The sequence below is a fragment of the Protopterus annectens genome, chromosome 3.part1 (assembly GCF_019279795.1).
Source record: "Protopterus annectens isolate FY-2018-M chromosome 3.part1, PAN1.0, whole genome shotgun sequence".
NCBI classification, from domain to species: domain Eukaryota; kingdom Metazoa; phylum Chordata; order Ceratodontiformes; family Protopteridae; genus Protopterus; species Protopterus annectens.
This window is the reverse complement of record NC_056732.1, coordinates 1,656,613,905-1,657,146,251: the sequence shown is the minus strand read 5'-3', so window position 1 is coordinate 1,657,146,251 and position 532,347 is coordinate 1,656,613,905. Positions and strand designations below refer to the sequence as shown.

At 39.0% G+C, this 532,347-nt stretch overlaps 1 protein-coding gene across 1 annotated transcript; it reads right to left on the bottom strand.

The window, feature by feature from the left end:
* Nucleotides 1-63,141: 63,141 nt before the first annotated feature.
* Nucleotides 63,142-343,084, bottom strand: LOC122798603 (protein lifeguard 1-like). Its single transcript, XM_044067679.1, has 10 exons — nucleotides 342,974-343,084; nucleotides 342,255-342,677; nucleotides 183,514-183,592; nucleotides 126,003-126,056; nucleotides 125,718-125,808; nucleotides 90,946-90,983; nucleotides 90,707-90,794; nucleotides 90,377-90,466; nucleotides 66,047-66,094; nucleotides 63,142-63,477 (listed from the first exon to the last, which is right to left on the bottom strand). The coding sequence occupies exons 2-10, from the start codon at nucleotides 342,652-342,654 to the stop codon at nucleotides 63,328-63,330; spliced, it is 1,038 nt and encodes a 345-aa protein (XP_043923614.1). The 5' UTR covers nucleotides 342,655-342,677; nucleotides 342,974-343,084; the 3' UTR covers nucleotides 63,142-63,327.
* Nucleotides 343,085-532,347: the final 189,263 nt, after the last annotated feature.

Sequence of the window (532,347 nt, the reverse complement as noted above, 5' to 3'; positions counted from 1 at the left end):
TAAAAAATTGGTACATCCTGGCATTAGTGATTCATGTTCAGCATGTTACATTGTAACAAAACAGTACATGGTATATCCTAAGGTTAATGATTTATGTACATAATATTCCTCTATAACAAAACAGCACATGGTATATCCTAATGGAGCTGCGGTGGTGGTGCTGCGGTAGCATTGTCACCTCACAGTAAGACGTTGTCCTGTTCGATTCTCAGCTAAAGCATCTTCTGTGTGGAGACATGCGTGAATGGGCGTACCTTCGTTGAAGGTTGTGCATCAGAGCTGGCAACTGGGCACGTAAAAATCTACTGCCAATCATTAGCAGACCGGAGTTCCGCTGTGGCGACCCCTAACTGGGAAAAGCCGAAAGACACAACAACAACAACTTTCAGTTCCTCATCTGGTGAGCTATATATTTTTAAATCATCAGCAAGGAAAATATGAGAAGTTTTTACACTTTTTTCCTTTCTGGGAGCCAATTTATATTTATTTTATTTAACATTTGTTTACCGGGAAAGTCCAACTTGGAACAAAGCCAATTTTCAGCTGTGACAGAGAGTCACCCAGGAATATTCACGGTTGGGTTTTTATCCCTGGAATAATAATTTGTCCTTTATCATGGCTTAACTGATAGGGAAAGCAATCTCTAATCTGCAGTCTAAATAAATTCTTGGCCTCTTCCCATTCTATCATCTTTCCCTCTCTAGTTATTTGCTCCAAATACCTTAAATACCTTAGTTCCTTTGCCAGTTTTCTCCAATAAATTCCAGCCCCATTCTTGCCTACTGTCTGTACCCCTAATTGAAGTCATCCCTATTGGCAGAATCTCCTTTCTCCATTCCCATGTTGGTTTAGTTCTCAGAATACTTTCGGCTACTTTATGGATATAATATTCTGCATGATTATTGTTGCTCTCCTTAAAGGCCTGCATCCAAAATCCCAGCCTCTCTTTGTTTCTTGAGCCCCCCTTTCATCATCATTCCTTTCTACTTTGAATTATAGTTTTCTGCTTGTGCTGTGTATACGAGCCTTAACTGTGAACTCTAGAATCATTTTAATCCATACAAATAATATTTCATTTATCTTGTCCCCATAAATATGGGTATTCCTGAACCACTTAATGTTTGGGTACATAATTTACCACTATGGCCTTTGTTTTAGCTTCATTAATTTTGTATCCCAAAAAGATCTGAAACTGTCTCAAAATGTTCCACAGCACTGTAATGTCTTTTTCTGGTTTTGTTAGGTACAAAATAATATCATCTGCAAATAAAGCCACCTTTTCTTGACTGTCATATCAATTATACCCTTAAATTTCTGAGTCCCTTATTTTTTTGCCAATGGTTCTAAATGTAATGCAAATAATAAAGGGGAAAGAGGACACCCCTGAATGGTTCCTCTGCTCAAGCAGAAATTATCAGAGAGGACCACACCCACTTTAATTTTTGTCTCCGATCCCTCATATATTCTCCTAATCAACCTTATATTTTTTCAGAAAATGCAAATGCTTCCATTGCCCTGCTCACAAAGTCCCAGCTTACTCTGTCAAATGCTTTCTCTGCATCAAGTCCCACCAACAATAAGGGTATTTTCTTACATTCTGCTTCCCTCTGGATCATCAGTGTTGTGTTAATGTTGTGAAATGTTTGCCTCCCCTCCTCAAAAGCACAATGATCCATATCTATCAGTTTTGCAATTCTTTTAGCCATTATAAACACAAATACTTTATAATCATGGTTTAGTATTGAAATGAGCCTGTATGAAGCTGGATCTGATGGATCTTTACCCTCTTTAGGTATTACAGTTACCACCACTTTCTTCCAGGATGGTGGTACTTCTCCTCTTAAGATACTGTTAAACAAAACCTTCCCGATCTTTATCAGTTTTTTCCTCCTAGCTTCCAAAATTCCACAGGAATACCATCTATTCCTGGGGACTTTCCTGTAGATTGGTTATACATCACAATTTTTATCTCATCTCCTCCTATCCTGTTAGTAATTGAGCCTCATCTACCTCTCACCTTGGCATATTTAATTCTTCCATAAACATTTCCATTTGTATCTTTTCTTGATTTTCATATTTCTCTGCTTTATACATTCTTTCATAGAATTTCCAAAATATTTCTAATACCTCTACAGGATCTCTTGTTACCTTCGTAGTTATAGGCTCCCTAAGCTTGGTGACAGCCCTTTTTACTTTCTGTTGCCTGAGTCGTTGCATTAAAAGTTTTTGTGCTTTAGTGCTATTATCAAAAAACAGTTGCTTAACAGCAATCTTTCTAAGCTCATGCATATTATCAAGGCAATCCCTTATTTTCTGTGTAGTGTTCTGCAGTTGATCCTCTTCTTGTTCTGCAAGATTCCTCCTATTCTGCAATACTTTCACATTTGTCAGTCCCTCTAAATAATTCTTGTTACTTCTTAACCATAGCTCCCTTTCTTTTATTTCCACTCTATTTTTAAACTCCACCTTAAATTTATCCCACTCCCTAGCTATATTTTCAGAAGAAATTTCTATCCTGTCTAGTCATAGGATCATAGGAAGTTACTATGCTAATGGCCCTGGGGCCCTTACAAGCCTAGTGAAGAGTTTATCCCCAAAAAGAAACCTCAGTCAGCACCTGTCTCTCCTGTCAATAAGGGACAAAAGTGAAACCCCTGGGACAAATTTGTGGTTTCCCATCCACTCATCAAGGTTGCATTGAAGAGGGTCAGCAAGGTACTCTGTTTGACATGTATGGAAAGTCTATTCCAGAGATGGGGCAGTCTCTGGGAGACAAACCTGTCTCTCCAGCAGGTTTTGTTGATGTTGCATATTAGATTTAGGCCTATCGAGCAGGTAATGCTTGAGGAGTTAGACTTATGGATATGGAGCATCTCTAGTAGGGCAGGGTCCAATATTGCCTTGTAGGTGAGACACAGATCACCTCTGAGCAATCTGTATGATACCGAGTAAAGTGATAGTGATTTGAGCCTGTCCACATAGGACAGGTGTTGGAGGCCATGGATTCTCTTTGTGAGGTATTTCTGTGGCCTTTCCATTTGGCACAGGTGTTTGGAGAGGTACATACCAAATGGGGCATTATACTCAATTATGGGTCTAATGAGGGAGGAGTACAGAGAGGTAATAACCTCCTTTTTTCTGGATGCAATCCCTTTACTTATGAGATGAACCAAGTAAAAGGCTTTTCTGACCACTGCCACCACATGATGGTCAAATTTGAGATTGTTTTCAACCCGAGTACCCACATCTCTCACCACAGGTTGTGTACTTAGGGGGTTGCCGTTGATGTGGTAATCAGTAGGGGCCATGTTTTTGATGAATGGTATGATAATACTTTTTTTGCATTTAACTTAAGGCCATGACTTTGGCACCAGTTATTTGTAGCTGTGAGACCCTCTTGCAGTATGTTAACATCATTTGTGGAGTCAATGACAGCACCCAACTTACAGTCATCTGAAAACTTGGTTAGCCACAGGACCTTTGTCTTTGCCTGGACCTCTGAAAAGTAGAAGCCAAATAGTAGGGGTCCCAGGACAGATCCCTGGGGAACACCATTAGTGACAGGTCTGCTGTCATAGGTGGTGGCATCTGTGAGCCAGTTGGCCACCCATCAGATGAGATAGGGATTAACACCGAGTTGTGTTAGCTTTTCGATGATGCCCAAGTGGGGGATTGTGTCAAAGGCCTTGGCCAGGTCAAGGTAAGCTGTATGTACTGACTTTCCCTCATCCAGGGCTTTGGTGGCAGTCTCAAAGAAGTCAACTAGGTTCAATAGGCAAAATCTGCCCCTGACAAATCCGAATTGGCTGGGGTTGAGTGTTTGGAGATTGTCTATGTCCTTGTTTATGACATAATAGCTCCTGAATAATCTCCTCTACCCATTCCTTAAATTCCTCTCTTTTCAACAGATAGGTGGAAAAGCACCAGTGTCTCATTTTTATTTCAATACCCTGTGTTTTTATTTTTGCTATTATTGGTGCATGATCTGAAATAGTTATTGGTAGGTATCAAGACCTTCAATTAAATGCACATGTTCCTGTGAAATCTAAATTCTGTCTATCCTAGTCCAGTATTTATATCTTGGGGAATATTATGTAAATTCACTCCGAACTCCTATTACTGAATTCACATCTTCACTGCCAAATATTTTCATAAATTTCTTCAGAAATCTACCCTCCTTTGTTATATTTTCCCTTCTGGGCCTCCCAGACACATCCTCACTACTGCAAATCAAGTTCCAGTCCCCACCAATAAGTAGTATTCTTTGCTGAAAACTGATTATTTCTCCCAGAATTTTCTTAAACTCCATTACAGCAGTTTTAGGTGGAATGTAAATACATGCCAGTGTAATCCTCCTCCCTTGCCAGTAGCCCCTTAGTACTATAAATCTGCCATTATTATCTTTTTTATCTTCTTCTATCACTACTGGAGCTCCTCTTGCAATTAATATAAGTGCTCCTCTTTTCCTTTGTCCCAGGTATTCCACTGAATAACCATCCTGAAAACCTTTCTTTATCAAATTCATATGTTCATTTCTTTCTAAGTATGTCTCCTTTAACAGCTATTTGCACTCTACATTTTTAATATAGTTCACTACTCTTTCTTGTTTGTATTTATCTGTGAGGCAATTTACATTTAAAGATATTAAAGAAAGCATCATTGTATTAAAAAGGTATTATTCCCAACTTTTATGTATAACACCTTTTTTGTTAAATGTCTAGTTCCAGCTTTTGTGTTACATGCATACACTGTTTGGCAGGTTGAACTTTTATACAATTGTTTCTTGTCATATCCATTTGAGCCTATGTCACTTCTTATAAAACTTTTTGTTTTATTGAAAGCCCTCAAAAAAAACACACCCCAATACCCCCAAAAACTATTAACTTAATACTAGCACAAAAACTATGTACACCTTCAAATATTGAAGTGTTACCCTCCTAATAGGAATAAAAGTCCCATACTGACAGCCACACTCACAGACTTGAGTTAACCTAAAAGAAAGGTCATCCATGCTAAGACGCATGATGCATCCTGTGCTTCTACTAAATGCTGATTGGTTTTGTCTTATCTTTATAGCTCTCCCAGCTGGGAAAACCCTGAATGTTTTCAGGGAACATTAACTACCTTGGGAAAACCCCTGAATGCTTTCAGAGAACATTATCTCTTAGCCAATTTCTCTTTTTTCCCCTGAGCCAATCACTCTCCACCAGACTGTAGCCAGTCCCTCTTAATTAGATTGTCTCCATAGAAACATGAAGACCAGCTACAGAATTGTTACTCAGCTTACATGTACTTGCTAGAAAAAAGCCTCATAATATTCAATGTTCTTTTTCATTTACTTGCTCTTATTAAAAACTTGTTAATAATCAGTCTAAGGTCTTTAATGCAGTCATTTCCCCATGCAAGAATGAGAAAAAGCAAATGAATCTCTCTTTTATCATGCTTTTTAACCAGGCTTTTTTAATATATACATTGCAGTGCCTACATTTCTTAAAACTGAATGTGAAGAGAGAGAGAGAAGGGAGAAAAAAAGAACAGCAGCACCTATTACAATCCCCATTATGCTTAAAAATAACCAAAAAAATTTACTTTATAGCATGTAAAGAAAACCACATGGCACAAAATTGGTGCTATTTAAGAAAAAAATCTTTACTTACAGTTAACTTTCTCCCTCCTCTTGCCCTCCCCAAATCACATTTCCGAACATTAATGACATGAAGTAGGGCATATGCTTTAGAGTTCCTCACAAGTCCAACAAACTCCAAAAAGGTCCAATATTTCCAGATTTTCTTGTTCTGTCATATTTCACAAATATCATTATTGCATTGTAATTCCATACTAAGTTACTGGTTTTATTACTGTTCATCTCCAAAATCCTGTCTCTGCTTCATTTCCAATGTACTCTCAATTCTTCTTGTTAACTCTCATGCTCCCTTCCTTCTCTCCAACATTTTCAGTTGAAACAGTGGAAAAGGTTTTACAGGTACAGTCTCTCTGTGGTCTTTATTACCAGAAGAATAAGAAGCAGAATCTCCTTCTGTTTCACAGCTCACTTTTTGTTGGACAAACTTATGTATTTCCTCCTTAGCATGTACTTCATCAAAAATAATTTTGTCCCTCCAGGGAAGAATACCTTGAAGACAGCTGGGTACAGCAGTTTGAATCTCACACCTGCATCTTGACATTCCCTGAATATTGGAATAAAATTGCTCCTCTTCTGTCTGGTGTACAATGAGTAATCATTATCCACAAACATTCTACTGTCTCCCACTTTTAGTAATTTGTCCTTCTGCCACAATTTTGTCAGAATCAACTCCTTCTGCTGGTAGGATTGCATTTTTACTATTAAAGGTCCAGGTTGCTTTCTTATAGCCAGGCTTGGGGCATACACATGAGGTGCCCTTACAACTAACAACTCCTGTTGTGGAATACCAGTTCAGTTGCTTGTTTGTACTTTCATAAAATTAATGCAGTCTGTTCTTTCCAGCTTCTCTGGTATAGCTGAAAATCTCAGGTTTTCCCTACGTGCTCTGTCCTCTTTTTATTTTTTTTATTATTTAACATTTGTTTTACCAGGATTAAATCCACTCTGTCCTCTAATTCTATCATTTTTGAAACATCTCTTCCTGAGCAGTCTCATATTCAGCCATCCTTTTTTATTTATCTCATCTGAATATCTGTTTAAAGCTTCTTCCATTTTTCCAACCTTTTGTTGTTTGTGTTGATATACTCCATCAGTGTTTTGTTTATTTTAACCAGGTCTGTATGCAGTTGTCTTTTATCTTCCTGTACTTTACTGGAAGTCATCTCTGAAGGTTGCATTGCTTTTTGCTGAACAGCTGCAGAACATTCCCCAGTCAGTGTTTCTTCCTCACTTTTTGTAGCTGATTTTTTCCAGGTCTTTTGTATTTCTTTATTCCTGACATCCAGGCAGTGCACTTACTAGCCAGTTACTGAAATTTGTCCATAAACACAAGTCTACTGGCCTTCTCTGCTGAGTTTCTGTTTTCACACTGGGAGAGCTAGAAACAAGCTGTTACTCAATGTGGAGCCATCTTGGAAGTCCGTTGCTGGTCATCTTCTTAAGCATCTCAATCTCCCAATACCTGACTCTGGTTAAACTCCATGGTACTGCTGATTTTTTTAATCAGCTCCTGGGCTTTTTTTTCCCTATCACTCAAGCATTTCCTTTTGGAATGATGAAAAAGTTTCACTGCCAAGCTCCCTCTATGGGCTTTATACTTAGAAGAATGAGAAGCAGATTCCCCTTCAGCTTGCTTGCTCTTTGTTGGCTAAACATTTTTATTTCCTTCTTAACCTGTTTTGCATCCAAAAACATCCTTGATCCTCCAGGAAAAATACACCAAATAGAGCTGGATATGACAACTTGAATCTCACTCCTGTCTCTCGATATCCCCAGATTACAAGGATAAACTTTCTTCTCTTCTGCTTGGTATACAGTGAATAATCATTTTCAACAAACACCCCAATTTCAAATACTTTCCCTACAACCACAGTTTTGTGAGGAGCATCTCTTTATGCTAGTATGATTGCATCTTTCTAATGTAGGTCTTGGCTGCTATCCCATGGCCAGATTTGTAGCATACACATGATGTGGCTTCTCATAGGTTCATAGGTGTTTACTTGGTTAATGACCACAAGTGCATTTAAGCCTAGCCATGCATTCAAAATCTCTGACAAGTTCTGGTACCCTTGATAAGTGTAAGCAGGGGCTTGGGAGATGAAACATTTACATGCAGGGGACTGGGAGATGAACCATTTACAGGTTGCCTGTGTCCATTAGAGACAAAGGTGCCAAGCCAGGGATGAATTTCCTGTTCCCCATTCAATTGTCCAAGTTACACTTGAATTGGGTTAGAGAGGAACTCTGCTTCACATGGATGGGGAGCCTGTTCCAGAGATGGGGTAGTCTCTGAGATACATACCTGTCTCTCCAGCAGGTCCTATTTATATCATAGGCAAGGTTTAAGAGTCTAGAATGGGTAATTCTTGTGCTGTTTGTTTTGTGGATATGCAGGAGGTCCAGAGTGGAGTGTGACAATGCCCTGTATGCCAGGCATAGATCTCCTCTCAACAGCTTGTAGGAGACAGAATACAGGGATACGGCCTTGAGGCAGTCTGCATAGGACATTTTACTTATACCCTGTATTCTTTTAGTGAGAAACCTCTGTGGACATTCCATTTGTTGGATATGCCTGGTTACATAACAAAGGAGGCACTGGACTCAATGATAGGTCTGGTGAATGCCAAATACAGTGGAGCAGTGACTTCCTTGCCCTAGATGTCACACCTTTGTTTATAAGTTGAGCAACATAGAATAATTTCCTGACTACTTTAGACACATGATGGTCAAAGGCTAGATTATTGTCTATATGTGTCCCTAAGTCCCTGACTACTGGTTAAACTCTAAGAGATGTGTTATCAATAAGATAGTTACCAGGGCTGGATAACTTTCAGAAGGATACTATTATGCATTTTTTGGCATTTAGTTTTAGTCCATAGCTCTGACATCAGTTGTTTGTCTGTGTCAGCCCTTCCTGGAGAACATTTGTGTTGGTGTGGGATTCAATGACAGCTTCTAATTTGCAATCATCTGCAAATTTAGTCAGCCAGAGGCCATTGACATTGGCCTTGCTTCAAAGAAGTAAATACCAAAAAGGAGCAGTTCAAGGACCAATCCCTGAAGGACTTCACTTGTAACTGGCCTCTTTGTAGGGGTGGTCTCCCTAATTCTAACTTCCTGGGTCCTGTCTGTGAGCCTTTTGGCTATCCACTGGGTAACATATGGGTTTGTACCTAACCTCTTGAGTTTGTCAACAATGCCCAAGTGAGGTACTGTGCCAAATGCCTTGGCCAGGTCAAGGTAGGCAGTGTGAACCATTTTGCCCTCATCCATTGCTTTGGTGACCTTCTCAAAGAAGTCCACCAAGTTGAGTAAGCATGACCTGCCCTTCATGAAACCAGACTAGGTTGGGTCCAGTGTCTGGAGTTTTACTATATCATTATTGATGATTTCCATGATAATTCTTTCCATGGCTTTGCATATAAAACTAGTAAGACTTATGGGTTTGTAGTTTTCAGTGTCTGTTGATGGCCCAACTTTGTGCAGAGGGATGACTGTTGCTGTTCTCCATTCATGAGGCATTATGTCTATTTGAGGCTACAGTTAAATAGTAGTTCCAGAGGCCCTGATAGGTCATGTTTCATGCTATTTAGAAGGCATCCTGGGATATTGTCTGAGCCCATTGATGCAGTGTTCTTGGCCTTAGAGAGAGCATTAAGGACCTGTTCCCTAGTGATAGTAGGGGGAGTTATATTTGATGGTATTTCCTGAGGGAAGGTTGAGGTGGAGAGAGGGGTAAAGTTGGAGCTGAATTTGTTGACCAGTATGTTTGCTATATATTCTGGCTCAGTATAGGTGGCTCCATTTACAATGAGCTCTCTAACAAATAATGCTGTGGAACACCAGGACAGTTGCTTATTCATACTTTCATAAAATTAATGGAATCAATGCCTTCCAGCTTCAATGTATTGCAAATATTACCCACTGAGTAAAGTTCCAAAGCTCTAATGGATAAAATGATGGCTATTTCAGCGAAAGCATGTGCACAATGGCTGGACCAGCTATTTCTTTGTCTGAAGGGTATCCTGTCTCTCCATCACTGAGTGCTGTTCCTTTCACCTTTCAATCTACAGATATGTTGTTGAATGCAGTGACTGTAAGTTTCTTCCTTCTAACTCTTCAGTACACTTTAATACCTGCATTTCATTTCTGCTACTAGCCTCATTATGGCCACTATCCTCTGTGCTGGCACAAGTTGCTGTTTGCAAGTTTCAGCTTTTGCATTGTTCTGTGTCTGCAAACTGCATAACTTGTACGATTCCCCAAGTATCATAAGTGCAATGAAATTATGTTTGCACAGATATAAGGCTGGGATTCATAGACAAATGCCTCACAGCTACAGAGTGCAAACTATCAATGATGCCGTATCTGCTTAGGATGATATTATGGAGCATGTCATGTCGGACACATTTTCAGTGAACGCAAATAAAATAAAAGTTTGCCAAAACCACTTTCATCGACAGTGGAAATTGCCTTTTCCTCTAGAGTTGTGCAACCTCAGAGATGGTGTATACAATTCCAGGGAGTGTGGAGGTGCAGGAGTAGCTTGCTCCCTGCAAAAACCTTCTTTAAGTGTTTGCTGAAGGTGCTTTCAATGAACTGCTTTTTTTGTGTGTTCACCAAAACTGCCTTTGACAAATCAACATGAATACAAAATCAGGACTTGAGAATGAATCCAAAATCAGGACTTGTAGAGCAACAATAGTTGGAGAAAAGACATTGATAGTAAATTAGTGGAGCTGCAATATGGGGACAGCATTAGGAAAGCTTAATAGTGTATTTTGAGTATCAAAGTGTATGTTTGGCATGGGCAGTGTCACAAGAAGCATGATCAAGCATGTGAAGCATGGGCAGTGTCACAAGAGCATGATCAAAGCATGCGCATGGGCAGTGTCACAAGAAGCATGATCAAGCATGCTTGACATGCATTTTCATGTGTGCAAAGACCCTCCCTGCTGCCATTTGTGCAGTGGCAGACAGGCCATGGAGGCCCAGCACATCACCGTGCCAACCTAGTTCATCAAGGAAAGTGAGAGGTAGGAAAATGAGAAAAGAAGGAAGAGCAACCAGAAAAACCCACAAGGAAAATCATAAGAAATAACTACTGGGGGTGAGGCTGAAAAAGGCTTCCATTGTTAACGTAAGTGGCACAACAGGTAGCACACACCTTTAGTGAAGAAGGCTGTGGATTCTACTCCGGTACCAGGTAGATTGATAGCTGACACTACAGTGCAGCATTTGGGGTGGGGGCTGCTGCCCTCCTGAGTGTGTCATCCTTTGTATGAGATGTTACACAGAGAGAGGTCCCATCTGCCTGAGTTGATGGTACCTCAGGTGGATGTAAAAGATCCTGTCACACCAATCAAAAAGGGTAGAGGAAGTTCCCGAAGCCCAGGTCAAATTACCCTAGTAGTAGAAATATCACTTCCAGTCTCCTCTGAAGAGAGACCACTAGCATAGTGAGACTAACATGGTCAACAAAAGAGCCACCTAAACTTTGGAATACTGGACGAATATACTGCTGTCTCATCAATTCAATCATCAGGAGGGGGAATAGAACATACACCCTTCTGGTTTTCTAAAAACAAAGGTGAGTGTCCTACCTGTTGCATCAGTGACAGTGAAAATCCTCACAGCTTCCTCCCTCTAAAACATTACTGAGGCGAAGTACAAAGAGCACAGACTCAGGATACACAAACAGGGAAAAAGGGAGTGAATTGTAGGCCAACAGGGGTTCCACTTCAGCCAAACGAAAAGGATAAAGAAAAAGGGAGCTGGGGTGGGCAAATCCTTCATCAGTGATCTAGCTGAAGATCTACTGTAATGGTTACATTCCTATAGAACATCAATATGTTCACCATTATACCACTGTTGCAGTAATGTTAACCAACAGAATGACTCCTAAAATGTTTTATGCTGAGTGGGAGGGTTAAGAGGAACTGAGCTAGAGTCCATCAATCCTAGGAGGATGGTTCTGGCAAAACTAGTTCAGGAAAAAATATTGACTTTGTAATGTGTAGTAACAGTGTGAATGAAGAACCAAGTACCTGCTTCTAAAATGGTCTTGGAGTCTAGGCCTTTTTAAAAAGGTGCCTGAAGATGCCACAGCTCTTTTAGAAGTTTAACACTACTAGAAAGAAATCTACCATGAAATGAAGAGCAAACGTAGATGTCAATGGGTATCAACCTGGAAATCATTTGTATGGATACTAAAAGACCTTGTTTTTTTACCATCAACTGATCTGATTTTCTAATTTCCTTTGTCTTGCACAAGTTTGTGTACATCAAGAAAGTGGAAAATCCTTTCACTTTGTTTTGAGGATTAGGAAATATACAGGAAGGTAAACAGATGGGCTCAGTGACAATTTTGTGACCATCTAAGAAATACAAGGAGGATTAGTTCTAAGGGAAACTCTATCCTTATGGAAAACCTGAAAAGGAGGGACAGACATCAAGGCATGTTACTCATAAACTCTCTCTGTAGAGGTTAGATCGCCAAGAACAGTACTCTATGTACAAAACTTTAAAAAAGCTGAAGCAGCTGGCTCAAAAAGAGGCAAAGTCATTTTCTCAAGTATAAAATTTAGATCCCTCTGAAGGTGGGATAGCTTTCAGTGGGTGACCTGATGTGTAAGATGCCTTTTTAGGTATTGTTTGACCTTAGAACGTGAAGAAAGGGGTAGAGTTAAAAGAAGACCAGCTGAGATGGCTGACAGATGGACCTTGATGGAAGGGAATGCCAGACCTAAATTGAGCAGTTGACACATGTATTGGAGAAGAAAAGGTATATGTATCTGATAAGAATCCCATCCTCTGTTGTAACACCACATACAAAATCTCTTCCATGTTCGTATATATATATATATATATATATATATATATATATATATATATATATATATATATAGTTTTGTAGTTGCAGGTTTCATGGCCATATATTACTACCTGTAGCATGTCCTCAGAATAAATGTGCCTAAAAATGAATCAAAAGTCCAAACCATGACATTGAGAGTTTTCAGGTTGGGGTGGATGAAACATCCCTTTTGTTGTGTGAGGAAGTCCATGCTGTAGAGGAATGATTGGCGAGTGTCCCTGGCTAGATGACAAAGACTGAGGAGAAAGAACCAGTGCCATCTGAGCCAAGAAAGAGTCGCCAAGAGAATTTTGGGTTTGTCCTTTTGAACTTTCAGGAGAACCTTTTGTATAATGGGAAAGGATACAGGAATTTCTCTTTTCAAGTGAAGGAGAAGGCATCCATTCCCTAGACTTCCTTGCAAGGTGTCCTGCACCAATATGTTTTGAGATGATTGTTCAGACTGGAAGCAGACAGATGAATTTATGATGATTGTTCAGACTGGTGCAGAATCTGTAAGACCTACCTATTCAACACTCAGACATGTTAGTCTGCCCTTGATCTGCTCAGATGATCTGGAAAAAGAGACCTTGGAGACTAACAATGCTGAAAGCCAACACTACGTCTGCATAGGAAGTGAGATTCTGTGTCCTCCTGTTTGTTAATATACTACATAACTGTTGTGTTGCCTGTCAGAAGCTGAACATTTCCTGAGGACAATAGGTGATGGAAAGACTGAAGAAGCAAAATCAATGCTTTCATCACGTGTATGTTTCTATGCTACTTTTTGACCTTTTTTGTTCAGATTCCTTGGCACTTGAAAACATTTTGAGAATGCCCTCCAGGCTGTGTCTGGTGCATCTGTTAAGAGACACTGTAGAGGAGTGGAATTTGAAATGAAACTCTCGGGTTTAAGTTTATTTGTGCAATCCACCATTGCAGCTATTTTCTCATGAATCACAAAAGAGAAGTGGAAAATGGCAGAGAACGACAGTGTTGAATCCATATGGACTTAAATACCACTGAATTCTCCTCATGTACATTCAGACAACCAGAGCTATCTGACTGGTGGTACCATGTACCCCAGGGCTCAGAGCTGCACAGGGTTGTCAGGAATGAAAGAAGTCTGTTAAGAATATAATCTTGTATGAGGGAAGATAAGTCATTATCAGAAAACGATTCTACATGACAAACTAAGAACACCTGAGAATGGAAAAGAAGAAGGTTGGACTTGTTGAAATATAAAGGGAATTCCAGAGTTTAAAAGAGAGTGATTGTGAACTGGAAGCACAGAGAACAATTGTGCAAAAATTGTCTTGAATTAAAATGTCATCCAGGTAAGGGTAAATACGGATACTCTGCACCCTGCAGAATGTTACTATTAAGGATGTGCACTCTTTAAATACTTTTGGGGAAGTGGAAAGTCCAAAAGGCAAAGCTGTAAATTGAAAGTGTGAATTAAATGCAGAGAACCTTTAAAAAATCATGTGAAGATTATTGGAATATAAAGATAAGCAACCTTGAGGTCCAGGGTAGGCAAAATGCTTTTGGAAAAAAATATGGGGAGCAGGCTTTGTAGATTCAGTATTTTCAATTTTGGGATGTTTACTGTTTAGAATTGAGAGATCCAGAATAGACTTCTAAATGCCTTCCTTCCATGTGACCAGGAAAAATCTGGAGTAGAAGTCTTTTCCTCTTTGATTTGAGGGTCAGGTTCTATTACACCCTGTAGCAAAAGTTTCAAAAAATTTCAAGTGGTTTGCTTTGTGTAACTTGAGAAGCTGAGTGCTGGAAAGGAAGAGATATTCACTGTACCCTTCCAGAGTGATTCTTGAAATGCAGTTGCCTGGTTGTGATCTTACAAATTTTGTTTGGAAGGAATGGGGGGTGCTGCAGTTAGAATCTGGAAGATTTGTCCTAGAAGGTTCCTTTATTTCCCTTGAAATCAATTGTAGCCTTGTCCTGCCATTTATGTTTAGATTTTTTGCCCTTGTATTGTATAGATCTTTTATGATAGAAAAAGCCTGACTTGGAGAGTTAATTTCTTTGAAATTTTGGAATAGGAAAAGAAAAAGCTATTTTGCTCCTTTATTTCAACCTTTTTAATATTTTTTTTTCTGATGGAGGCCAAAACTAAAATCTGTATCAGAAGGAGCATCTAAAAGCAGCTTTGGTTTTACTTCTTCTGGGAGAAATTGAAGTCTTTGCCAGAAGAATCTTCTCGTTATGACATGGAGACAACAACCCTGAAGAAGCATCTGTCCCATCGCAGGCACACACTTAGTAGAATTGTGCACTACCCGAAAACCACAGGAAATCACAGACTACATCTCTGACTTAAGAGACACTGTCAGGGATATTTGCATTAAGATTGCTCATGAAGTCAAAAATAAATAAGAGATATCTTATGTGTCTGGTATTTTACAGCACGAAAGGTAAATGTAGCTGGTGTATACGGCCATCATACGGTATATGGCCATTATAACTCAAGTGTCCTTATTAATGAGAGAGCTGGAAGAAGGGAAAGGCTTAGAGCATTTATCAGAATTTATAATAAACAGCAGAATCTGAGGTAGATTTTTATACAAGTATTTGTGTGAATCGATGACTTTGCAGTATCTGTCAGACCTTCTGGTTGCAGGTGGCAGTAACACAGGAGTTAAAGCAGCAGGAAAGTATCCTCCAAGGCTTCAAGAACTGGACAGAATGGAGATGTTTGGGTACATTTATATGCAAGAGATGGTATTTCTTTTATGGTTCAGAGATTTGTTTTCCTCTCAATTGAGATATGGTATCATTTTCTGAATAGTTTCCCCAAAGGAGTGTTCCTCCTGAGGGGAATCAGAGAACATGGCATCTTCAGTTTCAGATTCATATCCTGGCTGGGAATTAATCTGAGAAGAATAATCCAAATTATCAGACCCTAGCTCAGAAGGCATCTCCCCTTTTTTTTAATGGAATAGATTGTGAAGAACAAAACCTAAGGGGATTTAACAGCCATAAGTGCTTTAAATAGTCCCAAGAAAATTCCTGCCATTCCAGTTGAGGATGTCAAGCAACAGGAGAACAGGAGTGGTTGAAGTAGATAGATGCTTGGATTTTTCTTAGGAGTATCCAATGAAACTACATAGGAAGGACCCAAACTCACAAAAACTTCCATTGGAGAACTAGTCCTTGCAAACTAAAATTTGAGGAACTCCATCTTGTCGTTCTGAAATCAGTTATCTGTTGTCCCCTGCAAATCCTTAGTGGTCATCTAACCAGTCAGACGGGATGTGCCTGAAGGATGTTTCATGTTGTCCTCCACAGGAAACAGGTCCAGATAGCAGTCAGCACTCAAGCTTTTTTCCTTGACGGGTATATCCAACTCCGACAGGGTGAAGTAAGCCAAAGTAGTACTGTCTTTGATGGGTTTCTTGGACTTCTTCAGCTGTGACAGGAAGCACAAAGTGGAAGCTTTGGGGGACATGCTGTACGGCACTGGAAACTTCAGCCATTTTCAGAGAAGAAATACACAGCTCAGTGTTTTGGGGATGAAAGCCTGACAGGTGGTATAATCACTAACATTGTTCTCTGGTCCTAGCCAAAAAAGGCACTGTGAATGCCTGTCTTTGTAGGGAATATTGCTATCATGGAGGCATGTGCATCTCTTTGATGACACTAACAAATTTTGAATAGAAAAAAAGCAGAAGGGTCCCCAATCAGGTACTTGCTTTCACTTGCAGTAACAATCTGTATCCTTTTGTATGGTTGACAGACGAAGGAAAAGACAGCACTTTGCTTCCAAGACTAGCAGCTTAAGAGGTCTGAGGATTTTGTCACCCATACATTCCTTAGAAACCAGCAGGTAGCCCTCATCCCTAGGTCTAAAGTCGCACATACTGTGTGCAAGAAAGCAGGACCTGAGCTTTGGATCACTGGACGGATGTAAGGTACACTTGGCAGGACACATCCCTTTGGTTAGCATTACTGCAACAATGTTCGAACAATGATCATGTAATATTTCCTTCAAACAAAGCAAAGTACGATATAAGTACAGACTGCAAACAGAAAATGAATTGTAGGCCTGACACTCCAAGCTGTGGTGTCCTCAGAAATAACCTGAAAAATAAGAATCCCAAAAGATACTGGAAAGGGCAAGGAGCACAAGGAGAGCTTTTTACAGACAGACAGACAGAGATATAGGTACACACATATGACCAACAAGAAGGATGCTCTGGAAAACAAGCACGAGAAAAGTACAGTTGTGTACACTTACCATAAATGTAGATGTTTGAGTGTATTCACTGTTGCAGTCATTACATTTGGGTTATCTGCCTTCAGGTAGCCCTCAGCTGGCCTAATTATCAAAGTCCTGGGTCCTGCGTTGGTTGCTGTCTCTTCTTCCATGACATCAGGTAGTCAGGGGTATAAAACATGGAGCCGATGCCATTACATCAGTTTTTCTTGCCCCAGATGTCAGGTGCCCCCAAAATGGGAAGCAATTATATACAAGGTTACACCTCCATCAAAAAGCAAATACACCAGAAAGCTAAAATACAGTAAACAAGAAGAAAGGCATAGCCAATAGAAGTCAGGGGGCTGGAGGGAGGGTAACCAGGACTGCAACAGTGAATACACTCGAACATCTACATTTATGGTAAGTGTGCACACCTGTACTATGGTCTTTGTGTTTCACTGTTGCAGTCATTACATTTGGGTAGATTCCCAAAGCTAAGAAAGGGAGGAGACAGTTAGAGAGCATTAGGACCAGCTATTAAGCCCTGCAAGACTGCAGTGACAAAACCAGCTCTGGATTTAGAAAAAATAGGCAAGTGGTAATGCTTGGTAAAGGTATGTACAGAGCTCCAGGTAGCAGCTTCTAGGATGTCCCTGGGAGGAACACCTCTGAGAAAGGCTGTTGAAGTAGATACAGCCTTGGTGGAATGTGATCTTATCTCCTGTGGGGTAGGTTTCCATGGTGCTTATAGCATAAATTAATGCAATGGCCTATCCACTTAGAAATGGTTTGCTTTGAAATGGCCTTCCTCTCTGCCCCTGCAGCAAAGGCAACTAGCAGCTGTTCAGTTTTCCTAAGAGGCTTGGCCCTATCCAATAAAATCTAAGTTGTCTGTGCACATCCAAAGAGTGCAGTATTTGTTCTCCTTTGTTCTGTGGATTAGAAAAGAAGGTTGGCAAATGAATGGACTGATTAAGGGCCACCCTGGATACCACCTTGGGCATAAAGGAAGGATTGGTCCTGAGGGACACCCTGTCTGCATGGAAGATGATGAAGGGCTCCACTGCCATGAGGGCCTGTAAATAAGACACTCTTCTAGCTGAAGTGATGGCTAGAAGAAAGGCTGTTTTCCAAGAAAGAAATTTCAACTCTGCAGATGCAGCTGGCTCAAAAGGAGGTAGGTTCCAATACAAAGTTAAGGTCCCAGGCTGGAGTAGGGGCTCTCCTGGGTGGTCTTAGATTTTTGGCCCCTCTGAGGAATTGCTTCAGCAGGGGGTGAGAGAAGAGGGGTGGCTCAGTATTGTAATGTGCTGAAATGGCTGAGGCATGAATTTTAATAGATGAGAGGGAAAGGCCCTTGTGGAGCATCTCTGTTAAGTATTGAAGAATATGCGGTAAGCTGGGCACTGCTGTGCCCATCCCCTGAGTCTGGCTCCAGGAACAGTTATCTTTTCCACTTTTCAGCATAGGATTTTCTAGTACTAGGCCTCCCTGCCTCCAGAATGACATCCAGCACTTGCTTACTGAGGGATGGTATTTGGAGAGCTCAGGTAATCAGCCAGGCTGCAAGGTTCAGGGTTTGAAGCTAGGGGTGCAGAATCTGGCCCTCCTGCTGGGACAGCAGGGAAGGGGTCTGAGGTAGGTGCCATGGTTCCAGCAGTGACATACTGCGCAAGAGGGGGTACCAGTGTTGGCGTGGCCAGTCTGGTGCAATGAGAATTGTCCTTGGTTTGTCCTGTTTGATCTTTAGCAGAACTTTCAAGAGGAGAGGCAGAGGAGGAAAGGCATAAACTGAGAGGCTTTCCCAGGTGAAGGCAGGGCATCCACTTTCCAAGCTTGTCTGTGGGGAGTCCTTGTGCAGAATTTGTCCAATTGGTAGTTCTGAGGGGAGGCCAACAGGTCTATCTCAGGGCTCCCCCATTTGTTTCTCAAAATGTTGAATATCTTTGGTTCCAGTTTCCACTCATGTGGTTCCATGAGATTTCTGCTTAGGTCATTTTCCACTGACTTTAGCTTTCCTGGCAGGTATTGAGCTTGTAGGTGCACTTGGCAGCTTAAGGCTGTGTTCCACAGAGCCATAGCTAGTCTGCAGAGAGGGTACGAGTGGGTTCCCCCCAACTTGTTTATGAGTGGTGTTGTCTGTCTTTACCAATAATTGTCCTGGAAGAATGTGGTCCTTGAAGGCTGTCAGAGAATTCTGCACAGCTAACATTTCTTTTTGATTGATATGCAAGTGCATTTGACTCAGGTTCCATTTGCCCTGAATGCACTGCCCTGCCAAGTGAGCCCCCATGCATAGTCTGATGCATCTGTTGTTAGAGTTTGGGCAACAGGGGGTAGAGTGAATGGCAGGCTCTTGTTGTGGTAGCAGGCCACTGCCCACCAAAGGAACTCTGCCTTTATACAAGGAATGATAGGAATCATTAATTCCAGGTCCTGAGAATGTTGACACCATAGGCTTTTTAGATACCATTGTAGTTTCCTCATATGCAGTCTTGCATATGGAATTAGTAGAATGCAAGAGGCCATGAACCCCAGGGCTTGCAGTGTTTTCCTTGCAGATAGCTGGAGTAGGCTGTCAAATAAACTCTTTTCTCTGGCATGAAGTAGGCCATCTGGGAAGTTGTGTTCAAGCTTGCTCCCAGAAATACAATTTGCTGGCAGGGTTACTAGGTGAGAGTTATTTTCATTTATGGTGTACCCCAGTGAGGTTAGCAATTTCTTTACAAATGCCAGATGATTTAATAGTATGTCCTAGCTTTCTGCCTGAATTAGACAATTGTCCAGGTATGGGTATATCTGAATATTTCTTTGCCTGCAGAATGCAATGACTGGAGCTAGGCACTTTGTGAATACCCTGGGCACAGTAGATAAGCGAAATTGCAGTGCAGAGAACTGATAGTGCATGTAGCCTGCCCTGAAGCATAGGTATTTTCTGCCAGATTCTCTTATAGGGATGTGCAGGTAAGCTTCCTTTAAGTCCAATGTTGCCAACCAGGCATTTTTGCCTAGCATGGGAAGCAGCTGATGAAGAGTTAGCATTTTGAATTTTGGGATTACCAAAAAGGTGTTTAGAATAGACAGGTCCAGGATAGGATGCCAGGAGTTGTCTTTTATGGGTACCAAGAAAAGTCTTGAGTAAAAACCTTGTCCCCATTCCTTTGCTGGGATACGTTGAATAGCCCTGATACTTAGAAGAGCAAAAACCTGCTGTTGAGCCTCTGCCCACTGATTTGGGGGTAGGTCTGGCCAACCGTTTGGGTTTGGTAAGGAGTGGAAGTGGAATCTGTATCCTTGGGAAACTATATTTAAAGCCCATTTGTCTTGGGTAATGAGTTCCCAGTTTTTTGCATGCAGGGCGATCTTTCCCCCTAAGGGAGCAGACAGTTGAGCAGGGCTTGGTAGGTTTAAGGTTAAGTCATTGTGACAGTTTTCTATAGGGGGGGTGTCTTACTACTTCCAGCTTTGGAAGTGGGAGCCCCTCACTGCTTAGGCCTGTGAGTACCTTAAGACTGTAGCCTAGGTGGTCTGCTGTTCCTGGGTTTGGACTGAGAAGGCCTGGAAGAGACAGAAAAGGACCATTTCTTAGAAGGCCAATGTTTACTAAATCTGGGAGGCTGTACTTGCAGAAAATCTTTAACAGTTTGCATAGATTTAGCTTTTTCCTCCATCTTTTTAAGAACTTCTTCTGCTTTGTTGCCAAATGGACGGTCTTGGTTTAAAGGAGCATCCAGTAATTTAGCTTTAACATGATCTGGCAAATTTTGATCCTTAAGCCAAGCATGTCTTCTAAGAAAAGACCTAGTGACAGCAGCCCTGCAAGATGCTTCTAAAGAGTCAAAACCACATTGCAAAGTATGTTTATCAACTTGTTCAGCAGAATGCATTAAATCCTGTAATTCTTTATTTTCAGCACAGTCAGGAATCAACATCATTTTCTGTTTAAGTAGTCCAATAATATGCTGCTGATACTTTAATATATGAAACTGGTAGTTTAAGGCACTAATAGCAAAAGTAGCAAAGTGTATACCTTCTTACCCCATTTGTCCAGGGCCCTGGAATCTCTATCAGAGGGGGTAGGGTTTTTAGCAGTAGTAGCCTTAATGCCTTTGGGTCCCTGTGAAATGGTCTCTGGATCCACAGTAGGATTCTTAAAGAGGAACTTGTGAGAGTCAGGTACTCTGTAATACCGGTCAGGTTTCCTGGGAGCCAGAGGTAAAGTGTCTGGGGCCAGGCTAGATTCCAAGAAGGCATCATCTACAATGCCCAGTACAGGAGTTATAGCTAAAGGCCTGTATTGAGGTAGGAGTAAGAATTCCCTAAGCCTCTTTTTGGAGTCAGAGTAATCCTGGCTTTCCCAGCAGAAATGCTCCCTAAGGGTGTGCAAGGTTTCACCAAAAGAAAAATCTTCTGGAGGGGAAGGAGAGGGTATGGAGTCCTCTGCATCAGAAACCTCATAGGTAGATAAGGGCAAATCCTGGTCATCAGAAGAAACAGAAATTTCATGCACAAATTTCTCTGATGCATTTGTAAATTTAATTGAGCATTTATACAAAGGAACGCTGGCTTATATTAAGGTAGGAACATATGTTTCACAAAAAATACCCATTCTTAAAGGTACAAAGCAAGGATGTCCACTTTCTCCACTATTATTCACTTTAGTAATGGAGCCTTGGGCTAATTTGATTAGAAACAGTACTGACATAGAGGGTTTTGAAATAGAAGAAAATACAACATCAAAAATTCAACTTTTTGCAGATGATGTTCTAATTACATCAGCAGGATCTAATTCTTCTATGCAGTCTTTATTTGATAAAATGATGAATTTTAAAAGTATTTCTGGTTTAATATTCAATGAAGAAAAACTAAAATACTACCTATATATACACGAAAAAATACTCTCATTAGTGATTTTACTAAATATGTACCCAACTCAGGTCAGATAACTTATTTAGGTATAATACTATCTAAAGATATTAAATCTATTATATATAATAACTATAATACCTGTTTTCTTAATATACAAAATCTTTTTAATACCTGGAATAATATGTTTTTTACTATGGAGGAGAGACTTACAATTATTAAAATGATAATATTCCCCAAGATTTTATACTTAATACAATCAATAATACTTTCACCTACAAAAATAACTATCAAGAAACTGAATACACTAATGTTAAATTTCTTATGGGCACCTAATAGACCTAGGATTGCATTAAAGAAACATACTAATAGCTGGTCTCAAGGGGGTATTTCAGAATCCTGATCAGAAGAATCAGAAGGAAAATCAGTTCTAGGTCTCTTAGAGGGAGAAGGCTGGCTTCCTCTAATTAGACTAATAAGGTCTTCAGCCATTCTTATAATTTGTTTTTTAGGCATATGGGCCTGACCATGCAGTTTGGACATTTGTTTTCTAGGTGTGGGTCGAGTTTTAGGCCTTGAAGAAGAAGAAGATGGCATTGGTTTGAAATGCAAGTCTGTAGACCTGAATACACCCTCAGAAGCCAGTGCCTACACAGCGGCTCCGGACCCATCCAAGGTAGAGACATCCACAGGTTCCATAGTCGAAGAAGCATGTCACGCCATACCGGACTCTGAATGGGTCTCAGTAGAGGCCTGCGAATCGGAAGTAGTGGGTATCAAGGGCTGCGAAAGTGCCTGAGTACCAGCGAACTGGTGACTAGCTTAACGGAAGCATCGTCGGCAGCTTTTAACCTATGCGGTCTGTCTCTGTCTTTATCTTTACATTTTTTCAGAATGTTGGTAGTCGGATGGCTTACCAAAGCCATTTCTGGATAATTAAACAGAGTACCGAAATAGTTTGCTGCAAAAAATGGACCAATGACGGATAGTTCAAGGACTGAATAAGGCACAAAACCAACAGCGAGGGATGTCGTGGTCTGGGCCTAGGCAATTAATGCAGTACAAATGAAAATCTTTATGAGGTATTTGCTTTCCACAGGTAATACAATTGTTAACTTTTACTGACATTGAATTAGAGCAAGAAAAAGGATCCCCAATGGGGTACTTAGCTTTTTTGAAGACTTTGGTTCTGAAACTCGAAAACAAAAATTTCAGGAGTCGGCCGACCAGCACTTGTGAACTGCTTCTGCTTTGGGCACCGCATGGCAAGAAAGACTGATGTAATGGCGGGAGCTGCATGCTTTATACCCCTGACTACCTGACGTCATGAAAGAAGAGACAGCATCCGACATAGGACCCAAGACTTTGATAATCAGGCTGGCTGAAGTCTACCTGCAGGCAGATAACCTGTAATGACTGCAACAGTGAAACACGAAGAACATCAAGACAGAGCAAACTGGCATGAGTGAAAAGTGAAGGGCAATACTGGGTGAGGAAGAACACAACAGCATGTAAAACTTAACATGTAGCTAAGCAAGAATCTGAAAAGATGGATGCAATATCAGTGCCATTACATGTAACTGAAAAGTACAAAAATATATACAAGTTATCTGGGCCTATTGGGCTGAAACTGTATCATATGGACCTAAAAGTGTACAATATATGGTTCTGTCTACAATGGTTAACTGTACTTTGGTTGTAACATAGAGGCCTGTAAAAAAGTACCCAGTTATGCCCCAGCAAATTCAAAGGAGTACTGGGACATGTTGTTACAGAAACAAATTCTTATCAGAGGTGAACTGCCTTCAGAATTTGTAGAATAATTCTCCAAAACTAATACACTTTAGTTAAATCTGTTCACATAAACACACTGTTTAACATTAACGATTTAGCCAGCAGAAACACAAGCATACATCAAAGATGGCTTAACATCAAAAAAGAAACAAGCTGGGAGGAATAAATCAAGGCGTTTGTTAATGAAAACTTCACCCATGTAGGACTGGCTCCTTTGAGGCTTTGTAGGCTAGGCAGTTATGTCTAGAGTCTATGGGAAATATAAAAGAGAGAAAGTGCTTTAAGGCAGTCTGGATAGCTCAAGGAAGTCATGTCTGATTATGTTAGTAAGAAAATGCTTTGGTCTTTCAAGGTGAGTCATATGCTTAGACAGGTACATGCCAAACGGACATGTATACTCTGTTATGGTCTTGATGAGACAGGAGTATCGAAGGTTGATAACTTCCTAGATCTGGAAGAAGTATTTCAGGTGATTAGTCTGACTAGGTAAAAGGATTTCCTAACAACAATGGATACATGTTGATTAAAGGTTAGCTCACTGTCCATGAAAGTGCCCAGGTCTCTAATGGTTGAGTCACCTTTCAAAAGGGTGTCACTTATGTCCTACATACATGGCTGCCTAGTTTTACCTAAATATAACATGCTGCATTTCATGACATTTACATTTAGGATGTGGTCCATGAACCACTTATTGGTGTGTTAGTCCCACCTGAAAAATCTATAATTCAGAGTGGAAGTTAATCACAGCTTCAAGTTTACAGTCACAGGCCCTTGTTATCGGCCTCAAGGGCGGCTCGTGCCATCAGACTGCTGAACTTCAGCCCCCCCCCCAGCAAGAAAAAAGAACATTTTTTAAATAATTAATTTGCTTATTATATTTAGGTTCATAGGTTCATAGGTTCATACTAGGCTATCTGCCCGAGGGCATTTACAAGCTTAGCCCATAGTTTTGTGGCTTACGCCACCCCTTTAGTATGGGGAACTATACCCATTATTTTGCTGTGCCTCTGTTGAGCAGTGACACTGAGGTAATCCCTGGGGTATATCTGCGATCTCCCATCCATTGGTCAAGATTTCTCTTGAACAAGGCCAGCAGTGCTCTGCCTCACATATACCGATTTTATTCACAGCATAGGAGTCTTTGGGTGATGAATCTATCCCTCCAGCACGTCCTATTAATAGCCGTGTCGAGGTTTAAGTCTCCGCCTTGTGGCTCTGACGGATCTAGATTTTTGAGGTGAAGCATATTCATCAAATCTGGGTTTGACATGGCCTTGTATGTTAGGCAAAGGTCACCTCTGAGCAATGGCGTTTACTGAATAGAGCTGGAGTTCTTTCAGTCGGGCAGCATAGGACAGATGTTTGAGACCCTTTATCCTTTTGGTGAGGAACTTTTGTGGCCTCTCCAGCTGCTGCAAGTGTCGGGTCAGATACATTCCGAATGGGGCATTGTACTCAATCATTGGTCTGATGAGTGATGAGTATAGGAGACTATGACCTCCCTTGATCTAGATGAGAATCCCTTCATGATAAGGTGGGCAATGTAGAAGGTCTTCCTAACTACTTTAGCTACATGGGTGTCGAATGACAGACTACTATCAACCTGGGTCCCCAGGTCCCTGATAACTTCTTCTGTACTCAGTGGATTGCCACCTATTTGGTAGCTAGGGTAACCTTGTTTTCCCGAAGGGTATGACTATGCATTTTTGGCATTTAACTTTAGGCCATGGCTCTGGCACCAGTTATCCGTTTCTGTGAGACCCTTCTGAAGGATATCTGTGTCAGATGTGTTTTACTATGGCTTCAGTTTGCAGTCATCTGCAAACTTTGTCAGCCATAACCCTCCTGTGTTTGCTTGTACTGGAAAAGTAGATGCCAAACAAGAGTGGGCCCAGGACTGAGCCCTGTGGTACACCACTTGTGACAGGCTTTGAGTCTGACATGGCGCCAGCAACTCTGACCCTGTGGGTTCTGTCACTCAGCCAGTTTGCAACCCATCTTGTGATGTATGGGTTAACATTTAAGCTGATGAGTTTTTCAATGATACCGAGTGGGGTATTGTATCAAAGGCCTTCGCCAGATCGAGGTAGGCTGTATGGACTGCCTTTCCTCATCAATGGCTTTGGTGACTGTTTCAAAAAGTCAACCAAGTTTAGAAGGCATGATCTGCCTTTGACAAAGCCAAACTGGGATGGATCCAAAGTCTGCAAATTCCTATGTCTTTATTTATGAGGTCCATTATGATCCTCTCCATGGCTTTGCAGATAAGGCTTGTCAAGCTAATGGGCCGGTAATTTCCAGGGTCGGTGGAGGCACCGCCTTTGTGAAGTGGGACCACAGTTGCAGTGCGCCACTCCTGGAGTGTATCCAGAGGTAAGACTATGATTAAACAGCTGTCCTAGCTGTGGGTTTAATTCCTCGTTGAGTTCGTGGAGCACACAGCCGGGGACACCATCAGGTCCCATGGATGCTGTGTTTTTTGCTTTGGAGAGAGCAGTTCTCACTTGGGCGTTGGAGATGTTTGGGGGGCTGCAATCTAATTTACTGTCTTTCTTATCAGCTGGCTGCTTTACTCCGACTGACCCATCTGCGAGTGCGAGCATGCGCACTTAGAGTTCCGGGTTTAAAAAAAAAGAGTTTTGCTTCTCTTTCTCTAAATAAATAAGAAATCCACTCCAGCGCTGCAGTCCGGATTAAAGAATGAAGGCATCAGTGTGATGTCCAGCAGCCTATGCAGTTTGGAACCGCATAGAATTGGAAGGTGCTCGGACTGCCACGTCCGCAGGCACGTACGTGACGTGGATGGGCTAAAATTCTGCTGATTGGTTCTCGCTCTCTTCCCAGGCTTTATGTGCTGGGAAAAAGTGAGAAGCAAATGGTTGCAGCCAGTTAAGTGAGTTAACTTATTTGCGTTTGTGGATTTACTGAAGATTGTCTTCCTAATTTCGTTTGCTTAACCATACATAATAGACATTACTTCGAACCACAGGTAACGTTGAACATTTCCAATTTTTATTAGCAGATTGGATAGTATGTTTAATTACCAAGATTAACCCAGACAACAGAAATGAGGTCTGTCATGAAACAAGGAAACACTTTTTGCTTTGAATTAAAACTCAGGCAATTAATGCAAGGCAGAAGTCTAAACAGGATTCTAATTGTGTTTTCCAATTAAGGCTCTGATTAGGAAGAACAGAACTATACTATATTCTTGCTTTCTGCCTGGTGAATTAAATTGCATGCTTGGACCACTATAAACCACCTACTTATATGTCTGCATTCTGTTCTATGCCACATTTCTTTCAATTGACATGTTATATAGTTAAAGTAAAGGGATTATATATACACTTCGAATGGGATTTAAAGAATCAGCATTATGTTTCATTTGCTATACAAGCAGTATAAAATTCATCAGAACAGCACCTTCGGTTTTATAATTTTGAGTTTAAATGCTCTTAGAAATGTAAATCAGAATTCTGCAGCAAATTAGTTACCTTTTTGCCTTTACCACAATAAATCTTTATTACACCAGAAAATTATATAAGGGACTTCTGCTATTCCCAGCAGATGTAATAACGCAATGACATCCACTAATCACTTCTGTGAAAACCCCAGTTGTCAGTCTATACTGCAGGATTACAGTACAGCTCTTTTAAGGGGGTTGGGGGGTGCTGTTGATCCCAGAACTTAGAAAACCATTAATATCTAAAATAAAGTATTTTCTGTTGGAAGTTGACAACAAAGACACCATTCAGTCTATACAAAAACTAGATTCATTAGACATGTTCAGATTATGAGGGCGTAGTACATTTTTTAACAAAAGCATCAAAAAATATATTCAGAATTAAAAATACTACTGTGTAGTCAAACTCGTGAGCCAGAATGGTGTAAGTGACTTGTATCGCCGATGGATATAATGACCCTTACTTTGTACTTTGAGTCTCATCAAATAATTATCAGCTTCAATTTGTGGAGCAGGAGAGAAAGACAGAGAGAGAAAGAAAGACTGGGTTTAAATAATGGTAGACATCATGAAGAGTGTGTGGTAATAATGTCTTGACTTGTCCGGTTTCTTTTTTCTTTTTTTTCAGCATCAAGTTTTTATTAAGGATAAACAAGAGGTGGTTTACACAGGCACTTTCAATTTACAACACCATTCTAATAGGAGTCAGGACATTATATATTACTAAACAAACAAAAGGAAAGTGTTCTAGGGCAGATTTGATTTGTGAAAGTTTGCCAGAAAAATATTACAGCCGTTATCTAAATGCATGTTAGAATGTCACGTGGTTTAATTTTAATCGTGTATAATGAATGGAGCAATTGGTTAATAATTGTGAAAGATCTTTTTTTCCTGTTTCTTGCATATCACTAGTAGATCAATAATGTGTAAATAATTGTGAAAGATCTTTTTTTTTCTGTTTCTTGCATATCACTAGTAGATCAATAATGTGTAAACTATTTCCTTCAAAAGCAGCTTGGTAAAATCTTTAAAAACATGTTTTTACAGTGTGTGCACAGTGCAATTGCACAAGTGTTAATAGATGAGATAATTTGTAGTGGACAGTTGGCTAAATGCTACTTTTACACCATGCAAGCTTGTTGTAGTGCAAAAAAATCAAGATCAGATACTTTATTAGATGAATAAATGCTTCAGTATGAAAGTGTTTAACTTTGATAAAAGCTCTGATTAGCATATTTTATGCAAGAGAAGGAGATAAAATTATAAGATAATATGACACCCTGTAATCAAATCACAGGAAACTGCTCAGGCTGTGACAGTTTCAGCATTTTCATGTTTACAAAGGTGATACACACACAGGCTCTTTGCCTCTATACTCAGTTTATCATTCTTCTCTCTAAAAAGAACATGTAAAGTGTGTGTCTGTATACAGATTTTTGCAGAATATCCAGATTTTCATTAAAGACTGAAGTTAGAAAATGACAGATGTTTGAGTTTCAGATTTCATACCTTTCAGAAAATTCATTCTATTATCTTTCTAAGTTTATAAGAGCAATATTTAAAAATCGTCCTTATTTTTGGGCCTTTGTCCCACTTCTATTTATGGCTCTGTCAATATTTCTTGTTCTGAGGTTGAGAGGTACGACAAATGTGTCAGGGCCATCACAGTCAGCTAGAGACATTTCAAATTGTGCAAACCACACGCCTCGCAATTACGGTATGCCCGGCCAAACCAAAACGAAAGAAAATACAAGAGGCCAGCATGTGCAGCCATAAATATTTTTAATATATAATAGTAAGACTTAAGACATGTAATATCACTAGAAAGATTTAATCCAATTCAAACCGGTTTCGGCTAAGCAGCCTTCCTCAGTGAAAAAGCAAATTACATCCTTACTGCACTTCATGAATATTTATACATACCAGCAACCAATCGGAAAGTGGTACAGTCCAAACCTAAGGCTAGTGTTTTCATTATTACTGAAAACATATGTATAACAAAGTTTTTGTTGTTATGAAGAAAGACCTATAATGTTCCATATACATGAAACATATAACAAATATAAGTACATATGTATATATATTTGAATTGGATTAAATCTTTCTAGTGGCATTACATGCCTTAAGTCTTACTATTGTATATTAAAAATATTTATAGCTGCACATGCTGGCCTCTTGTGTTTTCTTTCGTTTTGGTTTGGCCAGGCATACCATACTTGCGAGGCGTGGGGTTTGCACAGTTTGGTTTGGACCTCGCTGTTGGACTGCAGCTTTTTATTCTTGGCAGAAGGAGGACTCCTTCCCCTATTTACTTCATACCACCAACCTTTGGAAAATATGGACAACTAACTATTGCTATCGAGTCTGTGCTTCTTGGACTATATTTTACCACAAGGGACCTATCGTTTGTTTAATCAACTGAGTTTAGTGTGGTGGCGGTCTTGTAATAACACTACAAGTTGACTGAGGGTCAAAAAACGCCATTGGAGGTTCGTTTACCATTATTTCTAGTACTCTTGTGGTTTATGGCAACACGATCACCATTGGAGGTTTGTTTACCATTATTTCTAGTACTCTTGTGGTTTATGACAACAGTATCAGCATTTATATCAAACAGTTTGGTATATTAATGTTCGAGTGCAGACAATCTTGTTATAACATCATAACCTGACTGTGGGTCAAAAAACGCTATCAGGGGTTCGTTCTCGATGATTTTTGTATTGATGTGGCTTATGGCAACAGGATCAGCAGTTATATGGGATATTTTGATATACTACTAAAAAATAAAGAATGATGTCAAATTATAACATTGTGACAGGGCGGCCATCTTCCTTTTGGTTATTTATACTCGTAGCCAGCCATTTGGTCAATATCACGAAGAAGTTGGAACTGTGTATACAACGGACATTTAACAAACGTGTTAGATATATGTGAATGCAAGAGAAATTATAACAGCTTGGGACTTTGTGTGTTGGATAAAACTTCTAACTGATGAAGTATTTTTGAACAAACTTTGGCGAATTTTGAACAAACAACTCTGGGACTGTTCAACTTTTTGGCATTTACTCAGGTACTGTGGATATGTATCACATCACTAAGTGGATCTGTTGAAATTATTTGATTATACACGCATTTACAAACACGTTTGGGACATTTTACAGTATATTTGAGGATATGGTAACAATGGGGTTGTAATATTTGAACAACCTCATTATAGCTACTTGAATATGCTCATAACATATAACTGATTGAGGTTTTGAACAACTGGGGCTCAATATAATTTTTGTTTGTAACTAAAGGCTAAGTGTAGCCATTTTATAAATGAAACTATCATTAGTTAATATTGAAAGCAAAATACACAGCATAAATACTCTTTTTTGGGGCTGAATTAACAGTGCTATATCAAGATTATACTGTTTCCAGGGTGCTAAAAGTTTAAAAGAATTATTTGGAGTTCCTTTTTTCTACTAGGTACGAGGTCTGAGTGTGACTTTGTTAAGTTTACAACTACAGACTAAAAAATAAGTTGGCTCATACAACATTATTTCTGAACAATTGGATAATTCTTTTGCAACAATCTTGTGCCTAATATCATCTTGTTTTCATGTGCTATTTGGGTACACATCTTAACTGAGTCTAGGAGTAACTAAGGATTAAACTGAGTATTGTAATAGTTACTCTTAAATTACATATATTTATAACATTTTTTATGTGATAGGGAGCTTTGTGTGGGCTATTACATAGGTTAAATCACATATTGTTAAAATGAATAGTAACAACACTTTGCCCGAATGGCTGAGCCAGTAGTGATATTTTTAAGTATGCAGTCTAAAGGATTTAGTTACATGTCATATCCAGGACTAAATTAGCATTCCTCTGACTGTGTAATTTTGGATATACTAGTCAATCAGCTGTCCTGATTTGGTCATCTGGTTAGACAACGGTTTACTGTAGGTTATATCAGGTTTTGCTTTTGTGATGTTTCATGTAATTTTAAACATATAATGCATGTTTATTTAGCTTTTGTTACAATCCATCAAGCTGGTTGAATCAACCCACGATCCCTAAAACCCTAGGAGTCTAACTGCTATTTTCAAATGTATTAGAAAATATCCCCTGTGAAGGAGGGAATCTTTATTCTACACTAGGTCACGTGCTTGGTGAAGTTGTATATATACTATCAACATTTTATTCCATTTAAAACTTATTACCATCTAGACCTCTGGATTGGTATCTACATATTGGGTTACCATATGAATCCTGGTACTGTACATAATAAGGTATTATAATATAGCATTTATTGCTCCATATATATGTTATTGGTTTGAGTGCCTTATATCAGGTATAAGACCAACATATGTTTTGAAATATACTGTTTGTCTATATATGGTGGAACTATAAAAAATTTGAGTATACTTCGCTAGTCAAATCATTATTAAAAGAACTTTTTTATATTGTGTTTCACATAGACAAACTTTATCATAAGTATTGTCAAATATTTCACTACTTTAAGTGTTTTTATTCATCCGACCACCAATTTTTTTGGTTCTGCCCCTAGCCAAAGTCTTATTACTCATATCAGTGGGTTTCAGAGACCCTGGTAGCTGAGATATACCCTACTTGAATTAATTGGCTTTGAAGTATTGTTATAATAATATCAGGCACAACCCTTTAGACAGTCTGATCAGTCTACCAGAATTCAGGCCTTGATTTTTTTGGATCATTGTTACAAATATGGATTTGGACAATATCCTCAAAGGATTATGTGCTGACCGAGACGATATAGGGGTGTTTGGTGTGGATCAAGCAGTAATCCAAATAATACTAACATTAATACATCTGATGGATGTGATCTGGCCTTTCAAAATCTTAGCAAGGGCCTAAAAAGTCGTAGAGCCAACATCTTAGGTTCATAGGTTCATAGGTTCATACTAGGCTATCTGCCCTAGGGCATTTATAAGCCTAGCCAGAGTGTGTTTGGCTTTCGCCACCCATTTTAAATTAATTTTGCTATGCCCTTTTTCGAGGTTAGTATACTGTGCCTCTGTCTAACAGTGACACAGAAGTGATACCCAGGGTAAACCTACGATCTCCCATCCACTCATCAAGATTACTCTTGAAGAGAGTCAATGAGGGACTCTGCCTAACCTGGACTGGGATTTTATTCCAGAGTGAAGGGAGCCTCTGGGTTATGAATCTGTTCCTCCAGCATGTCCTATTTATTACAGTGCTGAGGTTCAAGTCTCTCGAGCACGTAGCTCGATGGGATTTGGATTTTCTGAGGTGCAGCATGTCCATTAATTCCGGGTTGGACATGGCTTTATACATCAGGCACAGATCACCTCTGAGCAGGCGGTATGCCACTGAGTAGAGCTGGAGTTTCTTTAACCGGGCAGCATATGGCATCTGTTTGAGCCCTTTGATCCTCTTGGTGAGGTACTTTTGGGGTCTTTCCAGTTACTGCAGGTGTCTGGTAAAGTACATCCCAAAAGGGGCATTGTACTCAATTATGGGCCTGATGAGGGATGAGTAAAGAGGCATGATGACCTCCCCTGATCTAGATGTGAATCCCTTCATGATTAGGTGGGCTATATAAAATGTTTTTCTAACCACTTTGGCCACGTGGTTGTCAAATGAGAGATTGCTGTCAACTTGGGTCCCCAGGTCCCTAATTACTTCTTCCGTACTTAATGGATTACCACTTATGTGGTAATTTGCGGGCACTTTGTTTTTGCCAAAGGGGATGACTATACACTTTTTGGCATTTAGCTTGAGGCCATGGCTCTGGTACCAGTTGTCTGTTTCTATGAGGCCCTTTTGGAGGATGCTTGTGTTGGCTGGAGAGTCGATTATGGTGCCCAGTTTGCAGTCATCTGGTCAGCCACAGTCCTTCCATGTTGGCCTGTGCCTCTGAGAAATATATACCGAACAAGAGAGGTCCCAGTACTGAGCCTTGTGGGACACCACTTGTAACTGGTTTGGAGTCTGACATGGCTCCAGCAATTCTAACCATGTGGGTTCTGTCCTTGAGCCAGTTTGCTACCCATCTAGTGACATAGGGGTTTATATTTAAGCTGGTGAGCTTATCTATAAAGCCTGAGTGGGGTATTGTATCAAAGGCTTTTGCGAGGTCCAGGTAGGCTGTGTGGACCACCTTCCCCTCGTCAATGGCCTTGGTGACTGTTTCAAAGAAATCAACCAGGTTTAAGAGGCAGGATCTGCCCTTAACAAAGTTGAACTGATCCAGTGTCTGTAGGTCCCCAATATCTTTATTTATAAGGTCCATGATGATCCTTTCCATAGCTTTGCAGACCAAACTAGTCAGGCTTGAACTGTTTCTTACTGAAATTGGTACACCTTATCTGCATTGCTCACTGTACTTATTTCCTTGTTTCACTTGCATGACAGTTACTGTTTGTCATTTTTCAATTATAAAGGAATTCCCAATACTATTTTAGCATGTCCAAAGGTCAGTTGTCAAAATCTTGAGGCAATGTTACAACTGCCTCATGTAGAATGATGCCACAATATGAAGACAAGATGATCAATTTCAACAATTGGCTTAAGTATTGGTGTCATTCAGGGGAACCAATGCCTGTCAGCCTGGGATGACATGCAGGCAAGGCTCAAAAGACAAATAGGTATCACAAGGGATAAGAAACTGCACTACCAGGTTATACCTCTGGACTGAACCACTCCATATGCAACTAACAGTGGGCAAAACTGCCTTCCAGTTTATAGCCTGTTACAGACCACCCTCCCAAACCCAGGAACCCACTTGGCCTTCCTGAGAACACTGGAAAATATGAAGGTCTCTCCAAACACCATTATATTGGGCAACTTCAACTACCCAACATAGACTGGGAGCATTACTAATTTATAAACTCAAATGCTATGGAACAACTTGTTACCACTCTCACAAGAGGGGAAAACATACTGGACCTGATCATCACCAACATGGGGACTTTATGCTCCAGACCAGAAGTGTATCCCTCACTGTTAAGATCAGACCATAAACTAATCTCACTGGATATTCACATAAAGCAAATTTCACACTCTTCAAAACCAAACCAAGACCCAGACACTAAGGATAATCAGAAGGCTTTCTTTAGTTATGTTAGGAACCTGAATTCCCAGATATGCTCAGAATTAGTCCAAAATGACAAAAAATACATTGAACCCACAGACATTGCCAACATCCTAGCTGACAGGTTCAGTGCAAACTTCTCCCCCCCAACCCACCAAAAGGGCAAATATTTATCCCAGCAGAGTGTTGCCCCCCTGACATCTCAGGTGCTCAGGTAAAACACAGCATCAATGGAACCAGACGGTGTCCTGGGCTGCGTCCTACATGAACTCCAAGAAGAGCTAAACCCAAACATAAAACTACTGTTCAATCTCAGCCTTACTACAGGATATGTACCCAAAGAGTGGAGTACAGCAACAGTGGTCCCTCTCTACAAAGGTGGTGCCTCAACGGATCCTGGAAACTATATAGATAAGCTCACCAGCTTAAATATAAACCCCTATGTCACTAGATGGGCTGCAAACTGGCTCAAGGACAGAACCCACATGAGCAGTTACAAGTGATGTCCCACAAGGCTCAGTCCTGGGACCTCTCTTGTTTGGTATATATTTCTCGGAGGTACAGGCCAACATGGAAGGAATGACTGCAAACTGGGCACCAAAATCGACTCTCCAGGCGACACAAGCATCCTCCAAAAGGGCCTCATAGAAACAGACAACTGGTGCCAGAGCCATGGCCTCAAGCTAAACACCAAAAAGTGTATAGTCATCCCTTTGGCCAAATTACCACATAGGTGGTAATCCATTCTCATTTGACAAGTGGTTAGAAAAACATTTTATATAGCCCACCTGATCATGAAGGGATTCACATCTAGATCAGGGAGGTCATCATGCCTCTTTACTCATCCCTCATCAGGACCTGCAGCAACTGGAAAGACCCCAAAAGTACCTCACCAAAGAGGATCAAAGGCTCAAACAGATGCCATATGCTGCCCGTTAAAGAAACCCTGCTCAAGCCATGTCCAACCTGGAATTAATGGACATGCTGCACCTCAGGTCTTGAACCTCAGCACTGAAATAAATAGGACATGCTAGGTATCAATTCTGTGTCACTGTTAGACAGAGGCACAGTATACAAAAGGGAAAAGCAAAATTCATTTAAAATGGGTGGCGAAAGCCAAACACACTCTGGCTAGGCTTATAAATGCCCTAGGGCAGATAGCCTAGTATGAACCTATGAACCATATTTATTCTTCATTTGGATTGACTCTTAGCTATACATGCATGCTTTTGTATTAACTATTATTTAATAAGCATATAATGTACTCTTGATTATTACTAACCATATCAGTATATTCTGTTGGACATATTATTGATCAATGTAGTTCTGTTTTTGGGGACTAATGTGTACAAACTGCATAATATACTCATACTCATAGTACTTAGGACCTCATGATTTGTTAGACATCTCCACCTAACCATAATATTCACAGGTTCTTTACTTATTTGTTATTTACTATTTTATGTATTTTAATATATATATACATATGTACTTATATTTGTTATATGTTTCATGCATATGGGACATTATAGGTCTTTCTTTATAACAACAAAAACTTTGTTGTACATATGTTTTCAATAATAATGAAAACACTAGCCTTAGGTTTGGCTGTACCACTTTCCGACTGGTTGCTGGTATGTATAAATATTCATGAAGTGCAGTAAGGATGTAATTTGCTTTTTCACTGAGGAAGGCTGCTTAGCTGAAACCGGTTTGAATTGGATTGAATCTTTCTAGTGGCATTACATGCCTTAAGTCTTACTATTATATATTAAAAATATTTATAGCTGCACATGCTGGCCTCTTGTGTTTTCTTACGTTTTAAATTGTGACATACTTGTTGTACCCCACTCCCCATGTAGTCACTCTGGATGTATCCAAGCAAGGCAAGGAGCAGTTATGCAGTGTAAATGTGCAGAGTATCCCCCATCCAAGGAAGACACAAGTGCTACTTTTATTCTGTCCTTGATTTTGCAGAATGTTCTGGTTTCTGTCATATTTTTATACTGTTGATTTATGCTTATTATTACTCAGAAAGTGCCTGTTGCTCTGTGTTTAAGTAGCAATGCTTTAATGACCACCAGGTAAGCTTGTCTGAGATTGCAAGATGCAAGTAAGCTTTAATAAGCATACTGTTAAGAAATTGCCAACATTGAAAGCCTTTCTGTTGTTGCCAGCCATACAGAGAATACTTACATAACTAGATAATGTATAAGCCTTGGGTATTGAAATGCATATGACAGTATTTGTAATAAAGGATAGGATTACATTATTTTAAGAAGCTCATTACATTTGTTGGAGACTTGCAGTCATCTTTGCAGGCTTTACCTGTAAACCAAACAGAATGCCAATTTAGCATGTGTGGTCCACTACCTGTACAGTAATCCTTTAAGCAATGTATCTTGAGCTGGTTTCTTGTTTGCTTTTCATTTTTTACTTTGATCATGTTTTTCCCATGAAACAAGTAGATGTCAGGCAGCAGGTCTTTTTTGGATAAGAAACATTTTTACAAGTGGGGGTATCACAGAGATTGCTACTGTCAGCATGTTACTTGGTACTTTAATAAAGCTGAATATAAATTATAATTAGAACTGCAGTGCAAGGAGAAGTGGTTTGAGTTGAGTGCTGCTTGTTTTTCTTATACTTGATTTTGACTGTCATTCCAGTAATGTATTTAAAAAGTAGCAGCCAAATTATTGAAATATTTTTTCTTCTACACTTCATTTTATCTTAATTGGACTCTCATAATGACGGTTTGGCATCCAGGGCAGCGTATTTAATTAAAGTTACAGTTTTTGTGGTTTTGAGCATAGCCCCTCCCCTTTCTAGTTGGCCAGATCCCTTCCCATTGACCCCACCCATTCAGCTATCGCCTGCAGCCCCCCTTTCATTTGAAGTCACCAGCCGCCACTGATTGGCCTTAACATCAAAGATATAAATACCAAAGAGAAGTGGTCCTTGAACCAAACATTAAGGGACACAGATGGTAACTCCAATTTTTGAAGACCGTGTGTCTCCCACAGTAATAGATTTAGTTCTGTCAGTTACCAGATTGCTATCCGTAGTTAACTTAAAGGTTTACATTTAGTTTCATTAGCTTGTCAATAATGCCAGAATGTAGGATGAGGTAGGCAGTATGAACCGATTTCTCCAACTCTAATTCATCAGAGACATGTTCAAAGAAACCCACCAGGGTTAGAAGGCAGGATCTGCCTTTAACAAACTCAAACTGGCTTGGGCCCAAGACTTATAAACTGCCTGTGTCCTTGTTAATAAGTTCCATAATGATGTGCTCCATTACTCTGGTGATAAGGCTGGTAAGGCTTATAGGTTTACAGTTACCTGGACCAGTAGTGGATATCCCTTTGTGGAGCAGAATGACTAGAACAGTTTTCCATTCCTCTGGCATGAATCCAGTGAAAAGGCTACAGCTGAATAAATGTAGTAGCAAGTCAGATATCTTGTAAACTCCTCCAAAGCCAATTACAAAGCTAAACTAGCATCCTTAGCTAAGGATAATCACAAAGCATTCTTTAGCTATGTCACAAATCTTAAAAAGAAGGCCCAGCTTTGTGCTGAACTAGTAAACAGACAGTACCACTCATGCTATGAGAACATCTGTAACCTGCTAGCAGACAGATTTGGAGCAAACTTCACCCGCCTGTCCCCACCAGGTATACCCCAAAGCATCACCAGTCGTCCACCTACAATCTCAAAAGAACAGGTCATAACCACACTCTCCATGGCTAAAAACACAGCCTCTATGGGACTAGTTAAGATCCCAAGCTGCCTACTAAATGGTCTAAAACAGGACCTAGTGGAATCACTTGGCACTCTCTTCAAACACAGTCTAAGTACTTGCTTTGTCCCAGCAGAGTGGAAAACAGAAGGGGGGGGGGGTCAATCAACCAACCCTGGAAACTACAGACCCATAAGCCTAACCAGTTTTATCTGCAAGGTTGTGGAGTGAATCATCATGGATCTTATCAACAAACACATAGGTGGACTTCAAACTCTTGACCCAACCCAATTTGGCTTTGTTAAGGGTTGATCATGCTTATGGTGGATTTCTTCGAGAATGTCACCAAAGCCCTGGATGAAAGCAAAACAGTACATACAGCTTATCTTGACTTAGAGGCAAGGCTTTTGATGCAACTCCTCATTCAGGCATCATTGAGAAACTCACCCAGCTGGGAATTAACCCATATGTCTCTAGATGCACAGCCAACTGGCTCACCGACAGAATGCAACCAATCAAAGCTGGGGATTCCACCTCTACCAGCAGACCAGTTGCCAGTGGTGTACCACAAGGATCTGTGCTGGGCCCCTTACTATTTGAAACATATTTCTCAGAAGTTCAGGTGAAAATACATGGCCTGTGGCTTACCAAGATTGCCAATGACTGCAAATTGGGTGCAATCACCGAGTCCTCCAATGATTCTGACATACTACAAGGGCTTACACAGAAAAATGATTCCTGCTCATGCCAAAGCCACAGACTTAAACTAAATGCAAAAAAAATGTGTCATCATCCCTTTCGGCAAAAGTGAAGTCCCTGCAAGCTGCAATATTGCTACACATCCGCAAATCAAATGGGACAAGATTCACTTATCTAGGGATCTTAACCTAGCCTCCAACATTAACAGGACATGCCAAAGAGACAGATATGTCTCCCAGAGATTGCCACTCCTCTGGAACAAACTCCCAATTCATGTAAAACAGAGCTCCTCAATGACCCTATTTAAGGGTAACTTAGACAACTGGATGGGAGACTGTAAATTTACCCTGGAGTGTCACCTATGTCCCTCTTGGATAAGGGCAGTCGGTGCTGGTCATAGACTCGCACTGTAAATGTAGACCATATAGCTTGGTCAATAAGGAAACAAGGGTACAACATGGCTAGGCTTATATAGGCCCTAGGACCAATAGCCTAGTAACGTCCTATGAATCTATAAGTCTAGCAGGCATCTAGTTCTGACAAGAAGGCAGCCTTGTACATTATTGGGACTCATGAAGCAAGTGTTTTTGGCACTGGGGAGAGAGAGAAAAAGAGAAAGAGAGAGCATTCAATATCTGCTCGGTGGTGATGGGAGGAGGTGTGAGTGTGTTAATAAGGTGAGGAAAGTTAGGGGAGTAAAGGTAGAGTTGAATTTATATGCTAATATTGGCTATGTCCTCAGGGGATGAGTAAGCATCGTTATGTATTAGCTCTGAGCATTTTCTCTAAGGTTTCTGACTCAGATGAAGGAGGCTTTGGAGTTCTTAACAGGGGCAGTAATTCTCAATTCATACCTACTTTTGGAGGATTTCATTTCATTTCATTTCTGAGTTCTCTAAATGATAGGGTACTGAGTTTTCTTTAACATACTAAGTTTATTCCTCTTGCTGTCTAGTTTGTTTACAAGGGTTCCACCACAGGGGCTTATTCCTGAATTTGGCATTCTATTTATGTCTTATGTGGACAGATGCTTCAATGCATGCTTTGAGGTGGGCATAGAAATTATCCACAATGTGGCTGCATTCTTGATGGGGTCATCAAGGTCAGGAGGGAGCTTAAATTTCACCAGGGCATCAGTTACCTGCATTAGGTCTGCTTTAAGGCAGTCTCAAAAGACAAAATGGTTTTGTAGTAAGTCAGATTTTACCTTCATAGTGAGTGTTATTAAATGGTGGCCAGATTTGACCAGTGACGTGTTACCTGTAGGTGTTGAGCATACGGCTGCAATATTGGTGAGAATCAGGTTCGATATTTTTGAATTCCTAGTTGGGAGTTGAGCCAGTTGGTCTAGGGAGATAACTTTAATGAAGTCTAGGAATCTTTGTGGATATTTATTTTAGGTGGTACAGGTTTTTCATTTAATGGAAGGATAGCTGAAGTCTCCCAGGAGGATAGAATTAGGCTCGATAGACAGGTATATCAGTTTGCTTTGTTATGCCTCATGGGCAGCAGGTAACATAGAGGGGATGAGGTAGTTGGATACAACATGGTACAGAGTTCTACCTACTGTGAAAAGGATATGTAGAGTTAAAGGTCATTTTCCTGGCTTAAATCTGAAGGTGAGGTGGCTTTGCCTGTTCTAGTGACACCATCATTTCACAAAGTGGGTCTGAAAGAGTGGTAGGCACTGACCCACTGTACTGCGTGAGTGCTATTTTGGCTCTGAAACCAAGTTTCAATAATTGTGCTGATATATATATATATTCTACAGTTAAAAATGCCTATAAGGAATTCAACTTCTTGTTTAAGCTTCTAGCATTGAAAGGTTCTACCTTTATATACTTTTGATTTTGATTAGTTTTCTAAGTAATTTGAGGAGACTGACCTTGCCTAAAAAAAACTCATTGAAGGAGGAAAGTTCCAGTGCATAGAAGCCATGAGAAGAGAGGTGCAGGCCATCCCTAGAAAAGCAGCCAGGATTGCAGGTGATCTCCTCCTTTGCTACTATATTGGACCTCCTTAAAATGCTACCAACAGCTAAGCCAATAACCCAAGTCCATTATCTTTTTTGTATTGTGGCACAATTCTTGGCAGTGATAGAATACTGCTCAATACCACCTTCAGATCAATTTCAGATGCATATTCTGAGATCTCTATTATATCCCTTTTCATATGATTCATGGAAGTATATCTAAAGTCATTCATTCACACCTGTGTAGTGACCATGTCATTTGTTTAGTTAGGATGAAGGGACTTGAGGGCCCTACTAACAGCACAGATCCTGAAGCAGCTACCCATCACCCTCTCTGTCTGCTCTGCCTGGTGTATGGTGCATCTGTGTCTGACTATAGAGTCACCTATGACAAAGATGTTACCAGATACAGTGACTCGACCTAGCTGGCTTAAGGGCTTTTGGCTTGCCAATTGAGTAACTCCTTTAAGTAGTCACGTTTTCTGTAGTGTCTGTGTATATATGCCTATTAGTGTGACGCAGGGTGTCCTGTATACCCAGACTTCTTCTAGGAGGCCTTTTTGGTTTAAGCAATGAGTTTTGAGTTTTTTTAAGTGTGTCAGCATTATAAGGCTTATTTGTCTGTTTAGGACATGGTGGGCATGGTTGTGCGAGGTGGGTGTAGGAACTAACAACAGGCTTATTGTAGTCTGCCTCTGAAGGGAGGTTGACCTCCAAGGTAGGGAGATACTTGCACCTCTCACATATGGAATCATTTACTGAAGAATTAAACACTTGTCAAATATGGAATCATTTTTAGGAAGAATTAAATATTTATCACACATGGAATCATTTACAGGAAGAATTACAAACTTGTCATATCATCATCATCATCATCATCAGCCCCCTTTTCCCAATTTTCTACATGGAGTCAGAGAATTGTATTAACTGTCGCCATCTCTCTCAATTCAGTGCCACACTCCTGTCTTCTTCAATACTCATGCCTGATTGTCGCAGATCTTCTTTCACACAATCCATCCACCTCTTTGCTGGACGTCCTTGTTTCCTCTTACCTTCTTCCTGTCTGTCCCAAATCTTCTTCACCAGATTGTCTTCTGCTTTTCTACACGTGTCCAAACCACCATAATATATTCATAGGGGTGTACTAGCCTAATGGCCCTGGAGCCTTTACAAGCCTAGCCCATAGAAGTGCCCTGGCATCATGCCTCCCGATGTTAGTTACCAGTGCCTCTATCAAGTAGATCCACTGGAGTGATCCCCGGGGTGAACTTTCTATTTCCCATCTGCTCATCAAGATTTCTCTTGAAGAGGGCCAATGAGATGCTCTGCTTGACATGTATTGGAAGTGTATTTCAGAGCATGGGCAGAGTCTGGGTTATGAACCTTTCCCTCCAGCATGTTCTGTTGACTGTGGTAATGAGGTTGAGGTCTCTGCAGTGTGTGGTGCAGAGGGATTGGGATTTCTTTAGATGTAGCATTTCTAACAGAGCTGGGTCAGACATGGCTTTGTAAGTCAAGCAGAGATCACCTCTTAGTAGACGTTATGAGACAGAGAATAGCTGGAGTTTTTTGAGTCTGTCTGTGTAGGACATGTTTAAGGCCTAGGATCCTCTTCATGCGGTACTTTTGTGGCCTTTCCAGCTATTGCATGTGTCCAGTGAGGTACATGCCAAATGGGGCATTATATTCAATGACTGGCCTAATGAGGGAAGAGTAGAGAGAGATGATGACCTCTTTCTTCCTGGATGCAAAACCCTTGGTAATGAGATGTGCAACATAGAAGGACTTTCTGACCACAGTGGCAATGAGGTGGTTGAAGGAGAGGTTGCTGTCAACCCATATCCCCAGATCTCTTATAACACCTTCTGTGTTCAGTGGGCTCCCATCAATGTGGTAATTAGTTTGAACCGAGTTTTTCCCAAAGGAGATGATGATGCATTTTTTGGCATTAAGCTTAAGACCATGGTTTCAATACAAGCCATTGGTCTCAGTGAGTCCTTTCTGTAGAATGTCTACATCACTTGGGGAGTTAATAATGGCTCCCAGCTTGCAGTCGTCTGTGAACTTGGTCAGCCAGAGTCCCTCCATGTTGGCCTGGACTTCTGAGAAGTAGATGCCAAACAGGAGAGGACCCAGGACTGATCCCTGTGGGACTCCACTCGTGACTGGTCAGCAGTCTGACTTGGAGTCCACTACTTACATACTGTAGGTTCTATCTGTGAGCTAATTTGCAACCCACCTAGTGATATAGGGGTTGATGTGTAGTTTGGTGAGTTTATCAATAATTCTTGAGTGGGAAATGGTATCAAAGGCCTTGGCCAGGTCAAGGGAAGCTGTGTGAACTGCCTTGCCCTCATCCACAGCTCTGGTGACTGACTCAAAGAACTCAACCAGGTTGAGCAGGCATGATCTACCTTTCACAAAACCAAATTGCGTGGGATCTAGAGTTTTGAGATTCCCTATATCCTTGTTAATTAGGTCCATGACGATGCACTCCATAGCCTTACATATCAGACTCAGGCTAATGGGGCGATAATTCTCAGGGTCTGTAGTTACTCCCTCTTTATGGAGAGGGATGACTGCAGCAGTGCACCATTCAGTAGGGACAAAGCCTGAGGTGAGGCTGTGACTGAACAGGGCACACAGATGTGGTGCCAGTTCACTTTGTAGCTCATGCAGAACACATCCAGAGATATTGTCAGGTCCTATGGAAGCTGTATTCTTGGCCTTGGACAATGCAGATTTAACCTGTGCTGCAGTAATGCTGAGTGCCTGGCATTCCTCCAGTATTGTGATTGGTCCATTAGGGTGGGAGAGGGGGATAAAGCTGGTACTGAATCTGTCGGCCAGTATGTTGGCAATATCTGTTGACTCAGTATAGGAGGTACCATTGTGCAACACCTCAGAGAAAACCTGGGTATTGCCATGGAGATTCTTGATACAACGACAGAAGGCGTCTTCCACAATTCTGCCTTCATAGCTGACTTTAGAGGTTTTGATGAGGGATCTCAACTTTTTGTTGAGGCTAATATGGGAGTTTTTTCAGTCTTGGGACTTCACTTTTTTTCTGTAACAGTTTCTTCCTTCCATTGTAGAGTTTTTATTAATGGCAAGGGACCACCAGATTGGCTTCCTTTTTTGGAGGAGTGGGTCTTGGTTCTCTTGGGTATGGCTAGTTCTATGCATTTATGTACGTTCTCGTACAGTGCATTGGTGTATGATTCAGCAGTCATGCATCTATTTTACATGGTTTGACATGGTTAGCCACCTGTTTTTAGGAGCCCAAAGTCAGCTGTGGAGAAGTTTTTCATGATGGTTACCTTTGCGGGGGTGGGGGGGGGAGAGGTGAGATGTTGATTTCCATGGTCACTAGTATGTGGTTGGATCTAACCAGGGAGCAATTGGCTACTGGTGTAGAGCAACGGTTGTCCATGTTAGTAATAACCAGGTCAAGGATGTTGCTTCCTCTAGTGGGGGATAACAATGAGCTGGTCCAAGGCATTGGAATGCATGAGTAGTTTTCCCATTTGATGGAGAGGCAGTTGAAGTCACCTAGTATGAGAGTGTTGGGTTGGACACTAATAGTTTCCAGGGTGCTTAGGAACATGGAGTGAGAATTTTGGGACATGGTTGGGGACATATAGCAGGTTAGGACTTGAATCGCCGTCTTACCCAATGTTAGTTGTACTGGAAGTATCTCAGATGAGTTATGCTGGGCTACTAGTCTGGAGGTGTGCACATCCTTTATGAATATGGAAACACCACCACCTTTGGAGCTTCGGTCCATTTTCTGGGGCCAAAAGGTGTGGAATGAGTTATAGCCTGTTCTCTTTGATCTTTTTCTGCAATTGTAGCTACTTTGGCTTCTAGCTGTTATGTCCTCATTTCTTCATCTGTCCTGCAGAGTGCATCCTACCACCCTTCTCAGGCACTTCAATTCCATCACCTCTAGCTTCTTCATCTACTCTGTCTTTATTGCCCAGGTTTCTGTACCATACAGTAGTACTGGTCGTACCACTGTCTTGTACACCTTACCTTTCAGCTTCTTTGGCATTCTTCTGTCATAGACTGCACCTGACACTCTCTACCACTTGGCTGCAACCCCTATGACTCTAGCTTTGACCTATTCATTCAGACTTCCCTTCACCTCAACCACCCCTGTCAGATACTTGAAGCTATTTACCTGTTCCATTATCTTCCCTTCTATCTCACTTCTCAGCTTCTTCTGATTTTCCCAGTTTACTGCCACTACCACTGTCTTATCTGTACTCAGTTTCATCCCATGTGTCTTTAGTTTTGCATTCCATAGCTCTATACTTTGCTGGAGTTCTTGCTCAGAGTCCGCCTTTAATGCCACATCATCTGCATACAGCAACTTTGTTGATCTGTCCCCTCCATCCTGTTTGGTAATGTAGTCCATCACCAGTATGAACAGCAGTGGGCTCAGAGCTGAACCCTGGTGTACACCCACTCCCACTGGGAACCCCTCTGTGAGGCCAAACACTGTTCATACTTGAGTCATCGGGTCCTTGTACATAGCCTGCACTAATTCTACCAATGTTTCTGGACTTCAAACCACTGCAGTACTGCCCAGGTCAGCTTTCCTGGGACCTTGTCATATGCTTTCTCCAAGTCTAGCAGTGCCCAGTTGGACTCTATCATCACCTCTAGCTTCTTCTCAACTATCTATGTCACTGCAAACATCAGGTCAGTTATGCTGCATCCTGATCTAAATCCAAACTGCTCATCTCCCATCTTACATTTTAGTCCTCTGCATATAGGTTTATCAGTCACTGTCTCCAGAACTTTCATGCAATGTGACAGGAGTTTGATGGCTCTGTACTGCCCAAAGTTGTGGATGTCCCCTTTCTTCTTCTACACTGGCACGAGAATGCTTGCTCTCCAGTCATCTGGGAAATGCCTTTCTCTCCACACTGCTATGTGTTCCCTCAGGAGCCATTTTTCCTCTATCTCACCCAGCATCTTTATCATATCTGCTGTGACCTCATCTAAGCCTGCTGCTTTCCCTGACTTCATTTTCCTTAGTGCTATTCTTACATCTTCTAGGGTGGGCTCCTGTTCTTCTTTCATCGTAGGCTGCTTCTGAGGTAATACAGCTTCTGTGGGGTTTTCTTCATTCAGAAGCTTGACACATATAGAATCATTTACAGAAGAATTAAACACTTGTCACATATGGAATCATTTATAGAAGAATTACACATTTGTCACATCATTTATAGACGAATTAAACATTTGTCACATATGGAATCATTTATATGAAGAATTAAAAGTTTGTGAGTGTCTCCACTGATAACAGATGGTGAAGTAAACAGAAGTTTGTGAGGGTCTCCACTGATAACAGATGGTGAAGTAAACAGACATTATTATATTTACTGCCTGGAGAAAAAGGGCTACTATGATGGCTAATGGATTTGTAGGAAGGGTCTTTATACTAGAACACTAGGAGGATCGGACTTTAAAATAAATATGGAACAAAAGATGCACCTACTAGGCGGTGCACTGTGAACTAGGCAGGAAGGAAGATAAGCAGAAGGGTAACTCAGACTTTACAGTCTAATGGGAAGAACCTTCCAGTTTCTACAGTTCCCAGCAGTTTAAGCAGATTAGATGAAAGTGGGAGGAGTTTCCAGAGGCAATTTATAGCGAGAGCAGTCAACTCTAGAGCAACACTGACTGGATACGCAGGCACTCAATATTCCGGATCTATGGGATGTAAATGAAACTTTTGTGCTTATAGACACAGAAATGAGACAGGAGAGGGAGGGGCTTTGGCAGTCAAATTAGCATAAGGGGAGGGACAGAACAGAGATAGGGCAGTGTGGGAAGACGGGGGAAAAAACAATCAGTACCACAGCCAGATAAAAATCAGACACTTGTAGCCCCCCCAAAAAACTTGCTCATACCAAGGCTATGTACTACAGCTGAGGAATAAAACACCTGCCCAAACAAACCTGTTTTAGTTAAAGCACAATCGGAATGCAATATACAGGAAAAATGCTTTAAAAACAACTCTGACAACTGAATATTTGAATAAAAAAGTATTTATATGTATGTATGTATGTATTCTGTATTATATATTACTTTCCTGGTGTACAGATGCTCAGAATAATTATTGACTTTTGTTTAAAAATTTATCCAAAATGCTATTTTTATTCCAGGCTAGCCAATTAGCAAAACCTCTGCTCTCTGACAATGGACATCAGCAAACCCTAGGTCCTGTGACAAATAGCATGGTTGCAGAGAAGCTAACATTTTCAGTCTTCATATAAAAGTAGTCCCCAGAACTGTGCAAATGAGTCCAAAAAGAATCTCAATACCTATACAATTTTTTAGCATTTTCATGATGTTTCCTTATCAGTAATGATAATTACATGTGAATGACAGGTCATACTTTGAATAACCTCACATTAAAAGTGCATTTGTGCACTTGACAAACATTACATTCTATAAGCAAACTCAAGGTGTGACCCCATGTTCAACTAGCTGAAAGTACAAAAATCTAGTGCCTCAAAGTTGTTTTCTTTATTGTCTTTAGTAAAACCATCTTCAAATCCTACTGCTTCCCCTAAATTAGGTTTCTTGTTGCACATGGGGCACAGATGGTTACGGACAGATGATGACCTCATCCACACAATAAGATTCCATCTTTCGCCTGATTCAATAGGAAATGCACCATGAAGCTGTCCTCCTCAATGTAACACCCCCTGGGTGACAGTATGTGTGACCTGTGCACATCCAGACGACAACAGTGGAATCTGTAAAACAAACATATCAGCATTATTTCCATATCAACATGACTGGACTTAAGTGAAGGCAAATATAACCCATACCTTTTTCTTCATTTTGTCTAATTACTACACATTATTTAGTATAGCAATTCAACTCCTTTAAATAGTCGGCCTTCTATAAGAATATTCTCTTTATTCGTGTTACCAAACGTTTTTAGACCTATCTAGTATTATCCCATAGCAGCTGTAACAATGGCAATTTTACCACTAAGTAGATCATGGTGTTAGCAGAATAACTCTGAAAAGACTACATTTGGTCTTCCTCAGTGAGATGCATGTAATAACAACTTGATGGCAAGTCTTCACAACGCTATATATCTGAATTCCTCTTCTCTTTGGGAATGCAATGTACAGGAAAAGCAGAAAAGCCCTTCTCAAAAGTAAAGCCCAGACATTCTGATGTCTGGTTCCTATCTTCTCTACCAAGTTCGATTTCAGTCCCAGATTACCAAACATTCTGTCAGAACAGAGGCATTACTAGGTGGCAAAGTAGCTCCTCAAAAGTTATTCTAGTACAAAATGTAAAATGTACAGTGAAGAAAACACACTTTAGTGTGCCACACTCTCATTGTTAGAGACAGCATCAGTGACACAAGATGGAGAGCAAAAGACAAACTTATCCAGTCTGCCCTTCAAGTGTAACTGGCCTTCAAACTCCCTTCCTCCATCCACAGCATCCCCCTCAAACGTCCTCCCCTCCTCCATGCATAGCATCCTCCCGTCTTCCATCTGTAGCATCCCCGTCAGACATTGTGCACCCCCTCACCCAATGGTCATATTTCAAAAGCAGTGACTTCTGTCACCTTAGAACGGCAACATTTTGAGCAGCTTGTAATGCTCTAGTCCTGATGTCTGGTTCTAGCATGCAGAACAGCACATATTTCCACTGTATGCTTGATCCATCTGTTTAAACACACACCAGCCATACAGTTTAGGGTCCAAGTAAGACTAAACGAGTGCAGTACAAAACAGTTACACAAAAGGCTTATCAACATATCTTTTAACTACATCTTGGTGTATCACTGTCAGATGTGAGCACTAGGTAATCTACCTACTCATTATTGTCAGGTGCGAGGCTAACACATCCTGTAATTCTTGTAATTCTCTAATATGAGCACTAAGTGACTTAGCATAGTTATCTCTTTCAGATGTCAGCATCTGCATATGTATCTGTGTGTGATAAATGCTAAACTATGAATGTTAACAGTAAGGGGCCAGGCTCTGGAAACCATCATCCACAAAGTGTTAAATGAGGAAGTCTCTCCCCCTATACCTAATATTTTCTAGTCCACTCATGCGATAGACTGCACTTTACTTCTTTTGGTAGCCACACTACTCACCAACATGCATAAAAGGATTGCTAAAATACTGTCTGAAACTGTGAAAAAGTATGTCAACAAAACTCACATGCATGCTAGGCCTTACCACACTTCTATAAGATAGGAAGGGGATTCCTTGCATGACAGTCCTAAAGGATCTCTGACTCAGTTACACAACATTCCAACATCCACCCATCCAATTTCCAATAACGAACTTTAAACTTTATCCTTTTCTAGGTTGCAGGGATGCCACAGATTTTCCCAGCAGCTCACTTCCACATTATATTAGGTCATTTATGTAAGACTGACTCATTTCTAACATCTCTAAAGAAACATCTGTATCCTGGATCTGTACATGTGATAGCTGTCAACGTCTTCTTCAGTAACCAACAAACTATGTCTCCTCTTCTCACTCAATGATATTCTGCAATTCACAAATGTATACACAGTTACTGTACACCTTACTACAACTATGACCTTTATAGGTTCATAAAAGGTTACAAGGCTAGCAGCCCTAGAGCCTTTACATGCCTAGCCATGTTAAATGCAAATATCCCCATTTGTTCTTTTTTGGGTAGTTAAAAACGAACTTATGAACAGACTGGGTCTCTGATCAACACCAGCAACTCCTGTCCATGAGGGACAAGGGTACCATCCCAGGGGCGAATTTGCAGTTTCTCATCCAATTATCTAGGTTGCGTCAGAGTAGGGTCAGTGAGGAGCTCTGTTTTACATGAAGTCTATTCCAGAGAAGTGGCAGTCTCTGGGAGACATATCTGTCTCTCTAACATGATCTGTTAATGTCACAAAATAGGCTGAGATCTCCAGAATGAGTGACACTTGAACCATTTGACTTGCGATGTGCAGCATTTCCATTACGGCAAGGCTGGAGATTGCCCTATAGGCCAAGCACAAGTCACCTCTCAGGAGCCAATAAGATACATGGTAAATTGACAGGGCTTTCAGCCTGTCCATGTAGGCCTGGTTTGGAGTCCCTGTATTTTCTTAGTGAGAAACCTCTGAGGTCTCTCCAGCTGCTGCAGGTGTCTGGTGAGGTACAGTGGTCTGATGAGAGACGAGTATAGTGGAGTTATAAAATCTCTTAACCTGGATGCTATGCCCCTGCATATAAGGTGTTCTATACAGAAGGCTTTTCTTACCAGGGTGGAAACTTGGTGGTCAAAGTTCAGATTGCTATCAACCTGTGTTCCCAAGTCTCAAACCACTGGGTTGGAACTCAGAGGGGTGCTGTCAATATTGTAATTTGTAGGGAATTTCATTTTGCCAATGGGAATAATAATGCATTTTTTCCAGTTAGTTTTAGACTATGGCTTTGGCACCAATCATTTGTTTGTGTTAGCCCTTCTTGTAATATGGTGACATCATTGGGGGACTCAGTAACTGCTCTCAGTTTGCAATCATCAGCGAATTTGGTGAGCCAAAGGCCGTCTACTTTGGCCTGAACTTCTGAGAAATAGATGTATCATGTCTTTTCTTTTTATTGTTCTTTGAGGATTCCCCCTTAGACTCCACTGAAAATCAGCTAGACTATCCTAGTCAACAAAATTAAATAAGCAAATGAATGAATGAACTGGCTAGGCACTGAAACCCATTCAGATACGAACCAATCTATCGAAGAATGTACACATACACACATACACATTACACTCACACCTACAGGCAATGTGGAAAACATCAATTCACCTACTATACATGTGTGAGGGAGGAAACCTAGGCAACTGGAAAAAAGCCACACAGCCAGAGGTCAGACATGTAAAAGTCTACACCACAGCCAAGACTCAAACCAGGGAAATGTTTTACTGTGATGCAGCAATCTCAGTCTGTCACCCAATACTCATTTTATTTCTCTATCATCGTTTTAACCAGCTGTACAGTTTATTGCAGATTAATCATAGGTTCATAGGTGTGTATTAGGCTAATGGCCCTGGAGCCCTTACAAGATTAGCCCATAGAAGTGCCCTGGCATTGTGCTGGCCGACGTTAGTTCCCAGTGCCTCTATCAAGTAGAGCTACTGGAGTGATCCCCGGGATGAACTTTCTATTACCCATCCACTCATCAAGATTTCTGTTGAAGAAGGTCAGCGAGGTGCTCTGCTTGACACGTATAAGAAGTCTATTCCAGAGCATGGGCAGTCTCTAGGTGAGGAACCTGTCCCTCCAGCATGTTTTGTTGATTGTGGTAATGAGGCTGAGGTCTCTGGAGCATATGGTGCAGAGGGATTGGGATTTCTTTAGATGCAGCATTTCTAACAGAGCTGGGTCAGACATGGCTTTGTAAGTCAAGCAGAGATCACCTCTAAGTAGGCGATATGAGACAGAGAATAACTGAAGCCTTTCGAGTCTGTCCATGTAGGATGTGTTTAATGCGTATGATCCTCTTCGTGAGGTACTTCTGTGGCCTCTCCAGTTGTTGCAGCTGTCTAGTGAGGTACATGCCAAATGGGGCATTATACTCGATGATTGGTCTAATAACAGAAGAGTAGAGAGAGATGATGACCTCTTTCTTCCTGGATGCAAAACCTTGGTAATGAGATGTGCCATATCAAAGGACTCTCTGACCACAGTGGCAATGTGGTGGTTGAAGGAGACATTGCTGTCAACCTGCGTCCCCAGATCTCTTATAACACCTTCAGTGTTCAGTGGGCTCCCATCGATGTGGTAATTAGTGGGAACTGAGTTTTTACCAAAGTGGATGATGAAGCATTTTTTGGCTTTAAGCTTAAGGCCATGGTTTCGACACCAGTCACTGGTCTCAGTGAGGCCTTTCTATAGGATGTCTGCATCACATGGGGAGTTAATAATGGCTCCTAGCTAGCAGTTGTCTATGAACTTGGTCAGCCAGAGTCCCTTTATGTTGGCCTGGACATCTGAGAAGTAGATGCCAAACAGGAGAGGAACCAGGACTGATCCCTGTGGGACTCCACTCGTGACTGGTTGGCAGTCTGACTTGGAGTCCGCTACTTTCACACTATGTGTTCTATATGTGAGCCGATTTGCAACTCACCTAGTGATATAGGGGTTGATGCCTAGTTTGGTGAGTTTATCAATAATTTCCCAGTGAGGAATGGTATCAAAGGCCTTGGCCAGATTGAGGTAGGTTGTATGCACTGCCTTACCTTCATCCACAACCCTGGTGACTGACTCAAAGATGTCAACCAGGTTGAGCAGCTATGATTTCCCTTTCACAAAGCCAAATTGCATGGGGTCTAGAGTTTGGAGATTTCCTATATCTTTTTTAATTAGGTCCATGGTGATGCGCTCCATAGCTTTACATATCAGACTCATCAGGCTAATTGGGAGATAATTCCCAGGGTCTGTAGTCACTCCCCCTTTATGAAGAGGGCTGACTGTAGCAGTGCGCCATTCGGTAGGGACAAAGCCTGAGGTGAGGCTGTGACTGAACAGGGCACACAGATGTGATGCCAGTTCGCTTTGTAGTTCATGTAGAACACAGGCATGGATATTATCAGGTCCCATGGAAGTTGTATTCTTGGCCTTGGATGATGCAGCTTTAACCTGTACTGCAGGAAAGCTGGGTGCCTGGCATTGTTCTAGTATTGTGATTCGTCCTTTGGGGGGGGGGTGTAAAGTTGGCAGTGAATCTGTCGGCCAGTATGTTGGCAATATCTGTTGGCTGAGTAAAGGAGGTACCACTCAGCAGTATCTCAGTGCAAATCTGGGAATTGCCATGGAGATTCTTGATACAGCTATAGAAGGCGTTGTGATTATTTTTAGTGGCTGCTGCAATTCTGCCTTCATAGCTTCCTTTACAAGATTTGATGAGGGATCTCAACATTTTGTTGAGGCTAATAAGGGAGTTTTTCCAGTCTTGGGATGTCACCATTTTCTGCAACAGTATCTTCCTTCTGTTGTAGATTTTATTAATGGCAGGGGACCACCAGATTGGCTTCCTTATTTTGGAGGAGAGCATCTTGGTTCTGTTGGGTATGGCTAGTTCCATGCATTTGTGTATATGTTCGTACAGTGCGTTGGTATAGGCTTCTGCAGTCATGCAGCTATTTTCCATTGGTATGGGTGCCATGAAGTCAGCCACTTCTGTTTTTAGGGGTCCAAAGTCAGCTTTGGAGAAGTTTTTCAAGGTGGTTACCTTTGTGGGGGGGGGGGGGTGAGATGTGGATTTCCATGGTGATTAGTTTATGATCGGATCTGACTGGGGAGGGATTGACTATTGGTGTAGAGCAACAATTGCCAGTGTTAGTAATAACCAGGTCAAGGATGTTGCTTCCTCTTGTAGGAGTCAGAATGAGCTGGTCCAGTGCATTGGAACTGATGAATTCCAGGAAGCATTGGGCCAATGTATTGGTGCTTGAGTACTTTTCCCAGTTGATGGAGGGGTAGTTGAAGTCTCCTAGTAAGAGAGTGTTGGGTTGGACCTTGATAGATTCCAGGATGCTTAGGAACATGCAGTGAAAGTCTAGAGACATGGTTGTGGTCCTACAGCAGGCTATGACCTGGATCGCCATCTTACCCAATGCTAGTTGTACCTGAAGTATCTCAGATGTGTTATGCTGGGCTACTAGTCTAGAGGTGTGCATATCCTTTATGAATATGGAAACACCACCACCTTTGGAGCTTCGGTCCATGTTTTGGGGCCGAAAGGTGTGGAATGAGTTGTAGTCTGGTAACGCAGGGGTGCTTTCTGTCACTTTAAACCAGGTCTCCGTTACAGCACAAGTGTCGATGTTCTCCATTTTGAGGAGTGTTTCGAGCGAGTACATCTTAAGATTTGGACTTCTAGTGTTGAACAGCATGACCATCAGATTGCATTTATTTATAGCTGTTACAGTGGTAATTTGTCCTTTGGAACAACGCCTATAAAAGGCACTATAGGGGTGGCAAAAGCCTTAGCCAGTACCTAGAAACCCAGAGATGACAGATGCAGGCCATCTCTGGCAAAGCATGGAGGTCTGTAAATTATGTCATCCCAAGCAGACAAATACTGGATCCCCTTAGAATGACACCAGAAACTTAGCCAATTGTTGAAGTCAATAATTTTTTGTTTGTACTGCGGTATCATTCTTGGTGATGGTAGGATATTGCTCAGGGCTAGTGTCATACCTGCTGGGGGCACATAATCCAAGAGCTCCATCATGTCTCTTTTCATGTAGTCCAGAGAGGTGTATCTCAGGTCATTCACACCCATATGGACAATGACAGAGTAATACTTGTACTTGATGTGGAGTGACCTGAGTGTGTGTGCTATGTGTCGGATTCTAGCACATGATAGACAGCTGACTGTTACCTTCTCCTTATTCAACCTAGTGAGTGAGGCATCTGTGTGCCTCACTATTAAGCCACCTATGATAAGTGTATTGGGCAAGGTGTTTAGCCTTAGGTTGAGGGGCACACTGTGGAGGTAAGCTATGTGTCCTGTGGTTTGTGCTGTGTTCTGGTGGTCGAGTGAGTTTCTGTCTTGGAGGTCTCTGCTGTTTTGGCAAATTTCTATTGAGAGCCTCAGCGAAGGTGGGTGCGTGGTTTGTGTTTTTATGTGAGAGCTGTGATAGTAGGTGTTCTGGAGGGCTATGTGTTCCATGTTGTGTGGGGCAGGTTTTGACCTTCTCCTCTTGACTAGCTAGTCCGGTCTTGCCTGGAGAGTGCACAGCGTCCAATTTTGTGATATAAGTGCATCTCTCACAAGTCTGAGTGTTGGGAGGTAAGAGGAGAGGGTTGTCTGTGTACATGAGGCAGTTGCTGCACTGCCTCAGATGCCAAAGTGCACCAGGTTAATAGCTTTCTGGCATCCACCCAAAACTGCTATAATGGAGTTTAAGAAATTTCTGGGAGAAATAATCAGCTTTCTGTAAGGAATATTACTTATAGGTGGGGACTGGAATTTGATTTGCAGCAATGAAGATGTGTCTGGGGGGCCCAGAAAGGAAAATATAACAAAGGAGGGCAGATTTTTGAAAAAAATTATGAAAATACTTGGCATGGAAGATGTGAATTCAGTACTAGACGTTCAGAGTGAATTTACATATTATTCCCCAAGATACAAAAACTGGGCTAGGCTAGACAGAACTTACAGAAGCATGTGCATTTAAGTTTTGATACACATCCAATAACTATTTCAGATCACACACCAACAATAACTAAAAGAGAACCGCAGGGTAATGAAATAAAAACGAGACACTGACGCTTTCCCACTTACCTGATGAAAAGAGTGGAATTTAAGGAATGGGTAGTGGAAATTATTCGGGAGTTGTTAGAGAAGATAGAAATGTCTTCTGAAAATATAGATAGGGACTGGGATACAATTAAAGTGGAGTTTAAAAATAGGGTGGAAATAAAAGAAAGAGAGATATAGATAAAAAGTAACAAGTATTATTTAGAGATACTGACAAATGTTAAAGTATTGCAGAATTAGGGAAATCTCACAGAACATGAAGAGGAGTTTTTGCAGAATGCTAAACAAAAAATAAGGGATTACCTCAATAATATGCACGAGTTTAGGAAGACTGCTGTTAAGCAACTGCTTTTTGAAAACCCCAGATCACAAAAACTTTTAGCACAATGACTCAGGCAACAGGAAGTAGAAAGGGTTGTCAGTAAGCTTAGAGAGCCTATAACAAGGAAGAGATCCTGTGTAGAGGTACTGTAAATGTTTCAAAAATCTTCTGAAAATCTGTATAAAGGAGAAAAATATGGAAATTAAGAAAAGGTACAAATGGAAATGTTTATGGAAGAATTAAAAATGGCAAGGTTAGAGGTAGATGAGGCTCAATTACAAGTAGTTAGGATAGGAGGAGATAAGATAAAAATGGCAATTTATAGCCAATCAACAGGAAAGTCCCCAGGATTAAATGGTATTCCTATGGAAGTTTGGAAGCTAGGAGAGAAAAAAAACTGATAAGATTTGGAAGGTTTTGTTTAAGAGTATTTTAAGAGAAAGAGAAACTCCAACATCCTGGAAGAAAGTGGTGGTGGCTGTAATACCTAAACAGTATAAAGACCCATCAGATCCAGCTTCATGTAGGCCAATTTCAATCCTAAAGCATGATTATATAGTGTTTATGTCTATAATGGCTAAAAGAAGGGCAAAGGAGATGCCAAAATTGATAGATATGTATCATTGTAGTTTTCTGGCAGGGAAAGCAAACATTTGACAACATTAACAGAACACTGATGATCCAGAAAGAAGCAGAATGTAAGACTATACCACTGTTGTTGGTGGATCTTGATGCAGAGAAGGCATTTGACAGGGTAACCTGTGAGTTTATGAGCAGGACAATGGAAGCATTTGCATTCTCTGATAGAATTTTAAGGTTGATTAGGAAGATATATGAATGATCAGAGGCTAAAATTATAGTGGGTGTGTTCCTCTCCCATAATTTTTGTTTGAGCAGAGGAACCAGGCAGGGGTGTTCTCATTCCCCTTTGTTATTTGCATTATATTTAGAAACATTGGCAAAGAAAATAAGGGACTCAGAAATTTAAGGACATAACTGGTATGATAGTCAAGAAAAGCTGGCTCTGTTTACAGATGATACTATTTCATACCTGATAAAGCCATAAAAGGACATTTTAGTGTTGTGGAGCATTTTGAAGCAGTTTCATATCTTTTTGGGATACAAAATTAATGAAGCAAAATTAAAGGCAATAGTTGTGAATTATGTACCCAGACAAGAATTGGTTCAGCAATATCCATATTTATGGAGAAATAATAAAATGAAGTACTTAGCTGCATGGATTAAAAAATATTGTTTAAACTGTGAGCATTGCTGAACTGTTGAAACTTGAAGTATGTATTTGTTTAACAATTACTTTCTAGTTACTAATGAAGTCTTGTACATAAAGTCTAAATTATCTTATCTAATTCTTGTAACATGTTTTTTGTATAAACTGTGATGATTCCTGAACTGTTTAAAATTTGTAGTATTTAACTGTATAACAACTAGTACCTGTATGTTAGTAGTCTAGTAATCTGTTGGAGCTTATCTCCCCGGGACTCTACTGAAAATGGACATAAATCCAGTTAGACTATCCCAGTCAACAAATGTAAAATAAAAATAAAATAAATACATAAATAAATTCTGGTGTGGCAGCTAAGGATATGTGAGGAGAGACTAAACAAAAGATAAAACAAAAACTGAGAAATTTGAAGCTCTGTTATATGGATATGGATAGCAAGATACAAACAGTTAAAATGTTTTAGTCCATTTAGTTTTATACACAGGTCAGGCATATTTTTATCAACCAGATGACAAGTTGTGGATAGAAATTAATAAAGAGCTGAAGTTTTTTATCTGGGAGCGGACAACACCAAGAGTCAAGTGGGATAAGCTGATTCTTCCAGCAGAACAAGGTGATTTGGGATTCCCTGATTGGCATTTCAGAGCTATACATTTAAGGTTCCTATAATGTAGCACAAGTAGACACCTGTAATTCAGAGTGGAAAGGGATGATGATGAACTGGGGGGAAGCTCAAAAATCAAGGAGAGACTGGGATTTTGCATGCAGATCCATAAGGAGAATAACAATAACCATGCAGAATATTATATTCATAAAGCAGCAGAAAGTATTCTAAGAACTAAGCCAATACCAAATTGGAGAAAGGAGAGTCTGCCAATAGGGATGATGGCAATGAGAGATCCAGACAATAGGCAAGAGAAGGCTGGAAATGACTGAACAAAACTGGCTAAAGAACTAAGGTATTGGGAGCAAATAATTAGGGTAAGGTAAGAGAATGGGAAGAGGCCAATAATTTGGACTGCTGGTTAGGACTGTCTTCCTTATCAAGATCTGACATCTGAACATAGACAAAGAGAAAGAAAGAGGGGGATCCTAAGTAAAAAAAAAAAAAACAAAAAAAAAAACTGGTAGAATTTTTAGTAGAATCTAAAACAGAAGCTGCTATTAAAAAATGAATAAATTAGCAGAGCATAAAAAATATTACATGATACTTGTAATAATCAATCATAGGAGGTTAGAAATGATTGGGAAGAGAGATTAGATAAGCACTTCACAAAGAAACAATGAGGGATATAGGTATGTCTTCCCAAATATGCAACAAAGTCTCAAAGATTTAGGATCTTTGCTTGGCAGTGTTTACATAGGTATTTTTATATCCCAAGTACAGACCAAAGAATCTTTCCTCAGGTAGACAACAAATGTTGGAGGTGTGATGGAGAAGAAAGAGGTACTTGGGAACATATTTTTGGGAATGTAATGAGTTGTCAGACTTTAAATATTCCCTGCAGACTACTCTGTCAGAGATAGTGAGTGAGCAAATTGGTGTAACTAAGGAAAATTTTTGGAGCTTTGATACAGAATTGGAATTGCCTAGACATAGCCTTGCTGAGTCTAATTATGGTGGCTGCCAAAAAAGCAATTATTAGAAAATGGAAATCAAAGTCTAAACCAACTGAACTAGAAGTAGTAAATATAGTTACAGAGATAAAACAACTGGAATTTGGGATCTTTGAAAAGGGTAGGAGCAAATTACATACAAAAAAATGGAAATTATGGGAACAATACATACAGGGGAGGAGTAAGGTTTAAAAGAAGGCAGGATATGAATGAACAATATAATGTTTGGCTGACAGTGATTGGGTAGATTATAGGTGATGTGTAATGCTTGCAACTGAAACTGTGTCAATGTGGTTTGTTTTCCTGCTTGGAAATGTTTACATAAATATTTTATACCCCAAGTGGACTCCAAAGAATTTTTCCTCAGGTAGAGAGTAAATGTTGGAGGTATGATGGGAAAGATAGAGGTAATTGGGAACATATTTTCTGAGAGTGTAATGAGTTGACAGACTCTAAAGAGTCCCTGCAGACTACTCTGTTGGAGATACTGGTGAGCAAATTGGTGATAACTAAGGAATTTTTTTTCTGGGCTATGATACAGAATCAGAATCAAAATCAAAGTCTAAACCAGCTGTACTAAAAGTAGTAGTAAATATAGTAACAGAGATAAAGCAACTGGAATTGGAATATTTAAAAAAGATTGGGGCAAATTACATATGAAAAAATGGGAATTGTGGGAACAATACATACAGGGGAGAACATACCTCCCAACTGTACAAAATTACTCAGTTTTAACCGGGTTTTGGGGTCCAAATATGGGGTGCCACGAGTGGCACCCCTTCATTTCTGATTTTTTAATTTTTTTTCTTTCACGCTTTCTGAGCTGACATCATCATGTGTGGGAATGAAATGGGATCTGCGAGCATGAAAACTGCTGCATGGAGTGAACTTACTATTGCATGTAGAGTTTTTTCTTTGCGAGTGCGGAAACTACTACACAGAGAGTTTATTTCTGCTGAAACATTTTGGGAAGGAAACGGGATGGAGTTATCCTGCTTGTGTGAAGGTATTTGCTGCTCTGGAATGATGGTATGAGCTTGCTTTTTCTTTGTGAAGGTATTTTGCTGCTCTGGTATGAGCTTGTTTTTTCTTTGTGAAGGTATTTTGCTGCTCTGGTATGAGCTTGCATTTTCTTTGTGAAGGTATTTTGCTGCACTAGTCAGCTGTAAAACAACAAAGTGTACATGATTTTGGTCTGATTCAAGTAGTAAATGTTGACCAGCAATGCCATTCCTCTAGAAATTGAGTCAATATTGTTTGCAGAGTTGAATTTTGATTATTTCCTGAAAGTCTTTAACCTGTTGTTTGCACCAGAAAAATATAGTTAACAATTCTCTGCATTGTGATGTCTCTTCAGCCAAAAGTTACCGCATTTATGCTGCTGGAATGAGAGGATAATAAAATGAATTAATGGCTTATTTCCTAGTTCAATATGCTTTAGTGTTCTAGCTAAATGAGCTTTAGACAGAGCAGGGCCATATAACAGCATTATCATAGAAATCTCCATCCCAGAAATAAAAGCAATTCTTCTGAAATAATTGTGTCTAAAAGAAACAGTTAAAAAGTGTAACCAAAAGGAATTAATTTCAAATGGAAAATTAATGCTGAAAAAATAGCCCAGAGCTTTCTTTCTCTTCTAACAGCTAAGCATTCTCTGAATAACTTAAGCTGTTTTTTTTTTGAAATGTTGATACCCTTCTACTGGGATAACTGTTTCCTGCCTATTGGAAAAATGTTCAATAAATTTAAAATCCACTCTGTATTATACAAGGAATATAATTTAATAAAGTCAGAAAGGTGTATCAAAGAATGCATGCATGTTTCTTGTTTTGTGTGCAAAGGGCCTTTGATTTGAAAACAGCCCAAAGGTAATCTTTATCCACCACTAGCCAGACGCATTTTCTTTGGATGTGGTGTGGGTTTCAATGATGTTTCAATAAATGTGAGTTTCAAGGGCAGAGAAGTTTTAAAGCCAAGTCTATTTTCATTGTGAGACAGTACTGCTTTGTTTAGCAGATATCTATTAGTGTTTGTGCACTATGTTATAAAATGTAAAAATAAAATCCAAATCATTGTAGAAGTAAAGCAATATGCATGCATTAGTGTTTATGGTAAATGGGGCGAAATAGCCAGGAAATGGGACATTGGAATGGTTGCAGGAGGACGACTCTGGTGCCATATTTTGGTTGTCTGTTCTTCAGTTTGTATTTGAAAGTTGGTATCCCATAGTTCCATTGGAGTGGGCAGGGTTACATAATGATGTATGCAAATTTTACGTTAATCAGCATACAGATTTGTACCTATTTTTCATGGACCTAGTCCATATTTTTGATGTTGCCAGGTTGAGAGGTATGGGGAAGAATGATGTTTAAAAGAAGGCAGGACTTGAATGAGCTATGCAGTGTTTGACTGACAATGAGTGAGTGGATTAAAAGTGTTGCATCAATATGGTTTGTGATGTAAAATGCTTGCCGTTAGGATTATGTCAATATGGTTTGTTTTCATTTATATAGATGTATGATTGCCTATGTCATAAGTGATAATTTAATAAAGATGCTTCCTGTTTAAATAAAAAAGAGAGACAAGACAGGAATTGAATGATTTATGCAATGTTGCTTAGACCTTATATATATAACAATATATGTGATGTATAATGTTTGTAAATGTGAACTTGTTAATATGGTTTGATTTATTTTATATATGTTTGGTTATATCATATGTGATAATTCAATAAATATGGTTAACAAAAAATATGGCTTGTTTTCATTTATATAAATGTATGATTACATATGTCTTACATGATAATTTAATAAAGATGTTTCTTGTTAACAAAAATAAGTTATTATTCCTATCTATTATGTATAACAGCTTGTTTTAATGTCTAACTTCAGTTTTTATATTACATGCACACCTGATATTTGGTAGGTTGATCTTTTATATAGTTGTTTCTTGTCATATCCATTTGTACCTATATCACATCTTACAAGAATTTTTGTTTAATGAACTCCAGTCCTTTCAAACATTCTCCTGGTTCTTCTAGTCAACTCCTGTGCTTTTATCTGTTTCTCAATCATTTTCCTTTGGAATATTGGAAATGGTTGCACTGACACAGTCTCCCTATGAGCTTTGTTATCAGAAGAGTAAGAAGTAGAGTCTGCTTCTGTTTCATTGCTCACTGTTCCTTGGGCAAACTTTTGTATTTCCTCCTTAGCATGTTCTGCATCGAAAAATGACTTTGACCTCCATGAAAAAAATATTCTGAAAACAGCTAGATACAGCTGCTTGAATCTCCCATCTCCCTTTCAACATTCCCTGATTGTTGGAATAAACTTACTCCTCTTCAGCCTGGTGTACAGTGAAAAATCATTTTCCACAAACACTCTATTGTTTCCAAATTTTTAATTTCCACAGCAGTTTGTCAGAATCAACGTTTACTGCTAATAGCATCTTTATTATTAGAGGTCCTGGCTGATTTCTTGTGGCCAGGTTTGGAGCATACACAAGATTTGCCCTTTCAGTTAACAACTCCTGCTGTGGAATACCAATCCAGTTGCTAATTTGTATTTTCATAAAATTAATACAGTCTGTTCCTTTCAACTTCTTTGGTACACCAGAAAATCTCAAGTTTTCCCTGTGTGCTCTGCCCTCTAATGCTACCATTTTTTTGAAACAGCTCTTCTTGAACATTCTCATACTCAGCTAGCCTTTTCCTTCATTTCGACCTCTGATTTTTGCAGTTTTTCAGCTCATCTGAATAGCTGCTTAGAGCATCTTCCATTCTTTTCATCGTTTTGTTATTTGAGTCAATATTCTTCTTCAGTGTTTCATTTGTTTTAATCAGCTCTAAGCACATTTGACTTATTTTTTCCCCTCTATATTACTGGAAGCCAACTCTTGTACCAAAGCTGGAGCTTGAACTGCTTTTTGCTGAACACCTGCAGGATTCTTGCCAGCCAGCGTTTTCTCCTCTCCTTTTGGGATTGATTTTCTTTCAGGTTCTCTAAATTTCTTTTTTTCTGGCATGCAGGCAATGTTCTTACTAGCCAACAGCTAAGATTTACTCAGACTTCAGTTGCTCTCTTTTCTGAGTTTCTGTTTTCACACTGGGAGAGCTGAAATTAAGCTGTTACTCAGTGTGCAGCCATCTTGGAAGTCTGAGATACAGAAGCCCTTGAGAAAGATATTAAAGCCAAGGGTGGACTACAGCAGATGAAAATAATGGTAAAGGTCCCAACCTGTTCAGGAAATGGGTAAAAAATAACTATATTCCCCAACTAACTACCCTAACCTAAGCAGACCCGATGACTGTAACCCACTATCCAATAAATAAATTCATCTTGTTCCATCCCATATGTTCATGTCATCTCCCAGCACCAAAGAGGCTGCAGATTTACCTGCAGCCTCAGGTTCCTAAATTATGAAGATGAAAAAGGTCACTTAGTGGCACATCAGCCCTCGAATGCCACAGTTCAGAATGGCACAAGAAACCATGTAGATCTAAGAAAAACCACTGTCCATTAAGTGGCACCATGCTGTCATATCATACATGAGTAAATTCTGAGGCCATCTGAGTATGGGAAGCTTCTTTGATTTTAACACAGCAGCAGAATACAAGAGGCATTCCCAAAAGTAATGTAACTAAATGTACTGATAATCTGGGTAAGTTAAAAATCACAACTCACGGTATGGTTGCTATAAGTACTTCATTAAAAATTATTTTTATCATCTATTATATCAAAATAGCTTTGCATTTTCTGTAATTACAGTTACTTTAAAGACAATACTGTAGTTTATACCACTCTTAAGAGCCTGTCTTTGCAGATATTCTAAAATCACACCAGTGTAATTTAACATTTACTCAACATAGGTTGAAGCAAGTGTTAAGTACCTTTTCATTGCTTACACCTCCTTACTCTCCTTTCTTCATTTACTTCCTTACTTCTATCAAATTGTCTTCCTTGACTTTCTCTCTAAATATACCATGTCTGTTTTTTCCTTACTTCATATTGCAATTCCTGTTTGTATTAAACTAAATTACCTTTAATTTTTCTACAAACTGTCTACGGTTTCTCTAAATTTTAAATGATTGTCATATCAAATCGTAATGACTCTTAACCAATGTTTTTATATTATGTCTAATTTGTTATAATTATTTTAACTGTGGATGTTTTTGTTTTATTTTTAAAAATTGTAAAATTATTGTTCTTAAAATGTTTTGTAATAATTTGGAGCTTTTCTCTCCAGACCTCCACTTAAAATGTGTAATCAAACGTCAATAAATAATAATAATAATAATAAAGTGCTCTTTACTAATCAATGTGGGAGAACAAGTATGCAGAATGTGCAAAAATAATCTAAATTTTGTTTTGTGATGTAATGAGCATAGTCTGAAGTATACAAATATATATATATATAACAGCACTTTTTATTTATTGTTTTATTTTATTATGCTGCAGCATTCAGTTCAATTATTTTATACTTTTCAGTATTTCATTCAGGAAGTCAGTTATCAGTGTTAACGAGAAAGTCCAATTATTGATAGGATAAAAAGGAAGATGTTGACAATATCTAGGTACAGATTTAGTGCTGCAAAGATGTACTCCTCTGGGTTCAAGCTGTACTTATGTTTTCCTCCAAGCATCAGCTGTGTGTCCACCACTAAGTACTGTAAATAAATAAAAATAGAAGGTCAGTCATCAGTGCTATATGAAATTGCATTGACACAACATGGAATTACTCTAGAAGACAAAAGTACTCAATTTTTATGAGTAACATGAACTACCAAATATTTTTATCGATGGAATTTAGTGATTAAACAGCAATTCATTTTATGATATTTATGATTTGGTATTTAGCAGTAACCAAACTGCTTTATTTTTAAAACTGTTCTCAAACTGAATTGTGTCCCTGAATTTAAACTTTTCTACAAAATAGTACTGTATTTAATACTATTCTTAAGAACCTATCTTTGCAGATATTCTGAAATCACACCAATATAATTTAAGATTTACTCCAGATAGGTAGCAGCAAGAGAATGTTAAAAAAAATACCATAACATCATGAAGTTCGATGAGCACATTTTGAACAGCAGGAAATACGTAAATCAAACCAAATTTATGAATTTCATGTAACATGATGACCAAATTTTAGGAAGCAGTGAACACACGTGAAAAAATATTGTGAATTTTTGTGAACAAGTTTTAAGCAGCAGCAAAGTTAGTATAAAAAAAGATACTGGAACTTTCTACTAGAACTATCAATGTATGGACATTTCTGGTTGCTTTTACTGTAGTTATTCTCTTAGAATTTATCTTCTTGTTTCCCTAGGCTATTCTTCTCCGACTGTAACAACTTTTCAACAATGTGGATTGCATTTGGCAGTAGAGTGATGACTACTTGCTTCTCTGTGCCTGCCTTGCACTTTTTAATTCTAGATAATATTCAATAACCTTGGGATTTCAGTCCAGTTGCTTGCCAAAAGCAGTTTGAATCTTTTGAAAAGCCATCAGAGTTAGGAACCTCTTCTGTGATTTAAAACCATAAGTCAGAGCCATTCTTTATTTAAAAAATACTTCAAAATGAAAACCACGGCATTAAGGGACAGTGCTTTTATTCCATGCTGAAGGGCTATATAGAAACCATTTACTTATTCCCTGTCAAGCATTCAATAAATTACCTTATGGCACCATAACCCTCATAAGCACAACATGTGGCAGTGTCTTATTCAGCAACCTTGTATTTCACAGAGAGCATAAAACACATTATAGAAGTTTTAGTGTGATACTACAGTGCCTGTCACATGGATTACCATAACAATATGGTAATGTAACACAGGAAGATAAAATAAAAAGTAGCTAAAAGACAATAAAATGGTTAAAGAGCCCAAATTATAGCTAGTGTTTAAAACTATATATTAAGATAAAATAGTTTCAGGTTACTATAATGCAAAGACTGAAACACTGTACTGTGAGTGTGCGTGTGTGTAAGTGTATGTTTATGTTTGTGCTTGGGTATGTGGACACACGTTTATTTTTGTGCATGCATGTTTATGTGTATGTTTACCTATGTATGTATATGTTTTATGTTTCAATGTTTTAATCTTCAAACAATGTATTTTCAGTGCATAGTAAAGTAATAAGTGCTCTCTTATGTTGTAATAAGTGCTCTCCTATGTTTTGTGCTGTTTGTCTTTCTGAGTGTAATATATAATGTGTGTGTGTGTGTGTGTGTGTGTGCATATACATTTATACGGGTTTACTAGGCTAATGACCACAAGGGCCTTTTTAAGCTTAGCCATGCATCCCAAATCTTTGACAAGTTCTGATACCCTTCATAAGTGTAAGCAGGGATTTGGGAGATGAGACATCTACAAGCAGGAGCATTGGAGATGAACCATTTACAGGTTGCCTGTGTGCATTAGAGACATGAATTTATATAGGTTCATAGGTAATCTGGCTGCCCTTATGGTGCATTTTAAGCCTAGGTAATTTTTCCTTAGTGAAAATCAAACCCTGTAATGCTTGTCTGAGAGGTAAACATCTTGTCCATTATGCCAACCCTCAAACCCCCCTACTTCTGCAAGGTATGTTCCCAGCAAGCAGGCCCAGTCCTAGCCCTGAAGCACAGGAAAAAGTTTTCCTCTCGTTTTCACCAGGCAAATTGCACTTCCCCATGAGCTCCCCAAATGCAACCAGCCCTTTCCTCCCACCTTGTGAGAGGCAAGTGGGCCGGACCTCTTCAGTCCTCTTCCTCTCTGACTGGCGCCTCCAGTGTTGTTGCTGCTAAATGAATCCAGGTCACCCAGGTCTCAGTCAGGGATCTATTCCTCTGTGTCACACAGTCAGGCAGCTGGGATACGACTTTGTAATATGCATGATTTTGCTCTGTTCATGCTGGTTTTTAATGGGGTAAATAGTTTTCTACCTACATCAAAAGATATGTCAGTAGGTAAACTGCTGACCCCCTAACTTACCTGTAGGAGTATGTGTGTGTCTGCATGCACATGTCAGTGTGTGCTTGTCAGTTTGTGCATGTGTGTGCTTGTCAGTGCATGCAAATGCACGTGTCGGTGCACATGCACACGTGCGTGTGTGTGTGTGTGTGTGCGCGAGCGTGTGTGTGTGTGTGTGTGTGTGTGTGTGTGTGTGTGTGTGTGTGTGTGTGTGTGTGTGTGTGTGTGTGTGTGTGTGTGTGTGTGTGTTTTTTTTATGTGGCTCAAAATAACGCATACTTACAATAGCAAAGATCAGTGTTCCGAGAGATGCGTAGACTATGTTCAACCACTGTAAATGTAAAAAAGACAAATTAATAACAAGTATAAAGTTACCAGTTTTATTTTTGTTGAACAAGGATGTGCACAAATATGCAGCTTTATATCAGTGATTTCCTAAGCATTTACATAGGTATAAATCTTTGGGTTATGTAAGACATTTGAAGTAGGTGGTACAGCTGACAATATGCAATATAATGAAGAGATCCTACTGAGAAATCTGGCTTTAGATTTAACAGCTTTAGCAATAATAACAAAGATAATCACAGAATGGTTATTTTCAGTTTGGTGTGAGTGTGTGTGTGTGTGTGTGTGTGTGTGTGTGTGTGTGTGTGTGTGTGTGTGTGTGTGTGTGTGTGTGTGTGTGTGTCTGTTTGTGTTAAAATAAAGGTAGCAAACAGGAGAGGATAAGCAAACAACTGAAGAGGTAGAATGTGATAGAGGGAAAACATCAAAACTCAATATTGTCGAAGTCTGTTTTGTCAACACACTTTGGCTGTCAAGACTGGTGGTCAAGACATGTGCAAGGTCGACAAGCTCTGGGGCTGGAAATATGCCCCTTCCCCAGGAATTTTGCAATCTCTGTGTTAGTATATATATATATATATATATATATATATATATATATATATATATATATATATATATGTGTGTGTGTGTGTGTATATATATATATATATATATATGTATATATATATATATATATATATATATATATATATATATATATATATATATATATATATATATATATATATATATATATATATAGATTCACTTTATAACCTCGAAATGCTGAAATATCGAATTTCAGTATCTCGAGACTATAAAACTGAATCCACAAAACACAGACAAACAAAACCAAAACCACATAACCGAAAACACCGCACACACTACACTTAACATACAACACCCACATCACAACATAAACAAAAAAACAACACACATACACAACTCACACCCCCCTACTTATATATACTAACTCCGAGATCGCACAAACACAACACAAAAGCTCACTCACACATGCACATTCTCCAATCCCTCACACACACTCTAACTCCCACTCAAAACCCTTACAAAATACTCACTTACCTGACATAACACCTACATCCACACACGGCCCCGTCACCACCAAAACACAAACCCGGACATTACGTAGCGTAACTTCATAACCGCGAATTCGACATATTTTCGAGATATATTCAAATTCGTGTTTATGAACGTTCGCTATTTGTAACATTCGACTTTATAGCTTCGAGATACTGAAATTCGACATTTCAGTATTTCGATGTTATAAAGTGAACCCATATATATATATATATATATATATATATATATATATATATATATATATATATATATATAACAATATATATAATTAGCAGGGTTTATGGGGGATGGTGCAGGGTCCTTATCCCTACAGAAAACAGAGTTCTACTTTTGTATTCTCCAAGGTTATTCTTGGAGCATGTCCACTGCTGTGTCAACATTCTTTTTGTCAATTTGGACATGTTGACATTAGCAACATTAATATTTGGGAATTTCAAAGATTGCAAGTAGTCACACATGTACACACATGTACACACACAGACACACACACACACACACACACACACACACACACACACACACACACACACACACACACACACACACACACACACACACACACATTATGCTACCTCTTTCTGTCTCTCTCTCTCTCTATCACATTCTACCTCTTTAGCTGTTCGCTTATCATCCCCTGTTTCCTACCTTTCTTTTAACCACTCTCTATTTTCTACCTTATACAACTCACTTTCCCCTTCAATTTCTCTTATACCTTTTCTTTCTCTTCAAGTTTCTTCTCAAACAAGCATACTGTGGTCCAGATATAAACCAAATAATTCCACACCCTCCCCTTTGTAATAAGACTTTATGAGAAAAATCACCAGAACTACTATTTTTATAAATTTGTAAATGCCTTTTGTATTAATATTTACTTGTTATTGATTGTATTTTGATGTATTTAAATGTTCCAGAACTATAATTTATGAAAACATTTAAATATTTTTGTTACAACTTATACTTGTTATTGCATACCTTTTTAATGTATTAATCTGTATGAAAATTGTTTATGATGTATTGCTTATGTTTCGTTATTTCATTTCTGGTGCGTTTCACTCCAGTTTCTACTAAAAAGAAGCTCTGCTCATTTAGAATTTCCCAGTAAGCAATGCAAATAAAAAACACATGTATACACGCACGTGCGCACACACACACACACACACACACACACACACACACACACACACACACACACACGCACGCACGCATGCACACGCACACACACACACACACACACACACACACACACACACACACACACACACATACACACACACACACATACACACACGTAGCCTTTTCTATTCAGAGTTGAGCCCATTCATTCCGTAGTGATGGGAATCATCACAGATCCACTAGGACGAGAGTAGCCTTGCAGGATATTATTTAGACAACCATGAGGGTTCCTTGTGTCTTCACCAGCATGCCAGCAATCAGGACATTCTTTTTTATATATTAGCCTAACACCTTCTCCTAAGTAGAGGGACATGTGACTCACATCACAGTGGGGCCATAATGCCTTAACCTACACAAGTGCATGCTCCTATGCACCTGCTCAATGAAAGCTACCACCCATCTGTGGCTCAGTGAGTTACATGCACACCCAAATTCATAGGCCCTACTACCATCCCCCAGAACTGCTACAATCCATGACTGGCTGTGACTCCTCCCCTCATGGTTGACATATCCATCTTCTATGCCAACTCTTTCAAGAGAGCAAATCATTAATTGTTCTGTGGTTGCGTAGGCTGTAGTCAGGGCTTCATCTTATTGTGTTAGCACAGCTAACAGATACCGCTGCCCCAATCTTATAACAACAGTAGATCTTTGAGGTGAGGCTTTGATAACTGTAAACTGTGGCATTTATGTTAACCCATCTTGTTTGTAATTTCTTCCGCTCAGAGGATTGAAATGTAGTGTCATCTTCCCTGTGAGGAACCAGTACAAATCTCTTACTGGCTAGGCACTGATTCAGATAATCAGCTTTGTTTCCCATTCTGTTTAGTTTTTGTAATCATCATTTCCTCAGGCATAACTTTTGATGTAGGCAAATTTACATTTATACAAAAGTAATTAAATTGTATTCAACTAACATTAACAAACATTATACTTCACATATATTGCTATATATCATATAACCTAAGCAACATTACATAAATTATGTCCCCTCAGCTTTGTCTGGAAGTGCCCAGGAACACAGACCTTATGTTACAGACCCTTACAATCAATAATGCCAGACATTAGAGTTCCACACTTCTTCGTCAGTATCCACAAACAAGACTTGTTGCTCTATTAACTTTTTGGTAAGTGCTGTAGAGTACTATGTAAAAATAATCCCTGGTGTCTCGTATTCCCCCACACATCAATCATACTGCTAAATTATTTATTTTATTTATTTATTATTTATTTGCATTTGTTTACCAGGAGATCTACTGGGCCAGAGTGAGTCCATTTTCACTAGAGGCCCAGGGAGAAAAGCTCCAGAACAAATAACAAAATAAAGCTAGAGAGTTGCACACAAAAGGCAGGCAGCTATAATACGGAACACTACATTAAAAACAGAAAATCAAAACAGCTCTGACACAGAACACTACATTGCAGATAAGTGATAAAAACAGATAGTTTACAAGTTATACATTTGGGTTAGAGTGACTAATAAATGATTCTAGATATGCTGGTCAAACATGAGTGCAGGGATGACAGAGCATAATAGTGAAAGTGTGAACATTACTGCATTGCAGTGGAGAGGAAAAGGTGGAGAGTGGCAGTTACTGATTCTGAGACTAAGGTATAGCCTTAGAACAATTACTAAATAGGTAGCAAGTCTGAATAGAATATATAGTAGGTAAATCTGATTTTGTTAGATTAAGTGTGGCTGGTGAACACATATTAGGTTTAGTAAGCTGGAAGCATTGGAACTATATATATATATATATATATATATATATATATATATATATAGATAGATATATATCTATGGGGTAATTGGCTAGGCTTAAAAAAATGGCCCATAGGGGCCATTAGCCTAGTACTAATCTATGAACCTATGAACATATAAATATATATATATATATATATATATATATATATATATATATATATATATATGGGTCTACCTGACATGGTCGACAGTTCATATGATCAACAGTGTATTTGGTCGACAGTTCATTTGATCGACAAGCATTTTAGGTGGGGGGCTTTGCCCCCCCACACCCCCCCTAACTATATATATCAACTCCAGGGTTGCACAACATTGGGGAAGGGCGAAAATCTGCTTGTCGATCAAATGAACTGTCGACCAAATGAGTGTCGATCATATGAACTGTCGACCATGTCAGGTAGACCTATATATATATAAATATGAGGAGTCAGAGCTATAATTGAGATGGTGAGGAGAGGTAGGAAGGCCAGGAGTATTGGGTATTTTTTAGTCAGTGCTAGTGCATGTACATAGCCAATGGGGGGGGTCAGGTGTTGTTTCAGCGAAGTCTTAAAACATTCTGTTGTAAAATCACCTTTCCCATGATTAAAATAAAGAAAGTATGTATTCCCTGGTGTCTAACATCATCCCATTATATCCACTGCTTGTTACTCTAGGGAAAGTTGAGCGTTATGGCAGTCCTCCAACAGAAAGACACACATGTATACCTGTTCTACCTATTCCCTAGTTAACCCCCTATTGTGATCATAGACTCACACACATGCACACACCACTTGACACAGTCATACCTTTACATACACTCATGCATGCATCCACACTCGCATGTGCACACACCCACCAACACTACTTATCAGCAAACTCCCTGCCACCTACCTTTCATGTGATCTTACCCATTAGAAGTAATGAGTGAATGCAAGCTTTTGGCCAAGTTAATTACTATTGTTGGTGACAAGGATTTACGCAGCCGAATTGTTCAGCCACATGAAGTGCTTACTGCAGGTATTTCTGAGGGAAGAGCACATGGCTAATTAATGTATGCCACTCCCCATAAATGCCTCATTAGTATGTGTGGTAGGCCACATAGACAGCCTACCCCAATGTTCTCTTCAAGGTAAACACTGCAGTAGGGCTGTCTAAGAATCAGAAATGCAGGAAATGCAAGCAATGCAGGTACATAAGTAACACCTCCTGCACTTACATCGGAGTCCTTGACCTACCCTTTTGGTGCCTTGGGATATTTGACTAATTCATTTGGAGTGGTTTATATTGCCCAATGTGAAACATGCCCATGCTTCTATGTAGGAAAATCTTTCAGAAAATTTGCCCGCAGAATTTACGAGTATAATCTAGAGATCAATAATAAAGATCTAAACAATGCGTTAACAAAGCATTCATTGATTTGTTCTTGTTTTAAGAAATTCACTTTTAGTGTACTGGAAGCTGTCAGTTTGAAGGACTCTTCAGGGGATTATAAGGTACAACTTGAGTGCCGAGAATCTTGCTAGCAGATCAGGTTAAGTGCTGACAAATACCCTGACTCAATGACCATATTAATATTAAATGTTTCTTGTCAGCACAAAAGTTTTAAATAGTATCTAGTCTGCCTTAAATCTGATACAAAGTATTTTGGTTCAGGCACTTTTTTAGCCTACTGCTACCTAAAGACAGGCATTGATTGGTTGTTTGCATACTGCATGATTGTTTTTAGTGCCATTTTTCAACAATATGTTTGTTTGTTTGTTAGATTCTAATGAAGTTTTTGTGTGGATTATTGAAAAAAGCAGATAACCGCTAAATAGAATGTGACTGAGTCTTCACTGAAGAGCTGGTACTTCTAGAATTGTTCTTTTGGTTTTATGTTCTTTATTCTATGCCATTTTGGGGATTTTATTCTGTTGTGTCTTGCATGACACACTAGCATGCTTGGAGAATCATTTACCCAAGACTCTAATTTAGAGTTATCCATGTATCCAGTCCCTGATGATCTTGCGGATTTTACTCAAAAACTGACAGCAGCCACATTTAATATTTGCGGACTTTTGGAAACCTATAAAGCGAGAGGTTTGTGAGTGGTTCTTCTCCTTTTCCTGGGACTTCCACTCAAACTCAAGGGTTACCTGAGACTGTGTCAAAAGATGTAAGATGTTCCAGTGGCAACAGGAGGCAACTATATACAGCTACAGAGAATTTATTTAAATTCATCTCCAAAAGTATAGTCAACCCATTCTTTTATAATTGTCTTAGAGATCAGACTAGAAGGAAGACTGATACTGCAACTGATTATGACAATCACATCAGAGGTGTGTAAAAAAGAAATTAATGAACTACAAAAACTTGGCAGGATGAAATTCTTTACCTTGAAGATTGCACATGCCTTCTAAGAATGAAAGCGCTGAATAGAATTTGACTGCAGCTGTGTCTTCTCTGAAGAGCTGGTGCTTTTTGGGAAACAGTTATCATTTCATTCTAAGTAGCATTTTATCTTTGTCGAAGGATATGCAGTTTTCTGCACGCATTTAGTGGAGCTGAAACACTGACAACTAGTTCAGGCAAATAAAATGGTAGACTCCAGATGAAATAAGTGTATTTAATGGAAAAAATAAAGCGCTTTTCGTCCAGTATATTAACTTGAACTTCTTCAGAAAAAAACAAGTACAAGTTAGAGTTTTAAATAACCCTCCCAGCTCTCCCATGTGATTGTTCAGGAACAAGCTCTTAAAAGAACATCACTACAATACCATTCAAGGTAATTCTTCACTGTTACATAGGTATAAAAACATTGTAAAGAGTGTCAATTATTTAACCTATGTAAAATATTATTTAGAAAAACATTTTATGAAACACATATATTAAAACATATTTTAGAGCATATTTTAGAACATTTATCTCCTCAAATTTTTCAATTTTAGCATGCAATGAATTGAGCACATTTCATTCAATCCCGGGGTAATATATGCATTCAAGCGGCTTTGCCACAGTAATTCTAACTGTTCAAGAATTACTGTTAGGGTTCCACACCTTGGGTCAGTGTAAACTTGTTCTATTACCTGGAATTTGAAAGTGTGGTTAGGGTTTGTGCTTACATGTCTAGCTAGTGGATTTTCTGTTTTGTTTTTTGAAATGTTGTACGTATGTTCATAAATCCTATCTTTTAGTTTACGTTCTGTCTTTCCTACATAGAAGAAAGGACATAGTTGGCATATAGGTAGATAAACTACCATTTTAGTTTGGCAATTATATATATATATATATATATATATATATATATATATATATATATTACTGCTTTTCAAAACTTTGTCATTAATTTCTACACTTCGTCCTTCCTGTATCTATTTACAGTATGGGCAGCTAAGACATTTAAACATTCCAGGAGTTTTAATTATGGTGGATCTTCTAATCTCCAATAAGTTGGGGCTTGTGCTTAGATTGCCCATTATTTCCCTGTTGTCCAATAATAAATTTCAATTTTTATTTAGCATGTTTTGACACTATTGACTTCAGGGCTAAACATTATGACAAGTCCAGTTTTGAAATTAATGCTAGCCGTGTTTTCTGCATCAATATTTTGGGTTGCTTCTTTGGTTTCTAGATTATCTGGTGTTTGTTCGCCTCCCAATATAGGTTTATAAAAAACAGTGGATCTTTTGTTTGTAACTTCCTCTATTAACTCATTCAATAAAGTTGTAGGATAGGCTCTCTTTTGAAACATGTTCCTTAAATTAATACACTCATGTTCAAATTCTAAATTGGTGGTTACCATTCTCGCTGCTCGTACCAGTTGCCCTTTCACCACTAATCTTTTTTGGTGAAAGGGATGAGCACGTGAATAATGCAAAAAGGTGTCTGAATATGTGCTTTTTCTGTATATTTTTGCACTATATTCCCTTTTGCTGGCTTTCCTGAGGAGTATATCCAAGTAAGGGATTTCTTGGTTATTATAAGTAAATGTGAATTGTAAAAAGTTAGTAGTGGTATTAAAGTAATTCACCAGTTCATTAGCTACGGTTACATCTACTTTGATTATCATGAATATATCATCCATGTAACGGGTAAAGAAAAAGATATGGTTAGCCATTTCAACGTTACCAAAAATATATACATCCTCCCAGTAGGCCATGACTAAATTAGCGAAACTGGCTCCGCATGGGAAACCCATGGCCACTCCAGTTTTCTGTATATAATACTTATTTTTGAAGAAAATTAAATTGTTGGTCAAAATAATGTCCAATAATTCCTCCACTAGATGGATTTCTGTATTGGGGGCCCCTTTCCTTTTCATCATGGTAGATACCCATTCAATACCCAATGCTTGGGGAATAGAGGTATAGAGGTCTTTCACATCTACTGTTAGAAAGCTGTAATTGTTATTGTATTCAAGTAAGTTGATTTTCTCTAGGAATGACCATGAGTCCTTGCATATTTGATATTCAGTTGCTACATATTTCTTCAGTATGCTATCTACAGCTTTAGCACTGGCATATGTGATAGAATTTCTTTCATCAACGATTGGTCTCAGTGGGAGATTCTGTAAATATTTATGGACCTTCAGTACTCCGAAGATGACTGGTGTCAAAGGAGCCAGGATGTTCATATAATGTACATTTCTAGATCTATTTTCCCTTCTATAAACAAGTCATTAATGTACATTTTAATGCACTGGTTAGCAATATTAAACTGGTTCAAAAACACTTTCTCATAAGCTTCAGTATCTAATAAGTTTTACATTCTGTTCTCATAGTCATCCAGGTCCATAAATATTAACCCCCACCTTTAGCTGGTTTCATCACCCTTACCTGAGCTGTTTTTAATAAGTTTAGAATTTTCCATTCATTTTTACTCATGTTTCCCTTATGTCCCGTTTTTCTATTGTACATATATATATATATATATTTATATATATATATATATATATATATATATATATATATATATATATATATATATATATATATATTTATATATATATATATATATATATCACATATGTCAAGCGCGCACACTTTTTCAAATGTATGTAATGTTGCATGTAAAGGAGGGTTAAACATACTGTGTACAAAGTAGGGCTTAGGTTCAGCATTGTTATTGCCTAAAATTACATTTAAATTTGGGTTTCTTACAAACATTTTCAAGTCCACAATAGTTTTAGCTAAGTCCATTCTTTGCGGAGGAATAAATCTTAAACCTTTTGCTAAAAGTTCTACCAATTCTCTAGGTATCACAAAGGATGAATAGTTGTAAATACGAAAATCACCTTCAGTGTTTTTACAATTGCACAGTTCTGTACTATATCACATGTCCTATGTTTTATTTACTTCCACTTCTTGTTGTGTGCTTTCCTCTTGTTGTTTTTCGTCTGGTGTTTGGCAGTGGTAAAACCCTGGTTGTTGGAGGCTCACAAGCACGTCTACTTGGAGAGCAAGCCATCAAGAAAATCTTAATTTCCCGCAAATATATATTAAAGGTCAAATACTTCTTCTTGAAATGAAAATCAGTAAGAAAAACATCATCCATATCAAAAATGTTGTTCTAATATTGAGAGTAAAGCTTAGGGTGTTGTAGAAAAACATGCAAAAATGAAGTTATCTCTCAGGCTAGAAAGGTTCACTGAAAGAAACAAAGATGTGGATTAAAGACATAAAAAATAAACCACTTTACCAGAGAAAGTACATTTGTGGACTGATACTTATACCATAACAGTTGATCATTGAAGAGTGACAGCTATAATAGTAAATCATAACATTATGGTTTTATGCCAAATAGCTTGTCTTCGTCCTGGTTGGAGTACCCTGGAACCTTAGTAGGTATGCAAAGCTGTACTAGAAAACCAGTATTTCGAATCACATTCATCTGATCTTTGAGTCATGCAGCTTCCACAGAAAATTTTAAGCAATTCTATTGAATATTCATCTAAAACTGACTAAACAGAATCAATTTGTCAGTAGTAATTTTTTTGCCAAGCATACCAGTGACGCTAAAATGTGCTTTCTAGATATACAAGGACGGGGGAATGGGCCAGAGGAGGGTATCAGTTATTCTGAAGACCTTTGGCTATGTTTTCCTTTTCTTCCGGAATCTAAATTACCATTGCGATATCTTTCTTTGAATTGGCTTTGTAACTAAATGTTCTGAGGAGAAAGTGCCTTACGTAATATGTTTTCTAACTAGCTGTATAAGGCATTTGAAAGTGAGGTGTGAGGGTCCATACATATGCTTAAAACAATATAGTTTCACCTTTCTTTTTGAAATCCACAGTAATATCATCTCATGGTTAGCCAAATAATATTTTGTGTCATATGAGTATTCAGCAATACTCTTCTTAACATACTCATTGTAAAGTTCATTTCTAAGCCATGTAATTGCCTTCCATGTAATTGCCTTCCATCCAATTACATCAACTAATGAAGCTGCATCAACATCATCATACGAATATATGAGTCTGTGCACAGCCAGAACAGCAAGTTTTCCTGTCAAAATTTTCTAAATAAGATTCTAATCAATGGAAATAGCACTGAATTATTTCAGGTTTTGGCAGCACAAGGCATTGAGAGGAATTGCACCAAAACAGACTTAGTGTGGATGCTCAACATTAAGAAAAAGCTATAAAACACTGTAAAAGGATTAAAACCTAAAGTGAATGTCAGAAACAGCTTAAACAAAACAGTATAAGACTAATACTGTAATATAAAACACACTAAAAATATTCCATTTTTTTATCAAGAATAAATAAGAAGCAAATTATCAGAAAAAATATAGTCAAGTACTGATAAAAAGGGCAGAGGAAAAGTAAAAAAAAAACATAAGGTGTTTCTTATCTGAGCTCTGCAGCTTAAATCACCAGGAGAAGGGCATCTGAAAAGATCTTTTTGTGACCGTGGCGCAAGAAAACTGAATGGGTCTTGTCTGTGAGTGTGAAGGGCTGTCCTGGTCCTGCCAGGTGATTGGCCCTTCACTCTTCCATGATAGGCAATGGGAGGAATTATGAGAGGGTAAGGCAGTGTGTTTGCTCAACATCTGCACTTGCATTTACATTCAACCACCCCACTGAAGAGCAAAAAAAAAAATGTATGTTCCTTTTACTGGAATACCTGCCAAGTGGCCAGATGCATGACATGTTCCCCCCTCCCCTTCCTGCCCGAGCCATTTAAGTCCTGTTTCTGTGCCCCGTCCCCAACATTCCTTCCACACATTTTATTGAAAAAAGAAATTACTTGTTTTAAACTGTGGCAAACTGCTTGCTCCAAATGTGTCAAATAGTTGCTACAGGTTATACCAGACATGCATACAGCACTTAAGGTTTAGTTTAAAAAATGTTCTTCTTTAAAACTATAGAAAAGTGCTTGCCAGAGCTTTTAAAAAACTGATATTGCATAAAAGAGAGATCCAGAATAGCTGATTGTGGCCCAAAAAACTTTGCTTCTGGGGCAGTTGCCCCTCTAACCCTTCCTAGCTATACTACTGCTATACTCATATCCAATTAAATCATTACTATAAACGTACAGCTTTCCAGATGGTATTAGATGAACTGCGGTGGTGGTGCTGTGGTAGCGTTGTTGCCTCACAGTAAGACGTCCTGTTCGATTCTCAGCTAAAGCGTCTTTTGTGTGGAGACATGCGTGAATGGGCATACCTTCATTGAAGGTTGTGCGTCAGGGCTGGCAACTCGGCATGTAAAAATCTACTGCCAATCATTAACGGACCGGAGTTCCGCTGTGGCGACCCCTAACCGGGAAAAGCCGAAAGGCACAACAACAACATTAGATGTGGATAAATAAATGGTAGTATGATTCAGTGCATGGATATTACATAGATCCTGTTTACCTAACAGAATTTTGTACACTGTGTCAGCATTTTAGGGGGAAAAGACTGTATCAGGAGTCTCTCAGCCTTTAAAATATCCTTGAAAATATAATAATGTAAAAGCACAGCCAACTTTGCATGACACAGCTCATCGTTTTGTTCTACCTTCTTCAGGTGAAGAAGCATTCCTTGCTGATCAGAATTCATATAAATAATTTGAAGTCAAAGACTCACAGAAGTGAGAGAATTATCTTTATAAAAATCATGAGATAAAGAATACTGCATTTGCATCACGTGAAGATTGTTCTTATCAATAGATAAAAAAGAGGAGCACATACTTTTTCTGTTTCATTTTTTGAACCTTTAGAGATACCTAATTCAAATCTCCTTGTTATTTTTATAGACCTAAGTCAGTCTGAGGTAAGAAACCAACTTAGGTACCAACCATCATTTATTTATTTAACATTTTAAATGGGTGGGTGGACTGGTTTTTAAACGGGTGGGTGGACTGGTCCAGTGACCCTTTCAGCCATGACCTATATCAATAGGAAAATACAATGGTACAGGAAAAAACACTGTTGTATAGAGAAAGGGATTACTTTAAATACGTAGATATGTTAGTAGCACTGGATGTATACATACAAGGGCATGATATATAAACACTCGAAAAGTAACACAAAATGTCATTCAGTTTTTGAATATTGCTCTCAATGTAAAGCTATACATGTTTTATTTTCAACTAAACAAGAGATACTCAGTAATTATATTCATAAATAGTATAGAATAAAAGAGACGGTTAAATAAAAACTACATGATAGGGATAAAGAATATTTTTTGGAAATCATGGGAGAATAAAATAGGAGTTAGTTTGGAGGAAGGAAAAGGGCAATAGGAAAGGGGGCCAGAAAGAGATGATAACTCTGGGAAAATAGATAAGATAAGAAAATTGCTCTTAGAAACAGGTGAATGTGAGGCTTAATGTTTTTATGATGTAGGATAATTGATTACTAAATTGGAGGAATCATGACCGGCCATAGATGAAATGGTGTCCTAAGCCAAGGGCTCTATTATGCCCTCTGTGTATATACCCCAGTGCTTCCCCCCACCCATTTATTCCCCACTATCCAGATGATTGTATTACTCTTCATCTTTTTCCTGTATACTTCCAACACACCCTAACTGAACAAAGCTGTACCAACAGTGGATGGAATAACTGAATTAAACAGAGTAGCAGCCCCCAAAGCTAAAATTCATTACTATGGAAGGAATTCAGTCTTACTGTTCAACATCACTTTTTTCCTGCTTTCTTTTAACAAACCCTAACTGTCCAAGACTCCACTGTAACAAATGTGGAGAAAATAACTGAATGAAGCTGGGGGATCTGGGACTTCCAAGATCCATGAAGCCACGGAGTTATAAATGCTCTGAGGTGTGTTTTAGAGCTTTTCTCCAATCATTTGCTCTAACAATAGCCTGAGCAAAAACCTCACAAGTAAGGAAAGAAATACAGTCTTAGGTTTTCTTTCAAGAAAGAAATAAGTTGCATCCAAGGCTAATGTTCAAGACAGACAAAATATCAGTTCACAATAAACTGAAAAGACAAATGGTAGAATTAGTGCAGGCTCTGTACAAGGACCCAATGACTCAAGCACAAACAGTATTTGGCCTCACAGTGGGGTTCCCAGTAGAAGTGGGTGTGCACCAGGGTTCAACTCTGAGCCCACAGTTGTTCATGTTGGTGATGGACTACATCAACAAAGAGGTTGTAGGGGACAGACAAACAAAGTTGTTATGTGCAGACAATGTGGTATTACAGGTAGGCTCTGAGCAAGAACTTCAGCAACAGAAACGTTAATGGAATGCAAAACTGAAGAAGCTGAAAACTGAGATAGAAGAGGAAATAATGGATTAACAGCTTCCAGCATCTGAGATGGGTGGTGGAGGAGAAAGGAAGTCTAAATAAGGAGGTCAAAGCTACTATCAAACGGGCTGCAGCCAACTGACACAGAGTGATAGGTGTATGACAGAAGAATTCCTATGAAGCTGAAAAGTAAGGTGTACAAAATGGTGGTGTGACCAATACTATTATACAATACAGAAATCTGGGCAGTAAAGGCACAGCAGTTGAGGAAGCTACAGGTGATGGGGATGAAGTGCCTGAGATGGTTGATTGGATGCACACTGTGGGACAGATGAAGAAATACAAACATTAGAGCAGAAGCCAAAGTATCTCCAATTGTAGAGAAGGTCACTTGTGCAGAAAAGCAGAAAATAATCTGGTGGAGAAGATTTGGAACAGCTAGAAAGAAGGCAAACGGAAACAAAGGCATCCAGCAAATGGAAGGATTGTGTGAGAGAAGACCTTCAACAGTCAGGCAAGATTGTTAAAGAAGGTAAGAGAGTGGCACTGAATAGAGAGAGATGGTGACAGATGACACAACACCCCAACCTCATGTAGAAAATGGGAAAAAGCAGACTGATGATGATGATGATGATGATATCTGGGAATGGTACCTATCTACCCCACAAAAAATGCACATCCTTTGTATCTGATTGTGAGGAAAATTGATGAAATAATGATCACACTGCTCCCAGCCTCCACATAAGCTACAGCAGCCTTCTGTGCACAGCTCTGAGAAGCTCTTTTTAGATTAGTTGGGGTTCAGAACAGGGGCCACTAATAAGCCTGTGTAAAAGTCTATTAATACTGTTAAAAAACTCAAGTAGAGCCAAGCACTGTGAGATGGCAACACTACTCAGTGCACCACTATGCCAGTGAACAGTTTCTTTAACACAATTCTTACTCCTGCAAAACAATCAAAGATAGCCACTCGTGTGCAATGCTAACATTTGTGATAGAAAGTAAAAGAAATTCTGACCAACTTGTTACTCTTAGATGTACTACAACTCCTCCAACTCAAGCAGACACAAGTATAAGCCGCAGCAATACTAGTTTTACACTGATTTCAGTAAGTATATTACTTGCCATTGGGTCTGCCACTCCAGATCAAGTAGTCACAGATTGGAGGACTTGTAGGAGCCTTCAGGAGAAGAGGAGAGTAAGTGACTAATAATTCACTCAGATGGAGAAGTGAGGAATATTTGTATAGTTACTGAGACATAATTTAAAGATGTGGAATGCACCCAGGCAGTGCAGGGCTATAATACTTTCTACACATTCAGGCCAGCTACTACACAGGTAGGGACCAAAGGTGGAAGTGTCTCAATCAATATTGACAACAATCTCACCTCAAGAATAGTCAAAAAGGATGATGTGCTTGAGCTTCTCTGTGTTTCAGATTTCCAAAGGCAAAATCCCATATCCTATCCTTGCAAGCCATAGGTCACCCTGTATAATCCAAGAAACCCATAACTCATTCTATTTTTTTAAGACTCAGCTCTGTTTTGAACACAAGTTTTCACAACAGTTCTTGCAAATACTTACAAAGGAACAAGCACACTTCTTTGTCTTTCAGCTGCTCCCATTAGGGGTTACCACAGTGGATCATCTGTTTCTATTTCTTCCTGTCCTCTGCATCGTGCTCTGTCACAACAACCACCTGCATGTCCTCTCTCACCACATCCATAAACCTTATCTTAGGCCTTCTTTTCCTCTTACCCGGATGCTCCATCCTTAGCATCCTTCTCCAAATATACCCAGCATCCCTCCTCAGTACATGTCCAAACCAATACAATCTTGCCTCTCTGGCATTGTCTCCCAACTGTCCAAACTGAGCTGACCCTCTGATATACTCATTTATAATCCTGTCCATCCTTGCCATACCCAATGTAAATCTTAACATCTTTAACTATGTCACCTCCAGCTCTGACTCCTTTCTTTTTATCTGTGCCACCATCTCCAACCCATATATAACTACCATCTTGTAGACCTTCCTTTTCACTCTGTCTGTCACAAATCACCCCTGATACTCTTCTCCACCCACTCCATCCTGCCTGCACTCTCTTCTTCACCTCTCTTCCACACTCACCATTACTCTGAGCTGTTGATCCCAAAGATTTAAACCTCATCCACCTTCACCAACTTTACTGCCTGCATCCTCACCACCCCTCTGTCCTCCCCCTCATCCACACACATATATTCTCTTTTAGTCCTGCTGACCTTCATTCCTCTCCTCTCTGGAGCATATTTCCATCTCTCCAGGGTCTCCTCAACCTGTTCCCTACTCTCACTACAAATCACAATGCCATCTGCAAACATCATAGTCCATGGGGACTCCTGTCTGACTTTGTCTGTCAACCTGTCCATCACCATTGCAAATAAGAAAGGCTGATCCTTGATGTAATCCCACCTCCACCTTGATTGCATCCGTCACTCCTACCACAGACCTCACCGCTGTCACACTACCCTCGTACATATCCTGTATCATTCTTATATACTTCTCTGCCACTCCTGACTTACTCATACAATACAACTCCTCTCTAGGCACCCTGTCATATGCTTTCTCCAAGTTCACAAAGACATAATGCAACTCCTTCTGACCTTCTCTATATTTCTCCATCAACATTCTCAGAGCAAACATCGCATCTGCAGTGATCCTTCCCGACATGAAACCGTACTGCTGCTCACTAATAATCACCTCCTTTCTTAACCTAGCTTCCACTACTCTTTCCCATAACCTCATGCTGTGGCTGATCAGTTTTATCCCTCTGTAGTTACAACAGCTCTGCACATCACCCTTATTCTTAAAAATCGATACTGATACACTTCTCCACTCCTCAGGCATCCTCTCAATTTCCAAGATTTCACTAAGCAATCTGGTTAAGAACTCCACTGCCATCTCTCCTAAACACCTCCATGCTTCCACAGGTATGTCATCTGGACCAACAGCCTTTCCATTCTTCCTCCTTTTCATAGCTGTCCTTACTTCCTCCTTGCTAATCCATCGCACTTCCTGATTCACTATCCCCACATCATCCAACCTTCTCTCTCTCATTCTCTTCATTCATCAACCCCTCAAAGTACTCTTTCCATCTGCTCAACACACTCTCCTCGCTTGTGAGTACGTTTCCCTCGTTATTCTTTATCACCCTAACAAGCACACTTCTAATTACAATTAATTTACAATAATTCTCTATATCCACAACCAAATCAACCAATTTTATATAACAATCACCAATTCTATTCTTTTAATATAACATAAAGTTGAGATCTCCCATTTTTATTACCAAGCAACCCACAAAAACCTACTGGCCTATGCAACACATTGACTAACTCCACATCTGTTGCTGTTCCTCTCATGTTATGCCTGTGCCTTCACTCCATCTGACTTTGACATCTGCCCAATATTGTCATTTTTTACAGTGTATTCTACTTGGGGCAGTTTCAATGCTTCGCTGTCAACACCCTCTTGCTCAGTCATCATTTGAAAAATGTCTTGTGCATGGGGTTGCTTCTTTAATTTCCAGTTCCTAGTAATCTCCTTGTTTGCCAAAAAAAGTACCAAGCCTATTACTGCTTTCCTGTTTTCATCTGTATTAATGTTTCCAACCCAATGTAAGCAAAAATTAATTCTGGTCATCTCCCAGTTTTGATTTAATAGCAGCCCTACTAGTCTTGCAAGGTCCTTTTTGTATTCTCTTAAAGTGATGCATTCCCCAAAAATGTGATCCCAATTCCTAATATATCTTCCCCACATCTGTAACAATCACGATTAGTCTCTGGGATCACCCTATCTAATTTGTCCAGGGCATAAAAATATTTATGCAGACATTTCCAACTGAATATCTGGAATTTTTTGGATTTAGTTGTTATTGTGACCTTTGCCTGTCCTGTGTTTTTATCAACCAATCTGCCTTTTCCTATGGACACTGCCCTTTTACTCCATATATTTAATTTATGGTGGGGGGGTGCAGGGAGGCTTGCCCCCCCTGTAGAAACATAGTAGAAAGTGTGTTTGTTAGTTAGGTGGTGTTGTGGGTAGAGGTAATACTATTTACTTGTGCAATGTAGTTTTCAATGTTATGAAACATAATTTCAATGTTCTGAGTTTTAAGTGTTTTGGGTTTTCAGTGTTTTGAATTTTCAATGTTATGAAATTTCAGTGTTATGAAGTAGACCCATATATATATATATATATATATATATATATATATATATATATATATATATATATATATATAAATAAATTCATGCCTAAAGCTTTAGTCTTTTCCTTATTTATCTGAAAGCCTGACACCCATTCAAAATCAGTTATCATACCCTTGTAATATCCCTAGCCAGACTGGTGAAAAATAATAGTATATCATCTGCAAACCAGACAATTTTTCCTCCTCCCCCACCCCTAACTTCTAACTGCTGGATTTTCTATGCCAGCGGTTCTAAGTACAATGCAAAAAAGTAAGGGGGAGTGGGGGCACCCCTGTCACATGCCCATATCTATGCTTACCAGTTCAGAAAACCTTGCATTCACCTTGACTTGTGCTCTGGAGCCTAGATATATTTTCTGCAGTACTTGAATCCAGTCCATCGGGAACTCTATAACTCTTAGAACCTGCCAAAGGTACTCCCAGCTTACCTTGTCAAATGCCTTTTCAGCATCCAATGTTATCAAATGTATGCCTTTCTTTTATGAAACCATATCGGTCCTCTTTAATCAACCTAGGCATTAATCCTGCCAGTTGAACAGCCGTAATACTTATAAATACCTTATAACTGTTTGGTAGGATTGATATGGATCTATATGGACCTGGGGCACATGAATTTTTCTCTTTCTTAGTGAGCAGCATTATTATTGCCTCATGCCAAAAATTGTGGGAATATTGCCCTTTTACATTATTTTGCCGAACAAGGCATGTCATTTTATCAGTGACTTGTGCTTATATATTTTTCAAAGTGCTGTTGTTGCCCAGTGTTTTACTTCCTGCAGCTGCTTTCAATTTTTTCTCAATTTCATCCAGTGTAATAGGTTGCATAACACTCTGACGCTTCTGTTCTGTCAATATAGGCAAGTACAGCCCCTCCAGAAACTGTTCTAATTGTTCATGCTAGTTACCTCTTACTTAATCCTCAAGATAAATATGATAGTAATACTCTTTAAATGTCTCTCTAATTTCGTTCACATTTGGGTAATTTTGCCTGTGGTCACATCACTAATCTTAGTTATACACCTCCACATTCATCTACTTGCTTACCTCTTAATTGTTCAGATTTTCGGCTCATATTTTTGGTCTGTTCCTCATAAAATCTGTAGTTTTCTGGCAAATCATTAAGGACTGAAGTGGTAAATATTTGAGTTTCATACTTCATTTACTTTGGAAAATGCATGCTGCAAAAAACTTTAATTGTAGCAACTTTCTAAATTTATAAGAGCAATACTTAAAAATTGTACCTATTTTTGGGCCTTTGATCCCCATTATGTTTGTCCTTGTCCAGATTTCTTGTGCTAAGAAGGTGAGAGGTATGTCTGCCTGAGTCTCCCAACTTGTATTCTCTGGTATTTTGGTGAGTTGTCATGAAAATGCTATTTAATGCTATCTGGTTTCTAGTAATCTTTTCCTCAAGCCCATCTTTCCAGTATTTTTCTAAGGACAACCTCTTCAGCATCTAATTTTCTTCTAGTTCATTTCCCTATCCTACAGTTCTTTTAATCTCTGCAATTTTTCTTGAGCTTCCTCTTTTTTTTTTTTCCTCATTTGTTTGTCAGTCTCCTGTATTCTGCTTCTCAGTTCCTGCTTGAGCCATTCCCACTCATGCACTGTTGGCAAGGAAAAAGACTAATACTTATTTTTCCATGTCTCCTAAATTTTTGCAAAGTTTGGCTTTCATATCCTGGTGTTGTAACCAACACATATCCATCTCCAGTGCTTTTTGTCCTGATCCCTCTCTAAGAACCTTATCTCTACAGCTACCTGCACATGGTCTGGTAGCATAAAGAGATAAGCCTGCCCTCTCCACATTAAATTACTGTGTTCTATTAAAATCTGCCATCTGTCCAATTGGGCCATAGTTCCATACTGAACAGACTTAAAGGTAGTTCACTTTAAATCAGGTAGTATGTTACCCCATCAGAAAGGCCATGTAACCGTATTCATTTCTTGAGAATTAATCCTTCTCTACTTAGTTTATACCTTCTCAAACCACCCAAAACATCCTGCTTATTTGTGACTTATACTGCTGTCTCCTCCCAAAATGAACACCCCCTTGTATAAATTCTACAACCCAATTCAAAATCCTTTTCAGATCTTCTATTGTGGTCATTGGGGTATGTATTACCTGTTGTTACTCTTCTTTCACCCCAGTCTCCTCTCTGTAAGACATATCTTCCCTGTAACTCAGCCTTAGCCTCTTTAAATAGAACATTTCTCTTTAGTAATGTCAAAACTCCCCTGTTTCTATCTTCCAAAGCAGCCACACCAAATCTCCCTTTAAAACCTCTCCTAATTATTTTATCAAGTCCTCCCCACTGAGTAGGTGAGTAGTCTCCTGCAATAATATGTTAACCGTTGTGTCATGAATAGTTCTCATTATTTTATTAACTTATTAAATAACATCCTTTAGGCCCATTTAAATTGCAGGACATCGGCCTTAGGGTATGAATCTCACTTAAAGTGTTAGCAAAGTGCTAACATTTTCTACCATCCAGTCTCCACATTTCACATGTCCTCCTCTACCAGTGCATTCTCCAGGTTTAATTCTTCCCTATTGGAGGCATCCTCTCAAGTTTCTTCATTTATCTTAGATAGATCTGCTATTGCCTTTTTCTATCCTCCATTCTCTTCTGAAATACTGGAAATGCCTTAATTGGCCACCTCTCAGGTGACGTTCTCTTCTGTTGAGTCTTGGAGACCATGACTTCCGAGATGCCCTTTTTGTCCATTTTTTCCACTTCAAACAGATTTAAATCTCCCAACTTCCTACTGTGCTGCCTCCATATCCACAAAAGACTTCAACCCTGTTGGAAAGCTCACCTACAAAGTGGCTGGATACAATAATTGAACATACAGATTTAACTGCTTCAGTAGCCTAAACAACAGTGAAAACTGCATTTTTCTTTTTCCTAGTTACAAACAAGTAATCATTATCCGCATATAGCCCCTTATCTCCAGTCAACAATGTTTCCCCCTTGCTTCCACAAACAGGCCAATGGTCTCTCCTTCAGGGCAAAATTTTATACGTTAACTACTATCAACCTGGGGTAATGTATTTCAGGCAACAGAATTCTGTGTGCCCTATTTAGGAAAATGGCATCCATCGGAATCTTGGTCCATTGATACAGCTGGGTAATTATAAACACTTTGAAATCTCTGCCTTCAAAGACTTCATGTACTCCGGTGAATCAGAGATTTTCTCTCCATTCCAGATCCTCTAATTCAGTCAATTTATTCTGTTATCTCCTCTTGCAGGGCTTCCAAATCCACCAGTTTCTTGCCTTGCTCCTCTTCCTTCACTTTTAACATTATGTCGTCTGATTGCTGTGAGATTGCTGCTTCCGTCTCTTATAACTTCTGGTCTTTTTGTTTCATATAGTCCTGAAAAGACTGGTTCATCTTAAGCATTTCTTCTAGCAACCTATCCATTTCATTATGAAGTTCAACATCCATGGGTTCACCATTACATATAGCTTACCTCTTGAGTTCATCCATGTTGCTTCAGTCCAGAACACTCTTATTCCTTGCTTGTTCACAGGATGATGCTTTCTGGATGCTTTTTCTCCATTTCTACTTCATGAATATCATCCTGGACCATTCCTGTCTACTATATGAACCAAATCACCATGCAAAAGTATTTTAAAAAACTTTATAAACACTGACAAGGAGGATAACTCCACAGAACCCGACCAACTCACACAGCTGCCACACCAGACGTCCCCCATAATTAATTCTTGGACTTACTGAAGGCCCTCTCTACTCAATCTAATATCATATTCATGGGTGACTTCAATTGTTCCACTATAAATTGCAATACTTACATAATCCCAGACTTCCAGGACCAGAGATTCCTGAACTATTTAAATATAAATACCTGGGACCACATAGTCCATATGCCCAATAGGGGTCAAACATATTCAACCTAGTAATTAAAAACATGGGAGAATGCTGTACACCCCAGTGTTGTGTCCTCTCTGGTAAGGTCAGACCACAAAGTTGTCCCCTTCATAATAAATTTTAGTTTTGTGACCCTGACTAACCATGTAAAATTTAGGAAGTATTCTAAGGCAAACTTCCTATTACTAAATGATACCCTGTCAAAATTTCAACCCTCCCCCGACCCTATACACAGTTGCCTATGCAGAATTGTTCATAGAAACACTGTATATCATGTCAATAAATGTATACAGACAGTTGTGCCAACTAGAAGTATGTCCAGAACTCATGCAAAAAAAAAAAAACTCCCTTTTGGAATCCAGACATAAACAGGTTGTACAACAAAAGAAAAAAGTCATAACAAAGATTAGGAAATGCTACACCCAGAATGATAAAAACAATGTCATCAATCTAAACAAAGAACTATGAGGGTAAACTAAGTCTACTAAAGCAGAATTTGAGGTAAAGATACTCTCCCAGGTAAAGGATAACCACAGGGCTTTCTTTAGTTATGTCTGAAACTTCAAAGGTGCACACTGCAGTGTGGATAACTGATTGCACATGGAGCAACCTAAAAGGAGACAGAAGATATAACAAATCTGCTGGCCAACAAATTCAGCTCTGCTATTTTAAAGTTGCATGCACTGAGGTTCTTCTTTGGTGTATGTGCACTACATAGTCGAAGCTCCGGTTTTCGACTACCTTCAGGGTGTCGACATATGTGTCAGTTGACCATCTGAAGGTAAATTATCTCTAGTGGACACAGGAGCCTGTAAACCTTGTCCTAGCTTACATATCCCCCTTAAAATAACCTCTAGGGCACATAACCTTGAGGGCTACAACTGGAATGCTTGGCTAGAATTGTAAGGCCTCAGTGGTCATTGGCCTAGTGTACACCTATAAACCTATGAGAGGTAATCATCAGCACACACTTAAACTTAAAAGGTTCAGTGCAGCCAGGCAGTGCATATATGTACATAAAGACACACACATGTCCATTTAGCATAAGGATCAGTGCTGTACACTTTGTAAATTACAGTCCAAACTTGTGAATGGTAGGACATTAAATGCATATAAATACTGTTCAGATGCATATGACAGCTAAGTGGTAAATGACTAATGCCCATCAGAATCTGCAAATAAGATATGGTTATGGGTAAGATAACTGGGGAGATGTCTACCCATGGACTAATATGGGCTGTGTCACCAGTCAAAACAGAAAGTGACTGGTTCAAATGAAGCCAGAATGAGTAGAAGGTCAGGACAATGGAGCAAAAATTACATGAACACATGACTTTCTAGAACAGGAATTACAAAAATTAAATCTGAAGGTCTGAAATTTAGTCCAGTAACCCCTCACTTGTATGCTGTGTCACCTTGATGAGTCACTTATCACTAAGTTTCCAAGTCACTACTGAAAAAAAAATTCTGTTCTTGATGTATCTATCTGCTCAGTAACATAAAAGTTTGGCTGAATTAAATAATGTGCAATCAGATGTCATGTTTTAGTTAACAAAACTGATAGATTTCTCTTACCATTTTGTAAACCTAGTAGGATGTATTTCCACACCTGCAGAACAGCAATGTGCTGTTCATGCAGTCCCTATGTACATTAAAAATACTAATATTCTAAGTCCGTACAATTTGTATACCACCACACTGCAAATGCCCCTTAATCTTTACATTAACAAAACAGTCGATGAAGAAGGCAGTGGTAGATGAAAGTGAAAATAAATATATACAGTTATTTATTATATTCATCTAATGTTTGATAACCAGGGCAGAACAGCAGTGGTCCTTATGGACTGTTTTCAGACTTATGGGTTTTACTCTTGAAGGCATGACCAGAGGTGATAAGTGGTAATGTTTTAATGAAGTGTTTATTTTGTGTACTTCGGACATTGTCATTTTATTATTATTACTGTTTTCAGACTTAGCCATGGAGGATTACAAAATGATGACAAATGAGCAATATCAATTTATGAAAAGGATACAAATGTGAGAGACAAAACCAGAGAGGTAAGGTAGAAATCTGAGGAAGGAGGCAACCATGCAATGTTTTACAGCAGATATATCACCAGAAGATGGTTAATACAGGAAGTACAGTATGTATAGTTACTCTTCTGTTTTCTTGTTTACAAAACAGGATAAATGAACAAATAAGAGAGAGTGTCAGTACATATAGGATGTTCAGTCTAACTCACTTATGGAATAAAAAACGACCTATGATTTTTCTTCACAGAGATCCAGATATGGTGCCATTGCTGCACCTAGATATTGGACAGTCTTTTCATTGTCATGTTGGTTATTGTCTAGAAGTGAGCAAGTGATTCTGTAGCCTTGTCTAGTTTAGAACATAAAGAATAAAATAACATGAATAAGAAGTAAAAAACTGATACTTACATATGATCGTATAATTGCACAGAGAAGTCCAAACGACAGCAGAACAAGACAAATTGCCCAGAGTATTCCAAGTCCCATTGTGAAGTCCCACTGCATTTATGAAACAAATGATAAAAATGTCAGTCTCCACATTATTTAAAATTGTGTGTGAAATATTTCCTCATATTTAGAACAGTATTTTATTTTATTTATTTATTTAATATTGCTCATGCTAAGTGTGCTGATTTAGGAAATGTTAATTTACTTTCCAAGTAACTGTTCTCTGAAACATTAGACTTTATGAGATATTCTCCAATACTTCCTGAGGTGCTTGTATATACTGGTACTCACTTTGGACTGAAGAGCAAACAAGGACAGACCAAATGCTACAAATGCTGTGGCTCCAACTGCCCACATCACTTCATCTGCACCAAAGAGCCTGCAATTGAAATTCACAAATTAGTATCTACTAGATTACACTTGCTGGTGAAACACTAGGCAGTTATGGCAGAAGGAGGAGTTGACACCTGCCTTGTATACCCCACCTTACTTACTATATGCCAGGCAGTAAACAAAAGAAGTCAACTTACGCTGAAACTGCTCCCAACATCATACCTTCCACAATTGTCTAAAAAAAAAAAAAAAAAGAAAGGTAATTTTCATATTTCATACCAGTAAGGATTTTATTCTTCAGGTAACTTTACATTTCTTCTTGGTAAAAAAGGAATTAATTAACACAGTAATAATTATGTACTCTTTCATGTGGAAGAGGGCACAATGAAAAGTTTATCTTCAGGTGATTAGCTGTCAACAGCCTTTGAAGATTATTTTTTGAATAGCTAGCATCATTTCATAATGAGAGATATTTGTTTAGACTGGTACTGGAACATAGTAATGCAGAACTTGTTTATGATAGACAGTTATCACTTGTTTAGCTGGAAACTGTTAAACGACTAATTAAAAGACTACGGAAGTATAGGACACTCCAATGGGGTGAGCATTACTAAAAGAGAATACAGATATAGGCATGATACAAATATTAAAGATTACTTAGTATACAGCATACCTCTCAACTGTCAGGATTTTCACAGAATGTTAGGATTTTTGCCTCCTATATTTGGTTTGTTCCTCATAACATTTGTGGTTTTCTGTCAAATCACTCAGGATTGAAATCATTAAATAAAGGCACACATTTGAGTTTCAGACGTCATATCTTTCAGAAAATGCTTGCTAACACAAATTCTGTTATTCTAAGAACTGTCTAAGTATGCACGAGCAATATTTAAAGTCTGTCCCTATTTTTGGGCCTTTGTCCCCAAATTATTTTAGGCTTCATCCAGATTTCTTATGCTAATAACTGAGACGTATGATACATAGTCACTGCAAAAGGAACCAGAAACTTGAGAAATTTCCTGTTGTAGGAAATGCTGTAAGCTGTTGTCATATGATCCCACAATTTGATCATATTAATAACACAAATGTGAAGTTAGAAAAAATAGTTTTGTTATACAAAAAAATATGTCTTATGCCCTTAGATTTCCATGAGGGCTTGTATATATTGGGCAGACTAGCAGAAAGTACAAGACTAAGATTCAGAAACACTTAACAATGTAGACCTGAATGTCCCATTACACAACATTTTATGAGGTACATAATCCCCTAGTCAGTATGAATGCCATTTGGGCTCTCCCATGAAAATGGGTCATTGGTCTAGTGGGACTAATGAAGCAATACAATACAGAAGCCATTACCAAAACCACAAGCTGCACAAACAAGTAGTAAAAAAAGTTTTAATATCCATCGTTAAGCAGTTTTGGCCCTCTAGTCACAGGACTTCATCAGAACAGGAACAGCACACTGAAACAAACTTTTAAAAAGTACCTCTTCATCACATACATTTGATTCATCCAATCAGAAGTGGAGTCTTGTTAAAAAGGCTACTCTCTCATTCCCTCCAGTACAGCTCTTTTGAGTGTGTACCTTTAACTCCCAGTGAGTGTGGCTTGAGCCTTTAAAAAATGAAGTTTTCACCTTAGAGTTTTAACAAATACTCATTGATAGCAGTCAAATATCAAAACAATTGTGTTTGTCATCATGTATGCTTCAAGATAAAATATTTTGATACTTTGTGTGTAGAATGGTGTTGGAATTATTAATGCAAATATGAACAAGCAATATTTGATGCCTAGAGGCGCAGTAGGAGGTAACTGCAGAAACACCAGGAGGAGCACTCGGCTGTACTGAGTAGAAACCATGTCATTAACAAACAGTACTGCCAAAAAGTTAATTACATCAGAGTAAAACGTAGTAAATTCTTGTTATCATCCACTCATGTTAAAACATCATAGAAAAAAGAACATCATACCCATTAAATAACATATGATTTAAGTTTTAAGATACTAGCTATAGATGTGGATTCATTAAGTCCTGGCTGATTTTAGGCATTCAGTTTAATTGGCCAGGTCAACTCCCTATATTCAAGTAAGTACATTTTACTCTGATGTAATGAAGAGGTACTTTTTAAAAGTTTGTTTCAGTGTGTTGTTCTTGTTTTGATGAAGTCCTGTGATTAGCGGGACTAAAGGACTTAACACTGGACATTAAAACGTTTTTTACTACACTTTCGTGCCATTTGTGGTTTTGGTAATGACTACTGTACGGTGTTATTTCACTGTTTTTTTTTTTTATTTTATGTTGGTTGATAGTTGATCGTGGGACTAACCCAGTCAATAAAGTGTAAATAAATAAATAAGCATGCATCATCACACTATGAGACTCTGTGGAGGTGGTACCACCTTTGAGCAAGGCCAGGAACGTCTCCATCTTCATAACGGGTGGTTCTGTTGACTATCTGTTGCCATAAGTTCCTGTGCCAATGTTTCTGAGATGTGGGTGCCAGCAAGGATAATATCTGTGTCTGTGCAGTGGTCCATTTCATAGGCATGGTCTTGACTCCCCACAGCAATAACATTGCTGGCAATTTCATCCCAGGCACAGTCACAAAGGGGCTGGTCAGTGGAATGGACAGCAAAAAAACATCATCCATGAAGACAGAGGGTCTCCAGTACTACCTCATTCCCAGCATCTGTAAATGTTGGTTGGGGTGGATGAGGAAGCACTACTAGATGCAGTACTTTCATGGGCCCTGTTTTTTAGGCATAGGTCTGTTGATATGGAAAACATTGAAATTAGCAGTCTTGTTCCAATATGGGCCTTAATAATCTTTTCACTACTGCTATCCTACTAGGCCATATTGTATGGTGCAGCTAGCCTGGCAGATATCTGTACAGGTATGCATACTGTAGACTGAACACATATTCTCAACAGTACAAACATGTAACTGTAACTGAACAACACTTGACCATTACATTAGCAGTGCTAAAAATGTTGTAGCAAGTTACATAAGGCTCATAACACTACAGACGTATTGAACCATACTCTAAATATTAGCCCTGGGGTGTGTCCATCATCTACCCTAACATCCCTGCATGCTACTACAATCAGTATACTTGCAATGTAAGCATTTTGGACAGCACATGCACACCTGCAGCAACTGGAAAGACCCCAAAAGTACCTCACCAAGAGGAACAAAGGACTCAAACAGATGCCATATGCAGCCCAGTTAAAGAAACTCCAGCTCTACTCAGTGGTATACCGCCTGCTCAGAGGCAATCTGTGCCTGACATATAAAGCCATGTCCAACCCAGAATTAATGGACATGCTGCACCTCAGAAAATCCAAATCCCATCGAGCTACATGCTCGAGAGACTTGAACCTCAGCACTGAAATAAATAGGACATGCTGGAGGGACAGATTCATAACCCAGAGGCTCCCTTCACTCTGGAATAAAATCCCAGTCCAGGTTAGGCAGAGTCCCTCATTGACTCTCTTCAAGAGGAATCTTGATGAGTGGATGGGAGATCGTAGGTTTACCCCAGGTATCACTTCTTTGTCACTGTTAGACAGAGGCACAGTATACTAACCTCGAAAAAGGGCATAGCAAAATTAATTTAAAATGGGTGGTGAAAGCCAAACACACTCTGGCTAGGCTTATAAATGCCCTAGGGCAGATAGCCTAGTATGAACCTATGAAGCTATGAAGTACTGATAAACTGATATGTCTTACAGGCCTTAGAGAAAAATGCAGACACAAAGCTACCATTATACAAATAAAAGGATGTGTAAAAAGCTGCACTTACCTTAGTGAATGAATAAAGAAAAAAACATCCAACAACACTGTGAAGTAAAAAAGTATTTAATAACATCATGCATGGCCTGTGGAAGCACCAGTGCTGGCATGAAATCGCTTACCATTTTATCATTCTATTTGTTATTAAACATCTTTTTTACTTCACAGGATTGTTGGATGTTTTTTCTTTATTCTTTACTTGGATTGTTTTTGTTTAACCATCCTTTATCCACTTTGGTTGTTTTTTTCCCATTTTTATACTTACCTTATTTAATCAGTTATCTTCTTGAGAAGAATATTTTTGAATAACAACCTTAGGATTCAAACTTCAAACTCATTTGCTACTGTTTACTTCTGTAGTGTGATGGGACTCTGTGCTTCACATTGCACTTATATCATGTAGATTCACCCTTCTGGGCACAATGATTTTGCTAATTAGAACTCATCTCATTATTATTTCTGAATCATTCAATTTGTGTGATGGGTAAACCTGATGCACATTGCGGTGATTTCTACATGATACCATACACACATGTGAGTACCTGTGGACAGCTCCATGCATGTGAAGGCAGCCAAATATTTTAGGGTGTGGGAATTGTCATCTTATATTTAAGCATCCACAGATGAAGTCACTGTAGAGCATGCATTCTCAACAGCATACACAAGGAAGAAAGACTGCCATTTTTCATACCTTTAACTGTCAATGGTACCATAAAAATACAGCGCCTTTATTTTCTGTATTTGCCATTCATCTACATAATATAAAGTTTCAGAACATTATTCCTTGGCCTTTGAAAAGTGGAATGAGCTCCATGATGTTCAAATGATAAGACATTCTAATGATAGACACCTTCTGGGCTTGTTAATTTTCTCTTTTCTTTGGTTTCAGGGATAAATAGAATCTGTGACAATTCTTTGGTCAAATTTAGGGTGGTCAAAAACATTGCTTAGCATAGCTTGTTTATGAGCTTATCCTCCCTGGGAAATGAATGTGTCAAATATTAATGTCCAGATCAATTTTCAGAAATTATTACAAAATATTATAGAGTTATCTGGCAAAGGACCAAGGCAGTCAAATGGTTATATTCCCTTTGGAACTCCAAAATAACTCCTAGTTTAAGCATCTTTCTTAATTCTTCACTTATTGCTTTTCTTTGGGATTCTGGTATTGTGTATGGTTTTAGATTTATCTGGTACAGTTTCATCGTGATGCTAAATTAGATTTATTCTACCAAGCCTGTAGCAGTGGAGAAGAGGGATAAAGCCCTGACAGTCCAGGCGACCCACGTTTGAATAATGGCTCAGATGCTTAATGGTATAGGCAGGAAGGATCAGTGTGCCTATCCTAGTAGCGAGAGAGGTATGCATGCACTGCACTGCACACATTCATGTGGTTTGAATAAAAGTGGCCATAGTAATGTGTTTCAAGTTGTTTCACACAAACACATAGTAGCTACAGAAAAGTATGTCAACATAATGCACAGACAGACTGTTTAAAAAGGCAAATAACAGAATAATCAGTCACTTTCATCCAAAGAAAACCTAACCCACCCAGCAAGTGTAGCCATTTTACTGACTATGTATAAGCAAGAAGTCTGATTCCAATAATAATAATAATAATAATAATAATAATAACTATGGTAATGTATTTCAGTTTTGCTTCACACATATAACAGTAACAGTAAAGTATTCCGACTTGCTTCATCCAAATTGTATTAATCCAGCAAAGTCAGAATAATGAGCAAACAACAGCAAGGTCAGTCAGTTTTATTCACAGCTCTGTCCCTTAGCAATACCCTGCAATTACAACTACATTGCTAATTGATTACATCTCAGATGCCTATGATAAAATAATAAAAAACATAAAACAGTGACCATAGTAATGTATTTCCATTCTGTTTCACATGCTAGTCAACTGTAGTCAAGTACTGCATTAATCCATAGTAATACATTTCCATTCTGTTTCACATGCTAGTCAACTGTAGTCAAGTACTGCATTAATCCTGCAAAATGTCATCCACTGCTCATAATATCTAGTTGCCTATCAGGATACTTACTTCACTCTACAAACTCACTGCTGTTTCAAAAGCAGTCATCATATCCACCGCCCTGTTTAAAATTGTGATCTTTCTGTCCCTTTCTGACCAACAGTCTTCCCTGGTCACCTCTACTCATGTGTGCACATTAAGGTACTAAAGAGACTTTCCATAAAAGCTGCACTATGCAGACTATGCAAACAGAAAGTGTCTGCAGGTCAGTGGCCATTTTTTTTCAATTGATCACCAAAGCAGATTGTTTTCCTTTTGTAACTAATGTATTGTTTCAGTGATGAGAGGAAAATGAATTTCAATCAGTTATGTCCATGACCAATTCAAATATATATATATATATATATATATATATATATATATATATATATATAAACCAAATATGTAAATATGTGTATATATACATATATATATATATATATATATAAATTACAATCTGAAGGAGTGAACACTGATATGAGCAAATGCTTTTTACTGTTGTAAAAAAAAGTGAATGCTAGTATGTGCGAATGTTCTTTCCAAGTTTTTGCTGCAGCCTTTTGTATGAATCACATTGCAGCAGGGTAAGGGATTTGCCTTTACCCTGCTGTGGTGTAATCTCAAGTTTGTGCATATAATTAGTGTGGAGGGTTACTTTTACATATTTTCGATCATTTTAAATTCACTCTAAAATGATCACTCTATGCAACTGATCTGGTGATAACCAGGCAGTGCTCCCAAGTTGAGTCTGAAAAGGGTTTATGTGAATCAGTGCTCTACTCTGGTTAATAAATAATGTATGTGCTTATTTTATTTATTGCTGAACTTTTCATGATGTTTGTAATGGCATCAAGCTTTGTCTCATGATGTATGTTATGGCAGCATGTTCAGAGTGTTTGAAGATGTCTGAGTGAGTCTGTCATTCATGTATCTTAGTTGTTATGGACATCTTCCAAGAAAGTTTTATAGATATATATATATATATATATATATATGTATATATATATATATATATATATATATATGTATATATATGTATATATATATATATATATATATGTATATATATATATATATATATATATATATATATATATATATATATATATATATGGATCACCTTCATTTCGACAGTTCATTTCACTGACACTCAACTCAGCAGGCCCAAATCACTGAAACTTCATTTCACTGACACTTCATTTCACCGACATTTAGTTGAAAATGATATAGGGCCTATTCCCCACTGTAGATCAACCCTGGAGTTAGAATATATAGTATGGGGGGTGTGGGGGGCACAGCCCCCCACAATGGGTGGTGTGGGGGTGAAGCCCCCCACATAAGGGGGTTCTATAATGGTTTTTTGGTAATAGTTATTCAATGCACTTGTAAGAATGCATCTGTATACTGTAAAACGTTTATGATATGTGGGGGGCTTCGCCCCCACGCCCCCACACCCCCCTTACTATATATTCTAATTCCAGGGTCGCTCTACAGTGGGGAATAGGCCATATATCATTTTCGACTAAATGAGTGTCGGTGAAATGAAATGTCAGTGAAATGAAGTTTCAGTGAATTGGGTGGGCCTGCTGACCTGGTTGTCAGTGAAATGAACTGTCGACGAAATGAAGGTGACCCATATATATATATATATATATATATACACACATATATATATATATATATATATATATATATATATATATATAAAATACTGTGATAACTTTTTAGCAGTATCAATAACAATTACCTACATCTATATTTGCAAAGGAGAGATCATTCCCATTTAATACACAGATTACAAATACATTATTTAAAGTATGTCATTTATTGTGAATGTTTTTTTAAATAACCTACTCAGTATAGGTAAAGAAGAGAACAACCTGGAACAGATCGGTTAGAAAGTAATATGCAACTAGTTCAGTCATCTGCAATAAGCAATTTAACCTTTAAGCACTGCAGCAGTTAAAATTAGTCTGCCCTGTTTACCTCTCTTTATATTTTCCCATTACAAAAATAGATAATCACAATCCAAAAGGCCATGGTGGTTCAGCCATCTCTCACACTTTCTTCCATCTTGATACAACAAAACTTCTCATGTAGCAGGTGAATATAGCATGGTGGTTCCATCACGAGAATGTCTAACAAAATAGGATCATAGGAGGTTACTAGTCTAATGACTGCAGGACCTTTACAAGCCTAGCCAAGTTCAACCCATGTTCTCAAGGGTGTCTGGTTCAAGCAGACACTAAAATCAGCACCTATTGCCTCTGTCCAAGAGGGACACAGGTGGAACCCTCTGGATGAATTTCCGGCTACCCATCCAATCATCCAAACTGCACTTAAAGAGGGCCAACAATGGGCTTTATTTAACATGATTATGAAACTTATTCAAAAGATGGGGAAACCTCTGTGAGACAAATCTGTGTCTCCAGCAAGTTCTGTTGATGTCACATACCAGGTTGAGGTCCTTTAAGCAAGTGACTCGTGTGCCATTTGACTTGTGAATGTGCAGCATTTCCATCAAAGCTGGGTCAGAGATTGCTTTGTATGCAAGGCACAGGCCACTTCTGAGCAGTCTGTATGACACAGAGTAAAGTGACAATGATTTCAGTCTGTCTGCATAAGACAGATCTTGAAGACCCTGAATTTTCTTTGTAAGGAACCTTTGTGGTCTTTCCAATTGCTGCAGATGTTTGGAAAGGAACATATCAAAGGGAGCATTGTACTCTATTACTGGCCTGATGAGGAAAAAGTACAGAGGGGTTATAGCCTCTTTTTTTGAGAGGCAATGCTCTTACTTATGAAATTAGCAATGTAAAATGCCCTTCTTACCACTGTGGAGACATGGTGATCGAAGTTAAGGTTGCTGTCAACCTGTGTGCCTAAATCTCTGACTACTGACTGTGTGCTTAGAGTATTGCTATTGATGTGGTAGTTTGCAGGAACATCCACCTTGCCAAAGGGGATGATAATGCATTTTTTTCCCATTAAGTTTAAGGCCATAACTTTGGCACCAGTCATCAGTCTGCGTAATACCTTCTTGCAGGATGTTGACATCACTAGGGGTTTCAATAATCACTCCCAGTTTGCAGTCATCAGCAAACTTTGTCAGCCACCGTCCTTTAGTTTTAGCCTGTAATTCTGAGAAGTAGATTCCAAACAGTAGGGGTCCCAGAACTGATCCTTTTGGAACACCACTGGTTATGGGTCTGCTAGAGGAGGGGGAGACCCCTATTTTGACCATATCAGTTCTATCAGTGAGCCAGTTTGCAACCCACCTGACAATATATGGGTTGATACCCAGTTGAGTGAGCTTATCAATGATGCCTGAGTCAAAGGCCTTGGCTAAGTCTAGGTAGGCTGAATGCACAGATTTGCCATTGTCTAGTGCTTTGGTGACTGTCTCGAAGAAGTCCACCAAGTTTAACAGACATGATCTCCCCTTGACAAAGCCAAACTGGGAGGGGACAAGCATTTGAATATTCCCTATATATTTGTTAATAAGGTCCATGATGATTCATTCCATAGTCTTGCAGATAAGGCTGGTCAGGCTAATGGGTCTATAGTTCTCGGGGTATGTGGATGCACCACCTTTGTGCAAAGGAATGACGGTAGCTGTTTTCCATTCCACTGGGATGAAGCCAGTCCTCAGGCTGTGACTGAAAAACATGCTCAATGGCAATGCTAATTCCTGTTTTAACCCATGTAGAATACAGCCCGGGATGCTGTCTGGTCTCATAGAGACTGTGTTTTTGGCCTTGGAGAGGGCATTTAAGAGCTGCTCCTCAGAGATACTAGGCAAGGAACAAGTGTTAAGGATGCTTTGGGGTATATGTGGGGGGGACATGGGAGTGAAGTTTTCACTGAACATCTGAGCCAGCAGGTTTGCTATATCCACAGATCCTGTATATGTAGTAACATTAACTATGAGTTCAGCACAAATCTGGGCCTTACCTTTGAGGTAATTGAGAAAATAGGCATCAGTAGGGACTTTTAGCAAGCCAGTATCTAGCAAGGGGAGAACAGAAACATTACTTGGGAGATTGCACAGTTAACATAGAAGTAGGGACTAGTCCTGGTCCATTTAAGATCAGATACTTGCAGCCAGGATATGGAAGTCAGCTTTACAAATGTAACCTTTTAAAGCCAGGATAAACCTAATGTAGCAGACTTTGTATGGGCAACAGTCCAGAATAGTCTGGAGCACTTTGACATTTGAAAAGTGCATCAATTTAAACTCATTAAGAAGTAATGGTATTTAACAATTCATGTTGGTTGAGTAAAGAGAAATGAACTTCAGAGCAAAATAAGGACCAGTGAAAGGATATGCTGGAAGCTTATGTGTGACTTCAGATCCTGCTTGTTACTTACTGTTGCATGCATTTGCACTTCAATACTTGGTTGAAGCCAATTTTTAAGGAATAAAGTAGCCATTTGCATTATATAAAATCATAAATGTTTAAGCAAAGTCACATGTTGTACTTAATATTCCCAAAAGGAGTTCCATTTATGATACAGATAATATCTTTCAGCAAGTGTATTACCAGAGTGGAACATGAATAAATTTATCTTTATTTCTAAACAGAAACTTTGCAGTTTGCACACAGGATGTTTTTGTTTAAATAAGCTAAAAAATTAAATGACAAAATCTTAGTAAGAACTTTTGGCCATAGGTACATACATTTTAATTGCTAAATATATATAATAGCTAAAATAGGAAAATATCCAAAAACAAAACCTCTCTCAAAACAAAAATGATAACCCAAAAAAAATCCTCTGCTTGAGCAAAATCAACATTTGTGATACAAAGATCCACATTTGTATTTATTTATTTAACATTTGTTTACCAGGAAAGTCTGACTGGAACAGAGCCCATTTTCAGCTGAGGCCCAGGGAAAAATGCTCCAGATGCATGTCTTTGGAATGTGTGAGGAAACCAGAGAAATCTCACGCAACTGCAGAGAGGACATGCAGACTCTGCACAGAAGGGACCACAGCTGAGAACTGAACCAGAGAATCTCTAGCTGTGAGGTGACAGTGTTAACCTCTGTACCACTGCATAATTACACTACAGATAAGTTTAAAATATTGCTGTCCCTCATTTTTGTACATGGTTAAGAAGTTTTTACATTTTTTAAACATTACTCACAGGTGCAAAACAATAACTTTAAGCATACACAGTAACTTTTGATGTATAATTGTTTCCATTATTTTACTGGATGCTCCAAATACTTAAATTGTTTTTTTTAATTATGTCTCCATTATATTCAGTCTCTGTTATTTAAGAATGATTTGTTGAAAATATATGTTTATGTATCTTGTTCTAGAAGTTTAACAAAAAGTTATTTAACATATATAACTTACATATTTTTCTATACTTGCTGCCATCAAAAGGCCAGTCTGTGTAAAAACATGTGACATATTGTCATAAGAAGACTAAACCAATGAGCCAGAAGGCTTCAGTGGGTGAACTTAAAAGTTATGAATTGCTAAAAAGACATTCATTACTAAATGGTAGGTCTCTTTTAAAGCAAGTTGTCGATTTTGATATTGAACTGAGGATAAGCTGAATCGCACCTGTGATTTTATTTTGTCCAAACTGCTTTGTAAGTGGTTTGAAGACAAAACGTAAAAACTGACTGTTTGGGTGTGGGTGTGGTGGTAGGGAGGGGTTTTGTTGGGAGAGAAAAAAACAATAGCAGCCATTCCATGTTCATCAGTGTCACTGATGCCAGGTGATGCTTCACTTCTTGTTCTATCCAATATCTGCTTTGCATAAGTAGATCTCTCAACTGTCCCTGATTTTGACTCAAATTTTAGTTCTGCCCCTCTTAATCCCTCCTAAAACTTTTGACTTTTTAGAGAAAAGGTGGTGAATTGCTCTGAATAAATAATGACAATAATTTGAATTATATATTTCTTTTACTTCAGAAAATGGATATTAAATCACATTCTCCTATTCTGTCAATGTCTCAAGTTAATAGTACTAATATTTTAAAAGTGTCCCTGAATATTTCTGGATTTATCCCTAATTCTGCTGAAATTTATCTCTAATTCATTAAAAGCTATGAGTTAGGGATATATTTGGATGCTTAACCCTTAGCACTTATAACAGCTTTTTATTTAAATTCTTCTTAAATATTTTAAGTTGCACTTACAATGACCTGTGCGGTGATACTTTTTTGTACTTCCCTGCTTTTTGTTCAATTACCTGTTTGCATTTTTTAGTTTGTTCTGGGACTTTAGTCTTGTAGCTTCATTTATAATTGTGTGAAGATTGTGTATTACTGCAAAATGTTAGCATTGTTTATATATTATACTGCACTTTTATTTCCATAAGTAGAATTACATGTAAAATAAGCTTGTATATTAAACCCAGTGTGGAAAATCTTGCAGCTTCTTTCACCGTGATCTACTGCCAGATTTGAGCCTCATTTAGTCATTTATTGCAGCATCACTGGTAAATTTCTGTATAGTTTGGTGCCTTAAACTGTGGTGGGATTGCAGTAGCATCAATATTGTGAATTCTGCTCTAGGATGTGTGCTTCAGCACTTTTTATATACAAGCTTAAAGTTGTATTCTAGTAATGGTGGGGTTGCAATAGTGGCAGTAATGTGAATTCTACTCCACGATTTGTGCTTCAGTACTTTTTATAGCTGGCAATATCTGCTTAAAATTGCATTGTGCTCACTGAGGCATTAAGCTAAACGTTTCTGAAATTTTAACCACAGGATCTGATCTCCAGTTTAAATTTTTTTCCCTAACCTTCCCACCCTTTTCTTATTGTGGTTTTAAAAGGCTGTGTCTCTGGCTTCTGCTCTTTATGATTATATAACTTCCAAAGTCCCTTCCTCCCCTCTTTCATTACTGTTGTCTGTTGTGTAACCTATTTAAGAACTTTCCCACTCATTGTTTGCCATATATCTATAATACTAAGTGTTCACCCAGCAAACCAGTATTACACTTGAATAAACCTCCCTTACTACAAAGTGTCATCTGCTGATTTTCCCAGAGCTCCCATCTGCTTGGCACCTTAGCCAACTTTGAGGTGACGCTGCATTAACCCTGCTCCATACTTGGCAGATAACATATTTATTTTATTGTTTTGAACTTCAGTAGCTGTTTAGAGTGCTACTGCTTTATTTTTGCTTTATTTACTGAATTTGCCTTTAAATCTTTCTAAAGTTCCCTAATACTTGAAATTGCCTTGTCAATGTAGCTTATATTTTATTGTAGCTTTACACTCACAAGCAATCTTTCTTGGTGTTATTACATCAGGAGGTTAGCGACACAAACACCAAAAAAGAAAATGTTAGATGTAAAGCTTCCCTTAAAACTGACACATGTAACTTACTGTAGCTAAAATAAAGCCATTGCATGTAGACAAGCTTACAGCAGCTAGTTTGCACTGTAAACAGCACTACTATCAAGTCTTAGTACAATCAGAGCGGAGCCTAGATGGCCAACTGGTAACAGTATTTTTTCAGAGCTCCACAAAATCAGCTTTAAAAACAGGGAAAAAATTAATATTATCAAATAAAAACAATCAAATGTATTGATAAGCCTTTATACTAACTGGATATAAATTTTGGTATCATTTCTTCAATATTTTATAAACCAACCTGGAGAATACTATTACTTGTGGATATGAGCAACTCAAAGAATTCACACCCTGAAACACCCTTGAGAAAAGAGATTCAGTTGATATCTTCCACTCTACAGGAACTATCCTTGAAAATGGATGGTTTCAAGGACAACCTTGAAAATCTAAGTGTAAAATGTCAAAAACAAACAGATGTTCTCAGAGAATTATTGCAGCAACAACAAACAAAAATCTCAGACATCAAGACTTCTCTCTGTGATATAGATGGGAGACTGAAAGAGGAAGAAATTCAAAGCAATTTCCTTTTACAGCAGTACATCTGGCTTATCAATAAGATAGATGACCTAGAAAACAGAGAAAGGTGAACAAACATCAGAATATTTGGTCTTCCAGAAAAAACTGAAGGTGAGGACATTATTTTATTTTTAAACTCATGGCTACCTGAAATTCTGGACTTAAAAGAAGGGCTATCTAGTGGCAAAGAAAGGGCTCATAGAGCCATAGGCAAAGCTATGTCTTCCTCACCCATTTATTCTCCTAGATCAATAGTAGTAAAATTTTTATCATATATTGATAAAGAACTTGTACGTAAATCAGCGTGGAGAAATAGTCCTTTAAAATACAATCAACATCAAATAAGATTTGATAATGACTATTCTTCCAGAGTCCTAGAAATGAAGAAGAAAACATGGCCACTTGTTAAACTGCTTAGACAAAATAAAATAAAAGCACAGCTTGTGTATCCTGCAAAAATCAAGATCCTCCACTTAAACGAAATGAGAACTTTCAATAATTTAAAGAGGCAACTTCTTTTATCAAAAATAATAACATAATAACAATTCCAGAGGAAATGGACTGGGTATCATCTTTGTCTTTAAAAAGATCTCCAGAAAAAAATTCTTGGACTGATGTCAAGAAGAAGAAACAAAGAACTGATTCAAAAAGCACAGCAGTTACAAGTTCTCTCAAAGATTCAACTAAAAAATGAAACACACTCTAAAATAAACTAAGCGTATATATAACATTTGATTTATATTGCTTATTATTATATTTCTCTTCATGTTTATCACTCTTTGTTTTCTTCATTGTTTTCCCTGCTCTTTAATATTTCTCTATCTCCTTTCTCTACGCTATAAATGCTTTTATGAGTTTAAATGACCTCAAAAGTAAATCAAATTGTTATATTATTGATAAATAACACTGATTAACAGTTGTGTATAGTTTTGTTCTTACTTTGACATGATTCGTTGAGATAGAAAGGTAGGGAAGGGATGGTATGATATAGAGGCATGTGAGATTGGTGCGAAGTTTAGATCGTACAAATATGTTAAAAGTTTATTTTTATTATTAAAATATTTAACTTTAAAATAAATAATTGGATAAAAATGTTGAGAGACAATAAATAATGTCTGTTTTAAAGCCTAGTTTACTTCTAGTTCGTAAAACAGACTATTTTTCAAATTTTAACATTCGTTGGTGAAGCACGAACATACAACATAGTTCAGAAGAGTTTCCGCGAGCTACTGAGGGTTCCAAATCACTCGCAGCTTTCTGGGCACTTAAGAAGGGAATTAACTCCATGTATGTATGGATGGATCAGTCTTAAAATTGGCTGCTAATATATGCTTCTTTCTATAAAGCATCTCTACAACTCAGTAAAAAAAAGGAATGCAAAATGTATTATGAAGGACAGTGTTTACTAGTGCACATGTTTAAATCCTTGACACAGCTTTCTGTGCTAAATCAGACACATCTTACAATTTATTACCCTGGTTATTTACAGATATACTTGTCTTGATACTGTTCAGGAATTACAGTGACTTTCTGTGATGACATGTCATGTTATGTCTAACAGGTGTTTCGTGATTAATAAATATTGGCAAGCCTACCATATATCTTTTTATAACAAAAAAACTATAGGACATCTGTATTTCAAATAAGTATAAGTAGTTGGTTTTATATTCCTTACCTCACAAACAATGAATTTAAAATAATTAGTATGCTATATTGGTCTCAAGTAAAGAATTCCCATTCTACTGGCTTAATTTGGTTTCAGATATTTTTGACATAACAAGTTTTCTCTTTATCTGCTAGATTTAATCTTTAATTGATGAATGGATGCTCTTGAGCTTATTCATCAATGTCCGAACAGAGCTCTGATACGCTAGTTAGACTGTCTATGGTTTTTTGGGGTCGGATGTTAGGTAAATTAGCTAGGGCAGTATAATGAGGAGAATAAGTGAATACGCTGTTTGTAAGAGGATTGAGAGAAGTAGAAATAGGACAGGGGGAAGGTCGAGGTGAACATAGGGAATTACTCAGTATTTAATGGCTTTGGGGATGTTGGCAGACAATAGTATTGGCAATTAAAATGGCTAAGTGTAGAAATATATGTATGCTTCAAAAATGACAGCGTAGTAGTAGGGCAGTTCGAGACATTGTTTTGCATCACAGACGCTGTGACAGGTCTTACACAGTTTGTATCATGTCAGACAGCTAGATAGGCTATATTCATGAAAAAAGATTAGCAGTTGTAGCTTTCCCGATTGGGGATAATCACAGCGGAGTTTTGGTTAGCTGGTGATTGGTAGCGGCTCTTTATGATGCTGAGGTAATAAATTTCAACACCAGAAAGATAGATTTTCACATAGCCACTTTTGATAGTTATTTCCTAACAACTGACTGATAGAACTGAACTGATATATACATCACCATGAGTTCCTTATTGCTATTCTACAATAGTAAATGTGATGAGATTATATTTGCAAGATTCTATCTATGCCTTGCATAGAGGTGCTACTATAATGTTTATGCTTGCAAATCTAAAGGGGTACTTTATAATAGAATTTCTTGTAGATACAACTTGAACAATTTTAATCTCACAACGTGTTCCAAATATAAATTATTCGATTTCCCATCAGAGTCTTTACTGAATTTAGTATTTATTTGTTCTCTCTTTGTCTTTTATTAGCTTTTGTAGGGTATGTACATTCCAAATTGCTAGGTCACATAACTACACTGAAGAAAGCATTATGCAGCATTTCTTTCCACATTACCTGTCTTTTGTTTTCTTTCAGTTTATTCTTATTTTACCATAAGCAATGTATATCACATATTCGTTTATCAAAAATTATTCAGTCCATTTTACATATGTTATTTGAGTTAGTGCCATGTTTTGTAGATTGTCGCTTGCAATCCATTAATTTGTAGCAAACTAAACCCAATTTAAAATAATGTGAGCAGACTAATATGGTCTTTTAAGGAGACAGAGGTAAGGATTCTTATTAAGATAGAAGATGAGACACAGAACAGATGATGCATAGATGTATATATACCTGCTGAAATCACAAGACTCTGGGCTTGTTGTAAATTCAAATTTCTTTTTCAATTTGTAAATAGCATCTGCACATTAATGGCACACAGACATAGTGTCAATTATTTCTTAATCACATGTAGCTGCCAATTTGTTTAAGACAAAACTTGTAAAATCTTTAACATTTAGCAGAAAATGCAACTAAACTGACAATAACTTTTCTCTTATTAGGTTATGTACTTATTCACAGATAATTGCATCTATGTTATTAACTTTTATTGGGGAATTCAAGGTGATAGATCCCTTCTATATACCTTTGAAATAAAGCTTATAGCAAAAAGAATATTTTAGTAAAACACAAATATCAGATAATATTTGAAACAACCAGCATAAGCACTATAGCTGACTGTCTTTATTAGTTATGTATTAGTACAAGCCAACTTCAAGATATTGAAATACTATAGACATGCCATACTATGGTCAATATTTCATGTGTTCACTCTATACATGAAGGTTAAAATAGAACGTGATTCACAGCTCTGAACACAGTAATGTCATTTCTTATTATAAATTTCAAATCCAGCATCTGTAGTTTGCACATGGAATCATTCACTGGTTTTCCATGTTAACATCATCTTATGTGCAAATATAACACAGTATAACACATATTCAAGGTCATTAAGCATGCTGTAATAATTTCTGATTTGTGCACAAGTTGTTATGATCTTGATAATAACATTGGAATGCATCTTCAGTTTTAATAGGAATATGTATGTGTAGAGATACATATGGTATAATATAATGTTGCATTTCACACAATTTCTAAGGTGATGACCTCACGGAACATATTGTATATATTTGAGTATCGGGTCCAATGAAAAACTTTTAAAGATTTTTACTAAGTTACTTCTCAAACATATAAATTGACATGGGAAAATGCACTATAGAACATAACAAATGTAGTAATGCATGTATGAATATCTGTGCAATACTTAATTTGGCATGACTTATGAATCAGTTTAAAGGTGCACAAAACTTGTTTAACCCATAGAAAATACTGACTTATAATGATTTCTGATGGGAAATTAAAGTTATTTGGCATTCTATTGTTGCTCTCATATTAAAACCACTAAGATTAGCATATCTCGAGTAAATCATTATGGAGCTTACAGAAAATTATTTGCTGTTAAGGTATGAGGGACAATCTGTCGCATTTTTTTTCATCTAACAGATTGGGAATGTCTATCATTCCATGTCTCGTAGGAGTATTTTGGTATTACTATTTTTTATTACTAGATGTAGTTGATTTTGTTTTTAAATTTTTTCATTCTTATGGGCCTGAGTTGGACTACAACATATATCTAACAACAGAAAATGATAAGAATGAAGAGTCACATGAGCAATCTATATATCAAAATAGAGTACTGGGTTGGGTTAGAACCATAAATCTTACTGAACTAAATAACTTACATGGACTTGACATTGCTTTCTATAAATGTTAATGGCTTGAATAACCCTAAGAAAAGATCTAATTTATTAAGATATCTAAAAATTAATAAAGCACAAGTAATATTTCTCCAAGAGTCTCATTTTAATACAATTGATAAACATATCTGGAATCCAAATGAATACTTAATATTAGCCCATTCCTCACATAAAAAAAACAAGAGGAGTAATAACTTTGTGGAAAAAAGTATTATTAATCCACAAATTATTTACAGTTATGAAGATAAAGAAGGTCTCTTAACAATAGTCATAATAAAATATAATAATAGAATTTGGACATTAGTAAACTTATACTGGATTCCTGGTATGGGTATCGGAACTGCAAAAAACATTTAGACTTTATAAGTAACACGTATAAAGGCAATTTGATATTGGCTGGAGATTTTAATTGTATTTTAGAAAATTTGGAAACTACAAATATTAGAAACCTACATCTCAAGCCAATAGCTAAATTACTCATTAAATGGATTGAGATTCATAATTTAATTGACACATACAAATTTAAAGAAAATAACTCTTTACTATTTTCTCATCAAGACAATAGATTTGGCACTCATACTAGAATAGATAAATGTATGTTTCACATGATTTAAACACAAAAATAGTAAATTTTAAAATAATTCATTGTCCTATTTCAGATCATAATGCTCTTCTTCTCAAAATTCAAACGGAATTTAAAAAACTAAATTTCTTAACAAGAATACCAGCCTATATTACAAAATTAAAAGAATTTAAATCTTGGCTAAATCTAGAATTACAATTTTTTAGACACTAATTATACTGAAGATTTAAATATAATAATGATTTGGGATACTTTAAAAGTCTATATATATATGGAAAAATTCTTGCATGGTATAGAAATAAAAGAAAAGAATGGGAATCAGAATTAGACAATATACAAAAGAAGATCATAAGTCTTAAAAATAAGGACCTAATATACAAAACTGATAACAAAAAAAATTGAGGATTTAAATAAAAAATATAATGAAATTCTTACTCATAAAACAAATCTAGCATTAGAAAGATTAAAATTAAATTCTTACTCCACATCACCAAGATACATGCATAACTTAGCATCCAGGTTAATGAAACAATCTAGACTTAATAACATTACGAATATCATTCATGAAGGGAAAAATAACAAAAAGGCTTCTGATATAAGCGAGATTCTTAATGCATTCAAATTTCATTATATGAAGCATTATGATTCGGACAAAAACACCAATAATCACCTAAATCTAGATTTGAAATTTACCAAAGTAATGAAATTACCTGAAAAATGAAATTGGATATACAAAATCAAATTACATACAAAGAAGTTACAAATAGTATTAAAGAAAGCAAAAGTAATAAAGCCCCTGGAATGGATGGTATTATAATAGAACTATATAAAATGTTTCCACCATCCATAACCTCACTATTTCACAAAACCTTGCTAGAAGTTCAAAATAATAATATAATTCCACCTTCTTGGAGGTATTCACTAATAACACATGAATAAATGAAGATCAAATGGGCTTTATTTATAATAGACATACCTATGACAATATTCAAAGAGTATTGACACTTATGGAGTATCTAAATAGACAAGATCAGGAAGCCCTGTTAATAACTCTTGACATAGAAAACAGCTTTGATTCATTAAATTGGGAATATTTATTCAGGATTTTAACTCTATATGACTTTCCTCCTACATTTCTCTCATTAATAAAGAATATATATAAAAATAATCTAGCATATGTAAAATTAGGACCTTTTACTTCTGAATCTATAGTATAACAAAAGGAACAAAACAAGGTTGTCCTATGTCCCCTATATTATTCACTCTCGTCATTGAACTATTTGCTTCTTCATTTCAGTCTAATACAAAAATAACAGGCATTGATGTATATGGGAAATATAGCTCTAAGATTATGTTATTTGCAGATGACATATTGCTTACACTATGTACTTCAAAACAATCTCTAAAAGAATTAGAGAAGGAAGTAGAACATTTTTATTTGATTTCAGGTCTCCATTTTAATAAGTCAAAGTCTAACTTCATGTTATTAAACACAAAAAGGACTTAATAATAGAAGGCAATCATATAATGGGCAAACAAGTCTCTACAATAGCTTACTTGGGGATTACCTTATGTAACAATATAAAAGAAACTCTTTCTATAAATTTCAAAACTGTCTTAGATAATTAAAAAAAATATATATTACAATGGAATAAAATGTATCTAACCTTTGAAGATAGACTTCAGTTAATAAAAAGGATTCTCTTACCAAAAATGTTATATATAGCACAAGCCAGTCCTATGATACCAGATAAACATATTTTAAAAGAAATAAACACAATTCTATTAAAATGTTTATGGTATCCAAGTAAAAATAGAATAGCTCTTACACATAATATCAGATCATGGGAAAAAAGAGGAATAAATTTTCCAGACATTGAGACATATATAAAAGCCTCTATAATTAGAATAATTTTAAATTGGATTGATCCTAATTATTTTTCAAATTGGAAAACCTTACACACCATCATCTACTCCAGAGAAAACTCTTTAATAAATAATCTTATGCTAGACTATCAAATTAATAAACCCTGGCATATTTTATCTATAGGAATCCAATATAATATTACAAGACCAACCAGCTTAGACTTTATAAATAATATATTTAACACATTTAGAAAGTTTGTTATAAATAATTCAGACATAAAAATTTGGATAGAGTTAATAACTCCTTTTGGTTCTACTAAGATTTATTCTAATAAATTTCATAGGAATATATTTTCCTTATGGGAAGCAAGAATTTTTTCTTGTTGGGAACAATGTATAGACAATCAAGGAGTAATGGATGGTCAACTAATAATAAATACATACATATGATCTTTCACCTTCAGACTGGCTTGTCTTACAAGATATTTTACTTCACTCACAAGATCTATATAGGTTAATTAATAACTCTCCTTTAAAAGCCAGACCAAAATGCATAAGGTATTATTATGACGTTATCTACGATAATAAAAATAAGAAGAATATAATTTCAAAAATGTATAAATTATTAATGAAATATAAGACTACTAATAACCAAAACTTTTGGTATTTCATTATCAAAGGACATTCATTAAACTTATCTCTGGAGAGTAAAATGGATCTACTCTATTCTATAAAACTAACATCAAACGTTCAATACTGGAGAATTTTCACATGGAAATTTCTGCACAGATCTTTTCTTACACCCAATAGAATAGCTAAAATGAATCCCTCACAAAATGTTACTTGTTGGAGATGCCTGCAAAATTGTAAAGCAGATTGGAAACATATTTTTTATGATTGTAGTAAACTTAAAAAATATTGGGAAGATATTGGTATTTTTCTCCAAGCCATATTTACTGATTCTTTTGTTTTATCTAAATTGCTAATTTTGTTGAATGTTAATGAAGAATCTACAATGAATAAAAAAAATTTATATCTGTTATGGACTATTCTAGCAGTTGCTAGAAAATGTGTAACCGGGAAATGGAATTCCACTTCAAAACCTTCATTTGAAGAATTCTTGGGATTACTAAAAGAAACTTCTACAATGGAAGTCAAGGTAAAGGAACTAAGAATTTCGCCTAAGCCATGGACTAACAGTCCTTGGGGAAAGATCTTTACTCTTTTTAAGACACTAGAAACAATTAGTAAACTTATACTGGATTCCTGGTATGGGTATCGGAACTGCAAAAAAACATTTAAACTTTATAAGTAACACGTATAAAGACAATTTGATATTGGCTGGAGATTTTAATTGTATTTTAGATAATTCAGAAACTACAAATATTAGAAACCTACATCTCAAGCCAATAGCTAAATTATTCATTAAATGGATTGAGATTCATAATTTAATTGACACATACAAATTTAAAGAAAATAACTCTTTACTATTTTCTCATCAAGACTATAGATTTAGAGGTCTATATTATATCCTCGAACGCTTAAAAAAGCGAACGCTGATTGATCGAACTTATTTTCGCGAAACTGCAAAATATCAAAGCAGCAGAAACTCGAATTGTTTCCTAGGGAAAGAATTTGGTTGTCCATTTCTGTTGCTTTGGTATTTTCAGTGTTATGGTGGAAAGTTACCGGTCGGATTCAGGTAAGTGTGCGATTGTGTGGATGTGAGTGTTAGGGTGATTTAGGTGAGTTAGGGTTAGGGCTCGGGTTAGGTGTGTGTGTGATTGAGTGGACATGAGGGTTAGGGCGGATTTAAGTGAGTTAGGGTTAGGGAGCGGGTGAGGTGAGTGTGCGATAGTGACGGACCTTAGGGTTAGGGTTTGGTTTAAGGTAAGTGGGTAGTTAGTGGTGTGTACATAGTTTAGTGTAGGGTTAGGTATCAGATATTAGGTGCATGTGTGTGGATTTCTGTTTGTTTGGTGTGCTTGTGTTGTGTGTATGTGTTTTGGATCAGCGATTTTTTTCCCTGGGAAAAAAATCGCTGATCTGACAGTTTGAGATTGTAAGCTTTCACTTAAATTAGATTGATCAATCAGCGTTTGCTTTTTTAAGCGTTCGATGATATAATATAGCCCCAGGTTTAGCACTCATACTAGAATAGATAAATGTATGTTTCACATGATTTAAACACAGAAATAGTAAATTTTAAAATAATTCATTGTCCTATTTCAGATCATAATGCTCTTCTTCTCAAAATTCAAACGGAATTTAAAAAACTAAATTTCTTAACAAGAATACCAGCCTATATTACAAAATTAAAAGAATTTAAACCCTGGCTAAATCTAGAATTACAATTTTGTAGACACTAATTATACTGAAGATTTAAATATAATAATGATTTGGGATACTTTAAAAGTCTATATATATGGCAAAATTCTTGCATGGTATAGAAATAAAAGAAAAGAATGGGAATCAGAATTAGACAATATACAAAAGAAGATCATAAGTCTTAAAAATAAGGTCCTAATAAACAACATTTTGTTGAATGTTAATGAAGAATCTACAATGAATAAAAAAAATTTATATCTGTTATGGACTATTCTAGCAGTTGCTAGAAAATGCATAACCAGGGAATGGAATTCCACTTCAGAACCATCATTTGAAGAATTCTTGGGATTACTAAAAGAAACTTCTACAATGGAAGTCAAGGTAAAGGAACTAAGAATTTTGCCTAAGCCATGGTCTAACAGTCCTTGGGGAAAGATCTTTACTCTTTTTAAGACACTAGAAACAAACCCAGACTCTATTTAAAAGAAGAAAATTGAAGAAAACATCTCAACATAACATATATAGTATCTGACTCAAATGGTTAAAGCTAATATTTCTAACTCAGGCCTTATGTATATAATGTATATAGTTTATTTATCTGTTTGAAATAGCACAAATGTTTACAATTGAAATTCTAATACTTTTGAAATAATTCAATAAAAAAAATTTTGAGAAAAAAAAATCTTAGTACAATCTAACCTCGTCTAGTGCCAAACCCCAGAAACCACCCAAGGAGACCTCTGTATAACCCAGTCCATGAGCTATAGTATCCCACCCAAATACAGGTCGGGACAACATGGATATGTAATTTTCAAATGTCTCCGTAGCCAGCTTGGTAGATATGGGCATTCAGAGACAATGTAGCAATTGTCTCATGTTCACAGACAACCACTGAATCCTTAAAAAAACAAACACAGTATGAGAGAGGCACATATACACAATTTTACTGGTGACAAAAATATTTTATACAAATAGAGTTGCCAAAAACACACATACTATGTCCAACACACATAGACCAACCTATGCTCAAAGACCTCTTAAGCCTATAAACAGTAATGCCTATCCTCAGCAATCTCTAAAGCACTCACCAAAAGCAATAACAAATACCACACATACAGCTATACTCAGTGGAGCCCCAGGAGCAAAGTCCATAAGGCAAGTCAACATATTACCTAGGGCTCTTCTCATAGGGGACCCCATTGTACAAAATACAGATGCCCCACTCACCAGAATGTACAAGGGAAAGATAATGGATCATTGCTTATCTGGAGCCAGGCAACACCAAGTTACGTATGCACTCAAGTCATTACATCACAGTACCAGTATGACTCTGTCATAGTCCATATGGGTGTTAATGACTTGAGATGTACTTTTCTGGGCTATATGAAGAGAGACATTATTGATCTCTTTTACTCTGTGTCACAGGCAGGCAGGTATGTGCCTTGCATTGAGCAGCATTCTACCTTCACCTAGGATGATGCCATAGTATGAACAAAAGATGATTGACTTCAATAATTGGCTTATTTTCTGGTGTCTTTCCAAGGGATTTAATATTTGTCAGCATGGGAGGACATGGTTAACAGACCACATTGCTTTGCAAAGGATGGTCTCTGTACCTTTCTCCCCTAGGCATCTGAATATTGGCTAAAACTTTATCCACCTCTTATAGTCTTTTTTAAGCAATGCCAAATTGACAAACACATAATGACATAGCAAATAAAACCCAAAGAAACCTAAAGGTGTTACTGCTCAATGCCAGAAGCCTAAACAAGAAATTCTACACCCAACAAGCTCTTTTCACTCTGAATAATATAGACATCTGTGCCTTTACTGAGACATGGTTTAAATCCACAGAAAGTACTCAGGCAGGACAAGACTTCACTGCTTTCACACATTTAAACCATAAGCTTCGCAGACAGGGACAAAAGTGGAGTCGTTTCAATCTATATTAGCGACAAGCATAACTCTAGGTTGGTTAAACAGGATGATGCCCTGGAATTTATCCATGTGCAAATCACCATAGACAAAGTCTCATATCATATTTTAGTAAGCTATAGGTCACCCTTTATGTCCCTAGAATCCCATAGCTCATACCTAGACCTACTGGAAACACTCACTATTAAACCAAATACTCTATTCATTGGAGACTTTAACTACACCTCTATAGACTGGGAAACATACAATACCTTATATTCACAGGCACAATGAACCCTGGACTTTATTAACCCAAATACCCTTGAACAGATAGTGTGCACACCCACCAGAGATTCAAACATACTGGACCTAGTACTCACCACTATGGGTGTTGAGGTTGAACCACTAAGCTGTCTTCTTCAAAATAAAATTAACTCAGTAACCCTAGGAAACCCTGTAACAGCTAGGAACTATTCCAAAGCAAACCACACCCTATTAAGCGATTGTTTATCAAAATTCAGTGCCCCTCCAAACTATGGGTTCACACAATTTATGCAACATTGTTCTCAGAGACCATGTACAACCACATAAATGGCTGTATAGAAGCTGCTGTACCTATTAGAAGTTGCTTGGATTACTTTCGAATACTTAGTAATGCTGTAGAATTATATATTTTCTGTTATTACTTTTTGACTTGACGAGTTTACGTTCGCTACTTCTACTACTGTTTCTGATTAATATACAGTGATTAACTAGAAATATATGGACTGAAAATCTTCCACACAGAGACGTTTCTTACACTGTTTTGTTTTTAGACCCACTACACTTTAGTGGCTTGTTTTGAGACTTCGGGGATACCACGGAGATTACTTGTTTTTAATATGGCCTTTGACTAACAAGTGGCCAAGGTAGTAAGAAAATCATTCTCTGTTTTATTTATTTTTTTATTTAGTTGTCATTTGTTAACCAGGTTAGTCTAGCTAAGCCAAAGGCCCATTTTCAGTGGAGACCAGAGGAGAAAAGCTTCAGAAAAAAACAAGACATTAACATACATACATTCAAAAAAACAAGAATAATACATAGTTATATAATACATTCAACAAGCAAGAAAAATTACATAGTTATGCACATATTTACAGTGACAGAAGTTACATGAAAAGTTTATACAAAAATAAAATGCTGAGTGAACAGCAGATGAGAGTTTACAGAAAAAAATTAGACTTAACGGTAAGTTCATGCTAGTATGTCATAATATTACAGAAAACAAAGCTAGATTGGTAATAAATGCAGGATAGTGTTGCTATTAAGAAAGAGTAGAAGTAGTAAAAGGTTGAAAGATTTAGAGTAAAGAGGGGTATAGAGAGGTGTGGGAGGATTATAAGTAAGGGCATGGCATCTAGGTCCAAGTAAGTCATAGTGCCAGTTTATTCTACCCTTGTCAGACCCATCATTTAGTATAATGCGCTCTTTGCAATATACCTGACCAGAAATATGCAACAGCTGGAACATCCAGAAATGTTCTTTCCTGAGAGAATCCAGGGTATAAACACATTATCCTATATGGTTCACCTTAAAGCTGTATCTCTATACTCTGTCTCATACAGGTTACTGGGAGGTGATCTATGCCTGGCATACAAGCCATCCCCTGATCCAGCTCTGATGAACTCTTTGCACATCCTCAAAACAAACACCATCAGAACTACAAGATCCAAGAATTACAGTTTTGCTTGTGATCTAAGTAAGACATGTTGGCAAGACAGTCATGCTATAGAATAGGCTCCCCATCCATGTGAAGCAGAATCCATCCCTAACCCTATTTAAGCGTAACTTTGACCAATGGATGGGAAATTGGAAATTCACCTCGGCTCTGATCCTCATGATAGACACAGGCAGACAGTAATGCCTAAATTAACATACCCCCAACATAACCTCCAGAAGCTTTCTAACTAACATATCCCCCTCCTAATAAATGCCCATGATACATAGAGACACGATTGGGTTGGACTGCAAGGCTAGGCTTATAAAGGCCCTAGTGGTCATGAGCCTAGTGTGTAACTATGAACCTATGACACAGGTGAGCAAAGACAGAATACATGTATCTATTTATATATGAGATACGTTATAAAACTGATGAACCACAAACTCTGCAGTGCTTCAATAAATAAAAAGACTGAGGATCATATTAAAATTGAAATGAAATGTAACCAGACTAGAAATAAACATGTAATATTAGATTAATAAAAAAGAATATGATGTACCATAGCCTACACAAACTGTGGTATGCTTATCAGCAGGTAAGCTTATACAAAGAAGCTTCATACAGTAAATTCTAAAAGTGTATGGGTTTGTATAAACCAGCCCTGAACCAGTCATTATAAAGACATAAACAGAAGCTTAACAATTTTAATTTTATAGTGAAGCTTTTGTTGCTTGGTAATTTGCTTACTAATTTACATATATAAAATCTATGAAACAAAATGTATTTTAATAGCTGATATTTATTATTTTTAATTCTGTTTGTTATCACGTTTTCTACCTGTGGCATGAATTGGTATTGATGTCTGCAGTGTTACAATTGTAGACATAGTTTTCACTATCCTTGCCTTCCTACCACCTAATTTCAATGCATTCCCACTCCACAAAAATCTTTTCTTTATTTACTAACATGAAACTGTGTTAATCTACCTGTTAGCAATCATGTGGCATTAGTAATGACTTTGGAACTCCTGTGCCATGCAAAGCCCCCCCCCCCCCTCTCTCTCTCTCTCTCTCATCATACAGAACTTGGATATCCAGGCCCTTGAAAAGTCTGAGAGAGTTTCTCCCCAGTGTGCTTTTTCACAGACGCACTCTTTTACATGACATGAGTCGTGAAGGGAATCAAAGCAACACATACTTCATATGCTAAGGTGATGAAAAAGTATGCCTCAGTCCCACCTTCTTTTTCTCATGTCTGCTTCCTTTTAGTGGTACAATGATTCTGTTGATGGAGCAATGCACCACATTAGTGTCCTTCAGAGCAAGGATAATAAGGTTCAACCACAAGACTTATGCCTGTTGTTAAACAGGTGTTTATTTGACAACACAGGTCTCATTCCTGCTCTGATTGTACTGAACCTTAGCTTTACTCATGACAAATCTGAAGTTGGAGCAGAATCCAGTTTGTCACTCTCCGTGTCAAAGTGCTCACTAGTGTTTGGAGCACCGTAAACATCTGTATACTCTTAAGATGAATTCTTATCTGTTTGGGAGAATCATGACTCAAAGCCATTCTACATTCCTGAGGAGCAGTATGTGCCATGATAAATGAAGCTAATAGTTGAATTAAGAATGTTATGCTTCAGATATGTTAGTTTTATCCCTGCAGCAGTTGTTTATTACAATGAATATTCATATTCACAGAGATACAGTGGTGTTTTAGTTTTGTTTGGCTGTTGGTGTTGAGGATTACGGCTATGAGTTATTAATGAAGTGCTTCCTGTGGTCCAGGGTTTGATTCCTTCAGCCACCATTTGTCTAACTGTGTGATTCTAAGTAAGTCACTTAACCAGATAGTCCTCCATAGCTGAGTTTGAAAAAGGTCGAAGGAGATCAGTGCTCTACCCCGGATAACCCAATATGAATGAATACATAAATAAAACAAAAGACACATGTCTTAGCCTCATAATTCTCATTAAAAGCCTTCTTAGAGGATTCAGATTGCTGCAAATAAAATTTGCATTACTAGCTGCAGTCTCATTAAGGAATTCCACTGGCAACCAGATACTGAAATGTCTTCTTTTCTGTTCTGTTGCTTATATTCAGAGTTTTAAATCTTGGCTACTCCACATCTTTAAGATCTAAGCTGCCTTTCATAGAAAAAAATCTACCTTCTAATAAATAGCGGACATAATGATATAATATGTATCAGACCTCCCTTCAGAATTAAAAACATGGAAAAAGCTTTTTCATGATTAGGACCCACCACCACCTGGAACCATCTGCTTAAAAAACTTAAAATGGCTTCAGGGGCGGCTCGTGGCATAGGGCTGCCGGACTGCAGCCCCCTCAAAAATAAAAAAAGAAAGAAAAAAAATGAAAAATAAAAAAAAATATTTTTTTAAAATTCACAGACTTCGCACATTCAGGTAAGGTGCCTTTTAATTTACAATGTTTATTTTTATTGAGTTTGTGCTTTTTAATTTACAATGTTTATTTGTGTGTGTATGGTGCTTGTGCTTTACTGGAGTTTGTGTATGGTGCTTGTGCTTTACTGGAGTTTGTGTATGGTGCTTGTGCTTTACTGGAGAGAGTGTGTGTGTGTGTGTGTGAAAATGCCCCAGGTGCTTATGGTGGTGTGGTAGGGAATGCCTCAGGCTTGAACCCTGTACCCTGTATGCAGGTGTTAAAGACTTGAGTTCCCTACCCACCACCATTTGTAAAAAAATTTCAGATTTTTACCTCATATTCGATCTGATCTGTTCCTCATAATATCTGTGGTTTGTAAATGTTGCAATGCTTGATATTTGATGGTGTAGTAGTAGCATTGTTGCCTCACAGCTGCAGGTTCTTGGGTTTGATTCTTGGCTGGGGTTCCTTCTCTGTGGGGTCTGTATCTTCTCCCTGTGTTTGTGTGGGTTTGCTTTTGTGCCCTCCCATGTTAAAAAGACATGTCTGCATTATTTCTTCCTGGGCCTCTGCTGAAAATTGTTTATTTGTTCCAAGTCAGACTGTCCTGATTAAAAATGTTAAATAAAATTGACAGGCATTTGAATTTCAGACTTAAGGGTTTCTGAATGTTTAATTCCTTGCGTATTTGATGGTGCAGTGGTAGTATTGTTGCCTCACAGCTATAGGTTTTCTGGTTTGATTCTTGGTTGGGGTGGCTTCTGTGTGGAGTCTGCATCTCCTCCATGTGTTTGTGTGGATTTGCTCTGGTGCCCTGCCATTTTACAAAGATGTGTCTGCAGTTTTAATCCCTGCTGAAAATTGTTTTTGTTCTGTCCAGTAAAATTGACAGGCATTTGAATTTCAGACTTCAGGTTTCTGAATGTTTAATTCCTTGTATAATTGATGGTGCAGTGATAGTATTGTTACCTCACAACGATAGGTTTTCTGGTTTGATTCTTGGTTGGGGTGGCTTCTGTCTGCATCTCCTCCTGTATTTGTGTGGATTTGCTCTGGTGCCCTGCCATTTTACAAAGACGTGTCTGCAGTATTAATCCCTGCATCTCTGCTGAAAATTGTTTTTGTTCTGTCCGCAGTAAAATTGACAGGCATTTGAATTTCAGACTTCAGGTTTCTGAATGTTTAATTCCTTGCAGATTTGATGGTGCAGTGGTAGTATTGTTGCCTCACAGCTATAGGTTTTCTGGTTTGATTCTTGGTTGGGGTGGCTTCTGTGTGGAGTCTGCATCTCCTCTCTGTGTTTGTGTGGATTTGCTCTGATGCCCTGCCATTTTACAAAGACGTGTCTGCAGTATTAATCCCTCGTCTCTGCTGAAAATTGTTTTGTTCTGTCCGCAGTAAAATTGACCGCATTTGAATTTCAAACTTCATGTTCTTCAGAATACATAGTAGCACAACCTTTTTTCTAGCAATTTTCTAAGTTTATAAGATGAATATTTTAAATTTGTCCCTATTTTTGGGACTGTATTCCCCATTATTGGCTTCGTCCAGGTTTTGTGCTAAGGTTGACAGCTATGGCAAGAACTGAATTCACTGAATATGGACTGTAGAATTGTGCATATTTACTGATAAAGGTGCACTGTAGAATTGTGCATATTTACTGATAATGGTGGACTGTAGAATTGTGCATATTTACTAATAATGGTGGACTGTAGAATTGTGCATATTTACTAATAATGGTGGACTGTGGAATTGTGCATATTTACTAATAATGGTGGACTGTAGAATTGTGTATATTTACTAATAATGGTGGACTGTGGAAGTCTGAGTAGACTTTTTATGATAAATGTTCTCAACTGGGCAGTTTTGCCATTATGGGTGCATATGTTTTGTTTCATTGCTTACTGGAAAAATGTTCAAAACAAATTTAAAACACCCTCTAACAAGTGTACTGTATTGTACAAGGAATATAATTTTTAGTACAATGAGGAAGGTGTATCAAAGAGCACATGTATGTTTCATATGCAAGGGGCCTATGATTCGAAAACAGCCCAAAATTAATCTTTATCTGCCACTGGCAAAATGTATTTTCTTTGAATGTGGGTTTCAATGCTGTTTCAATGAATGTGAGTTTCAATGGCAGAGAAGTTTTAATGCTAAGTTTTCATTGTGAGACTGCATTGCTTTGTTTAACAGATGACTTAATGTTTGTGCTGTAAAATACAAAATAAAACTTTCAAATGAAGTCCAATCATTGAAGTAAAGCAGTATGCACATTAGTGTTTATGGTAAATGGAGTGAAATAGCCAAGTAATGGTTAATTGGAATGGCTGCAGAGGCTCCAGTTCAACCATTATTTTGTCAGGGGAGGGCAGCAAACTCAGACAGGCCCAGCTGAACTATACCTCCCAACTGTCCAGATTTTCAAAGAATGAATAGATTTTTGCTTCTTATTTTTGTTTTGTTGTTCATAAAATTTGTAGTTTTAATTCCTAAATGATTTGCCAGAAGTCACTAAATAATAAGTTTCAGACTTCATAACCTTCATAAAATGCATGTTAAAGTAAGAGCCGTTCTATCAACTGTCTCAATTTATACAAGAGCAATTTTAGTACTGTTTATATGTGACCCCAATATATTTGGCCTTGTTCAGATTTACTGCATTAACAGGTTGAGAGGTACATGCAAATAAATTGCTTTATAGAATTAGGCATAGCCAACCTCTCAACTGTCCCCAATTTTTGGCTCAAAATGTTGCTCTTCCCCTAATAATCCCTCCATAAAATAGCAATTTTGGAAGAAAACATGGAGGGTTTACAATTAAGAAATAACTGTAATAATCAAAGTTATAGATTACTTGAAATGCATGTAGATTCTTTTATTTTGTCAGCTGCTCAAGGTAGCAGTACTAATATTAAAGTGTCCCTTCTTTGACAGGTAGAAGCTGTATTGTGTGTCTATTTTATATTTTTGCATCACATTTTTGGTCCATTTTCATAAAATTGTGTTTTTGGCAAATTAGTGACAAATCACTAAAGACTGAAGTTAGAAAATGACAGACATTTGAGTTTCAGATTTTATACCCTTCAGAAAATTCATACTAATGCAAGACCTATTCTATTATCTTTCTAAGTTTATTAGAGCAATATTTAAAAATTGTCCTTATTGTTGTGCCTTTGTCCCACTTCTGTGTATGGCTTTGTCCAGATTTCTTGCTCTTGAAGTTGAGAGGTATGACAAATGTGTCAGGGCCATCACAGTCAGCCAGAGAGATTTCAAATTGTGACATGCTTGTTGCACCCCACTCCCCATGTAGTGACTCTGGATGTGTCACAGGTGAGCAAAGACAGAATACATGTATCTATTTATATATGAGATACGTTATAAAACTGATGAACCACAAACTCTGCAGTGCTTCAATAAATAAAAAGACTGAGGATCATATTAAAATTGAAATGAAATGTAACCAGACTAGAAATAAACATGCAATATTAGATTAATAAAAAAGAATATGATGTACCATAGCCTACACAAACTGTGGTATGCTTATCAGCAGGTAAGCTTATACAAAGAAGCTTCATACAGTAAATTCTAAAAGTGTATGGGTTTGTATAAACCAGCCCTGAACCAGTCATTATAAAGACATAAACAGAAGCTTAACAATTTTAATTTTATAGTGAAGCTTTTGTTGCTTGGTAATTTGCTTACTAATTTACATATATAAAATCTATGAAACAAAATGTATTTTAATAGCTGATATTTATTATTTTTAATTCTGTTTGTTATCACGTTTTCTACCTGTGGCATGAATTGGTATTGATGTCTGCAGTGTTACAATTGTAGACATAGTTTTCACTATCCTTGCCTTCCTACCACCTAATTTCAATGCATTCCCACACCACAAAAATCTTTTCTTTATTTACTAACATGAAACTGTGTTAATCTACCTGTTAGCAATCATGTGGCATTAGTAATGACTTTGGAACTCCTGTGCCATGCAAAGCTCTCTCTCATCATACAGAACTTGGATATCCAGGCCCTTGAAAGTCTGAGAGAGTTTCTCCCAGTGTGCTTTTCACAGACTCTTTTACATGACATGAGTCGTGAAGGGAATCAAAGCAACACATACTTCATATGCTAAGGTGATGAAAAGTATGCCTCAGTCCCACCTTCTTTTTCTCATGTCTGCTTCCTTTTAGTGGTACAATGATTCTGTTGATGGAGCAATGCACCACATTAGTGTCCTTCAGAGCAAGGATAATAAGGTTCAACCACAAGACTTATGCCTGTTGTTAAACAGGTGTTTATTTGACAACACAGGTCTCATTCCTGCTCTGATTGTACTGAACCTTAGCTTTACTCATGACAAATCTGAAGTTGGAGCAGAATCCAGTTTGTCACTCTCCGTGTCAAAGTGCTCACTAGTGTTTGGAGCACCGTAAACATCTGTATACTCTTAAGATGAATTCTTATCTGTTTGGGAGAATCATGACTCAAAGCCATTCTACATTCCTGAGGAGCAGTATGTGCCATGATAAATGAAGCTAATAGTTGAATTAAGAATGTTATGCTTCAGATATGTTAGTTTTATCCCTGCAGCAGTTGTTTATTACAATGAATATTCATATTCACAGAGATACAGTGGTGTTTTAGTTTTGTTTGGCTGTTGGTGTTGAGGATTACAGCTATGAGTTATTAATGAAGTGCTTCCTGTGGTCCAGGGTTTGATTCCTTCAGCCACCATTTGTCTAACTGTGTGATTCTAAGTAAGTCATTGAAAAAGGTCAGGAGATCAGTGCTGCTCTACGGATAACCCAATATGAATGAATACATAAATAAAACCATGTCTTAGCCTCATAATGCATTAAAAGCCTTCTTAGAGGATTCAGATTGCTGCAAATAAAATTTGCATTACTAGCTGCAGTCTCATTAATGAATTCCACTGGCAACTAGATACTGAAATGTCTTCTTTTCTGTTCTGTTGCTTATATTCAGAGTTTTAAATCTTGGCTACTCCACATCTTTAAGATCTAAGCTGCCTTTCATAGAAAAAAATCTACCTTCTAATAAATAGCGGACATAATGATATAATATGTATCAGACCTCCCTTCAGAATTAAAAACATGGAAAAAGCTTTTTCATGATTAGGACCCACCACCACCTGGAACCATCTGCTTAAAAAACTTAAAATGGCTTTAAAATTCTCTAAAAATCATCTTAGCAATGAAGTTATATGCAAGTGCTTTAAAGACAATGGTTAACCCACCTACCCACTAAGTGGTGCAGATAATATATCTACACCAAAATGTAAATACTACTTATAATTATGACTTCTAATTTTGCACTGTTGATTTAGTGCTTTGTACAAAAATTGATTTAATGTTACATTGTATAATTCTCTGTTCATTTTATAGTCTCTGTTTAATTGTTCAACATTACTGTCTGTTTTGATTCATACTTTGTTCATTGAGCCTGAGTTGTGGCCAACTTTCTTGGGTGGCGTAAGCCAGGGAACCTTGTTGGCTAGGCTTACGTAGGCCCTTGGGCCGATAGCCTAGTACCTACCTGTGAACCTATGAAAAGGATCACTAGACCAGCCCATCTGCCTGGTTAATAAATAAATAAATAAATGTAACTACAGGAACAGAACATACCAAATAGCTATAGTGACTGCAGAAAACATATTAGACTGAATAAGGTATAATCCCAATACAGTGACTGGCCAGAGTCTTTTCAAACAACATAGTAATTATGGTGAGAGAGGCAGACAGATAGCTATTATGCATAAAACAGGACAAACAGTTACAATTTTCTAAGGACTTATTTAGGTTCCTGCTTCTGACATAAGTTTCTTGATATTTATTTTTTTCTTGTAAGAAAAACATGAAACTCTTACAATTTATCTTTGTAAAGTTGTCATCTTATTAAATACATCGACCAACTTACAAAGAAGGCAAGGCATATGAAGTTTACTGGAACTTTCCGTCGGATATTGTCACAGCAGGCAAAAAGAATAACCAGGACGAATGTTATTGGACTACAAAAATGAAAAGAAATGTTGTTAATTTGTAGTTTAAATTCAAAAGTCAGAACATTGTGTGTATTCGTGTGTGGTTATGTATGTATGTATACTGTACATTAGCATGCATTTTTCCCTATTTTCAATCTATCTGTTGTTGGAATTTGAATGTATGCACACAGTTTATGTGTTTGCACCACCAGGATACTTACAACAAAGCATAGCAAAACCAAGAATGATAATAGACCCAATTTCTTGCAGTTTCCCTAAAAAGAAGAATCAGTAATAGTGATTAATTATTGGAAGAAGACATCACAATTTTTAATTTCAGATTCTATTTGCCTTGTCTCACCTTACAGTCATATCTATAGATCCTTTAACAAACCTTGCAGTCATATCTATAAATCCTTTAACAAATGGGTTAGCATTTCCATGCTATATTGACATATGAAATACTACAGCAATTTCACCCCAGACCCAGTTTACTTACCATGCCTAAGAATTCAACAAGTGTAGTGAGGGCATATGAGGAAGCAGTCTGAATAATTTTCAATAATCCAAAAGGGTGAAATGCTGTTTCTTTTCCATTAAACATTTATAACCTTTAGATTTCTTTACTCTGTTTCTTCATATCAAATCCTTGACTCATCTTTGTATGAATGTGAATATAATAGTCATCTATCATAACAAATACAACTCCCGAAGACCTCATCTGGGGAAACAGGAAGTGCTAGTCATATGGTGGCCTGATGACATCTTCTGGCATTTAATTGTAACAGCACCAACTGTTTCTACCCCCAGAATAAATTGGCAGATTTAGAGTACCGTACTGAATGCACCTGTAAGGTGATAATATTTTAAATATATATTTGTGTTATTCTGTTTATGTGTTTGCATTTTTGGATGATCTTAGATTCGTAAATTTAAATATCTGGTTGGTAATTTAATGATATTCTAGAAATTTGATTAACATAACCACATGTCTGCATTCCTTATTTTCTAAAATCACATAGACATGTCTTCAAAGTAAACAATGATTAGTATTGATTGACCAGGAGTGGTAGCTTTTCCATAATATAGGTAAATACTCTGCCACAAGCCAGAAGTACAAATTGTACTCAGGAAAATTAAGTCAGGAAAAGCAGCAGGCTCAGATAAAGTTACAGTAGATATGAATAAGATGTTAGGCATTTTGGGAGAGAAATGATTCCTGAGGGTACTCATTGCAGTGTGAAGAGAGAGAGAGAGAGAGAGAACCACAGGTGACTACATAATGAGCATTGTGGTGCCAGTATACCATAATAAAAGGGATTTTCACAATTGCAGATAGTACAGCATTGTCAGACTCAAGCCACACTGTATCCAAGTGCTGGAGTTGGAGATTGATGAAGAAATCATGATAATTTTGCAATGGTTTTATCACATGTTTAGGATAGCAGATGATGATTTGGTAAAGTAGATTTTGGAGAGATGGGAAGTAGGCAAGGTGAGATGAGGACATGAGAGAAGACCTGCAACAGTTGGGCATGCCTCTCAAAGCAGGTATGAGAATGGGTCTAAATTGAGAAAGTTGGAAACAGTTGACATAATACCCCAACCCCATGTGAAATAAGCAAAAGGGGGATTAGGATGATGAGTCTGTGTTTGAATGTAATGTATGTCTGTATTTGAATTACTTTTTTTCCTTGTATGTCTATTTTTGGCCAGTGGGCTCAGGTTTTGGCTGAAAAGGGTCTTTGGACCAGTTCACTCACCTGAATAATAAACAGAAATAAAAAATAAATAAATCAAATACTGATGATGATAATGAGTGACAGAAGTCAATTGCTCTTTTTTTATTTCTTTATATTTACCTTATCAGAAAGTTACCCATTCTGGTGTTAGCCCAATAGAATTTGTGTTCCACAGTGTTTGAAAATGATCTGACCCATCACTCCTTGAAGACCAGGGACAGATCAACCTTCAGGAGTCTGTACAACACACTAAATACAGTCAAAACTCTCTTAACCTATATGTATAGCTTAAATTTTACAGCCTCACTATATTTAGTGGGAAGAAACCTCTTTAGTTGTTACAATGTGTTTTTGTAGCTAAGCACCAAAAGCAACATTGTAATCTATGGATTGGCTTAATCAGCTTTAACGATTGTGACGCAGTTGTTTCTCCAGATCCTTCTTGTATTCTCTTTAGTATTAAATATGCTGTCCCATGTACTTTTCTATCTACTACATATGTTATAAATTTGCTGGTTCAGATGGAGGTAAAATCAAACTTTATAACGAAACATTCCAGTCCCAAGGTAGAAAAGCATTTGCATTAAAGGTAAGACTATCTATAAGTCCTGTGTGACTGTGTCTGTTTCAGGCTTGTGGCCATGAGTTTTATAAATGAAACTGACAATATTATTTCCAAAGTACAGGACAGTAAATATTTTACAGGGAATGCAACTGTTGTCTGAACACCATAAATATACAGCATGAAGGCCTCATAACAGCACTGTTGTGTTTGTTGTAGAACTATAGCACAGCTGGGAGATGGAATTCACCATAATGGTACATCTTCAAGGCAAGATGCCAATACAAATCAGTAGGAATTGTAGAATAACCCTTATCTGCCAAGAATTTTGCAGACAGACCAGATATCTGCCTCATATTTCTGATCTGATAATCATAAAACTTGTGGTTTTCTGGCAAATCTTGGAGGATAAAAATTATGAAGTAATGACAGACATTTGAGTTTCAGACTTCATAGTCTACATAAAATGCAAGCTAATGCAAACCTGCTATTCTAGCAATTTGGCATATCTGTTTTTCACAAAAAGTGTGCAGTCTGGCAAATCAGTGAGGATTGCTTTGCAGTCAGTAAATAGTGACAGACATTTGAGTTTCAGACTTAATAGCCTTCAGACAAAATCATGGAAATTCATAGCATGTTATTCCATCAAGTTTCTAAATATGTAAAGGTAATACCAGTCCCTAATTTGGTCTTCTGCCTGTGATTACTTTTTAACTTTCTCCTTGATTCCTGAGCTAAGATGTTTGTTGAGAGGTACTTGTGTGTGAGGAGTGTAGTGTGTCGCATGCTGTATTCTGGCAGTAGTGTGATGAGGAGATAAATGTGTTCTGATAGCTAACTGGCTTGCAGACAGGAACCAGGAAGTTAGAATTGGAGAGTCCACCTCTAAAAAGAGGCTAGTCACAAGTGAATTCCCTCAGGGATCAGTCCTTGGACTGCTCCTTTTTGGCATTTACTTCTCTGAAGTCAAAACCAATGTCAGTGGTCTCTGGCTGACTAAATTTGCAGATGATTGCAAATTAGGAGCTGTCATTGAATCCCATACTGACACAAATGTTCTCCAGGAGGGGCTGACACAGACAAACAGCTGGTATCATAGCCATGGACTAAAACTAAATGCCAAGAAATGCATAATAGTATCCTTTGGGAAGCCATCCACCCTTGCTAACTATCATATTGACAACACACCTCTTAGAGTTGACCCAGTAGTCAGGGACCTAGAGACACACATAGATAGTAATCTAGCCTTTGACCATCATGTGCCTACAGTAGTGAGGAAATTCATATATGTTGCGCAACTTATAAACAAAGGTATGGCATTGAAGTCCAAGGAAGACACTGTTCCACTGTATTTGGCATTCATCAGACCTATCATTGAGCACAATGTGCCCTTTGGTATGTACCTAACCAGGCATTTCCAACAAATGGAACATCCACAGATGTTCCTCACTAAAAGAATACGGGGCTTAAATAAAATGCCCTGTGCAGACCACCTCAAGGTTCTATCCCTGTATTCTGTCTCCTGCAGGCTTTTGAGGGAAGATCTATGCCTGACATTCAGGGCATTGTCAGACCCCACTCTAATGGACCTCCTGCATATCCACAAAACAAACACCACCAAAATTGTACGTTCTAAAGACTCAAACCTTGCCTGTGGTATAAAATAGGACCTGCTGGAGAGACAGATATGTATCCCAGAGATTACCCTGTCTTTGGAAGCAGAGTTCCTCCCTAATCCAATTCAAGTACACCCTGGATAATTGGATGGGGAACAGGAAATTCATCCCTGGTTTAATTGGCCCCTGTGTCTCTAATGGACACAGGCAACGTGTAAATGGTTCATCTCCTAGGCCCTAGCTTGTAAATGTTTCATCTCCCAAGCCCCAGCTTACATTTATCAAGGGTATCAGAACTTGTCAGAGATTTTTGGATGCATGGATAGGCTTAAAAAGGCCTTTTGGTTGTTTGCGTGGTAAACACATATGAACCTATGAACCTATGAACAAAAATGTATGTATTTATTCATTCGTTTATTACAACCAAGCACATGAGGTATGCAGCCACAGTCACACAAGTGGCTGTGATTGGTCATCATATCTGCATTCTCAACTATCCCTGATTTTGCAGATTGCTGTGTTTTGTGTCATATTTTGATCTATTCCTTGTAAAGTTTGTATTTCTTCTAGCAAATCAATGGGGATTGCAGACTTAATAGCCTTCACTGTAAAGCCTGCTATTCTAGCAAGTTTCTAAGTATATAAAGGCAACAGCTGTTTCTGATTATGGTCCTTTATAGGTTCATAGGTTCATAGGTTCATACTAGGCTATCTGCCCGAGGGCATTTACAAGCTTAGCCCATCGTTTTGTGGCTTACTCCACCCCTTTAGTATGGGGAACTATACCCATTATTTTGCTGTGCCTCTGTCGAGCAGTGACACTGAGGTAATCCCTGGGGTATATCTGCGATCTCCCATCCATTGGTCAAGATTTCTCTTGAACAAGGCCAGCGAGGTGCTCTTGCCTCACATGTACCGGGATTTTGTTCCACAGCATAGGGAGTCTTTGGGTGATGAATCTATCCCTCCAGCACGTCCTATTAATAGCCGTGTCAAGGTTTAAGTCTCCCGCCCTTGTGGCTCTGATGGATCTAGATTTTTTGAGGTGAAGCATATTCATCAAATTTGGGTTTGACATGGCCTTGTATGTTAGGCAAAGGTCACCTCTGAGCAAGCGGTGGCGACTGAATAGAGCTGGAGTTCTTTCAGTCGGGCAGCATAGGACAGATTTTGAGACCCTTTATCCTTTTGGTGAGGAACTTTTGTGGCCTCTCCAGCTGCTGCAAGTGTCGGGTCAGATACATTCCGAATGGGGCATTGTACTCAATCATTGGTCTGATGAGTGATGAGTAAAGGGAGACTATGACCTCCCTTGATCTAGATGAGAATCCCTTCATGATAAGGTGGGCAATGTAGAAGGTCTTCCTAACTACTTTAGCTACATGGGTGTCGAATGACAGACTACTATCAACCTGGGTCCCCAGGTCCCTGATAACTTCTTCTGTGCTCAGTGGATTGCCACCTATTTGGTAGCTAGGGTAACCTTGTTTTTCCCGAAGGGTATGACTATGCATTTTTTGGCATTTAACATTAGGCCATGGCTCTGGCACCAGTTATCCATTTCTGTGAGACCCTTCTGAAGGATATCTGTGTCAGATGTGTTTTCTACTATGGCCCAGTTTGCAGTCATCTGCAAACTTTGTCAGCCATAACCCTCCTGTGTTTGCTTGTACTTGGAAAAGTAGATGCCAAACAAGAGTGGGCCCAGGACTGAGCCCTGTGGGACACCACTTGTGACAGGCTTTGAGTCTGACATGGCGCCAGCAACTCTGACCCTGTGGGTTCTGTCACTCAGCCAGTTTGCAACCCATCTTGTGATGTATGGGTTGACATTTAAGCTGATGAGTTTTTCAATGATACCCGAGTGGGGTATTGTATCGAAGGCCTTAGCCAGATCGAGGTAGGCTGTATGGACTGCCTTTCCCTCATCAATGGCTTTGGTGACTGTTTCAAAAGTCAACCAAGTTTAAAAGGCATGATCTGCCTTTGACAAAGCCAAACTGGGTTGGATCCAAAGTCTGCAAATTCCCTATGTCTTTATTTATGAGGTCCATTATGATCCTCTCCATGGCTTTGCAGATAAGGCTTGTCAAGCTAATGGGCGGTAATTTCCAGGGTCGGTGGAGGCACCGCCTTTGTGAAGTGGTACCACAGTTGCAGTGCGCCACTCCTGGAGTGCGTATCCAGAGGTAAGACTTTGATTAAACAGCTGTCCTAGCTGTGGGTTTAATTCCTCATTGAGTTCATGGAGCACACAGCCGGGGACACCATCAGGTCCCATGGATGCTGTGTTTTTGCTTTGGAGGGAGCACTCCTCACTTGGGCGCTGGAGATGTTTCGGGGGCTGCAATCATTTGGTATAGATATCTCTCCTTTTGGGGGGGAGGGGGGGGAGAAGTTTGCCCTGAACCTGTCAGCCAGTATGTTGGCAATGTCTGTAGGATCAGTAATCTTCACATCATTTTGAACTAGCTCTGAGCATATCTGGGAGTTTCCTCCCAGGTTTCTAACATAGCTAAAGAAGGCCTTATGATTGTCTTTTGAGTCTTTAGCTATTTTTCTCTCGAAATTTGCTTTGGATGATTTTATGAGAGCTCTTAGTTTTTTACTTATAGTGATCAAGGGTGTCTTACCTTTTAAGGATTTTGCTCTATCTTGTAGTAGCTTCCTCCTTTTGTTGTAGAGTTTGTTTATGGCTGGGGTCCACCAGACTGGATGCTTGCCTTTGGTACAAAGAGTCTTTGTTTTGCTTGGGATTGCCTTATCCATGCAGTCCTGCAGGTGCTGGTAGAAGGCATTTGTAAGTGATTCAGCGGCTTGAGTACTGTTTTCCGCTCGGGGCCTTAAAGGAGACCACACTAGTCTTTAGAAGTGTGAAGTCGGCTTTTGAGAAGTTCTTTACTGTGGTCTTTTTATTTCAGGTGGGGTGGGATGAGGACCTCCAGCGAGATTAGTTTGTGGTCTGATCTCACCAGTGAGGGGTACACCTCCGGTGTTGAACATTGTGCTCCCATGTTCGTGATGATGAGATCAAGTATGTTATCTCCTCTTGTGGGGATGGTGACTAGTTGTTCCATGGCATTTGAGTTTATGAATTCCAGGAACGTTTGGGCTAGGGTGTTTGGGCTTGAGTAGTGTTCCCAGTCTATATTAGGGTAATTGAAGTCACCTAGTATGATGGTGTTTGGTGATACATTTATCCTCTCTAGTGTTTTCAGGAAGGCCATGTGAGGTTCCTGAGTTTGTGAGGGTGGACTGTAACATGCTACAATTTGCAGAGCAGTCTTGCTTATGGTTAATTGCACCTGGATGGTCTCCGATGCATCGTGCGTTGCCACCAGTCTTGAGGTGTGGGTGTCCTTGATGAATATGGATACCCCCCCTCCTTTCTTGGTATTGTCCGGATTTTGGGGCCGGAACACATGATATGAGGTAAAACCTGATAGCGCTGGGGTGCTCTCAGGAGCCTTGAACCAGGTTTCTGTCACAGCACAGACATCGATGTTCTCCATACTGAGAAGGGCCTCGAGTGCGTGCATTTTGAGATTTAGACTTCTGGCATTGAGCAGCATTACCCTTAGTTTTTTTCCTTTTTGTGTTCTAGGGTGGTAGGTTTAGAATTTGAGCCTTGCCTAAAAAGGCACTATGGGGTGGCAAGAGCCTTTGCCAATATCCGAATCCCAGGGTGATAGGTGCAAGCCGTCCCTTGAAGCAGCGTGGCTTGTCCAGCATGTCATCCCAGGCAGACAGACACTGGATCCCCTTTGAATGACACCAGTGTTTAAGCCAATTGTTAAAGCTGATCATCTTATCTCTGTATTGTGGCATCATTCTTGGTGAAGGTAGGATACTGTTCAAGGTCAGGGTCATACCTGCCTGGGCTACATAATCAGAGAGCTCCTCAATGTCTCTTTTCATGTAGTCCAAGGAGGTACGTCTCAGGTCGTTTACACCAGTGTGGACAATGACTGAGTCATATTTTTACCTGCTGTTGAGAGACCTGAGTGCTTGCGTTATGTGGCGGATTCTAGCGCCCGACAGGCAGCTTACTGTGACCTTCTCCTTACTCAGTCTGGTGAGCGGGACGTCAGTGTGTCTGACTATGGAGTCACCAATGACTAGTGTGTCTGGCATTGTGTTTGGCCTTAAGGGCTGTGACTGTTTGACACTCTGACTGTGAGGTCTATGTGTTGCAGGTGTTGTGTTCTGAGGTGGTGGTTGTTTGGGTGTCTGCTTTGGTGGCCTCTGCTGTTTTGGTGGATTTTTGATTCCACCATTATTTCAGCTTTCTCCTTGATTCTTGAGATAAAATGTTGAGACACAGGGGGTAACTACACCCTATATTGACAACAGTAAGCTGAGAAGATAAATTCCTGTATTTTTATGTCTTTATTCATTCATTCATTTGATGCAGCCAAATATCTGAGGGATACAGTTACAGTCTTACAAGTGGCTGGAATTGATAGTCACTTCTCTGTGTGTGTCTGTGTGAAGGGGGTTAACATAAATGTTTGTTGCCAGTAGTTATTACTTCTATTTTATTACATCCTAGATTGTGAGGTGTATGCATTCAATAAAGTTGGCATTAATTACAGGATATCGAGGTTGTCTATAGATGAAAGTGTTTGACACTGCAGTCACTCATTCAAGTTAAGCAGTCATTATTTCAGTTTTGCAGAGGTAGGTGCATTTGTGTGAAGCCAGCTAGTGGCTATTAAGAGGCAATCTGATATCAGAGGCGTGCATGTCCAATTTGATAGCTGTAATTGATGAGTATGGGGATTGTTTGTGATGAAAATGGCTGAATGTGCATGGGAGAAAGGTCACAGATATCTAAAAGTAGCAAATTGGTCATAATTGTCTCACTTTACATTACAGTCAAACATCAGCATTGTAATCTATCATTGTCAGCATGTCACGTTGAGTAATGTTGCCATCTAATAGTGTTTGGTTCTGTGGTTGAGATTTTAGCTATGATTACTTCTTTGTGGAATCTGCATGTAGCCCTTGTGCCTGTAAGGGCTTTATTAATGTGTTTTGGTTTCTTCTCCCAGATCCTTAGCTGTATAATATATGCCTCTGGCCATTTGTACTTTTACCTTAATATCAGTCTAAGACTAGAAGGGTACATAGGATGTAACTATCTCTCTTTGGAGGGGCAGGAAGGCAGGCACTAGTCCCAGATAGGATTTATATATCCTTGCATGTGTCTTCTTAGTTTGTTGTGGAACCACTGTTTTGTTAGCTTAGAACATTACACTACAGACACAACTTATTTTTCCTTGAAAGAAAAAAACAAGACAAAGCTTTTCCTCTTACTCATGATTTTTAGTTCAGGCTATCATTAAATCAAAAAGTCGTTAAGAAAAAGCTCTAAGATGCATCTCAGAGCCTCTAAAACCCTACAACTTTTGGGTACTTAGAAGTCCTCTGAGCCCCCAGTTTAATTTAGTTGCATCCTCCAGACTCATTGCAATTGAATCTTGGCCAGATAGGTTGTGTTAAAATTATAGGGGGTGGGGAGCTAAAAAGTAAGACAACATGAACAAAATAAGAAAGAAGTAATCTATATGAATGGTTTTGGGTCATAATGTGGAGCAAAACAGGGACAGGTAACGGGGAAGTACGGGGGGACTAGTGTGCAACAGATGGACCCATGGAGTCCTTTGTTTAGTGCTCTGCTTCACCTAAAGCTGGCCGTTTTGTTTACAGTCAGATATGTGAGATGTATATAGTCGGTAAAGTGGTTATAATAAGTGGGTACATACTGAGACAGTCTGTGGATGAAAATTAATGACCACATATATTGCCTGATCACAGGTAGTGGTCATTAGCCTGCTGTAATAGAGCACCTCCCCATTCTAGTTAGCCCCACCCATTCAGCTGTATCCCTCAACCCCCTTGCTTTGAGGTCACCAGCAGCCACAGACTTTATTAAAGGCTTGCCTGCAGTTTGTGAGAGGAATGACATGTAGGCTAGGATATCAAACATTAACTCTGAAAAATAGGCTAGTCTGGGCTAAATGTGAAGTGAGAGTGTTAATCTGTCAACAGCATTTTCAGTGAATGTTAATAGACTGAACAAAAGTTGCTGAACCAACTTTTGGCAATGCAGGAGTTCTCTTTTCTCCACTTTTCTTCACTGTTGTGTGACCTCAGAATAGGTATATGTTTAAGAGGTATGAGGGTACAAGAGGTCTTTTTTTTTTGCAAGCTGTGCAATAAAAGTTAACCAAGGTTCAACAAAGCTTCGATAAAAGAAGCTGTTTTGGAAGGTTTTTTTTTTTTTTTGCAGTGAATTGGCATTCATTGTTACTGTAGTCGAAGGGTTGCCTGGGTTTTGGGTAGGAGAATGGGTCCAGTTTTGTGTCATTTTTTCCCAGTTACAGATTCTTTTCCATTTCTGAATGTGAGTCTTATGAATAGCTGGTCTATCAGCCTCAGTGAAAATGTGAAGGAAAACTAAGGAAAATTAATCAGGGCTAGGAATTAATCTGCCCTGTAAGTCATCTTGTGATTGCATCATTTTCTTCAGATTTAGATAAATAGCCACGTGGTTTGAGATGAAATAGAAATAAAAATCCTGATGGCTCAGGTCAAGTTGGAACATCAGAAAATTAGTTTTAATTTGTTCAACTTTGTCTTTACTATCACCTTCTGAATCAGTCAGAATGGGGAAAAGGCATCCATCAGTTACTAATCCCATGAAAAATGAAAATGTATCTGTCTACAGTACTTTGATATAATAGACAAAAAGCAAAATCTCTGTCTTTGAGCATTTAGATGGTGTATTTCAGGAACAGAGAGAGAGAGGAAGAGAGAGTTCTCTGGTGTATGTCACACTGTTTTGAAAACTGTATCATGTAGCCACCACTTGTGAGTTACCTGCAAATGCCTGATGACTGAAATGGCACTAGATTTCTGCTATCCAAGTAGGTGAACTACAATCAGACTTAAGCTGCACTGAATACCAAACCCATTTCTTAATATAACTGGTACGATTTGGTGCCAATTTCTTTGTTGAAATACCACATTACTTTTGCATTTTCCATATTCATCTGTAGAGAGCATGAAGTTAAGCTAGTTTGAATAGTTGTGGGTCTTGATGGCCTTCTCTTATGTAGATATGAAGGTACGTTTCCTGATTACACCACTACCTTCATACACCTGTCTGGCTGTATGACCAGAAATATCTGTGTTCTTGCATGTAAACTTAAATAGCAGGGTTATAAAAACCTCTGAATCATTCCTACTAGGAAGCAAGGGATGTTTTGTGCACATTCAAAACACCTGTGAAGGTTTTCCAGTCAGATGGACTCCTGAAGATATGGACACTGACAAAATGAAATCCTTGTGTCCTGATAAATCCTTAATTATTCTTTTTAATGATATTGTGGTAATATCATAATGCCTCTTTATTGTGCAATATTATTTTTATTTTAGGGACCTCACTAGAGCTCTGACCACACTGACATTATAAACTGCCCGTAATTGTATTGAGAAGTTGCCTACTGATCCTAGGATAGACAGTTATGATGCCTGTTTTTCATTTTATTGTGCTGCTGCTGGTACAGGTCAGGCCTAGTCAGATAGAACCAGCCTGAATGACAGGATTATGTGGAAAGTTTGTCTTTCTGACTAGATTAAAAAATTATCTGAAATTGAAGAATTGTGTATTTAAAATGCTACAGATCTTTACATTTATAAAATGTGCATTTGTTGCTTACAGCAATAGGCAGTTTTTTTTTGAAAGGAGAAGTTATCAAGAAAATGAGTTTCCAAACCTCACTGAGGAAGCAACAGAATTTGTCTGCTTAAATATTTGTTGCCTGAATATCATTCCACAAAATAGCTAAAAATTCTAAGTACTCTTTTTTAAAGTGTTAAAGTTTAATTATGAACACCTTAAACTTCCACTGATTAGAGAACTGATAAAGCTAAAAGCAAATATTTGTTAAATGAAATATTAAATGGCATCCAAACAGTTTCACTTGTCTGCAGAAAATTGGAGTCCTTGTTTGCATGTGCAGCTCTCTGGTTTCTTCAGGTTAATTTGTAAGCAAGGGCACATCAGTTAGTTGAATGGAATTTCCACAGTAATTGTATTACAAAAAATAAACTTCAAATTCCCATTGCTAATAAAATGTAGGTGGAGAAGTTAATATTTAAATAAGTAATCTCACAGAATGTTGGAAATCTGTATTTGTATAAGTCTGTGATGTCTTGTCACACTTGCTGTAGGTTGGGCATACATAAATCTCTCATATGTCTTTAGTGAAATATATTGAGGTCTGTACACTCAGGATAGTTGTAAATTTTCATCTCCAGGAAACGTCGAGCTAACCTACTGTCATTTAAGAGAAATGACTTCAAGTAATGACTAACACTTTCATTTTTTCTTACAAAGAGCGTAACCTAATGAAGTTTTTAAGGACACGCTCTCAGTCTTCCTTGACTGAGTAAAAATACAGCTTTAGCAAGTTGTGCTTCTGGTTATACCATAAACACTATCTTTCTAAACATGTTTGCTGTCCTGAGATTACTCATATCCTATGAATTTATTTTAATTTTATTTATCCTTTTGTTGACCAGGTTAGTCCCACAAGGCTAGTAGCCTATTATCAGGAGAGACCCAATGTAAACACATTTCTCCAACAGTTGGATAGACATAATGCTTGTTTTCTGATGAGAATTTTACCCACATATAGCCACACAGGTGACAGTTCCACACTTGTGTCCACTATTTAACATAACAATCTCTGATATTGCAGTTTCTCTAACAAATACAACCTTTTCAGCAAGACAGAGTTAGCCCGAGAATGTAGGGGGCACATGAAAATTTATGTTTTGTATATTTTAATTCGGTCTATATTTGATCATCAAACGCTTAGAAAAGTGAACTATGATTTGTCAACCCCATGTAAACGAAAGCTTACAAACTTGAACACTTACAATAGTGATTTTTTTCCAAGGGAAAAAATCGCTATTCCAAAAAAAAAAAAACACTTAAAACATAACATAAAGTAGGGGACTTTGCCCCCCACAACCCCCAACATGGGGGACTATGCCCCCCACACACCCCCTACTTAAATATACCAACTCTGGGATCACACTACAGTGACGAAAATGGCAAAGTAATTTACACGGCCAAGCGATTTTTTTCCCAGGGAAAGAATTCGCTAATATGCCACTTCGTCATTTCACCGTTTCGTCTTTTCAAGTTCGACCAAGACGCATTTGAAAGAGTGTGTCTTTGGTCATCTAACAGGAACCATTTTAATCCATGGTCAGTGAGAAGACCTACTGCCAATAAAATTTGTTTACACAAGAAACATTAATTTCTGATCAAAAATGTATTATGGTTTCATAGTACCACCCAAACAGCTACTGCACAAATGCAGAAACAGCATCACACTAGAGAATAACCTGGTATTGTGAAACAGGGGATTAAACTTCTTCACATCCTGACTTTAATTTTCTCAGTGTATATGACACTACGTTTTTGATTCTGTGCAAATGATTTAACTTGGTTATACTATCAGCTAACAGCTATCTCCAACTACTTAGAACTCTCCCCCTTCTCTTTCTACCCTCTCTACTTCCATACCTAACACACAGATCTTAACACACAACACTATGCTTTCTCCCTCACACTCTACTATTTTTGCAATATCTCTAATCACCTCATTAAGCATACATATACAGATCACCTCCCTTAAATGCTCTCTAACATCTCCACCTGTTAAAACATCCACTCAGGCCACATCTTTTGTTGGGCATATAGATAGTTTCTCTCATATAACTGCAAGCCTAACTGAATATAACTATATTCACCTAAATAAAATCCAGTTCTTTTCCACCTCTACCAAACTCAACCTAATACCTCACATAGGCTCCAAGCACATTGCTAAAACTACACGTCTTCACCATCATCTCATTAACCATCTCCTCAAACTTTCCCAGTGGAGAGTTAGTCATCCCAACCCTGGACCTACAGAGTCACCTACCTATCCTCATTCTCACCCCTCTAAAAATGTACTATTAATAACACTAAATGTATGTAGTATCTGTAATAAAATTACAGACTTTCACTCATGGCTTACCAAATACTCTCCAGATATAGTAACAGTTACGGAAACCTGGTTAAAATCACATATTCAAGATACAGAAATAGTCCCTCCAGGATACAATATTCTAAGAAATTACAGAACCCATAAAAAAGCAGGCAGCATAGTATTAATCTACCATAACACCTATACCATATCTTCCCTCTCCAAACCTGTCCCTTCCTTTAGTAATGCAGAAATTTTATTGACATCCTTACAAGTAAATAATTCTAAACAAATCTGTATAGCAGTAGTTTATATAAGCCCTGGCCAAAATATTTCAACACTAGAAAACTTCCTTTCCTGGACTACCAACAATATTACCAATGAAACTATTATTATGGGTGATTTAAATATAAACTGGCAAAATCTTATCACTGACTCCACAATAAATAGTATTAACCCTCATGGCGCTACACAGCTTATCACTAGCCCTACCAGAATGCAAAATAATTATCACCTATGCACAACCTTAGACTGGATCCTGGTATCAGATCCCCATAAATACTCTAATTCCAGCACACTCCCAAACACTGCAACTGAACATTTACCAGCATATACCTACAGAACCTCCTCGCCCAGGAACCTAAACTGCATACATATAAAATGTCAAGAAATCTAACCAAGTTCAATCAACAATGATTCAATAACATCTTAAAAATGATAAACTGGTCCTCTTTAAAATATTACCACTGGATGATGCCATTAACCACTTCAACAAAGTCTTCTTAGATAACCTTAATAGCATAGCCCCTCTTTGTACCAAAAGAACAAAAATAAACAATCCACCCTGGCTAACTAAAGCCACAAAACAAATATTGTAAACTAGAGACCGAGCCTGGAAAAACTGGCATAAAAATAAAAATGAGACCAATCTAGTTATATACAAGCAGCTACAAAATAAAGCAAAAAAAAAAATAGTCGTTGCTGACAAAAAAACTACTTCTTTCAACAATTAACCAGCTAAGTCAATAACCCCCCACCCCCATAATTTTGGAAAACAATCTCAGCACTCCTCACCCCTGGGTCCATGCAAAACCCTTCACCAGCCCCTGACACAGATCCATCTGTAATAGCTGACATGCTCAACTCCCACTTCACAGATAGTATACTCAAACTAGTAAACTATTCTACACCAAACTCAAACTTCATTTCCATAGTAAATCTAGTCCCACCTGAATCACTTAATAACAATACTAGCACTAACACCTCCCCTAACCAGGGAACTTCTTTATTTATCTCAACAACACCTATTTTCTCTCTACAACCCATTATCAATTCTCTAATACATAAGCTTCTTCTCAAATTGAAACCTTGCTCCCTCTCCACTTACAGCCTTCCATCAAAATACTTAAAAAAATCACTGCTGATACAATAGCCTACATTGTCAGCATCCTGATTAACAGATCAATCACAGAATCTGAAGTTCCTAAACTCTGGAAAAAAATCTATTGTAATCCCCTTACAGAAGGGTGGAAAAACAATCAGCTGACAAACTATCGAACCATCTCTATCCTCTCCCCTTTATCTAAATTAACGGAAAAATGTATACACATACAACTACTGAAACATCTTTCTGATAACAAACTCCTTGTACCCACCAACATGGTTTTCGCCCAGCACATAGGACTACCACTGTACTATTAACTTTCACAGATACTGTGAACAAAGCCTTGGACTCTGGCCAATTAACTTATGTAATCCTATTGGATCTATCTAAGGCCTTTGATATAGTATCACACCAAAAAACAGAAACAGAAATTGTAATTCAGGCAAAATTATTGGGTATCAACATAGATGGCAAACTCTCATTTGAACAACATATACTAAACACAATTTCATGGACATCTCCACCAAAAAAAAAAACACTTGCCAATACCTTCTTGCTCTCCTCCCTCTTGTATGGGGCCCCTATTCTCAGTAACCTCCACATGTCTCTAAAAAACAAGCTCCAATCATGCTATTACAAAATAGCTAAACTTGCAACTGGTATATCTTACCACAAGTATCACTGTTACATTCTCAATGAACTAAACTGGCTAGAATTCCCCCATTACCTTAATTCTGTACACACAAAATAATATATGAAAGAGGCAGTTGCCCAGCATTAAAACCTATCTTACAGCCCCTATGCCCCATCCAGAAATCTCTCTTCCACAAATAAAATGCTTCTAAATGTATACAAACCTAACAAAAGAGCTGGTCATAGCCTCTACTCCTTTACTATTGCAGAACTATGGAATACCCTACATCCAAATATCAGTGCCTTAGATTCCTTTAAGACCTTCAAACTTAAACTAAAAAATCACTTTCTCAACACTCACATCTCTCATTGCTCCTTAACTAAAGACTAATATACTCGATTCCTATCTTTCTACTATATAGCAGAAGCTATCTGTTTCCCTCCCCTGCTGCTTCTCCTCTACCCCTCATTTCCTAATCTACTCCATAACTTATTACGCATTATCTGCTTACTTCTTCGTCCTTCCACTTTTTTAAAATCCACTTTCAAAACACCATCTTCTCCTCAGTGTATCTTATTATACCATACTCATATATTTCATACAATATCTACTCATGCTCACCGTTCAGCTGCGGTAACGTTGTTGCCTCACAGCAAGAGGTTCTCCCATTCAATTCTCGGTCGGAGTGCCTTCTGTGTGGAGTCTGCATGTCCTCCCCACGGTCGAGTGGCGTTCGAAAGACATGCATAGAATGGGCGTCGAGCTGGCACCTTAGCACCGTAAAAATCTACTGCCAATCATTAGCGGACCGGAGTTCCACTGTGGTGACCCCTAACTGGGAAAAGCCGAAAGAATAAGAAGAAGAACATCTACTCATGCTCACCACCCTAGTCCTTATACCACTTCTCTCTATATACTAAAATCCTTAACTGTCATACTTAATCTGCCTTGCAACCTATACTTAAACCTTCTACTCTTTAAAACCTACAAAATTAAACTACAGCTTTTTACTCAGGATGATTTAATCTACACTTCTAGTAATGTGTAGGTCTACCTAGGATCTCAGGCAGAACTTTGGACTGTAAATTGTTATCTATCCACATGTTAAATTGTTTTATGTCTATAACTGATTGTAAAATTGCAAATCACCTGTTACATGTTAAACTTTATTACACTTTACATCCAATTATAATCTCTGTATTTTCTATGGAGCTTTTCTCCCCAAGACTCCACTGAAAATGGGTTCCTGACCCAATTGGACTTTCCCGATCACCAAATATCAATAAATAAATAACTCCAGAAAAAAGAGGCAATTCTCCCCAGTGAATTTTCCTGATTAACAAATGCCATCCATCCACTTTCTGTACCTACTTTCTCCACTTGAGGCTTAGAAGGACCTTGAGCCTGTTGCAGTAGGAAAGAAACCAGTTCTGAGTGCAATGCAGGTCCTTTATGGAGTAAGTACAATCAAAAACCCACACTTACACATGCCCCTGGGGCAATTAAGTAAGCATTGCCAAACCAAGTGCCAAGCTATTTTTGAAATGTAAAAGGGTGCTGTTGACCAATCCTCATGAACATAGTCTGAGCATATAAATGCCATACAGAAGGCACCCAGCTGAAAACTGAATAGGGAAACCAGTGATGCTAGACAGTGATGTTATACAAACTGAAACATTAATTAAAAACATACTTACAACTTTGGCTAATAAACATTATAAATATTAATTACATTTTGTGATGTGACTGAATAAGCTGTAAAAGTTGTGATGACAGCAAGACTTATATTTACCCACCTACTTTCTGAATGCCCTATGAAATGTTAACATTCTCCAGTTTGTCTGATCCATTTAACATTACTGCTATTTGTCCATTCTATTTAACATTCTTGCTAATAAAAATGAGTTAAGCTAGGAAGATAAAAAGTAAACATTGAAGATTTGTTACTGGGGGTAATGGGATACTGAAATTCAGAAAGTCATGAAAAAACTTGCAGCCTCAGCATTGCATGGGTACAGGACCATCAGCTGATACTTCACTTGTTATTACGTATGCTAAGATGGTAACATTCCACTTGGCACACATACTGGTCAGTCTGCCATTCCCAATTAACAGAGGGCATATTTCTTTCCTACACCACTTGTAAGAACTGCCAAATATACTGTGTCATAAAAAAAGACACATCAAAATCTTGGAACACTCTCCAGAACCAAAAACTATCTCACAGACAGTAGCAAAAAAAATGTAGTTTATACCCGTCTGCTGCCAACACTCCTTTACATCTCTCCTGATTTTACTATTCTCCAAGCAAGTAAAAAAAAAACAAAATACAACAATACTACAATAAAGCCACAATATTTGTTGTTAACCAGCTACAGAGGTCCAACTACTGCACATTCCTTAAACACCTCATTTAGCTTGAACTACCCAACTACCCCACTTACTCTCAACTAATCATGTCTCACAGCATAGTCCATAATCCAGAAACATGCCCAGCCTTAAAAGATATTATTCAGCACTATTAACTAGCCAGAGCCCTTCATTCAAAACATAAACTACTTCTCACAATGCCTAAGTCACACAACTCATCTGGTAACCCCTTATACTCCAACTACAAATTTAAAATCTGACTTTCATTTCCTGTCACTAAGACTTAATAGTAACCTTCACATATTAAAAAAATGAGCTAAAACACTTCCTGAAATACTCATGGATCCACTCCCAGAAATTTTCTTTTTTCTTTCTTTTTTTTTGGGGGGGAGGGTAACCTAGTACATAGTTCAGTCACTTTGTACCTGTTTACCTCCATAGGAACTCAATTCCTCTTTAAGGATATCAGGTCCAGAAGTGTAGCTGACTCACCCAGCACCCTGTCCCAGTACCATGAACCAATGCCTCACTTCCCCCTCAGCTCCTCAAATGAAGAGCAAAAAGAGGAAAGAAAACTGACATTCCTTCTAAAGGCACAACAACCTAGCCAGGTGGCCAGATGCACAATATGCCCTGCCTCCCTCCTGCCTAGCTATTTAGGTCGCATTTATGTGCTCTGGCCCCAGTCCTTCTCAATTTTATTAAAAATAAATAAATAAATACTTCTTATCATTATAAACTGAAGAAAACTGCTTGCTATAAATGCTACTGTATATACCCTGCCTTCATGGAGCACTATTCACTTGCGTTTTACTTAAAAAAAATGTCTTCTTATGAACCGTAGCAAACTGTTTGCTACAAATATAACAAACAGTTGCTACAGTCTTCACCTTGTCTCCATGAAGCCTACAGCCCTCAGCTTTTAGTTAAAAAAGTGATTTTTTTTTTTACTTTGAAGTTGTTGCATTAGAGATCAGGATTTGCTGATCATACCCCCCAACACTTTGCACCCAGGGCAGTTGCACCTCTTGCCCTGCCCTAGCTATGCTACTGATCAAGTCTATATCTAATCATAACTCATGTACATAGTGTATATAGGTATTTTCACATCTTATTTCTCCAAACTATTATTTTAATATTGAAGATCTTAACTGCTCACTATCATAGTTCCTGTATCATATCTGGGTCTATGACAACGGATCGAATACACTAAATATCAAACGGCCAGAAAATCGAAAACGCAGGTAATAGAAACCTGTTTTGTGGGGGCTGCACCCCCCACACCCCCCGCTAAATGTATATACTAATTCCGAGATCACACTACAGTGAGGAAAGGGCAAATTTCCCAATTTTCACTGTACCATGATCTCATAAAACGAGTTTCTATTACCTGCGTTTTCAGTTTTCCAGCCATTCGATATTTAGTGTATTCGATCCGTTGTCATAGACCCTCATGTCTACCTTCAACTAACTTGTTACACACATTAACTGCTTCCCAGCCATAACTGACCATTACTTGTTGTGTCTTTCAGCTTTTCCCCGTTAGGGGTCGCCACAGTGGAACTCCAGTCTGCTAATGATTGGCAGTAGATTTTTACATGCCGAGTTGCCAGCCCTGATGCACAACCTTCAACGAAGGTACGCCTATTCACGCATGTCTCCACACAGAAGATGCTTTAGCTGAGAATCGAACAGGACAACGTCTTACTGTGAGGCGACAACGCTACCGCAGCACCACCACCGCGCAATAACTGACCATTACTGTTCTTCATAAATATAGTCCTCTCAGGTAGTCCATATCCAGCTATAACTGACCATTACTGTACTTCATGAATAAGATCCTTTCAGGTAGTCCATATCTGACTATAACTGACCATTACTGTTCTCTATGAGTATGTTCCTTTCAGTTAGTCCATATCTGACTATAACTGACTACTAATGTTCTTCATGAGTATATTCTTTTCAGGTAGTCCATATCTGATCACTTACTACTGCTGCACTGTCTCGTTCTATTTAATTTCATTTAATATTTCACCAGTAGCATAGCTAGGCCAGGGCAAAAGGAGCAACTGCTCCAGGTGCAAAGTACTGGGAGGAGTAATAAGCCTATCCTGATTGCTCTTCAATGCAAAAGCCGGTATTGCATTTGCAGTCAAAACTACGTGCTAACATAAAACTACGTAAAAAAAAAAATATTTTTTTTAACTAAAACCTGAGCGCTGTAGTGCTTAGTGCAGCCAGGGGGTATAAACTGTAGCAAAAATATAAAATATGAGTGCTGTAGTACTCCATGCAGGCATGGGATAATCTGTAGCAACTGTTTGCTACATTTGTAGTAATCACTTTGCTATGTTTAAAAATACTTTTTTTTAAACTAAAACATGAGCACTGAATCACTCAGTGCAGGCAAGTGTGAACTGTAGCAAACTGTTTGCTACCGTTTAAAAGAAAACATTTTTTTTTTTTTTGCTGTTTACTTGAAAAGCTGATGGAGGTAGATTGCTGGTCCATAGTATCAGCCCAGGGCACTAACTGAACCAGCTACGCTTCTGTATCTCACATAATGTATCATATTATTTTGCTGTTTCATACATACCACAGTTGGTTCATAGGTTCATAGGTTTATAGGTAGTTTCATAGGTTTATAAGTAGTTACTATAACTGACCATTACTGCTCTTTATGAGTATGTTCCTTTCAGTTAGTCCACATCTGACTATAACAGTTAAACAACTTCAAGTATCTGGGAGGGGTAGTTTAACAGGTGGAACAGGTAAACAGCTTCAGGTATCTGGGAGGGGTAGTCGAGGAGAAGAGTAGTCTGAATGAAGAGGTCAAAGCTAGAATCAGAGGGGCTGCAGCCAAATGGCATAGAGTATCAGGTGTAGTCTACGACAGAAGAATGCCAAAGAAGCTTAAAAGTAAGGTATAAAGAACAGTGGTGTGGCCAGTACTACTGTATGGTACAGAAACCTGGGCAGTAAAGGCAGAACAGTTGAAGAAGCTAGAGGTGATGGAAATGAAGTGCCTGAGAAAGGTGGTAGGATGCACACTGTGGGACAGACGATGAAATGAAGACATAAGAGCAGAAGCCGAAGTAGCTCCAAATGCAGAAAAGATCAAAGAGTACATATTACGGTGGTTTGGGCAAATGTGTAGAAAAGCAGAAGACAATCTGGTGAGGAAGATTTGGGACAGACAGGAAGAAGTTAAGAGGAATGAGGACGTCCAGCAAAGAGGTGGATGGATTGTGTGAAAGCAGATATGCAACAGTCAGGCATGAGTGCTGTAGAAGGCAGGAGTGTGGCACTGAATCAAGAGAGTTGGTGACAGTTAACATGATACCCCAACCCCATGTAGAAAAATGGGAAAAAAAGGGAGCTGATGATGATGATGATGATGACTAGGCATGCAGTCTAAGAAACCATTAAGGATCATAGACTACATTCCCAATTGCTCCAAAGTACTGTCTGGTTAAGTGTCCTGCTCAGGGTCACAAAGTAGGCAAATGAAGGTGAAATGATTCAAACCCTATACACTTAGCACAGGAAGTATCTCATTAACAAGTCAGAGCTTTAGTCCCCTGTGTCAATATATTATACTGTTATTTTGCTGTCTTAAATTGTAACTTTAAGTTGTACCAATGTTTCAATTATTATGTTCTCTGTTTATGTATGTGTGTGTGTGTGTGTGTGTGTGTGTGTATATATATATATATATATATATATATATATATATATATGTGTGTGTGTGTGTGTGTGTGTGTGTGTGTGTGTGTATGGATCACTATCACGTCACCGACAGTTCAAATCTCCAAAAACGATATGGCCAAGACCATAACGCCAAAGATTTGAATTGCTGAAAAGTGATAAAAGCACAGAACAACTTAGTTGTACATTTTTGCAGGGGGGCAAACCCCTCTGCACCCACCACACCCCCTACAACTTAAATATACCAACTCATCAATTGCACTACAGTGAGTAAAACAGCAAATCCCAGTTTCCGCGCTGTACAGCGATCCCAATGCACAATTGATGGCAATTTGAATCTTCGGCGATATGGTCTCGGCCATATTATCTTCGGAGATTTGAACTTTCGACAATGTGACAGGGAGCCATATATATATATATATATATATATATATATATATATATATATATATATATATATGTATATATATATATATATATATATATATATATATATATATATATATATATGTGTGTGTGTGTGTGTGTGTGTGTGTGTGTGTGTGTGTGTGTGTGGGGTCTATATTATAAGCACGAGAACCTTAAACCGCGAACGATCACATGAGCGAAAATGCCGGGAATCAAAAATGTGATTGCGGGGTCGTGCTACAGTGAAGAGTGGGATATTTACCCTTTCCTCACTGTAGTATGACCTCGGAGTTAGAATATATAGTTAGCGGGGGGTGTGGGGGGCCCATCCCCCCACAATAGCAACTTTGATCACCGGCATTTTCGCTCATGTGAGTGTTCGCTGTTTAGGGTTTTCGTGCTTCTAATATAGACCCTATGTGTGTGTGTGTGTGTGTGTGTGTGTGTGTGTGTGTGTGTGTGTGTGTGTGTGTGTGTGTGTGTGTGTGTGTGTGTGTGTGTGTGTGTGTGTGTGTGTGTGTGTGTGTGTGTGTGTGTGTGTGTGTGTGTGTGTGTGTGTGTGTGTATAATATATGGAAATCATCCATATAATCGTACAGTCATAATATCGATGACTTCTTCCATGGGCAGAAATTATCCAAGCCCATTTGATTGCTTCTGCTGCCATTAAGATTGTGTGAGATTATGAACAGTGAGTTTATAAGTGAATGCTAAGTTAACTACTGTGAAAGGCCATTTTAAGCCTAGCCAACAAGCCAAGGTCAGAATTAAACCCTGCACTTTGCGTCTATGCGGTAAAGACCTTAACTGTTATGCCAAACCCATCCCAAATAGGTATGTACTAGACTAGCTGCACATGTAGGACATTTTGGGCTTAGCCAATTTGTCTCAAAGATGACAATCAAACTCTGCACCTTGTGTTTGTGAGACAAACACCTTAATCATTATGTAAGTCCTCTCCCCCAATCAGGGGATTGGGGAATTTGCCCTTTCCCCACTGTAGAGTAATGTCAGCATTGGTATACATAATTAGCAGGGGCTGTATGGGTATATCCTTATGAATGTATATTATAAACTACTAGTGGAAGTTTTTTTCCACTAAAATGTTTTTTTCTAATGCCATGATGGACTTTCCAAGTAAACAAATAAATATGCAAATAGATAAATAAATATTTTCCATATGAGGTGTTCTGTTAATGTTTTTGGCCGGTCTATATCTTGGGGGGGTGCTCCAATTCCTCACCATCCTTTCAGTAAAATAATACTTTCACATGTTTCCTTGAATAGCCTACACTGTCTAATCCATTGTGCCCTGTTGTTCTCATACATCTCTTTGGAGGTCACCTTAACTCCACTGATACATGTGATGCAAATAAAAACAGTTTAGTGGAGTTTCCCTCTGCCATCTCCCCTCCTCTGCTCTCTTCCTTCTTGAAAATTGTACTGTGTATGCCTTTGTAGTCCCTTGCTACATGAATTCTGATGCAGACTGCTTACCATGTTTGCTGCCATCATCTGAATTTCTGCTGTCATAGCTACGCCCTTAGAAAAATAAAATCTCCATAACTAAACCCTGTACCTCAAATGTTACTTTTCCAGCTGTCTATGTAAATAATGATAACTTTTAGTTTCTTTTGTTGATCGCTCTGCCTCTGCATTCCAATATTCTGACAAAGTTCCTTTCTACTCCCTTTCATATTGCTTGTTTTCCTTTAGGTGATCCAATGAGAGGATAACACAGGTCCGTCTCCTCAGTTGCTTTTTTTATGTTGCTTCCTCTCCAGGAATGTAATACTATCATTATTTTTTTGCTTCCAAACTTGGTATTTTTGCCTTGAATTTAAACTACCATGTTTTATTACCATTCCTCCCATCTTGGGAAGCCTCTAGTATTTTTTTTCTTTGTCTGCTTTTTTCTCCTATGATTCATTTACATTGATGTTCAGATCTAGGGAAAGGGCCAGCATACATATATCAAACCCCTGCCACATCTGCCTGTGTCTATGGCAGCTCACTGACTCTCCCTACCTCCAAGTAATTTCTCACCACAGCTTTTAGCAGTGGGCATGGTAACCCCAGCTGGAGGCTAAACTACCTAGGGTATTTGACTAAATTGATCAGGGCTAGTTTTGGGCTCATGGGAGTTGGTGTACCATAGTAAATTATATAGTCCCAATCTGGGCCATTGGCCACTATGAGACTGCAATAAAAGATACCCTCAAGCAGTAAAACAGGCAAATAATCTATTATATTTACATAACACAGTAGGTACTGTAATTGCTCATTCAGACTCACTCAAGATACTTCTCCCATGAAACATTCTTCCTTCTCTACTAAATTACCTAATGTTTACTACTTAAAAGTGTCCTTTAAATCCCCTTTCTAATATTCCCCAAACTCATAACCTTATCTAGAGTAATCCTTATTGATTGATTGATTAAGATCAATTTAATTACCCATAGATTATTGGCATTCATTGGGAAGAAATGGATGGCAGAGTGAGTGGCTAGGGGAGAGGTAATAGTAGATGTAGAGTTGTTGAGGGAGACAGTGCCTTTATAAGAGGTTGCAGTGCAGGTTAGAAAGAGAGTGGGTGTGGTAAAGATAATTAGTAGGAAGGTGTTTGAAATGTGAATTATAAACAAAAATGTGGCAGACTTAGAGATATGCCAATAGGTTCTAAAGCAGAAGTATTTGACACCAGAGGTTAGGGGAGTACTGAGTAGCAGACGGTAATGGGGTTGGTTGTTTGAAGTAAGAAGGAAGTGATTGTTGATTGGAAAATGCTGGAAGAAGTTTAGAGGTGGAAGGTGGTGTGGTTAACGGTGACAGAGTATAAAGCAAATGAAAGTGGGGTGGGTGGGTGGGAAAGGAGGTAGGGTAGTGAAGTGAAAGTAGGGGGTAGAACCAAGTATCAGAAAGACAGGAAATTGTGGAAACAATCAGAGAAAGGTGAGGTTTTAGCCAGAGCAGAAAAATAGCCTTAGGTTGTCTGGAAAAACAGAGTCAGGAAAGCGTTGTCAAATGGGGGAAGCGGGGAAATTAAAGTACAGAAAGCATATTAGATAAAGAGTGAAAAGTAGATTAGAGAGGGAGGAGTTCATAATACGAGACAGGGTTACAAAAAGAAATTAAATTGAACAGCAGAATTTAGTCTAGTGAGGGGGAAGAGTAAGTAATAAAAGACAGAGATGAAAGTAGGAAGATGCAGTTAATACAGCGAGATGATAAAGATGAGGGAAGGGGACAGACAGAGAGACTGCAAGTAATAGGAAAAGCTATGTTGACCTAGGAAAAGAGAAAGAAAGGCAAGAGAATAAAAAGAGTAGGGAGGTAGTGAAATAAGGGATAATACATAGAACTAGCAGGATGAAAAGGCACACTAATGCAACAGAGACCAGAGAGAAAAAGGGAGACTAAGAAAAAAGAAAGTTGAGGGACAACTATTAGACTGAGGGGATGAGTTTTGTGGCATGCTTAATAGTCAGCTATAATTAACAACAAGGTGTGGAGATACAAAGTAATTTGCATAGTATAACATACATAACACTTATGATAGTATATGCTGATGACAGTGTTGGACTGGGTAGTGGTGGTTCTCTGGTTCAGACCAGGTAGAGGGAAGTTCTGCACTGAAGTTTAAAGCAGCAGTAAGCACCTAGAAAAGGGAGAGAACAGCTGATTAAAACAAGGCAACCAGTAAATATTAATGACTACAAGAAGGTTACAGAGGCTGGACAGGAGATATAGAAGATAATGAGAAAAGAAAAAAAAGTAACACAGTGTAGTGAATAGCAGCCTAAGGGAAGAGACTAAGTAGGAAATGTATGAGTTAGGGAAAATAGTCAATGAGAATGATAGTCTAGGATAGTACAGATAAGGTAGACAGCAGTATATGTGTAAAACAACAGCATATAATCAATAAATTATAACAACTATGTATTGATTTACTCTTGAAAAGATGGATATCTGCATAGCTTACAGATAGGAAATGGCAAGTATCATACAGCAATTGGATAGGTGAAATTCTTGGTTACAGTCAGGGTGTCCCACAGGGCTCTATCCTAGTCCCTTGTTTAGACTGTATCTTTCAAACTTAACTTTTTCATCTGAGGTATTCTACTGTCTGTATGCAGATGACCTGAACTTGGGTAAACTGATTGCATGTGTTACAGATAAGGCATGTCTGCAAAAGAACCTGACTAAATTGACCGTTTGGGCACAAGAGAATGATATGCTGATAAATGCATCAAAAACTAAACATATGAGATTTAGGAAACATAAATTGAAAGGTGAATATTTTGTACAGCACACAGTGATTGAAACTGTAGATGCATTTAAGAACCTGGGTATATGGGTAGATCCAGCTTTGAGTTGTTCTTATCATATCAATCAATTGGTTAATGATAGTTACATAACTATGAATTGTATAAAAAGGTTTATAAAGTCTAGGAAATCAGAAATGATGAAGTCATTCTTTGTTAATTACATTGCACCCACACTTGAGTATGGAATAGTAATATGGAAACCGTATAAGAAAACAAGCAAGAGTAAACTGGAAAGAGTACAGAGGAAATATACCAAGAGTATCCATGTATGTGAAAATTTAAGTTATTATGAAAGACTAAAATATCTGAACTTGTACAGTGTCTCTTATAGATACTTAAGAGGAGATCTTATTCAGGTATAAAGGGCATTTAGAGACAACTATCTCTGGGAATGTTTGGGGTTATCAAAAAGTAGCAGAGAATCATCAGAAAACCTGTGTAGAAGATTATATAGGAATGAGAAGTGTACTAATTGATTCTCTGAGAGCTGATGTATGGAACAGACTACCAAATTGCATTAAAGCAAGCAGTAGTTTAGATATTTTTAAGAACAGGCTGGCCATTTATGTGAACAACAGTTTTTTGGTATATTGGCAGGTTAGAAGGGCATTATTTATTGATTTTATTTTTCTATTTTATTTTGACATTTGTTAACCAGATATGTTTGACTGAGCAATAGCTTTTTTTCAGCTGGTGCCTGGTGGGAAAAGTTGTATATGAAAACAAATTACAAACAGAAGAACAAAAAGAAGTTATGTACTCACCATAATGTTCCATCTGAGTACTTGTACTTCATTTGTCTAAAACCTGTGGGATACAGATCTGTATCGGATCCAAGCCGACAACTTTGCTAGCATCAGCTCTGAACTCCAAACTCCTCCCCTTACCCATAATACACCACCACTACCTTCTTTCCCCAGATCAAGTTTGCTGAACTTATACTGAGAGCCCAATCTGAAATATATACTTGTGACCTATACTGCAGCCCGTAGACTGATCATGCACCAAGGTCCAAGGGAAGGAGGCAGGGATGATTGAAGACAAATGAAGTACAACTACTCAGATGGAATGTTATGGTGAGTACATAACTTCTTTATCTGAAGTAGTTTACTTCATTTGGTTTTCAACCTGTGGGACAGAGTCCCCAGCTACTAAACTCCTGGGAGGCCCTCATGGAAGGATGTTCTGGAGCACTGCAGAACCAAAAGATGCTCTCCTTCTGGAAGTCAAATCCAATTTGTAATGAGAAATAAATGTATGAGATGAGGACCAGGTAGCTGCAGAGCAAATATCATCCAAAGACACTCTAGACCAAAAAGCCGCAGATGCAGCCATGGACCTAGTGGAATGAGCTTTCATCTGACCTGGAGGAGACATACCTCTGTCCTTATAGACCTGCAGAATGCATGAAGAAATCCATCTAGCTATAGTGACCTTGGAGGTAGGTTCCCCAAAAAGGGTTTATAGAAAGATACAAATGATCAGATTTATGGAAATGTTTTGTCCTGTGTAAATAGTATCATAACTGTCTATGAACATCCAATATGTGGAGTTTGTATTTCATCTTGTTCATAAAATTAGGAAAAAAACACAGGCAAATTGATAGTCTGATTGATATTGACTGGTGATGCCACTTTAGGAAGAAAGGATGGATTGGTTAAAAGGGAAATCCTGTCTTTGTGAAAAATCATGTAAGGAATTTTGAGGAACAAGGCCTGTAATTCTGAAACTCTTTTTGCAGAGGTAATAGCCACCAGAAAAGCTGTTTTCCAAGATAAAAATTTTAGATCTGCAGTTGCGGCAGGCTCTAAAGGCAGAGCGACCAAAGCTTGAAGAATCATAGTATGTCCCATGGAGGAACAGGATCTTTGATCAGGAAACATAACAAAAAGGTGCCTTTGATAAAGGCTTTACACAGTCTGGAAGAGGCTAAAAAGGCAGAACTCTTCCCCACATGAAAATGAGAGATGGCAGCCAACTGAACTTTGAAGGTAGAAGAACTAGCTCCGTGTTGAAAAATATCAGCTATTAAATCAAGAATGGCAGAAATAGGAGCCATGAAAGGGTCTAAACTCCTTTGAGAGGCCCAAAAGAAAAATCATTTCCACTTGCTGCGATAAACCTTCCTGGTCGAAGACTTATGAGCAGCCACCAAAATACATCTAAGCAAGGAGGATAGTCCAGGAGTCCTAGCAATCATGGGAACTGGAGCAGCCAAGCAGTGAACTTCAGGCTGTCCAGATTCAGATAAGGTACCCCTGAAGGGTGTGAAATTAAATCCTAAATGGGATCTAGGATCCAAGGTGGAGCCAGAAGGTGAGACCAAAGGAAGGGAAACCATACCTGGCGAGGCCAGAATGGGCAATGAGGATCACTCTGCTCCCCAATCGACAAGCTTTCTGTAGAAACCTCGGAATGAGAGGTACTGGTGGGTAAGCATACAGAAGACCGGGAGGCCAAGCATGAACTAGAGTGTCTCTGGGGGACTCCCCCATCAGGGGGTTCAGAGCAAAAATCTTGCTGCATTTCTTGTTGGAAGGAGATGTGAAGAGATCACAGCAAGATTGACCTCACTCGCTGAAGATCTGTTCCACTATTGACAGATTCAGAGACCACTCATAAGGCATCAGAATGGTCTGACTTAGCCTGTCTGCTATGATGTTGGACCATCGCGGAATGTGTGTTGAGATGAGAAAGCGACCAGTGGAGATCACCCATTCCCACACTCTCATGGCCTCACGACAAAGGGGGTAAGATCTGGTCCCTCCCTGTTTGTTGATATACCAGACCACTGACATGTTGTCTGAATGAATTGCAATTGTGCCCAGAGGAAGAAAGGCATGAAGGGCCTGCAACTCTAGAAGGACCACCCTCATCTCTAGAACATTTATATGCAAGCTGGTCTCTATGGGGGACCACAGGCCTTGGACTGTCCTGCCCAAACAATGCCCCCTCCACCCGAGTTGGGAGGCATCCATGGTCACTGTGGTTTGGGCCAGGGCTGGAATAAATGATTGTCCCTCCAAAATGTCCAAAGAGCTCATCCACCATATGAGTGATGACCGACAGGCTCGACTGAGTTGAATTGGATATGTCAATGGCAGTTCCAACAGGGACCATTGTACAGCTAGAGTCCACTGTAAAATCCTCAAGTGTAACCGAGCACATAGGAGAAGAGTTATGGTCACCGCCATCAAGCCTAGAGCCCTGAACAACAATTCTGCCATTGGAAGATGAGAATGGTAGATCAGGGAGACATGCATCTTCAGGTTTTGAACTCTCTCTGAGGCCAGGAATATTTTGCACTGAAGAGTATCTATCCTGGCACCAATGTAATCTATCACCTGTACAGGCTCTAGGAGAGATTTGGATGTATTTATTGTGATCCCCAAATGCAGAGCAAGTGTCAGGAAATAATCCCTGGTTTGGGAAAGAAGACGCCTGGTGAGAGAAGTGAGGAGCCAATTGTCCAGGTATGGATAGACCTGAATCCTCTGAAGCCTCAGATGAGCCGCTACAGCTGCCATCACTTTGGTGAACACTATCCTGACACCAATGTAATCTATCACCTGTACAGGCTCTAGGAGAGATTTGGATGTGTTTATTGTGATCCCCAAATGCAGGGCAAGGGTCAGGAAATAATCCCTGGTTTGGGAAAGAAGATGCCTGGTGGGAGCAGTGAGGAGCCAATTGTCCAGGTATGGATAGACCTGAATCCTCTGAAGCCTCAGATGAGCCACTACAACTGCCATCACTTTGGTGAACACCCTGGGGGCTGTGGTGAGACCAAAGGGTAGGACTCAAAATTGGTAATGATTGACTCCTAGCTGGAAGCAGAGGAACCTCCTGGAGCTTCTGTGCATTTTATGTGATAGTAAGCACCCTGGATGTCTAACAAGCACATCCAGTCACTCTCTTGCAGGTATGGCATGCTGGACTGTAAAGTGACCATCTGGAACTTTTCTTTGGCAACTGACAGGTTCAGGGTAGAGAGGTCCAGAATGGGCCTTAAGTCCCCCATTTTCTTTGGCATCAAAAAGAACCTGGTGTAGAAGCCCAATCCAGATTGGTCTGGGGGGACGGTTTTGATGCTCGTTTTCCTAGCAGCTTGGAAATTTCCTGTGCTGCTGCCTTCCTTTGCCCAGGTGTAACATATGAGAGGTGTCTGGGAGATATGGGGGACCCCACAAAGGGATAGTGTATCCTCTGGATATGATTTGAAGCACCCAGCGGTCCATTGTTATGGACTCCCATGCCACTGGGTGCAAGGACAATCATCCCCCGACTGCCTCCAGAGTAGAGCAGTTGGGCAACCCCTCAGGGTTGCTGCCCAGGTCTGTCAGAGAAAGGTTCTTGAGACCCGAAGTTCCGCAGACACCCTATGCCTCTGGGTCAGCATACATTCTGTCCCCCTCAGCCTCTGGGGGAAGAAGAGCCCTGAGTGTCCTGGGAATACTGTGACTTCTGGAACCACATCTTTTGCCCTCTCTGGTTCCAGGAAAAGGACCTTTAAGGGTTAGAGAAGCAGATCCTGATGGCAGACAGTGTCTTCCCATTCTTCTCATTCTGGATTAAAGTCTTGATGGTCTTACCGAAGAGTGTAGAGCCATCATAAGGGTCATTGGCAAATGACGCCTTGAAGGGTTTGGAAAATTGACATAACCTGAGCCAGGCATTATGCCTCATGGACACTCTGGGACCCAGCCACCCTAGCTGCTCCTTCCATTGCATGAGAGAGGAGTCACATGGACATGTTCAATTATGATTTTAGAGTGGCCATCCTCGCAGAGAATAAAGCCTTGTCCTCCTGTGACATGGACTTGGGGGAGACTCCTCCAGCTCCTTGACTAGGTCACGTTGGAGTCTAGTGGCATGGGCCAGGTAATACAGTGCCCTAATTGAGAAGGTAGCTGAAGAGTACACCCACTTTCCTAGACGGTCCATCATCTGTGACTCTCGGTCAGGAGGCTGGACCGAGGAACTCTCCTGGGCAAGTTCCTTCTTAGTGGCCACTGCTACCACCATGTTGTCCATGGGGAGCACTTATTTAAAGAAGGCCTATCTATGGGAGGGCTAAGGATCTTATCACGTCACTTTGGTATGGGTTCCATGGTGTCTGGTTCCTTCCATGCCCGTGAGGTGACCAAATCCACCAAAGGATCCACGGGAGGGGACACCCAGGAAGTAGATGGGCCCATGCCAAAAGCCTCCAGGAACACAGACTCATCAGAAGAGGGTTTGGGGAGACCATCTTCCATGCTGGTGCAAGATCTCCATGATGTCTCCAAAGGAGACATCCTCGGGAGGTGACCTTGGGGAACCCTCTCCATCATCTAAGTCCATGTCCTCGGTGAGGGACTCAGGGGACTCCAAGTGCCTCCTCTTACACGTATGCATGTGAGGCACATCCCCACTGGGGCTGTCTGGGAGGCACTTGCAAGCCATTTGTTCCTTGGAGGGAATCATCTGGGGCTCTTCAAGCATGGGCTTTCCCTCTGGTAAGACAATGGGGACTGTAGAAAGAGCTGTGGGAGTCTGGGAGGAGTCCAAAGGGGCAGTCAGGGGTCTCGATCCGATGGAGAGGACCCTTTATATCACATCGAATGCCGAAGGAGAGCAAACCTCCTGAGAAACCAATAAGGAGGTCTGTCTCCCTGGGTCCGATGTGAGAATCGGAGCTGGGCCCGAGGTAGACGGAGCTCCGAGGGATGGAACCTGGCCCGACAAAGTGAGAGCCGATGGAAAAGGTTCCACTCCCTCGGATCTGACACTCAAGCTCCAGCTCCAACAGTGGCTCAGATCTGAGCTGGTTGGATCCAAAATGCTCCAGGCAGCTGTCGGCATCGAGGAAACAGGTACCATTGGCACCAACCCCCTGACCAAAGCCAACCTTGGATCCGTATACTCCAAACCCAAAGGTCAGATCGGAGAAGGAGAAATGGGTTGAAAGCAAGGAAGTGAGCTCCCCCCTCCAGAGGGAGGGGGGCTGACCCCCATCTGAATCTGTGCACGGATAAAGCGTCTCATCATCTTATCCAGATCCAGATCAGATAAGGAGCGGGTGGACCATGATGAGGCCATGAACTCTGACCTGGTGGGTTGGGGCACCAAGGCCCAAGAGGCTGGATGTGTCTCCTCTGGCTCTGGGGAGAACCTCAGTGATCAGAGCCGAGGGGAGTCATGGATCCGTGCTGACTTGCTTGGAGAAGCGAGGTCCGGGGACCTCTTCCTCTTTTCCCTCATCTTCAACTCTCTCTCCCTTTCTCTACCTCTCTTCTGCTCCACTACCACAGACTTTGGTACAGGAGGTTGTGTCCCAGCCTGGGAGGTAGGAGAAGCCAGAGGAAAAGAGGAGGGAGAGGCAGCAAGAGCAGCAGCTGTGACTGAAGCCGAAGACAAGGAAAGAGAGTCGAAAGGAGGAAGAAGACCTTTGAGGGCCAACTTGGCCTTCCTATCCTTTAGAGCGCAGGGGTTGAAGCCCGCACAAATGCTACAATCCACACTAAGGTGGGCCATACCCAAGCACAAAACACACAGAGTGTGGCCATCCGCTGGGGATAGCTTATGGCCATACTCTGTGCAACGCTTGAAAACAAGCTTTTCAGCCATGCTAAGTTAAAAAGATAGCCTTGGAAAAAGGCAGGCAAATTCTTTCTAAAAGATCACACACACACACCCACTCACCACAACACTGGGGTGGGGGGGGGGGGGGCACCACAGAACAAACTACTCTAACTACCGAAAAACACTAACATTCAATGCCAAAGCAAGGGGAGGAGAAAAGGAACCTACACTCAAACTAACTAATAGAAAATTAGAAAATTAGCTACTCACAAAAAAGGTTTTACACCCACTGCTAGTTGGAGCTCAGAAGACACGATGTAGAAGCAAATCATGCAAACAAGATCTGGGGAAGGAAGGCAGTGGTGGTGTGTTATGGGTAAGGGGAGGAGTTTGGAGCTCGGAGCTGATGCTAGCAAAGTTGCCGGCTCAGATCCAATCCGTATCCCACAGGTTGAAGACCAAATGAAGTAAACTACTTCAGATTAGTAGTTACAAAAGGTTGTTAAATACAGGTATGTCACACTTCTAGTTTGATTAAGTACATGATAAAAGACATGCACTTCTTGGTACAAACAATTGTGGTACATCAGTAGGCAGAAGAGAGGAAGCTAGTAGCAGTTAAAGGTGGATACAAAAAAGAAATTGTAGGAACATAAACAGTATGGAGAAGTATAGGTCATCAAGCTAAGGAGTAAATTGAGGAGAGTTAAGACAAGTAGTGAAGGAGGAAGTAGTTAGCAAATAGTAAAGACAGTAAGGAGAAGTGACGGGAAAAACAGTACTTGAGTTAGCTACAGCTTTGGCATGTACAGATCCGAGATTTTTAGTAGGGTTTCAGTTAATGCTTTTTTGAAGCTTTGAGTGTGGGGAAGATTTGTAATGTTCAGTGGGAGCTTTTCCAAGCTAGGGCAACTGATTAGCTGTATAGGTTTTGCTTTAATGTTCTTTTCAGCTTATGATTACTAAAATAAACTGGTCAGAGCTTTGAGGAGAGCGGTTGGGAGTGTACAGGTATATAAGTGAAGAGACGGCGGGGCAGGAGTTGGGTTTATTTAAGATGGATTGCATTAGAGACAGTTGGGGAAGTAAGACTTGATGGGGGAATTCTAACCAATTTAATATTAGCAAGAAAAGGCAGTGGTGAGAGTTGTAGAGATGATTTCCACCAAATCTGACAATTTTGTTGTGAGTTCAAGTTTGGTCTTTAGGGAGGACGGCAATTTGATCATGATAGGAGAGGCATAGAGAAGGGTGGGAAGAAGATAGGCATAGGCAAGTGAAAGTCTAGAGTAATTTGTGAGGTATTTTTTATTTCTATAAAGCAGTCCAAGTTTTTGATGTGTCTTCTTTATGCAGTTTAATATGTGTAGATCATATTTAAGTTGTCAGTGATTGCACCCAAACGTTTAGTGTGACTATCAACGTTTATGACAGTGTTAAGTGATGTGATGGTAAATGATGATTTATGTCTAGAGAGGGGCTTTGGGAGAAATAGGAGAAGTCTGGGCTTTTTAGGATGAGTATGAGTCGATTGTTAGTAAGCCAGTTTTTGACAGAGAGAAAGGAGTTTTGGATGAGTGAGTGGAGGTCAGAGAGATTGTCAGAGGTGCAGATGATAGCTGAGTCATCAGTGTATTGTATGAGAGAGGAGTGTCAGCAGGAACTATGAAAACAGTTAATGAAAATGTTCCATAGTAATGCCCATGCCTGAAATATCTGCATGGATGCATGTATGCAGGTACCCTTCACTTCCTGTATTCTCTAAGTTTTATTACATTGGCTCTAGGACCCCTCACAATGTTGCATGTTATTTATTTATATTTATTTAATTTTATTTAGCAGTATGGTTCACTGATTCCAGTGGACCTTTTTTATGCTAATAGATATAACATATCACACTTTTTATGAATATAAACATGCTTTAATAAGTATTAGTATTTTAGAATAATCTGCCCTAAATAAACACTATCCATGTCATATTTCAATTATCAGCTTCTTTTATGACATTTTTTCAATTATCCATTTTATGACTCAATGACCCCCTTCCTTTACGACAATATTCCAGATATTTTTCTCAGGTAGATAGCAAATGCTTGAGATGTGATTAGGAAGGGGTAGGTAATTAGAAAATGTTTTGTGAATGTAATAAGTTTGCAGATTTTAAAAATTCCCAAAAGAGTACTCTGATGATAACTAAAGAAATTATTTTCTGAGCTGAGATAGAAAATCTGAATTGCCTAGACATATTAAGTCCTTACTAAATTTAATGCTACTGACTGCCAAAATAAATTATTAGAAAATGAAAACCAAAAGCTATACCAAACTTAATGGAAGTTCTGAATATTAAAGTAACTGGGGGCAAGCTCTTTAAAAAAGAAGTGAAGCAAATTTCATAGGAAAAAAAAATAATTTGTGAGAACAATATATGCAGAATAATACTTAGGAGAAGGAGTGAGGTTTATAGGAGGGCAGGAACTGAGAAATGTATGTAATGCTGGAGTTAATGAAAATTGTTCAGAAGAAAACATATGTGTATACTGCATGACAATAATAATGAAAACTGTTATAAGTTCTGTCAATGCATGCAAACTCATGTAAGAGTTTAAATGTGATGATTTCTTTCAAATATGTTATCTCATTTGCTTATCATGCTTCTAACTATAGAAACAACAGCAGTTGTTCCTGTTCAAATAATTCTCCTCTGCTCTTCAAGGTTTTGATGAGTCAACAGGTTATGCTCCCATGCTCCCACATATAGTACATTCCTGCACATATTTATGTATTTATTTATTTCAGTTTGATAACCAGGGATGTCCAGTGGGCCATGAAGAGCCCGTTTTCAGTGGAGGCCTGGGGAGAAAAGCTCCAATGAACAGTTACAGAAAAAAACAGTATATACAATACATTTTCAAAAGTAAAAATACATCATATGCATTAAAATCCCTTAAGGTAGTACTGTAAACCATTTAGATGGGGAAACACAACACATTTTCCCTTAAAATACAACCTTATAACCCTCATCACTCAAATTATTTTACTCTATTCAAACTAGAATAAACCAACCTTTGAAAATGAAAGAAACATATAAAGATAATAAACATTTCTTTATAGCACATTCAGCAAACATTTTGAAGTGGAGTAAAATCAACTTAGAAAAAAGGAATAAGAATATACAAAGAGAAGAAGTTCATCTTTATGACATATTCAGTTAAGAGTAGAGTTGAATCAAACTTTTTTATCCCTCAGCTGGGACTACATCTGTCCCTCTATTGTCCAATCTTGTTTATCATATCACAACTCATAAACGTCTGCTTCTCTCAAAAAAGTAGGGAAGGAAAACTCACATTTATGACATATTCAATGAAAAACATAGGTTAAACAATCCCCATATTATAACACTACCAACTTCTTCTTCTTTAATGTCCATTCTTATTTAATACATTAAGTTCACAATCCTTCATTTCCTTGAACTATCAGCCCATAAACCTTCTCAATCTGCCTTTCCATGTTTCAATATGCATCAGTGTTGGAAACAATGCAATCTTCTCTATCAAACTAGATTTGTATTCCAACTCATCTTCTTCTTCTTTGGATGTAGCGATTGCCCTCAGTTCAATAATATCATTTTCCATGCACTCCATTTTTAACCGCATCGGTGTTTCTGGAAATTTATTTCCTCAACTGCTTCATTAGGATTTTCAAACATAAACAGTTTCCATTCTAAAATAACTTTGATGTTGCAGGGAATGACACCTTAAATTTATACTTCCCCATTGACTTAACAAATCAAAAATGTCACTTCAATGTCATAGGCTAAATAATATTGCTCTGCAAACGCAACTCTCATTGCTATCATCAATAATATGCATGGTAGCCACAATTTTCAGAAGACTTGTCCTTACTCATAACAAGCTGAAAACCTAACCAGTGTTGATCAGGGCTTTCCAGACTTACCTCTTTTTTCTGGAAGGGGAAAGCATTTTGCCATTACAACACCTAAAATGTATATAGTAAAACCAATCCATTCCCCGATTTTATCTCTCACATTGTCTAAATTACTTGTTTTCTTTATGCAAAATACCATATAACCCTAACTTCTATGCTGGTGCTTTGTCTTCCAGTCCAGTAAGTTGTAACTTCATTTGATGAAGTCTATTAACTGTCCATGTTTTCTGCTCCTGATTCTCTACCCTTTGCTGCCTAAATGGCTCCATCACCTTCTGTTGGCCTTGTAAGTATTCAGCATTATCAATAATGGCACATTTTCTTGTAGATATCAAACATTCACTTCAGTTTCCATAGTTCAATTTGTACTATATTTGTCACCTTACTCATAATTAGTCTCAAACTTTTTTTTTAAATTTCTTTGGGTGGCAAATGCTGAACATCATTGCACCTTGACTTCAGTAGAGAAATGTGTTCCTTCTCAAAATATTCCTCTTCCACAATGCAATCCATTGCCTCCATAGCTAATCACTGAATGACATCTTTGTTTTTGCCAAACACTTGTCAATTTAATAACTTTTAGTACTTTCATTATGTGGCTTTTGTTCAAATTCAAAAGAAGCATCCTGGGGAAAGCATTGAAATCTTGAAGTTAGGTCATGGTTTTCTGATCAACAGCAAGTAAAATAGCTTGCCTTAAGGGTTCTACCATTTAGTGCTTGGTAAAAATATGAGCCAGTGTTGTCATTTATAGGAGGCAATTGCACAAATATGAGCAAGCTATGAAGCTAAAGGTGCATTTACCAATTGGGAAATCAAAGCCCATTTGACCATATGATTTTTTGATAGAAAACAGAAAGCAGATCAGAGACAGAATAGGAACTCTCAATTTATATGTTACTTTAAAATGAAGGCTATCCATAACTTATGAATAGAAATGCAAAGTTTCAAGAGAACTAGGTGTTTACAGCGAGTGCAATGACAGTTAGTGTTGAACTGGATGGAGGATGTATGACTCAGCCTCTAGAGGTGATAACTGGATGGAGGATGTATGACCCAGCCTCCAAGGGTGACAACTGGATGGAGGATGTATGACCCAGCCTGTAAAGGTGATAATCAGTTTAACAGCTGTGACAAAAGGCATATGTGTGTTATTCCTGATGTTTACTGATTACTGCTTTGGAACCATTTGGAAATGACAACCATGTAGAATCAAGCAGTTATACAATAGTATCAAGGCCTGTAATTGACTGTACACATGACAAGGTTATTGGCACATAGATCGTCTTCAACCTGCAGGCGATCCAGAATAAAGTGGTTGATGAAGATGACACAAATCAAAGAACCCAGAGCAGAACCCTGGGGAAGGCTGCATAGCATAAGAAAATGATGGAAAAGGAGGAGAAGTTGGAGGCAACATGGACAAAGACAGACTTGAGAAGTTGCATGTAAAGCAGGATAGCAAGTTGTTGATTAGTTTGCCTTGTAAAGCTCAAAGAGAGAGAAAGGGGGAGAGACATTGTCAAAATCTTTAGAAAATTCCAATTGTTTGGCATTATATAGAAGAATGCAAGTATCAGAGCTAAAACCATTCTCACCAATGTAACTAAAATCATACTTGTCACAACCTACCTCTTCCCCTCAGTACTTATGGTGCGCCAATCCTTACTAACATCCAAGTATCACGAAAATCAAAACTTGAACAATGCTATAATAAAGTGCCCAAATTTGCAGCAAATACCCCTTTCAAAACCAACCACTGTATAGTACTAAAAAGGCTCATTTGGTTAGAACTACCCTATCAACTAACATATACACAATTTTTTACCACCTGTAAAATTATCCTGAATCTATCTGCTTGTCCAGTACTAAATACCATTCTATACAACTATGTTATCAATAGGTCATTACGAGACAATGACCAAAAACTCATCTCTGTCCACAAACCAATCAAATCTGCTGGGAATGATCTGTACTTATACTATGTTGTTAAGGCCTGGAACTCCTTATTTGTATCCATCAGGTCAATACCCTTCCTCCAGTCCTTTAAAAGCATTCCGATAGACATCCTAACCAAAATCTGGCTCTTTTCTTTATTCTATATTCCTTAATAAAAACATGTACATGCTAATACCTTACACCTCCTTACTCTCTCTTCTTCACTAGCTTATTTACTTCAATCAGTTTCTCTCCACTGACTCTCTTTATAAATATGCCATAACCCTGTTTTTTCCCTCACTTCAAATTGCAGTTCCTGTTTGTATTACACTAACTTACCAGTAATGTTTCTATAAACTGGCTAAATGTATCTAAATATTAAATCATTGTCATAAAAGTTGTATCTATTCTTAACCAAAGTTTTTACATTATGTCTAACTTGGTATAATCATTTAAACTATAGATATTTTAGTATTATTTTTGAAGATTGTAAAATTATTGTTTTTAAAATGTTTTTATAGTACTTTGGATCTTTTCTCTATGGGTCTCCACTGAAAATGGGCATTTACCCAGTTGATTTTCATGGTAATCAAATATCAGTAAAGATATATATTTATAAACCAGCTTTGTTGCTACTAGAACAACATGGTGTTACAAGAAACTATGTTTCTTTCTGTAAGAATGTTGTTACTACAGTTTCTCAATAAACAATGGCTGAAACATTGTTGCTTTGAAGTTCAGCTGTTTTACTCTGAAAACATTACCTTGATGATTCGGTTTACTTTTACAAATATTATAAGTTAATCTTACTTGTATGAGGGATTTCCATGATGTTTATGAATTAGCAGACTTACTTAATGATGGTGTTATCTTATGTAAAATTAAGAAACTAGTTTTCCTGCATAATAAGTATCTGCTAAAGCAGACCAATAATGGAATGAAATAATTGATTGGTCCCCCTATTGCAATGCCAAGATTTATACATGCAAGCCTGGAATTTTGAAAAAGTATGAAGATGCAGGAAACAATGAATGTCAAATATTGCTGTTCTCCATTTAAAATATCTCCCAATGAGGGGGCAAGCCCCTCACATCCCCACATTTATATATATCAACTTTGAGATAGTTGTACCTCAGAAAAAAAAATGAATACTCTGTGAAACAACAATCTTTATGCATATGTCTACAAATGGTTACCAATTACTTGTACAGATCTACACGAAGCCACAGTGAATTCTGTACATGAAAATAATAGATAAATGCAAACAATATTCACCCTCAGCATTAGATTATTACAGATGCACTTTTTGAGAATGTTTTCATGAGGTGTAGGGGGAAGAACAAGAAGATAATGTATGTCTCTACAAAATCACTTTTCAGGGTGTATGTAAACAGTATAGCTTCTGTTACTGCATGAGCAGTGCCAGATAGTAAATTCATTTATGCATGTAATACTGTATTATAAGCAAGACAAGGGCTACAATTTGCTGACTCATTTTGTGTCTGTCTCCCAGTGTTTTTCAAAACATTTCTGCTGCCACTGCTCGATCGCTCTCACACTTCACATACATACGTACACACACACACTTTTGCTGTCATTCACACTTGCAAGAATACACTCACAAAAGCAAACAGAAACATAAACACACATGCACAAACATGCACACTCTTTTCTTTCTTTTTTATGTTTCTTTTACTTTTACACTCACTAAACAGCAAAAGAGTTGCTTAGCAAGTGTATAATAATGGCTCCATCAATCTTGCTCACACACTCATGCACACATACACAGACACACACAAAGACTTTCCTATTTTTTTTAATTTTCTTCTTTTTTTATTTTATGCTCACTAAAGAGCAAACGTGCTGCTTAGTGAATGTAAAATAATGGTAGCCGTTAACTTTCTTTCAGTCCGAACTCCAAGGAGCTTGATATGCTGCCATAAAGTGTCGGACTCGGTTTTCAGTGGGCATTACATGTATAGTAACACCTTGCTGGAGAATGTTTATGCTCCAATCTGGGTGCTGATCTACTCATCGCCCATTGTCTAAAGACAATTAAACACAATGAGCAGAATGGTCAACAAATTCAAAATGTGTCTTTCTTTCTGCAAATATCAGTGGAAGAATTTCAGTAAATAGTGAAATTCCTGCAGCACACTAAGTAAGATAATTTCAGTTTGAATCCCAAGCATTTTTTTTCCAGTTGGGAACTATTACACCTACACAGAGCTACACTGTACAATTTAAGCCCAAGTTCCTTGGTAATTCCTTTACTAAACAAGTGTCCTGCTTTTAGGTGAACTTGCTGTTTTGAACTGAAAATGTAACTAGTACAAAGTTCTCATCTTACTTGCACATTTATTGGATGCTACTTTGGTAACACTGCAGACATTGTTGAATGAAGCCTACAAAACATTCAGAAGTAAAACTGTGTTATGTGCAATTTGGAGCACATTCTTGGACAGCTAGCACTAACATGGCAAGGAAGATGTGCTTATGTTACAAATGAAAAATGAAAATTTAGCGAGAAAGCATGAGAATTTCTGGGCGCTTCATGTTACACAGTATACAGGAATTCTCTCTCAGAGTCAGAATGACAGAAAGGAGTGGATTCATGTCTTTCGTTTAATATTGTTCTTCATTTTTGAGTGTAGATTATATATACATTGTTCTTTAAAGATTTACTGGTGTTCTTGTCCATGTTTGATTTTTGGAAACACAAGAATTATTAAATTATCTAAATTATAGACAAATACATAGGGTTATGGACTTTACTTGAATAAGCTACTGCCACATATTATTTATACTTTTCTGATATTCACATGCTTTGGTGCTCCCTGGTTTTGTTTTAGAACTTTCATTGGTCCATCATAGAATTTTCAGTTTATAAAGATACATGACTTGAAGTAGTTGTGCTTTAGGGTTTTGCTGAACATGTTAGTACTTTTAAAAGGAAGGCTAATACACCATATATACTGACCTCAGATTACTGACCTTTACATTATCATTGATGGCATTCTTTTACAGGCCATCAATGACTTTGTTAATAGATACCAGTAAACCTGTCATGCTGTTTTATGTAGTGTGCTTCAGCCAGCAACATCTGAGGGATTGTTGTATTTTTATTTGTTACATATTAAATAACGTATACTGCATCTGCACATGGCTTGCTGCTGAATCCGAGTGTTGGCTTGCACACATATAAGTCAACACAAAAAAAAAAATGAATTGGAAAAGAGGCAACAGTTTGAAAATATAAGATGTAGCTTTAGGGAGGTACACAAAAGTATTAATCCAAAGAAAGGATTCTGGATAACTGGGAATGCATCTATATCATAACATTGCAAACTGAAAATATCGAATGCTCACAAAATTAAAAATGCCGAAACTCGAATTCGGTATTGTGGGGGGCTGTGTCCCCCACACATCCCACTAAATATATATTCCAACTCTGAGATCGCACTACAGTGAGGAAAGGGCAAATATCCCAATCTTCACTGTACTGCGATCTCAAAAACCAACCCTCAACATTTCGGCACTTTCGCTGTTGTGCTGTTCGACATTTTCACTTTGCGATAATATGATATAGCTCCAAGTAGAACAACCTTCTCAATTAGGTGGTGGTGTCAAAAACAGTGACAGTGTTCAAGAATGAATATGAAGGATACAAAGCTATGCCAGCCAAGGTAAGAGGTATTATCTCTCCAGATTATCCTAGGTCTACCCCAGGGCCTCATCCCAGTGTGCAGTGTCTGGTGGTACACCTATTGTTAGTGTTGCATTGTGGCATGTTCACGAAGCATCTACACCACAACCTCTGTTTCCTCTCAGCCTGGAAAAACAGTGACTCTGTTCTGAAATTCTTCCAGACTGCCAAATAAAAAGCTATGAATGATCTTAATTTCTATCACTTATATCCATGATCTTGTACTTTTTGCTGCTATCCAGTAGTCATAACAGTGAGAATGGGGACATAATGTGATGTAACTTGAGAATTCTTCACCTTCATAGCTCAGACAATGCTAACACCACTATTACTATCCAGATCCCTCTATCCTAACCTTGACTTCAGGTAGTTGATGCACTTTTCCACACAGAAAGCAATCCACTATTTTCTGGGACAGAAGCATGACTTTGGCTTCTGATTTATAGGTTCATAGGTTCATAGGTTAGTACTAAGCTAACTGCCCTTGCGAGCCATTGGAAGCCTAGCCAATTATCCCTTGTGAGACTCAAACCCTGCACCTTGTGTTTGTAAGGCAAATACCTTAACCATTAGGCCACCCTCCCAACCCAATAGAATTATTGAGTTTCATCCCAGCTGCTTGACAACCAGCAGTGAACTGTTGTGTTGCATATTGGAGATTACAGACATCTGAGGCCAAAAAAATAATATAATCTACAAACAACAAGGATACACCCCTGAAATATTCATGTCTACCATCACTCATAGGTGAGTACTAGACTAACTGCCCTTGTGGGTCATTTTAAGCCTAGCCAATTGCCCCATGTGAGAATCAAACCCTGCACCTTGTGGCTGTAAGGTAAGCACCTTAATCATTATGCTATCCTCTCCGAGTGATTAGGTCTGAAATTCCTTTGTGCTGGTAGGCTGAACAGTGGTTACCCAAAGCTCTAAATAGAACGATTCTTAAATATGGTTCAGTATTTAAAATGAACACACTTGTTCAATGTAAACATTTTTATCACATTTAATCTACCTGATCATGGTACTGCTGATCGCTGCAGGATTTGGCTCTACAGTTAAGGTATAACATGTCATGCCTATGTGGCCTGTCTTTGATGTAGTGTAGGTAGTGCATTCAAAATAAAGCATATCGTACAGGCAGAGCTGCAGGCATGGAATGGAATACATCATAATCAATGCTGTAGGTGTGAATGAGTTAATATTCAGAGTCTGAATTTCATGAGTGGAAGGGGAACCAGACTCACCCATGGCAGAGTCCTTTGCTCACATTGAATGTATTACATTTAACACAGAGATTGCAGGCACATCTCTCTCTCTCTCCATAAATACAGGGTCTGAATAATAGATAGCAGTAGTCTTGGGGCCCCATACTGCTGCAGCTCCTTTCATAAGACATTCAGTGGTATACAGTCATAAACTTTCTTCACTTTTATATGACACTGTAGACCATGCTGCCCAGCTCCCATGACTCCTCCAATATCTTTAAAAGGACAAATAGATGCTTGACTGATCCATAGCTAGGGCAGAATTCATATTACCCTCCCTGAATCAGAGGCTCAGTTAGCCAGACTATCCCTTCCAACATTTAAGTCATTATTCCATAACCTTTGTTATCCCACATGCAGATGCTTACTTGCCTGTTGGAGCTATATACATATATATATATATATATATATATATATATATATATATATATATATATATATATATATATGTGTGTGTGTGTATGTGTGTGCACACACACACACACACACACACACACACACACACACATATAGCACTGGTTCATACCTGTCTCATATGTTTAACACATTCTCAGTTTTCACGCTCCGACCACAGGATAAGTGACTTTACCATGTCTTTCACCTGGACTTACATTACTGATCTGCTCTCAGATGTTCAGGTCCTTTGCCCTGTCCTTCATCCTACATCTGCACTCTTCTTTCCCTGCTAAAGCCTGCCTGTAGCACACTGTCCCAATAAAATGTCTGTCTCTTTCACCTGTCCTGCTGCATTATTCACCCAATTTCTCTGTCTCCTATCTTACATTGCTTTCTTAATGCACTTTACTTGACCAGTTCCCTCCCAGCCTTACACAACCATAGTGACTGGACCTCCACTGATGTGCTTGCTCCCACAACCACAACCCTCCAGTCCTACGCATTTCATTTTTATTAAATGAGCCACCAGTTGTTAAACTGAATCTCCTCTCTTGTCTAGAACTGTTCTCCTCCTCTTACCCCACATAAACAACTGTTCCATACAGATTATATGCATCTTCATTAAATCCTTACCATAAAGAGTGCATATCCTTCTTTATATCTTAAACCCTGGATGCCCTATTATATATTTATATTGTCTGGCTTATCCTTCTCACACCATCAGCATTTAATCTCCTTCCACTAGTCCAATCTCAACAAGATCATACTATTTATGTAGCAGCCTCAGTTTCAGAAAATAAAGTGACCCAATTTCTTTCAAACCTTATATAACCTTCCATGCTTCCACCCAAACTCAATTCCTAATCCACCAATCTCCCTCCTCACTTCCTTTCCTTGCTCATGCCTCCATCTCATTATGCACTTTCCTCTTCCCCATTTATCTCATAAATATATGAAGCCAAGCCAGTAATTTTGCCAAAACCCATACGCTCCCCTCTTCTTATCCTCCTGCCTTCCACCGCTTCTCATCAAACCAATCAATACTGTATAAAACAAGTATCCCGATCCAGCAACATGCACTGTTTCTTAATCATCTCAAAGGGTCTTAAGTCTTTCCCACTCTCCTCCATTAAGCACTCCATCCTCATTATTCTCTACGTTTCTCATGTTTACAAGCAGTCCAGTCACCCCATCCTTCTATTTTAAACAAACCTGTAGGCTTTTCTTATCACAGCATCATCTGATACCCAGTTCTCTTACTTACTTTCTTGTCCAACCCCTTCTCTAGTTTTATAATCCATCCTAGTGATTTTTTATCCACTGCCTCTCCCAAATATACCATCATAACCTTCCCTCCAACACCCTTCTCAGAATTAACTGCCACTGCATAACATCTAAACTGTTGCATATCTCATCAACCTAATGTCTTACAAATTCCCATGTAGTCTTTCCATCCTTACACAGTTTGTTCCCCTTTTACACAAAACATATGACGTATCCTCTGAATACTTCCCACATTATTTTGTGGTATGGAAGTAAATGCCTTCTGCACTGTACTTTTCTTGACCTCCTTTCAAGTAACCCCCTAATCATTTCATTCAACATTTCACAATTCTCCATTGCGTCCTTTTCTAAACAAGAAACATCTTTATTAAATTACCACATATAACATAGGCAATCATACATTTATATAAATGAAAACAAATCATTGTCATAATTTTAGTTGCAAACCTTATACATTACAAACCATATTGACATAATTTTACTTGCAAATATTATACATCACTTATAATCTGTTCAGTCATTGTCAATCAAACAATACATAGCCATTTCATATCTTATATTCTTTTAAACCTCATTCTTCCTCTGCAAGTATTGTTCCCACAATTCCCATGTTTTTCTGCAATTTGCTCCTACCCTTTTCTAAAGATCCCAGTTCCAGTTGTTTTATCTCTGTTACTATAGTCACTAGTTCTAGTAAAGTTGGTTTAGACTTTGATTTCTATTTTCTAGTAATTGCTTTTTTTGCAACCATCAAAGTTAGACTCAGCAAAGCCTTACTATGTCTAGGCAATTCCAATTCTGTATCATAGCTCAAAAAATAATTTCCTTAGTTACACCAATTTGCTCACCCAGTATTTCTGACAGAGCAGTCTGTAGGAAATCTTTAAAGTCTGCCAACTCATTACACTCCCAGAAAATATGTTCCCATTTGTCTCTTTCTTACCCATCACATCTCTAACATTTGCTGTCTACCTGAGGAAAAATTCTTTGGAGTCTACTTATGGTATAAAAATATCTATGTAAACATTTCCAAGCAAATATTCAAAATCTTCTAGACTTTGTTGCATATTTGAGAGACATACATATAGCCTCTCATTGTTTCGTTGCTTATCCAATGTCTCTTCCCAAGCCTTTCTAACCTCCTCTGATTGACTCTTTTAGTTATAATGCAATATTTTGTATGTGCATAGGTTCCTAGAGTAGTACTAGGCTAACTGCCCTTGTGAGCCATTTTAACCCTAGCTAATTATCCCTTATGAGACTCAAATCCTGCACCTTGTGTTTGTAAGGCAAACACCTTAACCATTAGGCCACCCTCCTAACCCATGCTCTACTAATTATTTCTTTTTTAACAGCATCTTCAGCTAGATTCTACTAAAAATTCTACCAGTGTTAGTCATTCACTTGGGATTCACCCTATTTCTTTCTCTTTGCCTACATTCTGATCTCAATCCTTGATAGGGAGGCCACTCAATAGCCTGCTGTCCAAATAAATTATTGGCCTCTTCCCATTCTATTACCTTCCCCTCTCTAATTATTTACTCCCAATACCTTGGTTCTTTTGCCAATTTTCACCAATAAATTCCACCCCCTCTTGCCTATTGTCTGTATCCTAACTGCAGTCATCCCTATTGGCAGAATCTCCCTTCTCCTTTCCTGTGTTGACTTAGTTCTTAGAATACTTTTGGCTACTCCGTAAATATAATATTCTGTATGGTTATTGTAATTCTCCTTAAGGATCTGCATCCAAAATCCCACTCTCTCCTTGTTTCTTGAGCTTCCCCCATTTCATTATCATCATCCTTTTCCACTTTGAATTATAAGTTTCTGCTTGTGCTCTGTATAGAAGCCTTAATTGTGTAGCTCGAAATATACCTTCAAATAGGGTAATCCCAAACCACCTTGTCCAATTGGGAGAATCATCTTATCTCACTTGACTCTTGATGTCCTTTTCTCACAAATATAATCCTTCAGCTCTTTCTTAATTGCTATCCACAGCTTCTCCTCTGTTTGATAAAAGTATGCCTGACCTGTGCATAAAACTAAAGGGACTAGAAACATTTTAACTGCTTGTATCTTGCTATATACATCCATATAACAGAGCTGCCCGTTTCTCAGTTTTTGCATTATGTTTTGTTTAGTCTCTTCCCACATAGCCTTAGCTGCCACACAAGAATCCTTTTTAATCCATACTCCTGGTACTTCGTTTTATCATGTCCCCATAAATATGGATATCGCTGAACGAGTCTGTGTGCGGGTACATAGTTCACAGTTATTGCCTTTGTTTTAGCTTCATTAATTTTGTATCCCAAAAAGATTAGAAACTTCCTCAAAATGTTCCACAACACTGAAATGTCTAATTCTCCATTGTTTCTTGAACTGATACTTTAACCTCCCCCAAATATTTACCACCCCCTCAAAACTTGGGAGTACTAGCTGCATTCTCCTCCTGCAATTGTATCTTATGCATTTATGAATTTTATGTATTCATTTCGTGGAGTTTTTTCTACCTGGGACTCCATTGCTTATGGACTCTGCAAGTGGGATACTTCCCAATCAAAAATTGCAACAAATAAATAAATAACCCACTTACTCATTCAAAATTCTCATCTCAGCATCTCCCCCACCCATTTATATTTAACCATATTATACGGTAACTAGAACAACCTCCCTACCATTGGTCTAGGTTTTTTATGGTCAAATTCTAACATCCTGACAACATTTCTTCCATGAGAGATGGTAGGGCTACAAAGAATTCCAAACCCCTTCAGGAAGATGGTAATATTTTTGATAGCTTGACCCTGATCTTCAGAGATGACCAAGAATAAAATACAGAAGCCAGTGTGTGTGTGCGTGTGTGTGTGTGTGTGTGTGTGTGTGTGTGTGTGTGTGTGTGTGTGTGTGTGTGTGTGTGTGTGTGTGTATGGGAGGGGGTCTATATTACCTGACTTGAACAAGAAAATAACCAACAACTAAAATGTCGACATGTAAACATCGAATTGCAACTTTGCCGATATGCTAAAATGTTGAAAAGCAAAATATCGAACTGTCATATTTGGCCAAAATCCCGTTCTGTCTGCCGGTACAGAATAAAACAAAATTAAATAACCCTATGCCTCACCTTCACTAAATGTAGTGAAAAACTAAGTAAATAACCACTTGTGATATGTACAAGGAAGTAAACTACACATAAATTGTCAAAAATAAATTCCTGTATGTATTTGCTGCTCGTGCATGTATTTCCTGTGTTCCGTTATAAATTTAATACGACTACACTTTTAAAAGTATGGCTATCATGTGACTCTCTCTCTCTCTCTCTCTCTCTCTCTCTATATATATATATATATATATATATATATATATATATATGGGTTACCTTCATTTCATCGACAGCTCATTTCACTGACAAGCAAATCAGGAAGACCATTTCACTGAAAGTTCATTTCATTGACAACTCATTTCACTGACAACTCATTTCATCAACAGTAATATATGGCCTGTTCCCCACTGTTGTACAATCCTGGAGTTAGAATATATAGTAAGGGGGGTGTGGGGGGCACAGCCCCCTACATTGGGGGTGTGGTACTTTGGTTGTATATTGTTTTCTGCAAAACAGATATTCATTGCACTTGTAGGTATCCATTTGTATAGCTTAAAACGTCACCCCCCCAATGTGGGGGGCTGTGCCCCCCACACCCCCTTTACTATATATTCTAACTCCAGTATTGCACTACAGTGAGGAACAGGCCTTATATCACTGTCGATAAAATGAGTTGTCAGTGAAATGAGCTGTCGATGAAATAAAGGCAACCCATATACATATATATATATATATATATATATATATATATATATATATATATATATATATATATATATACATACATATATATATATATATATATATATATGTGTGTGTGTGTGTGTGTGTGTGTGTGTGTGTGTGTGTGTGTGTGTGTATGTGTGTGTGTGTGTGTGTATATTATATATATATATATATATATATATATATATATATAAAATATATATATATATATATATATATATATATATATATATATATATGCAAATGCACACAAACACATAAAGGTTACGTTTACACTGTTTAGAGTATTCCCCTTCATATAAAAGCTTGATCATATAGTAGATAAGCATATATTCATTTCCTACAATAATTTAACTGTTGATGATAACATATGCATGGCATTAATAGTAGACCATCAGTCAATGTCCAATAAAACCATTACAGGCAACACAGAGACAGACTTGCCATTCTAACTCATTTATTGGGCTCTACGTAAAGCATGAATGAAGGGGTTAACAGTGAGGTCATCTGATGTACTAAGGACAAGTATCAGATGATTACCTGACTTCAGGAACAGCTAAGCCAGACAGTCAAGTATAGATAGTATGTTTTAACAAATGCATGAAAACTGAGAGTCAGAAACTGGTAGCAAAGTCTGCTGGCTGTGAGTTAAGGATGACAGGGACACTTTACCCAAATGTGCTGTCACTCTATAGTTTGGTGGAGAGGTGAAATGATTCAAATCAAAGCCAGTTCAGGTTACCAGAGAATATAGGGTGAGGTGATGGACCTTGGATATAGATGGATGCATAAGTAGTTGGGGGTTTATTTTTTGTCAGATAGACCACCGATATTGTATTCTGCTTTTTAGATTGTGAAGTTAATGTGAATGGTCATAATTATTAGACTATACTGGAGTTTGAATTAGCAACAGAACAAGGTCCTCCGATGACCCAGATCCCCCTTTTAATCTGGGTCATCAGCACCACACTTCTACTTGGTATGTAAATCTTTTGATCATAGGTTCATAGGTGTTTACTAGGCTAATGACCACAAGGGCCTTTTAAAGCCTAGTCATGCATCCCAAATCTCTGACAAGTTCTGATACCCTTGATAAGTGTAAGCATGGGCCTGGGAGATGAACCATTTACAGGTTACCTGTTTGCATCAGAGACATAGGTGCCAAACCAGGGATGAATTTATGGTTTCCCATCCAATTGTCCAAGCTGCACTTGAACTGGATTAAGGAAGAACTCTGCTTCACATGGATGGGGAGCTTGTTCCATAGATGGGGTAGTCTCTGAGATACATACCTATCTCTCCAGCAGGTCCTACTTATATCATAGGCAATGTTTAAGTCTTAGAATGGGTAATTCTGGTACTGTTTGTTTTGTGGATATGCAGGAGGTCCATCAGAGTGGGTAAGACAATGCCCTGTACACCAAGCATAGACCTCCCCCTCAAAAACCTGTAGGAGACAGAATACATGTATAGTGCCTTGAGGTGGTCTACTTAGGACATATTACTTATGCATTGTATTCTTTTAGTGAGGAACCTCTGTGGACATTCCAGTTGTTGGATATACCTGGTTAGGTACATACCAAAGGGGGCATTTTACACAATGATAGGTCTGATGAATGCTGAATACAGTGGAACAATGACTTCCTTGGACTTTGATGCCATCCTTTGTTTATAAGTTGTGCAACATAGAATGCTTTCCTCACCACTGTAGACACATGATGATCAAAGGCTAGATTACTGCCTATGTGTGTTCCTAAGTTCCTATCTACTGTGTCAGCTCTAATGAGTGCATTGTCAATATGATAGTTAGCAGGGATGGATGATTTCCTAAAGGATACTATTATGCATTTCTTGCCACTTAGTTTTAGTCTATGATTCTAACATTAGTTGGTTGGCTGTGTCAGCCCCTCCTGGAGAACATTTAGGTTCATAGGTTTATAGGTTGGTACTAGGCTATCGGCCCTAGGGCCTATACAAACTGAGCCATAAGAATTCCCTGGATATTTCTTCCCACAATATTTACTTCTCTGGACCCCTGTCTACCAGGGTGACTGACATGATCCCCAGGGTGAATTTCCTATCTCCCATCCAATCATCAAGGTTCCTTTTGAAGAGGGCCAAGGAGGCACTCTGCTTGACATGTATGGGCAGTCTATTCCAGAGTATGGGGAGTCTCTGGGTCAGGAACCTATCCCTCCAGCATGTTTTGTTCATTGTGATGACAAGGTTTAGATCCCTGGAGCATGTGGCTCTGAGGGATTGGGATTTCTTTAAGTGGAGCATGTCCAACAGCTCAGGGTTTGACATGGCCTTGTATGTTAAGCAGAGATTGCCTCTGAGTAGACGATATGTCACAGAGTATAGCTGGAGTTTTTTTAGATGGTCAGCATATGACATCTGCTTTAGGCCTGTGATTCTTTTAGTGAGGTATTTCTGTGGCCTTTCCAGCTGTTGCAGATGTCTTGTGAGGTACATACCAAATGGGGCATTGTACTCTATAATGGGTCTAATGAGGGATGAGTACAGTGGGACAATGACCTCCTTTTTCTGGATGAAAAGCCCTTAGTGATGAGGTGTGCCACATAGAAGGATTTCCTGACTGTTGTGGTGATGTGGTTATCGAAAGTGAGACCAATGTCCACCTGTGTCCCTAAGTCTCTCATCACACTTTCGATGTTTAGTGTACTGCCACCTATGTGGTAATTCATGGGTGCATGTTTTTTTTCCAAAGGGGATAACTATACATTTCTTGGCATTAAGCTTGAGCCCATGGCTCTGGCACCAGGCATCTGTTTCTGTAAGGCCCTTTTGTAGAATATCCACATCATTTGGGGATTCAATAATGGCTCCCAGTTTGCAGTCATCTGCAAACTTTGTTAGCCAGAGTCCCTTAGTGTTGGCCTGTACTTCAGAGAAGTAGATGCCAAACAAGAGTAGTCCCAGGACTGAACCCTGAGGTACTCCACTTGTCACTTGCCTGGAGCTGGATTTGGAGTTGGTTACTTTTACAGTCTGGGTTCTGTCAGTAAGCCAGTTGGCAACCCATTGAGTGACGTAGGGATTTATGCCCAGCTTAGTAAGTTTATCTATGATTCCAGAGTGAGGGATGGTGTCGAAGGCCTTGGTGAGGTCCAGATAGGCTGTGTGGACTGCCTTACTCTCATCCACAGCTCTGGAGATTGATTCGAAGAAGTCAGTCAGGTTCAGGAGACAAGATCGGCCCTTCACAAACCCATACTGGGTGGGGTCCAGTGTTTGAAGGTTGCCAATGTCTTTGTTTATAAGTTCCATGATAACGCGTTCCATGGCCTTGCAGATCAGGCTCTTCAGACTGATAGGACGGTAGTTCCCGGGATCCAAGGTGGGTCCCCTGTTGTGGAATTGGATAACTGTAGCTGTGCGCCACTCAGTGGGCACAAAGCCTGAGGGGAGGCTATGATTAAACATGACACTTAGGTGAAGTGCCAGTTCATTTTGTAGTTCATGTAGTACACAGCCTGGGATGTCATCTGGTCCCATGGATGCTGTATTCTTAGCTTTGGAGAGTGCGGTTTCTACCTGTGTGGCCATGATTACCGGAATTTGGCAAACTTTTGGTATTGAGATGGGCCCTTTAGGGGTGAGAGAGGGGTGAAGTTGGCACTAAATCTATCTGCTAGGATATTGGCAATATTGTTGGGATCAGTATATTTAATGCCATTCTATTGAAGCTCAGAGCAGATCTGAGCATTGCCATTTAGATTCTTGACATCTTGGGAATCTTTGGCAATTTTATTTTCGTAACTAGCTTTTGAGGATTTTATGAGGGATCTCAGCTTCTTAGTGAGGCTGGTGAGGGAGTTTTTTTCATCCTGGGATTTTCCTCTTTTCTGCAACAGTTTCTTCCTTCTGTTGTATAGTTTGTTTATAGCAGGGGACCACCAGATTGGCTTCCTTTTTTTGGAGGAGAGCATCTTGGTTCTATTTGAGATGGCATGATTCATGCACGAGTGGATGTGCCCGTACAGTGCCCTAGTGTAGGATTCTGCAGTCAAACTTTCAGATCCCATCTGCATGGGTGTCATGAGGTTTGTCACTTCTGACTTCAGTAGCATGAAGTTGGCTTTGGAGAAGTTTTTTAAGGAGGTTTCCTTACTGGGGGTGGGATGTGGATGTCAAGGGTGGTTTGCTTATGGTCAGACCTGACCAATGAGGGGGTAACCACTGGTGTGGAGCATCTGTCTCCCAAGTTGGTAATGACCAGGTCTAGGATATTGGAGCCCCTGGTGGGACAATGGATTAGTTGATCCAGGGCGTTGGAATTTATGGATTCCAAGAACTGTTGGGAAAAGGAGTTGTTACCTGAGTAGTTTCCCCAGTTAATGGCAGGGTAGTTGAAATTACCCAGTATTAGGGTGTTTGGTTGTATCTTATAGGTTCATAGGTTCATAGGTTTATACTAGGCTATCTGCCCTAAGGCATTTATAAGCCTAGCCCAATTGTTAATTGTGCTCACCCCTTATTATTGAAAAATACTGTGCCCATTAGTTTGTTATGCCTCTGTCCAGCAGTGACCCAGAGATGATTCGATCTCCCATCCACAGGTCTAGATTTCTCTTGAACAGAGTCATTTATTCCACAGCATAGGGAGTCTCTGCTCTATTGGTTTTGGTGGATTTGGATTTTTTGAGGTGGAGCATGTCCATTAATTGAGCAGATGGTATGCGACTGAATAGAGCTGGAGTTTCTTCAATCTGGCAGCATATGACAGATTTTGGAGTCCCTTTATCCTTTTGGTGAGGAACTTTGGGGTCTCTCCAATTGCTGCAGATGTCGAGATACATCCCGAAGAACAATGACCTCACTAGATCTGGATGTGAATCCTTCATGATCAGGTGGGCAATGTAGAAGGTCTTTCTAACCACTTTAGCAATGTGAGTGTCAAGGCCACTGTCAACCTGGGTCCCCAGGTTTGCCACCTATATGCCATGGCTCTGGCACCAGCTATCTGGAGTCCTTTCTGTCATCTGCAAACTTTGTCAAAGTCCTCCCATGTTGGCCTGTACTTCTGAGAAGTAGATGCCAAACAATAGGGGCCAAGGACCCCTGTCCAGCAACTCTAACCCCCATCTTGTGACATATGGGTTTACATTTAAGCTGGTAAGTTTTCTACAATACCGGGGTATTGTGTTGAAAAGTAAAAGCAAGGTCAAGGTAGGCTGTATGGACTGCCTTTCCTCATCAATGGCCTTATCTTCTATCTTTGTTTATGAGCTCCATTATGATCCTCTCCATAGCTTTGCAGACTAGACTTGTTAAGCTTATGGAGGTAATTAGGGGGGTCCAGAGGTGCCACCTTTGTGGAGTGGGACCACAGTTGCCGTCTTAATATTTTCCAGTATGTTTAGAAAGATGTGGTGAGAATCTTGGGACATGGTGGGGGATTTGTAGTAAGCTACAATTTGGATTGCAGTCTTAGCTAGTGTTAGTTGCACCTGGGGAATTTCAGATGCATTGTGTTGGGCAACTACCCTGGAGGTGTGAATATCCTTGGTGAATATGGACACTCCTCCACCTTTAGTGTTTCGGTCTTGGTTTTGTGGCTGAAAAGTGTGACAAGAGTTGTAGCCTGGTATTGCAGGGGTGCTCTCTGTAGCCTTCAACCAGGTCTTGGTTACTGCACAGATATCAATGTTCTCTGTTTTTAGGAGTGCCTCAAGAGAGTGAATTTTGAGGTTTAGACTTCTAGCATTGAGTAGTATTACCTTCAGATTTTGCATGCTTGTATCTGTTACAGTGATGGTTTTGTCCTTTGAACTTTGTCTAAAAAAGGCACTATGGGGTGGCAAGAGCTTTAGCCAGTAACCTGAATCCCAGGGGTGACAGGTGCAGGCCATCTCTGGCAAAGCATCATGGTTTGTCAATCATGTCTTCCCAGACAGACAGAAAATGGATCCCCTTTGAATGACACCAGAAGCTTAGCCAATTGTTGAAATCAATCATTTTGTCCTTATACTGTGGTATCATTCTGGGTGAAGACAGGATGCTACTCAGGGCTAGGGTCATACCTGCCTGGGCCACATGATCCGAGAGCTCTTCCATGTCTCTTTTCATGTAGTCCAGGGAGGTACATCTCAGCATGGACAATGACAGAGTCGTATTTGTTCTTGTTGTGGAGTGACTTGAGTGCCTGCATTATGTGGCGGATCCTGGCACCCGACAGGCAGCTGACTGTAATTTTCTCCTTGTTTAGCCTGGTGAGTGGGACAGCAGTGTGCCTGACTATAGAGTCACCTATGACTAAAGTGTTGGGCACATTGTCTTGCCTTAGGGGCTGTTGTTGGGTGGCACACTGGTGTTGTGAGCTATGTGTCACTTTGGTTGTGACTGGTGTTTGTTTGCGTTTCAGCTTCGGAGATCCTTGTTGCTTGTGCTGGTTAATATTAAGGGCCTCCACATATGTGGGTTTAGTGTTGCTATGTGTGGGTGTTGATGGTGAGGGTTTTGAAGGGCTATGAGTTGCTTGAGGTGTAGTGCAGGTGTTAACCTTCTCCTCTTGACTGTCTAGCACACTCTTGGCCGGAGAGAGCTGTGCTTCCAGTTTGGCTGTGTAAGTGCATCTCTCATAGGTTGTAGTGTTGGGTGGTAGGAGGAGAGGGTTGTCTGTGTACATGAGGCAGTTGCCACATTGCCCCAGTATGCCCAGATTCACCAGGTGGACAGAATAAATCATTTGTGTCAGTGTGAGATTCAGTGACAGCTCCTAACTTGCAATCATCTGCAGATTTAGTCAGCCAGAGACCACTAACATTGGCCTTGACTTCTGAGAAGTAAATGCCACAAAGGAGAGGTCCAAGGACTAATCCTGAAGGACTCCACTTGTGACTGGCCTCTTTATAGAGGTGAACTCTCCAATTCTAACTTCCTGGGTCCTGTCTGTGAGCCACTTGGCTATTCACTGGGTGAAATACATTTGTTCCTAACCTTTTGAGTTTGTCGACAATTCTCAAGTGGGGTATTGTGTCAAATGCCTTGCCCAAGTCAAGGTAGGCAGTGTGAACGATTTTGCCCTCATCCATTGCTTTCGTGACCTTCTCAAAGAAGTCCACCAGGTTGAGTAGACATGATTTGCCCTTGACAAAACCAAAGTGGGTTGGCTCCAGTGTCTGGAGGTTTACTATATCTCTGTTGATCATCTCCATGATAATTCTTTCCATGGCTTTACATACAAGACTAGTGAGACTTATGGGTCTGTAGTTTTCAGGGTCTGTAGATGGCCCACCTTTGTGCAGAGGGATGACTGTTGCCTTTCTCCATTCACGAGGCACAAAGCCTATTTGGAGGTTACAGTTAAATAGTAATTCCAGAGGCCCTGATAGGTCATGTTTCATGCTATTTAGAAGGCATCCTGGGATATTGTCTTGGCCAATTGATGCAGTGTTCTTGGTCTTAGAGAGAGCATTAAAGACATGTTCCCTAGTGATAGTAGGGGGAGTTATATTTGATCATATTTCCTGAGGAAAGTTTGATGGGGAGAGAGGAGTAAAGTTGGAGATGAATTTATCAGCCAGGAGATTTGCTGTACACAATATCAAAGAATACAAAGGCCTAATGATTTAAGTACTAATGTTCTCTCACCTCTGCCATCTTTCTTGGTGTTTGATCACTGCTGGACATCCTGCTGTGGCTGGTACAAGGCTTGTTCTTCCTATTAAATCCCTATGCAACTTGCAGTGAAGGGAATACAGTCTTGAAGCTATAACCTGTTCCCCTTCAAGTTTTTCTTCATCAGTGTGAGCCAGTTTTTGAAGATCATGTGCACACAAAAGGAAATCCAGCTACTGTTCTGATACCTGCTCTCACATTTTAAGCCTTAAATAGCGTATGGAAATGGGCCTGACCTTAGTAAGTTAAGCACCAGGATTTAATAAGAGATGATATTAGCCCTTCTTTTTTGATTTAAACAATATGCAGACCCTGAGTGATCTATTATAAACACTTTAGTACAGTAAACAGACTCACCAGTAAATAAATATGCAGATGATTCCAACTGTAATGGCTAGCTGAATCATCAAAGTGATATAAACTTTTCTGATAAAAGCTGCAGAGAAAAAGGAATAAGAAAGTTTCAGGTATGCATTTTCTCTAAAACATTGAAATTCAGGTATAACAGTGCTAGAAGGCATTTTTTAACTAAAAAAGGAAATGTATTATATCTATTACTTCATTAGCAATGAATGAATGATCACACAATAGCAGTTACAATGTGAAGCAGTTTTTGAGAAGGGAGAAATAAGAGATTAAAACTTACCATATCAGATGATCTGTGAGAGGTTCTCCTCGGTGAGTTGACTGATGGGATTTTCTGAGTAGCACTCCCAGTCTTTGATACTTCTTCTCTTCAGGTCCCAAAACTAGGTACGCATGCACTTCCTACTGGTGCGTATTCCATGACATCAAATGCTACTTAAGAGACTGTGCCTGACTGATGTGGCCTACTGGTTTGTCCCCACCCACTGTGCTTGCATAGTCTTTAAGTAAAGTAACAAAAACAACAACCAGAAAGGATGTACCTACCCGGCTTACAGGTAACTCAAATAGTAGATACTGGATTTTAAGGCAATCAGAGGGTAACAGGTACAGTCTGAGGATGGCACCCTCACTGATCAGCTAATAAGGTGGGTACCTATCTATCACAGGTGATAGCAACAGTCCTCCACAGAAGGTAGGTTGTTATGAAAAATCCAAACAGTACTATAAGCACTTCTAGGAGACCAGGGCCAGGGAGGGCTCAAAAGGTGAAAGCTTAGAAATCAAATCCTGTTATAGTAAAATATCAAATGACCAGTGACTCTGGGAGTCACAGTCCAAGCAAGTGTTTGGCAATGATGCTTTGGTAAAAAGCTCTTAAATGAAATTGAAAATGAAGCTGAAAGAGAAAACTAAAGACCAAGTGGTCATAACATAAATGCCCAAAATGGAGGCATTTGTGAGGCATGCTGTAGAAGTAGCCACATTCCTGGCACTGTGACTTTTAACTGGTCTATATTATCTTATCAAATACTGAATTTGCCGAACTGCAACTACATCAGACATGCAGTTCAGCAAATTCGCTGTTGTGGGGGGCTGCACCCCCCCACCCCCCACTAATTATATATACCAACTCAGAGATCGCACTACAGTAAGGAAAGGGCAAATTGTCCGATACTGACTGTACCACGATTTCACTATTACCAGTTCGCTGAACTGCATTTCTGATGTAGATGCAGTTCAGCAAATTCAGTTTTCGAGGATATGCTATAAACCCCTTTTAACAGCAGCATTTTCTAATAAATGGCTGACCACACAATGACAAAACACAGTATATTCCTGGGCTCTTTCTTTTCATTTTTAAAATAAAGTTATAAAGCAGGCCACCACTTAAAAGATGTCATTGCGCAAATGAAATTGGTTAATGGCTGTTGCTATCCAGATGGTACTATCTATAACTGTTTCCTTACTGGGTGATTTCTGTCCTTGATTGTAATGGGAATTCAGAATTTGTTTTGTGAGTTGACAGTAGACATTACAACACCATACCAAGTCTAGTAGATCTGATGTTTGAAGAGCATTGGCCCATTGCTGGTAACAGCTGTCTGGGCCAGTATACTGATATTGGTGTAACAGTCTTTCTATTTTTAGAAGAAGATTTTTCTGGAGGTATCATTGGTACCACCTGCAAAGGTTCTTTAGATGGTTCAGTATGCCATCCTAGTTTCACATTCATAAAGAGTGGTAGCTGTTTTGAACAAAATCTATATCTGTATCTTGGTATTCTTTCATGGGCCACAGTTGGTGAGAATACATTGAAGTAAATACTATTGTATTCAAATTATTCTAGAAATTGTGAACCTAAAATAGTTAATTAACAGTATATGATCAGTTTGCCATTCTTCGACTTAAGATGCTGTCTTAATTTGAAATAAACTGGAAGCATGCACAATGCTTAAACATTCCTCTGTTCCAGAGGTATGTATAAATAATTAATAAAATACCATTATGTTTTCTGGCCATCATAAAAGGCTATCCAGCTATTGATATAGTACTGGAAATGTTTTACTCAAAGTCCACTTTAAGAGTGAAACTACCTTTACAAGACAACCCTTATATACTCAGACGTACACAGGACAACAGTTTCTCTTTCTAGCCTACCATCCATTTAAAACTGCTGTAGGTGAGAGAGCCTTCTCTAGACTGGGACCCGTTACCTGGAACCACCTGCCTACAGACATCACATATCTAGAAATCATTTCAAGCTTCAAAGATGCACTTTAAGAGCATTTCTTTACTAAATCTACTTGTGTCTGCTACCATGACAATGGATAGGTAATTTACCATTCCATATAGTGAATAAAATAATACATTTAATAAACTTTTCTCAGATTCTTAATGTGGCATTTTATACACAAATATTTCTCATGTATATAGGAGTTTATTACATGTATGATTGCACTCTATTTTAAGCATATCTTAGCTTGCGTTTGTATTTTTTCTTTTCTCAATGCATTCTGACTGCATTCAATCTTAGTATGCTCTGAATTTTGCTATGTACTCATTTTGTATCTAATATTGTTGATTGAAAGACAGTGATATATTTTCTGCTCTTTGAGCTCAGTTCATAGCTAAAAAAGATCAGTTGACCAGTTCATGTACCTGGTGAACAAATACTAAATAAATAAATAAAACTGGGCACTGCAAAATAACTACTCACGTTTCTTTCTGCTGTTCAAAATAGCCACAAGCATTACATGACACAGCAAAATCCTGCCAAAATAGGTAATAATGTTAAATAATTGATTATCTGGGTCTATATTAGATCAGTGAATGCTTAAACAAGCGAACGCTGATTAATTGACCTTATTTTAGTGAAAGTGAAAAATATCGAAGCAGCAGAAACCCGAATTTTTTCCTAGGAAAAGAATTTGGTTGTCCGTTTCTGTTGCTTCGGTATTTTCAGTGCTGTGGTGGAAAGTTGTGGGTCGGATTCAGGTAAGTGTGCAATTCTGTGGATGTGAGTGTTAGGGTGGTTTAGGTGAGTTAGGGTTAGGGCTCAGGTTAGGTATGTGTGCGATTGTGTGGACATGAGGGTTAGGGCAGATTTAGGTGAGGTTAGGGAGCGGGTGAGGTGAGTGTGCGATAGTGACGGACCTTACGGTTAGGGTTTGGGTTAAGGTAAGTGGATAGTTAGTGTAGGGTTAGGTGTCAGATTTTAGGTGTATGTGTGTGGATTTCTGTTTGTTTGGTGTGCTTGTGTTGTGTGTATGTGTTTTGGATCAGTGATTTTTTTTCCCTAGGGAAAAAATCGCTGATCTGACAGTTTGAGATTGTAAGCTTTCGCTTACATAAGGTCGATCAATCAGCGTTCGCTTTTTTAAGCATTCGCTGATATAATATATACCCGATTATCTTTAGTATATTAATATGTTTCAGAAATTTCATCTGTTATATTGATTGTGCCTAGTCTATGGACCACATAGAAATATTACATTCACTTATTTATTTATCTCCTTCTTCACAGGGGTTTAATGATACTCTATACAGCAATTACATCAATTAAGTGGGGTTTCTTGTCATTCTTCAGACCTATCATCAGACTTGTCACCAGGGGTGGCTCGTGCTATTGGACTGCAGGACTGCAGTCCCCCCCCAACTGCAAAATGAAAACAACAGAAAACAGAAAAGTAGCTGCAAGTCCTGTGCATGAGTGCTTTTCCCTATGTGTTTTCCGGACTGCCGTCTAACCAGTCCGGATTACAAAAACAAGGAATTCATTTTAGATGCCCCAGAAGTCTATGCGATTTATAATGTCTGCAGTCTGGCTCCCCAGCACTCCTGACTTTACAGAAAGTACAGTTGTGTACACTTACCATAAATGTAGATGTTCGAGTGTATTCACTGTTGCAGTCATTACATTTGGGTTATCTTCTTGCAGGTAGCCCCCAGCTGGCCTCATTATCAAAGTCTTGGGTCCTGCATCGGTTGCTGTCTCATCTTCCATGACATCGAGTAGTCAGGGGTATAAAGCATGCAGCTGATGCCATTACATCAGTTTTTCTTGCCCCAGATGTCAGGTGCCCCCATAATGGGAAGCAATTATACACAAGGTTACACCTCCAACAAAATTCAAATACACCAGAAAGCTTTAAGTATAGTAAATAAGAAGACAGGTACAGTTAATAGAAGTCAAGGGGCTGGAGGGAAGGTAACCAGGACTGCAACAGTGAATACACTCGAACATCTACATTTATAGTAAGTGTACACAACTGTACTATGTTCTTCTTGTTTCACTGTTGCAGTCATTACATTTGGGTAGATTCCCAAAGATAAGGAAGGGAGGAGGCAATTAGAGAGCATTAGGACCAGCTATTAGGCCCTGCAAGTCTGCCGTGGCAAAACCAGCTCTGGATTTAGAAAAAAATTGGCAAGTGGTAATGCTTGGTGAAGGTATGTACAGAACTCCAGGTAGCAGCTTCTAGGATGTCCCTGGTAGGAACACCTCTGAGAAAGGCTGTAGAAGTAGATGCAGCCCTGGTGGAATGGGGTATTATCCCCTGTGGGGTAGGTTTTCCACGGTGCTTATAGCAGAAATTAATGCAATGGCCTATCCACTTAGAAATGGTTTGCTTTGAAATGGCCTTCCCCTCTGCCCCTGCAGCAAATGCAACCAGCAGCTGTTCAGATTTCCTGAGAGGCTTATTCCTGTCCAAGTAAAATCTAAGTTGCCTGTGCACGTCCAAGGAGTGCAGTATTCATTCCCCTTTGCTCTGTGGATTAGAAAAGAATGTTGGCAAATAAATGGATTGATTAAGGGCCACACTGGATACCACCTTGGGCATAAAGCAAGGATTAGTCCTGAGGACACCCTGTCTGCATGAAAGATGATGAAAGGCTCCACTGCCTTGAGGGACTGTAATTCAGACACTCTTCTTGCTTAAGTGATGGCTAGAAGGAAGGCTGTTTTCCAAGAAAGGAATTTCAATTCTGCAGTTGCAGCTGGCTCAAAGGGAGGTAGAGTGAGCTTTTTCAATACAAAGTTAAGGTCCAAGGCTGGAGTAGGGGCTCTCCTGGGTGGTCTTAAGTTTTTGGCCCCTCTGAGGAATTGCTTCAGCAGTGGATGAGAGAAGAGGGGTGGCTCCATATTATAATGTGCTGAAATGGCCGAGGCATGAATTTTAATGGAAGAGAAGGAAAGGCCCTTGTGAAGCATCTCAGTTAAATATTGAAGAATATGCAGTAAATTGGGCACTATTGTGCCCATCACCTGAGTTTGGCACCAGAAACAGAATCTTTTCCACTTTTCAGCATAGGATTTTCTAGTGCTAGGCCTCCTTGCCTCCAGAATGACATCAATCACTTGCTTACTGAGGGATGGTAATGGAGAGCTCAGGTAATTAGCCAGGTTGCAAGGTTCAGTGTTTAAAGCTGGGGGTGCAGAATCTGGCCCTCCTGCTGGGACATCAGGGAAGGGGTCTGAGGCAGGTGTCATGGTTCCAGCAGTGACACACTGTGCAAGAGGGGGTACCAGTGTTGGCGTGGCCAGTCTGGTGAAATGAGTATTGTCCTTGGTTTGTCCTGTTTAATCTTTAGTAGAACTTTCGAAATGAGAAGCAGAGGGGGAAAGGCATAAACTGATAGGTTTTCCCAGGTGAAGGACAGGGCATCCACTTTCCAAGCTTGTCTGTGGGGAGTCCTTGTACAGCATTTGTCCAATTGGTAGTTCTGAGGGGAGGCAAACAGGTCTATCTCTGGGCTCCCCATTTGTTTCGCAAAGTGTTGAATATCTTTAGTTCCAGTTTCCACTTGTGTGGGTCCATGAGATTTCTGCTAAGGTCATCTGCCAGTGTATTTAGCTTGCCTGGCAAGAACTGAGCTTGTAGGTGCACTTGGTAGCTCAAGGCTGTGTTCCACAGAGCCATGGCTAGTCTGCAGAGGGGGTATGAGTGGGTTCCCCCCTGCTTGTTTATGTACCACATAACAGTGGTGTTGTCCGTCTTTACCAATACTTGTCCTGGAAGAATGTGGTCCTTGAAGGCTGTCAGAGAATTCTGTACAGCTAACATTTCTTTTTGATTGATATGCAGGTGCATTTGACTTGGGTTCCATTTGCCCTGAATACACTGCCCTGCCAGGTGAGCCCCCCCATGCATAGTCTGATGCATCTGTTCTTAGGGTTTGGGTGGCAGGGGGTAGAGTGAATGGCAGTCCCTTGTTGTGGTGGTAGGCCTCTGCCCACCAAAGAAACTCTGTCTTTATACAAGGAATGATATGAATCATTGATTCTAGGTCCTGAGAATGTTGACACCATAGGCTTTTTAGATACCATTGTAGTTTCCTCATATGCAGTCTTGCATATGTAATTAGTAGAATGCAAGAGGCCATGAACCCCAGGGCTTGCAGTATTTTCCTTGCAGATAGCTGGGTCTTTGTGGCCAGTAGTTTGAAGTAGGCTGTCAAATAAACTTGTTTCTTTGGCTTGAGGTAGGCCATCTGGAAAGTTGTATTCAAGCTTGCTCCCAGAAATACAATTTGTTGGCAGGGTACTAGGTGAGATTTCTTTTTGTTTATTATGTACTCCAGCGAAGTTAGTAATTTCTTTACAAATGCCATATGATTTAATAGCATGGCCTGGCTTTCTGCCTGAATTAGACAATCATCCAGGTATGGGTATATTTGAATATTTCATTTTCTGTTTAAGTAATCCAATAATATGCAATAACTGGAGCTAGGCATTTTGTGAATACCCTGGGCACAGTAGATAAGTCAAAGGGCAGTGCAGAGAACTGATAGCGCATGTAGCCTGCTCTGAAGCATATGTATTTTCTGCAAGATTCCCTTATTGGGATGTGCAGGTAAGCTTCCTTTAAATCCAGTGTTGCCAACCAGGCATTTTTGCCTAGCATGGAAAGCAGCTGATGAAGAGTTAGCATTTTGAATTTTGGGATTACCAAAAAGGTGTTTAGGATAGACAGGTCCAGGATAGGATGCCAGGAATTGTCTTTTCTGGGTACCAGGAAAAGTCTTGAGTAAAAACTTTGCCCCCATTCTTCTTCTGGGACAGGTTGAAAAGCACTGATACTTAGAAGAGAGAGAACCTGCTTTTGAGCCTCTGCCCACTGATTTGGGGGTAGGTCTGGCCAACCGTTTGGGCTTGGTAAGGAGTGGAAGTGGAATCTGTATCCTTGGGAAAGTATATTTAAAACTCATTTGTCTTGGGTAATGAGTTCCCAGTTTTTTGCATCAAGGGTGATCTTTCCCTCTAAAGGAACAGTCAGTTGAGCAGGGCTTGGAAGGTTTAAGGTTAAGTCATTGTGAAAGTTTACCATAGGGGGGGTGTCTTACTACTTCCAGCTTTGGAAGTGGGAGCCCCCCCACTGCTTAGGCCTGTGAGTACCTTGAGACTGAAGCCTGGGTGGTCTGCTGGTCCTGGGTTTGGACTGAGAAGGCCTGGAAGAGACAGGAAAGGACCATTTATTGGAAGGACAGTGCCTACTAAATCTGGGAGGCTGTACTTGCAGGAAACCTTTAACAGTTTGCATAGATTTAGCTTTTTTCTCCATCTTTTTAAGAACTTCTTTTGCTTTGTTGCCAAACGAGCGGCCTTGGTTTAAAGGAGCATCCAGTAATTTAGCTTTAACATGATCTGGCAAATTTTGCTCCTTAAGCCAAGCATGTCTTCTAAGAAAAGACCTAGTGACAGCAGCCCTGCAAGATGCTTCTAAAGAGTCAAAACCACATTGCAAAGTATGTTTATCAACTTGCTCAGCAGAATGCATTAAATCCTGTAATTCTTTAAGTACTTCTTCTGCTTTGTTGCCAAACTGGCAGTCTTGGTTTAAGGGAGCATCAAGTAATTTAGCTTTAACATGATCTGGCAAAGTTTGTTCCTTAAGCCAAGCATGCCTTCTAAATACATACCCAGTGACAGCAGCCCTGCAAGATGCCTCTAATAAATCAAAACCACATTGCAAAGTATGTTTACCAACTTGTTCAGCAGAATGTTCTGTAATTCTTTATTTTCAGCACAGTCAGGAATCAACATCATTTTCTGTTTAAGTAATTCAATAATATGCTGCTGATACTTTAACATATGAAACTGGCAGTTTAAGGCCCTAATGGCCAAAGTAGCAGAAGTGTATACCTTCTTACCCCATCTGTCCAGGGCCCTGGAATCTCTATCAGAAGGGGTAGGGTTTTTGGCAGTAGTAGCCTTAATGCCTTTGGATCCCTGTGAAATGGCATCTGGATCCACAGTAGGATTCTTAAAGAGGAACTTGTGAGAGTCAGGTACGCTGTAATACCTGTCAGGTTTCCTGGGAGCCGGAGATAAAATGTCTGGGGCCAGGCTAGATTCTAAGAAGGCATCTTCTACAATGTCCAGTGCAGGAGGGATAGCTCATGGCCTGTGTTGAGGTAGGAGTAAGAATTCCCTAAGCTTCTTTTTGGAGTCAGAGTAATCCTGGCTTTCCCATCGGAAATGCTCCCTAAGAGTATGCAAAGTTTCACCAAAAGAGAAATCTTCTGGAGGGAAAGCAGAGGGAATGGAGTCCTCTGCATCAGAATCCTCATAGGTAGATAAGGCTAAATCCTGGTCATCAGAAGAAACAGAAATTTCAGAATCCTGATCAGAAGAATCAGAAGGAAAATCAGTTCTAGGTCTCTTAGAGGAGAAGGGTAACTTCCCCTGATTAGAGTAATAAGGTCTTCAGCCATTCTTATCATTTGTTTTTTAGGCATAGAGGCCTGACCATGCTGTCTGGGCGTCAGTTTTCTAGGCGTGGATCGAGTTTTAGGGCTTGAAGAAGAAGATGGCATTGGTTTAATATGCAAGTCAGTAGGCCTGAATACACCCTCAGAAGCCGGTGCCTGCACAGCAGCTCATGACCCATCCAAGGTAGAGAAATCCACAGGTTCCATAGTCGAAGAAGCATCTCGTGGCATACCGGACTCCAAATGGGTCTCAGTAGAGGCCTGCGAATCTGAAGTAGCGGGTATCAGGGGCTGCAAAAGTGCCTCACTGAGTACAGGCGAACTGGCGACTAGCTTAACAGAACCGTCGTCAGCAGCTTTGGACCTATGCGGTCTGTCTCTTTCTTTATCTTTGCGTTTTTTCGGAATGTCGGTAGTCGGGTAGCTTAGCGAAGCCACTTCTGGATAATTGAACCGAGTACCAAAATAGTTAGATGCGGAAATGAACCGACAACAAATAGTTCGAGGATTGGATAAGGCACAAAACCGACAGTGAGGGACGTCGTGGTCTGGGCCTAAGCAAGGAATGCAGTATGAATGAAAATCTTCATGAGGTATTTGCTTTCCATAAGTAATACAATTGTTAACTTTTACTGACATCGGTTTAGAGCAAGAAAAAGGATCCCCAATGGAGATCTGAAACTCGAAAACGCAAATTTCAGGAGTCGGCTGACCGGCACTTGCGAACTGCTTCTGCTTTGGGCATCGCACAGCAAGAAAGACTGATGTAATGGCATTGGCTGCATGCTTTATACCCCTGACTACCTGACATCATGGAAGATGAGACAGCAACTGATGCAGGACCCAAGACTTTGATAATCAGGCCAACTGAGGGCTACCTGCAAGCAGATAACCCAAATGTAATGACTGCAACAGTGAAACACGAAGAACATCAACTGATTGGCTCTGCACTCCTGGCTTATATCTCATTGGCTGGCTCCCACTCCTGGCATGAGTGCTACTTGCAAGGGAGTAATGGCAACAGATGTGTAAGCAGACATTCTGGTTCAGAAGCTGCCTGTGTGGACATTCTGGTTCAGAAGCTGCCTGTGTGTGTGTGTGTGTGTGTGTGTGTGTGTGTGTGTGTGTGTGTGTGTGTGTGTGTGTGTGTGTGTGTGTGTGTGAAATGCCCCCACTCCAATATTCCTGGTAGCTAGAGTTATGCAGGCTGAGACTCAAACCCTGTACCTTGGATACTGGTAACAGCAACAGCCTGAATTCCCTACCTACCACCATTGCAGATTTTTGCCTTATATGTTTTATAATGTGATGACACAGGCATTTGAATTTCAGACTTCATATTCTTCAGAAAATATATTGGTAACACTACACAAAACAAAACCCTTTATTCTACAAAGTTTCTAAGTTTATAACATCAATATTTGAAATTGTCCCTATTTTTGGGATTGTGTTCTCCCATTATTGACTTTGTCCTGGTTTGTTGTGCTAAGAGGTTGAGAGCTTCGGTGAGAATTGAGAACAGAATTCACTGAATATGTTTGGCTTTGTCCAAGTGTTTTGTGCTAAGAGGTTGAGAGGTATGAGAACTGAATTAATTAAATAATAGCCATTTAAGTTTCAGTCGTCATTTCTTTTAAGAAACAGCTTATATGACATAGTGGTATGTTGCTCTAACTGTAGTGCATAGGGACCTGTGTTCAAGACTTGGCAGTGAGAAACATGGTGGTAATATAACATTTTATTCTAGCAACTGTGCTAAGAGGTTGAGAGCTATGTTGAGAACTGAGAACTGAATTCAGTGAATATGTTTGGGGGCTGTATTCCCCCATTATTGGCTTTGTCCAAGTGTTTTGTGCTAAGAGGTTGAGAGGTATGGTGAGAACTGAATTCATTAAATAATACCCATTTAAGTTTCAGCCTTCATTTCTTTTAAGAAACAGCTTATGGCATAGTGGTATGTTCCTCTGACTGTAGTGCATAGGGTCCTGCGTTCAAGACTTGGCAGTGAAATGCATGGTGGTAACATAACATTTTATTCTAGCAGGTACTTTTCCGTTAAACCCCTACCACTTGCCGCTGGTCTAGTCTTCGCTAAAAACTTGTAAGATGTCTGCTGCACTAATTACATATTTACATTACAGAACTTCTCAAAAGTAAAGCGTGTAGTTTCTAAGTTTTAACACAATTGTAATAACCTAGGGTATTTCTTTTTACTATTTCAAAGTCACTCACAAATGTCAACATTTTTGAAAGGGATTGTTTATATATGTATGTTTCATGGGTCAAAATGCATTTTTACAGTCATTGCAGCTAACGACAGGGAAAATCAACAGGCTGTGTACGAATCTGCACTAGAACTGTTATACAACGGAAACATTTATCTCACCAGTCAAGTAGCCTCTTTTGCATGGACAAGATGTACGTCAAAATGTAAATGACATTTGGACACCAATACTTGTCCATACCGTGGCAGTGTTTGGATTCTACAATACAGACTGTGGTTTAATTCTTCACTGTTTGGACTTCTGGAATTTATACTACAAACTGAAACCTACAGTAACTGAAGTATGGTGCATTCTGTGCTGCCTGCGTTATCTTTTTAATCTGTTTATGCATATAATGTCCATGGATCACACCCTTCGGAGCCTTGTCTTTTACATTTTTCTCTTTTTTGCAACTATTCCAACGTAACTATTGTTTAATTTCTTGTTAAGTGTATTATTATGGCTTACACATACTTATTTTTTTTTCTTCAACTAAAATACAGCCTACGTTGCTACTACAGTGTACTTCACCTGAAGCACGTATGCGCCAAGTGGTAGGGGTTTAACGGAAAAGTACCTTCTAGCAACTTTCCAGGATTATACAAGCAGTGTTTAAAATGTGTCTCTGGTTTTTGGGCTTTTACCTCCTTCTCCCTCCCAATAAATTTTGGCTTTTTCCAGATTTCTTGTGCTGCAAAGTTAAGAGATACAGTTGAGTGTCGAGAGGATTTTACAAGGAGCTGAGAGCTTGAAGAGATGTTTAGTGCACCTATGCTGAGTTTACTTGTATTGTTAATAGCACAACAGGTAGTGTACTTGCTTTCGATGCTGAGAGCTTGAAGAGATGTTTAGTGCTGCTTATGCTGAGTTTACTTGCATTGTTAATAGCATAATAGATAGTGTACTTGCTTTCAATGTAGAAGGCTGTGGGTTCTACTCCCACAGTATGTAGATATATTGTTGATACTGTACTGTACTGTGTTGTACTTTTAAAGGGGGTGGATGCTGCAGTCCTGAGAATGTCCTCTTTGGTCGGAGGTACCTAGTAACTATGAACCTGTTATCAGTTTGCCATCCATTCCCTATCGCAATATTACATGCTTATCATTTTTTAATGTAATATAGGCAATTTATTCCTCAAGGGCAACAGGCACTTTATTTGTAGATGAAACAATGAAATATAAAGTTGTTTACTAGCAGTAATCTCTTCATTGTTACAGATCTTTTTAATGTGGAATTATTTAGATAACTTTTACTTCTGCAGAGATTGTGTATATTTACTGATACTGGTGGATTGTAGAAGTTTGAGTAGACTTTTATGGTGGAAATGTTCTCAATTGGGCATATTGTCATTATTGGTGCATGCATTTTGTTTAATTGTTTACTGGAAAAATGTTCAAAACAATAAATTTAAAACACCCTCTAACAACTGTACTGTATTATACAAGGAATATACTTTAATGCAATCAAGAAGGTACATCACAGAACACATGTATGTTTTGTGTGCAAGGGGCCTATCATTTGAAAATAGTCCAAAATTAATCTTTATCTGCCACTAGCCAAATGTATTTTCTTTGAATGTGGGTTTCAGTGCTGTTTCAATGAATGTGAACTTCAAGGGCAGAGAAGTGTTAATGCTAAGTCTGTTTTCATTGTGAGACTGCATTGCTTTGTTTAGCAGATGTCTTAGTGTTTGTGCTGTAAAATGCAAAATAAAACTTTCAAATGAAGTCCAAATCATCGAAGAAGTAAAGCAGTATGCACATTAGTGTTTATTGTAAATGGGGTGAAATAGCCAAGTAATGGTTCATTGGAATGGCTGCAGGGGTTAGGCTCCATTCAACCACGATTTTGTGAGGGGGAAGGGCAGCAAACTCAAATAGCACTGGCTGAAATATACCTGTCAACTGTCCAGATTTTCACAGAATAAATAGATTTTTGCTTATTTTTGGTTTGTTCCTCATAAAATGTGTGGTTTTCTGGCAAATCATTTAGGAATTAAGTCACTAAATGACAGACACTGAGTTTCAGACTTCATAACCTTCAGAAAAATGCATACTAAAGCAAGACCTGTTATTCTATCAACTGTCTCAGTTTATACAAGAGCAATTTTTAGTACTGTTTATATGTTCCCCCGATATATTTGGCCTTCTCCAGATTTCCTACATTAACAGGTTGAGAGGTATGTGCAAATAAATTGCTTTATAGAATTAGGTATATCAAATCGCTCAACTGTACCCGATTTTGGCTCAAAATGTTGCTCTTCCCCTAATAATCCTTCCTCAAAATGACAATTTTGGAAGAAAACGTGGAGGGTTTACAATTAATAAATAACTGTAATAATCAGTTATAGATTACTTTTATTTCGGAAATGCATGTAGATTCTTTTATTTTGTCAGCTGCTCAAGTTAACAGTACTAATATTAAAAAAGTGTCCATTCTTTGACAGGTTCCCAGCTGTATTATGTGGCTATTTTATATTTTTGCATCACATTTTGGTCCATTTTTCATAAAATTGTGTTTTTTTGGCAAATTAGTGGCAAATCATTAAAAACTGAAGTTAGAAAATAATGACAGACATTTCAGTTTCAGATTTCATACCCTTCAGAAAATTAATTCTAATGCAAGACCTACTATTCTATTATCTTTCTAAGTTTATAAGAGCAATTTTTAAAAATTGTCCTTATTTTTGGGCCTTTGTCCCACTTCTGTGTATGGCTTTGTTCAGATTTCTTGATCTGAGGTTGAGCGGTATGGCAAATGTGTCAGGGCCACCACAGTCAGCCAGAGGCATTTCAAATTGTGACATACTTGTTGCACCCCAATCCCCCATGTAGTGACTCTGGATGTGTCCAAGCAAGCCAAGGAGCATTTATGCAGTGTAAATGTGCAGAGTATCTCCACATCCAAGCTAGACACAAGTACTACAGTGGCTTTTCATCTGTCCTTGATTTTGCAGAATGTTCTGGTTTCTGTCATATTTTTATACTGTTGATTTATGCTTCTTATTATTCAGAAAGTGCCTGTTGCTCTGTGTTTAAGTAGCAATGCTTTAATGACCATCAAGTAAGCTTGTCTGAGATTGTAAGATTAAATATAAAATATACCAGAAGGTCCCAATAGAATCCTCAGCCAAACTGAAAAACGATGTAGTATAAAAAAACAGATGGGATCAACACCCAGGGAAGCACGGACCACCAATTTTTCCGCGAACTCTTTTATTAGTTAAAATACAGACAGACAAAACGCTTTCACGCACCGCCTGCGCTTCAGATCTTCACATTTCAGTAGAGTTTAATTAAAATTAATTATTCATGTTGGTTGTGTACATAAAGAAGCAGTGTGCAAGAATTAATAAGTAACATTTTTCTGCAAAGCCATTCAAGACTAAAGTTTCATCAATAGACATGATAGTACATATTACAAAATATATTTGTATATTAAATGCATAGAGACTTCTACGTGAGGGCTTAAAGTCTCAAGAAACATATATATATAAGGTGTTCTATTATATTTCATTTTAAAACTTACAAATAAAATATAGATATATATAAACACTATTTCTATATAATTTATAATCTAAAACCTTTAAAAAATGTATATACACAGTATTAAGTACATGTAGTGAAGAATATATGTATATATATGCCTTATTCCATTTATATTAAATAATAAATAATAATAAAAAAAGATGTGCATAACTATTGATCTTAAAATATACATATGAATATATATAATATTGTATCTTGATAAATATATACATATTGAATATACTAATATAAATCAATCAAATCAACTGTATAAAAATATATAAATGTATGAGTAGCACATTATGGGTATATATATAGTAATGCATGCAAAAAAAACACCTCTATTTTGAATAACAAATCTGTATAACGCTTTTTATCAGGTAAAAAGTGTAAAAGTGAGAAGAAATATATATACATATTAGTTTTTTTGTTACTTATATATCCTCCTAATACTGGTTTGTTTGATTGATACTTTGATTCAAGCCTGGATGTAAGTGAGCACCTAATCTTAAAATCATGATAATTCAATATTTGCTAGAGTGTTCACATTGTCACCCCATCTTTTTATTTAGGCCTACCAGCTGCACTCTAAATCTGAAACTATGTCATTCTTTTCATTGTTCTTCTTTATCTCATAAATATGATTATATATCCTCTGTTTAAATTTTCTCTTTGTTTAAATATATCAAATTTGTAGAGTTGCAGCTTGCATAAAATTTGGGTTTAAATATAAAATCCATTTTGGGGTGTTTATATATTTGTGTATCACTAATGTGTCGACACATGTTGCATCTTGTACATGGAAAGGTACCTACAGTCTTAAAATGTGTCTGTTTATTTATCGTACCCTTACCCTCTTTAAAGCATAATAACCATTTTAAGTTAGGTGAATTTTTATATACAAACTTCAGTTGCTCTCCTACTATATTCCTAATAGCTTCATCTGTAACCAGGACCTTCCAATTGTGTTTGATTATGTTCCTTAACTCAAGGTTATCATTTGTGTATTGCATTATATATGCTACTCTATTGTTATCACGTGATGCTGCCCCTTTGTGTTTTCTAAATGTTATCCTATTGCTCTGTACTGACTCAACTGCAGTATCATATGTTGAAAGAGTTTCATTCTTTATATCTTGCACTAATTTTCTGTTATAACCTCTCTCTAAAAACAGCTTCTCTATATTATCTGCTTCCTTCATTAACACCATAACCTCCTTATTCTGATATATTGACGATGCATGCTATTATAATGTAGAAGCATGACTTCCTGTATAAATTAGTTTCTATCTGGTTTCCATTGATTATGATGTTAATATCTAAGAAACACTCCATAGTAAATTTTAAAAACTTTGTAGTAGATTCTAGATATGTTAAAACTCATTAAATTCATTCAAGGTACCTTCCCATAAAATCAGAATGTCATCTACAAATCTTCTATACATTCTGATGCTATTCTTATATCTTGCATTATTAAATAAAGTATTTTTCTCCCAGTTAAAAACCACTAGGTTAGCATAAGCTACTCCCCATTGCTGTAAATAGTACTTGTCTTTAAACATAAATACATTATTTTCAAGAACCATTTGTAAAAGAAAAGACAACAGAGTTTGTTCATCTGTATCAAAATCTGTATCTAAGTTAAACACTTCCCTCATAGCTTGCAAACCATCTTCATTCGGTATGCTGGTAAAGAGGTTTTTAACATCTAGAGTTATCAAAATGCAACCATCCAGTACATTTATATAATTCATATTAAACTTTTTAATATCGTCCAATAAATGATACGTATCTTTAAGAATGGTAGGGATGGAGTCAACTATAGGTCTTAATATAGTTTCTAAATATACAGATACATTTGAAGTGACCCATAACAATCGGACGCATGGGAAGTGGAAATATTCCTTTGTGTACCTTAGGTAAACCTTTCATACAAGGTATCAATGGTAAATCAATAACTAAAAAATCATATAATTCTTTATCCACTTGTCTACACATTAGGAGATCATAAATACATTATTTTCAAGAACCATTATAATGTATTTATGTTTAAAGACAAGTACTATTTTAACCTAGTGGTTTTAACTGGGAGAAAAATACTTTATTTAATAATGCAAGATATAAGAATAACATCAGAATGTATAGAAGATTTGTAGATGACATTCTGATTTTATGGGAAGGTACCTTGAATGAATTTAATGAGTTTTTAACATATCTAGAGTCTACTACTAAGTTTTTAAAATTTACTATGGAGTGGTCGTATACTCAGGTTAGTTTCTTAGATATTAACATCATAATCAATGGAAACCAGATAGAAACTAATTTATACAGGAAGTCATGCTGGAGGAACACCCTTCTACATTATAATAGCATGCATCCTAGACATGTGTTTCCAGGCATAGTTAAAAGTCAATATATCAGAATAAGGAGGTTATGTGGTAACAAACAAGTGTTAATGAAGGAAGCAGATAATATAGAGAAGCTGTTTTTAGAGAGAGGTTATAACAGAAAATTAGTGCAAGATATAAAGAATGAAACTCTTTCAACACATGATACTGCAGTTGAGTCAGCACAGAGCAATAGGATAACTTTTAGAAAACACAAAGTGAGTAAAGCATCAAGTGATAACAATAGAGTAGCATATATAATGCAATACACAAATGATAACCTTGAGTTAAGGAACATAATCAAACACAATTGGAAGGTCCTGGTTACAGATGAAGCTATTAGGAATATAGTAGGAGAGCAAAAATTCACCTAACTTAAAACGGTTATTATGCTTTAAAGAGGGTAAGGGTGATAAATAAACAGACATTCCATGTACAAGATGCAACCAGAGGATATATAATCATATTTATGAGATGAAGAACAATGAAAAGAATGCCTTAGCAAAACACATAAATGAGTTTAGAGAACATAGTTTCAGATTTAGAGTACTGCAGCAAAGATGGGGTGACAATGTGTCATGGATTTTAAGATTAGGTGCTCACTTACATCCAGGCTTGAATCAAAGTATTTGCATCAAACCAGTATTAGATAGGAGGATATATAAGTAACAAAATCACTAATATGTATATATATTTTCTCATATACTGCATTTACAAATGAAGACCATATTTATTTGATAGGGTGTTGGTTTTTTGCAAATGCATTACATAATATACTCCATAATGGTGCTAACATATACATTTTATATATTTTTATACAGTTGATTTGATTGATTTATATTAGTATATTCAATATTTATATATTTATCAAGATACAATATTATATATATTCATATGTATATTTTTAAGATCAATAGTTATGCACATCTTCGGATTTTATTTATTTATTATTTAATATAAATGGAATAAGGCATATATATACATGTATTCTTTACTACATGTATTTAATACATGTGTGTATACATTTTTAAAGTTTTTAGATTATAAATTATATAGAAATAGTGTTTATATATACTTTATATTTTATTTGTAAGTTTTGAAATGAAATATAATAGAACACATTATATATATATATGTTTCTTGAGAACTTTAAGCCCTACTTAGAAGTCTCTATGCATTTAGTATATACATTCTTTTTATGAGCATCAATGATTTATTATACATTGAATGGTTTCTTAACGCTCTTGAGGAATACATTTTAACATTTTAATATTTTTGTAATATGTACTATCATGTTTATTGATGAAACTTTAAGTCTTGAATGGCTTTGCAGAAATGTTACATTGAATTTGTCTTGCACTGGCTCTTTATGTACACAACCAACATCACTAATTATGCTTTATATGTTGATTGAATAATCACACTAAGTGAATAATTAATTGAATTTAATTTAGTTTAATTAAACTTTACTGGGTATATATACTCCATGGAAAATGTTATTTAAATGTGAAGATCTGAGGAAGCGCACTTAGGTTAGTGCTGAGCGCTGAATCTGTCTGTACTTTAACTAATAAAAGAGTTCGTTGATGGAAAATTGAAGTGGTCGTTGCTTCCTGGGTGTTGAATCCGTCAGTGTTTTTTATACTACATCGTTTTTCAGTTTGGCTGAGGATTCTATTGGGACCATCTGGTATATTTTATATTTAACCACTGTCTGCTTTACCGGAGGGACCACACCATGGAAGGTACTACAATAGAGCTTGACTACACTCCGGCTTCCAGGGGGAGTCAACATATATGGGAGAATTTGATTCATCCACAAGAGAATCCGTTACTACATTTGGATCTACAGGTATCTGTTGATGCACCTACTTCCACTGTTGAATCTAACAACATGACTGAATTTAATGTTTTATTAAAACAGTTGGAGAATGACATGTATAGGCTACAAAGGTACTCTTGGCAGCGCAAGCACCTGGAGGCTTGCGTACACTTCAAAGTAATACCAAGAGGTATGCGAGTACTTTGTATGCCAACTTATGGAGAACAACATCCAATTCTCCTTAAGAAATGGCAAGACTTAAATATTAACATTGGCTTCAGCTATATTAATCTAATATTGGAATATTTTTTGCCATTGGAAGTAGAACTACAGAAAAAGGTAGAGTCGCTTCGGAAGGATATCTATGAGCGTTTCACATCCAATAGTTTTTGTATAAGGAAACTAGAAAGTCTCCATTCTCAGCTGAATATATACAGTGAGAAACTCAAGCTGATCAAACAACGTAAACTGTGTAGGGATCACAGTGATTTTTCAACTGGTAATATTTTTGTGTGGCCGAGAGTACAACAGCACACACAACCAAGTGCAGCTATTGATGTGGAAGGAGGAGCCGATGATGTCATGACGCCTAGAACACACGCGGAGGGCCGAATGAGTCGGAAAAGGGAGTCGAATGAAACGCAAGCAGCTACTGATGCTGCAACAAGGGAAGTGAATTCCAATGTCGCATTGAATGAAACATCGCACTCAAATGCCTGGAATCAAAGTAGAACTGATGCTGATCTATCCACACCACCTCCTAATCAACAGGCGTTAGGAGGGGCTACTAAAGATACGGAACAAGTTGTTCGTCGCAAAACAGTGAACTTGGAGGATACACGTTTTTTACCCTACCCCATAAGACAAACACACCACACGAGAGGTCGCTCGTTGAGCAAAGGCCCCAGAAAGAGAAAGTTCTCAGAAGAGAGATATGGACAAAGGAAAAATGTAAGAAACTAAATAATTTGGTATATGACTTCTCCAGTAAAGTAATAAATGAAACTGATTTAACAATATTAAATAAAGGGTTAGGTTTCATACCCTCACAATGTAGTAAACTAAACAATACATTGACTGACCTAAGGGTATTTGGTAGGTCGGTAGCACTAAAAATGCATTTTCACACACATACTGGAGCAATTGAAGCTGGTGCAAGTGTATCTTTGAAAAAGAAAAGCAGCTTTATTCCACCCACACCCAGTAATGTTGAATGTTTTATCAGAATCTGTGAGAATGATTTCTATAAATATTATACAGAAGGCAACAAAAAGAGAAATAGATTCTATAATATGACCAGCTCAGAAATTGATTCATTAACAAAATTGAAAGAAGATGATATGATAACTATAAAACCAGCTGACAAAGGGGGTGGTATAATACTTATGGATACACCAGATTATATAGAAAGCATGTACACACTTTTGAATGATACAAAAACATATATTGCCATGTCTGCTGTTGATGTATCTAAGATCATACAGAATGTACATGACAATATTTATGATCTCCTAATGTGTAGACAAGTGGATAAAGAATTATATGATTTTTTAGTTATTGATTTACCATTGATACCTTGTATGAAAGGTTTACCTAAGGTACACAAAGGAATATTTCCACTTCCCATGCGTCCGATTGTTTCAGGTAGGGGATGGGTCACTTCAAATGTATCTGTATATTTAGAAACTATATTAAGACCTATAGTTGACTCCATCCCTACCATTCTTAAAGATACGTATCATTTATTGGACGATATTAAAAAGTTTAATATGAATTATATAAATGTACTGGATGGTTGCATTTTGATAACTCTAGATGTTAAAAACCTCTTCACCAGCATACCGAATGAAGATGGTTTGCAAGCTATGAGGGAAGTGTTTAACTTAGATACAGATTTTGATACAGATGAACAAACTCTGTTGTCTTTTCTTTTACAAATGGTTCTTGAAAATAATGTATTTATGTTTAAAGACAAGTACTATTTACAGCAATGGGGAGTAGCCATGGGCACTCCTGTTGCGAACACTTATGCTAACCTAGTGGTTTTTAACTGGGAGAAAAATACTTTATTTAATAATGCAAGATATAAGAATAACATCAGAATGTATAGAAGATTTGTAGATGACATTCTGATTTTATGGGAAGGTACCTTGAATGAATTTAATGAGTTTTTAACATATCTAGAATCTACTACTAAGTTTTTAAAATTTACTATGGAGTGGTCGTATACTCGGGTTAGTTTCTTAGATATTAACATCATAATCAATGGAAACCAGATAGAAACTAATTTATACAGGAAGTCATGCTGGAGGAACACCATTCTACATTATAATAGCATGCATCCTAGACATGTGTTTCCAGGCATAGTTAAAAGTCAATATATCAGAATAAGGAGGTCATGTGGTAACAAACAAGTGTTAATGAAGGAAGCAGATAATATAGAGAAGCTGTTTTTAGAGAGAGGTTATAACAGAAAATTAGTGCAAGATATAAAGAATGAAACTCTTTCAACACATGATACTGCAGTTGAGTCAGTACAGAGCAATAGGATAACATTTAGAAAACACAAAGTGAGTAAAGGGGCAGCATCAAGTGATAACAATAGAGTAGCATATATAATGCAATACACAAATGATAACCTTGAGTTAAGGAACATAATCAAACACAATTGGAAGGTCCTGGTTACAGATGAAGCTATTAGGAATATAGTAGGAGAGCAACCGAAGTTTGTATATAAAAATTCACCTAACTTAAAACGGTTATTATGCTTTAAAGAGGGTAAGGGTACGATAAATAAACAGACACATTTTAAGACTGTAGGTACCTTTCCATGTACAAGATGCAACATGTGTCGACACATTAGTGATACACAAATATATAAACACCCCAAAATGGATTTTATATTTAAACCCAAATTTTATGCAAGCTGCAACTCTACAAATTTGATATATTTAGCGACATGCACAAAATGTGAAGCATTCTATGTTGGCTTAACAAAGAGAAAATTTAAACAGAGGATATATAATCATATTTATGAGATAAAGAAGAACAATGAAAAGAATGCCTTAGCAAAACACATAAATGAGTTTAGAGGACATAGTTTCAGATTTAGAGTACTGCAGCTGGTAGGCCTAAATAAAAGATGGGGTGACAATGTGAACACTCTAGCAAATATTGAATTATCATGGATTTTAAGATTAGGTGCTCACTTACATCCAGGCTTGAATCAAAGTATTTGCATCAAACCAGTATTAGATAGGAGGATATATAAGTAACAAAATCACTAATATGTATATATATTTTCTCACTTTTACTCACTTTACCTGATTTAAAAGCGTTATACAGATTTGCTATTCAAAAGTATATACTGCATTTACAAATGAAGACCATATTTATTTGATAGGGTGTTGGTTTTTTGCAAATGCATTACATAATATACTCCATAATGGTGCTAACATATACATTTTATATATTTTTATACAGTTGATTTGATTGATTTATATTAGTATATTCAATATTTATATATTTATCAAGATACAATATTATATATATTCATATGTATATTTTTAAGATCAATAGTTATGCACATCTTCGGATTTTATTATTATTTATTATTTAATATAAATGGAATAAGGCATATATATATACATATATTCTTCACTACATGTACTTAATACATGTGTATATACATTTTTAAAGGTTTTTAGATTATAAATTATATAGAAATAGTGTTTATATATACTCTATATTTTATTTGTAAGTTTTAAAATGAAATATAATAGAACACCTTATGTATATATGTTTCTTGAGAACTTTAAGCCCTACGTAGAAGTCTCTATGCATTTAATATACACATTCTTCATATGAGCATCAAGGATTTATTATACATTGAATGGTTTCTTAACGTTCTTGAGGAATGCATTTTAATATTTTTGTAATATGTACTATCATGTCTATTGATGAAACTTTAAGTCTTGAATGGCTTTGCAGAAATGTTACGCTGAATTTGTCTTGCACTGGCTCTTTATGTACACAACCAACATCACTAATTGTGCTTTATATGTTGATTGAATAATCACACTAAGTGAATAATTAATTGAATTTAATTTAGTTTAATTAAACTCTACTGGGTATATATACTCCATGGAAAATGTCATTTAAATGTGAAGATCTGAGGAAGCGCACTTAGGTGCGTGAAAGCGCTTGTCTGTCTGTATTTTAACTAATAAAAGAGTTCGTTGATGGAAAATTGAAGTGGTCGTTGCTTCCTGGGTGTTGAATCCGTCAGTTTTTTATACTACTGAGATTGTAAGATGCAAGTAAGCTTTAATAAGCATACTGTTAAAGAATTGCCAACATTGAAAGCCTTTCTGTTGTTGTCACGCAGAGAATACTTAAATAACTAGATAGCGTATAAGCCTTGGGTATTGAATGCACATGACAGTATTTGTAATAAAGGATAGGATTATGTTATTTTAAGAAGCTCATTACATTTGTTGGAGACTTGCAGTCATCTTTGCAGGCTTTACCTGTAAACTAAACAGAATGCCAATCTATCATGTGTGGTCCATAACCCGTGCAGTAATCCTTTAAGCAATGTATCTTGAGCTTGTTTCTTGTTTGCTTTTAATTTTTACTTTGATCATGTTTTCCCCATGAAACAAGAAGATAATTGTTGTCAGGCAGCAGGTCTTTTTTGGATAAGAAACATTTTTGCAAGTGGGGGTATCACAGAGATTGCTACTTTCAGCATGTTACTTGCTATTTTAATAAAGCTGAATATAAATTATAATTAGAACCGCAGTGCAAGGAGAAGTGGTTTGAGTTGAGTGCTGGTTTGAGTTGAGTGCTGCTTGTTTTTTTATACATGATTTTGACTGGCATTCCAGTAATGTATTTAAAAAGTAATTTATTTTTTTCGTGCCTCACAACCTTTTTGTTCCATCTGGATATTAAGTAAGCTGTCATGCAGCCAATGCATTGAAACATTTTTTTTCTTCTATACTTCATTTTGTCTTGATTGGACTCTCATAATGACGGTTTGGACTCTCATAATGACGGTTTGGCACCCAGGGCAACGTATTTAATTAAAGTTACAGTTGTTGTGGTTTTGAGCATAGCTCCTCCCCTTACTAGTTGGCTGCACCCCTTCCCATTGACCCCACCCACTCAGCTGTCTCCTGCAGCCCCACTTTGATTTGAAGTCACCAGCCATCACTGCTTGTCACTGAGTACAATGCTCCCTTTGGTGTACCTAATCAGGTACATCCAACAAGTGGAACATCTGCAGATGTTCCTCACTAAAAGAATACAGGGCATAAGTAGAGTGTCCTATGCAGACCACCTCAAAGCCCTATCCCTGTATTCTGTCTCCTACAGGATGTTGAGGGGAGATCTATGCCTGGCATACAAAGCATTGTCAGACCTCATCCTGACAGACATCCTGCATATTCACAAAACAAAAATCACTACACTTTCCCATCCTAAAGACTTAAACCATGCCTGTGATATAACTAGGATCTGCTGGAGTGACAGGTATGTATCCGAGAGACTACCCCTTTTCTGGAGCAAGCTCCCCATCCATGTGAAGCAGAGTTTCTCCCTAACCTAATTCAAGAGTAACTTGGACAATTGGATGGGGAACAGGAAATTTATCACTGGTTTGGCACCTATGTCTGTAATGGACAGAAGCAGCCTGTAAATGGTTCATTTCCCAGGTGCCTGCATGTAAATGCTTAATTTTCTGCTTATGCCTATCAAGGGTACCAGAACTTCTCAGAAACTTGGGATGCATAGGAATAATGCTACACAGGGAGGAAGCTCAAGAAATGAGAGATTGGGATTTTGGATGCAGACTTAAGAGCAACCAATATCATACAGAGTATTATATTCATAAAACAGCAGGGAGTATTTCAAGAACCAAACCAGCATGACAATGGAGAAAAAAGATTTTGCCAATAGGGATGACTGTGATCAGGGAAACAGATAATAGGCAAGAGAGGGCTCAAATTTAATGGAGAAAACTGGCAAAGGAACCAAGGTATTGGCAGCAAATAACTAGACAGGAAGAGGAATAGAATGGGAAGAGGCCAAGAATTTATCTGGACTACAAGTTAGAGATTGCCTTCCCTATCAGTGATTGATATCAGAGTATAGGCAAACAGAAAGAAACAGGGGGCTCCTAAATGAAAGACCAGCACTGGTAGAGTTTTTAATAGAATCTAGAAGAGAAGCTGCCATTAAAAAAGGAATAATTAGCAAAGCATATAAAATACTGCATGATAATTATAAGAATCAATCAGAGGAGCTTAGAAAGGACTGGGAAGAGAGACTGGATAAGCAATTCACAAAGAGACAATGGGGAATATATGTATATCTCCCAATATGCAATAAAGTCTAGAAGATGTAGGATCTTTGCCTGGAAGGTATTTTTATATCCCAAGTAGACTCCAACGAATTTTTCCTCAGGTGGATAGCAAATGTTGTAGGTGTGACAGGCAAGAAAGAAGTAGCTGGGATCATATTATCTGGGAGTGTAATGAGCTGGCAGACTTTAGGGATTCCCTGCAGACCATTCTGTTGGATATGCTGAGTGAGCAGATTGAACTGAGTGGGGAGATGAATTTTTTTTGAGTTATGCTACATAATCAGAATTGCCTAGATATAGTAAAGCCTTGCTGAGTCTAATTATAGTGGCTGCCAAAAATGCAATTACTAGAAAATGGAAATCAAAGTCTAGACCAACTTTACTAGAAGTGGTGAATATAGTAACTGAGATAAAACAACTGGAATTGAGATCTTTAGAAAAGGGAAGGAGCAAACTACATAGGAAAAATGGGAATTGTGGGAAAAATATATGCAGAGCAGGAATGAGTTTTAAGAGGCAGGATTTGAATGAGTCATATAATGCTTAACTGACAATGATTGGATGGTTTATACGTGATGTATAATATTTGCAACTACAGTTGTTTCAATGGTGTCTGTGATGCAAACTGTTTGCAACTAAAGCGGTTATTAGTTTGTACGTTTTTCATTTATTATAAATGTATGATTGCCTTTGTCATATGTGAAAATTTAATAAAGATGTTTGGGGAAAAAAGAAACTTGGGATGCATGGCTGGGCTTAAAAAGGTCCTAGTGGTTGTTAACCTAGTATGCAACTATGAACCTCTGATTTTTGAAGTTCCTGTACACCCACAGAAGCAAACATCTTCATTGTTCACTTAAAGTGAAAGCCCATTAAATAATAGTGGCTAAGATACTTGTGTCAGTGGGCCTTGGAAGAAAGAATAGATCAAGAAGGCTAACATCCAGGGAAGAAAAGAACCATTAAGTACCGGAATATCAATATTTCAGAAGTTAAGATGTCAGATAATCAGTAAAGATAATCTCGAATTTCAGTATCTCGAAACTATAAAGTCGAATGGCCCACAATCCTGAAACACACAATCACAAAAAACTACAATCCTGAACAAACACAAACCATACACCACACAACACGCACACCATTCAACCCACAACACACAAACTACACAATCCTACACTACATCTAAGCCCCCCTGCACACCCCCTACTTATATATGCTAACTCCGAGATCGCACTAACAGTAAAGTAATGCATCACTCACACGCAGACATTCCACACTCCCTCGCGCACGCGCACACACACACACACACACACACACACACACACACACACACACACACACACACACACACACAAACACATCCAACACTCACACTCATACTTTCACCTCCCTACTCTAACCCACATGCACAACTTCCGAAAATACTCACATACACTTACTTACCTTAACTTCCATACAACATCCTGGATAAACACTTCCCATCCCGTTGCTGCACTGCATAAGCACGGATTCGAGATATTTGAATTTGCGCTTATGCACTTTCGACATTTTTGGTTTTTGCCTTTATGGTCCCGAGAGACTGAAATTCGAGACTTCAGTATTTTGGGATTATAAAGGGGAACCCAGATAAGTTAGATTTTGCAGGACAAAATGCACTTGAGTGGTCTTTCTCCAGCCCCAAAAGTTATCCTGGAGAATAGCCATAACTATAGGACTTCAGGCTAGATACATATTAGATCATCTGAAAAAGGGTGTAGGAATTTGTCTTCCATTTTTTTTTTCATTGCAATTAAGTTTTATAATAAAAAAAGCATCATTAATAAGAAATATCTTACATTATGATCATAACCATCTAATTGAAAGCTTTATATTAACAGTCCCTAGTCTGCTTGCTTCTGCTTTATAATTAATTATAAAGTCATAATCCATACACCATGCATTAAGTTTATGCTCAGCATTAGCTATAAAGCACTTAGAAGACAGGACCAAGATGCGGGTTTTAATCTTCTTTAAAATTAAAGGGCTAAGATACAGATTTTAATCTCCTTTAAAATTAAGCAGCTATATGGAATTTTGTAAATAATCATACGTCATCTGCGAATGTCAACATGATTCATATGCTTGTCTTACAAATGTAAGAGAACTATATGTTATGTGTATATTAAACTACTGGTGCAGAAGTGTGTGTTGAACAGATTTGTACACTACTGAGCTTCAAGGATGTGTCCACAGTGTACCCTACTGGAAAAGAACAGAAATGGATATAAACTATATACCTGTGCAAATGTATGTTTTAATAGTAGAAGCTGGAACATGTAGAGGCAACTTGCAAAACTTCAAGAAAATAAGTTGAAATTAAAGTGTTTTATGATTGTGTTATCTCTCAATTCAGTTCAGCAGCAGACACAATGTCTAGAGCTAGAAGTTTTTGTATTGTCTTGAAACAGAAATAATTACTAGGTTTCAAATCTAAAAGTGTTTTATTGTTTTATGACTTCCAAGTTCTGCAAACTTCTGAGAGATATGTACTTCTCACACAGAGATGTTAACCTTCTGTTAGTATCTGCTTAGCCTGGGAACTGAAGTCAGGTGACAAAGGGTGATGTCATCCAAGCTAACTCAGCAGTAATGTAAGAACTCTCTCAGAGAGAGATTGGGCATTTTGTATCTTGTCTTGGACCTAGAAACATCCACTCAGCACTTCTGCCTGTGTGTTGTCTGCAAGTAAGACTTAGGGCATAGTATATCTCTTAGCTATAGATTGGAATACAGTAAAGATTAGTTTAGATGTTTTCTTTATTTATTTGAGACTGTCATGCAATGTTGTTTTAAAATATTTACTGTGATTTTGAAGTAACTGTGCTTGTTTTCTGAGTATTGTATTGTTCTTTTATTATTTATTATTAAATATATTTAAACCTATCTTTGTGGTTGATATTTGTGAGAAATAAATACTTAAGCTGTTAGAGTACTTGCATATGTATTTAGTGACACTGCACAGGCCACTCCTAAAATAGTGTTGCAAGTCTTGGTCAAAACTACCATTTGGATTAATAGTAACATTATACAGTAGGATTGGACACCCTTTGTAAGGGCCTTATAGTAGCTGATAAGTAAGGGTGGCTGGTGGCAGCTGGTACTACCTTATAGTCTGGGCAGAAGGGGGGATAGCTAGCAAACCTGTGCCAGCCATTTCCAGGTGTGTGTGAGTTTGTATATGAATCAAATCTCAAAGTGTGTGTGTGTCAGCTACTTGGGCGAGACTCAAATCACTGGTTGGACAGAGAGGGTGCTGGTGGTCTTAGCTTGGCCTCTTGGCTGAGGTCTTAACCCTATAGCTGTGCCAGTGGGGAGTCTTATTAGGGAGATGGAGAAAGAGGGAGAAACAAGCCCCAGACTGACTGTGATCTGTGTGTGCTCTTAAGGGAAATTGTACTTTACTGTGTGTGTGTACTTGTCATCCTCCCATTTTGTACGTCGCTCACTGTTGCCAGTGGTGAGGATGGAGGCTCCTTGATTACTGGGTAAGTGCAGTGGAGTCACACACACCATCTTGAAATGTGCCTATATCACAGCATTCCACAACAAAGAACATTTTTGTACACTGCATTCCTTTTTTGGGAAACAGAGATTAAACTATCTGGTATATTTGCACTAATTGATTATTGTTTGCAAAAGGTTACTGCTATGTTCAAAAGGGATTAAGCAACCAGGTATATTTGCTTTAATTGATTATTACTTTAAGTATTTTGGTGTTGTGTTCAGTCAGGTATATTTAAACTTCTTAAACAAGTCTAATTTCTTGCTATAAAACATTTATTTTTTGGTGGAAAAATAAATACTGTTTTAAGCATCCCAGCCATCAAGTTAAACATATTTGAACCTTGAATAATGTTAGAACAGTATGCCACTCATTGAAATAATGTATTCATCTTACATTTATTGATTTGGTGGAGCTGAGCCATAGATTGTATTCTATAAAATGTGACTAAAATTTACAATTTGATGCTCACATGCTGTGTATTCTAACCATGTTGTAATTTTACACAATGCTGAATTAGTCATAAAGTTTAAACCTAGATTTACTAATCAGGACCTATTTAGAAAACATTTGCACTGAGACTTCTGTATTGCTATTATATTCTCTTTTTCCAAAATGACATTACAGTAAACATGAAATTCTCTTAGTACCCTCCATTAAGCTGAATGCAGTGTTATACAGTGTGGACACTGAACTGAAAATGGAAAATAGCCCTATGTAAATTTATAAATATGGAGCTAACACAAATCGTATGCAGTCCATACCTTTATCTGTACAGAGTTAGATAACCTGTACTTGAAAGTAGTGCAAATAAAATGGTCAGCTCACTATGATAAACTTACAGGCTCGTTGGTATGTTCTAGGCTAGCTGCCCTTGTGAGCCATTTTAACGCCTAGCTAATTTCCCCTTTTATGCTCAAAATAACCTATCCCATTTGGTTACAGATTGGGCTTACCTGTCATATGGTTTATTATATATTATACAATGACCCCCCATTAATATTCCAAAATGTGCATGCTTATTGGTCAGCGTGCACGTTGTAAATCAGAGTTATAGTAATGGAAAAAGGTCCGGTTGCCAGAACTTTTTCAATTAGTATAACTCTTTTTTTTTTTTTTTTTACAGCAATGGAGAATGCAAGATCTCCATTGCTTTTTACAACCTGTCTCACTATGTTAAATGAGTTTAACATAGCGAGACAGCTTTAAAAAAAGCAACGGAGAATCTTAATCTTAAGAATTTTAAAAGCTGTCTCGCTATTGAACCCATTTAAAATAGCAAGACACTTTAAAAAGCAACGGAGATCTTGCTTTCTCCGTTGCTTTTTTCAAAACTGTCTCGCTATGTTAAACTCCTTTAACATAGCGAGACAGCTTTAAAAAAAGCAACGGAGATTCTCCCTTGCTTTTTTTAAAACTATCTCGCTATGTTAAACTCCTTTAACATAGCGAGACAGTTTGTAAAAAGCAACAGAGATCTTGCTTTCTCCGTTGCTTTTGCCCACAGCTCTGATGTACTGCGTAAGTATACGCATGTGCAGTACATCAGAACTGCAGCAGAATACCAGACAACTGTGGAAGGGCAGCTAGGAGGCATTATACAATGCCATTGTTTAAGAAAAATAATTATTTTATTTCTTAAATAATGTCATTGTATAATAGCAATAACCCACTTCTAGGTGTGGGTAATGCTGGATTTATCCACGGTTTTCTTGGTTTGGCCACTCAGGCTTCGCCCTCGTGACCAAACCACACCAACTGTGGGTAAATCCAGCATTACCCACACCCAGGCATGGGTTATTGCTATATTACCCCTAATGAGAATAACTGGGATCATACTATAGATAATTTGAAGGGACCAGTGTACAGGATAAAGCATTTAGGAGCTGCCTCTGTCCATTAGTAGTACAGGAGGCAGTCTTGGGGTTAAACATTCTGTTTTCCATCCACAGATCTAAACTGCGCTCGAATATGGGCAGGGATGAACTTTATTTTATGTGGATGGGGAGTCTATTCCACTGTGGCGGTATCCCCTGTGAAATATACCTGTCCCTTCAAACCTTTCTGTTGATGTTGTAGAAGATGTTTAGAGCCCTAGTCCAAGTATTTCTGATGCCATTTAACTTGCTAATGTGCAGTAAATACATCAGTAATGATTCAGAGGATGCCTTGTATAACTGACACAAGTCACCTCTTAGCAGTCTGTAGAATACCGAGTTTAGTGACAGGGCTTTGAGTCAGTCCATGTAGGGCATGTTGTTTAGGCCTTGTGTCCTTTTAGTGAGGTATCTCTGTGGGCATTCATATATTCCAAAGGGGACATTATATTCAATGACTGGCCTAATGACAGCTGAGTAAAGGAGGAGAATTATATCCCTAGATCTAGGCACAATCCCTTTGTTTATAAGCTGTGCAATACAGAAGGACTTTCTTGCAACAAAATCTGGACACTGTGAAAATATGGACATTTGAGAGATAGGATGAGAACATGTATATTGCCTTCAATGACTAGGCAAAGGTCTTTGAGTCAATTAGTTATGAAGCCTTGTAGAACATACTGATAAAATTTTACAGCTTCATCCATATTCTGAAGTTTTTACATGAACTGAAATTGTAGATCTGCGGTGGTACAGCAGTAGCGTTGTTGCCTCACAGCAAGAGGTTCTCCTGCTCGATTCTCAGCTGGAGTGCCTTCTGTGTAGAGTCTGCATGTCCTCCCTGAGGTCGAGTGGCCTCCGAAAGACATGCGTGAATGGGCATGCCTTCACTGAAGGTTGGGCATCGGGCTGGCAACTTGGCACCATAAAAATCGACTGCCAATCATTAGCAGACCGGAGTTCCGCTGTGGCAACTCCTAACCGGGAAAAGCCAAAAAGACAAACAATGGTTGAAAACATTATCTACAGTGGTTGATACATAGACTCGTTTAGAATCAGAATCAAAACTGGAGTCATGCAAAGGTGTCCCATCATCTCAGCCTTGTTTTCAGTCTTCAAACACTAGGGTTTATATAGAATGCAGAATAGAAAAAAGTGTTTTTCAGTGTGAGCATCATGACCAAAGTTTTCAAGACATATCTCTTTGGCCTCTGTTATGCTAAAACTTATGTCATTCGTACACACACTAAGAATGACTGTAATAACTGTCAGTTGTACTACATGCATGTGCAGAAACCTTTAGAAATCTATGACTCTCTCATCTGCAAGAAATCTCAAGGTGTTTTATGAGACTTAGAACTTGTACAGTAGTTTTCACCATTCACCATCAGAAACAGGATACAGTTGGCACTTTCCTTAACTATTTAGGTTCCACTCCTTAACAAAAACATAAATAGTATCATTCAACACATTATTATTGTGGTAGCAACTCCTTTGGGAAACAGCTTTGTCGCATTTCCATGCACCATGATGTATGAATGGACATTGAGTTACAGATCTAAATTCTGGTTATAATTTCCATCTTTTTGTGGATGCTAAACTTGTTTTCCTTTACAGACATAACTAAAGAGTATGGAATGGAATGAGTGATGTCTCTGGAAGATTCTACACATCAAACAAGACCCAACACTTAACATTAGCGCTTTTGCCATGGCTGACATCACCAGCACTGAGGTGGTGATCCTCAGACATTGGTCAGTTTGACTAAATACTGTGGAGATATCTGACTGTCCACTCCCAAAACAGCCTATGTACTGCCAGCTTACTCACACCCAAAGATCACCTTGTGGTCAAAGGTAACTGTTCAAAAATATCCTGAAGGCATACATTCCTTAAAAAATAAGAAATAGACAATGCAAGCTGTGAAACACTGGCCTTCAAATAATCTTAGTAGCACAACAACTTCCAATAAGCAGTGACTTGCTCTGAAAAAAAAATGACTATCTTCCAAAACTGAAAAGAGAAAGTGCAGGAAAGAAACACCAATCAACAGACTGCTCTCCACTACGGAAGAATCTACATGTTATGCCTGAGGATTTCTGGGATGGATTACTGATTAGCTCATAGCCTGTTAGTAGATCATTGCCCAGATTGTCCTGGAAATGAGGAGCCATTTATGGTAAAGACAGTTCATATATAAAGGCAAACACCTGATGAGGGGTAGAAATCTCTATTTTCATAGGTGCATATGTTTTTACTAGGCCAAGGACCACTATGGTCTTTATAAGCCTAGCTATGTATCCCGACCCAATTTTGTCCCTGTGTACCTTGGTATCTCTTAGGAGGGTGATATGTTAATAAGGAGGTAGCTAACAGGCTTGAGGGGGTGAAGTTAACTTTAGAAACACTATACTTACTGATGGTCTCTGTCCATCAGAGACATGGGGCCAGACTGGCGATGAATTTCCGATTTTCTATCCAATGGTCAAGGTTTCATTTGAACAGGGTCAATGATGAACTTTCTTTCACATGGACAGGTGAGCCTATTCTGTAACACAGGGACACTTTGACTCACCTATCAGTACCTCCAGCTTATTCTATTTATGTTAACAAGTGAATTTGAAATCCTTAAATCTAGTGTTTCTAGTGCTGCTTGTTTTGCAGATGTGCAAAAGCTCCATCAGGGATGGATCTCAGGATGCCTCATAAGCCAGGCATAGATCAACTCACAGGAGCCTGTAGTATACTGAGTACAGAGACAAGACCTTGAGGCAGTATGTGCAGGTCAGGGTATTCAAACCCTAGATTCTCCTGGTGAAGAACCTTTGTGGGCATTCCAACTGTTGCAAGTTCCTGGTATGGTACCTGTCAAAAGGGGCATTGTGCTCAATGATGGGTCTGATAAGGGCTGAGTAGAGTGGTACTAAAACTTCCTTGGACGTAGATGCCATACCCTTACCTATAAGGCAGCATAGAAAGATTATTTTGCTGTCTTTGCTACATGTTGGTCAAAGGCCAGATAACTGTCTACATATGTTCCCAGATTCCTGACTACTGGATCAACTCTTAGAGGTGTTTTATTGATGGAGTAATTAACTTGGGTGGACAATTTCCCAAAAGGAATTATAATACATTTTTTGGTGTTGGGTTTTAGTCCGTGGCTTTGGCACCAGTCATTTGTGCCATGAGGGAATCTATGATAACTCCCAATTTATAGTCATCTGCAAACCTGGTTAGCCAAAGGCCTTTGACATTAGCCCTAACTTTCAAGAAGTAGGTGCCAAATAGGAGCAGGCCCAGCATGGAGCCCTGAGATACACTGCTGGTGACTGGTCTTTCAGTGGAGGTGGTCTCACCAATCTTGACTTCTTGTGTCCTATCAGTATGCCAGCTAGCAATCCAATATATTATGTAGGGATTTATGCCTAGTTCGGAGCGTTTGTCAACAGTGCTGGAGTGGAGTATTATATTAAATGCCTTGGCCAGTTCAAGGTATGCGGTATGCACTTTTTTACCCTCATCCATTGCCTTTGTAACCTTCTTGAAGAAATCAACCAGGTTACGTAGGCATGACCTTCCCTTAACAAAGCTAAACTGGGATGGGTCCAGTGTCTGTAGATTGCAAATGTCCTTTTGGATCATTTTCATACTAATTTGTTCCATGGCTTTGCATATTAGTATTGCCAGACTGATGGGTCTGTAATTCTTGGGGTCAGATGATGATCCACCCTTATGAAGAGGGATGACCACTGTAGTCCTCTCTTCACTTGGTGTATAACCTGTTTTGAGGTTGTAGTTGAACAGTACCTCAAGTGGTCCTGATAGGTCATGTTTTAGATAATTCAGGAGGCAACCATGGATATTGCTTGTTCCATTGAGACAGTGTTTTTGGCCTTAGTGAGTGCCAACAGAACCTCATCCCTGCTAATAGTTGAGGGGGAGTATGCTAGTAGGGATTTCATAGGGGCGTGCTTGGGGGGTGAGGGGTGAAGTTTTTGCTGAATTAATTGGCCGGTAGATTTGCTATGTCTCCATGATCATTGAAGATGATGTTGTTAACCACCAGTTCAACACACTGCTGTGTGTTCTGGACTTAGCTGAAGAAGGTCTTGTGATTGTCCTTAGCATAAGAGGTTATCCTGACCTTGTAGTTGGCTTTGTTAGATTTAATTAGTCCTCTCAGTTTCTTCTTTAGCCAAATCAGACAGTTCTTTCCTTTATGGAAGTTCTGCTTTCTGATTTTGGCCATGACTTTTTTTCTTTTGTTATATACCTTGTTAAGTTGAGGATTCCACCAGTGGAGTTTGTTTTTGGTGTTGGTTTTGGACTTACTTCTGACAGTTACAGAAGCCTCTATGCAGCCATTTACATGTTTATACAGGGTTTCTGTGAATAATTCTGTAAAGGTAGCTGTGGTCTTGGGGTTAGGGATAACAGACTATCCCTTAATAGGAAGTAGTTTGCCTTGAAATAGTTCCTAACTGCTACAGGTTTAGTTGGGTTTTCCAAGTTGAATTTTATTTCGAAGGAGACAGCTTTGTGATCCAACCTCACCAGTAAGGACGTGACACAGGGGGTAATCCTCTCTCATGTTGGTGAGTACCAGATCAAGTACATTAGATCCTCTGAATGGAGTGCGCACTATCTGGTCCAGAATGTTCATGTTAATAAAGTCCAGGAAGCATTGTGCCTGGGAGTTTGAGGTACTGTATGTATCCCAGTCTATAGAGGGGAATTTTAAGACAACCATGAACAGGTTATTTGGTTGGATGGTGATTGCTTCTAGTAGCTCTAGGTAAGAGTTGTGAGACTCTTGGGGCATAGATGATGACCTACAGCTAGCTAGGATATGGTAAGGGACCTTATCAAAGGTGACCTGCACGTAGATGAACTTCATGGCATTATCCTGTTTGACCAACCTGTAGGCATGTTTGTTGCTAACACAGATAGAGACACCTCCACCTGTAGTCCCTGTCTGTGCTGTTGTTGGTCTAAATGTGTGGAAGACACCGTAATAAGAACCTGTTTTCATGGGAGTCCTGGGGAAAAAAAGCTCCACAGACCTTACTCTGATGGAGTACTTTCTAAGGCTTTGAACCAAGTCCCGGTAATGGCATAGATGTCTATATTGTCCATACAGAGGACAACTTGTAGGGTGTGGAGTTTTTTGTTTAGGCTCTTAGAATTCATCAGTAACACATTTTGAGTCTTTTTTGCTATGTTGGTATTTTCTTTATTTAGTCATTGCCTAAAAATGGCTCTAAGGGGGTGGATAAAGTTTTAGTCAATATCTGAAAGCCTGGGGAGGGACAGGTGCAGACCATCCTTGTCAAAGCAACATGGTCTGTTAACCCTGTCCTCCCATGCTGACATATATTTGATTCCCCTGGGGTGACTAATCTTTCCTTTGGCTGTGGAAACTGCTGAAACATTGCTGATGCTATTACTTTGTTTACAATATCACTTTATCAAGTAGAAACAATAAAGGGTATTCCCTTTAACATACTACTTAAAAATAAACAAATATATGAATGATGAGCTTTACTATTACCAGAAGATAATGCATGAACTTACGTGTGTGTGTGTGTGTGTGTGTGTGTGTGTGTGTGTGTGTGTGTGTGTGTGTGTGTGTGTGTGTGTGTGTGTGTGTGTGTAGGATGTGAGTAGTGAATGCTGAACTCTATTTATAGCTGTTTACTGCACAATATTTGAGACATGAAACTACAAGCACCATCCTGTGTTGCTGCTATACTCTAAATAAAAACTGTAGTTGTTCATGCTAGAGTGAAGCATTCAGCTAATGAAAGTGTCTGTAAGATCTATGAATGCTTACAGCACAGCAGAACAGGCACCTCATCTTGTTTTATAATCAGCAAAACAGAGTGATTTGTCATTGCCTGTTCCTAGAAGAATAGATGTAAGTATATTAGGCTTCCCAGGACCCAGCCTCCCCTGAACTCACATATCTCAGTGTCAGTGTTTCAGTGAATATGTTCTCTGCATCTGAGTTACAGCAACTAAACACAGTGGCCTGCTCAGTAGCCAGACCATAACATGGTTTTACCTTGATTATTCTGCAGTTTATGTACAGTATGCAGGAAATAGAGCCTCCTACGGACAGAACAACTGACAGGCAGATAAAATATTGCTTATTGTACTGTTGCATTTATACGGTTCAAGCTAGTGATACTTTTCTTGTAGTGTCATTTCTTCCAGTACTGCTGTTGTGTTATGGTTTGCTATTGGACTACTTTTACATGAAAGATGCTGTCTTCTTTTGATCTTTAGAGAGGAAAGTACAAATGACATATACTTGTCAAATTGGAAGGAGAAAGTCCAGGTTTGTTGACTTTGATCATTTGGTCAGGCATTCAGAGTGAGATGATGTTAGACATTCAAATTTAAGACAGATAAGAGGTGGAGAACATTAGACCATACAATGGCCTGTGGAGTTAAAGGTAGAATGTTGAGTTTGAAGGAGACTGAGCTCAATTGAAGAAGTGAGGATGCATGAAATATTACTGCAAACCATGTGTTTGCTATAGTGAGACTAAAACAGATAAAATCAAAGACAAGTTTGTGTAAGCATAAACCAGTTAAGCAGCAAAGAATGATAGAGAGAGGCAGTAAGCCATGAAGCACTGGGGGCAAATGAAAAAGAAGAGACATGGGATAAAAATGGGCAGGGTGGTAGAGTAATAGAGGAAATAAATAGAAACAGTGGAATTGAGGGTGCATGTGGAGGTTTTTAGAGAATGAATGGAGACATTAAACAAAATGTGTGTGGCAGAAAGAGCAGTGGAGTGACTACAGAAATGTTCCAAGAATGTATGGGAAATTCTGAAAATAAAAAGGCCTCGGAAGGAAAATGGTGAAACAATGAACATCAGGAGATAATGATGAAGAGACATTGAAGATTAAGGAATAAGGCCCATTCCAGAGAAGGGATGTGTCACAATACTGATGGATTCCTTTACAAGAGAGATTAAGAGGGCCTTAAACTGGAAAGAGCTGATTTAAATGAGGATTACCTTAGAATAAAACAGTCCTTATAAAAAGATAACCGGCAAGTGAATGAAAGAGATAGACCGTATGTGATTGCATGTATAAGAAAAATAGACACACAGACAACAAAGCAGATATACCAATCCAGAGGGTAGAGGTGGTATAGGAGCTCTTCAGGAAGGTTGAAACAGTTACTAAACATTTCAATTCTGATGTCTGTACCACAAACAGGTATAAAGAAAAGAAAGAGTAATGTAGTTTTAATGGGGGTTAAGAGACCAGGACAGACACCAGACAGTATGACTTCAGAGTACTGGGGGGTTGTGAAGTACAGAGGAGAATCAGGACTTGTGTACTAGAAGCTTACTTGTGCCTAATTGTATATGGGATGCAAGTTCTGGAAGAAGGGCAGGGGGAGTATATTAGAACAGGTTTCACTTCAAACTGAAATGGGTGGAGGATAAGAACAAGGCTAGTAAAGTCAATGAAGAAGTGTAAGGGGTGGGATGGGAGATAAAACTGGTAAGAAGCAGTAAAGAAGAAAGGGAAACATCAGTGACTGAAAGGTAATGCTAAGCAATGCCAGGAAAACTGATAACAAAATAAGCCAGCTACAGATATTTGCTTTTAGAAAGTGACATTAATATTGTAGACATAACTGAAACACTGACTACATTCAACATTGACTGGGCTATAATGTTACAAGGATTTACAATCTATAGATTAAGGACAAACAAAGTAAAGGAGAAAGTGTCTTGGCATGCATGCTTTGATTGGATGAAGTGCATTGTTGGACAGAATGAAGAGGAGGAGGGTAAAGAAGGCCTTGCTAAAATGCTGGTCCTTAAGTTGCAGTGGGTGGAGATGCAGGAGATCCATGGCTGTTAATTATTGCATACAGGTCAATAGATTCAGCAAAAAAAGGACGGTTGTTGTTGTTCTTCTTTTCCCGGTTAGGGGTCGCCACAGCGGAACTCTGGTCCGCTAATGATTGGCAGTAGATTTTTATGGTGCTGAGGTGCCAGCCCGATGCCCAACTTCAACGAAGGCACGCCCATTTACGCACGTCTTTCGAACACCACTCAACCGAGGGGAGGACATGCAGACGACACACAGAAGGCGCTCCAGCTGAGAATTGAATGGGAGAACCTCTTGCTGTGAGGCAACAATGCTTCCGCTGCACCACCGCGGGCTCTTAAGTTGGGCAGAATAAGGATGAAGTAGAAAAGAGCTATAGTATAGAAAGTCTTTAATATTTATTTAACATTTGTTAACAGGGAATGTCTGACTTGGAACAAAGACAATTTTCAGCAGAGGCCCAGGGAGAAAAGTTCTAGATGCATGTCTTTGTGACATGTGTAAATGGGAAACCAGAGCAAGTGGAAGGTGCTGACATGAACACAGGGAGGACATGCAGACTCCACACAGAAGGCATACCAGCCAAGAATCAAGCCAGAGAACCTCTTGCTGTGAGCCGACAATGCTACCACTGCACCATCCATAATATCTCTCAGCAATGAGCTGAAAAGTGTCTACATCTGTAGTAAACAAGAAAAGAGAATGCATCTTTGTGAGGAATTTGATTTGAAAAATTGTGAAATCCTAACAAAGGGAGAGAATATTTTTAGTTTGGTTTTCATCTTCTCAGAGACTTTGGAAGGGTAGAGATAACAGATGCATCTTACAGCTGTGATCTTACCTTAGTGTATTTCATGAGATCTGCACTGGGCTAGAAAGTGTATTATGCTGAGAGACTTTGGCTAGAGATAATTGCCCTTCCATTTATTATGAGGCACACTGATCGCAATAGCGGAAATGTTTGAGGAATTTATGACAGGAGAAGAACAAAAGGGTTCAGTAAAGATCCAGTAATAAGAGTAATGAAGTTGTGTAGTAATATAAGACGAAGGTGTAGGAAATAACTAACTATAAAGATGTAAGGTAAGGGGAGTTGTAAGTGAAAAGCGAGGGTATACAGAGGGATGTATTTGTAGAGGAGTGAATGAAAAGAGATTACAGAACATCAAAGAGTTGAGGAGAGGAATTAAAAATAGCCTGTTATATGAACATTAGGAATAGGGGGAAAAGTTATCTAGTAGGTCAAGGAAGCATTAGAGAATGAAAAAGTTAGAACAGTGAAGAAGGACTGAGAGGTAAAACGAAATTCTTCAACTAAATTAGGGAATACAGACCTTGATAAATAAATTAGTGAATACGTAATCTGTGAAGAGTGCTATTCAGAAAAAAGAGAGATTATGAGACGACATATGGTCAGACTGGAGATTATGGATGAAGTATTAGTATAAGAATGTGAGATGGGTATGGATGATGACAGTAATAAGGAACAGATTATGTAATTTATTTATTTGTATGACTAGCTAAACTGCACTGCTGGGGCCTTTTTAGTCACATCCTTGTTACAAAAACAACAGACAAGAGAAATCAAAAGAACAAACCAAATGCAATATTTACAGATTAAAAACTATTCCATACTTAACTAAAGTGTACAACCTATGAATAGGCTATTTTAATGAAGAGATACAAGGGCAATACCACTACCACATGGAGCATAGGAGGCTTGCCCTTCACCCAGGGTTTTAGATTTTATATATATATATATATATATATATATATATATATATATATATATATATATATATATATATATATATATTTTTTTTTTGTGCATTTTCATGAAAATAGCCTTCTGCAGAAAATGCAACTTAATTTTAACAGTCCTTTAACTGCATGTATACTCATTATTACTGTAACGTTTCAAATATAGGTTCACTGGTGCAGTAATTACAATTCTGATTGAGATATCGAACAGCAGGTACATGACAGTTTATCAGCCTGATATTTTAGTAGATGGACACCAAATGTGTTTTTGAGTTCGCAGTTTTAAGCCGCAACCATTAGACAGAGTCAGAATACAAAATGGTAAACATGGGACTTCAGAATTAATGGCTTTTTGGTGAATTATGAATAGATGATTCCAAGTGGTTGAAAAGGAAGTAATCAAAAGAGTTTTCACACTGAGCAAAATTCTGCACAATCCTCATGCAGGTAGCTTCAACCTGTGCAGTCTATAAACTAATATAATTAATTATGAGGTCACAAAACCTCAGGGCAAGTTAATTAACCACTTGATGTGTTCCAGTTTGAATATTTGGGTTTATACTATTGGACTTCACAAAACATGTCTTGAACGGACAATCAGATATGATCAAAGACAATGCACTTATTGCTTACAAGCTTTAAATTTGATGCATTCATAACAGGCTGAAAATTGTCTGCAGAAATGAGATTGCAGATGGCAAGTAATGTTACAGGAATGTGGTTTCATGAGACTCTATTGTCATTGTATGTAAGAATGGATCCAGCAGAAGGTGACCTAGGCTGCTGCCTAGGGCTCAGTGTTGCTGGGTGGCTCGTATTAATTAAAAAAACAAAAAAAAAAAAACAAATACTGCCTGATTAAAAAAAAAAAAACATGCTGCCCAGTTTTCCTGGTATTGGCTCTTTAAAATATTTCCTGCTTTGCCAGCTCCAATCTCATCAACCAATGACAGGGACTGGAGCTGAGCAAATGCAAAAATTTAGGGAATGGCAGGAGATTTGCACTTCAGCACAAATGGGAGATAGATTTATTAGCTCAGCTGTTTTTTTTTTAATTTAGTTCAAATAATATGACAACAAGCACTGAGAGAGATACAGGAGCATCCAGCGTTTAGTTCAACATGACACAAGCACCCCAGGTAGTATTTCTGAGAGATGTTTGGCACTCATAATGAACAAGTACGGTTTAGTTCAGCTTTCTTATGCAAACTAGTACAACGAGAGAGATGCAATGCAGGAACTGGTACTAGTAATGCCAAGAGGTATGTGAGAGTGTGTGTGTGTGTGTGTGTGTGTGTGTGTGTGTGTGTGTGTGTGTGTGTGTGTGTGTGTGTGTGTGTGTAATGCCCTACATACGTACCTGACTTGAGAGAGTCAAACTCTGTACCTTAGGAGCATGAAGCAGTGGACTTAATCCTTCACACCAGCTTTTAATCTGCCTAACATCTCTGCTTTTATGCCTTATCCTTGAACAAATGACTTAACCAGACAGTGCTTTTGGGCTAGTATGCTCAATTGTTCCCTGAAAAGCAAAGCATTTATGGTGTAAAGGAAGGTAATTAATATGAGCCATGTTCTTTGGATGTGATTCTTGGTTTCCTTGTTCTTTTGAATGTTGACTGTGAATATTAACTGTGAATAAATTGGACAGCATGAAGTATTTTGACTATGAATACATTTTTAAAAAGGTTTTTCCTCTTCAGGCAGGCAGGTATGAAATGCATTGTGTTTGGGTTACAACAGTTTATCTACCACTTAATGCAGATGAGTAAGGCTATGAACTGTAAAACAGCTGCTTTCTGCAGTCCAAGGATGTATTCTCTTAGCTTTCATTTGTCATTTTTGTGACTGACCAAGTTACTTTACCTTCAGTACTCCTAGGCTGTTCCCGAAAAGGGACACTTGTGTCCAATGGGCTATCCCAGGCTGCTAGCAAATGTGCTATACATTAGTCTTTTTGAATTCCTGCACCCGTCACATAGTTTCTTATTAGTACTTCCATATATGCTATTTGAGTATGAATCCCAGCATATCTTTTGTAGTTTAATGGATAGCCAGACACATTTCACTAAATTAGTTTTAAGGGAAAAGTTTACCGTTTCATATGCCAAGTCTATTGCACATTACTGTGATGCAGTCTTCTCTGCAGGACTGGACTGCAAAAGATTTCTGCTTTTAGTTAAAAGCTGTTATTCTGGTAGTTAGTGCAAAGGACTAAAGCTCCAACTTATTAAAGAGTTGTTTCCTGTGGCAAGGGTGCAAGGTTTGAATCTTTCTACCTTCATTTGCCTACTGTGTGACATTGAGCAAGTTACTTATTCAGACAGTGTTTTGGAGCATTTGGGAATTTGGGATAGGCTTCTTAATGGTCTCCAGAACTACATGCTTAGTAAGTATTAACTTGTTGTTGTTCATCAGACATCCCTTATTGCATATCTGATCTAGTTCTGGAAGTTTTTGTCCAATATCATCAGCACACCAGTTTTTAATGCAACATAAGCAATTCCTTCTTCAAGTGCAGCAGGCACTGCATTTGTAGCTGAAGCACTGAAATGCAAAGTTGTTTGCCAACAGCAACTTCTGCATTAATAATAGTTTTCATTAATGTAGAATTATTGCATGGCTTCTACTTCTGCAAAGATTGGGTTATTGACTTGGTACACATTATCAGGTGTTAATATTTCTTATCCTCTCATAAATGCATTTCTGTTTAGACTGTGCTACAAGTGGCTGGGTCTTATAGTATTTTGCTAGTAATCTTTATACAATTTCACATAGCTCATTCAATGCTACAGAAAAAAATACATGGAATTTATTTCTTCACAGCAATAAGGGGTGTACAATGTCAACAAAGTGTTATAACTGCTGGTGGGGGTGGGAGCTATCTGTGGATGAATGCATCTTATGTTCCTATCCTCTTCCTGTCATGTTAAACAGTCTTTAATCTTGCTTTGCTGGACTAGTGTGTCTGTGTGAATTAAATCAAAATACGTTGGTTACCGTGTGTTTCTGTGGAACAAATTTGAAATTTGTGACTTTGGTCATTACTCTATTTTTATTTTTTTTTTACACAGATATCTGAGAAGGATGCAATCAACAATATAGCTATAACTGGTGCATTTGGGAGTCTGTGGATAAAAGTGACTGACCCTGTTGAGTTGATAAAGTTAAAGTCATTAGTCTGTCTTTCAGGACTAGTGTGCATTCCTGTAAAGCAAAGTAGAATACTTTACTGTGACTATTTTATCACAATCAGACATGGGGTGTGTACGCAGGGGTCTACTTCACTTCACCAAAATCCCATTTCACTGAAATTCATTTCACTGAGACCAAATCACCTAAAGTTCACAACAATGAAAACATCATTTCACTGAATCTCATTGCACTGACAGCTTACAATACTATATTTCACAAGACTAAATGGGAAACCAAAGACAAACAAACTCACAAAAGTAAATCCTATCTCCTTCTACAACTTAAAAACTACTCATTTATCCTCATAACAGAAACCAGACAATATAAAACCAAATTAAGTGGAGGGCTGTGCCCCACTCCCCCCAACTATATATACTAACTCCAGGTTACACTATAGTGGGGATAATGGCATATAGTGTGACTATTTTAATGGCATATAAATGTTCTGCAGTATATAAACTTCCTTCTTACATCAGAGATGTATATGATTTTTTACATAAAATTAGTGATATACAATGGAATAGTGAAATGTATTTTTTCACAATAGATGTAAAGAGCTTATATACTAATATTGGCTATGCATTTGGCCTAGAGGCAGTTAGATTTTTCCTAGGAACTTCTCCAGTTACAGAATATGTTATAGATCTAATACATTTCTGTCTTTCTAAAAACTTTTTTGAGTTTAATAATATTCTTTACAGTCAGAAACAAGGTACGGCCATGGGGGCTGCCTTTGCCCCCATGTACGCTAACCTTAGTATGGGTCTTTTTGAATCAGAATATATTTATAAAAGTACATTTTTTTTCATCAGTATGTGGTTAGGTATTTTCGATATATTGACGATTTAATTTTTATTGCCCAGGGTGGTCAAGAAATGGTTGAGCAATTTACTCACTCACTACATTGTTAATAGATTTGATTTACAATTTGATGGTTTGTTAGTAGGAACATGTATTCCATTTCTGGATGCACAATTGAGTATTATTAATGGGACTGTTTTACACAGTACTGTTCATAGAAAATTTGATCAAGGTACACAATTTGTGCACAGAGATACCTGCCATCCGACTCATACTTTGGAAGCACTTCAATATGGTGAGATATTAAGGGTATCCAGAATATGTAATAATACTGGGGATTTAAGAAAAGAATTAAAAGCAACTGTGGATATGTTTGAGTAGAGGGGTTATAATAGAAGTTTGATAGAAAGAAGCTGGAAGAAATTATGTTCTGGCTCTGTTATAAAAAACCCACATACTAACTCACAGATGTTGGTTCCATATAAGACTAATGGAAAAGAATCTCCTGAGTCTATTTATTTTGTTACTACATTTGGATGTTTTAGTTCTGAAATTATTAAAGAAGTGAAATATTTTTGGAATTCTTTGTGCTCTTTGAAAAATGTTTCTTCCTGGTTAAATGCTAGATTAGGCATTTCTTACAGAAGGGGTAGAAATATACAAAACGTCATTGTTAAGGGGAAGTTTTGTATCCCTGCTTCAAGGATTAATCGAAACATATTACCGCTAGGCACATTTTGTTGTAACAAATGTAAAGCATGTAAGTTTGTTAACATTAATCATATTCCATTTGATACATGTTGTAGTTTTACTTGTAATACAGAGGGAGTTATATATGCACTTAAATGCCCTTGTGATTTGTTTTATATTGGAGAGACTAAGAGGGCATTTAAAGTTAGAATACTTGAGCATATAAGAGGCATTAATAATAAGAAAGAAGAAAGCTCTGTAGCTACTCATTTTAAATATTTTCATAACAGCAGTAGTGAAGGATTACAGGGTATTATACTAGAGAAAGTTAACGTATCAGTGTTTGATGAATGTCTTTAAAAAAAACGGCTTTTGACAAAGGAATCCCTTTACATTCTGAAATTTAATACTTTGCATCCATATGGACTTAAGAGCTAAATTGGAAATATCTGATTTAATTAATTGATTGTTTAATTGAACATAGTATATGAGGCAAGTTTTTCTGATATGCTTTTACTCCTTGAAGGCTTGTGGGTTGAGTCGAGATGTTAGAGCTAAGCTAAAAGTTTTTACAGTTCTTTTCTAATAAATTATTGGTGGATTCACTGGCTGGTTGTTCTTTTTTCATAATGGCGTATACCCTTTACTTGCCTCACACTACTCTACACACTGCCACATCAAGTCTATAGCTTACAATTCAGTGAGATGAGATTCAGTAAAATGACTTTTCACTAATTTGAACTTTAGGTGATTTGGTCTCAGTGAAATGAATGTCAGTGAAATGGGATTTCAGTGAAGTGAAGTAGACCCATACACAGATGATAAATTGATCATAATTGTTCAGTACAGATATTGATAGATTAGAATCACAGCAGTTTTATTTTTTATGGTTGAAATGTTCTGATGTGGGGAACTTTAATCATTATTGGTTCATACTTATTGTTTCACTGCTTACTGGAAAAAATGTTCAAAACTACAAATTTAAAACACACTCTAACAAATGTTGCCGTATTAAACAAAAATAATCAGGAGGAAGGTGAATCAAAGAACGTGTGCACTTATGCATGGTCCTAACAATGTGTGCGGTGGTGGGGGTGCACAGTTTGAAAACATGCATTTTTAATTTAGCTTGTTTTTTAGGCACACAACTGTGAAATGCATGTGAGGTTACAACAGTCTGCCTGATACTTATCTCCAATGACTAAGGCTATAAGCTAAATGAAGCGTTCGCTACAACTGTATATCCAAATGTAAAGGAAACAGCTTACACCTCTAGCTATGTATTCTTGGGAACTGGTGCACACTTCTTCAAGGATGAAGCAGAATATAAACAATAATGGCACTCGTACAATAAAAGCACAAATTTATTTTGTAAAACGACACAATCGGTTTAGCGCTTTCACATGTATACACATCAGGCTTCCTCAGAACTAACTGTTACTTTGTTTCAAACAAGTTTAAATCACTTTTTTGGCGCCAAAAAAAGACATACATGTAATTTAAAGGTATATCACCTCTAAAAACTAAAAACATTTAACACACTGTTAAAAATCATTAACACACTGTTAAAAATTGATCACTAAATATTACCCAATGCATAAATTAATTCATTCAAATATCATATTCATATATAAATGCTTTCATATATCATATATACATATTCAAATAAAATAGATCATAACATAGTAGTGTTGAGTATATATTCAGAAAAAAATAAATATATGTAAACATATTTAAATGTGTATTAAACAAGTAAATACTTATGAAAATAATATATGTGTGTATAAAGAATATGTTATGCATATAAATTCTTATTTCATTTTGTACTTCAATAAAGGTTTTATAGAAGTATTGTCGTTTAATTCAGGGGGTGTGGAGGCATCTGTATATAATTGCCACCACATTTCCCAAAAAGATAGAAATCCTTTACAATCACCTCCCCTGGGGTCCGACTTAATAATGTCTATAATACCAAATGTAAACCTGTGCTCTTTTCCAAACTGGTTAATATGTCTGCAAAGTGCATTCTTTTCATCACCTTTTTTGATACTATACATGTGGTCATAAATTCGCTTATTAAAATGCCTCTCAGTCTTTCCAATATAGAAAGCTGGGCATGCACCACACAGTGCAATATACACCACATATTTTGTTCTACAATTTCCATGTTGGAATTTTATATTTGACCTTGTGATATTTTTCAATTTTACTTCTTGTTGATTGTAAATCAAGTAACAATAATTACAATTCTCGCATCTATATGTGTTTGTAGGTACATTAATTATCCTAATAGGTCCCTTCTCTAAAATCCTTTTGAGATTAGGTTCCATTTTGTTAACAAAAGTTGGTCTGTTCCCTACTATATTTGAAACATATGCATCAGTTTGAATAATGTTCCAATTATTTCTTATAATATCTTTAACTTTAAGAGTATGTAGTCCATATTCCAAGATGCATGCCCTACTTAAATTATTTGGCCTTAAGTTGGAATTTTTCTTTAAACAACAGTTGTCAAAATTCCTATGTGCTGATCCTAATAAGGGAGTATATTTTGTACCCCACTCCTTCACTACCTGCCTCTTCACTTTCTCCATCATTTTAATATCATATCCTCTGTCCTTAAATAAAGTAGTTATGAAATCAGCTTCTTCCAACATATGTACGTAAGAGGATGTCATTCTTATGGCTCGTACTAATTGACCTTTAAAGATATTTCTCATCATACTTTTGGGATGATTGCTCGTAAATTCAAGATAACTATTAGGAAAAGTTGACTTCCTATATATTCTGGATGAAAATTGATTATTGTCTTTAAAAATAAACGTATCGAGGTACGCCAAACCTGTTTCATTATATGAAAAAGTAAATTTTAAGAATTCACTACTAGAATTTAAATAATTTAAAAATTGATGTAGGTATTCATCAGTACCTTCCCATAAGATATAAATATCATCCAGAAAGCGAGAATAGTATTTGATATTTTTATAAAATTCACTTTGAAATATAGTCGACTCCTCCCAATCTAGTATTACTAAATTAGCAAACACAGGGGTGCAAACTGCCCCCATAGCTACACCTCTTTTTTGCCTAAATATTTCCCCTTCATAATAGATATAATTATGGTCAAGGACTATACTCATTAAGTCCATAATGAGACAAATATTGTCCCACTCTAAATCTACATGTTTTCTCAAACTTCTTACAAATGATTCTAGTCCCTCAGTTTTCGGAATACATGTAAATAAATCAATTACATCTATTGTAACAAATTTAATACCATCCTTAAATGATGTAATAGGATACTGGGCAAGAAATTCCCAGGAATCTTTCACTAAATGGGGAATTCCTTCATATATAGATTTTAGCATAGTGTCAATAGCCACCCCTAATGGGAAGGTTTTAGATCTGCTTCCTGAGACGACTGGTCTGAATGGTGAATCATTTATGTTTTTGTGGATTTTAGGAATACCTACTAATGTAGCCATTACTAGATGTTCTACTTTTAAAAAATTATATATATGCAAATCAATACATTTATCTATTAAAAATTCCTCAATATGCATATTAATTTTTCTATAAGCTAAATTAACTTCATTTAATGAAACCACTTCATAATTCTCTGTAGAGTGTAATATATCAAATATCTTAGAAGAATAATTTAACTGATCATATATGACTACACCGCCCCCTTTGTCGGGCTTCATCACTCATACAGTACCTATCATTTCTTAATTCTGTTAAAATTGTCTCTTCTTCTCTAGAAAGTTTACTTTTTCTTTTCTTACCTCTAAGTTTGTTGTTCAACTGGTATATCTGTTGGACAACAGACTTTTCATAAATAGCTACCGTTGGATGGTTTACAGGCATAAATGTGCTGTTCTTTTTTAGTGTCCAAGAGCCATTGTCCTCATTTAATTCTGTATCCTCTTTATCGGTATTAAACCTAACAGCAAGGTTTAATTTCCTAGTATATAATTTAACTTGACTGATATTGTCTACCAATTTGAAATTGGTTGTCGGAATGTACTTAAAACCTTTAGCAAACAGATTAAAATGAAAGACACTTAGTTCCTTATCCGTATAATTATAAATATTACATTTTTTATAACTATTAGTAACCCCTGTGGTGACAATATCTGTTTGTATTTCACTATTCATCTCATCATTCCTTGTATCATATGCCAAAATCACACTTCCTTTAGGTTTTCCATTCATATCTATAGCTGTCATTGAAAGTTTTTCCAATTCCCTCCCCATTTTCAGTCCTTGGTCCTGCCTATCTGACTGTGTTTCCAAAAATGGGGATTCCTATCAAACTGATTGTGCTCACCATACTTTTCATAACGTGTATGTTCATAACTACATTCACCATCCTTTGCATAATACATTTGTTCAGAACCATCATTAATGTCCTGTCTCCATATATATGTATGACCTTTACTATATTGTTGAATGTCCCTTTTCATTTTATTGCTTTTTCTCTCAAAAGCTTTTTGAGAATTAGATTCAGCAATGTTAAATTGTTTTATGTACAACCTTTCCCATTGGGAACAATAAATCATTTAAAATCACTTCATTTAATTTCTCAACCTCCTGCATACATTTAATTAATTTTTCATCATTATGTTTAATTAACAGTTGAATATACTCAATCCCACACTTATCAAAGAATGAATTAAATTCATTAATAACGTTTTCATTAATAACAATACCCATAGGTTGTTTAAAAAATCTCAACCCCTTTGGTATAATGTTACTACTAATACATTTATTTAAATATGCATTGTCCAATTTTAATGAATTAATTGTGTTGAGTTTCTTTCCAAATAAATAAATAATATCCTTTAATGACCCCCTAGGTACAAAACTATCAGAATTTATATCAGCAATTTTATCTTGGTCAAAGCCACAGTTTTTATCTAAAAATGACTTCAACTTATTTACATTACCAACTTGGTCAATACTGCCCTTTCTATGTCTTACCTGTGGACTTCCACTTCGGTTTTCATGATCTTTTACAGTCTGAGCATATGTTCTCAGTGGAGCGTTTCTTTTAGGTTTAGAACCTAACCTTTTGATCTCATCGTCAGTATCCAAAAAAGAAAAATCAAAGGTATAGTCCAAAAAACCACCTCTGCTAACGTTTCTAAGTTCATTCGTTTGTAAACCAGATGGCAAATCAATAGAATGAGTTCCATTTCTCCTTTCTCCTTGCCCATTCGGAATACCCGGCAACTTTGCCAAATTCTCCAATGTACTGTTGTTACTCAAAACCAACCTACTGGCAACAAGGGTTGTCAGTAAGTTCCGATGAATGTTTGTCATGCGAAACTTGCCTGAAAGACAAATTATGTAAACTGGTGCCTGAATTTGTTACAATAGATGTAATTGACTTATTTACATGCATTCCAAAAACTGAGGGACTAGAATCATTTGTAAGAAGTTTGAGAAAACATGTAGATTTAGAGTGGGACAATATTTGTCTCATTATGGACTTAATGAGTATAGTCCTTGGCCATAATTATATCTATTATGAAGGGGAAATATTTAGGCAAAAAAGAGGTGTAGCTATGGGGCAGCTTGCGCCCCTGTGTTTGCTAATTTAGTCATGCTAGATTGGGAGGAGTCGACTATATTTCAAAGTGAATTTTATAAAAATATCAAATACTATTCTCGCTTCCTGGACGATATTTATATCTTATGGGAAGGTACTGATGAATACCTACATCAATTTTTAAATTATTTAAATTCTAGTAGTGAATTCTTAAAATTTACTTTTTCATATAATGAAACAGGTTTGGCGTACCTCGATACGTTTATTTTTAAAGACAATAATCAATTTTCATCCAGAATATATAGGAAGTCAACTTTTTCTAATAGTTATCTTGAATTTACAAGCAATCATCCCAAAATTATGATGAGAAATATCTTTAAAGGTCAATTAGTATGAGCCATAAGAATGACATCCTCTTACGTACATATGTTGGAAGAAGCTGATTTCATAACTACTTTATTTAAGGACAGAGGATATGATATTAAAATGATGGAGAAAGTGAAGAGGCAGGTCGTGAAGGAGTGGGGTACAAAATATACTCCCTTATTAGGATCAGCACATAGGAACTTTTACAACTGTTGTTTAAAGAAAAATTCAAACTTAAGGCCAAATAATTTAAGTAGGGCATGCATCTTGGAATATGGACCACATACTCTTAAAGTTAAAGATATTATAAGAAACAATTGGAACATTATTCAAACTGATGCATATGTTTCAAATATAGTAGGGAACAGACCACCAACATTTGTTAACAAAATGGGCCCTAATCTCAAAAGAATTTTAGAGAAGGGACCTATTAGGATAATTAATGTACCTACAAACACATATAGATGTGAGAATTGTAATTATTGTTACTTGATTTACAATCAAGAAGAAGTAAAATTGAAAAATATCACAAGGTCAAATATAAAATTCCAACATGGAAATTGTAGAACAAAATATGTGGTGTATATTGCACTGTGTGGCGCATGCCCAGCTTTCTATATTGGAAAGACTGAGAGGCATTTTAATAAGCGAATTTACGACCACATGTATTGCATTAAAAAAGGTGATGAAAAGAGTGCACTTTGCAGACATACTAATCAGTTTGGAAAAGAGCATAGATTTACATTTGGTATTATAGACATTAAGTCGGACCCCAGGGGAGGTGATAGTAAAGGATTTTTATTTTTTCGGGAAATGTGGTGGCAACTATATATAGATGCCTCCACACTCCCTGGGTTGAACGACAATATTTCTATAAAACCTTTACTGAAGTACAAAATGAAATAAGAATTTATATGCACAACATATTTTGTACATACATATACTATTTTACAAGTATTTATTTGTTTAATACACATTTAAATATGTTTACATATATTTATTTTTTTTGAATATATACTCAACACTACTATGTTATAATCTATTTTATTTGAATATGTATATATGATATATGAAAGCATTTATATATGAATATGATATTTGAATGAATTAATTTATGCATTGGGTAATATTTAGTGATCAATTTTTAACAGTGTGTTAATGGTTTTTAACAGTGTGTTAAAGGTTTTTAGTTTTTAGAGGTGATATACCTTTAAATTACATGTATGTCTTTTTTGGCGCCAAAAAAGTGATTTAAACTTGTTTGAAATAAAATAACAGTTAGATTTGAGGAAGCCTGATGTGTATACAGGTGAAAGCGCTAAAATGATTGTGTCGTTTTACAAAATAAATTTGTGGTTTTATTGTGCGACTGCCATTATTGTTTATATTCTACTTCATCCTTGAAGAAGTGTGCACCGGTTCCCAAGAATACATAGCTAGAGGTGTAAGCTGTTTCTTTTACATTTGGTTAAGGCTATAAGCTGTTAGGGCTGCTTTGGCAGGGCATGGTTTGATTCCTCTATCCTTCATTTGTTTACTGTGTAACTCTATGTCACTTCACCAGACAGTGCTCCTCGAATAGCCCTGAAAAAGGGATATTTGCATCCAGTGGGCTGTCCCAAGCTGTTTGCCAATGCATTACTCATTTGTGCATTGAATTTTTTACACCTTTCTCATAGCCACTACATTTAGTGCTTCATGATATGCTGTTTAACTATAAACCCTAGCACATCTCTTGTAGTCTAATAGGTTGCCAGATGCATTTTCAGTAAATGTGAGTTTCAAGGGAAGAAAGGTTTGTTGTTGCTCAGGCTAAGTCTGTTTTCAATGTGAGACTGTATTTTGCTTAGCAGATATCAGTGTTTTGCTATAAAACATGAAATAATGATTTTAAAAACAAATCTGATTATTGTAAAATTAAAAAAGAAAATAGTGTGCACAGTAACAGGTTGGAACAGTTCTTTTTCTTGTAAATGGAGAGAGGCGACCAAGTAATAGGATATTGGCACAGCTGTGGGAGGGGGCAGAGCATTACCCTGCCCCAGGCCCCATTTGATTCTGATCCAGCTCTGATTATATCATAGCCTTTATGAGAAAAAAGACAACTGACTTGTTTATTCAATGATTTCTGTACATGGCTTACAAGTTTAACATACTTTTAATTTATAGTGGGATGGCTAAATCAATATTAAGTATAAATGATGCTTTCACCCTTTCTATGTCTTTACAAGGTTTACACTGCCAGAAGCTTAAACCCATAATATCTGCTGGTGTTTTACTAAAGAAGCTGCAGTTACAACCACTACTTTAATCACTATTGCAGCATGACCACCACTTTGATCCCATGCTGGTGTCTATTTTAATCACTATTGCAGCATGACCACCACTTTGGTCCCATGCTGGTGTCTATTTTAATCACTATTGCAGCATGACAACCACTTTGGTCCCATGCTGGTGTCTGTTTAATCACTATTGCAGTATGACCACCACTTTGATCCCATGCTGGTGTCTATTTTAATCATTATTGCAGCATGATCACCACTTTGATCCTATGCTGGTGTCTATTTTAATCACTATTGCAGCATGACCACCACTTTGGTCTCATGCTGGTGTCTGTTTAATCACTATTGCAGCATGATCCCCAGTTTGATCCCATGCTGGTGTCTATTTTAATCACTATTGCAACATGACCACCAGTTTGATCCCATGCTGGTGTCTATTTTAATCACTATTGCAGCATGACCACCACTTTGATCCCATGTTGGTGTCTATTTTAATCATTATTGCAGCATGACCACCACTTTGGTCCCATGCTGGTGTCTGTTTAATCACTATTGCAGCATGACCACCACTTTGGTCCCATGCTGGTGTCTGTTTAATCACTATTGCAGCATGACCACCAGTTTGATCCCATGATGGTGTCTATTTTAATCACTATTGCAGCATGACCACCACTTTGGTCCCATGCTGGTGTCTGTTTAATCACTATTGCAGCATGACCACCACTTTGATCCCATGCTGGTGTCTGTTTAATCACTATTGCAGCATAACCACCACTTTGGTCCCATGCTGGTGTCTGTTTAATCACTATTGCAGCATGACCACCACTTTGGTCCCATGCTGGTGTCTGTTTAATCACTATTGCAGCATGACCACCACTTTGGTCCCATGCTGGTGTCTGTTTAATCACTACTGCAGCATGACCACCACTTTGGTCCCATGCTGGTGTCTGTTTAATCACTATTGCAACATGACCACCACTTTGATCCCATGCTGGTGTCTTTCCTTTTCACTCTTGTTGAAGTAATGGGACAGACTAGACTATAGGGGATTTTCAGCAGACTTTAGAAGTCTGAACATGGAAGAACAATGTCTGCCTTTGATGTATACCTGCTCAATATATTTTATCATCATCATTATTATTTTGTGTTTTGGGGGTGCATTGAGTTCTCTGCTTCATAACATTTATTTCCTTAAAACATACATTCTTTTGTTTTTAGGAATGGACAAAACAGAAGAATAAGTAGGAGGAGGGGGAGAAGGAGAAACAAAATAATTTTATATCATAAAAAAGCAAGAAGACTTCTGGCCCATCTAACTAAGATTGCATATTAAGCTCAGCAGAGGCTACATATTTATTTTTCCAATCAGAACTGTAACTCCTGCAGGAATAATCCTTATTATAAATATCTCATTCAACTTCAAGGATATAAGACACCGAGTCAAGACAAGTTGCAAAAATGTGATGCTGAAAACTGTGATGTTAATGCTTGGTAGACTATGGGCTGAACTATTCTGTTTTTTTTTTAAATGAAGGGCGTGCTGTGACTAAAGGATGGTAGCTGGGTTATCTGAAGAGTAGTGGGTCCCAACATACAGAATGAATGTTAAAAAGTACTGCAATAGCATAAGAGCCACAATATAAATAGTCTTAGGTACAACGCTGTTAAAGAGGCATTTTTAAATACAGTTTATGTTCGTATTGTTTGTTAGGCAAATTTATGATTACTGACTGATAAGAGGAGTTACAGATTTACCAGCATTGCTGACTGTAACACCTGTCAAGTTGTAAACTTAGCTCATTGCATGATAAGTTTTTTTTTTTTTTTTTTTTATGAAGCAAGTACAGGAAACTGCAGAAACAACATTTATGGCACTGCCTGTGCTATTAAAAGCTTAATGAGGAAAACGCTTTGTATAAACTCTTGGTCAGATGTTTTTGTTTCAAACCTTTTAGTTCAAGTTTTAGATGTAGTTGAATCCAGCACTGAAAGAGGGGATTTTAATGCATTATTTAGTTGACGTGATTAATACTGGAGGATTTTTTTTAAATGTTTGACAATTTTTAGGCCTAAAGGAAGCATTAGCATGAAGCCTTTGCTTAAACCAGGGTAACTAAAACACTAATTCAAGTATGTATATTGGCTGTTCAACTCAAGTATTCATATGTAAGGATACTCTTTCAATTAGAGCACTTTTGTCTGATGAGGTGCTATAAATAGACATAAAACCCTTTACCAGTCTTGTAGAATGGATATTATTTTAATCTGATTCATTTTAAGAAAGGAGCAAAATATTTATTTCATTCTTTTTGCGTCTTCTTTTTACTGAGTTCAGAAAAGCACTAAAAATAGAGACTTGAGAGTCTCATTTCAATCCTTAGTAAAGCTATTAGAAAAAATCTACATGGCAGATTGATGGGGTTTTTGAACCCTAACTGTACACCATATGGACAACAACAGTTATTTATTTTATTTTTTTATTCATTTATTTGAATTTGTTTTCTAAGGATATCCGACTGGGCCAAAAACATCCCTTTTCAGTTGAGGCCCTGGGACAAAAGCTGCTGAATAAAAGTACAGTATTATTTCCAATGCAATTGTCACCTGAACATTTTGATTATAAATATTTTCATCTTTGTATAGTGTCACTATCAAAAAATAATGTTTGAATCTAGATGTATTAAGAACTATCTATGTAATATATCTTTATTAAAAAAAATAGTTACCTCATAAGTATCTTAAGTATATCTAAAAATGAGGCACCACGTATCCAAAAGCAGACCCAAACAACTTTAATAGAACAAATAAAAAATAAATAATGCTTCAACAAATCAGGTTTTCGTCATCCAACTTCATCAGATAAACCCCTCTTTCCATTACAGCATATTATATACTCATCCTAATTAATACAATCAAAAGCTTAACCAGCAGATTTCACAATATAATTAAACAATTAATACTAAAAATGCAATCACTTTGTCACTTCTGTTTTAAAAGTTAAAGAAAATTTTTTACAAATACACATTAGATGGCATTCGGTAATGAAGTATATCTATTAAAAATACCAAACTATTAAAGAACTTCTGTTTGTTCATAACATATAAACACCAACATGTTTAATAAATAAATTTATACATAAAACTCTATTCTAAAAGCTCAATAAAATCATTTACAAACTAATGTATTTATATTTAATATACTCAGAGCTCCCTCTAGTGACCAGAATTTATAAAAATTCAACACTCATCCTAAATACACTTTTAAAATTCCTATATTAACTGAAAATATATACATATACTTGAATATGTATAAAAGTTTAAAAAATATTCTATAGGTATTATAACTTTGCTGCACTTAACTTCAGTACTGGTGTTAGTGTAATCATGTCATTGAGTCCTGGGGCTCTACTGGCTTCCAAAATTAACTGCCAGTACAATTCCCTATATTCTACCATCATTTCCCACATACCTCCCCTAGGATCCATGACTACCACTTCTAAAACAAAAAACTGAAATTCTGATTGTTCACATACAACACTGTGTTTATAAAGGGCATTATTTACATTGTTAGTCCTAATATCATATAAATGTTCATAAATTCTTTGTTTTAATTTCCTTTCGCTCTTTCCTACATAAAATGATTGGCATCTTTTGCATAGGACTAAATATATAATACCTTTGGTGTTGCAATTAACAAAGGTGTTCAAAGTTAAATTCCTTTTTCTTGAAGTAGGTGTACAGTGTCTCCTGTAATAAGATATGATCAATAATTGCAACTCCCACATTTAAATAATCCTTTTTCTTTTTTTTCTTTTCTTATAATATTATGCTGTAATGGAAAGGGGGTTTTATCTGATGAAGTTGGATGACGAAAACGTGATTTGTTGAAGCGTTATTTATTTTTTATTATAGGTTCATAGGTTCATAGGTTCATACTAGACTATCTGCCCAAGGGCATTTATAAGCCTAGCCCATAGTTATGTGGCTTTCGCCACCCCTTTAGTTTGAATAAAAACTATGCCTATCATTTTGCTGTGCCTCTGTCAAGCAGTGACACTGAAGTAATCCCTGGGGTATATCTGCGATCTCCCATCCATTGGTCAAGATTCCTCTTGAACAAGGCCAGCGAGGTGCTCTGCCTCACATGTACCGGGATTTTGTTCCACAGCACAGGGAGTCTCTGGGTGATGAATCTGTCCCTCCAGCATGTTCTATTTATAACCGTGTCAAGGTTTAAGTCTCCGCCCTTGTGGTTCTGAGGGATCTAGATTTTTTGAGGTGAAGCATATTCATCAAATCTGGGTTTGACATGGCCTTATATGTCAGGCACAGGTCACCTCTGAGCAAGCGGTATGAGACTGAATAGAGCTGGAGTTCTTTCAGTCGGGCAGCATAAGACATATTTTTGAGACCCTTTATCCTTTTGGTGAGGAACTTTTGGGGCCTTTCAAGCTGCAGCAGGTGTCTGGTCAGATACATTCTGAATGAGGCATTGTACTCAATCATAGGTCTAATGAGTGATGAGTACAGGGGGACGATGACCTCCCTTGATCTAGATGTGAATCCCTTCATGATCAGGTGGGCGATATAGAAGGTTTTCCTAACTACTTTAGCAACATGAGTGTCAAACGAAGGCTACTGTCAACCTGGGTCCCCAGATCCCTGATGACTTTTTCTGTGCTCAGTGGATTGCCACCTATATGGTAGCTAGGGGTAACCTTGTTTTTCCCGAAGGGTATGACTATGCAGTTTTTGGTGTTTAACTTCAGGCCATCGCTCTGGCACCAGTTATCCATTTCTGTGAGGCCCTTCTGGAGGATATCTGTGTCAGATGTGTTTTCGACTATGGCCCAGTTTGCAGTCATCTGCAAACTTTGTCAGCCATAACCCTCCTGTGTTTGCTTGTACTTCAGAAAAGTAGATGCCGAACAAGAGTGGACCCAGGACTGAGCCCTGTGGGACACCACTTGTGACAGGCTTTGAGTCTGACATGGCTCCAGCAACTCTGACCCTGTGGGTTCTGTCACTTAGCCAGTTTGCAACCCATCTTGTGATGTATGGGTTTACATTCAAGCTGATGAGTTTTTCGATGATACCTGAGTGGGGTATTGTGTCAAGGCCTTTGCCAGGTCGAGGTAGGCTGTATGGACTGCCTTTCCCTCATCAATGGCCTTGGTGACTGTCTCGAACAAGTCAACCAAGTTTAAGAGGCAGGATCTGCCTTTGACAAAGTCAAACTGGGTTGGATCCAAAGTCTGCAAGTTCCCTATGTCTTTATTTATGAGTTCCATTATGATCCTCTCCATGGCTTTGCAGATAAGGCTTGTCAAGCTAATGGGGCGGTAATTTCCAGGGTCTGTGAAGGCACCGCCCTTATGAAGTGGGACCACAGTCACCGTGCGCCACTCCTTGGGTACGTATCCTGAGGTGAGGCTAAGATTAAACAGCTGTCCTAACTGTGGGTTTAATTCCTCGTTGAGTTCGTGAAGCACACAGCCGGGGACACCATCCGGTCCCATGGATGCTGTGTTTTTGCCTTAGTGAGGGCAGTTCTCACCTGGGCGTTGGAGATGTTTGGGGGCTACAATCCTCTGGAATAGATATCTCTCCTTTTGGGGAGGGGAGAAGTTTGCACTGAACCTGTCAGCCAGTATGTTGGCAATGTGTGTAGGTTCAGTAATTTTCACATCATTTTGAACTAATTCTGAGCATATCTGGGAGTTTCCTCCTAGGTTTCTAACATAGCTAAAGAAGGCCTTATGATTGTCTTTAGAGTCCTTGGCGATTTTTCTCTCAAAATTTGCCTTGGATGATTTTATGAGAGCTCTTAGTTTTTTACTTATAATGATCAAAGGTGTCTTACCTTTCAAGGATTTTGCTCTATCTTGTAGTAGCTTCCTCCTTTTGTTGTAGAACTTGTTTATGGCTGGGGTCCACCAGACTGGATGCTTGCCTTTGGTACAGAGAGTCTTAGTTTTGTTTGGGATTGCCTGATCCATGCAGTCCTGTAGGTGCTGGTAGAAGGCATTTGTAAGTGATTCAGCGGTTTGAGTAATGTTTACCACTGGCTCAGAGGCCTTAAAGGAGACCACACTAGTTTTTAGAAGTGTGAAACCAGATTTTGTCAAGTTTTTCACTGAGGTAGTTTTTGTTTCAGGTGGGGCGGGATGAGGACCTCCAGCGAGATTAGTTTATGATCTGATCTCACCAGTGAGGGGTATACTTCCTGGTGTTGAGCATTTTGATCCCATGTTCGTGATGATGAGATCAAGTATGTTTTCTCCTCTTGTGGGGATGGTGACTAGTTGTTCCATGGCATTTGAGTTTATGAACTCCAGGAATCTTTGGGTTAGAGTGTTCGGGCTTGAGTAGTGTTCCCAGTCTATATTAGGGTAGTTGAAGTCACCTAGTATGATGGTGTTTGGAGATACATTTATCCCTCCAATGTTTTCAGGAAGGCCATGTGAGGTTCCTGAGTTTGAGAGGGTGGCCTGTAACATGCTACAAATTGCAGAGCAGTCTTGCCTATGGTTAATTGTACCTGGATGGTCTCCGATGCATCATGCGTTGCCACCAACCTTGAGGTGTGGGTGTCCTTTATGAATATGGACACCCCCCCTCCTTTCTTGGTGTTGTCCGGATTTTGGGGACGGAACGCATGATATGAGGTGAAACCTGTTAGTGCTGGGGTGCTCTCAGCAGCCTTGAACCAGGTTTCTGTCACAGCACAGACATCGATGTTCTCCATATTGAGAAGGGCCTCGAGTGCGTGCATCTTGAGATTGAGACTTCTGGCATTGAGCAGCATTACCTTTAGTTTTTTTCCTTTTTGGTGTTCTAGGGTGGTAGGTTTAAAATTTGAGCCTTGCCTAAAAAAGGCACTATGGGGGTGGCAAGAGCCTTTGCCAATATCCGGAAGCCCAGGGGTGACAGGTGCAAGCCGTCCCTTGTGAAGCAGCGTGGCTTGTCCAGCATGTCATCCCAGGCAGACAGACATTGGATCCCCTTTGAATGACACCAGAATTTAAGCCAATTATTAAAGCTGATCATCTTATCACTGTATTGTGGCATCATTCTAGGTGAAGGTAGGATACTGCTCAAGGTCAGGGTCATACCTGCCTGGGCTACATAATCAGAGAGGTCCTCGATGTCCCTTTTCATGTAGTCCAAGGAGGTACGTCTCAGGTCGTTGACACCAGCGTGGACAATGACTGAGTCGTACTTGTACCTGCTGTTGAGAGACCTGAGTGCTTGCGTTATGTGGCGGATTCTAGCACCTGACAGGCAGCTTACTGTGACCTTCTCCTTACTCAGTCTGGTGAGCGGGACGTCAGTGTGTCTGACTATGGAATCACCAATGACAAGTGTGTCTGGCATTTTGTTTGGCCTTAAGGGCTGTGACTGTTTGACACTCTGACTGTGTGGTCTATGTGTTGCATGTGTTGGGTCATGAGGTGGTAGTTGTTTGGGTGTCTGCTTTGGTGGCCTCTGCTGTTTTGGTAAATTTTTGATCAGAGCCTCCGAGTATGTCTTTGTGTGAGTATGTGTATGATTTGAAGTTGTGATGGTACCATGTGTGACTGGGTATGTATTGTGTGTGGTTACCTTCTCCTCCTGTCTGGTCTTGCCAGTCCTATGTTGAGAGAGCTCAGCCTCCAGTTTGGCCGTATAGTTGCATCTCTCGCATGTATTTGTGTTTTGTGGGAGAAGGAGAGGATTGTCTGTGTACATGAGGCAATTGTAACATTGCCTCAATATTCCCAGGTTCACCAGTTGAGCTGGAGAGGACACTAGCAACTGATCCCTCGACATACTAGAAGTAGTAGATAAAGAGACTTTCAAAGGACTCCGGGGGAAGTGGGTTTTAGGCTGGTGGGGTACTATCTATAATAAGAGTGCTTTATCAAGGTGCAAGTACTGTAGGAGTAAGTGCTAGGCTTTACAGATAGAGAATAGTCTACTTGGGAATCAAGTAGAGATTAACTTTTCAGTTATAGGATATGCTGGTTAGATCAGCAGTACAGCTCAAGGAAGGTTTGAGTTCTATTTGTTCTATTAAAGTTGTTTGGGTCTGCTTTTGGATACGTGGTGCCTCGTTTTTGGTTATAGTAACTTTTGCACCTTCCATCGGTATTGGTTTTTGGTTATTTTTATGGATTCCCAGGAGGACAAAACAACTGAAGCTGGTAATAAGGTGTCCGAGGTTGGAGAGCTTAGAAAGCTTATTAGACAGTTGATGCAGCTGGTGGGATTACTTACGCCTGTTAGCCAATCGATTGGCTTGATGGCCTCGCTGTTATCGTCACTGCCTATACCCGGAAACCAAGAGTGTGTGAGGTGTTCAGCTTCGAAGGAAGGAACGACCGTTACGAGTGGAAATAATGATGGCGACGAACACAGGAGTAATATTACAGACAGAGACAGTTTTGAGGGGTTTCCTCGCATTACTTTTTCTAATGACACTGGAAGACATCCACCAGAGAGGGTGCGAAACAATAGAGGTCATTCACAAGTGCAAGTCGACGAAAGGGTAGAACTCCCAGGTACTGATAAATGTCTATTAGACATTCTTAACACTAAATTTGATTTTGGAAATAAATTGGTGAATACCAACACTAATGGGACATATAACAACATGCTTAATGATTTAGAACATTTTCTTTTTAAATACAAAACTTTGGAAATGGACAATGCCTATTTAAAGCACTGTTTGAATTTAAATATAGTGCCTAAGGGGCTTAGAGTATGTAAGTACCCAAACAATGTTTTTGAGGGTACAGAATTTCATCATGATTTAATTAAAGCATTTGATAAATGTGGCTTTGATATTATGTGAGCTATTATTAAGAATAATGAGAATGAAATGGAAAAGTTATACAGTGGTATTGATAGGACTAATAATGTCGTTATTAATGATTTATTATTTACAGTAGAAAAAGAAAAAGGGAAATATAATAATTTATTAAAGGAATTGGAAGCCAAATGTAGGGAAATACAGGGTAGAAAAATAAGGAAAATAGAGAGGGATGTAAAGGAGTATAAGACTAATGTACATTATCCAAAACCGAAGTTTTGGGGGGTGAGAAGGAATAGAGACTATCAGGAGAAAGAAAATTATGAATTTAGAGGAGATGATGATATATTTTTTCAGGAAAATGAATTTGACTATTCCGAATTCCCCCCTTTGAGAAGGTCTGAAAAATTAAAATCAAAAGAAACAGTAGATTACACTTCAAAAAACTACAAGAAAAGGGAATGGAGGCCTCAGGTAAGGAAATAACAGACTTGGACCTCAATGATAGTATCAGTAATGATGGTTCTAAATGGACATATAAAGATTTTAATATTTTTAATTATTCAAATGTGTCTGTTAGAAAAACTTTTTTTGGATTATTCTCTAAGGGCTTTGGTTTCATACCTAAACAGAGAACAGATATTTTTAAGTTATTGGTTGATATTAAACTGTTTGTTAGGAAGAAAAACTTAGAATTAATTTTTAAAGAAAAGAGGTTTGACCACAAGGACAATGTTTTGACACGTAAAAGTACATTTAATCCACCACTACATCCTCAGCTAAAAAATTTTGAAACAGTAGTGGAAAGTGAACTGAGAACTGGTCTTAAACGACAGTATGTACACCCAAACCTAACACTGGCGGTTACAAGAGATACTTACAAATATCAGTAGGAATAAAAACCTAAGAGTTATGAAATCAGATAAAGGTGGTGGTGTAGTACTGATGGACCACATTGTTTATGAAGGAAAAATTATGGAGATTCTAAATGACTCTGATAAATATATTAAACATCTATTAATGAAAATAATATTGCATATAAGAAAATGTATGTGTTATTAAACGACCTTCTGTTAGAAGGATTAATTAATTTAGACACTTACAAATACTTATATGTAGGAAAACCAAAAGTGCCTTCTATCTTTGGAATACTGAAGGTTCACAAAGATGTTAACGACCCGCCCCTGAGAGCGATTGTTTCAGCGGAGGGGTCGGTAACAGCACCTTTGGCTAAATATATAGATTTGAAGGTTAAGAAACTAGTCTTGAACAATGGTAATATACTCAGGGACTCTTGGGATCTTCTGGGTAAATTGAATCAGAGTTTATTTTCTGAAAGAATAGCCTTTGGTACACTTGATGTAGTGGACCTATTCACAAGTATACCACATGATGTGGGATTATTGTGCTTTGAAGAAATATTAGTTTATTACAAAGACATTAACCACAATGAGTTTAGAACTGTTCTATGTTTAATGGAGGTTGTACTGAAAAATAATTTTCTTTTCTTTCAAGGTGAATATTTTAGACAATTGAAAGGAGTAGCCATGGGGGCCCATTGTGCCCCTACATATGCAAATATTATTATGGCTTATTGGGAAAATAATTTTATGTTAAACTCCTTGTACAACAGTCATTGGACATTCTACGGTAGACTTTTAGATGACCTTTGTTTCTTGTGGGAAGGACCAGAGGATGCATTTTTTTCATTTGTTCACTATATTAATGAGACAACTAGCTTTTTAAAATTTACACATAATTTTAATTATAATGAACTAAATTATTTGGATATAAATATTAGGAAGCCTAATCAGGGCTTCACATCTAGAATATATAGAAATGAGACATTTTCTAATGCCTATTTACATTATACTAGTTTGCATCCATTTCACCAAAAGAAAGGAGTAGTGAAAGGGCAACTAGTACATTTGAGTAGAATTACTTCAGATAATGAAATTTATAAAAGGGATTGTTTGGCCCTGAAGGAGATGTTTTTGAACAGAGGATACCCTAGTGACCTATATGACCAGATATGTAATGAGGTTAGTGATGGGAGAAGCAATAAATTTGCTCCCATTTTGGGTACACCACAGATTTTTAAAGAACACAAAGTGGATGAAACATCAAAAGACGTTTATACTTCAGGATTTACAACTACCTATGATGGTCAGGCAGGTTTGATGAGAAGTATTATTGAAAAGGAATGGAAAAATTTGCTAAAGTGTCTGATTTAAAACACATCTTTGATCAAGAATTAAAGTACACCTACCGTAAAGGATGTAACATTAAGAATATTCTAGAGAAAGGTGCTTATAAACAAGGTTTAGAGAAGGGCATTAAAAAGAAAAAAGGATTATTTAAATGTGGGTATTGCAATTATAGTTCATATCTTATTACAGGAGACACTGTACACCTACTTGCAAGAAAAAGGAATTTAACTTTGACCACCTTTGTTAATTGCAACACCAAAGGTATTATATATTTAGTCCTATGCAAAAGATGCCAATCATTTTATGTAGGAAAGAGTGAAAGGAAATTAAAACAAAGAATTTACGAACATTTATATGATATTAGGACTAATAATGTAAATAATGCCCTTTATAAACATAGTGTTGTATGTGAACAATCAGAATTTCAGTTTTTTGTTTTAGAAGTGTTAGTCATGGTTCCTAGGGGAGGTATGTGGGAAACGATGGTAGAATATAGGGAATTGTACTGGCAGTTAATTTTGGAAGCCAGTAGAGCCCCAGGACTCAATGACATGATTACACTAACACCAGTACTGAAGTTAAGTGCAGCAAAGTTATAATACCTATAGAATATTTTTTAAACTTTTATACATATTCAAGTATATGTATATATTTTCAGTTAATATAGGAATTTTAACAGTGTATTTAGGATGGGTGTTGAATTTTTATAAAGTCTGGTCACTAGAGGGAGCGCTGAGTATAGTAAATATAAATACATTAGTTTTTTAAATGATTTTATTGAGCTTTTAGAATAGAGTTTTATGTATAAATTTATTTATTAAACATGTTGGTGTTTATATGTTATGAACAAACAAAAGTTCTTTAATAGTTTGGTATTTTTAATAGATATACTTCATTACCGAATGCCATCTAATGTGTATTTATAAAAAATTTTCTTTAACTTTTAAAATAGAAGTGACAAAGTGATTGCATTTTTAGTATTAATTGTTTAATTATATTGTGAAATCTACTGGTTAAGCTTTTGATTGTATTAATTAGGATGAGTATATAATATGCTATAATGCAAAGGGGGTTTTATCTGATGAAGCTGGATGATGAAAACGTGATTTGTTGAAGCATTATTTATTTTTTATTTTTTATTTGTTCTATTAAAGTTGTTTGGGTCTGCTTTTGGATACGTGGTGCCTCGTTTTTGGTTATACCTTTTGCACCTTCCATCGATATTGGATCTTAAGTATATCTGCTTGAGGTTTTCTCCCCAGGCCTCCATTGAAAATGAAATAATAAAAGGATATTGAAATGTAGTTGTTCAAAACAGACACTGCTAAATAAATATAAGTGCAAATTATATATATATATATATATATATATATATATATATATATATATATATATATATATATATATATATATATATATATATATATATATATATATATATATATATATATATATATATATATATATATATATATATATATATATATATATATATATATATATATATATATATATATATATATATATATATATAGATAGATAGATAGATAGGCGCCGGAAGCTGTTGAAGACTGGGGGGGGGGTGGAGGGTGAGAGGGGCACTTAGTGATCTAAAAAGGGGAATTTTTTATAACTATTTAGTACCATGACATAGGTACACTTGGAGGACATTTTAAGCTTAGCCAATTCCCTTTTGGTGCTTGAATTAACATTTCATGATTGGTCTTCCTATCCCATGGCTGATAATTGCATATTAGCCCTAGTGAGAATAACTGTGATCATACCATAGATAATTTGAGGGGACCCATGTCAGGAATGCAGCATTTAGGAACTGCCTCTATCCATTAGTGACATGAGGGGCAATCCTGGAGTACATTTTCTATTTCCCATCCTTAGATCAAAGTGGCATTTCAATATGGATGGATGAGCTTTGTTTTATTTTTATGGATAGCCTGTCCTGGAACAGTGGTAGCCTCTGTGATATATATCCATCCCTCCACAACATTCAGTTTAGAATCCTGGACTGAGTATTTCTAATGCTATTTGACTTGCTGATGTTCAGTAGGTCCATCTGCATTAGGTCGGAGGATGCCTTGTATGCCAGACATGTCACCTCTAAGCACTCTGTAGGATACTGAGTATAGTAATAAATCTTTGAGGTGGTCCATGCAAGACCTATTTTTTAGGGCTTGTATCTTTCTAGTAAGGTATCTCTGAAGGTATTCCAATTGTTGCATGGGGCTGGACAGATACATGCAAAAGTGGGCATTATACAAAATGATTACAAAGCTCTCATTAGGTCAAAGGGGATAACAACATCTCTAGATCTAGTCAATCAATTTGTTTATAAGCTGTGCAATATAGAAAGGCTTTCTTATGACTCTGGGCACATGTTGGTCAAACGTTAGGTCACTGTACACACCAGTTCCCAAACAGTTGAGTCAGTCCTCAGATGGCATTGTCATGATTTTGACACCAGTTATTATTTAGGACAAGCCTTCCTGCATGATGGTTAAGTCATTTAGGAATTCAATAACTGCTCCTAGCTTGCAGTCATCTCAAACTTAGCTGGCCAAAGCCCTTTGGTATTTCCTTTTACTTTTGAGATGGATATGCCAAATAGAAAGTCTCAGCACCGAACCCTGGGGGACTCCATTGGTGATTGGTCTCTTCCCCTATTTTGATTTCCTGCATCCTGTGAGCAAGTTGGCAATCCAGCTAGTGATGCAAGTGTTTGCTCCTACATTATTCATCTTTTGTACTACACCTGAGTAAGGGATAGTGTCAAAAGGCTTGGCCAGGTCAAGGTAATGTGGTGTGAACTGTTTTACCTTCATCCATTGCTTTGGTAACAAGAGTAAAGCTTAAAATTTGCCCATGATTTTGAGCCTTTCACATTTTCCTCTGGGCTGTTTTCAAACACATTTTTAGGGCCATGCATACATGTATGCATTCTTTAACTCACCTTCCTGATTGTATTAAATTATATTCATTGCATAAAACAGCACCAGCTGTTAGAATGTGTTTTAAATTTGTAGTTTTGAACAGTCTTCTAGTAAGCAATGAAACAAAATGTATAAAACAATAATGACAAAACTACTAATTTCAGAAAATTTCAACCATAAAAGGCCACTCAAACTTCTGTCATTACAATCCACCACCAATATCAGTAAATATGCAAAATGTCTGCAGAAGTCAGTCAGCTAAATAATTGCACATTAAAGCGATCTCTCACACTTCTTCACTGCCAGGATAAAAGGGCCTGAGAGAGATTATAAATGTATGGTGTTTGCATAAATTTCCTATCTCTATATTCAAAGCACAACTAGCAATATAAATGCACAATTAATCAATTGAAATTAGTGTCTCTAAAAAGGTAGATGCAAACTAGTAAAGAGAATTAACGTTCAGAAAATTTATTATCACTTTTTACTTTGTTCAAACCCAGCATGATGTTCTGTTGGCTAAAGGTCAACAGAATGCAATGTAAGTTCAGCAAAGCTAACACTGCATTTAGCTCAAGTAAACATGCATACATCACAGTAGAAATCCTTGAATAATCTGTTAGAAAAACATCACAGAGATAGACACACACACACAGACACACACACACACACACACACACACACACACACACACACACACACACACACACACACACACACACACAAAAAAAACTACAAGCCAACTGGGTGGAATAAAGTTCTATGAACCACAGTGCCTTGAGCATGACCTGTTCTTTTCCCAGGGAGAGCAAAATAGCTGCTTTATATACAATTTATAATTTCCTTTCTACATCCATGTTTATATATCAGCAGTACAGCTCTGTTCCTGTTTCAGTACCATTAATGCTGGGATGAAGAGAAGTTAGGATACTGATGATGCAACATTGTTAAGAGATGCAGGCATATGGTCTGTACTTTGAGGGTGCAGCTGTCTGAGAAAGTGTTTAGAATTTATTTCCTTCTTAGATTAATTGCTTATCAAACGTATGTCGTGTTGTCTAAAGTGTAGAAATTTTAGAAAAAGCAAACACTGTCAATTTTTTCACCACCTTTGTGTTATTTATTTCCAGCAAACTATTCAGCTATGCCTTGGCTGAACTGCTCCAAGCGTTTTTGTATTTTTTTATCTTAAGTAAAAACACTGTGCCCATTCCTAGATTATTAAAATATTTAAACTCGTTCCTAGTTTATTGCTATGCTATGGATGTTAACTGTACCCAAACACAACAGTGGTTAAATGACAAGAAAGTGAAACCATTTGAGCTGCATGCCGTTTTGTGCGTAGACCAGACCCCCTGACCCCCCCCCCCCCTTAGAATGTAAAGTGTCTGTGGCTTTATAGTATTTGGCTGATTTTGCACTTCTCATTTCTCCAGCATCAACATCTCTCTCACTCTCTCGTTACTTTATGTCACTGTTCTTTTGGACATACTCTCCCGACATGATTTCCTTCAAGACAAATCTTTTATTTCATTTCTTAGGTTTGCAGGAATTTTCCGTGTGGCTTCAAACTGCCACATAATTCCTTTGCCATACATTACATGTTTAGCTGTGATTATGGACAATCAAATTTTTACTGGTAGTAGTAGGGCTTAGTCCTAAATCCTCCAAGCCTACTGTGATCTGAGTACTGGACCACTTCAGTCAATATTTATTATTTTAGGACCCCAGGCAGCAGCAGAAGAGACTTGAAGAAGGCATTTGGTGAATTTTAAGAGAGGAGCATAATTCAGTAGTTTGAGGTATTACCTCATAACCCCAGAGTGCAGCATAGCTTAGATCCCTGTTTGGTGTATGGAAATAGCTTCCATACTCTACAACGTTTGTGGAGGCTTATTTTGTTTTAATGTTGGGATCGTAGGCATGGCATTGTTAATCAGATTGCAGCATTTTCACTTGCTATGCATCAAATCATGCAGTATAATAAACCAATAAAAAAGTTTGGAAATAAGACTCTTCACTTCGCAGGAATTAGCCTCTAGTTGTACTTAGTATATCACGTTCTAAAATTGTTGGTATACTTGCAGCCACACTATTATGGGCCCAGTATCTGTCAAACTATCACTCTCATACAGTAAAAGCAATAAACTAAAATAGGATGCATGAGTTACAAACCTGTGAACTTCGAGCCTATATAATTATACCCATAGAGCTTTACAAGCATAAAATGCAACAAAACACAGCTGCTTATTTCATTTCTGTTTTTAGTTTTTTTTCTGTATGCATCTGCTCTTTATGTCTATAATCTGGAAATTTCAGCGTTTCTTCAACTTGTGTTTAAAAGTCTGTTCAACCCAACAGAAGTGAAAGAAGCTGAGAAAATATGGAGGTGTCCCGAGTTCAAACCACAGAAAGGAGAACAACCGGGTTCTTGAGAACATTTGTTTCCTATTCTACTGTTTATATCTCAGTGTTTTTGTGTAGGACTGCTAGCACATTTCTGAATTTGTAATCTTTGTAACAAACTGAGACAGGTGTTCTGAGTCTGCAGGTGGCGCGGAGCTGGTTCTAAACCTGCCACTTCCAAAGGTGGAGGCTACGGTGAGTTTGCAACTACTTCTAAGCTGCACATTGGTTGTTTTCTTCCTATTTTTCATTTGTGTGTAATACACTGCTCACACTTTAAATAAAATTAAACCCGGACGCATTTACAGCATTTAAATCATGCCATATCAGAACACGTCTTGTATATTTATATTAAATGCAGCTGTAGAAAGAATTTGTTGGATTTGTAGAATTTAAAAGTGGTTACCTGATGCCTGGATATTTCGCTGCTAATGGGATGGGGTGAATCTTTATCTTTTTTATCCCCAGAACTGGAGTGGAGGCAAACAATATTTGAGGAGGGATTACAGACTCTCTTAAATACTGCTCATCTCAAGAAAGGTGGTAGATGAAGAAAGGATGAGAATTAACATTTATATTTTGAAGTAAAAGAGGTTTATAATCATAAATCACGATCAGTATTCATTGCCTGTAAGCTAACATCATTCTCTTTTTTTCTTTTTCTTGAGGGAAGGGGCCACGCGATCTCACTACACCTCTCTTAGCCTTCCCTTTCACTCTCACGGATACGTCGTCTTCAACTCCTCCCACTGTCACTCTTCCCCACCACATTCTCTGCCTGTACTTCTCTCTCTTCTTCTTCTTCACATTCACCCACACCATGACCCTAGTTGATAAACCCACCTTACTTAATCCCACCTTTACTAACTCTACTCCCTGCATCCCTCACCATTCCTCTACCCTCCCTCTCATTTACACATATATCTTTGTGCTTAGCCTTTCCTCTGCCTCTTCCCTCTGCTCTCTACCTCTCCAGAGTCTCTCAGAGTCTCCTCCTACTGATTCCTACTCTCACAACAGATCACAAAAACATCATATCTGCATCACCCATGGTGACTGCTCTCATCTGTCAACCTGTCCATCACCACTGCAAGTCAGACACCATCAGAAAGATCAAAGGTGATCCCAGACCTCCACCTTAGCGATTTTCTAAAATAGTTCCAGCTGTAGTAGAGATGAAGCAAAGGTTTGAACAAAATTATGGATGGTTAAGAAGTGTGAACCTATTTATTGCTCCCAAGTAGCAGTTTCACAGCATAAATACGAGCCAGGCAGCAGTTTCACAACATAAGCATAAATACGAATGAGCCAGGCAGCAGTTTCACAATAAATAAATGGAGTAGTGCTTACCATACAGACAAGCCAGGCAGCAGTTTCACAATAAATAAATGTGGCAGCAATGATGTGATTTTGAACCAGTGCACATCTGAGTTTAAAATTTACGTGTGTGACGCACGCATGGGTCCTAAAACAGGTCTTGCAGTTGTAAAAGGGGGGGGCCTCCCCCTATGGTTCCAGCACTTATATACATATATATATATATATATATATATATATATATATATATATATATATATATATATATATATATATATGGATCTAGGACGTTTGCTCACTGAATCCATAATAACCAAACACACTTTAACGAAAGCGCTTTTATCAAAAAAGCGCTTTCGTTAAAGTGTTTTACAAAAAAAAAATAAAACACTACATTTACATTTTAGCAGGGGGGCAAAGCCCCCCTGCACCCGCCAACTCCCTACTTTAATATTCTCCCTCCAAGACTGCACTACAGTGGGGAAAAGGGAAATTTCCCTTACCTGCACCACAGTACTGCCTTGGCAACAGGCATATTTATGCGAAAGTGCTTTTTCGTTGAAAAGCACTTTTGCATAAGTATGCCCAGCCGTTTGGCTTTCGGTCGTTTGCTCATTCGAGCAAATGTCCGGAACCTATATATATATATATATATATATATATATATATATATATATATATATATATAGTTAGTTTAAAATAATGAATGAATGCAATGAAAGATATATAGAAAGTGAAGAAAAAGAAACATGAAAATAGAAATATGTTTCAGACTTTAGCTGCACAGTGACAAAAACACACAAGGTAGTAGCATATTATATTTGCAATAAGCAATATGTACATCAAAGTTGTTTCAAACATTTGGCAAAAAGTCCTGAGTCAAAAAGGCTTACTCTCAGTGCAAGTGACTATTTACGCTGAGAGCAGGTGTTTTGGAATCTGGTCCCCTTAGTAAGCTTGCTTATAGATATGCTTTGCAGCTAAGTAAGTCACTTAACACTGAGAACAGGTCTTTCAGAATCAGGGCAGACTTAAAATAAGAGCAGCTATTTTGGAATCTGGTCCAGTATATCCAAAATGTAACTCAATATGTATCAACAGCCCTATGTTACAGATTGAATGTGCTATTTAAAATAGTTGCATGGAGAAATAAAGTGAAGGCTTGTAGCAGGAGTAGGGATAAGTCGGTGGTAATATTCAAGGCAGAAGTGTAGTGATATAAAAAGGTGATCCTAGAGGAAGATTTGAGAAAGTTTGCTTTCATTGTGTTATTAACTAGTGATGATAAAAGTAGAAAGAGAGACAGGTAGATAAGTTTCTGTTAGTTCATTCAGGAGGAGATGTGCACTGACATAGCCAACATACTTTTAGAAAACGTTTTAGGTTTATTTTGAAAGCTTAAAAAGTATTAATAAAACATCACCTTCCATCTTGTTTACTTATTTATATTTGTGTATGGGTGAGAAAATTGTCCTGTAAATAGAGATATCTTGCTGGAGAGTACCATTGTAGGATTTGTCATTTTGATTGTCACATTCTGTGGATAACTTTTAGTTGAATATATTTAAGGTGGTTTGGAAACTCCATCCATTTTAGTTGTCTAATACAAGTGCATTGATGGTTTATATTAGGGTAATTTACTGTGAACTTGTCTATTTTGTTATAGCACTGATCATGTTGAGCGATTTCAGTATAAATTTGGTTGGTAAATACTGGGGCTATATATAGGAAACTTGGCAGAAGATATGCAGTAACTGCAGTTATGCGATCATTGTCAGTTAGGTAGTTTTGCTCTGCATAAACAGAGTTTCTGATCAGTTTTGTTTATTATCTGTTGCATGTGCAGGCAGAAGTTCAATTTTTCATCTACGATGACACAAACATTTTGTATGAGAAACAATGTCAGTATTAGTGTTATCACCAGTGGCCAGTAGGAGTAGGAAGACATTTTTTTTATATTGGTAGTAAGTTCTGGTATGAATAGCATACGTTTAGTTTTAGAGATTTAATGATAGGTCTGATTGATATAGCAATGTATCTATAGAGGTCAAAGTTTTTTTGATTTAGTGCTTGGACCTCTGGACTAGAGATGACTCAACAAATGAGAGCCAAGTCATCAGCTTATTGTATTAATGTTGACTGGAGGCAATATAATTGTCTTCATTGAAGATATTAAACAATAGCAGTTGTAAGCTAGATCCTTGGGGTATGCCAACAGTTATGGTTAGAAATAATGATTTTGCATTTTGCCACTGTATACATTGGGACCTGTTACTTAAGTACTTGTCAGATCATTTGCGAGAAGTAATAGAGAGGCTGAGATACATAAGTCAGTCTAGCAATTTGGGGAGGAAAACTGGGCCAAATACTTTTGAGAGATCTAGAAAAACAGTTGGTATCAGTTTACCTTCATTTCTGTTTTGATAAATTGTGTTAAGGAAAGCCAATTGAGACTGTCTGTGCTACAGAAGCTGTACTGTGATGGGGTGAGAGGGGTGTTTTATAGTAGGTATTGGAATAGTTGACACTGGATGCATTCTTCTAGAATCTTAGAAAGTGGGAAGAGTATGGTGATAGACATATTGGTGGATAGGCTAGTAAAGTTGCCACCTTTGTGTAATGGTAAATGTTTCCACAAGACAGGTACATAGGCTTCTACAATTGAGCTGTTGGTACGGATGGAAGCTGGGTAGGTTAGGACTTTGGCTGCTAGGCTTAGGTAGTCAGCAGAGAGTTTGTCTGCTGCAAGAGTGGTGAGTTTTTATTTGGAAAGATATTTTTGTTGTTATTTTTGACAGTAGCTGAAGACAGAAAGTGTTTACTTTTTCCCGATAGTGAGACAGTGTGAAGAACTTAGATGAAGGGTTACTCCCTGTTAAGGATGCCACTGCATTCATAAAATGGAAGTTAAAGTTTTTAGTGAGCAGGTATTAGTTTGAAGTGTGGTTAGGTCTGGGAGTCTTGCCTGATGTGAGAAGTTTATTGCTGGTTGCCTTGAAACTTTTTGGAGCTTTGAGTTGGGATTGCTGTAGACTAGTGTAATAGTGTTTCTCATTATAGTTAATATGTGATTTTGTGATATTGAGCAGTTAATGGTAAATTTGATAGCTGGGCTGTGTCTTGTTGATGTTTCAGGATTTCAAGCTTTATACTTTGTTTTCATTATTTTGTTTTTGGGTTAGCTAAGGGGTTGGATTAGTTTGTATTCCTTTTCTTCTTAGAGGAGCTTGTCTGTTCAAGGATCATGGGAAATTACTAGGCTATTGACCTGGAGGACTGGCCCCAAAAGGTGTTGGATAGGTTGAACTTGAAAACAAGAAGGATGCTTCATGCTTATCAGATGATTTATAAAAATCAGTGCAAACCAAGACTATATATTCCCCAATCTGAAGAAGATATGGACCTCCTTGGAATTGATTACATGTATAGATCTGCAATCTTGGGATTGCATACATATCTGTTAACCTCACAAGACCAACACATGGTGAAAGTTTTGAAACATGAGGAGAATAAGTCTAAGATGACTTCCTTATTTAGTTCGGCAGAAGGATATCGGCGTCAAGCGGGAATGGAAATTAAATCAGAAGTAGATAAAAATCAGGCAGCAACTGAATGTGCCAAAAAACAAAATGAAGACTATAAGGTAAAGGATCAGATGAGAAGACAATACATGTGGAAAATGCATAAATATAGTTGCAAGTATAGAAAACTCTTGGAAAAACCTCATGTTGATAAGGATCAAATGCAGGAACAGTTAAGGAGAGGTGAATTTAAACCAAAATATGAAAGGTTAATAGTGGTGACCCAAGATAGTAGATACATACACATTGGTTTACAAAGTCCATTGAGCATGTGGGAGAAACAGAAAAATGTAGGTTTTGTAAAACAGAATTTGAAACAGTTGCAAACCTTGTTGCTGGTTGTGATATATTAATGGCAGAAGGACTGTATACTGAAGGGCATAATAATGTGGCAAGATTGTTGCATTGGGGATTGTGCAAACATTATAATATTAAAGTAGCTGAAAAGCACTGGAAACATGAGCCACAAAGCATTATAGAAAATGATGAAATTTATATCACATGGGATCACCCATTACCAACAGTTCAAAAAATAGATGCAAGAAAACCAGATGTAGTGGTCCATGAAAAGAAGACAGAAGTAGCATTCATCACCAAAATTGCTACACCCAGTGACTACAGTGTCTTATATACAGAGAGACACAAAGTCATAAAATACCAGGATTTGCAGGAAGAAAAGACGGCAGCGTGGAAGAAGGATACCCAGACAGTTCCAATAGTAGTAGGAGCAATGGGTCTTATAAAAAAGAATTTACAATCATACTTAGATATGTTATCGATACATGTAACTTGGTATGAATTTCAGAAAGAGTCATTACTGGGCACATTGCAGGTGCTGCAAAGAGCACTTCTGGCTAATATCAAAGACTGAAACAATACTAATTTCATGAACTTTAATCATACTTTGAGTTAGGAATGGGGTCCATTCTCATCATGGTATTAGAAACCCAAAAGACTTGGAGAAATTAAAAAAAATGGAGGTCATTGCCAAACCTTTTGGCTGACAGGTCCAGCTCAAATTTTCTCCCCCATCCCCATGCCCCATAGTCCAAAGGAAATACCACATACCATAATCTCCCCAACCATTACTGGGGAACGGGTCATGAATGCATTTTTCAAGGCCAAAAGCACTGCATCAATGGGCCCTGATAACATCCCGGGATGTTTAATAACAGCATAAAACATGACCTCTCTGGTCCACTTGAATCACTTTTCAACTGGAGCCTTCAATCAGCTTTTGTGCCTTTGTAATGGAAAATGGCTACAGTCATCCCCCTACACAAAGGAGGTCCAACCACTGATCTAGGTAACTACAGGTACATAAGTCTTACCAGTCTCATATGTAGGGCCATGGCAAGAATCATCATGGACATGATAAATGAGGACATAGGCAACCTGCAATGCTGGACCCATCACAGTTCAGATTTGTTAAAGGAAGGGGTCATGCCTATTAAATCTGGTGGACTTTTTTGAGAAGGTTACTAAAGCATTGGATGAAGGAAAGACTACACACAGCTTATGTTGACTAAGCCAAGACTTTTGATACAATACCTCATTCCGATATTATAGACAAGCTCACTAATTTAGGTATAAATGCTTTTATCACCCAGTGGACAGCAAACTGGCTCAATGATAGGACACAGGAGGTCAAAATAAGTGTGGCCACCTCCACTAAGAGACCAGTCACTAGTGAAGTGCCCCAGGGCTCAGTACTTGACCTGTTTCTTTTTGGCATATTTTTTTCTGAAATGGAAGCAAATGCTGAAGGTTTTATGGCTACGTTTGCAGATGATTGCAAGCTGGGGGGTTATCATCGACTCCTCTGCAGACACTAACATTCTTCAACAAGGTCTATCTCTGACTAACAAATGGTGCCAAAGCCATGGTCTTAAACTCAATGCCAAGAAATGCATAATTGCACCCTTTGGGAGGTCAACTATCCCAGGCAATTACCATATTGGTAATAGACTTCTAAGAGTCAACCCAGTGGTCAGGGCTCTGGGTTTGCACATAGACAGCAGCATTACATTTAATCACCACATGGCCACAGTGGTGAGGAAATCCTTTTATGCTGCATACCTTATGAGTAAGGGCATGGCATCTAGGTCCAAAGTGGTCATTGTCCCACTCTACTCCACCCTTATCAGACCAATCATAGAGTACAATGCTCCCTTTGGTATGTACCTGACCAGGCATATTTAGTAACAAGAGCGACCTCAGAGCTTCCTTACAAAAAGAACACAAGTCATAATAAAGCTGCCTTATGCAAAGTGCATTAAAGCCCTTTCCCTCTGTTCAGTCTCCTATATATTGCTATGGGGTGATATATGCCTGGCTAACAAGGCATCTGCAAACCCCACACTTATGAATCTCCTACATATTTGTAAGTCAAAAAGTACCAGAAATACAAGGTCTAGGGACCTGAATTTTGTCTATGACTTAAACAGAACATGCTGGGGAGACAGAACTCTGTTCCAGAGACTGGCCCTCCTCCGGAACAGTCAAGCTGATTTAAACCCAGTTTAAGTACAACCTAGACCAGTGGATGGGGAACAGGGAATTTACACTGGGCCTGGCACCCATGTCCCTTATGGACAGAGGTAATTTATAAATACCTGGTCCTCAATGTCCTGTTTGGACACAGGACATCATTATTCTTTCAAGAAAACTTGGCTAAGCTTAGAAAGGTCCCCCTGGGTTATCAGCCTAGTAACAATCTATGAATCTATAAGCTGTCAATGAGAGTGGCAAGAATTCACATGGAAACATTTCATTTTTTTACTAAATTTAACTAGCAAACAATATATAAATATTCAAAATGTTTCTTATGAACTCTGCACTGACAATGTTTGTGATTTAGTTGTTGTACTGTGAGTACCTCATATGACTGCTTTTTTTTTACACATGGTAATACCAGCCATCCCTCAAGAGTTACTGTATAACATGGTAAGCTTATATGCATGGAGTTCTGCCTGATGTATGCATTGGCTACAGTAATTTGAAAAATGCATATTTGTAATAGAGAGTGTGCTGATCATAATATACAATCAATTAAAAACACTTCCCTTGTTATTTTAAGGTTCATACATAAGTAGCTAGCTGCAGCAAGTTCACTTGCACTACCACCTAACAGCCACAATTAAATTGCACTGGAAACCTACTTACAGTTTTGAAAGCTGTAATACACTTCACAGTGTCACACAAAGAAATAAAATGTGGCAGAGCAAAGTGTCTAACAGCTTTTAGAGCTGTTGGTTGATAAAGAAGTGCAGTTTCGCTTCTGGCTACCACTTTGGTGAACCAAGGTCAGACTGAGGATATGTGGGTTATAAACTGGCTTACCTAGTCTGGATGTAAAATAAATGTCATCTAGATAAAATTGTTTATGTGTCAGACTTACATTTTTGTTCTAGGCTGTATGTGGTAAGTGCACTGGTTTAACTCTAAAGAAAACGTTCATGTGTGAAAATAAAATTAAAATATTGCAACTTCTATTTAAGTATGCATGTTATTGATATGTATACAAGGATAGTAGAATGTTATGTGAAGATGACTGTACGAAAATGATTGAGCTTAAACTTTGACCCACATAACTTATAAACCTGTCAGCGGAGATCATCCAACCCAACAGCTTGACACTTATCATAAACTGTACACTCTCAGCATCCGTGCTGCCATAAACGCTTTAAGTACATGAGCTTCTGCCATTTATTATTGTGTTTGGTGCACATATCTCTTTGATTTGCACTGTAATACTAGTTCATTAATTGCTTAGCTACTGACTGATTTAGAGTAGCTGCACAGACTTTGCTCTCAGAGCAGCCCATCTCTGAGAAAAAAAATATTTTGTTTTTTAAAGTGCAGAAGCAGGCATGGTACCAAGTCTTGTACATTTCATCTTTCTGGTATTTTGGAACAAGTTTCACACTGGGAGTAAGTTTTGGATTTGCACTCTAATACTGATGGCAAAACAAGTTATGTTATATATCTAGTTGAGACAAAGACATCACTTTGTATTTGCTTATTTTAAAATATGAGCATTATTAATACATGTTTAATTATTAACAGATCTGTGGAGCAAAGGACTAACATGGAAAGCAGATATGAAGGAAAATAGAATGGTGCAATCTAAGAATTTTTTTTCACTTCTTAGCTATGCAAAACTTTTGAAGTCCAATAAAAATACGCACATATAGTAAGAATTTGATATTCTGATACTTGTAACTATGTCTTACAACAGCAAGACTGAATATATATATATATATATATATATATATATATATATATATATATATATATATATATATATATATATATATATATAGTGTGTGTGTGTGTGTGTGTGTGTGTGTGTGTATATACACGGTTGGTGTGGTTTGATCATGAGGGTGAAGCCTGTGTGATTAAAAATAGCCAACTGTGAGTAAATCCTGATATACCCACAAACTGGAGTGGATTATTGCTTTTATACAATAACGCTATTTAAAAAAGAAATTACTTACCTTTCTTAAATAATGTGATTGTCTAAGAGGACTTATGTCTTCTTCCATGTTGTCTTCACTATTCTGATATACTGAGCATGTGTATGGGACATAGGAGAAGCTGGGTTTTTTTTTTTTAGTTTTTTTAACTGCTGAAAAATAGACATTTATGGGGACAGCACAGAAAATATTAGGAAAATTGGGTATTTTTTTGTTTTAGTTTTACAGAATGTGTCTGATTTTTCTCATATGTTCATGTGTCCTCCAGTATACGTCAATAGAAAAGTCTGGCCCCTCGAAGATACTTCAGTGGCTTGACTTTGTTCTATTGATATATGCTTGATTTACAGCGGGCATGCTGATTCAATCAGCATGCTCATTTTTGAAGAGTAATGAGCCGTTATTATATATATATATATATATATATATATATATATATATATATATATATATGTGTGTGTGTGTGTGTGTGTGTGTGTGTGTGTGTGTGTGTGTATGTATATATATGTATATATATATATATATATGTGTGTGTGTGTGTGTGTGTGTGTGTGTGTGTGTGTGTGTGTGTGTGTGTATCTATAGCTTGTGTGTGTATGTATATATATATATATATATATATATATATATATAATATATATATATATTTGAGCATATATATATATATATATATATATATAGCAACCAGTTTTTACCAACCCAGTTACAAACGGCTAACCATCGACCAATCACCAAAAACCAAATCACCCCCGCAGAAAATCGTCATACTAACTTACTCAGGCTCCACCACAGTGGGTTAGAGAACAACTCCCCACCGTAGACATAACCTTGGAGTTGGTATATTTTTTGTAAATTATGCGGGCTTGCCACTGCAGCCCAAAAAATTTGCGATATTATTTCTTTAGCGGTTGCACGGGGCTGGGTGGGTGAGATCTCGATCCTGTGAGTTTTAGGCAGTGTTTTAGTTTTCAGCGATTTGTCTGGCCACTTTAAAAAAATAAAAAATGAGAGTTGCCGACGATGGTAAGTGAAATTTGTTTTGAATATATATATATATATATATATATATATATTCTCGGATATATATATATATAGGCATGATATACATATATTAATAATATATATATATATATATATATATATATACTTATATGCATATACACATATATATATATATATATAACCTCATGAGGTGGCAGTCCCCCCTCCATACCCATCTTACTCGCTCACACAGCTGATTCTGTAGTGCCCTCCCTACCCATCTTACTCCCTCACACAGGTGATTCTGCATTCCCCTCCATACCCATTATACCCCCTCACACAGGTGATTCTGCAGTCTCCCTCCCTACCCATCCTATCCCCTCACACAGCTGATTCTACAACATAAATACTGAAACTTATTGTGGCCTGAAATTAACCTAAAGTTCTTATATCTATGTCTCAGCAAGCTTTTTTACCATAGTGGCATTTAGCATAAGATTTTGTGGACTTTGTGCTCTGTAGTATGTCATAGTGTGCTGTCAACATAAGTTTTATTATAGCTGGATTTTTTTTTTGTTACTTTGCACTTTACTCTATTCTGTCATCAGGTACACTTTTTAAATCCTACTCCTTATTATATGCATATTCGTAGGTGTTTGTTGTTTTTTAGTCAGTGGTTGCCTTTAACAACTTCAGAGTCAAAACTAGTGTTACTTTATCCACATATTTGTAGTTCTGCATTTTTACGTCATATTCTGTTTTGTACTTGTTTGCTTTCAGCTAATCTGTTATCTTATAACAGGATACTTCAACCCCCATCCGATTTACTTGGCTTTACAGATTAGTTTGTTTTTCAGGCTTACTTATACATGATGTATTCCCATTGCATCATTAATATAACCCTTAAACCTGTTGTTTCAATAAGCTTGTCAATTAGTAGCAAATGAACTTCCATCAAGCCCAGTTACTTTTCAAGATTTTTCCGCCCTAGTTTTGACTAAAGACAGCTGCTTTTAAGGCATCTTTCACCATTCCAATAACGCACTACTTCACCTAGGCATCTACATTTTGATCTTCTCTGGGGTTTTTTTCCTATCAAAACACAGGTCTTACATTAAGGTGATTTCACACTTAGGCATGCCAATTTCCAGACCCAGCAGTTGCAGTTCTAAATGTTAATAAGCACTGCTGTTAGGAAAGGCTTTATAACTAGTCTACCTGCCCCAAACACTTTCATTTGTTAAGCTTGCTGATTTGAACTCCATATCTTGGCCAGATATACCAGCACCAGTCCCTTTACATCATCTTGGTATAGGTGACTGTTCATTTATTCTTTCCTCATTGGCAGCTATGAATTTAAATAACAGATGCAAACAACTGTTTAGGGAAAAAGCATGTAACATACATCTCAATAAGTTGTTTTTTGAATTAAAGTCCTATTGTATTTAATTATTTTGCAGAAGAGTCCATGTTTATATATAATACATCGAATGTTCAAAATACCGAAAAAAAAGTCTAAATTTAAATGGTCGAAAAACACCTGCAAAATAATACGCCCCCACACCCCCTGCTACTTATATATTACAACTCTGAGATTGCATAACAGTGCAGACAAGGGAAAGTCCTTGCCCTGTTTGCAACATAATGTCGACAGGTAATTTGCATGCACTTCCTGTCGACCAAATGAACTACTTAATATTCATGTGTTGACCATATGGGTCGATCATATGAATGTTAGACCAAATGAATTTCAACATTTTGGTAGTAAACCTATATATATATATATATATATATATATATATATATATATCTACGTGTGTGTGTGTCTCTGTGTGTGTGTGTGTGTGTGTGTGTGTGTGTGTGTGTGTGTGTGTGTGTGTGTGTGTGTGTGTGTGTGTGTGTGTGAGTGTGTGTATCCCAAGAACTTTGTCACTTTGTCGAGCAGTACTTTGCGCAACATCTGTTCAATCAACACATTTTAGGTGACTAAACAGATTGCCCAATAGGTGTGAGCGATCGGCAATCCCAGGGTATGGGAATATACCCTTTTCCCTGGGGATAGTGTGATCTTGGAGTTAAAATTTATCATTAGCAAGGGTTGCAGGGGCCAGCCCCACTAGAAAAAAAAAAACAATGCCTTTTGGGGTTTTTTTAGGTTTTTCATGCACTGAGAAGTTACTTCTCATTGCATGTGTAGTTGTGTGTCAACATGAATAATGTCGATTGGTCTGATTCAAGATTATTCATGTTGAGAAAAGCAAATATATATATATATATATATATATATATATATATATATATATATAATTGGCATAGTGAAAATTGAAAGACTGTAAAAACACTGTTTTTTTCTATAATATGCTAGTTCTGCGATGAGTAGTGTTGTTTCGCTGTAAAAATGTTGCTTTACTATGAAAATAGTGTTGAATGTGTTGCAATGCAGTGGTGGAACAGTCAGTACACTCACATTTTGTGCAGAAGGCTGTGGGCTCTATTCCAACACTAGGTAGCTGTACTGCTGACAATGCAGTGCAGCATAAGGAGGGTCAGCCTTCGGATAAGATATTAAACTGAAGCTCTATCTGATTGAGTTGGTGGTAGCTTAGGTGGATGTAAATGATCCCACAGCACCTATCGAAAAAAGTTGGGGGCTTTGTTACATTTTCATCTATTTACAGATAATGACACACTTCTTTTTCAAATAAATACATAGTATCAAAGAAGTCCAAAATACAATATAAATGTATGAAATATACAATTTAATAAAATTCAATATATAATATAAACACATCAAAAATTCAATAAAAAAATTGATGTTCATATCACTCACCCCACCCCTTATTCCACATACATTTGGAATCTTATTTATCAGAATATTAAGTTCCATTATATGAGTTCTTTACATTTCAAATTCCAACTGTTTCATATTATACTAACAAATTTTCCAATACATCTTCATTTTCCCCTCTCAGTTTTTTTAAAATAGCCATGGACAATTATATCTATATAAATTTCTTTAACTATAACTTTACAAAATTCATTGTAACACAAATCATAGGATCATAGGGTCATAGGAAGTTACTAGGCTAATGACCCTAGGGCCCTTGCAAGCCTAGCCAAGTTATACCCTTATTTCCACGATCAGCACCTGTTTCCCCTATCCAAGAGGGACACAGGTGGAATCCCTGGGGTGAATTTATGGTTACCCATCCAATTGTACAGACTACCTTTGAAGAGGGCCAATGAGGTGCTCAGTTTGACATGAACTGGGAGTCTGTTCTAAAGGTGTGGTAACCTCTGTGAGACAAATTTGTCCTTCCAGCAGGTTTTATTAATGTCACATACCAGGTTAAGGTCTTTAGAGTGAGTAACTCATGTACCATTTGACTTGCGGATATGCAGCATTTCCAGTAAGGCAGGGTCAGAGATTGCCTTATACGCAAGGCAGAGATCGCCTCTGCGTAGTCTGTATGAAACGGAATAAAGTGACAGTAATTTCAGATGATTTATGTAGGATAGATGCTGAAGATCTTGAATGTTCCTTGTGAGGAACCTTTGTGGTCTCTCCAATTGCTGCAGGTGCTTGAAAGGTACATATCAAAAGGGACCTTGTACTCAATTATTGGCCTGATGAGGGAAGAGTACAGGAAGGTTATAGCTTCTTTTTTCTGAAGGCAATGCCCTTACTTATGAGATGAGGAATACAGAATGCCGTTCTTACCACTATGTAGACATGGTGATCAAAGGTATGGTTGCTGTCAACCTGTGTGCCCAGGATTGTCACCACTGAGTGCATACTTAGGGTGTTGCTATTGATGTTGTAGTTAACAGGAACATCGTGCTTACTGAAAGGGATTATAATACATTTTTTGCATTGAGTTTAAGGCCATGACTTTGACACCAATCATCTGTTTGTGTAAGACCCTCTTGCAGGATGTTGACATCATTTGGACCTTCTATGACGATTCCCAGTTTGCAGACATCAGCAAACTTTGTCAGCCACAGACCTTTAGTTTTTTTTCTTGTACTTCAGAGAAATAGTTTCTAAACAGTAGAGGTCCCAGGACTGATTCCTGTGGAACACCACTGGTTACAGGTCTGCTGTTGGAGGCGGATTCCCCTATTTTGACTATATGTGTTCTATCAGTGAGCCAGTTAGTGAACCATCTAACAATATAAGTATTGATACCTAGCTGGGTGAGTTTGTCAATGATGCCTGAGTGGGGAGGATAGGGTCAAAATCCTTGGCTAAGTCTAGGTAGGCTGTATGCACAGATTTGCCCTAGTCCAGTGTCTCGAAGAAGTCCACCAGGTTTAACAGGCATGATCTCCCTTTGACAAATCCAAACTGAGTAGGGTCAAGTGTTTTGGGATTACCTATATCTTTATTGATAAAGTATATGATGATGCACTCCATGACCTTGCAGATAAGGCTACTCAGGCTAATAAGTTTATAGTTCCTGGGGTCAGTTGAAGCACCACCTTTGTGCAAGGGAATAATGGTGGCTGTTTTCCATTCAGCTGGGATAAAGCTGCTGCTTAGACTATAATTGAAAAGAGCACCCAATGCTGTTGCTAATTCTTGTTGGAGTCAATGCAGTAAGCAGCATGGGATGTTATTAGGTCCCGTAGATGCTATGTTTTTGGCCTTAGAGAAGGAGTTTACAACCTGCTCTTTAGAGATACAAGGTAGGGGACAGGTGGTTGGAATGTCATGAGGTATGTGTAGCGGGCACAGGGAGTGAAGCTTTCATAGAACCTGTTGGCCAACAGGTTAGCTATGTCCACAGGCTTAGTATATGTGGTATCATTAACTACCAGTTCAGCACAAATCTGGGCCTTTCCTTTTAGGTTACGGATGTAACTAAAGAATGCCTTATGGATGTCCTTAGTTGAGGAAGCTAATTTGAATTCATAGTTTGCTTTGGAGGACTTCACAAGAAGTCTTATTTGCTTGTTTAAACTGAGGAGGGAGTGCTTCCAGTTTAGGGCTTGCTATCTCTTACTCTTAGACAGCAATTTCTTGCTCTTGTTGTAAAGCCTGTTAATGGCAGTTGTCCACCAGGCAAGTTTGCTCTTCCTTGAGGAGCTTGTTTTGGTCCTGTTTGGTACGGCTGAGTCAATGCAGCTATACAGGTGTTTGTATAAAACATTGGTGTAGAACTGGGTATAGTTGCTAGTTCCATCTTAAGGGGAAGGTGCAGTGAAGCTATTTATACCATCCCACAAGAGGTTATAATCTGCTTTGGAGAAGTTTTTTAGTTTAGTTGTTGCTGGGGGCTCAGGTGTGATAGTTACTTCAAATTAGACTGATCTGTGGTCAGGTCTCACCAGGGAAGACCTCAAAGTGGGGGTGCTACAGAGGTCCCCCATATTGGTAAGCACCAGATCCAGGATGTAAGCACCCTTGCAGGGTAGTCACCAAGGTGGCAAAGGGCATTGGAGTTAACAAATTGCAAATTTGTTTAATTTTGCTACATTCAATGAATACATTCCATTGTTTCTACTATGTTATACATTCTACATAACCTATCTCCTTTTTGTTTATATTTCATCTCTCCTTTAACCGCAAGTTTTTAACATCAATCTCCACCGAAAATCCTTAATTTGTAATACATTCTTAAATCTGGCTTGCCTTCTTCTAATCACTTTCTTAATCTCTTCATCCTTACTCTCCAATACTTTTATATTGTAATTATTTTTTCATAATAGCTTTATAGTACATCTTTCTGTTAATCTTCCTATTACACTTTTAATTCCATCTTTTCAGAAATTCATAATATTCCTTTTCATTGACATTTTCATTGTTTTCCTTTTCTGGTTTAATCCCACATTCCTTTATATTTTGCCACATAAGGTTCCCCACACAATCTTTCCATTCTTTATTCATTTTCTCAAAAATCCAATACACATGTAAGGATGCCAAAAATAATTATTTAATGCCAATCCACCTTTTTTATATTTACAATATAATACCCTCCTTTTAATCAGATTAAGTCCAGAACCCCAAATAAATCTAAAAGCCTCTTCTTTAGATCCTTTGGAAAAAAATAATACTTCATAAATATCCTAATTTCTCCAAACAAACTGAATTAATCAAATATACTTTTTAAAAAAATAATTAAAATATCCTCCACATGGTAATAAATCTATCTAATCACAGAAGCAAAAATTCCACTGTTTTCTCATCACTTTCATACTTCTAAAATCAATTCCCAAAAAATCAAATTTATTTTTTGAAAAATATGTGCCACAATTTTGACTACATCCTCACAACCCTTATGCTTACTTTTATTTAAAACCAAACCTACCTTCAGTCTCTAAAATACCTTCTCTTATCCATCCCTTTCCCTTCAGAATAACTATCACATCATCTACATATGACATTATAGGAATGAATTTCAATATGCTTTTACATCCTAAAAATTCCTTCCATCACCCTAGCACAAGCATTACTCAATACAGCATTCACTGCAAGTGCAAACAACATACCGATTAACAAATAGCCCTGTTTTACTCTTTTTATTTTTATCAGCTTACTAACCCAACCATTCACCTCAATTTTCACATTTAAAGAAAGACTTATACACAGAAATTATAGCATTCATAACCTTTTCTCCCACCTCATATCTTTTTAATATTTCAAACATTTTATAGTAAACTCTCAGTTAACCAGAACTCAAGCAACTGGCAAAAAAAAAAAAAAAAATCAAAGAAATACAGTACAATTTTCATGTGTTGCACTTTCTGTCCCCCCACCCCCACCCACAGAAATATACCTTATGTTTTTAGAGTTTTAGAGTTTTAAAAAGGAAGATAGGAATAAATTCCCTCTCTCCCCAACCTGAGAACAAATCAAACCAAATAAATAGTATAGGGTCAGGCCTGTTTTTCCTCAAGATACCAGAAACTACAGTTATCCGACATCCACCAATCCCCATGGGTACTGGTTAACTGAGACTTTACTGTATCATGGTCTCTAGCATCATAACCTTTTTTCTAAATCACAATAGCAATCCTTTCTTCCCTACCCATATTAATGTCATTAACTACCTCTGTAACTATTAATAGCAAATCTTTTAACACTTTTGCTAATATCCGATATATACACCTCGCCCAAAAATATCATTCATCACTTTTGGTAACCTTCTATGTATAATTCTCATAAAAATGTGTAATATGCATTGTTTAATGTCAGAGGTCAACAATTTTTAATCTCTTCTTTCTCTCTTTTTTTTATAAACACACTTCATAATTCCTTCCATAGCCAACCATTCATTCATAACCTTAAGAAAAAAATACTTCTTTTGCTCCTCCATTTCTACATAAATCTCATATTCTACGTCATGTGGTCCAGGAGCACTTATTCTCTTTATACTTTTTAAAGCTTCACTCAAATCATTCATCATTATTGGTTTATTTAATATTTTTCTATCTCCTGTGACTTTTCTTAATATTCTAAATTACTTATTCCTTCACATGTCTTACATATTATCTATTTTATATACAATTTCACCCCGTTCATTTTTATTAATTCAAATTTCCCTGCACATCTTTCCTTGTAACATATATCTTATAGTTTCATAGTTTCATAGTATAGTACTAGGCTATCTGCCCTGGGGCATTTGTAAGCCTAGCCATAGTGATGTGGCTTTTGCCACCCCATGCAATGGTACAAAAATGTACAGAATAAATTTAGAATACTGTGCCTCTGTCTAGTAGTGACACAATGAAGGTCCCCTTATATAATATAATTAGTTTACTGTGCCCCTGTCTAGCAGTGACACAGATGTGACCCCTGGGGTAAACTTACGATCTCCCATCCACTCATCAAGATTTCTCTTGAAGAGAGTCAATGAGGGGCTCTGCCTAATACGAACTGGGATCTTGTTCCAAAGCATGGGAAGCCTCTGGGTTATGAATCTATCCCTCCAGCATGTCCCATTCATACTTGTGCCGAGGTTTAAGTCTTTAGCTCTCGTGGTCCTGATGGATTTGGATTTTTTGAGGTGGAGCATGTCCATCAGATCCTGATTGGACATGGCCTTGTACGTCAGGCAGAGATCACCTCTGAGCAGGCGGTATGCTACTGAGTAGAGCTGAAGTTTCTTTAATCTGGCAGAATAAGACATATGTTGGAGACCCTTGATCCTCTTGGTGAGGTACTTTTGTGGTCTCTCCAGCTGTTGCAAATGCCGGGTGAGGTACATATCAAATGGGGCATTGTACTCAATCATGGGTCTGATGAGGGAGGAATATAAGGGTACAATGACATCCTTGGATCTGGATGTGAATCCCTTCATGATGAGGTGTGCAAGGTAGAATGTTTTTCTAACCACTTTGGCAACGTGGGTGTCAAATGAGAGGTCGCTGTCGACTTGGGTCCCTAGGTCTCTGATTACTTTTTCCGTACTCAGTGGGTTGCTGTCTATGTGATAATTTGTGGGTACTTTGTTTTTCCCAAAGGGGATGACTATACATTTTTTGGCATTTAGTTTAAGGCCATGACTCCGGCACCAGTTGTCCGTTTCTGTGAGGCCTTTTTGTAGGATGTGTGTGTCTGCTGGTGTATCGACTATGGCGCCTAGTTTGCAGTCATCTGCGAACTTTGTCAGCCACAGACCTCCCATGTTTGCTTTAACATCTGAGAAATAAATGCTGAACAAGAGGCGTCCCAGGACAGATCCCTGTGGGACACGACTTGTGACTGGCTTTGAGTCTGACATTGCTCCAGCGATTTTAACTTTATGGGTTCTGTCCTTTAGCCAGTTTGCAACCCATTTAGTGACATAAGGGTTTACTTTTAAGCTGTTGAGCTTATCTATGATGCCTGAGTGGGGTATTGTGTCGAAGGCCTTAGCCAAGTCCAGGTATGCTGTATGGACTGCTTTGCCCTCATCAATGGCTCTAGTGACTGTTTCGAAAAAGTCAACCAGGTTTAAAAGGCAGGATCTGCCCTTTACAAAGCCGAACTGGGTGGGGTCAAGTGTCTGTAGGTCCCCTATGTCTCTGTTTATGAGTTCCATAATGATTCTTTCCATAGCTTTGCAGACCAGGCTGGTTAAGCTTATGGGGTGGTAGTTTCCAGGGTCTGTAGAGGCACCCCCCCCTTGTGGAGTGGGACCACTGTTGCTGTACGCCAGTGTTCAGGTATATATCCCGAAGTAAGGCTAAGGTTAAATAGCATTTTTATGTGTGGGTTTAGCTCCTCTTGGAGTTCCCGTAACACACAACCCGGGATACCGTCAGGTCCCATTGATGCTGTGTTTTTTTGCTTTGTTTAGGGCGGTTCTCACTTGGACATCTGAGATGACAGGGAGATTACATTCAGCTGGGATAAGTATTTCTTCTTTTGGGGGTGAGGGAGGGGAGAAATTTGCACTGAACCTGTCAGCCAGAATGTTGGCAATATCTGTGGGTTCAGTGTATTTTTTGTTGTTGTTGTGAACCAACTCTAAACTCCGCCAAGGACGGTCCCAAGCCCATCTGAAAAAGGAGGAGGGTTGGGCTTAGGGTTAGCAACCCCATCCCGTAAAAAACAAATTGCTACAAAAACACCAACTACAGGAAACACAGACAATCTTGTCTTGGAAGAGGAGAGTTCTTCAAATGGAAGATTTATGAAGTTTTGTGGCCAAAGCCAGGCATACAAAGCAGAGTACCCTTCTCTCTACCAGGAAAATAAACATTGGCACATGGAATGTCAGGACCATGTATGAGCTAAGCAAGGCAGCCCAAGTGGCAGCAGAAATGAGAAATAACAACTTGAGTTTGTTGGGAATCAGCGAGACAAGGTGGACAGGGGCTGGTCAGTGTTGATTATCTACAGGAGAGTTGTTGCTTTATTCTGGACATGAGGACAGTGAAGCACTTCACTCCCAAGGGTTGGTCTTATGTTGGCCAAACAGGCCCAGAGAGCCCTGATTGGATGGGAAGCACATGGCCCTAGGATCATCACAGCTTCATTCCGTACAAAGAAGAAGAAAATTGCAATGAATGTGGTCCAGTGCTACGCACCAACTAATGACAGTGAAGAGGAAGATAAAGATCAGTTTTATGAAAGACTGCAGCAGATCCTCGAGACCTACCCAGACAAAGACCTTACTATCCTTATGGGTGATATAAATGCCAAGGTTGGATCCAGTAACATAGGATATGAGCAAATCATGGATACACATGCTCTGGGAACAATCAACGAGAATGGTGAAATGTTTGTTGATCTATGTGCTCTCAACAATTTGGTCATTGGAGGCAGCATTTTTCCCCCCAAAGCGGATACACAAAAATACATGGGTCTCCCCTGACTATACAACAGAAAACCAGATAGATCACATATGCATCTGTAGAAAGTTTAGAAGAACATTACAAGATGTCAGAGTGAAAAGAGGGGCAGATGTAGCATCTGACCATCACTTGCTGGTGGCTAGACTGAAGCTAAAGCTTAAAAGAACCCAGGTTCAAGAGTCTTCTAGGAGAATCAAATACAATGTTCATCTATTGAAAGATTCTCAGACAAAAGAACAGTTCAACATTGCACTGAAGAACAAATTTGAAGTGCTACAAGAACTGGTTGAGGAGGGTGGAGTAAACACCTCATGGCAGAATGTGAAAAAAGCTGTAGACTTAGCTTGTCAAGAGACACTGGGACCTAAAAAGTATCATCAGAAAGAGTGGATCACTGCAGAAACACTGGTAAAGATAGAAGACAGAAAGAGGAAGAAGGCAAAAGTAAATAACAGTAAAACTAGAGCTTCAAAGAGCAAGGCCCAAGAAGAATATGCAGATGCCCACAGAGAGGTCAAAAGATGCATTAAAATAGATAAGAACAATTATGTGGAACAGTTGGCAGTTGAGGCAGAACTGGCAGCTTACAGTGGTAACACAAAAATGTTGTATGATATCACCAAGCGACTTTCAGGAAAGTACAGTAAGCCAGAGAGACCTGTTAAAGATAAACAAGGGAAAACCATCAATAGTATAGAACATCAACTGAAAAGGTGGGTGGAACATTTTGAAGAACTTCTAAATAGACCGTCACCTCTAATCCCTCAATTATTGAGCCAGCCAATGAAGATCTATCAATCAATTGTGAAAAGCCGAGCAAGGAGGAGATCAGGAAAGCCATCATCCAAATGAAAAATGGGAAAGCGGCAGGACCGGATAACATCTCGGCAGAGGCCCTTAAAGCAGACCTGAATACATCAGTGGAGATGTTGTATCCACTCTTTGAAAGAATCTGGGCAGAGGAAACTGTTCCTTCAGAATGGAAAGAGAGCCATCTCATTAAGCTTCCCAAGAAAGGGGACCTTAGCAAATGCGACAACTACAGAGGTATCAATCTTCTATCAGTTCCAGGAAAAGTTTTCAACCGTATCCTTTTGGAAAGGATAAAGGACATCACTGACAAAAAGCTGAGAGAAGAGCAGGCAGGCTTCCGCAAAAATAGATTGTGTACTGATCAAATTGCAATGCTCAGAATAATTGTGGAACAGTCAGCTGAATGGAACTCAACATTGTATATCAACTTTGTTGACTTTGAAAAGGCGTTTGATAGCGTGGACAGAGAGACACTGTGGAGCCTTCTGAAGCACTATGGTATACCAACGAAAATAGTAAATTTGATAAAGAACTCATACAATGGTCTATCATGCAGGGTTATACATGGAGGGCAGCTCTCTGAAAGCTTTCAAGTAAAAACTGGAGTCAGGCAAGGATGCTTACTGTCACCATTCCTCTTCCTGTTAGTTATCGATTGGATTATGAAGAAATCTACTGCAGGACAAAAAAATGGGATCCAAGGGACCCTATGGAATCAGCTGGAAGATCTGGACTATGCTGATGATCTCGCCCTCATCTCTCACAGCCAGCAGCAAATGCAAAACAAAACAAATTTGGTGGCAGTTACAGCACTAGAGGTGGGTCTTAACATTAACAATCTGAAGACAAAGATCCTTAAATTAAACTCCACAAATACTAACCCTATCACTCTGCAAGGGAAGCCACTGGAGGAAGTGCAGTCCTTTACCTACCTTGGCAGCATAATTGACAAGCAGGGCGGATCAGAAGCTGATGTCAGGGCAAGGATAGGAAAAGCAAGAGCAGCCTTCATACAGTTAAATAGGGTCTGGAAAACAAGAGAACTATCCTTGATTAACAAGATAAGGCTGTTTAACTCTAACGTGAAGTCAGTACTGTTGTATGGGGCAGAGACCTGGGGGTTAAACAAGACCACCACTAAAAAACTTCAGATATTTACAAATAGCTATCTCAGGAAGATTTTACGGATTCGATGGCCAGACACTATTAGCAACGCCACCCTTTTGGAAAGGATCAACCAACTTTCGATTGGGGAAGAAGTTAAGAGGAGGAGGTGGAGATGGATCGGGCATACTCTTCGCAAACCAGCAAACAATATTACAAGACAGGCATTGCGCTGGAATCCTCAGGGGAAGAGAGGAAGAGGCCGCCCACGAAACACCTGGAGGCGAGACTTTGAGGCAGATGCTAAGCTTAGAGGCTACACATGGAACCAAATAGAACAGTTGGCCCAGGACAAGATTCGGTGGAGAGCTGTAGTTGGTGGCCCATACCCTGTCAAGGGTGGCGGGCATAAGTAAGTAAGTAAGAACCAACTCTAAGCATATCTGAGGGTTTCCGCCCAGGTTTCTAACATAGCTGAAGAAGGCTTTGTGGTTATCTTTAGTGTCCTTAGCGATTTTTCTCTCAAAGTTGGCCTTGGATGTTTTTATGAGAGAATGTAGTTTTCTGCTAATGTTGATCAGAGATGTCTTCCCTTCATGGGATTTTGCTCTGACGTGCAGTAGCTTCCCTCCTTTGTTATACAATTTGTTTATGGCTGAGGTCCACCAGACAGGACGCTTACCTTTGGTGGAGAGGGACTTGGATTTTTTTGGGATTGCATGATCCATGCATTCTTGGAGATGTCCATAGAAAGCATTTGTGAAGGATTCGGCATTGTGGGATGTGGTATCCACTGGCACAGTGGGCTTAAAGGATACCATCTCAGTCTTAAGAAGAGTGAAGTCTGCTTTTGAGAAGTTTTTCACTGTGGTCTTTTGTGCTGGTCTCTTGTTTATAAATTATTGCCCCAATCTTTTTCTCATTCTCCTGACATAATTCCTTTACTGTGTCCCTTCCAAATTCTCTTCTCACTAACAAAATGCCATTATACTCTTACATTAATTTTTTATAACTTTCCATTTTACTTTTCCAAAACTTTATTTCCCCCTCTATATAGTCTTTTTTTTTTTAATTTCATGTAAAAAACAATCCACTATTCAGTCAGAGGCATACAGAAGTGGAGCATAGTTACTCACCCATCTCAAAGTTATTTTATTTTCTCCCTAAATTATTTCTCCTTATCCTCTTCACCAATAATCTTTTATTACTTTTCCCCATGACTTTCTACCTTTGAAAACTCAAATGTAATCATACAGTAATCAGAAAAAGAAATTTCAGTAGTCCCTGCCTTTATTTCATGTAACATAAAATAACCACTCTCATTTCTAAAATAACTTCTCCTATATGTATATATTTCTTGGTATTCCTAGTTTTAAACATCCTAATTCCATTTTCCTACCCTTCTGCATATCTTTGTTAATTTCCCTTTCTTTTTCCTCAAATTACAATTAAAGTGTTCTGACACAGTAATATCTACTACGTTTTATTTCTTCAAACAAACTATATCTCTCACTACATTACACTTTTTGCCCAGAGCCAGTTTGCTTTACATTAAGAGGGGTTTTTGCTCTCTGGATTAGAGGGCTGATTAAACTCATCCAAGTTAGGAACTGCTGGGGGAAGGCTTATTGTTTGTTTATCTGACTGGCCTGAGGGCTTAACTATGTAAAAGACCTTCATCCTGCTGGTATAAAAGCCTTACATTTTTGTGAGACTGTGATAATTTATTTAGAGCTTCCTTGTGCCTGGCTTGGACACCTGTGACAACAAAACCTTGGATTGATAACTTCTAAAACCATCTGTGGCCCTACAAAGATGATATAAATACTTTTTTCACTTGCTCTAACTATTCCAATGTTATTTAGCACTTCTATGTACTGCATTTATTGATTTGACTGAATTTATCACAATTGTTCGCCCTGCACTTGTTAAAGAAATAATATCTGTTTGTTAATGTATCGCTTTTAGGTCATTTTAATAGGATTTTAATATTTCATAACCTCCTCTGATACTGTAAAAGCTGTTCTAAGTTTGCCAAAGTTCTCCTGAGTTTACCAAAATATTTCTAAGTTTTGTAAAGTTTTCCTGTTTTTCTAGAAGTTCTCCTAAATTTGCCCACTTTTTCTGTCTCTATTTGTGAACATTTCTCAGGGTTTGTGAAATTATTTTCAAGGATTCCTGATACTGCAGGAGTTCTGTCTTTTGTTGTAAAGCATTTGTTACTGTACATGAGCTCAAAATCAGTTTGTTTTATGTTGAGAGGGTTTTTCTGGACTCTGGTGGGAGCAGAGGGCTGATTCAGCCCATCCGAGTTGGGAACCGCTGGTGGAAGGCTTATTGTATGTTTATCTGACTGGTCAGAGGGCTTAATCATGTAAAAGACTTTCCTTCTGTTGGTATTTCTATATTTGGGAACATTTCTCAGAGTTTGTGAACTTATTTCCAAGGATTCCTAGTACTGCAGGAGTTCCGTCTTGTTTTGTTCATAGCTTCATAGGTGTTTACTAGGCTAACAACCATAATAGCCTATTTAAGCCTAGCCATGCATCCCAAATCTCTGACAAGTTCTGATACTCTTAATAAGTGTAAGCAGGGGCTTGGGAGATTAAACATTTACAAACAGGGGTCTGGAAGATGAACCATTTACAGGTTGCCTGTGTCCATTAGAGGCAATGATGCCAAACTAGGGATGAATTTCCATTTCCCCATCCAATTGTCCAAGTTACACTTGAATTGCATTAGGAAAGACTTCCCATGGATGGGGAGCCTGTTCCAGAGATGGGGTAGTCTCTGAGATACATACCTGTCTCTTCAGCAGGTCCTATTTATGTCACAGGCAAGGTTTAAGTCTTTAAAACAGGTAATTCTGCTCCTGTTTGTTTTGTAGCTATGTAGGAGGTCCATCAGAGTGGGGTCTAACAATGCCCTATATGCCAGGCATAGATCTCCCATCAAAAACCTGTAGGAAACAGAATACAGGGATAGGGCCTTAAGACAGTCTACATATGACATTTTACTTATGCCCTGTATTCTTTGTAAAGTATTTGTTACTCCACTTGAGCTCAAACCCAGTTTTTTTTACATTAAGAGGGCTTTTCTGCACTCTGGTGGGAGTAGAGGGCTGATTCAACCCATCCATGTTGGGAACTGCTGGTGGAAGGCTTATTGTGTGTTTATTTGATTGTCCTGAGGGTTTAACTGTGTAAAAGTCTTTCATCCTGATGGTATAAAAGCCTTGTGTTTGCACAATGTGCAAATGTGTTTATGACTTGCATATAACCAAACCTCCAATTTAAAATCCTCTGTAGGAAATGCTCTCCATAGCCCCCCACTATTCATAGCTATTCAAGCTGCCAGTTTGTGCAGAGGACAGCACCACTGCAGGTCATCTAATACTATACTACTAAACACTCTCTCTTAGACTTTTAAGTGGCTCTTCCTTACTCCTTCCCATGTACTAAGGATCTGGTATAATGGATAGGTGCTTCCCTGCCATCTCTGTTTCTGGTCTGGTGGATATGGGCATCCTGAGGTAGTATAGTAACTGCCTCATGTTCACTAGCAACCATTTAATTTTAGAACAGACAAACACAATGTGTGCGAGATGTAGCTACACAGTGTAATAGCAGGCAAAGCTCTCACAAACACACACAAGAAATGCAAACCAGGTTATTTGTCTTACACCCAAAACACTCACTACCAACACTAAAAAACAAACATATAGAGCCACATATGCAGAGGTACTCACTTGTAATCTACCCAAGCCTCCAAGATATCCTAAAAGCTTATGTCAGTGGTCCTGTGCACATTCAAAAAAGCACCTCACACAACACATAACTCTGAAAATCATAGTAGCCCCACTTTCAAGTCTATAAGGCAATGCACTACACAACCAAACATTCTAGTTATTGAGGATTCCATTGTAGGACATACTGATGTCCCCCTTACCAGGCTAAACAGGGAGAAGATCACAGTGAGCTGTCTGACTGGAGCCAGGATCCACTAGATCATGCATGCACTTCGGGTTTTAAACCACAAGTACCAGTATGACACAGTCACAGTCCATATAGGTGTAAACAACCTAAGACATACCTCACTGGACTATATGAAGAGAGACATGATGGAGCTCTCTTAATATGTGTCACAGGTGGGTTTGAATCTAGCCTTGAGTAGCATCCTACCTTCACCAATGATGTTCCACAGTACCAGCAAATAATAATTTGACTTCAACAATTGGCTTAGTTTCTGGTGTCACAACAAGGGGATCCAATATCTGTCAGCCTCTAGAGACATGATCAACTAACCACAATGCTTTTCCAGAGATGGTTTGTACTTGTCACCACTTGGCTTCTGGATACTGGCAAAAACGTTCTCTATCCCTGTAGTGCCTTTTTAGGCCGTGCCAAGTTGTTAAACCCTCTAGCATAATACAAATCACTTATGATTACCCTAAGGTACTGCTGCTCAGCACTAGGAGTTTAAATAACAAACTGCACTCCCTGGAAGCACTCTTCACCCTGGAGAATGCAGACAAATGTGCAGTCACGGAAACATGGTTCAAAACCATGGAAAGTACTCCTGCTATCAAAGGCTGCAATGCCTTTCATACATTTTGATCCCTCTCAACTCAGGATAATACAAAGGCAGGAGGAGTCCCAGTACTCATAAAGGACATGTACACTGCTAGACTGTTCCAGCAACATGACTCACTTCAGTTGCTCCATTCTCAACTAACCATAGGTGTGACCTCCTATTATATCCTTGCTAGCTACAGATCTACTAACATGAATCTGGAAAACCACACCTCTTACCTAAATCTACTAGAATCTCTTAACATCTGGCACAACACCATACTTATGGGTGACTTCAACTACCCCTTTATAAACTGGAAAATGTATATGACCCATAATTCACTTGCTCAGAGGTTTTTGGACTTTGTCAATACAAACATCCTGGAGCAACTAGTTAGCTCCCCAACTAAAGGTACACATAACCTAGACTTAGTACTCATGAACATGGAGGGGGGGGGGCTGCTCCTTCCCATGCATTAACTCCTCCCTGAGAAGATCTGACCACAAAATTATCTCCTTTAGTATTAAAAATAACCTCTAGAACTCCTCAAACTCCATATCTGTTAAGAAATTTGCTAAGGCCAATTACCTCAAACTAAGTAACAGCTTATTAAATTTCCATCTAGAACCCCTCAAACTCCATATCTGTTAAGAACTCTGCAAAGGCTAATTACCTCAAACTAAGTGACAGTTTATTAAATTTCCAAGCCCCTCAGAACCCAAATGACACTGAGGCCTGCTCTGAGCTGCACAAAAAAGCACTGTACAACCACATTTATAGCTGCATAGAGGAGGCAGGACATATCAGAGTCAAACCTAAGATTACTCACAAAAATAAACCACCCTGGTGGACCTCTAGCATAATTAGGCTAGTCAACAAAAGGAAAAAAAATCCTCTCCAAAGCCAAGAAGGAACAGACAAAACAGTGTAAAAAAGACACACCAGTCAAAACAAACAAATTAGAGACCTGGTCAAATCTGCTAAAGCAAACTATTAGGCAAAGGTAGCCTCCCAGGTGAAACATAACCATACAGCTTTTTTTATTATGTTCATAACCTCAGGGAAATGCTCAGCAATCTGCCAAGTTAATAATAAACAGCAACACTAACACCCAGCCTGAAACTATAGCAAACCTGCTGGCCAACAAGTTCAGTTCAAACTTCTCCCCCACCCCATCACCTCCTACCATGCTCAAGTAAATATCCACAACCATCCCACTACCACTCATTATGAAGGAACAGGTCCTTACTGTGCTTGCTAAAGCCAAAAACACAGCCTCCATGCTTTCCAACAACATTCCAATGTGCTTCTTAAATAACTTAAAAAAGCATCTAACAGGGCCAGTAGAACCCCTTTTAACCACAACCTCCAGATGAGCTTTGTCCCCAAGGAATGGAGGACTGCAACAGTTGTCCCTCTGCACAAGGGGGGACCATCGACTGACACAGAGAACTACAGACCAGTCTTATCTGTAAGGCAATGAATAGAATTATCATGGACCTTGTGATGCCCCACCACTGGCCTAGTAATCCAGGAGCCTCAATCCTCACCACTGGCCACAGTGGGGGACGTACACACTAGGAGAGTTACAAGTACACACACACAGTAAACTGCAATTTCCTTAAGAGCACACAGAGACTGCAGGCAGTCTGGTCTGGTTTCTCCCTCTTTTTCCAGATCCCTAATAAGACTCCCCAGTAGCACAGCTATAGAGTTGAGATTTCACCTGAGTGGGCAGGCCAATACCTCCAGCACCTTCTCTCTATCCAACCAATGTTTTGTGTCCCTACCCAAGTAGCTGACACACACACTCTTAAGAGATTTGATTTATATAAACACACACACACCTGAGAAAGTCTGGAGCAGGTTTACTAGCTATGCCACCTTCTGTCCAGACAGTAAGGTAGTTTTGAGTGCCACCAGCCACTCTTTATCAGCTACTTTATGGCCCTTAATAAAGGGTGCCCAATCTCACTGTGTAATGTTGCTATTAATCCAGATGATAGTTTGACCAAGAGCAAGGCTATTTGGAGGGGCCTGCACATATAAGCTTCAGATGTTAACTTAAAACACACTAAAAGACATTTTAACAGTATTATAATCTAAGCAATCAGTATCAGACAATTTAGAAATAGCAGTTTTAGCTTTATCATGGAGTAAGGGGGGTCAGGAACTGTAAACAGAGCCCTTGGTCAACATTATACTGCTTACATATCAAAATTATCACCCTCTGTAAATTGTGGAAGAAATTTACTGACCATTGTTGCTTCTGGGGTTCAGTTACTCCCTTCCCCATTACCCCCATGATCCTAGCGAAGAGTCAGTATCTCCTTTTCATGTTGCTGCTACCTCTCATTTTCCTCAGCTTCCAGATGTTTCAGCTTTTCATTCTCTTCAGCCTCCAGGAGTCTCAGTCTCTCTACTGATTCTATTTCCAAATGTTTGGCCTCCAGTTCAAGTTTCTTTAACTCCAGAAGGATTTTTAACTCCTCTGTGGAAAGGTTGAACTGCCCATTTTCTGAGAGTTGTACATCTCCAAGGTCAGTTTGGTCTGTGATGCAGCTGTGCCCAGGGCTGCAGTAATTTCTGCTTTAGTCAGGTTAGCATGCACCACATCTCAGCCAACTGGCTCCTTGTCAGCTTGCCATACTCCTCTACTGACATCCTTGCCTGCTCTCCCTAACTAAGCTAACAAAAAACATAAAACAATTGTGATATGAAACTCTGAATGTTCACTGTCTGGCTGATTGAGAGTACAAACACCCTCCTTACTGACCACTGTTTACTGGCTACAGGAATTCAATATCCACACCACTGAATCCTAATATCTGTATATACCAATACAGCCACCAATTAATGTGTGATGCCCCACCACTGGCCCAGTAATCCAGGAGCCTCAATCCTCACCACTGGCAACAGTGGAGGATGTACACACTGGGAGGATTACAAGTATACACACACAGTAAAGTGCTATTTCCCTTGAGAGCACACAGAAAGCACAGTCAGTCTGGGGCTGGTTTCTCCCTCTTTCTCCAGACCCCAACAAGACTCATCAGTGACACAGCTATAGAGTTGAGGTCTCAGCTGAGTGGCCAAGCCAAGACCTCCAACATCCTCTCTGTCCAACCAGTGCTTCGTGTCCCTGCCCAAGTAGCTGACACACACACTCCTTGAGATTTGATTTATATACAAACACACACACACACACACACACACACACACACACACACACACACACACACACACACACACACACACACACACACACACCTGGGAAAGGCTGGAGCAGGTTTACTTGCTGTCTCCCCTTCTGCCCAGACTATAAGGTAGTTGACTGCCACCAGACACTCCTTATCAGCTACTTTAAGGCCCTTAACAAAGTATGTCCAATCCCACTGTGTAATGTTACAGTTAATCCAAATGGTAGTTTGACCAAGAGCAAGGCTATTAGTAGTGGCCTGCACAGTGTCACCAAATAGATATGCAAGTACTCTAAGAGCTTAAATATGTCTCACAAATATCAGTCACAAAGATAGGTTTAAATATGTTTAATAATAAATAATGAATGAATAAGAAAAAACTCAGTAAATTATCACAGTAACTTCAGAGTTCAAAATCACAGGAAATATATAAAACAACATTGTAGGACAGTCTCAAATAAATACAGAAAATATCTAAACTAATCTTTACTATATTCCTAACTATATCTAAAAGAATTACTATACCCTAGAAGCTTACTATTACAGCAAGGCAAGTGTGGTGAATGGATCTTCTAGTTGATGTTTTTGCCAGGCCAGAGACAAATACAGAATGCACATATTCTCTCTCAGAGACTTCTTAAATTAATATCAAATATTACTGCTGGGTTAGCTTGCAGGATGACATCACTTCTTTTTATCTCACTTTAGTTCCCAAGCTAACCCCCCATTGCTAGAAACTGCCAGCATTTAGCATCTCCCTGTGAAAAATATACAAACAAGGACTTCTCTTAGATCTAAGACAAATGGTGGAAGTCGTAAAATAATTTACATTCCTCCAAATTTAAAGACAATACAAAAAACTTCTAGTTCTAGACATTATGTCTCCTGTTGCACTGAAACTGAAAGATAACATCTATTTTATTACGTAGTTATAAAGTAATTTAATTTCAACCCTTTTTCTGAAGTTTTGCTAGTTAACCTTCTATGTTCCAGTTTCCACTTTTAAACTATATACAGTTACAATAGTGTATAAAATATCAGTTCAGCACACGTCTGTACAATATGACATATAGCTCTAATACATTTGTAACACAAGCATATACAGTAAATCATATTACTACTCACACATGACATATAATTATTTACAAAATTCCAGATAGCTTGGCTGGCAGTATCCCCTTTGGTTACAGACCTGATCAATAATGACATAGGACCTCTCCAAACACTGGACCAGACCCAATTTGACTTTGCCAAAGGCAGGTCTTGCCTGCTCAGTGTGGTGTACTTCTTACAGAAAGTTAACAGGGCCATGGATGAGGGTAAAATGTTACACACCACTTATATAGATCTGGCCAAAATGTTTGCCTCAATCCCCCACTCAGGAATCATAGATAAACTTACTGAATTAGGCATAAACCCCTACACCATCAGATGGATAGCCCACGTCACTGACAGGACACATGCTGTCTGGATAGGTGAATCCACCTCCCATAAGAAACTTGTTACCAGTGGTGTCCCACAGGACTCAGTGCTGGGATCTCTCCTGTTTGGTATGTACTTTTCTGATGTGAAGGCCAGTGCTGCGGCCTCTGGTTCACCAGGCTTGCCAACAACTGTAAGCTGAGCCTAATCACTGAATCACCAAATGATGTTGACATCCTACAAATAGGCCTAAGAATTACAAAGACTGGTGCCAAAACCATGGTATGAGACTAAATGTTCAAAAATGTGTAATCATGCCCGAAATTTGATATCAAATTTAAAATTAACTGTGAAACAAAGTCTATAGTGTACATTGACCAACATTGCTACGCCTTTATGGGCATTGATCATGTACCAGTATCCATTCACTGGTTCTTGAAAACCATGAATTGAATGGCAGTTGAAACTTGATGCCTTTGTTTAAATGAGCATTGCAATATTGCACCTGTTCTTAAACTCAAGGCATTTCTGAGATGATGCTTATAGTGAGAACACTTTTTCAGCTCTTGTTTGCCCTTATTTACTAGTTGGACTGACTTATATTACAAAACAACAAATAGTTACTTTTATATTTTTAAAAAATTTATGGTTTTACTATTTATTCTTTTGATCTAATTATCCACTGGATTTGAGTTGCTTAGGCAACTTTCATTAATATTGTTTTACATCTACTAAAAACCTCTTTATCTAATTTTACTTTCAAACATTTTCTATGTATATAAACTGTGTTACTGCTAACTGATGAGTTACTTTACTATGTATTTTTGTTTCTTTCACTTGGTATTGCCCTTTTAAGTGTATTGTCTTATTTTATTGAAAGGAAGTGATGTAATGTACCAACTGCTACTTAGGTTCAAAAAGGTTTTTGTTGTCTTTCCACAATAAATTTGAGTTAAGGAATATTACTTTGTGCTTTGGGCTTTGCTTTGACCAGGACCTCTTGTTGTACCAGTTTGTTTGCTTGTTTCCAGGTTTTTAATCATGCCCTTTGATAAATCACAGACACCTATAAATTGTAATATTGATAGCACACCCCTAAATGTAGACCCAATGGTGAGGGACCTAGGAACATAGTTGTTGTTGTTTGTTTTTCGGCTTTTTCCCGGTAAGGGGTCACCACAGCGGAACTCCAGTCCACTAATGATTGGCAGTAGATTTTTACAAAACGCCGAGGTGCCAGCTCAATGCCCAACCTTCAACAAAGGCATGCCCATTTACACACGCATGTCTTTCGAACGATACCCAAACACGGGGAGAACATGCAGACTCCACACAGAAGGCACTCCCAAGCCACGCTGAAAATCAAACAGGAGAACTTCTTGCTGTGAGGTTACAATGCTACCGCCATACCACCGCAGCATTTTTAGTAATCTAAATTTTGACCACCAGGTAGCTACGGTTGTGAGGAAATTCTTCTGTGTGGCTCACCTTATAAATAAAGACATGGCATCAAGATCAAAGGAAGTCATAGCGCCATTGTACTTGGCCCTCATCAGGCACATAATTGAGTACAATGCTCCCTTTTGCATGTACCTAACCAGGAACTTATACTACCTGGAGCAGCCCCAGAGGTTTCTCACAAAAAAAAAAAATACAAAGAGTAAGACACATGCCTTATGCAGACCCACTAAAGGCTTTGTCCCTTTACTCCATCTCATATCATGTATTGAGTAGTGACTTATGCCTGACCTACAAGTTATTCTGTGATCCAGACCTGATGGAAATGTTACATATTCGCAAGAAAAATTATGCCAGGGTTATACATTCCATGGACCTGAACCTTATTTGTGATTCTAACAGAACATGCTGTAGAGACAGATTTGTATCCCAAAGGCTACCTCGTCTATGGAATAAACTTCCCATCTTTGTAAAACAAAGTGTGCCCCGCACTCTGTTCAAAAAGAATTCGAATAAATGGATGGGGAACAGTAAATTCACTCCCAGGGCACAGCCCATGACTCTAATGGACATAAACTCCCAGGGTACTGCCCATGTCCCTTATGGACATAAGCAGTCTGCAAAATGACTCAGGGCTCCAACACACCAAAGACCGACTACCCTGATACTATCCCATCCCATATCTGGGGAATTAAGATATATTGTTGTCATATCCTGGGTATTATTAGCTAGGCTTGTAAAGGCTCTTGTGCCATTAGCATAGTAATCACTTATGAACCTGTAAACTACTGTAGAAGCATATACCACCCTCACTTATCATATTTTACCCCTTTTCCTCACATCACATATAACACATCTTCCAGGTCTCACTACAATAACATCAACCTGAGTCATAACTTTTTTCTTTAACAACAATAGCTACTCCAAAACAGGTGTCTTCTCCAAAACTTCAAATAATATCTCCTTCTCACAATGTTTCAGCTTGTTTCCTTGGTTTATCATCTAACAATCTAACATCTACCAAACAACTCATGTTCACATTTATACTTACACACCCATGTTACAGTGTTCAGTCTATGGTTTTCACTGATAATACTATTTACATTTAAAGACAAAACAATAACATTATCCCTTGTCTTTCATTGCATTTTTTTACTGCAGCAGTTTTATCCTTCTCTTCCTCAGCCTCCTATAGTATATTTTTCAATATCCTGCTCCTCCCCTTCTCCTTCTTCCATTTTTTCTAAAACCTGAAATTGTTTTCCTTTAATTACATCATTGTCATCTTTTTTTCTCCAAAGTCTCCACCCCTTCCTCATCTGAACCACCTTTACTACCTTATTTTTCACTTTCCACAACCTGTACATTCTCTTTTAAAGCTCCATCTCCTTCTCTTCTATCTCAATTAATTTGCAGTCAAACCAGGAAAAAACCCTTACCCCCCCCCACATTTCCTACAATAAAGCTCAATTCTTAGTTGAATGTCCAAGCTCACGACATTGAAAACAATGCCTTTTAAGACATCCACTAATTAAGTGGCCTCCTTTCCCACAACAAAAACAGGTTTTAGGCTGCCCCCAATATCTTAAAGTGCTTTTTTACCATTAATCATATCACAAGTAGATAAATTGAACAATTTGATCATTATTATTTTGTAAACATAATGTATCACATGCCCCATTCCACAGTTTTCTTTCATTAAAATGTTTCTTAATATCCTATGCATTTTTACAATTCTTTTCAAAAAAACTTTTAATTTCACTTTCATCCATGTTAGTAGTCCTTAACGGCAATTTTAATTTTTTGCTAAACATTTTTTCATGACCCTTATTATTCATTCAGGGAACACAACGAGATTTTTCATTCAAATAACATCACAAAGTTTTCAACTTCTTCATAATTCTCAAAAGTCACTTCTACAAAAGGTTCATTACAATTCTGTATAAACACTAATTTATTTTGGGGAAAACCCAGCATTCTTATAGTATTATTCCAAACATAATATCTGGCCAAACATTCTCCATTCAATATTTCTATTCTAATAACAGATTTATGTCTTTTCAAAACATTTTCACCCTTTTGCACATTGCCTCTGGTCACAATCACAGCACAACTGCTGACATTTTGTTGTCTGTAACTTTCCAACCTGTTTTTTGACTTACAGATAGTTTTTAGTAGTTCCTTTTAACATTTTTTAATCAGGTAAAACTTCCTTTTACACCAACAAATCGGCAGTTACAAAATTTGGCCATGCTACTAAGCTTACATCATCTGGTTCTGCTTTCTCTATCATTTCTCTTACTATTTCTTTTCCCAAGCCACCTTGCTGTAATTCAGTTATATTTTTTCCAAAAAACAAGTCAGGAACCAAGCGAGATTTAGCTGCACTTTCTTTATTGCACTTCTTTTAGTACCTTGGCTAACAAGCCTTTAAGGAATAAAAATGTTAAATCATTGCAGCCTTTTTATATCCCACCAATTTTATATGCAAATACCTTTCATTCATTGAACTCTTAATTAGTTAAAATCACCACCCAAGCTTAAAGGTATAACACCCTAAAGTGAAAGAAAAGACTAATAAATATTAAATTCACTATAAAAAATACACTACAAAATAGCATCATGAAATAGTCGCTGATCCAATACAAAATTAATAATATTATTATTCACTTTCATAATATAAACCAAACTGAATTTAACTTGCATTACCTAACTACTTAGCTACACTTTTCTTTTGTTATACTTTTTCCTTGCTACTTTCATTCTAACAGAATTTTAAACCTGCCATTTCTACTGCACATACATAAATGTACACATACAAACAAATGCATACCTTAAAATTAAAAAAAAAAATCTTTAAACATCCCAATTTATTTATAAATTTAACCCACATGGATGTAAGGTTCCTAGGTTAATAATACATTTTGTTTCCAACGTTAATAACCTATGTACAAATCCCCCCCCCCATATTATGAATTCCAAAGGGTCGGGCCAGAACACTAAAGAAAAAACTGTCCAACTTTCCCTCATGGACAGAACGAAAATGCTAGGCCACTGGGCTCTCCAGTCTCTCATTTCTAACATCACCCAAATGTTCTAATATTCTCAACTTTACCTTTCTTTTTGTTTGCCCAATATAACACATTGTTGGTGTGCATCCACACCCAATGACATAAATGACCCCACACGAGTCACATTTTATCTAAAATTTCTTTCCATTAATGACGAATCCATCCACATTTTTTATTCTTTCACATACTTTGCACCTTCCACAAGGAAAAGCCCCCAATCTTTTCCCCACAGTGTTCTGTGCCCTTCGCTTCAGCAATTTCTTTAAGTTGCTGAATCTGCCATATGAGAAAGTAACTTTCTTCGGGAATAATTTCCCTATCATCTCATCTCTGTAAATTACTGGCCATAACTTGTTAACCAAATCCCTTATCATATCTGAGAAAGGAGAACACTTGGTTACATAAAACATAGGCTCCATTTCCTCTAAGTCTTTAACATTATAATCATTCCTGGAACCTTTTTGACAACATTTTACCAAGCCATGTTTTAGGTGAAATTCTCGATTCCTTCACCTTGATTTCTAATGTTGCTGTTTCTTCCATCAATCTCAAGAATTCTTCCAGAGTAGGTTCTTGTTATCATTAAACATGTAATAATTACAGGTCCCATAGCCATCTTTAATTCCTATCATAACACCTCTACCTGATTTATTGTTAGAATGTCTGTTACAGTAAAAGCATTTATACCCTGACATAACTGGTTCATAGATTCATAGGTAGGCACTAGGCTATCAGCCTTTGGGCCTATATAAGCCTAGCCAAAAAGATTCCCTGGCTTTCACCACCCAAGAAAATTATTTTATTTTATTATTTTCCTGTGCCCCTCTCAAGCAGTGCCACAGAAGTTATCCCTGGGGTGAATTTTCTATTTCCCATCCAGTCGTCAAGGTTTTTCTTAAAGAGGGCCAATGAATAATCAGCCCTTGCAAGTCTTGAACCCAGGACCCTGCACATCATAGCCACAGCAATTTACCATGAAATCATCTGAGTCGTTCTTTAACCATGTTTCATAAACAATAAAAGCATCAACATCAGCAAATTAGATGCTCCAGTAGTTTATAAATCTGACTAGGCAGTAAGGGTATTTTAAGGGAACTTACACTGTGAGAGATCATTGTCTACACAGATTACAAGGGGAAGTTACTATGTGAGATATCAGCAACAATACAGATCACTGCTAGGTGCCTCTGCCTGGAGAGCAGCAGTTCTAACTATATACTGTAAAAAAGTCAAGAAATTCAGACATTTGACACAAAAACACTCAGTTACTACAGCTGTGACAAAACAATGTGAAAAATAAGTCCCAAAACAGTAGACATGGTAATTTAAATTTTAGCTTGCTAATAGGTTATGAGCCAAGCACTGTGCAACTGCGGCACTTAAATAGCAGAAGGAGATTCAATAAAAAAAAACACAAGCAAGGCCCTGTGGCCAATCAAAACCAGCATACTCTTCTTTCTTTTTCACAGTGCTGGGCCAGAAAATAACTCAAGTCCCCTCTACTCTCACTGAAGTGGAACCAAGGCAGTTCTAACTAAAGACAGTAAAAAAGTCAAAAAGTACAGATATTCAAAAGAGAAATATTCAATTAATGCAGCTGTAACAAAACTAATTTGAGAAACAAGTACCAAAATCGTAGCCATGGTAATGCAAGTCTTAGCTTCTGTAGAGTTTAGTGGTAACCAGCAACACTCTTTTTCTCAAGTAGTGTGGTCACCAAAGGTTGTCGAACACCCCAGGCACAAAGACTCAAATTTTTAAACAAGCTAGCCATCTAGCCAATCAAATAAAGGCACAATAAGACTTACAAAAGCAATTCCCAGCTCAGACAGGCATAGGCTATCCTCTCCTGCCATAAGAATATAGACCACAAACCTTTTTAATGTAAAATAACTGGTTTGGAACCTAAGTGCTTAAACCAGAATAAAGAAAATTAAAATAACAGGCGCAATACGACGTCACCAGCAATTCCCAGATCAGAAGGGTGGAGGCTACCTCTCCTCCAACAACATAGTAGGTCACAAACCTTCTTAATGTAAAATAACTGGTTTGGAGCCCAAGTGCTTAAACTAGAACTAAGACACTTTTTAGAATAACAGACATAATAAGCCTTCAGCTAGCAACTTCCAGCTCAGAAGGGCTTAGGCTATCATCTTATGCCACAAGAATGTAGACAACAAACTTTTCTAATGTAAAATAACTTATTTGGAGCCCAAGTGCATAATCCAGAACAAAAACACTTAGAATAGCAAGCACAATAAACCTTTGCCAGCAATTCCCAGCTGAAAAGGGTGGAGTCTACCCTCTCATTCCACAAGACTGCAGAAACAAACCTTCTTAATGTAAAATAGCTGGTTTGGAGCCCAAACACTTAAATTAGAACTAATAAACTTTTAGAGTAACAGACACAATAAACCTTCAACCAGCAATTCACAATTCAGAAGGGTGTAAGCTACCTCTCCTGAAACAAGAGTGCAGACTACAAACCTTCCTTATGTACAATATCTAGTTTGAAGCCCAAGTGTTTAAATCAGAACTAAGAGGCTTAGAATAACAGTTACAATATAATCAGGCTACTAATAAGCAGTAATAAATGCAACTGAACACTTTAAGAACATGCAGCAAAAAGCTAAGTAAAGTAGGGAGAAGCAGTGCATTTTTTGTAAGTGAGAAGGTATGAAATAGAAGATGATTTAAGTTTAAGAGACTAATGGGGAGGGCCTTCCCATATGTTCTCCCAGTGCTCAGTAGAATGAGCTGATGAGATGAGACTAGGAGGAGTGTCCAAAATCAGATTTATAGTAGGGGCAGGCAACTTTTATTTATTTATTTATTTATTTTACATTTGTTGACCGGGATAGTCTGACTGGATATATGTCCATTTTCAGCGGAGTCCTGGGGAGAAATGCTCCACATGCCAAAAAGAGACAGTACATACATCACTGAGTGATAAACTCAGGCAGACATGTTTAGAAAAATATTGACAAAGAATACAGGCAGATAGCAATATACACAATGTGCAGACATTACATCTGATTGGCAAAGACGTATCAGAAAATGTGAACATAGAATACAATCAGATCTCATAATTCACGATGCTTAGACATTCAAATGCTATGAGACATAGATACTTGGCTAAACAGCAAGTTGGGTACAAGACATGTATTAGTGAAGTTGTTAGTTTTAGAACAAGAGCACAGCCAATGAGATGTGACGTATTTTTTGAGTTCTCTTTTAAATAGGGGTAGTGAGGTTTCCTTGGTAATGGTAGTAGGGAGTAGATTCCAGATTTTACCACTTGTGTTGGCAAATATAGCATCGCCTGCAGAGTTGTTGGATTTTTGGGTCAATATCATTAGTTTATCAGCTGAGCGTAATGTCCTGGGGGCACTATGAGGGGTGAGAATATTTTTGAGGGCAGGGGTATTATCAGGTTGATGGGGTATTTTATGCACTACTATAAGCTGGTTGAACTGTAGAAGGGTAGGATACTCTAGCCATCCCAGTGCTTTGAGGTTCTGACAGTGATGGGTCTTAAAAGCCATGCCAGTAGCGAATCTGACTATATGATTTCAACATCCTGATAATTTGTTGAGATCAGTTTTGGATAGGTTGGTGAGAACAGGGTAGGCATACATAAGGGTAGAGATGAGGTGTGATCTTGCAATAGCTACTCTAGCTGGGGGGGTGAGGAAAGGTTTGGCTCTGTACAGAGAGCCAAGTTTTTTGTTGACGGACTTAATAGTGTGATTGACATGTTTATCAAATTTAAGGTTGTTGTCTATTATTACTCCTAGAAGCTTTGTGTGGTCATCAGGGAAGATAATGGTGTCATTGCTAGATTTACTGTTAAGGAAGGAGGAGAAATTCTATGGTTAGGAAAGAAAAGTAGTAGCTTGGTTTTGTTAGGATTTCGAAGCAGGCGGCTATTAGCTAGCCATGTTTCTACCGTAATGTATGTGGTCTGGGTGAGAGTTAGAAATTGTGTAGGAGAGGAGGCGGAGCATATTAGCATTGAGTCATCTGCATATTGGATGCAGGTGGCTCCTTTGGATGGTGGTGTGCAGATCATTGATAAAGATAGAGGAAAGAAGGGGACCTAGTATGGACCCTTGTGGGACACCTAGGGTTAGAGGAAGTTGGGATGACAGCTTGCTCTGCCATAAGACAGCCTGCTGTCTACCGTTTAGGTAGGAGTGAAACCACTATATTGCGTGATGGTCTAAACCAATGGTTTGTAGGGTATTGAGCAGTAGCTGATGTTTGACCATATCAAAAGCTTTTGAAAGCTCTAGGAAGAGTGCTGAAGATAATTTGTTGTTGTTACGATGATGACTGATGACATTAGAGAAAGACAGAAGAGCCATGGTGGTACTATGGAATGGCCTAAAGCCGTGCTGAGAGTCGGCGAGCTTTCCGTTTTGAATAAGAAAGTGCATGATTTGTGTGTGCATGCATCTTTCCATGATTTTAGCTAGTGGTGAAAGAATGGCTATAGGTCTAAAGTTAGATAATTCTGTGGAACTTCCTCCTTTATGGAGAGGTATAACGTGATATTTTCCATATTGCTGGGATGGCTCCTTCTAAGATGGATTTGTTGATCAGAATAGAAATGGGAAGTGCTATGGCATCAGCTGCTTTTTGAAGATATTCAGCTGGGAGGTGGTCAGCAGCTAGTGTAGTAGGTCTTAGCTTTTTGGGTAAGGTCTGGATCAGGTTGGTAGGTATGGTTTGAAAGGTAAAAGTGGGTTGGGTGGATCAGGGCTAGATGTGCCAGAGCTGGTGTTTGTGTCTGATGGAGTGAGATGGGTAGTTAGAGACTGGATAGTTTCAGTAAAGAAGGAGCTGAAGCTGTTTGCAATTTCTACAGGGGTTTTATCAAGGGCAGCTGATGGGGTAGGAGCGGTGGAATGGTCTGGATGGAGAAAATTGTTATTACCAGCCCAGAACTTTTGAAGTTAAAAGTCCCAAGTTTAAAAGCAGAATAGCAGTAGGGCAGGTGGGTGGCGAAAACTAATGCAGATAGAAATCAGCAATAGTCAGATAGTGAACAGCAAACAAAACAAGCACTGTAGCTAAATAAAGATGCCCCTAAATATCTGTAGTTAAATGAGGAGTGCTATTAGCTGGATGATATTCACTGTCTACAAAAGAATTAATTTCTATCTGACCCTAACCAAGACCTCTTAAAACTCTAAAAAGAACAAAAAACTTAAAACAAAATGAAGTGCAATGCAAGAAAAAGAAGTAACCAAACCTTAAATGAATAACTCCAATTAAAAATTCAAATGCAGACAGAGAACAGCAATAGACAGGCAGAGAACAGCAAGTTAAACAAGCACTACTGATGCCCCAACTATTTAGCAGGGTGTGTGGAGGGGCACAGCTCCACAGAGGGTGAAGCAGAGCTTCTCCCTGCAAAAAACAATGTTTTTATTTATTTATTTAATTATTTAATTTATTTATTTGTTTGGATTTTGCATATGACGAGGCTGGAGCTTGGCACATGCATAGTTGCATGACAACATTCGTGTTATTGACATTTGGGTGTTTTGATGAAATTCACTACATTTACATACATATATATATATATATATATATATATACATATATATATATATATATATATATATATACATATATATATATATATATATATATATATATATATATATATGGGTCTACTTAATGACCGAAAACGCGATTCACGACAGTGAAATAACCGACGCCAGAAAACCCAACACACACAAACCCTACAACGCAACACAACACCATAACACCGACACACTACACGTAAACAACACAGTACACTACAACACATATCCACTAGCCCTCCTAACCCTAAGGTCCGACACTCCCCCTACCTGCACCCTAACCCTAACTCACTTACACACCCCAAACCCCAAGACACTCACCTATCACACACCCTAACCCTACATCCCTGAGTATTGCACACTTACCTGTCCGCCCCTACTCCTAAATCCTCACTATCGCATACTTACCAGGTCGCGCTACACATTCCCTTTCTCTTCCGTCTCCGGATTGGCGTGGTGTCGGGCCTCTGAGGGTCGGAGTGGATTTCGCTTCGCTGTCGGCTTTCCCTGTCGGCGTCATTAGAATATATATATATGTATATATATATATACATATATATATATATACATATATATATATATATATATATATATATGTATATATATATATATATATATATATATATATATATATATATATATATATATATATATATATACATATATAAACACTTTATATGACATATTTAATTAACTTTATTGAGACACAGACAAACAACTGGTGCCAGAGCCATGGACTAAAACTAAATGCCAAGAAATGCATAATAATATCCTTCAGGAAGTCATCCACTCCTGCCAACTATCATATTGATAGCACACCCCTAAGTACTGACCCAGTAGTCAGGGACCTGGGGACACACACAGACAGTATTCTAGCCTTTGACCAGCATGTGTCTACAGTAGTGAGGAAATTATTCTGTGTTGTGTAACTTACAAACAAAGGTTTGGCATTTAGGTCCAAGGAAGTCATTGTTTCACTATATTCTGCATTCATCAGACTTGTCTGTGACAAAGGGAGATACTGCCAGCCCAGTTATCTGGAATTTTGTAAATAATTATATGTTATTTGCGACTATCAACATGATTCATATAAGATGCTTGTGTTACAAATGATTTAGAACTGCATGTCATGTGTATATCAAACTGCTGGTACAGATGTGTGCGTTGAAATTTTTTGCAAAGTGCTTGAAATGTATCCACGATGTACCCTACTGGAAAAGAACAGATATGTACATGCACTAGTGTACCTGTTTAAATGTATACTTAACAGTGGAAACTGGAATACAGGAGGTTAACTTCAGAAAAATAGCTTAAATTAAATTACTTTATGGCTATGCAATAAAAGAGTATATCTTTCAGTTTCAATACAGCAAGGAGACACAGTGTCTATACTAGGGAGCTTTCTCTATTGTCTTTAAAGTTAAATAATTACTAGTTTTGAAAGGTGAAGGGATGCAGTTGTTTTATGACTTCCACCATCTGCCTAAGAGCTGAAATCTATGTATTTTCACAGGTAGATGCTAAATGCTATCAGCTGCCATCAAGGGTTGTTTTGGGCCTGGGTTATATGAGTCAGATGAGAAGCAATGATGTCATTCTGCAAGTTATCCCAGCAGAAATTCTGGAGATATTAATTTGGGCAGTGTCTTAGTGAGACACAGCATTCTGTATTCTGTTTTGGACCTGACAACAACTGCAAGATCCATTCACCACATCTGCCTTGCTCTGATGAAGTAAGTTTCTAGGGAACAGTATAATTCTCTTAGAGATAGTCAGGAATATAGCAAAGTTTACATATTTTCCTTTATTTATTTGAGACTGTCCTGCAATGTTGTTTTAAATATTTCCTGTGATTTTGAACTTTGATGACACTGTGATTATATACCGAATATTTTCTTGTTCTTTAATAATTTATTAAACATATTCAAACATTTCATTTCGGCTGATCTTTGTAGTGCTATTTAAGTTCAAGAGTACTTACATATGTATTTGGTGACACTGTGGGCCACTCCTAATAGCCTTGCTCTTGGTCAAACTACCATTTGTATTAATAGTAACATTACACAGTAAGATTGGATACCCTTTGTTAAGGACCTTAAAGTAGCTGATAAGAAGCTGGCTGGTGGCAGTGATAACTAACTTACAGTCTGGGCAAAAGGGGGCACAGCTAATAAACCTGTGTCAGCCTTTCCTAGGACTGTGTGTGTGTGTGTGTGTGTGTGTGTGTGTGTGTGTGTGTGTGTGTGTGTGTGTGTGTGTGTGTGTGTGTGTGTGTGTGTGTGTGTGTGTGTGTGTGTGTGTGTGTGTGTGTGTGTGTGTGTGTGTGTGTGTGTGTGTGTGTGTGTGTGTGTGTGTGTGTGTATAAAACTCAAACCTCAAAGACGGTGTGTGTCAGCTATGTGGACAGGGACATGAAGCACTGGTTAGACAGAGAGGGTACTGGAAGTCTTGACTTGGCCAATCAGCTAAGACTTTGACTCTAAAGCTGTGCCAGTGATGAGTCTTAATAGGGGATCTGGAGAAAGAGCGAGAAACCAGCCCCGGACTGACTGTGGTCTCTGTGTGTGCTTTTAATGGAAATTGCACTTGATGCAAAGAGCTGCATCTGGAAATACTGTGTGTGTACTTGTCATCCACCCAGTGTACATTCCCCCACTGGTGCCAGTGGTGAGAACTGGGCTCCTTGATTACTAATCCAGTGGTGGGTTGCCACACTGTCATTGAGTACAGTGCCCCTTTTGGTATGTACCTAACTAGGCATATCCAACAATTGAAACGTCTACAGAGGTACCTCACTAAAAGAATACAGGGCATAAGTAACATGTCCTATGCAGACTGCCTCAAGGTCCTATCCCTGTATTCTGTCTCATACAGGCTGTTGAGGGCAGTTCTATGCCTGGCATACAGGGCCCTGTCAGACCCCATTCTGATGGACCTCCTGCATATTCACAAAACAAGCAGCACTAGAATTATCCATTCTAAAGACTTAAACCTTGTATGTGATATAAATAGGACCTGTTGGAGAGACAGGTATCCCAGACTACGTTGTCTCTAGAATAGGTTCCCCAAACATGTGAAGCAGAGTTCCTCCCTAACCCAATTCAAATGTAACTTTGACAGTTGGATGGGGAACAGGAAAGCCATCCCTGGTTTGGCACCTATGTCTCTAATGGAGGCAGGCAGCCTGTAAATGTTTCATCTCCCAGGCCCCTGCTTGTACATGTTTTATCTCCCAAGCCCCTGCTTACACTTATCAAGGGTACCAAAACTTGTCACAGATTTGGGATGCATGGCTAGGCTTAAAAATACCCTTGTGGTCATTAGCCTAGTAAACACCTATGAAACTATGAGCCACAGATCATCAAATGAATACTATGAATATAAGCAGGAAAAATTAAAATAAAAGTTATATACATACTTACCCACAGTATTCTGTGATCTTACTGTTTATTTTGAACAGGTTTTGATGAAATGGGAAATTGATGAAATAAAACAGCCAGTTTCCATTTCAACAAAATTCTAATTGAGAAAGAGCATGTCTCCTTAACCTTCAACTCCTTACCTTCAACTCCTTACAGTATGCCTTGTCAGCATCAATCACCAACACAGTAGGAAGCTTTGCTTGAAGGCATTTCTGGAAGTTGCCTTCAACCAATGGTTCTTTAATTGTCCTGTTGTTAAAGTTAAGGTGCACTATTACGGCTGCCTTCAGTTTTTCAGAGCTAGAAAAATGCTAGATAAATGTTCATGGCAGATAATGATATGGCAACAATCTTTCAATCAGTCATCAACTGCTGTCATGGCTCTTGTTATGTGAAAACTGTTTCACTGATGGACGTTAACAGTAACATAAATCCAAGGTGATGCCACTCTTGGAATAAGGACATCCCCAAATTGTCTTATGCTTGTTAATCTACCTAAAGGAAATGCTACAATCCCTACTACAGTTAAGTGCCTATTTGAAGAAGTGGGTGAATATGTCCTTCTAACACTTCACTTCAAGGGAATGAAAAAAAATCTACAAAAAATCTTGGACCTGTTTATTACAAGATAATGGAACCACTAATGGAACTCAGTTTTTGAAATGTTATTATCTCAGCCCAGTCAGTAAAGAATACTAGGATAGTCAAGTTAAAAAAAATCACATAAACTGTTTCAGCTTTAGCCTGCCAACATAAACTTGCCTTCAAGCTGAGATTTTCTACTGGGTTTATCTTAGAAATACTTAGTTGAGTAAAAATGCACCACCAGGACAGTATAGTTCTCAAACATTCAGCTACAGTTCTACCACATTTGATAGAAGATGATATGTGTATGCCACATCACATTCTGCACTCTTTTATACAAGTATTTTTACATCCCCCCATCTTCACTGTGTGACACCATTGTTGGTGTGACACCCATGCCCTGGCCCAGCAATCAAAGAGCCTCAATCCTCACCACTAACACCAGAGAGGGTGTCTGATATTTGAGGAAAGGATAACAAATACACACAGTAAGTGCAATTTCCCTTAAGAGCACACAGAGATCACAGTCAGTCCAGGGCTGCTCGCTCCCTTACTCTCCAGGTCCCCAATAAGACTCCCCACTGGCACAGCTATAGGATCCATATCTCAGCCAGCTGGGCAAGCTAAAATCTGCAGCACCCTCTCTGTCCAACCAGTGCTTCATGTCCATGCCCAAGTAGCTGACACACGCACACTTTGAGATAAGTTTATACAACCACACAGACACTCCTGGGGAAGGCTGGCACAGGTTCTCCAGCTGTGTCCCTTTTACACAGTCTATATGATAGAAATCACTGCCACCACCCAGCTAATACTTATTAGCTACTTAAAGGCCCTTAATATTGCACAGTAATAATTGGACACCCTTTTATCAGCCAATTGGTAGTATAGTCCAGGGCTAAAGCTATAGGAGTAGCTTTGTACAATTTTACCAAAGGCATACAAGTACTCTAAAGAGCTTAAATTATCTCTACACAAACCAGCCACACTTAAAAGGTTTTAAAAATATTTAATAATAAATAATCAAAATCACAAAACAGTACTTTCTACTACACAGTGCTAGTCAGGAGTTCAGAGATCACACAGAAATACTTAAAATAATTCAGTAGTACAGTTCAAATATCACAGAAAAACACTTAGTGTAATATTTCTAGTTCTTAGCTATTTCTAAAAGAAAACACACATCTAAGATAACTTACATATAGAGCAAGACAGTGCTGTGAGTTAGATGGTCAAGACAAAAATGCGTAATGCCTTCTGATTCTCTCTGTTTAAATTGAAATTGCAGTTCTGATAAACATTACATAATTCTTTCACTTTCCTGGGGTTCCCAGGCCAACAGAAACTGCATTTACATTCTTTTACACCTAGGAAGAAACCAGAGCAATAAAGGACATTTATGCATGCAAATCCTGGTCATTAACTTTAGCCTTAAAACAATAGGCAGGAAGCCTTCATCTAGCCCAGCTGGAGCTGAATTGTAAACATTAAAGACAGTCATGAAATGCTTGACTTAGCTTTCTTTACAGCAGAAGGCAATGTAGCTACATTTTTCTGAAGTTCAACATTTAACAGCATAGTCTTTCACTTAAGAAAACAAGCCTGTATTTCAACATTTATATTTACAAATGATAGAATTATGTATAAAATCCTATCTGGTTAGGCTGGCAGCCTTCACCCCCCCCCCAGAAAACTCAAGCTAGTTTTTCAAGTGACCCTTGAGAAATACCACTTGAGAGGGTCAGGTCTATCTGAGTATACCTACCCCATTCCCTGTCTTGAGAGCCCATCTGCCTTGGCATTGCTACTCCCACTGCGGTGCTGCACTGACATATCATATGCTTGCAACCCTAGGCTCCATCTTAGCAACTTGGCATTTTGCTGGCTGGCTCTGTTTAACCATGTTAGGGGGTTGTGATCTGTCATAACAGTGAATTTCCTTCCATACAGATAAGGCTGAAGTTTCTGCAATGTCCACATTACGGCTAGACATTCTTTTTTACAGCTGCATAGCATTCCTCCCTGGATTGGAGCTTACGACTGAGATAAACCACCGGGTGCTCTTCCCCCTCTGAAGAAATTTGGCTAAGTACAGCCCCCACCCCATGGTTTGAAGCATCCATCTGCACAACAAATTCTTTGCTGTAATCTGGACTGGCTAACACAGGGGGTCCTCCCAAAGCTTCTTTAAGCTTCTGGAATGCCTGCTCACATGCTGGGGTCCACATTACCTTATCTGGCCTGTTCTTCCTTGTCAGGTCTGTGAGGGGAGTAGCTATGATACTATAACTGGGGACGAACTTTCTATAGTACCTTGCTTTCCCTAAAAATGCCCTCACCCGCTTTTTAGTAATAGGTGCAGGCCATGCCTGAATGGCTACCACTTTGGCAAGTTCTGGCCTTATCTTACACACCCCACTTAATGTCCTAGGTAGGAGATCTCTGCCATACCCACCTGACATTTGCTCAGCTTAATGGTCAACCCTGCCCTCTGTAGTCTGCCCAGCACCTCCCTCAGAGTCTGTTTGACTCTCTCAGGCACTCTATAAGGGGCCTGTCTAATAGGCCTTTGGGGTCCTGTGTCCACCTGGTGCTGCACCGAGTGGATGCACCCTGGTTTCCCAGTGAACATGTCCCCAAATTCCTGCAACACTGCTCGGATTTCTTGAACCTGAATAGCAGAAAGTTGCTGGGACATTGCTACCCCTTCCACTGAGGTGTCAGCTCGAGCCTCATTGAGGAGATCAGTCCCCAGATCTCCCACAGACTCCTCCTGCAATCTACTGCAAATGCTCAGCACAAGGGCCTCCCTATCATGGTAAGGTTTCATCAAGTTAACATGGTACAATTTGTGTCCCTGCCATCTGCCTAGCAGTTCCACCATGTAGTTAACATTACTTACCTTTCTTACCACCTTGTAGGGACCCTCCCAAGCTGCTTGCAGCTTGTTGTGTCTAACAGGAATGAGAACCATTACCAGCTGCCCCACAGCATACTCTCTAGCTCAAGCATTCCTGTAATACCACACGTTTTCCTGTTGTTGGGCTTCTGCCAGGTTCTCCTGGGTCAAGCCCATGAGTTCCCTGAGCCTTGTCCTGAGGTTTAGGATTTATGCCACAACAGACTCCTTGTGAGACTCGCACTAACCTTCCCACTCATTTTGCATTAAATCTAGAGGTCCACTCACTCTATGCCCATACAGCAACTCAAAGGTGAAAAACCTGTGAATTCCTGGGGAACCTCTCCGTAAGCAAACAACAGATGAGGCAAATATTTGTCCCACTCCCTCTTAAACTGATCTGCAAATGCCCATAGCATGGACTTGATTGTAGAGTTTAACCTCCCGACAAGACCATTAGTCTGGGGATGGTAGGGGATGGTCTTCATGTGCTTCACCCCACAGGACTTTCACTGACAAGCCAGCAGGTCTGACATGAAATTGGCACCTCTGTCAGTCAGTATTTCTTTTGGGAAGCCAACCCTGCTGAAAATCTCTAACAAAGCATTTGCCACCTTCTCTGCCTCAATGGAGGACAAAGCCACTGCCTCAGGGTATTGTGTAGCATAATCCACTACCACTAGGATATACTTTTTCCCTGTGGAACTTGGGGTACTCAGAGGACCCACAATATCTATAGTTACCCTCTGAAATGGGTCCTCAATCACAGGAAAAGGCATCAAAATAGCTCTCACCTTGTCTCCTGCCTTGCCTACCTTATGGCACTGCTCACAGGTCCTGCAGTACCCTGTTACATCTCTGTTACGTTTTATGCCCATATGACATGCAAAGGGAATATCATGGGCTATGGCTAGAAGTGCCAGATGGTAGGCTCTAGGCACTCCCAACTGCTGTACTCTCTCACCTTCTAGCCCTCCCTCAGGGGTCCACTCTCTGTATAGTAATCCTTTGTCCCAGTATACAGATTCCCCCTTTCCTTGAGAATCAGGTGCCTCCCTAGCTACCTGCCTCAGGCCTTGCAGTATAGGGTCTGAAAGCTGAGCCTGTCTCAACATTCTCCTTGTAACACTTCCCAGCTCCCCTTCCACAGGCAGTCTGGTATCCTCTGACAGTGGTACCTCACTGTCAGCCTGGGTCCTACTACTCACCTCTACCTTTGCAGTCACTCTGTCCAAGAGACCATCAGTACCCACAAGCAGCTGTGGCACACATTCAGTCTCACTGCTACAGAGTACCTCCCCCCCTGAAGTAACCACCTCACCAGTCCTGGCTGCAAGTATGCAGTCTATCTGGGTCTCCCCCCAGACCCACATGCTTGTCTCCTAGCCTGACTGCATGTAGCTGCATAAACACATGGTACTGCTTCATCCAAATACTTCCCTCTCAGGACATATACAGGATGGTAGTTTAGTACCCCTGTTGTCTCAAGACAACCTACTATTGGCATTTTGTCTTTCTCACATACTGGCTCCCTCACCTTTTGTTCCCCACATTGCCTTTGTGGACATCTGTATGCCACATGGCCCCACTGGTTGCATTCAAAACATTTAACCCTAGCTCCTGGACATGTACCTGGACTAGTGGCTTCCCCTGCTACTGGCAGATTCTGTTGGGGCAGTCTGTGCTGCCTACCATGGGTTCCTTTGGACCCATGAGCAGTACTGGGAGTCCCCTTCCTGTGCAGGGCTGCCCTGCTTGTCAGGTATAGGTCTCCTTTCTTCCCCAACTCATCTGAAGTAGCACATTGTCTATCAGCTAACCAGATCCTCATGTCCTCAAAGCAAAGTGCTAAGGGCTTGTTCCCTCACCAAAAACTCTGCCAGCCCTTCAAAAATGGTGACCTGACATCCACTCACCCACCTATTGAAATAAGTGCTCAATTCAGCAACATATTCACACACACTTTCATCTGCCTTGTGTCTATATTCACAAAACTTTTTCCTATATGTTTCAGGTGTTAGCTTAAACAATTCTAGCAGACATTTTTTTACAGCAGTATAATCAAAACATGCAACATCAGACATTTTAGATAAAACAGTTACAGCTTTACCATGGAGTAAGGGGGTCAGGAACTGTACCCAGAGCCCTTGGTCATCTTCATACTGTTTACATACCCTCTCAAACATATGAATGAAACTATCAAAATTATCTCCCTCTTTAAACTGTGGAATAAATTTACTGACCTTTTGTGCTTCTGGGGTCCAGTTATTCCCTTCCCCATTACCTCCATGACTCTGGCAAAGAGTCAGCATCTCCTTCTCATGCTGCCTCTGCCTCTCTTGTTCCTCAGCTTGCAGACATAACAGTTTCACATTCTCCCCAGCCTGCAAACATCACAGTCTCTCATTTGCTTCTAATTCCACACTCCAGGCCTCCAACTCAAGTCTCTTTAGCTCCAGCTGGATTTTTAAGTCCACCGCAGAAAGGTTGAGCTGTCCATTCTGTGAGGGTATTATATCTCCACTGCCAGTCTGATTGTCCTCCTGGTTGCTGTTTTCTGATGCAGCTGTAACCAAGGCTGCGATCAGGTCTGCCTTAGTCAAGTTTCCATGCACCAGTCCCCTAGCCTGGCATATCTCTGCCAGCTGGCTCCTTGTCAGCTTTCCATACTCCTCTGCTGACGTGCTGCCTGATCACACTGACTAACTATGCTAACAAAAGAAATAAAACAATTGTGATCTGAACTCTGAGTATTCACTGCATGGCTGTTTTAGAGTACAAAAACACCTTCAAAGCTCACTGTACACAAGCTACAGGATTCACTCTACCCACACCACTACAAGCCAATTAGTATTTGCCAACTAATTATGTGATGTGGATATCCCACCGCTGCCAAACACAGATGTGATGATATCCCAACCACTGCCACCAATAATGTGATGCCCATGCCCTGGCCAAGTAATCAAGGAGCCTCAATCCTCACCACTAACACCAGAGAGGGTGTCTCATATATGAGGAAAGGATAACAAATACACACAGTAAAGTGCAATTTCCCTTAAGAGCGCACAGAGATCACAGTCAGTCCGGGGCTGGTCACTCCCTTCCTCTCCAGATCCCCAATAAGACTCCCCACAGCTATATGGTCCAGATCTCAGCCAGCTGGGCAAGCTAAAATCTCCAGCACCCTCTCTGTCCAACCATGTGCTTCATGTCCCTGCCCAAGTAGCTGACACACACACACTTTGAGATAAGTTTACACAATCACACAGACACTCCTGGGGAAGGCTGGCACAGGTTCTCCAGCTGTGCCCCTTTTACCCAGTCTATACAGTAGAAATCACTGCCACCACTCAGCTAATACTTATCAGCTAAGCAAAGGCCCTTAAAAGGGTGTCCAGTTATTACTGTGCAATATTATCATCCAATTGGTAGTATAGCCCAGGGCAAAATCTATAGGAGTGGCTTTGTAGAATTTTACCAAAGGCATACAAGTACTCTAAAGAGCTTAAATGATCTCTACACAAACCAGCCACAGTTAAAAGGTTTTAAAAATATTTAATAAATAATTAAAACCATAAACCAGTACTTTCTACTATGCAGTGCCAGTCAAGAGTTCAGAGATCACACAGAAATACTTAAAATAATTTTGAACTAAATAACCAGCTAAAATTTCAACAACTCTCCATTACTCATAAAATACTATACCAGCCTAGTAATACTCCTATTCTCAGTAGCCTCATCTCCCCCTACACAAACCTTTCTAACCTTCGCTCAGCAAATAAACTACTGGTTACCACCCAGAAATCCCACAACAAGGCAGGTGATTCTCTTTTCTCTAATCCTGTGGGGAAGATTTGGAACAGACTTCCCACTAAACTTACTTCTCTTTCATCATTACTTCTCTTTAAAAATCAACTAAAAATTCACTTAAAAACACAATGGCTTTGTCCTTGTACTAACCCTGACTAACCCCCCTCCCCACCATAACCTTTTCTATATATCTCCTCCTTAACCCACTTTGAAGTATTTAGCAATTTCATCACTCTTCCCCGTCCTAGTATCTTATTCCCATCATGCTATCACTGAGCATGCTCCTTACTACATATTCCTTCCTCAGTGAACTCTTATCTTCCCACCTCGCACATAAACCAATCTATTTCTTTCACTATGACTATAATTACTTCCTCGTGTACTTATCCTCCATAATTTCTCCTACTTCCCTGTCCTCCATAATTTCTCCTACTTCCCTGTGTTATACACCTTTCATAACCTTTTTATATAATTTCAAAGGCACATTCATACCCATTATACTAATATTGAATGATCTATCGCTTTCCCTTGGTCATAATACTGTATTTTACCTTATTAAACCCAGTACTCAAAATCTGTATATTTTTAGTTCTGTATAACTTAAGTTGATGAAGAAATTCTTATTTACTTTACATATTGCATGTATCTTTTTTGTATTGTCTTGATTTTATCTAGTTTAAAAGCGGAGCTTTTCTCCCCGGGCCTCTACTGAAAATGGACATGTATCCAGTTAGACTAGCCCAGTCAACAAATGTAAAATAAAATAAATAAATAAAATAGTACAGTTCGGACATCACAGAAAACACTTAGTCTAATCTTTCTAGTTCCTAGTTATTTCTAAAAGAAAACACAAATCTAAGATAACTTACATCTAGAGCAAGACAGTGGTTAGATGGTCAAGACAAAAATGTTTAATGCCTTTTGATTCTCTCTGTTTAAATTGAAATTGTAGTTCTGATAAACATTACATCATTCTTTCACTTTCATGGGGTTCCCAGGCCAACAGAAACTGCATTTACATTTGTTTACACCTAGGCAGAAACCAGAGCAGTAAAGGACATTTATGCATGCAAATCCTGGTCATTAACTTTAGCCTTAAAAAATAGTCAGGAAGCCTTCATCTAGCCCGGCCGGAGCCGAATTGTAAACATCAAGGACAGTCATGAAATGCTTGACAGCTTTCTTTACAGCAGAGGGCAATGTTGTTACATTTTTTTGAAGTTAAACATTTCACAGCATATTCTTTCATTTAAGAAAATAAGCCTGTATTTCAACATTTGTATTTACAAATGATAGAATCATGTATAAAATCCTATCTGGCTAGGCTGGCAGCCTTCACAGTTGGCATCAAATTGGATAATTTATTCCAAAAGTACATGAACAAACAGTTCTGGGTTAGGCAAGAGTCATGTAGTCTATATTTTCCTGCCCAGGATGGAAAAACACAGTTCCACACACAGAGTTCCCCTTGGCTGCCACTGTGAGATGCACTGTAACAGCATGGGTTTGGCAGGCTTGAACTCCACTGAGTAACAACTAATGTAACAAAATGAATACATGTCATATCTCTTAGGTATATAGGTAATTACTGGGTTAACAATCCCAAAGTGCCTTTTTAAGCCTAGCCATTCTTCTTAAACTGAGAATCAAACTCTGTAGTTTATGCCTTTGAGGTAAACACCTTAATCATATGTCAATCCCGCAGTCTTCTTTAATATCTACTGGTATCTGATAGTACTGACGTGTAACTCACAGAGGTAGCAGGAATATTTCATATATTTTTGACTTTTGAACCTCTCAGAAATACTGCTTGGAAGTGCAGTCAATTACCCAGAACAGCACAGAAGTAGGACATTGTCTAAACCTTTAATACCAGATGTCTGAATGAATTAAGAAAGATGAGGCAGCCATTGGCCATTTCTTCTTCTGTGAGAGGGGTGAAAGAAAATCATTCACTACCGGGGAACTGACCCTGCTGCAGGCAGAGGTGTTACTGCAAAAGTATTATTCCCAACAGAGTGTATTAGAGAAGTGCATCACAGTGGAATATATGAATATACCATGATGAATCTGTTCATAGCAAAATGTCTGTCTGACTTTCAAGTATCATAAGTCTCACACTGGCTACCTTTAGTAAAGTTCCAGCCAGGAGCGGCCTTAGGTCGACTGGTGCCCTAGGCAAAAGGGCTTCATGGCGCCCCCCCACTACACCACCTGGTGCCACCATCCTGGTCTACCTACACCAAATAAATACTGGAAAAGTGCCCCTGCTACAGCAGCACCCTAGCCAGCCACTTAGCTGGTTCCAGCACAATCTGTAATTTGAAACCACTGCCTTGCAATGTGCAGGTTTGTAAGGCACGTGACATTTGGATGAAGCCTTGTGTAAAAGCATTGTGGTAATTTAAAACATACACAAACTAGTAAAAATTTGGGTTACAGGCTTAACTGTATGCAGTTAAATGAGTGTGAAACATGCAGGAAAACTTATGTTACCATCCTGTAGCAGCACCTGATTGTAAAAGCAGTACTTGAAGCAGAAACTAGTACTTGTTGTCATTGCTTTCGTGAGTGAAGATTTACTTGATAGTGATACACAGGTAGGTATACCATATGGGTGCTTTACTGTGTACAATACGGTGAGACGTGATAATGTGCTTTCTTGGTTAATGCAGTTAGCAAAGGGTTTCTTTAAATTATGTGTAGGTCAACAATTTATTTATTTATTTATTTCCAGTTTGATGACCGGGGAGGTCCACTGGGCTCAAGGAGCCTGTTTTCACTGGAGGCCTGGGGAGAAAAGCTCCATAATAGATAGTAAAAATAAGTAAAAAGTAATATTACACAGTAAAACTTAGTAAAGTATAATCATAAAATAGAGGAACATGAATTACATACATACATACTTGATTAGAGACAACTTGTACAGAGGTTAGCTGCAAAGAGGAAGTAAATCATTTGTGCAAGGTTATAAATAACAATTGTAAATCATCTGAACATAGTTATAAAAACTGACATTTATAAATACAGTTTTCCATAAATGTGGTGAATAAAGGTGGAAAGTACATTATTTAAAATGTATAAATTCAGGATATTAATGTATAGAGAGAGGCAGTTATGAAATAGAAAAAGTGGAATGCATACATTCCAGTTTAGGATACGGAAGCGTTGATGTTCTTCGTTAAATAGCATCAAAATTTATGAGTTGGTAGTAGAGAGAATCATTCCCAGATGGGGGAAAAAGAAGACAGATAGTAAACTATTTACAATATATATATTCAAGATATAGATGTTAATTATGTTATATTCTGAGTGAGGCTGCTGTTTTAGGTAATCAGTATGGAGTAGAATAACTTGTAGTAGAGTCATTAGCTGGTTAGGTGGGTAGAGTGCAACTGAATTTCCAATCTTGGGCGAGGCGGGAATAGAGCTGGGTTTTAAAGTGTTCAAAGTTTTCAGAAATTCTTAGAGTGGGAGGGAGAGAATTCCATTTTTTTGCTAAGGAAAAGTATAGGAGAAGCTGACCAGCGGGACGGTTTGGTTTGTGTACAGAAATTAGATTTTGGTTTGCAGATCTTAGAGTTCTGTGAGAGGTGTATGATTGTAAGATGTTTGTTAGAGCTGGGCATCTAGTTGGTTTAAAAATTAGTTTGTGGGCTGTAGTAAGTTGGAGGTAGTTAAGGTAGTTGGGAAGTTCTAGCCAATTTAGCAGGTGGAGAGATGTACACTGGTGGGAGGAGTATTTGGATTTAGTGGCGAATTTTGAGATTTTGCTTGAAACAACGTAAAGATGGTAAGAGTGAAACACTGTACAAAAACCACAAAACTCACTCTTTGAGACCCAAATAAGGGTATGAGAACCAACAAATAAGAGTTCCAAATAATAGTTCCAAATAATAAAGCTGACAGTTTGCCTGAACAAAACACCGGAAACACTGTTGTAAAACTGAAGTATTTAATAACGCTTCCCAAGTACATACGTTTTCGAACACCTTCCTCAGAACATACATTCAGTTGCTTTATTGCTGTATTTATACACCACTTAAATTGAATAATAGATAATAATTTAAATTAATTAACCTATTAACCATGATTTACAAAAGTATTTTTTTAAAAAACGTATATAATATTGAATGCACTTACAATATGAAATAAAACATTGTTAGAATTTGTATAAATAGTTAAAAAATGTGTAGAAAAATTGATGTTATAAACATGAAATAGAAATGAAATAATACATTATAAGAATATGTTTAATTCTTCAAAGTTAAAATTTTAAAAATGATCTTCATCACCATCTGGTGGACAAATATAAGAATGACAATCTCACAACTTGGCAGCTCTCAGTTTTAAAACTGGAGCTAGTGATAACATATCATTCAAACCCGGTTCCCTGGTAACATCCAGGACAATTTGCCAGTACAGTTCCCTGTATTCAAGTTTGGTTTCCCACATGCCACCCCTGATTTCTTTGGGCACTATTTCAAGAACAAAAAAATAAAAAATGGAATTCTCACATTTTTGGGAATGTCTAAACAAAGCATTGTTGATATTTCCCTTCCTCATTTCATAATAGTGCTCATAGATTCTGGATTTTAATTTCCTTTCAGTTTTACCTACATAAAAGGAAGAACAGGAGTGGCATGTGGCAATATATATAACCCATTGTGTATTGCAGTTAGCAAAGGATGTACTTTTGATTGTCTTGTTTCTATCAAATATAGACAAATGTGAAGCGGTCTGAATGTATTGACACTGGGAACATGATCCACATTTAAAAGTTCCCTTTTGGTGGCTAATATTATTTGTAGTACCTTGTCCTCCAAATTCAAATATATTTTTTAAGTTCGTGTCTCTCCTGTATACAAACTTAATGGGTTTGTTCTTCAAATGCTCTAAGTCGGTGATTTCCTGGAACCTTTCCCATTCCCTACTTAGAACTCTTTTAAGTGGAAATGCATCACCTGTATAATCCATTACATAAGCAGTGGAAAAATTGTCACCGGCCTTTGGTGTAACATCGGGGGATATATCTCCTGTTGAAATAGATTGGGTGGTATTGATGGATTCATGACACCCTAGAATTGGGGAAAATCTATCCTTCCTGCCTTCCATGACTATTTCATATATTTCATCACACAAAAAGGATGGGTATCCTCTTTCTTTGAACATATCTATGATGAACTTGCTATCTGTTAAAAAACCCACTTCTTCTGAGGTCATCCTGCTGGATCTGATAAGTTGTCCTTTTAGAATGTTTTTCTTTTGTCCAAAAGGATGACCACTAGTAAAATGGAGATACGAGTTGGAAAAGGTGGGTTTCCTATACACCTTAGAAATAAAGTGGTCATCACCCTTCCTTAGTAGAACATCCAAATAGCAACATTCATCATAATTGATGCTATATGTGAAATCAAGAAAATTTGTAGTTGATTTTATGTATTCAAAAAATTCATGAAACCTTTCTAGCGTGTCTGTCCAAAAAATAATAATATCATCCAGAAAACGTTTATAGAATACCCAAGAATTACTGTATTCACTGGAAATAATATACTGTTTCTCCCACCATGTCAAAACAATGTTGGCATAGGTGGGTGAACATTTGGCCCCCATGGCCACTCCCTTTTCCTGCTTATAAAATTCTCCTTGAAAAAACATGAAATTATGTTTGAGAACGGTCTCCATAAGAACCATAACAGTCCTAAATGTGTCATCACATAGGTCACCATAGTGCAATATACTTTCCTCTAGCCAAGTCAAACCCATGTCATGGGGTATACTGCCAAAAAGATCAATAACATCCAAGGTGATGAAAATTATATCCTTGGAAAAAAGATTTGCCTTCACCTGTCTTAAAAAGTCCCAAGAATCTTTGATAACAGTTATACCCTGGTTAGATAAACATTTCAGTTTCACATCAATATACTTGGCTAAAGGGGTGGTGATGGAACTCAGGAGGACAACAATAAACTTAAAAAGGTACTTGGCTAAAGGTGGGTGAACCCCAGAGGACACAATAACACATAGGGCATAAAGGTGGGTCGTGGGGATCCTTATGAATCTTAGGTATCCCAAAGACAGAGGGTACCCTTGGAAATTGGTTGTGTAAATAATTGTAAGTGTCTAAATCGATGGTACCTTCAAGTAAAAGGTCATTCAATAAAATGTTAATTTTACTTTTAGAAATATTAATTTCATTAAGCGACGCTTTTGAATAGTTGGACACATTATTTAAACACTGTTTCATCTTTGATTCATAGAGAATATAGTCCATCACAACTGCTCCACCCCCTTTGTCCGGTTGCATGATTCTAATGTTTCTATTGCCCCTTAAGTGGGATAAGAGTTCCTGCTCGTTTTTAGATAAATTTGAAGAAACATAGTGGGAACTGATGGTATTTCTAATTTTTAGATTCTTCAATTGTGGGTGTTTTTCTTTAAAGAAACCTCAGAATGGGGATTGCAGGAATTCACTGGCTTGAGGGAATTATTACCAAACATAATATCTAAATTTTGTTTTCTTAGGAACATCTTGAGATCCACTATGGCACTGGAAATGTTAGTCTTTCTTAGTGGAATGAACTTAAAGCCCTTTATAAATAATTCAAAAAGTTCTGTGGTGACATCCAGAATACTATAATTGAAAATCTTGTAATGTTTGTATTCATATATATTCATGTTCTGTTGAATAACATCAATTCAACCTGGGTTGGTAGTAATGCTGATTGTAATGTACTGGAGATCGATTCCTTAACCTGTTCGACCTGCGTAGTGGGGGTACATATTCTAAAGGAAAATCCTGGTTATTTAATTCTCTCTCACTGTGATTAGAAATATTCTCAAATTTACATTAGATGTATCATGATTAGCCACTGTCTCACCCCGAAATGACTTGTGGGGCTTTGGTTTGGGGTATGCATTCCCTAGTTGGTAAGCTTCTATATCCCTCTCCAACTTAGAGGCTTTCCTTTTCATATTTTGGAGACAATCCTTTTCAATATTGGTAAAAATACTGAGGTATATAGACCTCTCTGATTCCACATTGTGTAATAAATCACTAGTGATTTTTTTGTTAACCTGAATAATTTTACTGAATAAATGTTCCCTGACCCTGTTATTTTCAGCTATAATAGCTTTAACAATTTCTATTCCACATTTGTCAAATATCTCTATTAAAAGACCCTTAGGGACAATACCCTTAGTAACACATTCCTGTAAAAAGGTTATATCACAACCCAATCTCTCATATTTTTCAACATAAAAATATAAAACATCCAAGTTTTCTTTATATGTAACAGAAGACGATGAAGGCATATTGGAATTGTTAATACCTTCATGAATGCTGAATTTTTTGTTTAAAAATGCTTGCAAATCAAAGGAATAGCATTTGTTACAGTCACCTTGTTTTGAGTAAGAACGCCGTTCACGTTGACTTCTGGGTTCCTGATTAGGAAAATAGTGTCCACTGTTAATGTCACAACCTTCCGATGCTCCCGTACGAAGGAGTCGAGGAAACTCATCAAAATCATTGATGTTTGGTATAGGAGTTGAGGCTGAAGATGGACTTGGGTGAAGAAACAAGAACCGCTCCTGTTTTGCATTTAGGCAGTGAGGAACTATTAATACACTCATTTAGTAACACCGTAATAGATGAACACACTGGTGTTAAAAGTTCTACAAGTTGGGACAATTGTTTTACTTGAAGGTACCATCGATTTAGACACTTACAATTATTTACACAACCCTGTCTTTGGGATACCTAAGATTCATTATTGTGTCCTCTGAGGGTTCCATCACCACCCCTTTAGCCAAGTATATTGATGTGAAACTGAAATGTTTATCTAACCAGGGTATAACTGTTATCAAAGATTCTTGGGACTTTTTAAGACAGGTGAAGGCAAATCTTTTTTCCAAGGATATAATTTTCATCACCTTGGATGTTATTGATCTTTTTGGCAGTATACCCCATGACATGGGTTTGACTTGGCTAGAGGAAAGTATATTGCACTATGGTGACCTATGTGATGACACATTTAGGACTGTTATGGTTCTTATGGAGACCGTTCTCAAACATAATTTCATGTTTTTTCAAGGAGAATTTTATAAGCAATGTTCACCCACCTATGCCAACATTGTTTTGACATGGTGGGAGAAACAGTATATTATTTCCAGTGAATACAGTAATTCTTGGGTATTCTATAAACGTTTTCTGGATGATATTATTATTTTTTGGACAGACACTCTAGAAAGGTTTCATGAATTTTTTGAATACATAAAATCAACTACAAATTTTCTTGATTTCACATATAGCATCAATTATGATGAATGTTGCTATTTGGATGTTCTACTAAGGAAGGGTGATGACCACTTTATTTCTAAGGTGTATAGGAAACCCACCTTTTCCAAATTTTACTAGTGGTCATCCAAAACATTCTAAAAGGACAACTTATCAGATCCAGCAGGATGACCTCAGAAGAAGTGGGTTTTTTAACAGATAGCAAGTTCATCATAGATATGTTCAAAGAAAGAGGATACCCATCCTTTTTGTGTGATGAAATATATGAAATAGTCATGGAAGGCAGGAAGGATAGATTTTCCCCAATTCTAGGGTGTCATGAATCCATCAATACCACCCAATCTATTTCAACAGGAGATATATTTTTCCACTGCTTATGTAATGGATTATACAGGTGATGCATTTCCACTTAAAAGAGTTCTAAGTAGGGAATGGGAAAGGTTCCAGGAAATCACCGACTTAGAGCATTTGAGGAACAAACCCATTAAGTTTGTATACAGGAGAGACACGAACTTAAAAAATATATTTGAATTTGGAGGACAAGGTACTACAAATAATATAAGGGAACTTTTAAATGTGGATCATGTTCCCAGTGTCAATACATTCAGACCGCTTCACATTTGTCTATATTTGATAGAAACAAGACAATCAAAAGTACATCCTTTGCTAACTGCAATACACAAGGGGTTATATATATTGCCACATGCCACTCCTGTTCTTCCTTTTATGTAGGTAAAACTGAAAGGAAATTAAAATCCAGAATCTATGAGCACTATTATGAAATGAGGAAGGGAAATATCAACAATGCTTTGTTTAGACATTCCCAAAAATGTGAGAATTCCATTTTTTATTTTTTTGTTCTTGAAATAGTGCCCAAAGAAATCAGGGGTGGCATGTGGGAAACCAAACTTGAATACAGGGAACTGTACTGGCAAATTGTCCTGGATGTTACCAGGGAACCGGGTTTGAATGATATGTTATCACTAGCTCCAGTTTTAAAACTGAGAGCTGCCAAGTTGTGAGATTGTCATTCTTATATTTGTCCACCAGATGGTGATGAAGATCATTTTTAAAATTTTAACTTTGAAGAATTAAACATATTCTTATAATGTATTATTTCATTTCTATTTCATGTTTATAACATCAATTTTTCTACACATTTTTTAACTATTTATACAAATTCTAACAATGTTTTATTTCATATTGTAAGTGCATTCAATATTATATACGTTTTTTTAAAAAAATACTTTTGTAAATCATGGTTAATAGGTTAATTAATTTAAATTATTATCTATTATTCAATTTAAGTGGTGTATAAATACAGCAATAAAGCAACTGAATGTATGTTCTGAGGAAGGTGTTCTGTACTTGGGAAGCGTTATTAAATACTTCAGTTTTACAACAGTGTTTCCGGTGTTTTGTTCAGGCAAACTATCAGCTTTATTATTTGGAACTATTATTTGGAACTCTTATTTGGTGGTTCTCATACCCTTATTTGGGTCTCATAGAGTGAGTTTTGTGAATTTTGAGATTTTGTTGTAACAGATTTCCAGTTTGGAAGAGATAGAGAAAAATAGGTTGGTCAGAAGGGGAACACCATACAATAGTGGTGGTAGTAAGTAGGTAGTGGCGATTGTTTGTCTTGCAGAAGGAGAGAGAAAGTTGGAGTTTCTGTACAGCATGCCAAGTTTCTGATGCATTTTCTTAATATTTACCTGAATATGAGTATTGAATTTTAGGTGTTCATCAATAGTAACCCCAGGAAGTTTAGCAGAAGGAACAACTTCTGGAGTTGGCATAGCTGATAATATTGAGTGTTTGTCAAGAGGGAGGGATTTTGAGGGAGAGAAAAGTAGAATTTTAGATTTGTTGGCATTTAGAGAGAGGTGGTTTTGAAGCATCCAGTTCTCAGTAGTTGAGAAGGCGATTTGAGTTTTTGTTTGGAGCTCTGGAAGGTTAGAAGCGAAGCAGACTAAAGTTGAGTCATCTGCATATTGTACTATCTTAGTGTTTGGAATGGCTACATGGAAATCATTAAGGACTATATTAAAGAGCATTGGACCAAGTATGGATCCTTGGGGTACACCGGTCGGGGGGGGGGTAGGAAGACTGAGGTGCCAGTTTGTCATTTTTCTGCCTGAGATCTGTCAGAGAGGTAGCTATTGAACCAGGTTAGGGTATTTTGAGAGAGATTAAGGTTAGAAAGGTAGCTCAGGAGGTGTAAATGGGAGACAGTGTCAAGCGCCTTGGAGGGATCAAGAAGGACTGTGGATACAACTTCTCCAGAGTCACGGACATGGTTTACTATGTCTAGGTAAGAGAGAAGAGCAGTTATTCTACTATGGCCAGGAAGGAAACCATGTTGTGTAGGAGTGAACAGTTGATTTTTGGTAAGGAAAGGCATGAGCTGGAGGCAGACGCATTTTTCAAGAATTTTTGAGATTGGGGAGAGAATAGCTATAAAATGGAAGTTTGAGATGTTATTATTTTTACCACCTTTGTGGAGGGGTAGGATAAAGGCAGCATGCCACAGTTTAGGGACATAAGATTCCTGTATGGATCTATTAATGAGAATGCTAATGTGGAGCACGATACCATCAGCTACAAGTTTTAGGAATAGTGAGGGGATATTGTCAGGGGTGTTGGAGCATGGCTTAAGTTTGGAGAGAATTATTTTTATGTATGAGGTGGATATGGGCTTGAGTTGAAATATGGGAGGATTGCTAGGGTTGGAAGGTTGGGTAGAGGTTAGGGAAGAGGGTTTGAGGTGAGGGGAGGGGTTGTGATTTGGGAAGGTCTTGGTGAGTTTTTCTATAGAGTTGGTAAAGAAAGAACCAAATAGAGTGGCTATTTCTGGGTCAGTTTTGCTGGTGTCAGGGCAAGGATTATGTTTGGTACCTGGGTTCAGAAGAGAGTTGATGGAGTTCCAGAACTGTTTATGGTTTTTGGAATGATTAGCCTGGAGTTTAGTATAGTAGGATTTTTTTATCTTTCGTAATGTGTTTTTTGGCTAGGTTATGAAGTTACTTATATTTAAGAAGGGTGTCACGGTGCTTATTGTGGTGGTAAAGTTGCCAGGTCTTATCTCTTTGTTGCATAAATGTTTTAGTATCTTTAGTTAGCCACAGGGTGGAGTTGGGATTTATACGTTTTGTTTTTGGTGGGGCTTGGGAGTTCAGGTTATTTAAGAATTTTTGAGTTCAAGACGTCTACAGCGTTATCTAGAGGAAGAGTTTTTAGAGTGTTCCAATTTGTTAGTTTGCAGGAAATAGAAAAAGTTGTAGGGTTAAAGTTTGTGAGGATTGGAGTCTGGCTATATTGGTGTAGGTGAGGGGTGTAGGAGGTTGCTCTATGGATGAAGGTTGGTAAATGGTCACTCATGGAGTCTGGTAGGATGCCTATATGTGGGATTTTATTTGGGTGGGAGACTAGCATCCAGTTAAGAGTGGAGCCGGGAGGATTGTTTTTAATTGGGTCTGGTAATGTCATTTGTAGGCTGTGTGCAATTGAATAGATTGATAGATATGGAGCTATTATTGGAATTAATTTTGTTCCAGTCAATGTTCACATCCCCTAATATTTATGTCTCAAGTGTAATAGTAGTTGTGGCCCATAGAAGAATTCCTTCAAGCGTACTGGTGTTGTTTCCAGGGGGGATATAGAGGGCCATAACACAAATGCTTTTATGGTCATTCATTTTGAGTATTTCTATGACTAGTTCAGCATTATTGAACTGAGGAATGGGGGTTTTGGTAGGAAGTGACGGAAAGTAGACTAGAGTAAATTAAGGCTACTCCTCCTCCTTTCTTATTTTGGCGGTCATATCTGAGTGCTTGAAACCCGGGTGGTAGGATTTCACAGTCAGTAATGTGGGGTTTTAGCCATGTCTCATAGACTGCTACTATGTCTGGTAGGGTATAGTATAGCCAAGCATGGAAGTGGGATATTTAGTTTTTTAAGCTCTGGGCGTTAATGGTAAGTAGCTTGAGATATTTATGGTTGGTAATATTGGTTGTGATTGGGGGAGTGAGATTGGTGCTAGTCTTGGGTCCAGGGTTGGGGTGTATATCTCCTGCTAAGCAAAGGCTGGCAAAGGAGAATGTGAGCAGGAGCTTGGGTTTGCTCCTTGAGTTTTGTGGGGAAAGCAATATTGCTTTAGGTATGTGCTGATTCATTGAGGAGGGTATAATCTTTGGTTTGTAGGAGTGGAGTCGGTTTGGTTGAATTAGAGAGGAGGGTATGGTGTGAAAGAGAGATGTGATAGGGAGTGGATGGGAGTTGGGAGTGGTGGGGGATAGGAAAGAGAGGAGGAGTTTGCAAGAGGAATAAGAGGTTGTATGGAATAGAGGAATTAGAAGAAGTAAGCTGATAAAGTGGAGGAGAAGGGTTAGTGAAAGTGAGGAAGGCATGGTTAATTGGTGTGAATTAGATATGAGGAGGTAGTAGGGTGTCAGGGGTGTGTGTGAGAGAGTAAGAGGGAGGAGTATAGATGTGAGTATAGGACCTTATGGATTAGGATGGGGGAGGGGTAGTTAATTAGTGGAGGATGGGTGGGGAGGGGATGCTGTAGAGAACAGATTGGATTGGTTAAGAGAATAGTGTTAGAATAAATGCAGGAGTAGTGGGGGTGGGTGAGAATTGGGGGTAAGGTAGGGGAGCAGAGTGAGCCCGCAGGGCGAATGGAGCGGGTAGAGCAAAGAAGACTGAGCCAGCAGCACTTAGCCAGCAGCAGAAAACAATCAGTGAAGCAGAGAGCAGTGCTCAAGGTAAGGAGGCACAGGGGATGGGCACTGGGTCACAATGCATCTAAGGTAGAGAGAAGCATAGAAATACACAGGGGTTTGGAGCTGAACAGGATAGTGTATGTTGTTAGAGAAATAGCTGTACTTACTAGGAGAGAGGAGAAATTGGTAGTGTGTAAATGTTGCCATCTAGTGACCAAACTGAGTAGTTACGAGGTGAAGGCACAAGCACTCAGGGGAGTGGGATGGAGCCTAGAGAGCTTAAAGGGAGATGGTAGGCTGCTAGCAGGCGCATACTGAGTCAAATTAACAACATAAAAAGGAGTAAAATGTTTTACACAAATAGGGTACATACAAGCTAGTTGTAGTTCTTGAGGGGCAGCAGAATAGTTGCAGGAGGCACTACTGGGTCCCCTTGTTAGTCCTTTCAAGATTCTTCGGTGGATCTTTCAGGGTAGGACGCCAGGGTACTATGTGAAACAGAGTGAAATGCCTGGGGTGGTTGAGACGTAGCTATTACAAGCTGTAGAAGGAACAATAAGTAGTTATAGACGACAGTGTAGCAAATCAGTGAGTAACATGGGAAATACTTTAGTTAGACAGTTTAAATTGAATAATAGTAAGTAGACTAGTGAGGGGAGTGGAGTGAGGGTGTGTGTAAGCAAGAACCTGAGTGTAAAGGAAAGACTGTGAAGAAAAGTAGGGCTTACAGCAGAAAATTAGGTATACAGGCAAAAGGCACAAAGCAGTGTATATTTACACTAAAACATTCCAGTAATAACAGCACTTCATCATTTACAACCCAGGTAGAGAGGTACAGAGCAGTATGAAACCACATTAAAACAGTCAATTAAAACAGCCATTCATCATTTACAACCCAGGGTTGGGCTGCAATCACGATTCCAATAAAAGCACAAATACTCAGAAATGGGCGAAAGCTGGTTGAACACATCCAACTCTCCTAAATTTTACTGCAGTTGCATCTATAGACATACAATAGGGCGGCAGCTGCATACAAAACACAATCACTCAAAAATGATCAACTGCTGGTTAAAACCCTTTCATTTGTTACAGCAGATAAAAACTGTAGTCATAAAACAGGGTAGCAGCTACACACAGTAAGCATCATCAGCAGCAGCTAAAGGATAAAGGGTCTCAAACATCTGTCAAGAACTCCAGCTCTATTCAGTCGCTACCGCTTGCTCAGAGTGACCTTTGCTTCAACAACAAGGCCATGTCAAACCCAGATTTGATGAATATGCTTCACCTCAAAAATCTAGATCCGCCAGAGCCCACAGGGCGGGAGACTTAAACCCTCGACACGGCTAATTATAGGACGCTGCTGGATTAGATTCATCACCCAAAGACTCTGCTGTTGTTTCAAGAGAATCTTGACCAATGGATGGGAGAGATATAGATACAGGGATTACCTCAGTGTCACTGCTCAACAGAGGCACAGCAAAATAATGGGTATAGTTCCCCATATAAAGGTGTGGCGTAAGCCCAAAAAACTATGCTGGGCTTTGTAAATGCCTCAGCAGATAGCCAGAAGTATGAACCTATGAACCTATGAACCTATCAGTAACAGACAACACGTTACAAGGTCAGGCAGTTGCAGCACTACTAATTGCGGCAGGGAGTACTAGATAAATACATAATAAATCTGTGGCCCATGTTCAGAACACATTTGCTTGCAATACAAAGGCATTACTGCATACAGCCAACTATATTATATTGAACTAGTACAGCTGCCTTCAATTAGATCAAAAATGGAAGCAGCTACAGATAATGTAGGACTCACAGAGTACATTTAAATATGGCAGTAACCAATTGAGGGTCAGTTCCACACAGTCAACTCCAAGCAGACCAAATTGGAAGCCACATATGTTGCAGGACTTACTGTATGCATTTAAAGATATAGCAGTTGACCATTAGCCTTCATTCATTAACAACAGGTTTCACACACTTCTTACAAAAAGCCATTAAGCTAATAACACGGTAATGGAGCCTAAGAAAGCTCACAGGGAACCAGATACAGAGTATATATGCAGTCCTGTTGAAACTACTGATATCAATAGTAGTAGAAACCAAGCACAAAGCCACTATGTTAATAACATGGTAGCGGAGCCTACTAACACTCACAGGGAACCAGATACAGAGTGCTTGGACTACAGATTTCAACAGTAGTTGAAGTGGTTAGCTGGGGGTAACAGCGGAGAAGCCAAAAGTAAGATGTAAAGACTTGGACACCGTTTCTATGAGCGCTCATAAAATACAAGCTGCAGAGCATATAAACATAGCTGCAACTGACCTGAAAATACCAGAAGCACATGTTACATAAAGTAGTTGTAACTTAACAAATGCACTCACCCGCGAGTGGACGCCAGCAGCCTATGGCAGGGACAGGACTGGAAGGGGCCAGGATGAGTTTTAAAAATGGCACCATGAGAACTGGTGTAGCTATATAGATTTAGAGGTGGGAAGGAGGTAACCAGAATGGGGTAGTAAAAGGAAGAAAGGAGAGAGCAGAGACTGAAAGAGGGAGAGTAAGAGGAGGGGGGAGGGATGAGGCAGGTAAGAGAGAGAAAGGTGACTTGAAATAAAGGGGGAGGGGAAGTAGAGCAGAGGAAAATGGAGACAGATAGACCCAAGGAGGAGGAAGAAGACTGAGCCAGCATCAGAAAACAATCAGTGAAGCAGAGAGCAGTGTTCAAGGTAAGGAGGCACAGGGGATGGGCACTGGGTCACAATGCATCTAAGGTGGAGAGAAGCAGAGAACTACACAGGGGTTTGGAGCTGAACAGAATAGTGTAGGTTGTTAGAGAAATAGCTGTACTTACTATGAGAGAGAAGTGAATGTATAAACCCAATGGACTCCCTTAGTTTATTTATATCACTCTTACAAAACACTGTCACTTCCCATCTTTAGTAATAAAAATAAAAATGCAGCTAAGACTTTTTTTAATACAGAGGGACTTGAGAATGATTGTTTTGCTTATTCTCTATCCTAATTCCTTCTCATCTTGGAAACAGAGTCATTGGTAAAAGCTACTAAATAAGGTCTAATAACTTTTATCATTAAAACTGAAGGACCAGAAATATTTTCCTTTTGGTGGCAGCACTTTTCTTTGTCTAACTAGCGCACTGCATTCATTGCAGGCTTTAGAAAACATATGCAATATTTTTTCACTAATATATAGTTCACAGAGGAAACAGGAATATTTAATTTATTTTTGATTTATGAACTTCTCAGACATACTGCTTGGAAGTGCAGGCCTTTAAAGCACTTGGTAGTGATTATTCATCCATTGTTCACTACTTCAACGTGTCTACTATTCATTTTTTTTTAATTAGTGGTTTTCAATGAAAACTATAAGATATTAGTATTTCTTAGCAATTGATCGGTAACAAACACAAATGATACAATAGCACACATTTCCAGTGTGGCAGTAATTGGTAAAATATAGGGGGACACAATGATGAGCCATATCCGATTGTAACACCACAAGAAGCAGTCTAACATTTACACATTTACAATCTTCAGCAGCTGGGGAGGGGCCATTCCCAGTCTTATTTAAACTTTGTTCATGCAGTTATTGTTACGCTGACTCTCAAATCACTATAGGGCTGTCTTGCAGTACCTACACTGATAAATGGCTTGATCTAAGATAAGGTGTAACAAAGTCTGAAGGCATGTATATCAACATGAAACTTCCATATCTTTGTGAGATGTTTTTGAATGTACAACTACGTGTTAAGCACAGTACTGCAGCACTTTTTTTCATAATGCAACAACTTTAAGGTACTGAAAACAAGTTAAATGCAGCCCACAGTATTCTATAAAATGTTTAATAAATTTAAAAGCAGTAAGCTTTCATTCAGTTGCTTGTGCTTCAATAATCTGGTCAGATTTCACATAATCAGATATGTTACTATAAGTAAAACTGGTATCCAATATCCAATAATCTGCACAAGTCAAAAGCATAAGTTAAACTGTAAATTAAAATAAAGAAAAACAATGAAATCCAGGTTAATAAACATTATTTTCCTTGATAGTTGCCTTCAACTTGAACTGACCACAAGAATTCTGTACTAAGACAAAAGTAAAGGGGGTGGGACAAAGGCTCTAAATCAGGGACATATTTTAAATTTACACATAATCCTCTTTCTCCTATTTTTGGACATGGAGTCAGGGTGTTACATCAACAGTGATAATAATCTAGATGTTCACAATGCCGGGTGACTAGCCCTTCTGCAGTGGTTGCTCTTCCATACCACACACACACACACACACACACACACACACACACACACACACACATGCCCACTCTCAACTGTGGCCAATTTAACCTATCCAGTCCACTCTGTATATGTGTTTGGAATGTAAGAAGAAACTGGGGAACTCAGAGAAAACCTACAGGGACACAGGAAAGGCGTGCGGGCTCCACACAGAAGGCACACCAGCTGAGAATCAAACCAGACTGTGAGGCAAGAACGCCACCCACTGTACCAGTATACCATCCTACAGATTTTAAATATTGCTCTTACAAACTTAGAAAGTTGGTAGTATAAAAGATTTTGCATTATCACACATTTTGTAAAGGAAATGAAGTCTTAAAACTCAAATGTTGGTCATTATTTAGTGGCTTCAATCCTCAAAGATTTACCAGAAAACCACACATTTTTATGAGGAGCAGACCAAAAATATGATGCAAAAATGTGCATATTATATGAAATTCTGGACAGCTGAGAGGTATCTATAGAGTAGTTTTGAAAATACATTCAAATAAATATAAGCAGATACTCAGCAAACAAAAGTACAAAATCACATTTATTTGTCTGATGTGCACTTGTCAACTAGGTGTGTACCAGTATTTATTTTATTTTGCTTTTTAATGTGTTTGATTCTTCATATTGGGAATTTTTAATCTTTAATAAAAACAAGTCAATAAATCAGTTGACAACAGGATTAGATAATTATATTAAACACAGAGCTTCTCCTTTAAGAAGAATCTCAGTTGACTTAATTGCCCAATGGCCACGCTGTTCCTTTAATGTGAATTTCCCAGGTGTCTCTAATTATAAGAGGTTATATGGGTTTGTGTTACTTGGTGCACCTATGGTTTCTTATTTACACTGCTTTTTTTACTCATGCCGTGACTCATCATAGTCACAGCCTTGCAGCATTTATTGATTGTTTCTGGGCAACACACGTTTTGCAATATCATTTTGATAGTACAACTCTGAGTTTGTAGTCTACTTAAAAATTGCACCACATGCATTTACCCTTTCCTTTTCTACTAATCCTGTCAAAAGAGTAGGAAAGCAAATAATTATGTCAATCACTTAATTCATATTAATTTAGGATTTGCAAAGGGTGCATGTTTGAAGACTCAGTCAAGGTAAGTAACTTTACATTAAAACAATATACAATATTAAACACAAAAGTCACAACCACATAATCTCTGGAAAAGCATAATGAAAGATTGCAACTAGGATACTAAACCACATCAGGAGAAAAACTCATGTTCAATATGCACATTTAGTATGACAATGCATGTCATTTTATTAATGCTCTTAAAAACATATGAGACTAGAAACATTCATGTCCTCCCCCACCCTTTTAACGTTGATAAGTAATAGATGTGCTGCAGATGCCAGGGAAGGGAGGAGTAAAGTGAAATGCTTATACCTATTTTTGATCTTTAAGGTGATCTTATTCCTGAAATACGGGAACACCTGATCAAAGCTTTTTCTTGACTTTCAAGCTTCCTAAAACTCAGACACAGACTAATTACACAGGTACAGTCTATGCTGTAGTCCTAACTACTGAGCTGACATTACTAATGCACTGAAAATCGATGGTGTTTACAGATTGTGCGTCTTTTGAGTTTATTACATACAAGTGAACTAATGTCATGTAATGAAACAGTATCCTATAAGTACATGTCTTATGATATCACAAAAGTAAAGTATTGTAGTAACTTGCCATCAAGTAAGAAAAATATGAAATCATTTTGTAAGCAGTTTCTCAAATAAGTATGCAATGTTTTTGCAAACAGGGTAACTGGGTATTTATTTGTTTATTTAAATTTGTTAGCTGGAGTAGAACATTAGGCTCTTTGAACAATTTACAGGTTCAGTCTTGGTATATATAATTTTGTGTCAAACAAGGTATAGACAATAGTGCTGAAAGTGCATTTTGGCAGTAGCTGTTCTGCTCTACTTAGTTAACTAGTTAAGATGTTCATCTGAATCTTTTTGGCCACACTTGTGTTTTAATCTCTGCTAGCATCATGCTTGCTGATTTAGATATGCTGAGTCTTTTCTTGCTGAAATTCTGTGCAGAATACTAAGGCTATTATTTCAGGGTTGGATTCCCTCTACCTCTGTTTGCCTATGTAACTGAGCAAGTTACTTTAACCAGACTGTGATTTGCAACAAATGGTATGCTAAGCTAGACGCCTCAGTGGTTTTCAGGACACCATATTTTGAAGCTATGGACTGGTCCTGACAAAACTATCAGTTTCAATGTCTTTCCTGCTTAGAACGTTAGACCAGTCAATCATTGAGTAAAACAGTGATTACATACAGAGGTCTATGCAGTTTTGGCATTAAAAAGCAGAATTTATTTAATTTAATTTAATTAATTTATTTATTTAGCATTTGTTTACTAGAATAGTCTGACGGGGATGACAAGCATACCCCATTTCAGTGGAGGCCCTGGGAGAAAATCTCTACAATTAGATTAAAACTTAGACAAATATACTGTATAACAAACAGTGAGAAACATATCGCACCAGTTAAGACAGCATTATTTTCAGTTACAGTTCAGCAATATCAAGAATTAAAACAAATACTTGTTAACACATTCAAATCACATTATTAAACACAGGAAAACAGCAATATCATAAGGTCTATTATCTTAATGAAGGATAAAGGAAAAGTTAAATACAGTACATAGGTTGAAAACATACCTCTCAACATCTTAGCGCAAAAAATCTGAACAAAGCCCAACAAAATGGGGGGGACAAAGGCCTAAAAATAGGGACACCTTTTAATATTGCTTTTATAAACTTAGAAAGTTGTTAGAATAACAGGATTTATGTTAGCATGCATTTTCTGAAGGATATGACGTCTGAAAATCAAATACATGTGATTATTTAGTGACTTTAATCGTCAGATCATCCCAGTGATTTGTTAAAAAAACACAATTTTTATGAGGAACAGCCCAAAAATATGAGGCATAAATCTTGACATTCTGCAAAAATCTGTACAGCTGAGAGGTATGGAAAAAGACAAAAGTGTATGAAACAGATGGAGAGAGTTTTTTTGTGGGAAAGTAGATACCAGCCTGGGGTATGGCAGGACCATAACCAGGTTTGGACGAGGTGTTCTTTAAGTAACGTTTTGAGGCCACTTTGGTTTATGATTTCTTTTCGATGGAGAGGGATGGAGTTCCATAGTTTTGCAAAGTAGAGTATAGTGCATCTCCAACCAAGTTCTTAAATTTGGTGGTAATAAGGAGTGACCAAGAACTAGATCATAATTACCTTGCAGGGGAGCAGATTAGCAGAGTATTTTGGTGGGATGGGCAGTTTTCAGATCGATGGAGTAGGGTATGTTTTGTGATTAGTTGTGGACTAATGAGCTGATATGGCAATTCTAACTGTATCTTCTTTTAAGGCAAGGCAATGATGGAAGTAAGAAGGAAGGTTTAAGGCAAATTTTGTAATTTTATTGTAGTATGAGTTTAGTCTAGATTTTAAGTTAAATGTTAGTTAGTATGGGTGAAACATAAAGTAGTGATTGAAGAAGATATGCAGATGCTATGTTTTTCCAATGACATTTGTAAGGTAGTATTTGAATCTGAAAATGTTCTGACTTTTTAATTTTTTTATTACATAAGATACTGTATGTGGTGGTTAAATTTCATATTATAATCTATAATAACATTAGTAGTTTGGTTTGGGATACAAGTCCAAGAGATGAGCTGTTATAGGTAATTGTGAAGGAATTTTTTAAGTGGGAGATATTTCTGGGGTTAAAAAGTACAAGTTCTGTTTTATTAGGGTTTAGAAGGAGCCTGAAGTTGGCTAGCCAGGTTTCTATAGCAAAAAGTCTTGTGTTATTTTTTGTAGTGATAAAAGTTTGGAGGCTGAGCCTAAGAGGGTAGAGTTATCTGCATATTCAGTTAGAGAGGTTTCTTTGGAGGCCTTGTGGAGTGAATTAGTGTAGACAGTAAAATGTAGAGGGCAAAGAATAGATCCCTGCGGTACACTTATAATGACAGGAAGGAAGGTAGAATACATCTGTTGCCACTTGATTGCCTGAAGTCTGCCATTGAGGTAGTTGTGAAACCAGGATATTGCAGACTGTGATAGTTTTAAGGAGGTAAGTTCAACTAGTAGGTTTTGATGTGGAAAAAAATGTGCATTCAGTACTTATCAGACCTATCATTGAGAGCAATGCCCCCTTTGGTATGCACCAAACAAGCACATCCAACAATTGGAACGTCCATGGAGATTCCTCACTACAAGAATACAATGTGTAAGTAACATGTCCTTTGCAGACTACCATATAGCCCTATCCCTTTATTCTGTCTCCTACAGGCTGTTGAAGGGAGATCAATGCCTGACATACAAGGCATCATTGAACTCCACTCTGAAGGACCTCCTGCATAGCCTCAAAACAGATACCACCAGAATTGCATTGTCGCTTCATACAAAGAGGTTCTCTGGTTTGATTCTCAGCTAAAGTACCTCTTGTGTGAAGTCTACATGTCTTCAATGCATTTGTGTGGGTTTGCTGCAGGTGCTCCGGTTTTCTCCCACATTCCAAAGACATGCCTCTGGAACTTTTCTCCCTGGACCGCAACTGAAAATGGGCTCTGCCCCAGTTGGACTTTCCCAGTAAATAAATGTTTAATAAATAAATAAATGTTTGAATGACTACTGGTGCAGTAGACTTAGCTACAGTATATGAGTTAGATTTTGCCAAGGATATAACAGCTAGCCAGCTTCCAAAGCTTCAGAACACCTTCCATGCACCCAAACTGTCAGGCAACTTGAGCGGAGCTGACTAAAAGACAAGTTTGGTTGCCAAGCCCTTCAGAACTTTACTGCAGTTGAAGAGTATGCTCCTCTGAGGCTTTTGAGGATCGACAGTTGGCTCTAGCTTTTCCTTTGTTGGGCAGATTATCTCCCTTCGGGGAAAAACTGTCAGTTTAAAAGTTGTTTAAAGTAACTGAAAAAACAATTTCTGTGGAGAAATTATGTTATTTTACTTTGTGGGGTTGGCACAGTGTTTTAAAGTGCTTTTTACTGTGTTTGTAGGGGGGGACTTTTTAAAGACTTTATTTTTACCAGCACCTGCTGTTTGCTTTCCCTGGGGAAAGAAGCACCATTTTGGCTTGACAATGGAACAAACTGTTGGCCCAATGGTCACTCCTTCTTCCAGCCACAAAAGAAAAAGTTAAGCAAACAGCCTTTGCCACCACAGCAGGCTAGCAATTTGCCTGAGTTGTAGGTCAGTGACTCCACAGTGGTCATTTGCTGTACCTCAGACCACTCATTCTTTACCCCAAATCCCTCTTGTGTATCACCTACAGCCAATATGGACTGGGATTAGCCACATCCTCTGTGACTGTTGGAGTCCCCTCAGTGGGCAAGGTTGAACCACTTTCATTGGTTCTGGAACAGGAAACAGGAAAGGCTTCCCTGTTTTGTCAGAATGTTGTGTCCATCCCTAGAGAAGCTACTGCTGCCTCTAATAACACTATTGGCCCCACTTTTCCTGTCAAAAAAGCAGAAAACTAAGCATGTTATCTACTCCTCTGAAATTTCCTTAGACAGGAGTAGATTACTGGACCTGACTCAGTGTTTAATTTAGGCTATGGATTCTTCTTTTAAAGTAGTTTCTGGTAAAAGAAAGAGGGATGCTTCCCTTCCTTAAGAGATTCAAGATTTTGAATCTGGAGAGGAGGATGAAGAAACAGATACAGGGTTCTCTCCAAAGATTCCTAATTCAGACTCAGAGAAAAGCTCAGTTTGTCATTATCCCTGTGGGGTGTTCTCTTTCTCTTTCTCTGAAACCAGTGTTTTAAGTGGGAGAACACTGAGGTTTGTCAGCCCCTCTGAAACTACTATGAGCTGTTATAGAAAGAATTTTATGTCAATCTCCTGGGTGTTGGGGCAGTGTCCGTTACACACATATGAATAATGCATAACAATAAAACTGAAATAAATATATTATTTTGCTCCCTCTTTAACTAAACGTTTTTCTTAGTTTATTATAATTGCTTATTTCTCATTCAGTTTCTTTTTTCCTAGATTTTCAGTAATTTCTCCTAACTTTAAAGTAGTGAAACATCTATTACACAATAGCTTTACAGGCTCTACTGACAATAACACTGCTGTTTCAGAGTTATGTGAACTCTAAATAATTCATATCTTTATGACAGCCTAGGACTGTGTTATGTAACTGAGAAACCAGGAAATATTTGCTTAGTAAAATTTAAGTTGTAGGAAGGCCCTCCCAATGCTAGCAAAGAAACCATGGTAGTCATAACTATAAACGTTCTATTTTTAATGTTCATCGGTAGCTGTGAGGCATTAGGTCGAGGAGATCATTGAGGAGCCTAGTCAAAATTTTCATTTACCCTGCAATGCTATCTGGCTGTGTGAGTACAGGAAGCATCTTGTTAATTCATATAGTTACAAGTTAATTATAATAACCCCTGAAGATAGTAATCCATCCAATCATTATGAATAACTAAGTAATCCAGTGTGAGATGGCATTCCAAAAACAATAGCCATAAAGCAAGATGTACCTTAAAAGAGACACTTTCATGGTCCATCACAGGCAACACTCGCACTCAACAGATAGGCAGACAGGCAGACACATACGCGTGCACACGCGCACACACACTCACACGCGCGCACACACACACAGACACACACACACATACACACACAGAAACACACACACACACACACACACACACACACACACACACACACACACACACACACACACACACACACACACACACACACACACACACACACACACACACATACACATGCACACACATGCACACACACATATACATGCACTGCCACACCCACACACACACACACACACACACATACTCACACACATTCACATGTATGCATGCACATGTACATACACAGACACACACACACACACACACACACATGCACACAGACACACACACACACACACACACACACACACACATTCACATGTATGCATACACACGTACATACACAGACACACACACACATGTGCACATGTGTGCACAGTTGTGGAATCACACACAAACACACACAATCAGAAATAGTTTAGCTAATGATGCAGTCAAACAGACGATAATACACACAAGCACACAGACCCACATAAATACAATACTCATAACACTTTAGACAATCTAGAAGCCACACAGACATAAAACATACCTAGGAGCATGTTAAACTGGATTCTTTTTACTAGATTAAACACTCTTTTAATGAGCGCTGATACTACAACTCAAATACTCTGAAGGCTACTTTCAGGAAGCACTAAACTAAGTGTTTCCACCATGTTGGGGAGCACTCCCATACCGTCAGGATTTAAATATACCTACTCCACAGCTGGACAACAGTGAGGTAAAGAGCAAATTCTCTTAGCAGTGAAAGTGATTTTCAGTGGTTTTGATTTGTAGGATCAGCACTCGCTTAAAGTGTGTTCGATGTACTGACTTGCTCCCATTATATCAGTTAAAAAACACGTCTTTGGAAGTGAAGTGTCAACCACATAAACACAGGGATGTGGTTCAGATAATGAGCTTTATGAGTTCAAAGTCTGTCAGCAAGCCACAAAACTTAGGTTAAATTACAGTTTTCAGAAAAACTGGGGCACTCATGAATAATTAATTAGAGACATCAGCAAGGTCACATAAGCTGTGTAGTGATTTAGACACCCCTACCATACTCTCAACCTCCAGATGAGAAAATCTGGGACAAAGAACCTTAAAATCAGAGACAATCAGGGAAGCTAATTAACATAAAATATGCATATTTAAACAAGCAAAAACTGAAGGTAATGCTACTCAATGCTAGAAGTCTAAATCTCAAAATGCACTCACTCGAGGCACTCCTTAAAATGGAGAACATTGATGTCTGTGCAGTGACTGAGGCCTGGTTCAAGGCTCCAGAGAGCACCCCTGCATTACCAGGCTATAACTCATACCACACTTTTCGGCCATCTAACCTGGACCGGAACACCAAAGGCAGAGGTGTGTCCATATTCATTAAGGATATCCAGACCTCCAGGCTAGTTGCTCAGCATAATGCAGACAAGGTTATCCAAGTGCAACTAACTCTGGGCAAAACTGCAATCCAAATTGTAGCTTGCTACAGATCCCCCACTGTGCCCCAGGATTCCCACTCTTCTTTTCTTGATATACTGGAAAATATTAGGGTTCAAGCGATTTCAACTACCCCACCATTAACTGGGAAAACTACTCATGTACCAACTCCTTCGCTCAACGCTTTCTGGAATTCATAAATTCCAATGCCCTGGATCAGCTTATCCACACCCCCATCAGGTGCAACAATATCCTTGACCTAGGCATTACCAATATGAGTGACCGGTGATCCACACCTGAAGTCAACTCCTCGTTGGTCAGATCTGACCATAAGCTAATCACCCTAGATATCCACATCCTGCTTCCACCCCCATTAAGGAAACCATGGAAAAAATTTCTCCAAAGCCAACTTCATGCTTCTTAAGATAGAAGTGGTGAACTTCATGACACCCATGCAGATGGACAATACAGTTACGACTGCTGAATCCTACACAAATGCACTCTATAAGCAGTTACATGAGGGCATGGATCATGCTATCCCAAACAGAACCAAGACGCTATCCTCCAAAAAAAGGAAGCCAATCTGGTTGTCCCCTGCCATAAACAAACTCTACAACAGAAGGAAGAAATTGTTGCAAAAGAGCGTAAAAGCCCATGAGTGGAGGAGCTCCCTGGTCAGCCTCAGGAAGAAGCTGAGATCCCTTATAAGATCCTCCAAAGCTAGCTATGAAAACAAGATTGCCACTGATTCTAAGGACAACCACAAAGCATTCTATAGCTATGTCAAGAATCTCAGTGGCAACACCCAGATCTGTTCTGAGTTACAGCACAATGGCACAAAAATTACAGAACAAACTGATATTGCCAACATCCTGGCAGATAGGTTCAGTGCTAACTTTACCCCCTCTCACCCCCGAAAGGGCCCATATTTATACAGGAAGAATGCAGAGTCCCTGTAATGACAACTTCACAGGTAAAAGCAGCATTCTCTAAAGCCAAAAACACAGCATCCATGGCACCGGACAACATCCCAGGCTGCGTTTTACATGAACTTCAGAACGAACTGGCTCCCCACCTAAGCACCATGTTCAGTCATAGCCTCATATCAGGCTTTGTGCCCACTGAATGGCGCACAGCAACAGTTATCCCACTCCACAAAGGGGGAGCCACCACTGATCCTGGGAACTATCACCCTATTAGCCTCATCTGCAAGGCCATGGAACGTATCATCATGGAATTCATAAACAAAGACATTGGTAACCTCCAAACTCTGGACCCCACCCAGTTTGGGTTTGTGAAAGGCCTATCTTGCCTCCTGAACCTGGCCGACTTCTTTGAGGCAGTCACCAAAGCCGTAGTTGAGGGTAAGGTGGTTCACACAGCCTATCTTGACCTCGCCAAGGCTTTTGACACCATCCCCCATTCTGGAATTATAGCTAAACTCAATAAATTAGGTATAAATCCCTATGTCACAAGATGGGTTGCCAAATGGCTCACTGACAAAACTCACAGTGTAAAAGTTGCAGACTCCAAATCTGACTTCAAACCAGTGACAAGTGGAGTACCACAGGGTTCAGTCTTGGGACCGCTCCTGTTTGGTATCTACTTCTCTGAAGTACAGGCTAACACAGAAGGCCTCTGGCTAACGACGTTTGCAGATGACTGCAAACTAGGAGCTATAGTCTAGTCCCCAAATGATGTGGACATCCTACAGAAGGGCCTCACTGAGACAGATGCCTGGTGTCAGAGGCATGGTCTCAAGCTCAATGCCAAAAGTGCATTGTTATTCCCTTTGTTAAAAACTCTGTTCCCATGAACTACCACATAAGCAGCAGTTTTCTTAACACCGAAAGTGTGATAAGAGACCTTGGGACCCAGGTAGACAGTAGTCTCTCCTTTGATAATCACATTGCCACAGTAGTTAGGAAATCCTTCTACATAGCACATCTCATCACAAAAGGGTTCTCATCCAGGAAAAAAGAGGTCATTGTTCCCCACTACTCGACACTCATTTTACCCATTGTAGAGTACAACGCCCCTATTGGAATGTACCTCACAAGACATCTGCAGCAGCTGGAAAGGCCACAGAAGTACCTCACAAAGAGAATTACTGGCCTCAAACAGATGCCCTACACTGAACATCTCAAAAAACTCCAGCTTTATTCTGTAGCATATCGCCTACTCCAAGGTGATGTCTGCCTAACATATGAAGCTATGTCAAATCCAGAGCTGTTGGACATGCTACACCTAAAGAAATCCCAATCCCTTCAAGCTACATGCTCTAGGGACCTAAACCTTGTCACCACAATAAACAGGACTTGCTGGAGGGATAGATTCCTGTCTCAGAGACTTCCCATACTCTGGAACAAGCTACCCATCTATATCAAGCAAAGTTCCTCATTAACACTCTTCAAGAAAAATCTGGATGATTAGTTGGGAAATAGGAAATACACCCCGGGGATCACTTCTGTGGTTCTGCTCGACAGGGGCACAGGAAATTAATTTCTTGGGTTGGCGTAAGCCAGGGAACTTTGTTGGCTAGGCTTACTTAGGCCCTTGGGCCAATAGCCTAGTACCTACCTATGAACCTCTGAACCTATGAACATTAGTGGACTCGCCCACACATTCAATTCAGATAGGGCATGATTTTAGAGCAATTTTTTTATTAAAAGAGTTGTATACATACACAAACACAGATATGCTCAAAATATGAGATTATTCATATTTTCAGCTGTCTACAACTCAAGTAATACATGCCATGCACCAGAAAATACCCCCAACCTCGCCCACTCAAATGGCAGAGAGAAGAAAATAAAGACAGTTAACTCATTTGCCTTCAGTACTAGTGAAATCCTTAAAAATTGAATGCCACTGAAATATATCAGAGTATACTTAGACTAAAGGTACTATCAACAGGATCAAGGGACAGATAAGGCAAGTAAGGCAGAAAGAAAATGGGAGGATTAATTCATCTGACAGACAGATTCTATATTTCCTTCAGTGTTCCAGCAAAAATACAATATATATGAAAAATAAAACTCAGTAGCTGATTTGCTCAGACATTTAGCACCAACCCTACACAGAGCATATTTAAAATATATTACTATCAAATAAATGAATTGGCTATAGCCATAAAGAAAATGTTAACGACACATTAGAAATAAAAACGTTTAACAATTAAAATCCTAATACTTTTGCTGCTGTTGTAGACAAAACAAGTGTTATTATTGATTCTGAGACTGTTTGGCTAATTAGCATCCAAGTTACTTACCTGTTATGCAGGGCAAAGTTTAAAATAAAATCCAATCCACAGCACAACCCGCAAGTCCTTCTCTTCCTTATTGTAGTACAACTGAGCAAGAGCCTCAGACCTCCTGTGAATAATTCCTGTAGCAATTCTTCTCCGGACTGGAACCCACGTTTCCTCCAATGATTGGTAATGACAGCGGCACTCTCAACTCCAAAATCCAACTTTATTCTCCACAGCTGACAGTCCAAAACTGTTTTCACAGCTCTCCTTGAGTTTCGGTACAGTAGCAGTCCTCAAGGCTTGATCTTGCTGTCCCCTTGTTGAGTATGTAGCCCTCTTCCAATCTCTCGATGAGTACATTCCTTAACCTTCCAGCTAGAAATGGTCAGCCATGAACAAGCAGCTGTCACTTCTGCCTTGCTTAATACACAGACTAAGATGACCTAACTGAAAATAATAGCCATCTCCGGTCCGCCACTGCATATTAAGTAGTAAACGAAAATAATGCAAGAAGCTATCTGGCGGTGCTGCATGCAAATTAGATGCTGTAAAGTGACACTCTGATTGGCGGAGACATCTACAGCCAAACAGAGGTCACTTTACTTTAAATCTCGGGTCCACAATCACCCAAATAAGGCAATCTTGGACTGAAGCTTATTTAAGCTTAAAAAATGGTGCTCTCAGGAAATTCAGGATGATTGAAAGCTATTACCCCTACCTTGTCATTTTTAGCAACTTGACACTAAGAGTATGTCAAGAGCAGAGAATGAACTGCCCATAAATACAGAGTTAAGTAATTACTTTTGAGGCTCTACATTGAATATCTGATGCCCAACAGTTTTTAACACTAAGATTCCCAGTAACACTCCTACAATCCTGCTGACCTTTGCAGGAAAAATGTAAACTAAGCAACTTAATGCATTTATGTAAAATATAAAATTGGGATTGAACCTATCCATATGAAAGCTCTGCCCTTCCCCTCAACCAAATATGCTACCTTGTGATCGCACCAAGTAGGACAAAAGGAAATCAATGTATTTGCCTTTGTCCTAGGTAATGCAACCTCAGAAGTAGCATATTTAGAGACAGAGATGTTACAGAGATTCCCTCATATTATGGGGGTTCCCTACTATACAAAAACGTGTTCATAGGATCATAGGATCATATGATTATAGGAAGTTACTAGGCTATTGACCCTGAGGCCCTTATAAGCCTAGCCAAGAGTTTAGCCCATGCATAGACAAATCAGCACCCGATGCCCCTGTCCAGTAGGGACACGGGTGGAATCCCAGGGATGTATTTTCTATTTCCCATCCAGTTATCCAGGTTGTGCTTAAAAAGGGGTCATTGTATTGGATAAATTCATTATCTATATTTTACCAGCTTGCCAGTTAGTGGTAGTGGGAAACTGGTCCTTCATATGCTCACTGTGATATGTTGGGTGTTGATAATTCAGAGTAGACTCATCTTTGATATTTAATGAAAAAGACTGAGGACATCTGAAACTTACTGTAGCTACAGAGAGCATCTATGTTCATTGCACAGTGTGTTTTCCAGATAGTGTGTGCACATAATCTAAACAGCTCACCAGATATCTTACCATCCAGGGCAGAGCCATATCTGCAGATCACTGTTTTTATTTTTAACATCAGCCAACCAATGAGCCATCAATGGATTTTTTTCTTTAAGCTCTACCTTTCACACTGAGCATAACCAAATTAGCCCATGTGGTAGTTATGCAGGGGGAGTGAGTGAAGGTTGTGTTACTCCCCTCAAAAGTAACTCTGCCTTCCTTACACGTAGATGCCTCCATCCCATTTCTGGTCTGCATTGGGGATTACTGGTGGAGCATGTTCCCCAGATCACATGCCTCTAAACCTTCTCTTGTGAGAACTACACTTCAGCAGGTTTTTTTTTTTTTTTTGTAGTGTAGCAATCTGCCATTTTGGTCACTCAGTGCAGACAACTTTTGATGATTAACAGCTGCTGAAAGAGTGAAAACCACTTTGTGAATCCAAATCAGGCATTTTCATTTGTATTTAACAGCAAACATCCTTTTTGGTTGAGTTCAAATTTTTGGGATTCTGGTCTTGGGAGAATATGCAAACTGCACAGGCAGTAACTAAAGTAGGAATCAAACCCATAACTTGTGAGGCAGCAACACTATTGTGATGTTTAACATTTTTTGATTTAGTTCAAATTGTAAGGTCTACTTTGAACTTGGCCATTTGCAATACAAAAATTAATCTAATTTTGCACATACCTGTGATGTGACCACTGTGTTTACAGATGTATCTATCAGGTACTACTATTATGCATGAATAAGACAGCAAACTAAGTAATTCTTCTCCTTCTTCTTCCTTTGGCTTTTCCAGTTAGGGGTCGCCACAGCGGATCACCTGTCCACTCATGATTGGCAGTGGAGTTTTACGGTGTTGAGTTGGCAGCTCAGCTAAGTAATTCTGATTCCCCATTTTATAATTAAGTATTCTACTTATAATAAATGGCAAATTAATCTATGTTTCTTAAATTGTATTAAAATATGCTTATTTGGTCATATTCACATGAAGGGGAAGTGAGGAAATGCACAAACCATATCTAGTTTTACAAGATCTTGCTTTTGTGTTATCATTTCTGTTATATACATGGCCCTGTATGCATGAAGGTCTGATTTCATGGCTACGTGCAGTTCATTGAGTCCACAGATGGAAGTTATAGCCACCAAACCCAGGCCTGCAGGATGTAGTTTGTTCGTAGTTCATCACTTTAACCACAGTTACATTTTGAAAGTCAATTTCTTGTTCCCCAAACACAGACATCTTAACATAGAACATTAGAAATACTGAGTGAATGCATCCTAATGATGTTAAATCATGATAGCTACAAACTTTACACAACACATGCCTACTGCATATCCATAATACTGAGCTTAAAAATGTTTGGCTGTTGTAGAGAAACTTGTGGAAGACAAACAATATCAAGGAGACTCTGCTGTAAGGAGGATAAGCCTGGGCATACCTCTCAACTCTCCAGAATTTTGCAGCATGTTGCATCATATTTTTGGTTTGTTCCTCAATTTATGGCTTTCTGGCAAATCGTTGAAGACCGAAGTCACTAAATAATGACAGCCATTTAAGTTTCAGACTTCATATGCTTCAGAATATGTATGATAATACAAAACCTGTTGCAATTTTCTAAGTTTATAACAGCAGTTAAAATCTGTCCCTTTTATTAAGCCTTTTTCTTCCAATTATATTTGTCTTTGTCCAGAATTCTTGCACTCAAGAGGTTAAAAGGTATTTCTGGGGGTCTGTTAGAATGCTGACTAGAAACAACTGACAGCACAACAGAAAACAAGGTGTGAAAGGAGGTACCATGTCTAATAGATGGGATAGAGAGAAATCAACTCATTTGATGCAGAGTTTGTGGGAGTCAGACTAGAGTCTCTTGTGCTATCTATTCTGTATCTAAAATCCTAAATATTAGAGAGGTGTTCACCAATCCAGTCCTATCTACAGAAAGAATTTAAGTCTAGTAAATGTAACCAACAAATGTCTGGGTCATGAGTTAGGAAGAGACTGCGGGTCACAAGCAAAAAATGACCAACTGGACAGCATAAGAGTATTAACGAAAAATATACCAAGGCAAAATAGAAGTAACACTGACATAAAATTGAGCTTAACAGTTGTCCTACAATTCCTCAGGCAGTGTTAAGCACTGTTTTGGAACCATATAGCATTATGGGGCAGAATTCCACAGTTTTATTTTATTTATTTATTGACATTTGTTAACCGGGTTAGTCCAGCTGGGTTTGCGGCCCATGTTCAGTGGAGACCTGAGGAGAAAAGCTCCATTAAACACATAGTTTACAGCAAAATAAATCTTTAGCATGAAAAATTTAATTAATAATAAAAACAAGTAGAACATATAACAATATGGTGCAAAAAAACAGTGTACAGGTAATATTTTACAGAGTAACAATGTATTTACATATTTACAAGAAGAGTTTAATCATCAGAAAAAAGGTAACAGAGATAAGAAGGTCTCTGTGATAGAGGCATACAAGTTGTATGTGGGGTAGATTAAGGAGGGGAGAGGAAAGTTTAGGTTGGGGCTTGGCAGGGACAGATTTTAAAGTTAAGTAAAGGAATTTTGAGTTTTTCTTTAAAGCGGTTGGGTGAATGATGGAACATATCTCTCTGGGAAGTTTGTTCCAAGCTTGGGTAATGGAATATTTGTAAAGGAGTTTGCCTATTATTTTTTTGGGTTGGTAAGTATGTAGTGGTAATTAATTAGAGGTACAGAGAGTATGAGAAGGAGAATAGATTGAGATGAGGGTAGCGAGAGCAGGGCAGGATGAAGGTTTGTAAAGCATGGAGTGTAGCATTTGAAGTTGTGATAACAACAGTAAATGGGGGAATTCAAGCCAGTGGAGAGAATTTCAGGATAGGCAGTGATGTGCATTATATGGAGCGTTAGTGATAAATCTAGCTATCTTATGGTAAGTTTGTTGGAGTTTGTTTAAGGTTGTAGTTTGAATGTTGGTAAACACAGGGGCTGCATAAGTGAGGGAGAGTAGGAGAAAGGCTTGGGCAAGGGAGAGTCTCATATTTGGAGTTAGGAATTTTTTGTTGCAGTAAAGTAAACCCAGTTTCTGGTGTGTCTTTTTTATACTTTGGAGTATGTGCATATTGAATTTGAGTTTGTCGTTGATGATTATACCTAAGAGTTTAGTGTGAGCTTCAGGTTTGATTGTGTTATTTGAGTAAGCGATGGTAAAGGTGGATTTGTGGAGAGCGAGTGAACGGGGAAGAAACAGTAAGAGTTTGGTCTTTTTAGGGTTAAGGATGAGGAGGTTACTGGCTAGCCATTGTTTGGTAGATAGGAAGACCTGTTGAGTACAAGTGTGGAGTTCAGAGATGTTGTCAGAGATGGAGATGAGAGTAGAATCATCGGCATATTGGATGAGGGAGGACTGTTTGCATGATGTGTGGAGGTCATTCCTAACGACATTGAACAGGAGGGGACCCAGGATGGAGCCTTTGAGTACTCCCATTGGAACAGGTATGAAAGGAGAAGAGGAAGAGAGCCATTTAACAGATTGCTGTCTGCATGATAAGTAGCTGGAGAACCACGCAAGGGAGGAGGAGGAGAATAGATTGAGATTAGCAAGTTTAGATTTCAGAAGAGGATGGGAGACTATATCAAAGGCCTTGGAAAGGTCAAGGAAGAGACAGGAGATGAGTTTATTATTGTCTAGGCCCTCTGCAATGGTATGGGTGAAGGATAGGAAGGCAGTAGTTGTGTTGTGGGTTGGACGATAACCATCTGGGTGGGACTGAGAAGAATGTGTGTGAGGAGGTGGTTTAGAACTTGTGAGTGGACACATTTTTCTAGAATCTTGGAGAGGGGTGGTAGGATAGCTATGGGGTGGTAGTTAGATGGGTTGGTAGAGTTACCACCTTTATGTAGTGGGATGGTGAACAAGGATTTCCAAAGGGTTGGGACAGTGGATTCCTGTATAGATCGATTGATTAGAATGGACACTGGATAAGCTATGGTATCAGCAGCTAGTTTGAGGTAGGTAGGAGGTAGATTATATGTGGTGGGAGAGCAGGGTTTGAGCTTATTAAGAAGAGATCGGATATAGGAAGTAGAAACAGGATGTAAAGAGAAAGGAGGTATATTAGGTAGATTTGGAGGGATAGACAGAGGAGTAGTGCTACCGTTTGTTGGTATGAGTGTATGGTTAGTATCTATATAGTGTTTATTAAGTAGGGTAGTTGTTTCTAGAGGGGATGTGTTGGGGTTGGGGTAGGGGCAGGGGTTTGATGGAGGGCCTGGTGAAAGAATGTTGTTAATGGTGGACCAGAACCTCTGAGGGTTGGATTTGCTATTGAGTTGGGCAGAATTGTAAAAGGACTTTTTTATCTGCATTGGTTTGTTTCTTAGTAAGATTTCTGAGATGTCTATAGCTGTGGAGAAAGTGTAAGTCTTTGGTTTGGATCCAGGTTTTCCAGGCTTTATTTCTTTTGGGCATAAGGGACTTAGTTTCTTTGGAAAGCCAAGGAGCAAAATTGGATTTTATTCTAATCTTTCTGGGAGGAGCAAGGTTATTTATGGGGTTCAAGAAGATGCTATTAAATCTATTTACTGCGTCATTTAGAGGGATTAGTTTTAAGGTGGAGGTGGGATTACATCAAGGATCAGTTCTGAGCCCTTTCTTATTTGCAATGGTGATGGACAGGTTGACAGATGAGATCAGACAGGAGTTCCCATGGACTATGATGTTTGCAGATGACATTGTGATCTGTAGTGAGAGTAGGGAACAGGTGAAGGAGACCCTGTAGAGATGGCGATATGCTCTAGAGAGAAGAGGAATGAAGGTCAGCAGGAATAAGACAGAATATATGTGTGTGAATTAGAGGGAGGATAGAGGAATGGTGAGGATGCAAGGAGTAGAGGTGTTGAAGGTGGATGAGTTTAAATACTTGGAATTAATAGTTCAGAGTAACAGTGAGTGTGGAAGAGAGGTGAAGAAGAGAATACAGGTAGGATGGAGTGGGTGGAGAAGAGTGTCAGGAGTGATTTGTGACAGACGAGTCCAGTAAGAGTGAAAGGGAAGGTCTACAAGGGGGTATTGAGACCAGCTATGTTATATGGGTTGGAGACAGTGGCATTGACAAAAAGACAGGTGTTAGAGCTGGATGTGGCAGAGTTAAAGATGTTAAGATTTGCATTGGGTGTGACGAGGGTGGACAGGATCAGGAATAAGTATATTAGAGGGTCAGCCCAGGTTAGAAGGTTTGGAGACAAAGCCAGAGAGGCAAGATTATGTTGGTTTGGACATGTGCTGAGGAGGGATGCTGAGTATATTGGAAAAAAGATGCTAAGGATGAAGCTGCCAGGTAACAGGAAAAGAGGAAGGCCTAAGATAATATTTATGGATGTGGTGAGAGAGGACATGCAGGTGGTTGGTGTGACAGAGCAAGATGCAGAGGACAGGAAGAAATGGAAACAGATGATCCGCTGTAGTGACCCCTAACGGGAAAAGCCGAAAGAGTAAGATGATGAGTTTAAGGAATGACCAGTCAGTGGAAGATAATATAGAGTTAAACTGGGTTAGATTTAAGTTATAAAGTTTACTGTAGTTTCAATAAAGGTGATGTTTGGGAGGTTGGGTGTGGTATCTGAGCACAGAGGTGGGGAGGTGATCACTAAGTTGGTCTGATAGAGTAGTGGGGTTGTGGTAGAGGTGAGGGGCGTTGGTGAGTATCCAGACTATTATAGAGCTATTTTTTTTTCTGTATTTAGAATTGAGCAGGCAGTACTGTAAGTAGGCAGTAAGTGATGACAAGAGCATGTGTTGTTACTGCAAATTACATCACACCCGGGTGGGTCAACATGAGGAGAAAATAGATGTTTTCACATACAAGGTGTGATGTTATTGGTATACCCACACTTCACTGCAGCACGTTTATCCAAGTGTTTTTTTGTGATTTTTTTTTTACATTGTAATTAATTTAATCACACTTATTTTTATTGTACAAGACATTGGTGCACTTTTTTCACTCTTCCCTAGGGCAGTACAATCGTGGAGTAGTACACATAAGTTAAGGGTGATGGGAAGCAAGCCGTACAAATATGACTCATTAAGTGTTTAGACCCAATGTAGAGAAACACCATCAAGTGTATTTTATAGGTACTATATGAAAGGTTCATAGGTAAGTACTAGGTAGCTGCCCTTGCAGGTCATTTTAAGCCTAGCTAATTTCCCTTCAAAGGTGAGAATCAAACCTTGTACCTTGTGTCTGTCAAGTAAACATCTTTACCATTTTGCCAACCCACCCCATATATATTTTGAGTGATAATATTATTACTTTTTCTGTGCTTGATCTAAACACTGTGATGTCTATGCTCATCCTTGTGGCTTATTAGAGAATTGGATGTCTTTAATTTACACAGCCATAGTATAATAACAAATAATTTAATTGAGGCATCTGTTAGTAAACAGACCAATGTCTAAATAAATAAAAAAGACAGCAGGCCATGCCCTCACTTGACGTTGCAATATTTGAAAACAAATTAATGAGGGCATGATTCCGACTCACCTCTTCGCATGACTTTGTCTGAGAAAGAATCTTCTGTTTGATTTTCAAAACCATGCTGGTATTCTGGAAGTCCGTCTTCTGCAGATGGGGGTCCTTTAGAGAAGGCTGATGGTGAGTTTGCTGGTGGGTAGCATGGCAGAGGCTGGGGAGAGTAGACTGGATATTCGTGAGGTGGTTGAGGGCCAGTAGTGTTCCACTGAAAATGATCTTGGTTAGGATACCCCATTCCCTGTTGATAGGGATGGAATTGCTGTTGAGGCAGAGATGTTGTGGAGTGCAGCTTGGTAGATACAGATGGATCGGGATAAGGTTGTCCTTGGGGGTACGGTGCAACAGGATAGGGAGGATGCGAAACATATCTTGCATCTTCAAAAGCACTATCTGCATTTTGCCTGTCCATCCTAAATATCCAGTCAGCAGTTTCTGTATACAAAAAAAAAAACACTCACAACTAGTATTTCCATCTAATTCTCATTTGGATACAGCTACTGTTACGTTCGCCACATATTTTACTGCTGAAAATTCTATTATTTCACAAAACATTACTTTCAATTTCTTTTTTATGCCTTTGCAAGTCATTTAAAATCTTAAAGGGAAAAGGCAGATTAAAAAAAGGTAACTGCAAAATGAAGGCTAACATTTTCAAATGTTATTACCAGACATGTAGAATGACTAATTCCACTAAGGTTTAAATAAATTACTGAATTTATGATGCTTACCTTTATAAGAAAAGATTTTAAATAAAATTCAGTAGAAAACAGTCTCTGTGTGCCGTACCAGTTTGTGCAGAGAGCTAAGTCTGCTGTCACCAGGTTGTTTTATTTGCTCAGTATCTGATAAGAGAAAAAATCAGAGGTGAAAGGTAACTTGGAGGAAGTGAAAAAAAGATGAGAGCTAATAGTATTTGAGAAATGAAAGCTGATGACCATAAAAGATACATACACCCACATACGCGTGCACACTCTCTCACATTCACACACACACACACACACACACACACACACACACACACACACACACACACACACACACACACACACACACAGTATAGTTTTATTATTATTACTATCTATTGCACTATAATGCAGAATGAGAACAACATTCCTTCCAGGCTGCTGTATAGAACTTTCTTTCTAAGATTAACATTGGAAATTTAGTACATAATAAAAAATGCAGAAGAAAAAAATTATCTAAGTGGTTGTAGTTGAGGTCCGAGGGGAAGGTAACTTCAGGAAATGAAAACAGTAATGAAAGCTGATTATTTTTTTTATATGAGAGATGAAATTTAAATTTGATGGCTTTCCATTTAAATTAAAAGTGTTTGTGTGTGTGTATAAACACACAAACACACACACACATATATATATACATATACATATATATATATATATATATATATATATATATATATATATATATATATATATATATATATATATATATATATATGGGACTAGGACTATTCACTGAAACACATTTCACTGAAACACATTTCACTGAAAGTTATATATGGTCTTTTCCCCACTGTAGTGTGACCATGGAGTTACAATATATAGTAAGTGGGTGTGTGGGGGCACCGCCCCCCTCTATGGGGGTTGTGGGGAGCATACCCACCTATTTTAAATATTTTGAACTATACACATGGATACTTGCAATTTCAATAAATTACTCTTTTCTAAACTTAATATATATCCAGACTATGTGGGGGGGTGCACCCCCCTTACTATATATTCTAACTCCAGGGTCGCACTACAGTGGGGAAAAGGTCATATATAACTTTCAGTTAAATGTGTTTCAGTGAATTGTGCTTTCAGTGATTTGTGCACAGTCATTTGAGTTTCAGTGAAATGTGCTTTCAGTCAATAATCCTAGACCCATATATATATATATATATATATATATATATATATATATATATATATACATATATATATATATATATATGTCTGTGTGTGTGTGTGTGTGTGTGTGTGTGTGTGTGTGTGTGTGTGTGTGTGTGTATATATATATATATATATATATATATATATATATATATATATGTGTGTGTGTGTGTGTGTGTGTGTGTGTGTGTGTGTGTGTGTGTGTGTGTGTATATATATCTGTACACAGACAACCCTCTCCTCCACCAACCAACAATACAACCTGTGAGAGATGCACTTACATAGCCAAAATAGAAGCAAAGCTCTCTCCACCCAAGATTGTGCTAGACAGTCAAGAGGAGAAGGTTAACACCCACACTACACCTCAAGCAACACATAGCCCTTCTAAACCCACACCACCAACACCCACATATAGCAACACTAAATCCACATATGCAGAGGCCCTTAACTGTAACCTGCCCAAGCAACAAGGACCTCTGAAGCTGAAAAGCAAACAAACACCAATCACAACCAAAGTGTCACATAGTTCAAAACACCTGTGTGCCACCCAGCAACAGCCCCTAAGGCAAGACAATGTACCTAACACTTTAGTCATAGGTGACTCTATAGTCCGGCACACTGATGTCCCTCTCACCAGGTTGAACAAGGAGAAAATTACAGTTAGCTGCCTGTCGGGTGTCAGGATCTGCCACATAACGCATGCACTCAAGTCACTCCACAACAAGTACAAATATGACTCTGTCATTGTTCATATTGGAGTGAATGACTTGAGACATACCTCCCTGGACTACATGAAAAGAGACATGGAAGAGCTCTTGGATCATGTGGCCCAGGCAGGTATGACCCTAGCCCTGAGTAGCATCCTGCCTTCGCCCAGAATGATACCACAATATAAGGACAAAATGATTGACTTCAACAATTGGCTAAGCTTCTGGTGTCATTCAAATGGGATCCAGTATCTGTCTGCCTGGGACGACATGATTGACAGACCACAATGCTTTGCCAGAGATGGTCTGCACCTGTCGCCTCTTGGATTCAGGTTACTGGTTAAGGCTCTTGCCACCCCTATAGTGCTTTTTTTAGGCAAAGTTCAAAGAACAAAACCACCACCGTAACAGGTACAAGCATGCAAAATCTGAAGGTAATGCTACTCAATGCTAGAAGTCTAAACCTCAAAATGCACTCTCTTGAGACACTCCTAAAAATGGAGAACATCGATATCTGTGCAGTAACTGAGACCTGGTTCAAGGCTCCAGAGAGCACCCCTGCAATACCAGGCTACAACTCTTACCACACTTTTTGGCCACCAAAGCAGGACCGAAACACTAAAGGTGGAGGAGTGTCAATATTCACCAAGGATATTCACACCACCAGGCGAGTTGCCCAACACAATGCATCTGAAATTCTCCAGGTGCAACTAACACTAGGTAAGATTGCAATCCAAATTGTAGCTTGCTACAGATCCCCACCATACCCCAAGATTCTCACTACACCTTTCTAAACATACTGGAAAATATTAAGATAGAACCAAACACCCTAATACTGGGTGATTTTAACTACCCTGCCATTAACTGGGAAAGCTACTCATGTACCAACACCTTTGCCCAACGGTTCTTAGAATTCATAAATTCCAACTCCCTGGATCAACTAATCCATAGTCCCACCAGGGGCTCCAATATCCTAGACCTGGTCATTACCAACATGGGAAATCGATGCTCCACACCTATGGTCACCCCCTCGTTAGTCACGTCTGACCATAAGCTAATCACCCTTAACATCCACATCCTACCCCCACCCCCCAGTAAGGAAACCTCCATAAAAAACTTCTCCAAAGCCAACTTCATGCTACTCAAGTCAGAAGTGACAAACTTCATGAAACCCATGCAGACGGGAGCTGAAAGTTCAACTGCTGAATCCTACACTAAGGCACTGTACGAGCACATTCACTCATGCATAAATCTTGCCATCCCAAATAGAACCAAGATGCTCTCATCCAAAAAAAAGAAGCCAATCTAGTGGTCCCCTGCCATAAACAAACTTTACAACAAAAGGAAGAAACTGTTGCAGAAAAGAGGAAAATCCCAGGATGCAAAAAACTTCCTTACCAGCCTCAGTAAGAAACTGAGATCCCTCATAAAATCCTCCAAAGCTAGTTACGAAAATAAAATTGCCAAAGATTCCAAAGAAAACAACAAGGCATTCTATAACTATGTCAAGAATCTAAATGGCAATGCTCAGATCTGCTCTGAGCTAAAACAGAATGGCATTAAATATACTGATCCCAAGCATATTGCCAATATCCTGGCAGATCGAGTCAGTGCCAACTTCATCCCCCTCTCACCCCCTAAATGGCCCATCTCAATACCGGAAGATTGCCAAAGTGAGTATTAACGACCACACAGGTAAAAAACGCACTCTCCAAAGCTAAGAATACAGCATCCATGGGACCAGATGACATCCCGGGCTGTGTACTACATGAACTATAATATGAACTGGCACCTCACCTAAGTGTCATGTTTAATCATAGCCTCACCTCAGGTTTCGTGCCCACTGAGTGGCGCACAGCTACAGTTATCCCACTCCACAAGGGGGGGATCCACCTTGGATCCCGGAAACTACCGTCCATCAGTCTGACAAGCCTTATCTGCAAGGCCATGGAGCGTATTATCATGGAACTTATAAACAAAGACATTGGCAACCTTCAAACACTGGACCCCACCCAGTTTGGGTTCGTGAAGGGCCGATCTTGTCTCCTGAACTTGATTGACTTCTTCGAATCAGTCTCCAGAGCCATGGACAAGGGTAAGGTGGTCCACACAGCCTATCTAGACCTTGCCAAGGCCTTTGACACCATCTCCCACTCTGGAATCATAGATAAACTTACTAAGCTGGGCATCAATCCCTACATCACCCAATGGGTTGCTAACTGGCTTACTGATAGAACCCACACTGTAAAAGTAGCCGACTCCAAATCCAGCTCCAGACAAGTGACAAGTGGAGTACCTCAGGGTTCAGTCCTGGGACCGCTCTTGTTTGGCATCTACTTCTCTGAAGTACAGGCCAACACTAAGGGACTCTGGATAACAAAGTTTGCAGATGACTGCAAACTGGGAGCCATTATTGAATCCCCAAATGATGTGGATACTCTACAAAAGGGCACACATATATACACATATGCACATATACACACAGATAAAGACACATATATGCACATAGACACTTTTATCATGACCCTACTCAAAAGGGAGCAACAAAACTTGCCCTACATTTTCAAGATCTTTCTCAATGTTTTACAGTGCAGAAGAAAAAAAACTGTTACAGTGCTTGCAGCTCTGATTCACTGCAAAAGACTGACACAGTCAACTCAATAAGTCAAGCTCACTAAAAAACATACCCACCTAAACTGCTGTTTTCATTAAGCGAAAAAGTTTTTTTAGCTCCTTGCACCCCTCAAGTGGGGGGTTTCAACCCCACCCCTGTTACTTATATATATATAGTAGCCCCATGGCAAAATAACTGTGAGGGAAAGAAAATCATGCTGAAAGCGTGAACAAATGGCTCCCACAACTGTGATCTTGCAACCGCAGCCAAACAATATGTAAGTGTTCTGTTTTCTTACGTATAATAAGTTCAGCCCTGGTGAGAGAAAATTCATGCAAGGAGTCACCTTTTGTCAAATAATAGGGCCCCATTCATATCTGATACATTTTATAAGACTTAAAGGTTGTGTAAAAATAACATGGGAGGGAGACATTTCTTTAACTTTAGTCAGTAGACTTGTAATACTAAACAAGAGGATAGCCACCTAAAAGCTAGTTTGGTAAGTATATTTCTTAGTCCACGAAAATATGTTACCTTCACCTGTAAGTTTATTTTCATTGCATGTTTAACTCAAACAAATAAACTACCATATCATTTTGACAGCAAACAACACTTAAAAGTGCACAATGTTGTTTACAGACTTTAGGACAGCAGTGTTAGTGTAAATATTGTGCAGTGGACTTGCTATTTTATGGTATCACCATGCTTCTTTTAAAAGGCTTTATTTCCACCCACAATATTATGCCCAAATCAGAACAAGTACTGCCCTATCTGAAAATATGAGGTCTAAAGATGTCTAATGTCCTGTAGGTGTTCTCATAAAGCTAAGTCATACATTTAAGGTAGGTTGTATCAAAATGACCATCTGGATGAGAGCCACCTAGCACTCCCACAGTAGTTGTGTGCATTCTTCCCCTACCAGGGTGATAGCCAGACACTGCGTGGCCTTCATCCAGTTAGCCATCAGACAACTTTTCATTTATGGTCTAGCCCTACCTTGTGGGACTCACATGCATGCCTGCTAATGTAGGTATCTACTGCATATCCTCTGAATAATGTGTGTGCTTCCAAATGTTTGATAATGACTACTGCATAAAAGCAATTTACAAGAATTGAACACACGTCCTTAGGCTGTATATTGCATGCTTTACACTGCTTCTTCAGCAGTTATTAACAGTACAGCTAACCAGATCACCCCTTCCACCAAGCATGAATACAGTGCAGCCTACCAGAACACCCATTACACCAAGCATGAATAAGTCACATCAACAACTCATTGCTACCCTTCCCTGCTGGCACCTCCACTGCCCAGGTAACTAACTGATCTTGAGGCAGCTGGGTCACAGTCTGGACTTTATTCCCCTGTGTCACACAGCTGGGTCTCTGTTAGGACTTTAGACCTTTGTGCCACACGGCTGTGTCACAGTCATGACTTTAGCCCACTGCCCCACAGCTGGGACACAGTGATGAGTTTAGTCCTCTTTGCCACATAGCTGGGTCATAGTGATGAGTTTAGTCCTCTGTGCCCCAGAGCTGGGTCACAGTGATGAGTTTAGTCCTCTGTGCCCCAGAGCTGAGTCACAGTGATTAGTTTAGTCCTCTGTGTCACATAGCTCAGTCACAGTCAGGAGTTTACCTCTCTGTGTCATATAGCTGGGTCACAGTCAGGACTTTATCCATCTGTGCCACACAACTGGGTCACAGTCAGGGATTTTAGCTCTCTGTGCCACATATCTGGGACACAGTCAGGGATTTTAGCTCTCTGTGCCACATATCTGGGTCACAGTCAGGGATTTTAGCTCTCTGTGCCACATAACTGGGTCACAGTCAGGGATTTTAGCTCTCTGTGCCACGTAACTGGGTCACAGTCAGGGATTTTAGCTCTCTGTGCCACATAACTGGGTCACAGTCAGGGATTTTGGCTCTCTGTGCCACATAACTGGGTCACAGTCAGGGATTTTAACTCTCTGTGCAGCACAAAATGCACTCCCTCGAGGCACTCCTTAAAATGGAGAACATCGATATCTGTACAGTGACTGAGACCTGGTTCAAGGCTCCAGAGAGCACTCCTGCATTACCAGGCTATAACTCATACCACACTTTTCGGCCACCTAACCTAGACCGGAACACCAAAGGCGGAGGTGTGTCCATATTCATTAAGGATATCCACACCTCCAGGCTAGCTGCTCAGCATAAAGCATCCAAGGTTATCCAAGTGCAACTAACTCTGGGCAAAACTGCAATCCAAATTGCAGCTTACTACAGATCCTCCACCATGCCCCAGGATTCCCACTCCTCTTTTCTTGATATACTGGAAAATATTAGGTTTCAACCAAACACCCTAATAATGGGCGATTTCAACTACTGCACCATTAACTGGGAAAACTACTCATGTACCAACTCCTTTGCTCAATGTTTCCTGGAATTCATAAATTCCAATGCCCTGGATGAACTTATCCACATCCCCACCAGGGGCAACATTATCCTAGACCTAGTCATTACCAACATGAGTGACCGGTGTTCCACACCTGAAGTCAACTCCTCATTGGTCAGATCCGACCATAAGCTAATCACCCTAGATATCCACATCCCACCTCCACCCCCATTAAGGAAACCACAGTAAAAATTTCTCCAAAGTCAACTTAATGTTTCTTAAGACAGAAGTGGAGAACTTCATGACACTCATGCAGATGGACAATACAGTTATGACTGCTGAATCCTACACAAATGCACTCTGTAAGCACTTACACGAGTACATGGATCGTGCAATCCCAAACAGAACCAAGACACTATCCTCCAAACAAGGAAGCCAATCAGGTGTTCTCCTGACATAAACAAACTATACAACAGTAGGAACTGTTGCAAAAGAGAGTAAAATCCCATGAGTGGAGGAGCTCCCTGGTCAGCCTCAGTAAGAAGCTGAGATCCCTTATAAGATCCTCCAAAGCTAGCTACGAAAACAAAATTGTCACTTATTCTAGGGACAACCACAAAACATTCTATAGCTATGTCAAGAATCTCAATGGCAACACCCAGATCTGCTCTGAGTTACAGCACAATGGCATGAAAATTACTGAACCAACTGATATTGCCAACATCCTGGCAGATAAATTCAGTGCTAACTTTACCCCTTTCTCATCCCCTAAAGGGCCCATATCTATACAGGAAGAATGCAGAGTCCCGGTAATCACAACTACGCAGGTAAAAGCTTCACTCTCTAAAGCCAAAAACACAGCATCCATAGGACCGGACAACATCCCAGGCTGTGTTTTACACAAACTTCAGAATGAACTGGCTCCCCACCAAAGCACCATGTTCAATCATAGCCTCACATCAGGCTTTGTGCTCACTAAGGTGCACAGCAACAGTTATCCCACTCCACAAAGAGGGAGCCAACGCTGATCCCAGGAACTATCACCCTATTAGCCTGACAAGTCTGGTCTGCAAGGCCATGGAATGTATCATCATGGCACTCATAAACAAAGACATTGGTAACCTCTAAACTCTGAACCCCACCCAGTTCAGGTTTGTGAAAGGCAAATCATGCCTCCTGAACCTGATCAACTTCTTTGAGGCAGTCACCAAAGCCGTAGACGAGGGTAAGATGGGTTCACATAGCCTATCTTGACCTCGCCAAGGCTTTTGACACCATCCTCCATTCTGGAGTTATAGCTAAACTCACTAAACTAGGTATAAATACCTACGTCACAAGATGGATTGCCAACTGGCTCACTGACAGAACCCACAGTGTAAAAGTTGCAGACTCCAAATCTGACTTCGAACCAGTGACAAGTGGAGTACAACAGGGTTCAGTCCTGGGAACTCTCCTGTTTGGTATCTACTTTTCTGAAGTACAGGCTAACACAGAAGGCCTTTAGCTAATGAAGTTCACAGATGACTGCAAACTAGGAGCCATAGCCGAGTCCCCAAATGATGTGGACATCCTACAGAAGGGCCTCACTGAGACAGATGCCTGGTGTCAGAGCCATGGCCTCAAGCTCAATGCCAAAAAGTGCACTGTCATCCCCTTTGGTAAAAACTCTGTACCCATGAACTACCACATAGGCGGCAGTCTACTTAACGCTGAATGTGTGATAAGAGACCTTGGGACCCAGGTAGACAGTAGTCTCTCCTTTGATAATTACATCACCACAGTATTCAGGAAATCCTTCTATGTGACAGACCTCATCACAAAAGGGTTCTCATCCAGGAAAAAAGAGGTCACTGTTCCCCTCTACTCGACACTCATTAGACCCATTATAGAGTACAACGCCCCTTTTGGAATGTACCTCACAAGACATCTGCATCAGCTGGAAAGGCCAGAGAAGTACCTCACAAAGAGGATTACTGGCCTCAAACAGATGCCCTACACTGACCGTCTCAAACAATTCCAGCTTTACTCCGTAGCATATCGCCTACTCTGAGGTGATCTCTGCCCAACATATAAAGCTATGTCAAACCCAGAGCTGTTGGACATGCTATACCTAAAGAAACCGCAATCCCTCAGAGCTGCATGCTCTAGGGACCTAAACCTTGTCACCAGAATAAACAGGATATGCTGGAGGGATAGATTCCTGTCCCAGAGACTTCCCATACTCTGGAACAAGCTACTCATCTATGTCAAGCAAAGTTCCTCATTAGTACTCTTCAACAAAAATCTTGATGAGTGGATGGGAAATAGAAAATACACCCAGGGGATCACTTCTGTGGCTCTGCTCGACAGGGGCACAGGAAAATAACTTTCTTGGGTGGCATAAGCCAGGGAACCTTGTTGGCTAGGCTTACTTAGGCTCTTGGGCCGATAGCCTAGTACCTACCTATGAACCTATGAACAACTAGTTCACAGTCAGGAATTTCACCCTCTGTACCACACACTTGGCAAGTTAATAATTCTATTTGATAAGTGCACCTGTGACAATGCTACAAGCATATTGTACAAGACTTTGGTGGTAAAGCAGGAGATGAGTCCTAGGATGGAGATCTCAATTTACCATTCAGTCTACATCTCTATATTTACCTATGGTCATGAGGCTGGGGTAGTCACCAAAAGGATAAGATAATAGATGCAAGGTTCCTTCACAGGGTTTCTGAACTCACTCCCCATGACAGAGTGAGGAACTCAGCAACCCATAAGGATGTCAGAGTACACTGACCTTTTGCTCCTCCAGATTTAAAATAGTCATTTAAGATGGCATAGGCACTTCATATAGATGATTTTTTGGTCATTTCCTGCAAGCCACATACCAGGCACAGTACCAGTCACAGTCCATTGGTAGAAGGCTTCAAGTCAGATGCAGGCATACTGGAGAGATTACAGTTATTATATGGCTTGGGAACACCTATGATCTCCCAAGATAAGTTGGAGACTCTTGTGGATAGAAAAGTCTGGTCCATCTTGTTACCACTGCAACCTTGACCAACACATGCAGTTTAGAAATTGGATGGATGCATTAGCAGCACTAATAGAGGGCAGGGCATTGCAGGTATCCCTCAGTATCTATAGCCAGGATACTAAATTTGGTCCTTAACAGCATGTTGTAACATGTGAACAAATTAATAACATTCCCAGGTCCTCACAGGAATGCCATACTACCATTCAAGCATTTGATAGGATTGCAGGTCTGCTGATGGTGCTCTATAGAACAGACTGCATCTAGACTGACATCAATGTTCCACTGAGTTAAAAAAGGAGACCACAAGTATCAACAGACAGAATTACTATTCATTTGGCTTCTAGCTGATGGAATCATCACAAATATCTCTAAGATACCCTGGGATCATTCATGATGCACACATATTGCAGACAGGTCACATGTGCCAGACATCTCCTCTTGACACAATATCACATGGAAATCACAATGGAAGGTACTCCAGTATTAAATTGTATTGATACAGTAACACAAGGCTGAAGTAAATATGTACTGCAACATGTTTGTCAGTATAGCATACTGACAGAGGACACACAGGACAACCATAAATACTCTCTTAGCACCAGAATATTTTATTATTTCATGAGTAGTGACACACATAATCACACGTCATATTGCAGCATGGCCAGACTTTCTGAGATACCATGAGCTGCCACACATCCAAACTACAGGTCATCAGTGTACTATATCCCTCACCCCTTTTAGTTTTAGAAACATTATTAAGCATCTCAGTTCAGGAAAGATTGGCAGTTTACAGACTGCAAATTCAAACTGTTCACAACTTCCAAAACTGGGATTACCTCCAGCTATACTCTGCCGCATATCGTCTACTCTGAGGCGATCTCTGCTTAACATACAAGACCATGTCAAACCCAGAGCTGTTGGACATGCTACACTTAAAGAAATCCCAATCCCCAGAGCCACACACTCCAGGGATTTAAACCTTGTCATCACAATAAACAAAACATGCTGGAGGGATAGTTTCCTGACCCAAAGACTCCCCAGACTCTGGAATAGACTGCCCATACATGTCAAGCAGTGCACCTCTTTGGCCCTCTTCAAAAGGAACCTTGATGATTGGATGGGAGAAAGGAAATTCACCCCAGGGATCACGTCAGTTGCCCTGCTAGACAGGGGTCCAGGGAAGTAAATAGTGTGGGAAGAAATAGCCAGGAAATTGTTATGGCTAGGCTTCTATAGGCCCTAGGGCTGATAGCCTAGTACCAACCTATGAACCTATGTCCTATATCCCTTTGCAAACATTGTAAGTCTGGCAATGATTCAAATATTTCCATTGTGCTTACATTTAAGTTGGGTTCTCTCATTAAGAAGTCTTAAGACTGGCTGGCAGTTGGCAAAGAGGGCTAAGGCTATGAGCTGTAGTTCTTGTGGTACAGGATTTGAGTCCCTCAGCCCTCATTTGCCTACTGTATGACCTTGAGCAAGTCATATAGCCAGATATTGCTCCCCTGAAAAGGGGCTGTATGTCCATTGAGTCTTCCTGGTTAACAAATGGGTATTATTCTTTTTTAATACCTTTCTCTGGGGCTCAAGGTGTTAATGCGGTAAGGTTGGAAAAAAACAGCAGAGATAATGCAGGGTTCAAATCAAGTTTACAGAAAATTTTTGTGCAAAGGTTTGGCATAATGGTTAAGGTGTTCATCTCATACACACAAAGTGCAGGGATTGATTCTGACCTCAGATTGTTGGTCAGGCTTAAAATGACCCTTTATTGCAGTTAGTTTAGTATTCACCTATGTTCTGCCTGTGTTTGTAGCAACAGAATCTATATTTTAAAGATCATCTTGACTTTCTCATTGGCAGCAATTCAAAATGGTTTTCACTGTAAGTTCCTTGATGTCTCAAGCAGAGCTTAAAACCTGTTATAACCTACGTTGCAACTTTGAATGGTTCCTGTTTTGTCTGCATTTCTAATAGAACTGCTATTTTTTCTTCCTTATTTCTTGCATCCCTTTATAGTTTCTAAATGCTGTATCTATTTGTCGTAAGTTCTGATGCCACCTTAAGAACTTTTTCTTTTTTTCTTATTTGCATATTAACTTCACACAAAGGCTTGCTGCTGGTCAGATAGTATTTTCAAAACATGCCCTATTGCTTCCATGCCACCTTCATATCTGTTGCTAGAGCTTTTCTGAATCTGTTGTTGAAGTCCAGAACCATGACATTTGATTGGTTTGACATTACTGAAGTTTACTGTGAACTATGGAGTCTGCTGACTACTTGTTGCCAAATGGTGAACTGCTGCTTCCAGATATGAAATCCCCACTTGAGAACAACATTTCAAAGACTACAATATCATGACATGATGCCAGCATTATGTTTCTAAGGTCTGACCTGCTGGGCATCAAAATAATGTCACATTTAGATTGGGCTGCAACCTAGATACCCTACCAAACATTTGAATCTGACATTTTAGTGCAAATGATTTAGTCTAAGAGCTGGTAATGAGCTTCATCCTATAGTCTTGGGCTTGATGCCCTGAGCCTCTGTTTGCCTTCTGTATAACTCAGATTAAGTCACTTACCCAGATAGTGCTCTGGGGTCACATGTACAAAAAGGCATGTGCCCCTAACATATATACCTAGTTAACAAATAAAAGCAAACATCTGGCCATGCTGCAGTCCACATCAACAACACAATGATACCTATGATGCCCCACCACTGGCCCAGCAATTAAGGAGTCTCAGTCCTCACCACTGGCAACAGTGGAGGATGTACACCTTGGGAGGATGACAAGTACAGACATAGTAAAGTGCAATCCCTTAAGAGCACACAGAGACCACAATCAGTCTAGGGCTGGTTTTTCCCTCTTTCTCCATATCACCAATAAGACTCCCCAGTGGCAGAGCTATAGAGTTGAGATCTCAACTGAGTGACCAAGCCAAGGCCTCCAGCACCCTCTCTGTCCAACCAGTGCTTTGTGTCCCTGCCCAAGAAGCTGACACACACACACACACACACACACACACACACACACACACACACACACACACACACACACACACACACACACTTTGGAAAGGCTGGCATAGATTTACTACCTTTGCCCACTTCTGCCCAGACTATAAGGTAGTTTCACCTGCCACCAGTCACTTCTTATCAGCTACTTTAAGGCCCTTAACAAAGGGTGTCCAATCTTACTGTGTAAGGTTACTATTCATCCAAATGGTAGTTTGACCAAGAGCAAGGCTATTAGACGTGGCCTGCACAGTGTCACCAAATAGATATGCAAGTACTCTAAGAGTTTAAATATCTCTAGACAGACCAGTCACAGCTGAAAGGTTTAAATATATTTAATAATAAATAATAAAAGAACAAGACAATACTAAATATGTATTCACAGTGACTTCAGAGTTCAAAATCACAAAAATATTTAAAACAACATTGCAGGACAGTCTCAAATACATACAGAACACATCTAAACTAATATGTACTATATTCCTTACTGAATCTAAAAGAAATTACTGTATGTACCTTAGTTAACTTACTTAAAGAGCCAGGCAAGACAGATGTGGTGAGTGGGTTTTCCCAGCTGATGCTCCCAGGTCAAAGACAAAATATACAGTTTCTTTCTCAAAATATTGTTAAATTAACATCAGATGTTACTGCTGGGATACTTGCAACATGACATCACTTTTTGTCACCTGCCTATCCCAGGTGAAAACACTCATTGCTAGAAACTGCCAGGCTTTAGCATCTACTTGTGAAAGATACATAGCCCTCAGATCTTTTGGCAAATGGTGGAAGTCGTAAAATAATTTACATTCCTCCACATTTAAAGACAATACAAAAAACTTCTAGTTCTAGGCATTGCGTCTGATACTGCACTGAAAATGGGCGATAACATCTTTTGTTTATGGCCCAGGTATAAAGCAACTTAACCTCAACCATTCTTCTGAAGTTTTGAAAGTTAATCTCCTGTGTTTCAGTCTCCCCCATGTTAAACAGTTACAATAGTGTATAAAATATCTCTTCAGCACACATCTATACAATATGACATACAGTTCTAACATATTTGTAACACAGGCATAATAATAATGCTGATATTCACAAATGACACACATCCGCTTACAAAATTCCAGATAGCTGCGCTGGTGGTATCTCCTTCTGTCACACTTCTATATAAATTATGTTAATATTCACACATGACATATAATTTACAAAATTCCAGATAGCTGGGCTGGCAGTATTTCTTTTTGTGACAATACCTTTTGCTAAACATAAAGTAGGTGTGGTTGCAACTGGAAGAACACAGTTCCATGACCTGTAACAGTTTGTCATTTTACTTCGAAATCGCTGCCATCAGTTTCTGTCAATGTGTCAACAATGTTTCAAAGTGTTTGGGTTTCTCAATTGTTTCCATAGTTTTCTGACTGTGGAGTTAGCATATTTAATTCAGGAGGTGTGGGGGTAAAGCCTCAAACATGAGGGAGTAAGGGGGGGTTGAACACCTACAAAAAGTGTCCTTCAAATTTTTTCTAGTCAAGGCTTTCACTGGTTGTTTTGTTCCACTGTAGCCCCAATCCGATATTACTCAATGATTCAAAGTAGAACCCATAAACAATAATACCTCTTTCTCTGCCTTTTGAATAATATCTTTTGGCAGTCCTTGTGTATAGCACCCCAGTGCAAAACTGAGTTGCCATTTTAAACCATAAATTGTAGCAGTCTTTTTCTCCTCTAAAGGGTCTGCATATCACCCCAATGTAAACTGAGCTACCATTTTCAGTCTGCACAGTAAATCCTCTGATCTTTGTTAACATATCTGCTCCATGGCTTTGATCTCATCCCTTCCATAGAAGGCTACACCTCCTACTTGTCTATATTCCTTGTCCATCATGAATATGGACATCTCGATCATTGTTCCAAGCATGTAACACTCCTCTGAGTGAAACATCAATAAGGTATTGTTCTTCCATCAAAGCCAGTAGTTCAAAAGTACATTACAGAAGCCAATATCTGGGAAGATCAAAGATGAAATTGAAAAGTTTAATTGAACGCTTTAAAAGATAATACTGATTTTATCTTAATGGTTTACCTTTACAACACCGAATCACAGTGGTGCGATTGCTCATATGAGCGAATCATAACCACGAAAATCAAAACAGTGAAAGTTTTACATGTTCGAAAATTAGCAAATTGAAAAGCAGATTTGAACATAAATGTCAAATAACAAATGTAATGAAGTGTAAAGCAGGGGGACAAGCCCCCCTACACCCACCAGCCCCCCCCCCGAATTTAATATTCTAACTCCGAGATCACACTACAGTGGGGAAAGGGACCATTTTCCGATCCCCACTATAGTGCAATCTGCCCCAAAATGCCGAATCTGCAATGAGCGAATGCCAATGCCCATTCGCTCATTGCACATTTGAGCCTTTTTCCGTTCGGCGTTTGCAAACTTTGCAAACTAGCTTTCGGACAATTGCTGTTCACCCTTGTACAATACGCACACACAAAGGTAAACCGATCTTAATATCTGTACTGTAGCAAAACAAACAATGGCAGTTTAAATGACTAGTTCATAAAAGTCTGTTAAATATCCACCAGCCTTCCACCTAAAAAACAAGGCATTAAACCCTCAATATTCAGAGCCACTCTGTTTACCACCATTTACCCTTCATATAGTCTTCATAAGTCCTCATGCTTCAGCAGGAAACCAAACAGCTTTCAGCTTTTCTGCAAAGCCCATTCAGTCTGGACCAAATAGCTATTAAATCAGCACATTGCAAAAGTGCTTTTAACTTATCATAATATTTTGTGATCCTGGAAATATTAATCTGAGTTAAGAGGTGCAGAAAGTAAGTTCTTTGCACCCCCATTTGAGAGTAAGCCCCCCACATACCCATTTAGTTAAATATACTAACTCTACAGCTGCATAGCAGTGGAGAAAGTAGAGACACCATGCAAGGGTGAAAGGAGTAGCAACATATACTGAGATCTCACAATCATAGTATTAAAGACAGGATATGCAGTCATACAAAAACACTAACAATTGGGGAATCAGGAATGGGGGGAATGGCAGACAAATAAACAAACTTCAGTCACTTATAACATAGTTGGAATCATCATAGCCTCCTTTAAAGCAGAGCTGCAGGCTTCTTGATTTAGAGGCTGCAGTAATAGGTTTATAAGTTAATGGGCTGAATCTTATAAAGAGACAGGCTTCTCAAAACAGGCATTTGCTATTCTTGATTGACAAATATGCTCAGATATATGTCAATTACCACTCCTCAACTGGAGTAACTTTCTTACTTAGTTATAGCTTATAGCTAAACGTGTACTGTTCTACTAATTTTACACTTCTCTTTCCTTGCTATCCAAAAGTCTCAGTACTCACTAGCTCTAATTATTTAATCTTAATATAAAAAATATTATTTATCCAGTAATATCCAGTAACAGATAGAAGCATCCAACAATAAGGTGATGAAAAACCCCAAGGGATAACTCAAGCACAGAGTAAGTAAAAAGAAGTCCATCAGAAATACTATATTACAAATACAAATTAAGTCATAGCTAGAACCTAGCAATTTAGCTTAGAGGGTTACATCTATAAGTTGATAAAGAGCTTTATCCTTGCTCCTGGGTTTGATTCCTTCAATATCCACTTGCATACTATGTGACTCTGAGCAAGCCATTTAATCAGACAGTGCTGCCTGGTCAACCTTATAAGGGGGCTCTTCTACACAGTGAGCTTAACCAGTTAGTAAATAAATAAAAAACAACTGAAGGAGTACAAACAGCATCATGTCTGCTGGCAGACAGTTGGCACATTTGAGTCTTCTTTCCAATCCAAACAGGCAGAAGTTGCACTCAGCAAGTTCCAGTAATGGACCAGCTCAGTATCAGGTGTCCTAGTTGGCTGAGGGAGCCCTAGGTTAAACCAGATTAAGCAGTCAACAGATGAAGTCAATGTATCCACCACAAGGGCAAATATGATGTTATTCAGTTGCGATTCCAAGTCAGGAAAATGGCCTATATTATGGGAAGTAGAGGACCCCCCCCCCCTTAGTAAACCTGCAACTTTCCATACAAAAAGGAGAAAGTCAATGGCAAGACCATACATAGACCCTCATGTTAAGTCATCCAAAAGCAAGCCATCCGTGTGCTCTTGCTGACATGTCCCCACATGCCTGGGTGGATGATATATTACATGCAGCAGAACGTTGCTCCTACATGAGAACATACTTGGTTGTCACACCATTTATGTGAGATACTTCAAACTCAGATTTAAAACAAGTAGCTACTCCAGACCACCAGTGCCACCTAACTGAAGGCATTGTATTGTGAAAACACCTAGTGAAACGGAAGCTGCAACCCGAGGACCAGCATTCTCAACTAGTCAGATCTCTGCAATAAATGCCAACTCAGCATCCTACAACACGTCTAAAACTGTACTTGGCTCATCCCGTATGGACATGACATTATTTATTATTTATTTTATTTTACATTTGTTAACCGGGAAATTCCGACTGGACCAGGTCCATTTTCAGCGGAGGCCCGGGGAGAAAAGCTCCAACATCAAGTTATACAAATACAGTACATCCAGCATAATACACAAAACAGGTTACATCATGTATGCTGAGCATAGTAATATAACAAGAATTAATAAAAACACTCCAGGTAAAAGATATAGAACATGGGTAAAAAGACAATGTCAGTCATACTTTGGTAAGAAAAGAAAATATATCAAGTAAGATTCTACAGTTAAAAGTACCCTTTCAGATGACCAAGCCTACAGGGGATCAGAGCTCCAGCATGTGATCAGAGAGGAATTTGGGGAGTTAATAGTAGTATGGGTAGGGTTATGTGATACAAGGGCATAACCATGTACTAAGAGGGAACCAACAAAGAGCAAATCTGAAGTATTTATTAGCTGGAGACAGGGAGAATCCATATGCCAACATGATTTCACCCTATCTGATCAACATAAGTGGAATAAACTTGAACTGGGTACCAAACAAAAGGTCTCTATTACTTCCCACCTCACAGTGTGATAACACTGCAGAATAACAGAAATAACATAAGTTGAACAAGCAACATCAAATGGATAGATAGCTAAAAAGATGCCCATGTATAATTAAACCCCATCTTTACCCAAAGACGTGAAAACACAAGTTTAACAAAACAGTATGTTTGGTAAGAAAACGCTGTCTTTAAGGCACTGAAGAAATAAGGAACTTTATGTTTACATAGTGTCCGTTGTCAGATTTTAAGATCTGAATGTGCAGGCAAGTGTGGCATCAGCAATTAGCTTGTTAACATCTTGGAAATAAAACATTAAGAATCATTAGTTCACTGAGGGGGCAAAAGTTCCCTTAACTCCAACAGCTTTACTGGCTGCATTGTACTGACAGACTGTAAATACCTTGGTTATATCAAAGTAATAACTAATTGAAAGTACAAGTTACATAGATCAATACTCAACAGTACAACAAAAGCACGAAAGGTGTTATGTGGAAATTTCAGTTTATTGTTGAATATGAAAACAGCCATCTGTGTTGCTTAGCGGAAAAAATATGTAGAAGGACTATTATAGCAATGACAGATGAGGTCAGCATTTGACAAAAGTAGCTCGCAAAGAAAAGTGTATATAACAGAGTTTATATAAACTCCCAAAACATTTTTTCTAAGTTGCAAAAAAACTGGACAACTGCTATTAAACAAATTTAAGGTGAAGACCCTCAGCCAAAATCCAAAGAAGACTGACATTAGTGATGTCAATAAAATTAGTACCTTTGCAGATCAGAATTCCTGGAAAAGAAGAAAAATGCATAAACCCAGGCATGTCTTTATCGCTACAGCCCAGAAATATGGATGAACGGGTTGGCTGCATTCGCTCCAAGTCACAACCAACAAACCCTACAACAAAGAAGTAAAATGTTACATTGGTATGTCCCAGCTCAGTGACAGTCATTGACTCACGACATCTATCTGCAGCATGGAGTGATAGAGTTTGGGAACAGACTCAACATTGGTAGGGTTGGCCAGGAGGAAAGGATAAAGAGGCCATTGGCCAGTTCTCCTTTCCTGAGGGAGATTAGGGGAAATTCAATGCCTGTCTTCTGGTAGTAACCAGGAGCCTTGTTGGTCATGCCCTCAGATTACAGGGGGTAGCATTGACATCTTGACATAATTGCATAGGGTGCTGTGACAGTTAGGGACCCTGACCAGCCACTATAAGAATAATGGCTTCCAACTCCATTCCTCCTCATCTCTCCAGTTGGATTCTTGGTCCCTGGGGCTGTAAATGTGGTACTGTTGAGGCTGACTTCCCATTGAGTTGGGAGGTCCACTTGATGAAGGATCACATCTGAAGGTACCAGGAAATGTGCTCAGTGAGCTACTAGGGGTGGGAGAGAGGTGGACGTTTGAGAGGAAAGCTGCACAGTGGTTACAGAGGTATGTCAAAATAGAGGAATAAAATATCAGAAACCATATGAAAGTTATTCAGTCATTCATCAGCTGAAAAGTCCAACAGGAGGCTATCCTGCCTGTGAAATGAAACCTGAAACGATTTGTCTTTGACACTGACTGATATTTTGTGGTCAGATTACAACTTAATCCCAGCTCAAAAAAAAATCAGCATAACAGACAGCAGAGAGAGAAAGGGGGGAAATTCAAGCAGCCAGATCTGAGACAGAATGATTATACTACAAAATGATTGCAGTTCAGGTGAAACCAAAACAAAGTACAACAAATGATGGTAAACAACAACAAAACCTTACAGGTTTGGACCAGGTAAGAAAAGCAGTAAGCTCTAAACTGTTTTCTTGAAGATCAGGTTGGAAATGTGAAGCAAACAAGATATTTTGCACAGTGGAAAAAGATGGCAACCATCCATTAATACTATTTTTTAATTAGGTAAAAAACGAAACAGCAAGCAAAACTGGGCTACAGTGCTTCAAACCACAGCAATATTCGGAAAACTCTAAGCAGTTGGAAAAAGCCCACGAAGACCTCTGGATGCAATAAAAATATATTTAATAGTCACTCCATTTGGTAAAAAATAAAACTCTTAAAAATACCCCTTCGGGTCACAGTACATACACACAAATGTATATGTACTGTGACTCAAAGGGTATTTTTAAGAGTTTTATTTTTTACCAAGAGAAGTGACTATTAAATATATTTTTATTGCATCCAGAGGTCTTCGTGGGCTTTTTCCAAGTGCTTAGAGTTTTCTGACTATTTTTTAATTCTTAATTTTAATTTTTACAAATAATAAAAGTCCAAAGCACGGTGTTCATTATACTTTTTAATACTTAATTTTAATTTTTACAAATAATAAAAGCCCAAAGCATGATGTTCATTGTACAATTCCATTAATGCGTAGTTGGGGTGTGAGTGCTATGATGTATACCCACTCCATTGCATTTGCTTTTGTAATACACTGTACTTCTAAAACCTACATTTAACTAGATTGCTAACTACAACATACAAAATGTAAGCTTGATAATAATAATGTGCAGTGCTGTATCACTGACAAAAATTAGGGCCCCGATTCCTAAGGATTCAGTTTCAGTGCAAATGACCATTTACACTGAGAGCAGGTCTTTTGGAATCTGATCCACATAGTAAGCCTGTTTATAGAAAGGTCTTGCACCAAATTATGCCACTTAACACTGAGAGCAAGTCTTTCAGAATTAGGACAGACTTGCACAGAAAACAACTCTTTTGGAATATGGCCCATGGAAACAGGTATAGCTGTGTTACTGCAGTGGTCTTGACTCTGTGTTCCTCCGGAATAAAAGGGTCGCTGCTTCACTAAGACCACCCAGTGACCAAATGTGCTAAGTAAGCAATACTATGATATTTGAAATGAGTTGTCTAATCCAATGGTGTAAAATATTTCATTTATTATACAAATCAAGCCTCAGCAAATTCCATGAATCTGTTTTTCTGGGTTCCTTTTAGGATAGAATGTTTTCCAATGGTTCCAATGGACTATGTTCATATGGTTTTGTCCTAATTTCTTTTACCAGTTAGATCGGGCAGACCTATTAAAAGATACCCGGTTACATTTCTCTCTGGTGATACTGGTCTGGTTAAATATATTGCTAGTGTCCAAAGAATGTCCAGAACCGAGGAGCTGATACTATAAGAAGAATCTGAATTTTGCTCAAACATTTGTCTGAACTATATTTTTTTGCATAGGAAGGATCTCAATTTACATTTGTTAGGAAGACACTTAATGAGCTAACTTTAACTAACTAGATAGATAATTATTTCAGGCAGTGCAAGAACTGGCTCGTGCTCAAAGCAAATACACTCTTTTTTTACATGATCTTAAATAGCTGTGAGACATGTAAGTATATCTAGAACATTTGAGTCTAAACTTTCAGCAGAACCTCCGTTCTGTGAACATACACATATAGCTATCACTATGTATGCAGAGATTCTGAAGAGTGCTCCCACAAAACCCTCAGCTGTGACTCAAAAAGTAATAAGCTCAAAAAACAGAGCACTGTGCATGTAACAAATTACAAAGACCTCCTGCTGACTACAGCAAGTCAAACATGCACATCCACCATTCCGCAGCAGTGGGGCAGTCGACCACAACAAAGTTCCTAGTGTTAATTTTGAACCAAACTGTACTCAAAAGCTCATTCGGCAGATATTGTGATCTGTCAGTCTCAAAAAAATACTAGTAATAATTAACTACATTCTGCATAAAACAGATGCCTACCTCTGAATTTTGTGAGGAGTACATGACAGCGTGTGCCATGACCTAGGGTCAAAGTAAAGGGGCAGGTTAAAAGGGTAATGGGCAGTTATGACATAGTCATTGTTTATACTGGAGTGAATGATCTAAGAAGGCCCTCCATCCTGGATATACAACAGGATGCAGTGAGATAAAACATCCTCACAAGCATGGGAGAAACACATCTGGTTAATAAAATCCTCCAATCACCACACATTGCCCCTAAATATCAAGAAAAAAATGGCTTTCAGTAAGTGACTAAGGATATGGTATGATAGTCAGGAGTTTCAGTCCTTGTAAGCCTACAGTGAGATGTGCAAGCCCCTGGAGTGCTTTGGATCTGATGGGTTTTCCTTCTCTCTCCATGGAGTACTGAAAGGAAATTTTCCATCCCTGTGTTATCTGTGTGTTAGGCCTCATCAAATCCCCCCCAAAAAAGAAAAAGAAAAATATACAAGCTAAAAAAATCAGAGAAAAAAGGTGGTTTTGTCAAACACCAAGAGCCTTAATGATAAAATGGTGATTTGGAAGATTTCCATTAGCTGGAGGGTGCTGATACTTACAGCATCACTGAAACGTTTAAATATACAAAATGGTAGCACATGATTGCTAAAGTTTACAAACTGGCTAACATAATTACTTAAATAAAAGACATGAAAGTCTTCCAAGATAGTCAACAAAATGCACGTTTTACATTAGTAATGACTTTACCTTTAATGCCAGTAAATGTAATATCATGAGACATGGCAAAAAGAAGATAAATTATGATTATAAAATGAAAGGTCAAATCATTTAAAGAAAGCAAACAAATGGTCAGATCATTAAAAAAATCATTGAAGATCTGGGGAAGAACCAATAATATACTTTCAACCATTTGCCTATACACATTTAAAGGTATACCATGCCCAACTGTTATTATAACAAGCACACAAGCACATTTGATAATCGAGCAAAATTAAATACATCTAAACTAGTTGTTACACCATGTTAAAACCCAATAAAATGAAGTTTATGTTTCTATTCCATTAAAATCATGTTGTTTAGTATAAAACAGTAAAGGTAGACTCGTGTACAAATTAATTACAACTTAGAAACCCTTAATTTTATATATTGGACAGCGCAGTGGCATAGCGGTTAGCATTGTCACCTCACAGCAAGAGGTTCTCCGGATCAATTCTCGGCTGGGGTTCATTCTGTGCGGAGTCTGCATGTCCTCCCTGTGTTCATGTTGGTTTCCTCTGGGTGCTCCGGTTTCCTCCCATGTTACAAAGATATGCATCTGGAGCATTTCTCAATGGGCCTCCGCTGAAAATTGGCTTCGTTCCAAGTTAGACTTTCCTGATAAATGTAAAATACAGAATTAAATGAAATAAAATCATTTAGTCCCAGGGGATTGTTGACACCCAAAGTTAACTGCCAGTATAGCTCTCTATACTCCAGTCTATCTTCCCATAAACCTCCCATAGGATCCCTTACAATTTGTTCCAAAATAAAAAAATGTGTAACCTGCTTTTTTACAAGTCCTAGTATGTTTAGCCAAAGCATTAGTTTCAGCATCTTTTTTAATGTCATACATATGCTTGTATATGTACTTTCTCAAAGGATTTTCATTTTTTCCCATGTAAAATGATTTGCATAGAGAGCATTTGGCAAAATATACCATAGAAGTGTTGGGCCCATAACATTTTTTTGCCTACATGAAAGAAAAACACTATCTTTGCAATATAAGGGCACGAGCTGCAAGCTCCATATTTGTATGTTCCAACTGGGATCAGTTACACTTTACACTCCTATCAACTGCCCCTCATATAATTCTTTTAAGTTCTTAACTTTCCTATATACTATTGGGGGGGTTGTTAAATATATCAAGAGTTGTAGGTAAAACTTTAAGCAGCATTTAATAAATATATTTTAATTCATTAGTGTCTTGATTATATTCTAAAAATAAAGCCTAAGAAAAAATGTTGTTAATATCTGATGGAATATTATCTCCCATCATAGGCATAATATTTTCACAGCTATCACCAATGATGGGGCTATATTTAGTACCCCTTCCAGCAATCATTTCTCGACTAATCTCATCCACTAGGTTCCTGGGATAACCACTTTGCACAAATAATTCCATAATAAATCCACACTCTTCCAAAAAATCTTCATAATCTAATGTCATATAAGTTGCCCTATTAGTTGACCCTTAATAATACTTCTTTCTTTTTTGATGGAAAGGGTGGTTGCTTGAGTAATGTAGGTATGTTTTTGAAAAGGTAGGTTTATGGAAAATCCTACAGGTGTATCTTTGTTGCTCTTATTGCGTTTTAATAACGGCATCTAAATATTGTAATTACTTTTCATGGACTAAATAAGTAAATCTAAAAAAGGAAGTTGTGTTCATCTTATAATCTAAAAATTCTTTAGTTTCCTGTTTGCTTCCTGTCCAAAAATACAAATATCATCCAGAAATCTGGTATACAAAATAACACTTTCTAAAAAGGGGAAATTTAATATGTATATGTGCTTCCACATGTACAATACTAGATTAGCAAAAATTGGGGCACACACTACCCCATAGCTACTCCAACTGTTTGCCTATAACATTCCCCTTCAAAAAACACAAAATTGTTCTTTAATACAATTTCTATGAGCTGACAAATGACTCTAATTTCTCTTGGTGTTAAAAACCCTATTTTAACAATACTTCCCCAAACCAATCAATACCTTTGTCATGGGGTATCACAGAGAATAAATCTAATACATCAATAGTGTCAAATAAAATCTCTTGGTTCCTATCTATATATATTTTGAAGGGATACGTTTTAGAGCCACTTGCCAAAACAATCAAATATAAGTGGGGGGTCCACTGCTTTATGGACCTTAGGCATTTTAATATTGCTGGTATGTGCAGATTTTCATAGAAAGGAATTCTGCAAAGTGATGGAGAGGGGATACGCAATGAATTGCAACAAAGACCATTCTCCTCACTTTTACAAACCGTGTTTCCTCTCAGGTACCCCTCCCCCTCTCCAAAAACATGAATGGTAGTTTCCCTGGCCTCCAACAGAGAAATACACCATCCAGTGTGCTTCCAGGTGCATGCATCCCTCCCCACTCCCCCGGGAGAGTTGAGTAGACCATGCCCCATCACTTTACCCTCCCCCTGCCTCCTGCAGTGCCAGGAATGACACTCGGCATGGTTATAGTTAGGGCTCAATTTCTGTTTACACCATGGAGACAGGTTCACACATCTTCCTAATTAAGGTAAAATAGCCTCTTTGTGCTGTGATTGTGTGTGTGTGTGTGTGTGTGTGTGTGTGTGTGTGTGTGTGTGTGTGTGTGTGTGTGTGTGTGTGTGTGTGTGTGTATATGTATATATATATATATATATATATATATATATATATATATATATATATATAATAAAGATGCTGGTAAAAAGTATAGAGATAAACAAAATATTCATGCAGTGACAAAGGTACAAATTTTAGCATAACTTACCTGACAGGATGCACAACAGCAACCCCCCACACACACACACACACACTGTATCCTCATGGATGACATCCCCCTCAATTCACACCTATATTCATGACTTTTTTGTGAATATAAAATAAAAAATACTGCTGCAGTCAATTCTCGGACTTAAAACCATGCCATTGTATTAAAACAAACACAAAATTAATTGCTTTCATCTTATTACCATTAGGACTTCATCAGCATTCACCTTTGATACCAATACTAACCTTTTAGATATTAAAACCCATAATTTAATTGGCTTAATTATTACTTTGTGAATTACTCTTAAAGATACAAAGTCCAAAAATTGTGAACTAGTTTATAAATGAAATATAGTAATGTAAATTTGAAATATAATAATTTGAATAAGAGGGAGAAAGAATTATTTGACAAACTAAGAAAGGATGACTCCATACGTATTATGAAGCCTGATAAAGTTGGGGGGATAGTTTTATACTATACCTTAGATTACACTAGAGCTATATACAAACTTTTAGCTGATGTAGAACTGTATACACCAGCTTTGAAAAATGAAATTAATATAAGTTACCAGAGGATAGATTAATTTTTGGAGAAAAATTTATTAGAACAGAGAATTTCTCTGGAAAGATAAATTTTTAAGGGTCAAAAATCTGGTTGTGGCTGCTATATTTGGTATTCAAAAGGCCCATAAGAACTTACAAATGCCACCCTTCAGGCCTATAGTTTCTGGGAGAAGGTCAAAACTTACCTCTTAGGAGTACTTATTGATAAATGGCTTAAACCCATTTACCAGAAAGTTGATCACCTTTTAATTGATTCTTGGGATTTCCTTGAAAGATTAAAGGATGAAGTTTGATCTAAACAAATTTCTTTTTTGACCATAGATGTAGTAGACTTGTTTACTTCAATACCCAGAGATGAAGGTATGGAAAATTTCTATAATGGTATGGTAAAGTTTATGGGTTTTCATAATGACAAAAATAATTTGATTTATGATTTAATGGCATTAGTTTAGGATTATAATTACATTTGTTTTGAAGGTGAGTACTTTAAACAAAATAAAGGGGAAGCCATTGGGGCTTCTTGTGCCCCCGTCTGTGCAAATTTAATACTTCTCGAATGGGAATCTAACTGTGTGTTTGAGTGTGAATTTCACAAATTTATTGAACATTATGTCAGATTCCTTGATGATATATTTCTTTTATGGAAAGGAACAGCCACAGAAGCTGAAAACCTTTTGGACTATATCAATAATACATCCTTTTTAAGGTTCACTTATAATTTCAGTACGAGTGGAATTAATTATCTTGATACATTGATTCAACACTCTGAAAATATGTTTAAATCCAGAATTTATAGAAAACCAACCTTCAGTAATTCATATTTAGAATTCTCTAGTTGTCACCCATTGAATCAAAAAAAGAGTATTTTAAAAGGGCAGTGTATTAGAACTGCCAGAATGACATCCACTTATACAGATGTAGTGGCCGAGTTAGATTTTGTTGCAGATATGTTTCTGGCTCAGGGTTATCCACCACAGATAGTTGAAGACACAACAAATTACGTGTTGTCTCAATGGGTGCAAAGTACAAACCCCTTTTGGGGGTAGGTATAGAACATACTAGAGATCAATCAATAGAAAAATTTGGGAAAGCTTTTGTTTTAGAGTATGGCCCACAGCCCCAAGCTATTAAGACTATAATTCTAAAAAAACTGGAATATATTGAAAGTGAACCATGATATGTAGAAATTATTAGGAGACAATCCTATGTTTGTTTTTAAAACAGGTTTTAACTTAAAACAAGGTTTCAAAAGTGGTGGAAAATTGGTTGGGGCAAAGAGCTTGAACAAGAATGGCACCACTCAATGTGAAAGATGTGGGCAATGTTCTTATATTTTCTTGAAGGATAAAGTAACATTAGGGAATATATTAAAATCTACTGTAACGTTTGAGAAATGCAGTTTTGATTCCAAGGGTATAGTGTACCTTGCTATGTGTATGGGGTACCCTGTATTTTATGTGGGGAAAACGGAAAGACATCTAAAGAAAACAATATAAGAACATTCCTATCAGATTAGTAAGACAAATTTAAATAATGCACTATACAAACACTCTTTAGAGTGCTCCCACTTTACTAAGCTTAATTTTTGGTATATTTGAGAGAGTCATAGTGAACCAAAGGGGTGGTGATTTGAGGTCCAAGTTACAACTAGCTGAATTAAAATGGCAAGTGAGGTTACAAGCATCCCCCCAGGTATAAATGAGAATATTTCAATACAGCCAGTATTAGTAGATAAATCAAATTTAAGTTTTATTTTATGTATGTGGTGCTATTTTATACACCTACCTACGAGCCTAAGTTCACAGTTTTTGGACTTTGTATCTTTAACAGTAATTCACAAAGTAATAAGTCAATTAAATTATGTTTTTTACATATAAAGGGTTAGTACTGGCATCAAAGTTGAATTCTGATGAAGTCCTAATGGTAATAGGATGAAAGCACTTAATTCTGTGTTTGTTTTAATAAAATGGTGTGGTTTTAAGTCTGTGAACTGACTGCAGTGGTATTTTTTATGTTATTAGTAGACTTTTAAATCACATTTCGTTACCACATTTCTGTTTTGTTTTTTGTGAATATGTGCAAATAATGAATACAGTCTCATGCAATATATACAGTGTTTTCTCACTATATATATGGATTCCATTCACAAGCTCGAAGTTTCAAAACTTTGAACTGCACAAATGGTCGAGACCATAAAATCAAAGTTTTGAAATTTCAAACGTTATGAATGAATAGAGATCACAGCAGCACAGAACAGGAAATTTACTGTTTTTGAAATAAAGAAAATTATTTTCAAGTATTAAATTCATAATCTCACTTATCAGGGTAACTTGTCCATGTGTAAGATCTGAAGAACCAAACAATGTTTCCTCAAATAAAATACTACCATCCTCTTTAGGTATAACAGTGAAGAGGTCTTTTACATCAACTGTTAAAAAAATTAAATCCTTGTTTCATAATTCTTGTTTCAAAAGCCCCAAGAACTCCCATGAATCCTTCACAAGAATATTATCAACAAATCAGGGGTGTAGCTGTGGGGGCGGCGTGTGCCCCCATATATGCAAACCTGGTTCTCCTGGGATGGGAGACCAAGTTCATAGGTTCATAGATTAGTACTAAGCTAACTGCGCTTGAGAGCCATTTTAAGCCTAGCCAATTATCCCTTGTGAGACTCAAACTCTGCACCTTGTGTTTGTAAGGCAAACACCTTAACCATTAGGCCACCCTCCCAACTTTTTTTTTTGTAATAGATGGCCCTTTCTGGCATAGGATAAAAAGTTATGCAAGATTTTTGGACAATATTTTTATCCTGTGGGATGGGCCAGAGGAAGAAATAAAGAAGTTTATGGCATATATGAACCAAACCACAGATTTCCTTGAATTTACTTATAATTATAATAGAAAAGGAATTAATTATTTGGATAAATACATTTCTCATGACAAAAGTGGATTTAAATCAGTGATTTATAGGAAGGATACTTTCTGTAATGGATATTTGCATTTTCAAATTAGCACAAAAAAGAAGTGTCATCCAAGGGCAAGCTGTTAGAGTAGCCAATATGACTTCACACCTGGAAGATGTGAAAGCAGAGTTTGATAAAATATCATACATGTTCCAGGAAAGAGGGTACCCCCAGGCCCTAATAAAAGAAGTTTTGGATGAGGTCTATGCAAAGTGGGGTGTTGTATATAAACCATTACTGGGTGAAGGACTGGTCACTAGTAAGGCTATGAGCTCTGGTCATAAAAAAGAGATTACATATGAAAAGGTTTGTGTGCTACAATATAATCATATTTCAAGTGAAATTAAGGGAGCATTTAGAGCTAATTGAAATATCTTTAGGATACCAACATGGGGGCTCTATGCTCCAGACCAGAAGTGTATCCCTCACTGGTAAGATCAGACCATTAACTAATCTCACTGGATATTCACATCCCGACCCCACCCCCTGCCCAGAAAACCACAGTGAAAAACTTCTCTAAAGCAAATTTCACACTCCTCAAAACTGAGGTGGAATCCTTCAAAGCCCCTGGGCCTGTGGAAAATACGGCCCAGACCACAGAATCCTTTATAAATGCATTCTATGAACACCTTCAGGAATGCATGGATCATGCAATCCCAAATAAAACCAAGACCCAATCCTCCAAAGGCAGGCGTCCTGTCTGGTGGACCCCAGCCATAAACAAACTATACAATAGAAGGAGGAAGCTACTACATGATAGAGCAAAATTCCAAAAAGGGAAGGCATCTCTGATCAGTATTAGCAAAAAACTACGGGCACTCATAAAATCGTCTAAGGCCAGCTTTGAGAGAAAAATTGCACAGGACACTAAGGATAATCACAAGGCTTTCTTTAGTTATGTTAGGAACCTGGGTGGGAATTCCCAGATATGCTCAGAATTAGTCCAAAATGACAAAAAATACACCAAACTCACAGACATTGCCAACATCTTAGCTGACAGGTTCAGCGCAAACTTCTCCCCCCTTCCCACCAAAAGGGCAAATATCTATCCTAGCAGTGCTGCCCCCCTGACATCTCAGATGCTCAGGTAAGAGCTGCCCTCTCCAAAGCAAAAAACACAGCATCAATGGGACCAGATGGTGTCCTGGGCTGCGTCCCACATGAACTCCAAGAAGAGCTAAACCCAAACATAAAACTACTGTTCAATCTCAGCCTTACTACAGGATATGTACCCAAAGAGTGGCGTACAGCAACAGTGGTCCCTCTCCACAAAGGTGGTGCCTCAACGGATCCTGGAAACTATCACCCCATAAGCCTGACTAGCTTGGTCTGCAAAGCTATGGAAAGGATCATCATAGACCTCATAAATAAAGATATTGGGGACCTACAGACACTGGATCCTACCCAGTTCAGCTTTGTTAAGGGCAGATCCTGCCTCTTAAACCTGGTTGATTTCTTTGAAACAGTCACCAAGGCCATTGACGAGGGGAAGGTGGTCCACACAGCCTACCTGGACCTCGCAAAAGCCTTTGATACAATACCCCACTCGGGCATTATAGATAAGCTCACCAGCTTAAATATAAACCCCTATGTTACTAGATGGGTTGCAAACTGGCTCAAGGACAGAACCTACATGGTTAGAATTGCTGGAGCCATGTCATACTCCAAACCAGTTACAAGTGACATCCACAAGGCTCAGTCCTGGGACCTCTCTTGTTCGGTATATATTTCTCGGAGGTACAGGCCATCACGGAAGGACTGTGACTGACCAAGTTCGCAGATGACTGCAAACTAGGCTCCATAATCGACTCTCCAGCCGACACAAGCATCCTACAAAAGGGCCTCATAGAAACAGACAACTGGTGCCAGAGCCATGGCCTCAAGCTAAACGCCAAAAAGTGTATAGTCATCCCCTTTGGCAAAAACAAAGTGCCCACAAATTACCACATAGGTGGTAATCCATTAAGTATGGACAAAGTAATTAGGGACCTGGGGACCCAAGTTGATACAATCTCTCATTTGAAAACCACGTGGCCAAAGTGGTTAGAAAAACATTTTATATAGCCCACCTAATCATGAAGGGATTCACATCTAGATCAGGGGAGGTCATCGTGCCTCTTTACTCATCCCTCATCAGGCCCATAATTGAGTACAATGCCCCTTTTGGGATGTACCTTACCAGACACCTGCAGCAACTGGAAAGACCCCAAAAGTACCTCACTAAGAGGATCAAAGGGCTCAAACAGATGCCATATGCTGCCGGTTAAAGAAACTCCAGCTCTACTCAGTGGTATACCGCCTGCTCAGAGGCGATCTGTGCCTGACGTATAAAGCCATGTCCAACCCGGAATTAATGGACATGCTGCACCTCAGAAAATCCAAATCCCATTGAGCTACGCGCTCGAGAGACTTGAACCTCAGCACTGAAATAAATAGGACATGCTGGAGGGACAGATTCATAACCCAGAGGCTCCCTTCACTCTGGAATAAAATCCCAGTCCAGGTTAGGCAGAGTCCTTCATTGACTCTCTTCAAGAGGAATCTTGATGAGTGGATGGGAGATCATAGGTTTACCCCCGGTATCACTTCTGTGTCAATGTTAGACAGAGGCACAGTATGCTAACCTCGAAAAAGGGCATAGCAAAATTCATTTAAAATGGGCAGCAAAAGCCAAACACACTCTGGCTAGGCTTATAAATGCCCTAGGGCAGATAGCCTAGTATGAACCTATGAACCTATGGACATTCTAAATAGAGTGTGTAGTAAACCAAGATTTGTAAATAGTACAGGACCTAATTTTAAACAGTTATTTGAGAATAAGGTAGATCATATAGATATGACATATGTAGGTACACACCCTTGTGGAATGTGTAGTTGATGCCCATATATTAATAAAGAAAAAATAATTTCCCTGATTAATAAACTGCGTAGTCAGCTGCTATTCCAGAAAGGGAATTGTTTGACAAGCAGAATAGTATATTTGGCAATATGTTCATCATGCCAGCACTTTTATGTAGGCAAAACAGAACGTCATTTGAAGAACAGGATATATGAGCATCTAAATGATATCAAAAATAAAAAAGTTTATAATGCTGTATATAGACATGTTCAAGTTTGCCAAAATTTTGATAAATTCATGTTTGGTATTCTAGAAATAGTTAAAATACAACCAAAAGGGGGTGACTGGGAAAATAGTCTGAAAAAGAAGGAAACTGAATGGCAGTATAAGTTAGCTGCTATGTTTCCACCAGGCTTAAATGATTGTATATCTATTGCACCCTTACTACATGAAAGGGCTAGTCAAATATAATGTATTTTATATCAGAGTATATTTAGTGGGATATACATTTATGCTGGTAATATTATGATGTATACATATTATATAATAATATTATTTTTAGTAAATGAAAGGTAATAATTTTAGGAAGAAATGTGATTTTTTTGTAATGGTGTCTTTAAATATTGATTACTGTTGTCATGTGACCTGCATTTTTAACTGACAGGGATTAAAGATAGTTATGAGACCTGTGATTATTACATGTTCAATGATAAAGCCAATACTATAGATTGTGTAACGGTGATAATAAAGACAACCCTGGAACATATAACAATTGTTGGAGTATATAGACCACCAAAGTCAAGTGATGATGACCTAGAGGAAGTCATACATTTCTTGCATGAAACACAGGACAGAAGAATCATATTAGCTGGGGACTCAAATTTACCTGAACCAGACTGGAATAATATTGATTCAGCAACATTAGTAAGGAAATTATTCACAGCATATGTTCAAGAACAACAATTGCTTCAGACTGTAAAAAAAAACACTACCAGGGAACAGAACATACTTTTGGGGTCTTTCCAGTTGCATTGTTTGTGTTCCTAAAGAAATTACTGTACTTCAAGTCAAGTTTTACCACCATTGATGTGGAGTGATCATGGGATTATAAAAGTTAATTTGTTGCTGGATAATTCAGCCAAACTGAAATCTAAACCAATGCACAAAAGATTAATTATAGATTATATGCAAGCAAAACAGTACCTACGTAAAACTAACTTGAGTGATGCCATCATCATCATCTTCTTTCGGCTGTTCCTGTTAGGGGTTGCCACAGCGGATCACCTGTTTCCATTTCTTTCTGTCCTCTGCATCTTGCTCTGTCACACCAACCACCTGCATTTCCTCTCTCACCACATCCATAAACCTTATCTTAGGCCTTCCTCTTTTCCTGTTACCTGGTAGCTTCATCCTTAGCATCTTTTTCCCAATATACTCAGCATCCCTCCTCAGCACATGTCCAAACCAACTTAATCTTGCCTCTCTGGCTTTGTCTCCAAACCTTCCAACCTGGGCTGACCCTCTAATATACTTATTCCTAATCCTGTCCACCCTCGTCACACCCAGTGAAAATCTTAACATCTTTAACTCTGCCACATCCAGCTCAAACTCCTGCTTTTTGTCAATGCCACTGTCTCCAACCCATATAACATAGCTGGTCTCACTACCCTCTTGTAGACCTTCCCTTTCACTCTTACAGGTACTCGTCTGTCACAAATCACTCCTGACACTCTTCTACACCCACTCCATCCTGCCTGTATTCTCTTCTTCACCTCTCTTCCACACTCACCATTACTTTGAACTATTAATTCCAAGTATTTAAACTCATCCACCTTTGCCACCTCTACTCCTTGCATCCTCACCATTCCTCTATCCTCCCTCTCATTCACACACATATATTCTGTCTTAGTCCTGCTGACCTTCATTCCTCTTCTCTCTAGAGCATATCTTCATCTCTTCAGGGTCTTCTCTTTTCCCTACTCTCACTACAGATCACAATGTCATCTGCAAACATCATAGTCCATGGGGACTCCTGTCTGATCTCGTCTGTCAACCTGTCCATCACCATTGCAAATAAGAAAGGGCTCAGAGCTGATCCTTGATGTAACTCCACCTCCACCTTAAATGCATCGGTCACTCCCACCGCAGACCTCACCGTTGTCACACTACCCTTGTACATATCCTGTACCACTCTTACATACTTCTCTGACACTCCTGACTTCCTCATACAATACCACAACTCCTCTGTATTCAGTGAAAAAATTGCAGATGGACTGTGGAAAGTTTTGAAAGAGAAATTGAGTGCAAAAAAAAAATGTTTAACATCAGGATCTAGGCATACAACATTGGGGGGATATATTTCCATAAGAACAAGATACCTGATAAAGGTGAGAGACAAAAAAATCCAAGAAATTGAAGTGAGGTTGAATTACAACTTTGAAAACTGAAATAAACAAGCTGGACAAACAAATTAAGCATAGTGTGAGACAAGATCAAGAAAAATTGAAGAAAATGTATATGAAGATATTGAGCATAACAGGAAACATTTATAACTACATAAGATGAGTAAGGAGTAAAGACATACAAATTAATGAACTGTGTGTAGATTGTAAACTTTATCATCAGACACAACAGATCATAGATATATTTATAAAAAAGTATGCAAAATAGTTTGGCTCCACAAAAGGGATGATACGTTGTCCTAGAGACATCCAGGTAAATGCAGAAACTGGAATCAGATTAGATTATATTGAAAAAGAACTGCAAAAACTGGATCCAAACAAAGTACAGGGAGGAGATGGAATTAGTAATAATGACCTGAGACCACTTCAGCAAGAACTTACAGTACCATTATATCTATAATTTACTAGGTCATATAAATATGGTGAGATTCCTCAAGATCGTAGACATGCGCTTGTCAAGCAACCTGTCTTTAAGGGAAAGGTGAGTGGGACAAACCCAGAGTCATATAGACCATTAAATCTACTTTCATATTGTGGAAAAATAATGGAGAAGGTAATATTGAATAAGTTATTATCAGAAGTAGATAGTTTGGGATTTGAAACCACATAGCATGCATATGTTGAAAATAGGCATATTACCACCTGTAACATGATGTTTTATAGCAATATAATAACCGCTATGAATAGAAAATTGTGCTGTGATATAATTTATATGGATTTAACTTTAGCATTTGACAGGGTGAGACACTTAACACTGATCAATAAATTAGTACAACTAGGCACTGATGTACTCTTGATAAGACAGATAGCTGCGTGGCTTACAAATAGGACATGGCAAGTATCTTACAGCAATTGGACAGGTATAATTCTTGGTTACAGTCATTGTGGCCACAGGGTTCTGTCCTAGGCCCTTACTTGTTTAGATTGTATCTTTCAGACCTAACTTTTTCATCTGAGGTGTTCTATAGTCTATATGCAGATGACCTGTGATGCTGACAAATGCAACTCTGTGTTGGTGCCTTATAAAAATAAAAGTCTAAACAGCTTTTGCATGCTGAAACCAAAGTCTGGTTAGTACACTGAAAGATTAAATGCAGATGTCTGTCAAATGTCTGTGCTGCTGCTTTAGTGCCTTGTAAAACAAAGTCTGGTTAGTTAAGTTTTATAGAGAATTGGGAAGCAAGGGAAAAGGAATTGAAACACCACCAAAAAAAGAAGAAATTATACATTTTGGAGAAATATCTATGAAGAGCCTGTGGAACAAACCAAAGATGCTAAATGGATAAAAGAAGTAAAAGAAAGAATAAGAAGTTTAAAGGTACAGGATATGAAATGGGATGAAGTGATGGACAGAGAGATTGAAACAAAGTTAACAAAAGCTCCTGATTGGAAAACCTCTGGCCTTGATGCAGTAACTAACATCTAACTAAAAGTATTAACATCTTTACATGAAGATTTAGCCTTGAGTAAGACCTATTTATTTGCACAACGCAAACAAACACCAGCCTGGTTAACGATAGGAAAGACAATACTTCTACTTAAGAGTGAACCTGCAAGATATCCTAAAAACTATAGACCAGTAATGTGCCTTCCAACAACATATAAACTATACACTGGAACTGATACCAGCAGAATTTATAGTCATTTAGAAGAAAACTCAATAATGGCAATAGAACAAAATGGTAATAAAATAAGGTCACATGGAACAAAGGATCATTTGTTGTTAAATAAAGTCATAATGGGGAACTGTAAAAAGAGAAAAAAATCTGTGTGTGGCATGGCTAGGCTATAAAAAGCATTTGACAATATACTACATTCATGGATAAAAGAGAGCTTAAAATATATAAGATACACCCTATACTGATAATTATATTATAGCAGCCATGAAGCAGTGGCAAACCACGTTGCATTTGAGCAATTATAAAGGACAAATTATTATTTCAGGGATAACAATTCAAAGGGGGATATTCCAGGGTGACTCTGTCACCGCTGCTCTTTTGTCTTGCTCTTAACCCATTAAGCTGTCTACTTAACAGATTAGGTCATGGTTATAATTTTGCTCCCAGAAAATAGTAAAGTGCAAAGATTTCTGATCTTCGCTTTGCAGATGATTTAAAACTGTATAATTAATCAGATGAGGAACTGAGAGCACAACTGCAAGTGGTCAAAACTTTTTAAGATGATATAAGAATGTCATTTGATCTTGATAAATGATAAATATGCAAAAGCAACCTTTAAAGCAGGAAAACTGCAGCACCAAGAAAATGTCAGTTTGGGACAGGAATGTGATATAAAAGAACTTGAGCAAGAGAGAGTGTATAAATATATGGGAATTCGTGAAGGATCAAAAATATGAACAAATGCGAATAAAACTTAGTAAGGAATATTTTAGAAGATTTAAATTAATAAGGAAAACAGCATTGAGACCTAGGAACAAAGTCCAAGCTATAAACCAATTTGCTCTTCCTGTCCTAACTTACACTTTTGGAGTGATTGGCTGACCCCAAAAGGTGTTGGATAGGTTGGACAGGAAAACAAAAAGGATGTTTCATGTTCATAAAATGATTTATAAAAATCACTGCATACCAAGATTATATATTCCCCGCTCTGAAGGAGGTATGGGCCTCCTCAAAATTGATTACATGTATAGAGCTGCATTTGTGTGACTACATACATATCTGCTGACCTCACAAGACTGAAACATAGTGAAAGTTTTGAAACATGAGGGGAATAAGTCTTAACTGACTTCTCTGCTTAGGGTAACAGATGCATATCGGCATCAAGCAGGAATGGAAATCAAACCAGAAGTAGATAAAAACCTGTCAACAACTGAATGTGCACAAAACAATAGAAATAATATAAAAGGATCAGATGAGAAAGCAAGAAATGTGGAAAATGCATAAGTATAGTTGCAAATATAGAAAACTCTTGAAACAACCCCATATTGATCAGGATCAAATGCAGGAATGGTTAAGGAGAGGTGAATTTAAATCCCCATTGAGGATTGTGCAAACATTATAATATTGAAGTAGCTGGTTAGATCCAATCACAAGCTAATCACCTTGGAAATCCACATCCCTCCCACCCCCCCACCCCCAACAAAGGTAACCACCATGAAAAACTTCTCCAAAGCTAACTTTGGGCTTCTAAAAACAGAGGTGGCTGACTTCACAGAACCCATGCAAATGGAGAATAGTTGCATGACCACCAAATCATACACCAATGCACTGGACGAAGACATACACAAATGCATGGATCTCACCATACCCAATAGAACTAAGACGCACTCCTCAAAAAAAGGAAGCCAATCTGGTGGTCCCCTGCCATAAACAAATTCTACAACAGAAGGAGGAAACTGATGCAGAATAAGGTGAAGTCCCAAGACTGGAAAAACTCCCTTATCAGCCTCAACAAAAGGTTGAGATTCCTCATCAAATCCTCTAAAGCTAGCTATGAAAACAGAATTGTAGAAGATAGTAAAGACAACCACAAGGCCTTCTATAGTTATGTAAAGAATCTCCATGGCAATACCCAGATTTGCTCTGAGCTACTGCACAATTTTACCTCCTATACCGAGCCAACAGATATTGCAAATATACTGGCGGACAGATTCAGTGCTAACTTTACCCGTCTCCCCACCCAAAGGACCAATCACAATACCAGTAGAGTGCCAAGCAGCCAGTATTACTGCTGCACAGGTTAAAATAACATTTTCCAAGGCCAAGAATACAGCTTTGATGGGACCTGACAGCATCCATGGCTGTGTTCTACAGGAACTACAGAGTGAACTGGCACCTCACCTGTGTGCCCTGTTCAATCACAGCCTCACCTCAGGCTTTGTCCCTACCGAATGGTGGACTGCTACAGTTATCCCTCTCCACAAAGGAGAAGTGACTACAGACCCCGGGAATCATTGCCCCGTTAGTTTGACAAGTCTGATATGCAAAGCTATGGAACACATCATCATAGACCTAATAAACAAGGATATAGGGAATCTCCAAACTCTGAATCCTACACAGTTTGGTTTTCTGAGGGGTAGATTATGCCTGCTCAACTTGGTCGACTTCTTTGAGTCAATCACGAGAGCTGTGGATGAAGGTAAGGTGGTTCATACAGCCTACCTTGATCTGGCCAAGGCCTTTGATACTATTCCCCACTCAGGAATCACAGAAAAACTTACTAAGCTACGCATTAACCTCTATATCACTAGGTGAGGTACAAACGGGTTCACAGATAGAACCCACAGTATGAAAGTAGCTGACTCCAAGTCAGACTGCCGATTAGTCACAAGTGGAGTCCCACAAGGTTCGGTCCTGGGTCCTCTCCTGTTTGGTATCTAGTTCTCTGAAGTCCAGGCCAACACGAAGGGACTCTGGCTGACAAAGTTCACAGATGACTGCAAGTTGGGAGCTATTATTAACTCAAGTAATGTTGACATCCTAGATAAAGGCCTCAGTGAAACCAACGACTGGTGTCAGAACCATGGCCTTAAGCTCAATGCCAAAAAATGCATCTTCATCCCCTTTGGGAAAAACCCGGTTCCCTAGAATTACCACATTGATGGTAGTCCACTGAACACAGAAGGTGTTATAAGAGATCTGGGAACACAATGCCAACAGCAACCTCTCTTTTGGCCACCACATTGCCACTGCGGTCAGAAAGTCCGGTACTTTTCCGTTAAACCCCTACCACTTTGCACTGCTGTGTTCTGCCGGTATTTGTTCGGCAGTTTGGATTGGCTTCTTTTATGTCTGTACTGTAAATGAGTTGGATAATTATTAATACAATGAGAGAAAGTCTTACTTTGTTTACTTTTGTAAGACAGGGCTCGCTAATCAGGAATTTAAAAGACAGTTATATTTCAATCACACGTGCCCTTCAAGAAAATAATTCCTCGTAAATTGACATAGTGGCTTCCAGTGAATTTAAATGCGAAAGACACAACACAAGAGCTTCATTAATATCACTTAGTACATGTGCTTTGAAAGATAACAGTAAATATTTACCATAAAGTCCAAATGCCGTTTTCACACCCTATACAAGTCAAGCCATTCATCCTGAGATAGCGGTTATCAGCCTTTAATTGCATCCGTGTCCTCCTTCACTTGAAGTCATATCTGAAGTAGTTTTGAACAGCTGCAAATCTACTAGCTCACTGTCTTCCCCTAGAGGATTCTCTCTTCTCCTCTATTCCTCTGAACTCAGTACCTGTAAGTACACTAGCACTCCATGCACCAACGTGTGCCCCCAAATGACCGGCATGTGTCAGTCTACAGCTGGAAAAGCCAGCTCTGGAGAAATACTGACAAATTGTTTGATTTTGTTATTCAACTCAAGTGGCTTAGACAGATAAAACTAGATAAGACAGATAAGATTAGACTAAGTGCTCTTCTTCAACTTGCACTTTTGGGGACGTAAATAAAAGAACCGAAAGCAGACATCATAGTAAAGGCCGCCACTTTGGATAAACTGCTGTAAGATGCATCATATATAACTTACACAAAACCAATTGCCACTTACTAATGCTGCCATCGACAGAGGATAAGTGCAAATAGCACTTTTCCATCTGCATTTCATTCCTTTAGAAAATCTGTGGCAATTCAAACTGCGGACAAAATACCAGCAAAACACAGTACTGCAAAATGGTAGGGGTTTAATGGAAAAGTACTGAAAGTCCTTCTATGTGGCACATCTCATTACTAAGGGTTTTGCATCCAGGAAGAAATAGGTCATAGTCTCCCTCTACTCTTCCCTCATTAGGCCAATCATCAAGTACAATGCCCCTTTTGGCATGTACCTCACTAGACACCTGCAACAACTGGAGAGGCCACAAAAGTACCTCACAAAGAGGATCCTAGGCCTTAAACACTTGTCCTATATGGACAGACTCAAAAAACTCCAACTATTCTCTGTCTCATATCACCTACTTAAAGGCGATCTCTGCTTGACTTACAAAGCCATGTCTGACCCAGCTCTGTTAGAAATGCTACATCTAAAGAAATCCCAATCCCTCTGCACCACACACTCCAGAGACCTCAACTTCCTTACCACAATCAACAGAACATGCTGGAGGGACAGGTTCATAACCCTGAGACTACCCATGCTGTGGAATAGACTTCCCATACATGTCAAGCAGTGCACCTCACCTGCCCTCTTCAAGAGAAATCTTGATGAGTGGATGGGAAATAGAAAATTCACCTCGGGGATCACTCCAGTGGCTCTACTTGACAGAGGCACTAGGAACTAAGGCTGGGTGGCAAGATGTCAGGGTAATCCTATGGGCTAGGCTTGTAAAGGCTCCAGGGTTATTAGCCTAGTACACACCTATGAACCTATGAACCTATAAAAGATGAAAGGTTAATATTGATGGCCCAAGATAGTAGACTACATACACATTGGTTTACAAAGTGCAATGATCATGTGAGAGAAACAGGCCAATGGAAGTTTTGTAAAACAGAATTGGAAACAGTCGCACATCTTGTTGCTGGTTGTGATATACTAATGACAGAAGGACTGTATACTGACAGGCATAATAATGCGGCAAGACTGTTGCATTGGGGATTGTGCAAACATTATAATATTGAAGTAGCTGAAAAACACTTGAAACATGAGCTACAAAGCATCATAGAAAATTATGAAGTTTATATCCCATGGGATCATCCATTACCAACAGTTCAAAAAATAGATACAAGAAAACCAGATATAGTGGGCCATGAAAAGAAGACAAAAACAGCACTGATCATTGAAATTGCTACACCCAGTGACTACAGTGTCTTACATACAGAGACACAAAGTCATAAAATACCAGGATTTGCAGGCAGAAATGAGGGCCGTGTGGAAGAAGGATACCCAAACCAATAGTAGGACGAGCAATGGGTTTTATAAAAAAAGAATTTACAGTCATACTTAGATACATTAGCGGACCGGAGTTCCGCTGTGGTGACCTCTAACCGGGAAAAGCTGAAAGACAACAACAACAACTTAGATATGTTACCGATACATGTAACTCCATACAAATTGCAGAAGTCATTACTGGGCACATTGCAGGTGCTGCAAAGAGCACTTCTGGCTAACATCAAAGATTGAAGCAATACTTATTTCATAAACTTTAATCATACTTTGACTTAGGAATGGGGCATTCCCATCATGGTATTAAAAATCCAAAAGACTTGGAGAAATTAAAAAAGGTTCTATAGGAATGAGAAGTGTATTAATTGGTTGTCTGAGAGAGCAGCTGATGCATGTAACAGATTACCAAAGCAAAGTCTTTTGGATTTTTCTGATTAGGGGTTGCCATAGCAGATCACTGGTCTGCAGACTAATTGGCAGTGAAGTTTTTACAATGTTGAGTTGCCAGCCCGGCACCCAACCTTTGCAGAATGCACACACACCTACCTACCTGTATGTCTTTAAAACTCAGCTAACTGCAGGGAGGACATGCAGACACCTCACAGAAGGTGCTCCAGCCGAGAATTGAACCGGAGAACCTCTTGCTTTGAAGCAACAACACTAATTACTGCACCACTGCAGCCACAAAAGCAAGTATTAGTTTAGATATTTTTAAGAACAGCCTGGACACTTATTATGGGAACAAGTGTTTTGTATATTGTCAGGCTAGAAGGGCACTAATCCCTGTGATTGAAATATTTGTATGTATGTATATATGTATGTATGTATGTAAAAATTGGTGTGGGATGCTTAAAGAAATTTATGCCTGAAACTCATCATAGTAGACTCCCAGAATGCATTTGGAACCTCTAGAATGAATCCTTTCTAGAAACCATCTCAGAAAAACAATGCATTTACATAATATATGGTTTATTATGATAATTAGAGTCATAATACTGCTCTGAATTTAAAACTATCTGGCAACAAATGCCACTGATATATTGTTTGCCACATTTATCACTTCCAATACAATCAGGAACAAACATCAGAAAATCTTAAAAACAACAAATTCAGGGATATAAAGCATTGTTTATCTCTTTAATCTATCTACCTGCAGTTTTGACAAAATCAAGTCCTTGAAATTCAGGTAGTGCCAGTCTTTGAGGTAAGGTTTGATCTGATGCTTATTTTTAAATTTTGTTTTCATTTGTCATAAACATCTTGGTATTCTAGGTAAAGGTTGCATTCTAGAACCCTCAAAACCATTTATAACTATAATCCTATTTTATCGCTCAGGCCTTCTTTATAATGAAGGTTGCAAATTGAGTAAAAATGCTAGTTAGTTATAATGTTAACGGAATTCGGTTCAGTAGTCACAATGAATGAGATAACGTCACATATGATTATAAATAACACAATCTCACATTTTGAATCTGTTGTTTTTACATATAAAACTGTTGATATACATGTTCAAGCCAAATGCAGGATCTGAAGTAGGAGATTAATTTGTCTGCAACCTGTGGGTTATGGATCCGACATCGGATCCGAACCGGCATGGTTTACCAGCTATGGATCCAAGCTCTCAGCTCCTCCCCTCACCCATAATGCCCTGCTCTCCCTACATGACCTCAGATCTTGTTTGCCGCGCTGGTGACCAGATTTGCGTTTCCAAGCTTTTCAGCTAAGTGCTCTTTTTCAGTGCTCTTAGCGTTGCTAGCACTTCAGGCCTTTCTTCCCTTGGGAACAATTGCGATTCAATCGGACAACATGTCTGTTGTCTGGTATATCAACAAACAGGGAGGAACCAGGTCTTACCCCCTTTGTTGAGAAGCCATGAGAGTGTGGGAATGAGCAATCTCCACCAACCGCTTTCTCATAGCAACGCATATTCCGGGTCGGTCCAACATCCTGGTGGACAAACTCAGTTGCACCATTCTCACCCCCTACGAGTGGTCTCTCAATACTCAGGTAGCGGAACGCATCTTTGCACAGTGGGGAACTCCTTGTTGCGATCTTTTTGCGTCTCCCTCAAACACCAAATGCGACAGTTTTTTCGCCCTGATACCTCCTCCCGGAGGTTCTCCAAGAGACGCTCTGGTGCATGCTTGGCCACCCGGTCTTCTTTATGCTTATCCCCCTTTGCCTCTGATGCTCCAAGTTCTTCAGAAAGCCTCTCGGTTGGGGTGCAGAATGATCCTCATTGCTCCCTTTTGGCCTCAACAGATCTGGTTCCCCTTCCTAAGGTCTCACTCAGTGAATCCTCCTTGGATTCTAGATCCCATTCCGGATCTGATTTCTCATCCATCCCATCTATCTCCTCCGAACCTGGACAACCTCAAGCTGACCGCTTGGCTGCTCCAGTTCCACTCCTGATCAGGACTCCCGGTATTTCGTCCCTGTTAAGGCCATCCTGGTGGCAGCTCACAAGCCATCCACTAGGAAAGTCTACCGTAGCAAGTGGAAGCGGTTCTCTTTGTGGGAACGGCAAGGCCTAAACCCTTCACAGTTCCTCTCCTTTGGTGCTTGACTTCTTAACCACTCTTTTTAATGATGGTGCCAGCAGTTCCACGGTCAAAGTACAGCTTGCAGCAATTTCTCATTATCACATTGGTCATGACTCCAGTCCACTGATGTCTGCCAAATTGTGTAAGATTTTCCTTAAAGGTACCTTTCTTCTCAGGCCCCCTATAAAGCAAACGGTTCCTCCTTGGGACCTTTCCTTAGTTCTTCAGGCCTTGACCGCTCCCCCCTTCGAACCTGCGGCTACTGTAGATCTGAAATTCTTATCCTTCAAGACTGCCTTCTTAGTAGCCATTACTTCGACCAAGAGAGTCTCAGAGCTTCAAGCATTATCAGCTAAACCTCTGTACTTGGTCTTTCATCCGGACCGTGTTTTCCTCAGGACCAACCCGTCCTTTCTTCCTAAGGTAGCTTCTGAAGCAAACATTAATCAATCCATTAACCTCCCTGTTTTCTTCCCCAAATATCAAAACAAGGGTGAGTACAAGCTTCACTCCTTAGACGTTCACAGGCAACTTAGAATTTATCTAATCAGGACTGCTGGTCATAGGCAATCCCACCAGTTGTTCATTTCCTTTGCTAAATTTAATTTGGGCAAGCCAATTTCCAAAGTCTCATTATCTTGCTGGATTTCACAATGTATCTTACTAGCTTGTCAAGCTTAGGGAAGGCCCGCACCGGAGGGTGTACATGCCCATTCAACCCGGTCAGTCGCTACCTCGGCCGCCTTTAAGGCTAGGATTCCTCTAGATGATATTTGTGCAGCAGCCACGTGGGCTTCATCTCATACTTTTATTTCCCACTACAAGTTGGATCTTGCATCTAGAGGTAGAGCATCCTTTGGCTCCGCGGTGCTCCGGAATATCCTTCCATGATGGCCGCCCAAGATTCAGGTAGCTGGGGACTCTGTCCCACAGGTTGCAGACAAATGAATCTCCTACTTCAGATTTAGAAGTTATGTACTCACCATAACGTTCCATCTGAGTAGGTGTATTCATTTGTCTGCAACCATCCCGCCCTCCTATCCCCCTGGCCTTTCAGTTTCCTGCATATGTTGTGTTACCCTTTTCAGGGTGTTTATGCTGTTGGCAAACTCGATCTGAGGTCATGTAGGGAGAGCAGGGCATTATGGGTGAGGGGAGGAGCTGAGAGCTTGGATCCATAGCTGGTAAACCATGCCGGTTCGGATCCGATGTCGGATCCATAACCCACAGGTTGCAGACAAATGAATACACCTACTCAGATGGAACGTTATGGTGAGTACATAACTTCTAATTTTACACTGATCTTCATTCCACCACAGATGTTTTTTTATTCTGTCCACCTGTGTCTTTTGACCAGCAAGCAACCATGGAGGGATTTCTGCATGGGTGCCTAAATGCACCCACCCCTTGGTGGTGATGTAGACACCTATGTGACTGCAGAAGCTGCCGGTACTCACACCACTGGAGCCCATACACTTTTACATGCCCCCTGCCAGAGCTACCAGCATCCTTACTTGAGTAACCATGCCTGTGTCCCTCCTAACAGCCATAGCAATGCTTACCAGAGACCAGCCTCTGCCTAGTTCTGGAAATGTATTGTGAGCAGCAAGGGAGTCCATAAATCCTTCACCTTGGTCAGGCTCACTGGCAAAGAAAAACACAGCATTCCTGCTTCACCAGCCAGGTTTTGCAGCACTTGAGCTTCTAAATGAACTTGAGTCTTCTGGGGCATGGTCAAGATTTAGTGCATTCATGCCATTCTATCATAGCTTATTTCCTTAAAAAATAGATTTGTTTTAAACAAAACACGCTGTTTGAACCAATAGTTCATCAGACTCAGGGCAATGTTTTTGCAAGGAGGGCAAGTCCCCTGCACACCCCCCACCCCCAACCTTGAATAAACAAACTCAGAGGTCTCATAACCCCAGAAAAAAAAGCTAACCTTTAACCTGTCCTTTTACAGAACACCTCTTGGTAATCTAAAAGCTCTGATTTCTATAAAGTGCCAGGTTAGCGATGGCGTTTGTTGCTTTAAATGATCAGCAGGCACTCTTTAACATTATTTTTATACATGATGTATTGTATACTTTAGCATTTACATGCTTAAAGTCTTACCGCTAGTTTAATGGCAGCAGAAGGTCTTCCATTGATGCAAGGTGTGAGTGTTATTGTAGCTTTGACTGCATCACATAAGTAACATAACAAATGAAATACACTAAGTCAGGACAAGCAGTCACTTTTTGCTACTGTAGAATCAGCATTACCAGCCAGAAAAAAAGCACTAGCAGCATAAGCAGCGTAAGTTAATTATTTGGATGATACGTATTATGAAAAAAAAAGGATTTGTTAAAGTTTCATATGCTATACTGATGGTCACACCATGCTTAACGCTTAGAAAAAATGTACACTTATATGAAGTCATGCTTAGTGGCCAGATGACTTCCTCCTTTCTTCTGGGAAATACCACCCAGAACAATGCCATGGGCTGATACCTTCAATAAATTGGTAAGGTAAGTCACACAAAAATGTTATCTTCCCCCGACTCTTTTACTGCCCTTTACTTAGGGCACCTTGTGTGCTGTACCTGTTGCATAATTCCACAGCCAACATCATTTTTTGCATTAGATGTTTAAGTTCAAGATGTTAACACAGCAAAAACAGCAGTCACTATAATCCTTGGTAAACACATAGCCAGTACCTACCTGTCAGTTTCAAAACATTATTTTCTTTTGTCAAAGGACAACACATAATTCACAAAGTCAAACTTGCAGGGTGCCTACTACACATAACTGGGTACATGATGCAAACATCTGTTTATATCTTCACACTCCTGAACTAAGTATAATTCACATTTTTACAGTCTTGAGCAAACCTCTGATAGCTGGTCCTGCGGGGCACCTCAATACCCAACTTCCTCTTTTTAAAAAAATTCTCTTCTAATAAGCTTATGGATAAAAAACTACCACCCTCCATCCTTCACTTCAACTTTCTGAAGAACTCCATCCCCAGCTAAGAGTTTGTGTTGGTTTGCATTACTCCCTCATATGACTGTGCACAAACTCCATTGTCTTCCTCCCACTACTTCCACCTGTACAGATCTTTATAAAGCTCGTATCAGTCTGTTACATTTGTCTAGGATTCAAGTTCAAGTTTAACAAAATGCTTACTCTGGACGAAGTATTGTATAATATCACAATAACTGATGTTGTTGGTGTGCTATATTGAAGATTTACCCATGGTTGGTGTGGTTTAATCATGAGGGCGAAGCCAACTGTGGGTAAATCTTCATTATACAATGACCCCCCATTAATATTCCAAAACGTGCACACTGATTGGTCAGCGTGCATGTTGTAAATCAGACTTATACTAATGGAAAAAGGTTTGGTCGGCCGGACTTTTTCCATTAGTATAAGTCTTTTTTTACAGCAACAGAGAATGCAAGATCTTCGTCACTTTTTAGACACTGTCTTGCTATATTAAAGGAGTTTAACATAGCGAGACAGCTTTAAAAAAAGTAATGGAGATCTTCCTTTCTCCGTTGCTTTTTTTAAAGCTGTCTCACTATGTTAAACTTCTTTAACATAGTGAGACACTTTGTAAAAAGCAACGGAGATTCTCCGTTGCTTTTTTTAAAGTTGTCTTGCTATGTTAAACTCCTTTAACATAGCGAGACACTTTGTAAAAAGCAATGGAGATCTTGCTTTCTCCGTTGCTTCTACCCACAGCTCTGATGTACTGCGTACACATACGTATGCGCAGTATATCAGAACTGCCGCAGAATACCAAACAGCTGGGGAAGGGCAGCAAGGAGGCATTATACAATGCCATTATTTAAGAAAAGTATTTTTTTCTTAAATAATGTCATTGTATATTAGCAATATCCCACACCTGTGTGTGGGTCATGCTGGATTTACCTACGGTTGTCTTTGTTTGGCTACTCGGGCTTCACCCTCATGACCAAACCACACCAACCGTGGGTAAATCCAGCATTACCCACACCCAGGTGTGGGTTATTGCTATAATATACCACACCATTGGTTATTGCTATTATACAATGATATTATTTAAGGAAAAAAAATACTTACTTTTCTTAAACAATGTCTTTGTGTAACAGTGCCGTGGTGCCCTTCTGCATTTTCTTGGGTATCCTGGGGCTTTCCTGATGTACTGCACATGACAGGAGACTTTTAACATTTGGGAGAGACAGGACAGAGAAAATAAAAGGGTAATCAGGTATGTTTCTTTAGTTTTGCAGAATGTACCTGATTATCCTTTTATTTTTCTCTGTGCTGCCTCCCTCGTTCATTTGAGGTCTTTGTTTTTTTTAAACTTACTAAAAAAAAGAAAGAAAAGTACATTTTTTATGGGATATACTTATGGAAAAAAGTCCGGATGACTAGACCTTTTTCCATTGGTTTATTCTCGGATATACAATGGGCACACTGGTTGAGCTGACCTATCAGCGTGCTCCTTTTTCAATATTATTTTTATAGCATTTTCAAATCTAGGTGCCTAGGATTTCCCTCTCTCTTCCCCCCTTGGCTGACCTGGTGTGACTCAGTTTGAACTCTACAGTTCCCTGCAAAGCAGAGTCTACAGGACTGCAATTCGTTTCTCTCAGCATTTAAGCAGATTGAACTCTACAGTTCCCTACAAAATGGAGTCTACAGGACTGCAATCAGTTTCTTTCAGCATTTAAGCAAAGTAGGTTGCACACAAAAAGCATTTGTTAAGTTTTCACTTACAGTGCTGTGTAATTAAGCAGGTCACCATTTTGGTCAGCCATAGGGCTCTTTTTCTACTTGAGTGTTTGCCTCCTTCCCCTGTAACTTAAGTAAACTGACTCTTACATTATGAACTATGAAGTGATAGAAACCAGGTTCTCTCACCACGAGTCACTTGAAATATCCTATAAAAAGTCCAGTTTCACCAGCATAAAGTCATCCAGTACCAATTTTCAGCATAAATTTCACGATAGTCCAGAAGTAATTCAAACAAAAAAGTTTATTAGAAGGTGTCATCAGACAATATACTAACATTTAAAACTTCCATATATATACCAAGTCACTGTGAAAAGATATAAAATAGGATAATTAAGTAATTATCAATTAAGTCAGGCAAAGTGCATTCAAACATTGTCAATAACCCTTATGTTTATTCAGTGCCAACCAAAATCAAACAGGATTTTTTTGCATTTTCTTTTTGGAACCATATGCGCAGTTTGAACGGAATGCTAGCTAAGTAAGTAGATATAAACCATTGAATGTTGTGTGCAAAGATGCATTATATAATTATGTATAATAAATAGATATAAAATGTGTAAAGTAAAATGTTTATGTATGGGAGAAAGTAACCATATAAAACAACCAAATATATAAAAGGTCATGGAAAAAATCGATGGTGGTTGACAATTGTCTATTTATAATTATCAATAAAATAATGTCAATAGAATTAATATGGTTGTGTTTGTTAAAAAATGTGTGCATATAATTAAATAAATAAATAAAAATAAATTATGTTGAGACATACAATTGATACATTATTTAAAATTATATATGTGTAAATATGTATAAATATTATATATAAATATTATAAGTGTAATGGTATATTATGTTATAAAAATATAAGTCATGGAACATGACTATGAAATATATATAAAGATATATAAAGATGATACATGAGTCTACATGATACATAACTTTGGCTCAATACAACTAAATGCTGAACTACTATTAGGATAAAATAAAAAGTGCTTGTGAATATGAGCATAAATATAGCTTATGTAAATTAATAAATTCTACACACATGAAAATGACATAAATATTAAACTGAACATATATAAATAAATATAAATATAAACACATGTACATATAGGAGATATCTTGTTTTAAAATACAAATTGATCAATTAAAATCAGAATAAATTTAGTGTGAAACATAGGGCTCATCTAGCTTCTAAGACAGGTTTTATAGAAATATGGCTATTTATACCTGGAGGTATATGAGCACCTAGTCTTAGAATCCATTCCAGTTCTTTATTGTTTAAAAATACAATGTTATCACCACCTCTTCTATTAATTGTAACTATTTCTAAAACTCTAAAGCAAAATTGATGTGAAGGAAATTCTGTTATATGTTTCGCTAAAGCATTTAGTTCATTTTTTCTCTGTATATCATACAAATGACCATATATCCTATCCTTCAAACATCTTTTTGTAAGCCCAACATAAAATGCCTGGCATTTCTTACATGTGGCAAGATAAATGAGATTTTTTGTACAACAATTTGCAAAAAATCTTGGTCGAAAAATATAATTCATAGTAGGATGATGAAATTCTTGTAACTCTGATATAAACTTGCATCTGTTACAGCTATGGCAAGGAAAAGTACCTATTCTTTGACTAATGGAAGTAGAAGATGCTAAGTGAATGAGATTATTATCATTGCACAATAGCCGTTTGAGATTTGGACTATTTCTAAACATGAAATGAGGTTTGTCTCCTACAATCAGTCTAATGTTTGGATCCATAATTAATATCTTCCAGTTATTATAGAAGATTTCCTTTATACTATTTATGTTACTGGTGTAATTTATAATTACGGCCACAAATTTTGTTTGAGTGGTCATGACTCCTTTTTTTCTAGTCCTAATGTATTTATCTTCTGTCTGTGTGTTCCCCATAATAATATTATTTTTTATGCTGTTAACTAGATTTGAGTCATAGCCTCTTTCCTTAAAGAGTTGTTCTAGGCAATCAGCTTCAAAATATAGATCATTAATGTCCTTGCAGAGTCTAGTTAGCCTAATAAACTGACTTTTTATAATGCCAGGAAAAATGTACCTAGGATGCATGCTGTCGAAGGTAAGGAGGGTATTCCTCCAGGTGGGCTTTCTATAAAGTGTGGAGGTAATGGAACCATCATCTGTAATGCTTAATGTTATGTCTAAGAAATTAATCTTCACATGTGAGCATTCCATAGTAAATTTAAGAAAGGGTGATGTGGTTTCTAGATAATCTAAAAAATCTTTAAAATCAATCTCAGTGCCCTCCCAAATGATAAGAATATCATCCACAAAGCGTTTGTACACCTTAATTTTAGAGAAAGAGGGGTGGGGAAACAGGCAACTCCTTTCCCAACTTAAGACAACCAGGTTGGCGTACGTATTGGCACAGGAAGTGCCCATTGCCAGCCCCCATTTTTGTAGATAATAGTTATTTAAGAACATAAAAGCATTGTTGTTGAGAACTAAATCTAAAAGTTCACCTATCAGTAGTTGTCTGTCATTGGTGAAAGATGTCTCTTTTAATAATAGCTCTCTTACAGCTTCAATGCCTAGGTCATTTGGTATAGACGTGAAAAGATTCTTCATGTCTAAGGTGATCAGGAGATATGGATGTTCATTGAAGGCTAAACGGACCTGTGATAAATAATCAAGCAGTTGATATGTGTCTTTTAAAATGGATGTAAAAGAATCAACTACAGGTCTAAGTAAAAATTCAATAAAAGAAGAGATGTTAGCAGTAACCCAATTGTCGCCCGAAACTATGGGTCTTAATGGTATGGGGTACTGGTTCTTGTGAATTTTCGGTAATCCCTTAATTATTGGTATAGTGGGATTATCAATGAACAAATAGTTATACATTTCTTCGCTGATTTGTCTACAAATTAAAAGGTCATACAAGACATCATGTACATTTTTGATAATTTTGTTAATATCATATAACTTCATTCTAATATATGTTGCATCATCATCAAGCATTGAATGCATATTCACATTGTATTCAGCAGTATCCAAAATGACTACCCCACCACCTTTGTCAGCTGGTTTGATAGTAATATCATTGCAGTTACTCAAGTGTTTTAATGAGGCAAACTCCTCTGAAGTAAGATTATAAAAACTAGGTTTTATCCTAGTAGAAAATAATTTATAAAAATCTTGTTCACATAGGTTTAAAAAACATTCAATGTTATATGTGAATGGAGGTATGAAAGTGCTTTTGCGTTTAAAAATAGTTTTCACAGTGGCATTGGTAGTATCAGCTTTGTCTTTAAAAAACAGTTTCAAAGCAACTTGTCTACAAAATAATCTCAGGTCAATGAGTATTTGATTAATAGTATCAGGGCAAGCAGGGATAAAGTTGAGTCCCCGATTCAATAATGAAATGTCAGCATCAGAAAAAGAAAAACCAGAGTAATTATACAACAGTTCAGTCACATTCTTGTTCTTCTTACGGAGTTGTTGATGTCTCTTGAAAGTTTCCTTTTCCTTGGTCCTCGACTCATTGATCGACCTCTGCTGTAAAATTGTTGCTTTACAGGGTAAGGTAAAAAAGAAGAGGGAGAAGAACAAGAAGAATTGTCAAGACGTGAATCCTTCGGTCTAGCTCCTAAATTGCTGGGTAAATGTTTCAGAGCTTGCTGATTGGGGGGGGGGGGCATATCAGACACAGTGGAGGAAGTGGCATTAACCCCCTCCAAAGATGAAGCTGGTAGCAGTTCATTATTTTCTTGAAAGTCATTCGTGCTGCGAACAGACTTGGCCATAACAGTTGGAATGTTGGTAGATAAATCATTAGATAATAAAGGATTTACATTATTAATGTTACTACTTGCGTTTTGAATGACAGTATTATGTCTCGGCCATACAAATATTTGCCGAGATGCAAAGTCATGAAAATCTCTTTGCAGTTTACGTAGCTTAGTTGCTTTCAGTCTCTCACTGAAAGCATTAACTTGAAGGCAAATATTGCGCATTCTCCTAGTACAATACTCTGTTTTAAAGCGGTCATTCAAGTCTTTAAATGTAAGGTCAATCTTATTACGTAAATCATTTTCTATCGGATTAAAATATTCAAGCAATAACTTCATGTACCTGCAACCGAGATCAATGTTGAGGTCCTGCCATTTCTTAAGGAGTATCGGATGTGTCTCTCCATATGTCGGCATGCAGAGGACTCTCATTCCCCTCAGCACGATGCAATGGTGTAGGCATGCCTCCAAATGCTGTCTTTGCCAGGCATACCGCTGCAGCCTGTACATGTCATCCTCGAGCTCCTTGGATATGGTGTTAAACTCCGTTATATTAACACCCTCTTCGTTGGCCGGAACAGCATTGTTTGGATGTGACAAATCCAGAGCCAATAAAGGGTTTGCCTGTTGGTGTAAAAGATCCACCAAAATAGCTGAGGCGTCCCTCGTCCCTGGAGAGTAGTCTAGTTCTATGTTAGCGTTTTCCATCGCGTGCAACCGGTGAAATAACAAAAATAGAGATTGCAGAATAATAAAAAATTTTTTTCACCGATAGCTAAAGAGAGTACCTGTAGTAAAGAAGTAAATGAAGTGATAGAAACCAGGTTCTCTCACCACGAGTCACTTGAAATATCCTATAAAAAGTCCAGTTTCACCAGCATAAAGTCATCCAGTACCAATTTTCAGCATAAATTTCACGATAGTCCAGAAGTAATTCAAACAAAAAAGTTTATTAGAAGGTGAGCGCTTTCGCGTAGCAACTACTACGCTTCATCAGACAATATACTAACATTTAAAACTTCCATATATATACCAAGTCACTGTGAAAAGGCGCCAAAGTTAATATATAAAATAGGATAATTAAGTAATTATCAATTAAGTCAGGCAAAGTGCATTCAAACATTGTCAATAACCCTTATGTTTATTCAGTGCCAACCAAAATCAAACAGGATTTTTTTGCATTTTCTTTTTGGAACCATATGCGCAGTTTGAACGGAATGCTAACTAAGTAAGTAGATATAAACCATTGAATGTTGTGTGCAAAGATGCATTATATAATTATGTATAATAAATAGATATAAAATGTGTAAAGTAAAATGTTTATGTATGGGAGAAAGTAACCATATAAAACAACCAAATATATAAAAGGTCATGGAAAAAATCGATGGTGGTTGACAATTTTGCAGAATGTATCTGATTATCCTTTTATTTTTCTCTGTGCTGCCTCCCTCGTTCATTTGAGGTCTTTGTTTTTTTTAAACTTACTAAAAAAAAAGAAAGAAAAGTACATATTTTATGGGATATACTTATGGAAAAAAGTCCGGATGACTAGACCTTTTTCCATTGGTTTATTCTCGGATATACAATGGGCACACTGGTTGAGCTGACCTATCAGCGTGCTCCTTTTTCAATATTATTTTTATAGCATTTTCAAATCTAGGTGCTTAGGATTTCCCTCTCTCTTCCCCCCTTGGCTGACCTGGTGTGACTCAGTTTGAACTCTACAGTTCCCTGCATAGCAGAGTCTACAGGACTGCAATTAGTTTCTCTCAGCATTTAAGCAGATTGAACTCTACAGTTCCCTACAAAATGGAGTCTACAGGACTGCAATCAGTTTCTTTCAGTATTTAAGCAAAGTAGGTTGCACAAAAAAAGCATTTGTTAAGTTTTCACTTACAGTGCTGTGTAATTAAGCAGGTCACCATTTTGGTCAGCCATAGGGCTCTTTTTCTACTTGAGTGTTTGCCTCCTTCCCCTGTAACTTAAGTAAACTGACTCTTACATTATGAACTATAATACTTACCTTATAGATTTAGGACACCTTAGGAAACCTTGTAAACTGCAATAGCCCCGCTACTTTCGCCCTCGCTGTGCTTGGGCTCTGTTCACTCCCCTCCCTGCCCCCAATTCCCTGCTGCCCCCAGTACCTCTAAATTTATAGTACTATAGCCACTCCCCCACTTTCTAGAACCTATCTGCTTTCATCTGGGATAATTCCTCCCACCCCCATTCTTCTACCTACATTTCAATAGCACCTATTAGCTTTCATCTGGCATTCTCCCATCCCCCTTCCAGTACCTTTACTTCACCACTCTATCTTCTGGTGTTGCATCACCAGGTAAAATAGTTCCTTAACTCACTAGCTGAATCAGAGATAATGATATACTTCTCTTTACTACCCCTCTTGTTCGCACCATACTTCCTTACCTTGTATGAAAACCAGTTTCTCACGGGATTTCAGGTCCCAAAAGGCCATACTATCACCCCAACTGTAAATCCTCCCACCTTTAACCATACCTACAGTACCAGGTCCTATCCAACAGCTTGTTCAGTCTATCAACATCTCAACCCCAGGCACATTAGCTCTAGATCCAAACACTACCACAAACTAATAAACAAATTCCTGAAGTTCATCACCAAGTATAGACTTAACCTAATACTTGGTGGTGATATTCACTCCAACCCTGTCCCACCCACTTCAGATACACATGCCCCCTCTACTTGCAATCTAAGCTACAAACCTACAATTAATAGGCCAACTAACTCTCTCCTAGCCTTTCATCTCAATATTAGAAGCATTAATAACAAGGTACATGAATTGCATGCACTTCTGGATGTCCACTCCCCTGAGATTCTCTGTTTATCTGAAACCTGGTTAAAACCTAACACTATAGACAATGAAGTGTTACCACCTGGGTACAACATACACAGGCTGAATTGTGCTTCAAGGAAGGGAGGTGGGGTAGCTGTACTCTATAAATCTGAGTTGAATGTCACCATAGATGTAATACAACCACCTCAGATTAATAACTCGGAGATTCTTGCCACCAAATTGCAACTTAATAAAAATAAATGCATTAATATCATCTGTATGTACATACCCCCGGGTAACAATATATCTACACTTGAAGATATCCTGCACTGGCTATCATGTCACTACCCCCAAGAAGCCCTACTACTTGGAGACTTTAACATAGACTTTAAACTTCTCCATTTCCTCAAATAATGGTACTATCATCTCTCCTGATCCAACTGCAAAACTTTTAGGAATAACCATTGACAATAATCTCTCCTTCAATCAGCACATTAACAACAACATCAGGTTAGTTAACAGAAAAATAGGTTCCCTATATTGTATCAAACCTTTCCTAACCCCAATAACTAGAACCAAGATTGCACAATCTCACCTTTTATCAACCCTCCTATATGCTTCCCCAATTTATACAAACCTTAAGAAAACCAATCTAAACAAACTTGCTATAACAATATCACTAGTAACCCCTTTAGGACCCACCATTGTATAAACCTAAAACAACTAGGCTGGCTTGAATTTCAAAACCACATTATAATTCCTCAACTCACTATTGCCCACAATATATTACACCTACCTGACAATACCCCTATACTCTCACAACTTCTAATCCCTTACAACAATCTCAACTCACTTCGCTCATCTAGAAAACTCATGACAAAATCTATAAAGGCAAACAACACAGCAGGTGATTCTCTATTCAGTAACACAATAGGTAGAAGTTGGAATCTCTTACCTTGTAAAATAACTCTGACTACATCCCTGCCACTTTTCAAACAGAAAATTAAACTGTACTTCCAAAATCATTGGCTTTGTTCCTGCAGTACACCTGACTAACCTGTTTCTCTTACTCTGTTTCTCCTCCACTCTTTCATCTCTACCGTACATTAGTTCTGTTCCTTTTACTGTTGAGTTTTTAAGTATGTACATTTTGTACAATTGTTTGATATTTAATGAACTGCATATTGTAAAATTGTTTCTCTTTGAAATTATCTTTTCAATCCTTTGTTTTTGTATTCTCTGATTTTAGCTATATCTTAGAATAGTAAATTTTTATGTAATGTACTTAGTATATAGTGGAGCTTTTCTCCTCGGGCCTCTGCTGAAAATGGACATGTATCCAGCCAGACTAGCCCGGTCAACAAATGTAAAATAAAATAAAATAAATAGACTGGGGCACCTGTTCCTCAGAATCCTCAACCACCCATATTAACTTGCATGCATTTACACAAATCATATCCACCCCTACCAGGATAGGTAAACCCAACCAAAAAGAAAGCATACTTGACTGGGTACTCATAAATAGTCACCCCCAACTGTACAGCTCTGGTACCCTCCCTGATGGCCTAAGCGATCACCTTTTCACATATGTAATTAAGCACAAAGCCATTAATTCCCAACAACCCTTACTCAGAAAGGTTAGAGACAATATAAACTTTGACCCTGCCAAATTCCAACAAGAACTAAACTCATGTAATTGGTCTATTCTAAAACACCTTCCCTTAGAGGAAGCAGTAGCATACTTTAACAACAAATTCCTTGAGATCCTTGATTTGCATGCACCTGTTCGTTCAAAGAGAACAAAGGCAAAAACTGTGCAAGGCTTTCTAAAGAGTCTAAACTTAAAATAACCCTTAGAAACAAAGCATGGGCTTTATGGCGTTCTTCTAAAGACCCCCAAGATCACACTAAATACAGGCAATCCAGGAATGAAACTAAAAAATCCATTTTACAAGACAAAAAAACAATACTACTGTAATTTACAGACAGTAAATCAAAATAACCTTCAGAAATTTTGGGCAGGTTTAAATAATCTACTACATCCTGGACAAACTTCAACCCCAATCCCTGCTGCTACTATTGATAAAACCCCTGAAGATGTTTCTGACAGTTTTAAATGATTCTTTACTGAGACAATTCAAGCCCTAGCTAGCCAACTACCTCCTAGCTCCCCTGGTCCTGAAAGTATCACCCCTAGAAACCTACTTGCATTCAGCTTCCAACCAGTTGCCACTTCACTTATCCATACCTTGATCAAAAAATTAAAACCCACTACACTTTCTGCTGATCAACTCCCTGCTGAGTACCTAGAAAAATCAGCTGATGCTATTGCTTACCCCGTCTCAATACTAATCAATCGAACCATAGTAGAAGCTAAAATTCCCACCATCTGGAAAATATCCTATGTAATCCCACTTCACAAAGAAGGCAGCTCTACTGAATTATCCAGTTATTGGCCAATAGCTGTACTCTCTCCACTTGCAAAGATTATGGAAAAATGTATTCATAGACAACTCATGCACCACCTAATCCAGAATCACCTTATAGCAGACACTCAGCATGGCTTCCGTCCTCATCACAGCACTACTTCAGCCCTCCTAGCCTTTGCCAACACCATAAACCATAATCACAACAATAATTATATATCCTCAGCCCTCTTCTTGGATCTTTCCAAGGCATTCGATATGGTTGATCACCAACTTTTAATCCACACCCTGCAAACATTCTGTCTAGATACTAGAGCACTTCAATGGTTTCAATCCTACCTGAATGGTCGACAGCAGGCTGTCCTCTGGCAGAACAAACTCTCTAACCTTCTACCTAACACCCTTTTAGTACCACAAGGCTCTATACTTGGGCCCTTGCTGTTCTCCATCTTCATTAACGACCTTTATACTGTCATCCCAAAAGTCAGCAGTATCCAATATGCTGATGACTCTACTCTGATTTACTCAGCCACATCTCCAATAGAGTTATGGTCAGCTACCCAGACCACCTTTTATACAATAGAAAACTGGCTTTCTGAACGTCGTCTGATCCCAAATCCCAAAAAAACTAAAATGCTATTATTTTCACCAACACATAGGTCTATCACTTTCACCTTTACCATAAATTCAAATGATGGCACAATAATCTCCCCTGACCCCTCTACAAAACTATTAGGTGTCATCATAGATAATAATCTAAAATTTGACCTACATGTTAACCAAACTATCAAAACCATCAATAAAAAACTAGGGTCACTTTACAGAATAAAAGCCTTCCTAACCCCTCCAGCTAAAATTGCCATAGCTCGCTCTCACCTTCTTTCAACCCTTCTGTATGCATCCCTTCTACTCTCGAATTTAAACAAGACTGTCCTTAAACTCTCAATTTGCTACAACCACATTGCCAGGTTTGCTACTGGGCTGCCTTTTAGGACACATCATTGCATCAATCTAAACCAGCTTGGGTGTCTTGAACTACCCAGCCTAATCCAGTATAACCAACTGATTATGGCCTATAAAATCCTCTATAATCCAGACAATACTCTTGCACTTAAAAATATTATCACCCCTCTATAACAATCCTAGACCGCTTCGATCCTCTAGCAAACTACTAATTCAGACTAGCAAAATTAATAACACAGCTGGTGACTCGCTCTTTGCAAACTCTGTAAGTAGATCCTGGAACTTTTTTCCAGCGGATATTACCTTACTTTCCACCTTAGGTCAATTTAAAACTAGACTCAAACAACATTTGTCACTTAACTGGCTATGTCAGTGTATCAAGCCTGGCTAACTCTCTCTAGAATGTGTAAAAATCTGTTAAACATCTTACTGTGTAATTTAATTTAATCCTGATTTATGCTTGGGATTAACTCTAACCTGTGGAACTTGTTTAACTTGCTTACTTATGTAATCTCTGTAAATAGTCTGTTTGTAATATGTAATGCTGGTATTATGTAATGCTGTATCTGCTTACCCTTGGAGCTTTTCTCCCCGGGCCTCCGCTGAAAATGGACATGCATCCAGTCGGACTATCCCGGTCAACAAATGTAAAATAAATAAATAAAATAAATAAAAATATTAATGGGCAGTCATTACATAATATAGCAATAACTGATGACATTGGTGTGGTATATTGAAGATTTTCCCATGGTTGGTGTGGTTTAGTCATGAGTGCAAAGCCCAATTTATTAAACAAAGGCAACAGTGGGTAAATCTTCAATATACTACACCACAGAGTCAGTTATTGCTATTATACAATAACATTATTTAAGAAAAAAATGTCTTTCTTTTCTTAAATTATGTCTTTGTATAATGGCACTGTGGTGGTCTTCTGCTTTTCTCTTGATATCCTGGAGCGTTGCTGATGCACTGCGCATGCATATGGGACTTGCATTCCTACACTTTTGTAGTATACCAGTGCTGTGTGAAGATGCAACAGAGAAAGGAATATCTCTGTTCCTTTTTTTCTTTTTTAACTAAAAACAAAAAAAGAAAGAAAGCAGGAGGCTTCTAATGTACAGGAGAGATGAGACAGTGGAAATAAAAGGATAATCAGGTGCGTTTATTTAATTTTGTATAACGTACCTGATTATCCTTTTATTTCTCTGTGCCATCTCTGTTGTTTGTTTTAGTCTTCAGTTTTGTAAGGTTATTTAAAAAAAATGAAATAAAAGTAAATTTTTAGTGCATATATTAATGGAAAAAAGTCCGGACCTTTTTCCATTGGTATATGGTTGGATTTACAACAGGCACGCTGATTGGGCTGGCAAAAATCAGTGTGCTACTTTCTGAATACTAATGGCTAGTCATTGTATAATAATAATTATACAATGATAGTGCATTAGTATTCAAAAACATGGATGCTGATTGATCAATCTGTTGTAAATCAAGCGTATAGTATAGAAAAAAGTCCAGTCACTGAAGTACCATTGAGCGGCCAGACTTATATGGTACACAGGCATTAGGCTTAATTATCAAGAGTTTTGCCTTATAATTTTGGTGTATTCCTCATAAAAATTTGTGGTTTGCCAACAAATCACTGAGAAATGAAATCACTAAATAATGACATGCATTTCAGTTTCAGACGCTATATCCTTCAGGCAATGCACAACAATACAAATCTTATTATTCTTGCAGCTTTCTAGGTTTATAAGAGCAACATTTAAAATCGGTCCCCATTTTGGAGCCTTTGTCCCACCTTTATTTATGGCTTTGTCCACATGTCTTGAACTAAGAGGTTGAGAAGCACATACAGAGGTCAGAGCAAATACAAGGAAAATCAAGTACGGTCTGCAAAACTAAAGAAGCGTACCTGAATTTCCTTGTATTTCTGTCATCTTTCTCTCTCTCGTACCTCTAAACTGCCCAGATTTTATAATAATAATCATCATCATCATCATCATCATGATCTTCTTTCGGCTGTTCCTATTAGGGGTCGCCACGGCAGATCATCTGTTTCCATTTCTTCCTGTCCTCTGCATCATGCTCTTTCATACCAACTGCCTGCATGTCCTCTCTCACCACATCCATAAACCTTATCTTAGGCCTTCCTCTTTTCCTCTTACCTGGCAGCTCCATCCTTAGCTTCCTTTTCCCAATATACCCAGCATCCCTCCTCAGCACATGTCCAAACCAATGCAATCTCGCATCTCTTGCTTTGTCTCCAAACTGTCCAACCTGAGCTGACCCTCTAATATACTGATTCCTAATCCTGTCCATCCTAGTCACACCCAGTGCAAATCTTAACATCTTTAACTCTGCCACATCCAGCTCTGACTCCTGCCTTTTCGTCAATACTACCGTCTCCAACCCATATAACATAGCTGGTCTCACTACCCTCTTGTAGACCCTCCCTTTCACTCTTATTGGTACCCGTCTGTCACAAATCACTCCTGACACTCTTCTCCACCCATTCCACCCTGCCTGTACTTTCTTCTTCACCTCTCTTCCACACTCACTCACCATTACTCTGAACTGTTGATCCCAAGTACTTAATCTCATCCACCTTTACCAACTCTACTCTCTGCATCCTCACCATTCCTCTATCCTCCCTCTCATTTACACACATATGTTCTGTTTTAGCCCTGCTGACCTTCATTCTTCTCATCTCTAATGCATATCTCCACCTCTCCAGGGTCTCCTCAACCTGGTCCCTACTCTCACTACAGATCACAATGTCATCTGCAAACATCATAGTCCACAGGGCCTCCTGTCTAATCTCATCTGTCAACCTGTCCATCACCACTGCAAATAAGAAAGGGCTCAGAGCTGATCCTTGATGTAATCCCACCTCCACCTTAAACGTATCTGTCACTCCCAGCAGTCCTCACCAATGTCACACTACCCTTGTACATATCCTGCACCACTCTTACATACTTCTCTGCCACTCCCGACTTCCTCATACAATACCACAACTCCTCTCTAGGCACCCTGTCATATGCTTTCTCTAAGTCCACAAAGACACAATGCAACTCCTTCTGACCTTCTCTGTATTTCTCCAGCGACACTCTCAGAGCAAATATTACATCTGTAGTGCTCTTTCCTGGCATGAAACCATACTGCTGATCACTAATCATTACCTCCCTTCTTAACCTAGCTTCCACTACTCTTTGCCATAACTTCAAGCTGTGACTGATCAATTTTATCCCTCTGTAGTTACTGCAGCTCTGCACATCACCCTTATTCTTAAAGATAGGTACCAAAACACTTTTTCTCCACTCCTCAGGCATCCTCTGACTTTCTAAAATTTCATTAAACAATCTGGTTAAAAATTCCACTGCCATTTCTCCTAAGCACCTCCATGCTTCTACTGGTATGTCACCTGGGCCAACAGCCTTTCCATTCTTCATCCTCTTCATAGCTGTCCTTACTTCCTCCTTGCTAATCTGCTTCACTTCCTGATTCACTATCCTCACATCATCCATCCCTCTCTCTCTTTCATTCTCTTCATTTATCAGCCCTTCAAAGTACTCTTTCCATCTACTCAACACACTCTCCTCACTTGTGATTACGTTTCCCTCACTGTCCTTTATCACCCTTACCTGCTGCACATCTTTCCCAGCTCTGTCCCTCTGTCTAGCCAATCGGTACAGGTCCTTTTCTCCCTCTTTAGTGTCCAATCTCTCATACAACTCTCTATATGCCTTATCCTTAGCTTTCGCCACCTCTCTCTTTGCCATGCACCTCATCTCCTTATACTCATGTCTACTTTCTTCATCTCTTTGACAATCCCACTTCTTCTTCGCCAGCCTATTCCTCTGTATACTCTCCTGTACTTCCTCATTCCACCACCATGTCTCCTTGTCCTCCTTCCTCTGTCTAGATGTCACACCAAGCACCTTCCTAGCAGTCTCCCTTACTAGCTCTGCTGTAGTTACCCAGCTATTTGGTAACTCTTCATTGCCTCCCAGTGCCTGTCTTAACTCTTCCCTGAACTCCACTTCACAATCACCCTTTTTTAACTTCCACCATTTACTCCTTGGCACTGCTTTCACACTCCTCCTCCGCTTCTTGATCACCAACATCATCCTGCAGACCACCATTCTATGCTGCTTATCTACACTTTCCCCAGTCACCACTTTACAGTCTCCAATCTCCTTCAGACTGGCCCTCCTACATAGGATATAATCCACCTGTGTGCATCTTCCTCCACTCTTGTACGTCACCCTATGCTCCTCCCTCTTCTTAAAATACGTATTCACCACAGCCATGTCCATCCTTTCACAAAATCCACAATCATCTGACCTTCTGCATTCCTCTCCTTAACACCATACCTACCCATCACTTCCTCATCCCCTCTGTTCACTTCATCAACATGGCCATTGAAGTCCACTCCAATCACTAGTCTCTCACCCTTGGGTACACTCACCACCACTTCATCCAACTCACTCCAAAATTTCTCTTTCTCATCCATCGCACATCCAACTTGTGGAGCATACGCACTAACAACATTCATCATTACACCATCAATTTCAAGCTTCATAAACATCACTCTATCAGACACTCTTTTCACCTCCAAAACACTCTTGGCATACTGTTCCGTTATAATAATAATAATAATAATAATAATAATAATAATAATAATAATAAAAAAACAGAGATCTTCAATTCTCCATTGCTTATTTTTCACAACATTGATGTACAGTGCAAGTGTGGGAACATAAGTCCCGTATGCATGCGCAGTAAATCAACAAACATGGAAGAATGCAGAAACAATGTGGAGGAACACCAGGCAACATTATACAAAGACATTATTTAAGAAAAGTAAGTAATTTCTTTCTTAAATAACATGTAATAGCAATAACTGACTTGTTGGTGTGGGTATATTGAGGATTTGCTCACGGTTGGCTTTGTTTAATCACTCGGGCTTCGCCTTCATTTTTATCAGGTATGCTAAATATTAACAGGACACCACCCCCCAGAGTTATGACAGATTTCTAGTTATTCGCAAACTGACTGATAAACTAAAAGCGATTTCTTCCACTGTCTCTTGACAAACCATAAAATATGCATATTGCCCTCCTCTTTACTCTACGTTTTCAACACCTATCTTTCGTTGCAGTATCCTTTCTTCATACAAACTGAGGTGTGGTATCACCAATGTATATGCTTCATCTAAAAATAATAGCTTACTCAAAAATAATAAATTATGACAGGAATTTTCAGCCTCTTTGACACTTCTAATATATGGCTTTTGAAATTTGTCACCCCATTTAGGCACCTTTTCACTTTCCAAGCTTGCTTTTGTTTATCTAACCCTATATTGCTCTGTTTATACATGCCCTTGTTTAAGATGAACAATCCCCACACTCCTATTTCTCAATAACTGAACTGGAATACATGCCATTCACCGCCTCCTTCCTTACTCCTCTGTACACTATGTAAATAAAAATAATGCATTACTTAGGCATATGGCTGATACATTGTGTGATGTAAGTCTCAGTCTGTAATGTTTAGAACATGTAATTAGATCTCGTTTAGGTCAGGATTACCAACTTGTTACTCAAAAATAAAGCCTCGTAGCAGGCAAAATTGGATGTTTAGACAATTTATTGTTCTCTATAAATTCTTGTTCAGAATAAAGACCTGTTTGCAAGATTGTTTCTGATTTCATTTATTGTTGTTGGAGCTTTATTGATTATAAAATATAATCACTTTAATGCAGTTGCATTTTTAATTGTTGTTTAGGGGTTTGAATTTATATTGTATGCATGCTTTTTCTTATGTTCTGTTTCTTTATTAGTCCTGTTGAAGGCATATTTTAAATGAAAGCTTATTTATTTTCTAATAAATCATGCTTGTTTTTACTCCACGGCTTCTGGAAATTTTCTAATCTGTATTTTTTTCCAAATTGTCATTGCTTCAGTGGACATTTATTTTTCGTGTCTGCAATTTCTAAAACTTAATAACTGTACTAACCAAGTGGTTATATTTATATGACCGCACAGCCTATAGCTCTTATTTTTCAGCCCATCAAAAAGTTTTTCTTCCCTAATAGCTAATGCCCTCTCCACAATTGTTTTTGCTGTAGCTGACAACCTATAATTCCTCTCAAAAATTCCTCTACTTTACCTCACCATTTGAAAAGCCTGTCAGTATTTAGAATATCTCAGATTGAATGATCCCACCTTACTTCTCATATTTTTCCCCTCTCAGACCCTTCTCCCTTTCTGTTTATTCCATGAGTTAAGCAGTCATTCATTACTATTTACTGTGTTATATCAGTCATTCGTCCCTTCCCCCACATTACAGACTCCCCTAAATTGATTTTCCCATTAACAAATACAAATAAATAAATAAATGCATAGATAAGCATTATTCTCAGCTCAGAAAAGGGTGAAACATAGCATGTCAGCACCTAGTGGGATTTGGCTTTATTGGTTTGAATGTACCAGTAACGACTTGAAAGAGTGAAACTGAAAAGTCATGAGCATTCAGAAACCATGTAGCTGAAATACTGGTATGTCCTTAAGGGGTCATTTGCATATATCTCATAGGCTACCACTACAGAATTATACAGGTTTGTTATGTCTTGTAGTTTTTACTAAATGGTTTGTATTTGTGATGTTTTGACCTTTTGTTTGACATATACATATCATATATAAAACAAGCAAACCAAGCTGCCTTTAAAAATTATGAGAAGGAAAATTCATCCATATAATTTTGATAGATTCCCTTTTTATTAAATGTACATTTATGAAAAAACTCAGCCAGTCTTATGTTGATAATAGTATTAAACCCCTTTTCAGTAGCATGATACACAGGTTCATAGGTTGATACAAGACTATCTGCCCTAGGGCATTTATAAGCCTAGCCAGAGTGTGTTTGGCTTTTGCCACCCTTTTAGATTAGTTGACTGTGCCTCTGTATAGTAGGTCACAGAAGGTAGCCCTTTTAAGGTTAGTTTCCTGTACCTCTGTCAAGCAGGGACACAGAAGAGATCCCAGGGGTAAACTTACGATCTCCCATCCACTCGTCAATATTTCTCTTGAAGAGGGTCAGTGAGGGGCTCTGCCTAACATGGATTGGGATTTTGTTCCAGAGTGAGGGGAGCCTCTGGGATATGAATCTGTCCCTCCAGCATGTCCTATTTATTTCTGTGCTGAGGTTCAAGTCCCTGGAGCGTGTAGCTCTAAGGGATTTGGATTTCCTGAGGTGAAGCATGTCCATTAATTCTGGGTTGGACATGGCTTTATATGTCAGACACAGATCGCCTCTGAGTAGGCAGTACACAACTGAGAAGAGCTGTAGTTTCTTTAGCCGAACTGCATACGGCATCTGTTTGAGCCCCATGATCCTCTTGGTGAGGTACTTTTGGGGTCTTTCCAGTTGCTGCAGGTGTCGTGTAAGGTACATCCCAAATGGGGCATTGTATTCAATTATGGGCCTGATAAATTACCTCTCTTGATCTAAATGTGAACCCTTTTGTGATAAGGTGGGCTATATAGAAGGTCTTTCTAAGCACTTTGCCAACGTGATTGTCAAAGGAGAGATTGCTATCTACTTGGGTCCCCAAGTCCCTAATTACTTCTTCCGTACTTAATGGATTACCACCTATGTGGTAATTTGTGGGCACTTTGTTTTTCCCAAAGGGGATGACTATGCATTTTTTGGCATTTAGCTTTAGGCCATGGCTCTGGCACCAGTTATCCGTCTCTGTGAGACCCTTTTGGAGGATGCTTGTGTCAGCCGGAGAGTCAATTTTGGCACCCAGTTTGCAGTCATCTGCAAACTTGGTCAGCCATAGTCCACCCATGTTAGCCTGTACCTCGGAGAAATATATACCGAACAAGAGAGGTCCCAGGACTGAGCCTTGTGGGATGCCACTTGTAACTGGTTTAGAGTCTGACATGGCACCTGCTATTCTGACCATGTGGGTTCTATCCCTGAGACAGTTTGCAACCCATCTTGTGACATAGGGGTTGATATTTAAGCTGGTGAGCTTATTTATGATGCCTGAGTGGGGTATTGTGTCGAAGGCTTTTGCGAGGTCCAGGTAGGCTGTGTGGACTACCTTCCCTTCATCTATGGCTTTGGTAACTGTTTCAAAGAAGTTGACCAGGTTCAAGAGGCAAGATCTGCCCTTAACAAAGCCGAATTGGGTAGGATCCAGTGTCTGGAGGTTCCCAATGTCTTTGTTTATGATTTCCATGATGATACGCTCCATAGCTTTGCAGACCAGGCTAGTCAGGCTTATAGGGCGATAGTTTCCAGGGTCTGTTTTGGCACCACCTTTGTGGAGTGGGACCACTGTTGCTGCACGCCATTCCTTAGGTACATATCCTGTAGTAAGGCTGAGACTGAACAGTGATTTTATATGAGGGTTTAGTTCTTCTTGGAGCTCGTGTAAAACACAGCCCAGGACACCGTCTGGTCCCACTGATGCTGTGTTTTTTGCTTTGGAGAGGGCAGCTCTCACCTGTGCATCTGTGATCTCAGGAAGGCTACACTCTGTTGGGATAGACATTTGCTCTTTTTTTGGGGGAAGGGGGGGTTTGCACTGAACCTTTCTGCCAGGATGTTGGCAATGTCTGTGGGTTCAGTGTATTTTTTGTCATTTTGCACTAGCTCAGAGCATATCTGGGAGTTGCCTCCCAGGTTTCTGACATAACTAAAGAAGGTCTTGTGATTATCTTTAGTGTCTTGTGCAATTTTTTTTCGAAGCTGGCCTTAGATGATTTTATGAGGGATCGTAGTTTCTTACTGGTACTGATCAGAGACACCTTCACTTTTTGGGATTTTGCTCTATCGTAGTAGCTTTCTCCTTGTTATATAGCTTATTTATGGCTGGGGTCCACCAGACAGTTCTCCTGCCTTTGGAGGAGTGAGTCTTGGTTTTATTTGGGATAGCATGCTCCATGCATTCCTGTAGGTGTCCATATAATGCTATGAAATAATAGAATGACATACTGTCATTGTTCTCCATACAGTTTTCCTCAAAACAAAATCCTGAAATATACTTTCCTGTGCATACTGGAATCATAGAATGAAACAAACTGAAACCTTCTTTTCTTTTTTAGTCTTTTCAGTACCACCTATCTTCACTCCTCATTAGAGAGGACATTCCCAATCATCCATCACCTTTTCTTAAATAATATCACCACCTCCCCTCCCACTCTCCCTCCTTTTACATGGCCCCTGACCTGACAACTTCAGAAAACATCTCTCCCTTACTTCCAAGAATCTCATCTCTCCATTTTAATATTAAGAAGAAATATCATGTTTGTCTTTTCCTTTTCATCTTGCTTAAGCATTATTTCTTTTTAAAAGAGTTATTTAAAACCATCATATCCAATCACAGGAGCTTCATATTCCCAACTCTTTCACCTTTGGGAAACAATTGCCTCCCCTGTCTGTGCCACCTCATTTTATTATTCTTTCTGCCCTCCCCTGTCATTCTGTCAACCTTACTGTGTCGGGAGATCAGCAGTCCTGTAACCGTGTCTCCTTCACTTTCAGCTGCCACATTCCTTGGTCTTAATGCACCCTAGGATGTCCTATGCTCACAAGTCTATATGTACCCCTTACTCACTGAGCCATTTTCACTACAGACAATGAGGACTCAGGCATACTCTTTCAGAGTATAACTGAATGAAATGAAAACCAATCTACAAGAAAAACAAACTAAAGCTAAACCCTTTCCAAGTTAAGGAAAGTAACACCCCATCATGTAAACCACTGCAAGACTTTCTGTCTGCATTGTGTAATTAGACAATAGCCTGAGCAGGAAACTACCACTGCTGAATATAGGGAGTCCCTCCACCAGCTATTTTATTCATCCAAAAGAAAAGCACCCAGCACTGTGCTTTGGAAAAATCATCTCTCCCTCTTGCACTCTTGACATCTTCTCCCTCACTTCTTTATCTCCCACATGATGCCTCCCAGAAAAAAAAATATTGTCCCATTGCTCTAAATCACATTGAACATATCCTATTTACTTCTGAACATTTAATACTCCCTGCTCATTTTGCTTCTGTTCTAATGTTTCCCTTTCCTACACAAAGCCATCTCTATCTAAATGAGCAACATCATTCAGAAAACGAGTATGGCTTCAGCCCTGACCATGGGGTTATTACTGCACTGATTAAGTTGACAAACTACACCTTAACAAGTGGATAAGGCTCATTTGATAGGAATTTTTCATCCAGACTATTCCAAGGCATTTGGTACCTTATCCCGCAATCCAGAGGTTCTGATGCTCTCAAGCAGTGGCTGTCTAGAACCAGGCTTTGAGTAAATAAAAACAAAACACATGCTATTTGTAAACCTGATATTCTCAGTGGTGACCAGTCAGCTGACGTCAAAATATATGGGGATACCAGATGCATTAAGGAAGTGACCAATTGGAAATATCTGGGATTTATCATGGATCAACAATTACGTTTTCAGGTGTTTGTCAAAAGCATTGAAGCAAACAAATCAGAAACCGAAAGAACTATAAAGAATTTAACAAATCTCTTAACAAATGAGGGAAACAAAAACATTGTAAACTTGGTAACCCTTCCTGTATGTCATTATAATGTTTGCTGACTGTCTAAACTTTCTCTGAACTTGAGATGGCTTAGAAGAGAGGAGTACATGCTGTGAAGCTTTAAATGTAATGATTTTGCTTGAATCTTAAACAATACATATATTTCATGTAATTTTTACTTGCTTTAAGCTGTTACACAAACAGCCTTGTGTTGTCTGTTATCACCCCACACAGCAACTTACTTTATCAGTATAAATTAAAGACACCTTCAAAGGCAGGGGCTATATCTCCTAGTGCCTGCATCACAATATGAAACACTGATCTAGGGAGGACACTGTCACTAAATGAATTCCTGTTCAGAAAAAAAAAATACTATGTGAGTATATGTTAATGGTAGCAATATGAACATACCTGCGGTGATTGAAAATAGCAACAAAGGCCCTTGAAAAGTAGGTGCACCCATTCAAAACTTGGGACATCTAATTATTATAAAATCTGAATACCAAATAGCACATAACTTTTCCCATTTTCACTAGGAATGTGGGACACTGCTCAGAAATGCATGTTTAAAAAACAGAGAGCGACAGAAATGAAGGAAAATATGAACAGATTATCAGAGGTAGTGTAAAATCTGTAGACTTTAACCAACTTTATTGTAATGTTCTTCTGCACAAGGTAGTTTATTCTGGCTTCTGAAAAAAGGGAAATGTAAGATGTGCGTCATCTTTCTTTAAATTATTGGTACCACTAGTATGTTTGTCCACCCGCAGCTAGCCTGTACTGGAGAAATATATACCGAACAAGAGAGGTCCCAGGACTGAGCCTTGTGGGATGCCAACTTATGGAACTTTGGTTTTAGAGTCTGACATTGCATGGCACCTGCTATTCTGACCATGTGGGTTCTATCCCTGAGACAGTTTGCAACTACATCTTGTGACATAGGGGTTGATATTTAAGCTGGTGAGCTTATTTATGATGCCTGAGTGGGGTATTGTGTCGAAGGCTTTTTGCAAGGTCCAGGTAGGCTGTGTGGACTACCTTCCCCTTCATCTTATGGCTTTGTTAACTGTTTCCCAAAGAAGTTGACCAGGTTCAAGAGGCAAGATCTGCCGCTTAACAAAGCCAATTGGGTAGGATCCAGTGTCTGGAGGTTCCCACAATGTCTTTTGTTGCATGATTTCCATGATGATCACGGCCCATAGCTTTGCAGACTTGGGCTAGTCAATAGGGCTTTATAGGAGCTGATAGTTTCCAGGGTCTGTTTTGGCACCACCTTTGTGGGAGTGGGACCACTGTTGCTGCTGCGCCTATTCCCTTGGGGTACATATCCTGTAGTACTGGGCTGAGACTGAACAGTGATTTTATATGAGGGTTTAGTTCTTCTTGGAGCACAAATGGTGGTAAAAACACAGCCCAGGACACCGTCTGGTCCCACTGATGCTGTGTTTTTTGCTTTGGAGAGGGCAGCTCTCCACCTGTGCATCTGTGTGATCTCAGGAAGTGGCTACACTCTGTTGGGATAGACATTTGCTCTCTTTTGGGGAAGGGGGTTTGTACTGAACCTTTCTGCCAGGATGTTGGCAAGGCTGTCTGCTGGGTTCAGTGTGTATTTTGCATCATTTTGTACTAGCTCAGAGTATAGTTCTGGGAGTTGCCTCCCAGGTTTCTGGACATAACTAAAAAGAAGGTCTTGTGATTATCTTTGAGTGTCTTGTGCAATTTTTTTCGAAGCTGGCCTTAGATGATTTTATGAGGGATCGTAGTTTCTTGCTAGTACTGATCAGAGACACCTTCACTTTTTGGGATTTTGCTCTATCATGTAGTAGCTTTCTCCTTCTGTTATATAGCTTATTTATGGCTGGGGTCCACCAGACAGTTCTCCTTCCTTTGGAGGAGTGAGTCTTGGTTTTATTTGGGATAGCATGCTCCATGCATTCCTGTAGGTGTCCATAGAATGCTATGAAATAATAGAATTACATACTGTTATTGTTCTCCATACAGTTTTCCTCAAAACAAAATCCTGAAATATACTTTCCTGTGCATACTGGAATCATAGAATGAAACAAACTGAAACCTTCTTTTCTTTTTTAGTCTTTTCAGTACCACCTATCTTCACTCCTCATTAGAGAGGACATTCCCAGTCATCCATCACCTTTTCTTAAATAAAATCACCACCTCCCCTCCCACTCTCCCTCCTTTTACATGGCCCCTGACCTGACAACTTCAGAAAACATCTCTCCCTTACTTCCCAGAATCTCATCTCTCCATTTTAATATTAAGAAGAAATATCATGTTTGTCTTTTCCTTTTCATCTTGCTTAAGCATTATTTCTTTTTAAAAGAGTTATTTAAAACCGTAATGTAATAAATAAATTATTAAAGCAAGTGGTGATCGAGAGAAAAGTACTGTTCATTCAGAAAATAAACATCTACTCGAGGTAGTCCAAATAACGCATATACCAAATTTATTAGTTAAAATAACATTACCTATAAGCTTTCACTAGCTTGTAGCTTTCTTCAGATCATTAACATTGAGCATAGAGTCCATACTTCTATATAAGGACACCAATTATAATCAGTTAATTAGTGTTTAAACAATTACCAGAAATTCTATGAAAGACCACAATAATAACTTAACCTTAACTAGATAAGCATAAAATAATCTATTATAAATAAAAATAATTCGATGATGGACATTGCATCTAATGTTAGACAACAGCATAAAATTCATCCCAGCATATAATAGTATAGTACATACAAGAAAACAGCAGCAATAACATCATGCATTAAATAGAATTTAAACCACATTCATTAAAAATGCAATACTTAGGAATAATTTTAAAGGCTTAAATAAATAGCAGCATCAAATACAATAAGATATCATAAACATAACAGCAGTAAAAATAATAAAATCAACCTACATAATGCTTATTAAACTAAATCAGTTGGCTGATGATATATAAATATATATAGCTGTTATATATTTATAACAAATATGTCTGTATATGTGCACATATATAGTTAAAAAGTGTTCATTATAATTAATTCACATGAATAAATATTTAAAACTGTGTAATATGTATATATATAAATAAATAAATAGGTGGATGGATGAATAAAAATACTAGATGGATGTGTATATATGTATATAAATAAATATATAAATATGTATAAATAAATATGTATATAAAAAATCAATTCATCTATCTACATATATAAATCTAAAAACACTATATGTCAATAAAATTATATATTATGATCTGTATGTAAAGAATAATTTCTGGTAATTGTTTAAACACTAATTAACTGATTATAATTGGTGTCCTTATATAAGGCGCATGGACTCTATGCTCAGTGTTAATGATCTGAAGAAGCTACAAGCTAGTGAAAGCGCTTATCGTGTGTTATTTTAACTAATAAATTTGGTATATGCGTTATTTGGACTACCTCGAGTAGATGTTTATTTTCTGAATGAACAGTACTTTTCTCTCGATCACCGCTTGCTTTAATAATTTATTTATTACATTACTTTTTTATATAGCAAGCGTGCTTTCAGCTGTAACCAGGAAATATTTACTATTCCGATTTACTTCTACGTTTAACTGACTGGTTACGTGAACGAGAGTGAGTGAGCAGGCGTTAGCTACACCGTGACGATATGACGGAAATCGAACTACCATACAAGCCCAGAAGTGAACACCGGGGCAAGGCAGCAATCGAAGAGAGATTTAGACAGCATTTGGATGGTACCCTCACTACATTGTGGTCGCTAGCAGGTGAACAAACGCCAACGGACATAAGGGAACGTGATGTGGACTTACAAAAAGCTAATTTGTTACTAAATGACATTGAGAAGCATTTCTATAAACTGAAGCGTTTACAAATGCAACGGCAGCATTTTCAGTTTTGCTTAGATAATGCCATTATACCGCGTGGGCTGAGAGTATTTTCCATGCCGAGTCAGGGGAATGAGTATCCGGAACTACTTACACTATGGCAGCAGATAAACATTGATACAAGTCGTAAGTATCTACAATTGCTAATTGACTTTTTTAAACCGGAGGAAGAGGCTTTAACTATTAAAATTAACGAACTACAGCAACAGCTGTTTAAAGAATTTACGGAACTAGCCATACATAACCTTTTTGACAATATACTTGACTGCGTTTCTGCATATGAACGTAAACTGTTTCAGCAGAAGCAGAGTAAAGTTTCGAGAGATATACAAGACTTTAAAACAGGGCAAGTTTTTGTTTGGGAGAGGCGCATTCCGATGCGTACGCCTAGTTCATATACTAGGCAGAACAGCTTAACTTCCAAACAGCAGTCAACTTCTTTGAGAACTGATAAAGTGTTTTTGCCCTCTGCTACTGGCCCTAATTTAACTAACACCGTAGGAGAGGCCTTAACTGCTGATACTGAATCTAATGGACTTAATATTTTAACTGTCGATACCAGTTCTTTTACTGGTTCAGCAGCTATTAATGATGAAACAGCTATATGCAATGACTCTTTAGATGTTATACATATAACCCATGATAGCATGAATCAGGGTGTGAATCTGTACCCCATTGTTAATGTTCTTAAAAATACAAATAAGCAGTTAAATGATCAGGAACAGGTTGTCAGACCAAAAGTAAATGAGAATAACAAAGGTGGAGCTATAAATTTATCCTTCCCTTTAGCAATACGCCAGGAGAAGAATTTAAACAGAACACGCTCAGTCAGCCGAGGGAGACAGAAAAGGAAACTGTCAGGAGAGTTACCACACAACACGACATTAAAGAAAATGTGGACAAATCACAACAAGATTTAATATATAATCTATCCAGTATTCCACTGTCACAAAATGATATTAATCTACTAGTTAAGGGTTTGAGTTTTATTCCGTATAGCACTAGTACATTGGCTGAAACTGTTATAGATGTGAGAATGTTTTGCAGAAATGTTATGCTTAAATATATCTACAATGACACTGTTGAAAATAAGGCTAGTGATGAAGTAATGACTAATACGAACAGGTTTGTTTTCAAGAATTTGAGTGAATTTACTCCAGTTAACCACCCTTTACTTGAGGCATATTTACGCACTACAGAAGACGAAATATATAGCTATTATTATAGAAATGGTGCAAGTAATTCTAAGCATACATGTTATAATAATTTGTCATACCAAGAAAGAAAGAGCTTATATAACTTAAGGAATGATTTGAATATTATAATAAGACCTGCAGACAAAGGCTCAGGAATAGTGGTAATGGATACCACACATTACCAAACTGAAATGATTAATATGTTAAATGATATTTTTTATATTAGAATTGATTTTAATAAGGTCTATGACATGTGTATATATGTACATAACATTCTGACAGATATTTATAAGAGTAATTTAATAAATAAAAATGAGTTTGAGTATCTATTTATTAAGATGCCTACCATCCCAGTCATACATGGACTGCCCAAAGTACATAAGAGTACAACTAAACCACCTATGAGACCTATAGTCTCTGGGCAGGGATGGGTTACTGAGCACCTCTCAGTTTTTATAGAGAAACATTTAAGGTGCATATTAAATGATAATGAATTTGTGTTGCGTGATTCTAAGCAGTTTTTAATAGATCTATATCATACCACCAATCAAGTAGAGTCTATAGAAAATTTGATTTTAGTAACTTTTGATATACAATCATTATTCACAGTTATCCCCAACGAGCTTGGTTTAGCCTATGTTAATAACTATCTTTTGAAACATAGCACTTACAATAACACATTAATTGATTTGTTAGTACATTTTCTTGAGCTAGTCCTAGAAAATAATATTTTTATATTTGGTGACAATATTTATCAACAATTAGATGGCGTAGCTATGGGCACTCCATGTGCCAATAGCTACGCCAACATGTTTTTAGCTTATTGGGAAGAATATTTATTGTTTGAGGAACCTATGTACAAGAAATACGTACAATTCTACAGACGTTTTGTGGATGACGTATTTATTTTGTGGAATGGCACAATAGATGAATTGAATAGTTTCACTGTGACTATGAATAATATAACATCATGTCTAAAGTTTACGATGAACTATTCAGAAAAGAAGATTGAATTTTTAGATTTATATGTAGAGAAACTAGATTGTGGTATGTTTAATACTGGAATTTTTAGAAAATCATGTTATAGAAACACATTATTATTCAGAACCAGTATGCATCCTAGACATGTGTTTAACAATATAATGAAAGGGCAAGCACTAAGAATGTCTAGGCTTAATTCGAATGATAAAGGCTTTCGTATAGATTTAAATGATTTGAAAGAAAAATTTGCTGAGAGAGGATATAAATCTGATGAGGTTAATAGGCAAATTAATAATGTATTGAATTTACGATCAACAACAGGTACCCCATATTTTGGGCCACAACCTGAGGTGACCAGTGATGTTAAAGATACACCCAAAGCAACCATCAAGTTTCTGACTTCATATACAGCAGATAACAAAGCAGGTCAGAGATATTGTTTCTAAAAATTGGAATATTTTACAAGCAGATGATTCATTATCAACGATTGTAGGTGACCATCCTTCTTTTACATATAGGAATAAGAAGAATCTTAAGAGATTATTATGTTACCCATCTAAGAAGAATACATGTCTTGATGATAAGTACTATACGAAGGCCTGTGGGCACTGCAATTTTTGTCCACTGATAGACTCTAGCATAGTGTTTATACATCCAGACACATATAAAGAAATATATACTCAGACTAATGCTGATTGTATGACTTCAGATGTTATATATCTTGCTGTTTGTGATTTATGCTCATGTTTTTATGTTGGAAAAACCAATAGGGTTTTACGTGACAGAATAAGGGAACATTGTTATAATATAAAGAAAGGCAATGTACAGAATGCTTTGGCTAAGCATGTGATGCAAACAAACTCTGAGCATACATTCAGGTTTAGAGTTTTAGAGAAAATTAATGTGAATGTAAGAGGAGGAGACATAATGAATCACACAGAAGATAGAGAGAGTAGATGGATTATTATGCTGAGGGCTGATAAAGGTCACGGATTAAATGAGAGAGCATCTATTAGACCTCAGTTAAAGAAACGAAGGCACATTAAATTTTAATATTCTTCAATACATTTATAATATAATATATACCTCCATTTCTATATATTTTAATATATTTATTCTTTACACACAGATCATAATATATAATTTTATTGACATATAGTGTTTTTAGATTTATATATGTAGATAGATGAATTGATTTTTTATATACATATTTATTTATACATATTTATATATTTATTTACATACATATATACACATCTATCTAGTATTTTTATTCATCCATTCACCTATTTATTTATTTATATATATACATATTACACAGTTTTTACATATTTATTCATGTGAATTAATTACAATGAACACTTTTTAACCATATTTGTGCACATATACAGATATATTTGTTATAAATATATAACAGCTATATATATTTATATATCATCAGCCAACTGATTTAGTTTAATAAGCATTATTTAGGTTGACTTTATTATTTTTACTGCTGTTATGTTTATGATATCTTTTTGTATTTGATGCTGCTATTTATTTAAGCCTTTAAAACTATTCCTGAGTATTGTTTTTTAATGAAGGTGGTTCATATTCTATATAATGTATGATGTTATTGCTGCTGTTTTTTTGTATGTACTATACTATTATATGTTGAGATGAATTTTATGCTGCTGTCTAATATTAGATGCAATGTTCATCATTGAATTATTTTTATTTATAATAGATTATTTTATGCTTATCTATTTAAGGTTAAGTTATTATTGTGGCTCTTTCATAAATTTCTGGTAATTGTTTAAACACTAATTAACTGATTATAATTGGTGTCCTTATATAAGGCGCATGGACTCTATGCTCAATGTTAATGATCTGAAGAAGCTACAAGCTAGTGAAAGCGCTTATCGTGTGTTATTTTAACTAATAAATTTGGTATATGCGTTATTTGGACTACCTCGAGTAGATGTTTATTTTCTGAATGAACAGTACTTTTCTCTCAATCACCGCTTGCTTTAATAATTTATTTATTACATTACTATTTTATATAGCAAGCGTGTTTTTAGTGTGTAACCAGGAAATATTTACTATTCCGAGTTATTTAAAACCATCATATCCAATCACAGGAGCTTCATATTCCCAACTCTTTCACCTTTGGGAAACAATTGCCTCCCCTGTCTGTGCCACCTCCCTTTTATTATTCTTTCTGCCCTCCGCTGTCATTCTGTCAACCTTACTGTATTGAGAGATCAGCAGTCCTGTAACCATGTCTCGCTTCTAATTTCTTGCCAGCTGCCACATTCCTTGGTCTTAATGCACCCTAGGATGTCCTCTATGCTCACAAGTCCCCGCTATATGTACCCCCTTTACTCACTGAGCCATTCTACTACAGACAATGAGGACTCTGAGGCATACTCTTTAGAGTACAACTGAATGAAATGTGAAACCAAGCTACAAGAAAAACAAACTAAAGCTAAACCCTTTCCAGGATTAAGGAAAAAGTAACACTTGCGTCATGCGCAAAAACCACTGCAAGACTTTCTGTCTGCATTGTGTAATCAGACAATAGCCTGAGCGAGGAAACTACCACTGCTGAATATAGGGAGTCCCTCCACCAGCTATTTTATTCATCCAAAAGAAAAGCACCCAGCACTGTGCTTTGGAAAAATCATCTCTCCCTCTTGCACTCTTGACATCTTCTCCCTCACTTCTTTATTTCCCACATGATGCCTCCCAGAAAAAAAAAATATTGTCCCATTGCTCTAAATCACATTGAACATATCCTATTTACTTCTGAACATTTAATACTCCCTGCTCATTTTGCTTCATGTTTGTCTTTTCCTTTTCATCTTGCTTAAGCATTATTTCTTTTTAAAAGAGTTATTTAAAACCATCATATCCAATCACAGGAGCTTCATATTCCCAACTCTTTCACCTTTGGGAAACAATTGCCTCCCCTGTCTGTGCCACCTCCCTTTTATTATTCTTTCTGCCCTCCGCTGTCATTCTGTCAACCTTACTGTATTGAGAGATCAGCAGTCCTGTAACCATGTCTCCTTCACTTTCAGCTGCCACATTCCTTGGTCTTAATGCACCCTAGGATGTCCTATGCTCACAAGTCTATATGTACCCCTTACTCACTGAGCCATTCTCACTACAGACAATGAGGACTCAGGCATACTCTTTAGAGTATAACTGAATGAAATGGAAACCAAGCTACAAGAAAAACAAACTAAAGCTAAACCCTTTCCAAGTTAAGGAAAGTAACACCCCGTCATGTAAACCACTGCAAGACTTTCTGTCTGCATTGTGTAATCAGACAATAGCCTGAGCAGGAAACTACCACTGCTGAATATAGGGAGTCCCTCCACCAGCTATTTTATTCATCCAAAAGAGAAGCACCCAGCACTGTGCTTTGGAAAAATCATCTCTCCCTCTTGCACTCTTGACATCTTCTTCCTCACTTCTTTATTTCCCACATGATGCCTCCCAGAAAAAAAAATATTGTCCCATTGCTCTAAATCACATTGAACATATCCTATTTACTTCTGAACATTTAATACTCCCTGCTCATTTTGCTTCTGTTCTAATGTTTCCCTTTCCTACACAAAGCCATCTCTATCTAAATGAGCAACATCGTTCAGAAAACGAGTATGGCTTCAGCCCTGACCGTGGGGTTAATACTGCACTGATTAAGTTGATAAACTACACCTTAACAAGTGGATAAGGCTCATTTGGTAGGAATTTTTCATCCAGATTATTCCAAGGCATTTGGTACCTTATCCCGCAATCCAGAGGTTCTGATGCTCTCAAGCAGTGGCTGTCTAGAACCAGGCTTTGAGTAAATAAAAACAAAACACATGCTATTTGTAAACCTGATATTCTCAGTGGTGACCAGTCAGCTGACGTCAAAATATATGGGGATACCAGATGCATTAAGGAAGTGACCAATTGGAAATATCTGGGATTTATCATGGATCAACAATTACGTTTTCAGGTGTTTGTCAAAAGCATTGAAGCAAACAAATCAGAAACCGGAAGAACTATAAAGAATTTAACAAATCTCTTAACAAATGAGGGAAACAAAAACATTGTAAAATTGGTAACCCTTCCTGTATGTCATTATAATGTTTGCTGACTGTCTAAACTTTCTCTGAACTTGAGATGGCTTAGAAGAGAGGAGTACATGCTGTGAAGCTTTAAATGTAATGATTTTGCTTGAATCTTAAACAATACATATATTTCATGTAATTTTTACTTGCTTTCAAGCTGTTACACAGACAGCCTTGTGTTGTCTGTTATCACCCCACACAGCAACTTACTTTATCAGTATAAATTAACGGCACCTTCAAAGGCAGGGGCTATATCTCCTAGTGACTGCATCACAATATGAAACACTGATCTAGGGAGGACACTGTCACTAAATGAATTCCTGTTCAGAAAAAAAAAATACTATGTGAGTATATGTTAATGGTAGCAGTATGAACATACCTGCATTGATTAAAAATAGCAACAAAGGCCCTTGAAAAGTAGGTGCACCCATTCAAAACCTGGGACATTTAATTATTATAAAATCTGAATACCAAATAGCACATACCTTTTCCCATTTTCACTAGGAATGTGGGACACTACTCAGAAATGCAAGTTTAAAAAACAGAAAGCGACAGAAATGAAGGAAAATATGAACAGATTATCAGAGGTAGTGTAAAATCTGTAGACTTTAACCAACTTCATTGTAATGTTCTTCTGCACAAGGTAGTGTATTCTTGCTTCTGAAAAAGGGAAATGTAAGATGTGCGTCATCTTTCTTTAAATTATTGGTACCACTAGTATGTTTGTCATACATTGTGTTTTTTGTGTAGTAGGCAGCTTCAAACATCACACATGATGAGGGGAATTCAGAAAACTGTGTGAAGGGGTAAGTGAAGCTTGGAAATAGGGACATAACTCTAACAATGAAGACATCCTATGCAGGGGTAAATCAGGCCTGAAAATCTGAACATTCCTCCATAATATGGATAGGTGAAGTCTCCTAAGCTACACTACTAAATGTGGTCTTTTCGAACATAAGCACACTGGGTGATACAAATTAATTCTTAACCATACCTACAATTACTTGAATTTACCAACATGAACATCACTGTCTGTAACTGTCACCCCCCCTACCACGCATTACTGTCTGATCAGCTTGAACTGATACAACACAACATCAGATGACTACCACCTTTTATTAAAACACATAAGACTGAGGCCTACATATTTCACTTATGAAATAATATACTGCACTACCAATATTTGGGCAATAGTGTTCCACATCTTCATATAGTCCACTCTTATCCATTCTCTCATCAGTTCATTATTGCATAAGAGTCTGACATATCCTATAGTCTCTCTAACTAGTCTACACAAAGTTCTAAATTCATCTAAATTCATACGTTAAAGTTAAACTGAGATAACAGTACATGGACATCTGTTACAGGACCTGTTGTACTGCTGTGATAATTTTGTTTTAACTTTCTTCTTCAGATAGAAGTAGAAGCAAATTATGTTATTAATACACTACACATATCATTATGCTAGTTACACAACCAGTATGCTTTTGTTGTTATATAAATAGTTAGGCCTAAGCCATGACCTGTTAACCTAACTCCCCATTTCCCAGAATAGTTAGTGTTATTATTAAGCCTTGAATTTCTCCTTACCATCTCAGTTCCTGGATTCAGCACTTAGTACAAACATTACTCCTTCCCAGTATCTGGCATATCAGCATTAACATTGCCATTCTCACCTGCCTAACTGCAGAACGCCCTTCCATCTCCAACACCGTCATCCCACCTTTCTCCTTATGCAAACCCTCCAGAATAAATAAATAACTTTAATTATAAATGTTCCTGCACCTGTCCCTAACTATTCTTTTAGTCTGTCTCTCCTTTGCCCCCCGACTTACTACAGTATTATTTCATGTCTCCCATACCATCCCTGTGCACTCTTTACACACCCCTACCTGCCAACAGCATCAGTGTCTCCAGCATTACTATTACTAACTGCATTATTCCACTCTCATTTAATATTTATTTTAGCGTCATTCTTCTCGGGTCTGTATCACATTCTGAAATACTTACTTCATCAAATCGCTATTGATCGAACCCACTTTTCCTAAACCTCTCTTCATCAAATGGCCGTTTCATCAAAGTTTTTCACAGGGAAAAATAATGGCTGGCCATCATCAGGGATTTACCCTTTTCCCTGTTGTAGTGTGATCTCAGAGTTGGTATATTTAGTTGGGGGGGGTTTAAATTTTTAGAATTTAGTGACAGGTGCTAGGTTGGCCAGCCATTGATTTTCCCTATGAAAAAGTTCGATGAAACAGCTGTTCAATGAAGAGAGGTAGCAACAAAGTGGGTTCGATAAATAGTGATTCAATGAAGTATTTGACAATGTGATATAGACCCTTTCTTTTCATATTATGATGCAGATGTAGACTGTATAATTTCATTTGTTGCAAATATAAATAGAAGCTCATATTTCAACAGGTGAACCCCTAGAACCAAATGTAGCTCAGCAAACATATCTTATTTCTTTATTTGCTAAGGCACAGTAAGTATAGTTGACAGTTTGCAGGTATTGTTGTAACACCTGGTAAGCTGACAACTTGTTTTGAATCACACAGTGTACAAGTACAGGTTGCTGGGCTTAAACCCCATGTTTCTCACTAATCAGACTAAATTCAGGTGTGGCATTGGGCTTTTAGGCTGCATTTTTATTTGTTAATTAAGCATGCCCCCCAGGCACAAGTCCCTGTTTTTTGAAGTTGACCCGAGAGCGCTATCATTAGCAACTGAAATCTTTAATCCTCTGTGCTGAAGTGCCAGGCATTACCAGCTGTATTATGAATGATCCTTTCTTTTTACTCTGTCTTCCTAAGTAATAATCTTTCCCTGTGTGAACTAGCTAATCTTAGCAAAACTTTAACAACAAACTATGTTTTTTTAATTATGACAATTGTTGTTTGTCCTCATGGAACATCTGTACATTGGTGGCATATGCCAACCATTGTTGTAGTTGGTATCAACATTTAGCAAAACTTCTGGTACAAACAACTACAAGGCTATGTAATATCTTTAATACAGTAAGTTTTGAACCACTAATCAGACTTTCTTATCTTTGTGAAAGGTGGCATTTGAATAATCCTAACCTCAGCAAACTGAGTAGTGAACAAATGAATGTGTATTTGTTGTAAATGACAGATTACTGCTCAAGTATTCTATTACACTTTTTGCACGCCCATTTAACAAACTGAACTGGCATATTATAAACAAATAAAAATGTTCTAAATGAAATATAACAATAGAAGTCTTACTTGTCTGTAAGCCCTAGGCTAGGTGCTCTTGTGGGTCATTTTAACTCAAGCCAATTTCCTTCACAGGTGAGACTCAGATTCTGCACCTTGTATGTGTGAGAAAAACACCTTAAACATTGTGCCAACCCCAACCCCTGTGGTTGTTTTATAAGTATTATCTAATTCAAGTTACTGCTTACCTCCAAAGAACAGAAAAAACTAATTCAATGCTTCAAATGTGGTTATTTACCTAACATTCAGGATACACTCATGACAAAAAAGGAAACATCTGGCATGTGTCTGTTACTGCTCATTTTGTAACCGTATTAGTCTACTTATCTGAAGAAGGTGGTAAATAAAATCATTTTATCTTAACATTCTTTCAGTCGATATATAAATGAGCTTTGCTCTTTTGATTTCCTCTCATACTAACTGGAAATGTAAGTTCCACGAGATGAACATTGACAGAATATCACACTACTTTCTATAACACAAAGAGTTTGTCCAGAAATTTAACACATAAAAAGTTGCCTGTTGTCTGAAAGGATTGGATGATTGATTTTTAAAACAGAAGGGTACTCCATCTGCAGGTAATGTGACCTAAAAACAAAGAGAGTAGTGTCCTAACTAAAGACATATGTCAAGTACCGTGCTCAAAAGGCAATTATTTCTTATTGTACGTGTCTAGAAATTACTATTATTTGTAAGTAATCTGGGTACTCTTTGCTTTGTTGGCTAATTATTGTGTAATATACATTTAAAGCAGTGTATAGTGAATTAATACATTTATATGTCCACATTCTGTTGGCTAATGATTAATGATTGTGTAACATACATTTAAAGCAGTAGATATAGTGAATTAATGCATTTATATGTCCACATTCTGTTGAAATTTGTGGGAGGAACTCCACGACAGAAAGAAAAAATGGTTTCAGATTATGAAACACCTGACCAAGTTTGTTGCATTATTTGGAAAGTAAACAACTGATATAATTAATAAAATATGATCAGTTGTTTTTCAAAAACTTGATCATTTGCAATGGTAACAGCTTATTTAAAATATATATCTCTCTGGTGGTACAGAAATTATTCTGTTACTACAACAAGAGGTTGGTTTAAATATCTCTGATAAATCATTTTAAGATAGAAATATATATTCATATGTTTATTTTCTGACAGAGAATATGTGTTATTCCTGCATGTTTCTTTAAATATATATTTACTTGACATATAACATTTGCAAAAATAATAAATAAATAAATAAATAATGAATTAATCTTGCTTTAACGTATTCTGATTGTGCATTCAAAGACATTTTTAGAGAATAGGTGACCTGTACATTGCCATCCTGATTGGAGAATGGACATTGTCCAGCAGGGTGTTAATATACTGGTAATGCCCACTAAAAAACGAGTCTGCAACTTCACAGCAGAATATTAAGCTGCTGTGAAGTTCGGACAGTTAAAAAGCAAATGAACACCATTTTTAACACTCGCTAACCAGCATTTTGGTGTTTAGCAATCATGAAAGTAAAATTAAAAATAATCTAAAAACTAATAGTGTGTGTGTGAGAGAAACAGAGAGGGAGGGAGACAGACAGACAGAGAGAGAGAGAAATAGGCAGTCAGTCCATTTTCTTTTAAATAAAAGATATGAAACCTTGCAATTATTAACTGAATTTAACCCACAGTGGTTTATCCATAAAAAGGGCAGCAAAACTCAGTACAGGAAAGAAGGAAGGCATTGGTAATCCTTATATTCTTTTTTATTTTGGCGGGGGGTTGTCATGTACAGCGTTTTTTTACTAGATTACTAAAGGAGTAAAACTATAATTTCATTCTTCAAGAAAAGGATGTGTTTGTTTAACAAAACTGATGTTAAGTGCAGTTTATGTGTGTCTTTGTATCTATGTATATGCTTGTGTGATTCATTCTGTCTGTTTTTGAATGTGGGTTTTTCCTGTAAATATGTCTGTGGGTCTGTTTGTGCTTCTGAATGTGTGTGTGTGTGTGTGTGTGTGTGTGTGTGTGTGTGTGTGTGTGTGTGTGTGTGTGTGTGTGTGTGTGTGCGTGTAGACATCAGGTACCTAGATAACTTATATTTTGGATGTAAACTACTTTGTCCAAAAACAATTACATAAAGTACATCAAGGTTGAAGTATTAGGAGGTGGAACTATTTAATATTCAAAATAATGTGTATGTATGTATGTGTATATATATATATATATATATATATATATATATATATATATATATATATATATATATCTAGGACACTCTACTGAATGCCCATTTCACCGAAAGTGAAACTGGTGAGCACACTTTTGCAAAAGTGTGCTTAAAAAAAAATTTACAAAATTAAAAACAAAAATGCACAGAAATCACAACGCAGGGGGACAAGCCCTCCTGCATCCCCCTACTTTTATATTCTCACTCCGAGATCACACTACAATGGGGAAAAGGGAATATTCCCTTATGCCCTCTGTGCTACGATCTCCGCAACAGCCATTTCCCTACTTTTTTTTTTTAGCACACTGTCGCGAAAGTGTGCTCGCCCGTTTTACTTTTGGTGAAATGGGCACTCGGTAGAGTGCCCTAGATCCATATACATATATATATATATATATATATATATATATATATATATATATATATGAGATCCATGCAAATATTCAGAGTTTCACTACTTTGAACCCCACTTCACCGATCCCACTTGTTCGAAATAGTGAAACTTTGAACATTGACTTTGGCAGTCACACTACAGCGTGGAATGGGAATATTCCCTTTTGCCTGCTGTATTGCAATCTTGGAGTTTGTATATTTAAGTAGAGAGGGTGTGGGGGGCACAGCTCCCCAAATGGGGGTGCAGGGGGGCCCTGCAAAAACATGTTTTAATGTTTTATTTTTTTGGGGGGGGGGTCGTCCAGGGAACTAGATTTCAGTGAAAGTGCACTTTCGTTGAAGTGAACTTTCACTGAAGTGTAGGGTCTGGTGCTCTATTTCGAAGAAGTGTATTTTCGATGTAGAGCAGTAGACCCACATATATATATATATATATATATATATATATATATATATATATATATATGTATAGTAATTCAAAAAATATAAAACAATTTAACAGATAGTCCATTCTCTAAGCACAATTATGCCCTCCATGGTGTGTGGTATTGTGAAAATAATGTACTTCCAGCGGTATAGTGACCCTGTGTTTGCCGCATTGGGTCTCAGAACACCTCTGAGTGTGCATTATTTCCACAATAACACCATGTCAGGCATTATTGCTTGCATAAAATACAGGATAGAAATGTGGCTTAAAGATCATTTACACCTTTACAAATTATCTCCTGCACTTTTACTAGCATGTTAGTTTAGCACTTTACCAGACTTCTTGTAGCAATTATTGTTGTACACAAAAGTGCTACAAGCACTAAATGTCCTACAAGGAAACAGCTCCAGTACTTATTAATGCCCACCCCTCCAGGCATATCTAAAGGTCAGTTCCCTGTGCTTTCTCCTATTAACCTGGTGAACCTGGGCATCCTGAGGCAATGTAGCAACTGCCTCATGTACACTGACAACCCTCTCCTCTTACCCCCCAACACTCAGACTTGTGAGAGATGCACTTACACATATCCAAATTGGAATCCACGCACTCTCCAGCCAAGACCGGAATAGTTGGTCAAGAGGAGAAGGGCAACACTTGCACCACACCACATGGAACACATAGCCCTCCAGAACACATACCAGCATTGCCTTCACATAAAAACACAAACCACACACCCACCTTCGCAGAGGCTCTCAATAAAAATCTAGCCAAACAGCAGAGACCTCCAAGGCAGAAACGCACTTGACCACCACAACACAATACTAATCACGAGGCACATAACTCTCCTAAACAGTGTGCCACTCATCCAAAGCCCCTGAGGCAAAACAGCATGCCCAACACACTAGTCATAGGTGACTCAACAGTGAGGCACACTGATGTCCCACTCACTAGGTTGAATAAGGAGAAGGTAACAGCTGCCTATCAGGCACCAGGATCTGCCACAGGTTCCTCAATGGCAGGTACAAATATGACTCTGTCATTGTACATGTGGGTGTGAATGACCTGAGACGTACCTCCCTGGACTACATGAAAGAGACAAGGAGGAGCTCTCGGATTATGTAGCCCAAGTGGGTATGACCCTAGCCCTGAGCAGCATCCTACCATCAACCAGAATGATACCACAGTACAAGCAGAAAATGATTGATTTCAACAATTGGCTAAGTTTATGGTGTCATTCCAAGGGGATCCAGTATCTGTCTGCCTGGGATGACATGACTGACAGACCTCGATACTTTGCCAGAGATGGCCTGCATCTGTCACCCCTGGGCTTCTGGATACTGGCAAAGGCTCTTGCCACCCCTATAGTGCCTTTTTTAGGCGGTGTTACAAAGACCAAATTACCACTGTAACAGCTACAAACAAATCCAATTTTAGGATCATGCTGCTTAACGCTAGACGTCTAAATCTCAAAATGCACTCGCTCGAAGTACTCCTTAAAATGGAGAACATTGACATTTGTGCTGTAACAGAGACCTGGTTCAAGGCAGCAGAAAGCACCCCTGCACTACCAGGCTACAACTCATTTCACACCTTTCGGCCCCAGAACTTGGACCGAAGCTCCAAAGGCGGTGGTGTTTCCATATTCATAAAGGATGCGCACACCTCCAGACTGGTAGCCCAACATAACGCATCTGAGATAGTTTAGGTGCAACTAACATTGGGTAAGACAGCGATTCAGGTCGTAGCCTGCTATAGGTCCCCAACCATGTCCCAAGATTCACACTCCACATTCCTAAGCACCATGGAGAATATTAGGGTCCAACCTAACACTCTCATACTGGGCGACTTCAACTATCCCTCTATTAACTGGGAAAACTATTCATGTACCAATACATTTGCCAACACTTTCTGGAATTCATTAATTCCAATGCCCTGTACCAGCTCATTCTTACCACCACTAGAGGTAGCAATATCCTTGACCTGGTCATTACTAACATGGGTGACCATTGCTCTACACCAATAGTCAACTCCTCCCTGGTTAGATCCGATCACAAGCTAATCACCTTGGAAATCCACATCCCTCCCACCCACCCCCCACCCCCACCGCCCAGCAAAGGTAACCACCATGAAAAACTTCTCCAAAGCTAACTTTGGGCTCCTAAAAACAGAGCTGGCTAACTTCACGGCACCCATGCAAATGGGGAATAGTTGCATGACTGCCAAATTATACACCAATGCACTATACGAACATGTACACAAATGCATGGATGTCACCATACCCAATAGAACTAAGACGCTCTCCTCAAAAAAAAGGAAGTCAATCTGGTGTTCCCCTGCCATAAACAAACTCTACAACAGAATTAGGAAACTGATGTGGAATAAGGTGAAGTCCCAAGACTGGAAAAACTCCCTTACCAGCCTCAGCAAAAGGTTGAAATCCCTCATCAAATCATCTAAAGCTAGCTATGAAAACAGAATTGCAGTAGATAGTAAAGACAACCACAAGGCCTTTTATAGTTATGTAAAGAATCTCCATGGCAATACCCAGGTTTGCTCTGAGCTACTGCACAATAGTACCTCCTATACCGAGCCAACAGATATTGCAAATATACTGGCGGACAGATTCAGTGCTAACTTTACCCCTTCCCCCCATAGGACCAATCACAATACCAGTAGATTGCCAGGCACCCAGTATTAATGCTGCACAGGTTAAAACAGCACTGTCCAAGGCCAAGAATTCAGCTTCTATGGGACCTGACAGTATCCCTGGCTGTGTTCTACATGAACTACAGAGTGAACTGTCACCTCACCTGTGTGCCCTGTTGAATCACAGCCTCACCTCAGGCTTTATCCCTACTGAATGGAACACTGCTACAGTCATCCCTCTCCACAAAGGTGGAGCGACTACAGACCCTGGGAACTATCGCCCCATTAGCCTGACAAGTCTGATATGCAAAGCTATGGAACACATCATCGTGGACCTAATAAACAAGGATATAGGGAATCTCCAAACTCTGGATCGCACACAGTTTGGTTTTGTGAAGGGTAGATCATGCCTGCTCAACTTGGTCAATTTCATTGAGTCAGTCACCAGAGCTGTGGATGAAGGCAAGGTGGTTCATACAGCCTACCTTGATCTGGCCAAGGCCTTTGATATCATTCCCTACTCAGGAATCATAGAAAAACTCACTAAGCTATGCATCAACCCCTATATCACTAGGTGGCCTGCAAACTGGCTCAAAAGTAGAACCCACAGTGTGAAAGTAGCTGACTCCAAGTCAGACTGCCGACCAGTCATGAGGGGAGTCCCACAGGGTTTGGTCCTGGGTCCTCTCCTGTTTGGTATCTACTTCTCTGAAGTCCAGGCCAAAATGAAGGGACTCTGGCTGACAAAGTTCACAGAAAATTGCAAGTTGGGTGCTATTATTAACTCCCTGAGTGATTTTGACATCCTACAGAAAGGCTTCACTGAGACCAGCAACTGGTGTCAGAACCATGGCCTTAAGCTCAATGCCAAAAATGTGTTGTCTTCTGCTTTGGGAAAAAAAACGTTCCCATGAATTACCACATCAATGGTAGTCCACTGAACACAGAAGGCGTCATAAGAGATCTGGGAACACAGGTTGACAGCAACCGCTCTTTTGACCACCACATTGTCACTGTGGTCAGAAAGTTCTTCTATGTGGCACATCTCATTACTAAGGGTTTTGCATCCAGGAAAAAAGAGGTCATTGTCTCCCGTTACTCTTCCCTCATTAGGCCAATCATTGAGTACAATGCCCCATTTGGCATGTACCTCACTAAACACCTGCAACAACTGGAGAGGCTGCAAAAGTACCTTACAAAGGGGATCCTAGGCCTTAAACATTTGTCCTATATGAACAGACTAAAAAAACTCCAACTATTTCCTGTCTTATATCACCTACTTAGAAGCAATCACTGCTTGACTTACAAAGCCATGTCTGAACCAGCTCTGTTAAAAATGCTATATCTAAAGAAATCCCAATCCCTCCACACCACATGCTCCAGAGAACTCAATCTCATTACCGCAATCAACAGAACATGCTGGACAGACAGGTTCATAACCCAGAGACTGACCATGCTATGGAATAGATTTCCCATGCATGTCAAGCAGAGCAGCTCACTGGCCTTCTTCAAGAGAAATCTTGATGAGTTGATGGGAAATAGAAAATTTGCCCTTGGGATCACTCCAGTGGCTTTACTCGACAGAGGCACTGGGAACTAAGTTCGGGTAGCACGATGCCAGGGTAATCCTATGGGCTAGGCTTGTAAAGCCCCCAGGGCTATTAGCCTAGTACACACCTATGAACCTATAAACCCCTGTGTCAAATGCTGAATTGCCATCTGGCATAACAGATAGGACTCAGGACATCAAAATAGGGGAAGTTACCTCCAAAAAGAGACCAGTCACCAGTGGAGTCTCCCAGGGTTCTATGCTGCAACCTCTCTTGTGTAGCATCTACTCTTCTGAAGTAAACACCAATATCAAAGGGCTATGGCTGACTAAGTTTGCAAGATAAGAGCAGTCATTGAATCCCCAGATCACTTATCCATCTGTAGGAAGGTTTGTCCCAAATAAATACCTGGTGCTAAAATCATGGACTGAAACTAAATGCCAAAAAATGCATTATTGCATCAATTGGGAAGTCATCTACCCCAGGGAACTGCCACATTTACAATATGCCCCTAAGAGTTGAGCCAGTTGTTCAGGATTTGGGAACTTATGTGGACAATGACATAACTTTTGACCAACATGTATCCATTGTTGTGAGAAAGTCCTTCTATATTGCACAGCTTACAAACGAAGGGATTGTGACTAGATCTAGAAATGTCATTGTCCCCCTTTACTCAGCTGTCATTAGGCCAATCATTGAATATAATGCCCCCTGTGACATGTATCTGTCCAGCCATATGCAAAAACTGAAGCACCCACAGAGATACCTTACTAAAGAATACAAGGTCTAAACAACATGTCCTGCACAGACCAACTAAAAGTCCTGTCGCTATATGCTAAGATGACCTATGTCTGCCATACAAGGCATCCTCTGATCCAATATTGATGGATTTACTGCACATCAACAAGTCAACAAACAGTTGGTCTAGGGATCTAAACTTCTTCTGCAACATCAACGGAATGGTTTGGAGGGACAGGAATATCTCACAGAGGACACCACTGCTCTAAAACAGACTCCCCATTCACATTAAGCAATTCAAGCACAACCTCGATCTATGAATGGGAAACAGAAAATTTACCACAGGACTGCCCGCTGTACTACTAATGGACATAGGCAACACCCAAATGCTTTATCTCATGCATGAGTCCCCTCATATTATCTATGGTATGATTCTAGTTCCTAGGATCATAGAAAGTTATTATGCTAATGGCCCTAGGGCCCTTATAAGCCCAGCCAAGTTCTATCCTTATTTCCATGATTAGTATCTATTGCCCCTGTCCAAGAGGGACACAGGTAGAACCCCCAGGGGGAATTTATGGTTACCCATCCAGTCATCCAGATTACATTTGAGGAGGGCCTATGAGGTGCTCTGTTTGACATGAAGTGGGAGTCTGTTCCAAAGGTGTGTTAACCTCTAGGAGACAAAGCTGTCCCTCCAGCAGGTTCTATTAATGTCACACACCAGGTTAAGATCCTTAGAGCGAGTAACCTGTGTAACATTTGATTTGCGGATATGTAGCATTTCCATTAAAGTAGGGTCAGAGATTGCCTATATGCAAGACAGAGATTGCCTCTGAGTAGTCTATTTGAAACAGAATAAAGTGAGTGATTTCAGACGATCCACATAGAACAGATGCTGAAGACCTTGAATTTTCCTTGTGAGGAACCTTTGTGGTCTTTCCAATTGCTGCAGGTGCTTGGAAAGGTACATACCAAAAGGGACGTTGTACTCAATTACTGGCCTGATGAGGGAAGAGAACACGGAGGTTATAACTTCTTTTTTTCTGGGGGCAATTCCCTTACTTATGAGATGAGCAATATAGAATGCCCTTCTTACCACTGTGGAGACATGGTGATCAAAGTTAAGGTTGCCATCAGTCAACCTCTGTGCCCAGGTCTCTCACCACTGAGTGCATACTTAGGGTGTTGCTATTGATGTAGTAGTTAGCAGAAACATCGCTCTTACTGCAAGGGATGATAATACATTTTTTTGCATTGAGTTTAAGGCCATGACTTTGGCACCAATCATTTGTTTGTGTAAGACCCTCTTGTAGGATGCTGACATCATTTGGAGATTCTATGACCGCTCCCAGTTTGCAGTCATCAGCAAACTTTGTCAGCCATAGACCTTTAGTTTTTGCTTGTACTTTGGTGAAAAAGATTCCAAACAGTAGAGGTCCCAGTACTGATCCCTGTGGAACACCACTGGTTACAGGTCTGCTGTTGGAGGTGGACTCCCCTATTTTGACTATATGTGATCTATCAGTGAGCCAGTTAGCAACCCATCTAATGATATAAGGGTTGATACCTAGCTGGGTGAGTTTGTCAATGATGCCTGAGAGGGGGATAGTGTCAAATGCCTTGGCTAAGTCTAGGTAGGCTGTATGCATAGATTTTCCCTTGTCCAGGGCCTTGGTGACTGTCTCAAAGAAGTCCACCAGGTTTAACAGGCATGATCTCCCTTTGACAAATCCAAACTGAGTAGGGTCAAGTGTTTGGAGACTACCTATATCTTTGTTGATTAGGTCCATGACCTTGAAGATAAGGCTAGTCAGGCTAAGAGGTCTGTAGTTTCCAGGGTCAGTGGAAGCACCGCCTTTGTGCAGGGGAATAACGGTGGCCATTTTCCTTTCAGCTGGGATGAAGCTGGTGCTTAGACTATGATTGAAAAAGAGTGTCCATGGTGTTACTAATTCTTGTTGCAGCCCATGTAGGACACAGCCTGGGATGTTATCAGGTCCCATAGATGCTGTGTTTTTGGCCTTAGAGAGGGTGTTTGACTTGCTCTTTAAAGATACAAGGTAGGGGACAGGTGGTAGGGATGTGCTGGGATACGTGTGACAGGAACAGGGGAGTGAAGTTTTCACAAAACCTGTCGGCCAACAGATAAGCTATGTCCACAGGCTCAGTATTTGTGGTACCATTAACTACCAGTTTGGCAGAAATCTGGGCCTTTCCTTTTAGGTTAAGGATGTAACTAAAGAACACTTTATGGTTGTCAGTTGAGGAAGCTAATTTGGATTTGTAGTTTGCTTTGGAGGACTTCAAAAGAAGTCTTATTTGCTTAAGCTGAGGAGGGAGTCTTTCCAGTTTAGGTTTTGCTACCTCTTACTCTTAGACAGCAATTTCTTCCTCTTATTTTAAAGTTTGTTAATGGTACTTGTCCACCAGACAGGTTTGCTCTTCCTTGAGGAGCTTGTTTTGGTCCTATCAGGTATGACCAAGTCAATGCAGTTATAAAGATGTTTGTATAACGAAATGGTGCAGAACTCGGCACAGTTGCCAGTTTCATCTGGGGAGGGTGATGCAGTGAAGCTATTTATACCATCCTTTAAGAGGTTATAATCTGCTTTGGAGAAGTTTTTTAGTTTAGTAGCTGCTGAGGGAGGGTCAGGTCTGACAGTTTCTTCAAATGAGACTGATTTGTGGTCAGAGCTCATCAGGGAAGACCTCACAGTGGAGCAGTGGGGGGTGCTCCAGTGGTCCCCCATATTGGTAAGCACCCGATCAAGGATGTTGGCACTCCTTGTGGGGGTGTCAACCAGCTGTTCCAGGGCACTGGAGTTAACAAAGTCAAGGAACCTTTGGGCAAGTGTGTTTGAGCACAAGTAAGTTACCCAGTCAATAGATGGGTAGTTAAAGTCACCCAAACCCACAGAGTTTGGATGTATCTTGATAGACTCAAGTAGATCCAAATAGACAGACTAGGTGTCCTGACTTCAACAGGTGTCCTACCAGCAGTTAATTGCACCTTAAGTATCTCAAGGGAATTATAATGTTTAACTAATCTGGAGGTGCATTTATCTTTACTGAATATTGATACACCACCTCCTTTGGTTTTCATGGCTTCAGTTTATGGTCTGAACATGTGAAAGGAAGTACAACCCAGTATGGCTCAGGTGCTGTCCACAGCCTTGAACCAGGTCTCTGTGCCTGCACACATTTTTTGTCTTCCAAGGTGAGGACTGCTTCCAGTGAGCACAGTTTCATGTTAAGACTCCTAGTGTTTAGCAGCATAACCCTGAGGTTGTTTTTAGATGGAGATTTTACTTTGAGAATTTTGTCCTTGAGACACTGCCTAAAAAGGGCAGTATGGGGGTGGTAAGAGCCTTACCCAGTAGCTGAAATCCCAGGAGTGACAGATGAAGACCATCTTTGGCAAAGCATTGAGGTCTGTCGATCATGTCATCCCAGACTGAGAGATACTGGATTCCCTTAGAATGACACCAGAAACTAAGACAATTATAGTAGTCTGTCATTTTCTGTTTGTATTGAGGCATCATTCTAGGTGAAGGTAAAATGGTGCTTAAGGCTAGAGACATACCTGCCTGAGACAATTAGTTCAAGGGCTCAGTCATGTCTCTCTTCAGATATTCCAGAGAGGTACATCTCAAGTCGTTCACACCAACATGGACTATGACAGAGTCATAACAGTACCTGTTGTTGAGAGACTTGAGTGCATGTGTGATAAGGTTGATCCTAGCACTTGACAGACAGCTGACCGTGGCCTGCCTCCTCCTTATCCAGCCTGGTGAGAGGGACATCTGTGGATCTCATGATGGAATCACCTATGACTAATATGTTTGGTTTTGTGTTTTGCTTAAGGGCTTGACAGGTGAGACACTGGTGCATAAGCTATTATGTGTACTGTGTTCTGCAGAGGAAGTATTATGTGTAGTGTGCTTGTGTCTTAGAGGTCTCTGATGTTTAGGTATGTTTCTAGTAAGGACCTCCACATTTTTAGGTATGTATGATGTAGGTTTGGGTGGAGTTGGAGGTGAGGTGTGCATGCTGACAACCTGCGGATTGTCATATGTGCTGACTGGTGTGTGAGAGAGCATGGATTCAAGATTCTCAATATAGTTACCTCTCTCACATGTTAAGTTTGTGTGGACTAGGAGTAGAGGGTTGTCAGTGGACATGAGGCAGTTGCTGCACTGTTTCAGGATGCTCATGTTCATAGGTTCATAGGTAGGTACTAGGCTATTGGCCCAGGCGCCTATACAAGCCCAGCCAAAAAGGTACCCTGGCTTTTGCCACCCAAGAAAATTATTTTCATGTGCCACTGTCGAGCAGAGCCACAGAAGTGATCCCCCGGGGGGGGGGGGGGGGGATTTCCTATTTCCCATCCAATCATCAAGATTTTTCTTGAAGAGTGCTAATGAGGAGCTTTGTTTGATATAGATAGGTAGTTTATTCCAGAGTATAGGAAGTCTCTGGGAAAGTAGTCTATCCCACCGGCATGTTCTGTTTATTGTGGTGACAAGGTTTAGGTCCCAAGAGCGTGTAGCTTGGAGGGATTGGGATTTCTTTAAGTGGAGCATGTCCAACAGCTCTGGGTTTGACATAGCTTTGTATGTTAGGCAGAGATCACCTCTGAGTAGGCGATATGCGACGGAGTAAAGCTGGAGTTTTTTTAGATGGTCTGCGTAGGGCATCTGTTTGAGGCCGGTAATCCTCTTTGTGAGGTATTTCTGCAGCCTTTCCAGTTGTTGTAGATGTCTTGTGAGGTACATACCAAAAGGAGCATTGTACTCTATAATGAGTCTAATGAGTGATGAGTAGAGGGGAACAATGACCTCATATTTCTGGATGAGAAACCTTTTGTGATGAGGTGTGCTACGTAGAAGGATTTCCTGACTTCTGTGGCAATGCAATTATCAAAGGAGAGATTACTGTCCACCTGTGTCCCAAGGTCTCTTATCACACTTTCGGTGTTAAGTATACTACCACCTATGTATTAGTTCATGGGTACAAAGTTTTTACCAAAGGGGATGACAATGCACATTTTTGGCATTGAGCTTGAGGCCATGGCTTTGACACCAGGCATCTGTCTCAGTGAGGCGCTTTTGTAGGATGTCCACATCATTAGGAGTTTCGATTATGGCTTCTAGTTTGCAGTCATCTGCGAACTTCATTAGCCAAAGACCTTCTGTGTTAGCCTGCACTTCAGAGAATTAGATACCAAACAGGAGAGGACCCAGGACTGAACCCTGTGGTACTCCACTTGCCACTGGTCTGAAGTCAGATTTGGAGTCTGCTACTTTCACAGTGTGGGTTCTGTCAGTGAGCCAGTTGGCAACCCATCTTGTGACATAGGGATTTATACCTAGTTTAGTGAGTTTATCTATAATTTCAGAGTGGCGGATGGTGTCGAAAGCCTTGGCAAGATCTAGATAGGCTGTGTGAACCACCTTACCCTTGTCTACAGCTTTGGTGACTGCTTCAAAGAAGTCTATCAGGTTTAGGAGACATGATCTGCCTTTTACAAACCCGAACTGTGTGGGGTCCAGAGTTCGGAGATTACCAATGTCTTTGTTTATAAGTTCCATGATGATATGTTCCATGGCCTTGCAGACCAGGCTTGTCAGGCTAATGGGGCAGTAGTTCCCGGGGTCCGTGGTGGCTCCCCCCTTGTGGAGTGGGATAACCGTCGATGTGCGCCATTCAGCAGGCACAAAGCCTGAGGTGAGGCTATGACTGAACATGGTACTTAGGTGGGGTGCCAGTTCGTTCTGTAGATCATGTAGAACATAGCCTGGGATGTTGTCTGGTCCCATGGATGCTGCGTTCTTGGCTTTGGAGAGTGTGGTTTTTACCTGTGCAGCCGTGATTACAGGAACTTTGCATTCTTCCGGTATAGAGATGGGCTCTTTAGGGGGTGAGAGGGGGGTAAAGTTAGCACTGAACCTATCTGCCAGGATGTTGGCAATATCAGTTGGGTCTGTATATTTAGTGCCATTGTGCTGTAACTCAGAGCAGATCTGAGTGTTGCCATTGAGATTCTTGACATAGCTATAGAATGCTTTGTGGTTGTCTTTAGAATCAGTGGCAATTTTGTTTTCATAACTAGCTTTGGAGGATTTTATCAGGGATTGCAGCTTCTTACTGAGGCTGACCAGGGAGCTCCTCCACTCATGGGATTTTACTCTCTTTTGCAACAGTTTCTTCCTTCTGTTGTACAGTTTGTTTATGGCAGGGGACCACCAGATTGGATTCCTTTTTTGGGAGGATAGTGTCTTGGTTCTGTTTGGGATAGCATGATCCATGCACTCATGTAGGTGCTTATAAAGTGCAATTGTGTAGGATTCAGTAGTTGTAACTGTATTGTCCATCTGCATGGGTGTCATGAAGTTCACCACTTCTGTCTTAAGAAGCATGAAGTTGGCTTTACAGAAATGTTTTACCATGGTTTCCTTAATGGGGGGTGGGTGCAGGATGTGGATATCTAGGGTAATTAGCTTATGGTCGGATCGGACCAATGAGGAGTTGATTTCAGGTGTGGAACACCGGTCACTCATGTTGGTAATGACTAGATCTAGGATATTGTTGCCCCTGGTAGGGGTGTGGATAAGTTGATCCAGGGCATTGGAGTTTATGAATTCCAGAAAGTGTTGAGCGAAGGAGTTGGTACATGAGTAGTTTTTCCAGTTAATGGTGGGGTAGTTGAAATCGCCCATTATTAGGGTGTTTGGTTGATCCCTAATATTTTCCAGTACATCAAGAAAAGAAGAGTAGGAATCCAGGGGCATGGTGGGTGATCTGTAGCAAGCTACAATTTGGATTGCAGTTTTGCCCAGAGTTAGTTGCACTTGGATAACCTCAGCTGCATTATGCTGAGCAACTAGCATGGAGGTGTGGATATCCTTAATGAATATGGACACACCTCTGCCTTTGGTGTTGACCCAGGTTACATGGCCGAAAAGCGTGGTATGAGTTATAGCCTGGTAGTGCAGGGGTGCTCTCTTGAGCCTTGAACCAGGTCTCAGTCACTGTACAGATATCGATGTTCTCCATTTTAAGGAGTGCCTCGAGTGAGTGCATTTTGAGATTTAGACTTCTAGCATTGAGTAGCATCACCCTTAGTTTTTGCTTTCCTGTTCCTGTTATGGTGGCGAATTTGTCATTTCAACCTTGCCTAAAAAAGGCACTATAGGGGCAGCAAGAACCTTAGCCAGTATCCGGAATCCCAGGGGTGACAGGTGCAGGCCATCTCTGGCAAAGCATCATGGTCTGTCGACCATGTCATCTCAGGCAGACAGATACTGGATCCCTTTAGAATGGCACCAGAAGCTTAGCCAATTGTTGAAGTCAATCATTTTGTCCTTGTACTGCAGCATCATTCTGGGTGATGGCAGAATGCTACTCAGGGCTAGGGTCATACCTGCCTGGGCTACAAGATCGGAGAGCTCTTCCATGTCTCTTTTCATGTAGTCCAGGGAGGTACATCTCAGGTTGTTCACACCAACATGGACAATGACAGAGTCATATTTGTACTTGTTGTGGAGTGACCTGAGTGCATGAGTTATGTGGGGGATCCTGGCACCCGACAGGCAGCTGACAGTAACCTTCTCCTTAGCCTGGTGAGTGGGACATCAGTGTGCCTGACTATAGTCACCTATGACCAGTGTGTTGGGTACGTTGTTTTGCCTTATTGACTGTGGTTGAGTGGCACATTGAGTCTGTGGGCTATGTGTCATTTGGGTTGTGTTGGGGTGGAGGTTGCTTGCATTTCTGCTTTGGAGGTCTCTGTCGCTTGAGCAGATTATTATTGAGAGCCTCCGCGAATGTTTTTGTGTTTCTATGTGTGGATTTTGGAGGTGTAGATTTAGTGAGACTATGTGATGAGTATGGTGTGGTGCAAGTGTTTACCTTCTCCTCTTGACTGTCAAGTTCAGTCTTGATTGGAGACAGCTTTACCTCCAGTTTGACTAGATAACTGCATCTCTCACAGGTTGTAGTGTTGGGTGGTAGGAGGCGAGTGTTGTCTGTGTACATGAGGCAATTTCCACATTGCCCCAAGATGCCCATATTCATCAGATAGACAGGAGAGAACACTGGGAGCTGACCCTTGGACATGCTTGAATAAAAAAACTATTTTCCTCTAGATAAGTGAGGAAAGTGAGTACAAGAGCTTTTTTTCTCTAAGCAAGTGAGGAAAGTAAGTACCAAAACTGTTTTCCTCTAGGTAATGAGGAAGGTTGAGTGCTGTAGTAATTAGTAGGTCATTTAGTGCTTACATGTTCTGAACAAATGCTGATCATGAATAAGCAAATTCAAGTGCTAAAATTAAGAATCTATATCTCGACTAAACTAGTTACAGGAAAGGGGGGAAACAAGTGCAAATGCGGGCTTTTACATCAGAAAGTTGAGAGAGATGGAAACCAAGCTAGCTTGAAAAACTGTTGACCAAGCTAGCTTGAAAAACTGTGGGAAATTCAGTCCATAGTGTTAGGTAAATTTATATGGCCAGGAAAATAGGTCACAATTAGGAATGACTAGTGGGTGAGAGGTGTTGGTATCTCTGAGGCTAGGCTTAGTGTTACTTGACAGTAGAGCAGGGCCACAAAAACCTCTGGAGGGCCACAAGGAAAGTGCTAAGGGAAAATTTAACAAGCAAAATGATTGTGTCTATAACCACTAACAGTAACCACCACATGCAAGCAAGCGCAAATGTGGGGCTTAACTAAAACAACAAATAACCCTTTTAACTCAAACAAGCCAATAAGGATGCTCTATCTGGGCTCTAGTCCAATCACCCTCGATTAGATGGGAAGCAGACAGCTCTCTCCTCCCACAAGGGTACAAACTCAAAGCCCTGTGTAGTTATTCTCATTATGGGTAATATATAATTATCAGCCATGGGATGGGTAAAGCCAATCTCTAATGAAATGGTATAGGTTAATTTGAGCACAAAAAGAGAAACTGACTAGGCTTAAAGTGGCCTTCACTGAGTATGTGCTTCCACAGACCATGTTTAAGACCACCACAAAGCAGTGGCTTGATGAGGCTAATGTCCACTATCAGGTCACACATTTGCAGTACTGCCCATCCTACAAGGGACTGTGACAATGCATGACCAGCTGTTCTCCACCCTTCCACAGAATGGGAATGACCATCTTGCCCTGCCAGCTCTGTCAGACCACTAATTGAAATCAAATTGTCTAAGTCATGGTCAGAACTTTATCCCTCTATGCCACCAGAAGTGGCATGCAAGTTGCAAAGGTTTAAGCATGGCATGACTGTGTATTAAGACACTTAAGTAAGTTAGCAGTACACTTCTGTCAGAACCATTGAAAATATAATTTCTCTAAGGATTAGTGTGACCATTTTTCTTTTGGGAGCTGGTAGTACACTTAAATACCAGGAAATAAAATGTCTGGATATTGACTTAAATAATTCAAAAAACACATATAAGAAATATAAGGCAGTGAAATTTGTCAATTGAACATGGTACTATGCAGATAATCAGCAATTCCTGTAGTGTGATCATGGAGTTTATATATTTAAGTTATGGGTTGCTGGAGGAACAGCCTCATACAAGAAAAGGGGTGCAGCATAACCCACCTGCAAAAAATAGTCTTTTGATCTGTGACTGGCTGTTGAATTCTTTATTTGGCAACATAAATGTGTGTGTGTATATTGAATAGGCCTGTGTGGTTGACCTCTCTGGAGTTTTGTTGTAAAGGTCTTTCCGTGTTGTGAATGCAATGTCCTGATGTTCAAAACTCTGGCATTTAGTTTACAGAATAAATCATCTTTATCAGGTGATTTTAAATTCTACAAACCATAATTCTTCTGTATAGGATATTATGAGGAACTACAACCTCAGACACTGTATTCTACTTATTCTGAGATTGCTGTACATTGAAGGGATTCGTGCTGATAGATCAAAAGCAATATCAGTAAAGGCAAGAACTCTGAAGGTAGTTTGGCAAGACTACTTTCAATGAATGTCGAACAATTTTTTTTTGCAGGGAACAAGCCTCCTTACACCTCCATCTGAAGGGACACCCCCAAATTTATATATACCAATTCTGAAATCGCACAACAGCAGAGAAAGAAAAAAATTCATTATCACTGAAAAAAGTTTTGGCAAATTGATTTGAGGTTTTGGCCTTGCTGGGATTACTCTCAGTCTCTTGACATGCTATTTCTTGGGACAGGGGTATGAGAGTACAACACCCTCACATTTGAGTATGCTGGGGAGAATCTCCCCACAAGACATTAAAGGTATAACAACAGGATTTTGAATTCTATTTCAATAAACATATCTAAGTTTACATCTCTTTCTTGTGATGAATGACAAGAGGAATGTGAGTCAGTGTCCTGCTGATGCTATATACATCATAAAATTTATGAAATACTGGGAGAGGAAATGACACGTTGAAATGGCAGCTTTAAGAAACAGGACCATTGCAAGACTTTTATCAGAAACTACAGGGGTAACCAAGAAGTATACTCATGAGAAAATGCATTTCATAATTCATCCATAACTGGTAAAATATTTTTCAGTCAACTTTTTTTCATTCAGGAGGTTTCATCTACATCACAAAAAAAAAAATATTACAAATGGATTGCATTCGATTTTTTTTTTTTATTATTATTGTCTTTAACCAACTCAGATAATCATTCACATTCAAAAGACATGATTTCAGTAAATGCAACATTTCAGTGTTTGGTAACATGATATGCAGTTCCTTACCGACATTTGATCTTCCTTTGAGACAATTATTGCTTTAATAGCACATAATATTGGTTTATTTGGCTGACTGCATCAGATTCAAACTATTTTTTTTTTTCATTTTTTTTTTTACTTACTTTCCTACCTACCTTGAATCTGAATTATAGTATTGCTGTCATTGCTGGTTTTCTCCAGCATTTCCATTATCTTGTATGGATTTTTATGCCTTACTGACATAGCTGAAATAGTCAATGTGCTTTTCAACCTTCTGAAAATTGACATCTGAGATGGTGAGAGACTGAGTCCCTGAAATCAGTACTCCTGTATACTAAACACTGTGTGAAGACAATCTTCATTCTTATTTGCTGGTCATTCTCCTGATATTTTTTATGACTCAGGTAGTTCTCTCCACTTTTCCTTACCATTGTGGATATCCCAAACTGGCCATTTTATGTATGAAAACTCACTCATACTCGAGTATTCTGAAGTTTTTCCCTTTATAACATGGACCAGTATTAGATATGACAACATCACATATCCCCTGTCTCAAGAATATAGGCTTCAATGCACAAATTACACCCACATATCTGTCATTTTGGTCACTTTAGGTAATTTGGAGAAATAGATAATACATTTAAGATACATGGCCTTTTAAAAATAAAACAAATCTGTGCCTTTTCTACTCCATTGACTTCTTCCTAATAGGTATGCTATAATTTCTTCTTCTGGATTGTCATTAAAGAATGAACTGCATATGCAAATCTCCGCACCTCTTGTTTTATTTAGATTAACATTTCTGGACAGTTCTGTAGATTTCTCTTTCTTAGCAATTTACTATTCCTAGATGTGATTTATTCATTTTCTCAAGCTTTGTTTTCTCATTTGATTAGGAACTATTATTTTGCCAGCTTTCAACATTAAGCATTGGGCACAACTTATTTCTTCCTTGAAGTAAAAGGAAGATTGAATTCCTTCCCTAACCAATGACTTTTACTCAGGTCAGGCTTTCAATTAATTTTCATTTAGAAACTGCATTTCTAAATCAGTGGCAGTATATATCTGGAATTACTTTCTTTCTTCTTCTTTTGCCACTAACTGCACTGATACCAAATCACGCTTTAGTTCTTCTTCTAAAAGTTCTTCATGCATTTTAGACAGCTATGATCTATTTAATATATCCATTATCCATAGTTCCTTGCCTGGTCTGTATTTGATTTTTAGATCATACCTTTTTCCGCCTCACAATAAATTGCTGTCCGGTTCGATTCTCAGCTAAAGCGTCTTCTGCGTGGAGACATGCGTGAATGGGCATACCTTCGTTGAAGGTTGTGCATCAGGGCTGGTAACTCGGCATGTAAAAATCAACTATCAATCATTAGCGGACCGGAGTTCTGCTGTGGCGACCCCTAATCGGGAAAAGCCGAAAGACACAACAACAACAACCTTAGCCAACAGGGTACTGGCAGAAATTGGGCTACTGTTGGCCTAAGGAAGAGAAGGAGAAGAAGAGGGGAAGGCATGCCTGAATGCAGGAAGACAGGAGAAAGGTTAGGAGTGTGGTAGTGGGGACAGGAACTTTGAATGTTGGCAGCATGACTGGTACAGGGAGAGAGCTAGCTGATATGATGGACAGAAGGAAGGTTGATATATTGTGTGTGCAACAGGCTTTACCAGAAAGGCTCATCCAGACTCTGCTACACTTTGCTGTGAAGGAAAGGTTAGTTTGCTTATATTTTTTGTATTACTGTATTGCCTTTCTATATTTTGAATACTGTAGTTTGTTTTCTTTATCTTGTGTTTTACTTGCATTCTGCTTTAACAGCATATTAAAACTTCAAAAGAGACCACAGCTCTCTCTCTTCTGAGTCAGGCAGAAGTTAGAACTGAGTCAGGCAGAAATTAGAACTGATCAATTAAGGACTCATTCATAAGATAGAAGAGGTCACTTAAGGTTAATCATTTGTTAACTGAGGGGGTGGAGCTAGGAACTAAATCTTCTATTTAAGGGGTAAAATAAAACATTTCAGAGCTTTACCAGAAAGGCTCATCCAGACTCTGCTACACTTTGCTGTGAAGGAAAGGTTAGTTTGCTTTTATTTTCTGTATTTTGTATTACTTTATTGCCTTTCTATATTTTGAATACTGCGGTTTGTTTTCTTTATCTTATGTTTTACTTGCACTCTGCTTTAACAGCAAATTAAAACTTCAAAAGAGACCACAGCTCTCTCTCTTCTGAGTCAGGCAGAAATTAGAACTGAGTCAGGCAGAAATTAGAACTGATCAATTAAGGACTCATTCATAAGATAGAAGAGGTCACTTAAGGTTAATCATTTGTTAACTGAGGGGTGGAGCTAGGAACTAAACCTTCTATTTAAGGGGTAAAATAAAACATTTCAGAGCTTTACCAGAAAGGCTCATCCAGAGTCTGCTACACTTTGCTGTGAAGGAAAGGTTAGTTTGCTTTTATTTTTTGTATTTTGTATTACTTTATTGCCTTTCTATATTTTGAATACTGTGGTTTGTTTTCTATTACCTTGTGTTTTACTTGCATTCTGCTTTAACAGCATATTAAAACTTCAAAAGAGACCACAGCTCTTTCTCTCTTCTGAGTCAGGCAGAAATTTTTTTCTGCCCTCCCACCCAGTTACAGTTGTTTTGCTAAATACCACTGTCTTTCTAGTTGCCTGCCTCTTATGTTAATCAGACCATACATCTCATTTCCTCTCTACTTTCACTGGCTTGTGAGTAATCACAAAATCATCATTTTTGAAATCCCTCCCCTTCAACTATTTAAATTCATTGGCCATCCTACTGTATTCCATAGTACCAGAATACAAAAGTGACCACCCCTTTCAATCCATCTTGCTGTTTTAAAAATAGTAACTCTCCACTAAACCTTAACTTTTTAAACAGGTAAAACTTAAGTTACCTACTTTCACATCTAACTTCTCTAGTGCACACTGCAGTGTGCATTTTTTTTTCATCTTACCTTTAAGCATCCCTGTGACTAGCACTTTCTCTAATACCTGCTGGAAAGCACTTGGAAGCCTTAAACTGATACAAGCACTCAACTCTCCTTGTTAATAGGGAGACATTAATAGGAGGCACTAAACAGCCTATAATTGCAAAGTACCTTGCTAAGGTAAGGGAAAGCAGCTCCTGTACTTTACAAAAAAGAAAGCACCAAACCAGGCATGTCCAAGGGTCAGCTTCCTGTGATTTATCCTGTCCACCTGGTGAATCTGGGCATACTGGGGCAATGCAGCAATTGCCTCATGTACACAGACAACCCTCTCCTCCTACCACCCAACACTACAACTGTGAGAGATGCACTTACATAGCCAAAATGGAAGCAAAGCTCTCTCCACCCAAGATTGTGCTAGACAGTCGAGAGGAGAAGGTTAACATCCACACTACACTTCAAGCAACACATAGCCCTTCTAAACCCACACCACCAACATCCACATATAGCAACACTAAATCCACATATGTGGAGGCCCTTAACTGTAACCTGACCAAGCAACAAGGACCCCTGAAGCTGAAACACAAACACCAATCACAACCAAAGTGTCACATAGTTCACAACACCAGTGTGCCACCCAGCAACAGCCCCTAAGGCAAGACAATGTACCTAACACTTTAGTCATAGGTGACTCTATAGTCTGGCACACTGATGTCCCTCTCACCAGGTTGAAAAAGGAGAAAATTATAGTCAGCTGCCTGTCGGGTGCCAGGATCTGCCACATAATGCATGCACTCAAGTCACTCCACAACAAGTACAAATATGACTCTGTCATTGTCCATGTTGGAGTGAATGACTTAAGATGTACCTCCCTGGACTACATGAAAAGAGACATGGAAGAGCTCTCGGATATGTGGCCCAGGCAGGTATGACCCTAACCCTGAGTAGCATCCTGCCTTTGCCCAGAATGATGCCACAATATAAGGACAAAATGATTAACTTCAACAATTGGCTAAGCTTCTGGTGTCATTCAAAGAGGATCCAGTATCCGTCTGCCTGGGACAACATGACTGACAGACCACGATGCTGTGTCAGAGATGGTCTGCACCTGTTGCCCCTGGGATTCAGGTTACTGGCTAAGGCTCTTGCAACTCCTATAGTGCCTTTTTTAGGCAAAGTTCAAAGGACAAAACCACCACCATAACAGGTACAAGCATGCAAAATCTGAAGGTAATGCTACTCAATGCTAGAAGTCTAAACCTCAAAATGCACTCTCTTGAGGCACTCCTAAAAATGGAGAACATCGATATCTGTGCAGTAACTGAGACCTGGTTCAAGGCTCCAGAGAGCACCTCTGCAATACCAGGCTACAACTCTTACCATACTTTTCGGCCACCAAAGCAGGACCAAAACACTAAAGGTGGAGGAGTGTCAATATTCACCAAGGATATTCACACCACCAGGCTAGTTGCCCAACACAATGTGTCTGAAATTCTCCAGGTGCAACTAACACTAGGTAAGACTACAATCCAAATTGTAGCTTGCTACAGATCCCCCACCATACCCCAAGATTCTTACTACACCTTTCTAAACATACTGGAAAATATTAAGATAGAACCAAACACCCTAATACTGGGTGATTTTAACTACCCTGCCATTAACTGGAAAAACTACTCATGTACCAACACCTTTGCCCAACGGTTCTTGGAATTCATAAATTCCAACACCCTGGATCAACTAATTCATAGTCCCACCAGGGGCTCCAATATGCTAGACCTGGTCATTACCAGCATGGGAAATCGATGCTCCACACCTATGGTCACCCCCTCATTAGTCAGGTCTGACCATAAGCTAATCACCCTTAACATGCACATCCCACCCCCACCCCCCAGTAAGGAAACCTCCATAAAAAACTTCTCCAAAGCCAACTTCATGCTACTCAAATCAAAACTGAAAGTTCAACTGCTGAATCCTACACTAAAGCACTGTACGAGCACATCCACTCATGCATGAATCATGCCACCCAAATAGAACCAAGATGCTGTCATCCAAAAAAAGGAAGCCAATCTGGTGGTCCCCTGCCATAAACAAACTTTACAACAAAAGGAAGAAACTGTTGCAGAAAAGAGGAAAATCCCAGGATGCAAAAAACTCCCTTACCAGCCTCAGTAAGAAACTGAGATCCCTCATAAAATCTTCCAAAGCTAGTTATGAAAATAAAATTGCCAAAGATTCCAAAGACAACCACAAGGCATTCTATAACTATGTCAAGAATCTAAATGGCAATGCTCAGATCTGCTCTGAGCTAAAACAGAATGGCATTAAATATACTGATCCCAAGGATATTGCCAATATCCTGGCAGATCGATTCAGTGCCAACTTCACCCCCCTCTCACCCCCTAAATGGCCCATCTCAATACTGGAAGATTGCCAAATTCCGGTAATAATGGCCACACAGGTAAAAAATGCACTCTCCAAAGCTAAGAATACAGCATCCATGGGACCAGATGACATCCCGGGCTGTGTACTACATGAACTACAATATGAACTGGCACCTCACCTAACTGTCATGTTTAATCAAAGCCTCACCTCAGGTTTCATGCCCACTGAGTGGCGCAGAGCTACAGTTATCCCACACCACAAGGGGGGAATCCACCATGGATCCAGGAAACTACCATCCCATCAGTCTGACAAGCCTTATCTGCAAGGCTATGGAGCGTATTATCATGGAACTTATAAACAAAGACATTGGCAACCTTCAAACACTGGACCCCACCCAGTTTGGGTTCGTGAAGGGCCGATCTTGTCTCCTGAACCTGATTGACTTCTTTGAATCAGTCTCCAGAGCCATGGACAAGGGTAAGGTGGTCCACACAGCCTATCTAGACCTTGCCAAGGCCTTTGACACCATCCCCCACTCTGGAATCATAGGTAAACTTACTAAGCTGGGCATTAATGCCTACATCACCCAATGGGTTGCTAACTGGCTTACTGATAGAACCCACACTGTAAAAGTAGCCGACTCCAAATCCAGCTCCAGACAAGTGACAAGTGGAGTACCTCAGGATTCAGTCCTGGGACCGCTCTTGTTTGGCATCTACTTCTCTGAAGTACAGGCCAACACTAAAGGACTCTGGCTAACAAAGTTCGCAGATGACTGCAAACTGGGAGCCATTATTGAATCCCCAAATTATGTCGATACTCTACAAAAGGGCCTTACAGAAACAGATGCTTGGTGCCAGAGCCATGGGCTCAAGCTCAATGCCAAGAAATGTATAGTTATCCCCTTTGGGAAAAAACATGTATCCGTGAATTACCATATAGGTGGCAGTACACTAAACACCGAAAGTGTGATAAGAGACTTAGGGACACAGGTGGACAGAGGTCTCACCTTCGATAGCCACATTGCCACAACAGTCAGGAAATCCTTCTGTGTGGCACACCTCATCACTAAGGGCTTTTCATCCAGAAAAAATGAGGTCATTCTCCCACTGTACTCATCCCTCATTAGACCCATTATATAATACAACACCCCATTTGGTATGTACCTCTCAAGATATCTGCAACAACTAGAAAGGACACAGAAATACCTCACTAAAAGTATCACAGGCCTAAAGCAGATGCCCTATGCTGACCGCCTTAAAAAACTCCAGCTATACTCTGTCACATATCGTCTACTCGGAGGCGATCTCTGCTTAACATACAAGGCCATGTCAAACCCAGAGCTGTTAGACATGCTACACTTAAAGAAATCCCAATCCCTCAGAGCCACATGCTCCAGGGATCTAAACCTTGTCATCACAATAAGCAAAACATGCTGGATGGATAGGTTCCTGACCCAGAGACTCCCCAGACTCTGGAATAGATTGCCCATAAATGTCAAGTAGAGTGCCTCTTTGGCCCTCTTCAAAAGGAACCTTGATGACTGGATGGGAGAAAGGAAATTCACCCCGGGGATCACATCAGTCGCCCTGCTAGACAGGGGTCCAGGGAAGTAAATAATGTGGGAAGAAATAGCCAGGGGATTGTTATGGCTAGGCTTGTATAGGCCCTAGGGCTGATAGCCTAGTACCAACCTATGAACCTATGAACCAGATGGAAGGGGAGTAAGGCCAGGTGTATTGGAGGCAGGTTCAAATTGTTCTATTATGGTGTGGATGGGAGAAGAAATGGGGTAGGGGTTATTCTGAAGGAACAGTATGCCAAGAGTGTTTTGGAGGTGAAGAGTGTCAAAGTGATGTTTATGAAGGTGGAAATTGAACCTGTAATGATGAATGTTGTTAGTGCATATGCTCCGCAAGTTGGGTGTGCGATGGATGAGAAAGAAAAATTTTAGAGTGAGTTGGATGAAGTGGTGATGACTGTACCTAAGGGTGAGAGAGTGGTGATCAGATCAGATTTCAATGGGCATGTTGGTGAAGGGAACAGAGGAGATGAGGAAGTGATGGGTAGGTATGGTGTTAAGGAAAGGAATGCAGAAGGTCAGATGGTAGTGGATTTTGCAAAAAGGATGGACATGGCTGTGGTGAATATGTATTTTAGCAAGAGGGAGGAGCATAGGGTGACATACAAGAGTGGAGGGAGATGCACACAGGTGGATTATATCCTATGTAGGAAGGCCAGTTTGAAGGAGACTTCAGACTGTAAAGTGGTGACAGGGGAAAGTGTAGTTAGGCAGCATAGAATGGTGGTCTGTAGAATGACGTTGGTGATCAAGAAGAGAAAGAGGAGTGTGAGGGCAGCACCAAGGATCAAATGGTGGAAACTGAAAAAGGGTGATTGTGAGGTGGAGTTCAGAGAAGAGTTAAGACAGGCATTGGATGGCAGTGAAGAGTTACCGAACAGCTGGGTGACTACAGCAGAGCTAGTAAGGGAGACTGCTAGAAAGGTGCTTGGTGTGACATCTTGACAGAGGAAGGAGGACAAGGAATGAGGTGGTGGAATGAGGAAGTACAGTACAGTATACAGAGAAAGAGGCTGGCAAAGAAGTGGGATTGTCAGAGAGATGAAGAAAGTATACAGGAGTATAAGGAGATGAGATGCATTGCAAAGAGAGAGGTGGCAAAGGCTAAGGATAAGGCGTATTGAGAGTTGAATGAAAGTATAGACACAAAGGAGGGAGAAAAGGACCTGTATCAATTGGCTTGACAGAGGGACCGAGCTAAGAAAGATGTGCAGCAGGTAAGGGTGATAAAGGATAATGAGGGAAACGTACTCACAAGCGAGGAGAGTATGTTGAACAGATGGAAAGAGTACTGTGAGGGGCTGATGAATGAAGAGAATTAGAGAGAGAAAAGGTTGGATGATGTGGGGGTAGTGAATCAGGAAGTGCAACAAATTAGCAAAGAGGAAGTAAGGATAGCTATGAAGAGGATGAAGAATGGAAAGGGTGTTGGTTCAGATGACATACCTGTGGAAGCTTGGAGGTGTTTAAGAGAAATGACAGTGGAATTTTTAACCAGATAGTTTAATGAAATCTTGGAAAGTAAGAGGATGCCTGAGGAGTGGAGAAAAAGTGTTTTGGTACCGATTTTTAAGAATAAGGGTGATGTGCAGTGCTGTAGTAACTACAGAGGGATAAAACTGATCAGTCACAGCATGAAATTATGGGAAAGAGTAGTAGAAGCTAGGTTAAGAAGGGAGGTGATGACTAGTCATCAGCAGTATGGCTTCATGCCTGGAAAGAGCACTACAGATGTGATGTTTGCTCTTAGAGTGTTGATGGAGAAGTACAGAGAAGGTCAGAAGGAGTTGCATTGTGTCTTTGTGGACTTAGAGAAAGCATATGACAGGGTGCCTAGAGAGGAGTTGTGGTATTGTATGAGGAAGTCGGGAGTGACAGAGAAGTATGTAAGAGTTGTACAGGATATGTACAAGGGTAGTGTGACAGTGGTGAGATCTGCAGTGAGAGTGACAGATGCGTTTTAGGTGGAGGTGGGATTACATCAAGGATCAGCTCTGAGCCCTTTCTTATTTTCAGTGGTGATGGACAGGTTTAGAGATGAGATCAGACAGGAGCCCCCGTGGACTATGATGTTTGCAGATGACATTGTGATATGTAGTGAGAGTAGGGAACAGGTTGAGGAGATCCTGAAGAGGTGGAGATATGCTCTAGAGAGGAGAGGAATGAAGGACAGCAGGACTAAGACAGAATATATATGTGTGAATGAGAAGGAGGATAGAGGAAATGGTGAGGATGCATGAGTAGAGTTGGCAAAGGTGGATGAGTTTAAACACTTGGGATCAACAGTTCAGAGTAATGGTGAGTGTGGAAGAGAGATGAAGAAGAGAGTACAGGCAGGGTGGAGTGGGTGGAGAAGAGTGTAAGGAGTGATTTGTGACAGATGAGTACCAGTAAGATTGAAAAGGAAGGTCTACAAGTGGTTAGTAAGACCAGCTATGTTATACAGGTTGGAGACAGTGGCATTGACAAAAAGGCAAGAGTCAGAGCTGGATGTGGCAGAGTTAAAGATGTTAAGATTTGCACTGGGTGTGATGAGGGTAGACAGGATTAGGAATAAGTATATTAGAGGGTCAGTCCAGGTTGGATGGTTTGGAGACAAAGCCAAAGAGGCGAGATTGCATTGGTTTGGACATGTGCTGAGGAGGGATGCTGGGTATATTGGGAAAAGGATGTTAAGGATGAAGCTGCCAGGTAAGTGGAAAAGAGGAAGGCCTAAGATAAGGTTTATGGATGTGGTGAGAGGACATGCAGGTGGTTGGTGTGACAGGGCAAAATGCAGAGGACAGGGAGAAATGGAAACAGATGATCCGCTGTGGCGACCCCTAATGGGAACAGCTGAAAGAAAAAGAAGAAGACGTCTGTAGATTAAATGGCAGTCTTGAAGGTACCTAACAGAAAGGCTTTCTGATTATACCTTCCAAGGATTTATGGTCTTTCACAACCTGATATGTTTCACTACAGACATACTGATATAATTTCTCATATCCATCCACTTTTGCTAACAGCTCCTTTCTATGTGATCATATTTAGTCTCTTGCATCTGTAAATCTTCTTGAATCATAGGTGCACAGCTCCTATGCTATTCTGACTGGCATCTACTTGCAACACAACAGATTTATTCATATTGTACTGGTTTAATATCAGTTCTTCCGAAACTTCATTACCCTCATCATCAGAAAAAAAGTATATTTAAAGGGCAACTAATTAGAGCTAGCAGAATGACCTCTGTGGATGAGGACTTTGATGAGGAATGTGAATTTTTGGAAGATCTGTTTAGTGAAAGAGCCTACCCTGCTGATTTATTGAAAGTCACTAAATCAGAAATCAAGAGTTCATGTGCAGAAAAATATTTCTCTCTGTTAGGTAAGGGTACTTTGGTTACTGGGAAACAATGCATCGGTCTGGGTGAAGACCAATACAATAAGGCACTTATTATTGAATATAATTCAGATTCTCGGAAAGTAGAAGAGATTCTGAGGAGAGAATGGAACAGATTCACCACCCTTAATGACTTGAAAGGTTTGGGCTAAGAAACCCATGAAAATTATTTTTAAAAAGGGGAAGAACCTAAAAGATCTTTTTGAAGGTTATAAGTCAGATATGAGAGGAATTAATATTAATAAGAAAGGAACATATAGGTGTGGAGCATGCACACAATGTGCCTACATTACAAACACCGATAATATACTAATTCCTAGTAGGAATAAGGTGATCTACGGAACTAGTTATTGTAATTGCAAAACTAGTGGTTTGGTATACTTAGTGATCTGTGGGCTCTGCGGAGCCTTTTATGTGAGCAAGACTGAACGAAAATTAAAAAAACATATTTATGAGCATTTGTATGACATTAGGACAAGGAATGACAAGAATGCTTTGTACAAACATAGTTTGAGATGTGAACATGCAAGTTTTTCTTTCTTTGTTCTTGAGACAGTTCTTCCTGATGCTAGAGGGGGTCCATGGAAAACCAAACTTGAATATCGTGAGCTATTTTGGCAGGTGACTTTGAATGCTGTTAAAGCCCCTGGTTTAAATGAGAATATTTCTATTGCCCCATTATTAAAACTAAGGGCTGCTAAACTATAGACCCCCTTTGTTCCTAGTTTCCTATTTTTAGAGTTTTTAATAATTTCACGGTGTGCTTTTATAATAGTTTAGAATAGTTCTGGAAAGATTATCACACGTAATGTGAGCCTACACAACTTTTTCCTTAATTTTTGGAATTAAGGGTGCACTTTCTATTTTAACCACTTCAGGGAGACGTATTATGGTTTTAAGAAAATTAAATAAGTATATTTTTATATATTCTTGCACATATATTTAAACATCTTTTATATATACATTCATTCAGTGGTTATGATGCACTTTTTAATGTTTTAAAAATAGTTTTGTTTATCAATATTTTAATGTATAAGTAAGCTTTTAAAAACTGGTTTTGGCTACTGTTTCATTGTGAGAACAAGGTTTGAAACAGCAGTACTAAACAACAATTAGCAATCTTTGTTTTTCACTCTAAGGATTTTATTGGTGGCTCTTTAATTGCTGCTTGTATAAACTGAGGGAGGGAACACAGGAAGCTTATCTGACGAAGTCTTTTTTACAGATGAAAATGTATGTGCCATTGTGAACATTAACGTCTTCCATGTGAAACTGTGGAAAATAAGAGCATTTTTATTGCCTTTCGTTTCAGTGGGGTGCTTCCTGCAGCCTTGGACTTTATTTTTGTTATTGGTTATTGCTTTGAAGGGTGGTTATTCCTCAGTTTTGAATATCTGTAAATCTTGAATCATAGGCACACAGCTCCTATGCTATTCTGACTGGCATCTACTTGCAACACAACAGATTTATTCATATTGTACTGGTTTAATATTAGTTCTTCCTAAACATTTTTCTTTAGCATTTCAAAATAATTTTCTTGTTAATAGCACCATTTGTAGACTACACCTTCCTCAAGCAGTTTTTGTAGAAGCACCATCATCATCTCAGTCATATTACAAATACATTTTGTAAAATGCTGCATGATGCGTAGAAATCTCTTGAGTGGTTGCTTATCCAGATTTAGCGGGTACACAGTTGTTCTGGCTTTTCTATCTTAGGCTTCAGTCCCGTTCAGATTAGCATATGACCCAAATATTTTACACTTATACTTGTACACCTATATTTTACATTTATTCTTATTTAACTTGAACAGAATTCTGCATTAATCTATTCAGCAACATTAACAATCAATTTTCATTCTCTTCTTATATCTAACCCACACTAAGAAATCATTGATTATGTTTGCAACATCTTCCAAGCCTTCAGCTACCCGTGTAAAAACTGTTTGAAGCATGTCTGGTACTGATACTCAACAGAAGTAAACTAACCCCCGGATTCTGCAAGCCTTGCACGGTGAGCAGGATTAGTGCAGGAGCTCTATCAGGCAATATGTCTGCCGTGCAATCCAGGAATAGCCTGTAGAGGTGTGCACGAGTGCTCCTGCACTAGTCCTGCAAGGACTCAGCCTCTTGAATCTTCTGCTCCAATGGAGGTCCGAGGCTTGGCCTCTCTCTCTCCTTCATCTCTGCAGTTTTGGTCTTCTTATGTTTGTGGCATCTTCTTGTCTTCGTGTTTAGGCTGGTTGATATGTATTCTGGGTGGTTTCTGGCAGACATCAGGCCAGAGTTGTTCTGGATCTTTTATGTTTTCTGTAGTGTGCTTCATTGTAGTCCATCATTTTCCTGACGTCCTCCTGTAAGTGGTTTTCCAGCCGTGGAAATAGGTTTGTCGCTGAGTCCTGGATAAGTTGTTTCATAGATGGTGAGTGGGTATCTCTGTGCAGTTGTTCATTTGTTACATACCATGGGGCATCTAGGATGAGTCTGAGGGACTTGTTTTGTAGTCTCTGGAGAGTTGCTATGTAGCTGTTTGCTGTATATCCCCATACTGGTGAAGCATAGAGCATCTGGGCTCTGATTGTGGTCCTGTAGAGCAGAAGTTTGTTTTTGGTGCTGAGACCGCTTCTTCTGTTCAAAAGTGGATAAAGTTGGTTGTGGGTTTTTCATGCATTTGCTGCATTGGTTTCAATGTGTGGTTTCCAGGAGAGACGTTTGTCCAATGTAACTCCGAGGTACTTGACAGACTCTTTCCATGCGATGTCCTTGTCGAACATGGTGATCTTTTTGTCTGGATTTAAGAATTGTCTGCTCATCCATATTGTGGTGCTCTTTTCTGGATTGATCTCTACCATGTTTCTAAAGCATCCGCAGACTCTTGGAGTCTTTTGGAGATCAACCAGGGATGTTTGGATTTGTAGAGAATTGTGGTGTCATCTGCATACTGTGCCAGCATGGTTCTGCCTATGTTTGGTATGTCACTGACATAGATGTTAAATAACAGCGGTGATAAGGTGGAACCTTGTGGGACACCGGCTGTGATTTGCTTTTCCTTTGAGTAGGTACCATTTGTTTTTACACTGTAGGTTCTGCCTTGAAGGTAAGAGGAGACTAGTTGGATCAGGTATGAAGGGAAGCCTTTTGAGATCAGTTTGTATACAAGGGCCTCATGCCACACCTTGTCAAATGCTTTGCAGACATCTAGGAAAACAGCTCCTGTTGCCCTGTTGGTGTTAAATTCTTCTGTGATATATTCGACAACTCGAAGTAGCTGGTGAGTTCTGGAGTAATTTGTTCTGAATCCATGTTGCTTGTTGTTGACTGCTTCTTTTTGAGTGGCATATTTTTGTAACCGTTGTAAAATGATTTTTTCTACCACTTTCCCTAGGGTGCTTAGGAGGCTGATGGGTCTGTAGTTTTGTAGGAAAGCTCGATCCTTGCCAGGTTTAGGCAGGACTACCACGTCTGCATTTTTCCAGCATGCAGGGAAGTATCCAAGTCTCATTGAAGCATTGGCGATGTTGGTGATTGCAACTACGGCTTTGGGGGTAGGTGCCGTAGGGCTTTGCTGGGGATGTCTGGATCAGCTGCCTTCTTGACGTTTACTTTTTGTAGTATTTTCATAGTTTCACTCGGTGTTGTAACATCTATTCTTTCTGGGTGTTTCATGCGCAGTTATTTATGTGTGGCTTTGTGAATTTTCTTGATGTGTTCCAGATCTGCCTCCTGAAAGTTTGGGAAGCACTGCAGTTCCAAGCATTCTGCAATGGCCTCAGCCTTGTCCTGGCAGGTAAAGACTAGCCCATTTAGCCCAGGTATGGCAGGCATCAGGGCTATTTTATGTCTTAGTGCTTTTGAGAGTTTCCATTTAGCGTTTGGATGGTTTTCTAATTCTGAGATGGTTTGGGCCCATCTATGATTTCTGTTAGCGCTTTTTTGACTTCAGCTGTTAGCTGGTTCATTTTTGAGCAATCCCTCAGGTTGCAGAATTTTTGCCACTTTTTGCGGGCTCTGTTCTTTTCTCTGATCCTTTCCTGCAGCCAGGTTGGTATCTGGTGAGGATTTTTCTTTGCTTAATAGGGGAGCTTCCTGGTTGCTTTTCCTATGGCTGCTTTGATGCAGTCTGTAAGAATGGTTGTTGCTTCATCCAGCTGTATCGAGATTAGGATGGTAGGAATGTGTATTAAGCAGGACTCCAAGGTATCAGTGAATGCTGGCCAGCAGATTTTTTCCATTGCTGTTTGATTGGCAGTTTCTGGGCTTGCTCTGGGACTTTCTAGGGTGAGTATTACAGGGTTGTGGTCTGAGCTTAGTTCACTGATAGTGTAGATGGTGGGCATTTGTGCCACATTTTTTAGTAAAGTGATGTCCAGGATATCGGGGCGGTGACCGTGAGGGTGGTAGTGAGTTGGTTCATCTGAACCAAGTACCACTACTTGACTGTTGTCCAAGTAGTTGGCTAGGGATCTCCCTTTGGCATTTGTGTTTCTGCTGTTCCAGATAGGGTGTTTGGCACTGAGATCTCCGGCCAGTATTGTTGGTAGGTCAGACTGGAAAATTAAGTCCAAGTCTTCGTGTAGTATTTTCTTTAGGGATAGGTTGTATGCTGCAGCTATTCTGATGGGGCCATCTGCAGTGTTAATGATCACCATGTTGGCTTCTAGGTGCCCCAGTGTGATGCTAGGGAGTTCTGAGTGGTCCGTATTCTTTTTAGCAAGGATTGCTGTACCACCTATTTTCCCAGTTTTGCGATCTTGGCGGTAGACATAATAGTTTCTAAATTTGATTTCCACACTTGGGCGTAGATGTGTTTCGCATATGAGCATAGCATCGATGGAGTGGGTGTCTAGGAATTCCTGTAGCTCCTCAGATTTTTCTTTGAGGCCATTGGCATTTGAAAAAGCCATATTAATATCTTGGAGAATACGCAGCTTTCTAGGGTTCATTTTGTAGTGTGACTAGGATTGTAGGAATCGCCGTGGTTATGGATGTCAGAATTTCCGTTCCGTTCTTTGCAGCAGAAATGCTTTGTAGCACCAAACATGTGATCTCTAGAAGCTTTTGGACCTTTGGGCTTGTCAGTAGGCTTGCTAGGAGTGTGATCCCGTCGTTTTCTTGTACAGCAGAGAGACCGCAGGAGGGATCTGAGTGAGGTCAAGGAGGAAGACCATTCTTTTTGGTAGTTATGTTTTCACAGCTCGGCATGCTGGGATGTTTGGTCCTGCGGTTTTCCTCGCTGGTGGGGGCAGGGGCAGAGGTTCCTGTTTTGACTGCTGCTGAAAAACTGTGCTCTGGTTTGACATTGTGTGGTTCTGGGCATCCTGTATTTCTGTTTCCAGAAGGGCGCTTAGAGGGGTGAGCTGCACATCCTTGATAGTTTTCAGGGTGGTCCAAGCCACAATTGGCACAGGTAGCCCTTTCTTCTCTTGGGCATTTGCAATCCCTTGCCCAGTGTTCTTCAGCACACTTTATGCATCTAGATTTATTAAAGCACATGTTGGCGTGTGCCCGAATCTTTGGAATTTGTGGCACTGGCCTACTCTAGGTTTGTTGTTTAGGGTCTCGACTCTCACTCTGAGAGAGAGCAGGTCTTCAGTTTGGAAAATGTGCTTGCCAGCATCATTCCTGTCAAGCTGCACTAGTACAAGAGGACAGGGCTTGTGTGAGGGGCCACTTATCAGGTGGTTGACCTTTCTGATGGGGAACCCTCTCTCCAGCAGGGCTTCTTCTACCTCTTTTCCTGACACTGAGGTGGGGATCCCTCTGATGACCACTTTAATGGGTTTGTCGGAGTCAAGTAGCCAAGAGTGGTGTTCCAGGTTAACATCTCTTAGGTATTTGGTTAAGGCTCTGTAGTCTGTAGCAGATGTTGGACAGAGCTTGATTCCATCTCTAGTTACTGTTGAGTTGCTTATTGAGATGCCCTGTTCTGTTCGTTTTTTGGAAATTTGGGTCCAGTTTTCCTCTATTCTGAGAATGACCGGTGGGATCTTTTTGCTTCTGGTGTTTTCAGGTGCCTTCTTCATCTCATTTGGCTCTTCACACCTGCCTTCCATGTTCAGCCTTTCAAACCGATTTCTAGTCTCAATGCTGCATATTTTTTCTTGAGTCCTTCTCTTTCTTTTGACACAGTGCTTGGAAGCCACTGTTTCAAAATCATCAGGGCAAGAATTGCTAGCGCTTCCCTCCTGGTATTGCTCTTCTTCTTCTTCACTTTCCAGCTCAATGCTTGGGCTGTGGCTGTCTGCCGCATGATATCCGCTTGTGGATGCATTCAGGGAGGATTCGTTTCTTTCCATCTTGGTGTGGTGAATGATGCTCAATGAGAGCAGCAAGTTTCGTGCAGGCTCCTCTACTCCGTCGAGGAGGTAATTATCGTGGATTTTTTGTATGCACTCTGTGATTTTTTGTTTGCAATCTCTCATTGGGCAGAAATCAGCAAACAGAGTGGCTTAATTCAATCTTACGGTGTTTGAGAAACATTTAGTGCATAGATCAAGGGAAAAGGAAAAATGATTCCGTTGTACTGCACCAATGCCTCAATAACGACTTTATACAAAGTGACTTATGTTTATACAAGTTGACTCAGCCCCTGTTTGCAAATTACCCCATTTGTAGGAGAAATCCATGCAAATGAGGTGAATTTGTGATCCAGGATGCTGTAAACCAGAAATGTACTCGGTTAGTAACCGAGTACATTTCTGCAAATTCCAAAACAGAGCTGTGACAGTTCCAAATAAAGGGTGCATATCATTCAGGAAGCATGCCAATGGCCAAGTATAAGGCCATTGGCATTGAAAACAGTTAAAAAAAAAAAAATCTACTTTTTTTTTTTTAGCCGATCTCAGCTGTTTAAGCTTATGGCAGTGGCGCACACATGGGATCGGGGGGAAATTTAAGCATTTTAACTGAAATCACTATTCTGCCATTAAAGTCAATGGCAGACATAAGACAACATGGCCAGTGAGTAGTGGTTGCTAAGGGGGGAGGCTCAGTGTGAGACATGTAACTATGCATTAGCAGGCAATCCTATGCAAATGAGGAAAATGATAGTGAATCCCAGATTTTCCCAGCATGCTACTAAGCTCCCAACAGTGTAAGAGCAGGAATAACTTGGTGCAAGCCTAGGAGTTAGCTGACATCATAGGGGTGTGTGTCGGGCATACTGTAAGCAGATTGGAGCCCTGTGGCTCAGGTTTGCTCCTAGCTTAGCGCAGCTAGGCAAAGGGGTGTGTCTGAGTCTGCCTAACACTCTTTACATTGCCTAAGCGGGTGTGTGTGCCGCTCACCAGGTTTTAAAGAAAAAAAACAAGGTAAACCAGGAAATAGCAGCTCTGTGCACATTTGAGCACTGTGTTTGTGCGGTGCACCCCTGGGCTTAAATGAGAAGGCAATGGGAATTGCAAAACAGTAGTAGGAAGTTAATCAAGGAGATCTAGCATAGCTGACAGGCGAAATGTGTCAGAATCAGCCAATTACACAGGCAGCAGACCAGCCCTGCCCAGAACACTACTATAAACTATGCAAACACCTTTCCCTCTGCTTTTTTCCCATACTCTACACCACCGGTGTATACAAGCAGGGAACCTTTAGCAAACCAAAATGCAAAATGATAGGGGCTGCAGCCAGCATCATACAACAACATGTGCAAGAGGCTGAGGGTGGTGAGGATGTGAATGCTGCCAAACAACCTACAGTGAGGAGATGGAGAAGAGTGTACAGACCCAGGGTAACCTACCAGGGGCTACATGAGCTGGAGATAGTGGAGCACTATAGGGTGGACAGGAACCTCCTACAGCAAATTGTTCAGCTGTGCCGGCCACTCCTGACACACCTAACTGACCGAGGGGAAACCATCCCAGTGGATACTAAGGTATGTGTAGGCCTAGGAATACTAGCCACAGGTACCTCCCAAAGCTCAACTGGGGATATCATGGGAATCTTACAGGCATCAGCACCCAGAGTATTCCACCAGTTTCTGGATGCCATGTCAGCACATGCCAGTAAGCACATATAGTTCCTCAACACCTGTGAGGTGTTGGCCAGCAATATGCATCTTTTCCACCAAATAGCAGAATACCCTGAGGTAGCGAGTACTATAGACTGCACGCACATATGCATCAAAGTACCACCCAGTGATTAGGGTAGGGCCTACATCAACCGCAAGGGCCTCCCCTCCATCAACTGCCAGGTCATGTGCGATGCCCAGGGCATTATAATGAATGTGTGTGCTGGCTGCCCTGGAAGCTATCACGATTCCCACATCTGGCATCTGACGCAGCTGTACCAGAGATTTGCCAAAGGGGACATCCCCTACGGTCACCTAGTGGGGGATGCTGGTTACACACTGAAGCCATGGCTGATGACACCCATCAGAAATGCGCACACACACCTGAACAAGAATGCCATAATGAGGCACACGCACAGACCAGACTTATAACAGAGCATGTGTTTGGGATGTTCAAGCCATGGTTGCAGTGCCTGGACACATCTGGTGGAGCCTTGCAGTACTCACCCGCTACATGTACTCATATTGTTATGGTATGTGCCATGCTACACAATATGATCCTGCAGAAACAGTTGCAGCAGGAACAGCACGGGGCAGGGCCACACAGACCCCCACCAATGCCAAGGCCTGCACAGGCACAGAGTGACTCGGAGGAGGAACAACCTGAGCCTGACCCAGTAGGCAGATGGATGCATGCCCAGTATACGCTGGCCTTGGCAAAAAAGCAATGCATAGCACATACACTGACACAGTAGGGACCCAGGTAATGACACCTCTCTTTGACTTGCACATACAGTAAAAGGGATGCCAAACATGACACTACCTGTGCTCAACCATGTATAGGGAGTGCACTATGTGCATTGACATAGGCAGCCCTCCAGCACCATCCTCAGTCCTGGCACACCCACAAGGTAAGTCAATCAACCTACCAATTGCCAAATGGAGTAGAATGTGTCGTTACCTGTATCTATGGTATGGATGTGAGCATGCAAGGGAATTGGGTGGCTGAATGGTATGGCAGCAGATAGTAGACACCCATAGTGGCACCGTGACATCTGTAACACATACTGGAGTCACCATAGTAGCCAGTACTACACAGGGTGACAAACCCACTGCAGGAACTGTGCTGGGCAACATGTGTGTCCATATGACTCACACATGCCAGTCAGGGAGGTTCACATACCCAACAACAGTCTCAGCCAGCAGGACAGGTGTAGACAAACACAAACAGATCCTGTGCTATGGCCTCTGAATGATGCCTATGGGTAACCTTCCCCCAGTCCTACACAGACAGACTACAGCAGGTCAGGCAGTGGGATGTTAGTTCTGAAGGGTAGGAAGTCAGACACTAATATGTAGGGCAACCAAAGCTAAAACATGTAGTACACTGATATGCCTCTAGTCAGTATGATAAGTTAGAATGCAAAATGAAATGGAGTACCTGACATACCAGTACAGTCATAGCAAATGTGTGCAAGTGCCAGGTGTGCCCCCCATCCTATGTAGACATGTAGAAACAGTAAGGTGTGCCCTCCCAGTCATGTGTAGAAATGTAGAAATAGTCAGGTGTGCCCCTCTCCAATTCTGTGTAGAAATGTAGAAATAGTCAGGTGTGCCCCTCCCCAATTCTGCGTAGAAATGTAGTAAGAGTCAGGTGTGCCCCCCCATCCTGTGTAGAAAAGTAAAAACAGTCAGGTGTATCCCCCCACAACCCTATATAGAAGTAGTAACAGTCAGGTGTGCCCCCTCACTCCTATGTAGACATGTGGAAACAGACAGGTCTGCACCTTCCCCCAAGCCAGTGTAGAAATGTAGTGACACTCAGGTGTGCCCCCCCAATCCTGTGTAGAAATGTAGTAACATGTATGAGTAGATATAATACGAGTGGAGCACAGATGCCTAGAGGTGGCCAAGGTAGCAGGGTAGGTTGTAGCATTTGCACAATATGCAGGTCTGTGTGTGTTAGGATGGTGTGTGTTCATAGTGTATGAAGTGGTCAGTATGTATGCATGTTGAGGTAAGACCTGGTGGCCATTACCCACTACTGCTGATGACAGGGACAAGCCCTCACAACTGCAGTGCCAAAGACAATCCCCACCAGTATAACACATGTTAGCAGTAAGCCATTGTAAATGTATGGTGGTAATATGTGTCACCATCTGAAAGACTGACATGGCATGGCTGTTGGGCTAGATATACAAGCAGTACACAGGGGAAAGTACCCAGACATAGGTTCATAGGTTCATAGGTTGGTACTAGGCTATCAGCCCTAGGGCCTATACAAGCCTAGCCATAACAATTCCCTGGCTATTTCTTCCCACATTATTTACTTTCCTGGACCCCTGTCTAGCAAGGCGACTGACGTGATCTCTGGGGTGAATTTCCTTTCTCCCATCCAATCGTCAATGTTCCTCTTGAAGAGGTCCAAAGAGGCACTCTGCTTGACATGTATGGGCAATCTATTCCAGAGTCTGGGGAGTCTCTGGGTCAGGAACCTATCCCTCCAACATGTTTTGTTTATTGTGATGACAAGGTTTAGATCCCTGGAGCGTGTGGCTCTGAGGGATTGGGATTTCTTTAAGTGTAGCATGTCCAACAGCTCTGGGTTTGACATGGCCTTGTATGTTAAGCAGAGATCGCCTCTGAGTAGATGATATGCGACAGAGTATAGCTGGAGTTTTTTAAGACGGTCAGTGTAGGGCATCTGCTTTAGGCCTGTGATTCTTTTAGTGAGGCATTTCTGAGGCCTTTCCAGTTGTTGCAGATGTCTTGAGAGGTACATACCAAATGGGGCGTTGTATTCTATAATGGGTCTAATGAGGGATGAGTACAGTGGGACAATGACCTCCTTTTTTCTGGATGAAAAGCCCTTCGTGATGAGGTGTGCCACATAGAAGGATTTCCTGACTGTTGTGGCGATGTGGTTATTGAAGGTGAGACCACTGTCCACCTGTGTCCCTAAGTCTCTTATCACACTTTCTGTGTTTAGTGTACTGCCACCTATATGGTAATTCATGGATACATGTTTTTTCCAAAGGGGATAACAATACATTTCTTGGCATTGAGCTTGAGCTCTGGCACCAAGCATCTGTTTCTGTAAGGCCCTTTTGTAGAGTATCCACATCATTTGGGGATTCAATAACAGCTCCCAGTTTGCAGTCATCTGCAAACCTTGTTAGCCAGAGTCCCTTAGTGTTGACCTGTACTTCAGAGAAGTAGATGCCAAACAAGAGCGGCCCCAGGACTGAACCCTGAGGTACTCCACTTGTCACTTGTCTGGAGCTGGATTTGGAGTCGGCTACTTTTACAGTGTGGGTTCTATCAGTAAGCCATTTAGCAACCCATTGGGTGACATAGGGATTAATGCCCAACTTAGTAAGTTTATCTATGATTCCAGAGTGGGGATGGTGTCAAAGGCCTTGGCAAGGTCTAGATAGGCTGTGTGGACCACCTTACCCTTGTCCATAGCTCTGGAGACTGATTCAAAGAAGTCAATCAGGTTCAGGAGACAAGATCGGCCCTTCACAAACCCAAACTGGGTGGGGTCCAGTGTTTGAAGGTTGCCAATGTCTTTGTTTATAAGTTCCATGATAATACGCTCCATGGCCTAGCAGATAAGGCTTGTCAGACTGATGGGACAGTAGTTTCCGGGATCCAAGGTGGATGCCCCTTGTGGAGTGGCATAACTGTAGCTCTGCACCATTCAGTGGGCATGAAACCTGAGGTGAGGCTATGATTAAACATGACACTTAGGTGAGGTGCCAGTTCATATTGTAGTTCATGTAGTACACAGCCTGGGATGTCATCTGGTCCCATGGATGCTGTATTCTTGGCTTTAGAGAGTGTGTTTTGTACCTGTGTGGCCGTTATTACTGGAATTTGGCAATCTTCCAGTATTGAGATGGGACATTTAGGGGGTGAGAGTGGGGTGAAGTTGGCACTGAATCGATCTGCCAGGATATTGGCAATATGCTTTGGATCAGTATATTTAATGCCATTCTGTTTTAGCTCAGAGCAGATACATACAGTATATATTGTGTCACTATGAAATGGAGACACCCTTGGATTTGTACATTCAGGTATGCATCACAGTAACTGGATCTGTAGTAGGGGATACCGGTGATGTCTGCCCGAACACTTGCAGATCACAAAGGAGGTAGGACTGATGTATTGGGAATCAGCTTATGTACCTGCATATGCCAACATAACTGGAATGCCCCATGCATATCTGTGCATCAGATGCAAGTAGTGTCCATAGCACACATGCACCCACCTCACGCAAACACCACCCACAGGCACCTCTCTGGTCATATCCCTGCTGTGGGGAATGAGTACAGTAAGACCACACCTGTATATGGCAATAGCAGAAGACAGCAGCATGCAGAGCAGGTGTCCCATGCAGGTGTGTCCCTAGCTGTAGGTAGCACCCTGAAAGCATCCACACCACCTGATCAAGACGGATAGAAGGTATTGGCATGAACACCTGTCACCCCAGGGGAATATACTGTATGGTGGTCTGGGACTGTAGGACTGACAGAATGAAACAGCCTGTCACATCTGGCCTGCAGCAACACCTAATGCCCCACAGGCTTCCTGCAAAGCCCTGTGTCTCACACATACTGCCAATGCATGTTATGTCATGGACACCCAAATAACAACATAGCACACTCCACATAAGCCATATGCAAGGCCATGTGGACAAACCACAGTAACATGTCCACCATGTTCCACTGCATGAACTGTAGACCAACACTAACACACACCTGTGATGGGGTGATACCCATAGGGAAAGTATCAGAGAATGTATGCATAATGTATGGAAGAGATTAGAATAACAGAGTGGGGAGTGTGAGCATGGGCAGCATGGAATGTGCAGGGTCCAACACCAAGCTGTGTGCACACACTATCCCTGCCTACAAACACATAAATGGGTGGCTACACACCTGCCTGTACACCACAATAGGGTAAATGTCCTGACCAATGGCTCCTGCCTCTGGCTAAACTGTACAAATCTGTACAGCTGTGAGGCATTGCCACAGCAAGATAAGCCCATACTGTCATGCTGATGGGCAGACAAGTATGGGATCCTCTGCCAGCACTGTACCAAGGTGCTGAACCGGATACACAAACCCAGCACCAAGTGTCTGCAGCTCCCCCTCCAGAATGGCATAACTTACCATGAATATGTAGGTGTCTGCCCACAATACCAGACACAGCTGCAGTCACCCTTGTCCCCCAAGTCATCACTGTGAGCAAGAATGTCCACCTGACAGTACATGAGGACAGAAAACATCACTCTGTATAACAGTACACATGCCTGAATATCTCAGCAGTATCATGCAGCTGAAGCAGCACCAACACAATCAGCTACAGTACACACTATCCCCTGCACAGTTTGTCCCCATATTGCCAAATCATTGATGGATACCCTGCAAAATCAGTATGCTACCTGTAGGTGTACAACACAAAGGTCTGCACTGCAGTACAAACTACCTGGAATCGATCCACACATTCAATACAGAAGGGCATACTGGGCATGCTCACACACTTAGTGAAATGAAGGCAAAGTCAGTCAACAACATACTGAAAGTTCATACTGGGCATACTCACACACATAAACAAATGAAGGCCATGTCTGCAAACAACAGTGGACCAGACATATCTGGCAGTTGCAGATGCTAGTGCAGACACTCCTCAGTATGCACCACTCATGCTTTGCACACAAACTGAATAGGAATACAGGCATATATCCAAGGACAACACACTATAATAAGCCACAAGTAGATGTGCATAGATGTGTGGAAGAGAGTGACTGTCACAAGGGGCCATCCATTATGAGGCCTGTCCCACCCAGCACACAGCCAAATGGCTACAACCACATGAAGTTCAGATGTCACTCACTGTAGACCTTAGCCACTGGTATCTGTCAGCATTACGGACTATGTGGTGCAAGTGCTAGCTGTGCAACATGACTGTACAAGGAAGTAGTTATCTAGCAGCTGTATACACATACCTGTGGAATATAACCTTGTGTGTGCCCGCATGTGGTGTGTTAACCTCTAGATGAATGGGTTATGGCCAATGCACACACACTGCCCTCCCCATAGCCCTACTATGACAAGCCTCCTCTGGTCATCCACTTTGAAATACACCTTTGGGAAAGATGTAGGCCATTAATCTCTGTGGTGCATCCTATAACTGCATAGTGGTGTAGTGTAATAAACTAGTTAGGTAGGAGTTCTAATCCCAGACATGGCAACTCTGTGTGTGTGTGTGTGTGTGTGTGTGTGTGTGTGTGTGTGTGTGTGTGTGTGTGTGTGTGTGTGTGTGTGTGTGTGTGTGGCTGTGTAGAGAGCCATGCTTTTTAGGCTAGTCACACTCACTACAATTCAAATGCCCTACTTTGTCTAAGCTGTTGATGTCATACACTGTGAAATACACCTTTCAGAAAGTTGTAGTCCAGTAATCTCTGTGGCACATCCTATAACTCCGTACTGCTGTAGTATGATAAACTAGTTAGGTAGGAGTTCTAAACTCAGATATAGCAACTGTGTGTGTGTGTGTGTGTGTGTGTGTGTGTGTGTGTGTGTGTGTGTGTGTGTGTGTGTGTGTGTGTCTGTCTGTGTAGGAAGCAATGCACTTTATGCTAGTTACACATACTATGGTTCAAATGCCCTACATTGGCAATCCTGATGATGTCATTCACTGTGAAATACACCTTGTCCTATAACAGCTTCATGCTGTAGTGTGATATAGAACTATGGTAGGGGTTCTATTCCCACACATGGCAGTTGTGGATGTTTTGTGTGTGTTTCTATGTCTGTGTAGGGAGCAATGCATTTTAGCCTAACCACACTCACTACAATTTAAATGTCCTACTTTGGCAATCCTGCTGATGTCATTTATTATGAAATACACCTTTGGGGAGGGAGTACTCCAGTAATTCCTGTGGTGCATCCTATAACAGCTTCATGCTTTAGTGTGATACAGAACTCTGGTAGGGGTTCTATTCCTACACATGGCAGTTGTGGATGTTTTGTGTGTGTTTCTATGTCTGTGTAGGGAGCAATGCATTTTAGCCTAGCCACACTCACTACAATTCAAATGTCCTACTTTGGCAATCCTGCTGATGTCATTCATTGTGAAATACACCTTTGTAGAAAGAGTACTCCAGTAATCTCTGTGGCACATCTTATAACTGCGTAGTGTAATAAATTAGTTAGGTAGAAGTTCTAATCCCAGACATGACAGGTTTGTGTGTGTCTGTGTTTGTAATTCGCATCCTGTGTGGAGGTGATTGTGAGTGTGTAACAACTAGAGTCAATGTGGAGTGGGTTTTGCATATTTCTTATATGGTGGCCCTAGTATATATCTCAATGTCCACTGTACAGGGATAACAGATGTGAAATAGCTGAGAGGCTGGGGTGCAAATACATACCCCTACATGTGACATCAAGGCCAGGCAAACAAAGTTAGCAACCCTAGTATCACCTGGAAAACGCTCTCAACCCATGTCTCATATACACACACACACACACACACACACACACACACACACACACACACACACACACACACACACACACTTGCCTAGGCAACAGCTGCTATGTTGGTAGTACCCTGCACATGCATGTGGGAGGTGTACACATCCCAGACACCAGCCATGTTATGGACTAAGAAGCACATACATGGCAAACAATGCACAGCATTGGCCACATGCAATAGTCACCAAGGTGACTGGATGGTGAATACAATACCCACCTGTGTGGGCAAATCCAGAAACTACACCCCTGACCCACAATGCAGACCATTGTCATGTGGGCTGATTCCAAGGTATACCCATCATGTAGCCTTGTATAGCTGTCTTTCACAGTCGACCACTACACACCCGTGAAGCAATGCACCCGTGCATGTCAGTACTAGTACCGTGTGTGTGTGTGTGTGTGTGTGTGTGTGTGTGTGTGTGTGTGTGTGTGTGTGTGATGCATATGATCACATTCACACTCACTACAAGCCCCATTGGCATACTGAAGCAAGCTGTCTAATGTCAGACACCTCCACATACCCTTTGCCCCTATAACCTCTGTATGACCCCGTGGTGTATGTGATACCTGCACAGTAATGTGTTGTGACAATCTCACTAGTGAGGAGTTGTATTCCTGGCCCTGCCAAGTATGTCAATGTGTGTGTGTCCCTGTGAAAGTGTGGCTGTGTTGATACTGGCACCTGTTCATGCGGACAGGCACGTCTACTACATCTACCGTATAGCTACCATATCCCTGTTGCAGATGTCACTCACCATCACATATACATTTTGAGGGCTCCTCAACATGTAACCTATGTGGCGCATCCAATAACTGCAAAGAAATGTGATAGCGCTACATAGATGTCAGGGGTTTCATACCCTGTGCTGATACTTGTGAGACACAAACATGCTTAGATTTTACTCCCCCACCCCTCCCTGACTTTACTTTGCCTCTATCTGCCTCTCTCACTCCCTCTTTGGTGGATATGGAGACCTACACCTGCTTTGCTTAGGCAGCATCATGTGTATTTTAAGTGATGCTTATGATCAGCTGATGGCCTCTGTACAAACTGCAGCCCTCCTCTAGCTGATTGCATATAGAACAGCTGTGGTAACATTCCCATTGCCAATTGCATGGAAACACACTTCAATATCTAGGAACATCATGTTGGTGTTGGGCCTTTTCATTCACTGTGAGCAGGAACTCATTCTGTTGTTTGGCAAATAGTATCTCAGATGGATTTGGGATTTACCTCTAACAACATACACTGTGGAAACAGGGCAACACACAGGAGGGGGATGTGCCTGACCTGACTACAGACTGTAAGTGCTGCTATACTGCATTTGGAGTAATGTTGGTTTAACAGGGTGTGTGTGGATATGTCTGTCCTACCTATTTTAATAACTGCCATGTCAGTGCTATATTTATGGGGAAACCCCATCTTTAAGGTCATCTGCAGACTGGGCAGTGTGTGGTGCCTTTTGTTTCATGTGTTACCCACAGAGCTATTTGTGAACTGCAGAAAGTAGTGTGAGGATTGCAGTCTGTGGATGGTGACAGCCATGAGAGTTACTGACTTCATATCCCTCATAGCTCATATGTTGCAACAAACCCTGTTACAACAGTAAATGTATGAGGTTATCACAGCAACATGTTCATAGGTTCATAGGTAGGTACTAGGCTATTGGCCCTGGGGCCTATACAAGCCCAGCCAAAAAGGTATTCTGGCTTTTGCCACCCAAGAAAATTATTTTTCTGTGCCACTGTGGAGCAGAGCCACAAAGGTGATCCCCAGGGTGAATTTCCTATTTCCCACCCAATCATCAAGATTTTTCTTGAACAGTGCTAATGAGGAGCTTTGTTTTATATAGATAGGTAGTTTATTCCAGAGTATGGGAAGTCTCTGGGACAGGAATCTATCCCTCTAGCATGTTCTGTTTACTGTGGTGACAAGGTTTAGGTCCCTAGAGCTTGTAGCTTGGAGGGATTGGGATTTCTTTAAGTGGAGCATGTCCAACAGCTCTGGGTTTGACATAACTGTGTATGTTAGACAGAGATCACATCTGAGTAGGCGATATGCGACGGAGTAAAGCTGGAGTTTTTTAAGACGGTCTGAGTAGGGCATCTGTTTGAGGCTGGTAATCCTCTTTTTAAGGTATTTCTGCGGCCTTTCTAGTTGTTGTAGATGTCTTGTGAGGTACATACCAAAAGGGGCTTTGTACTCTATAATGGGTCTCATGAGTGATGAGTAGAGGGGAAAAATGACCTCTTTTTTCTGGATGTGAAACCTTTTGTGATGAGGTGTGCCACAGAGAAGGATTTCCTGACTACTGTGGTGATGTGATTATCAAAGGCGAGACTACTGTCCACCTGTGTTCCAAGGTCTCTTATCACACTTTCGGTGTTAAGTATACTACTACCTATGTTGTAGTTCATGGGTGCAGAGTTTTTACCAAAGGGGATGACAATGCACTTTTTGGCATTGAGCTTGAGGCCATGGCTTTGACAACAGGCATCTGTCTCAGTGAGGCCCTTTTGTAGGATGTCCACATCATTAGGAGTTTCGATTATGGCTCCTAGTTTGCAGTCATCTGCAAACTTCGTTAGCCAAAGACCTTCTGTGTTAGCCTGTACTTCAGAGAAGTAGATACCAAACAGGACAGGATCCAGGACTGAACCCTGTGGTACTCCACTTGTCACTGGTCTGAAGTCGGATTTGGAGTCTGCTTCTTTCGCAGTGTGGATTCTGTCAGTGAGCCAGTTGGCAACCCATCTTGTGACATATGGATTTATACCTAGTTTAGTGAGTTTATCTATAATTCCAGAGCGGGGGATGGTGTCAAAAGCCTTGGCAAGATCTAGATAGGCTGTGTAAACCACCTTACCCTTGTCTACGGCTTTGGTGACTGCTTCAAAGAAGTCTATCAGGTTTAGGAGACATGATCTGCCTTTTACAAACACGAACTGGGTGGGGTCCAGAGTTTGGAGATTACCAATGTCTTTGTTTATAAGTTCCATGGTGATATGTTCCATGACCTTGCAGACCAGGCTTGTCAGGCTAATGGGGCGGTAGTTCCCGGGGTCTGTGGTGGCTCCCCCCTTGTGGAGTGGGATAACCATCACTGTGCACCATTCAGCAGGCACAAAGGTGAGGCTATGATTGAACATGGTACTTAGGTGGGGTGCCAGTTCATTCTGTAGTTCATGTAGAATGCAGCCTGGGCTGTTGTCTGGTCCCATGGATGCTGTGTTCTTGGCTTTGGAGAGTGTGGTTTTTACCTGTGCAGCCATGATTACAGGAACTTTGCATTCTTCCGGTATAGAGATGGGCTCTTTAGGGGTGAGAGGGGGTAAAGTTAGCACTGAACCTATCTGCCAGGATGTTGGCAATATCAGTTGGGTCTGTATATTTAGTGCCATTGTGCTGTAACTCAGAACAGATCTGAGTGTTGCCATTGAGATTCTTGACATAGCTATAGAATGCTTTGTGGTTGTCTTTAGAATCAGTGGCGATTTTGTTTTCGTAACTAGTTTTGGAGGATTTTATCAGGGATCGCAGCTTCTTACTGAGACTGACCATGGAGCTCCTCCACTCATGGGATTTTACTCTCTTTTGCAACAGTTTCTTCCTTCTGTTGTACAGTTTGTTTATGGCAGGGGATCACCAGATTAGCTTCCTTTTTTTTTGGAGGATGACGTCTTGGTTCTATTTGGGATAGCACGATCCATGCACTCATGTAAGTGCTTATAAAGTGCAATTGTGTAAGATTCAGTAGTCGTAACTGTATTATCCATCTGCATGGGTGTCATGAAGTTCACCACTTCTGTCTTAAGAAGCATAAAGTTGGCATTGGAAAAATGTTTTACTATGGTTTCCTTAATGGGGGGGGGGTGCAGGATGTAGATATCTAGGGTAATTAGCTTATGGTCAGATCGGACCAATGAGGCGTTGACTTCAGGTGTGGAACACTGGTCACTCATGTTGGTACTGACCAGATCTAGGATATTGTTGCCCCTGGTGGGGGTGTAGATAAGTTAATCCAAGGCATTGGAGTTTATGAATTCCAGAAAGCATTGAGCGAAGGAGTTGGTAAATGAGTAGTTTTCCCAGTTAATGATGGGGTAGTTGAAATCGCCCATTATTAGGGTGTTTGGTTGAACCCTAATATTTTCCAGTACATCAAGAAAAGAGGAGTGGGAATCCTGGGGCATGGTGTGTAATCTGTAGCAAGCTACAATTTGGATTGCAGTTTTGCCCAGAGTTAGTTGCACTTGGATAACCTCGGCTGCATTATGCTGAGCAACTAGCCTGGAGGTGTGGATATCCTTAATGAATATGGACACACCTCCGCCTTTGGTGTTCCAATCCAGGTTACATGGCCAAAAAGTGCGGTAAGAGTTATAGCCTGGTTGTGCAGGGGTGCTCTCTGAAGCCTTGAACCAGGTCTCAGTCACTGCCCAGATATCGATGTTCTCCATTTTAAGGAGTACCTCGAGTGAGTGCATTTTGAGATTTAGATTTCTAGCATTGAGTAGCATCACCCTCAGTTTTTGCTTGCCTGTTCCTGTTATGGTGGTGAATTTGTCAATTGAACCTTGCCTAAAAAGGTACTATAGGGGCAGCAAGAACCTTAGCCAGTATCCGGAATCCCAGGGGTGACAGGTGCAGGCCACCTCTGGCAAAGCATCATGGTCTGTCGACCATGTCATCCCAGGCAGACAGATACTGGATCCCTTTAGAATGGCACCAGAAGTTAGCCAATTGTTGAAGTCAATCATTTTGCCCTTGTACTGCTGCATCATAATGAGTGATGGCAGAATGCTACTCAGGGCTAGGGTCATACCTGCCTGGGCTACAAGATCGGAGAGCTCTTCCATGTCTCTTTTCATGTAGTCCAGGGAGGTACATCTCAGGTCGTTCACACCAACATGGACAATGACAGAGTCATATTTGTACTTCTTGTGGAGTAATCTGAGTGACTGGGTTATGTGGCAGATCCTGGCACCCGACAGGCAGCTGGCAGTAACCTTCTCCTTGTTTAGCCTGGTGAGTGGGACATCAGTGTGCCTGACTATAGAGTCACCTATGACTAGTGTGTTGGGTACGTTGTTTTGCTTTATTGGCTGTGGTTGAGTGGCACACTGAGTCTGCGGGCTATGTGTCATTTAGGTTGTGTTGGGGGGGATGGAAGTTGCTTGCATTTCTGCTTTGGAGGTCTCTGTTGCTTGAGCAGATTATTATTGACAGCCTCCGCAAATGTTTTTGTGTTTCTATGTGTGGATTTTGGTGGTGTATATTTAGTGAGACTATGTGATGAGTGTGGTGTTGTCCAAGTGTTTACCTTCTCCTGTTGACTGTCAAGTTCAGTCTTGACTGGAGAGAGCTTTACCTCCAGTGTGGCTAGATAAGTGCATCTCTCACAGGTTGTAGTGTTGGGTGGTAGGAGGAGAAGGTTTTCTGTGTACATGAGGCAATTTCTACATTGCTCCAAGATGCCCAGATTCATCAGATAGACAGGAGAGAACACTGGGAGCTGACCCTTGGACATGCCTGAATACAAAACTATTTTCCTCCAGATAAGTGAGGAAAGTGAGTACAAGAGCTGTTTTTCTCAAAGCAAGTGAGGAAAGTAAGTACCACAACTGTTTTCCTCTAGGTAATGAGGAAGGTTGAGTGCTGTAGTAATTAGTAGGTTATTTAGTGCTTACAAGTTCTGAACAAGTGCTGATCACGAATAAGCAAATTCAAGTGCTAAAACTAAGAATCTGTATCTGGACTAAACTAATTATGGGAAAGGGGGGAAACAAGTGCAAATGTGTGCTTTTAAATCAGAAAGTTGAGAGAGATGGAAAAACTGCCCAAATAGCCAATAACTACAATTTCTGGACCAGAACCACTCCTTATGTGGTAGATAGGTTACCTAGTGCTTACCACTCCCACTGATAAGCTAGAAGGCTTCCCTCCAACACAGAAAGCTTGGGTGGCTCAGAAGCTTACATACAGTCCTGGATACAGCAAATCTGAATCTGGACTACACTAGTTACAGGAAAGGTATATTTATTTATATATATATATATATATATATATATATATATATATATATATATATATATATATACAGAAAAGTAGCTAAAATTGAAATGCAGTGCAAGCTAGCACGCTTGAGTATGTAGCAATGTTAGACCAACCAGTTTAAAAAATGCAATTAAATTAAAAATGACTAAAAACAAGTGTAGAATGAGTCTATTAGGTAGAATGAGGTAAAGAGATGGGACTGGAGGGAGTGTCCCAGATCAAATCTACAGTGGGGATGGGCAACTGCAAAAGCCTCCAAATTTAAACAACACAGGAATAGGGAGGGTGGGTATGGAAAATCAACACCTTCAGCAGAGATCTGAAAAACTACACAATGAAGCAAAAATAACAGCGCACAACTCTGAAGTCAGTCAGTAATGATATAAAATTAGTCAAACAACAATTACCAGTACACAACTCTGAAGTGCCAGAAAAATATACTCAGCTCTGTATATCTCCAGATAGTTTGAAGAGTACTCTGTCAGGACACAGGAAGGCTCCAGCAATGAAATGCAGGCTGTTACTATGAGGGTCTAATTTTATGCAAGTAATCCTTGAGATAGATAACACACGGGATGTAAAACCAGTTATACCAACTTAAGACACAGAGAAATAGGGGGGGGGGCACATTCAGCAGAGATCTGAAAAACTATACAGTGAAGCAAAAATAACAGTGCACAACTCTGAAGTCAGCCAGCAATGATATAACATTAGTCAAACAACAATTACCAGTACACAACTCTGAAGTGCCAGAAAAATATACTCAGCTCTGTATATCTCCATATAGTTTGAAGAGCACTCTGTCAGGACACAGGAAGGCTACAGCAATGATATGCAGATGTTTACTAAGAGGGTCTAATTTTATGCAAGTAATCCTTGAGATAGTCAGATAACACACATGATGTAAAACCAGTTATACCAACTTAAGACACAGAGAAATAGGGGGAGGGTGGAAAAACACCTTCAGCAGAAATCTTAAAAACTATACAGTGAAGCAAAAATAACAGTGCACAACTCTGAAGTCAGCCAGCAATGATATAAAATTAGTCAAACAACAATTACCAGTACACAACTCTGAGGTGTCAATGCCAATACTGACCCTGTGTATGTGCCTCTAGCCACAACTCTGTCAACCTTTGTACATATGTCATGCAGTAAGAGGTGCATATCTGCTGTACACCATAATTAGTGACATCATATCTGATAACAAGCCAGTGAGATATCAGACTGCTACACATGTTATGTATAGTAGGGGTTACATTTGATGACATAACCTGGACATTCTGTGGTTGTGTGTACAGTAATGAGGTCTGTGTACACACGGTGAATGTCGACAGTGTGTGTATTGTCAATATGTACTGTGGCCTGTGTACAGACTGTGGTAGATGTCATTGTTCCTGGTCCCATTCTACCTGATGTTACACGCTGCTCCACTGTATGTTATCCTATCGGCTTACATGTTTGTAAGGCCATACACGCACATGTCCCATACCACAGACAGCCATCGGACCACAATGTGTAGTGGTCCAGTATATGTAGGGTTAGTGTGTGAGTGGCACATATGAGGATGGTGTCGAACAGATAGTCCATATTACATATTACACTAGCTTACCATACATGGCTGTGGCTGTGTTCACATTGGCTGTAGTTATGCACTTTCACACTGATGTATCATACTGCATTCCCCCATAGGAAATGTAGGCCAGTGTTGAGCCAGTCTGCCTGTAGCTTGCACAGTGCTTTGTTACATGCCTAGCAGCTTTGTGTACCTACCCAGTGGGATGTCATGTCCAGATACTTGCCAGATGTACTGCTGCCAGGCCTCCCTTAACAGTCATGCCAACTTAAGACACTGAGAGCAGTGGGATGCTGTACAGATGTATGTCAATATCTAGTGGGTAGTATGTGGCCATGGCACCTCTGTACCAGCAGTTATTATGTGTCAGGATAGACAGGGGTGTGTGAATGCATAACCTATGGGGGCAAATGTATACCAGTCATTGCGTGTTACACCCATCTACATGGCTGATAACATCCACACTGTCAGGCTTGGTCCGCATGTCTTGCACTAAGGGGTTCTGTGTATACCTTTGGACTGTCCAGAGTGTATCAGTATGTCCACATATATTGGCCAATATCTCTGCTGTGGTCCACAGGAGCATTACGTGCTAGCAGCGGTACTGTACTATGATGTCCTTAGGATGTCTGTCAGTAGCCAATGGCGCACATGTTAAAAGCAGATGTGACCTCCCACACACACCATGTTTGTGAAGACAATTCCTATTACAGTAGCAATAGTCCACAAATACACCTGCTATACACACCTGACATCCCCTTGCACTACGAAGTTGGGACTATAAGGGCTGAGGTAGGGCTACGCTCCATGTTCAGGACATATGGTGAAAATATATGTATATATAATTATCCAGATATCTATATAGATATATACACATATACATATAAACATATATAGATGGATATGTATATGTACATATATATACATATAAACACCCAGATATATACATATACAGAGCAATATATGTCTACACATATACAGATAGGGATACATATACATATGGATATCTACATATATATTGACAGTAGTAGGTATATCAGAATAGATATGTATGCAGACATAGTTATACATATCTACATATATACCAACATAACTAGGCATATCTGTACACATAGGATGTACATACATATATAGCTATATAAACATATATCTATATATACATATACATATATCTATGCATCTATATCACGTTATTGAAAGTTTACTTAATCGAATCAATTGATCGATTAAGTAAAACATTGAATAACGTAAAAAAAAAAAACAAATTAAAAAAAAAAAACTAAATGGCATAGGCAGGGGGCAAGCACCCCTGAACCCCCCACCCCCCTACTTAAATATACCAACTCCGAGACCGCACTACATTGAGGTAAATGGAAATCACCCCTTACGGAGATTTCCGTTTACTTGCACAATGTTTTTCACTTTCGATATTGGCATGCCGACAATATCAGACTCAATATTGTCAGCTTATGACAACATGAAGTAGACCCTATATATACATACGTGTATATAAATATAAATATATATATATATATATATATATATAGATATAGATATATAGATACATATATATATATATATATATATATATATATATATATATATATATATATATATATATATATATATATATATATATATATATATAGATATATATGTACGTAGGTTCATAGGTTGGTACTAGGCTATCGGCCCAAGGGCCTCTACAAGCCTAGCCAAACAATTCCCTGGATATTTCTTTCCACAATATTTACTTCCCTGGACCCCTGTCTAGTGACTGACGTGATCCCCGGAGTGAATTTCCTATCTCCCATCCAATCGTCCAAGGAGGCGCTCTGTGTCTAATGTCAATTAACAACTAGTATATTCCTGTAGTCCACATTACTTTCCTAGTCAGCGCTGTTATCTGTACCTTACAAGTCTTACTACACTACCCTATAACCTTAATGTGGACAGTGATATGGATGTCATCATCGTTATACCTGAACTGATGTTACCTGCAGTATACATCTCTTACCTGGTGTACCTGTGGAGGGAATGTTTGTTAACACTAACTGTTCCTGCCCATACTCCCCAGATTCCGGGTTGATGTTGTGGACATAGCTATCCAACTCTTTCTGCACAGACTCTGGCTATGTGTTGACCACATGCAGGTGTACCGGGACATATCTAGACTATTTCCCTCTTCAACCTTTAGTGACTTGACTCAAACATATACATGCTTTCCTACACAGTTATATTATGTAGCACAGTGTGGGTTACAGTGATCAGTGATACTTTATTATTCAGAGAAACTGCAACTCTTACAATTCCCTACAATACCAGAGTAAACAGTACCAGTACAGGGTATAATGTTTTTTATTTCTCAGCACAGTGTTCGTATCCGAAGTACCTGTGGGAGCGTTAGCACTACCTGAATGTTGCCACACAAAGTTCCAGATTCCACATTAGTATTATGCACATACATCTCACTCTGTTACTGTACACACTCTGGTCACAGCTTGACAGCATGGGGGTGTAGACAGGACATACTTGGCTTATTATTCTCCTAACAGTTTTGGGAGTTGCTACAGTGACAGGTTTGTTCTCATAGATGTTTGACAATCACTTGTATTCCCTGTTTGCTGGATAAACATCTGGGATCATCCCACAGACCTACCAAGGGGACAGGCAGCAGATATGGGCCCATATACTGGACATTCTGGTCTTATCTGTACAGTTGTGGGGTATGATTCTGTATGCAGCCTACTTCCAATCCTAGGATTCAGACCATGGCTGTATCTGCTACAACACACTGTCCATCAGAGTTGTGTGTGCTATATAGATATTGTTGTATATCTCCTATCTGCTTTCTGTATTATAATTCTCCTGTGCTTTTGATTCTCACCTTGTATTACAACACTCTTTTACAGATTATCAAGACAGTTATATTTTGTAGGACAGTGTGGGAGACAGTGATGAGTAATACCTCATTATTCAGAGCAACTGCGTCAGTCACAGTGCCATACAATGCCAATGTAAACAGCACACGTACAGGGTATAATTCTTGTATTTCTGGGCACACTGTTGGTATCTGACAGACCTGTATGAGAAATGTTTGTTAGCACTACCTGAATGTTGCCACACACAGTACCAGATTCCACATTAGTATTATGCACATACATCTCACTCTGTTACTGTACACACTCTGGCCGCAGCTTGACAAGATGGGGGTGTAAATGAGACATATGTGGCTTCTTAGTCTCATAAGGTTTTAGGGAGTTGGTAGTGTGCCAACTTTGTTCTCATAGATGTGTATCAATCAGTTGTATTTCCTGTTTGCTGCCAATATATCTGGGATCATCCCACTGATTTCCCAGGGGGACAGGTTGACAGGCAACAGATATGGGCCACTTTACTGGACATTCTGGACATATCTGTACAGTTGTGGGGTATGATTCTGTATGCAGACTACTATCACTGGCAGGATTCAAACCATGGCTGTGTGTGCTAAAAAACAATTCACATATCAGTTGCATGTGCTATTCAGGTTTTGTTGTCTGCCTTTTCCCTGTTTTCTGTTTATGTGTCTCTCAGCTGTACTAAATGGCCTCTGGGGATTACACCAGTCATATACAGGCATTCCTACACATTTTATTTATGGTGCATGGTGTGGGTAACAATGCTTATTACAACAGTACTATTACATGAATACAAATCTACATTACCATATGATACCAGTATACACATGCAGTCCAGCGGTTAGATCTTTAGTGTCAGGCTATTACACTTTTATTTACATACATATTATATAAGTCTTTTCCTGCCATATTCTCCAGTGTATGCAGTACTTGCCTTAAACAATACAGGTTTTATACAGGCAATTAATTTACTAATAATTTTAGATTTATTTCCTATGACAGTACATGCAGGAGTATTACTGACCTGCCTTGCATCACAACCTCTCCAGGTGACTGCCATGGGCAACCTGGTTCGCGGCCCGCTCAATTGCAGCTGTGGAGGACATAACAGGAATATTTACCCATACCTATCCATGATATACATGAGCTGGCAATTATTACCCACATAGTGTAGTGATACTTACACACAGTTGGGGCATCCCCTGCTGTTCTAGCCTCTTGGATCCACTGCTCCAAGAGGTCCCCCTTATGCTGTTTCAGGTTGGCTTAGTGATGCCTGACCTGCTCACCAGTTCGGGGTATGCCAGTGGCACTGGTGAGGTCCCAGGCATTCGCCTTATACTGGGAGCCCTAGTACTGGCCCTGCAGCAGTCTCTGGACACCTGGATACACCAACGCTGTGCCCAAAAGTGCACACCCTCTCCCCTTCCTGACATAGTGCCTGCAAGGGAAGCTACAACCAGTTATGAGATGTATTCCCACCTCTTAGGTTTAAGTAGGGCTGATTTCCCACACTTTTTCGTGATTGGCCGGTTTTGAAAAAGCTAAGCTATGGGCAGACCTGCTTAACTAATGTTGGCATTGTTTAAAGGGATATAACACTGGGCGCATTGAGTTAGCTGGCCTACACATTGCTTACACCTCCTAAGCTGGCCTGTGCAATGTTTAGCGTGGCTTACATTTGACTTTGCATTGTATTTCCTTTTTGGCATTGATTTATTATTCATTACATCTTATATTTATGCCTGATATCCATGATTCATGTGCATGTACACTGTATGGGGTCCTTGTGTTTTATTGGGGACTTCAACACTCTATTACAATTACACCTGACTTCTGGGCTTACTGATGTACTCCAGTTCACATATTTATGTTATGTAGTGGGTTACGGAACACGTCTGTATACTGATTCCTTTCACAGGTTCAGTTTGATTTTACTATAGTGAAGACTTGTTTGCTGATACCTCATTCTTCTCTACTGCCGTGATGGCTTGGTGGTTAACTAATGTGACTACAGTGTATAGGGTCCTGGGTTCAAGACCTGCAAGGCTGGAACAAGGGCAGTTGGATTCAGAGTGATTAAGGCACTTTTGAGCATTTGTAAGTGGGTTTGCGTGAGGGTAAGCAATGCTAACCTCCAGTTACACACACACACACACACATATATATATATATATATATATATATATATATATATATATATATATATATATATGGGTACATGTCAGTACATCGACAAGTTAGAAGATCAACATCCACTTCACCGACACATGACATAATCGACACAGCAAATCACGGACATTTAACAGGTAAGAAGTTTAAATTTCGCTAATCATGCCTACCACACATACATAACACTGCCACACTTACTAAAACATGGTAGGCATGATTAGCGAAATTTAAACTTCTTACCTAAATGTCCGTGATTTTTTATGTGTCGATATTATTTCATGTGGAAGTGGATGTCGATCTTCTAACTATATATATGTATATATATATATATATATATATATATATATATATATATATATATATATATATATATATATATATGTATATATGTACACATAGAGTTAGCTTCAAAATTGCTTAACCTGTGTGCACATTGCTTACCCCCACACAAACAGCCTTAAACTCACTTACTAGTGCTTAAATATGCTTACTACTGCTTATTGGTGCTTAAACTTGCTTACTAGTGCTTTATTCATTATGACACTGACACCTCACATGTGCATTTACTGCAGTACTCCATTTCATAAATGTTATTTAGTGGGTTATGCAACAAAAATATTGGTCATAATGTGCTTTGCCATGGAAAATGGAATGTGCTGCAGTGGGACTCGAACTGGGAATGCCTGCTCATAAAACAAATGCTCTGCCCACTACACTATTGCTATGCTGCTTCATTTGCATATATCTTCCTTGTTATCCTCTTCAGCCATTTAAGCTGCATTAACCATAGCTAAGCGATGGGCACACCTACGGTTAGCATGAATCATATTTAAAAAAAAAAAAGGTTTCTTCATTTTATTTGTGTTTACTTGCTGTTGTACACCAGGGGGAATATTGTTGGGGATATGCGGACACCTATGAGCGATCTCGCTCATTTCTTAGGCCTTTCTGCTGTTCTTCATTGTGGGGGCGTACATATTCTGAGAGCTCTACTCTCAGACATGCCCCCTGCACTCTTACATACTTCGTGTAAGATTAGGAGCTCAGGCAGCACACCTCATTATGCATGGTGTGCTGCCGTCCTGCTCCTAAATGGCTACTTCCATGCAGGACTAAGCTAGTCCTGCATGGAAGATTAATAAATCTGGGGGCAAATCTAAACAATTTGACACTTGCTTCTTATAGGTGAATCTGTCAGAATGTTGTTTGTCTTTTGGCTTTTCCTGGTAAGGGGTCACCACAGCGAAATTCCAGCCCGCTAATGATTGGCAGTAGATTTTTACGAAACGGCGAGGTGCCAGCTGGACGCCCAACCTTCAATGAAGGCACGCCCATTTATGCACGCATGTCTTTTGAACGCTACCCAACCACGGGGAGGACATGCAGACTCCACACAGAAGGCACTCCCAAGCCATGCCGAGAAATGAATGGGAGAACCTCTTGCTGTGAGGTAACAACGCTACCACTGTACCACTGTGGCTATATAGGTGAATCTGTCAGAATCCCTGTTCTAAATAAAGTACTGAAAAGAACTTAGCACTTGGCAATGTTGAAACCAGATCCTTAACTGTAAGGAGATGGTAATGATTAGTTTAATCACTTTATTCAGAGCTTATAGAGCAATATAAATGTGTAGCTTGTCTTACTTCATAACCATACAATTCACTTACTTTGTAGGCTATAATTGCTTATTAAATATATTTAAGGTTTTTATTCACTTCAGTTCCTAATGAGTTCTACTAGAGAGAACTACTGATGTTAAGTTGTCTATCTCGCCTTCATTCTTGCTGGATGGGTTAGGAGCCAATCCTCGGCTCCAACTCGGCCTTTTACTAAAGCACGAGAGCTATTTACTGGCTCGAGGCCTCCCCTTATCCCACAGTGCTAGGTGTCAGATACCCAGATCTCGTTTGCTGCTTCAGCTACGAGGTTGCATTTTTTTTACTGGCTCCAGGTCGTATAATTCTTATACTTCATTTTTACTGTCAGGGTTGTTATAATTTTTAGATAATTTTTTCTATTAGTTAATTAGATCATGTAGCCCCTTTAGATCCCACTTTGAAACTTCTTTCTGTTGTTTCAGAGATCTTCCCTTCCCCCCTTTAGGGTAGTGTTAGACCTGTCTATTTTATATTGTATTATATATATATATATATATATATATATATATATATATAAAGAGAGAGAGAGAAATAATTTTGTTAGTGTAACTGTTGTAGCTATAGTGTTTTTTGATACTGTTATTTTTACCTAGTGCATGTGTGTGTGTGTGTGTGTGTGTGTGTGTGTGTGTGTGTGTGTGTGTGTGTGTGTGTATAGTGTTTTAAGTACTAGTCAAACTTCCCTTGGTATCTCCTTTGTAATGTCTAAAGATACCAAGGTTTCAGGTTTCAAGAAGTGTGACTCGTGCTGTCAGAAGATGTCTCTGACAGATGGTCACATTTCTTGTGTTTACTGCTTGGGCCCCCCACACCTGCAGGACTCTTGTTCGGACTGTCATGTCTTTAGTCCAAGAGTCCTGCAGAAGCATAGGAATAAGCTCATTTTGAGGGGCTTGTTAAAGCCAGAAGGATCCCCGGCCAAGCTTTCGCCTGGGAACTCCTTAAAGCCCGCCAAACCATTGGCTCCCTGTTCGGAGCCGACGCCGAGCAGAGCTTCTGCCTCCTCATCGGTTCCAGTTGGAACCAACACTTCGAGACCTCAGTCGGCTCCGACATTACTATTGGAGCCTTCTCTGAGCCGAAAGCATTCAAGGTCTCCCTCTTTAGAGTCTGTTCGCTTGGCTGCCAAGTCTCCATTACTACAATCGGAGCAGAGCCATAGATCCCATTCCTCTCGTCCTCCAGGCTATCGGATCATGACTTAGAGAGGGTGGTCAGTAGGCTCCTAAAGTCGCAGGCACTGGCCAAAATGTTGACTAGCCCTTCTCAACAGACTGTGGCTATCCCTGTTGCTTCAACTGTTCCTCCTCTGACTCTACTACCATGTTCAGAGCCGGAGCTCGTTGGGGCTCAAATAATCGGAACGTCAGAGTCGATACTACACATTTCGGCTCCCTCGTTGGCTCCGATCTCTTCATTGGTTCTGTCCTTGGAGGGATCTGGGTGCAGAGACTCCCTCGTCGGCTCCGAGGGGGTGAGTGGCATCAGAACCTTGTCCGACCCCATTCTCCCTCTCGGGGCCTCAGCGGAGGTGAGCTCGGCCTCGACATCGGCCTTGGAGCCGTCCCTCTCAGTGCCGGAGGGGGTTCACGTCTCTTCGGAGCTCGGACCCTCTTCTCTGCCTGATAGGCTGCTGACTCTGGTGTTGGCTCCGCGATCGACCCCTTCGGCTCCTCCCCCCATGGTGCCTGCATCAGTCTCTGTCCACCCTCCTGACCCCAAGCATGGAGAACAGGAGCTCCAGGTAGCCCCATTGGGTGTATCTTCCTCTTCCAAGGCCTCCCCTGATCACTCAGAGTAGCCCCCTCGAAAGAGAAAATGTAAGAGGAAGCATGTTGACTCCCCCGAGTCAGTCACCTCTGACACCGACTTGGAGGATTCGGAAGGGTCCCCAAGGTCCCCCTCTGAGGATGTCTCCTTCTCTGACATCCTTGAGATCCTTAGGCAGAGGGGGAACTGGACTGCCCTTAACCCTTCCGAGGATGAGTGGGTGTATCTGGACGCGTTTGGTTCTCGCCCTTCCACCTCCTGGGTGTCTCCACCTTTTGACCCGCTCATAGAAGTGGTGGCTCGGAAGGCGTGGATGGCCCCGGATACAGTGGAACCAACCCCCCGCAGGCCCACAAAATTTATTACAGCCCCATCCAAAAAACAGTTTCTTACAAAGGGTGTCCCGGTTGATGCCATGGTGGTTGCAGCAGCCACTAAGGAGTTGGCTGACCCTTCAGTGCCTGTCCATCCACCTAATAAAGAATCTAGGATGATGGACAGGTATGGGAAGTGGATGTTTTCTTCAGCGACCTTTTCCATGCAGTCGCTGAACTATCTGTGCCATTTCAACCGCCTTCAAAGAGATCTCCTTAAGGAACTAGGTGATACCCTTCGGGGTCCATCTGCTGTGGGGTCTCAGGAAAAGATTAACTCCCAGCTGGCGACCCTTAATTCTATAGTCAACTACTCCATGCGGCTTATTTCTTATGCAGCCGATGGGGCGAGTAGAGCCGCAGGCACAGACGTGGCTTTGAGAAGACATGCCTGGATGTGGTTATGTAACTTTGCTGACCCCTTTAAGGCATCCTTCACCAATACCCCCTTCGATGGTTCGGCTTTGTTCGGACCACAGGTGAAGGATACCCTTACCAGGTGTGAGCAGGAAGGCAAGCCTCTCTCTGCCGTGGGAGTCCGTTTTTCTACTCCCTCTAGACCATATCCTAAAGGTCAGAAGAGTGGGAAAATGTGGTTTCGCAAACCCCAAGGAGTCGTACCTGACACATGTGGAGAGTTTCCCTCCAGGGGCAGAGAAGGGAACAACAATAGATGCTGCCCGAGGGGCAGAGGGGGTCCGCAAAATCAGGGTAGCAGGGAATCTTTCTCTGACAAACCCTTTCAGCACCCCTGAGGGACTGCCCGACTGTCCACCTTCGGAGGCAGTCAGGGGAAGATTGTCACTGTACCCAGAAGCCTGGCAACTCCTCACACAAGACAATTGGGTACAGTCTGTCATATCTGAGGGCTACTTGTGCGCACCCTCGTACAAACAAACAGGTCCCTTCCAGATGTTCCACCCGGTCTAAGGGAACAAGCAGTACTAGAAATTTCAAAACTGCTAGAAAAAAGAGCCATCCAGCCAGTCCCAGCAGACCAGTAAGGATCCAGGATTTAGTTCTTTTTGGTACCAAAGAAAACAGGGGACTGGAGACCCATTTTGGATCTCAGCAGGTTAAACAAATCTGTTCAAAGAACGAAGTTCCTGATGGTCACACTTCAGTCCATTCTACCCTTTTTGGGTCAGGACAATTGGATGTGCTCCATAGACCTTCAGGATGCATACTACCATATCAGAATGAACAGATGCTCCAGGAGGTTTCTTCACTTCCAGCTGGGAGCCAGTCACTATCAATTCAGAGCCCTGCCCTTTGGTCTCACCACAGCCCCCAGGGTGTTCACCAAATGCATGGCAGTGGTTACAGCTCACCTGAGATAGCGAGGATTCCAGGTGTTTCCATATCTAGACGACTGGCTCCTAACTGCTTCCACCAGACATCAGCTAATCCGAGCCAGGGATTATACCATCCAAACTTGCTCCGAGCTAGGTATCTCTATAAACTTCGAAAAGTCTGCATTGTTGCCTTGTCAATCTATAACCTTTATAGGCGCCATATTAAACACAAAATAATTGTCGGCAAAACTTCCATTAGAAAGAGTATTAGACATTCGCCGACATGTTCAAACATTACTACAGTGCAAGAGAATTCAGGCCAGATTTGTACTGAAAACCTTGGGTCTCATGGTAGCAGCAATCACATTACTTTCCCTGGCTCGTTTCCACATGCGGATTCTCCAATGGATGCTTTTTACCCAATGGTCCTTTCAGCAGCTTCCGATGTCTCACAACATAATAATCACCCAATCATGCAAAGACCACCTGTCTTGGTGGATGGTCTCCCCTCAAGTTTTGCAGGGCAGACCATTTGTCCTTTCTCCTCCAGTTGCCACAGTGACAACGGATGCCTCCCTGATCGGGTGGGGGGGCATTTTCAGGGCAGGACTGTCCAGGGCACCTGGCAACCCCTAGAGTACCACCTGCACATAAATGTCTTGGAGATGAGAGTGGTACTTTTAGCATTGCAAGCCCTTCAGGACTCTCTACCTACCGGGACTATTGCAGTTCAGACGGACAATATGTCGGTGGTGTGGTACATCAACAAGCAGGGTGGAACCAGGTCCTATCCCTTATGTCGAGAAGCACTCAGACTCTGGCAGTGGGCTATCTCCTCTCAACGGTTTCTGATAGCAACGCACATCCCCGGGAAGTCCAACGTTATAGTGGACAAGCTAAGCAGAACAATTCTTATGCCTCACGAGTGGTCTCTCAATCAGCTTGTAGTGGACAAAATTTTCTGCAGATGGGGTCAACCTTGCTGCGACCTTTTTGCAACCCCTCTCAACAGCAAGTGCAGTGACTTCTTCACTCTCTTCCCCCTCCCAGGCCATTCCCCCAGAGACGCTCTAGTTCACAATTGGCCCCGGGGTCTTCTCTATGCATTTCCTCCCTTTCCCTTAATTCCAAAACTGATTCAGAAAGTGACCGCTTTGAGATCCAGGATGATCTTCATTGCTCCTTACTGGCCTCGACAGATTTGGTTCCCATTCCTGCATCGTCACCTGCTGGAGCAGCCTTGGAATCTGGACCCAGTGCCAGACCTCTTAGTCCATCAGTCAGGCGGGCTGCACCAATCCCTTCACTCTCTCAACCTCACAGCTTGGTTGCTCCACTTCCAACCTTAGCCAGGCTTCCACATATTTCTCAACCAGTGCGTGAAATCATCCTTTCTTCGCACAAATCTTCTACTAGAAAGACTTATGTTAGTAAGTGGAAATGTTTTTCTTTCTGGGCAGAGGCTAGAAAGATAGACCCCTTTACAGCCCTTGTCCATAATGTGTTAAATTTTTTGGCTGAACTTTTTCGAGCAGGTTCCTCGTCTGCCACCATTAGGGTCCAGCTGGCTGCTATCGCAAATTTCCACGTTGGCCTATCAGAGTCCAGCATTATGTCCCACAAACTTTGTAAGGCTTTTCTATTTTACTGAGACCCCCGGTTAAAGATCCCCCCCGCTGTGGGATTTGAACTTGATATTAACTTCATTAATTCTCCCTCCCTTTGAACCTGTGGCTTCCTGTTCCTTAAAGTTACTCTCCTGGAAGACTCTCTTCTTAGTAGCCATCACCTCAGCCAGAAGAGTATCGGAACTTCAAGCCCTCTGTATTCGTCCTCCCTATCTCATTTTTCACAAAGATAGAGTTTCACTCAGGACTAATCCTTCCTTTTTACCCAAAATACCCACAGAGACTAATCTCAATCAGGCTATTGATCTTCCTGTCTTTTTTCCTAATTATTCAAACAGAGCTGAACAAAAGTTACACTATTTGGACGTTCACAGGCAACTACGCTTTTATTTGGATAGGACCAAGCAGACAAGAAAATCAGATCAACTCTTCCTGTCCTATGCTGAGGGCAAGCAGGGCCTGCCAGTTTCTAAGGTAACCTTATCCAGGTGGCTGGCCTCTATTATTACCTTGATCTACCAACTGAGACATAAAGAACTCCCTACAAAACCAAAAGCTCATTCCACCAGAGCATTGGCTACGTCAGTAGCTTTTCAGGCTAGACTTCCAATGGAATCTATTTGTGCTGCAGCCACATGGGCCACTACTCATACCTTTATTTCGCATTACAAGTTGGATATGGCCTCCAGGAATTGAGCTGATTTTGGTTCCACTGTGCTCAAGAGTCTGTTTCGATGAGCCACCCAGGGCTAAGGTGCTAGGGATGCTGTCCCATCCAGCAAGAATGAAGGCGAGACAGACAACTTAACATTAAGAAGTTATGTACCTACCATAACGTTCCATGTTAGTTGTCTTCATCTCGCCTTCTTTCGTGCGTCCCATCCTCCGTCCCCCTAGCCTGGTCAGGACCGAGAAGAATCCTTTTTGAGGCCTTCGTCCTATGGTTGACCTTGTGGTGGGAACAGGTGTTTTGTCCATGATATTAGCTCTACCAAATGAGATCTGGATATCTGACGCCTAGCATTGTGGGATAAGGGGAGGCCTCGAGCCAGTTAATAGCTCTTGAGGTTTAGTAAAAGGCCGAGTCGGAGCCGAGGATTGGCTCCGAACCCATCCAGCAAGAAAGAAGGCGAGATGAATCCAACTAACATGGAACATTATGGTAGGTACATAACTTCTTATTACTTTACTTGGAGAATTTGTCAGTAGCACAGTTTCAGGACTGAGTTATATATGATATTCTCCTGGCAAAACTTACTGAACTTAAAAATAAGTCAATATAATCTTGATGTGTATCATTACTGTGGCTCTGTGTAGTGTGTGAGGTGACTCAATGAGTGTGTCCCTGCTCCTGTATATATAAAGGAACAAACACATGTACTCTGCTTTTGCTCTGTAAATCTGTTCTACCATTCCTAGCTTCCTCATAAGCTGAACGAGCCAAAATATTCTGGGAATTACAGCTTCTGTAAGTTCTACAATTTGAAACAAGATCTTGCACTTGACAGTTTTATATTTACAGAGATGTAATTTTGACCCAATATCTTTAATTAGTGGCCTGAATATGATAACAATTTCCTTTTTTTTTTCAAAAGTATCTCAGTATGTAATATTGCAATCTGTATCTGTTTCCACTTTTTAAATTTACAATTTTGCTTATTAATTGTTTAGTAATTTTCAGCTTTTCTTATAAATGGTGTGACATGCACTCATCGCAATGTCTCTGATACACCTTTAGGACCTTGTTGTGCCATTTCTTTTCACTTTAATAGTGTTAACACGCAGTTAGTTTTCTTATTTCTGATTATCAACATGAAAATTCTTTTGACTACATTTGTCTTTCTTTTTATATCTTTGCAAATTGCCTATTTCTATCATAACTTCTGCAAAACCAATTACATGCAGGACATGTTTTACTGTCATGCTTAATAGTCACACCTAATACGTGAGGCTTGAATTTCAACTGAGCCTTACTTCTTGTGCACCTTGGGTCTGTATTGCTCCCATCCATTACTGTTGCAAAGGATTCTTACCTCATTTCTTATTTTCATCTTTTTATATTTTATTTTACACGATCTACTTCTTCAGTTCCAGTCCTTATCAAAATACATATTTTGATAACATAAGGTATAATTCTGTAAAAATCCTGCAATTTTTTGATTATTTTTTATACCACAAGCTATTTTGACTCTTAATTAATGAGTAATGCAGTTCAGAAAATCCAGTCTTTGGTTTGACTCTAGTTCAGTAACATAAGCATCTGTAGTCTCTGCAATATCTTGTGCCTTGTAAAGAACAAATGGATAATATATGGCAAGCTCTTTCTAGGCTCAGTAATTCCTGAACTTCTCTCTAATTACTGATCTTTGTTCATTCTTCGCCCTCTTGAAATTTAAAGTGCTGAATAATTTCAGGGCTTCTTTCCCAGCCTCATGCAGAAATGTGGCACACTGTATCTGTATATGCTTCTTGATTATTCTGCTTACACTGAGGAATAACTTAGATTTCTGGATCAAAAGCTTCCACACTTTGGCAAAATTGCCATGCAGTGAAAGAATGCCCAGTATTTGTAATGTGTCCATTTGTAAATGCAAATTATGCTTCTGTTCTTTTGTAGGTAAACTGAAAATAAACATTTCTTCAGTTTCACTTCTGACACCACAACATATCTGAACAGTTGCTGGATACCCAGAAACAACACATATATTGTAAATATGTTATCATCCTCAAGAATATCTTCACTCTGACTCTTTCTATATAAAAGTTCACCTGATAACATGCACCCTCCTGTAACTAGACATTTGCATGTTTAAAGATATATACTGATATATATACCCCAAATACTACAGAAAAGATTACTGGTCAAACTGTATGACACACTTGAGCTTCTTCACATCCAACTTACTGTAAGTAAAGTTCAATACCATTTCTCTACAAGTTATAGGTCCCCCTCTATGGCCTAAGAAGCATATGCCACATACTTGAATAAACTGGAGAACCTCCACATTCAATCCAGAGTATTCATAGGTGACTTTAACTACCTCAACGTTAACTGTGAATCATACACAACCTCAAATATTTAGGCCCAGAGATTGCTGGACTTTGTTAACACTAACAGCCTAGAACAACTAGTTTGCATGCCTACTAGCGACACAAGTATCCTTGATCTAGTCCTCACAAAGGTGGGGGAATGATTAATCACCCCACCACCACGTTTAATGTCTTTTGAAATACATATTAAGCCTGGGACCTCAACTAAACCCAGAACATTTAAAAAATATCCCATGGCTAGCTACAGCCTACTAAGCAACAGTATAGCAAAATTCCAAGCCCCCAAACCATTAGAACACAGTTGCCTATGCAGAGTTATTCACAGAAACAATGTACAATCATGCAAATAGCTGCAGAGAGACAGCTGTACCTACCCAATATAAACACAGAACAACCTAAAAACAAAAATAATGGACATTACAAGGATTTAGTTAACACACAACACACTCCTTTATTGTTAAAACATTCAAAACTTTGATCAATTGTCAAGTGCTTTCATCCTTGCAATGTCAATTTTTTTTTTATCTTTGGTTTATTAGTTTGTCTTGCATGTTATCCCATGTGGTTACTGGAAGCATAGGACAACCTCTAAAACAGGCTACCCTGCTGGAATCCTAGTATAAATATTTTGTATAACAAAAGAAAGAAAACCATGTCCATAAATAGGAATCTCATTACCCAGCAAGATAAAAACTCCCTCATCGATCTGAACAAGCAACTCAGGAGACTGATCAAGTCCAGCAAAACCCAAATTGAAAATAAAAATAGCCTGGCAAGATAAGGACAACCATAAGGCTTTCTTCAGTTATGTCCAGAACTTCAAAAGGCAAAACTCAACAATGTGTTTAGCTAATAGTCAATGGAACCACCTGTATGGAGCCAGAGAATATAGCAAATCTGGTAACCAATAAAATGTACCTACCATCATCCCCAGTCAACCCCCTAGAAATACCTCTCACCAGTTCTCCACCAAATATCAAAAGCCAAGAACACTGCTTAGATGGACCCTGATAATATCCTATCATACCTCCTGAACAGCATGAAACATGACCTGCCAGCCCCACTAGAATCTCTATTTAACCATAGCCCAGACAGATTTCATGCTAAACGAATGGATGATTGCAGTGGTTATCCCACTGCACAAAAGGGGGCTTTCCATGGACTCTGGGAACTATAGACCTATAAACCTGATTAGTTTCATATAAAAGGTCATGGGAAGATTTATCAGGGATCAGATAAGCCAATAGTCTCCAACCTTTTTTGCACCAAGGACCAGTTTTATATAAAACAATTTTCCATTGACCGGCCATCGCACACACATAAAAATAAAGCGTAATAAATACAACTCACCATAATGCAGAATCAGTGGGAGCCCTGAGCTTGTTTCCCTGCAATGAGACGGTCTCATCTAGGGGCGATGGGAGACAATGACACCTGAAGGGTATTCCTTATGTCCACTCTACTCCATAATTTCATTTTGGTTGCTGTCATTGCAGAAAACTCCACTTCACAAAGATAGAATGTTGGAAATGGAAGCAGTTTTTTCAGTGCTTATTCTAATAACTTTCTAAGTTTATAAAAGCAATATTTAAAATCTGTCCCTATTATTTGTAGCTCTGTCCAGATTTTCTGTGCAAGAGGTTGACATGTATCGCCAAGAGGTACACAAATCTAATGGAAACCTTTTTCTGATTCTAGCAACTTTCTAAGTTTATAAGAACAATTTGTTTCACTATTATTTTTGGCTTTGTCCATATTTCTTGTGCTAAGAGGTTGAGATGTATGCAGCATGCACCTAGATTAGACCTAAAAGGCACTAGCAACTAGCACCTACATTGATACTGAAATAACACATTAACAAGTTTATCTGACATTTCAAGTCCTGAAGTATCCCATCTCCGATTGTTTCGGGGAGAGGCATGTAAAAAGTAATAAAAGCTTCCACAAAAAAAAAAAAAAAACAGTTTGGAATGTTCTGCTGGCATGACCATTTTTGTACCATCACTTGCAGCACTAGTCAACAGCACAGTTTTGGCCATTCAAGAATTTTATCAGTTTTACCATACTGGAGTCACACTAAAACTATTGCAAGTGCGAGGCTGGACAAATCGTGGTGCTTGCCATCGGCTCCCTTTGCCTCAGAAGCAGCTCATATACCATGATGCTGATTGGCTGTAATTGTGGTATACAAACCAATCAAAACTTGTGTAGTGGAGCTGCCACTGTTTGATGCAGAACAGGGGAACAGCTGGCAATTTCAATATTAAAGGGGTGTTCTGCATGATCCAGAGCACTTGGCTGCTCAGCTTGCATTCTATCAACTTTCTAAGAGCAATATTTAAACTTTGTCCCTATGTTTGGGGCTTTATCCACCTATTATTTTTGGCTTTCTCCAGATTTTTTGTGCCCAGAGGTTGAGAGCTATGAGCTCTGTCCACATTTATCGTGTGAGAGATTGACAGGCATGTCGAGAGGTATGCTAACCCCTTAATTGATGCTGCTGCTGCCAGGGATCTTTCTCACTCTCCACTCTCTCTATCTATCATGTGCGTACACACACACACACACACACACACACACACACACACACACACACACACACACACACACACACACACACACACACACAGTCTATTCTGCTTTCATGCACGCATTCACACACACACAGACAGAAACATGCACACACACTTTTCTGTTTCATTTATTTTTATTTTACACTTGCTAAACAGCAAAAGCAGTGCTTAGGGAGTATAAAATAATGGCTCAATCAATATCACTGTTCACTCTCACATACACGGTCTCTTCTGCTTTCACACACACATACATTCTGCTTTCAAGCATGCATTCACTCACAAACATACATAGACACATTCACTTTCTTGTTTCACTCCCTGCCTAAAGGTTTCTGTGCGGCCTGGTAACAAATGATCCACAGCCTGGTACCGGTCTGTGACCCTGTGGTTGGGGACTGCTGGTTTAAGGCTTTTTGTGTTCACTGTTGCAAAACAAAAAAAAATCTGGACTGGATCAATACTACAGTGCATTATGGGATAAAGAGAGGGACTGATGTAGTCCAGGAAAGTTTTTATGTGTTGACTTTTCCTAATGCCTACTAGAATTAGTCCTCCTGTTACTAATAATGTATCTCCTAAAACCAGATCTGAAAGACTTAATGGGACTATAGAATATCTTCTCCAAAAGTCTTTATTTTCTCTCTTGCACTTTTGCAGTTTTGGGTACAATACATATTTATGATACAAGGACCTGATTATTGAGAATACCTGAAAGGATAACAGACACTGAATACAAAAAATAAATTGAGAAACATGTTCATAGGTTCATAGGTGTGTACTAGGATAATGCCCCTGGGGCCTTTACAAGTCTAGCCCATAGAAGTGCCCTGGCATTGTGCCGCCCGTCATTAGTTCCCAGTGCCTCTATCAAGTAGAGCCACTGTAGTGATCCCTGGGGTGAACTTTCTATTTCCCACCCACAAATCAAGATTTTTCTTGAAGAGGGCTAGTGAGGTGCTCTGCTTTACATGTATGGGAAGTCTTATCCTAGAGCATGGACAATCTCTGGGTTATGAACCTGTCCATCCAGCATGCTCTGTTGATAGTGGTAATGAAGTTGAGGTCTCTGAAGCATGTGGTGCGGTGGGACTGGGATTTCTTTACATGAAGCATTTCTAACAGAGCTGGGTCAGACATGGCTCTGTAAGTCAAGCAGAGATTGCCTCTTAGTAGACAATATGAGACAGAGAATAGCTGGAGTTTTTTGAGTCTGTCTGTGTAGGACATGTGTTTAAGGCCTAGGATCCTCTTCATGAGGTACTTTTGTGGCCTCTCCAGCTGTTGCACGTGTCTAGTGAGGTACATGCCAAATGGGGCATTATACTCTATTACTGGTCTAGTGAGGGAAGAGTAGAGAGAAATGATGACCTCTTTCTTCCTTGATGCAAAACCTTGGTAATGAGATGTGCCACATAGAAGGACTTTCTGACCACAGTGGCAATGTGGTGGTCAAATGAGAGGTTGCTGTCAAACTGTGTCCCCAGATCTCTTATAATGCCTTCAGTGTTCAGTGGGCTCCCATCAATGTGGTAATTAGTGGGAACTGAGTTTTTCCCAAAGGGGATGATGATGCATTTTTTGGCATTAAGCTTAAGAAGAAAGTGACTTAACCAATGAAACCAGAAAAAACCTCAGAGGAACAAACCACTGAACTCTGTCACCACTCCACCAAAAGTTTCTGTAAAAATAATGCTGCCAGTGGTCCTCGATGATAATAATGTGAACAGAGTTTTAATTTGTATGATGCGACTAGTCCGTCGTAAGCAAAACAATCAGCTCTTGGAAATCCAAATAGTTTTTTAATGATCACATGCACACACAGGCTTGCGCTGCCTGGTGTCCCAGGTTTTATCAAGTTTTAAAAGTAAGGCCTGGTTGCGCATATGTGTGGATCATTAAAACTTGAATAAACTCAGATATTTTAAATTTTTATTATGTTATCATCGAAACTTTTGGTGCATTAAGCTTAAGGCCATGGTTTTAACACCAGTTATTGGTCTCAGTGAGGCCTTTCTGTAGGATGTCTGCATCACTTGGGGAGTTAATAATGGCTCCCGGCTTGCAGCCATCTGCAAATTTGGTCAGCCAGACTCCCTCCGTGTTGGCCTGGACATCTGAGAAGTAGATGCCAAACAGGAGAGGACCCAGGACCGATCTCAGTGGGACTCCACTTGTGACTGGTCGGCAGTCTGACTTGGAGTCTGCTACTTTTACACTGTGGGTTCTGTGAGCCAATTTGCAACCCACCTAAAGATATAGGGTTTGATGCCTAGTTTGCTGAGTTTATCAATAACTCTTGAGTGAGGAATGGCATCAAAGGCCTTGGCCAGATCAAGGTAGGCTGTATGAACTGCCTTACCTTCATCCACCGCTGTGGTGACTGACTCAAAGAAGTCAATCAGGTTGGGCAGGCATGATCTACCTTTCACAAAACCAAATTGCATGGGATCTAGAGTTTGGAGATTCCCTATATCCTTGTTAATTAGGTCCATGATGATGTGCTCCATAGCCTTACATATCAGACTCATCAGGCTAATGGGGAGATAATTTCCAGGGTCTGTAGTCACTCCTCCTTTATGGAGAGGGATGACTGTAGCAGTGTGCCATTCAATAAGGACAAAGCCTGAGGTGAGGCTGTGAGTGAACACAGCATACAGATGTGGTGCACTTTGTAATTCACACACAGGCCAGGGATATTGTTGGGTCCCATGGAAGCTGTATTCTTGGCCTTAGACAATGCAGCTTTAACCTGTGCTACAGTAATGCTGGGTGCCTGGCATTCTTCTGGTATTGAGATTGGTGCTTTAGGGGGGAGAGAGGGATAAAGTTGGCACTGAATCTGTCAGCCAGTAAGTTGGCAATATCTGCTGGCTTAGTACAGGAGGTACCATTGTGCTGTAACTCAGAGCAAATCTGGGTATTGCCATGGAGATTCTTGCTATAACTATAGAAGGCTTTGTGGTTGTTTTTAGTGTCTGCCACAGTTCTGCTTTCATAGCTGGCTTTTGAGGTTTGGATGAGGGATTTCAACTTTTTGTTGAGGCTAATAAAGGAATTTTTCCAGTCTTGGGACATCAACTTTTTCTGCAACAGTTTCTTCCTTCTGTCATAGAGATTATTAATGGCAGGGGACCACCAGACTGGCTTCTTTTCTTTGGAGAAGAGCATCTTGGTTCTGTTGGGTATGGCTAGTTACATGCATTTATGTACGTGTTCATACAGTGCACTGGTGTATGATTCAGCAGTCATGCAACTATTTTCTATTGCCATGGGTGTCGTGAAGTTAGCCACCTCTGTTTTTAAGAGTCCAAAGTCAGCTTTGGAGAAGTTTTTGTCATGGTGGATACCTTTGCGAGGGGTGGGGGTGAGATGTGGATTTCCATGGTGATTAGTTTGTGGTCGGATCTAACCAGGGACAAATTGACTGTTGTCTGAGGCACTCCCAATAATGTCACTGAAATGACCACCAAATCTATAGAGTCTTCTTGTGGGAAGCACACTTAGACCAGAACAGAACATAGTCTAAAATGGCACAAAATCCTGCAACCACCCAAGATACAAAACATTTCACATGATTTTTATGGCTTCTAACAATTTTGTAGAGATAAATTTCAAAGCACAGGGTTAATTTACATGCAGTACTAAATTAGGAGTTATGTACTTATGATAACTTGGCATCTGCGTTGTCCATTTTCAGTTTTCCTCACTGATGGGTCTTGGATCTGACTCGGCTGCTTTTCCAAGACTCTGGTTCCTAATCTCAAGCTTCTCCCTCTTCCCGCAATGCACCACAGAATCCCAAACTCCTCAGATGTTTACTGCATACTGATCTTTAGAGACAGGACAGAAAATAAATATTAAGGTTCAAATCGGGAACATAATCTCTATATCATCTCATATCTTTCTAAGAATGACAAGGCCAAGGAATGGTAGGAAGAGAAGGTGAGGAAGAATGAAAATGGACAACACAGATGCCAAATTATGTTAAGTGCATAACTCCTAAATCTGATGTCCTTTTCACTCTTCCTCACTGATGGGTCAGAGTTAAGAGCTACGTAACCATTGTGAGGCCCTCAAGGAAAGATATGCCGGAGAACTGCCAAAAGAAAGGAAGTCCTGTTTGTGGAGACATTTCCCAACTTACAATGTGTCACAGGGATATGAATCTTACAGCAAAAGACTGCTACACCAATAATCTTGACAGAAGCTTTGAGAGAAAGGTATCTTGTTAGCCACAAAGTTTGACTCTGTGGTTACTTTAGCTATAAAAGAGGGATTTGTCCGGAGGAATACATATCTTTCTGGAAAGAATGCAAGGGGGCTTGGCAAACAAGGCCTGACATTCTTAAACTTTTTTGTCAATGTAATTGCAATCCAGAAAAAAAAATTTCTGTGAACAAGATTCCATCTGACGATTTCTCGCAAGTTCAGGGGTTTCTTTGTCAGTCTATGAAGATTAACCATGATATCTAAAGGAGAAGAGGTGACTTGTATGGGAGATCTAAGCAGTAGTATTCCCCTCAGGAGAGATTTACGTAATCTGAAAGTCATTTTCAGAGTGAGAAAGTCAATATAATTGCTAATGGAAGTTCAATAATAGAGAAAACCCACCTTCTCCTAAAAAAGGGTTGGCAAGCAATGAAAGCTGCTAGAAGTAGTAGTTGATAAAGGGCTAGTATTCTGATTGTATGTGCACTGAGTAAAATTTCCATTTACTTCTATAGGCTGTTTTAGAAGAATTCTTCATGAACAGGGGAAGCTAGACTGTATCACAGGCATTTAACTGGAATTGGAGAAACTGTGCAGTTAGCTAGAAGGTATGGAAGAGATACCTGATATTCACCAGGGGTTAAAGGAGATCCAGATTAAGCTCCTGAATCACTGTAGGATGCTTCAGATGAATCCAGAAGGGAGAGAGAGAGAGAGAGAGAGAGCGAGACCTGCCAGACGATGCCAGAAAGGGGCAATGAGATAACAGAAAGTCCTCAGACTGCTGGCTTTATGCAGAAACACTGGGATCAAGGATAGAAGAGGAGTAGGCATACAGGAGGCCTTCATAAAAGCCTAGCAGCATTAGAAGAACTGCTCTTGTGTCTGGATGATGACAAGTAATATTTAATCTCCGAAGGGGGAACCATGTGGTTGGATCCACTTTCACTTAATATGTGCTACCACCAAAGTTGAGGAGCCTCTGAGAATACAGAAGGGAATAGTTTGCTCAAAATAATGTCCTCTGGGTCTAGCAACAAAAAACATTTGCAAAATCGGATGTATCTATAGAAGTCAGATGATAGTAAAGAACAGACCAAGGTACTGACAAGATTAATGAAGGATTCACTGAAAATATATAGCTAGAAGAGCTAAAGAAAAAAGGAAAACTGGCATAGAGAAATAGGTTAACAACAGCTGTATCACTGACAATAACATACGTGAAATTAGGAGAGTCTACACCTGGGTCATCAAGGTGAGAATAAACCTGAATCATAGTGCAAAATTGCCTCCCTATTAAAACTCTGGATTCTGTGGGAATTAGTCTTCAATTAGCTTTTTTTTTTTTTTTTTTTGTAATGACTAGGGATTTGGAGAGTATGCAAAAAAACATAAAAAAAACTGGTTTGTAGCATGTACCTCCTGGAGTATATGAATCTGATCTTGTGCGTAAGGAGCAGGATGGACTGAATTGTAAGACATCTAGAACTTTGATTCCTTACATACCAATCGAAATTGGTTAGATTTAGGATTGGCCCGTATTCTTTTTTTTTTGTAGCAGTTTTAGAGAACATTAACTGCAAGCTCTTCCCGAATAGATAAACTCTAGGGGGACCTCTTAGTTGATACAGGAGGTAAAATGGAAAAAAGGGGAGGTGTTATATTTGGCACATCAAGCATTGTCTGAAATATTTTCACTGGTATCCAGATGGGGGGAAGAGGACCCACAAAAATTCTCAACAGGTGGAAAGTTGGATAATGGTCTGTTCACTGCTAGATTCTATCAAAGAATGAATATTTAGAACCCTAGTACTGCAGACCCTCTCTGCCTCCATGGGGGTGCCAATAGTTGAAGAAGTCCTCTGTTGCTGTTGGAAGAAGTATTCCTGCACGCATCCTGAGAAACCTTGAAAAAACTGTAGTCATGTATTCGTATCATGTTTTTGCCCTCCTGTGTGAAAGCTGCAGGACAGCAGATCCTTCACTGATGCTTAAACAAGAGAAGTCATCAAGCCATCAAATCTTTTTTTTTTTTTAATTTTATATCAGCTTTAGAGTCTATTCACCTGCATAGAATCTCTGAGGGAATAAACATCGGGAAAGAGGGACTGTAGAAACCTCTGATATTGGCACCATAGATATAGTCTTAATATAGTCTAGGAGTCCAGATGGAAGGAAACATGGCCCCCAAAAGTGTCGACAGGTGGACAGTTGGGTGATGCTTCAGGACGCTGACAGGGTCTATCAAAAAAAGAACTTTTAGAGCCCTAGTTCTTGGAGGAAGTGCCTCTTGTATGAATCTTAAAGGGACCCCAAAGGGTCTTTAGCCACATTTTTTTAATGCCTCTGTGTCTACTGGAAAAGAACGTCATGGGGAGAAGAAAGGTTTGATTCCAGCTCTGATGGAAAGTGCATCCTTTGCTGATGCTCTGAACAAAGAGGAGGCATCAAAGGGGGCATTAAACAATGACGTACTGAAAAGCTACTTGATGTAACATAACATCATATAGAGACATCTGATAACAGTTTAGTGAGGACTGGTTGGTTGTAAAGCACCCTCCACTGAAATTTTTGAGATCTTCCATAGACACAGATACAGCACTGAAGTTCCATTTTACAGCCCTCTAAAGTCTAGAGGAGTGTGCAGTAATAGACGACCTCAGTGTGGAAGTATCTGATGTGAATTCGTCAAAATTATCTATTGTACTAGGCTACTGTTGGGAAGATGGATAAATGGACTTGAACACCAGCTCCTGCTTGGTATCATGGTCACTGACACCGCACTCAGCAGAACCTCTGAGCTCTAGAGGGGACAAAGGGAAGAGGATGCCGAAGCAGAAAGTCAGGGGACTCCTCCTCTTATCCATGGAGGAGTCCCCTGACTTTCTGCTTCGGCATCCTCTTCCCTTTGTCCCAATGGAGGAGCCAGAATGCCATTTCTCAGGAAATGCACCTCCAAGGAAAATTCCCTTGGAAAACAACCACCCTGGAGGAAGAGAGGAGCTGAAAAATGGAGACCATGGCTACACCAGCACAAGACAACTTACTGCCACAAAAAAAAAAAAAAAAGAATCAGAACGAACCTGCACAGCGAACAGAGATCTCGCCTCTGAAGCACGGTTCCAAGCAAACAACTGAACACTGGAACAGACAAGGCAGAGTCAGAGAACACCTCCACGCATCTAGCATAGAGTGAAACCAACAAGACCCCCATGCAGGACAAGGAGCACACCTCTCAACCTCTCAAGGCAAACTCCTTGGGGGAAAGCCTAGCAGAACTGGAGAACAAAGATCCAAATAAATGGAAAAACCTCCAAAGGATGGTCCCATATACTTAAAAATTGCTAGAATAACAAAACTGTTGTTGTTTTTATTCCTACAAACGCTATGAAGTCTGGAAGTTAAATGTGTATCATAGTTAAACATACCTTTTTCTGAAAGATATGAAGTCTGAAACTCAAATGTCTACCATTATTTTCTGACTTCAGTTCTCAAAACCACATTTTAATAGAAACATACCAAAAAATGTGACGCAAAAATCTGGACATTCTATATGCAATTGCTCAGTAGTTCCTGATCTGAAGGCATTGGATCTGGGAAGAGCTCAGCTTTCTTGGGGTGGCTAGCTGGTTGCCGGATCCTAGGCTTAGGATCTGCTGGAAGAAGTATCCAAACAGATCAGATCCATAAAGGATTTCAACCTCATCTCAAAAATTCAGCTTTATGAGAAAACTGCAGAATGTCAAATCCTAAAACCTCAGATCCGATGAAGATGGAGATAAGCTGAGAAACTTGATCAGACCAAACCTGCCAGATCCAAGGAGGACTCTGAATCTGGAGGAGGTCCTAGGATCTTCCGATCCAAGGGCTAGGATCTGAAGTTCTGTTCAGTGGTTCCATTTCTTTTGATTGATTTTTTTTTTGAAGGGGGTGAGTGCCTAAATGAACCACTGCAAGATGTGGAAGGACACAGTGAAGTCGCCCCAACTACTCTGTATACTATGTCTGAAAAACAAAGGCATTCATTCCATTTCTCAGATCTTAAATGTGATTTGCCATAAATGCACAAATCCCACGAGAGGATTTGCTCAAAATAATAAATACTGAGCATGAAGTAAAAGGCACAAGTTCTGAAGGAAAAGAGGTCCGTACTTCAGTCCATCATGATCCCTGTCCCTCGCCTGAGAAAATGACCATCAATAGCCACTGACCAAAAGGATGTCCACCATAGCTTACAACCTCTAAACACAAGAAAAAAATGGATGTTTCAACCATTACCCCTGTAACTTATGAAACTGCTAGAATAAGAAGCCCTGTATTAGAATATTTATTCTGAAGGATACAAAGTCTAAACTTGAACAGCTGTCATTATAGACTTCAGTCTGGTAAAATGTGTTACAAACCCACAAATTTTATTACGAAAAAATCAAAAATATGAGGGGAAAAAAAACTTGGACACCAGCACCCAGACCTGGAAAGACGCCATGGAGACAACAATCTGTGTTGCAAGTTGGCATGGGGCAGGAAAATCTCTTGCTGCGAAGCGGAAACAGCATCGCTGCACAGCAACAAAGGCCATCTGAATAAACACCAGCTAAGTCCAATAGACCTTTGCGGTTTCCGCAAAGGGCACCTCTGGCTAACAACAAAGGCTGAAACAATACTATTACATGAACTTTAATCATACTCAGAAAAAATGGAAAGGATTCCATTCAAGCCAAGGTATTCAAAACCCAGAAGACTTGGAGAAACCAAGGCAGAAGTAAATCTCATTGGGGAAGTCATGGTTCCCGCATTTCTTGGTAGGATAAGCAAATGCAAGCTCAGAGTCAGACGACTGTAAAGTAATGTGAGATAAGAGTTATAAACAAAACAACAGTGTACTTGCTGACAAGGAAGCAGTACCACTAAAAGGAAATAGATACTAAAAATTACATAACAATATGCTATCTATATTATATATATATATATATATATATATATATATATATATATATATATATATATATATATATATTTATATGTACAGCCGTAGAGACTATCAAGGGAGGAAGGACCCATTAAAAAAGGAGAGCACTGGAGAAAGAAAAAGACTATAAACTACCTTAGAACTCAAGATTTAGGGATTTTCCTTCTTACCACAATTCAGCAAATGAAATCTGAGGAGTTAGGGATACTGTGGTGCATTGTGGGAAGAGGGAGAAGCTTGAGATCAGGAGCCTAAGTCTTGGAAAAGTGTCTGAGTCGGATCTGAGGATTAAATCCAAGGCCCATCAGTGAGGAAGAATAAAGAGGACAGCATCAGATAATGTGATTTATCTAATGAAGTGCTGGAAAAGGGAAGAGACAGGTTATCAAGCAGAAGCAGGCCAGCCACTTAGAACTGGATGAGTGCCTTTAGAGATGCAGTTATAAACAACATAAAGGACAAGCCACTGGCAGCACACTTTTCCTATTCTGATCATTCTACATCAGATTCATAGGTACACAGGTGTTTACTAGGCTAATGACCACAAGGGCCTTTTTAAGCCTAGCCATGCATCCCAGATCTCTGACAAGTTCTAGTACCCTTGATAAGTGTAAGCATGGGCCTGGGAGGTGAACCATTTACAGGTTACCTGTGTCTACTTGAGACATAGATGCCAAACCATGGATGAATTTCTGGTTTCCCATCCAATTGTCCAAGTTGCACTTGAATTAGGTTAGGAAGGAACTCTAGTTCACATGGATGGGGAGCCTGTTCCATAGATAGGGTAGTCTCTGGGATACATACCTATCTCTCCAGCAGGTCCTGTTTATATCACAGGCAAGGTTTATGTCTTTAGAACGGGTAATTCTGGTTCTGCTTGTTTTGTGGATATGCAGGAGCTCCATCAGAGTGGGATCTGGCAATGTCCTGTATGCCAGGCATAGATCTCCCCTCAAAAGCCTGTAGGAAACAGAATACAGTGAAAGGGCCTTGAGGCAGTCTGCGTAGGACATACTACTTACTCCCTGTATTAACACAGAATGGAAGAATGGAGAAATACGTTGCAAAACTAGTAACACCAAAAATTCTCCGCTATACAGGATTCCAATAAAGGCAGTCCCACAACCCTTGTGTATAGCAGTAGTCTCCATAAAAAAACTATACAGTCCACGACCATGTAATAGTTATTGTAATTTATTCTTAAAACAAAACAAAGACAGATTAAGCGCTTTCATTTCCAATGCTGGAAACTTCATCAGAATGAATAGTGCTTGTCCACTAACATATTTATACTGTTTAGTACTAATTAATAGCAATTCAATTCAATTAAAAACATTCAAATCAATAAATCAATGATTACTGTGGTTAAAAATAAAGCTACAGGACAAGATATAAATACACTATTGATATAATGTAACATGATAACCACAGTAATCACTGATTTATTGATTTGAATGTTTTTAATTGAATTGAATTCATAGGTTCATAGGTAGATACTAGGATATCTGCCCTAGGGCATTTATAAGCCTAGCCAGAGTGTATTTGGCTTCCGCCTCCCTATTAGATTAGCCTACTGTGCCTCTGTAAAGTAGGTCACAGAAGGTACCCTTTTAAGATTAGTTTACTGTGCCTCTGTCTAGCAGGGACACAGGAGAGATCCCAGGGGTGAATTTGCGATTTCCCATCCAGCCGTCCAAATTTCGCTTGAAGAGGGTCAGCGAGGGGCTATGTCTAACATGAATTGGGATTCTATTCCAGAGTGAGGAGAGCCTCTGGGAAAAGAATCTGTCCCTCCAGCATGTCCTATTTATTTTTGTGCTGAGGTTTAGGTCCCTGGAGCGTGTAGCTCTAAGGGACCTGGATTTTTTGAGGTGGAGCATGTCCATTAATTCTGGGTTTGACATGGCTTTATACGTCAGGCATAGATCACCTCTGAGTAGGCGGTAAGCAACTGAGTAGTGCTGGAGTTTCTTTAGTCGAGCTACATAGGACATCTGTTTGTAGCCCATGATCCTCTTGGTGAGGTACTTTTGGGGTTTCTCCAGTAGAGGCACTGTATTCAATTATGGGCCTGATGAGTGACGAGTAGAGGGGCACAATGACCTCTCTTGATCTAGATGCGAACCCTTTCGTGATAAGGTAGGCTATATAGAAGGTCTTTCTAACCACTTTGGCAACGTGATTATCAAAGGAGAAATTAGTACTAAACAGTATAAATATGTTAGTGGACAAGCACTATTCATTCTGATGAAGTTTCCAGCATTGGAAATGAAAGCGCTTCATCTGTCTTTGTATTGTTTTAAGAATAAATTACAATAATTATTACATGGTCGTGGACTGTATAGTTTTTGCAAAATATGTTGATACAAAACTGAAGCTCTTTCAAAAATTATACCCACATATCTTAATTGATTCATGGGATTTATTAAACAAAATTAATCAACTGCAATACCAACCCCACTACTCATTTTTAATTTGTGGATGTAAAAGATTTCTTTTCTGTCATTCCACAAAATATAGGTCTAGAGTAGTTCGAGTGTATGCTAACTGAATTTAAATTTTTGAATGACAGTGAGTTTAGACTAGTACTAGAGAATATTGAGTTGGTATTGAAAAAGAACTTTATCTATTTTCAGGGAGATATCTTTCAACAGTTGGATGGTGTAGCGATGGGGGCAGCTTTTTCTTCTCCTTTCCCTCCATCTGGCTGCTGTGCGCCCTGCTCTGGTGCTTGTTTAACACTATGTGTTCCAGTCTGTCCCAGCGCCAAACACCTGCATTTACACAGTCAGATGACTCTGAACAGTAGTGCAAACTAAAGAATTAACTTAAACACCTCCCAGAGAGACTCTTTCCTTTGTAAAGACAGTGAAACTCTGTGTTCCAGTCTGTACCCTCGCCAAACACGTGCATTTACAGTCGGATGACTCTGAACAGTAGTGCAAACTAAAGAATTAACTTAAACACCTCCCAGAGAGACTCTTTCCTTTGTAAAGACAGTGAAACTCTGTGTTCCAGTCTGTACCCGCGCCAAACACGTGCATTTACACAGTCGGATGACTCTGAACAGTAGTGCAAACTAAAGAATTAACTTAAACACCTCCCAGAGAGACTCTTTCCTTTGTAAAGACAGTGAAACACTATATTCCAGTCTGTCCCCGTGCCAAACACCTGCATTTACATAGTCGGATGACTCTGAACAGTAGTGCAAACTAAAGAATTAACTTAAACACCTCCCAGAGAGACTCTTTCCTTTGTAAAGACAGTGAAACTCTGTGTTCCAGTCTGTACCCGCGCCAAACACGTGCATTTACACAGTCGGATGACTCTGAACAGTAGTGCAAACTAAAGAATTAACTTAAACACCTCCCAGAGAGACTATCCTTTGTAAAGACAGTGAAAGTATGTATTGATACTAACAGATACAAATTACAACTATTTGTTTGTTTTAAAGTGTAAAAAAGATTCACTTAGAGCAAATGTTCCCAGTGAACAGCTATAACTTGACGAAAAAACCAGTGAAGACACCAGGAACAAAGCAAATGGTTAAGAGAGCAGTGCTGTTCACGATAACATAAACTTGCAAGTTGTTCAGAAAGCTGGAACACAACGGTTGTACTATAAAAAGTATCTTTATTGCGTGCACAGATAAATGTTGGTTAGCGCTTTCGCTTTAGCTTCATCAGACCAACACTGAATATAACAAAGGTCTTTAAATACTGTTTGTGGCGGGAAAAATGAATGAAATCTGCATTTAAAGACATATACTTGATCATAAAAAATTCTTTAAAAACACTTCTACTCCCAAACATCGGAGATATATATATTCATAAAACCTTTATAAAAACTATAATAAACAAAAGAATGTATAGATATTCTATGATAAATATAAAAATCATTGTAGCCCTAATCAATACACATTCTTTGAAATAATTATGTTCTGACATACAAAGCAAAGCATATATAAACAATCTGTGACTATTAGTAAACACTAAAAGTCAGCGCATATCATAATGAAATCACAATCTGGCATATAAATCCTAGGACTGGGTTGGAATCATAAAACCATGTCAAAAGACACATATATATAATGCATAAAGGTATGTAATGAATGTGTACATTTAATGTATGAGGAAATCATCTAGTTAACTCTTCAATCTCCTCATTTTTAAAAACGGCTTAATCGGGACCTTCCCATTTAAACCGGGTGGAACATCAGCTCTAAACCTGATTATCCAGTTGCTCTCCTTAGACTCAGTTAGATTCCAAATATCTCCACCCCTCTGTGTCTCCTTCATCATTTCTAATATCCTAAACCTGAAACTGTGTGTCTGATCAGTTTCAAGGACATGCTTCGCTAGTGCATTCCGCTGGTTGGCTTTCCTGATGTGATATACATGTTCCCGCATTCTATCCCTGAGGCAACGGTTGGTTTTGCCAATGTAGAATGCGGGACATGTAATGCAGGTGGCCAAATACACTACATTGGTGGACATACAATCACCTTCCGTCCTCATTCTAAATTCACCATAGCCATTGGGATGGGTGAAAATAATGTCAGACTCAATGTAATGACAGAAATTGCAGTGGCCACAGGGATGCGTATGTAAATCAAGGTTCCCATTGCCATCTCTGAAAAACTCCTTATTCCATGCTGTATACTAAGGATATAGGGTCTATAAAGGACATCATTCATAAACACTGGCATGTGTTATCTGTGGACCCAGAGGTGAGAGAGATAGTTGGTGAGAGACCACAATTTGTCTATAAAAACAAGAAGAGTCTACGTAAACTACTATGTTATCCCAAGTTTTTCAGAGATGGCAATGGGAACCTTGATTTACACACAGTTTCAGGTTTAGGATATTAGAAATGATGAAGGAGACACAGAGGGGTGGAGATATTTGGAATCTAACTGAGTCTAAGGAGAGCAACTGGATAATCAGGTTTAGAGCTGATGTTCCACCCGGTTTAAATGGGAAGGTCCCGATTAAGCCGTTTTTAAAAATGAGGAGATTGAAGAGTTAACTAGATGATTTCCTCATACATTAAATGTACACATTCATTACATACCTTTATGCATTATATATATGTGTCTTTTGACATGGTTTTATGATTCCAACCCAGTCCTAGGATTTATATGCCAGATTGTGATTTCATTATGATATGCGCTGACTTTTAGTGTTTACTAATAGTCACAGATTGTTTATATATGCTTTGCTTTGTATGTCAGAACATATATTCAAAGAATGTGTATTGATTAGGGCTACAATGATTTTTATATTTATCATAGAATATCTATACATTCTTTGTTTATTATAGTTTTATAAAGGTTTTATGAATATATATATCTCATGTTGGGAGTAGAAGTGTTTTAAAATTTTTATGATCAAGTATATGTCTTTAAATGCAGATTTCATTCATTTTTCCCGCCACAAACAGTATTTAAAGACCTTTGTTATATTCAGTGTTGGTCTGATGAAGCTAAAGCGAAAGCGCTAACCAACATTTATCTGTGCACGCAATAAAGATACTTTTTATAGTACAACCGTTGTGTTCCAGCTTTCTGAACAACTTGCAAGTTTATGTTATCGTGAACAGCACTGCTCTCTTAACCATTTGCTTTGTTCCTGGTGTCTTCACTGGTTTATTTGTTTGTTTTGACTCGCCTAGGATAGGCAAGCTTCTCAGGTAGGAGAGCCAGCAGCCAACCCCCCCCCCCAGGCTTTCACTTCTTTTCTTTTAAATAATCCATACCTCTCCCTATCCCCCATCCTACATACTCTGGTTCTTCCTCACGTCCCCCATAGCCTGACATAACTAGTAAGGGACCTTTCCATTGCTATTACGTGACTGCCCACTAGATGGCGTTTTAATCTTAGCTTTCTGTATTACACTCCTTTCCTATTTCTGTATCCTTACCTCCTTCACTCACTCCCAGTTTCCTCACACTCGCTTATTTACCTACTTTCCTTCAGTCCTAAGGTATCCTTATTCCGTTTCTTCTCCTCTAATTATCCTGACTTTCTTCCCACTGGCCTCTGAACTTTCTTCTACAGTCTCCCACATTTAGACTCACCTTCTGGATTTCTCTCACTTCACTGATTGCCTTCCTCCACACTCTCCTCTCTTGGCTCTGTCATTTTCCTGTTTTACCCCTTGATTAACTCTCCCTCTCATCAACTTCCCTTAATGCTCCTGAAACCCTCCTACACTGCCTAACATTATATATACCCTCCCTGCTTACCTACTTACTTTTCCTTACTTGCCCTTCCTCATATCCACCAGTACTGCTCTCCCTCTTACTCAACTACCTCTTACCACTGAGCCCCTCCCCCTAACCTATCCCTTCCTACCTCCTACCTGACCATCATCTGATAATCTCGCAGCATCCTACCCCATACCTGTACATTGCCTATGTTCCCCTCCCCCCCTGCCCCCACGTACTATCCTACCTTATAAGTATACCCCACACCCGTGGATGCCATCTTTCTTCTCCTTTCCCTCCATCTGGCTGCTGTGCACCCTGCTCTGGTGCTTGTTTAACAGTAAGAGAAGTAGTTTCAGTTGCTTTAAATGAATGTTCTTTGTTGCCACATTACACTTTTATACTGTTTGAACTGTGCTATACCTGTTGGTGGTTACAGCTAACTTTTACGCTAGCACTAACAGAGCGTTGTGTTTACTGCCTGAAATGCAAATTTTTTAATATAACCTATGCTTTTTTTGTTTTATTCTTTGCTGCTTTACACCAGTTCGTGGGCATTGTTGTCACTGCAAACGCTGATACTTATAGAGCGTTGTGCTTGCGAAGGCTATATAGGTAGGCTTGCCTACTCAGATGATTGTATATATGCTATTACCCTTGTAAAACGGCGTCTTGTGCCAACACCAACTTGCAGACTAAGCCCTCGCTGTAAACCCCGTACCACAATAGCGTTGACCACGTGTAGCTAACCAAGCACCTCTATTATTATGGGTCAGTTCCTTACCAGGATCCCCTATTTTACTTTTAGTTTATAACTGAAGCTTTGGATATTTGTTAATTACCAACCCAGCTATTTTTGAGAATATACTTTTATGTATCTTGTACATAGTCGCACGGAGTTAAATAGTACAATTATTCCGTGTAGAGTTGAAATTAAAGTTTCTGAGCCAAAGCAACCCTTATCTCCTGCCATACACTCTCAGCGGCGCACTCACTTGGGAAAGGGTTTTGCTACCCATATTACTACGCCGTAAATTCCCTATATCTAAGCATTTATAGTTACCTAAAGCTTGACTAGCCGTTTCAAGTGGCCTCTATGTCTTGGAAGTGTACCGCTCCATTTCACTCGAAAAGCTTTAAATATTTTACCACCTCTTATTCAGTTATGGCCATCCTTCCCATATAACAGCATGTCTCCCTACTTTATTCTCATTGTTCAGCTGAATATTGCCTTTTTCCTGTGAGCGGTAGAAACGTAGTGATTGCCTAGCTGTTTTAAACGGCCCTTGTGTCTTGCGAGTGTAATGCTTTGTTTTACTCGTGGAGTCTTCATATTTTACTACCTCTTATCTGTTATGCCCATCCGTTATTGATAATATCTCCCCACTTCATTCACTTTGCTCATTTGATTATAGCCTTTTTTCCTGTGAGTGCTAGATGCCAAGTTATAGTACCATCGCTCCACAGTATAGTAGTAAAGGTCCACAGCATACATCACTCCACCTACCTAGTCTTACCAACACTGGGTACTGAAACAATCTACCGCGCCATGTAAACGGTGCGCATGGGGGACTCTATCTAGCGGCTCTCTTACTGTCGACCTCTACAACATTATTGTACCCCCTTTAAGTGCTGCTTTGTAACAACATATCATACTGTGCATTATAATGAGGCTTTTGAAACTAATAATAATACATTTTTATAGTATTATTAGGTGGCTTTGAAACTGTATTAATTGTGTATCAATCCTATCATGCTGTGTATTAGAAGCTGATTCTGATACTTATATTTGCTGATACAATTAAGTATTATTGTTTGTTAACAAAGAGATTTTATTTCAATGTTACTATAGCTTATTTGCCTCACTAGGTTTACTGTATTTGCTAAGTATTGCTCTGAATTCTTAGTAACTACTAGCTCTATTTGTAGTCATAGAAGTTTGATAAAACTAAAATGTGTTGTATGTTCTGAGGTTACACATGCAACTGTGTTTGTGCAAACTTTTTACCTGCTCTCTAATTTTGGATTGTCTGCCTTACTACCTTTTTCTCTCTATATATTACCAGCTCTGTGTTCCAGTCTGTCCCCGCGCCAAACACCTGCATTTACACAGTCGGATGACTCTGAACAGTAGTGCAAACTAAAGAATTAACTTAAACACCTCCCAGAGAGACTCTTTCCTTTGTAAAGACAGTGAAAGTATGTATTGATACTGATAGATACAAATTACAACTGTTTGTTTTGACTCGCCTAGGATAGGCAAGCTTCTCAGGTAGGATAGCCAGCAGCCAACCCCCCCCCCCTCAGGCTTTCACTTCTTTTCTTTCTTTTAAATAATCCATACCTCTCACTATCCCCCATCCTACATACTCTGGTTCTTCCGCACGTCCCCCATAGCCTGACATAACTAGTAAGGGACCTTTCCATTGCTATTACATGACTGCCCATTAGATGGCGTCTTAATCTTAGCTTTCTGTATTGCACTCCTTTCCTATTTCTGTATTCTTACCTCCTTCACTCACTCCCAGTTTCCTCACACTCGCTTATTTACCTACTTTCCTTCAGTCCTAAGGTATCCTTATTCCGTTTCTTCTGCTCTAATTATCCTGACTTTCTTCCCACTGGCCTCTGAACTTTCTTCTACAGTCTCCCACGTTTAGACTCACCTTCTGGATTTCTCTCACTTCACTGATTGTCTTCCTCCACACTCTCCTCTCTTGGCTCTACCCGCTCCGTTCGCCCTGCGGGCTCACTCCGCTCCCCTACCCTACCCCCAATTCCCACCCCCCACTACTCCTACATTTAACCCTCTAGTAGACACACCCCCACTACATCTAAACCAATCAAACAAACCTGATCATTTACACTTTTTCCCCTTTCTTATCACACCACACCCACTCATTACCTAACTTAACTCCTCCTCTACCCCATACAGTCAGACTACTACTTCTCATTTATTTTAGAATCTAATCCCACAATTCCTCTCTTTTCACCCTTACCTTTAAATATGCATACACTATTAACCCCTTCACAACTCCAATTATTGATCTGGACCACACTTCTACCTCCTCTAGTCACTACCTATCTCTTAACTTCATATGAACAACCTATCTACTACTCCCCTATATTTCCCTCCTTACACACCTCCACACCTATATTACCTTTTTCCACAACATCCCTAAATCTAATTTGCAAACCCAACTACCTACTAGCTAAATACCATAGACTAGTACACATCAAGTTTAACAACCCCAAAACTAGAAAATTACTTGACTACTTAGCTAAGCCTCTCCAGCCTAAACATTTAATACTCCTCCATGCACTATTGGATGGGGAAATTCATCCCAACTCTGGCCCACACCATACTCATACCACAGTAAAGAACAACCAAGATAAAACTAGTACCCTATCACATACCAAACCTACCAACTCACTCTCTATAGCTCACCTCAATATACGTAGTATTTGTAACAAAATTGCTCAAGTTCATGCCCTCCTAGATATCCACCAATTTGACATCCTCTGCTTATCTGAAACATGGCTAAAACCTACCATTAAAGACAATGAAATCACCCCACCTGGGTATAATATCAAGAGACAAGACTGCTCAGCCAAAAAAAGGAGGAGGTGTTGCTATCCTATATAAATCTAACCTACAAATCAGCTCTATATATCCTGACCTACCCCTAGACAATAAAGTCGAAATTACTAGCTTAAAACTCCAAGTTAACAAAAGTAAAGCTATAAATATCATTTGTTTATATCTTCCCCCAGGAAATAACATTACCACTCTTGAAAATATCCTTAGCTGGCTCTCCACAAATCTCCCACAAGAAACAATTATCCTAGGTGACCTAAACATCGACTGGAATTCATGTAATAGTACAAACCCCACCTCCCATATAAACCTATATGGCTTCTCACAACTTATTAACAGCCCTACCAGAACTAATAAAATCAATAACCACAAAACTACCTTAGACTGGATACTTACTAATAGTCCCCAACAAACCTATAAATCAGGTACCCTTCCAGATGATCTAAGCGACCACTCACTAACTTATGTCATTAGGCATAAAACTAACCTAACTTTACCAAACAGTATCAGAACATTACGTTCAAAAAAGCAATTTAACTCAGAACTTTTCCTAACAGAACTAAAATAATGTAATTGGTCCCAACTAAAATTTCTTCCTCTTAATGAAGCAGTAGAGTACTTCAATGCCACATTCTTATCCATCTTAGACCTTCACGCACCTACTCGTAATATTAGAACCAAAGCCAAACCAGCCCCCTGGCTCACCAACAACACTAGGCAAAAAATAATCCTCAGAAATAAATCCTGGGCAAAATGGTGCACTACTAAGAATCTAACTGACAGACAAACCTTCAGAGAACTTAGAAACAGTACAAAAAAAGACATCCTCACATATAAAAAAAACTATTATCTTCTATTTCAACAAACCTCTAATAAGCAACCTAAAAAATTCTGGACTAGTATTAACAATCTTCTATCCCCAGGCCAATCTGTCACACCCAACCCCCAAGGCTGTAACCCTGATAATCCCACACAAACAGCTAATGCCTTTAATTCATTCTTCACAAATACTATCCAAACTCTTGCTACTCACCTATCTCCCAATACGTTAAAGCTGCTTACATCCTCTGCTACTCCACCCCTTCATTTCATTTACAACCAGTTCCTACTTCCTTTATCTCCTCCCTTCTTCATAAACTAAAACCTACCACCCCCTCTGCAGACAAACTCCCTGCTGAGTTCCTCCAAATAGGAGCTAAAGCTATCGCCTATCCCATCTCTATCCTGATAAACAGATCTATACAAGAGGGAACTATTCCTGGTATCTGGAAAATATCCCATATCATCCCACTAGACAAAGGGGGGGGGACTCCAATGACTTTTCTAACTACCGCCCTATAGCACTACTATCCCCTATTGCAAAGATATTGGAAAAATGCATACATAAACAACTACTAAACCACCTTCTCCAAAACAACCTACTAGCTAATTGTCAACATGGATTCACACATTCCCACAGTACCATTACTGCATTGCTCTCCTTCACAAACACCATTAACTATAACCGCAACAAAAATAATCTATCATCTGCAGTCTTCATTGACCTGTCTAAAGCTTTCGATATGGTTAATCACCAACTTCTTCTGCACATACTCAATTCTCTCTCGCTTGACCCTCCTTCCTTAACTTGGTTCACATCTTACTTAGAAAACTGGCAACAGGCAGTTCTCTGGAAAATTTCACTATCAGATCACCTTCCTATCTCCATAGGAGTGCCACAAGGCTCTATTTTAGGCCCACTTCTGTTTTCCATCTTTATTAATGACCTGAAATCAGCCATCCCAACTGCTACCTGCATTCAATATGCAGATGAGTCTACCATAATTTGTACAGCCACCTCTCTAACTGAACTCCAAACTATTACCCAGAAAGCTTTTACCATTGTAGAACAATGGTTCTCTCACCGCTGCCTGCTCCATAACCCCAAGAAAACTAAACTGCTACTCTTCTTACCAACCCGAAAGTCTGCCCCTATACACTTCACTCTCACTTCCAATAACAATACTCTAATTTCTCCTGACCCTACCACTAAACTATTAGGAATAACAATAGACAACAATCTCAACTTTGATTCTCATATCAACACTACAATAAAATCAGTTAACAAAAAAATTGGAGCCCTATATAGAATCAAACCCTTCTTTACACCAGCAGCAAGGACGACAATAGCCAGAATGCACCTAATCTCAACTCTTCTCTATGCCTCACCCATATTCACCAATCTCTCTAAAAACAACCTTAATAAACTAACAACTTCCTATAATAATATTGCTAGATTTGCTACAGATTACCCTTTCAGAACCCATCACTGCTTGAACCTAAAACAACTAGGCTGGCTTGAACTTCCTAACCACCTTGTACTTCAACAACTCACAATAGCCCACAAGACAGTCTACCAACCCTGCAAAACCCCAATACTCTCTAGCCTCATTACACCGTAAAATAACCTGAAACACCTACGCTCTTCAAACAAACTCCTAATCTGTACTACTAAACCCGATAATTCAGCAGGTGACTGCCTGTTCTCCAATGCTGTTGGTAAAATATGGAACAAACTACCCTCTAATATCTCATCTCTGACTTCTCTCCCACTATTTAAAAGGAATCTAAAACTATACCTCAATAAACACTGGTTATGCTCTTGTACTAACCCAGACTAATCTGTTTCTTTTCTTTTCTTTTCTTTACTCACCTACTCTCCCTATATTTCTTATACCTTCCCCTTAACACTTCAATACACTGTACCAATTTACAATTCTTCTATGTATATATTTTTTTGTAATTACTATGTATTAGTCTATAAATATATATTCTTGTCTAAACATTGTATTAGCTTTCCAATTTGCACATCTTATGGAAAAAAAAATCCTGTCAGAATAATATCTGTTAAAACTTCTATTGTAACTTCTTTATAAACCTTGTAATTCTTACTGGAGCTTTTCTCCCCAGGCCTCTACTGAAAATGGACATATATCCAGCTAGACTAGCCCAGTCAACAAATGTAAAATAAAATAAAATAATAATAAATAAAATTGTGCCCCCATTTTTGCAAATATAGTTATGTTATACTGGGAGTTACATTTTGTTTTTAACTCTCCACTTATGGACAACATAGTAAAATACTTCTGTTTTCTGGATGACATACTGATAGTGTGGAAGGGTTCACAGGAGGATGTTCCTAAGGTTATGGAATATTTTAACAATTCTACCCAGTTTCTTAAATTTACACATGAATTTAATATGGAAGAGATTCATTATTTAGATGTAACTATTCTAAAAGATAATTTAAATAAAAAATATGTGTCAAGAATTTTTAGAAAGGCTTGTTTCTCTAATTCCTATTTACATTATTACAGTAATCATCTCCCACTACAGAAGAAAAATATCATAAAAGGACAAATGGTCAGGGAGGCCAGAATGTCATCTAAATATGTTGATTTTATTAATGAAATGGATTATGTGCATAAATTATTTTTGGAGAGAGGCTACCCAGAATCAGTTATTAGTTCTCTTAAGGAAGAGGTGATTAAGGGGTGGGGGACTAGATATATACCACTATTAAATACTGAGTGTAATATAGTGAACTCTATCACATGCAGCAACACTGCTGATTTCAAAAGCAGTGAATCTAATAACAAAACCAAAAATCAAATCACCCCCTTTTTTGTTATGACATATAATTCTAACACTAATTTAATAAGAAGAACTATTAATAAGACATGGGATATCTTTAAGAGTATGCCCAACAGGTTAGAAGTATTTAACAGGCATTTGTGTTATAGTTTTAGAAGGGGTCCCAATCTTAAAAACATTTTTGAAAAAATTAGACAGGAGAAAGACGAAAAGAAAAAAGGAACCTTCCGGTGTGGAAGATGTTCCCAGTGTACATTTACAGCGAATATGGGAGAATTGTCAATACCTACCATTCCAGTTACTTTCCAGAGTAAACAATATTATACTTGTTATACTAGAGGGATTGTATATCTAGTTTACTGTACTTTCTGTTGGGCTTACTATGTATTGAAGACAGAAAGACATTTACGTCAAAGGATATATGAACATATGTATGATGTCAACAGGAAAAGGGAAACAAATGCACTTTATAGACACACATTGTTATGTACTGAAGCTAATTTTAAATTTTGGATTTTGGAAATGTTACCTAGGGATAGTAGAGGGGGAGACTGGGAAAACCAGTTAAGTTACAGAGAACTAATCTGGCAATTGTGGCTGGATTCTAATACACCCCCAGGGATGAATGATTATGTGTCACTTTTACCAGCCCTAAGGTTAAGGGCTAACAAGGTAAAAGTTAATAAAAGAAAATTAATGAACAAGAACAAATAGCCAAAATGTACAATTTATTTATTCATTTATACATCATATACATATTTTTATATATTTAAAGTCATGTTACATTATATCACTAGTGTATTTATATCTTGTCCTGTAGCTTTTATTTTTAACCACAGTGATCATTGATTTATTGATTTGAATGTTTTTAATTGAATTGAATTGCTATTAATTAGTACTAAACAGTATAAATATGTTAGTGGACAAGCACTATTTATTCTGATGAAGTTTCCAGCATTGGAAATGAAAACGCTTAATCTGTCTTTGTTTTGTTTTAAGAATAAATTACAATAACTATTACATGGTCGTGGACTGTATAGTTTTTTTATGGAGACTACTGCTATACACAAGGGTTGTGGGACTGCCTTTATTGAAATCCTGTATAGCGGAGAATTTTTGGTGTTACTAGTTTTGCAACGTATTTCTCCGTTCTTCCATTCTGTGTTTTACTGGTTTTTGGTGTAATGGAATTACAGGACAGCCGAGGGGCCTCACAATCTTCCAGGAATGAACAATCCTTGATGGTGAGCTTACCAGGCTTATACAAGCCTTTTCACAGTCGGACACAAGCTCACAGGAAACAGATGTTGTTATTCCTTGTGCACAACCATCCGGTGGTAAGCACGCCAACATTTGCAGTAGTAGCAGAAGGAAACTAAAAGATACCAAACTGCGGCAGAGTCACAACAATAACTGTGAAGGAATTTTGAGTAAGCGAGCTGTTTCAGGACAGACCTCTGACAACAATTCGTTTATGGAAAAATACGCTGAAATCAATCTTAGCGACTGGCTCAACAGAAGCTTTGGTGCTACAGAGCCTCACGAACATGGACACAAAAAACAGGATACTTCTTATTCTGACAAATGTAAGCTTTTAAAAAAGTATATGCTTAAATTTAAAAACTTAAATCTTGACAATTGGTTTCTTACGGAATGCATAAAAAGGAAACGTGCCTAAAGGTCTTAGGCTCAACAAGTTTCCTAATGACACTGTTATGGGTTCCACTTTGTACAATGAAATTGTGGATATTTTAAATAATTGTGGTTTAGCTCTTATGAGAGCTATGATTAACAACAACAATAATTTGCTTGATAAATTGAAGGACAAGATAGATAATATTAACAAAGAGATATTTGACGATTTGTTGTTTACTGTACGTGAATACAAATGTGATTATTTTAGGGTTTTTTAATGATGTTGACAACATTATGGTTAAAAACCACAAAAGGAAGATGGGTAAACTAGATAGGGACGATAGGGCCTATGAACGCCAGCAGGCCTATCCCTTGGGGCATAAAAATGAACATCTTAATGATTATTCTAAAAGGAGAGGTTACACACAAGAAGACCACCAAACTGTTAGGTCTTACCCATGGAAACAGTGGAATAATGATTTACAGATGGAAGGTGATGTTGGTCCATATAAATACAATCATAATGGGGAATTTAGTGACTGTGACATCCCTTTAGAACAGGAGGGACCCAGAAGATCCGAACGAACACGCAATTTACCCTCCCATCCAACATATGCACAAGTTATGAACAAACATACTCAGAGATACCAGGGGAACCAACAATACTGATAGAAAATGACATAATATCATCACCTGAAAATACTGTCACAAATACAGAGTTTGTAATAGAACAATGTGGGGTATACAATAATTCTGATTTTAACACCCACAATAGTGTTATTAATCAACAAGATGGTGATTTTTTTATTTACAATTATACTGATATCAAAATAGAGGACAGGCATTTTTCTTTATTTAAAAAGGACTTTACTTTTATTCCAGCCAGAAGATTGGATTTGGCAGAAATTATTTTAGACATCAAATTATTTACTAGAAAGTTAAATTTGGAAGCATTGGCTTCCACTAAGGAGCCCCAAAACAATGCTACAAACAGAACTTGTCATATACTGATAAGGAAAAGCATGTACAACCCCCCTTTGCAGAATGACATTGGTAACTTTGAAAAAGTTGCAATTAAGGAAGTAAAAGAAATTTACTGTCAAAATATGCAGAGTTATTTTAATTCCAACTTAAATTCAGAAGAAAAAAATGACCCTGGACGAAATCAAACACCAGTATTCAGATGTTCGTATTATGAAGCCTGACAAGGGGGGAGGGGTTGTATTGATGAATAAATGGCCTTATTTTACTAAAATGATGGATATTTTAAATATACAGGGATGGTATACCATCATTTCCAGAAACGAGTTAAATATAGCATATAAGAAAATAGACCTGATTACAGAAGACAACTTACTACAAGGTTTAATTGATGATAAATTATACAGATTTTTCAAGGTTGAAAAACCTTTCCTGTCAACTATGTTTGGTATCCCCAAGATACACAAAGATACAGAAAATCCACCATTAAGACCTATTGTGACATCGGATGGTTCAAAAACCCAACCTTTAACCATTTATGTTGATACAAAACTGAAGCCCTTTCAAAAATTATACCCACATATCTTAATTGATTCATGGGATTTATTAAACAAAATTAATCAACTGCAATACCAACCCCACTACTCATTTTTAATTTGTGGATGTAAAAGATTTATTTTCTGTCATTCCACATAATATAGGTCTAGAGTGGTTCGAGTGTATGCTAACTGAATTTAAATTTTTGAATGACAGTGAGTTTAGACTAGTACTAGAGAATATTGAGTTGGTATTGAAAAATAACTTTATGTATTTTTAGGGAGATATCTTTCAACAGTTGGATGGTGTAGCAATGGGGGCAGCTTGTGCCCCCATTTTTGCAAATATAGTTATGTTATACTGGGAGTTACATTTTGTTTTTAACTCTCCACTTATGGGCAACATAGTAACATACTTCCGTTTTCTGGATGACATACTGATAGTGTGGAAGGGTTCACAGGAGGATGTTCCTAAGGTTATGGAATATTTTAACAATTCTACCCAGTTTCTTAAATTTACACATTAATTTAATATGGAAGAGATTCATTATTTAGATGTAACTATTCTAAAAGATAATTTAAATAAAAAATATGTGTCAAGAATTTTTAGAAAGGCTTATTTCTCTAATTGCTATTTACATTATTATAGTAATCATCCCCCACTACAGAAGAAAAATATCATAAAAGGACAAATGGTCAGGGTGGCCAGAATGACATCTAAATATGTTGATTTTATTAATGAAATGGATTATGTGCATAAATTATTTTTGGAGAGAGGCTACCCAGAATCAGTTATTAGTTCTCTTAAGGAAGAGGTGATTAAGGGGTGGGGGACTAGATATATACCACTATTGAATACTGAGTGTAATATAGTGAACACTATCACATGCAGCAACTCTGATGATTTCAAAAGCAGTGAATCTAATAACAAAACCAAAAATCAAATCATCCCCTTTTTTATGACATATAATTCTAACACTAATTTAATAAGAAGAACTATTAACAAGACATGGGATATCTTTAAGAGTATGCCCAACAGGTTAGAAGTATTTAACAGGCATTTGTGTTACAGTTTTAGAAGGGGCCCCAATCTTAAAAACATTTTTGAAAAAATTAGACAGGAGAAAGACGAAAAGAAAAAAGGAACCTTCCGGTGCGGAAGATGTTCCCAGTGTACATTTACAGCGAATACGGGGGACTTGTCAATACCTACCATTCCAATTACTTTCAAGAGTAAACAATATTATACTTGTTATACAAGAGGGATTGTATATCTAGTTTACTGTACTTTCTGTTGGGCTTACTACGTAGGGAAGACAGAAAGACATTTACGTCAAAGGATATATGAACATATGTACGTTGTCAACAGGAAAAGGGAAACAAATGCACTTTATAGACACGCATTGTTATGTACTGAGGCTAATTTTAAATTTTGGATTTTGGAAATGTTACCTAGGCCTAGTAGAGGGGGAGATTGGGAAAACCAGTTAAGTTACAGAGAACTAATCTGGCAATTGTGGCTGGATTCTAATACACCCCCATGAATGAATGATTATGTGTCACTTTTACCAGCCCTAAGGTTAAGGGCTAATAAGGTAAAAGTTAATAAAAGAAAATTAATGAACAAGAACAAATAGCCAAAATGTACAATTTATTTATTCATTTATACATCATATACATATTTTTTATATATTTAAAGTCATGTTACATTATATCACTAGTGTATTTATATCTTGTCCTGTAGCTTTTATTTTTAACCACAGTAATCACTGAATTATTGATTTGAATGTTTTTAATTGAATTGAATTGCTATTAATTAGTACTAAACAGTATAAATATGTTAGTGGACAAGCACTATTCATTTTGATGAAGTTTCCAGCATTGGAAATGAAAGCGCTTAATCTGTCTTTGTTTTGTTTTATGAATAAATTACAATAACTATTACATGGTCATGGACTGTATAGTTTTTTTATGGAGACTACTGCTATACACAAGGGTTGTGGGACTGCCTTTATTGATATCCTGTATAGCGGAGAATTTTTGGTGTTACTAGTTTTGCAACGTATTTCTCCGTTCTTCCATTCTGTGTTTTTACTGGTTTTTGGTGTAATGGAATTACAGGACAGCCGAGGGGCCTCACAATCTTCCAGGAATTAATAATCCTTGATGGTGAGCTTACCAGGCTTATACAAGCCTTTTCACAGTCGGACACAAGCTCACAGGAAACGGATGTTGCTATTCCTTGTGCACAACCATCCAGTGGTAAGAACGCCAACATTTGCAGTAATAGCAAAAGGAAACTAACTGATACCAGGCTACCGCAGAGTCACAACAATAACTGTGAAAGAATTTTGAATAAGCGAGCTGTTTCGGGACAGACCACTGACAATTCGTTTATGGAAAAATACGCTGAAATCAATCTTAGCGACTAGCTCAACAGAAGCTTTGGTGCTACGGAGCCTCATGAACATGGATACAAAAAACAGGATACTTCTTATTCTGACAAATGTAAGCTTTTAAAAAAGTATATGCTTAAATTTAAAAACTTAAATCTTGACAATTGGTTTCTTACGGAATGTATAAAAAGGAAACATGTGCCTAAAGATCTTAGGCTCAACAAGTTCCCTAATGACACTGTTATGGGTTCCACTTTGTACAATGAAATTGTGGATATTTTAAATAATTGTGGTTTAGCTCTTATGAGAGCTATGATTAACAACAACAATAATTTGCTTGACGAATTGAAGGACAAGATAGATAATATTAACAAAGAAATATGTGGCGATTTGTTGTTTACTGTACGTGAATACAAATGTGATTATTTTAGGGTTTTTTAATGATGTTAACAACATTATGGTTAAAAACCACAAAAGGAAGATGGGTAAACTAGACAGGGACGATAGGGCCTATGAACACCAGCAGGCCTATCCCTTGGGGCGTAAAAATGAACATCTTAATGACAATTCTAAAAGGAGAGGTTACACACAAGCAGACCACCACACTGTTAGGTCTTACCCATGGAAACAGCGGAATAATGATTTACAGGTGGAAGGTGATGTTGGTCCATATAAATACAATCATAATGGGGAATTTAGTGATTGTGACATCCCTTTAGAACAGGAGGGACCCAGAAGATCCGAACGAATACGCAATTTACCCTCCCATCCAACATATGCACAAGTTATGAACAAACATACTCAGAGATACCAGGGGAACCAACAATACTGATAGAAAATGACATAATATCATCACCTGAAAATACTATCACAAATACAGAGTTTGTAATAGAACAATGTGGAGAATACAATAATTCTGATTTTAATACCCACAATAGTGTTATTAATCATCAAGATGGTGATTTTTTTATTTACAATTATACTGATATCAAAATAGAGAACAGGCATTTTTCTTTATTTAAAAAGGGCTTTACTTTTGTTCCAACCAGAAGACTGGATTTGGCAGAAATCATTTTAGACATCAAATTATTTACTAGAAAGTTAAATTTGGAAGCATTGGCTTCCACTAAGGAGCCCCAAAACAATACTACAAACAGAACTTGTGATATACTGATAAGGAAAAGTATGTACAACCCCCCTTTGCAGAATGACATTGGTAACTTTGAAAAAGTTGCAATTAAGGAAGTAAAAGAAATTTACTATCAAAATAGGCATAGTTATTTTAATTCCAACTTAAATTCAGAAGAAAAAATGACCCTGGACGAAATCAAACACCAGTATTCAGATATTCGAATTATGAAGCCTGACAAGGGGGTAGGGGTTGTACTGATGAATAAATGGCCTTATTTTACTAAAATGATGGATATTTTAAATATACAGGGATGGTATACCATCATTTCCAGAAACGAGTTAAATATAGCATATAAGAAAATAGACCTGATTATAGAAGACAACTTACTACAAGGTTTAATTGATGATAAATTATACAGATTTTTCAAGGTTGAGAAACCTTTTCTGTCCACTATGTCTGGTATCCCCAAGATACACAAAGATACAGAAAATCCACCATTAAGAACTATTGTGACATCGGATGGTTCAAAAACCCAACCTTTAGTCATTTATGTTGATACAAAACTGAAGCCCTTTCAAAAATTATACCCACATATCTTAATTGATTCATGGGATTTATTAAACAAAATTAATCAACTGCAATACCAACCCCACTACTCATTTTTAATTTGTGGATGTAAAAGATTTATTTTCTGTCATTCCACATAATATAGGTCTAGAGTGGTTCGAGTGTATGCTAACTGAATTTAAATTTTTGAATGACAGTGAGTTTAGACTAGTACTTGAGAATATTGAGTTGGTATTGAAAAATAACTTTCTCTATTTTCAGGGAGATATCTTTCAACAGTTGGATGGTGTAGCGATGGGGGCAGCTTGTGCCCCCATTTTTGCAAATATAGTTATGTTATACTGGGAGTTACATTTTGTTTTTAACTCTCCACTTATGGACAACATAGTAAAATACTTCCATTTTCTGGATGACATACTGATAGTGTGGAAGGGTTCACAGGAGGATGTTCCTAAGGTTATGGAATATTTTAACAATTCTACCCAGTTTCTTAAATTTACACATGAATTTAATATGGAAGAGATTCATTATTTAGATGTAACTATTCTAATAGATAATTTAAATGAAAAATATGTGTCAAGAAGTTTTAGAAAGGCTTGTTTCTCTAATTCCTATTTACATTATTACAGTAATCATCCCCCACTACAGAAGAAAAATATCATAAAAGGACAAATGGTCAGGGTGGCCAGAATGTCATCGAAATATGTTGATTTTATTAATGAAATGGAGTATGTGCATAAATTATTTTTGGAGAGAGGCTACCCAGAATCAGTCATTAGTTCTCTTAAGGAAGAGGTGATTAAGGGGTGGGGGACTAGATATATACCACTATTGAATACTGAGTGTAATATAGTGAACTCTATCACATGCAGCAACACTGCTGATTTCAAAAGCAGCGAATCTAATAACAAAACCAAAAATAAAATCACCCCCTTTTTTGTTATGACATATAATTCTAACACTAATTTAATAAGAAGAACTATTAATAAGACATGGGACATCTTTAAGAGTATGCCCAACAGGTTAGAAGTATTTAACAGGCATTTGTGTTACAGTTTTAGAAGGGGTCCCAATCTTAAAAACATTTTTGAAAAAAATAGACAGGAGAAAGACAAAAAGAAAAAAGGAACCTTCCGGTGTGGAAGATGTTCCCAGTGTACATTTACAGCGAATACGTGGGAATTGTCAATACCTACCATTCCAATTACTTTCAAGAGTAAACAATATTATACTTGTTATACTAGAGGGATTGTATATCTAGTTTACTGTACTTTCTGTTGGGCTTACTACATAGGGAAGACAGAAAGACATTTACGTCAAAGGATATATGAACATATGTACGATGTCAACAGGAAAAGGGAAACAAATGCACTTAAAGACACACATTGTTATGTACTGAAGCTAATTTAAAATTTTGGATTTTGGAAATGTTACCTAGGGATAGTAGAGGGGGAGATTGGGAAAACCATTTAAGTTACAGAGAACTAATCTGGCAATTGTGGCTGGATTCTAATACACCCCCAGGGATGAATGATTATGTGTCACTTTTACCAGCCCTAAGGTTAAGGGCTAACAAGGTAAAAGTTAATAAAAGAAAATTAATGAACAAGAACAAATAGCCAAAATGTACAATTTATTTATTCATTTATACATCGTATACATATTTTTTATATATTTAAAGTCATGTTACATTATATCACTAGTGTATTTATATCTTGTCCTGTAGCTTTTATTTATAACCACAGTGATCATTAATTTATTGATTTGAATGTTTTTAATTGAATTGAATTGCTATTAATTAGTACTAAACAGTATAAATATGTTAGTGGACAAGCACTATTCATTCTGATGAAGTTTTCAGCATTGGAAATGAAAGCGCTTAATCTGTCTTTGTTTTGTTTTAAGAATAAATTACAATAACTATAACATGGTGGTGGACTGTATAGTTTTTTTATTGAGACTACTGCTATACACAAGGGGTTGTGGGACTGCCTTTACTGAAATCCTGTATAGCGGAGAATTTTTGGTGTTACTAGTTTTGCAACGTATTTCTCCGTTTTTCCATTGTGTGTTTTACTGGTTTTTGGTGTAATGGAATTACAGGACAGCTGAGGGGACTCACAATCTTCCAGGAATGAACAATCCTTGATGGTGAGCTTACCAGGCTTATACAAGCCTTTTCACAGTCGGACATAAGCTCACAGGAAATGGATGTTGCTATTCCTTGTGCACAACCATCCGGTGGTAAGCACGCCAACATTTGCAGTAGTAGCAGAAGGAAACTGATACCAAGCTACCGCAGAGTCACAACAATAACTGTGAAGGAATTTTGAGTAAGCGAGCTGTTTAGGGACAGACCACTGACAACAATTCGTTTATGGAAAAATACGCTGAAATCAGTCTTAGCGACTAGCTCAACAGAAGCTTTGGTGCTACGGAGCCTCATGAACATGGACACAAAAAACAGGATACTTCTTATTCTGACAAATGTAAGCTTTTAAAAAAGTATATGCTTAAATTTAAAAACTTAAATCTTGACAATTGGTTTCTTATGGAATGCATAAAAAGGAAACGTGCCTAAAGGTCTTAGGCTCAACAAGTTCCCTAATGACACTGTTATGGGTTCCACTTTGTACAATGAAATTGTGGATATTTTAAATAATTGTGGTTTAGCTCTTATGAGAGCTATGATTAACAACAACAATAATTTGCTTGACGAATTGAAGGACAAGATAGATAATATTAACAAAGAAATATGTGACGATTTTTTGTTTATTGTACGTGAATACAAATATGATTATTTTAGGGTTTTTTAATGATGTTGACAACATTATGGTTAAAACCACAAAAGGAAGATGGGTAAACTAGACAGGGAAGATAGGGCCTATGAACGCCAGCAGGCCTATCCCTTGGGGCGTAAAAATGAACATCTTAATGACTATTCTAAAAGGAGAGGTTACACACAAGCAGACCACCACACTGTTAGGTATTACCCATGGAAACAGTGGAATAATGATTTAGAGGTGGAAGGTGATGTCGGTCCATATAAATACAATCATAATGGGGAATTTAGTGATTGTGACATCCCTTTAGAACAGGAGGGACCCAGAAGATCCAAACGAATACGCAATTTACCCTCCCATCCAACATATGCACAAGTTATAAACAAACATACTCAGAGATACCAGGGGAACCAACAATACTGATAGAAAATGACATAATATCATCACCTGAAAATACCATCACAAATACAGAGTTTGTAATAGAACAATGTGGGGTATACAATAATTCTGATTTTAACACCCACAATAGTGTTATTAATCAACAAGATGGTGATTTTTTTATTTACAAGTATACTGATATCAAAATAGAGGACAGGCATTTTTCTTTATTTAAAAAGGGCTTTACTTTTGTTCCAGCCAGAAGATTGTATTTGGCGGAAATTATTTTAGACATCAAATTATTTACTAGAAAGTTAAATTTGGAAGCATTGGCTTCCACTAAGGAGCCCCAAAACAATACTACAAACAGAACTTGTGATATACTGATAAGGAAAAGCATGTACAACCCCCCTTTGCAGAATGATATTGGTAACTTTGAAAAAGTTGCAATTAAGGAAGTAAAAGAAATTTACTATCAAAATAGGCATAGTTATTTTAATTCCAACTTAAATTCAAAAGAAAAAATTACCCCGGACGAAATCAAACACCAGTATTCAGATGTTCGAATTATGAAGCCTGACAAGGGGGAAGGGGTTGTATTGATGAATAAATGGTCTTATTTTACTAAAATGATGGATATTTTAATTATACAGGGATGGTATACCATCATTTCCAGAAAGGAGTTAAATATAGCATATAAGAAAATAGACCTGATTATAGAAGACAACTTACTACAAGGTTTAATTGATGATAAATTATACAGATTTTTCAAGGTTGAAAAACCTTTTCTGTCCACTATGTTTGGTATCCCCAAGATACACAAAGATACAGAAAATCCACCATTAAGAACTATTGTGACATTGGACGGTTCAAAAACCCAACCTTTAGTCATTTATGTTGATACCAAACTGAAGCCCTTTCAAAAATTATACCCACATATCTTAATTGATTCATGGGATTTATTAAACAAAATTAATCAACTGCAATACCAACCCCACTACTCATTTTTAATTTGTGGATGTAAAAGATTTATTTTCTGTCATTCTACATAATATAGGTCTAGAGCGGTTCGAGTATATGCTAACTGAATTTAAATTTTTGAATGACAGTGAGTTTAGACTAGTGCTTGAGAATATTGAGTTGGTATTGAAGAATAACTTTCTCTATTTTCAGGGAGATATCTTTCAACAGTTGGATGGTGTAGCGATGGGGGCAGCTTGTGCCCCCATTTTTGCAAATATAGTTATGTTATACTGGGAGTTACATTTTGTTTTTAACTCTCCACTTATGGACAACATAGTAAAATACTTCCATTTTCTGGATGACATACTGATAGTGTGGAAGGGTTCACAGGAGGATGTTCCTAAGGTTATGGAATATTTTAACAATTCTACCCAGTTTCTTAAATTTACACATGAATTTAATATGGAAGAGATTCATTATTTAGATGTAACTATTCTAAAAGATAATTTAAATAAAAAATATGTGTCAAGAAGTTTTAGAAAGGCTTGTTTCTCTAATTCCTGTTTACATTATTACACTAATCATCCCCCACTACAGAAGAAAAATATCATAAAAGGACAAATGGTCAGCGTTGCCAGAATGTCATCTAAATATGTTGATTTTATTAATGAAATGGATTATGTGCATAAATTAGTTTTTGAGAGAGGCTACCCAGAATCAGTTATTAGTTCTCTTAAGGAAGAGGTGATTAAGGGGTGGGGGACTAGATATATACCACTATTGAATACTGAGTGTAATATAGTGAACACTATCACATGCAGCAACACTGCTGATATCAAAAGCAGTCAATCTAATAACAAAACCAAAAATCAAATCACCCCCTTTTTTGTTATTGCATATAATTCTAACACTAATTTAATAAGGAGAACTATTAATAAGACATGGGATATTTTTAGAGTATGCCCAAGAGGTTAGAAGTATTTAACAGGCATTTGTGTTATAGTTTTAGAAGGGGTCCCAATCTTAAAAACATTTTTGAAAAAATTAGACAGGAGAAAGACAAAAAGAAAAAAGGAACCTTCCGGTGTGGAAGATGTTCCCAGTGTACATTTACAGCGAATACGGGGGAATTGTCAATACCTACCATTCCAATTACTTTCAAGAGTAAACAATATACTTGTTATACAAGAGAGATTGTATATGTAGTTTACTGCACTTTCTGTTGGGCTTACTACTTAGGGAAGACAGAAAGACATTTACGTCAAAGGATATATGAACATATGTACGATGTCAACAGGAAAAGGGAAACAAATGCACTTTATAGACATACATTGTTATATACTGAAGCTAATTTAAAATTTTGGATTTTGGAAATGTTACCTAAGGATAGTAGAGGGGCAGATTGGGAAAACCAGTTAAGTTACAGAGAACTAATCTGGCAATTGTGGCTGGATTCTAATACACCCCCAGGGATGAATGATTATGTGTCACTTTTACCAGCCCTAAGGTTAAGGTCTAACAAGGTAAATGTTAATAAAAGAAAATTAATGCACAAGAACAAACAGCCAAAATGTACAATTTATTTATTCATTTATACATCATATACATATTTTTTATATATTTAAAGTCATGTTACATTATATCACTAGCGTATTTATATTTTGTCCTGTAGCTTTTATTTTTTACTACAGTGATCATTGATTTATTGATTTGAATGTTTTTAATTGAATTGCTATTAATTAGTACTAAACAGTATAAATATGTTAGTGGACAAGCACTATTCATTCTGATGAAGTTTCCAGCATTGGAAATGAAAGCGCTTAATCTGTCTTTGTTTTGTTTTAAGAATAAATTACAATAACTATTACATGGTCGTGGACTGTATAGTTTTTTTATGGAGACTACTGCTATACACAAGGGTTTTGGGACTGCCTTTATTGGAATCCTGTATAGCAGAGAATTGTTGGTGTTACTCCCTGTATTCTTTTAGTGAGGAACCTCTGTGGACATTCCAGTTGTTGGATATGCCTGGTTAGGTACATACCAAAGCGGGCATTGTACTTGATAGATCTGATGAATGCTGAATACAGTGAAACAAAGACTTTCTTGGACTTAGATGCAATATCTTTGTTTATAAGTTGTGCAACATAGAATGATTTCCTCACCACTGTAAACATGTGATGATCAAAGGCTAGATTACTTTGTCTGTGTGCTCTTAAGTCCCTGACTACTGGGTCAACTCTAAGAGGTGTGTTGTTAATATGATAGTTACCAGGGATGGATGACTTCCCAAAGGATACTATTATGCACTTCTTGGCATTTAGTTTTAGTCCATGGCTCTGACACAAGTTGTTTGTCTGTGTCAGCCCCTCCAGGAGAACATTTGTGTTAATGTGAGATTCAATGACAACTCCTAATTTGCCATCATCTCCAAATTTAATAAGCCAGAGACCACTGACATTGGCCTTGACTTCTGAGAAGTAAATGTCAAAAAGGAACGTTCCATGGACTGATCCCTGAGGGACTCCACTTGTGACTGGCCTCTTTGTAGAGGTAAACTTCCCAATGCTAACTTCTTGGGTCCTGTCTGTGAGCCGGGTGTGACATACAGGTTTGCACCTAACCACTTGAAGTTTGTCAACAATGCCCGAGTGGAGTATTGTGTTACATGCCTTGGCCAGATCAAGGTAGGCAGTATGAACAATTTTGCCCTCATCCATTGCTTTGGTGACCTTCTCAAAGAAGTCCACCAGGTTGAGTAGACATGATCTGCCCTTGATGAAACCAAACTGGGATGGGTCCAGTGTCTGGAGGGTCACTATATCTCTATTGATCATCTGCATAATTCTTTCCTGGCTTTACATATAAGACTAGTGAGACTTATAGGTCTGTTGTTTCCAGGGTATGTAGATGGCCCACCTTTGTGCAGAGGGATGACTGTTGCCTTTCACCATTCATGAGGCGTGAAGCCTGTTTGGAGGCTACAGTTAAATGGTAATTCCAGAGGCCCTGATACGCCATGTTTCATGCTACTCGGAAGGCATCTTGGGATATTGTCTGGGCCCATTGATGCAGTGTTCTTGGTCTTAAAGAGAGCATTAAGGCCCTGTTCCCTAGTGATAGTAGAGGGAGTTATATTTGATATTTCCTGAGGGAAGGTTGAGCGGGAGAGAGGAGTAAAGTTGGAGCTGAATTTATCAGCCAGGAGGTTTGCTATATCTTTTGGCTCGGTATAGGTGGCTCCATTTACAATGAGCTCTGCACACAATTGTGTATTGCCTTTGCGGTTGCAGACATAGGTAAAGAATGTTTTGTAGTTATTCTTGGCCTGGAAGGCCAAACTTCTCACATTTGGCTTTGGTAGACTTTATTTGTCCTCTGAGTTGTTTATTTAGTTTGATGAGAGTGTTTTTATCCTGCTGGGTGCTGCACCTCCTAATTTTTACCATGATTTTCTTCCTCCTGTTATACAGCTGATTTACTTTGTGATTCCACCAGGGTGGCTTGTTTTTTTAGTTAGTTTGGTACTTCTTCCTGGTAAGTACAGCCACCTCTATGCAGCTATCAACATGCTTGTATAGGGCGTCTGTGAACAGTTCTGCATAGGCAGAAGTGTTCTCAGAGTTTATGGGGGCCCATGCATTATGGGCTGAATTTACACCATTTGGATAAGACACATTGAGAAAGGCAGTGTTAGCCGAAACCGGTTT

What these genes read in the sequence shown, in the direction of transcription:
- LOC122798603 (XM_044067679.1), bottom strand. Translation starts at nt 342,654, where the DNA reads ATGGACAGGCAAAATGCAGATAGTGCTTTTGAAGATGCAAGATATGTT. An exon ending in ATCTGCATATTTATTTACTG is followed by an intron (nt 126,057 to 183,513) that starts GTGAGTCTGTTT and finishes TCTTCTTTTTAG; the next exon opens with GGAAACTGCAAGAAATTGGG. An exon ending in TGTTTGCTCTTCAGTCCAAA is followed by an intron (nt 90,467 to 90,706) that starts GTGAGTACCAGT and finishes TCATAAATGCAG; the next exon opens with TGGGACTTCACAATGGGACT.